This window comes from Macaca thibetana, chromosome 12 (assembly GCF_024542745.1).
Source record: "Macaca thibetana thibetana isolate TM-01 chromosome 12, ASM2454274v1, whole genome shotgun sequence".
NCBI classification, from domain to species: domain Eukaryota; kingdom Metazoa; phylum Chordata; class Mammalia; order Primates; family Cercopithecidae; genus Macaca; species Macaca thibetana.
Genome location: NC_065589.1, coordinates 25,391,265 through 25,937,127, shown reverse-complemented (window position 1 = coordinate 25,937,127; position 545,863 = coordinate 25,391,265). Strand labels below are relative to the sequence as shown.

General features: G+C 42.5%; 1 protein-coding gene, 5 long non-coding RNA genes, 1 other non-coding gene and 1 pseudogene across 10 annotated transcripts; 5 read left to right on the top strand and 3 right to left on the bottom strand.

Moving 5' to 3' along the window:
- Nucleotides 1–27,332: 27,332 nt before the first annotated feature.
- Nucleotides 27,333–28,624, bottom strand: LOC126932294 (60S ribosomal protein L31-like; annotated as a pseudogene).
- A 35,246-nt stretch (nt 28,625–63,870) lies between these two features.
- LOC126932460 (uncharacterized) lies at nt 63,871–472,353 on the top strand. 3 transcript variants are annotated; one of them, XR_007718187.1, is made up of 5 exons: nt 63,871–63,938; nt 67,095–67,201; nt 154,130–154,274; nt 462,831–463,005; nt 472,274–472,353. It is a non-coding gene; the product is annotated as an uncharacterized LOC126932460 (long non-coding RNA). The 3 variants fall into 3 exon arrangements; XR_007718189.1 differs by lacking the exon at nt 63,871–63,938 and adding an exon at nt 63,949–64,067; XR_007718188.1 differs by lacking the exon at nt 63,871–63,938 and adding an exon at nt 63,949–64,070.
- Nucleotides 102,269–102,884, bottom strand: TNP1 (transition protein 1). The gene is made up of 2 exons (XM_050751314.1): nt 102,706–102,884; nt 102,269–102,506 (listed from the first exon to the last, which is right to left on the bottom strand). The coding sequence occupies exons 1-2, from the start codon at nt 102,842–102,844 to the stop codon at nt 102,478–102,480; spliced, it is 168 nt and encodes a 55-aa protein (XP_050607271.1). The 5' UTR covers nt 102,845–102,884; the 3' UTR covers nt 102,269–102,477.
- LOC126932456 (uncharacterized) lies at nt 111,167–114,133 on the top strand. Its single transcript, XR_007718178.1, has 3 exons — nt 111,167–111,181; nt 113,173–113,472; nt 113,946–114,133. It is a non-coding gene; the product is annotated as an uncharacterized LOC126932456 (long non-coding RNA).
- Nucleotides 120,139–120,245, top strand: LOC126933336 (U6 spliceosomal RNA). The gene has a single exon (XR_007718559.1). It is a non-coding gene; the product is annotated as a U6 spliceosomal RNA (small nuclear RNA).
- On the top strand, nt 281,908–286,076 carry LOC126932466 (uncharacterized). Its single transcript, XR_007718196.1, has 2 exons — nt 281,908–283,482; nt 285,283–286,076. It is a non-coding gene; the product is annotated as an uncharacterized LOC126932466 (long non-coding RNA).
- LOC126932461 (uncharacterized) lies at nt 466,641–497,011 on the bottom strand. Its single transcript, XR_007718190.1, has 6 exons — nt 496,784–497,011; nt 492,309–492,459; nt 490,765–490,834; nt 471,613–478,445; nt 468,646–468,714; nt 466,641–468,185 (listed from the first exon to the last, which is right to left on the bottom strand). It is a non-coding gene; the product is annotated as an uncharacterized LOC126932461 (long non-coding RNA).
- Nucleotides 497,012–510,312: 13,301 nt separating this feature from the next.
- Nucleotides 510,313–533,011, top strand: LOC126932462 (uncharacterized). 2 transcript variants are annotated; one of them, XR_007718191.1, is made up of 5 exons: nt 510,313–510,608; nt 511,737–511,879; nt 512,166–512,388; nt 512,585–512,650; nt 532,641–533,011. It is a non-coding gene; the product is annotated as an uncharacterized LOC126932462 (long non-coding RNA). The 2 variants fall into 2 exon arrangements; XR_007718192.1 differs by lacking the exon at nt 532,641–533,011 and adding an exon at nt 515,320–516,444.
- The last annotated feature ends 12,852 nt before the right edge of the window (nt 533,012–545,863 follow it).

Here is a 545,863-nt window from a genome sequence, read left to right as displayed (position 1 = left end):
GTACTATCATTTAGTTGGTTGATGTACTTACTGTTCCAAACCTACCAAAGCAACTACCATCTTCAGGCTGTCATATAAATTTCTGTAAAGAGTTTTGGTTTGTTTCTATCTTTGCTCCTGTCAAAGTCATCAGCCTAAATGAATAGCCATTAGCTACTTGTCACACAGTCATAAAATTAGCATTCTGAAGATTCACTTTACGTTTCATATCCTTTTTCTCTGTGGTGAGCTATAAGTTAGGATTCAATATGCAATACTCTTTAAAAAGATTGCTTGAAGTAGTGAAAAATTAAGAATGGATGACTAGCCCACAATAAAGGATACGTTTAATAAATCATGATGCATCCATATGATAGAATGCCATCTGCCGTGAAAAATTATGTTGAAAAAGATCTACATAAATAACAAGAGAAAATTGTTAAAGAAAACCAGATCATCCCTAAGAAGCATGAAATGGGTAATTTTAGAAAACAATTTAAGAGGACACACCCGACATACAGTCATTAGGACAGTAAAAACAGATTTTATTCTGGAACCATTGCAATAGGGGGAGAGAGCCCTCAGTAGAGAACTGGGTTCAACTCGGAATACAGCATGGATCAGTTGGGGCGTTTATGGCCCAGGTGCAGGGTGGGAGTCAGTGGATGGAAAATTGCTAAGAGGAAACATCAAGGATAAGGGAGGGGGTTCTGGCTAAACAGACTTGATGGAATTATTGCTGAAGGCAGACCAGGGTGGTCAGACACCAAGGAGGGAGGATGAGGTATTTGATATCAAGGTTGGAGGAGTTGTTCTAAACCCACTTTGCAAGATTCTTGCTACAGCTGGTCAATACAGGCCTGACAAAGATGGAGGTCAAGGTTGAGACCTCAAGGCCTTAGAATATCCTTACTAAAGTTTGATCAAGCTTTTTTGTCAAAGTGTTCATGTCTTATTAATACATCCAAAAAGCAGGTTAGATCTAGTTAGATACAGTATGATCCTGTTTATGTTAAAATATTTATATACAAATAACAGAGAGAATATGGGCGAGTTTTGTTTTCTTTGTGCCTTTTCTCTATTTTTCAACTTTCTGCAGTGAACTTATATTGCTTTTATAATAAAAAATATGTTAAGTTTGCTACACATATGTGAGGGGTGGGAAATTCTTCACCCTGACTTTTTAGGGTCAGGCAAGACTTTTTAAACTTTTATTGGAATTTTGCAGCCCTAAAAACAGAAACTAAGAGTCTTTTGCAGACTGTTTCCTGAAGACAGGGTTGTTAGCTGTAGCAGAAAGCAAGCCAGCGTGGTGTTGAACTTTGTCAAAAAGGATATTGAAACCAGAAGTGTTTGCTCTGCTCCTCATACAAACCTTGGTGCAAACACATTCTAGTTGCCGGGTCTCAAATGAAAACAATAGAGAGGCTATTATCTAAAAATAATAGATCTGGTTCATGAAAGACCTTCCATCTGCTTTTAAAGAGGATTTTCATCCTGAAAGTATGGAGGCCTATAGCACACTTTTATGAAGCCTTTCAGAGTTGAAATATGGTGAACCTGGATATGATTTTAAACTCCTTCCCTATGAGAAGAAGGGAGCATCCCTAGAAGGATGAAATGGGTAATTTTAGAAGACAATTTAAGAGGACATACCCAAGATCCAGAAATAATACATGTTTGAGGTGATGGATATCCTCATTACCCTGATTTGATCATTATCTCTTATATGCATGTATCAAAATATCACATGTATCCCATACATATGTACAATTATGTATCAATAAAAAACTAAAAAAAGACAAAAACAGAACTTAAATTTTATGGAGCCATGAATACATTCTGGTGAGATTATTACCTTTCAAAGGTGGTACAGGTGGGTCACAGAAAAACTTCAGTGAAATTAATGGGATTCAGGTCTGTGTCTAATCTAGCGGTTTCCAATCATTTTGTACTTATAATATTGGAAACACGCTTGATATGATGAAAGAACTGAAGATAGCAATTGATGAGTCAGTGATTATTACAATACAATCAACGATGTGTTTTAGTATCCAAGAAAGCATTCAGTCACCTCATATTTCTCTTGGGTTCCTTTCAGTGCCGTGGTCCTTATGAGCAGAACTCTCTCTCTCCCTTTTTTAAAAAAATGAGACAAGGTCTTGCTCTATTGCCCAGGTTGGAGTGCAGTGGCATGATCATGGCTCACTACAGCCTTGGCTTCCCGGACTCTAGTGATCTCCCCACCTCAGCCTCCTGAGTAGCTGGGACAACAGGTGCACACCACCACACCTAGCTAATTAAAAAAAATTTTTTTTTGGAGACAGGGGTCTTGTTATATTGCCCAGGTTGATCTTGAACTCCTGATGAGCAGAACTCTGTATGACCCTGACCATGCTCCCATACATTGTCACCAGTGGTGCTCGCATGTTCCACTGAGCATGTACTCCTTCTTTGGAAGGCACCCTGCCCCCTTACTCAATGCAAGGAGCACCTGCTCTCAACTGAGTTACATGGTACAGTCACCTCAAAAGGACACAGGACCACCACTGCCCTGACAGTGTGTGCACTCAGGTGCGGCAAAAAAAAAGAGCATACTTATTCAGATTTGTTGGCTGCCCTGTGAGGGTCAGGGGTGATTGGTTGAGGGCTGCTGCCCTTGTTGATGGCCTGCTCCAGCACATGGTCAGAGAGCTTGCAGCAGTGGGCTACACACACCTTTGGCTTGATCCTGGGTGATACTTCTTATGTTTTTGCAGAACAAATATTTGTTAAATAAGTGAGGGAGGTATTCTTGCTGTTTCAGAGGTCTCATTGTCAGTGGGATATTTTCTTTGGTTGTATCTCTGGAAATCTTTGGAGGAGTGACAACCTATCCATTTTCCTTTCCACCTCCTCTTGTCCAAACCCGTGTATCAAATGAGAAAGTAGGCTAGGTGTGGAATGCCACATGAAGGTGAGAGGGAGGACTCAGTTGGGGGGAGGTTGCTAATTAGAGGGGTCTTGTAGCCTAGACCAGTTTCTTAGTCTTGGCTTTATGCCAAAGCCTAACTAGATATAAAACAATTGATCAAATTAAAAGTGTGTGTGTGTGTGTGTGTGTGTGTGTGTGCTGGGAGAAGTGTTGAGTGGAGTGGTTCATAAGTATTATTTGCTTATTGGTTAGGTTGTATCTTGATGCTCTTACAGATAAGCTCTCAAGGCAGTGATCCTCATAGAATTATAATAATTCAGATAGAGTAGAATGTGTATGTTGTGTGTGCTGTGTTGAAAAAATTCCCTAGGTAATTCTGATTCCCACTTCCCTTGAGAACTACTGATTGAGAGAGTCATCATCTCACTTCTGCTTCCTCATGAAAGGATCCTTTTGGCATTATTTCTCTGGATCTCCTCCATCCGCACCCAAGGCTCACTACTCCCTAGGGTCATTATCAGGGAGAAAAAAGCCCAGGTCATTAATATGCGAATGAACCATCCACTGCCTGCATTTGCAGAGCAATCTCTGACTGTAAGAGAGGCAGGCCACATGGGTTTGTATTAATTAAGTACTGAGTCCCCATAGACAAGTTCCAAGTCCTAACTCTCACTCTAAGCCTTCAGGATGAGTAAGGCTGGGCTGGTGTGTGGGTTTGCTGGACTGAGACTCCAAGAGTCCTTGATGCTGAAGATGGTACCTTGGAAAGGGATGAAACAAGGCCCAGACAGGCTGGGGTACGTGGGAAAGACGGCACACGTGGCAGGTCCAGTGGGCAGGAAGCCTATGGCTGTGTTGGAAAGTGTCTAGACACACAAAGAAAGACCAGGGTGTCTTCAGCCAAGCGAGCTAAGAGAAGTGCCATGTATGGAGTTTCTGGTCTCTCCCTCATAATGGCAGGCAGCTGCAGTCTGCTCATTCAGAGCAGCGGTGGTCAACTCTGAAGGCTGAAATCCACATAGAGGTCACTTGGTGCATTTGTTTTCTATCTGCAGCTGTAACACAGTGAGGATCACTGCCTTGAGAACTTATCTGTGAGAGCATCAAGATACAACCTAACCATGAAGCTGGTGGCTTGGAGCAGCAGGAATGTTATTATCTGACACTTCTGGAGGTCAGAGGTCTGACCCAGGTATTACTGGGTTAAATCTGGACTGTGTTCCTTTCTGAAGCCTCTAGGGGAGAACCCGCTTTTTTTCTTTGTTCCAGCTTCTAGAAGCTGCTCACATTCCTTTGCTCGTGGCCCCTTTCCTCCATCTTTGAAACCAACCACATCATCTGTTTGGGGTGTTCTTCCATAGTCACTTTGCTTTCTCTGACTCTCCTCTTCTGCCTCTTTCTACTTTTAAGGTTTCTGTAATGACATTGGGGCCATCTGGACCACCCAGGATAATCTCCCATCTCAAGGTCATCTGATTAACAACCCCAATTCCATCTGCAGCCTTCATTTGTCTTTGCCATGTAACTTAACATATTCACAGGTTCTGGGGATGAGGGCATAGCCATCTTTGGGAAGCGGGTCATTCTTCTACCCACCACAGTTGGTTTGCTGCTGGCTCACCTTCACTGTGGGGTATAGACACAGGGGGTGTACTGGTAGCAACTCAGCTCCAAGAATCAAGGTCCCCAAGACCCCCTCCTTCTACTTCCAGCTTCCTCTTCTGCTCACCTCCCAGCCTGGAACACCTCTAGACATACGTATGGAGTAATTTTAAAGAATACTTTTAAAAGGTGTACTACTAAACCTGCAATTTTCATAGGACCCAGCAATCAATTCTTGAACATTTATGCCAGAGAAATGAAGACTTATCTTGACACAAAAATGAATGGCAGCTTTATTTGTAACAGCCAAACCTGGAAACAATCCAAGTGTCCTTCAACAGGTGAGCGCATTAAGCAAACTGTGGTCAAGCCATACGATAGAACACTACTTAGCCACAAAAATGAATGAACTATTGATACACACAACTACTTGGTCCAGTCTCTAGAGAATTATGCTGAATGAAAAAAGGCAATCTGAAAAAGTCACATGCTGAATGATTCAATTTATAGAACATTCTCAAAATAGAAACATTATAGAAACGGAGAAGAGATCGGTATTTACCGGGGGTTAAGGGTACTGGGTAGGACAGGTAGGAAGTGGGTGTGGCTACATAAGGGCAACATGAGCGGTTCTGGTCTTGGAAATGTTCTGTATCTTGGCTATAAAAATCTATATCCCAGTTTGCTATTGTACAATAGTTTTGCCGGATGTTACTATTGGGGTAACTGGGTAGAGAGTGCAGGAGATCTCTGCATTATTTCTTACGACTGCATATTATTCTACAATTTTCTTAAAATAGAAAATGTAATTTAAAAAAAGACTTTTGATTTCAAAGAGCCAGCAGTGGACTTGGAGAGACAGTTACTGTTCCTGCAGGGGAGCTCTAAAAGGCTTCATTGGTTTGGAAAGGAGCAGTTAGCTGGTCGGGGAAATGTCTAACTTAACCTGCGTCACTTTGGAAACATTTCTTTTCCTTAATTTTTAATATGGGCAAATAATTCATTTCCTCCAATGCCAGGAAATTATTTTTACACATAGCAACAGGTGTATGGGGTGATTGTGAGTTCCAGCCAATGAGAAGGCACATCCCTTTGTGAGGCTGCACCTTATCTGTCTCCCTTTGTCCCTTCTCATGTCCTCTCCGGTCTTCTCTCGTTTCTGGCTGGGATTCTCTTTCTTGGTAACTAAGTCCCTCCTCCCTTCTCTCTCACTGCCTGTTGACCAGACACAGCCACTGCAGGCTGAGGGTGGGAGGCTGGGGAGCCAGGCAGGAGGGGCAGGAAGGCACTGGGTCACAGCCCGAGGCCACTCCTCGCTGCTCACTGGCTCTGGGGTTGGCTTTGCTCAAGGCAAGAGCTGTCAACTCTGCCCTTTTGAAAATGAGCAACAAAGGGAAAAAGAAAAGAAGAGAAAGGGAAGTGGGGGAAGCACAGGGTGGGCAGTGGGGGGAGGCGAGTGGTGAGGGAACAGGTGGGGACTGTTTAAACAGAAGGCCTGACTCAGCCATTTCTTTTCATTGCCTTTCCAAAGAACTGTTTGTTTTAGCTCCCCAAGGCGGGTGGCAGGAGTGAGGCTGGGGGCCCAGCCCTGGAGAGAAGAGGGGCCTGGGCTTTGGGGGTGGGGAGCAGGTGTCCTCTGGGCTCACAACAGCCTTTCCTACTTCATGGGCTGGTTTACTTCATGCACTTTCTGGTTTTTGAGTTTCAGGGCTCTCACCTAGAGAAGCTTTGGGGACGATGGACGATGGAAAACTGGGTATGAGAAGCTTCAGGAAGAGCCATGACACCCCCCTTCCCACCCCCAAATGAGGTATTGATCTAGAAAATATGTAGATGAAGAGAACGATAAAGGGATGAGGAAAAAGAATTATTGAGCCTTCCCCCAACCAATATTATCAGACACTAGAAAGTCCCTCTTCTAGAAGAATACCTATACTTCCTGAGTCCACAATTATATTCACAAATAAGGCAGGGTTTGGGACTTGGCAATTTGCTCCTGTTAAACCACACCTCCTACAGAAAGGCCTCCGGGTCACCTTGTCTTTGTACACCAAGCTCTGTTTCTCTCAGTTCACTCACCTTGGACTTGCCTATATAACCCTGGAGATCAGTGATATGGTCGGTATCAGAGAAGAACAATTTGCAAATCCAGGGTGGGAGGTGTGGCGATGTTCTTTTGTTGAAGAAACCATTTAGAAAGCTAATGCTTTCAAAAGGTTCAGACTTATCAGGCCACTATTAGTGCCTACAGATAAATAACGTGGTTTTAGCATGTGATGGAATTCTCCCCAGGAAGTCAGGCTCAGCATGAGCTCCAGCATGGAACACAGTTGGTCTAGATGCAAAGCTGCACTTAAACCAACAAATGATTAGCATTAAAGGAGAAGGGTAAACAGGGCTGTAATTCATGTGTAGCTAACTCTTCCATTACAGTTCATGAATTGTCCCCACCTCCGTGCAGCCCAGTTTGATCCTTATCAGGTACCCACCACGCTGTGTCTCCACTCTGTGTCTTGTGTCTCCCTCCTCTGCCTCTTCTCTCCTTCATCTCCATTCTTCCTGGTTGCTTAGAAGTAGCTCAGCCAGCCTTGCCTGAGCTTGTCAGTTCCAGGGGTCAGGGATTCTGGCATTCCGCCTGCACAGAACCCAGCGCAGTGTCAGTACATGATCATTAGTAAATGCCTTCTGACTTTGACGGTGGTGGGTCAGGGACAGACCTGCAATATTTTACCTGGTTGTTTTGCTTAACATCAAATCAAATTTAAAAGATAAAAAATACTTGGGAATTTCCACATTTGACCAGATTCATAATCCATCCAGGGAAGTATTCTTATACCCTGAAGGTGTATCGGATCTAACGCCTATTCTAATCACTTTACCTTAGCAGGAAATTGGATAAGGGATGTGGGATCCTTACAAGTCCTCTGGTGACTCTGATTAAAATTAAGAGGTTGGGTTAAAATTAAGATTTGCTCTGAAAAGTTATGAGTTTGGATTAAATGATAGCTTCTCTAGTTTTTCCCTTCACCACAGAAGATCTCATGATTTCTTTTATTATCACCTGAATTTCATGTTGTGAAATATTTACAATTAAAATCTTTACAAATAGTATTCTACATTTCAAATCTGCAATATCAAAAACATAACTACCCATTAATGCATAAGATAACTGGTGTTCACCATGTAGAGTTCATTTAATTTCAAGAAAATCCATTGCATTTAACTGTTGCTAATGATTATAATAGTAACAATAAATATGGGTGAGGATGTAGAGAAACTGGATCCCTCATGCATTGCTGGTAGAAATGTGAAATGGTGTAGCCTCTGTGGAAAATGGTGTGGCAGCTCCTCAAAAGTTTAAATATAGACTTACCGTAAGACCCAGCATTTCCACTTCTAGGTATATAAACCCAAGAGAGCTGAAAACATATGTCCACGCAATAATGCACTAAAGTTTATAGCAGCATTATTCCTAAGAGCCAAAAAATGGAAACAACCCAAATGTCTATCAACTGATGAATAGATAAGCAAAATGTGGTATAACTATACAATGGACTATTATTTGGCAATAAAAATGAATTAAGTACTGATACATGCTACCACATGGCTGAACCTTGAAAACATTATGCTAAGTGAAAGCAGCCAGGCAGAAAATAGTCAAATATATAGAGACAGAAATTGACCAGGAGGCTGAGGCAGGAGAACCGCTTGAACCTGGGAGGCGGAGGTTGCAGTGAGCTGAGATGGTGCCACTGCACTCCAGCCTGGGTGACAAAGTGAGACTCAGTCTCAAAAAAAAAAAAAAAAAAAAAAAAAAAAAGAAATTGACTAGTGTTTGACTGGGGCTGGAGGGTGAGAAGGAATGGAGGAGTGTGGCGGGGAACTGGCTTGGGGTTTCTTTTTGAGTAGCGAAATGTTTTAAAACAGATTGTGGTGCTGGTTGCACAGTGTTGAATATACCCAAAACCATTGAAATGTACATCTTAAATGGATGACTCATATGTGAATTACATTTTAATAAAGTTGTTACAGAAAGAAAAAAAATTAAGTTCTAAACTCACCGCAGTGGTGGTTAGAGAAGAACACTGGACTCGTCAAGCCTGGCTTCCCAGAGGAGGTGGAATTCCTGCTGGGCCACGAAGAAGAGATAGGGTTGATTGTGGAGAAGGCCCTTAAGGTCCTTCCAGGCTTGATGGGAGCGTATTAGCAAAGGCCCAGAGGCGGGGTGGCCTTGGCTTGCGGGGGCAATGAGACTGTCTCCCTGGCTAGAGGAGAGCATGCCCTGGAGGATTTCTGCAGAATAAGCAGGTGAACTGGAACTGATAGGAAGGCCCTGAAGTCCCAAACAGGGCCTTGGACTTGACCTCTCACAAGCAGGGCACACTGAAGGTTCTTGGGTAATTTGATGGAAGCAGTGTTTTAGGAAACGTCAAAGCTTTATTTGGCAGAGATGTATAAGCAGAGTTGGAGTGGGGAGAGATTAGAAGCAGAATGGGTAGCTTATTCGAGTAAATCCAATGAACAGGGCTGTCACATTTTCCCTTTAGGTAACTTTATCTCTCTAGTTATATCTCCTTGCAGTCCCTACCCTCCACCCTGTATACCAACCACACTAGTTCCCTTTCCCCCAAACACCCATGACATTTTATACCTTGGCCCCTCTCCAAGCACCCCACCCCTTATCTGGAAAGCCATGTCTCTTCTCCATTTAGTAAACTCCTATTCGGTGCTGAGGACCAGCTAGATGTGTTCTCATGGGAGGGGAGGAGAATCAGGTTGAAGGGCTTGGGGAGTATAGCGATCCCTACAGAGCATTAAGGGAGGTGCTCTTGCCTGGATGAACAGCCCAACAGAGGTCTGGTATAGTTTAACCACATGTACGTTAAAGACAGAGGATGGGCAAATATGGGACCTGAGACAAAGTGGAGAACCTGTGACCAGGACATCTGAGAGCGTAAAGGGTCAGCTTCCAGTTTTCTTACTGAGTCTAGAAATGGCTTTTCAATGGGACCCAGGGTGTGCCCTGGAAGTGGGTGCTCTTAAGAAGCCAAGCTGGGTTGAACAAAATGCCACTTCCCTGGGCTGTCCTTTCAAAAGACAGTCTCTGCCTCTTCCTGGCACTTCTGTTTGTTGCACTATGCATTAAAGCATGGTGTTGGCACTTGCCCACCTCTCCAGTGCTTCAGTGAGATAGCTACTCCTTAAAGCTAGTGATATGAAGGCAATGTCTCATCAATTCCCTCTACCCTGGTGCAGCTTATCATGATCCTCTAGTTCCAGATGGCCTCCAATGGTAGAATTCCGGGTACAGCACAAGTGTTAATACCTCCTTTTTTCCCTTTGCTTTTTTTATTTTCTTAGGGGGTGATGGTTCTGGGTAGTCAACCTCTTTATGTTAGATGCTTTATTTCAGTCATTATAAAGTGAGCATCCATGGAAATGGAGTCACATTAAATAACCTGAATTCAAACACATGTAATTCAAAGAGACAGAGGACAGAATGAACAAGTTGAATCGGTGTGTGTGATGACGTGAGCCTGAGATTGGTGCTGTCAATCTGCCATCACCTCCCAGCCTCTCTATCCCCAAGTACCTCCCCGAGTGCAAGCAGCTCATTAGGTGGGGGATGACTATGGTGTTTACAACACGGCCCCTAAACACAGTTGAACTGCTTCACCGGCTGCACAATTGAAGAAACTGATCCCTTTCTACAAGGTTGGAATTAAAGCAGACCTTGCTGGATCTGTTGAGAAGTGTTGTGTACTCTGCAATGGAGGGAATTCAAAGCTTGGCCACATGAGACTTTTCCCTTAGACGCTGACTTTAAAACCAAATCCCCATGGAAGTTGCTTCACTGGGGCCACTTGCAGTGTCTGTCACAATGGTAGAATGAGCTAAGGTTGAGCCCTGAGGGAGCTCACAGTTGAGAAACAATTTGCAAGCACATTGTCTCTGCTCCTGGCCTGCTTATTGCTGCCTTGTTTCTATTCCAACCCCTGGTGCTGCTTCTCATCTCTTCAGAGGTGACCAGGTCCCCCCACCCTGTCCTTTCCCTCTTCATAAGTGGTCTAATATGTGAGGGTGAGGAGGGAGTTGGCCTGATTGAGTATATAGTTTTCAACAAATTCAAATGTAAACTTCTGGTGGTTCCTAATTTTTTATTTACTAAGCAGAAAGAACGTGGTATCTGCTCATTCCTGGCACTGAAAACAAGGTTGACTCACCCTCTCACTCCATGGTGGCTGGCACACCAAAGCCAACCACAATCATGGGTTTCAGCAATTGCCTTACATTGTTCCTCATTTTTACCATTCATTAATCCATCAGTTTATCCATGCACCCATCTATCCATTCATCCCACCTATCCACCAATCCATCCATGTATCCATCCATTTGTCCATCCATATATCCACCCACCTCACTCATTCTTTCATCCACCCAGTCATTCATCTACCTATTAGTTTATTTTTTATAAAAACATATATCTGTGACAGTTTTTTTTTTTTTCTTTTAAGACAGAGTCTCACTCTGTTGCCCAGGCTGGAGTGCAGTGGTGTGATCATGGCTCACTGCAGCCTCAACCTCCCAGGCTCAAGTGATCCCCCAACCTCAGCCTCCCAAGTAGCTAGGATTATAGGAGTGCACCACAATGCCTGGCTAGGTGTAACACAGTGTTAGGCTTTGCAACTTTGGAAGCACACACGTGACAGGATCATGATGAGCAAACACCACAAAACACAGGTTAAGAACCACTTCATTTCCCTCCCTCCCTCCCTCCCTCCCTCCCTCCCTCCCTTCCTTCCTTCCTTCCTGTCTTGCTTTGTCTCCCAGGCTGCAGTATAGTGGGGGTGACCTCGGTTCACCACATGCTTTGCCTCCCAGGTTCAAGTGTTTCTGTGGCCTCAGCCTCCCAAGTAGCTGGGACTACAGGTGTGTGCCACCACACCTGGCTAACTTTTGTGTCTTTAGTAGAGATGGGGTTTCACTGTGTTGGCCAGGCTGGTCTTGAACTCCTGACCTCAAGTGATTTGCCCGCCTCAGCCTCCCAAAGTGCTGGGATTACAGGTGTAAGCCACCATGCCCGGACGCTGGCTAATTTTTATATTTTTTGTAGAGACAGGGTTTCGCTATGTTGGTCAGGCTGTTCTCAAACTCCTGAGCTCAAGGGATCCTCCCACCTCAGCCTCCCAAAGTGCTGGGATTACAGGCGTGAGCCACTGAAACTGGCCAAAATTTTATACAACATAACAAAGCTTATAGTGACAAGCAACTTTCTCTTTTCCTGCTCATCCTTATCTCCCCAGTTCCCCTGTCTAGTTTGTAGGGTATGCGTCCACAAATACTCTTTGCATAAGAAGTATTCTATGTAAATCCTTGTTTTTTATTTATTTTTCTAAAGTGGTATCACAAAATGCATACTGTTACCTTGCTGTTTTTCATTTAACAATATATCTTGGGTATTTCCCCACATCTCTCAAACTACTTTTCTTTGTTGGGTGTGGAGGCTCACATTTGTAATTCTAGCACTTGGGTTTGAGCCCAGGAATTTGAAACCAACCTGGGCAACATAGTGAGACTCCTGTCTCTATAAAAATTAAAAAATTAGCCGGGCATGGTGGCATGTGCCTGTACTCACAGCTATTCGGGAGACTGAAGTGGGAGGATCACTTCAGCCCAAGAGGTTGAGACCTCCCGGGTTTAGACCGCAGTGAGCCTTGATCACACCATTGCACTCTAGCCTAGACAACAGAGTGAGACCCTATCTCAAACACACACACACAGACACACTCACACACACACACCCACACAACTTTTCTTTTTCCTTCCTGCTGGCACTTCTTTCTTTGATCTCCACACTGAACTCCACGTTCAACTTCTACCTGTGACTTCTTCATTTTTGGCAATTTATCTGAACAACAGCAACAATGACGTAGCAAACATATAGCATTCTACATATATAAACTTGTTTAATCCATGCAACAAAATTATAAGGTAGATAATATTATCCCCACTTTATGAAAGAGGAGACTGAGGCATAGTGAGGTCCCAGCAGACAGGTGAGCAGTAGAGGGGGATGTCAAACAGGCAGTTCAGCGCTGGAGCCTAGCAGCTCAGCCTGTATGGTGTTTGTCTTCATTTGCTTTTTGATTTCAATATTCTATACATTCACAGCTGAGGTGCTCCTGCTTCTGGGCTGTGCTCTGCCCTCCCTTTCTGTTGTGGGTGATGAAATTCAGACATCTGAGGAGGACAGAGACAGCCCATAATCCTGGAGGAGCCTCCCACCATTCCATGTAATCCGACCTTCCTGGGTTATATATGACCGGGGAAAACCTGGGTCACAGAAAGCCCCCGCACATGATTTCTGTGCTCTGGCTGGTGTATCTTTGGGAACTCTATCCAGTCTTCCATCTAGTTTCTCGCTGATAGGTTTGGGAACCTCTTTAGAATGTCTTGTGTATGCGACACAAATTAGTCCTCTTGGCCATCTCCCCTGAAAGCCATTCACTTCTAACTGCCTGTCTTGGCTCCCTGCCAGTGTGCCTCTGACTTAGCAAATGCTGCAAGAGGCAGCTATGTTCCCCAAGGCTGCCCAAATGGGCTGCCACCATGGGCACCTGCCTGCTCTGTGGTGGGAGGAGATAAGGATACTTTCAGAGCTCTGAGCAAAGTGCTTGGTGAGGGCCCTCCAAGATGGGAGAGAGGCTTTTGGATTTGGGCATTGGGGACTGCTCATGAAGGGAAGCCTTTGATCTGGAGCATGTCAGGGGGTGAGGACGGGGGCAAGGGTGGGGTGAGCAGAGGCTATTCTGGGCAAGGAGAACCTCACTGGTGAGACACACAAAGAGATTTGAGACTATTGAATTGTGTTCAGTATGAAGCCCCAAACTCCGCTGGAGCTGGCCCTAGGTTGCCTTCAATTCAAATCCTGCCTGAACATACAGGGCCCAGGAGAAGCTCTGCCTCCTTCCTCTCCAGCCATTCTGGCTGTCAGCAGCATTTATCATGCAAAAAAAGCAACAAGTATTTGTTGAGGCCAGCTGTTTGCCAGCACTGTTCTCCATCTGGCATGGATTGAGATGCTTTCCCTCCGTACTTTCTGGGTTCATTGAAGTTGGGTGAGATGGAGATGGGACAGGATCCTCCAAACCTCCTGACTGAGCCTTTCCTCCCTCTCCCTTTGTCCCAGGCTGGGAAGGTTTTCCTCATTTTTTAGCATCCAGTGAGTGACCGGTAGCCATGGCCAGACATGGCCTTGAGCTGGTTTTCCAGGGCCCACTTTAGATTAGGTGCTTGGCAATGATGGGGCAGAGCATGAAGGTGAGAAGGAGATGGGTCGCTGTGCCTGGTAGCATCAGAATCTCTTCTATCTCAAGGTCCTGAAAGGTATGTGGATACTTGTGGATGCACTGGTGGCCAAGTTCATTGATGGTCAAAAAGAAAAAAAAAATAATCAAAGACCGTACAGAGAAACTAGAACAGTAAAACAACTTCTCCAGAAAGATGGGCAAAATGAAGCTGAGACTAAACAGAGACCCTGATACCCCGGGACCCAGCCTCAAGTTCTCATGGTCACACGCTGCTGTTTCGTAGACTCTGAGATCTCTGGATTCCACTTGGAATTCTTGGAGAGGATCTGGGTCTCTCCCCACACTGAGGAGGAGGCAGACTCACAGGATTTTAGTCTATGTGACATGTAACTAGATTAGCAACAAAGGAAACCACACCATAGCCACATAGAGGAGGGAATGCAGCCACCGCGCTGGAATTGCCTGCCTCGGGGGTGATGGTTGGGATCCCTCAAAATTTGACAGGAGTCTATCTTTATTTTCTGAAAAGAAGCAGAGTAGAAATGAAAAAGAATCATTCAAAGGATGAGGAGTTGAGTGTTTGGAGGGGCAGTTACACTTTCCACCCCTTAAACACTGGGAAAACAACAAGAGTTGCAGCACCCCTAGAGATTCCAGAGAGTTCTGGACTGCACTGGAAGTGCATGGAAGCTGAGTGGGAGGGGGAGGAAAGTGGTGCCTAAAAATACTCCACGAGGGAGGACTTATGAGGTCATTTCCCCACGATACTCTGTCTACCCTGGCCAGACTCTGACCGCAGCCCCAGGGCCAGCTCTGAGTACAGTCATCCGAACAGGGCAAGAGCTTAGGAACGGGTGTTGACGGATGGCAGCTTGAGAGGGACAAGGGGAACCTGGAGAGCATTCAGAGAAAGGACCCAGAGGTGATGAAATGGCTGGAAACTAGAGCTTGGTGGCAAGGTCAAGGGATTGGGACTGGCTCCACCTGGAGAAGAGAGGGAGGGCAAGTGAGGGGTTAGGGAAGAGACTTGCTCCCCAGTGCTCAGGCCCTGGCTCTTCTCCGGCCTTGCTAAGGATGGAATTAGGGTCACAGTGCAGCTTTGCTCTTGAGGATGGACTGAGTTCCTGGAGCGTTAGAAACCCTATAGCAAGGGGTAGCTACATTTTCAGATTATCAGCACAATCACCCCCTTCTGTAATTGAGAGTGACTAACACTCACAGCCACTGCAGCTAACAGATCCCTAAAGCCCTTGGGGCCTGGAAGAATGACTCATGGTGCTTCAGACAGCTGGCCTGGCGGGGGGTGGACACAGGTTTGAACAGTTGGAACACATGCCTGCTATGCATCAATCACTCTCACTCTGTTGCCCAGGCTACAGGGCAGTGGTGCGATCATAGCTCACTGTAGCCTTGAACTCTTGAGCTCAAGTAATCCTCCCACCTCAGCCTCTGAGTAGCTTGTATTCCAGGTGGGAGCCATTGCGCCCTGTCTGAAGCCCCCTACTTTTACACTGGACCCATGAAAGGAGGACTGGAGTGAGGTTGGAGGGGGTGGGTATAGTCTTGTTCAGGCGGAAGAAACTAACTCATACTTCTGGGTCACCTTCCGTGTGCCAAGAACTTTATGTGGGTGGCCTCATTTAATTTTTACAATAATCCTGTCGGGGAAGGAGGAAAGAAACTGTTCTTTCCATTTTACAGATTAGGAGATCAAGCAAAAAGAGATAAAGCTTGTACCCAAACTCACCTAGTTTCAATTGAGAGTGGTACAGTTGAGACCTGACCAGGCAGGTCTAATTCCAGAGCTCTCCTGCAGTTGATGAGGGAAATCTAGAGACATAGTCAGATTTTTCATCTGGCCCCAGGGCTCTTCAGACAAAGGTGCCCAGGAGCACATCCTTAGGTCAAGCTCACCTTCTGACTCTCAGAGTCCACATCTAAATTTAGAGAAGGCCAGTTCAGAGATTCTCCAGTACCCTTCCCATGTCTTATCTTTGGAGAGTCCAACTTGGAGCATCTCTGAGTTTCCCCTAGGTGGAGAGAAAAGCTACGTGGGGAGGAGAGATGCCGTTTATGTGTCTCAAAGTGGTGAAAGAGATACAATCCCCAAGCTTGGATTTGCAATTGGTGTCTGGTTGCCTTGGCCTGGAATCTGAACCTGAACCATTTTCCATGGGAGAATTAGCTAAACAATCCAGCCCACAAAGGGAGCAGCTCTGATATGTTGGTGAACAAGCTCAGAGAGGTGGGGGGCCATGGGGGTGCACAGAGTTGAGAGGGGAGGGAGGAAGGCTACTGGCAAAAAGCCGACCTTCTCTTATCTTGCTGCCCGCAGAGTCAGCCTTTGCTTGGGAACCTGGCGAGGAGGCTGGTCTGATTTCCCTGTGGTCTGAATGGTGGGAATTTTTTTGGTGGCAGATTATATTTTCCTGAGGTGGTTTGAGTTACACCTACCCCATTTCATTTAATTAGGCTGGTGCTGCTGTCTATTGTGTCTCCTGGGCCTTCTTGCATGAATAAATAGTAACATGTTTGTTTTCTTTCGGGTGGGGTACTTTTTAAAAAACGGTGGGGTTGGAAAAAGTGGGGAGGTCCTCAGGAGGGATGATGAAGTCATCAGGAAAGAAGTTAGAGGTAAATGTTCACCCCGTGGAGCTCAATAACTCCTTTCCCCCTACCTCTGAGGCCCACTTGTGTACAATGTATTCAGAGCCTCCTCTGTTTTCACTTCTGTTCCCAGCCAGGCTTGCTTTCTCTTTGCAGTCTGCCCGGGAATCAGGCTTTCCTCCTCCAGGCCTACTGGCCTCCCCTCATCCCTTCTCATTTTACTGTAGTTTTCCATCCAGCTCCCTCCTTCTCTCTCTTTCTCTCCATCTCTCTCTAGCTTCTGGCTACTCCAAGATCATTAACAAGCAACCATGGAATATTATGCAGCCAGGGAAAGAATATAGGAACTCTATACATGTCCATATGTAATGCTTGCCAAGAGATATTATAAACAGAAAATGTTGTAAATAGTATGCCCTCTGTGTAACAAAGAGATGCTTACATGTGCACATAATATTTCTGGAAAGACACAAGAGAACTGGATGGAGTCTGGAATAGAGTCTGGATTTGGAGATAGATCTGCTTTCATGTTGCGTTCTCAGATACTATTGACATTTTTTTATTACGTGCATGTATTACTTTTTATAATGAACATTTATAAAAGGAAAACATACTATAACATTGTACATATTTAATTACTAGATTAAGCAGTAAGTGCTGTCTTAAGAGGATGCAGGCTTGAATCCCATTTCCACCAAAATTAAGTATATGACTGTAGGTAATTTATTTAATCTTTCTAAACTTCAGTTCCCTCATCTTGTGTCTGGAATTGGTGGGTTCTGGGTCTCCCTGACTTCAAGAATGAAGCCGCGGACCCTCACGGTGAGTGTTACAGTTCTTAAAGATGATGTGTCCAGAGTTTGTTCCTTCAGATGTTCAGACGTGTCCAGTTTCTTCCTTCCGGTGGGTTCGTGGTCTCGCTGACTTAAAGAGTGAAACTGCAGACCCTCATGGTGAGTGTTACAGTTCATAAAGGCAACACATACGGAGTTGTTCCTTCTTTCTGGTGGGTTCACGCTCTTGCTGGCTTCAGGAGCGAAGCTGCAGACCTCCGTGGCGTTATAGCTCACAAACGTGGCGCGGACCCAAAGAGCGAAAGAACAAAGCTTCCACCGTGTGGAAGGTGACCTGAGCAGATTGCCACTGCCAGTTCTGGCAGCCTGCTTTTATGCCTTTATGTGACCCCACTCACATCCTGCTGATTGGTCCATTTTACAGAGAGCTGATTGGTCCATTTTGTCAGGGTGCTGATTGGTGCATTTACAAACCTTGAGCTAGACAAAAGTTCTCCAAGTCCCCACCAGATTAGCCAGACACAGAGCACTGATTGGTGCATTTACAAACCTTGAGCTAGACACAGAGTGCTGATTGGTGTGTTTACAAATCTTGAGCTAGACACAGATCACTGATTGGTGCAGTTACAATCCTTTGGCTGGACATAAAAGTTCTCCAAGTCCCCACCAGATTAGCTAGATACAGAGTGCTGATTGATGCATATACAATCCTCCAGCTAGACATAAAAGTTTTGCAAGTCCTCACCCAGCTGGCTTGGCCTAGTGGATCCCATGCCAGGGCCCTGGGCAGAGGTGCCCACCAGTCCTGCACCGCCTGCAGCACTCCTCAGCCCTTGGGAGGTTGATGGGACTGGGCGTCACACAGCAGGGTGGGGGGCGCCCGCTGGGGAGGCTCGGCCATGCAGGAGCCCACCTGCCAGGGAATGGGGGCTCAGGCATGGCGGGCTGAAGGTCCTGAGCCCTGCCGCATGGGGAGATGGCTGAGGCCTGGTGAGAATTCAAGCGAGGCGCGGGTGGACTGGCAGTGCTGGGGGACCCGGAGCACCCTCTACAGCTGCCGGCCCGGGTGTTAAGCCCCTCACTGCCCAGGGCCGGTGGCGCCAGAGGGCCACTCCAAGGGTGCCACTGGCTGAGCTCGTGCCCACCCAGAACTCGGGGTGGCCTGCGAGTGCCGCGTGCAGCCCTGGTTCCTGCCCATGCCTCTCCCGCCACACCTCCCCACAAGCAGAGGGAGTAGGCTCCGGCCTCGGCCAACCCAGAGAGGGGCTCCCATGGAGCAGTAGCAAGCTGAAGGGCTCCTCAAGCACAGCCCGAGTGGACGCGGAGGCCAGGGAGCTGGGGAGAGTGAGTGAGCGCTGCTAGTGCGTTGTCACCTCTCAATCTGTAAAACAATAACCACGCCTACTTTATGAGGTTTTTAATCTTATACTTTGCAGTGAAGGCTATTGGTTGAGCACATCACTAAATGGAAGTAAGTTTTAATTTTTGTGTGAAATTCTCCTTGAAAGTAAGTGCACAAATTATAAAAATAATTCAGACCATGGATTCTGATTTTTCCATTTAGAAAATGATATTACTAGATAATGAAAGTCTAGATTGCAAGACTGAGAGTGTTGTTTACCTGGGATTGCTTTAGAGGCTTTAGGGAAGAGGCCGAGCCTTGGGCAATGGGGAGAATTTGGTGAGGCTGGAGGTGAGGCCATTGCAGTTATGGGCAACAGTGAGGATACGGTGAAGGGAGGAAGGGACAGAGGATAGTGGTAAACAATGAGTAGATCAGTTGGGCTGGAGTAGCAGTTTGCTCTAGAGGGTGATAAATAGAGACAAAGAGGTTGGAACGGGAAGGCCAAGCCAAGGATCACACAGTACGTCCTGCAGGCAGCGGGAGGCACTGCAGGTGTAGATGAGAAAGTGGCTGGGTTATCTTTTGCACGGTATGCAGTGGCATGAAACAATCTTTTGTTATGCTCACAAATTATGTGACTCAGAGATTTGGACTGGGTATAGCAGGAATGATTTGTCTCTACTCTCCAATGTCTGGGGCTCCAGCTAGAAGACTGGAAAGTTGGTGACGACTTGATGGCTGTGGCTGGTGTCATCTGAAGGCTTGTTTACTCACTTGTTTGCAGTTCACACTGCAGTCGACTGAGTCCTCTGCTGTATCTGCCTCCCAGACACATGTCCATGGCATCTCCATGTAGGCTGGGCTTCCCCATAACACAGAGTCTGGGTTCCCAGGGCAAGCGTTTTGAGAGACCCAGGAAACTGTAATGCCTTTTCCAACACAGCTTCAGAAGTCATGTGCTGACTCCACTCATTAAGACAGTTGCAAAATCTTGCCCAAGTTCAAGGGGAGGGGAAGTAGAATCCCCCTGTTGGTGGAGGAACAGCACATGGGACCAGAAATACTGCTGTGGTCACCTTTGCAAAATACTTGCAGAATATTTGATGTTTGTCTTTCTGTGCCTGGCTTATTTCATGCAACATAATGTCCTCCAGTTCCATCCATGTTGTTAGAAATGACAGGATCTCATTCTTTTTTATGGCTGACTAGTCATTGTGCTTAGATACCGCATTTTCTTTATCTGTTTGTCTGTGGATGGATGCTTAGGTTGTTTCCAAATCTTGGCTATTGTGAATAGTGCTGCAATAAGCGTGGGAATGCAGATATCTCTTTGATATACTGATTTCCTTTCTTTTAAACATATACTTAGCAGTGGGATTGTTGGATCACCATAGTGGCTGTACTAATGTCAGTCTGACAGAGAGTGTCATGAAAAAAGCCATTAATTCAAAACGAATATGTATTGAGGCTGCTCTGGTAATGGAGTAGCCATTCTTTATTCCTTTACTTTCTTGATAAACTTGCTTTCACTTAAAAACAAACAAACAAACAAAACACATATGTATAGAGCATCTGCTATGTGTTAGGTACCCTGCCCCTGTGAGAGCCTGGGGAGATAGTGATGAGAAAAAACAAATATGATTCCAACTCCTAGAGGTGACAGCCTGGTAAGGAGGCCAACTTGAATCAAATCATCACATAAAAAGTATAAAATCTCAACTATGGTAACTCCTGGAGAGGAACATGGGACTATGAGTTCCTATAACAGGGTATGTTTTTTATTTTGTTTTTAATTTTTATGGGTACATAGTAGGTATATATATTGATGGGGTACATGAGATATTTTGATAATGTGTAACAATCCTATCAGGGTAAATGGGGTATCCATCGCCTCAGGCATTTATCCTTTCTTTGTGTTATGAGCATTCCAATTATACTCTGTTATTTTAAGATGTACAATAAATGATTGTTGACTGTAGTCACCTCTTGTGCTATTAAATGCTAGATTTATTCATTTTATATTACTTTATTTTTGTACTCATTAACCAGTCTCACCCCATACCCCACCCATCCATTGCCCTTCCCAGCCTCTGGTAACCATCATTCTATTCTCTGTCTCCATGAGTTCAATTGTTTTAATTTTTCACTCCCATGTATGAGTGAGAATATTTGATGTTTGTCTCTCTGTGCCTGGCTTATTTCATGTAACATAATGTCCTCCAGTTCCATCCATGTTGTTAGAAATGACAGGATCTCATTCTTTTTTATGGCTGACTAGTACTCCATTGTGCTTAGATACCACATTTTCTTTATCTGTTTGTCTGTGCATGGATGCTTAGGTTGCTTGCAAATCTTGGCTATTGTGAATATTGCTGCAATAAGCATGGGAGTGCAGATATCTCTTTGATATACTGATTTCCTTTCTTTTCAGCGTACACTTAGCAGTGAGATTGTTGGATCACCATAGTGGCTGTACTAATGTGCACCAACAATGTATGAGGGTTCCCCTTTCTCCACATTCTCACCAGCATTTACTATTGCCTGTCTTTTGGATAAAAGCCATTTTAACTGGGGTGAGAGGAAATCTCATTGTAGTTTTGATTTGCATTTCTCTGATGACCAATGATGTGGAGCCTGTTTTCGTATACTGTTTGCCATTGTTTGTCTTCTTTTGAGAAATGTCTATTCAGTTTTTAGGCCCATTTTTTAATGTGATTAATAGGTTTTTTTTCCTGTCCAGTTGTTTCAGCTCCTTACATATTCTGGTTATTTTATCCATTGTCAGATGGAGGAGTGTGGATTTTAGAGTCAGACACAGACAGAAAGGGTTCCCTGAGGAAGTGATGTTAGGGTGAAGAATTAAGGATGATAGACGTGGAGTAAGTAGATTAGGAAGGAAGAGGGTTCTCCATTCAAAGATCCAATGGCAGGAGGGAGAAGGTACGTGTGATGATTACTTGTATAGTCCTGATGAGGGAGGACAATGGCAATGAGAATAAATAGCCATGGAGAAGTGACAGAGAAATTTTGAAGAAAGTACCAGCTGATTGAGTATGGGGGACTTAGGAGAGGTGAAGAATCAGATGTTTCTGTGAAGTGTCAGGTCAGGATAACGAGGATGGTGCTACCATGAACTGGGGTCAAGAAGTCAGAAAGAGGGTGATTTGGTGAGAGAGAAATTGTGTTCAGGCTGAGAGATGTTGAATCTCAGGCAGTTGTGATATAAAATAGCAGAAATCTGGGTAGATAGTTGGCTTGTCTGATCAAGTAAGGGATAGAGCTATGGCTTTTGGAGTAACTGTTGTAAAACTGAGGGTGGAAGCCATGAGAAGTTAGGTTTGCAAGGAAGAGAAAGCAGGATATTCAGAAAGGACTGGACTTTAGCACATGCCCATGTTTAAGGGGAAAGAGGAGGAAGGGAAGGCAAAGAAGAGGATAACGAGAAATAGGGCAGAGTTCATCTGGAAAGTCCAAGAATGAAGACATTTCAGGAGGGGGAGGTCCACAGTGCCGTGTATGGCAGCCAGGGCAGGAAGAGCTAGTCCTGAAAGAAGGCCTGTGAGGCTTGATGGCTTGGTGAAGGGTTTTTCCCAGGGTTCTACAGACAGAAAGAGGCAAAAAAGAGTAAGTTAGGGTGGAGAGGGTGGTGAGGATGTGGAAGGAGGTGATGGAAGTGACTGGATGACTTTGGCAGTGGGAGGAAGAAGCAAGTGATGAGGTGAAAGAGGCAATGGCAAGGTCATGGGAGACTGGTCAAGATTTTGACGCACAACTCTCATGGGAAGATTAAGGCGATGGAGCTGGAAACTGCTGGAGAAGGAGTGAGGCTTTGTTGAGGTCAATTTCTTTAGGACTTTGGCATCTTCTTTTGGTTAAAGAGCTCCCTGTTTATTTTTAAGATGGTGACCCCAAAGGGTCATGGTTAGGAAAATTTCATCAGCTGGAGGGAAGTGTACTCAGAAGGGGTTGATTTGTGCTTGCTTTTTCTTTTCTTTTCTTTCCCCTCTCTCTCCTCCCCGCTTCCCTTTCCCCACCTTCTCCTTCCCCCACTTCCTCTCCGTTCCTGTCCCCTCCCCTCCCTTCTCCTCTCCTCTCCTCCCCCTCCTCCCCTCCCCCCCCTCCTCTCCCCTCCCCTCCCCTCCCCTTCCCTTGCTTTCAACAGTCTGTCTCTGTTGCCCAGGTTGGAGTGCAGTGGTGTGAACACAACTCACTGTAGCCTCACCCCCTAGGCCCAAGTGAACCTCCTGCCTCAGCCTACCACCTACCTGGGACCACAGGCATGTGTCACCAAGCCTGGCTAACTTTTTGATTTTTTATAGAGACAGGGCAGATGGAGGTAGCAGTGAGCTGAGATCATGCCGCTACACTCCCGCCTGGGTGACAGAACAAGATTCTGTCTCAAAAAAATAAATAAATAAAATAAAATAGAAGAGTCAGAGAAGTTTTGTTGCCCAGGCTGGTCTCAAACTCCTGAGCTCAAGTGATCCTTCTGCCTCAGCCTCCCAAGGTGTTGGGATTACAGGTGTGAGCCACTGTTCTTGGACTGATTTGTTTTTTAAACCCATGCCTGGCCAAGCAATTAGTGTAAGATTGTGTCTGGAAACAACTAGTCCATATAGAATTTTGCCTCAAGATTCCCTTGTACTGAAGAAAAAAAGAACTTTAAAAAGCCCTCCAAAGAACTCTCATGTGCTCCCATCAGAGTATTTACAACATTCTGTTGAAATGACATGTTTACATACCCTTCTCTCTTAGCAAGGCCTCATGTTCTCCAGGGCAGGGACTGCACCTTATTGTTCTTAGATTGCCAGAACCCAGCACCGGACCTGGTGTGCCAGGGCCTCTCAGAGGTCAAGAGAGGTCACGGCCTCTTCCATTTTCGAGGACTCCGACATCGATTGAAAATGGACCCAAGGACAAAACAAGGTTATAAAAATCACAATATAATTCAAACGATAACTGGAATAAGTTAACAGTCTTACTTCACTTACATAAAAATGAAACATATTTATGCTATTCATAATTACAGGTTTATGGAAAAAACCTTATCTGCAGTGAATAGTCTTCTTTCACTTCTGCTGATCTGTGTGGCTGTGCAAAATCACACCAGGAGATGATGTTGGCACATATATCTGAGGCTGGTAGGGCTATGACATGGAGGCCAGCAGCCCTCTCACCACAGCAGCCTTTCCAATCATCCCTCCCAACCCTGCCTGGCACGCAGCTGGGCAGGGTGGCATACAAAGGGCGCTCAATATGTGCTGCTTCCTGGACTTGAACCACACTATTCATGGATATCTCCTCGGATGTCTCCTTCACAGTTTTTAGTTCTTTGCTTGAATGTTCCCTCTTTGGAATGTCCTTCTCTGACTCTTCTATTTTATTTTATTTATTTATTTTTTTGAGACAGAATCTTGCTCTGTCACCCAGGCGGGAGTGTACTGGCATGATCTCAGCTCACTGCTACCTCCATCTGCCAGGTTCAGGCGATTTTCCTGCCTCAGCCTCCCAAGTAGCTGAGATTACAGGCTCCTGCCACCACACCTGGCTAATTTTTTTTTTTTTTTAGTAGAGATGGGGTTTCACCATGTTGGCCAGGCTGGTCTCGAACTCCTGACCTCAGGTGATCTGCTCGCTTTGGCCTCCCAAGGTGCTGGGATTACAGGACTCTTCTATTTTAAATTGCAGTGCTTCCCATTCCCCTGTACTCTCTAACTCCATTCCCAGCTTTATTTTTCTCCACTGTACTTATGGCTACCTACATTTGCCATGCTTTGTTCATTTAATTGTTTCTTGTTTGTTGTCCCCTTCTAGAATGTGAACTCCCTGAAGACATGGAGTTTTGATCCTAGAATGAGGGCACTTGACTTGTAGTTTCCTAGGGCTGCTGTAACCAAGTATCACACCTTAAACAACAGAAGTGTGTTGTCTCCCAGTTCCAGTGGCTAGAAGTCTGAAGTCAAGGGGTTGACAGGCTTAGTTCCTTCTCAGGGCTGAGAAGGAGAATCTGTCCTAGGCTTCTCTCCTAACTCCGAGTAGCCTTAGACATACCTTGGCTTATATTTGTCATTCTTCCTGTGTCTTCACATCATCTCCCCTCTGCATGACTCTGTCCAGATTTTCCCTGTTTTATAAGGAGGTCAGTCATATTGGATTAGGGCCTGCACTAATGACTTCATATTAACTTGGTCATCTGCAAAGACCCTATTTCCAAATAAAGCCACATTCACAGGTCTTGGGGGTTAGGATTTCAATATGTTTTTGGGGGACACAATCCATAATAGTACTCAATAAATATTTGTTGAATAAACAATAAGGTCACTTCCTTAGGAAGAAAATAGACCATTTGAAGGTAGATATCATCTTGATATACCATTGATGAACATGGGACAGGCATCTGCAGAAGACAGAGAAGGGACCGATGGAGAGAGGTGGCTCCCTGGAGCTGGCGTGGCTGAGACTGCAGAGGGGAATCAAGGTAGGGACTCTCTGCAGCCAGTTTGCAGTGCAGGTGCTCTCACTCAGAAAAGCAGACACCAGGGCAGGGCTCAGAGGAACCTGGAGGGGCCAGGGCAGCGACAGAGTGCTCTGCAAGGAGGTCCAAAGCCAGAGACAAAGGCTGGGGAGCCACATGCAGACAGAGATCAAGAAAGCAGGTTCTAGGAGAGTCTGGAACCTCCACCAGCCTTGGTGGAGCAGAGAGGGTCCGTTTTTCTCTTGGGCTAGAAAGATGAGCAGCTTGGTTTAATGTCCCACCTGGGTCACAGGTGAGAATGAGAACTGAGAGCACTGTGTGTGATCTTGGGCTACGTGGTGGTAGAATTCTGGGCCATGTGACCTACTGCTTCTAGGTGTTAGCATGTTACTTTCTCTTCCCTTGGCCTCTTTTTTCTTTCGATTGAAGTTACTTTAGAGCATTCCAACTTTTTCTTGGTTGAGAAATTCCTTTTCTTTCCTTCCTTCCTTCTTTCTTTTCTTTTCTTTCTTTCTTTTTTTTTTTTTCTGAGACAGAGTCTTATTTTCTCAGAGTCACCCAGGCTGGAGTGCAATGGCATGATCTCAGCTCACTGCAATCTCCACCTCCTGGGTTCAAGCAATTCTCCTGCCTTAGCGTCCGCGTAGCTGGGATCACAGGCACCAGCCACCACACCCAGCTAATTTTTGTATTTTTAGTAGAGATGGAGTTTCACCATGTTGGCCAGGCTGGTCTCAAACTCCTGAACTCAGGTGGTCTGCCTGCCTTGGCCTCGCACAGTGATGGGATTAGAGGCATGAGAAATTCCTTTTCTAAGGAGAAAGGGAATTGCTGATGGTGGTGCCAGCTGGGGAAGAGAGGGTGAAGGCTTCACGTGGCAAGGCAGCAGCCAGCCCAGCATGAGAGGCAAAGGAACTGGGAGCAGATATTCATAAACTCAGGAGGGGGCAGACCTGTTGGCCTGACCACCGAGCCTTTCCTAGTTGAGTCTTTAATTCACGGAATATACAGCCAGAAAAAAATAGCTCATCCTTGGCCTCCTGCTGATGTAATGTCACTGGATCAACAAAGTGGTTACACACAGGCAGTCACACAGGCACAGACTCAGAGTGTGCAGGGCAATGGAACTTTAATTCAGTATATGGAGCAAATAGAGATCACCTCCCAGCAGTGTCTAGACCCTGGGGATACAGAGGTAAGCCTGCAACTCAGGAGAGGAGCCAGGCATGTCGACTAAAGTTTGGTGTAATGGAGCAAGTGTCGAATGAAATACTGAGGTTGCCTGTATTCATTTTCCAGGATTGCTCTAACAAAAAACCAAAGTATGAGTGGCTTTGAACAGCAGAAATTGATAGATTGTTCTGGAAGCCAGTCAAAAAGGTGTCAGCAGGGCCATACTCTCTCTGAGGGGCCTCAGGGAGAATCTTTCCTTGCTCTTCTTAGCCTCTGTGTTTTCCGGCATCCGTGGTGTTCACTGGCTTGTGGCTGCATCACTCCAGTCACATGGCCATCTTCTCTCTGTGTGTTTTCACATGGTCTTCCCTCAGTGTGTATCTGTCCCTGTATCCATGTATCCCCATTTTATAAAGGTACTGGTCCTATTGGACTAAGACCCACCCTAATGACATCATTTTAACTTGATTACCTCTGCAAAGACCCTGTTTCCTTCCTTCCTTCCCTCCCTCCCTCCTTTCTTTCTTTCACTCTCTCTTTTCCTTCCTTCCTTCCTTCCTTCCTTCCTTCCTTCCTTCCTTCCTTCCTTCCTTCCTTCCTTCCTTCCTTCCTTCCTTTCTTTCTTTCTTTCTTTCTTTCTTTCCTTTCTTTCCTTTCTTTCTTTCTTTCTTTCTTTCTTTCTTTCTTTCTTTCTTTTTTTTTTCTTTCTTTTCTTTCTTTCTTTTTTTTTTTCTTTCTTTCTTTCTTTTTCTTTTTTCTGCTTTCCTTCCTTCCTTTCTTTTCTCCTTCCTTCCTTCCTTCCTTTCTTTCCTCCTTCCTTCCTTCCTTCCTTCCTTCCTTCCTTCCTTCCTTCCTTCCTTCCTTCCTTCCTCCCTTCCTCCCTTCCTCCCTTCCTCCCTTCCTCCCTTCCTCCCTCCCTGCCCCGTCTCTCTCTATTTCCTTCTTTTCTTTTCTTTCTTTTTTCTTTTCTTTTCTTTCTTTCTTTTGAGATGGAGTCTCACTCTGCCACCCAGGCTGGAATGCAGTGGCACAATTTTGGCTCACTGCAACCTCCGCCTCCCGGGTTCAAGCAATTCTCCTGCCTCAGCCTCCTGAGTAGCTGGCATTGCAGGAGCCTGACACCAACCATGCCCGACTAATTTCTGTATTTTAGTAGAGACGGGGTTTCACCATGTTGGCCAGGCTGGTCTCAAACTCCTGACCTCAGGTAATCTGCCCACCTCGGGCTCCCAAAGTGTTGGGATTACAGGTGTAAGCCACTGTGACCTGCTCACTTTTTTTTTTTTTAAGTTTATAACTTTATTTGATGTATTTGATGATCAGCAGTTAGTTCTCATCCACATTGACTGTAGGTTTCTGAAAGTCGTAACAGCTACGTAGGTAACCACAGTGTAGAGCTTATTTGGTGAATCTTTATCCCATTATGTTTTCTGGACAGCCACACACAGATACGGTATGGGATATTCCTTATTCCTTTGGCTTAGGCAGCTTTGTTGAGATGGGTATCAATGTGTACATCTGGAGTTGCCATCTGCTTCCTGGCAAATTTCTGGATCTCTTTGAGTGCCTGAGGGGCACGCCTCTTGAAGCTGACTCCATGGATGCACTTGTGAATGTCGATGGTGTATTCTTGGGTCACCACCTCGTTGATGGCAAAACGGCCCTTTTTCTTCTTGTCACCCTTCTTTGCAGAGCCATTCTGCTGGGCCCAAGTTGGAAAGGAAGAGCACCGATCTTATTTTCAAATAAGGTCACATTCTGAGTATTGGGGATTAGGATTTCTGCATGTCTTTTTGGGGGGACCCAAGTCAACCCATAACATTGCCCAGTGAGGAAGTGACTCCTCAAGGTGTTTGTATGTAATGGGCAGAGTGTTGGGGGAGGCTTACCAGGAAAATGAAGTGGAAGAAAAGGCATTCCAGGCAGGCAGAACAGTGCAGACAAGAAGACATGAAGATGAAGATTCAGGACAAGAAGAAACTGACACCTCTTGGGATCTTACTGTGTTGCCAGCACCATGTTAGATACCACATAAAAACCACCATCAAACTCTCCCCACATTGCCATTACTCCCCCACTTCACAGGTGAAAACTGATATGTGGAGATAGGAAGTGACTGGCCAAAGGTCAGCTCACAGTGTGGCACCATAGTGGAGACAAGAAGCCATACCAAGCACCCTATGTCCAGTGCCTTCTCTAAAAATACGGCATAAAGCTGAAGAGACTCAGGTCTCTTCTCAGCTGAAGAGTGTTAGGAGTAGGGCTTTCTCTTAGGGGTCCCAGATATCATTCCATGTAGATGGGTGCCTACTCCGCTACGGAATGCTCCTGGTCAGGCATTGGAGAAAGGCCTTAGGCTGACCTCTGGGTCCCCCACGACACCTGCTGACCTGCTGGAGGTTTACGAATCCAAGCAACAGCCATGGTGACCAGGCTGAGTGATTATACCACATCGGAGAACTTGGCTTACTCTGTGTCTTTGGGCATGGTCAGCTCTGCTCCTAATGAGAACAGTAGCTGTCAATTTCCTGAATGTCCATGGCCTTAAGGAAAACATGAAGCAACCAGGAGGTTCTGACTCCCCTGCTTCTGTGCCTTTGCCCAGGTGTTCATCCCCATCTGCTGCCTTCAAGCCCTAATAAACACTTGGTGAAATGGACATTCTAAGCTCCCCCAAGATGCAATGGGAAAAGCTCTGCCTTTGGAGGTGGACTACTGTATTTGAACTTGGGGCTTCCCATTTACTGTCTGATCTTGGCTGTGTCTGTTTTGACTCTCAGTTTCCTCATCTAGACATTGGCATAATAATACCTAACTCACAGGCTTGCAGTGGGTATTGAATAACAGCACAGATGCATTTTGTTAACATTAAAGTGCTGTGTGTATGCAAGTTATTAATCATAGTTGATACATTTAGAACTCTTCATAGAGCTAAATCAGACAATCTTTCCCTGTAATTCTTTCTCTCCCAAATAGAACCCCCTAAAATAAGGGTCTACAAACTGTGGCTCATGGGCCAAAGCCATCTTGCTGCTCATTTCTGTACAGCCTATGCACTAAGAAACACTTATACATTTTAGTAAAACGTTTAGTAAAATACTTTTACACTAAATGGTTGAAAAACATCAAAAGAATAATATTTTGTGACATGAGAATTATATAAAATTCAAATTCCCGTGTCCATAAATAAAGCTTCTTCAGAATGTAGCCATGCTCATTTATTTATGCCTACGGCTGCTTGCAGACAACAACAGCAGAGCTGAGTAGCTGCAACAGAGACCAGACAGCCCGCAAAGGACAAAATATTTACCATCTGGTCTTTTACATAAAATGGTGCCTGACTCCTGATCTAGAATAACAAAACCAGGCGAATAAAAATGCTGAGTTAAGCTTGGATCTTTAAGCATTAAAACTGGCTATGTCCACAGTCCTCAAATCTTTGGGTCTTTGAGGAGTTCATACCGACCTGTCTTCCAGGAGTGTTAGAGCATTGGCCTGAGTTGCTCATGGCTTAGGCAAGGTTGACAGAACCCCCAGCAGAGTGCTTGTGCTGGCAGCCTGTGGCCTCTCTCACTACTGAGGGACCAAGGAAGGCCTGTCCCCTTAGCAGAGCTGCAGCTGTCCTGAGTCCAGAGCCACACAAATCCCACCCTGCCTGCAGCCGTTTAGCCATTGAAGTTGCCTGTGTGTCAACTGGCAGAGTGCTTTGCCTAGTGACAGGTCTCCCATTTAGATGTAATCACCTTTTTATATCCAGGGAGCTTTTTTGAATGCCTCTCTCCACTCAGCGCTTTCCCTGATGATTGAAAAGAGCTCAACCATCAAATGGCATTATCTCCTCTGAATGGCCTCAGTTTATCACCTGGACAAGCCCAGAAACTTCAACCCTGAGCTTCTCTTTGTTGTAGCAACAGGTGCTCAGGAAGGGGGTGGGGTGGGCAAGGGGGAGGATGCGTCTAAGAGGAGGAAGGCTGGGAAATGCTCTTTGGGGGAGATCTTTAGAAACTGAATCAGCTTTGCTGCTCTGGGACAGGCTGCAACAGAATTTGTGCAGGACTCAAGGGTAGCAGGTGATGCAATGATCTTTCAAGCTTCTGAGAAAAATGTCCTATGACTGACCTGAGTGTTCCTTAAAAAGAAAGAGGGTACCAAAGAGTTTCCCTAAAAAGTTCTAAGGGAAAAAAATTTCAAGAGTTACTTTTCCACATTTTTTAGTTGTGTATAAAAATATTCTCATGGCTTGAGCCAGTTTAGTGACTACATTTTCTACTTAGTCTTCTCTGACAAGGGTCTAAGATGGCTCCATCATTCCCAAGTGCCAATTTTTTATAGATGCATTAAAATGTTTAGTCAGCCAGGTGCAGTGGGTTGCACTTATAATTCCAGCATTTTGGGGGGCTGAGGCAGGAGGATCACTTGAGCACGGAAGCTTAAGACCAGCCTGGGCAACACAGGGAGGGTCCCAGCTCTACAAAAAAAAAAAAAAAAAAAAAGAGAAAATTAGCTAGGTATGGCGGCATGCATCTGTAGTCCCAGCTACTTGGGAGGTTGAGGTAGGAGGATCCCTTGGGCCTAGGAGTTCAAGGATATAGTGAGCTGTGATTACACTATTGCACTCTAGCCTGGGTGACAGAGTAAGACTCTGTCTCAAAAAAAAAAAAAAAAAAAAAAAAAAGGTTTAATCCAACTATAAAGGTTGGTACTGGGGAGTCTGGAACTAAAATTCAGAGGAAGCAGTATTATAGGGTGGGAGTTGGGAACTTTATCTGGAAAGAGCTAGATAGTAAATCTTACAGGCTTTACCAGCCATGTGGTCTTAGCTGCAACTATTCAACTCTGCTGTGGTAGCACAGAAGCAGCTACAGATACTATGTAAATGAATGACCCGTACTGTGATCCAAGAAAACTTTATTTACAAAAACAGGTGGTGGGCTGGATTTGGCCTGTGGGCCACGTTTTGCCAACCCCTGGTGTGTAGAGCTTTAGCCTGCTTAGTACTCTCTGCTTTTCCCTACCAGATGCTAAAGCACAGACAATGTGCCAGTTTATGGCAAGAAGTTCCCTAATGGCCCTAAGCTGAAGTTATGAGTAAGTGAAACCAAGCAGAAGAGGGACAGGATCTTCAATGTGAAGGTGATACGGTGGTTGGCAGTAGAAAGAAGATTGTGGACCAGGCATGGGGTCTCCTTAGCAGCAGAGCATCTGAATATAGATGCTAAGGTGGCGCAGGAGGTAGGAGCAAGACATCTGGTTCTTTGTGCTGCCCAGGGCTCTAAGCAACCTCAGGCGCCACCTCTACTATGATTCCTGCTCTTTTTAGTCATCCCTGGAATCTTCTGGGATTTATGTCTCCTTTATGCCATCTACATTGTTGTAAACTCCCAATCTTGGCTCTCTTGCAAAACCCATTAGAGCTCACCTTTAGTAATCCTGCCTCAACAGTACCTTTCCTTGGCATTCAGAATAAATTAACCCTCCTCTATGCTTTCCTAGTGCTGCTGTACACCTCCACCAGGTATAAATTGCATATCGCATGTTATATTTATGGCTTCCTCATTGCTAGATTGCAAACTTTTTGTGTGTATGTTTTCCTCATCTTTACATTTTCAGTGGCTAGCTGGGGAAAAATGCCAAGAAAGAAAGAGAGACAGATAGACAAAGAAGAGAAAGAAAAAGAAAAAGTAAAAGAAAAAGAAAAGAAAAAAATAAATGCAAAGTTGAGTTAATTCAAAATTACCCAATCTAGTGCTATTTTGAGTGGCTTTCTAATTGCTTTATTTATCATGTCTTCTCTCCCAGTGACTTATACTGTTTTTGAGAGAGAAAGGCAGAGTTGTAGTAGCCAGGATTATACTAGTCACAAATGGCAGAATTTCCATATCCAGCCTAGGTTAGAAGGGGGATTTGTTGGTTCCTGTAACTGAACTAAGGGAGGGCAGAGTACAACTGGCCTCAGGGTCAACAGGGAACAGGGAAAAGACAAACGGAGAGGACTCACCATCCCCCATCTTGGTTTCTGCCCATGTACTAGTCTTGTTCACTCTGACTCTCTTTTGGAACCAAGGGTGCCAGCAATGGCCAGGTTTCATGGCCTGCCATTTTTACCCTGAAGGGGAGCTGCCTTTCCCCCCTACCCCTGAGGTCTAACTTAAAAAAGTCTTAGGGAACATTGGCTTTCCCTGGGTCCTGTGCCCTACCTGAGATCAGGGAGGCCTGTTTTCACAGCTGGAAGCTTCTAGTAGAATACAGCTGGCATGGGGTGGAAGGAAGACATCGCAGAGGAAGGGGGATGCATTTCTTAGAAGCAGAAGAACATATGACAGGCAGACAGAGTAAGAGACATGCATTCAGTGTCTTCCTTCCTTGAATAGCACTTTCTCAGTGGTTGACCCTAAGCTGGGCGGAAACACACATGAACGATGAGAGCCATTTTCCTTTTAAAGTGCTGCCTCTCATCCCTCATGTAAATTTAACTCCAGTTTGGGGGCTGCCAATAATTTTTTCCAGGGTAGATACATCCTCTTACCCTGATGGATTAAGAACCCACCTTTTTGGCCGGTCATGGTGGCTCACACCAGTAATCCCAGCTGTTTGGGAGGCTGAGGTGGGCAGATCATGAGGTCAAGAGATGGAGAACACCCTGGCCAACATGGCGAAACCCTGTCTCTATTAAAAATACAAAAATTAGCTGGGCATGGTGGCGTCCACCTGTAGTCTCAGCTACTTGGGAGGCTGAGGCAGGAAAATTGCTTGAACCCGGGAGGTGGAGGTTGCAGTGAGCTGAGATCATGCCACTGCACTCTGGCCTGGGTGACAGAGGGAGACTGTCTCAAAAAAAAAAAAAAAAAACCAAAAAACCCCCCACCTTTTTAACAGACTTTATAGGCTAGAAATCCCACCCTCAACGTTGATCTTCCTTTCTACAGCCTGTAGGCATTGAAAAAAAGAGGCCCAGCCATCTATTATCCATTCCACACTCATTTGTCCAGCATTTATAAAAAATTAATAAACTATTTTTTAGAGCAATTTTAGATTCACAGCAAAATTGAGTGGAAAGTACAGAGATCCCGTCCAGCACATATTTTTCATGAACTATTGTGCAACCAGCTTTTATTGACATTATTGTTTTTCCTTTACTCAAAAACTCTGTGAAGTAGGGATGCATTTTTATCTGCACATTTCAAATAGGGAAACTGAGGCCTAGAAAGGTAAAGGGGCTTGCCCAAGACCTCACAGCTTTTGAGGAACAAATCTGGGGGTGTTACTGTGCATTTTTCTGGGCACTTTCAAAGAGCAGAAGTTTCTAAAGCAGGAAGAAGGGCTGGCTTTTCAATGGTAGAATTCTCCTTTCATAGTAGATGTTGAGAAAAGTAGTGTAACTATTGATAAGTTTTGAAAACCCTGAACTCAACAAACAGACCACATTCCGTCTGCCCATATCCATCCTAGTCATCAACTTTGGGTCCCCATTGTGCCCCTGTAAGGGAGTCTAGCGGCTTCTGATAAGGGATGGGCATCTTCTGTGTGACTCCCTTCCCACCACTGATGTTGACATACTGGCCCCTGAATACCCATTTCATTAGTACCAAATGGAAAAGCCCCTGGAGTGGAGGGTGCCTAGGATGACAGGGAGGGTAGTTGATGGGGGTCCCCAGATAGCCCTGGTTTGTCTCTACCAAGACTACTTCTCATGCCTGAAGGGGTCTCCTGACTCAACCCATGAGGTCTGTGGGGCTACAATTCCAGTTTCTTCTTTCTTTGGCTTCAGTACTTTCCAGCTCCAGTCTCTTGAGGTTAGGGTGTATGTGACAGGGAGAGGAGACTGGGGGCAAGGGGTGGGGAGTTGAGTGGAGTGGGTGGTTGGTAATATTTTCCAGTTCTTTCTAAAGTGTCTGCCTTCCGTTAATGGATACGGAAGTGAGCCAGCCAGCTGACTGCCCCGACCGCAAGATTGGTTACTGCTTACATCATCTGAGCAGCCAGACTGGGGACAGGGGTGTGGGGGAGGTGGAGGAGAAGCTGAGCAGGGATTAATCCAGCCCTGAATGAATTAATAGACAAAGGCATTGGAGATCAGGTAACCTTTTTCCCAAGCTCATGCCTTGGGGACGTGGAGAAGAGCCAGACCGTTCCATTAGTGCATGCATGGCGTGCTTTGTGGGTGCTCCGCCCTTTATCAACATTTCAGTTCCATTCCATTGCACCCTATGCCTCTCCAGTCTGTGAGCTTTGGTTGAGAATCAGGAATGTCCCAAGAATATATTAGTGGAGGAATGATATATCTAAGATTAACCACCCTCTTGGCATTCCCTTTTAGAGGGGCCAGCAACCTGCATCAGTTAGCTTTTGCATGTTGAGCTACCCCTGGAGTTAGCGATGTGTGACAACATTCCTTCATCACTGCTGTGGAGTCTCCAAACCAGCAGGACAGTCCTGCTGAATCGGATTGGGCTCTGTGGCTCTTGACTGCACTCGCTTAAGTGTTTGTAGGCTGGCTGATGGGCCAGGCTGGTCAGTGATAGCCTGGATGACTAGAGTCTTTCTCTGCATACTCTCTCATTCTCTCCCAGGCAGACTTGGGCTTGTTCAGGTGGCAGAGGCAGGGTTCCAGGGAGGCAAGGGGCAGCTTGCAAAGCCTCTAGAAGACAGGCTTAGAATACACGTAACATGTTCTGTTGGCCCCAGCAAGTTACAAGGCCAAATCCAGCAGTGGGGAAGAGCTCCAGCTCTTGATGGGAGTAGGGGAAAAGAATTGCAAACATTTCTGCAGTCTGCTTTAGACACATGCACCCTCACTATGCACAGAAGACTGATAGTCCTCTTTGATTTCTTTTATCACACATGCCTATGGCAGGATGGAGGAAGAGTAGTTATGTCTGACAGGGGTGAGTGGGATGGGACAGAATTAGAAGAAAACTTCACAGAGCAGGCAGCCTTAAAGGACAAGTAGTATTTCAACAGGAGCAGAAACACATGCCTCTTTCTCTTCCTTTTCTATTATTTTCTTCTTGCCAAAAACTCACATTGGGCCCAGCTACCACTTAATCTAGAGATTGCATCAGCGATGCTGTGGTGGCTCCCATTCAAATATAAACCAGGTCAGGCCCTGCTTAGCCTCTGAGATTAGGTGCATTCAGGGTGATATGGCTGTAGACAGTGACTCTATGTTGTAGAATCTGCTTTCTGCATCTGGAGGCAAGATGAGCTCTAGCCAGAGCTTCCAGGGGTTAGAAAAAGGGAGGTTCCCTGACTCACATTTTGCCGAATTATAATGCTTCTTTCCTATCTCTCATCTCTTCTTGAACTCCTCCCCTACTGCTCTTTTTCTGTGATTGCTAATGGGTATAGATCTATGGATGGCAACAAGGAAAAAGAAAAGTAAAAATTGTTGTCATTCCATTGCCAATGGAAAAAAAGATCAATTTATTTCTCTTATTCTGTGGCGGGGTCATGCAGATACCCCACACATTAGTATGTGAATTCCTTGTTAAGTGCTTAGCGCAGTTTTAGGGGCAGAGTATGTGGATCAATAGAAAGCATGAGGGAAACAGAAGTGATGGTAATTGTTGTAATTATTGTACTTAATGAGTCATTGGAAATGGAAACATTATTTGAGCAGACTTCTACTGCCTTAGCAGAACTTGCTGATTTACTAGTATACTTTACTAGTAAGATCGTTAAAAAAAAAATTCAAAATTTAAAATTGTTTTTTCTATGATCCAGCACTTTCACTATTAGGTATTTATCCAAAGGAAATCAGTATATCAAAGGAATACCTACATCCCAAGGTTTATTGCAGCACTATTCAAAATAGCCAAGATATGAAATCAACCTGTGTCCATCAACAAATGAATGGATAAAGAAAATGTGAGACATGGCTGGGCGCAGTGGCTCACGCCTGTAATCCCAGCACTTTGGGAGGCCGAGGCAGGTGGATCACGAGGTCAGGAGGTCAACACCATCCTGGCTAACATGGTGAAACCCTGTCTCTGCAAAAAATACAAAAAAAAAAAAAAAAAAAAAAAAAAAAAATAGCCAGGTGTGGTGGTGGGCGCCTGCAGTCCCAGCTACTCGGCAGGCTGAGACAGAAGAATGGTGTGAACCAGAGAGGCAGAGCTTGCAGTGAGCTGAGATCACGCCACTGCACTCCGGCCTGGGTGACAGTGCAAGACTCCATCTCAAAAAAAAAAAAAAAAAAAAAGGAAGAAAAAGAAAATGTGAGATGTGTATATATATATATATATGTATGTGTATGATATCTATATATAAAGTTGGTGCAAAAGTAATTGCGATTTTTGCCATTCAAAGTAATGTAACACACACACATGTAGAATACTATTCAGCCATAAAAATGAAATTTCCTTATTTGCAGCAAAATGGCTGGAATTGGGGGTCATTATGTTAACTGAAATAAGCTAGATACAGGAAGACAAATATTACATGTTCTCATGTGTATGTGGGAGCTAAAAGGTGGATCTCATGGAGGTAGGGAGTAGAATACTAGTTACCAGAGTTTGGGAAGGGTGGGGAGTTGCGGGAGGAGAGGGTGGTTAATGGGTACAAACATACAGCTAGAAGAATATGTTGTAGTACTCGACAGCACAGTAGAGTGACCACAGTTAGCAATAATATGTTGTATAATTCAAAATAGCTAGATGAGAAGATCTGAAATGTTTCCAACATCAAAGAAATGTAAATGTTTGAGGTAATGAATGTCCTACATACCCTGATTTGATCGTTACACATTATTATGCATGTATCAACATATCACATGTGCTCCACGCATATGTAGGTTGTTATGTATCAATAACAAAAATTTAGGGCCAGGCATGGTAGCTCACGCCTGTAATCCCAGCACTTTGGAAGGCCGAGATGGGTGGATCACCTGAGGTCAGGAGCTCAAGACCAGCCTGGCCAACATGGCGAAACCTCGTCTCTACTAGAAACACAAAAATCAGTCTCCCTAAAAAATTAGCAGGCATGGCGGCACATGCCTGTAATCCCAGCTACTTGGGAGGCTTAGGCAGGAGAATCACTTGAACCCGGGAGGCAGAGGTTGCAGTGAGCCAAGATCGTGCCATTGCACTCCAGCCTGGGCAACAAGAGTGAAACTTGGTCTCAAAAAAAAAAAAAAAGAAAAAATTAAACAAGCAACTTTCTGTTTTAGCACATGCATGAGGAACTCTCTTCCCTAGGGGAAAAAAAGTCCCACGAGGAAACCTAGTGTGGGTCTGGGGTTGGTCCTCCTCCCTGTGAAATCTACCCTTGGAGAAATCCTCTGTCCACTTCTCCACCTGCGGGAAGATGCCCTAACCTTGCCCTCACCCTAGCAGCTGTTGGAGAAGATGAGGGAAATGTGGAGAGTGCAGACTGTTTTCTTATGCTCCCCAGTCTCTGTGGCCAGGAGTACTTTCCTTTTGCAAAGAAAGGGGTGGTGCCCCATTAAACCTGGTTTGTCTTTTCTCTGTCTCTGCCCTGTCTTTGAAGGTCCTAGGGGCCTTGTGCATTTCTTGCTTGCCAATCATGGAGTAGGCTGGGACCTGGGGTTTTGGGTAGGGGTTCTGTTTGTTCATTCCCAGTCTGGAAGATATGGCCAAGAGTGGAGGTTCTAGATGGGAGCTGAGGTGGTGCTAGCCACCTCCACCCTTCTGTAATCCTCAGATCTGCTTCCCCTCTGTCCTTCCTGACAGAACCAGTGTCTAAATCTGAATTTGTTTGGTTGCAGAGAACAGAAACATAATTCCAATTAGTGTAGACAAATGAGACATTTCTTCCAGAGATACGAAGGGCACTGAGATGCCTCACAGAAATAGGGGAAGAGCTGCAGCAATTACTGTTTGCTCATCTCTGCTTATCTGTGCTTCTCTGACTGCTAGTTAATTTTGAGTACTTCCCAGAGGCTTTTGTCTCCTAGGAGGCACATAACCACCAGCTGTCCCTGCTTAGCAACTTCTGCAGAAAGAGAATGCCTTTTCCCCTTACAGTATTCTTTGCTGCAACTCAGGGAAAGATTCTCAGTTTCCCTACTTGGGCTACATGTCACCGCTGCCTAAATACAGACCACTAGGCTTTGTTCGTCCTTAGTCCTATGCCCACTCCTCCAAGTAGCAGACGAAAGAGGATGGGAATGTTTGCCGAACAGACAACACCCAAAAAGTACTCTAGCAGACCTAAGACCTAAGCAGGCATGTACCCCCTTTTCTCTACTATCACCAGAGCCCATCAGCATAGTTGGTGTCTACTCTTCCTTCGTATGACTGATGGGTATAAGCCAATCATTGCTGTTCCTCTTCTCATTTACAGTGATTGGTTTAGGTACAAGCATGTGGTGTGATCCTGGCCAATATGATGTAAGGAGACACCAACTAGAAGAGTTCTCAGTTCTTAAGAAGCTTGATCTCTTTTGCTGGCCACTATCCAGTCTGTAAGGGATGCCTGGAACTGCTGGACCCAGCCTGCAGCTGTAAGGACCTGGTTAAGGTCAAGGTTGACATGCTGAGAATGGCAGAGTGGAGCCATGTCCTTGAGGATCTGGTTGAGCCATTGAGTTAATCAATCCTGGAGCCACCATCTCCAGGGCATCTTTTTTTTTAAATATGAGAGAGTAAATTTTTCATATATTTTAAGCCAGTGGTTTTCCAAGTCTGGTCCCTGGACCAGAAACGCCAATCAGCATCCCCTGGGAACGTGTTAGAAATGCAAATTCTTGAGTCTTACCCAGAACTGCTGAATCAAAATCTCTGGGAGTGGGGCCCAGCTGTTTGCCTTTTAACAAGCCCTTCAGGTGCATGCTAAAGTTTGAGACCCACCGTTCAAGTCATTGGAGTCAGGATTGGAGGAGGATTTGGTTCTGTTTATTTGCTGCTGAAATATTCTAAGTGGAATAGTCTTAACAGAAAGGGTCTGGAAAGAATCTAGCATCATTCTAATTCTACCCCTTCATTTCATACTCATGACTGAGTTTAGGAAGGAACTGCATGTAATGTTTGCTATGATGCTGCTCCTGAGGGCTGGGCCCCTTCTCTCTTGAAGTTCTTCTTCTCATTTTTATTATTATCATCAATAAATCTTTACTTTCTGCATAGAGTGCATAGGGTGAGTCCCACAGATGCTTTATCTGATGCCTTTGACCTCAAGATGCCTGTACCAGTCAGGAAACAAACTGGGTGATTAGAAGTGAGCTTAATGAAAGTAATGAAATGTTCACGGGCTGGGTGCAATGGCTCACACCTGTAATCTCAGCACTTTGGGAGGCCAAGGTGGATGGATCATGAGGTCAGAAGATTGAGACCAGCCTGGCCAACACTGTGAAACCCCGTCTCTACTAAAAATACAAAAAAATTTAGCTGGGCCTGATGGCCATCCCTGGAACCTGTGAATGTGACTTTATTCGGAAAAGGGGTCTTTGCGGATCTCATTAAGTTAAGGATCTTGAGATCAGGAGATTACTCTGGTTTATCCAAGTGGGCCCTAAATCTAATGACAAATGTCTTTTTAGATGAAAGAGAGGGATTTTAGAAGAGAAGACACAGAGAAGAGGAGGAGGCAATGTGACTACAGAGACAGAGATTTGTGTGATGAGGCCACAAGTCAAGCAATGCTGACAGCCACCAGAAGCTGGGAGAGGCAGAGAACAGATCCCGTTGATCCCAGAGCCTCCAGAGGGAGCGTGACCCTGCCAACACCTTGATTCCAGACTTCTGTCCTCCTGGAACTATGAGAGAACACATTGCTGTTGTTTTTAACCCACCAAGTTTGTAGTAGTTCATTATAGCAGCCACAGGAAACTAATACAGTAGCTCCAAAGAGAGGAGCTGGGAGCTGTAAGGAGCCCAGACAACCTGGAACAATGCTGCAAGGAGAGAATGAGGGAATAAATTCCCAGCTTCCCCTTTCTTCATGCTCTCTGACTTCCAGATAGTGCCTCCTACTGGCCAAATCCAAATGAAAACTGTAGGGCAAGGGACTCCCCTTGATAGGGCCCCTAGGGGTTGGTCTCCTGAGGCTCAGCAGGAGGGAGAAGGTTGGACTTGGAGGGGCAGGTGGAGCTGTCTGGCATGCACCCCATTGTTGGAAAAGCACAACTAAACTGTAAGCATTGAACAGCCGTGGAAGGATGAGGTGCAGACATTTCCATGAGATATATGTGGCAGGAATTAGTGCTTTGTGTAGTAAATTGTCTGAAAAAGCTGGTGGGAGAAGTAGAAATTTAAGTAATGTTTGAGTGGTGGGAGAAAGATGGTTGGATGATCCAGGGATGAGAAAGTGATTCCTCATATATATATCTGTGCTTGGAAGATAGCTAGAGATGATGGTGGCATAAAAGTATTAGATATGTGTGAACAGCGTATGCTTATCATGATGGGGAAATCAGGTGGGAAAAGGGAGGAACTGGGGAACACTAACCTAATGAAGAACTATGACATTTTTTTCAAATTTCTGGCCTTGTGGCAATCAACAGTAGGATCACTGCTGCCCCATGGAGAGCCCTAACTATCCTTTCTACTGACAGGCAAAGACAGCCCCGTAAAATCTAGCCTCAAAGTCTAGGAGTACCGCTTCCCAGAAAGGTAGTGATGAGTGTTGAGGTCAGTCCTATGTCCTTTGAATAAGAAGACACAGGGCTCAGAGGATAGAAGTTGGGCTGGATGAATTAGAGGGACCTGTGGTCATCATTCCAGAAGCAAGCTGCTAGGCAGGGTCTGGAGGTGTAGGACTCAAATCCGTCACAGCCACTGTCCTATGTGATCCTAGGCAACAAAGTGTTTTGTTTTTCCTGTGTCTCTCAGGAAAGTGGCCACAATGAGATACTTTCTATCTATCTTGAAGAGACTTTGTTTGATTAAAAACAAATAATGGTAAATAAACCAAGGGAAATAAATAACAATCACTAATTTATTAAATTATCAAAAATCATCGAATTACAAAGCCGAGAAGAGAAAAGAAAAGGCTAGGGAGGTGGAAGATACAGAAAAAATGTCAGTGTGGGCTAAGAAGAGACAAAAGCATTCACATTTATTAGAAGAGAGAACCTTGCCCCCTCTTTCACCTCTGCTCAGGAAATTTTGCTTCTCTTTGCCAGATAATCTAAGAGGGAGGACCTGCATCTCCATGGCACCTCACTCTGATTTGCGAGGATTCGACCAGAGAAATTGTTCTCAAGAGTGTGAATTATGTGGCAGCTTCTATTTTATGGTACCTCGCTATCCACTTTGTAAGGTACGAGTAACAACAACAGGAAGCAAACCAAATTACCAAAGCACATAAAAAATGTGTTCAGTCAGTTACAAAATGCTCCTCAGCCAGAGAAGTGGGCATCTGACTCCTGGAGAGGCCCTTCAGCCTGTGGAGTGTTCTTGTGTGTTGCAGGTTTCACAGTGAGCAGAGGCTGTCTCTGAAATGGGCAGAGAACCAGTGGGTTGTAGTAGTTTGCATATGGGGAGAAAGGGAGAAAGGGAGAAAGAGAGAGAGAGAGAGAGAAGGAGAGAGAGAGAGAGAGCGCGAGACAGACTGTGTGTGTGTGTGTGTGTGTGTGTGTGTGGCTGAATGTCATCTGTGTGTCTGCACACAACATCGTGCCAATGACGTTGGACATGCTTCTATGTGTGAGATGGGGTCCTGGCCTTGGCAACAAGGGGTGTACGTGTGGATGTGAGTGACAGCAGACTCAGAGTCCAGGCCCAGGGCCTCTGGGGACTGTCACCTGCAGGACTCATCATAGAGGAGACCAGGTGCTTGGAGTGTCCCCAAAGCAATACAGAGTGCATGGCCATGAGTTTGAAAAATACTCCTGTGAGAGATATAAATAAAGCCTCTAAGCCCAAAGCCAGAGTTTTCAAAAGCCAGCCTTACACACAAGATAATTTATAGCTGCTGCTGTCCCTTCCCATGCATGACTCAGCTCTCCTAGCCCAAGTAGGCCCAGCCTGCTCCAGTAACCTTTGCTGAAAGGGAAGAGCTAAAGCAAACTCCAAGAAGCCCAATGATCCAACCACCCAGCTCCCGGACTAACTCCTGCCGAGCTCCCTTCCTCTGTTCCCTTTGGGCAAACTCCAGCCATGACATGGATGAACAGATCCTGGAACCTGAGAAACCGGAGACTTGGGTATTCCCAGCTGGCTGGTCCTTGGAAGTCTATTAAACTGGTTCCCGTATACCTTCAGGATCTTGGTGGATTCTGCTACCCATACAATGGGCATTGGCTCAAACACCCTTCCCACCACTCCCCAGCCTGCCTCCTAGGCATTGGGAGGCAGCAAAATCAGAACAAAGACCTGCCTGAAGCTAGAGAGTTTTTCTCAGTCTCAGAGACTCATGAGTCCAACAGGAAGAATAAAAATGACAGCACTTTTACCTTTTATTTAAAAGACAGTATATACCATATGTCAAGTGTCAAAAATATGGCTAAAAAGAGGGATAAATAGTGACATGCTTAAACATTGTGGTGAATTTGTGGGGGGAGGCAGCCAGCAAGGAACAGGGTTAGTTTTTTCAATTTTCTCTCTATATTCCCCCCTTCCCACCCCTCTTCTTTCATTATATTTTTAGCAGACTCTTTGGCCAACCATATCCAAAGAGACAGATGCAAGTACAGAGAGTGCACACCGAAACCAAAGGGTGTTTCTTTTTCATCTTTTTTTCTTAAAAACCTTCCAGGAGTGTAGAAAGGACTGGAAGTGCTTGAAGGTCTTTTTAGCCACATGCCTTACTCCAACTTGGATCTGGAACATTTTTATGCCAAGGCCCATATGCCTGATTGCCCAAGTATAGGGGAAAAAATATCATTCAGGGCTTTTAAAAAAATAGTTTAGTTTTTGATTAAACTGCTAAACAGCCTTGAATCAAATATATATTTTTTTCTGCTCTAGCAGATGAATTTGTGCAACTGGCCTAATTTTAACACAGGTCCAGCACATAATAGGTATGTAATAATTGTTGAATAGATGAATAATTCTTTAACCCTGTAATGAAGTGTCCTCATTCAACATGCATTTATTAAGCCACTCTTGGTGTGTGTGTGCTTCTACAAGTGTGTATCCTCAAAGGCCTCTTCGTGCAATAACGTTCTATAATTCTGTGACCTATATTCTGGGTAAGTCATATGCTGATTCTTTGATTAATCTGGGGGAAGGAAGTTTCAAGTTAGCCAAGTTAAAACACACATACACGCTACACTCCAAACCTGCACAAACCTACTTCTTAAATGATAGAAAGCAGAGGACCTTGGTAGCTGCATAGCTAAAACCACAGAATTTCTGCCTGGTTTGGCCTGGCCTTGTTGGAAATGCACAGAGCCTCCTCTAGATCCCATAGCTCAGTCTTTTGATGTTCTTCTTTTGTTCCTTGCCTCCTCTTCTTTCTGCTCTATCCATTCAGAGGTGGCCTTCCACATTCTCGGTTTCTGAAAGCCCCTGTTCTCCTAGTCACCCCTGTCTTTTCACATCTTAAAAATAACAAAGGCTCTGTGTCATTCCTCTGTGTGGATTGATCTGCGCATGTGGATGAATTTGATTTGGAGATCCTTGCCTGTTATCAGAAGGTAACAGACTAGCAGAGAGGTGAAGAGACTCCCAAGGTTATACAGCTATTGAATAGCAGCAATCTAGCCCATTGGTCTGATCTGAAATTGATCTATAATTCTCAAGTGAGAGCTACAGATACAATTCCACAAGCCTGCCAGTTAGGAGCCTTGAGGTGGCCTTGAGGCTGAGTCAAGTCAATCTTTCTGCCCTTTTGATAGCTGATCACTCCCCTTGGATCTATACTATTTGCTTCAGCTTCCAGTGATTTCTTCTACTCTATTTGGGATATTTGCGCTGTATTAGGAATTTATAGACCTGGATGGGTCCCCCAGATGTCATCTGCTTTCTGAAGTTCTCAGTCACCAGGCAGAATTCCAGCCCCAGCAATCCTTGGTTCTGAAGGATATACGGTGGTGGCCCTTCAGTAGGAAAATCAGTTTGAATTTCTGTTTTTTCCTCCGGAATGAGAGTGGCCCCTTCTGTTGGGTTTGCAACATTTACTCTGGAAGCCCCCACTGCACACTTACCCTAATCATCTGCAGGTCTTGGCTGAGCATTTAGAGATTCAGAATACCATTTCGGGTACAGCAAGGGTCTCCTAGAGCCAAAAAGATACAAACTTTCAATCCCACTGGTTAGGGTTGGAAGGAAGACAAATACATAGAAGATTTTGTTGCTCCAGTGAAAGGGATCTCTGTGTCGGCACAGTGATGACAGGGAGTGGTGTTTGGTCTCAAACAGCATGTTTCTGACACGATTGACTTGGAAGATGGGCTGCTCATGTGCATTGCAGCCCATGCCAAGGTCACGGGGACTGGCACACATGACCACTGCCGGGAAGGAAGATCTCTATTCTCTGGAGAAAATTCAGATGAGTGGGGGAGGAGGGGACGAGGTGGCATGCAGAGAGAGGGGCCATCCCACTTTGCAAATCCCTCCTCCAGCTTTGTCACCGCTCCCCACCCCTCAAGTTAGAAGCACCAGCAGCATGGGCCAGATCAGGGCCAGCTGATGCTGTGGCCTGTTTATACCCTGTAACCAGAGCCTGTTCTCAAAGAGGCTGCCTGACAGCTGCGGGGGTAAGGGGATGGACCGACACTTGCAGAGATTGAGTGACCCGTGCTGGTGTCCATCTCAGGGGCAGCTTAGCCTGACAATCGTCTCAAGCCAGGGGATGGCAGTGGGAAGAGGTGGAGTAGGCTACCAGTTACTGCTCATGGTGGCGGGACCTCGGAGCCTGCTACTGAACTTGTGTGCTCCCTCCGGCCCCTAGCCTGCCAATGGGATTGCTTTCTTCAGGGTCAAGGCAGGTGAGAGAGGAGTTCTGCATGTTTCATTGGTTTATTTTCCCCACTCTTTATCTTTGTCATTACAGAAAACAAAAAGCACACGATGAGACTCTGGGTCAGCCAGGATTCTAGATTCTGCTGCCAGACACATCTTTCAGGGTAGAGTGCTTGTCTCCTCATCCCCACCCCAAGCCTCTCCTCAAAGGTCAGCCTTTCTTTCTTCCCCTCAGCTCTGGAAGGCAGTAGCAGGGACCTTCCTCCACTCAGCCCAGCCCGGACTCCCAGCCAGGAGGCTGGGGCAGTGAACCCCACTGCTAGGGTCTGGTGAGGCTGAAAATTCTTCAAGCCAGGCCATCTCACAGGCCTTTCTACAGCTGTATCCTGACCCCCTATCCCTCTGCAATTCCATATCCTAATCCGTCTGGGTCAGGCTCCCTCCACCTTCATCTTTCTTTTGTGTCTTTTATAAATTGGTCCTGTAGCAGCTGCTCCAGCCCAGCCCCCAGTCGTGGGTGCCCTGGAGAGTGGGTATACATCGTATCCTTGCTCTCTGTGTTCACACCTCTCATAATATTTGCAGATGGTTAACATGTTCTTTTCTTTAGTCTCCTGCTCCCCGCCACTTTGGCCAGGGTCGGGTTGAGGGGGCAGGGGCAGGAAGGGAGGGGCAGATTTAGCTCATGCTGGAGCCCAGCCCTGGCACAGCCCATGACCCGCTGCTCTCAGGGCAGCATGCCAGTGCACCCTTTTACTGTCCTGGCCTGTCCGCCTTCTGATGGCAGTCGTGGCAGGAGTGGGGGTGGAGCTCATGGGATTGGCTGGGTTTTTTCAACAGCTGCCTCAGAAAGGAAAAAGCGAGGATGAGACTAGAGGGTATGGGGAAAACAACATGAAGCAAGGTGTAGAGAGTTGGAAATCAGAGTTCAAGTCCATGCAGGGTCACCAACCAGCTGTGAGAACTCAGTTTCTTCATAATTTAAAATGGGAATGATGAAAATTCACACTTCTTGGAGTGGATATCAGAATCATGGACATCGGGGCAGGGGGAAGATGCTTGGGAAATTGTTTCTTAGAGTCTGGCTCATAGTTTGTATTGGCAAAAATGAAAGAAGGAAGGAAGGAGAGAAGGAAGGAAGGAGAGAAGGAAGGAAGGAGAGAAGGAAGGAAGGGAGGGAGGAAGGGAGGGAGGGAGCGAGGAGGAAGGGAAGAAGAGAGGAAAGGAGGGAAGGCAGAACTTTCTGAGACTCCTGTCTTTTCAAGCACTGAAATATGAAGCAAACTGGACTTAGAGGCTGCTGAGTCTGCAGGTTCTGGCCCCAGGATTCACTGGGTCTTTGCACTTGGTCACTCAGTGATGAGCTCTTTTGTCTATTTTCTTCCCATTGATCAGAGTCTCTGAGAGCAGAGGGAGCACTTCCCCTGACACCTGGCACATGGCAGTTGCTTCATCAGTGCTGGTTGTGCTCCCGATAACTCAGCATGGAGAGAGGCCTGGTCCCCGCTCCCCGGCTCCCAAATGCTCTGTGCCCCATTCTCATGGCTCGCCTTTCAGGTTCTGGTTCTTGAATTTCTCCTGCTCCCTACCACTCCCAGGCCTTGCCATGTCTCCCCTGTGCCTGGAACACTTTCTGATGCAGGTCACCTTCAGGACTCTGCCACTTTCAAGCTGAGTGTCCCAGGTAGGTCACTGAACCCCTCTGAGTTTCAGTGTCTTTATCTGTAAAGATAAAAACTAGACATAACCTTTGGCTGACTGGGAGAGTTGGGATTGGATAAGGCAAGTATCGAGTCCAAGGCCTGGCTCTGAGTCCCTGCCCCAGGGACAGCAGCCCCTGTGATTTTGGTTCATTACGGTAGGTGATGAACCTACCTGTTCTTGGGAACTGCCGCCATCCTTTCTGTTCTTTAACTTGCTTCTCCCCCAATAAAGGCGGAGTGGAACACTCTCCTCCTGGCTCCACTTTCCTCGCTGCCTCCAAAGACAAGCCCATCACCTCCCCACCCCACCTGCCTACATCTTTGTTTTACTAAATGCAGGAATAATTATAAAAATTTTAGAACTTCGTCAGGTCCTACAAGCATACACCTGAATGATAACTTCCCTGTTGGGATAATAGCTAGAAACAATGTTGGATGTTTGCCTCTTGCTTGAATTCCTTATTTTATTTTATTTTGAGCAAAAACACACATTTATTGACTAACCAAAGGCTGATCCTAATCTAAGCCAACACTTTAAAATAGCTGCATGTAAAATATTTGTGATGAAGATAATTAAACACAGTAATAGAAAAATAAAAACAAAAATAAATAGGCAGGATGGAGATTTCAGTTCATTGAACTGTAATTATTCCTTCTATCAGCTAATTGCTCTCCAAAGCAGTAAGGAAATTTTTATTCTGCTTCTTTTTATTTTCACAGATCTCAGTACAGGTGACATTGTTCATAATGCATTCTATCCCTACTATTTTGTCTCCCACTTTTTTTCTTGCGTTTTTCCTTCCTCATCCCATTCCCAGTGTTGAACCAATGCATGCTTTGTAACGTCGCAGACAAATAGTCTGAGACTTTTCTGCCATCACCTGTGGTTCTTTCATACTTCTCTCCAAGGTTAGAAGAAAACCGTGTTGTTTTCAGAGTGCTCTTAGTTTTTATAGTGAAGCTTTTGCCATCAGAGATGGCACCATCTGGTTTAGTCATTGAACCAATTTTGCAGGGCCATTCTCACCCCTGCTTCTTTGAGATATTTTCTCTCTGCCAGGCGCCATCTTCCTAGCAGCTGCTGAGTGGTGACCATGGTTGGCAGATGGCCTTGCAAGGTGGTCAGAGTTGAGGAGGTATACTCTCCTGTTTGAATTCTTTTTTTTTTTTTGGTTTTGTTTTGTTTTGAGACAGAGTCTCATTCTGTCGCCAGGCTGGAGTGCATTGGCACAATCTTGGCTCACTGCAACCTCCGCCTTCCAGGTTCAATTATTCTCCTGCATCAGCCTCCCCAGTAACTGGGATTACAGGCACGTGCCATCTTATCCAGCTAATTTTTTGTATTTTTGGTAGAGGTTTCCATGTTGGGGATTTACCATATTGGCCAGGATAGTCTCGATCTCTTGACCTTGTGATCTGCCTGCCTCGGCCTCCCAAAGTGCTGGGATTACAGGCGTGAGTCACCGCGCCCTGCCCTGTTTGAATGCTCAACAGTGGAGTTCACAAACCACAGCCCCCTTATTTCTGACTTATTTCTACTTTGGCCTCCTGGATGGCTCTCCTCTTCTCAGAAGTAGACCAGGAGATGCAATTAAGGAAGAAGGATAAGTGGTTAATACTCGTTCTCTGGAGGTCGGCCTTACCAGTGATGAGCTTTGACCCTGGGAGTGGGGAAGCAAGAAAAGATTTTTTTTTTTTTTTTTTCTTTTTTTTGAGACAGAGTCTCGCTCTGTCGCCCAGGCTGGAGTGCAGTGGCACGATCTCAGCTCACTACAAGCTCCTCCTCCCAGGTTCACGCCATTCTCCTGCCTCAGCCTCCTGAGTAGCTGGGACTACAGGCGCCCGCCACCACACCCGGCTAGTTTTTTGTATTTTATTTTTTTGGTAGAGACGGAGTTTCACCGTGTCAGCCAGGATGGTCTCGATCTCCTGACCTCGTGATCCGCCCGTCTCGGCCTCCCAAAGTGCTGGGATTATAGGCTTGAGCCACCGCGCCCGGCAAGAAAAGATTTTCTTAGCAGTAGTTCTCAAATTTTAGTGTGCAGAAAATCACTGGAGTGCTTTCTAAAACATGTCCTTTCTAGACAATCTCCCCCTACCCCAGTTGATTCTGATTCAGTAGGTCTGGGGAGGGGCTGAGAAATTTGCACCTTAGCTCCTTAGGTGAATCCAAAGCAGGTGGTCTAGGGTACCCCAACTACAATTGTGAGCACTTGAAAGTGTGTCTTCTGCTTGTCCCATAATAAGTGAGTCACTACTGGGTTGTCTGCCTTGTTACAAGCCAACCTGAGTCAATCTGTTTGAGCACAACTGTAGGGTGCTTTTTAGTGGTTAATGGTAGAACCAAGGAAACGTAAGTTGGGTGAGATTAGCTGTTCCTTCTCATCCTCGCCAGCGTCTTCTAATGAAAGCAAGTCTCAGACCAGATTCATCCCTATGATGATTAGATAAGCATTCATGATCAAACAGGCATCTGCTTTGCTTAAATAAGTCCCTGATCTCTGTCCTTGTAGATCCTCTTATCTTCCACCAGTTTATTTAAGGCAGAAACAACACAATTTCAAAGGCGGGAGCTGGTTACCCTGATTATTGGCATTAGGCAATTAAAGATTCTCTTGGCCAACGACTGGACACAGGGATGCTGGGGGGTCAAGTTCCAGAAGCCATCCTAGGTGCAGCCTAGGTCTCCACAGGTTCACATCCTGAGTGTTTCTAAACTGCTTTCGCCAATGCACATATTGTGAATATCATTCATTTCACAAAAACAATTTATTTTTATCACTCTTTTTTTTTTTTTTCTTCCTGTTTTTAAATAGAGGCAAGGTCTCGCTATATTGCCCAGGCTGGTCTCAGACTCCTGGGCTCAAGTCATCTGCCTCCTTTGGTCTCCCAAAGTGCTGGTTACAGGTGTGAGTTACCACGCCCAGCCCATCATTCTTAATGCTCTAAGACAGACAGTTATGCATGTCTGTAGACTGGTGATTCTCTGATTTGACAGCAAATCAGAATTACCAGAGGTTCTTGTTAAAAATGCAGATTTTAAGATCATATCCCAGAGACTGTGATCCAGGAGAATGGGTCTCAGGAATCTGCAATTTAGCAAACTCTCCATGTGAATCCTGCTGTCTGTGGTCCTGGGGCCTCATTTTGGGAACAACCACTGTAGCTCCCCTGGAAGCGTGAGTGACCAATAATGGGATGATTGCTCACTTGGGTTCCTGCAGCCCCACCCCTGCCCTGACATCTGCTGATCCTACAACTCCAAGTGGCTTGGCTTCAACCAGGAACAAATGGCTGCTGCTTACAGGCCAACTGGCACTCTCCTGGTATCAGGCTGATTTCTAGGCCTGGAAACTGCTCAGCCCCAGCTCAAGAGGGGCGCTCTGCAGAGACCAGCTTGTTTGAATGCTTGAGAACCGTAAGACCTCTGTGTGGTTCCCATTCTTCTACTCTGCTTTCTGGCCCCTGCCCAAGTTGCCCAGTTTTCATTTCCTGGTTACTGAGTCATTCACACTCACATAAACACTCACACTCCTTGATTTCAGATCTCAGGGACATGGGGGTGAGACAGAATCTAGAAGCAGCCATTTCTAGCAGTAATTCTAGTAGTTGCACACACAAGCATTATTGTCACACTTTCTGGGTTGAATCTGGGCTCCCTTGGCAAGTTAATTTCTTTGTACCTAATTATTATTATCTTTTCTGAAAAAATGGAAATAATGAGTACCTCTGTGAGTTTACTTGTTGCTGATAAGTAAAATGCCTGGCACACAGCAAATGCTCAATAAACATGAGCTACACACATACACACATACATGCACTCACACACACACACACCTCATACATGGGTATGCAACTCACACATCTTCTCTCTCACACACCTTATACATGCATATGTGCACTCACATGTACACACCATGCACGCACACATACATCTTTTATGTGCATATAAACACACACACATACTCTCTCACACATAATCCCACAATACACCTCATACTCACATGTACACTGCACTCACACATACTCTCTCACACTCACCTGCACATTCTCATACAGGCATATGTACACTCACAGTACTCTCACACACATTCTCACAATACACATTCTCTAACACATTCTTATACTCACACCCGCATACTCTGACACAGACATGCACACATAGACTCACTTTCTTTTTTTTTTTTTTTTTTTTTTTTTGAGACGGAGTCTCACGCTGTTGCCCAGGCTGGAGTGCAGTGGCGCGATCTCGGCTCACTGCAAGCTCCGCCTCCCGGGTTCCCGCCATTCTCCTGCCTCAGCCTCCTGAGTAGCTGGGACTACAGGCGCCCGCCACCGCGCCCGGCTAATTTTTTGTATTTTTAGTAGAGACGGGGTTTCACTGTGGTCTCGATCTCCTGACCTTGTGATCCGCCCGCCTCGGCCTCCCAAAGTGCTGGGATTACAGGCTTGAGCCACCGCGCCCGGCCTAGACTCACTTTCATACACCACACCCCCACTCACACATCTCACACTCACATGCCCACATAGATGCACTCATGCTCGCCCTCACACACGCGAGCACACATTTGTCACATGCTCACTCTCACACCCACACACCTACATAGATGCCTCATACTCATGGTCACATACACTTGCACACATATTCGTCACATGCTCCCTGATACTTATCCACATATAGTCACACTCATACTCTCACACACTCATACACACACATTTGTCATACACTCATACCCACATAGACACACACCCACATAGACACACCCACACCCACATAGACACACTCATACACTCTCACACTCATGTCACACACTCACACTGTGTCACACTCACACACCCACAGATGCACTCACACTCAAACCCTCACACTTTGTCACACATACACACTCACACCCACATAGACGCCTCACACTCACACCCATTTTTGTCACACACACACTCACACTCACACACCCACATAGACACACACACACTAACCCTCACACACACCTATTTGTCACACACTCAAACTTACACACAGCAAGTGCTCCACATGGACACACACCCTCACACTTGCACTCATTTGTCACACTCACACTCTCCCACAGATGCACTCACACTCACACACCCACGAAGACACACTCACACTTATGCCCTCACACACACATGCATTTCTCACTCTCTCACACTCACCCACATAGACGCACTCATGCTCTCACGCACACACATCTGTCACACACTCAGTCTCTGACACATGCCTTCTGTGGAGTCAGAGTGAAAGGGGCCTTCGCTTGGAGTGGGTGTCGGTGGCGGGAGCTCAGGAGACGGGAGCAGAAGGAATTCGACATTCACGGGGCCTCATCTGTGCTTGTCTTGGGGAGGTGCCAGGTGAACGAGACTCCACCCCGGTGTCTTCCGAGCGAGGCAGCCATGGGCAAAACCAAGCCTGCTGCAAAGCCCCAGTGTAGAGTTCAGGCAAAATGTGGTGAAAAGGGAGGAGGCAGGTTTGGCGAAATCTTCCCGGGAGACCACGCAGCAATACCAGTGATGGGAATGAACAGCTATGTGCCAGGCACGGCGCGGTGTGCATGTAACACATCTCATTCAATCTGCTCAACGACCAGCAGGCATCATATGACCCCGTGTTGCAGACAAAGAAACTGAGGCACAAGGAGTTTCCTCAGCTCACGTGCCTGGGTGTCATGTATGAGCCAGGCCGTCTAGGTGAGTATGGCAGGCAGCCCCCTGTGCCCCCGTCACACATAGGGTGTGTGTGTGTGAGCTGAACCTGAAGACAGTGTGTGGGGCGGGGACATGGGGGGCGCAGGAGGTGGACAAAAGGCAGACGAGGGGGACAGCGTGTGGCATGGCCCTGGGAAAGGGAGGCAGCCCGGGTCAGTAGGGGTCAGATCTGGGAGCCGCTTCAATGCTTGTGGGAGGAGTTTGGCTTTTGTTTTGTTCCATGAACTTTGGGAGGAGCTGAGGCCTAGAGCAGAAGAACGATTTGAATTTTAGGAAGATGATGGGGTGGATGGAAAAGGTGAAAGAGCAGGGGAGGGACGCTCTGCTGTGGGCAACCCGAGAGGAGATGGGGTCTCAGTGAATCAGGGTAGGGAGTTCAGGCCACCGCCGGAGCCCAGCGGACAGGGCTCTCTACGGCCGGAGGTGGCTGTGGGGGAGATGGGCAGGAGGCCGGCACCGGCAGGGAGCTTTCTGCAGGGAAGCTGGAAGGATGGTGGGGCGGGTAACCCAACATGGAGCCGAAGAGCGGGAGACACGGCTGGAGGGGCGGCGAGGAAGGCAGCGCGGATGGGCTAGTCTGGAAGGGAGCTCGGGGAACAGGCAGGGGACTCTCAGCCACGGGAGGCTCTGTCACCCTGGGGCTCGCCAGGGCAGGCACGTGGGTCAGTGCCCTGAGGAGAATGCCCTCGTGGGAGGCCGGGAGAGCTGCCAGTGCTGGTCGCCAGAGCGGTCAGACAGAATATTCCACTGGAAGAGAATGGTCAGTGTGTGTGCAGAGATGGCCCCTCGGCGCCACCTCCCTGCTTGGGCAACTCTTGTGCTGTGGAGAAGGGTTCAGGGCATGCTCTGTTTAGCTGACGGCTTCCCCAGAGCCACCAAGGTCTGAGCTTCTGCCTACAATCTGGGTTTCTCCCACATCTTCGCCGACTCTGGAAGGAACCAGGGGCCTGTGGGGAAGTCCTGCCCTTTGGGGAGAACAACTGAGGCTGAGCCAGAGCTGAGAACCACTGTGATGGGGAAGCGAGGCAGCTGGAGCCCGCCCCAAACCTGAACGGAAATGAACTAGACATCGATCAGGTGTCTCCACTCTGCCAAGCACTGGGTTCAGCCCCAGGGGTACAAAAATAAAATGTGGTATTATGCACAACGGAATACTATTCAGTCTTACAAAAGAGGGAAATCCTGTCACTTGTGACAACATGGGTGAACCTGGAGGACATGGTGCTAAGTGAAAGAAACCAGGCACAGAACAACAAATACCCCATGATCTCTCTTCTGTGCAGAATCTAAAAAAGTCCAACTCAGAGAAGAAGAGAGTAGAACAGTGGTTACCAGAGGCTGGGGAGAGGAAGCGAGGATAGGGGGTGGGGTGGGGGTGGGGGGAAATGGTGGTGTTCAGAGGGTGCAAAGTTTCAGTTCTGGGGACCTATGACACAGCGGATGACTATAGTTAATAATGTAGTGTATGTATTTCAAAATTGCTAAGAGAGTAGTTTTTTGTTTGTTTGTTTGTTTTTTGAAGTGTGGCTCTGTCGCTCAGGCTGGAGTGCAGTGGCACGATCTCTGCTCACTGCAAGCTCCACCTCCCGGATTCACGCCATTCTCCTGCCTCAGCCTCCCAAGTAGCTGGGACTACACGCGCCCACCACCACGCCCGGCTAATTTTTTAAATATGTTTTTTAGTAGAGACGGGGTTTCACCATGTTAGCCAGGATGGTCTCGATCTCCTGACCTCATGATCCACCCGTCTGGGCCTCCCAAAGCGCTGGGATTACAGGCGTCAGCCACCGCGCCTGACCAACAGTAGATTTTAAATGTCCACTATCACCACACACACAAAAATAAGTATCTAAGGTGATGGATATGTTAATTAGCTTGATTTAATCATTCCATAATGTGTATGTGTATCAAAACACTCCATTGCACCCCATACCCATACCTATACACAATGATGATTTGTCAATTAAAGATGAAATATAGGCAGGGTGCAGTCACCCACGCCTGTAATCCCAGCACTTTGGGAGGTTGAGGCGGGCAGATCACTTGAGCCTAGGAGTTTGAGACCAGCTTAGGCAATGTGGTGAAACGCCTGACTAATTTTTGCACAAAAAATACAATAATTAGCCGGGCGTGGTGGTGTGCACCCTTATAGTCCCAGGTACTTGGGAGGCTGGAGTGGGAGGATTCCTTGACCCTGAGGAGTTTGAGGCTACAGTGAGCCATGATCACACCACTGCACTCCAGAGCCTGGGTGACAGAGAGTGACTCTGTCTCAAATATATATATTTACACACACACACATATACACACACATATATATACACACATATATATACACACACATATACACACACATATATATACACACACATATACACATATTTGTATATATATAAAAGTCCCTGCCCTCAAGGGCTTAATAGAGAGCCTCATGCCAAACACACATCATGGCACAGATGTAATGAGACAGCAATTGTGGAGCCAGAGGAAAGGGACAGACTGATTCTTCCTGGAAGGGTCATGGAGCCCTGCACGGCACTTTTGACACTGGGTCTGAATAGTGAGCAGAGCTTTTTCGGCAGACAGGAACAGTGGGTAGGGTGGGGTACAGGGTAGGGAGGGCATTCTTGCCAAAGGACACCACACGAAAAAAGTCATGCAGGTGGATCATGAGGTCAGGAGTTTGAGACCAGCCTGACCAACATGGTGAAATCCTGTCTCTACTAAAAATACAAAAATTAGCCAGGTGTGGTGGCACATGCCTGTAATCCCAACTACTCAGGAGGCTGAGTCAGGAGAATCACTTGAGCCCCGGAGGCGGAGGTTGTGGTGAGCCGAGATTGCGCCACTATACCCCAGCCTGGGTGACAGAGCGAGACTCCGTCTCAAACAACAACAACAAAAATAGGCAGGGACAGGTGGAGGCACCTGCCCAGAAGAACACATGGTCTGGGTGTGGCAGTCAATGAGACTGAACAAGTGTGGCTGGGACCCAACTGTGAATGACTCTGTGGCTCATGTGAGTTGCTACCATCTTCCAGCAGCACTGCCCAGTGAAACTCTGTGATGATGGACATGCCTGTATCTGCACTGTCCAATATGGTAGCCAATAGCCACGAGTGGCTACTGAGCACCTAAAATGTGGCTTGTGTGGCTGAGGAGCTGAATTATACTGAAATCAATATTTAAGTTTTAATAGCCACATGTGACTAGCAGCTACTGTATGGGACAGCACAGCTCTGGGCAACAAGGAGCTGCTTCGATGGGAAACAGGGCCAGTATAAGAGTGCGGTTGATGTAATGACAAACATAGAACCAGTAACTAACTTTGTACAATGTATTTGTGAGCTACCATAATAAAGTACCACCAACTGGCTGTCTTAAACAACAGAAATTTATTTCCTCCTAGTTCTGGAGGCTGGAAGTCCAAGATCAAGGTGTCAGCAGAGTTGGTTTCTTCCAAGGACTGAGATGGATTCTGCTGTCTGCCTCTCTCTTAGCTTCATGTATCCTCAGTCATGCTTTGGCTTGTAGCTAGAATTCTCCCCGTGTTTTCACACTGTCTTCCCTCTATGTGTGTCTCTGTGTCCAAATGTCCCCTTTTTAGCATGGATCATATTGGGTTAGGATCCACTCTAATAACCTCATCTTAATTTTATTATCTGCAGAGGCTTTATTTCTAAATTATGCCACCTTCACAGGTACTGGGGGTTAGGACTTCAGTGTCTTTTGGGGGAATACGGTTCAATCCATAGCATGTGGTATGAGGTCATTCATGCAGAATATAGTCCAAAAACTTCCATAATTGGCATATTTTTTCAGAATACCCTCCTATCACAATGACTTACATGTACACCTTTCTGCACCATCATATCTGAGAAGTCATTGTTCCTCACAATTACTCGGAGTTGAGCAGAGATCACCTGTCCACTTTTCAGATTAAAAGGGGTTCTGGAAGATTATATGACTTGCTAAAGTTACATGTCACATGTTACATTTACATGTGACAGAAACAGGGTCTTCATCTAGTTTCATCTACAAGCTGTTCATGGTTACCATCTGAGGCTCTCATCTGCCTTCTGAGTCAGTAAGGTGAAATGTTCACTGTAGTATTCTTTGAACACTGGTCCCTACATATGGGGCTCTGCTTTACTCCACAGTCAGACAGAAGAATGGGGGAGTGGGGTTAGACTGTGGCTGGGGTAACAGAAGGAATATTGGACTCCTCTCTTGGCTCCATCAAATGGCAAAATCCAGCTATGGACTTTGGGCCAGTCACCTCCCACCTTCAGGATTGAGTATTGTCACCCACGGAATAAGGAGGCTGGAGGAGGGGACACCGTGGTCCTTTCCATCTCACTTGGGGAACTGAGACTCAATAGGAATGATGCTCTGGAATCAGGTCCTGAAGAGGCTGATGTAATGCGAAGGTGTCTGAGCAACTTCAGCCTTTTTCCCAGAGGCCTTGCATGGGAGGCAGATTCAAGGTTCCAACATAGAAAATGCAGTTTCAGGCCAGGCACAGTGGCTCATGCCTGTAATCCCAGCACTTTGTGAGGCTGAGGCAGGTGGATCACTTGATGTCAGGAGTTTGAGACCAGCCTGGCCAACATGGTGAAACCCTGTCTTTACTAAAAATACAAAAATTAGCTGGGAGTGGTGGCATGCATCTGTAATCCCAGCTACTCGGGAGGCTGAGGCAGGAGAATCGCTTGAACCCAGGAGGTGGAGGTTGCAGTGAGCCGAGATAGCGCCCCTGCACTCCAGCCTGGGCGACAAGAGGGAAACTCCATCTCAAAAACAAAAAACAAAAAACAAAAAACAAAAAACAACACAGCTTCAATACAGTTTAGCCTTACCCTCACAGGAGATTCAAATGGAGCTGTCATTCTGTCTAGATGAGGGAACTGGGCAGGGGAAAAGCAGGCTTCTGGTGGCGCAGGGGCTGAGGAGTCCTCACCAAGGGACAGATGTGAAAGTTCTGGAAATTTTGAAGCTAAAAGAAGTATAGGCAGTATATGGAAACATGGAAGTATAAGCAATGTAATTTTTAAGCATCTTATTTTTTTCTCAATTTTTAAACTCAAAATAGGAAACATCTCCTAGCTCTAAATGCTCTTAAAACAATTACATTTGGTATATTTTGAGATGAGAAGTCTTCCTGAAAACAACAGAAGAATTTGTAGGGAAAAACCACTGTTTTTAAACGTTGGCATCCTCATTTGTAGTGCTAATGAACATTTCGGTTTCTTCATTCCCTGTAGGGCTTCATATCTTAACATTGTTATAGATGTCCTCAGCTAGCAAAGGGCATGGAGGGCAAGTCCAGGACCGCCTGGGTTTGCTCAGCATGGGGTCTTGGCAGTATCCAGCACAAGACTCCCTCCCTGGGCTTTGAGTCCCCAAAGAATGGGAAATTCTGTATCCCATTTCACCTCACCCTGCATTTTCTCCTGTTACTTCTCCTGTCCTTATACAAAGGAATCACAGCTCGTCACTCATGATCGAGCCAGTTGTATACTCAAGGCTTGGTGAAATGGGAAATTCAAAGATCCTCAAGGGAGATAGATAAGGTCCTTAAAGGAGATGGTAGATATGGGCTGGGGCTTTGTATTGCATTCGTCCTGTGCCCACGTGTGCATTGCACATGGATTGCCGGATAAAATATGGGATGCCCAGTCAAATTTGAATTTCAGATGAACAATAAAAAACTTTAGTATAAGTAAGTCTCAAATATTGCATGAGGGCATTCTTATACGTATTTATTGTTTACCTGAAATTCAAATTTAATGGAGTATACTGTATGGTTGCTCAATCTTACAAACCCTAATGGCCCACTTTTTACATAATTGCTGTGATAACCAGCTTGGAGCCCCTGACAGTCCATGTCTAAGCTGTGTCTTGTATCTCTTGTTTTGCCCTGGGGCTTCTCTGATATTACTGTCTGGAAATTCTGGACACTGGTATAATTGCAAACTGGGAGGGATTTAACACCCATGGGACAACCTCTCATTGATGGAGAGAGGAAGTAGGCAGATAAACATTTTTCTTTTCATCCTTCTAGTGGACAATTATAAGGTGCATTCTATATGGCTCTTTAGAGGATACCAGTGGGATTGAACTCAATTTCCTGCAGTGGTGACTGGTTCATAATGCAGTCTTATGTTATACTCCTTCCCTCCCTCCATCCTCCTTTTCTTCCTTCCTCCCTCAATCTCTCCTCCCTTCCTCTCTTCCTCATGCGCTCTCTCTTCTTCCCTCCCTTCTTTCTTTTCTTCCGTCTTTCCTGCCCTTTACCCACTCCTATTTCCTGGAGTCACTTCAAAACAGCTGTACTCAAGTCCTTGTCTCAAGCTTGGCTTTCTGGGGGGAAACTCAAGGTTAAGAGAGGCTCACTGGGGCTTCTGTTAGAAGGAGAAACTAGATCTCAGAGCTGCACAGAATTTTAGCAAATTTGGGCTGGAAGAACCCTGAGAGATTATGTAGCACACCCATACATTTAACAGATATTGGATAGGCCAGAGACTTTCCTAAGACCATCTTCCAATGCTTCTAGCCCGTGGATAATCTGAAATTTCTGCTTCTCGTAAAGTGAACTAATCTATAGAAAAGCACAGTGCTTAACACACAGCAGTTGCATGGTAAATGTCAGGATAAAATAACACAGGGAAAGGAATGGATAAAGGTCAGCTGTGATATGGTGCAAAATATTTCCATATGTCTCTGTGGCAAGTCTCTGCCTTCGGGCTTATGGCTCTCTCCACTTGCTGTTGCTTTTGTGGGCTCTGATGTGCACAGATCATTCAAGGGAATTCTAGATAGTTACAGACCATCCAAGAAAGGCAGCTCTTCAGGAAAAGAGACCCAGTGAAAACTCTTAGTGGAAACGCTTGTTCTTCAATTTCGACACCAGAGACGGGGAATTTGGACAAAGGCAGCATTGCTTCTGAGGAATTGCTTCGAGTCTCCTTGGATCAACCCAACTCAAATAATTTAGTTCAGTTTCACAGATTTTTGTGTCTGGAACTTCCTAAGTCTGAAGAGTTCTTAACAAGGTTTATGATTTGGTTCATGCTTGCAGAAGCCCATGGTCCTGTGGATCACAAAGGTAAGTCTCCCGAGAAGGGAGGCATGGACCTGATTCATGACACCAAAGACTTGAAATGGGGACCCCATAACCTTTAAGAAAGCACCTGCACTAGGGAGAACAGAAGAAATGAATGACACGAGAGAAGGAAGAAAGACCAAAGATGGTAAATGCTTTCTCTGTGATGAGAGTTTAATTCTCAGAACAATCTCTCCCACTCTCTGCTTACAATAGTGCCGAAATCGTGCTAATTGGATCTGGTAGGCAGAAGTGGCCCTATTAAGACACATGCATGCCAGAAAGTGGGAGATAAACTCCACAAAGATCCAAAGATCTACTACATCAAGTGGATTTTCAGGGGTCCACTGCTTTAGAACATACCGAAACATACCTCTGAGATGAATGACAAGTTGTTGTACTTTGGATTCACTACCATTTCTTTACTACTAGGTGATTTTAGGCCCTACATGCTGAAGGAATAGCAGGCAAAGAAAGGAGTTATGCTACCTGGGGTAGGGGCGGGGGTGATTGACCCAGACTGATATGCGGAACCATGGTGGCTTCCATATGATGAAGGGCAGAGAGGAGTCTATTGGAACTCATGGGGTGCACTGGGCATCCTTGCCCAGTAATATTGGTGAATGAGCAATTTCAGCACACATGGTCTAAAAAGGGCAAGGCAACTAAAGACTCAGACCTTTCCCTGAAGAGCCTGTGATGCCCCACCTGGAAAGCAACCCAGACCAACGAAAGTGCTGACTGAGAAGGGGGAACCCAGAAAAGGTGGTGGAGGAAGGAGATGATGAATATTAATTATGGCTTCTGGACAGATGCAGATGTAGGGACTCTAGCTGGTTCCACTAATTATCTTGCATTAAGTCTTTGTGGAGATTGTGGCCAGTCACCACTCCAGGGTACTCTGTGTAGACGGGGCTTGTAGGATGAAGGGTGTGAGTGGATCTGAGTAGTAAAAGAGGTGGACTGTATCAGCCATTTCTTGGGCATCATTTTTTTTTTTTTTCTTTGAGACGGAGTCTCGCTCTGTCACCCAGGCTGGAGTGCAGTGGCGCGATCTCGGCTCACTGCAAGCTCCACCACCTCCTGGGTTAACGCCATTCTCCTGCCTCAGCCTCCCTAGAAGCTGGGACTACAGGCACCCGCCACCATGCCCAGCTAATTTTTTTTTTTTATTTTCAGTAGGGGTTTCACCGGGTTCGCCAGGATGGTCTCGAGGTCCTGACCTCGTGATCCGCCCGCCTCAGCCTCCCAAAGTGTTGAGATTACAGGTGTGAACCACCGTGCCCGGCCTGGGCATCATTTTATACCCTCTTGGGCTCACCCCTTCCAGCCTATGCTGCGCTGACCACTTCCACAGAGGTTTTGACCCACTTTACAAAGATGTAACCTACAATTGTCTCACCTCACACTGGTATAGACTGCCTCCTTAATCTCTCCTGGGTTTTTACTGATGGCACAGTATGGAATACCTGTGGGAAACCCCTAGGCTCTCCCCTATATGCCACCTGCAAGTGCAGAGCAGTTAATACTCCAGAGCGGGGACAACACTTGGCCAATGGTGCATGGGAGCTGATGGATAAATGTACCTCCCTATTCTTGCTTCAGATGGACAAAAAGATACAACTCATAAGATTTCTCAGGTGGATGCAGGTGCAAGCAGCATGCAGTTCTCTTAACAATGACCAATTTGATAACATATTCTAGTATTGGTTCCCCCTTCATTACTGTTTCAGTTCCCTTATCCCTCACACCTGCTCCGGGACATCACTTTCCTGAGTAAACTACCCACCCGCAAGATGTTGCCTGGTTCTCTGATTTGTCAGAGCAACCCAGGCTAAGGTGGTTTGATCCCATCCCCAGCTTTTGCCACTTTGGTGCTGTGTGATTTTAGGTCAGTTACTTAATCTCTTTAAGTCTTATTTGTTTTTTTTTTTTTACCCTTTGGCAGGAGAGATGCTTTCTGAAGCACTTGGGATCCTGGTATCAGAATAAAATGGGGCTCTTTTAGAAAATAAGAGAGAGAAGAATAGTTATGGGTGTGTGGACCGGTCAAGATAAAGGGGGCAGGAAAGAGATGGGACACTCAAAAGGAACGTTGACAAGAGTTTAACAAAGGAACTATAAAGTTTGGACCGAGTCGAGGGAAAACAACAGGGGGTAGCAAAGCACTCAGGGATTAGCAACTAGTAACGGTGACTAGCTGCTATCCTTGCTAGGTCTAATGTCATCAGGTAGCACAAGAGACAGCTGCCTGGTTGGGGTTAGGATTTTTGGCAGAGGGCTCAGTTACTATCGAGCTGAATACCTGCAAGGAGGGAGTAAGGGGAAGAAATAGCTCAGCCTGTTTATCCCCTACTTTCTGTCTCCCACTGTTACCTTCCAGTGGCTGAATCCAGCCAGAAGCCAGAGGGCAAGGAAGCCTGACTAGTGCAGTCCATCTAGGTCAGCCTCCTGGGACACAGAGGAGGAGGGAGGAAGGGGGAGGGGGAGAATGGGCCTGGAGGGTGAATGGAGAATATCTAGTGTAGTGGAACATGAGTGTCTGTCCCAGTAACTTCATTTAAAATACATAACTACAGTAACACAACTGGCATGAACAAATTGGGGAACACATGACCTTTGATAAGCAAACAACTCGATTAGTGAGAACAGAAGTGCACAGGGCATGAGAGAGTGAGTGGCCCAGTGCTGTGAGCAAGGAGTGTGCCAGGAGCTTCTCTGTGTGTTTCTTAGTGGAAAGTGATAGTGCTGGTTGAATCTGTGAGGCAGTAACAGGAGGTGGGTTAAGAGAACTTTTCTATTTTACCTCCTTTCTTTCCTGGAATGGGTAAGAACAGAAGAGATTCTGTTAAACACAAATTTGTATTGTTTATTAAGTACTTCCTCCATACCTATCACTGAAAACTAGAAGCTGTAAGGAGAAAAACAGAAAGTACCTCAAAACTCTTGGATTTTACATTCAAGGTGGGGAGATAATTCCATAGATGACACAGAATAACAAAAAGTAGAAAGCATTGAAATGTGAAAGTGTGGGATCCAGATGAATCACAAGGAATTTCACCAAGCCAAGAAGCACCACCTCCGAGTCTGGTTTCTACAGGGTGCTCCAGGGGCTCCCACCTGGGTGGGAATAGGTTGCATGAATTTGGAGACAAGGGTGTGTCTAATTGAAATTGGGCAATGGAACTAAAGAGGCGTATCATATTTGGCCTTCTAATTTCTTCCTTTTGGGTGGGGTCGTCTTGGATCTCCCTGTCTTAACTGAGTGTTGCAGACTCACACAGGGCTTCCCAGGGCCCAGACTGATGATGGATGATAGGCTGAACAGACACTTGGGAATGTCTTGCTCTTTGCAGATACTGTGTGTGTCCTGGGCAGAGGAGGAGAGTCATATGCAAGCCTGTGTGAGTGGCGTTCCTTTCCAGGAGTGGGGGTGTGGGGTAGGTGGGATGATGGATAAGAGGTGTGGTATCCTCACTCTCCCTGCTCTTTCCATATACCCAAGAGGAAGAGGAAGTGTTAGACTCATCTGTTCTCCCTCATGGGCTAGCTCAGGGTTTCACAAAGTGTGTTCTGTGAGGCATAAAGGATCAAGAAGTGATAAAAAAAATTCCATGAAAAAAATAATTATTTTGACAAATTAAGGAGAGACTAGATTAAACAAAGTTAAATTGTTCCTCACTGCAGGGTCTCTCTGAGCCTTTAGTTTGGTGCTGTGTATTATGGACTCCCTTGAGGGGCTATGGCATGCAGCAATTTTCAAATTTATTGGACCTAAAAAACCATTTTTTATGAACAGCCAAAAATATGTCTTGGAACACTAGGATTCCCAGGAATCATTTTGTAAACTGTTAATATGTGGGGAATTTGCCCTTTCAAAGAGGACTCCCCACAAGATGGAGTAATGTTTACTGCTACAGGATTTATACCGTGCTATAGTCTCAATGTTTGTGTCCCCCCAATTTCTAGGTTGAAATCCTAATCCTCAGAGTGATGGTATTAGAAGGTGGGGCCTTTGGGAGGTGATTAGTTCATGGGTCTGGAGCTCTCATGAATATTAGTGCCCTTATAAAAGAGACCACAGAGAGCTAGCTAGCCCCTTCCACCATGTGAAGAAACATGAGAAGGGGCCATGTATGAGCCAGAAAGAGCTCCTCGCTAGACACCAAACATGTTGGTGCCATGATCTTGGACTTCCCAGACTCTAGAACTATAAAGAAATAAATTTCTGTTTGTAAGCCATCCAGACTAAGACATTTTGTTATAGTAGCCCCAGTGGACGAAGACATGCTACCATATAGAATTTCAGTTATCAGTGGGCAGTTGAGAGAATTCTTCTAACAGTCTCAGAATGTCCTCTTTTCCCCATTGGGCTTAAGCGGGAAGTTGAGAGAGGGCTTCTGGTGAGTGGCAGGTAGTAGGGTTAGTTTCTGCTGATCAACAGAGCAAAATAAGCAAGAGGTCGGGGATTTGGGAACTTCTTTCACAAAGGGCTGAAAGAACACATGGAGGAAAAATGTGAAACTTCCAAGGTGGTGAGACATGGTTGATTCTGAGGGAAGGTTCCCCTTCCTTAAAAAGGCTTCCATTTCCCAAACCATAGACCAGCAATGCATATTTTATAACTTTTCCCCCTAAGGAGCAGGAAAGAAACTGAAGAGACAAGAATCTGTTTCATCCGGAATATAACTTTTTACTAGGGTTTCTAGTTCACAGAGTCGTCTGGCAACTGTAGCTCAGGTTTGGGAGGGAGGAAACCCCCTGCCATATTTGAAATGCTGAAGCATTTTTCTCAAGGCTCTCATGCAATCATCACAAAAAATGGACAAGACAACTGGCTGTGGCCTAACATGGGAAGAGGTGGAGATCACAGAAACCCCAAGGCTGGGCCACTGGAGTAAATGTATCAAGTTGAACCAAAAAATTGCCATTTTTTAAACATCAGAAATTGTTAAACACTGGTAGTTTCATATAATCCAACCTATAGCTGGCAAACATTTATGGGAGAGTTAGAAGGCAGGAGATATATATATATATATATATATATATATATATATATATAGAGAGAGAGAGAGAGAGAGAGAGAGAGAGAGAGAGAGAGAGAGGGGTGAGGGTGTTGCTGATAAGTTAGGCTTATATGTGACAAAAATAGTCTCCCTGCTGATAAAAAGGTGGAATAGGAAAGCTCTCTTTGGCATATTTCCAGGGGGTGAATACCCAGATTAGGAGTCCATGAGGGGCCTGGATTCAAGGACATAAGGAGGAGGCAGTGAGTGACTGGCTCTCAGGATGCAGAGTGGAGACACTGGGTACAGTGACAGTGAATTAAGTCACAAGGGTTTGGTGACTTAGAAATGAGAGTGAAATAAAGGAGTCAATATTAGTAGAAAAAATGGAACCCAACCTTGAGGGTTGTGGCGTCGTCTTTACTCTTCAGCCTGTTCCTTCATTTGTCTTCCCATTCAACCCTGAAATCCAAAGTGGTAGATGAGAGGGGAGGGCTGGGAAAGGGGTGTATATACAGAGAGACATGGCTGATGTAGGGAAGTGTGGTGAGCTCAAGAGCTTGGCATTAGGAATCTCCATCACTATCACCACCGTGGATACTTTTAAAGGATGAATGCAACTGCAACAATGAAAAGGGTTCACATTTCCATAAAACTTTATAAAGCAGCCCACAGATATTGTCTTGTTCATTTTGATTGTCAAACAACCTGTGAAGAAGGTATTGCCATCCCCATTTTCCAGATTAGGAGAATTGACTCAGGGAGCAAATTTCCCAAGGGTGGTCATTGGTAGAATCAGGCTCAAACCTGTGTCTTTGGACTCCAGGTGGAATACTTTCTTGTTTGAACTCGTGGAGGGTGACTGAGGCCATCACATAGCCAGAAAACCCTGAGATAGAAACAATTGTTCAGATGCTGATGGGGGCGGGGCAAATCACCAGTACGAAGCTGTTTGGATGCAGGACAACGGAGTGGTGGGGACTGTGTTTCAGGACTGGTGGGCCAACACCCTGCTACAGGGAGTAATCACTACTCAGCTCCAGGCGATTACTGCCAGGAAGAAATGCCAGCTTGATTTTTTTTTTTTTTTTTGAGAGAAGCTAGAAATTCAATTGAACAAATATTTATTGGGTGTGTACTATGTATCAGACACTGGGGATAAGGCAGTGAATAAAATTGATAAAAATCTCTAGATTTTCATGTGAACTTCGCCAATTTTTAAGTGTTGGCAACTAATAGAAAGTTTAGAAAACATTGTTCAGGTCCAACAAAACACATCTGTGGGCCACATTTGGCCTGTAGGTTGTCAGTTTGTGGCATCCAAAAGTTCTGATGGACCAAATTTTTGGTTTGTTTGTTTGAGACAGAATCTTGCTCTGTTGCCCAGGCTGGAATGCAGTAGTGTGATTTTGGCTCACCGTCACCCCTGCCTCCTGGGTTCAAGTAATTCTCCTGCCTCAGCCTCCCGAATAGCTGGGATTACAGGTGCCCACCACCACTGGCTAATTTTTGTATTTTTAGTAGAGATGGGGTTTCCTCAGGTTGGCCAGACTGGTCTTAAAACTCGTGACCTCAAGTGATCCACTTCCCTCAGCCTCCCAAAGTACCAGTATTCAGGCACCTGCCACCATGCCCAGCTAATTTTTTAATTTTTTGTATTTCTAGTAGACATAGGGTTTCTCCATGTTGGCCAGGTTGGTCTCAAACTCCTGACCTCAGGTCATGGGCCTGCCTTGGCCTGCCAAGGAGCTAGAATTACAGGCATGAGCCACCGTGCCCAGCCTGGACCAAATGTTTTCTGAAGAGGGGAGTAGAATGGTCCACTAGGGTCAGGGAAAAAATTGTTGGCACTTCTAATCCCATTTGTTTTTTAATCTCATCCTTTAAAAAATTTCATTTTTGTGAATGCTACATAACTGACTCATATATAGCACAGGCATATCACTTAAATATTTAAAGATATTACTTATATATATTGGGGATAAGTGATCGAAGTATTTTTATTGATAAGGGTGTGGAGCTGAAGGGTTCAAGACCCTTGGAATAATAGGCCAGGCATGGTAGCTCACTCCTGTAATTCCAGCACTTTAGGAGGCTGAGGTGAGCGGGTTGTTTAAGACCAGGAGTTTGAGACTGGCCTGGACAATATGGTGAAACCCCATCTCTAACAAAAGAAATATAAAGATTAGCTGGGCATGGTGGCATGCACCTGTATTCCCAGCTACTCAGGAGGCTGAGGTGGGTGGATCACTTGAGCCCAGGAGAGTGAGACTGCGGTAAGCTGTGCTCACACCGCTGCACTCCAGCCTGGGTGACAGAGCTAGACCCTGTCTCAAAAAAAGAAAAGAAAAGAAAAGAAAAGAAAAAAGAAAGACCCCTAGACCCCTGGAATGGTCTTTGAAAAGCATATATTTGTACATCACCTACCCGAGACAGGGCTAAAGCTGTAGTCTCCAGCTTGGTGCTCAAGGGACCTCAGAAAGTGTGAGACTGGGCAGTGTGTCTACAAAAAACATTGGCTCAACCCAAACCATCCCCTTTTTCTTCCACCAGAGCACTGTCCTATGAGCAAAAACTGCAGACATCTTTGAGCGATAGAAGAGACAACTGAGCTGGGGGCCAGTTCAGTGTGGACCTACATTTCAACCACCATGATGAAGGTTTGGGACTGTTATGGTCACATTTGCTTTTTGCTCTTTATAATACTGAGATATACTTGTGAGAATACAGCTGTGCTGGAGAAGCCAGGACTAAGAAGTAATTTAATATTCATTCTTAAGTGTCAGGAAGGTTACTATACGAAAGCAGGTGACCAGCTACTCCTCCCTGAGCTCAGAGAGTGCAGACATGGGTGTAAACCTCTACGAATGAGACTCAGGTTACAGTCATGGAAGACATAGTGAGCTTCAGCTGAGTCCTGTTCTCGGGCCTGTCTCGGACACCATACCCCCATCTGTTAGTAGAGTGGCAACGTGGTCTAGAAAGAGCACTGGACAAGGAACCCTGGAGTGCTGTAGAGACCTTTTTAACTGCCATGACCTTAGGCATGCCAGATGTGTCCGTTTCTGGATCTCATTTTCTTCTCTTTTTTGAATAAGGAAGGGCATGGGTTATGGTCTCTGAGCTTCTTCCTTCTACTTCAACCACTGGTTCTGTGCTAAGTGTAAGTGTTGGAATGTAGATACTCTTGAGTGTTTTCCTAAACCGGAATCAGTTGTCTGTAACCCAGGTCAATACACTAGCTGCTGTAGCAAACGAATCTCAAAACATACAACGGCCCATGCATGGTAGAAGTTTACTTCTTGTTCACAAAAGGTCTAAAATGTGTTTCCCTAATGAGCAGGCCGTTTTCCTCCAAGTGGTGATACAGGGAAGCAGGATCTTTCCTCCTTGCGGTTCTGACATCTTAGGTACTTGACTCCAAGGTAGTCATGCTCATTTACATCGAGCTGGTGGAAGAGGAAAAAGCATAGGCAATTGAGCCTGAGAGATTTTTAAGGACCGACTAGGAGGGGTGTGCATTAATTCTGGTCAAATTCCATTGGTGAGAAATCACTCACATAGAAACACCTAAATACAGAAGAGTCTGGGCAAGGTAGTTCAGCTCTGTGCCCAGGAAAAAGAGGAAATGGATTTAGACAATAGGAAACAATCTGTGCCATAGAAAGGAGAGTTTAAAGGAGAAAGAGTTATGTGAATCGAAGAAGAGTAAGATTAGGGTGATGTTAATTATATTCCTTTTTCTGAAGAGCTAGAAGTCCTCAGCTGCTGAAGGATGGCAGGACCTGGGTTTAAAAATATTTTCTGGCCCACAAGGAAGAATCCTGGGCAAAGACTCAAGACACACTAGGTTCTGGTTTGGTTGTCTCAAACTAGCTATGGAACTGAATATAATTTATCTGACTGTTATGTTTACAGTTTCTTCATCTGTTAATTGTAACCAAAATGCATACTCTAACTACCTAACAGAATTGTTTTAAAAGTCAGGTATAGCAACATCATGCACATTTTGAAAAAAACAAAACAATGATTAAAATGGAGAATGAGTTTAAATTGTAGATGGAGAAAATTAAGTTGGATAAGGAAAAAAGAAATAAGAACTTTCCCCATAGTGAAACAAGGAAAATTTTTAGGGAATGTGCAAATAACTTCAAGAAATCAATGGGAAACAATTTTGACAAGATTGGAAAGAAGGCTCCAACTCGAAGGGTAGCTTGCGGGGGTTGGCACAGGAGACATGGACTGTGGTTCTGGCACTACACGCAGATTGCTGTTTGACCTTGACTGAATTTCTTCCCCTCTTGGGGCTTCAGTTTCCCCTTTGCAAAACAAAAGGATTGAACTAAATAATTTTGCTAGGGTCTCATTCTCAAATGGTATACCTCTGATTGTGCACTCAATCCTGTCTGGACGCAGGGATCCCAAGGGCTTTAAGACACAGTCAACTGCCAGGTTGGCATTTCAACATGGATGTCCAACAGGCATCTCCAGCCTCTCACATGCATCCAAAGCCTTAGGTTGTCTTCCTTTCCCAGAAGGTTCCTCCTGCGGTAGAGCCTTCCACACTTCAGGAAAAGGGCAGCTACCCTGGGAGTCCCCCTTTATCCCTCAGTGCCGCACACAGCCTGCATCCCATCGACCAGCACATCCTGTTGCTCCACCTTCAAATCTCACCTCCTTCCTGCCATCACCTCGCACCTGTGCTGTGCACCTGCCTCACAAGGGCTCTCCCTGAGCCCGCTCTCACCGCTCACTGTCTGTTCCTCACTCAGTCGTCAGGGTGAGCTCTTTATTCTTTCCTCCATTCAAAATCTCCCAGGGACTTCTCATCGCATTTGGAATAAAATCACAATCCTTGCCTTGGCCTGCCCAGGTTCTTGACCTCACCTGTAGCTCTCTCCTGCTTCTCCTGACCACCCCTACTTTGGCCGTAGCCAGTTTGGCTGCTCTTCAGCATGTGGGGCTCAGTTTGGTCTCAGGGCCATGGCGCTTGCTGTGCTTGGGGCTCTTTCCTTCCAGATCTTCCAGTTCCTTCATTTGCTCCATTCCCATTTCACTTCTGAGGCCCCTTCTTTCAGGAGGCTTCCTTCTCTAGCCCCTAATCCATTGACCTCTAGCTCTCCATCCTTCTCTAGCCCCCAATCCATTGACCTCTAGCTCTCCATCCTTCTCTAGCCCCTAATCCATTGACCTCTAGCTCTCCATCCTTCTCTAGCTCCTAATCTACTGATCTCTCACCCTCACCCTGACTTATTTCTCCTTAAGGCACTTCTCACTCCCTGACATTGTTTTATTTCTTTAGTTGTGTATCTTCTGTCTCTCTCCACTAAGATGTGAACTCCATCAGTGCAGAGACTTTTCCTGTGTTGTGTACAACTGTATCCCTTGTGATGTCTTGTAAGCATTCAATAAATATTAACTAAATGAGTGAATGAATCAAGGAGGAGAAACTGACCATAGGGCCTCTGCAGAGCGACAAACATTCTTCCACAAATGGAGGAGAGCTTGGGACTTGGTTTTCTGGCCAGAGGTGAAGCTGGGCCATCCCCCTGCAGCCTGGAGTGGAGGCATTCGTAGAGGGCATGGGTCTCTGATACTGGGAGCCAATTGTCTCTGCCCCGAGGCTCTGATCAGATCCAGGCACTCGGAGGTTCTGTGCTTCCCTGTTTTTCCCTTTTTAGGTGGTACTTGGCTGACCTCCCAGGGAGTATAGCTGGCTTCTTCTCTAAGCCATTTGTTCTTGCTGTTAAGAAATGACTAAGCAGATTCTCCATCTCCTGGTAGCCAACTGCCAGCCTGCAAGACCTGATGCTTTTCTTAAAGAGGCCCCTTCTTTTGCTGTGTGTTCAGAGAAAGCACGAAGCAGACATCACCATCGTTGCCTCCTTTGCAATGGTCTGACTCACTTCCTCTTGGTGTGTGGCTCTAGGTTGACCCCCACAAGGAAGAGGGAGACAGAAACTGGTGTGATTCCTACCCTCAGGACTCAGTGTCCAAGTCCTGCTCGATATTACAGAATGACTGGTTGAGAATATTCAGATGGTGACCTGATAATACTGGCACCATTTTTACTGACAGATTGCTAAGTGCCGGGCACCATGCTAACCTCCCTAGGTACCTTAGCTCATTTAATTCTTGCAATTACCTTGTGAGGTAAGTACTGTGACTTTATAGGTGAGGAAATGGAGGCAAAGGAAAGTTGAGGAACTTGCCCAAGGTCATATGGCTCAGCGGTGGGGGACTGCATGGAAGCATAGGACCCTGTTTTCAATATGCTTGCCTGTCTTGTCCAGGGTGCTTCTACACAGTGCTGCACAGACAGCTCCTGAAGCTGAGTGCAGCAGGCACACAAAGAAAACCCCAAGTAATTCTTCCAAGGGTCTCTGCTTCACCCCCTTAGTTTACTTCAGGAAGACCTCTGCCAAGTTCAGTGTGAAGTTAACAAATTTAATGTGAAAAACTGGTTTAGAAGTGAACTAGCTTGTGGACTACTGGGTATAAATAAAACTAGAAAAAACTTTGCAGAATTATTTATATGTTGGCATTTATTGCAAATCATCAGGAGAGTGATATATCAAACTGTCATTCCTAAGTTTAATTGACTAGGGAATGTGTTTTTTTTCCCCTTAGGAGTATCTGAGGGGCTAGAGTTCCACGAACACTCTTTAGAAATTGCTGAACTGTGCAGATATACCCACTGACTGTAAAGATGCCTTGGGCATTCCTCTTTCTATTCCTTTGCCCACCCCACTTTCCCCATCTGGAATTCATCCTCTGTCCATCCATCCATCCATCCGTCCATCCACTAAACATCTACTGTGTTCCAGGCACTATACAAGGCGCTTTCTCCTAAGTCATCTTGTTAATTTTTGCCACAGCCCCATTCCATAGATAAAGAGGTGATAGAGACAGGAGACAGACAAGGGTCCCTGGCAAAAACCCACCTAAAACCTAAAACAGGCCTGAAGGCTGAAAAACTGGACTGCTGGTCCCGGATGAAACCCGCCCTTTCCTGACTGATTCGCTCTGAATAATGCACAGGTGGAAGCAGGTGGCGCAGGGAGGAGGAGCCTGTCGTCTTCAGTTCCTACGTAGTGGCCTGGGATTCAGTCTGTAAGGTGCAGGCCTGCTAGCAGGACTCTCTCTCGCTGTGCTGGGAGTTCCTCTTTCCTTTTTCCCTCTTCACCCAATAATCCCTTCCCCGCATCTCACCCTACAATGTGTCTGTGTGCCTAAATTTTCCTGGTAGTGTGAAAAGAACCTGTTTTTCCGGCAGCAGAGACAGCATATCAACAAACCACAAAGCTGGACAGTGAAAGGGCTGGGATTAGAACCCAAATTTCCCAATCCAGATTCCAGATTTTTTTTTCTTCTATTCTTCAGTGTTTTCTCCTGTAGTTGCTTATTCATATTTTCTCCATTTGTCAAAATCCCAACTCAAACTTCGTTTCCTTCAGAAATTCATGTTCCTCTTTCTTCCTACCTGCTCTGCACAGAGAACTCCCTCCATCTTCTAAACCTCCTCCAGACCATCTCTATCTAGATTTGGCACCCACTTCATCAGGTTCCCGGTTAAGAAGTGAGTGTGTGTATGTCTGGGGGGGGGTGAGTGTGAGTGTGGGTGTGGGTGTCTTGGATCTCCAGTGGTGTGTAAGCCAAGCACTTGGCACACGTCATCTTTACCTGGCACATCAGCCTTGTGAGAGAGGCACCATTACACTCATTTTGTAGATGACGGAACTGATGCACGATAAGATTGAGCCACTCGCCCAACATCACAAAGCATCCGTGATGAAGCTAGGATTTGAGCCTCAGTCTTCTGGCCCCAGAATCTACATTCCTTCCACTATTCTATGCCGAACTCCTTGTTGAACCCCTAGTTTCATAGCTGAGAAACTGAGGCCCATGGAGGGACAGTGGCTAGCCCCAAATCCCACAGCTGTGAATAGCCGTGCTAAGACCACATGCAAAGGCTCACATTCGGGAACCTTTCTTCCCCAGCAGGCTGCTTCCCCAGGTCTAATGCAGGTCGCAGCTATTGCTGCCAGTCAGTTCCTGTTACCTGGATGCCATGGAAATTGTACCTTGTAGCTCTTGATACAGCAGGAGCCTGGTAGCTGCTCCCTGGGGGAGAGCCAAGGAAGGTCAGAGTACTAGCCTGCAGACCCAGCACCTAAAATAAACCAGGCAGCAACCCCAGTGGAAACCAGGCAGCAACCCAAGAGCGTGACATAACCTTCCCACAGCTCAGAGCTGGAGGCGGCTTCCAGCTCCAAGGTTCCCTGGGTACAGTGCCTAACAGAGCACATGTGCACTTCAGGGCTGCGACTTCTTCCTTTTATTTTAAAGAAAATGAGTTTCTTTTACTCTGGTTCTAGAACTGAGGGCTGGCAGGAATTGAAGGAGCTAAGAGCCAGGAGACCCTTGGACCATGGTGGGGAAGGCGCAAGGATTAGGCTTCAGATTGGTTTCCAAATTCGAATGTTCATCAGAATCACTGAAAGAGCTTTCAAAAATGATCTGGGTTTCATTCCAGACCTACAGAATCAGAATATTTGGGGACAGGGCCTGGGAATCGGTATTTGAATGTGTTCTCCTGGTGAGTCTCTTCTGGTTCAGGTTTGTGAACTACCTTCCCAAATATGCTTCTTCATGGCTATCTCCATTTGCTGGTAGTCCACCAGATCCCCATCTGCCAACCTCAACTCACACTTAGTACACTTTTTTTTTTTCACCTGTGAAATTTAAATTCTATATTGTCCATGTCCATAGCTTTGAGGGCTGGTGTGATAACAGCACTTAATGGGGGTTTCTGTTATTTTTTTTTGGCAGATTTTAGGTTTTCTCTTTAAATGGAAGTTTAGGAGGGGTCTGTTCTGCCAGAGGAATAAGTCCCCTGAGAAGTCACTTTTGAAAATTTGATTGTTTTAGAAGTCTGTCTCTGAGGCCTTTAGTATCCAAAGCAGTCCGTGAAAGTCAGAGGTTGCCATGGGAATGGCAGCTGCCAGCAGACACGCTATTGTGTTTAGATTCTTGTACTAATAACACCCTCCCCAGCAGCCAGAAATACCTGTTGAAAGAGGAGAGCTTCTTTTCTTCTTATTCAAGAAGAGTTTGGAAAGTTACTTTCCTCTGCCTTGAAGAGGGTCAGGGGTTTGTGGTTAGGTGGACAAGTGACTGTTTTCTCCTCTTGCCCAAGGTGCAGCAAGAGAGCTCAGTCGGAACCTCGGACCCTCCTAGCCTATCTAAGGGGGAGAAAAGCCACACTGGCCGTGGGGAGACCCTGGATGAATGTTGACACCAACCTGACCTGAATTCCAGGCTCACATTCTAGATGTGTGTTCTCCCCTGGGTAGGAGTCACTTCCAAGGATTCTGGGGAGATTGTTAGCAGCCTACTTTCCACTTCAGTGGAAAGAGCATTGGGTTCCATGTATCTCCTAGCTGCATGACAGGGCAAGAAAAGGAAAAAGAGGAGAGGACTAGTTTTAGTTGAATATTATACCTACCACAAGTTAGGTGTTGTGTTAGGTGCAGGGAAATAAAAATCACTAAGAATTTGTACTTGCAGGGAGTTCACTGTCTCGAGGCAAGCGTGGAATCAGAGATGGCAAGTGGTGGTCATTTTGTTTGCTGACTGGGGAGGAAGGGATGGATGTCATTTGCTATGTCTGGATCTAAATAAACAATACCATGATTTCCACTGCTCAGAGCTGTATGTGGTGCCCTGTGAATGGTGCAGATGAGACATCCAAAGACAGCATTGTTCATACTGGCTCAGGATGGATGAGGTACTGAAGGAGGCCAGATTGGAGGAGCCAGTCTGGGCAGGGCAAGGTAAGGGGTCCTTCTGTGAACTGAAGAGAAGTTTCCTGTTCTGCGTCCTTTCTCAAAGCCCCGGTAGAGTGCTAGCCCTTAGGAACATTACAAAGTGCACCCAGTTTTTCTTCGGAGAAATTCCACTTTTTGAGTCCTTTACCCTTTTAAGAATATTTCTTCCCTTGTTTCTCCTTATCCTTGATCAGGTCCCTTTTTCAGGGAGAGAAATTGTCCAACAATTTATACTGCTAAGGGTAATTTAAACCACTCTAGAAAGGCTTCAATTTGAAAGAAAGAGCCATGAGGTGATGGATATGTTAATTAGCTTGATTTAATGACTCCACATTTTATTAATAAATCATAACACTACTTTGTGCTCATATATAGATACAATTACAAGTTGTCAATTTGCAATAAAATAAAAATAAACAAAAATAAAAAAGGAAGAGCCGAGAGACCAATGCTTAACTCCACACAGTTAACATTGGGGATCTAGACCACATGTACCTAACTGGGGAGATTCTTTAGGCCAGGGATTGGCAAACTTTTACTGTAAAGGACTAGATAGCAAATGCATTCAGCTTTGTGGGTGATGCAGTCTCTGTTGCAACCGCTCAGCTCTGTTGCTGTTCTGCAAAAGCAGCCACGGACAATACCAATAAGTGAATGGGAGTGGTGTGTTCCAATAAACCTTTATTTATAGATACCAAAATTAGAATTTCATGTATTTCATGTGTCATAAAATATTATTTTTCTTTGCATTTTTTCCAGCCATTAAAAATGTGAAAAGGAGTCTTAGCTCATGGACTGTACAAAAACAGAATTCCATGGGCCAGTTTGTTAACCTTTGCCTTCCTATCACCTCTTCTATCACATTATAAGATGAGCGGTGGTGTGGGGTGAGGTCACTCTGCCTGCAGATTCTTTTTGTATGGCCTAATAGTTTATCTATTTCTTTTTTTTGAGATGGGGTCTCGCTCTGTCCTCCAGGCTGGAGTGCAGTGAGTGGTGTGATCTTGGTTCCCTGCAGCCTCTGCCTCCCAGGTTCAAGTGATTCTCCCACCTCAGCCTCCCTAGTAGCTGGGATTACAGGCACGCACCATTGTGCCCAGCTACTTTTTTTTTTCTTCTATTTTTGTAGAGACAGGGTTTCACCATGTTGGCCAGGCTGGTCTTGAACCCCTGACCTCAGGTGATCCACCCACCTTGACCTCCTAAAGTGCTTGGATTACAGGCATGAGCCACCGCGCCCGGCCTACCCATTTCTTTAGTCAAATGCGGAGGACCTACTGTGTGTTAGGGGCTGCTCCAGGTACTGGGAATTCAGAAGTGAATGAGACAAGTGCCTGCCTTCGAGTAACTTATGTTCCCCTGGCCATGGCAGGAAGATTTAAGGAGTGGAGACAAGATGTGGGTTTTGGTCTGAGTCTTTGCTCCCCTGGACTTGGGTCTCTTTTAGAGACTGGTTGTTCTTGGGGGCTAGGCTGGTTTGCATCATTTGCTGTGGACCCTGAACACAGGTCCCGTAGTAATCAGCTGCAGGAGAGCTGTGTGACATGCTTGGAACCAATGCCCTGGGATAACTTTAGTGTTCTGAATTTCCAACTAAAAGTGCAGCCAAAAAATAAAAATGAGTAAAATAGCATAAAACCCAAGACCTTTAGGGCTCAGTGTATTCTGGCACAGCATTCCAGTGGGATTCTGGGATGGTTTTCAAGAGCCGTGGCTTCTCTTGACTTTCCCATGGCCTATTCCAAGACAACCACTGATCTGCAGATGTTCCCCCAGGACTGGGGCATGGCAGAGGCCCATTGCAACAGCAGCTACTGCTGCTGCCAGGGCCAGAGGTCAGTACTCATGTGGTCTCTGGCAATGGCCATCCTCCTCCAGCTCCCACCCGTTCCCAGGCAGGTGATAGAGAAGCCCTGTGGATTCCTCCTTTGAGACCAACAGGTCCCTCCATGATGTAGGGAAACAGATGTGGCTGCATTGAGACAGAGGAGGGGCTCTCCAGTGAGTAGGAAATTGCTCCCAGCCCATGGGCCTCATGATTTACAGGGCATCTGCCCCACATCTGGTCTCTTTGTTGTGTGCTACGGGGATGTGGGGGTGAGGGTGAGGTCGCGAATTGAGCCTGGAGGAAAGAGGACAGAAAGATAAGGGAGGTGGTATGGTTCCTGCTTCCAAGTTCTGCAAAGTCTGGCGAGGTGGAAATTACGTGAAGTAGTTCGGGCATCCCAGGGAGCAACACTTTTGTTCTCCTTTAAAATTCAAACTGCTCTAATCACCAATGATCTTGCTGTCCCCTAAGTTCCTTGTGTAGACAATGAGAAACTTCACTACCTGATCACCTGATTGCAAAGGTTTTTTTCTGCTGTCAGAGTCTAAAGTTTGAAGCATCCTGCCTTCTTTTCCTGGGCTCTCCCATCTTTTCCATATCCACCTCATCTCTCTTCTTCTACTTCTGCCTCTTCCGCTGTGATCTGGCTTAGAGATGCTCAGCATCTGCCCAGAGCTCATCTGGGAGTGCCATCCCAGGCCAGGTTCTCAGGGAATGGGGACAGACAGTGTGGAAATGTGGAGGGAGAGGGGAATCTGCCCTTGACCAGCTGGATTTCATTGGAAGCCTCCTCTATGTGGCACCTTGCTCCTAGCCAGACTTCCTTTAGCCACTTTTAATGTGTATTTTTAGGGCTTATTCATAAATATCACATGTTACACATGCATTCATTCAGCAAACATTTGTTGAGTGCCTATCATACACCAAACACAATGGTGGGGATAAAAAAATGTGGGTGAAATAGACCCAGAATGTTGGTCCTATTTCATGCCTCCAAGGTCGCTCCACTCTCTGATTTTGTGGTTGAAGATTCTGAGGCTCAACGTGGGACAGTGACTTATTTAAGGTGACGTCATTAAGGGTAGAGCCAAGACAGGAACACAGGACATTTTAATCTAGGTGAGAACAGACAGCCGAAATTGTATTTCCATACATACATTTAGCATTTAAAATGTACAGAGTATGTCACCATAGACATACTCTGTATGTCCATCTCCATGGTGACAGGAGGCAGGCATGGTTATTATTATTCACATAATTATGAAGAGCCTCCATGTGGTTTATTCATTTTTCAGATGAAGAAACTGAGGTTCACGAGGTTAAGCATTTGAATAAAAGTCACATGGCTGGAGGTAGCAGAAATGGGAGAAGGACTTGGGTCTTCTGATTCCCAATCACCTGTAATACAGATCTCCTCACTTGCACCAACCACTTCTCATAGAAGAGCCGTCTCTCTCCTCTGTGGCTTCCTGGTGGCCTGTGGTCAAAGATGACTGAGAAAAGACCCCAGACCATCTCGGTAGTATGCTGCAGTACCATCAGGATACAGGAAAGAGGCAGAAACTCAGAGACCATTAGGAGAGGGGCGAAAGAAAAAAACCAGGAAAGACTGGCTGACATAGAGAGAGGTGAAGAGTACTGGAGAAACAGGAGAAGAAAGCAGCATAAGACTGGTCTGGTAAGAAAGAATGGAGCTTTGTGATAATTTTGACACCCTTCAACATAAAAATGGACACACCTAGTGTGGACCAAAACTAGCTGTCATGGTAAGGGAGGTGTTGATACACACAATGTGACTTGGACCACTGATGGGCAAGGGAGTTATAAATCCCGTCTGTGATTTGATTAGGGCTGGCGATCCACAGTGTTCGACTGCCTGACGTCATCCTTGAATTCCTTAAATTCCTATCAGCCTTCTGATTGGATTCCTCCTCACTAACCCCTCTCCCACTGGAAACAAGAAACAGTAGCCTTGTGGCTGGCTCCTAGAATTCCCTGGAATTCCCTGAGGTTCCCTCATGAACCTCAGTTTCTTCATCTGATAAATGAATAACCACGTAGAGGCTCTTTATAATTATGTGAAGAATAATAATCATGCTTGCCTCCTGTTACCATGGAGATGGAGATGGACATACTCTGTACATTTCTCTGCATTGAGGAGAGTTGGTAAAAGAGAAGAAAACAACTTCAGTCTCTCTTGAGTGTCTTTTAAATGATCTCTTTAGGTTTAGGGGGATCCCAATGGTGTTAGACCTCCCAGAATTGATGCTACTATTATAACCCAACCATTAAATTGCTTTTTTAAAAAATTCAGTTTTATTCCTTTTTTTTTTTTTTTTTTTTTGAGACAGGGTCTCACTCTGTTGCCTAGGCTGGAGTGGAGTGGCACAATCACTGCTCACTGTAGCCTTGACATCCTGGGCTTAAGCCATCCTCTGCCTCAACCTCCTGAGTGGCTGGGACTACAGGCACATACCACCATGGCAGCTAATTTATTTTTATTTTCTTGTAGAGATGGGATCTTGCTCTGTTGACCAGACTGGATGTGTGATCCAATTTTCTATCAATAAGTCAGCAAATATGTAATGAACAGCTTCTATGCAGCCGTTTTTAGATCAGCTGCTTTGGGGGATACAGAAGGAACGTATTTGAGAGACTTTTAAACTAGATTATGAACCCCTTGGAGCAAGACTAATGTCACAGCTAAATGTAATTACTCACTTATTTGCTTGGTAGACCATTGGGGCTCTGGAAATTTATCATCATCCTGTCGGTGGCTCTGTGCTATGTAGAGAGATTATGACTTATTCACCCATTTGACAAATATTTATTGAACACATACTGTCTGCTAGATATGGTAATGAAATAGTGGTTCAAGTATTCATGGTTTCTAACCTCAGAGAGCCCATGTTTAGTGAAGGGAGAGAGGTAGCAGTCACTAACAGAATAAGTCATTTATGAGACACATCAGGAAGGGAGCAAGGAGTGTGAGTAACACAATGACATTCAGGGTGGTGGGGACCCGGGGTATGTATGTAGGGTGGGAAAGGAAGGCCCTAAAGTGGGCTGGGGCCTGAAGTTTGACAATGACCAGCCGCAGGGGATGTGAGCGTATGGGTGAGGGAGACAGAATATTCTAGAGAGAAGACAAAACTACCCCAAAACTTAGTGGCTTAGAACATAAAGGTATTATTATTTCCCACAGCCCTGTGGATTGATTGGCCTCTTCTGGGTGTCAGTTCCCACTGGAGTCTCTCACGCAGCGGTAGTCAGACAGCTGCTGGGGCTGGAGTCATCAGAAGGCTGGACTTGGCTGAATGGATATTCAAGATAGTTCCTTCACTCCCATGTCTGGCCCTTGGGTTAGGCTGGCTGGAATAGCTGGAGGTTGCTCTCAATGCTTTCTCTCCGTGCAGCTTCTCCACATGGCTAGTTTGGGCTTCCTAATGGCATGGAGGGCTCGGGATGGTTGAACTTCTTCTATGGAGCCTGGCTTTGTCCAGAGTGAGCAGGGAGGAGGAAACCACTTGTCTTTCTAAAGACTAGACCTAGGCTGGGCTAGTATCACTTCTGCAGTATCCTCTTGATCAAGGAAGTCACAGTCCAGCTCAGATTGTAGGACATGGAGAATTAGACTCCACTTCTCAAAGGGAAAATGGCTGGTGTCTTCAAGGAAGGAAGGGATGGTGACCATCTTGGAGACAAGCTAAGGCTTTGAGATCAAAAAGTCTTGGTGCGTCGGAGGACCAGAAAGCCAGCCAGTGCTGCTGGAGCACAGGAAGGTGGCACAAGATGAGGCAGGAAGGATGGACAGAGTGGTGTCCTCATAGGTAAATTGTGGTAGGGAATTTTGATTATTTATTTATTATCATTATTACTTTGAAATGGGATCTCTCTCTGTCACCCAGCCTGGAGTGCAATGGCACAATCGTGGCTCACTGCAGCCTCAACCTCCCTGGGCTCAAGTGATCCTCCTACCTCAGCCTCCTGAGTAGCTGGGACTACCAGCGCATGCCACCACGTATGTCTAAGTTTTCTATTTTTTGTAGAGGGGGGTCTTCCTGTGTTGCCCAGGCTGGTCTCAAACTCTTGGGCTCAAGCTATCAATCAGCCTGCCTTGGCCTCCCAAAGTGCTGGGATTACAGGTGTGAGTCACCACGCCCGGCTAGATTTTTTTTGTTTTTTAAGTCACACAAAAGCTTTAGGTTTCCTTCTTTCCAAGGGCTGATAGCCATAAGGAGTCTTCTTTCTTTCTGTTCCAGTCCATCTTCATTTGCTGCCCATAAGTTATCCTAGAGCCCAGTGCTGGTCGCACGCTCTCTAGCCCCCCACACCTTCAGTGAGTTTCCATTGCTTCCAGAACCAGGCACAGATTGCCCAGCCTGGTTTCAAGAGTGCTCTACCACATTGTGCACTTAAACATCTTTGGTCACATTTTTGCCCAACCTGTCAAATTGGATCCCTTGCTCCCCCTCATCCCTCTACCAAGAGGTGCCTTTGTCTCCCTGCCTCCACACCTGGTCACATCAGTCACTTGCCCTTCTGTGGCCCCATCTCCCCTTGTCAAAATCCTGCCTTTCCTTCACAGCTTATCTCCAATGTCACTTCCTCAAACTGAGCGAGCCCTCTACTGCTCAGAAACCTAGTTCTTCCTGATTTAAAGCAGAGCTGATGCTTCGGAAGGTGCAGTCACATCTGTATGTGTCTTACTCTCACTTTCACAGGTCTCCTCCCCATTGACTCTAGGTCTTCAGGGACAGAAAGCATGCCAGCCTTGCTTCTTCTGCCCCATGGCTCCATGCCTCACACACAGCAATCATTCAGTCGATGCCTGTCAAATTCAGCAGCAGTTTTTCTGGGCCACTAGCCTCCAATTGTCTCTTTCTTTTCCCATGGCAAATTGCAGCATTCAGCTCCCAGCAACTCCTGATTTGCAGCCCCAAGGTTCCTGGCAGGTCTCTCCTGCAGGACCATGGAGCTGCCGTTCCCAGACGGCCAGGCCTGCACAGGCCAGAGCTGGGTCCCAGGGAGATGGAGTGCTTCTGGTTCTGCAGACTTCCCTGGCTCCTCTCTCTCCAGCTGCCTTGCACTTGTTTTCCTTGGCAGGAGGAAGCCCTCAGTCACCACTTCATCTTCCATTTATAGGCATGTATGCATCTTTGTTATTCTTTTCATAAAATGACAGTGTTCTCAACTCAGAAAAGAAGAAAAGAGGGTTGAGGACCATGCAAAGCAAAGAAGGTATTTTATATAAGGTCTCCAGCTTCCTGCAATATTTCTGTCCGTATTGGAGAACGGAGGGCATTCTTTCTGCCTCCACTGCCCTCTCTTCTGTGACTTAGCCTGTCCCACTAACTTCTCACACTTTGATGATGGGCTACTATGGGCTCCTGGTGTGAGTCCATGCCTACACCGTCGTTCGGTCCTTCATCTGACACCAGAATACCCTGAGGTCCAGAGTGAAGCTTTGTGAGCTCAAATGTGTTGTTTTTATTGTTGTTTGGTTTGTTCGCTTGTTTGGTTTCTCGTTTTTTGTTGTTGTTGTTGTTGGAGACAGGGTCTCCCAGTCACCTAGGCTGGAATGCAGTGGGAGGATCTTGGCTCAATGCAACCTCAACTTTCCAAGCTCAAGGATCCTCTCACCTCACCTCCCAAGTAGCTGGGATTATAGGCATACATCACCATGCCTGGCTAATTTTTATTTATTTTTTATTTTTTGTAGAGATAAGGATCTCATTATGTCTGACCTTGAACTCCTGGGCTCAAGTGATCCTCCTGCCTTGACCTCCCAAAGTGCTGGGATTGCAGGCGTGAGCCACCACGCTTGGCTGAGAGCTCTAATTTGTCCATTGGTCAAGCTATACGTGAGTGCAAAAAGGAAGAATAACAACAGCAAAGATTTACGTGGTGCTCTCTGTATTAGACAGTGTTTTAAGGAGTCTATAAACAGTAGGTCATGTAATCCTCACAGTAACCCTATGAAGTTGTACTATTATTATCCCCATTTTGCAGATTCAGGAACTGAGGCAAATAGAGGTTACCTCATCTTCTCTTGGTCACACCAATAGTCAGTAGCAGAGCTGGGATCTGAGTCCAGGAAGGCTTGCTTCAGAGTCTGCATCTCTGACCTCTGGCCATGCTGCCTTAATTGGTCATCAAACTGAGACGTTTAACCTAGCAGGGTCACTTAGTCCTTCTTATATACCCAAGTGTGCTGGAGAAGACAGTGTGTCTGAGGGTTGTAGGCAAGAGCCCGCACAGGTTTGAACTAATTCTTGGCACAGGTAAATCAATTAGATTCATATTCTGACTTTCCCACAGATTTATGATTCTTAGTTTAGGGTTTTGTGCCTATTTGGAGGGATAGATCAGCAAAGGGATTTGTTGGTGTATGCAAGAGCAACCTGCTTCTTTTGGCTCCAGTCCATATCCTGGGAATTCACTAAGTAACTAATGAATTCATTTTCTTCTCTCCTTCCTTAATTCATCAAACTCTGATCCCGTGCCTTGTGTGTGCAAAGCACCATATGGCACAAGGACAGGTGCAGAAAAAGAACACTAAATGAAACAGACACCATCTCTGCCTTCAGGCTGTGAGTATGTGTGCACATGCATGTACTCACAAGGAAACCGGAGACTCCACCTGTAACTGTCTGCGTATTCTTTTGGGTCATCTTTTAGTATTCTCTGGAGTGCCATATGTTCTGCATTTCACTGGTTTCCTGGAGTCTAGAATGCCCACATACAAACATTTTCATAAGGAAGCCCACTGGAGCACAGATGTCACAAGCCAGTGGCTCTCCTAGCAGTCCAAACTGGATAGCCTAGTGACGGTAGATTCCTGCCCCGGACTCTGCATGGGACTCTGTTCAGCTAAGTTAAGGTGCAGACTGGATTAGCTTCCCAGGGCTGCTGGGCAAATTATCACAGACTTGCTGGTTTAAAACAGAAATGTATTCTTTTAGTTCTGAAGGCCAGTGGCCAGTGGTTTGAAATCAAGATATCAGCAGGGTTGGTTCCTTCGGGAAGACTTTGAGGGCAACTCTCTTCCATGCCTCTCTCTTGGCTTCTGGGGCTGTTGGGAGCCATTGGCTTGTAGATGAATCACTCCAATCTGTGCTTCATCTTCACACAAACTTCTCTCTGTGTCTCAGATCTGTGTTGGCCTTTCTCTCAATGATCAGTCATTGGGTTTAGGGTACACCCTGAATCCTAGTAGACATCATCTTGATCCTTAATTATCTGCAAAGACCGTATTTTCAAATAAGGTCACATTCATAGGTTCTGGGCTTTAGGATGTGGGTCTGTCATTTTTAGGGCCACTATTCAGCCTACTCCACAGACAGAATCCTTCTCAACTCAGTGTTCCTGACGGGTGCTACCAATTTGGCAGTATTGTCATAGAAATTAAAATCTATTTGTATCCCTAGGGTAGTACCCATTTATTTCCGTCTCCATGTGTGTGCACATATGTATAAGAATAAGGAATCCTTAGTGTTTATTTTTTTGTTTGTTTGTTTTTGCCTGGAAGCATGTTTGAAGTGGGATGCAAGAATGTTGCACTGACTGATAAAGTATGTATCAGTCAGGTTCCAGAGTTCAACTCAAATGGTTCAAGTGAAAACAAAAAGAAAAAGATGAAAAAACCAACAAAGCACTACTTTCAAAGGTGTGGACAGGTTTAAAGAAACCAATAAGAAATGCCAAGGCACCTAGAGATTAGCAACAATGGAACGCCATGGACACACTTTGGCCTTAGAGGGGAAGGGGAGGGATCAGTGTTACAAGAATCCCAGTGAGAGCTGGAATTGTAGAGGAGGTGCTGCCCGGTTTTAGAGGAACAGACACTACTGAAATGTGGCCCAAAGTAGGAATGGAGAAAGAAAGACAGTCCAAATGTCTTTCCTCCCAACTCCTCATCTCAAGCTGATGTCTTCTGTTGGCCAAACCAAACCAGAGCCAGTTGGCAAGAGTGCCCTGGTACAGAGTTCATAGAGATAGGTTCTAGGAGCACCCCTGGGCCCAAGAAGAGCAGAGTTGGGTCTGTAGTAAGAACTAACCAGCATAGGTCTGTATGTGGATTCTGGGAGCCCGGGGACACATCCGCTTCATATACAGTCGTGGGATCTTGGAAGTGGACCATCAGTTAGAGATGATCTATTCTAACATTTCATGTTCCAGATGAGGAATTGGGTTCCAAAGAGGATAAGTGTCTATGTGTGTGCATGGGCACACTTGTCTGGGTGGGGTGTGACTTTCTGTCATCATCCAGAGGTCCAGGAAGGGTGGGTAGTATGGCTATTATTCACTTTAAAACCCTGAGGTTCTGAACTTGAAGAACCTCTTTGTATCTATAGCAGATTCTTATTGGTTATGTTCCCAGTATCCATTTTGCCTTCCTTTTCCCCAGAGGCCTCCAGTTTTATTTGGGAATTCAAGTGGTTCAGGGAAGCTTCTTTTGCTGTTGGCTCAGTGGGGAGCTCAGTCAGATAGCATATCCAGTCTCCAATAATGATGACCTCTGGGTGGTTTAAGCTAGTCACGTCCCAGTGAACTTCATGACTTTTGTTGTGAATGCTGGAGCAAAGAAGCTCCTACATTCCTTCTCCATGTGAACGAGGAAGCTCATAGCCTTGGGGGCTGCTGGCAGCTATCTGAAGAACAGTAGGGGAACCAGTGTTAAGATGAAGTTGAAGTTAGAACAGAGATAAAGGAAGAGAAAAAATTCCAGGTGAAACTACTGAAGCCAGCATACCTTTCATCTTTTAAAATTAGGTGAGCTAATAAGCCCCTTTTAAAGTTTAAGCTATTTGAGTCAGGTGTTTTTTCTTTTTTACACGCAGTCGAAAGAGTCAGCAGGTAGGTGCACTGCCTCTCTGGCACACACTCTTCTGAACTTGAATGAATCACCCAGCCTTTTAGATTCCTTTCACAGATGCAGGTGTAGTAAAAAAATAATTAAAATGCGTTAAAAAAGTTAATTCTTTTTCTCTACCTCATTTTCCCCTTCTGGAGAACACAAGGACTATTATCACAGCTGCCAGGACCTGCTCATTATTACATTGGGCTGCACGGATGAGTGTTCTCAAGAGAACAGAACCAGAAGGCAATAGAGGGAGAGATTCTGTATTTAAATTTCACTAGTGGTTTTCCTTTGCCATGTGTTCTGTCTTTAAGGAAACCGGCACTCTCCCCTCGTACTGTCTCTTAGAGGTTGGGGGCCCTCTAAGGAAGGACTGGGGGTGTTGAAGAGAAGTCTATGAGGACAGGTTTGTAGAATGTGGGTGCAGATGTGTTAGGAGAGGTAGAAATCTTTCAGGGATTTCTCTCTATTTTGTAGAAATATAAACTGAGGCTTAATGCTGGGAACCTGCTCCTTGTCACCCAGGCAATCCGGCGGCATTACAGAGAGTTGAACTCCAGAGCGCTTGCTCCCAAACCAGTCCCCACCCTCCAGATGGTCCATTTGCCTCCTCCTCAGGCCTGTGAATTGCTTCCCCTGGAACCAGACCGGATATTCTGGAGAAAGCACCAGGTCAGCATTCTATGCCGAAGACCCCGGTCTCCGGAGATGCCATTTGCTGAACTTACTGTGCTGGGCTGATTTGGGGCCCAGGTGTTGTCCGAAGTCAGGTGACAGGCTTTGAGAGCCTCTTGGAGCTTCCTTTGGGGGAACATGGAAGAACATATGACATGAGTCTCCTAAAAGTTGAAGAGGAGACTGAGGGCTGAGAGCTGAGGTGTGCAGTTAGCAGCAGCCTGTGAATGTCTGTGTCACGGAGAAATTCACAGACTGCAGCGGCATCCCTTCCTTTTGTCTTTAGCTTCTGAAGTTCCACTAAAGTCCTGGGCTGGGCCATGGAGCTGGACCTCTTTCCCCAGGAAGATTTTCTCTTTTCCACTGCAGGATTGGAAAGAGCAGGGATGACAGAGCCCAAGTAGAGGCCAGGGGGCCTGGAAGGAAAGGGCACATGAAAGGGGAGAAAAAGAGTAGGAGGGGACATAGGAAAAGATTTAGGATGTTGTGTCAAGAGGCTTATAAAGTTTGAGAGCTGGAAGAGATATTTAGAGCTATCTGTCACATTCCTCATTTCACAGGAGAGGAGCTGTCAGCTTCTCAGAGAGGGAAAAGTACTAGCCTAAGGGTTCGTCGTAAACTATTGGTGGAGGTGAGACTGGAACCCAGGTCCTTTCACTTCCAAATTGAACTTATTCATTATCTGTTGCGGTGCAAGCAATTAACCCCAAAATTAGTGATTTTAAAACCATAAACGCATTATTTCATGGTTTCTATGGGATAGAAAAATGATTGTGTCTTAGCTGGGTCCTCTGACTCACAAACTCTCAGAATGCTGCACTCAAGGTGTTAGGAGGGGGCTGTGTGCTCATTTAGGCTTAATGGGAGAAGGTCTGCTTCTAAGTCCACTCAACGAGCTCACTTGTCAGAATGCTGTTCCTTGAAGGCTGTTGGAATGGGTTTTCTGTTCCCCATTGGCTGTTGGCCAGAGACCTCTCTAAGTCCCCTGCCATGCATCACTCTCCACGTGGCCCCTCACATTGTGGTAGCTGGCTTCCATTAGTGCGATAAGTGAGGGTGCAAAAGAGAGTGAACAAGATTGAAGCCAGTCTTTTTCTAACCTTACCTTGGAAATGACATATCATCACTTTTTCTGTATCTCGTTCACTGAAGTAAGCCACTCTGTATAGCCCACACTCCTGAACAGCAGAGGCAGGAACCATCTTTTTGGAAGCTGCCACCATACCAAATACTTCCTGCTAATATTTGCTGCCTCCCGCAGTCATATAGCAGAGAGGACTGGGAAGGCAGCCCTAAGAAGTGTGCATTCTGTTCTACAGCTATTCTGCCCAGCCTTTCGTTTAGAGAAAACACTCTTCCCACCAAGGAAGGGAAAGCAAGCATTAGTGGCAGAAAGGACAATGTAAGACTTCGAAAGAAGCAATCATCACATTGATTAATAAATACTTACAATTTCTTTTTTCATTGTTGGTCAATTGTTTGGTGATAAGATAGAGTAAGCAAGGAATTCAGTTTAGAAACTAGAGAAAGCTGGAGTCTGAATTTCAACCAAAACAAGTCACTTACCCTCATGAAACCTCAGTCCGCTGATCTAGTCACCAGGATGACAGTGTCAACTTTTTAGGATTAATTGAACAACATGTAATACCTTTTGAAGTTAGCTCTTTCATATTGAGTGCCTTAGTTAATAAAAACAGGCCTATTGGAATGTCAAATAAGGACTTCCCGTCTTGCACTGCATCCTAAACTTTAAAAGAATGGATATGGTAGCCAATGGGATAAGGCAGGAAACAGAAATAAGTGGCAGAACTATGGGGAAGAGCAGCCAAAATTCTGAGTATTTTCTGATTGTATGATAGTGTATTGGTTTGCTAGGGCTGTCATAACAAAATACCACAGAATGGGTGGTTTAAGCAACAACAACTGGTTTTCTTACAGTTCTGGAGGCTGGAAGTCCCAGATCAAGGAGAAAGCAGGTTGAGTTTGTTCTGAGGTTTTTCTTGTTGGCTTGTAGATGCCACCTCTTGTTGTCTCTGCATGATTGTCCCCATGTGCCCAAATGTCCTCTTCTTATTAGAACATCGGTCAGATTGGATTAAGGCCAACTCTAACAGCCTCATTTGAACTTAATCCCCTCTTTCAAGATCCTAACCCTAAATACAGTCACATTCTGAAGGACTAGGGGTTACGGCTTCAACATATACCTTTTAGAGAACACGATTCAACCCATAACAGATGGCATACTGAGAAAAAATGGAGAGAATGAGCTGAAAATTCAGGAGAACTAATAAGAGATTATTAAGGTAGCCAGATACAAAATAAATATTTAAAAAGGCTTAGTGCTTTATTGCATATCAGTAATGACCTATTGAAAAATACAATGGAAACAATGCCATTCACAATAACCACCAATCCTTGGTCTGCAGGAGTGTTTCCACACAGGGCAGAGAGAGAGAGGGTGTGTTGTGACTTGGGGCTTTACTTAGTTATCTGCACACAGAAAGAGTACAGCTTGCAGCCAGAGTTGAATGAAAGACAGAATGAAAATATTTCAGGCCTCTCATCCTCAAACTTCTAACCACAAGGGCCCCAACTCTGAGCATGCCGCTGTTGAGGGAGACATAAGTGGCCTGCCATCCCTCTGGGTTTTCGTTCCTTTCTCAGCTAGGGCACATGTCCTTACAAACTTCCTAGTCCAGTCTGCTCTGCTCCAACACAGGGACATGTTAACACAGGGAATATTAATCCCCCAAAATAACCTTTTCTCCTGGAAACCACATCTTGAGCACCAAAGAAAGTCCTTTTATATCATCAAAAGCCTCATTTGGGAAATTTCCGCAGAACAAAGAAACTCTCTATGCTAAAAGACTGGTGGTGTTTCCATTTATTGCCAGATAAAAATTGCTTGCAGCTTGAAGAAATTAAAAAAGTTAATTATAGAAGTAATGTGTAATAAAACTCAAACAATATAGACAGATCAAAAGTCTTCTTTGTTCACCACTTAATTTCACTCTTCCCCCCAGAAATGATCACTGTCAACAGCTTGGTGCAGACATAAAAAAATGTACAAAACTGTGTGTGTGTATGTGTGCTTGTAAATATATGTATACACATGCACATATAGATACACACACCACATAGACACACACTCATCCACTTTATTTCTAAATATGAAAACTTTTATCCTCTTAAATTTAAGTGGGATCATACTATATGTATTGTTTTGCTTCTTACATTTTTTGCTTACCTAGTAATATGACTTGGAAATCTTCCATATCAGAGCATATGTATATGTGTGTGTCTATGCATACACACACACATACACATATCTACTTTTAAATTGCTATAGAATGTATCATGGTACAGATGTAATTTTATTGATTTGACTAGTCCCTTAGGGTGTACTTCAATGGAGAAGCCTATATTAGACTTTGCAGCAGTATATTTTTATTAGTTAAATAAATATATTAAGAGTCTTGTTAACATTAAATCCTGCCATGACTATTATGGAACACTTTTTGTGCAGAGATATAATGATTTCTCTAGAATAGATGCTGCCTTAGCCAGGTGTTGTGATGGGCACCTGTAATCCCAGCTACTCGAGGGGTGAGACATGAGAATCTCTTGAACCCAGGTAGTGGAGGTTGCAGTGAGCTGAGATCATGCCACTGCCCTCCCATCTGGATGGCAAAGTGAGACTCTGTCTCAAAAAAGAAAAAAAAAAGCAAACAAGCAAAACTTTGGGCTTAGAACAAATACTACTATAAAAAAAATCTGACATTGGGCAATATATAAATAACAGAAACTTATTTCTCACAGTTCTGGAGGCTGTGAAGTCTAAGATCAAGGCCTCAGAAGACTTGGTGTCTAGTAGATCCAGTCTCTGCTTCCATAATGGTGTCCTGAATGCTGGGTCCTCTGGATGAGATGAACACTGAGTCATCATATAGGAGAAGGTAGACGGGCAAAAAGGAACCTATCTCGTTCCCTCCAGCCCTTTTATAAGGCACTAATTATATCCATAAGGGTGGATTCCTAATGGCCTAATCACCTTCCGAAGGCCTTGCCTCTTAATACTGTTGCATTGGGGACTGAGTTCCAACACGAATTTTGGAGGAGCCACAAATGTTCAAACCATAGCAGATGCCTAGAGGTGAAATTTCTGAGCCCAACGTTTTGCTTGTTTGCTTTTCTTTTCTTTCTTTTTTTTTTTTTGAGACAGAGTCTCACTCTGTCATCCAGGCTGGAGTGCAGTGGCGTGATCTCTGCTCACTGCAACCTCCACTTCTTGGGTTCAAGAGATTCTCATGCCTCAGCCTCAGGAATAGCTGGAATTACAGGCGCCCATCACCACACCTGGCTAATTTTTTTGTATTTTTAGAAGAGACAGGGTTTCATCCTGTTGGCCAGGCTGGTTTTGAATTCCTGACCTCAAGTGACCCACCCACCTTGGCCTCCCAAATTATTAGGATTACAGGCATGAACCACCACACCCAGCCTCATTTGCATTTTTTATAGATTGGCTTTTGAAGTGTTTTTTTTTTTTGTTGTTGTTTGTTTGTTTGTTTTTAAATTTCAACTTCTACACACCAAGGTTTCAAAAATCTTAGAGCTGGAATTTCTTCCTGGACACCCCAGACACAGCCCCAGGGTTCCTCTCCCAGTTTATGGGACTTGTTGGCTGCCTTATTTAGTTTGTCACATTTTTCTTGCTCAGACCAGACATTAGAACCATGATCTACCTTATCACTCATGTTCTAAATCTAAAGTCTTTCTGGATGATAAACCAAATTCATGAAATGGCTCTCAATTTTCTGATGGGAGCTCAACATCTTAATACACAATTTATATATGGAAGGACGATTTATAGGCACATAACTGGGTCAACTTAACACAGAATGGAATAAAAAATGACAGGGCTTACGCATCAGTCTTTGGCTAACTCTTCTACCTCTCTTGGTCCTGAGTTTGGAGGATACCCAGTTCTTGCCAACGGCGTTGTAGGTACGAACCTTCTCAAATTGAGGTCCAAACTTTTCTCCCAGCTGCCACTTGGCTACTGCTGGCTGTTTGCTTATTCTCTCAGTTCCACTAGCAGAATCTTCTGCATTCCCTTCTTCCCCAGACCTAGCACCCTGGAGCAAGTCTGTCAATCCCAGCTCAGATTAGTGTCAGTCTGAGTTTTGAAAGACACCCCATCCATCTTGAAGGCAGAATCGATTTTGCTCCAATAGCCATGCCTTTTTCTGGTTTTTGACAGCTTTCTAGGGCCGAATTCAACCCGCTTCAGTTCTGATCAGCTTTCTGAAATGCAACTTTACAGTTACAAGGGTGGCTGCATTTGCAATGAGAGCCACTAGAGACTGCATGAAAAATTTAGCATGCAATTGAGAAGGAATGTATAATTAATAACTTCTTGTGTTTAACAAATATTTAATATGTAACTAAATTGTGGTGGTGGATGTTAGGGATACCATGGCCAGTGAGAAAAGAACAAACCAAAACTATGACCCCCCACTGCAAGCTTCATGGAGCTTACAATTAGAGAATTACATAGGAATAGAATTGAGAATGTGAAATGTGATTTTGGAGAGCATAAACATACATGTGTTAAGAGCACATGACCTGATTGGTGGAGGGGTGGTGGTGGTAATATGGCAAGGACTGCTTCCCCAACAGCACCCCTACTGACTATTCCTTTTTCTGAGTTTTTTTTTTTTTTTTTTTTTTTTTTTTTGTCAGAGTTAAGGCTTCCAGGTCTCCCAAACTCTGGTTCAGTGCTCTTTCTACTCCATCATGTGACCTTGGCCCTCATTTGCTAATCTAAACATAAGAGGCTGGTCTTGCAAAACTTCACAGTCCCTTCTAACTGCAATGTTCTTCATTCTCATCCTCCTCTTAAGATGTATGTGGTCGCTTGTCAGCAGCATCAACTCCATCTGTCCATCTATTCAACACATATTTGTTGAGCAACTATCATGTGCAGGCACTTTACCAGAGGCTGGAGACAGTAGAGTACAAAACGTCACACTACCTGTCCTCATGGGATGTCCAGGCCTGGAGTAGCAGTTGGGTTAATGGAGCCCTCTTCTACCCTCTTTGGCCAAATAATTACATTTAGAATTGAGGCATTGTGGAATGAATAAAATTGGGAGTATCTTTCAGATACTCAGCACACCCATGGTAAAACCTGTCTCTTTTGTGTGGATCTTGATGCCTGCTCACCTTACAGGCATATACATTGAAGGGTGAAATTGGTACCTGGACCACTCATTCTATACAAGCACCAGTCTATAGTGTAAGGGGCTCTTACTCCACAGACATTTATGGAACGGTGGCTGTCATCCTGGATGAATGTGGGAAACTATAAATACAGTCTGGGTATAGGGTAGACATTCAATAAGCCCTGAGTTAGTAAGGAGGGTATTATCCCAGCCTGAGAAGCCCTGTTGTGAGCCACGTGGATGAGACAGAGCTGATAATGGTTCTGTCTTCAGGGAAATTATACTCCATTAGGAACACGAGACCTTAGCAGCTATAATATCATTGTATTCGTAGAAAGTGAGGACTTCTAGAAGGGCGTGCACAGTGAGCCAGGAATTGAGAGATGATAAAGCCTATTCATCTTTGCCTGGGTTGATTAGGAAAAGATCCTTGGAACTAGGTTTTAACATTTGGGAGGAATTTCAAAGAGAAAGGTGATAGTGAGAAACAGAAGAGGCCTTTTTCCAGAAGGGAGCCTCCTTTTGGTCTTTGGCCTAGTTTCCTTCCAACCAAAACCATGGAAGGTCAAGTTGGCCTAGAAAGAGAAGGTGCTTTCTAGTCTCTGGGAGTCTTGGGGTCTCACCCATTTGTTTTCCATCTGCTCAGTAGGAGTGAGAGCCGTCTGTGGTGTCTACTGGCAGATAGAAAAGATGGGCCTGGGAGTGTCCTCTGAGCTCCACAATATTTGAGTTCCTATGTTTTTGTTGAGGAAACCGGGGCATGGAAAATGGGCTCCCTTTAAGCACAAAAAGTCTTAAAAATGGAATTTACTTAGTTAAAATGCAATCTAAAATAAATAAGAATGAGGCATCTCCTTTTTCCAAGTCATTGCTTTTCCCCCACACCTGTCTCCACCTCACAGGGTACCTCCACCTTTGGCCTTGCAACACGCCAGGCTGGGCATCAAGCCAGCCTTTCTTCGATGAAATCGAGGCTGCCAGATCACCCCGCCCACCACTGTTCCGTTAGTCTGAGGTCCCACCCTCCCCTCTCCGGGGAGACACAAAGGGCTTCTGTGACTCAAGCGAAAGCCCACAATCCTCTTTCTTTCTAGCAACACAGAGCAAGGCTGTGGGGTGGATGTCTTGGTGGTAACCCTTGCCCGACTTGCTATGCAGTGACCGGTGTGGAGGTTGCTCCTCTGCTCCTGGGGCAACTCTCTAGATCTACACACTTATTGTCCTCCATAATAGACCCATTGGCAGAGATTTCAAGGGTCCCTGTTTGGTTCCAACTAACCTTGAGAAGAGTCAGGGTGGTCTGGGGAGGAACTGATGTTTATCAAGTAGCCAGGAGGTACTGGGTGTGGTGTAAATTGTTTTGTATGTGGATTCCATGTGAATCTGCATGCTGATCCTAGAAGCTGTTCTTAACTCAATTTTACAGAGCAAATGACAGCACTCGGAGAAGCTAGATAACTTGTTCAAGGTTATATAACTGCTAAGTTGTTGTTGTAAGGTTTGAGTCTAGAACAGGCTGTTGGGAAAGCCTGAATTTTTCTGATATTGTTTGTTACTTAGGATTTGAATCAGGCTGCTGGGTTTTTCTGTTATAGTTTGTTACTTAGGGTTTGAATCAACTGGCCCTGTCTCTATCAGATCAAGAGATATGGGAAACATCGTCTGTCTTCTCCTCCTTGTCTTCTACCCCTAAGCATCCTAGGTCTGCTATCAAAACCCCCGATCACTTCAGACAATGACGTAGTCTGGTTTTGCGGGTAGAGAGATGGGGAGGTGGGGTGGGGCAGCATTTGTGGGGGTGGAGGGAGGGCAATAGAGCACAGATTTCTAGTTTTGCCTCTGTCACTCACCGAGCCATGTTGAGTGCATCTTAATCTCCAGGCTTCATTTCTTCTGCCTGTAAAACACAGATGCATAGCTTAGTTGTTAAGCACACAGAGAAAGGACAGACTTGCTCTACCCCAACTCTACTGCTCACTAGCCCTGTGACCTTGGAAACATTTCTTATCTCTAAAGTAGAGATCATCATCGTATCTGCTTCATGGGACTGTGATGAGAGTGAAAGAAATTAATACATATAATGCTCTTAGGAGAGTATCTGGTATAGGTGTTTTATGAGTATTGCTGTCATTCTTCTTCTTAAATGTAAAATTAGTGAAATTCTAGTATTTTCAAATAATACATGGGAAATAACATAGAATTTAAAGCTGAGTACCACTCCCTTGATATTTTCTTCTCTACTTTTTGTCTGTGTGTGTGTGTGTTTGTGTGTCTTGATATTTTCTTCTCTACTTTTTGTCTGTGTGTGTGTGTGCTTGTGTGTGTGTGTGTGTGAGAGAGAGAGAGAGAGAGAGAGAAAGAGAGTTAAAGGCAGAGGTGTGAGTAGATCATGGTGAAAATTAGGTGTCAAGTTATCCTTCCCTCTGTGTGTGACATAGAAAACTTCCTCATATATCAAAAAGAACACATTTTCTGTTTCATTTTATATGCTTATAAACCAATCAACTTCGAGCCCATTCATAAGGACCTTAGATATACAGTGGTGAACAATTTTGCCTCCAGACTTCCAGATAAGGTGATCATATAGATCCATCAAAGGCAACAAGGATGAGCATGAGAACAACAAGAACATCACAACAGTGCCTCAGCAATCACCTCCTACACATCTAGACCTATAGGATTAAACTAAGACAGAAGGAGACAGAGAGAGAGGAAAGGTGCGGGGAGATAATGGGCTCTGTCTAGCACAAGGCCTGGCTAGTAGGCACTGCTCTAAGTGCGAAGTGCAGAAAGTGTGTGGAATGAGGAGTTAACACCTAGGGCAGCCTAGGCCAACTCTATCCAAATATGGAAATAGATATAATGCAAGTCATATTTGTAATTTCAGTTTTTCTAGCAGCCACATTTTAAGAAGCAAAGAAGAAACGTAAATATTGATTTTCATTATTTGATTTAACTTCATATAGTTAAAATATTATTTTAACATGTAATCAATGTAAAAAATTATGAATGAGATATTTGACACTCTTTCTCTTGCACGGTGCCTTTGGTTGCTGGTGTGTCTGTTATAATAGGAGCACTTTGACATTCAAACTCACCCTCTTTCCAGTGCTTGGTAGCTGCATGCGCCCAGTGGATCCCAGGCTGGCGAGCCACAGACCTCAACCCCGAGGAGCTTCTGTCTGCTGAATAAGCCAGAGCATGTCTTGCTTCCTGGCTGTTCGGAGTGGAAGGAGAGGAAGAGGGGTCTTTTCTTGCTAGGAGTTAGGCAGGGACAGATGAGTGCCCTGAGGCCAGGGTCCCCTCCAACCACCATACCTTTATGCCATTGTACTCTTGGCTTTCAAGAACATCACAGCCTTTATCCTGGACTCTTATAAAGAGTCTATAACCCCCAGGCACGTTTCTTTTTGCTGTGGCATGAATATAAAACATGCTCACTAGCAAATGAGCCTGGCCATCCCTCCAGCGTGTAGACCTGCAGTTCAGTGTTCCGTGACTCCCTCCTTCCTACCCCATTTGCTGTTACCTCTCCTGATGTGGTAAAACTTTCTAGACAGGGAAAATAATGGAGTTGAGAATGAACTGGTTCTGGTGGTGAAAAGTAAAATGTATGTTATGTATTCTAAACAAATTCTTTGTGCTAAGATCGCCATTTTACAGGAAAAAACTGCATGTTATAAGTGTGTTCACAGATTTAGGGGTTCAAGAAAGTGGCTGTTGTGTGCTGTTTTTATGCTTTGCCACCGGTACCCTGGAATTCTTTGCATTGCAGGGAAATAGTTTCTTGTATCTGTAGAGGATATCATCATATCTGACTGATCAACACGCATATACCCATCTTTGGTATTAGTCTCTCAATTTTCCTTTTAGGACCAACCCTTGTTGTCTCCATAGCAACACAAGTGTGGTCATCATTTTCTGTCTCCTGGGACTCTGAATTTTTAGCATAAGTGATGTAAGAATGAGAAACAATCAGTCATTTCAATCACAGCAGGGTGGGCTTGAGGCCCCATCTGATGCCTGCCTGGCTCCCCTTATGAGGCCCAGTTGTTCAGCTTTTCCTCGTATTCCCTAAGCTCTTCCACATTCTTCTAATAGATATCATCTTCTCCCCACCCCACCCCACTTCTAAGTGAGCTGGAATCTGTCTCTGCAAACGAATGCACATTTCAAGCAGCAGGTTGGGGATGATATGGCTCATGATCTGTAGCATAGGGGAGCACATAAAAGAAAAAAAGGAAAAAAAGGAAAGGGTCATGTGGTGAAAACAGAGATCTGACTGGGCACAATGGCTCACGTCCATAATCCCAGCACTTTGGAAGGCCAAGTCTGGTGGATCACCTGAGGTCAGGAGTTTGAGACCAGCCTGGCTAACATGGTGAAACCCTGTCTCTACTGAAAATACAAACATTAGCTGGGGGTGGTGGCACGCGCCTGTAGTCCCAGCTACTCGGGAGGCTGAGGCACGAGAATTGCTTGAACCTGGGAGGCAGAGGTTACAGTGAGCCAAGATTGCGCCACTGCACTCCAGCCTGGGTGATAGAGCGATACTCCGTCTCAAAACAAACAAACAAACAAGCAAGCAACCCAGAGATCCCCTTTCAAGAGTCCAGTGGTGGCCATGGTGGGAGAAGCCTGACTGTTTTCACAGCAGTTTCTTATCTCTTCTTTCATTTTTTTGTCTGATATCCCTGGGAAGTCAGCTCAGGTTCAGTTAGGGGTAATGAATGGTTGTGGAAGTTTGGAGAGATCTTCCCATTGAGTATTCTTATGTCCTTGCTACTCACTCTGGTCTTTGGACCAGCAGCATCAGCCCCAGCTGGGAGCTTCTCAGAAATGCAGACTCTTAGGCCCACCCTGGACATACAGAATCAGAGTCTGTATCTTATCAGGATCCCCTGGTGATTCTATGCACATACAGTTGCAGAAGTATTATTGTATAGCTGGTGTAGTGTTGTTCTTCTGTGTTCCTGAAGGGAACTTCAACAAATAAAGGTTCAGTTTCTAGGCCTGTTGAAGACTCTGTCCTTCCTTCAACTTTTAGAAAAGTTTTTGTTCTAAAGCATTTTTGAGGATGATCCCTGCTGATGGTGAAATTCAAGCTCTTTACATCTTTTTAGTAAAAACCTGTGTGGGTTAGACTCAGGGACTTCATACCTAATTAATTTTAAAGATACTTGCCAGTGCTAATGGAAAAAGATAAGTATGGTGCTAATTGGTGGGTTTATTGATCCATCCTTGGTCCTTTTCACCAACATTCATACTCAGATTTTATGTTTTACAATATTTTAAGAGGTGGACTCATTGATTTGTTTCCCAAGATTCCATGGCTGTTTGTATGTCTTGATGTGACTCTGATGCCCTCACTTGTGAGTGCCTTGCCTCCTGCTCCCAGGAATCTACAGTCTAGGTAGAGGGATAAGATCATCCCCAACTCCTAACTTTTATGGGAGAGGAAAGCAAGCCCCAGGGAGATGTAGGTACTGTCTGATCTTAGGATCTGGCCTAGGCAAAAGGATCAGGAGAGGCTGAAGTGCTAGGTCACAATGGGAGCCTGGGGCTAGCTCTTTGCTGAGCAGGCAGGCACCGCCAGGGACATCTGTCCTCAAGTGTGGGGTCCTCCTCCTCTGGTGTGGTATCCTGAGACTAAGGTCTGGGAAGCAGTCATGAGTCAAGATCAGACAGGCACAATGATCCCTAAAAGACCAGTTCAGAAAGAGAAATGAGGGGTCGTGCAGTGTACTCAGGGCCTGTAATTTACAGCATTTTAGATTCTTACAAGCCACCTGAGAGGTAGATTTTACGACTGGCATTCTACAGATAAGGAAGATGAAGTTAATGGAGGTTATGAAATTCACCTAAGATCACACAGCTAGAGAGTGGGCATTCAGACGCAGACCCACTCACCCCAGTGCCTTTCTGCTTCATCCTGTGTCATGCTGCCTCACTGCCTTCTGCCTGAGGTCAGGCCATTGAAAGAGATGAAATGGTCCCAGTTGCAGGAGAGGAGGTGTGCAAAGCTTAAAATGAGGCAGGACTAATAGGTCAATTGAGGTAACAAAGCCAGAGGAGTTGGCTCAGAAGGAGTCAGGCCCCTGGGTTTTGATTCTCAACCCTCTTGTACCCTGATGCTAACTACTTCTGAAACGCTGAGCTCAGGAATGGCTGGAGGGCTCAGCTGCAGGAGAAAGCTCATGTTTGGAGTGCCATGGGAGGGATAGGGAGAGAATGGAGAGAGGCTTGGTGGGGCCAGCCATGAGGAGAGGCAGGCGTTATTGAAATAGCCAGCTTCCTCACGTACAGCCTAGTGAGGCAGATCAACCTGGAACCAAGACCCATTGCTCCTAGAGGTCAGGAATTAAGACCCTTCCCTGTTTGGGTTTTCTCCCAGCGTAGGCCTGGAAGTGAGTGCTCAGATTGCAAAGCCAGAAAGTGAGAGAGGTTTCAGGCTGCTGCCATTCTCTTGTTTCAAAGGACAGAACCTTTGGGTGACCCCAACAGCTAAGCCCCAGGCCATGTCTGGCTTGCACCAGCTACCCCCAGAGCACAAAGTCTCCTCCCTGCTGCCTTTTCTGGGCTTTCACCTCCTTAACATAGCCCTGAGCGTTTCTCCAGAACTTCCTGTTTGCCTGCAGCTGCACAGATGCAGGTCCCACCCAAGGGTCATCTGAAGGAGGCTGGGTGAAAGGTGGGAGTTGGCTGTGTTCCCCATAGCTCCTTGGGGTTTTCTCCACCCACACATGGGTTCTCTGGCTTCGCCACTCCCATCGGGCTCTGAAGCCAGTGGAGCAGAGGCCCCATATCCAAGTTAGCTCACATGAAGGTCAAGGTGACCCAAAAGGGCTTGTGGCCAAGATCCTTCTTCTTCTTCTTCTTCTTTTTTTTTTTTTTTTTGATTTTTCACTTTTCCAAAAGTCCAAACAAGTGATGACTTTAGGACATAGCATTCTGGAGAAAACAGGGGAAGGAAACAAAGTCCTCCTTGGTTAGGGAAATGGAGAAAAAGCACACAGGGGGTGAGGCCTTTGGATTTTCTGAAAGAGCGTCCCCATGGTCAAAAACCCGTACACAAACCTTGTAGGTGCTGGGCCTATAGGAACTGTAAACAGAAGGACAGAATGAATATTCCTGGGGTACAGAGACTAAGTCAATGCCAGTGTTGAAAAATTTCCAATATGTGGGTCTGGAAAATGTTCCTAGTGCAAAGCAGAGTTTTCCGGGCGGCTACCATTCCTTCACAACCTAAGAGGGCAGAGGCTGAAGTCATCAGGCGAGGATCTGTCTGCTCTGGCTAGTCTTGGGCTGTTCACCACATGCCTGTCCTAATGATTAATTAGATTATTTCAGTGTTTAGAGTATTGTGAAGATATAACACTGTATTAGAACATTGCATTGTATTGGCTTGGGGATAATACCGTCATGCAAATAACATGAAAACAAGTTTTTTAAGGTGAGGATTCAGGAGCTCCGTGTAACTGTTCTGAGTCTCTCTTCTCACTCTGTCTGTCTACAATTTGCTTCTGAAGGGACTTTGGTCCATGACAGCATAAGGGAGGAGATAAGCAGGTTGATAAAATGGCAAACTTCTAAGGAGTCCAAGGAAAGAAGAGATTTTGTCTACAAAGTTGTGTCAGCTATCGCTGTTGGATTTTTGGAGATTTTATCCAACACTCTCAGCTCTTTGATGCCCCAGGGGGCTGGCCCTTATGCTCTGTGTCACCTGGGATCTCTTGTCTGCTGACTTCTGAATTTTGCCAATGAGAGCAGCAGCGGGAGATTAGATAAATGTCGGAATGTTTCTTCCCAGTGTCTGAGCCTGACAACAGCTGTGATCCTCCTAGTACAGATTTTACCAGGAGGTCCATTCACAACCATTCCTCCCCACACACAGTTTTGGCTGTCAATGGGCTCCTGTCGTGCTATTTTGCCCTTTTTCCTTCTCAGTCCTAAGGGTCTGAAGACCCCATTGCTAGGCTCTAGGTGTCTCTTCTCTGTAAATAATCCCTTTGACAAAGTCTTCATTTGGACCATCTGCAGGGATCTGTGGCTCCCTAATCATAACAAGTTTCCTGAGGGAAGTAAATATTGCACACTCAGCATCATGGTATTCTAGTTTGTTCCTGACTGTTGACTTTGTCCTATGGGAGAGGTCACCTTTGTGCAAATTGGCAATCCACAAGAAGTGAGCTGTGCACAAGAGCATTTGAAGACTCACGACACACAGTCATAGCAGGAAGTGGCAAGGCAGCAAGCTGTGAAGAGGCAGAAGGGTAAGATGGGGACCAGAAGCTGAAAGATACAGATGATCCAGAGAGCAATTGTAATAGACACCGAGGTGAGCTGCTCAGATTGCAGGTGTGTGGTCCACCAAGCAACCTCCAGCTGATGCTCCCTTCTGAGTCTGCCTCAGCAGGGAAATGCCATTTCTTACAGGCGCAGCCCAGCCGGGTAGGGTATAAAGGGTATGAAGGCCTGGCTATACTGCCTGATGGTTTGTTCGGCTCCTTCTTCTGTACAGCCATGCAGCCTCTCTCTTCAAGTACTGACCTCTAATAAACATCTTGCATTCAAACTCCATCTCTGCTCCCTGAGAACCCAACCTATAAGGCTAAGTTTAAAAGAATTTACAGCAAGAGCAGCAAAAGCACATTAAAATAATTAAACCATTTTTACTTTTTGGATTTATTTTATAGATTTCATATGTTGCAAGGAGCATTTATATTTTGTACAGAGGCAGAGAAAGTCCCAGGGGGCATGAGAGCTGGGTGAGAGCCATGGCTGATGAGTTCTTTCAGAGCTTCCGAAGGAGGGAATCCAGATCAGAAATGTGCAAACTTCTAAGAAGTTAGAGCTTCGTTCAGTGACATTATGGATACACACAGGATTATTTGAGACTAATCTGAGTTTACATTTAGGAGGTAAAATAGACATAACCATGGAGGATCCGGGCTATGAAGCATTTTCCCTATCCCTATTTGACAAAAAGGGAAACTGACAATGGGAAACTTTGCAGTATCTGTGTGCCTGATGGTCAGCAGAGATGTTTTTCACATGAACTTGAAAACAGCACTGAATCAGCATGTGCATTCTTTTCTTAGGGTTATGGAAGAGTGAGGACTTGAAATATTTTACCCCAACAAGTAAAATGACTTATCTGAAAAATGAACATGTTTTTTTATTGCATTTCTAGATTTCTGACCCACAGGAACACTCCTTGCCACCCCTTAATAGTCTTTTCATCCCAACATCCTGGTACCCACACATTTGCATGAGGCTCAGACTTAATAGTGTCCTCTTCCCATGTCTCACACCCCTGACTGCTGGAAACTTCGTGTCTAACCTCATGCCCCCTCATTCCTTCCTGCTTATACCCTTTCCTGGTTACTTCCCCAGAAACCATGTGGGTGGCTGGTTCTTGAGTTTAAATATGAGTCTCATTTCTACCCTGGAGCTACCTCTGAGGCAACAGGAAACACAAGAAAAATACGATCCACCTCTGAGTGGGTGAATGTCATATCCTTGACCAGAGACATAAATTGTGTTACAACTCAGGGACAAGGTAAAGTGAGGGCTTAGGAATTTCCTAAATGAGCAGAACCAGCTCTATCCCTAAAGTCAGTTCTTTCAAATAAGGCCTACTCAGATTGAGACAATTCTTACTTCCAGGCACACTGGACTAAGGCTTATGACAGAGTCATGCTACGAGGCAATATCCCACTTTTCAGTCTTGCCCACCTCAAGCCCAACATAGCTACCAAAATAACCTAAAGAAATCTAAACTCTCATCACTTCCACTGTTACTAATAGGATCCTTTACAAATAGCATGTTGATCTCTGTCCAGAAGGTGTTCCCATCTCTTAGCCTGCTAATCCTGCCCATATGATCAATGAATTAAGAGCTTCTAAAAGCTCCTCCAAATGATCTCTATCTCCGGGCCAAGTCTTTAGATTTAGTTTAGCTTTCAACACCTCTGTGATATAAGCTCTGACAAAAACAGCTTGCATCCTTTGGTTTAAGCTCTAACAAAAACAGCTTGAATCCTTTGGTTTATGCTAATGAATGCATTTCTCCCTTTTTATCTCTTCTCCCTTTCCATGTCAAGGAGGGAGACAGCACACTGGGACGAAGACAAATATGGTGATAGTGTGTGGCCAGAGTAGGACCACCGTGGGAGGGAATTGGAGGACAAATTACTTTTGATATTTTCCAAGTCACATTTAATGGTTTCACACTAGCCAATTCTTCCCCAAACCCACCTAGCTCAGGAACTCAAGTCTTTCCAACCAAAGGATCAAAGGAAACATTTCTGCTTTCAAAGTTTTATTGAGATGTTGAGGAGAAACAGCCAACATATACATTCCTCATTTCGTCACAACTGGCATTTGATCCACATTCCATAGGCTCCTCTCTGGCTTTGATCTAACATCAGTTCTCCTTGGCAGTCCCCCTTCTGCTGTTCTTGTTGCTGCCTGGTGCTGTGTGAAGTGCACCAGGGCAGAGCCCGCTGAGGACTCACAAGTGGGAGCGGTAATTGCGATTGGCTGTGGGAAAAGACAGGTTTGCAACAGAGACGCAATTAGAACATTCCCATCAATACTCTTATTGCTCAAATCTGCATTTAGTTATTGGAAATAATCTCAGGCCAAGATTTCAGGGTCCTGTGAGGGCTGCCTCCAAGAGGGAGGGCCTGGCAGCAATATGTGCCTAAGTTTGGCAGTTTCCTCCCCATTCCTCACTCACCATCATCACCCCGTTTCCTACTTTTCAGGTTGCCCTTACGGTATTTCCTTTTGCTGCCACCTCTCTTGACTCCCTTGTGAGGAGATCGGCTCTTGCTCCTCCTCATGCCATGACTCTTTAATTTGCGGCTGGTCGACATGGTAAGTTCTGCCAAAATGAGGGGCTTTGCAAGGCCCGGGGGCCAGGAGTCTGGATATTTAAGGGCTTGGCCATTGTGACAGGGAAGGGGCGTGGCTCAGCAGGTGGGCGGGGCTCTATTGTGCTGTCACTCACCTTTGCTGCACTTTGGTCATATATGTGAAATAAGGTGGTCCTTTTCATGCAGCTCAAGGGTTTCCCTTAGTTTTGAGGTCCTTTTGATGTTAAGTGAGGCTTTCCCAGAGGTGTTATTGAGCAACCGAATCCCAGCCCTGTGCCAGGCATCGGAGGAGTACAAGAGACCATTCGAATATGCTTCTCCTGCCTGTAGGAAATGTAACAGTCATTGATTGTGTGTGTATGCATCACTGTTTAAGTCTCTCACAGCATCCGGAGATAATAAATATATTTCTATAAGGACTTGACTCTAGAGAACCCAATTCAATAAGATCAAAATAGAAATATTCCTTCTTTTTTGTCTAGGTCAGGATTTCTCAGTCTAGGCGCTATTGACACAATGGGCAGGGTAACTTTTGGTGGGCTGTCTTGTGCATCCTAGGATGTTTGGCAACGTCCCTGGGCTCTACCCACTGGACACTAATGACAACCCAAAATATTCCCAAACATTGCCACCTGTTTCTTCGGGAGGCTGGGGAAGTGAGGGACAAAATGACTCTGGTTCAGAACAATTAACCTAATCGTTTTTTAAAATTTGGTCACAGATATTGATCACATAGCATATGCCATACATTTAGGTGGTAGAAAATCAGTGGAGGATAAAAACATGTAGAAACTGTGCTCGTGGAACTCTCAGCCCACTAGGGAGAAAGCCATTCATAGGCGTCTACATAAGTCAGTGAATAAGTACTTAGGGAGTCATTTTGGCTGGAGAAGGACAGAGGGAAACTCCCTGCATGGTACAGGATGAGGTTGGAGAGAGAGAGATCAAACCATGATCAAGTACATTGGGAAGACTTGAAAATGTTAAGAGGATGGCTTGTGAGATTAGAGGGTGCCAACTGGGTGATGTATTGACTGGAGGAACTGTGTAAAGGGAGATGCTACTGTCAACATCAATGGTTCAGTAGAGAGAAGGATTTGATGATGGCTTAGGTCTGGCCAGGAAGGGTAATTGAGATATAAAGGAGACAAGAGACCAAGACTTGGTAATGGATTGGATTTGGGAGGTGAAACAGATGGTGTCAAGGGTGTGGCTTTTGTTTCTGCATAATGCAGTTATCTGGATGCTGGTGCCATTCTTGGGGATAAAGGCCAGACATGGGGAGAGTGATGATCATGTACTTGGTATGACATACTGGCTTTGAAGTGCCTTTGACACTTACAAATAGATATATTGAAGGATTATTGGTGTATAAGTCATCCAGCCTTTCCTTTTTCCTCCATTATACCTCATAGTAAATGCTTTTGAAAAGATTTTTTTTTTTTTTTTTTTTTTTTTTGAGACTGAGTCTTGCTCTTTTGCCCAGGCTGGAGTGCAGTGGCACAGTCTGGGCTCACGGCAACATCCGCCTCCTGTGTTCCAGCATTTCTCCTGCCTCAGCCTCCTGAATAGCTGGGATTATAGGGGCATGCCACCATGCCCAGCTAATTTTTGTATTTTTAGTAGAGACAGGGTTTCGCCATGTTGGCCAGACTAGTTTTGAACTTCTGATCTCAGGTGATCCACCCACCTTGGCCTCCCAAAGTGCTGGGATTACAGGTGTGAGCCACTGTGCCCGCCTCATTCAGATTTCTATAGAACTTGTTTGCTATTTCTTCCATTTGTCCCTCCTTCTCTCTCCACTGCCATTATCCTCATTCAAGAACTGAGCATCTTATGTGCAGGAGATCCTTAGCAAAAGTTGGTTGAATAGAAGAGCGAATGTAGTTCAAGCCCCACTCCCTGGTTTTCTGATATCTATAGATGGCAAATTGTGTTTTGAAACCCAGATTCCTTGAATAGCCACCATATGTGACACTTTCCATTTTCCTCTTCCAGGCAGGTCTCTCTGGAAACCTTCTGTTGGTGATTTGTTGGTGACTTTTATTCACACAAAGAAGCAGTTCTATAAAACAGACTACTGGCTTGCTTGTTGGTACTCCAGACCTTCTGTGTCCACTCAAGGCTGGTTGTTTCCTCTACAAACCTGCTCCCATGAGAGCAGGGACCTGCGTGAAAGCAGGAATTGAGAAATTGGGCTCACCACTGAATATTCCCTGGGAGTTAATCAGTCCTGCCACAGAATGGAAGCTCAGTAAATATTTGTGAAATGCATTTGGTCAGTGAATGAAAAGTCCTTTTATTTTTCTAAATCCTGTTCCTTCCCACTTTGTCCCACATCTCTAAGGAAGACTTCCCAACTTACCAAATTTTCACTGTCCTTTGAAACTTCTTCAGAGTTTATTATCCATATGACCTTGGCTTTAAAGTCTAGACAACCAACCCTAATTGTGTGAAATTGTGTTTTATGCCTGCATTGCCAGCCATGTGTGTTAGACTGGTTTCAACAGGAGGTGGTGTGTCTTCGTTCTGGTCCTCACTGGACTTCTCTGGACGTTAGCTCCCTTGTTCTATAAATAAGCAGGTTGGGCTAGGTGATCTCTGAAATGATCTGACTTTGGTGATAGCCTCCTTCTCGTTAGGGACTGTACCTTTTATTTCTACTGCATTTTCCACAGGTACTAGCATGGCCCACACTAGGTGGTCAGTGAATATTTGTTCAGTCTAGCTGCTTTGGTGTATTATGAGGATAGTTCAACACAATCACAGTGACTTTGCACAAGTGGGGGCATTTCTAGGCAGGGAAGAGAGAAGACATTGTCCTCACAACAGGTCCTCTGGTGCTCTGTGCCTGCCTCTCATGCCTGACACCATTGGCTATAATGTTTACAGAGGAACTGGCCTCTTTAGTTTTAGAGGTATTTTTCTGGATGGTCCTGAAGATTGGATACTATTTCTCTCCTCAGTCCCTCCCACCCTCAAAAGACCTGCTGTGCCAAGGAGAAGTTGAGATCACAGGGAAGAAGACAGCCAGACTTGGGAACTGATGAAGAAACAAACAAAAAAGTCCCCTTTGCCCAGAGTTGAGGAGCAGTTCTGGTTCCAGACACCCATGCTGAGAAACTTGAGCAGCAGAAAACCCAGTGGGGGACGGGGTAGGCGATTCACAGGCCACTCAAGGCGGGGGTGTGTGGAGGCTGTTTGGGTTGGCTCCTGTATTGGACCTCCTGGAGGGAGGACGGAGCAGGGCTGAGCATTGGCCACTGCTGCCTGTCTCTGTTTCTCTTTCCATTTCTGCCCCAGTGTTGCTCAAGCTAGCAGCCATTTAGATAGAGCCCAGTAAGCTACTTCTAACCCTTAGCAGGTCCAGGATGAGGCCTTTCCTTGAGAACCATCTGTTAATCCAGTCTGCTGACTGTCTCATCATTTTTTTTCCTGCTATCTTTGCACAGAGAGGACATATGAGTGACTTCAAATAACTCAGCATAGGACTAACAGGGACAGCCCCATAAACCTGTTTCCTTCATACCTTAGCTTCCCTGGTGGGACTTAGCTTTTTTTCCCCTTGATGAAAGGAAATGACTATGTTCTGATCATTGTTGGCACAGAAAGAGAGATAACTAAATTCCTGGCCTTTTGAGAAGAGACACTATCAGCCTTTTCTTTCTTGGGGCCCAGGGATGTCTTGCCTGGAGACAGGTAAATGGACAGGATGGTGTCTGTATCTCCTAGACGGGTAGCCAGGGTTGCAGTGCAGGAAAGGGCTTGGAGGCCAGTGCTCTCACTGGTCCCTTTCCTAGGTTAGGAAAGGTAGGCTTAGGGTGTCACTGTTTTGGAAGTCAGATCTCTAGTTAGATTCCATGTCACCTCTCCAATTCAAACTCACTCCATTAATTTTCCCGGGGAGTACAGCGGATGCCTTCATAGGGCTGGATCTTCCCAGCAGGCTGAGACTTGGGGCTTATGAAGAGGGAACATGGAAAAGTTGCTGACAGTCCTTACACATGTCGATGACTCAGTCTGAATCCCTCTCTGAAATCTAAGTCTCTCCAGATGTTGACCTCGGCTGGAAAACGGGGGCCTTTTACCCTGTTCACATGCACACCCTGTCTTCTCTACTGCTGCTGCTGCTGCTGTTCGAACAGGCCAAAGGGGCGTGGGGACAGATTGGAGGAGGAGAAAGTGGCTGACAGAGGTGCCTCACCAAGGGGGCAGAGCTCTCTGAACTCAGAACACATTCACTGTCTTCAGTAGGGAATAAGAAGAGGCCAGAGACCAAGGCCTAGGGGTAGTTTGCAGAGCAAAATGGGGGAAGGATCTTAACTCCATACACCTTTTTTTCATCCAGTTCTGGAGGTATAGGCAGCATCTTGGTTCTGAGGATGGCCTGGAGTCTGTCTGAAGATATGGTGGTGTTCCTTCCCATTTTTCCATCAGGCTTCTCTCCTATTCTTTCTGCTGCATTCTCAAATTGTTTTTCAGTAAACAATTTCTGCTTTTTTCAGGAGAGAGATTGGGGTGCTTAAAGTGAGAGATTTATCACAAGAGCAATGGTCATGGGAGGCTCTTAGGGTCTACCTTGTCCTGCTTCTTTGGGAGCCAAGAGGCTTATCTCAGGGGCCACACCTGGGCGGTGGAAGAGCCAGGATAGTGACAAGATTGCCGACCCCAGGCCAAGGACTGCCTGCTGCACCATAGTGCCTTCCCTACTCGACTTAAAAACAAACCTGTCCTTGAGTCTCCACTCTATTAGCCTTTTCTTTCATGCATGCCTGCTATGATCACAGTGAAGGAACCTAATATTAAAGAGGGAGAACTGGAAAAAAGTAGTCCTTTTTAGAGGCAGAGCATGAATTTGGATGACCTCTGGACAACTTTCAAGTTCTCATTTTGAGAGCATTCAAACTTTCATTTGCTTTTAATTATTTTCAGACTTCTGAAAATTGATCATTTCTGTTCCTTTTATCTTTCCAAGTCCCACTAACAATAAAACTACATGGTATAATGGTGCATAAAGAAAATTCAAATTGTATGCTTCAGAGGGTTCTAAATAAAGTTTTCACATTGACCACTAGCCACTAACCTGCCTCCCTTAATCCCCATCTATAACATAGTAACAAAAAATATGTCCTTTTTCCGAATACACTGGAAATACAGTTCCATTCAGCTGTTGAGTTAAAAGTAGGGCTGCATCCCAGGGTGTTAGAAAAGGGTGTTATGGTACAAAAATATCACACATATTAAAATCATTTGGCCTCATGTGGTCACGAATAATATGTTTTAATCCATCCACCAACTGGAGTAAGGAACTTTGAGTTGGAGTGTTGCTAGAGAACAATTTTATAATAAATAGACCTTGAGATGAAGTGTAACAGACAAAGTCACAAATCATAGGCAAAGTGAGATCTCAAACCTACATCTCTTAATCTCCAGTCCAGGCTTCTGCCACTATGCAATGATGCACCGCAATTATAATTTCTGGCCTCTTTTTTATTTTCTGTGCATTTGGTCTGCTTTTCTCTTCTCCCCTTGTGTGCTAAGAGCCATGTACAGGAGCCTTGGCCCTCTTAAAATCATCCCACCTGCCAAGGGCCATCAGTTCAGAGTTTTAGGGCACCTGACCCTTTGAAAGCGGGGAAAGAGTTGCTATCAAGGGGGGAAAAGGACCGCAGAGACAGGCTGAGGTTGCCACACATGAAGAAGGTCAATGGCTTCATAATGGGTGATTTCAAAGCATTGTGACCATCAGGCTGGTAGAGTGCATTGGATACAGGAGATCTGACTAACTCTACTGACCAAGGTTGGGCCAAGAGAGAGCATCACAATGAGCCCTACCTCTTTGACTTGGCTTGCCAAGCCTCTACTTCCTAGTCTTAGTGGTGATTGAGGGAGAAGAACAGGCAGATTCAAAGCATAATTTTACTACATGTCCTGAAACTCTTAAAAGAGAGAGTTGGCAATGAAGGCTTGCTTGACAGTGTCACTGTCAGGTTTCCCCATTGTTCTTTGGGGCAGAATTCTCATATTTGGAGATCTCAAAAAGTAGGTTTAGTTGTATTTATACTAAATAAAAAGAAAAAAGTCGATCTTTTGCTGCTCTTTCTAATCCTAAAGTTCTGTGGTCCAAAGCACAAAGGTTTAGTAACACTTCCCTCTTCATTACATTCTTGTTCTGGGGAAGCAGATGGGACTTGCCTAGAGAAATGTTCAAAGCAAAGCTTTTGTTTTTAGTAAGGACCAAAGAAAGACCCAGATGCTTTAGAGTGTGGAAGTAATCAGATTTTATTGATCAAGAAATTCCAGATACTTGGCAGCCTTATTACTGTTATTATTATTATTATTATTATTATTTGGTGGGGAGGAAATGTAGTAGGTCATACCATGGAAATGTTCTGGGGTTCTAGTAAGGACCATGTCACCATGTAGAAATATTTGTTTTCTAAGACTACTGCAACAGTAAAAGTGCACTTTCTTCATGTTGCAAGAGAGGAAAGACAAAACTGAGGTTTAAAAGTCCCTGGTTAGAGCAGGAGAGCCACAGGAAGTTCTTCAGATGGGCACACAAGGCTAACTTGACATTTTCCAAATTTTCCCTTATGATTTTGTTACCTCTTTAGCTCTGGTTTGGCCTAGCTTACTTGCTACTTCCTGTGACATCTGCTTTCTTGTGGGTGTGACTAGCTAGGGCTGGTGTTGTGGGCAGTAAAGGAATTTACCAAGACAATCATAGGTAAAGAAAGGCAGATTTATTAGACAAAGTATGAAGGTATGTTGCAAGAAAGCAATGGGCAGCACAGCAAAGAAGGGGCTGTCTGCAAAGAGGCAGGGGCTGGAGGGGAGTTTTATAGGATTTATGTGCAGAATGACGTTGTGCTGCTGGGTCTATGTGGGGAAGGAGGTCATTGTGCCCACAGGTTATTTGTGTTTAGCCATTTCTCAGAAAAATTGTTTATTTTTCTCCTCCAACCTGGGGCCGGCCTTCCCCTACCTTGCGTCCTTTCTTTGTTGTTACTTATTAGGACTCCACATGCTCCAGATAAAAAAAGTTATGTCTCCCTAGAACCAGCTACATAATTTGTGAAGTCCAATGCAAAATGAATATGCTAGTCTCTTGCTAAAAAGTTATTAAGAATTTCAAGGTGGTGACAGAAGAGCATAAATCTGGGATCAGTGTGGGTAAGTGGGCACAAGACCGTTTGTGATGCACAGGTCCCATGACTATGAAGCCCACCCTGTCTGTTCTGCCTCACTTAAGGCACTACATATGGCAAATACCAGATAACTAAATTGAAAAATCCCTATCTTGTTCACCTTTATAGTCCAGGAGAGCTGGTCAAATCTCCTATTCATAATGGGAGATTGATGAATACTTGCAAATGACTTGCTTCATACTGAGGCTGTGCCATTTGCCTGAGAATGAACTTAGCCTCTTCATTACTGGGTCCATGACCATCTCCCCTCTCCCCTCCTCACACACATCCTCTATCCATAGCTGGTACTACTCCTGTCTTCACTTCTCCTACTCTTACCCTCAAGCCTTGCCAATCACTGCCCTCTTCCTCTTCCTTCTCCTTGTTCTCCTTTAGTGGTGCTTTCTTCTATGCTCCTGTAGGAAACTGGCTGAGGCCTAGGGTACATGCAGCTCTGCTGTATCCTAGTGTGGCTGAATGCACTCACTTAGTGCTTATACTTAGTGATGGGAGATGTTAGGGGCCTGAAGGTAGTTTTCCAGTCATTTGCCTGAAGATTGTATTCTCAGCTCTGAGACAGAAGGAGCCCAGCTGCAAAGAAGCTAGGCCACTGTGACTGGGTCTTCCCCTCTCTGGGATATCACAAAGTCCACATGAGGTCAGTGAACCAATCTACAAGAGAAGGGCTGAGCAGGGGACCTGGGATGATTTCCTCCAATATTTAGTCAGACTGATTTTCTGGATCCAAGCTTCTCAACTTACTACATGTGGACAAATCATTATATTTCTTCCAGCCTTAAAAATCTTCGTAAGTTACAGAGAGAAGGACTCAGGCTTAATGGCAATCCTATTATTTTACTAATGAGGAGACGAAACACCTAGTTGGAGATCACCTCCTTACTGGCTCAGAGCTTCAGGAAATCGCTCAAGGGTATGCAAATACTGAACAGCAGAACTGGGATTTAGATCCACATCTACTTAATTTTAGTGCATGTGCTCTAACTGCTGCCACAGAAGGGATGCAGAGGAAGATGGTCAGTTACCCAGAGGGTGATATCTTTGACTTAATGTTCACCATAAAGACAGCTATCAACAGAAGACTTGAAGTCTAACTTGTTATCTATTGTAGGAAAGTGCCTGCAACATGGTAAGTTCTCTAGTGATATTAAGCCATTTAACCCAAGCCAACCATGGAGTTGGAGAAGAATGGGGTGTGTTATAAAATACTGACATGATTTACGTGGAGGGGAAAATTTTTAATCCTAGACTTCTGCCCTAAGTGAATAGTGAATGACTGCTGAGTAGACACAGGAGCGGGAAACAGATGTGAACAGAAAAAAATTGGTTTTAGTTTTGTATAGGTTGAATGTCTACCAGACAGGTCCAATGTTCCCAAGGATGCCCTGTAGACAAATGGGATAGAGACATGGGGTTGAGAGAATGGGGTTGAAAGTAAGGCATGCAAAACTGGAAGCTGTGACACTTGAGGTGGTCAGAGCACTTTTAGGGGACCTACTAAGAGTCAGGCACTGTGTGAGCGCTTGAGGAACCTCATCTCATTTCTCTGTCCTTACCTTAGGTGATTCCTGCAGAGCATCTGACAATCAGAGAAGAGTTAGAATACATTAAGCTCAGCATCACATATGTGGTTTAAATACAACTCTACCTCCTTCTCTTTCTTTCTCTTCTTCTCTGCCTTTGTTGCCCTACCCAGGATTAAAACCTTAGGTCTTACGTTAAAAGAATGACAAGAGAACTGTAGCATTCTCTGCCTCTTGGGCGTCTGCAAGAGGTGGAATATTAGAGGGACACTGGGGGATGCTAGGATGATCACATCCACCCCTCCACCCCCTACGACCTCAACATGAAGTTGGCCCTCTTGAAGTGGGTGAATCACTACAGCCCTTGTTCAGGAAGTGTGTTTGAAACCAGGCTTTTAAGGAAGAGAGGTGATGACATTTCTTGGGACCTTCTTGCCAACCTGACCATTCTGGTTGGCACCACCCAGAGCTACATTGCTTAGGCTTGAAGCCCAGGTGTGTTGTTGGGCTCTTCCACCTTTATGAGGCCCATGTTTCTATGATGCCAGGTGGCAGCCCTTCATCAGCCTTTGGGCTACATCACTGTGGAGGTGGCTGGAGTCTCTTTTTTCATGCAAACTGCTGCCCAGTGAAACTTCATAAAGCAAGGCTAATCATGTTACTCTTCAGTTCAATCTGAGAAACTCTTTATTGTTTACAAGATGTAGACATTTTGACTAAAGCATTTCAATTTCCATATCCCCATCTCCAACCCTAACCTGGCTTTTTAGCCATGTCCTTTATTATTTCCTTCAGGGAACCTCTGTTATAACCAAACTGGGTTATTTAAAAAGTAGAAAAAGTACAGGTGTTCATAGGAAATTCAGTGATTTGTACTATTTTTTTCATCTTCACCTATTCAACTTCCATATGTGCTTCAAGACTCAAAACAAAGGCCCTATACTCTATGGTTACTTCTTTGTTTAGTTACATTTTATATCTACCAATAGAAGATGCCTTCTCTGGCCAGATATAAGCTTCTTGAAGTTCAAGCTATATTTCTGTGGGGCTCTAGGGGATAGGGCAGGGGTAGTAGATTTAGAAAATGAACTGGAATAGAGCTTTAAATTCCACATTTTGGGGACTTAGAGTAGAACTTGGGGGAGGGGCAGGGGAAGATTACAAAGGGAGCACAGTAGAACGTACTTATTATCTTGATTTGTAGTAATGGTTTATGGGTGTATACCTGTGTCAAAACTTATCAAATTGTACACTTAAAATATGTGCAGTTAATTGTATATCAATTATACTTCAATACATTCATTTAAAAAGTGTACATTATTCAAATCCTCCCTCAGGAGCTCTTTCTAGAAGTAAGGCAATGAAACCAGGAATATATGCCTAAATGTGTCAGCAGACAAAGGCTTTAAAAATGCTAGACTTGTATTTGAAAGGCATAGAGAATTTTGCTTGGTTTCTGTAATTCATGGGGGTTCCAATGGGCTATCCTGATAGGAAGCCAGCTGATTTAAGGAATCCCAATAGGCATTTTCTTAATTTTATCCAACATTTCAGTACTGCCCCAACCACTCAACCAAGCTTTCATGTTGACTTTCAGCCATTGTGACAAGGCACCATCAATCATGGACCCTTTACCAGGAGGGTCCATGTCATAAGCCACTATATAAAGGAAATGATGGGTGGACTGCTTTGGACAAATGGATTTAGGGTAGGAGAGAGGGACAACAGTAGGAGCAGGTGGATATTGCTGTTTCAACCAAAACCTCGTACTGACCAGAGCTGAGGAACAGAAGATGGTGAAGGCCTGCAGATGTAGGTATTCAGCATGTCATCTGAAATATTCCCCACAGAGGCAAAAAGCAAGGAAATTATCTCTGAAAAGGAATGAGAAGACAAGGTATTGATGACATTTTCTGATTATAAAGGGGACTCTCAGGACTGAGGAATTGTCACCCATGCCTGCCAGTCTCCCAAACTGTCATGCCTCTTCATAAGCAAAGATCTCCTATCACCTTCTAAAGACTGGCCCCAGTACTTCTCTAACAATCCCTTCCCTTACCAACACCCACCCACCAATAAAAAACAACCACCCAACTCTCTCCCTGTTTCCCCATGAGTCCTGTGAAGAGCCAGGCTTTCTGTGCTCATGGCTTGTCTTCTTTGTGCTGTAGAGCCTCCTTCTAATCTTGTCCATGCAGTAAAGAGAGATCATACAAACCCTGGACTACCTCTTTGAGGTGGGACTCTCAAACTCTTTGAAGGTCTGTTATTTGATGGAATCTCTGGGAAACTGAGTGGGGAAGGTCCCTATATGAAAAACACATGGGTTTTTGGAGTGTATACCTTTAATATTCTTATTTGTCTCTTTAGTCAGCAGAATATGTCAATGTTTTGGTTGAAGAAGCTGCTTGAATCTGGGCTTTTCTGGGCCATGTGTTCTCCCACAACCAGCACTAAGAAAGGCTTTTGGTACAGGCCCAAGACCACCATAATCATCATTGATTATTCCTCTCCACCCCAGTGTCTCTAAATAAAATTTCTCTTCTTTCTCTGACAAAGGTGTGTTTGAGTGTTACTGTTCAGCTGAAGAGTGACGTTGGGTGACCTTAGAACCCTAGCCCTTCATGTAATCAGATGGGTGTGATAAGTAGAGGGAGAACCACATGAGTCAGGAGGAAATATGTAGTTTACCCTTTTTTTCCTGTTTGAAAGATTTACTATGATGTTTGTGGTTGGGCTTTGGTTTGGGATAAATTGAGGTGCTTTCTGGATACGATAAGGGCTTATTTGGTTTGATAGACCATCTAAACAAGTCCAGTGCAGGCTAAGACAGGTGAACCACCAGATCACCACAGTTCACACTTCTCATTCATTTGTTAGCAGAAATGAAGATGCTTGTTTTCCTAGAAACAAGCCCAGGTCATCCATCATGAAGTCCCGGAATTGTAAATGTGAGGAAGTGCAAAGACACAACATACGCTTACAAAGGCATATGTACATTTGGAACTCTTTAAAGGACAACATCCTCGAGCTTCTCCTGGTAGTATGCTCTAGATATCATGTAGTGTTTGGGCAATTTGGGATCAAATAATTCTTATAGCTTTATAGAATCCCTTGTGTAATTAAACGTGAACCTTGTATAACTTATGTAAAGGTACCAAATCATCTCTTACTCCCAATCCATTACCACTAAACTGCAAAAGTTCTGCTAAGCACAGCTTGCCTCCCCCCGAGAATCATAAATGCAATCTTTAAAAACCATTTACCAGCAAGACCAAAGCTAATCTGTAAGGTTGGGGCCTCACAACTCAATTCTCTATTTCCTTTGGAACATGAAAGATGCAGAAACTGCCTTTTTCTTGTTCGGCTGACTTAGGTGGGCCCCAGGGTTTTGTCCTATTTCCTAGATGTTGATGAGCTTCTTGCATTTCTTTGATGATTGCTTTTGCTCTTTGGTGGTCACATTCGGTCTTAGTGTAGGGGTGCGGAGAGATGGCAATTTACTGCTTAAAGATGTTATGGCAGGTGTTCCTGGGCGCAAGAGCGGGGTGTCCTGAGGTAGTGTATGTAGTAATAATACAAGTCGCTCTTGTGGTAGCAGGCTGTAGTAATATAGCTATATCGTTGGATATAAGCATGTCTTATGGTAGTAGGCCATGGTAACAGGTAACAGGGACCTCTGGTAGTAACTGGCTACAGTAACGGGTTATAAGTGTGTCTGGCAGTAGTAGGCTGTAATCATGTTGTGCATACACTGACATAATCGCAGGGAGAAGGCAAAGGCAAAGAGGTCAATAGCCTTCCCTGCGTCATTCTGGCGCAGTCCTCCACACCACCCTCACTATTTTTGCTACATTTACATAGGACATGTTTTACTATTGAATAATGCCCATGTGCCAGGTCCTGTTCACATGTCTATGTACTCTAAGAAATGTACACATAGTGTATATAGTCTAAGACATATAGTCCAGGAGAAAACCAGAATAAATCTAATAGTACCAGGAGATCTATCACATGTTCAAATTTGAAACTTAGAAGAAAATTTTGAAATTGATAATAGTGGAGAACTACAGGATGTGAAACATTTGAATCTTCTGTCTAGGGTATTTAATATTTATTGATGAAAGTCTTGTATGAGGTAAGCAACCATGACCCAAGTTATACCTTACAGCAGCTTTTGTGAGTTATACGAGGTGATAGGGCCACTCAAGAGAGCCCCGACAAGAGTTATAGGGCCAGATAGCAGGTGTTTTATTCTTTGCAGGTGATAGCAGCCATAGTAAGTGAATGGCTCTGGCTTTGTTTTAGTTAAACTTTGCTGGATTTGGCCTGCAGACTGCAGTTTATCAGGCCCTACACTAGAGACTGTGGAATCATTATTTCATTTGTCTCGGTTGTAGCATCGAGGTAATCAGGGTCCCAATTTCATAATTGAAACAGGTGGAATGATTAACTTGCTTAAGATCATACAGCTTAGGATGTGCTTGAATTAAGACCCCCGTCAGAGTGGTGCTATTATACCTTCAAAAAAGTCACACAAACGAAGAGGTAGGTAGAGCTGGCTGGCAGGGTTCTATCTACCCTCATTCCTCCAGCCCCTGGGAGGTTGGATCCTTCTTCTCCGGATCTCACCTAAGTGTCAATATTATGCTTCCTTTTCCTAAGAGTTTCATTAACCCTTTGCGGTAGGTTGTTACTTCTACTCAGAGGCTTCTTCCTCTTTCTGGATACCTTTCTGCAGTAGGCTATCTTTATACTTGTCTTCATGGGACTAGTAATTTTATATTTCTGGTAAAAGGGTCTTTTAAGGAGTACAGGGAAGTAGGGCTAGGGGACAGAACCTATTAGTCCTAAGCCAGATGCTACTCAGGCAATTAAATCAGTGACAGGAGGAGGCAGCTATCAGGTCAGGGCTTTGTATGATGCAACAAGCGTCATAATGTTACAGCCACCATTATCCTTTATAACTCATCATATCAGGTGCTGAAACTGGTCCCAGATTAGAGAGCATAAGCTTGTGAATCTGAGTACAGTCCCTCTTGCTCGGTTATAACTCATGACCTAACACTTTTCTCCAGTCTTTCTGCTTTTCAAAATTTTATAGTTGCCCATTATGGTGCGCTTTTAATACATTCTCCAATAACAGAAGATTACTCTCATAACTTATGTCCAAACTGGTGGCCCAAGAACCGAAACAGCCCACAAATATGTTTTCTTTGACGTCCTATGCAGGCCAATGTGGAGTGAGCAGAAAACATTTGGATTAGTTGCCACCATGGAAAAGTCAGGAACTTTCATGTAAAATCTAGATATTTGACTTCTTGGTTGCTCTTGAAAATGTTCAGTGTCTATCAATACTAGATTTTAACTGGCTTGCACTCAGAAGCATCTTTCGGAAGAGGCACGTACTTGTCAATTTGCCTGTCTCCACAAATCCCTGCTTGTGTTACTTTATACTACCTGCCTGAGCTCTGAAGATATTTGATTTTGTAACCTCTCTCCTAAACTTTTGGTAGCTAGCACTACCAGCTGTGTTGGTTCCATTGCTCTCTTGCCCACATTTATCAAACAGTAAAGAGGACAGTTTGATATTCTAGGTAGGGGATCCAAGGACAAGCATCTGGAATTGTATACAGGGCAACCTGCTTTTTGGATCTTTATTCAGATCACTGGGACCACACATTATCAAGTCTATCTCATTGCTAGCCTCAGAATCCGTTCTTTTTCCTGAAGAATAGTTGGAAATTAATGAGGAAATTATAAGAATTATAACCACAGAGAAGAGAATCAGTTGTCTGTCTGGATGTGACTTGGGCTCCAAATTGGGACAGAAGACTCCTAACACATTGTAGTCCTCCTGCCCCTGACACTTATTATTATTTTTTGGTGCGTATAACACTGTGTTCTCTAAATGCTTTCTTGATAGCTGGGACTGCAAGAACATTGTGTTAGGCAGAGGAATTGCCTTAAACAGGTCCTGGACCTGTGAGTCTTTTTCCAGTTTTGTGATTCCCTGAAGGGCGGGGACCCTGACTGATCTCTACCTGCATTGTTGGTGTATGACAATAACAATGGCAGCGATGAGATGATAATGTTGGAGCAAGACAACTCACTGGATTATTCGTTTGTGTATATTCTCAATATATTTCCCCTCCCCTCTTTGAAGCAGAGAGCCACATTTTCATTGTGTGTTTTCCTGCTTTGGGTGGGGGATGAAATGAGCTCTTTGTACATAATTCCCTTCCTGAGTTTTTGGTATTCAAAATCTATAATTCCCTTGCTGAGTATTTGATATTATTGGCATGTTTTGGGAGCAACTTAATTTTATCTCACCTTCCAATACAACCTGAGATAAGAACTTGAGTCCAGGCTTTGTAATGGGAGGTAGATTATAGGAAGCAGAAGGGAGGGGACAGGCCACGTGGGACAGGGAAGGAAGAGAATAAAGAATATGTTACTGAGCTGAGTATTGTCATCAGCAACTGGGGTTCAATCCTGCTGGAGACCCTCTGAGAAACTGTAGAATGCACCTTGGAATTATCTCTCCAGATGCGGGGAGGCTGGGACATGTAATGGATTTCCATCCTCTCCTAGTTGAAGGTTTCCTCTGGGAATGTTAACTGCCCCTTGGGCTGCCTAGCACCTTTGATAGGTAGGAATACTTGCTCCCTGATATATTATTCTCTGCTTTTTTAGGGCCTCAGCCAAAACGGAGACAGAAAATGCATCATGCTAACATTGTTGTATGTATGTGTATGACTACATAATATTCTATCATTTTGTTTTATACAATCTATGAACCAACATCTTATATTTACTGCAGTTCTAATTATTTTTATTAAAATGTATACAAAAATTTACATCTTTGTTCAGTATTGTCTGTATTTTTTATATTTTCTTAGGATACAGCTTATAAAAGTGGATTTATAGGGTCAAATGGGTTATGTGTTTTCTAAATTGCTTTTCAGAGAGGTTTCATTGACCTGTAGTCCCATCAGCAGTGTGAGAGAGCATTAAAGGTGAACTTTGGCAATGACCTGGCATGGGTGACTAAGAGAGGTTGTAAACTCTTATTGCTCAGAGGACTTTTAGCACAGTGGAGGCCTCTATTTATTTGGGGTAGGTTAGAGCACTATTCTATGTGAATAGAAAATGTATGAAGGACATTCATTCCGGATTCCTTGTCTTCCCTGGATTCTAAAAGTGCTTCTTTATAGTATCAGCTGAAATAAGCATATACAAAACACATAAAATAGATTCTTCAAAGATAATTCCATTTTGAGATATTTAATAGAGTTTTCAAAGGTTCTGAATTTACTTTCCCATCATTACACCCTTATTTTCTGTGTATCCATGTACTAAATGGGTTACCAGGTGTTCCATGTTCAAATTTCTAAGATTATGTGGGAAATGATAACCCAGATACATATTAGAACTCTTGAAATTTTAATTTACATGACCAAGCACCTTGTAGAAGTTCTGACAGTTGATTGATAGAATTGGAGCCCAGTTTCCCTTTGTCCCTTTTGTTTCCCAGGAGTTAAACTAGAAAATCAGAGGAAAAGATTAAAAAATGGAGATCAAGAGAAAGAGGGAAAAACAAAGACCAGAATAAACAAAATTTCAATTCATCCCCTGGATCAGTGAGCACAAGCCATGCTTCTTGATTCGAACTCAGGTGAAGGGTGAAATGCAGCCACATCTATATTTTCCATTGCCTTATCTGTCTCCCTTTGCTTCTCTTTGCTTTTCTTATTTTATAGGCTCAAAGCACCTTCATGTCTATCATCAACAATAAATGGGCCTGGTATCATTGGAAATGTGAAAAATAGAACGTAAGAATTTTCAACCCCCTAAAGAAACCCTGGCTCCTCCATTATCTCTGAGGTTTCCCATAAGATCTCTTAAAAGTTTGTTGTTTTCCAGTGAGAACACATGGACATAGGGAGGGGAACATCACACACTGGGACCTGTTGGGGAGTGGGGAGCAAGGGGAGGGAGATCATTAGGACAAATATCTAAGGCATGTGGGGCTTGAAACCTAGATGACAGGTTGATGGGTGCAGCAAACCATTATGCACATGTATACCTATGTAACAAACCTGCATGTTCTGCACGTGCATCTCAGAACTTAAAGCAAAAAAAAAAAAAAAAAAAAAAAAAAGGGTGTTGTTTTAATGGAAGAGGTGAACTAATTTCCAAACCAGTTGATCCCCACCACTGTCTAACACAGGCCATTCCTCCAGAGCACCTGGGGGAGCTGTTGTGCCTGGCACCAGTCTCTGGCACCAGTCTCTTTCCAAGAAGAATGTGAACATGAACATATATACCCAACCATCCAGAAACAAGGTTCTTAGTACGTACTGTCACAAGAGCAGGATGTTTGAAATTGGTATGGTCCTAGAGTTTTCAGAACTATGGAGGTCAGTGGAGCATGGGGGCAAAATGCAGTGTTCATTGCACTGTATTCTGTTGCCTCTCCAAGCTTCTCCTTTTAAGCACAACAACTCGCTGAAAGTGTTTTGTTTCATGATGAGGTCTGCAGATAAAATAAGTGAAAAACGTGCTCACTTCGGCAGCACATATACTAAAATTGGAACGATACAGAGAAGATTAGCATGGCCCCTGCGCAAGGATGACACGCAAATTCGTGAAGCGTTCCATATTTTTAAAACCAAACACCGCATGTTCTCACTCATAAGTGGGAACTGAACAATGAGATCACTTGGACTTGGGAAGGGGAACATCACACACCGGGGCCTATCATGGGGAGGGGGTAGTGGGGAGGGATTGCATTGGGAGTTATACCTGATGTAAATGACGAGTTGATGGGTGCTGACGAGTTGATGGGTGCAGCACAGCAACATGGCACAAGTATACATATGTAACAAACCTGCACGTTATGCACATGTACCCTAGAACTTAAAGTATAATAATAATAAAAAATAAATTAAAAAAAAAATAAGTGAAAAACGAAGCCCTCCTAAAGTAATAAAGAGAGAGCACCTTAGGAAGAAGAGATACAGACAAAATCTCTTTGCCACAGTATGGCTTATATTTTAGTTTTCCCAATTTCCTGGGAGTTTTATTCACTGATATTTTCCAAGAACCTAGACCCATGGCGAGAACAATAGATGATCAATAAATACTTGTTGAACAAAAGAATGACTCCGGTTCCAGGGCTAGTCCTGGCCACTCTTTGATCACTTGGTCCCTCTGTGATTTCGTTTCCTCATCTGTTAATGTCTGCTAGTGGGTGGGAGGAGAGGGGAAGGTTGTAATAGCCAGTCCCTGAGATCCTCTCTATTTAGGATGGTGTGTGGTTTCCATAGTCAAGGTCCTAGTTGGTTAAGTGACTTAAGTAGGCATCTTCTTTACTGTTTCCCAGAATAAACTAACCCATATAGGAAAGAGAACAGTTCCATTCCTGAGTATGGGCATCAGAGTATGAGCAAGTTGAATCAAAGTAGATCTCTTTCAGTTTTGGCTTTGCCCTCTGTTAATTTCAAACTGTCCCTGAAATTCATATACATGGCAGTAATATGGTTCTAGTGTTTCTGTAGGTGAATAAATTTAATCCCATCTCTGTAAGGCAGCCTCTAGTTTGGCCTGGCCAGTGCTCCTTCCTGTTTGCTTTCTGTTCCTCGTCATGCTTTCCGCTCCTATCAGTATCACATAGCAATGATTTCTCACCCTGGCAGTGGCAGTTCCTTCCAGTAGCAGCCAGGGACACCAGTTTGCAGTTTTGTCAACACTTGTAGAACTAGGTCCATTGTTCTCCCACAGAAACACCATCGGCCGTCATCTGGCTCAGGGGTTTGGGTCCCAGCATGGTGAGCCCTCCCCTTCAGCCCCAGCAGAGAAGCAGCTCCTTTTCTAAGGGGTGCAGATCAGCTCTGTGAGTGTCTCCCTTCAAGCTTTTAAGTTTTATAATTCTAATGCTCCCTTGTGTTCCCCTAGACTAAAGATATTAGCTGCTTATAATTGCTACCTCTTCGATACCTTAATAATATCCCCTTTAGCCTTTTCTGTTCCTAATACTATTAATAATTCTTTATATTAAATTCTCTCTGTTAAAATAACTGGTGTGATTTGTTGTCTGAGACTAGATCCTGACTGATATATGCCCTGGAACAAGGGGTTACCCCATGAGGTCATAGGTTCCTGGGCATATCAGGTTCTCTGCTTGTATGCAAGTGAAGTGGCTCTAGTAGGCCAAAGGTGGCCCTCCAAAGAGGAGTCACCCATAGGGGTCACTTGGGAAGAGAAAGCACAACAAAACTGGAGAAGTGTGCAAAGAACCTCCTGGGAGATCTGCACAGAGATGGCGGTTTCAGCTATGTGGACATAAAAAAGCCAACTTACCATGCCGACAGGCTGTAAGGGCCAGATGGGTGATTCAGGCATGGTGCTTTGGGAGTTCCAGGAAGGGAAATGTCAATAAAGTTAAGGAGAATCAGAAAGTTTCTCAGAGGAGGTTGAGTGGGAAAGATAAACAGGGCTTTTCAGTCTGGAAAACTAGCCACAAGCAGGGAGCCTCATACACAAGGCCAAGGAACTTGGCCTTGCTTCTGTGTGGGCATCTTATCATGATATCGCCCTCAAAGGTCATACTATATATATGACTCGGTCACTGTGTACACCACCCAGCAGGCCCCAGGAATAAGTCAGGGTTGTGACAAAAAGACTTGTTTGCTAAAGAAAGGGACTCGTCTTTCCCGCACTAGCTTCAGATGATCCTGAGATGGCACCCTGTCTGTGGGCTACTTTGAGAAGAGACATCTGACTTGGTTTAATTTTTAGCAAAATCTGCAATTGATAATAGGATGTCAGACAGTAGGAGGAGTGTTGATGGGTGATCTGCAGACAGTGCTGGTCATGACATTTGGCTTTCCATCCCCTTTGGCTTTCCACCCATGCCATCTTGATTTCTTTAGTGAAACAACTAAGCAATTGGACACACCTTGTTTGAATGCCTACTCCATATCTCTCCCAGACCCAGCTGGGGATAGTATGCATCATCTCCTTTACATAACAGATTTTCCAGGATGGTCTCAATTGAAAATATGTTGGGTTCGGAGTATCCAAGTATGCAAGAGCTGCTAATTCATGCCTCAGTATGTCTCTCTCAACATTTAAATAACAGAAGTAATACATTGGCCTTAAAAGCCAAAAAAATTGGTGCAGCTCCAAATAAAAGTAATAAATATATTCAGCCACAAAGTCACAGTGGCTTTGTTGCACAACATTAAAAGGCACAGGTCCTTCCCTCAAGGGGCCTGTGGTTTAGTGGGTGAAGCTTCCTTGTCTTGCCTTATGATTTGGTGTTTTTCATGCCAATGTAGGCAGCTATCATAGAGGTAGGAACAGGTGAGCGATCTCCATCTTTCCTTGGTCCTGTGGGTAAAGGGGAAAGGAAAGGAAGAGGGCAAATAAAGTGTGTGATGATGGGGGGACTTTCTGGAAAAATAGGGGATTGCTGGTTTCCCCACGTTGGTGATTGGGCCTGGCAGACATGGCCCTCCTGGCAGGAATGAGGCTTAGAGAGAGTGAGAGCAAGTATGCAGGAGGCTGCTGAATCACTCGTGAGAAGTGAAGTCCCCATTGTGACTCTTATCTCCAAACCCCACTTGCTCAGCGTGGGCAGGGGTTCAGGATGAGGTTCTGCCTCTGTCCTCAACTGGGCATTATGGAATGTGGAAGTACCAAAGGGGTAGAGGAAGGTGGAGGTGGAGAAGTTCTACAGAAAGAAGAAGAATGTGAAGGCGGAAGCAGAGGGAGAGCAAGAAGAGAGGAGAGGGTTGAGGAGGCAAGAGGAAAGGGGCAGGAAGGCCTAGAAGACAAGAACAGCACCAGAGGGCCTTGGTTCCCTGTCTCCAGGGGCAAAGTCATCCCAAGTGGACCAGGAACCTTTGCTCCCTTTTGTCCTTACCAGCCCTGGAGAAGCACATCAACCCTCCAGGCTGTCCAGGCCCAGAGTGGGCTTTGGGAAGAAGGCTTAGAAGGAGCTTTATTGGAAGGCCTGGGGGCTTTCCATAGGCTGCAGAAATCATTTGAGGGCTGGGGAAAGATACTTCTCAGGCCCCTTCCTGCCTCCAGGAGCCTGGCCTGCCTGGCTGTTGGCCACAAGAGCAGGGCCCATCTCTCCTCCCCACTGCACACCCCGCAAGCCAGTCATCTGCCTTTTTTTTCCCTCCCCCCTCTACTTCCCCACCCCTTCAAGTTCTCAGAACTCGCTCCCATTAGATTCCAGGAAATGGCTGGTGCAACTTTGTAACCAAATCCGCTCAAATCCCTTTGTATATCTTTTCTGCTCCCTTGCCCCCTTCTTGATGTCCTTCATGGTTGTGTCCGGTTACAGAGTAGAGACCGGCCAGGGCAGGCTGGCCCTGGCACATGCCCTGGCCCTGGCACATGCAGTCAGATCTGAGTCAGGCAACAGCACCCAGGGCCAAATTGTGTCAAAGCAAAGTGAGCTGTTCAAGTCTGGGGGACCCTGACCCTTTTCCCACTCCACCAAGAATTTATCTGCGCAACGTTGGGCATGTTGTTTTTGCTCTGGGGATCTCAGCTTTTCTCACCTGCAATGTTAGGAGAACCTGCCTTTGGCCAGCTCCATGATTTATTGGTGACAGTCAGGTGGGAGAAAGCATATGTGTCTGGCAGGACACCTGGAGGACAGAGGGGTTTCTGACTGAGCAACTTCTGTGTGGAGACCCAAGACCCACAGAATTCTAGCCCAGGCAGGGGTCTGCCCCTCTCTCACTTGTGGGACCCTGAAGCTGTCATTTGACAGCAGAAATAGTGATGCAGTGTAGGCCTTCTGCCTGCAGGGACACTTCTTTTTCACAAAAATTTGTGGAGTTTTACAAGGCCTTGGTGTGGGTACCAGAGATCTTGCTAGCAATTCAGAGGGCAGGCACTGAGCCTCTTGCCAGGGCTCCCCACTATGATTTAGGCCAAGGCTGGGACCAGGCAACAGGTGGCTTCCGGTGCAGCCTGGGTGACTGATTCTGGCCAGGGCAGCATCTGGAAGCCTGTCAGGGAGATGGTTGTGGACAAGATTCTATTCTGGGAGGGCACCAGAGTGTCCCAGGCGAAAGGTGGCCAGCTGAGGTATGAAAAAAATGGATCAAACATCTGCAGAAATAAAATTCTGCTTAAATATTAAGTCTGGGGAAGAGGCAAAGAGAAGAAAGCAGACAGGAGGAAAATGAGGGAAAGTTGATAACTGAAAAACTCTTCAGACATGTATTTAGGGGTTTAGATATGAGTGGATGCTCAAAATGAAGTCATCTGTGTAATCCGGTGTCCAGATGAATGGGAAGAACAGAGCCGGCCCCAGCTAGGTTCCCAGTTAAAGCTTGGTGTTCTTTTCCCTTCCATGGATTCAGGGAACTTCAGTGTGGAAAGGGGCTTGTTGAAAAACTACTTAGGGTGGGCGCGGTGGCTCACGCCTGTAATCCCAGCACTTTGGGAGACTGAGGTGGGTGGATCATTTGAGGCCAGAAGTTCGAGACCAGACTAGCCAACATGGTGAAACCCTATCTTTACTAAAAATGCAAAAATCAGCCAAGTGTGGTGGCGCACGCCTGTAATCCCAGCTACTCAAGAGGCTGAAGCAGGAGAATCACTTGAATACGGGAGGCGGAGATTGCAGTGAGTTGAGATTATACCACTGAACTCCAGCCTGGGTGACAGAGTGAGACTCCATCTTAAAAAAAAAAAGAAAAAGAAATATTGCTTGGTCCACCCTAAAATGAGGGAAGTGGAGCCCAGGAGGGTCCCATACCTCAGTGCCTATACGACCCTAGACTGTGGAGAGAGAGGTGGCCATCCCTCCTCATTAGGGGCTTTCTTGGAAGTAGGGTCTCAGGAGCAATGAGGGAGATGGATTTGAGGAATAGCCTAAGGATGAGGCTGGGGAGGGGCTGGACAGGTAGGTTTCGTCAAGGGCCTATGGCAGCAGTTCTCCAAGTGTGGTGCTTGAACTGGTAGCATCAACATGACCAGGAAATTTGTTAGACATACAAATTCTTAGTCCCTTCCTGACCTGCTAAAGCAGGACCCGGGGTGGGGGCCCGCCACCTGTGTTTTAGGAACCCCCCAGGTGATTCTGATGCTCTCTAGAGTTGGAGAACTGCCAGCCTCAGGTATTCAGGTGGGGCATGTTAGGAGGCTTAGTGCCATCTTGACTGAAGATCATTTGAAATCCACAAAGGAGGCTCCTGAGAGAACTCTTCCTGTTCTTCCCTTCCCTCTCCATCAGCTACAGTGTTCTTGGGTCTCCTTCCAGCTGGGCACATCCCATAGCCACCCCTCTTGGGCCACAACCTTATCTGCTTGTCCTAGATAAAGAGTGAATTGGCCTAATCAGTCTGGCCGGACTGGCTGGCTCCAGGGAGGTCTGCTGGTGGTGCCACTAATAGGAATGGAGCCACTCACACGGCTGACCCCCTTCCCCACCCCATGGGCCCTGTCGCCACTGCCATCTCTCCTCTAGAAAATGCCAGGCCTCGGTTGCACTTTCCCTACTTTGCTAATCAACCCTCAGCAACTTTATTCCCAAGACAGATAAGGGGTGACTATCTAGGGCTTCTGTGAAAATCACCATGGTCAAAGCCTCTGTCAAGATCAGGCTGTCTTTTGGGTGGCTGCTGAAGGAAAGCAAGAGGAATTGCACCGAAACTATGTGAGCCTGCCCCCACACTTAACAATATGCATTTGCACCTCTCAACAATCTTGCAAGAGAACAGACACTTGGAATTACTGCAGATGCTCTGCCTTCACTAAGGATTCTGACTGCCTTTTAGCCACTGCCTTGCTTGCTATAATGGATGGTGAAGTGAGTTAATAGGGTGTGTTTTCCCCACATTGCCAAGAAGCAGAAACGGGCTCACAGAGGTTTGCTGACTTTCTCCAGGCACTAGGATTACTCAGTGGAGTAAGCTTCTTGGCTGGGGCTGGGACCCAAAGCCACATTCCTGGTGGTGTAGCAGGAACTAGGGCTCATGCCCATCAAGGCCCATCTGTGAGGGAGGTCGGCTGGTGGACCAGATGTGCTTCCCGGATGTTTTTCCCAGGCTCAGCCTGTGTGGCATGAAGGATCAGTTAAAGGGATTTTTAATCCTGGGGAAAATGACTGTCATTCGGGGTTGGCTCGAAAACTGGTAAAGTGTGCTGTGTGTGGAACTAAACCGCAGGCCCAAAAAGCACAGAGGGGTTTTCATGAGCTCTTGGGCAGCGGCTCTGATGTGAGGTGGAATTGTGGGCTGGGAGCAAGTGGTGGCAGGGGCTGTCAGAGGGGACGTTCAGAGTGTGTAGCCGCTGACACAGTGCTTGTCCTGGGCCACCCCTGCTCTGCTACCGGCTGTGGTTCCTTCTCCTCGCTGGGTCTGAGTTTTCTCCTTCATCTGCCTCCCTTCTCCAGAACTGGGAGACAGGCAGACCTGAGTGTGTGAAAAGCAACTGCCAAGTTCATGGAGAAGTCAGAGGACTATTATGAAGTGAGAGTAGTTTAGGAGATGGCTGTATGTCTGGAGGGGCCAGAGGCAAAGGCTGGAGCCCTCCATGTGTTGCAAATATGTTTTTCTTCTTATCGATCAGATGAACCTTTCTGTGCAGAGCGTCAGTAGAGAGCAGGGGGATCTTCCGTGCTGAGGCCAGGAGTTGCTGAAGCCCTATCCCTCAGCTGCTTGTCATCTTTCTCAGTACCTCCCAAGGCACCTTGGAGGATCTCTGGTGGCCCAATGGGACAGTTTAGAAGTCCCTGGAGAAGCCTAATTAATCTGTCAGTTCTTAGTTCATCTGGAGTCCAGGAGCTGTGTCTCATTGTGAGCTCTCTGGAGGCTCCAACTGCTCTCACAGGAGTCTGGCCAGAAACAAGTTGTCCAGGACCTGCTTATTTGCCAAGCCTGGGCTATCGCTCCACAGCACGGGGCTTGGCCCTTGTGACAAGAAAGACCCAGGTGGGAGCTCTTACCCCGTGCAAGTGCCACTGGGGGATTAATTTCTCTTGGGGACTTGGGGGTTGTGGACAATGCAGAGAAGCAGCAGCTGGGCTGACAGGAGTAGCTACATTTCTGGATCAGCCTTTCCTCTCCTCTGATTTCCCCTATTCAGGTCTCAGGAGCTCAGACATTGAAGTAATATTCTTGTGAGCAGTGGCGAATTCATACCAGTTTGGAGCAAGTCGATTCTTGCCTTTCCAGAGGAACTCGACTGAGGGGCATTAGGCAGAGGGAGAGACTGAGGCAAGTTTTAGAACAGGAGTGAAAGTTTATTAAAAAGTTTTGGAGCAGGAATGAAAGGAAGTAAAGCATACTTGTTAGAGGGCCAGGCAAGCAATTTGAGAGGTTGAAGTGCACTGTTCTGTTCTTGACTTGGGGTTTTAAACCTTGGAAGGTTCCAGAGTTTACACTTCTTCTCCCCTGATTCTTCCCTTGGGGTGGGCTGTTAGGATGCACAGTGGCCTGCCAGCACTTAGGAGGGGCCGCAAGTGCAGTGAGTTTACTGAAGTTGTGTACATGCTCATTTGAGACATTTTTCCCTTACCAGTCAAGTGTTCTTAGAGGAAGGTCATAGATCAGTTAAACTTGGCCATTTTGCCTCTGAGAGCCCATGCATGGGCTCACTCGCCCAGCTCCTGAGATCTTTTCAGGAAGCTGCTGCTGATCACCAGCTTCAGGTGTTTTCTATCTGTTGGGAGACTGCCTTTCCCTGGCACCAGCTGTGACCAGTTATTATTTTAGAGAGACAGTGTAGCAACTGCCTGACCATCATCTGAGGGTCACCAGACATTGCTGGTGGGAGGGAGCCCTCTCCAGCCCTGCTCATGTCTGCCTGACTACCTGCTCTAACATCCCCACACTGGCTACCCAGGATGTCAGATATTCTGGCTCTCCACCTAGGAGCCCAACTCATGTTTTAGTTTTCTTCCATCCGTAAAGCAAGTTTGACAAGCACTACAGCCCATCATCTCCTGCTGATGACTCCCGACGGCCACGAGCACCAGGGCCTTGAGAAGCTGTGCATGAAAGGTACCTGGTTTTCTTCGCTTAGCCATACTTGACTTTTCTTTGAGAAGCACCTGTTTAACATCCCTGGGGATTAGGCTCCCCATCAAGTTCTTCCTTATATTGAAATAAAAGCTGTTGGCTCACAGCATCCTCCACCATGGAGGGTTCTTGTTTGCTGTATATTGGGTCTCTTCCCTGGTAGAATGTAATCTCCATCAGAGCAGAGACTTTGTTTAATTTAGAACCATGCTTCGCACACAGTGGACAATAAACATTTGTTTAGTGACGGTATCTAAGAGTGATCTGCGTGCCGGAAAAGGCAGCCCTTTGTCCCGTGCCTTTCCTCATGCCATCCCTCTCACCAGGAATGCCCTCCCTGGCTCCTGCTCTCCCCATTCCATGCCTGCTGCTTCTCTCCAAACTCTGAACCACTCAGTCTATGGAGTCTTATTGGCTACCCACCACCTGCCACCATCAGTCCCTGGCCCTGCTCCCTGTGGACACCTGCTCCTACTTTATCAGATCCTGCTTGCTTGGCTTTCTTCTTTGGGTGATTTAAGGCAAGCAGGTCCAATTCAGGGAACAGCTTGAATGCTGAACTGTGATTGGCTGACTGGGTTGGTTGGTGATGAGTGCTGCAGGCACAGATAGACAGGGACAGCCCCTACCCTCGTGTGCCCACTTGAGAGATCGCCTCAGTGGGATATGGGACCCAGCTTCTACTGGGTCCCAAGAGCTCCTACTCCAATTTTTAAATTTTCTAGAGTTTCACAAGCTGTTGCCAAACACAGCCCTTTGTCAAATCATAGTTGAACTGCAATGATAAACTCACCATAGACACAAGAGTTTGGCAAAAATTCACAAAAACATTCTGTGAGAATCCATTGGTCATATGGAACTTACAATAGAGAGTGTTGCTTATTTTATTATTAATAAATGGTACGTACCCTTGTATCAGCAACATTTATTTTATGTGTGCAGTCACAGGCTAGAGCCAGGGGCCCCGCCATTTGCTGCACCAGCACGCCTGCCTCCTTACTGCTCTGTGGCCCCCAAGATGCCCCGTTCACTTTCCTGGTTCTCATGGGTCACGCAGATGTTCTCAACCCCTTTCCAAGTCTTTCCCAGGAGGGCAAAAAGACAACAAGTGGAACGGGCGGGTAAAATCCATATGAGCCTCACCTCGCAGGGCATTCCAAGACAACATCTGCTGCAGCTGGGCTCCTAGCTGGCTGGACACTCTTCAGTCACGCTCTGACAGATGGATCCAAATAAATCAGTTCACAGCAGGCAAGGGCTTGGAGAGTTCCAAGTCTTTTGAAACCAGATCTGGTCTGGAGGGACAGAGAGAAGCCATTTCAGAGAGAGCCAGTAGGGACAGGCCTCAGGCCAGATAGGTGCTCCTGCTCCTAAAGGAGCCCAAGAGGCAGCTTCCCAGTGGGACCTTCTACACTTTCCCCAGGGGCCCCTCTTAGCTTCTCCTTCCTTGACTGAACTTTTGAACAGCCATTGATGGGCTCCATGTGTGTAAGAGCATGCAGCTGTCTAATTCTTGTGCACATTCCTAGACCTGTAGTGCCCAGGGTCAACATGGAAGCTAAGGGAGGTTTGGAGGGCAGCATGATCCACTGGGTCAGGTGTGCATGAAATTGACAAGCCTGGGTGCAACTCACCTGCTACTGGCTGGAGAAACTTGAGCCCCCTGTTGTCCTATCACCAGAGATATGCGTTGAGAAGACCTTCTGTGTTTAAAGATGTTCCTGTGGATGTCGCGTGTTCCAAGCAGACATTCAGTTGTGCTCTAGCTTATTTCATAGTGCAAAGAATCACAATTTTTCTGTCTCTGGAGTTTTCTTTCTGGGCCTGCCACAGTCCCTTGTCTCTGGATCAGAAAACATGAGAGTAGGGCTGTCTGTAACCTCCTTTGGTAACATGTCCCACTATCTCCAATCTGTGTCCTCATGCTGCAGTGGCAGTGTACACATTCCTGTTGTCTAGTTCAAGCCTCTCTAACTGTAACTACAACACGTTCCCTCTTATAACTAAAGAGCCCCTGAGCCCAGGGGAGCTTGCCGCTGCTCATGCAAATTCTCTTTTTCAGATTCAGAGGAAATACCTAAGGCTTCTTTCTCCTGAACGTGGAGACTGCCGTGGATGTTGGCGAGGGAGAGACAGCAGGGGAGGGGTGGATCTGGCCTTGCAGGCAGGTCATTTAGGCTCATGAGGCATCTAAAATGGGGCAGTTGAGCCTTGGATTCAGAGTCTGGAGTCTCAAGAGATGGCAGAGCATCCCTGGAGAACCAGGTTGGGAGTACTAATTCCAGGCCAGTGCCAGCTTGCTGTCTGTCCTCTTATTGATGTATGGAATCCAGGCCACTGCTCCCTCGCCAGGAGCCACGTGAAATAAACCTGTCTTGTTACTCATGCCCGAGCCAGTTTGCTGGGTACTGATCATCGCCAGAGAGAGGCCAGAGGCCAGCAGGTGAATGGTGTCCCTAACGGAGGCTTACTTCACCTGGCTGTCATCAGAGTTGGCTCAGAGGACAGGGTTTCGTATCACTGAGCCCTCCCACAGTCCCCTTGGCAGTTTCCCCTTTGAGAATTGACCAGGCCAAGCTCAGCCACACTGACATCACAGAGCCTGGTGGCGCCTGGGGTGCTCATGATGGCAAAGTCCAAAAATAAAGGCTATTGACCAATAATGGTTTGAAATACAATTTGTCGGGGTAGAAGTGGGCAGGTCTGATGACAGCAGGTGTTGCTAATGGCAGTGAGGGGCAAGATAGACAGGCAAAGAGCGTCTGAGGCCTTTCCTTCCCGTATCCAGAACCCTCTACCTGGCGGCTTGGTCTTTTTCTCATTTCTTTCCATAAGGAACAATGATACCACTGCCAGATGGGCGTGTCTTCCTATACGGTTTTCAAATTATGTTTCCGTGGAGAGCTGTGCTGAGGATCACCTGAGAGCTTGGGAGAGCGGACTAAGTGGGACTGTAATTGGCATTTTATGCGCTGGGAAGGTGAGACACAGAAGTTCAGTGAGGTGCCCAATTTGTAAGAGCAGAGCTGGTTCTAGAACAGGATGTTCTGATTCTGGACTCAGAGCTTTTCTCCTCTGTGGCAGGTTTTCTCCTGCCACTCTTCCATGGTATACCCCGTGCTTCACCAAGCGCCTACGGCTTAGGTTAATGCCTGGTAGACCTGATAAACCAATCCATGGTTTTATTAGGGGGAGGTAATGTGGATGGTCAAAAAGGAGAGACTTTTGAGTGGATTGCATGGTAACTTTTAATGTAGAGTTAGCAGATTTAGCAAATGAAAATATGGGTGCCCCATTCAATCAGAATTTCAGGTAATCAATGAATACTTTCTTAGTATAAGTATGTCCCAAATATTGCATAAGACATGCTTTAGATTAAAAATCTGAAATTCAAATTGAACTGGATGTTCTGCATTTTGTCTGGCAATCCTATTTTAATGACCCCCAAACTATGCCATGAGAACATCATTTTCATCACTGCTAAGACCATCTCTATATTAGAATATTAGAATATGCTAGCCAAGGAAGATGACTGAGAAATTAAGGTTGGGAGTTGACTTTCAGGATGACTTTGAAGTTAATGCTGTATAACTAGGGGTTAGGTGGGGACAGGTTGAACTAATAACCCTAGTACCCTTCCAGTTTATGTGATGACTGCATGTCCAGCCATTAACTTTTATCATCCCACAGCTCTTGGATGCTATATTCTGTTTCTGTTTCACTTCGTTATGTTTTCTACCTTTTTTTTTTTTTTGCCTTTGTGCCTCAGTTTGTTTAATTTCCATTGACCCATCTTCAAGTTCACCAATTTTTTCCTTAGCTGTGTTGAGTCTGTGAAGAGTCAGCCACTGGTTTTAGCAGCAAGAATCAGCTCCATACATGGAATAAAGTTGTAGCTGGAGGAACTGGTCATGAGAAGGAATTTCCTATGGTGGAGGATGTGATGTCCTAGAAGAGAAGACTGAGGGAATCTGTGCTCCAAGTCTGCTACGAGGAGTATTTTGGGAGCAGGGAGAGAGGTGAAGTGGTTCCTGTTTTTTCTAGCCCAAGCATTTCCTTTACTGTGGTTCAGAAGTGAAGGGAGGGGTTTTCTGCAGTTACTCCTAACGTGCCAAAGCAGGACCCACCTGGAAACTGGGCAAAACCTTGAACCCAGTAAAAGAGAAATGGGAAATGAAAAATGTTAGAAAGAAGGAGTCAAGGTTAGAAAATTTCTAGCCTAAAAAAAAGAGTCTTTGTGCCCAGATATGGCGGTAAGGGCTGGATCTGCTGGCTCAATGCCTCTAAGCACAGCTTTGTAGTGATTATGGTACTGGTTTAGGGAGCCTTGCAAAGTGTCAAGAGGTTAGGTAGGTCCTGGAGGTGATTATCTATATTTTAAAGACCGTAAATACCTGCTCCTTTTTGAGTACCCAGAGCTAACACTCTGTGTAGTAACTCCAGTGACTGTAATGTTAAACAGGGCTCAGTCCCTGTTTTATGTAGTTTTTAGTCAAGAAATATTTGGGATGCTTCCCCTGGATTTTTGTATTATGCCCCCGCTTTTTTCCTATTATTCATATTTTAGCTTAAATATTAACTATGGTGACAGGCATTTCCTAAAAGTCGAGCCTACAGTACTTCTTCATTTCACACAGTCCTATTGCAATCATGAAGACTTCGTATTTTTCTGTTTCTCTAGTGCTGATTGACTGTCTCCTCCTTCTCGAATGTGAGTCCCATGGGGAACTGGAGCAGACTCTTCCTAGCTGTGTTCCCTCTGCTTGGCAAATAATAGGTATTCAATAAAGTTCATTTGGTGAATGAAGAAAAGGAAAATTATCTGACTACAGTTTTGTTGTGATAGAATGAGCTAACATTCGATCTAAAGAGAACTCCAGAACTCTTTTTAACATTTTGCTGTGTTTTTGTTCAATTTCTTGTTTAAACATCTAACAAGTATGGTGCAAAAGCAAAAGACAGAAAGTAGTCTCAGCCCACAAGCTTTTAAAGCACCATGTCTGTAATTCTTTTTGTTTTACAGTGCTGAATACAGCAGAGCTTAATGGATGCTTTTCTGAGTGATTGATTAATTAAGGTTTAAGCTCAGGGAGGCTCTAACCCAGTGGACCATTCCTTTGTGAGCAGTTGTTTCTCTCTCTACTGCAGTGCTGTGTGGTGAATGAGTGTAGAGTTCCTGGAAACTTTAAAGGACAAAGAACATGAATTCACAAAATAATATCTACATGGAAATATATTTATCTGATTGAAAAAGCTACAATTTTATGTTTAAGTGCATCAGTTTATAGCAATGCTTTATGAAACATATCTCTTACGGGAAATAACTCTGATTTTAGACACCCAAACAAATAATAAAATCCAGCAATGATTGTCAGTTTTGTTAAGTTTCTCTCTGAGTGTCTGGCTGAGCTGCTTAAAGAAACAGAGCCCTTTGCAGTTTTAAGGTCAAAGGTCCTGTGGCTACAGGTGCTAGGGTCAAAACACAATTTGACCCCAGGTCTTTGTAAACTAAACAGACCTGACTTTTTGCCCAAAAGAAACAGAGTAAAAGAGTGTGATTCAGGGAGTAGGGCAGAGGGACCCAGAGAAAGAGACCTAGAGGTAATTGATTAATTCATTGGTTTAATCAGTTATTTATTCTACCATGTTTATTATTCTCTTACAAGAGTCCAGACACATTGCTGCCCTGTACAGCGCCTGGTGAGATAAGTCAGATAAGACTTCTGACCTTGTAGGATGGTGCCTTAAAAGGGAAAAGGATGCAGGTGTCAAAGTTGGTTTGGGGGAAGGTAACAGATTTGGCTGAGATATATTGGTTTTGAGATGCCAGCAGGACATGGAGTTGGACAACAGTCACTGTAGCAACCATAAATAAGGCCTTTCCTCTGGGCTCTTGACTCACAAATCCACCAGCCTAGCTGGCATTTCCTTTTGGGAACTTCAAATTTAATGCATTCAAAGCCAATTTCCCCCCACCTCCATGAGCTCCTCCTCAATTGTTCTCATTCTCTGTGGCACCACTGGTCACCCAAGCCCAGGAGCCTCCCTGACTTCTCCCTCTCTCTCATTCTCCATTTCCTACTCCCCCAAACCCCAGTTCTACTGATTTCATCTCAGAAACACCTCTTGAATCTTCATCTTCCTGTCTCTCTCCATCTTAAATTCCATTCTAGACTGCCATCACTTCCCACCTGCACCCCTTCCCCTCCCCAGCGGGTCCACCTGCCCCACTCTGGCCTCTCCCTCTACTCTCTCCTTGTTAAACACCTACCTCTACCACCTGTTGTCAGAATGCTAATCCAGTCACACCTGGTTAACATGCTTCAGAGCTAACCCTTGTTCTCAGGAAGAAGACCACATTTCTAATGTAGCTTCCAAGGTCCATCATGTCCGGCTCTGTGGCCTAGCCTCCTGTCCACTTCTCCCTTCCTTTCCTCAGTTTCAACCACGTGGACCTTCTGCCACCTCTCATACTTGTCTCTTTTCTTCTTCTGCAAGGCTTTTGACATGCTGTTTATAATAGGCGGAATAATGACCTCCCAAAGATGTCCACACCTTAATCCCCAGAACCTGTGAATATGTTTCATTGCCTGGCAAAGGGGAAGTAAGGTTGCAGATGGAATTAAGGTTGTTAGTCAACTAACCTTAACATAGAGAGATCATTCTGGATTATCTGGGTGGGCTCAGTGTAATCACAAGGGCCCTTAAGAGTAGCAGAGGGAGCAGAATAAAAGGTTGAATGATTTGATGAGAGATGGACTCAATCAGACATTGCTGGCTCTGAAGATGGAAAGGAGCCATGATCCAAAGAATGCAGGCAGCCTCTAGAAGCTGGAAAAGGCAAGGAAACAGATTCCTCCTACAGCCTTCAGAAAGGAATGCACTTCTGCCAACATCTTGATTGTAGCTCAATGAGACTTGCATCACGTGTCTAAACCATAGAACTGTAAGAGAATAAATGTGTGTTGTCTTAAGCCACTATGTGGTGATTTGTTGCAGCAACAACAGAAAACAAATACACATACTGTCCCTCTGCCTGGAAGACCCTTCTCTGTCTCGGTTGTCAACTCCTCAGATCTTAGCCCAAGTGCCATTTTCTCAAGGAGTTCTCTTCAGAGCCTCCTGACTGTATTATACTTCCTTTTATAATAGCCATTCAAAGCTTCATTTTCTTCTCCTTTTTAAATAATTTACTACCATTCCAGCTGTGTGTTTGTTTACATGACAGGCAGCATGGCATGCTGGTTAAAAGCATAGATGGGCTCTGTAACCTGCTGGCCTATGCCTGAATCCTGCCTCCACTACCTGTTGTCTGTGTGATCTTGTGCAAGTTACTTAACCTCTCTACCTATTACCTCAATGATCTCACTGATGACCCAGGAATAATAATAGTACCTATCCCATAGGACTATTGTAAGAATTAAATGAATAAGCAAAGTGCTTAGAACAATGTCTGCTGTCAAGTATATACTCTTAATGTTGATCTCTCTCCCTGCATGATTGCATTCTCTTTAAGGACAAGGATCATGGCTACTTCCTCTTGCCACTTTATTCAGCATCTACACAGGGTTTGTTATACAGTAGTAGGAGTTCAATATATGCATATAGAATGAATGAATGAATAAATGAATGAGAGAATAAATGAATGCATTCAGAATTGGAGCTTGGGAGATGGTAGATCTGAAAATACATAGGAGAAATGACTCTTTTCTCAAACTGGTTACTCTAAAGGTAGCATTTCTCAATCTCGGCACAATCGACATCTTGGGCTGAACAAGGGCTGTTTTGGGCTTTGTAGAAAGTATAGCAGCATTCTTGGCTTCTTTCCACTAGATACTAGTAACAACCCCCCGTGCCCCACCCCACCCACATACCAGCTGTGATAACTAAAAATTGTCTCAGACATTGCCACATGTCCCAGGGAGGGAAAAATCGTCCCTGGCTGCTCAGTGGGTACAGCCGTCACACCAAACAGTGACGACCTCAGTGTGGGTGAGCATGTGTGTGCAAGACTCTGCCGTGTCTGCCTGGCAGGACTCCAGGAGTTGCCTGCTGCACAGCACCTTCAGCACTTACTTGCCTCAGCTCAGTTGCTCAAGGGCTCTGAATGTAGAGTGCAATTTGGTGTGAGAACAAGGGTAGGGTTGCCCTTCTTAAAGCTACAACACATTTATTTTCTGAATGCAGGAAGGGTTTATGTCAAAGCAGATAATTCTTGAACTTTTCAGAAAACAGATTTTCATGCTAATCTAAATTCTAGGAAGATTTTGATAAATGGGATAAAATTTTGGATATGCAGATGACTTTCATCTCTGGCTTCCTTCTTTCATTATCAGCTTGAAAATACAAGAAACCCATTGGTTTCCCGCCCCTGCCTCCCATAGGTAGTTCTCTTTAAATGCTGCTTATCCTCAGAAAAGGGCTACTTGGGTAAATTCTGGCAGATAAACATATTAATTTCCTGTACTGGGTGCAGAGATGGGTGGCTGAAGGAGGTGGTAAAAGCCCTCTCTGCAGAGAGTGGTATAAACAGATTGAAGTGCAATCTCCGTGGATTGGACTTTGTGGATGTGGAGACAGAGAGGGGGATAAATCCCCAGCATCCATTCAATGGGCCACTGCTTAGGGAATGAGAACCTGCATTCTTTTCTGTACCACTCTTTATACTGTGACCTGCAGGTCCTTCCTCGGTAGAAAAACCTGAAAATGGAGAGTTTAAGTGGAAAGCAAGATAACCCCGACCTCTACTTTAAAGGGGGTCCTGAGGAAGGAATGAACCAAGAGCAAAGTCAAAGGTGCCTCAAAGAACCTCAGGAAAAACCAGTTTCACCACTCTCCAAGGCCACTGGAAAGGTGGAGATAAGCTGAATCTCCCCAGGCAGCTTGGGGAAAAAAGGAGCCCAGAAATAGGGCTGAGTCTATTGGTAACGTGGAGGTGGAGCCAAGTTAACACTGCAGGTCTCCTGCCCCCAAGAGAGGCCTAGTGACAGGTCACTTTCCTCAAGGACTGTTCTCATGGACTATTTATTACTGTCCCAAGGAATCCAATGGAAGTCAGAATACAGAAACTAACCTCATCCCCAATTACATATCTGTGTTTTAGATGCACTTTAATGTGACAAATCTCAGTGAGGGTCTGTGAATGCAATTTCTTTTTCCTTGTACGTTGGTGCATTGTTGCAGGGGTGGTATGTGCAAGCCGTGGGACTGGTGCCCAGAAGAAGATCAAATGGAGGAGAAATGAGGATCTAGCAGGAGAATGAATGTGATTTCAGAAGGTAGGGCTAAGGAGACAAAGGTGATTGTAGACGCCATGGGATGTTTTGAGCAGAAAAGATGGAATGTGGCCAGGCGGATCAGCCTAGGCAAAACAGAACTTAAAAATCCAACAGGCCCATTTTACAGGTGGGGAAAGGAGGATAAGTAAGGAAATGATTTTCTCAAGGCCAAATATCAGAGTCAGTAGCAGAGATGGATACTGTAAAGCAATCAGTTGCTTACTGTAGTCTCACCAACTGCATTATCTAGCTTCATTAATATTCAAGCCACTTAATTATCTCAGAATCAACTGCACAAGATAGGGAATAATTTATAATGGTTTTAGCTTTCACTTTAATGGGATAGTAATTTGTTAACAGAAGTTGCCAAGAAATTATAAGATTATTTGCAAACAATAACATTATTTTCCTATGTAGCCAGTGTTTTGTTTTCAGAAAAGGGAACCACTTGTTGAAAAAAAATTATTATAAATTAGTTATATTTATTTTATTATTATTATTATTAATGAGACATATTATTTTATTATGATCCTGTATTGGATAGGTTTGGCTTGTGGAAAGGCAACTTAGATCCATTTGTCTGAAGAACTTTAAGGAGACAATCTACAAGATCAACGTTAGGGTGGCCACTGTGACACTCTTCTCTTTAGCTCTTGAACTTGACTTCTTTCTTAGAAAAGTCAACAGGAAAAATAGGAAGATTTCCATTGTACTCTCCCTTGGTTAAACCTCACATGAAAAATACATTTTATCTCCGGGAACCACATTTTAAGAGAGACACATTCAGACACTGAAAAACTGGTTAGAAGAGGAGCCAAAGGAGGAGTCTAACCTTTTATCAGGGGTGTGGGAAGAAACCCTGAGCTGGTGAACCAGTCCCTTCCTCCTCAAAGCCTATGTATTTATCTGTTTTTTTTTTTTAAATATATATATATGATTTATTTATTTATTGTTTTGATTATACTAGAGGCAGATGCTGCCAAATATTCTGTTGGAAATACTGAGAAATGTTCTTTAGATTTTGAAATTAAGAGGTCACAGGTGAACTTAGAACTTTTGGTAGAAAGGATATAAAGGGAGTAGAGAGAGCAGAAGCCGTATTGAGGAGTATATCAGAGGCATAGAAGTAGTTCAAGTAACCTCTAGAATTCTTTCTAACTCTGTAACTTTATCCTCTTTTCTCACAATAATTTATATCCCCCTTAAGTCCACCTGTTGAGGGTCTTCAGAATTTGCTTTTGCCAAAGGGATGGCAAAGCATCTGGGCCTGCAGTGCTTCCTTTCCCTCCCTACAGGCTGGTCTTGAACTCCAACCTGCTTGTTCTGGCTTTTGGCTACTATTAGACAATCAAGATTTTCTCCCAAAACACTCTCCCAAGAATTAAGGCTGCTGGATAGGACTTGGCTCTCTGCCACCTCTCCTTCATAGAGGTCCCATCACAAGATTTCCTTCAGTAGCCATAAAGGCTGAAAGTGAACAATTAAAGCCTGCTCCCTAGACCCCTATTTCAAAATATTCCTTATAGTGTAATCGTAAGTCTTAAAATGGTCTGAATGAGTCATAAAAGTAAAATCTTGATTTTTAAAATCTTTGTAAGTTTTACTTTCTGTGTTATTTGATTCATGACCCCAAAGACAGAGTAACGTTCTCCTGTATTCTAACTCATTACTTCCTGTCTTAGTCTATTTTGTGCTGCTATAACAGAATACTTGAGACTGGGTAAATTATGATGAGCAGAAATTTATTGGCTCACAGTTCTGGAGGCTGGGAAGTTCAAATATCAAGGTGCTGGCACCTTGCTGGGGCCTTTTTTGTTGCACGATAACATGGCAGAAGGCATCACATGGTGGCCGAAGAGAGGGCAGAGAGGTAGTGAAAGAGAGGAAGAGATGGAGTGAGCCCACTCCTGAGATAACAAACCCACTTCTGTGATAATAGTGTTAGTCCACTACGAGTGTGACGACCTCATGACCCAAACACCTCTTAAAGATCCCACCTCCCAAAATTGTCACAATGGGGCAATTAAATTTCAACATGAGCTTTGACAAAAAGAAATATTCATTTCATAGCATTTCCTCTCTTCATTCCTAATTCTCTTCTTTCTTTCTTTCTTTCTCCTTCCCTTCCTCTATGCTTCCTTCTTTTTTTCTTCACTTTTTTTCTTACCGTTTAGATACAGTCTTATTTCTGTTTGCCCTAAAATATTAAAAAAGAAAAAAATAAGTTCACCAGTAGTATGTGATGCATTATCATTTCAGGGAGGGGAAAACTGTCAGTAGTACAGATCTTATGTTTCCTTCTTAGATGCAGTGGCAGTTATTGGGGTTTGAAATACATCTTCTACACCCTTGCTACTCAAAGTGAGGTCTGGGGCAGGCCAGTATCCGAATCCCTGGGGTTCTCTTTTGAAGTGCAGAATTTCAGCTCCATCTTAAGCTCAGTGATCCAAAATCTGCATTGTAACAAGGTCTCCAGGTGATTCCCATGCACGATGAAATTTGAAAGTGTTCTACTCTCGATGAGTAGCTTTTAAACAGTTTGGATTGCTCACTCCCACCTTCAAAAAAAGATTTTGAGTATATAGCCTACTATGGGTACTTATGAATTGTATACTTGCTTTTCTATTAATATTAAATATCATTAAAGCTTCTTATAGACAATATACAGTTGGGACTTATTTATTTTTTATTCGTTCTGACAGTCTTACACTTAAACTGGTTATTAACATAGTTGTATTAACATCTATCATATTTACAACAATTTTCCATTCATTTTCCTCATTCTTTGTTTCATTTTTGTCTTCTACTCTTTTTTTCTGCCTTCTCTTATTTTAATCAAACATTTAATATAAGTCCATTTTCTCCCCTTAGTGTATCAATTACACTTTTTAAAAAGTGTCTGCCCTAGAGGTTGTGGTGTATATTTACCACAAATCCAAGCCTACTATCAAATGACACTATACCATTTTATGGGTGGTGCAACCTTTTAACAAAAAAATATTCTTAATTCTTCCTCTTGTCCCTTACAAAGTTGCTGTTGCTCATTTCACTTATTCATAAGCTATAATTATCAAATACATTTTTGGTAACATTATTTTGAACAAACTGTTATCTGTTAGATTAAGATAAGAAAAATAAAACATTTTATTTTACCTTCATTTAATCCTCTCTAATATGCTTTCTTTATGTAGATCCACATTTCTGACCTATGTAATTTTTCTTTCCTCTGAAGAACTTTTAACATTAATTGCAGGTCTATTGATGAGAAATTCCCTCAATTTTCATTTGTCTAAGAAAGCCTAGTGTTTATTTCACCTTTTTTTGAAGGATATCTTTGCTGAATATAAAATTCCAGGCTGATGGTATAAATCGAAAATAAAATTTCAGAACCCCAAACTCACTATGCCATAGGGAAAAGTTAAGCTTGGGAACTGAGTGGTGCAAACTGCCTCCTATTTTGTTCCTAAATGTAGATAGCTGCAAAAATAGAAAAGGCCACATACCCCCTGGGGTCAGGGGGGCTCCCTCACAATTTGCTCACAAGAAAACTTTTTGTGGTGCCTAAGATCTTTACCCTAAAACAGAGATCTGTTGAATTTCACCCTGACAATGTAAATTAACAGCTTATCTTCACAGTTACAGGGCAAAGACAGGACTAGAAGTCATCCTTCCACTCACCTGAGATAAATGTGTATTTCACTACTTCCTCTACTCTATGTTTAATTATCTTATGTGAAAATTCAGATTCACATGAATGACAGATGAATGCACAGTTTTCTTTACAGCCTAACCCTTTGTTAGGCTGTTTTTGCATTGCTATAAAGAAATACCTGAGACTGAGTAATTTATAAAGAAAAGAGATTTAATTGGCTCACGTCTGCAGGCTAGACAGGAAACATGGTGCTGGCAACTTCTAGGCTTCTGAGAAGCCTCAGGGAGTTTTCCTCATGACAGAAGGTGAAGCAGGAGCAGGCATGTTACATGACAGCATTGGGAGCAAGAGAGATAGTGAGGGGCAAGACACCACACACTTTTAAACAACCAGATCTTGCAAGAGCTCACTATCATGAGGACAGCATCAAGCCATGAAGGATCTGCCATTACTACCCAAATCCTTCCCACTAGGCCCCACCTCCAACATTGGGGACCACATTTTAAAATGAGATTTGGTCAGGACAAATATCCATACCATATTCTGCTCTTAGCCCCACAAATCTCATGTCCTTCTTGCATTTTAAATTACAATCTCAATAGTCCTCCAAAGTCTTAACTCATTCCAGCATTAAGTCAAAAGTCCCAAGTCCTAAGTCCCAAGTCTCATCAGGAAATGAGTTCCTTAATCTGTGTGCCCATAAAATCAGAACAAGTCATTTACTTCCAAGATACAATGAGGGTACTGACACTGGGTAAACATTCCCATTCCAAAGGGGAGAAATTGGCCAAAAGGAAGGGACTACAGGCCCCATGCAAGTCTTAAACCTAGCAGGGCAGTCATTAAATCTTAAAGCTCCAAAGTAATCTCCTTTGATTCCATGTCCCACATCCAGGGCACACTGCTGCAAGCAATGGGCTCCCAAAGCCTTGGCAGCTCTGCCTCTGTGTCTTTGTAGGGCACAGTCCCTGTAGCTGCCTCCTGGGTTGGAGTTGAGTGCTTGTGCTTTTTCCACATGCACTATGTGAGCTGCTTGGTGGATCTATCATTCTGGGGTCTGGAGAATAGTTGCCCCTTCCCCCAGCTCCACGAGGAAGTGCCCCCGTGGGAACTCTGTGTGGAGCCTCCAACCCCGTATTGACCCTCAGAACTGCCCTAGTAGAGGTTCTCTGTGAGGGCTGCAGCAGGCTTCTGCCTGGACACCCAGGCTTTTCCATACATCCTCTGAAATATAGGTTGAGGCTGCCAAGCCTCCTTTACTCTTGTACCCTGCAAACATGCAAATTTAACAGCACATGGAAGCCACCAAGACTTATGGCTTGCAGACTCTGAAGTAGTGGCTAGAAGTGTACCTGGAGCCCTTTGAGCTGAGGCTGGAGCTACAGCAGCCTAGCCATGTGGCAGAGAAAAAAAAGCATTATCAGGAGAGAAATTCAAGTAGGCTGCAGAGCAGCCACTTGCTAGAGATATTTGCATGACTGAAAGAAAGCCAGATGCTGGTAGCCAAGGCAATACGGAAAAGACCTTGAAGCCATTTTAGAAGACTTCCAGTCGCCCCTCCCATCACAGAACTACAGGCCTATGAGGAAAGAATGGTTTTGTAGGCCAGGCCCAGAGCCCTGCTGCCATTTACAGCCTTAGAACACTGCTCCCTGCATCCAGGATGCTCCAGCTCCAGCCTCAGCTCAAAGGGTTCCAGATACACCTCCAGCCACTGCTTCAGAGGTTGCAAGCCATAAGCCTTGGTAGCTTCCACGTGATGTTCAATTTGCAGGCTTGCAGGGTACAAGGATAAAGGAGGCTTGGCAGCCTCAACCTATATTTCAGAGGATGTATGGAAAAGCCTGGGTGTCCAGGCAGAAGCCTGCTGCAGCCCTCACAGAAAACCTCTACTAGGGCAGTTCTGAGGGTCAATATGGGGTTGGAGGCTCCACACAGAGTCCCCACTGGGGCACTTCCTCCTGGAGTTAGGGAGAGGTGCCACTGTCCTCCAGACCCCAGAATGAGAGATCTACCAAGCAGCTCACATCATGCACGTGGAAAAAGCACAAGCACTCAACTCCAACCCAGGAGGCAGCTACAGGGACTGTGCCCTACAAAGACACAGAGGCAGAGTTGCCAAGACTTTGGGAGCCCATTTCTTGCAGTAGTGCACCCTGGATGTGGCACATGGAATCAAAGGAGACTATTTTGGAGCTCTAAGATTTAATGGGCCAGGCACAGTGGCTCATGCCTGTAATTCCAGCACTTTGGGAGGCTGAGGTGGCCTGATCACGAGGTCAAGGGATCGAGACCACACTGGCCAACATGGTGAAACCCTATCTCTACTAAAAATAAAAATTAGCTGGGCTTGGTGGTGCATGCTTATAGTCCCAGCTACTTGGGAGGCTGAGGCAGGAAAATCTCTTGAACCTGAACCCAGGAGGTGGAGTTTGCAGATAGCTGAGATCATGCCACTGCACTCCAGCCTGGCAACAGAGCGAGACTCCATCTCAAAAAAAAAAAAAAAAAAAAAAAAAAAAAGGATTTAATGACTGCCTTGCTAGGTTTCGGAATTGTGTGGGACCTGTAGCCCCTTTCTTTTGGTCAATTTCTCCCTTTTGAAATGGGAATGTTTACCCTGTGTCAGTACCCTCATTGTATCTTGGAAGTAAATAACTTGTTTTGATTTTACGGGCACATAGATTTAAGGAATTCATTTCCTGATGCGAATTTGGACTTAGGACTTGGGACTTTTGACTTAATGTTGAATGTGTTAAGACTTTGGGGGACTATTGAGAAGGGATGATTGTATTTTGAAATGCAAGAAGGACATGAGATTGTGGGGCTAAGAGCAGAATATGGCATGGATATTTGTCCTGATCAATTTTTCAAACTTTTACACTCTGCTTTCTTTTTAAATATAACTTCCAACTTTAAGTCATTTCTTTGCTCCTGCATCTGAGATAGGCTGTTAGAAGCAGCCAGGCTGTATTTTGAGTGCTTTGCTGTTGAGCAATTTCTTCCATCAGATACCTTAAGTCATTACTCTCAAGTTCAAACTTCCACAGATCTCTAGGACATGAACACAGTACAGTCATGTTCTTTGCTAAGATATAACATGGATGACCTTTGCTCCAGTTCCCAATAAGTTCCTCACTTCCATCTGAGACCTCAGCAGCCTGGATTTTACTGTTCATATCAGTATCAGAATTTTGGTCACCACCGTCTAACCAGTCCCTAAGAGGTTCCAGACTTTCCCTCATCTTCCCGTCTTCTTCTGAGTCCTCTGAACTCATTAAGCCTCTGTATGTTACCAAGTTCCAAAGTTGCTTCCACATTTTCAGGTATCTTTATACCAATGTCTCACTCTCACGACCAATTTTATGTGTTAGACTGTTCTTGCAGCCTAACTTCAAGAACAATGCTATAAAGCAATACTTGAGACTAGGTAATTTATAAAGAAAAGAGGTTTAATTTGCTCATAGTTCTGCAGGCTATACAGAAAGCATGGCACTGGCATCTGCTAGGCTCCTGGGAAGGCCTCAAGGAGCTTTACTCATGGCAGAAGGCAAAGTGGGAACAGGCACATCACATGGCAGGGGTGGGACCAAGTGAGAGAGTGAGGGGCAAGATGTCACACACTGTTAAAAAACCAAATCTTGCGAGAACTCACTATCACAAGGACAGCATCAAGCCACAAAAGATAAGCCCCCGTGACCAAAACCCCTCCCACCAGGCTCCACCTCCAGTAGTGGGGACCACATTTCAACAGAAGATTTGAACAGAGCAAATACCCAAACCACATCAACCCCCTCTTTTCACATGTAAAATGTGAATTCAGTGAACACTGATCAAAGCCTCAAAAGAATGCAACCACTTGCCTCTTCTATCTACCCTCCCCGTTTTTCCCTTTCCTTTCCCCTGTACTGCTCATTCTTTCTACTAGAAATATTGAAGTCCCCAAACCCTCTTTGGACAAAGCACAGATCACAGATGTTCCTGTGATTTTGTGTTCTTTTTTCCCAGGCACGTCCTCAACCTTGACCATATAAATCTCTAAATTGATTGAGACTTGCTTCAGTCATTTTCTTTGGTTTTACAGTGGTTTCTTATTTCAACACTTTAAATATTTCACTCCATTACCTTCTTGCTTGCATAGCTTCTGAAGAGAAGTCCAATCTAAGTCTTATTCTGTTCCCCTGTAGGTAAGATTTTATCACCCCCCTCTGGCGTCTTTCAAGATTTTTTCTTTGTCTTTGATTTCTTCACAGTTCACATATGATATGGCTATTGTATATATTTTTTGTGTTTATCCTGCTTAGTCTCTTTTGGGGGCTTCCTGGGTCTTGGCTTGCTGTCTGTCATTAATTTTGAAAAATTCTCAGACGTTATTTCTTGAAGTATTTCATCTCTTCCTTTTTTTTTTAACTGGTATTCTCATTATGTATATATCTTTTATAATTGTCCCACAGTCCCTGAATATATTGTTGTGTTTGTTTTTGTTCTTTTTTTCTCTGCATTTCAGTTTTAAAAGTTTTTATTGACATTTGTTCAAGTTCACTGATTCTTTCCTGGGTGTCAAAGGCCAAAATTTTCTCTAGTGTTCTTATTTTTGTCTTTCCTGTTGTCTTTAGGTTTTGCTAAAAATCTCTTAAGTAGGGTTTGACACGTACATTTCTTTGAACTGCAATACCCTGTTATTATAAGATGCACTATTGATACGGTAAAATGTGGGAGGAAGGGAAACAGTCTATAGTACTCTGACTGGGTCTCAGTCTTTTCATGAGTCAGAGTTGGATATATATTGTTTTCCTCTGGTTGGTCAGACTTTGGTAAAGCCCCAGTTGGTCAGGCTTCAGTAACACTGTTTCTCTTGAGGGTGAGGGTAAGCCTTGTTAAGGAGAATAGAGAGTTCTTCCTATTCATATATTTCATAATGGTTCCTGCCACTTCCCACTCTCTCCCAGGGGAGATTTTTCTCTGACCTTTACAATGAAAACCTGGTGGTGTGAGGTAAAACTCAGGAAAAGCATGGGGCCCTTTCTGAGGCTGGGCCCCCTCAGAGATGTTAACTGTCAAGCAAATCTACATGGAGCCTCCAGCAATTCATTGATTATAATTTAAAGCATTCTTACTGATATTGACTGCAGCTGACAGCTTTGGCGTCTCCTTCTGGGCTTCTACTTCCAGTAAGCCATGACTTTATGTATGCACCTGTCTCTTCAGAGCTGGAGGAGTGGTTTTCCCTGTGACTCAATTCTTTGGGGAATCTAAAACAGGTTGTTGATATTCAGCTTGTTCTGCTTTGCTCTTGTTGTGAGGATGGGAGTGATGACTTTCAAGCTCTATGTGTCAGACTAGAAACTAGAAGTCTCAAGTTTTTTGCTCATTTATTTTTAAACCTAAAAATACATTTTTTTTTTGGTAATTTGAAGGTTTCAATCTCACATCCCAGGAGACTGCCTTGTACATACTCTTGGAATAAACACATCACACCTTATCCATCACTGCTCCAGATATTCTCAATTTGACTGCACATTAGGGACTCAGAAAGTTAAAAGCAAAAACAAGAGTTGCTCAGGCCCCACCCCACACCAATTAAATCAGGATCTCTGAGAGGGCATGCTTATGTTTCAAAACCTCCCCCAGGTGATTCTAACAGCAGCCAGGGTTGACAGCCTCTGTTCTTCCAGACCAAATTCTAGACTATTCTATTGCTGCTGACATTAAAGACAAATTAGCATTTTAGCATTGGACTAACCACAATTCCACAGGAAACGGTCAAGGCAGAAGAGAACTGGCAATTCTCTTTCTACTTCAGGTTTGTGTTCTTTGTGATTGCATCTCCTGCAACCACAACTCAAGGGAGACAGTGTGACAGGCAGAATTCTCACATTGCCCTCATGATTCCTGTCCCCTGGTGTTCACAAACTGCGTAATTCCTGCCCCTGAACGTAGGTGGGACATGAGAGTTTCTTCTAGCCAATATAATAATAGCAGATATAAGGAAGGTCCTGAAGTCAGTTAATTTTAAGTTAATCTATAGGGAAATTATCCCATGTGGGTATTACTTAATCAGGTGAAAGCCCTTCAAAGAGAAACTGGGCCCCAGCTCAGGTGAGAGAGTCTCCTTGCTGAGTTGATAAAATCCTCTAGTCAAGCCTCCAGATGAGAATGCAGCCTGGCCGATATCTTTCTTGCAGCTTGGTGAGACCTTGAGCAGAGGACCCAGGTAAGCTGTACCCAGAATCCTGACCCACAGAAACCATGAGATAAAAAATATGTGTTTTCTTAAGCTGCAGAGTTTGTTGTAATTGTTTATGGAGCAAATGGAAAACCAATACAGGTATTTGGCATAATTAGAAAAAAAAACTTTGGAGTTAAATACATCGAGGCCAAATTCCTAGCTCTACTACTAGCTGTGTCACCACGTCCTCTTGTTTTCTAATAGAAAGTGGTTTTTTTTTTTTTTTAATCACTTTTCAGATTCCAAACTGACATAGATTTGGAGATTTAGCCATTGCAATTATAAATTGCAAAGCAATTTATAGCACACAAGCTGCTTTCTATAAACATCACTTCATGTAATCCTCACCACAGTGCTGTGAAGTAGGCATTATTTTCTTAGCTTTATAAGTGAAGGAATGAAAGCTCAGAGAATGTAAATAGCTTATCCAAAGTTCCAAAGCTAAGGAGTGGCAGAAAGGAGAATCAATTTTAGGTCTGTATCTCCAGTGTGATGTCTTTCAAACAAGAGAACTAGTTAAACCAGCCCTTAAACCAGTCGCCTGGTGACCATGTCACCCCGACATCTCCCTTTGCACGGTGGGCATATGTGAACCCCCATATGAAGGCTGTGTCATTCCCTAATTATCCAGGTTTGTTACTGATCAGTCATACTCCTGAGTTTTCCTAAGAGTGTGTGTGTGTGTGTGTGTGTGTGTGTGTGTGTCCCTTAAGAGGAAGGCAAGTTTTCTTAAAAAAGCAAAACAAAACAAAAAACACACATACAAACAGAGTAAGAAAATTTACCAGTTTACTATTAACAAACTTAAAAATTCAAAAAAAAAGGAAGGGGGGATTCTGGGGGCACAACAAAATTCATAAGGGACTAGATAATGAATAAATATATTCACTAAAAATATGGCACCCTTATTTAGTGCTCTGCCTTTTTAAAAGATATGATAACATACCTTCTTGGTACAGTATATCCACTATTATCCATTTAATTTCCATTTATTTCCCCCTGTTTGCTAGAACTTTTCAAGCTTTCACTCCCCTGCTGTTTTAATGACAGGCTAGATAGTCATTTTGCTTTGCTTCCTATAATGAGCGTGTTAAAAGGCGTGTTTTCTGCATGTGCTCGCCACACAATGACCAATGTGATTTTACAATTGGGATGCTAAGGCAGTCTCTGGAAACACAGTGGGCCCTGGTAAGTTGGAATGTTTGAATGCTTCGGTTAGCTTTTATTGAAATTGCTTGGAGAACTGCATGGGTCTTTCTCAAGCTTCCTTCTCAACACATGTGATTTCAAAGGCTTAGCCCTCTGGAAGTCTTAGCCAATACCCCTGGACCCATCAATCCCTTTCCTCCTAATAGCACTACTGGTGCTCTTCTCTCTTCATGACTTCTTTGCAAAACTTTCAACTTTTTCTTAACAATTTTACCTCCTTTACCTATTTCTTGCAAAGACTTACCACCTTTTCTGATTATTCCCTACAGACGAGCTCACTGGAACACAAGACCTCTTGAATGAGGAATATGTAAAACACAAATAAAGCCATGTTCTCTAAATTCAGATGCTTCATTAAGGGGAACTGGAGCATCAGAAACAATTAGTATGTCTTGGCTAGTTATAAAGAAAATTCAGCATTTGGTAAAATGCTATAGTTTCCTTAAAATTTAAGTTTTTAAACAGACTTCTAAACTTTCTTAGCTATTAAAAATTGTTATTGGAATAGCCCACATTACAAATTTAGTACGGTTACTTGCAAAAATGTGATATTTTGAGATCTGTAAAGATTTAAAACCAAAGAATTATGATACTTTGAATAGAGAGTAAATGAATAAATCCATGGTTGATCCCATTATGATGTTTATTATCTTATTGGTAAGGAGTAGGGATGAGAACGTTGTACAAAGCAAAATGCTGGGCTGGATGACTCAGGCTCTGCTAGTTGAACCACACCGGATAGGTCCTTGGAACCTACGTAAGTGTGGGTGCTCGTTTGCAGAATAGAGTGTCAGATACCATGATCCCTCTGGATCTGTAACTCCAAGATCTGGGATGTTCAGGAAAAGTTGAACAAAGCTTAGCGGCAGGTTCCAAATTATCTGGTCCTTCCTGCTTTTCTGTTGCTCACCACATCTGAAAGGTGGTATCCCTAACACTGAGGTCCAAGCGAACTAAAGGCAGGAGGTCAACTTTGTATGCAGAGTCCATTTCCCCTTCACCTGCTGTTTGGTTGTTCTTGTGCCATGGGTCCTGGGCTCCTTCCTCTGTCTGGCCTCGGAGCTGGGCCTCGCTCACATCAGCACCATTTTGGCTGTAAGCTGCTGGAGCAGCTGCTGCCCGGGAGGGCTCTGCTCATGCCCTGAGCTGACACATGACAACTTCTATTAGGCTGAGGTGCTCCGAGGGAAGCCAGTGGGCCCTACCAGCCATCTCCCTTCTGTTTCCCCATCTGCTGGCTCCCAGGGAGGTGGTGGCAGAGCTTAGGCAAAAGAGCACATCCAAAGTGAGGACATGGTGAAGACTTGGAGGGATTGCACTCTCCCTCTTTGTCAGATGTTGCCTGGCAGGGGTGGAACCTGTCCCTTAGGAGAAAATGGGGTGACTCAGGCTAGCCTGGCTCATGCTGAGGACGTCCAGTCTGCCTCCCACCATCCCTGCTGGGAGTCCCCACATGGAAATCATATTTGCAGCTTGGGTTAAATATGACCAGGTGCTCCACAGAGGCAGTGCCAAAGGATTCTTGGCATGGCCTCTGCACTTGTTTGAATGTTGTGGCTTTTAATATTTATCCCAGTTCTTATGTGTGTTTGTGAATGCCCGTGCACATGTGTTACAGTTCCTTCCCAGGGTCTCCCAGCATAGGGATGTTCCCATTCATCAAACAGGAAGAGCAACAACAGGTTGTAGGGGGAGCTGGGGCAGGCTGGGTGAGGGAAGGGCCTGGGGAGCCTGAGGGGCCAGGCCATGTGTTCTGCTGTTAGTGCATTGGGCTGGCAAAGTGGGAGGCTGCTGTGCTGGGACCCCCTTTCTCAGCCAGGGGTCCCATAGATTCCCAGACGCTACAGCTTGAAGGGAGGGGCCTGAGAGGTGATGTGGTTCAATGCTTTTATTTTCTGAAGATGAAAATGAGGCCGAGAGAAGAGCAATGGCTTGTGAAAGACACATCTAATTATAACAGGAGCTGAACCACCAAAATCTAGGCTGTGAGCGTGCAGGCCCTTAGCTGTCTCATTGGTGCACTGGGGTCCAGGAAGAGTCTATTGACTGGATGAATAAGCCAGTTCAGGCCTCTATATCCTAAGTCAATGCTTACACAATGCTTCCTTCTCCACCAAGAAGGAATCTATGATTTCTTACGGTTATTGGGGCTGTACGTCCCCGTTTCTTTTGGTTTGCCCTACTCTAACCCTCTCAAAAGCATGCCAATTTGGATAATAAATCACATGGTCTCATTATTTAGGATTGTCTCATTTTCTGGAATACTTCTTCTTTGAACATACATTTTCCTGGGCCAAAGAGTTACTCCTATGACTGCCGGCTCAAAGCTTCACAGAAGTTCTGATGAGTTCCTGAGTGCAGGTGGTGGGACCGCTAATGAACAAATGTGAACTCAGTTACTCATGACTGGATTCATCCTAACAAAGGAATTCAAAAGCAATTCTCTAGAATTCATTTGCCTCATCTGTAAAACGATGGAGCTGTAGTGGATGATTCCTAAGGCCCCTGACAGCTCAAAAATCTGCATCCACAAATTAATTTCAGGGATCATTCTGCCCCTTGCTATGTTGGTGGTTCTTCTCTAGCTTCTACAGTGAGGTGATCAGGGGCACATCTGGATAGAGCCTTAGAGGTTGTGCATACCAGATGCCTAATATGAGAGATAGTAGCTTTACAGCCAAGATGACAGATGCCTGTCTCTGCCCTTCCTTCTGGTTCCCAAATCACAGCCTCTAAGCACTGGGTCTGAGGAGAGCCCAAGGACGCATGGGGAGGCTGGACTCCCATTTCCAAGTCCTTACCCTTTGTCCCTCATGTTACCCTGCCTGGTGTGCAAAACCTGGGGCTACCCCAGAAGGCAGGGCATGGGCTATGGGGGAGGATTGTTGACTTCCGAATATAAGGCTGTTCTCTAGCAGTGCTACCCGAAAAGAGAGGTGACAAAGAGGCCCCCATCTCCTAGGCCCTCAGACAAATTGGATACCCGACCTTGGGAAAACACAACCTCCCTAGGGAGAGCTTGTCTTAAAAACATATGATGTGTTAGTCATGGTTTTGTCTTTCCAAACAGACAGAAGCTACCTCTAGCCACATTTATTGAGAGTTGTGAAATATCATGGGGCCTCGTGGAGTGGCAGTTAAGTCAGGTGGCCTAGGTCCAAATCCCAGCTCAACCATTCTAGCCGTGTGACCTTTGGTAATGTTATTTCTTAATCTCCCTCATTCTCATTTGCAAACATTTATCCTTATCGGGCTACTTTGAGGGTTAAATGGGATGATTCTTATTACAAACAGAATACAGTACCCACAGTGGTGGGTGCTTTATGATAATAGTGAACACATTGGACTTTAGGTACTTACAGTCCTTTGATCACTGAAAGGGGCCACGGCTTCAAGGATGATGCATAAACCTGTTCTGTGCACTTGAGCAGGCAGGCAGGATTTGGGCATTGGGTCAATGTAGAAGGAGGAGGAAGAATTCTGCAGTCACTCTGGGGTCACTAATGGGCATCAGGAGGTCCCCTTAGAAGGGGGTGCATGTGCCTGAGCCTCAGGCAAAATTGGCCTTGGTCATGGTTCTCAGGCTCTCTTCTCAATGCCAAGGGGGAGACATCTGGGGAGGTTGTGAAGGACTATCAAGTTCTTTTGATTCTGATGTGTTTATGGCAGTGAGTAAAATTCATAGGTCATTTATGGGCTTTGCCTCCCATTTCACACAGCTAGTCCTTTTTAGCCAGGCTGTATGTGCTCCAGAAAGAAGTCAGCATTAGCACCTGGAGGGGCACCTTCTCCTCCCAGTCCTGTGGGGCTCTGAGAGGGAGGCCAGGAGAGAAGTGGAGGGTGAGGCTGATAGCCTACCTGTGCAGCACTCGGGCATGCCTCCAATGGCCTGAACCACATTCTTCTTCAGCACATGGTCCTGGGTGAGGAGGGCTAGAGCTAGAATTCATCCACTCTCTGGATGGGGTCCTGAGTCCCAGCACTCTTTGGGACCTAGAGGTTCACCTGTGATCTTTTCCTGGTAATATCCACAGTTTTAATAAAGTGTGGCTCCCTTCAGAGAACCAGTGGTACACATAAGACATTGGGAAGGTAACTGTCCATGGGTTAGGATAAAGAAAGTCAATTCTGGTGACTCTTGTTCATTGAAGTCTAATAGGATTTAATCCTAGGTTAAAGAAAGGATTTGCTTTACTCAAAACTACTCTAAGGTACTGTGAAATAAGTTTAAGAATGGTTCACAGCTTAATGTGAAACAGATAATGGGCCTGATCTTGACAAACTGGCTGTGGATACGAAGCTCAAGTCTCTTCCTCCTGACCACAAAGATAATGACCTTCACAAATGTCTTGTGGGAAGAGGCAGAGAGATTCCCAGTCAAGTGCTAAGTCTTGTTAAGTTCCATTTCAGATAACCTCTTCCTCTTCCTTTCTTTCCTTAATTCATGTTTCTAGTTTTCAGCAGGCCTCATGGGGGTAGGCTGGGCTTTCTGATGTCCAATTTGAATTCTCTTGTGTTCTTTTATTTTGTTTTGAGACAGAGTCTCCCTCTGTCACCCAGGCAGGAGTGCAGTGGCGTGATCATAGCTTGCCTCTGTCTCTTCACTATTTTTCTGACTTGATGGTGCCTGGTCAAGAAAGGGCCATAGAACAAGTCAATACCAGAATGAGCCATGTGGAAAAGGGCAGCTGAACACGATCTTCTCCTGTCTGAATTAGGCACTGGTGATCTGGCTCACTGGTGGGAAGTCATCTGTCATCCAGACACCCAAGGGGCCAGGTGCTCCATGTTTAAATTGTGTAAAGATTATTAGAGAGATAAACCTGCGAAAGTGTCTCTGGTACCAATAAGAACAGGCATGGATAAGAAAGGGCAAGGCTTCAGTGGAACAAATGGAAGGTTAGATGCCAGGAAGCATTCCCAATAGAAAAGAGGTGTCCTCCTCGGGAGGGCTATGACAATAAGAGGTTCATGTATGTGGCCCAGGAAGAAGGTTTTTTGTAAAAAAGAAACGGATGTTTGACTTTTCAAGGCATTTAGCCATCTGACGGGTCTGCCACCTACTCTCCAAGGGCACTATGTCATGGCTCTTATCAATGAAAAAAAATCTTAACTCATTTTCTTTGCAGATAGAATGGAAATCCAAGAGGCACGAGGCTTATGTCCAGAAAGTGGCAGAGACTGAGCCAGGTTGAATGCACATCTTCTGACTTCCACCCTGGTGGTACATGGAAGGCAGCCTCCGAGATGGCCCCCAGTGATCCCTGCCTCCAGGTATTCACACCCTGTGGAACCCCTTCACCTTGAGCATGAGCTGGACTTACAGTAAGTAAGTCTTACTGACACTTGACTTGCTGCTATTGGAGAGAATACAGCAGAAGCAATGGAATATCACTTCTGAGGTTAGGTTGTAAAAAGACTGAGGCTTCTGTCTTGGCTGCATCCTCTCTCTCTTTTTCTGTCTCTCTTTCTCCCTCTGTCCCAGGTATTTGGTATTTAATAAAGGTGTGTTGATCGACACAGGAATTACTCCATCCATAAGTTGGAACCCTGGTATGGGAGGAAAAAGCAAGGTAGGCCTAGATGTCATCCCTGCAGTGAATAACTGGTCTGAGGTATTCAGCGGACATCAACACTCACTTGCACACAGATGGTTTCTGTTTCCTACCCCCATTCTCAGTGTGTGAAATCATTCCAGCATCTAAACTGCCATCTTCATGCATGGTACCTCAACGCTCTGCTCAGGAGGCAGAATAATCCATGCCGCCAAGTCTCTGCCCTGGCTGAATGAGAGAGGATGACTGGAGGCTAGATTCACCAGCTGGGAGAGCCCAAGATTACTCTTCTGGCTTTGTCCTCACCCGGCATGACAAAGCACCAGCAACTATGGGCTGCCCCAGAGGGCACTGGAGGCGTCTGACCTTTTCATCCCTGGGAGTCTGTGGTTTTAAGAGAAGAATGACATAATGGTCCTCTGTTCTTAGTGGGCTCTGCTGAGTTAAGCTGGGCTAATGGAGAGAATGGTAAAAGCCCTGGGGGAGCAAGGGTCCCCGAAGGTCATCTTACCCATTCTTCTGCCTCTGGGAAGGGCAGCTAATTAGCAACTTAGTAGGTCAGAGATGCAATGAGAAGAAGGTGAGTCTGATCACCCTTTAATTTGGGATATACAGAATAGAAGATTCTACAGTTTCCTTAGTTAATAATCTGGTACCTCATGTCCTGGATGCTCAGTTCTTCCTGCTTCTCTTTTCATCCAACGGTTCCATTTTCGTCCAAGCGACCTTATTCTGTCTGAGGTTCAACTGATTCTGGAGACTAAACCTTCATAGCCATTAAAGAATTGCTTTTGGCCCCTGCCACACTCACACTTCCTCAGACTTTGTCTTGAAGATTTTCATTAAGAACAGAATTTATGTAACTAAAGTCTGGGCAAGGCCTAGATGATGAGGAGGTGACAGCGATAAACAGGTAAGTTAGGGACTTCAGGAACTTCGATGCCATAAGAATCCTTTGGCTGTAAGCATCTTTCGCTGTTACTTGAGGAGTTTGGATGTTTGCAGAAGCTTGAGAAGATAAGGTGTCAAGAGAAGATCACCTCGGTCAAGGCAGATCCGAGTCCATTACATGGACTTTTGCCTTTTTATCTTGTTGTCTTTCCAAAGATGTCAGTTTCGTAGGCCTGAATCACTGTACAGGATATGACTGTTTGCTTTTCTGGAGAGAAAAGAGGAAAATAAAAATCCCATCCTTTCTCAAAAAATAAAAGAGAGTCAAAAAGCTCTTTAGTCTCATTAAACAGCCGTGTTGGACTTCAAATAGCTCTCATCACATAACATGTTGATGAGTTAAGTGTTAATGAATCAGAAACATATGGATACAATTTCCCTGAAAATACACAAGGGTTTGGAATCAAGGGGAGTCACCCCTACCACCAGCCCTGCCCACCTCCTTGGCTCTGGGCTCAGGAGTTAGGAACTTGCCTCTGTCCTGGGCTCACTGATGAGGCTGCTCCCTTTCTGGCCACCCAGACTGCTCTCAGCTTCTCCCTGGAATTCCTCCTCTCCTGTGGTTTAGTGGCCAAGTGGCAGGGGTGGGCTGAAAGATGAAAGGTCAACTACTGAGAGAGATGAATGACACAGGGAAGAGAGGCCCGGGAGTCCTCAGCCCAAGTGCTCAGGCGATGGGCCACGTGCTGTGTGCGGGTGGGACCCGTGCGGGCGGCTACATGCTGGCTTCAGGTTTGAGACTCTTCCGTAAGTAGTTTAAGATGTTGTCTTTCTTTCCAAGCAATATGAAATTCTTTTGATCGGTACTCACTGATTTGTGTTTTCTGGGTTGCCAGGGTTTCCTGGAGATTGTGCCTGCATCTTTGCAGGGGCTGGGACAGACAATTCAGAACTCCCCAGGATAGGCACTTCTGAGCAGAAATCATGCCTTGGGGTCACCTCAGCTTTTCAGAGCATGTCTCACTAGCCTCACACAAAATCCCACTGCCTTCCGTGCCAGGTTAAAGTGGTTCAGAGTAGGTGAAAGGACTTGCCTGTGGGCCTGGGAGTTCTGCAGCCTGACCCAGCTTCCGGTGAACAGTTTCAGAGCTGGGCAGTGTCTGTGGAGTGAGGGGCCCATTTCCTTCTTCTTGCCTGCGGTTCTCAGATGGTTGACTGTTATCCTGGCAGACCCAGTAGTGGTGCATAGGGACATACTCCATGCAGGAGTGTGGATGATCCCCATATTAGATCCTTTAAGCCCCATCCTATATTCATTTTGGGTTCTCTCAGAGTGTACCTTGAATAGAGAATTTCGGTGCAATGATTCATTCATGAGGTGATTCCAGGAAGCATGGTAGAAAATAGGGAATGTTGGGCCTGGTGTGGTGGCTCACGCCTGTAATCCCAGCACTCTGGGAGGCCGAGACAGGTGGGTCATTTGAGGTCAGGAGTTCGAGACCAGCGCGGCCAACATGGTGAAACCCTGTCTCTACTAAAAGTACAAAAATCAGCTGGGCATGATGGCGTGCACCTGTACTCCCAACTACTCGGGAGGCTGGGGCGGGAGAATTGCCTGAATCTGGGAAGCAGAGGTTGCAGTGAGCTGAGATCGCGCCACTGCACTCCAGCCTCCACAGTGAGAGTACGTCTTAAAAAAAAAAAAAAAAAAAAAAAAAAAAGGAAAAGAAAATAGGGAAAGTGGGATGTGGGGAGCAGATGTGTTAATGAGCAGGTTGTTTGTATGGGCACCTGGGCTCAGTCTGGATGGGGATATTCGGAGAGGCACTCCCTCAAGGAGGAAACTGGGTGTTTATCTACCAACTCCCATTCCTCATCTGTTGCTTCTGAGACGCTGACTTCTCTGTGCTCTCAACCTGCCCCATGTGTAAGTGGATCATATTCCAGAGGCCAGAGAAAGCCCCAGGGCAGAGAGATAATGGTGGTTGAGGTAGGAAGCTGTTGGAGTGGCTATGGGTGACCTTCAGGGGAGAAGAAGGTAAGAGGGGCTGGCACAGACATCGTATCCTGCAAGGGTCTGGCTGTGCTGCTACTCTCCTTCTTTCTGCTTTTTGAGACCGATTCACTTCTCACTCAAGTCTTGGATGCAGAAGGAAAGAGGGGAGCAAAATAAGGTACCCCCAAATGCACTTGTTTGTGGGGACCAGAGAGTTGAAGGTATAAATGTGTGTTTGCGTCGCTTGCCAAGCTGTGGCTCAGAGTGTCTGGCGTAAGAGTGGTCATGCCCACAGGCCCCCAGGGCCCACTGCAAACTGCACTGGGGGCTGAGCTCTCCTACCTGTCCTGGCGTTTGGCATTTCTGGCCTGGCACAGTCATCTAAACCTTGGTTTAGGGTCTTTTTATTTTTCTTCCCACACTTCCTGGGATCACTGGTCAGCTTCAGAGCCAGGCTGTTGCTCTGAAAGTCCTGGGAGAGGGGAAGAGGGCAAGATGGACGAGTGCAATGAAACTGTGACTCTCCTTCCTATGACGGGGCGAGCATTATCATGCCAAGGCCTGGAATTAGGTATTCTTCATATCCAGAGAAGACAGGCAAGGGGGGAGATGGGACAGCCAGGTAGAAGCTGGGAGACTGAAAGATTATCGCTTTTAAGAGGATCCTGTCCAGATTTGATGGCCTCTGAGGGGCCTCATTGTTCTCTACATACGTTTCTCTACCATGCAATATTGAAATCCTGCTTTAAGGCATTCATGTTAATCCATTCTTTATTTCTTAATTTCACATCATGTTATTTAGCCTTAAAAAAAATAATCAAGGTCAAAGGCAGTTTTGCCACTGTCCTCAAAGATGATTGAGTTGGTGGGCGGACTGGCAGTCAGCCTTCAGGAGGATCCTGTCAGGTGAGAGGAGGAGCCACCCTTGGCTCTGAGCCACTGGGACAGAGTAGAGAGAGGTACAGGAATGGAGATGAGCAGGGGTGGAGTGGAAGAAGGAAGGATCATGCCTTGGTCATCTTCTCCTCTCTCTCCTTCCCCGGTGATTCATGCCGTCATGACTTCCCATCTCAGATCCTGGGCTCACAGCCATCCCAAAGCCTTTCCTGCTCTGCTTGGCTGGAAACAGATGCAGACTGACAGATGTCTCCTTCAGGAACTGTGACCTGTTCACACCCATCCTGGGCTGGCCACTCCCTTCCAGGTCCCTGCAGAGAACAGATCTTCTCAGGGTTCTCCCAAGGCCACCAGCCTGGTCCTGACGCCCTCCAATACTGGGCGTCTTCTCTCCCAGCTCTTTCCCCCTCCACCAGCCACCAGGTACCCTCCTCTCCTTGCACAAGGGGTTGTTGCCCCTCCTCTCCTTGCATGCGCCCCACTCCAGTCCTATTGGCTTCCAGTGCCTTAATGCGACTTTCCCCTCCCCTCTTGCTGGGTGCAGCTCCACCCCCTCAAGATCTCCTCACTCTTTCTTCCTCTTGCTGGAATGATTTGGTTGTGGGGTTGGGTAGGGGGTACAGGCTATTAGGAGGCCCCTTCAGCCAGTCAAGTGCCCACATCCTCTGCCTGCCTCTCCTACCCCACTTGCTGCTTCACCCCCATTCCTTGGCTTAGTTGGCCTTTCCTGACAGTGACAGTTCCTTTCCACATCCTAGGGTGCTGTGAGAACCAAACAAGACCATATACATGAAGCGCGTTGTAAACAGTAAAATCTCTAACAGTAAAAGAAATTATGCAATCCGTTTTTACAGAAAACCAATGTCCCCAGAAGCTCGCCAGTGTGGTGGACACAAGACCAGGCTCTATCTGGTCAGTGGTTCTCACGGCTCACTATGCTCAGAGCAACCCAAGAAGTGGAGTCAAGTGCAGCCTCTCCAGACCTCCTAATGTGCTCCCCTTCAGTGGGCCTGATGAACCTAGACCTTAAACATACGGCCAAGGGGTTCTGAGGAGGAAGTCCTGGTAAAAAGACACTCACCTAGATTGTTTGACTCTTGACCCTCCTTCACCCAAATCTAGATCATCCTCTTGCTGAATCCTACCAAGGGGGCGCCTAATTCCCTGTGTTTACCTTTGTAAATTCACTTTCTATTTTCCAAAGGATTCAGTTTGGGGCTCAGGCCTTTGGGCTGATAGTAAGGAAGTAACTAGAAATTGGCTCCTCAAACAGCAGCTTCTGAAGCTTTCTGGAGGATAAAGCCAGAGTTCTCAAGGCAGGTGGGAGCAGGAGACCATGTCCCAACCCGGAGCCCCCAACATGGCTTGGAGGCCCCTCTGGGCACAGAGGCAGTGAGAGTCATCAGCACCTCTCCTCGAGGCCAGTGGAGAGGTTCTAGGGACATTGAGGGTCACTCCCACTTCCTATGTAAACTCATCCCTCTGGGCAGCACCCCCCTTTCTAGCAGACACTGCGCTTGCACAGCTGCTCTCTCTGGATGCCGTGTGCTGCCATGCTTGTCCCCCTCAGGGCTTTCCAGGGCAGTGGTGGCTGTGGAAAAGCTACCCCTGTTTAGATGTGTACAGGGAAGTACATGGATGAAGGCATTGCTAGGTGATGCTGAGATGGCAACAGCCTGCTGCAGATTGCAGGAGACATGGCATTGGCAGTGTGCAGGAGGCCAGCTGGGTTCAGGGTGGAGGGGAGCTGGCACCCAGCACGGAGTCCATGGGGGAACCAAGCAGCTGGGAGGACCAGCCATGGGAAGGGTGGGACACCGAGTGGACAGTGATAAAGAAAACAGGGGACCGAAGGGGCCAGGACTGGGGCTGTCCTCCTGGCCTGCAGGAGCTGGCTGTGTGTCCTTCCGCATGGTACCTCCCTTCCATGGGCCTCTGCTTGCCTGGGGGACATATCAGAGACTGGAGTCTAACAGGCACTGGTTACACACAACAGCGCGTATTTTCTATTTTCAACAAGATGACTGGCTTAAATCGAGGTTCTCAAATGGTTTTCTATGAACAGAGGTTTCCACTGCTGGGCCATCCCCCAGAGGAGCCTGTCCTGAGGAGGAGTCCTGGCCACACTTACTCGCTGTCTCACTTCCAGGCACTCCTGGGGTCCTCAGGGGAATTTCCAGGGTGTCTTCTGAGCTGACCTGGTCCAGTGGTTTTTGGTGAGTAACTGAATCACAGATCTCTCCCCCTTTCTCTGGTGGCTGACTGTGCCGGGGACTGAACAGTCCTGGGTGGTACAATAGGCTGACCCACAAGTCACTTCAGGAAGTGGGCGTCTATTTCATGCTGTGCAAGGACTGCTGCAAAATATTCACGACCCCCAACCTAGCCGAGTGTCAGATCCCCCCTGAGATTTTCACTGCGATGCATAGTAATACGACTCATCATTTCTTATTGGATGCCTGAATGAATAACTTTGCTTATTTATTGGGTCCTGATGACTTCCCGTATTTGAGTCCTGAGAGAAAAGTCTTGTGTGGTAAGTCGTTCCAGCTGACACCTTAGCGAGGCTTCACTTTTTAGGTCATTTTCAAACCCTTCTGGGCAGCTGGCTATGAGGTTCTGGGGAAGAATGGGAGAGGTGTTCAGGGCAGAACAGCAAGGCCTTTCCTCTATGTGGACGACTGGGAGGCACGCTGCCCAGACCCCCGTTCAGGTCAGGACTTCTTGCCCAGCTATGGGTGTGTGGTCAGCAGATGGTTTCCAGCTGTCAGCTCCCTTAGGGTTGACCTCAGCTGCAGAGAACAAACTTGCTCAAGGTCACACCCTTCTCAGGGCAGCCTACCTCCAGTGACTGGGCAAGACAGAGTATACAGGCCTGGCCATTTCTGCTTGACCCAGGATGGGATGACCAGCAATATCCACTTCAGAGCTTCCTACCAGCTTGGCCGAGACCTTGTCAGGCTGCACCACATTTAATCTCTCCCTCCCCAACTCCTCATTCTATCCTCTCCCACAAGTGGTAATCCCTAATAAACATCATGTACCCAAAGTCCATCTCAGCATCTGCTTTCAGAGAACCCTTCCTTCACAGTTCTCCCCTGTGGTTCAGAATCTTGCTTTAGGTCCAGTCCCTCCCCAAAACCAGTAAAGCTGATGTGCAGCCTTCCAAAAACCCGTTTTGACCAAGTCAAATCCATAGCCACCAGAGTGTGCGGGGCACGACATCAGCTGCTATGGCATCCAGTTGCCTAGAAAAAGAAATCTATGAAGCCCATACTAGCCTCAGGCCTCAGGGCCTTTGCACTTTGTATTCTCTTTTAGGAATGCTAGAGTTTGTGCCCAGTTCACCTTCTCAGGCAAGTCTTCCTAAACCGCCAATCAAAATGACCCTCTCCTCAACACACAGTCACCCCACTATGCACTGTGTTGTTTGTGATTCTCTGTTGCAATAAAAATTAAAGGTAACCTTGGGTACTTAGGTTTTTAGTCTCTGTCTCTTCCCACTGGAACATGAATCCTGTGAAAGCAGGGGTCTTTCTACTTTTTTCATCTCCTCATCCCAGGACCTTGCAGCGTGTCTTAAGTAGGTACCAGATAGAGAATGACAGCATGAATAGGATGGACAAATATTTTTTGAGTGGAAATGAGAGAATCTAAGAATTCAATATTTTAAATATTTTGTTTCTTGAATATTTATTTTCACGTTTTCTTTCTAGTTAAGGTAAGTGGCACTGGTTTTCACTTAGAGAAGGGACAAACTTTCTTCTTCAGAGAGCCACTTAGTAAATATTTTTGGCTTTGCTGGTCTCAAGGGCTTGGTTGCAACTGCTTAATTCTGTGGTTGTAGCATAAAGGCAGCTATTGTCAATACAAAACGAATGGGCGTGGCTGTGTTACAATAAAACTTTATTTGAAAAAACAGGTGGATGTCTGAATTTGGCTGGCAGGTTGTTACTTAGAGTAGTAATATAAAATTTCCTATAAATAACTTTATTGAAGGAAAAAAGGAAGTCCATTTAAATCAAAGTATTAACTAAATAGCTGTACAGAAACCATATGCAAATTCCTAACGTTGGTTAGTTCTAATGTTTCTTGTAACATCTGTGGCACAGCTGTGAGGGTGAGGGAGGTGGAAGGGAGAAAACCTTTAATTTAATGTTACCAGACAGGATGGGAGGCTCACTTAGATATTCCCAAGAGCTTGGTAGGGCCAAAGTTCTGCTTTTTCTACCGTTGCTATTCCTTTGTCCTATATTCTTTTCATTGCCAGCTCTGTTCCTAGAACTAGTGGTTGTCACAAAATGCCCTTGCTTGGTAAGCAATCCTTCTGTGTGGTTTAAATACCCCCAGGTTGGATGTAGCCCCACTTACCTACCTCATAAATATACCCTGAGCTTAAACGTAAACATGGCAGGGCACTGAGGAGGTAGGTGTGGCAGAAGGTGACAAAGTTAGACTGAAATTCCTAAACTTTTAGGAATGAGAATGGCTCAGGTCTACTAGGCACTTAACACAAACTGGGCCTGCTCTAAGCACTTCACATGTATTAGTTGATTCAGTTCTTACAGTCATCTTATAATAATAGTATTGTTTCCATTTGCCGATGAGACAAATGAGGCACAGGAGCTAAGTCAGTTTCCCAAGATTATTCATCTAGCAAGAGGCAGAGTTAGGATACCAACCCAGGTCATCGGCACCAGAGCCATGCTGCTAACATGTACACCTGTGATTTACATGTGTACACGCTACACATGTGTAGCTACATGTGTCACGCTACATGTGTCACGCTACAGTGTTCCACGAGATAGCAATATCAGTGTTTCCTAGGAGTCCGAATCAACTCACTATTCTTTCTCTATAATCTTTTTTTACAAAAATCATGTATTTATTTATTTATTCATTATTTGTATTGAGGTGAAACTCACATCATATAACATCAGACATTTAAAAGAATGCAATTCAGGCTAGGTGCAGTGGTTCATGCCTATAATCTGAGCACTGTGGGAGGCTGAGGCAGGAGAGTCACTTGAGGTCAGGAGTTAGAGACTAGCCTGGGCAAATGGTGAGCCTCTATCTCTACAAAAAAATTAAAGCAAAAAGTATACAATTCAGTTCCACTTACTGCATTCACGATGTTGTGGAAGCACCACTTCTCTTGAGTTTCAATCTTTTTTAAAATAACCCCAAGAGAATATTCCATATCCATTAAGTTACCCTCCCTAGTCCCTTATTCCCCCTCCTGGCAATGTAATCTGCTTTGTCTCTAGTGATTTGGCTTCTCTGAATATTTTATATAAAAAGAATCATATAATATGTGACCTTTTGTGTCTGGCTTCTTTCATTTAACTTGTTTCAAAGGTTCATCGAGGTTGTAGAATGAATCAATACTTTGTTCTTTTTTTGTGGCTGAATGATCTTCCATTGTGTGGATATACTAAATTTTGTTTATCCATTTATCTGTTGATGAATATTTGGTTTTTTCCCACCTTTTGGCTGTTGTGAATGGGGCTGATATACACATGCATGAACAAATAGTTGTTTGAGTATCTATTTTCAATTCTTTTGAGTACATACCTAGGAGTGGAATTGCTAAGTCACACAGTACTGAATGTTTAACTTTTTGAGGAACTGCCAAACTGTTTTCTATAGTGGCTGCACCGTTTTACATCCCAATGAGGTAGGAGGTAGGATTTGACTCCGGACCAGACTGAAGACTGACTGAAACAGGGAAGAGGCACCAGCACCATGACAGTTTAGCATTTCCATGGCAACACCTGGAAATTACTGCCCCTGCCATGGCAATGGCCTGGAGGTTACCCACTCCTTTGCTAAAACTATCTGAATAACCTGCCCCTTAGTTTGCATATAATTAGAAGTGGGTAATTAAATATGACTGCAGAACTGCCCCTGAGCTGCTACTTTCAGCACATTGCCCGTGGGGTAGCTGCGCTCTGCAGGAGCAGTCATGGAGTTCTAACACTGCCTCCTCAATAAAGCTGTTTTCTGCCACCGTCTCTCTCTTGAATTCTTTCCTAAGTGAAGTCAAGGGCCTTCCCGGGCTAAGCCCCAATTTTGGGGTTCACCTGCCTTGCTCATATTTCTCCACATCATTACCAACACTTGTTACATTTTGTTTTTTGATGTTGTTGTTTTTGTCTTTTAATATATTAATAGATATCCCAGTGGATTTGAAGTGTTATCTCATTGCAGTTTTGATTTCCATCCCATTAATGACCAGTTAGGTTAAACCTGTCTTCATCGGCTGGGCATGGTGGCTCATGCCTGTAATCCTTGGGAGGCCAAGGCATAGGATGGCTTGAGCCCTTGAATTTGAAGCTGTATTGAGCCATGGTTGCACCACTGCACTCTAGTCTGGTGACACAGCAAGACTCTGTCTCTAGAAACAAACAGACAAACCAAAAAAAAAAAAAAAAAAAAAAAAAATCTCAAAATATCTCTTCATTAGCTTTTTGCTCGTTTGTATATCTTTTTTGGAGAAATATCCATTTAAGTACTTTAATTGGGTTGTATATCTTTTTATTGTTCTGTTGGAAGAATTCTTTGACTATTCTGGATGTTAGAGCCTTATCAGATGTATAATTTGCATATCTTTTTTCCCATTCTATAGGTAGTCTTTTTACTTTCTTGCTAATGCCCTTGTAACTGCATCAAATGAATGTGGTTTAAGTTTTACACAGCAAAGTTGTGAATTGTTTCTCAGTTGCCGTGACCCCCCAGGTTGAAGGTCACGTAACCTGAGCATCCCCATGTGCAACCACATGGGGAATCTAAGTGCTTGGACCAAGGAATGGGAATAGAATTAAGAAACGGAAAGCATACATAGCAGGATCCAGTCAGATCCTGCCTCCTGGCATCACTTCATTCCAAGATCCTATCAGATCATTCCACCTTACCCTATCCTTATAAAACCTGACCCAGATCCCAGCTCAGGGGGACACTGCTTGGAGAACTACCCCCTATGTTCTCCTTACTTGTTGCAAATTCCCTTCTAAATCCTCCCTGACTGTGGCCATTGGGCTGTCATCTGCTAAGCAACAAAACCCCCCTGTTGTGTGGATAACATCTTTTGTTGCATAAAAGTTTTTGTATTTTTCTGAAGTCCAATTTATCTACATTTTTTTCTTTCATTGCTTGTACTTTTGGTGTTAAATCTAAGAATCCCTTGCCAAATTCAAGGTCATGAAGATTTACCCTTACGTTTTCTTCCGACAGCTTTTGTTTAAGCTTTTATATTTAGGTCATTGCTCCATCTCTGTTGATTTTAAGAGGACCTAATACAGACCTGGGTAGGGGGAGATGGGAAGACTTCAGCAGAGCCACACCATCTCAAGTGAGAAAGCATCAGTTTGGATTTCAGGCCCTCTCTACTGTAGCGTGACCTCATCTTCATTAATGACATCTACAAAGGCCCTGTTTCCACATATGGTCACATTCTGATGTTCTGAGTGGACGTGAATTTTTTGGGGGGACTCTGTTCATACCAGCACACCCCTCTAGTTAACTTGAGACAGAGGATAGTGGCTGCCTCCCCGATAGCAGGAGAAAGCAAAATCCCTGGAGAAGCAGCAGCTTAAACAAACTCTCAGCCGGGAGCATGGTGGTTAGAGTGGGGAGAAAACAATGTGAGTACCAAGGGTAGCAGTATGATGTGACAGCGGCAATCCCCAAACCACAGCTGCTTTCAAGAGAGTTTATGAGTGATAAATGCCGCTGAAGACTGGGCAGTGTGCAGAGTTGGAGGAAGGGCAACAGGCTAACCAGGCTGTGTGTAAGAGCAGCCTTTGATTTCTTGTCCTGCTTTTAATTTTTGTATGTATTAACCTTTCTCCTTGAGGCAAAACATACATACAGTAGAAGTGCATAAAGTACACTAATCTTAACTGTACAGCTTGGAGGATATTTACATAGGCATGTGTTCATGTAACCATCATCCAGATGAAAAAGCAGCATGCTTCCAGCACCTGGACAGGTATCCCAGTGTTAGGGCCTGGTTCGTGGCAGCGTGACCTCTCTGATGCTTAAAAGGGCTTGCACTTGGTTTAATGCTCTGCTGTCACTGTCGTGGCATTTTTGAAGAAGGGGCCTTGCATTTCCATTGTTCACTGGGCCCAGGTAACCCCTACTCTCTTCTTTCCATGAGAACAAATATTTCAAGGTTCAGCTCAAGTCCTACCTCCTTCAGAAAGCTTTCCTGGACTCCTCTCTGCTCTCTGGGTAACTGTCGGTCCTCAATTTCTATAGGGGCTATGCCTGACCAATACCACTCAGCACTTGGTCACGTGAATTACACTCAGCCCTTGCTAGTCTGTTTTCTCTGTGCATGAAAGTTTTGTCTCACCCATCTGGTTATGAACTGACTAGAGCATGGGAAAAACTCCTACTCCTGGGCGCTCTGATGTGGAACACTGAGAATTATTGGGATCCATGTTTCGTCTCTTCTTTTAACCTGCAAAATTCCTTTTATTTATCTCGATGTCCCACAGCACACCCAGCCCAGTGTCTCCGTCAAGTTCAATAAACTGTGGCTGGCCTTTTACTGCTCTTTCTTCCTGTCTTATTTCTGACGAGGTGGCTTTGCCGCACCCCCGGATTCTAGAATGTTAAGGCAGGAAGGGACCTGAGACTCATCTGGTCGGATCCATCTGTGAATGGAGGAGACTCCTTGAGGTCTAGTGTCTTGCCCAAGGTTACACAGCTAGTAGGGGGCACCGCAGGAAGGACAGAACACTTCCCTCTGTAGCGGCCCCACCCCTTTGTTCCTTCCTCTTTACAGATGTGGACCCCTCCTGTAAGTGCAGGTGGGAGGTAGCCCTCTCTCTGCCTGGAGCATCTGACCTGATTCTCCCTGAGACCGGCAGTCCATCACCGGCTTGGCTTCCGGTTTCCTCTGCGGAATGGCTCCCTGGAGCCTCCCTGAGAAGTTCAGGAACCAGCTGCCTGTCAGCCACCTTATTAAACCGGTTTCCAGATGTCTCCACCTCAAATTGAGGAAGCAGGAGGAGGGTGAGGGGCTGGGAGTTTTGTCCCTTAAATGAAGTCAGCCAGATCCCTAATAAATAATGTCATGTACCGATGGAGCAGGTGGTCATGGGAGATGATGTGATGCAGAGGAGGTCCTCATGAAGCCATGTGTGAGGGTGGGAGAGGCCGACAGAGAGACAGGCAGGTAGAGCATTTGGGGACAAGGACAAGAAGAAGACATAGATGAGCAACTAGAGACTGAGAGGGGGCAGGGACAACCCATGAAATTGTGAATGTTTGAGAGAGAAACAGGACAGAGAAAGAAAAGGAAACTGAAAAAGAGAGATGGGGAACGAGGGCCCAGAGAAGGCTATTTTGCATAAGATTTTCCATTGTGCTGATCTGCCAGGGTCTGTCTCCACTGAAATTGCTAATAAAGTTTACAGCCAACCCTTGAGGCCTTTCTGTATGCCAGTCCTATGTTGTATGCCTTATAGGTATCAGATCATTTACCCTTTGCCACAACCTCAGGAGGTAGCCCCTGCGATTATGTCCATTTCACAGACAAGGAAAGTGAGGCTCAGAGAACACATAGAACTTGCTCAAGGTCACACAGTAGAGAAGTCTGGTTCTCACACTTGTACCCTTAACCACTCCACTCTCCTTAGTGGTAAAATTTGGGGGAGCAGTCTTTCTAGGCTTGGCTTATTCCACTGCTGGGCACAGGGCTATAGTGGGTTGGCACAGCCTAAACTTAATATCATCCTTAGAGAGTAATTCTGAATCTATCTGCATATGGGCACAGGCAGAGAAGACACAGAACAAGAAATAAGAACACATCCTTTCTTCCAAGCACTTGTTTTGGAATATGTTGCATTTAGCCAGCTGGGTGGACCTATTTTCTTTTAGCTCATGACTGAACTGACTGCTTCATGTGCCTCTTTTTTGTGTGCATTTGTGCACTGTATTAGTCTGTTCTCATGCTGCTATAAAGAACTGCCAAGACTGGGTAATTTACAAAGGAAAGAGGTTTAATGGACTCATAGTTCTGCATGACCAGCGAGGCCTCAGGAAACTTACAATTATGGCGGAAGACACCATTTGACAGGGAAGCAGCAGACAGAATGAGAGCCAGCAGGGGAAATGCTGGAAGCTTATAAAACCATCAGATCTCGTGAGACTCACTCATTATCAAGAGAATAGCATGGGGGAAACTGCCCCCATGATTCAATAACCTCTACCTGGTCCCATCCTTGACACGTGGGGATTATTACAATTCAAGGTGAGATTTGGGTGGGGACACAGAACCAAACCATATCATGCATATATGAGAAACATGGATACATTAGTTTCCTGGGCTCCCATAACAAATTATCACAAAATTAGTTATTTAAGACAACGAACAACACGAATATATTCTCTCACAGTTCTGGAGGCCAAAAAACTGAAATCCAAAGTGTTGGCAGGACCACACTACCTCTGAGGGCTCTAGGGAGGAGTCTTTACTTGTGTCTTCCTGGCTTTCAATGGCTTTTTGAGCATCTTTGACATCCCTTGCTTTGTAGCTGCATCACTCCAATCTCTGCCTTTGTCATCACATGGACTTCTTCCTTGTGTGTCCTCTCTGTCTCTGTATTCCAATTTTCTTCTCCTTTTTTTTTTTAAACAGTCATTGAATTTAGGGTCTACCCTAATCCAGAGTAACTTTATTTTAACTAGATTACATCTGCAAAAACCCTATTTCTTTTATTTATTTATTTATTTTAACTTTTATTTTATTTTAAGTTCTGGGATACATGTGGAAGACATGCAGGTTTGTTATATAGGTAAACATGTGCCATGTTGGTTTGCTGCACCTATCAACCCATCACCTAGGCGTTAAGCCCGACATGCATTGGCTATTTATCCTCATGCTCCCCGTCCCCGCACAACCCCTGACAGGCCCCAGTGTGCGTTGTTCACGTCCGTGTGTTCCATTGTTCAGGTCCCACTTATAAGTGAGAACACATGGTGTTTGGTTTTCTGTTCCTGTGCTAGTTTGCTGGGGATAATGGCTTCCAGCTCCATCAGGTCCCACTTATAAGTGAGAACACATGGTGTTTGGTTTTCTGTTCCTGTGCTACTTTGCTGGGGATAATGGCTTCCAGCTCCATCCATGTCCCTGCAGAGCACATGATCTCATTCTCGTTTCTCTTTATGGTTGCATAGTATTCCATGGCATGTGTATACCATATTTTCTTTATCCAGTCTATCATTGATGGCCATTTGCAAAGACCCTATTTCTAAATAAAATCATGTTTATAAGTATTGGGGGTTAGGAGGTGAACATATATTTTGGGGGGACACAATTCAAACCACTACTATGGGAATATATGCAAAGTGTAGGTGATAAAAAGATGAGAACAAAAGCAAATGCAAAGGATGAGTGTGTGGCAGATCAATGCTCAGGCATTTCCCTTAAACGTGGAATGTTAACCTATTATATACACCTTCTGTCTAGTCCTTGATGCCTCCTCTTTGCACCCCCATGTGTTTCTATCTGCCTCCTTCCACCTCCCAGACATCCTCCCTAAGTTTTAAAATACCACCATGCTTTGGAATTGAGATACTTCCGAAATTATTCAAAATTCTTAAAAGGACACCATTTTGGGGCAAATATTCTGTTTTACCTGGGGCAGAGCTGATTCTTGTCTCTAATCCTGGATTCATTTCCTAGATCAGAGCCACCTGCCTACCTGGTGTGTAAGGAATACAGTAAAATGATCTTAATGTAAAATACAAGCTCCCACTGATTTACCAGCAGGACCTTGTGTGATGGGGTGCTCTGAATGTCTCATTCATCATTGATGATGAACTCAGGATATACTGGTCTCCAAGGACTCTTCTTAAATCCAAAATAATCCTCCAGTGTTGGTTAGACCCCTTTCCATGGGGAGAATATAAATACACTGGCAATAACTTTTTGCCCAGAGGACATCTGCTGACTCATGCTACTGGGGATTCCAAGGAGTGGTCTAGCTTCAGGTATAGCTGGACCCAGGAGTTCATTGATGTCATCGAAAGTCCCTCTCCCTTTCTTTGTGGAAGCAAAATGCCCCCATGGGTTCCAGAGAAAGAGAGTACATAGCACAATTCAGGAAGTGACTCTGTTAGTCCAGCCTGGGTCTCATATCCATCACAGGCACAATCTCAGTGGTCAGGGAGAGGGGATTTTCTGATTGCTAAGGGCAGAGTCACTAGCCACAGGGGACTAGCAAAGTAGCTCTAGCTGCTGTAACAACAATCCCTGACAATCTCAGTAACTTAATATAATGGAAGTTTACCTTTTAGTTATTTATACAGTCATATTGGGAGAGCATTCGTAAGAACACAGGGTGAAGGAGGTCCTCTCATCTTCAACATGTGGCTTCCAAGGTCACCAAAAGCATCAGTATCCAGCCCCCTAACAGGGAAAGAGAAACTGGACCATGATGCATGGGGTTCTTTCATGGACCAGGTCTAACATTTCACTGGCCAGAACTCAGTTGCACGAACAGGTTGTAATGTTGTCTGGGAATGCAGTCTAACTGTGAGCTTGGCAGGAAAGGACACAGGTTTGTTAAATGGCTAGCCATTTCTGCCACAAGTCATAATGCTGCGCAATGTTATCAGAGAATGAGGAGGAGTCCCAAAGAAAAAGATTCAGAGCAGATTAAAAAAAAAATGTCCTCTGAACTAACTCATGAGATGTTTTAGTCTCGTCTGACTTTGCTGCTGTTACTTCTAATTATACCTAGTACAGATGCTATTATCCATTGCTATATGATCAACTATCCTAAAACTTAATGATTTACTACAAGTATTTTGTTATATTTTATTATATTTCTTTTATTTTCTTAAATATTATGATTTTGTGGTTGGGAATTTGAGCAGGGCTCAGCTGGATGGTTCTTTCACTCTCCGTGGTGTCTACTAGAGTCACTCACTGGCACACAGCTGGCAGACAGGTTGGTTTGGCAGGTCCAAGATAGCTCCACTCACATGTCTGGCACCTTGGTGGGACTGACTGGATGCCTGGGATCACCTGGGCTCCTCTTCCTCCCCATGTAGTCTCAGGCCTTGCCATGTGGTGTCTGCAGCAGGTTAGTCAGATTTCATATATGGTGGCTCAAGGCTCTAAGAGTGTTTCAGGTGACCCAGGAAGAAGCTGCATGGCTTCTAAGGACCTGGCCTCCAAAGTCCTGGAGTATCACTTAGCCACATTCTATTGGCCAAGTAAGTCCTTAAGGCCAGTCCAGATCCAAGGGAGGAGAACTAGACCTTCCTGCTTAATTGTGGAAGTTTTAATCAATCACAGATCCTTTCCAGTCACATGACTTTTTCACACGGCGGATGTGAATTTGGGGGTCTTTTCTTCTCTGTGAGAGGCTGCAGGATATGAGCCTCAACTGTTCCACCTACTGCTAGATGTTATAACCATTTAGCTCCTAGTGTTGCAGTTCTTGTCTTGATCTGGGCCTCCAGAAACAGGATGCCATATTCTGGAACATGAGACAGGTGTTCTGGTTTAGAGACACGGGACAGGATGTCAGGGACCACAGACCACATGGATGTAACAAAGAACAGTGACCCACCCCCAGAAGTGGTATCTAACTAAGCTCAACAACAAATATGATAGCTGCTACTTATGTACTAGGCCTTATTCTGAAGTGTTAGTTACATGTACTAACTTGCTAAATATTTTCAGCAGACCTATGTGTAAGAACCATATTTGTGCCCATTTTATAAAAGAAACTCAGGCACAAAGAGGTTAAGCAACTTGCCTGGGCTCATACTGCTGCAAAATGAAGAACCGGTATTAAGACTCAAGCAGCCTGGGTCCTGATGCCAAGGTGCCCAAATACACTGCTAAAACTAGTAATTGTCCCTGTAACACTCAGGATCCCTGAGGTTTACTGCTATTAGCTGGGGGTTCACAAGTCTATCATCAGCATTACTGAGTTGACTGACCTGTAGGAAACCAGATGTTCTTTTTGTGAATTTGTAGGTTTCTGAGCTAACAAACAATCCTTTTCTTCAGCTACCTATTAAAGTCAGGGTGACTGAGCATACCTATTCATTTCCCATGGTGTCCTAGGACTCATATGCAAATTAAGCAAAAAGAATTCTGGATTACATTGTAGCTTTATTATTGCAAACCTGGGTTGTTGATGTAAAGTCAAATTAACAGTTTTGTTAAGGAACCAGTGGGTGTGTGTGGCAGTGCTAAGCACCTTAATGTGGAAATCTGAATCTGAGTTTTCTTCTCTGAGTCAGCAGGGTCAAGAAGCCATGCAAAGTCCAGACTTTCATAAGAAAAAGCTGATGTGGGATTCCCGTCTAGGCCTCCCATCTCTCCTAATCCCACATCCTGACCCCTCCTCCTAGCTGCGTGCACTTTGCATTTGCCCTTCTAAACTCATTTCCTTCTGAGAAAAACACAGAAAGCCCCTTTGGGAAGAAATGGTCTGACTCTTCCAGGCATTTTCTGGGATTGGATAGTTGAGGCTGCTTGGCAGAGGTGAGCATTATGGGCCTGGCATCACGTAGGATCTGTTTTTGGCCCTCCGGCCGTCTCCTTCCTCCTACGTGGATGGCAGATGGCCTGTATTTTTAATAATTAAAAAAAAAAAGTAGGAGGGAAATCAGGCTCAGCAGGAGGAATTTGGAACCATCCAGGCAGTGCAATTGAGCTGTGAATTCGTTTGTTTGGAAATTGAAAACGGTGTCTTCCCATTAAGCAGGCCTGTGCCATCAGCCATTTCCAGGAAACTTTGACGGCCCTGCACAATGATTTTCATCAGCAGGTCTCTGCTGGGGGTGGTGAATGGATGGGAGCCACTGGCAGTCCCTGGACCTTGTACTCATAGGGTCGTACCTCCTAGGGGCCATGACGGATAGTCCGTGAAACCTCTTCACCCCCAATCTATCCTTAGCTTCTTAATAGCCCTGGGAGGCAGGGATCTCAAATGATTACACCAATCAGCCAGCAAGACCCATTTTGGGTCATTTAGAGATAAAGAGGAAATGTCCAGCTCTAACAGAAAAGATAAAGGCATCTAAGAAGAGATGGTGGAGGTATGAGACCCTGTTGGGTTACACGGTAGAGTGTGGGACTGTTAACTTCATTTGTTCCTCATTTAGCGGGGAACAGGAGGCATGGAGGAGGAAGTGCCAGACTGGAATGCAGACTCCCAGGTTCCCTGGCCTGGTACCCCAAGCTTTGTGGCCCTCACCTGGTCGTCTTCCTTTTCTTCGTCTCAGTTTTTTTTGTTTTTGTTTTTGTTTTATTAAATTTGTAAAAGAACAAAACTGAATTCTGCGAGAGGTCGAGAGAGCTGAAAAGGTTGGAGAAGCAGCCTTCCTGTACAGAACCTGACTATCAGCTGAGGCACAGAAAGATTTCAGCAGCCAAGAAGGCTGTGAGGCATTGGCGAGGTGACCGGAGAAGTGACTGCGTTTTGTTTTGGAAAAACCACCAGTAAACACAGGCAGCATGAAAGAGGTTGGGTAGGCTCAGATACGTGGGTTCCAAGGTCATCTTTTCATCCTCAATAGGCTACAAAAGAGCTGGGACCCCAGAGCACGTTTTTCCAATTCCCTGTCCAACTGCTCTCCTCTCTGTCAGCATCCCCCTTCCCTGCTTGCTTGACGCTGTGTTGGGATTTCTAGAGAGTGGGTTGAAGCAGCTCTGATGGCGCGAGGGGCTGGCTGAGCAGAGCGCCTGTCCTCTGGGCGCCTGTTCTGTCTGGTCTGGGAGATCACTGCATCCCAGAACCTCAAGTTCTGGCAGGAAGGGATGGGATGAACATTCCAAGAGCGCAGGGAGGAAGGAAAGCTACCCCCTCGGCCTCTTCCCCAGCTTTCTCGGTAAGTCCATGCTGGGTCCCACTGACCAGCTGCCACCAGGGGCGAGTCAGCCCAGCAGATGGTGCGAGGCTGGGCTGGGAGGGGCGCGTCAGCCAGCCGTGTTACCCTCTGTAATTTGGGACCTTCTGTTTCCCAAAGTTCCCTGCTCTCCCTCTCCTCCCCTTGTCCCTTCATCATCCAGCCTGTTTCCCTTTCTTTCTTCTTTCCTTCATCTTCCTGGCTCCCTTCCCCCTTCCCCTCCCCATATTCTCTCTCTTAACTGCCACTCCCTTTTCTTTATTTTGTTTTAGCCATTGCAGAGTTTGAAAAAGAAAGAGTCCTTCTGGCTACCCATAGGAAAGGGAGGGGCCCAAGTTAGGGGTAGGGCCCTTAAGATCGTCCCATTGTTAATATGAGGAGGGCCAAAGGGTGTTGTTTCTTGGCACACCATATCCCTAGCCAGAGAGCCACGGGTTTAAGGAGCCCCTTTCTGTGCCTAGTGAAAACCTCAGCTTAACACCCATTGGCCTTGCTGTGCTGAAAACAATACTGTTAGCTTGGAGCAGAGGCCAAGGTCCACCAGTGGATCAATTTCTGCCTAGAGAAGGCCAAGGTGAAAGCTCCAGTGCCCCAGGGCTATTTCCAAGTCACAGATGGTTCCTCCCCCTGCACTCTCCATCCCCCTTACTATTTGGAAGGGAGTGTGGCAATTCCTGGGTCCCCGCCCATTCCTTTCCTGCTTCTGAAAAAGCCAGGACACTGGCTGGGCAGATTGATTGAATGTGCTATGTTGTTTATCTTCTCTCCTCTTTAGAAGCCTTGCTTCTCTAGGAGACTGGCCAGGGTGATGACAGCACTAAGGGTGGTCCCAGACCCTCTTACTGAGACTCAAGCCTCTCATGCTCTATCTGTCCTCCTCCTTCCTAGAGCCCCATCCCACAGGAGCAGGTGCAGCCAGCACAGTCTCCAGGCCTTTCCAGGAACATACATGTTTTCAATCCAAATCAAGAAGCCAGAGGCAGCCCTAAAGAGAAGGAAAAGAAAAGGGTTTGTTGAAAGGAGCCCAAAGATAAGCTGCCTCTACTTTCCCAGGACTCCTCTGGACTCCTATATTCTAAACCTGCACTGACCAACAGGAGGCTCTGCAGTGGTGGAAAACGTCCTGTATCTGCATTGTCCAATAAGAAGCCACTAGCTGCAGGCAGCTACTGGATACTTACAATGGGCTTAGTGCCACTGAAGAACTCAGTTTTCATTTAATTCTGAGCCATTTAAATTTAAATAGCCACATGTGGCTGGTAGGTGCCATACTGGGCAATTCTAAAACATTAGGGGAACTTGGGGAATAGTAGTAACCCATTAAATGAAATAACATTTTACGAAACACTTTACTCAGTTCCTTCCTTCCTTCCCTTCCTTCCCCTTCCCTTCCCTTCCCTTCCCTTCCCTTCCCTTCCCTTCCCTTCCCTTCCCTTCCCTTCCCTTCCCTTCCCTCCCTCCTTTCTTTCTTTCTCTTTCTTTTATTTTTTTTTTTTTTTGGAGTCTCACTCTGTCACCCAGGCTGGAGTATAGTGGTGCGATATTGGCTCCCTGCAACCTCCACCTCCCAGGTTCAAGTGATTCTCATGTCTCAGCATCCCAAGTAACTGGGATTACAGGTTGTGCCACCATGGCTGGCTAATTTTTGTATTTTTAGTAGAGACAAGGTTTCATCACGTTGACCAGGCTGGTCTTGAACTCCTGACTTCAGGTGATCTTCCCACCTCAGCCTCCCAAAGTGCTGGGATTATAGCTGTGAGTCACTGCACCCAGCCTAAGTTATTTTCACAGAGAGCTCAGTTTCTGGCACAGGTAAAGAACTCCATGAATAGAGTCTTTCTTTTAATCAGCAACAACAAAAAACCCTTGAGTGGAGATACTGGTACCATCCACATTCTACAGAAAAGAAGAGGAAGGGAAGACACAGGGAGATTAAATTGTTTGCCCAAAGTTGCTCAGCTAGTTGGTGCTGGGACAGGATTTGTGAATGGCCTGCCTGACTCCAGAGCTGTGCTTTAACAAGCACACCACGTATCACCCAAACTCCCAAGACCAGATTCCAATTCTGCCTCTACCTCTGACTGGCTCTGTGGCCTTGGTCAAGTCATTTCTCCACTTTTGGCCTCAGGTGGCTCATGTATGAAAGTAGGGTGTGGAAGTCATGTGTCCTAGGTCCTCTGTGGCTCTGAGAGTGGATGCTTCTGCTTGTCTGAGCTCAACTGGGGTCACATGGCTGTGTCCAAACACACTTGTAGAAGGACATTCCATGGTTTGGAACACCGTGGCCTTTTGTGAGGATGGTAGCATGAAAAGAAGGGCTGCTTTCAGCTGGGGGTATGGAGGAGGGCTCAGGGGCAAGCAGGATTTGAGATGGGTCTGGAGGAGAGGGAAGGCTATAGATGGGCAGAGATGGGGAGACAGCCCGGGGCAGACACGATGACAGACAGACGGGAGAAGAGGCCCATTTGAGGGAGGGGCACATCATGTGATGTGACTCTTCTGAAACCTCTTCCAGAAACCCACTTAAGAAATGTTCCTCCAAGAACAAGGGAGGTAGCAGGAAACCCAAAAGTAACCAAAGGCGAGAGTGAGAGATGTGTAATATCTGTTCTGCTTCCATCAAGTGTACACTGTACCTCTCTTCTGAGCTGGCTGTAATATGAATAGTTAGATCCATCTCTCTTCCTTCCACCAGCCAGCAGAGTAGTCCCTGGGGGCTGATGGTGCATTAGGCATTTTCTGCTAAGCCTGTGTGACTTTCAACATGTCCTAGGACACAACGACACATCCACCCTGCCCTGTCTCCAGGCGCCCAAGCTGTTGTCTGAAATTGCCCAGACAGCATTCTTGGCCCTGACATACCCACCCTTCTCTCACTCCCAGACTGTATTATTTATCTCTGTGGAGCAGCCTCCACTCCCTTCTTTCTGGCAGATACCGGCACTGCCTGCCACTAGAGGAGTCAGGTTGTGACCTCAGCTAGGTCCTGTGATCTAGCTGAATCTTGCGCTTCACCCATGTAGGAGATTCCCTTGAGAGTTTTTTGTGTGCCAGTCACTGTGCAGAGCCCTACAGGGAATCTCTAGGTGGATAAGCAAGGTCTGCCTTCTAGAAGCTCATGGTCCAGGACAGCGTAGCTGAAGGGGTTCCACCTCAGATACCTAGATACGCAGCAGATGATGGAAGTGGGCCTGCTGTGAGATCATAGGGAACAGTGGGGATTGGCAGAATTGAAGCCCTGCTTCATCTCCTTATCTCCAGCTCGTTGCTACACTGTGCCACACAAAAATGAAGGCAGAATGTACTTGGTGCTCTTTTTTGCAAAGAGAAGCTAGAATCTGGATTTTAAGTAGAAATGTCCCAAGTTTTAAAAAGGGCATGCTGGCCAAATAAAACTCATCTCTTGGTGAAAAACATTCCTGTTTCTTTCTTATACATTGGCAATTCCTGAAGATGTGTTTGTTGACTGGTTGAAGAAGGAAGGAATGAGGTGAGCCAATCTCTGGAAGTTGCCCCTCCCTGTTTGTGCCCACGTTGACACCGTTTTCCTGCTTCAGTGTAGACAGAGCCTTGTTTGCACCAGAGCAATTAACCGGATAATTATCCCCTTGGAAAATTAGTCACAAAGACCAAGTCAACACAAGAGCATTGGGCACATGTGCATTGGCTGCTCCGGGGTTTTCGAGGGGGTGGATTTCTTCTGCCCTCTCTTTCCCTTGCACACAGGGTCAGAAAAGGACACTGGTAACTGGGTTTCTTAGATCACGAAGCCTGAAGTTTCTGGGTAAAGGCAAGGTTGAGAAGAGGGCTTAGGGCTCCCCCAAAGCCCTCCACTCACAAACACATTAACATTTATGTCAAAAAATCTGCACTTTTAAAAAATAGTATTGGTTGTGCAGTTAGTACCCTCATGGGATTGTAGCATTTGTACTGTGTTGTGTTCTTGACAGGTGTATTAGTCAGGGTTCTCCAAAGAAACAGAACCAACAGGATGTGTCTGTGTGTTTATATGTGTGTATGCAGAGAGAGAGAGAGAGAGAGAGAAAGAGAGAGAGAGAGAGAGAGAGAGAGAGAGAGAGAGAGAGAGAGGGAGAGAGAGAAGGTTATTTTAAAAAATTGGTTCATGCAATTGTGGTGGCTGGCAAGTCCAAAATCTGCAGGGAAGGTTAGGAGACTAGAGACTCAGGGAAGAGTTGATGCTGCAGTGTAAAGCTGGATTCCTTCCTCTTTTCTCTTAAGACCTTTAACTGATTAGATGAGATCTACCCACACATGGGGGGGTAATGTACTTCACTGAAAGTCTACTGATTTAAATATTACATCTAAAAATACTTCTCTAGTAACATCTAGAATGGTGTTTGAACAAACAGCTGGGCACCAAAACCTACCGAAGCTGATACATAAAAACTAACCATGACAGCAGGGTAGCCCTCTTGGACTAAATTCCGTCAAAGTGTTTTAAACAATACAACAAACAACCTAATGCCTGTAAAATGTTGTTGGATAGATGTGGCCAGTGCTCATCAAGACGATTGTCCAGGTAATGTTCTTTCCAGTGTTAGTTCATTCTCTTGATTTTTTTTTTTGTCATCTCATTTATCAAACAATCACAAGTTAATTTAGTGATTAGCTCAAACTGAAGTAGCAAAGACAGTTCGTTTCCTATGACAATTCTGCTCAATTTTTGATGACTACTTTGAGTACTAAATGTGAAGGAGCTGTGGGTGAACTCAGCTCAGAGGGGAGGAGTGTCGTATTTGATTACTCATGTCTGTGATGGGAACAGGCATGGAAGTGGTGTTATGTGTGCTGTGTATATGCCATCTACCATCAAGATCAAATCTTCATTAGAGAAGAGAGGGAAGATCAGAGAGAAGAAATCATTTGAGTGAGCTCCCCCAACAAGTAAGTATCAGGTGAGGAGGAGAAACTAGAAGTCAGGTCTTCTAACTGATGGTGCAAACTTTCCCTATCAGACAAGGAATATCTAATGCACACACTTATCAAGGGACTAATTATCCAAGTAATGTTCTCATTTCCTCCATGTCTTGTTTCATTAGAAAATTTTTTTTTGTCACCTAAAAGAAGCCTATGTATCATGTAACTAGTAAACTACATCCCAAATTTGGATCTCTCAAATTTTCCTTTTAAGACTGGGCATGGTGAGTCACATCTGTAATCCCAACCCTTTGGGAGGCTGAGACAAGAAGATTGCTTGAATCCAGGGGTTCAAGACCAGCCTTGGAAACATAGTGAGATTGCCCTCTACGAAAAATACAAAAATGATCTGGGTGTGGGGGTCATGCCTGTAGTCTCAGTCACTTGGGAGGGTGAGGTGGGAGGATTGTATTTCCAGGCTGCAGTGAGCTATGATTATGCTACTGCCCTCCAGCCTGGGCAACAGAACAAGAACTTGTCTCCAAAAAAAAAATTCCTTCTATATATTTCAATTATACTATACTTTAACAAAATTTTATAATCTAGAATGGTGATGTCCAATACTAGCCCCTTGTGGTACTGAGAACTTGAAATGTGGCTTGCTGAGGAAATAAATTGAAATGTTCTTTAATTAAAAAAAATTAAATTTAAATAGCCACATGTGACTAGTAGGTATTGTATTGGACAGCCTAGAACATTTTGATTATTGCAGAGAATTCTATTGAGAAGTACCAACTTAAAGAGATGCCTAATTCATTTTTTTTCTTTCTTTGCTTTTTCTGTTCCTACTAGCCTAAATTTTCAAGGCTTGACATAAATAAGACTTTTTTTGTAGCCCCAATGCCCAATTTCTTTTGACCATCTCCTCCTTTATTTTAATTTATTTTAAAGCCTCCCCTTACTTTGGGTCCTAAACAAGGCCGAGCTTGAGGTAGGATCTGAAGAGTCATGTGGAAAGCAGCCCTTTCTTTTTAAGGCAGGAACTGAAAGGCAGAGATGTAGGTGTGGGTAGGGAGAGATCCTTTGGAAAGAAGGGCAAAGCCAGTACATTTTGTCTGGTAATATGGTTTGGCTGTGTCCCCATCCAAATCTCATCCTGAATTGTAGTTCCCATAATCCCCACGTGTCGTGGGAGGTAATTGAATCATGGGGGCGGTTACCTTCATACTGTTCTTGTGATAGTGAGTGAGTTGTCACGAAATCTTATGGTTTTACAACAGATTTTTCCCCTTTTGCTCATTCTTCTCTCTCCTGCCACCTTGTAAAGAAGGACATGTTTGCTTCTCCTTCCACCATGATTGTAAGTTTCCTGAGGCCACCCCAGCCTCGCAGAACTGTGAGTCAATTAAACCTCTTTATTTTAAATTACCCAGTCTTGGGTATGACCTTATAGCAGCATAAGAATGGACTAATACATCTGGTCAAGCTGAATTTTTGCATCTTCCTGGTTTTGAAGTGCCAAATCCTAACTCCTAATCCACTTCTATACTTCTTAGTTTACATTTCTTGATTCTTTTTCTCTCTCCCTTAGTCAGCTCAAGCCTTAATAGTTTTCTTTCATGCGTTGTCCACTATCCTTCAGAGTTTTGCTTTGATATGAGGAAAGGGTTTCTGAGCCTCCTCCTCTGTCATCTTACCACCCTGTCCTTGCTTTTCCTTTCTTCTGTGAACTTGTCCTCTGTTTTCAAGGTCAATACTGCCTCTTAGCACAATATGTTAAAAGCACAGGCTTTCCACACCAGCTCTGCCACTTATACCTGGATAATATAGGGCATGTCACTTAACCACCTGGTGCCTTAGTTTCCTTATTTGTAAAATGAGAGTGATACTAATGATAGGATCTACCTCCTAGGTTGTTGGGAGGATTACATATATAGTGCTTTGTATTAATCTGTTCACACACAGCAATAAAGGACTGCCTGAGACTGGGTAATTTTTAAAGAAGAGAGATTTAATTGACTCACAGTTCTGCATGGCTGGGGAAGCCTCAGGAAACTTACAATCATGGCAGAAGGGGAAGCAGGTACATCTTACATGGGCAGCAGGTGAGAGAAAGGAGAGCAGAGGAAATGTCCACTTATAAAACCATCAAATCATGTGAGAACTCATTCACTAGCATGAGAATAGCATAGGGGAAACCACTCCTATGGTCCAATCACCTCCCACCAGGTCCCTCCCTCTACCTGTAGAGATTACAGTTTGAGATGAGATTTGGGTGGGGACACAGAGCCAAACCATATTATGCTTGGAAAGCATGCCTGGCATCAGCAGGTCCTACATAAACATTAGATAGAATTGCAGGTGTCTATGTACTTGTTTCTCTTCCCCAGGAGATGGTAAATTCCTTGAGGGCAGGGGCTCAGCATGATTCCTGGCAGGTAGGAAGACTTCCATAAATATTTGCTTAATGAATAAGTAAGTTAATCACTTGGATCAGATAATCACTTTCCACTTCTTTCAAATGTCTCTGCATGAACTTTCAGATCAGATCCAACCCTCGACTCCTGGCTTCTGCTACTCAGTGCCTCTTGCTTCTGTGGCCTCCTTTGTCTCTGTTTATTCTCTTTTCTGAGTTCTTTTGCTGATGAGGTCTTGTAGGGGTCATTTAATCCATTCCCAAATTTTCAGCAAGTTCTAACATTCATTCACTGTCTGCTCCATCTTGGAAGCTGGGCCTGGGGAAGACATCCAACACAAAGATTTTTTAGAATTTCCCAAACAGGAATTCTTTCTCCCTTTAGGAAAGTCCCAGGGATGCAGACATGAGGGCATTGGTCTCTCTTCCATGATGCCATTTCCTGGGCACTGAGGCAAGGAAGTGGGTGGGGTAAAAGGAGATGGTGTCACTGGCCCCATCCTTGAAGGATGGGTGGGGGGCACAACTTCCTGCCATATTGGCTGTGATTATGTTAACCTAAAAACAGCCTCGCCTTCTGATTTTTATCATGTAGCCTGCCTCCCCTTTCTCCCATCTCCATTCCTGGCACAGAAGTGATTTTGTCCTGTCTTTGGCCCTTTCTGAAATAACAAACCCCATTGCATCATGGTGCCAACCAACAGCTTGTTCAAGCCAGGAACAAAGAAACCATAACTGCTTCTTAAATACTGCAGAATTTTCTGTTCCAGAGACACACTCAAAACTGTGTAGTGCCAACGTGACCTTTCATATGCAGTACGAATGAGGAATCTCTTCATCCCACAGCCCTCTGGGCTCAATGTCTAAACCATTCCTTGTTCTGACTGGTAGCTCTAATGAATTGTAACTTTCTTCAGAACTCCTCCTATGAAATCTTCTTTAGCAACTTCTCTTCCCCTAGCCTTCTGCTGCCCCTGTTTTCCTCCTGGAAGCCACAGTTCTGACATCAGTTCATCTCTAGAGAGTGAGCAGCCAGAGGGAAGCCATGCTTGATATCTGATGAAGGTTGACAGTGCACACTTGATTTGGTTCCAGGTGTGGTGTCCTTAGCTGGATGAGGTTGTTTGGCTCAGGTTATTGACTCTAAGGGTCCTTTCACGTCTAAGAAAGCCAGAAATATCTGGATATTAGGCGTATCTTGTCTGCAGTAAATCCAGTTTCTTTTCCCCCACTCCCTCCCTTCCTCCCTCCTTTCCCTTCTCTATCCTTTCCTTCCTTGCCTCCCTCCCTTTCTCCCTCCCTCCCTTTTCCCTCCTTTTTCCCTTCCTTCCTTCCTTCCTTCCTTCCTTCCTTCCTTCCTTCCTTCCTTCCTTCCTTCCTTCCTTCCTTCCTTCCTTCCTTCCTTCCTTCCTTCCTTCCTTCCTTCCTTCCTTCCTTCCTTCCTTCCTTCCTTCCTTCCTTCCTTCTTTTCCTCCCTCTTTCTGCAATTATTTATTGCCTAGCTCTCATATGCCAGATAGATGCTGAAGAAACAAAATAAAGTACTCCATTAGTCTCAAGTCTTGCTCCCTAGAACTTACACCAGAATGTGAAAAACATACTTAAAAGCAGAAACTATAAATGAATATAAAATAACAATCATTGAAATATACATAAAATGCCATAGGAACCCATGAGGGGTGGCCTTAGGCAGACTGTGCAGAAGGCAGTTGTGCATAGAGGAAAAGTGATTCCTAAACATTGGCGTCTTATATAAAATGATGGTGACATGAGGTGGTAAGGACAGTAATGGCAGAAGTTGCTGTCTTTGTGTTCATATCTTCATTTGATGAGATCAAAGAGGGAAAAATCACACATCAGTCCTCTAAAATTGTTAGAAATGTTACTAATCCATGAAACCTCAAGAGTTTAGGAACCTCTGGCTTAAAGCATGAATCAGAGGTAGGCTGGCAAAGGATAGAACATTTCTGGCTGAAGATACCAGAACTGGGTCACTGGTGTGACGTTCTCCTGGCTTACTCGGGTTATACTGGGTTACCCCTGGCTTATACTGTTCTACATTCGGGACATGCACCATGTGGCTCTTCCTATGCAAAGATGGTGTCACAGAACCAACACCTGGGTCATGTTTTGTATTATTTGCCAGTAGAAGCAATGGAATTTTTACTAAGCCTTCCATAATTTCACACCTATTCTTCCTATTAACCAAGGGAATGCCTTTGCAGGAGGGAATGCCTTTGTGAGATGGGATGGAAAATGAAAACGGTTCCCATTGGGGATCAAATTCATGACCTTGGTTCATTAGCGTCCTTCACTGAGGAATTGGCCCAACCAATTACATAAAAGCTGGTTGCTCTAGGCACAGCTGCCTTCATGGCAGATGTGGAAGTAAACACTGACCTGGGACTCACAAAGTTGTGCTGTGCTTGTGGAACTCACTGTTTCCCAGCTGTGTAGCCTGGACTGTGTTGCTCCTCTTTTCTACCTTTGGTTTTTTCGTCTGAAAAAAAGAGAGCAGAATAGCTTTAGATTAGTGGTTCTCAAACTTTAATATGTAATATCACTTGGAAGTCTTGTTAAAACTCAGATTACTGGGTTCTACTCCCAGAATTTCTGGTTCAGTAAATCTGGGTGGGGCCTAGGATTCTGCATTTCTGAACATTTCCACATGATGCTCATGCTGCTGGTCCAAACACTACACTTTGGGAAACCCTGGATTAGACATTCATTCAAATCCTTCATCCCTAAGGTGATATTAATTCCTATCTTTGATAGTAATTCCTATCTTTGAAAAGTTTATAATCTGATTAGCACTTTACCTGTGAGAGGAAAGAGATTGATGATGTGATTCTCTAGGCACCTTCTGTGCACGCATGACTGCAAAACAGAGAGAGGAAGGCTACCATAGTCTTCCCATCCATGCGTCCCTGAGAACCTTTTTGCTGTGCAAGAGCTTTGATTCCTATCAGTCACTCTGTGTGACCAAATCTACTATATGTGGTTCCAGGAACAGGGACAGTCTAGAAAATTCAGATCAACAGATGGTGATAAATCTCCTCCCTCCAAACACTTTTTTCAGGGATTACTGGTGAAAATGATGATGCAGAGAGAAGCCTGTTTGTATATACACACCAGGATGGATGAAGCAGTGTCAAAGATGATTAGATTAGATCAGATTAGGTTAGATTAGATTAGATTGGATTAGATTAGATTAGATTAGATTGGATTAGATTAGATTAACCTGCAGATTAGTGTGCTTCCATCTGGGTCACCATCACCTCCTCCATGTTCCCAGCATAAACGTTTTGTTGTGTAATTCTCATGGTAGATGCTGGATCAGAGAGCAAAGGCAGACATGGGTCCTAACATCTTCAGTACAGCCCAGATCCAGATGGTGTTGGAGATGGATGGGCGTCTAAGGACAGGGTTTAATGGGCCATGGTACAATATAAAAGCATTTATATTCATGAAGGGCTTTTTTAGGTTTGGGGAGTATAGGAGAGAGTGGGACTATGGTACCTATCTGGAGGGCAAACAAGCGGTGGCTTGGAGTAGACATGTGTCGGTCAGCTTTCATTCTCCAGCTCACATCCCCTTAGCCTGTTTCTGCTTTGGCCATGACTTCAGTGAACAGCTGTGTGCAGATGTGGCCTGACCATGACTGCCCCCAGGTACCTCACTTATCTCCTGCCTTCTGCCCTAAGCTTCCGTCCTGTGGTATGGGAATCCTGGTGTGAGCTTGCTCAGACAGTCTGAAGTGCTCAGAAGGTAACATTTTGTGGGGCAATCTTGACCAATGAAGGACCACAGCTAGGGGATAAATACTCGTCTCTTGTGGTTTCAGGCAATGCTAAAGCACATAGTTCTCCAGGGGATCTTCAGGAGGGCTTAGCCACAGTTGCCTGCAGAAACCTAAACAGAAACTTAAACCTAAACAGAAACCCATCCTTGGATTAGCTTTTCCTCTTTTCCAGTTTTATCCTACCAGGTTCTCTTCTGTACTCTGGGGTCACTTCCTCAAAATAAACCAGTTGCATGCAAGTTCTTGTTTTAGGTTCTGCATGTTGGAGGATTCAAAGTTTGGGTAATTAACATGTTTCAGATGTATGGCAACATTTTAAGATGAGTGGACAGCTTAGATTTTTTTTTTTTTGAGACGGAGTTTCACTCTTTTCTTCCAGGCTGGAATGCAATGGCGTGATCTCAGCTCACCACAACCTCTGCCTTCAGGGTTCAAGTGATTCTGCTGCCTCAGCCTCCCAAGTAGCTGGGATTATAGGCATGCACCACCACACCTGACTAATTTTATATTTTGAGTAGAGACGGGGTTTCTTCATGTTGGTCAGGCTGGTCACGAACGAGAGCTTAGATTTTCTGAGCACTATTGATGATCCAGTCTATATCCTTGCTTTTTAAAAATCAAGATTAGCCTGTAATCCCAGCACTTTGGAAGGCCGAGACGGGCGGATCACGAGGTCAGGAGATCGAGACCATCCTGGCTAACACGGTGAAACCCCGTCTCTACTAAAAAAAAAAAAAAATACAAAAAATTAGCTGGGCGTGGTGGTGGGCGCCTGTAGTCCCAGCTACTCAGGAGGCTGAGGCAGGAGAATGGCGTAAACCCGGGAGGCGGAGCTTGCAGTGAGCTGAGATCTCGCCACTGCACTCCAGCCTGGGTGACAGAGCCAGACTCCGTCTCAAAAAAAAAAAAAAAAAAAAAAAAAAAATCAAGATTATTTTTTATTTCTATTAAAACAACACAGATTGGCTGGGCGCGGTGGCTCAAGCCTGTAATCCCAGCACTTTGGGAGGCCGAGACGGGCGGATCACAAGGTCAGCAGATCGAGACCATCCTGGCTAACATGGTGAAACCCCGTCTCTACTAAAAATACAAAAAAAGCTAGCCGGGTGAGGTGGCGGGCGCCTGTAGTCCCAGCTACTCGGGAGGCTGAGGCAGCAGAATGGCATAAACCCGGGAGGCGGAGCTTGCAGTGAGCTGAGATCGGCCACTGCACTCCAGCCTGGGCGACAGAGCGAGACTCCGTCTCAAAAAACAAAAAAAACAAAAAAAACAAAAAACACAGATATAGTTTATGAAGGCAAATAACACAACACGGTATAATAAAATGATATTATTATATCATTTCTCCTATCATGCCTCAGCTCAGTATCATCCCACTTGCCAAAGGCAAGCAAGTTTAATTCTTAGCAATGTCTCTCTGTTGCTCTAAATACTATCAATGTATCAATTTTAGGCATTAATTTTAAATGCCTGTTATGTTGGGTGAGGTCTTAGCTCTTTTATGATCCCCATCCCTCCCCATTCCACCACTTTAATTATAATTTTTTATTAAATTATGAGCAGTGTTACATTATTATAACTACATGAATATTGTCCATTGATGATCCCAGTAGCTGACTATGATTGTGGCTCCTCTCTTACATATCTTTTTGCATTCTAGAGTATATAGCCATTTCTCATATCTTTTTTTTCTGTGTCTTGAATTTTTATATACGTCCTGCTTTTCTCTCCTCTCTAAAACATCTCTTAATACTATCTTCCATGTGAGCAAATGCATCTGATAATCTGCCAATTCCATTTTTATTCTGGAGTCCTGGGTCCTGCCCCAGGTTCAGCAAGGCCTGCTGTAGAGCTGTCTTTCTGGGACTTCTTCTCCCATCTTCTTCCTTCTCCCATCTTCCTCTCTTTCCCTTCACCACTCTCTTGTGCTGGGTCCCATATTTCTTAGATATAGATTTCCCAGTTGATTCCATAATTTTTGTGATCATGTATTCAGTAACAGTTTTTTTTCTTTTTTTTTTTTTTTTTTTTTGAGACGAGTCTCACTCTGTCATCCAGGCTGGAGTGCAATGGCACAATTTTGACTCACTACAACCTCCACCTCCCGGGTTCAAGTGATTCACCTGCCTCAGCCTCCCAGGTAGCTGGGATTACAGGTGCCCACCACCACGCCCAGCTAATTTTTGTTTTTTTAGTAGAGACAGGGTTTCACCAGCTTGGCCAGGCTGGTCTCAAACTCCTCATCTCAGGTGATTCACCTGCCTTGGCCTCCCAAAGTGCTGGGATTACAGGTGTGAGCCACCGTGCCTGGCCAGTAACATTTTAAGAAAGAATAAATAAAGGATAAAATTTGAAACCTTTGTTTATCTGGACATATCTAATTAGGTCTATAATTCTAAGTTGGGAATAATTTTTATTGCAACATATTGTTGTCAATAAGATAGTGTCAACAACATATTATCTTAATTAAATAGATTTATTAAGCCCCAAAATAAGCCCCACTGACATTAAAACCTGAAAGAAGTCGTATAAGGCAGAATTGACCTTCTAGAAATGTGATATAAGCCACATATGTAATTTGAAACTTTTTAGTTGTCACATTAACAAAACTTTAAAAAGCAGATGAACTTAAATTTTAATGATATGTTTTATTTAACTTACTGTAACAAGCATATTATTATGCTATTAATATAGAATTATTAATGAAATATTTTACATTATTTTAGGACAAACTTTTTGAAATCCAGTATATAGTTTACACTGATAGCACATTTCATTCCAGCCCCTCTGTCATGCTGGTCCCATTTCAAGGGCTCAATGGCCACATGTGGCTAGCGGCCACTGTACTGAGTGGTGCACATTTAGAGGGTATAAAGGTTAAGAGTGTCTGTTCTGCAGCCAGGATCACTGCATTCTAGGTGTGTAACCTTGGGAAAATTACTTAACTGTGCTGTGCCTGAGTTTCTTCATCTGTAAAATGAGAACAATAACAATACCTACCTCAAAAAAGTGGTACAAGGATTAAATGAATGGATAAATGTCTTTTATGGTATTCTCCACGGTACCAAGAATTCTTCTAAATGCCTTACATGCATGACTTTTAGCAATGTAGAGCAAGAACAGGGCATTGGAGAAGGATAAACTTCTCAAAGAGTGGTTCTAAACGTCATCTTTTAATGTGGTAGTAATAAAAGATGAACAACTTCAAAACATATCATAAAATAAATTCTAATGGATGCAGAACTTAAATGTGAAATCCAAAGCTTTAGAACTTTAACAAATTATTATCTACTCGTAGGTCACAATGATATTCTCCTGTATCATTTTTTTTCTGTAAAAGACAAAAACATCATCCATAAAAAAAAAAATAAAATTGACCACGTAAGTTGTATTTTGCGAAATACACCAGAAAGAGAAGTAAAAGGGAGAAGGTATTTTCAATTCATATATTCAAGAAAAGGTCAGTGTTTCGAGCATATAAGAATTACGAGAAAATGATAGCAATCCCTTTAAAGAATGGACAAATAAAATGATTAAGCATTTTACTACACAGGATGCCTTATAAATTATGCACACAACCTTTATGTGCATAATTTCAAACAATCACATATTATTTCACATCCTCTATAGCAGCAGAAATTAAACTACTCCATAATATCAGGTGTTGGTGAAACTATAAAGCTTAGGGAATTCTCATAGAACTAGTGCAGTGTAAACTGGCAAAACCTATGATGGGAATTATTTTACATTATCTAGTAAAGATGAGCATGAGCAAAATATATGCCCAGCAAGTCTGCCTTTAAGTGTCTAATCTACAGGATCCACGGTACAGCTTTAGCCAGAGACACATATGAAGTCAGCCAACCTGTCATTGTTCACAACACACAAGCTGAGAATCAACCAGAAATCCACCCAAAAGAGAATGGGTAAATAAATTACAGGATTTTCATAGAATGCAATTCCATATGTCAATGAAAAAAGTAGATTTTCATACACATTTCAATGTGTATGAAACATTAGTAAAACATTAGTAAAAACAAAGCAAGTCATAGAATAAATATAGTATGGCAGCATTTATGTAAAGTTCAAAAGCTGTTAAAACTAAACAATGTATTGTTTACAAATATATACACGTGTGGTAAAATTAGAAGGAAGAGCAAAAAAATTTGATTAAAATGAAATTCAACATAGTGGTTCCTTTGAGTTAGGGAAGAATGCAATATTGTAGGAACACATATGGGGTTCAAAGTTACTGGTGAGATTCCATTTCCTAAGTCAAATGGGAGGCACAGGTGTTTTTAATACTATTTTAGCTATGTATGTATATTATATATTCTCTTTTTATGTATATTATACTTTACAGTATAAGAACAACTGTTTCTTCTTTGAGACAGGGCCTCACTCTGTTGCCCAGGCTGGAGCACAGTGGCATGATCATGGCTTGCTGCAGCCTTGACTTCCTGGGCTCAAACTATCCTCCCACCTCAGCCTCCCGAGCAGATGGGACTACAGGCACATGCCACCATGTTCAGCTAATTTTTGTATTTTTTTTGTAGAGACAGGGTCTTGCTATGTTGTCTAGGCCAGTCTCGAACTCCTGGGCTCAAGCAGTCTGCGCCCCTCAGCCTCCCAAAGCGCTGGCATTACAGAGGTGAGCTCACAGCTGGCTGTAGCAGAGCTTTAAGACCAGGCTTTACTTGACTGGGCCCTGGAATTTAGGGTGATGAGACTGTGAGCTGGAGTTTTCATTGGGAGACCTCCAAATTCCAATACCTGTAAGTCTCTTCTCTGGGTCCATTCAATTTTCTAGAGAATTGTCCAACCTCTTGCCTGAGAAGTGGATACTGGCTTTCAGTAATCTGGTGCTCTAGAGAAAAAGGGCTGGAATGGGTGGGGACTGGTGGGGTGTATGAAGAATTCTACTCAATCTATAGCTGCTTCTTCCATTCTCTTTTCTCTTTGACTCTAATTTTAATGAGTGTTTTGAGGACAAACACACATATTCAATCTGCTGAATTTAACCAGAGCTACTGCTCCCAGCAACCCTTTAGACAGAAGATAATGATCCCTATTTTGCAGTTAAAAACAACTGAGAACATGAAGGGGACACATGATGGCAAGTGTGAATGACCCCAAGGCAATTCTTCCTCCTACACTACCTCACTCCCAGCAAGAAGGCTCCAGGGCCGTGTAACCATTTTGTCTCCAGCTGCATCTTGATGTCTAATCCAGAGCCCTCCTGATGCAAGTTGCCAAAACTGCTCTCCACTGGGTATAAGGAACAACTGGTAGCAGGACCCTGAGGTCTGTAGTGACACAGCCTGCAAAGTCATGCTTCCAACTAGGTGTGTGAAAGTAGTGGCGCCTCTCCTGTGTGCAGGCAGAGGGACCCTGACTCCCCCTGCTCATGGCATCACAGAGGTATGGCGTTGCCTTTGGGAGTGGCAGCTATTCACTGTGGCCACCAGCCTAGTGCATACGGTGAAGCACTGGCAATGAAACTTTATCTGGCAGGGTTGGGGAGAGAGACAAAAGAAATAAAGATGGGAAAGTTACTTTATTATTATTTTTTCTTTGATAACCACAAGTTTCCTGCACTCCCTTGGAACCAAATTTATGTTTTGACTAAATGGAAAGTCTCTAGGGAATGAGGGCTGATGGGGGAGATTTTTCTCAAAAGCACCCTTTGTTGTCTTCCATCCATGTCTCTTCCCCCCACTGCTCTTGCCTCACTTATACTCCTTTCTTTCTGCCCTCTCTGGCCCATCTCCACTATCTCCATCAGCTGTGAACTGAAAAGACTCTGCATCTATTATAGGCATCCCTTGTGGGGTCATGGGGAGGCCAGTCCCCTGAGAGATCAGTGGGCTGGGCCTACGGGGTCAGGTGCTGACAATGGCAGGCTGGAGCGGAACAGGCTGGAGCAGGGCAGGCTGGAGAGGGGCATGGACCCAACCTGAAGGTCCTGGATGCTCTGCCTGGATGTTCTACCTGTCAGCTCCCAAGTCCTAGGGTGTTCCCAGGCAGAGTTTAATCCAGAGTTTCATAGGTCTAGAGACTCCTGTAATCAGTCATACAGGCAGGCATAGGATGTGATCACTCTTGGAGTTTTAGAGTCAAGAGCTACTAAAATTTTGGCCAGGAGAGAAGGCAGGCAAAGGGAAGTTGTTACAGGACACTACAAACAGGAGCTGAACCTACTTTTCCCTCTAAAATAAAACCCACTTGCTCTGCACCCAGTTCTCAGCAATCCTGTGGTCACAGACTGGGTTGCCACAGCCTCCAGTGATCAGAGGTCACAGATGTCCCTTCGTGCTGTCTCCGTCATCATGGTTTAGAGCCTCCATTGGCCAGCCCCACTGGAACAATAAAAATTGGAACCTGTTATCTTCTTATATTTTGTTTTTAGTGTATCTCTGTTTAGATGTTTAACAGGAAACACAAGCAATCATGCAGAAGCAGACTCTACATTCCTTCAGGACAAGAAACTTGTTATTTTTAACTGGTAATAAAGAGCTTAGAGTTAAAAGAAACAGCATATTGGCATAAAATGAAGCAGTAGCATTGCTATTTTTTTTTTTAACTTTTATCTTAGGTTCAGGGGTAAATGTGCAGGTTGGTAAACTCATGTAATGGCAGCTTATTATACAGACTATTTCATCACCCAAGTACTAAGCCTAATACCCAAGTTATTCTTTTGTTTCTTTCCCTCTTCCCACCCTCCACCATCAAATGGACCCCAGTGTCTGTTGTTCCCCTCTTTGTGTCCATGTGTTCTCATCATTTAGCTTCCACTTACAAGTGAGAACAGGCAATATTTGATTTTCTATTCCTGTGTTAGTTTGCTAAGGATAATGGCTTCCAGTTCTATCCATGTTCCTGAAAAGGACATGATCTCATTCTTTCTGATGGTTGCATAGTATTCCATTGTGTTTATGTACCACATTTTCTTTATCCAGTTAACCATTGATGGACATTTAGGTTAATTCCCTGCCTTTGTTATTGTGATTAGTGCTGCAATGAACATATACATGCATGTGTCTTTATGGCAGAATGATTTGTATTCCTTTGGGTAAATATCCAGTAATGGAATTGTTAGGTTGAAGGGTAGTTCTGTCTGTAGCTCTTTGAGGAATCACCACACTGCTTTCCACAACAGTTGAACTAATTTACACTCCCACCAACAGTGTATGTTCCCTTTTCTCCACAACCTTGCCCACATCTGTTATTTTCTTCTTTTTAATAATAGCTATTTTGACTGTTGTTAAAAGAGTACCTCATTGTGGTTTTGATTTGCATTGCTCCAATTATCAGTGATGTTGAGGTTTTTTTCATAAGCTTGTTGGCTGCATGTGTGTCTTCTTTTGAGAAGTGTCTGTTCATGTCCTTTGCTCATTTTTCAATGGGGTTGTTTGTTTTTTCTTGTAAATTTGTTTAATTTCTTTGTAGACGCTAGATATAAGATCTTTGTCATGTGCAAACTTGCTGCATAAAATTTTGTTACTGTAGCCCTGTAGCATAGTTTGAAGTCATTACTTGATACCTCCAGCTTTGTTCTTTTGTTTAGGATTGCCTTGGCTATTTGCGCTCTTTTTGATACTACATAAATTTTAAAGTAGTTTTTTTTTTTTTTTTTACTAGGTACATGAAGAATGTTGTTGGTAGTCTGATAGAAATAGCACTGAATCTGTAAATTGCTTTCGGCAGTATGGCCATTTTAATAATACTGATTCTTCCTATTTATGAGCATGGAGTGTTTTTCCATTTGTTTGTGTCATCTCTGAATTCTTTGGGCAGTGTTTTGTACTTCACATTGTAGAAATCTTTTGCTTCCCTGGTTAGCTGTATTCCTAGATATTTTATTCTTTTTGTGGCAGTTGTGAATGGGATTGTGTTCCTGATTCAGCTCTTGGCTTGGCTGTTGTTTGTGTATAGGAATGCTAGTGATTTTTGTAACTTGATTTTGTATCCTGAAACTTTGCTGAATTTGTTTATTAGCTGATGGAGAACTTGGGTCAAGACCATGAGGTTTTCTATACATAGAATCATGTCATCTGCAAACAGGGGTAGTTTGACTTACTGTCTTCCTATCTGGATGCCTTGTATTTCTTCCTCTTGCCTGAATGCTCTGGCAGAACTTCCAATGCTACTTTGAATAGGAGTAGTGAGAGAGGGCATTTTTGTCTTGTGCCAGTTTTCAAAGGGAATTCCAGCTTTTGCTCATTCAGTATTATGTTGACTATGGGTTTGTCATAGGTGGCTCTTATTATTTTGAGGTATGGTTCTTCAATACCTAGTTTATTGAGAGTTTTTAATATGAAGGAATGTTGAATTTAATCAAAAGCATCTTGTGCACCTGTTGAGTTGTGTGGTTTTCATCTTTGGTTCTTTTTATGTGATAAATGCCATTTATTAATTTGCATATATTGAACCAACCTTGCATGTTAAGTATAAAGTCTATTTGATCATGGTGGATTAGCTTTTTGATGTGCTGCTGGATTCAGTTTGCCAGTATGTTGTTGAGGATTTTTGCATCAATGTTAATCAAGAATATTGGCCTGAAGTTTTCTTTTTTTGTGTTTCTGCCAGGTTTTGGCGTCAGGAAGATGTTGGCCTCATGGAACGACTTGGAGAGGAGTTCCTCCTCCTCAGTTTTTTGTAATAGTTCCAGTAGGAGTGGTACCATCTATTCTTTGTACATCTAGTAGAATTTGGCTGTGAGGCTAGGCATGGTCACACCTGTAATCCCAGAACTTTGGGAGGCCAAGGTGGGTGGATCACTTGAGGTCAGGAGTTCAAGACCAGCCTGGTGAAACCCCATGTCTACTAAAAATACCAAAAATTAGCCAGGCATGGTGGTGTATGTCTGTAATCCCAGCTACTCAGGAGGCTGAGGCAGGAGAATCCCTTGAACCTGGGAGGTGGAGGTTGCAGTGAGCTGAGATTGTGCCAGTGTACTCCAGGCTGGGCAACAGAGCGAGATTCTGTCTCAAAAACAAAACAAAACAAACAAACAAACAAAAAAACAATTGGCCGTGAATCTGCCTGGTCCTGAGCCTTTTTTGATTGGTAGGCTATTTTTTACTAATTCAGTTTTGGAACTCACAATTTGTCTGTTTAGGCAATCAATTTCTTTTTAGTTCAGTCTTGGGAGAGTGTATATGTCGGGGAATTTATCCATCTCTTCTAGATTTTCTGGTTTGTCTCCATAGAGGTGTTTGTAGTAGTCTCTGGTGGTTATTTTTATTTCTGTGGGGTCAGCATTCATATCCCTGTTATCATTTCTGATTGTGTTTATTTGAATCTCCTCTCTTTCTTCTTTATTGATGTAGCTAGTGGCCTATCTAATTAATTTTTTCAAAGACATAACTACTTGATTCATTGATCTTTTGTATGGTTTTCTGTGTCTTGATCTCCTTCAATTCAGCTCTCATTTTGGTTATCTTGTCTTCTACTAGCTCTGAGGTTGATTTGCTCTTGCTCTTCTAGTTTTATTAGTTGCAATGTTATGTTGTTAATTTGAGATCTTTCAAACTTTTGATGTGGGCATTTAGTGCTGTAAGTTTCCCTCTTAACACTGCCATAACTGTGTCCCAGTAATTCTGGTATGTTGTATGTTTGCTCTCATTAGTTTCAAAGAACTTCTTAATTTCTGCCTTAATTTCATTATTTACCCAAAAGTCATTAAGAGGCTGGTTGTTTAATTTCCATATAATTGCATGGTTTTGAGCAATTTTTTAAGTCTTGATTTCTATTTTTATTGTGCTGTGGTCCAAGAGTGTGTTTGGTATAATTTTGGTTCTTTTGCATTTGCTGAGGATTGTTTTATGTCTGATCGTGTGTTCAATTTTAAAGTACATGCCATATGTCGATAAGAAGAACGTAAATTCTTTTGTTTTTGGATGGTGAGTTCTATAGAGATCTACCCGATTCAGTTGGTCTGATGTTGAGTTCAAGTCTTGAATAGCTTTGTTGATTTTCTGCCTCGATGATCTGTCTAATACTGTCAGTGGAGTGTTGAAATCTCCCACTATTATTGTGTGGGAGTCTAAGTCTCTTTGTAGGTCTGTAAGAACTTGCTTTATAAATCTGGGTGCTCCTGTGTTGGATGCATATATATTTAGGGTAGTTAGGTCTTCTTGTTGAATTGTGCCCTTTACCATTATATCATGCCCTTCTTTGTCTTTTTTGATCTTTGTTGGTTTAAAGTCTGTTTTGTCTGAAATTAGAATTGCAACCCCTACTTTTTTCTGATTCTTATTTGCTTGGTAGATTTTCCTCCATTCCTTTGTTTTGAGCCTATGGGTGTCATTGCTTGTGAGTTGGGTCTCTTGAAGACAGTATACCATTGAGTCTTGCTTTTTCATCCAGCTTGACACTCTGTGCCCTTTAAATTGGACATTTAACCTGTTTACATATAAGGTTAAGGTTGATATGTGTGGATTTGATCCTGTTATTGTATTGTTAGCTCAGTATTGTACCAGCTTGTTTGTATGGTTGCTGCATAATGTCACTGGTCTGTGTACTTATGTGTATTTTTGTATTGGCTTGTCTTGGTCTTTCCTTCCCATATTTAGTGCTCCTCTCAAAATCTCTTCTAAGGTGGGTCTGGCGATAATGAACTTCCTCGGCATTTGCTTACTGAAAAGGATCGTATTTCTCCTTTGCTGAGGAAGCTGAGTTTGGCTAGATATGAAATTCTTGGTTTAAGACTTTTTTCTTTAAGACCGTTGAATATAGGCCCCCACTCACTTCTGGCTTGTAAGGTTTCTGTGGAAAGGTCTGCTGTTAACCTGATTCTCTTTGGAGGTGACATGCCCTGTCTCTGTAGCAACCTTTAACATTCTTTCTTTCATTTCAACCTTGGAAAATCCGATGATTATGTGTCTTGGGGTGATCTTCTTGTGTAGAATCTTGTGAGGGTTCTCTGCATTTCCTGAATTTGACTGTTCGCCTCTCTAGTGAGGTTCGGGATGTTTTCATGGACAATATCCTGAAATACATTTTTCAGGTTGTTTACTTTCTCCCGATCCCTTTCAGGTGTGCAAGTGATTCATAGGTTTGACCTCTTTACATAATCTCATATTTCTCAAAAGTTTTGCTTGTTCCTTTTCATTCTTTTTTATTTTTTTCTGACTTTCTTATTTCAGAGAGGGAAAAGAAAGATAGCCTAGGCAGAGGGGAGGCCAGAAACAAAGCTGGGAGGTATAAAAGGACAGAATAACACTTGTGTCTTTAATCCTAATGACCATGTAATCTCCTCAGTTGTAATTGGGGGCATAAGCTCCATGCTAACAGTTATTTCAGGTGACTGGTTTCTTGTACTACCTTTATATTACAAGCAGGCATGAGATGTGATCACTCTTGGGTTTTTTGTTGAATAGATGGAAACGTGAGTAAATGAAAATTATTAGAATATCTAGATGGGGAACACAAACCATGTAAAAATGAGATCTCTTTTTGTGACCAGATGTGCAGATGGCCTCCATTAGCTACTATATGCTAATTGCCTAGGAGACACATGTTGAGAGTTGCTGGTTAAAAAAGAAGCTTGCATAGTGTATTAGTCTGTTCTCACACTGCTAATAAAGACATACCTGAGACTGGGTAATTTATAAAGGAAAGAGGTTTAATGGACTCACAATTCCACATGGCTGGGGAGGCCTCACAATCATGGTGGAAAGCTATGGAGAAGCAAAGGCACATCTTACATGGCAGCAGGCAAGAGAGCATATGCAGAGGAGCTGTCCTTTATAAAACCATCAGATCTCATGGGACTTATTCACTATTACGAGAACAACATGGGAAAGACCCACCCCCATGATTCAATTACCTGCCACTGGATCCCTTCCACAAAATGTGGGAATTATGGGAACTACAATGCAAGATGAGATTTGGGTGGGGACAAGAAGCCTAACCATATCACATAGACATAGATAACCAGAGGGGATATATTGCTGTGTTGGTGGATTTGGAGTACTTTTCTAGCAACTTATCACCCTTTCAGGGGTCTATATCTCAGCCCAAGGTACATTGCAGCCAGGCAACTTTCTTGGTTATTACTGACAGTAAGCATGACTTCTAAGCATGACTTTAGGTTGGGGCATTAGGTCAAAATTCAGAGTGACCCTGTGGAAGGGCACTGGGGAAATGAAAGGACAAAGATTGATAGTAGAAAGGACAGTAGTAACACACTACCTAGAAAAAACACAAGTTGGTAGTGAAGAGGAGAGTGTCTTTTTCTGTGATAGCTGGAGGCCGACATTGCTCTTGGGGTATTTGGGGTATTCCTGTTAAAGAGACCCAGGCCTGCAGTTCTATGGCTTTTTAACTTTTTCTTTTCTTTTTTTCTCTTTCTTTTCTTTTCTTTTCTTTTCTTTTCTTTTCTTTTCTTGGGAAGTGGATAGGAGGAAAGGGGGTAGGAAGAAGGGAAGTGACCGAAAGGAATCTGCAGACTTGAAGTCAAGAGATTTGAGAATAGTTTGCTTTGGACTACAGGGAAAAGCAGAAGGAAACCGAGACGTGCCAACAGATTTCTTAATTGGCCAGGCATAAACCCAGAAAGCTTTAGAAGGTGGAGATTTTGTGGTGAGAGTTGGGATACAGAGTGATTTCCAAGGAGACTCACATCTTATGCTGACTATTCTGTGTGCCTGTGGCTTTAGTTTAGGTACAGTTTGTATCCCGTTGATCTCTGTCTGTAGTAAAAGTCATTTGGTGGCACTTGTGGTGACCGTGGGGGCTTGACTGGGAGCCATGAAGAGCAGTACCCAGGGCTGAGCACTTAGGCAGCATACTCCCAAGTTTTCAGGCAGTACAAGTGACCTCACTGCTGACAGCAGGAGCCTCGTGATTCATCTACAACCTGTTTCAAGGGTCCTCTTGCAGTATCCCTGCACTGACCAGCAATCCATTACACTCACTCACATGACTTTGCATCTCTTTTCCATGCAGGAGGGGAGCAGGATGACTTCTTAAGGGAACACATTTCTTGCTGTTAATACAGAACCCAGGGATACTCAGGATGACTAATGTGGAGTGTTTGAGCATTAACTTTCATCTGAGCCTATACAAGAGTCACCAAATTACGTGAGACCATAGTTATGCCATCTCTGCTATTCTGAGTTCAACACCCATAGAGTTAAACTCTAAGAAACTGTATTTCAACCTATATTTCTTGTGAGTAATGAGTTCTTCTTGGTGTTTACTTAACACCATTAGCACACGCATATCCTGTTATGCTAGTAAGATGTTATAATCTGAAGTGCTTATGCAAGTTGTCACAAAATTTTCTTGCCATTACCTCTAATTCTTGTGTTTTGATATCATCTTCTTTATAAAATTTGATAACTTTACAATTATCTATTTTCTCATTTACCACTGTCTTTATTTCCTATGTTGCTGTAACAAATGAACACAAATATAGTTTATAACAACATAAGTTTGTCTTGTTACAGTTCTAGAGGTTAGAAGTCCTAAAATCAAGGTGTCAGTAGGGTTGTGTTCCTTTTGGAGGCTCTAGGAGAGAATCCATTTCCTTGCCTTTTTAACTTCTGTAAAGGCTGTCTTCATTCCTTGACTCATGGTCCCATCTTCAGTCTTGAAACCCCAATACCTTCCAATCTCTCTCTGTGCTTCTATTCTATCCTCACATTGCCTTCTGACTCTGATCATCCTGTTCTCTCTTATAAAGACCCTTGTCATTACATTGGGCGCATGTGGATAATACAGGAAAATCTCCTGATCTCAAGATCTTTAATTTACAAAGTCTCTTTTACCATGTGATGTAACATATTCAATTGGCTCACGCCTATAATCCCAACACATTTGGAGGCTGAGGTAGGCGGATCACTTAAGGTCAGGAGTTCGAGACCAGACTGACCAACGTGGTAAAACCCTGTCTTTACTAAAAATACAGAAAATTAGCTGGGCATGGTGGTGTGTGCCTGTAATTCTAGCTACTCAGGAGGGAGGTGGAGGCAGGAAAATTGCTTGAACCCGGGAGGTGGAGGTTACAGTGAGCTGAGATCATGCCTCTGCACTCCAGCCTGGGGGACAGAGTGAGACTCTGTCTCAAAAATAAATTAAAAAAATAATAATACAGTAACATATTCACAGGTTCCAGGGATTAGGAGGTGGACATATTTGAGAAGCTATTATTCCACCTACCATGACCATTACAATTGTAGACTTAATCATATTGTGATTACTGGTTAATAATTGTTCACTACAAGTGATTTTCTGCAATAATTATCACTTAGTGTTAAGGAACAAGTTTCAGTGAATTCTAATTCATCTTTCTGTGGAGCTTCTGACACTTAATAAAAAGCAGTGAAAGAGATGTAAATAATGCTTGTACATAATTTTTCTACTTCTCTGACATAATTCTGGACCATAGCACATAATAAATATTTATTGAAAAATGATAAGAAAAATCAGTACATGGTTAATTGAAATTTTGACACTTTTCTTTGAAGTAAATAATTAACATTACTTCCACTTCAGAACAAATAGTCCTAGATGGATTTATTTTTGTCCCTAATGGCAATTAGAAAAAACAGTCCAACCAAAAATGTATTATTAGTAAATGCTAAAGAATGTTAGACATTAGTTCCTATGTGCTAGGTACTATGCTGATGATTCACATTATTTCATTTAATCTTCATCACAAACCCTATGAGCTTGATACAGTAATATTCCCATGTTGTAGGTGGAAAGAGTGAAGCTTGAAGAAGTTTTATAATTGTCTCATTGGAGCTATTAACTTAGGGCTATATTGGGTCCTCATGGAGTTGACCAGTTTATGACTATGCCTACCTCTCTCTGTATTTTTAGCTTCAATGGCTAATTCTGGCATCAGCCTAGTGGCTCTGTTGATACAGGGAGTGGGATCACCCTATACCACCCACCTCAGCTTTTCCCTATTCTTGGGGTCAGGAATAAGAAAGGGCATCATCTCCTTAGCATGGGCAGTGGGTCCTAGCAGTTCCCCTTAAAAGCTGGAATTGAGAACCACACCAAAGAGATTCTGCTATATTTATGTCTTAGATTTTCCTCCTACAAAGCCCGTACACCTGGGGTTTTAAAAGTTCCATGAGTGACTGAATGAGTGGAATTTGCAAGGGGAGTGGGAGCAGGGACAGGCAGCCAGAGTTTTCTTTGCTGGCAGTTGCAGCCAGCTTTAAAAACGTTCCTTCTCCACAGTGGGAGCCTTCTTGACTCACACCCTGATTAGCGGAGTAAGAGATGGGGTGGAGAGGACTGAGGCTGGAGCCAGCAGGATTTGATGGGCCAGATGGGTAGGGAAGGGCGATTGGGTTTACCGGGGAGTCTTGGGAACTGAGGATACTGGGAGAGAGCAAGAGTGTGTGGCTTCCTGGATGCCCATCCTGGGTCCACCCCTGAGGAGCTGTGTTTGCTTGACCTTTTCTTCAACAACATCATTATCATCATCATCATTATTATTGATGGATTTTTTTTTGCCTCATTTTCCTTATCAGTAGAATGTTTATAAAAGGTCATACCTGGCTGGGTGCAGTGGTTCACGCCTGTAATCCCAGCACTTTGGGAGACCGAGGTGGGCAGATCACGAGGACAAGAGATTGAGACCATCCCGGCCAACATGGTGAAACCCTGTCTCTACTAAAAACACAAAAATTAACTGGGCGTGGTGGCGCACACCTGTAGTCCCAGCTACTTGGGAGGCTGAGGCAGGAGAATTGCTTGAACCCGGCAGGCAGAGGTTGCAGTGAGTTGAGATCATGCCACTGTAATCCAGCCTGGGCAACAGAGTAAGACTTCATTTCAGAAAAAAAAAAAAAAAAAAAAAAAAAAGTCATACTTTACAATATTGTTGTGGTATAAGTGCATTAATGAAATTTCTAGATATTAATAAATACAAGTATATATAAGTTAATATCAAACACATAGAACAATGCCCAGTTATGTGCTCAGTAAATGTGAGCTATTGTTAGAAATACTTTTGTTAAGACCTTTCTGGAAGAAAATAGAATTGAAGAAAATGTCTTCTGTGCCAGAGAAGTGAAATATATACAGTGAAAGGGGGGTATAGGATTGACAGATTTAGCAAAACAACAACAAAAACCCAAAAAATGTAACAGGACTCTGAGTTAATTTGAATTTCAGATAAACAACAAATTAAAGTATAAGTATGTCCCATGCATTGTTTGTTATTTATCTGCAATACAAATTTAACTGGTGCTGTATTTTGTCTGGCAATTCTATGGGGAGTAGGAGGAAAAGAGAGAAAGGAAAATGAAATCTCTACTTATACCTAGAGGAAAAATGTTGATGCATTCACAGCAGTATTCCAGCCAGTCTCCTTTCTCTTGTTACGTTATGTTTTGAGGGCATTGAGGCCAGATAAGGAAACCTGTCTCCACAGCCTCTATATGTCTCCAGCAGCTGACACTAGGCAGCCATTTCCCTGTGTTAATCCATCCCATGTAACTGGAGCTTGTGTTGGCTGGTTATGAAGCTACACTGTCTTCCATATCCTATTCTTCCCCAGCACACAAACACAGAGGCTTTGGTGTAGAGGTGGAGAGGTTAAGGGGGAAAGGGGTAGAAAAGGGATTAGAGTTTTATCAAAATAGCATCTGCAAAGATCCTTCCAGAATTGGCATCACTGGAAGCATGTCTGTGGCCAGGGGCCAGGGCCGGGGCGGGGATGGAAAACACCAGCTGCTAAGGGAAGGAGGAGTCCCTTGAGGGTGGAGGCCAGGTGTAGTCCTTGTAGAGGGAGGGGTAGACTCTCCTCCCTCCCTTCTCATGGCCTTGCACCCCACCCAATTTCTTTCTCTCTCTTTTTTCCGTCAAACTGTCTCTTTCTAAGCATCAGGTAGTCAGCTCCTGTAGTCTGAACATTAACCTGGTAGGACTCTTGCATTCTGCTTGACGATCTGTGTCTGAGAGTAAGGGCCTCCTGGGGTAGGCAAGCTGGCAGGTCTGGGGACAGAACCCTGCTGCTTTGTGGAGCTCATCCCTTGGAAACCATCTTATCCTGTTTCCTGCCTACACCTCAGGCTTGCTCTAAACCAATTCAGATAGGACAGTAGAAAGAGAACATTTTATTTCTCAAGATCACAATTTATCCTGGCTCTCAATGCTAACAGCAAAGTTATGTCTAAAGTTTACCTGCATCTGGCTGTACTGAGAGTCTCCTCCTTATCTGTATTGTTGGTCCTTGTTTTCTGAAGTATTTTCTATTTCCCTCCTGCATCTTATGTCTACTTATTAGTAAAGAACAAAGAAATCTAAGTGGTTCACTGAAGAATACTCTATCCTGAGGTATTGAAGAACTTTCTAAGCATGGCATCAAAGGAAGGAATCCACCAAGAAATCACAGGCTTTCCCAATTTTACTGTGCTTTGCTTTAGTGTGCTTTGCAGATATTGTGTTATTTACAAACTGAAAGTTTGTGGCAAACTTGCCTGGAACAAGTCAGTTGGTGCCATTTTTCCAAAAGCACGTGCTCACTTCATGTCTGTTACATTTTGTAATTCTTGTAATATTCCAAACTTTCTCATTATTATTAGATCTGTTATGGTGATCTGTGATCTTTGATGTTACTATCATAATTGTTTTGGGGTATCACGAACTGCATGCATATAAGATGGCAGACAATCAATAAATGTTGTATGTGTTCTGACTCTTCCACCCCTAGGCTGTTCCCCGTATCTCTTCTCCTTGGGCCTCCCTATTCCCTGAGATACAATATTGAAATTAGGCCAATTAATAACCCTGCAATGGCCTCTACATGCTCAAGTGAAAGGAAGAGTTGCACGTCTCTAAATCCAAAGCTAGAAATGGTAAGTAAGAAAGGTGTATTGAAAGCTGAGATAGGCCAAAGCTAGGCCCCTTGTGCCAAATAGTTAGCCAAGTTGTCCACACAAAAGAAAAGTCCTTAAAGGAAATGAAAAGTGCTACTGCAGTGAACAGATGAATGAGAAGAAGGAGAAATGGATTTCTTGTTGATATGGAGAAAGTTTTAGCTGTCTTAGAGAAGAGCAAAGCAGCCACAACATTCCTGCAAGTCAAAACCTAATCCAGAGCAAGGTTCTCTCTTCAATTCTATGAAGGCTTAGAGAGGTGAGGAAACTGCAAAAGAAAAGTTTGAAGCTCACAGAGATTGATTTCATGAGGAAAAGAAGCTGTCTCCATAACATGAAACTTCAATGTGAAGCAGCAAGTGCTGATGGAGAATCTGCAGCAAGTTATCCTAAAGAGCTAGCTAAGATAGTTGATGAAGGTTGCTACACTAGACAACAGATTTTCAATGTAGATAAAACAGCCTTCTATTGAAAGAAGATGCCATCTAGAGCTTTCATATTTGGAGAGGAGAAGTCAATGCCTGGCTTCAAAGCTTCAAAGGCTAATTCTTTTGTTAGAAGCTAATGCAGCTGGTGACTTGAATTTGAATCCAGTGCTCGTAGACCATTCAGAAAATCCCAGGGCCCTTAAGCATTATGCTAAATCTACTCTGTCTGTGTTCTATAAATGGAAAACCAAAACCTGGATGACAGCATACCTGTTTACAGCATGGTTTAATGAATATTTTAAGCCCACTGTTGGGACCTACTGCACCAAAAAATTTATTTTGAAATATTACTGTTTATTAATAATGCACCTGGTCACCAAGAGCTCTGATGGAGATGTACGAAGAGATTAATGTTGTTTTCAGGCCTGCTAACACAACATCCATCTGCAGTCAGTGGATCAAGGGGTCTGATATGGTTTGTCTGTGTTCTCACCCAAATATCATCTTGAATTTTAATTCCCACGATTTCCACATGTCTTGGGAGGAACCTGGTGGGTGGTGATGGAATTATGGGAGTGGGTCTTTCCTGCACTGTTCTCATGATAGTGAATGAGTCTCACAAGATCTGATGGTTTTAAAAAGGGGAGTCTCCCTGCACAGACTCTTCTCTTGTCTGCTGCCATGTGAGACATGCCTTTCACCTTCTGCCATGATTGCAAGGCCTCCCCAGCCACATGGAACTGTAAGTCCAATAAACCTCTTTGTTTTGTAAATTGCCCAGTCTTGGGTATACCTTTATCAGCAGCATGAAAACAGACTAATACAAAATCATTTTGACTTTCATATCATGATTTAAGATATACATCTTATAAGGCTATATATTTCATAGGTAATGATTCCTCTGATGGTTCTAGACAAACTAAATTGAAAACCTTCTAGAAAAAATTTCACCATTCTAGATGCCATTAAAAACATCTGTGATTGATGGAAGGAGATCAAAATAGCAACACTAGCAGGAGTTAAGACATTGATTCCAGCCCTCATGGATGACTTTGAGGGGTTCAAGACTTCTGTGAAGAAAGTAACTGCAGATGTTGTAATAGCTAGAGAACTAGAATTAGAAGTGGAGCCTGAAGATGTGACTGAATTGTTGCAATCTCACAATCAAACTTTAATGGATGAGAAGTTCCTTGTTGTGGATGAGCAGAAAAAGTGGTTTCTTGAGGTGGAATCTACTCTTGGTGAAGATGCTGTCAATGTTGTTGAAATGACAATAGAGGATTTGGAACATTCAATGAACATAGTTGATAAAGCAGCAGAAAGTTTTGAAAGGATTGATTCTAATTTTGAAAGAAGTTCTACTGTGGATAAAATGATATCAAACAACATCACATGCTCCAAAATCATTCGTGAAAGAGTCAATCAACATGGCAAACTTCATTGTTGTATCATTTTAAGAAATTGCCACAGCTACCCCAATCCTTAGAAACCACCAGCTTGACTAGTCAGTAGCCATCAGTACCAATGCGTGACTCCCCAGCAGCAAAAATATTACAACTTGCTGAAGGCTTAAATGACCCTTAACCTTTTATTAGCAATAATGTATATTTTAATTAAGGTATGTACATTGTGTTTTTAGACATAATGCTATTCCACACTTAGTAGACTGCTGTGTAGTGTAAACACAACTTTTATTTGCACTGAGAAAGGAAAGTATTTGTGTGACTTTATTACGATATTAACTTTATTGTGGTGGTCTGGAACCAAATGTGCAATATCTCTGAGGTGTGCTTGTATTGATAGATGTGTTTCTGTAAACATTGAAGACTTGTGTGTGTCTAAAAATATTACTTAAAAATAGTATACGGGAGATATTTGTTATATATATCCTTTATATAAAGAGCTCTTACAAATCAGTAACAAAGAGGAACATACATCACTCATGAAGGATTTTAAATTGCCAATCTATGTATACATATAGAAAAAAGGTCAATCTGAATGGCAACAAAATAAATTCAAATTAAAATAACAGGGCAGGTGCAGTGACTCACGCCTGTAATTCCAGTGCTTTGGGATGCTAAAGTGGGAGGACTGTTTGAGGCCAGCAGTTTGAGATCAGTCTGGGCAACATTGAGAGACCCTGTCTCTACAAAAAATTAAAAAATTAGCCAGTCATGGTGGCACACACCTGAAGTCCCAGCTACTATGGGGGCTGAGATGGGAGGATCGCTTGAGCCCAAGAGTTTGCAGTTACATTGAGCTGTGATGGCACCACTGTACTCCAGCCTGAGTGACTGAGCAAGAACCTGACTCAAAAATAAAATAACAATGATATATTATTTTTGTGTGTCTAAAAAATGACAAAAATATTAAAAACCATTAATACCACATATTGGCAAGAATGTAGAAAAACAAAGACTCTTCAAACACTATAAATTGTTTTAAAATGTACAGTCTTTTGCAGGGTAATTAGGCAACACAAATCAAGAAACAAGTGTCCCTACTTTTCAAGCCAGTTATTCTACTTTCAGAAATCTTTCTCGGATAGTAATTAATGTTTTATCACAACACTGCTTATGTTGAGAAAAGCTTTGCATTTATTCCAATTGTTTTAATAAATAATAGTACATTAATCATTAGAATTCTATGTAGCCATTTAAACTCACGTTGCAGGACAGTGCTTTTTAAGCATTTCTAAGCCTTTCTCAGTGGAGTTCCCTGGGTGGAATTTTGGGTTCTAGGTCTCTCATCCCTGATGGGTGATTTTTTGTTTTACATACTTGGCTTCTTTGTAAGATTTAACTCAAGCCAAGGATTCATAGTTAAAAAATCATTTAAAAGCCACACCTGGAGAACATTTAGTGAATGACCAGGTATCTTCTGTTTACCCTTCCAGACCTGCTCTCCCCATTTCTCCATTCTGCTGTCTGCCCTGGGCAGCTGACCTTTATGGGTCACATCAGTGGATCCTTGTCCCCTTCTTCCAGCTCGGTTCAATCAGTGGGAATCTCCAGCTAAAATAAGAGAGAGAGGAAGGAGAGAGAGGGAGAAGAGGATTGATTCTTCTGGGTCCCTCCTCTGTGAGATCATCAGGAGCTGATGTCCTTTGAACAAAAAGTCCTTTCAAGAAACCATTTCCACGCGATTCTTCCCAGGTTTCCATGCCACTTTTTCCTCTCGCTCTTTTAGGCTCGGAGGTAACAGCAGCTCCAGTTATGATGCTTTTTCTTTTCTTTCTTTTTTTTTTTGGAGATGGAGTTTCACTCTTTTGCCCAGGCTGAAGTGAAGTGGCACGATCTCGGCTCACCGCAACCTCTCTCCCCTGCGTTCAAGCAATTCTCCTGCTTTAGCCTCCCGAGTAGCAGGGATTATAGGTACCTGCCACCATGCCCCGTTAATTTTTGTATTTTTAGTAGAGATGGGGTTTCACCATGTTGGCCAGGCTGGTCTCGAACCCCTGACCTCAGGTGATCCACCCACTTGGCCTCCCAAAGATTTGGGATCACAGGCGTGAGCCACTGCACCCGGCTGATACTTTTTCTTGTGTTCCTCTACACTTAGGGTTGCTGTAGATCTAATTGTCATCCTTAAGAGTCAAAGAGGATTATAAAATAATTATTTTTAATTTGTTTGTTGACCAAAAATTAGTTTTGTTACATTGTGGAGCTTATAAAATAGTTCTATTCAAAACTGCTCTCAAAAGTAAAGTTCTGTTTTTTTTTTTGTTTTGTTTTGTTTTCTTGTTTTTTTCTTTTTTATTTTGTTTTTGTTTTTTTTTAGATGGAGTCTCGCTCTGTTGCCCAGGCTGGAGTGCAGTGGTGTGTTCTTGGCTCACTGCAGCCTCCTCCTCCTAGGTTCAAGTGATTCTCCTGCCTCAGCCTCCAGAGTAGCTGGGGTTACAAGCATGCACCACCATGCCCAGCTAATTTTTTGTGTTTGTAGTAGAGACAGGGTTTTGCCATGTTGGTCAGCCGGGTCTCAAACCCCCGACCTCAGGTGATCCACCCACTTCAGCCTCCCAAAGTGCTGGGATTACAGGTGTGAGCCACCACGGCCTCGGGCAAAAGTAAAGCTTTTTCTGAAAAGGTAAAATAATGCGTGTGTATATACTCATTAAATCAAAACTATAAAAAGCTTCTTTAAATTTATTATTTGATTATTAAAATTACATAAACAGAATAATAATTATTCTTGATGCATAACCATTTATTTTAGTTTCTTTAATACTGTGTCACTGCAATTTTTTCTGAAAAAATTTTTACAATGTTCTCTTTTTATTTTTAAAGTTTTTCACAATTTACTTCAAAGTTTTGTTTTATGATTAGTATATTTGACATTGACACAAATGATTATTTTATGTGCTCCATAACATTTTTAGTCATAAAAATACTTTCTGAAGTACCCGTTATAAATAAATTATGCTATGTAGAACATTCCCAACTCTAATTGTTTTTTAAGGCATACATATTCCAGACCAATTTTTTTTCTAGTTACTGTCCTTTAACCCCCTACTCAGGTGTCCTATTTTCAATAAATATTTTTATAAGAGAAAATATGTCAAATAAGTTATTTGTAAACATTTTTTGACTTTTTAGCCAAATTTAGATGCTGCAAAATTATAGTTCTTATCAATGCTTTGCCATTCTTATGTAGATTATAAATTTATCCAATTAAAAATGGGAACTTCATCTAAAGTTAAGATAGTCCACATGTTAAGATATTCCAAGCTCAATTATAGAGTTTCAAAATTAAATCTTTACTCTCTTTTAACACTTATCTAATTTTCTCACTTTTCCTCTTGCTTTTATAAAATCAATGACTTCCCTGTCTTCAAGCTATGTTTTTCATAGTTTAAGTTTGTAGAAAGCTTCAAAAGTTGACTTTTTTGGGGACTTTATTTGTTGAATATTTTTTATTAAGGATTTCAACTTTTTTTGATCAAAATACATTAAAAGTTAGAAGGCTTATTTACAAAAATGTTCACTATAATTTTAGGATATTTAGATTAACTTGCAATGTAGTTTTTCATAGTTTCAACCATTTCTAAAATCTGGCTGATGATGTCAAAACATGAGAAAGTGCTTGTTACTATGTTAAAGTGGTTTATTTATTTTTTATATTTAACATCAGCTGTGACACAAAAATTCATAGTTGTTAACATGTATAAGTAAAAATTGTAAGTTTTGACATCTACAGCTTCTAGTTGAATTGTAGAATCTTTAGATGTAATTAGGAATTATGTGTGTACTCAAACCAATTCTAGGTATATTTCTGCTCCATGGTCTTCTCATTTGGTAAGAACATTTCTTTTCTTTTATTTTTTACCATGATGTTATTTTTTACCAAAATTCGCCTTTATCTTACCACTAGCAAAACAAAAAATTTTATTTTCAGTGTTGAAATTTTTCATTGAATTTAAGGTATATGCAATTATATCAGATTAAATTTTCAAAAGCTTTAGTTTGATTCCATGAATTGAATTTAAAAATTGAGCTATTAAAAATAATTTACTTTGGGAAAAATAAGGTTCAGACCATAACTGACCCCGTTTTCTATTTGAATAATCTGAGGCAGGAGAATGGCGTAAAAGGCGGACACTGAGATGCCATATAAAACTGACATTATTTAACTGTTTACCACTGTTCACTGTTTACCAGGTTCATTTCCAGCTAATGAAGCCAACAGATTAACAGATATCATTTCACTTTTTTTTTTTTCATTGATAGCGCTTATTTAATCTAAGTGAAAGGTCATCATTTACAGATGAATCAATATGCTTTCTGTAGGTGTATTTGTAAAGTTATTGTTTGGGGCCATAGTCTTTAAAAATACTGTTTAAAGAAATGGACACTGATACTTCTTCAACATATTTGTGTCTTTAGTTTTCCATGTGATTAGTAATCTGACTATCCCTTGTGGTAACTAAAAAGTGTTAACAAATATTTTGTGCAAATTACATGATCATCATCAACTAATCTGACTATCCCTTGTGGTAAATAATAAGTGTTAACAAATATTTTGTGCAAATTACATGATCATCATCAACTTTCTTGAGAATGGAAATTCAATACTTAATTTTAAAAAATACACATGTTTTTTGGAGCTCATTACTGCTGAAAGAGTTTATTATAAAATCAAAAGCTTTACCAAGCAATAAAAATAAATAGTTGAAGCTTATTTTACAACACAAATAAATGACAGTAAACCACTTATAGCATGTTTTATTGGAGGATTGTTCAGTGCTTATTTCCTGTACACTTTAAAAATATCTCTAACCTATTATTTCGCACCCTTCTCAGCATTGCTCTCCTGGTAGCTGTGTGAGCATTTCTTAACTTAATACGTTTCAACTACCAAATGGCTATAGACTCAAGTGCCTAGTAGGGACAGCAGCACCAAATGCTTCTGCCACTGTAGCCTGAGCTAGAAGATGCTGTTCCTAGCTGTATTCACGTGTAATTTTAAAAAAACTATTGTTAATGGGTACTTAGAAGACTTTTCTTGGAAAGGATTGGAAATTAAATACATAGGATTGGAAATGTTAGGGGAAAGAGAGACCATTATCACAGATAGTCTTCTACATTTAACCACATAGTCAAGGTACACGTATCTCACAGACTATGAGTTAGCACCATGGAAGAGGCTGAAAGTATAAAGGTGAGTTTATCAAACCCATCCCACCTGATTTTAGTGCAACAATTAATAATAAGACTTTTTTTTTTAAAAAAAAATGTAGAATCTGGGAAATGTCACACTGGATATGATACCAAGACAACAGACATAGCCCAGGATTATCCCAAGCAAACCTGGATGCATGGCCATCTTATCTACACCCTCCTCATACTTTTGTAAACAGTCCTTTTTTTCACTAGAGGGTGAATAAACCCTCTAGACTCATCCTGTTTTGAATGTGCCATCTGTTTCCTGTTGGGTTCCTGATGGATACAGTGGGATAAAAGTGTTCTCATAATATGTTGTTACACGACAAAAGCACGTTACAAAGTAGAGTGACAGTATGATCCAAGCTAAGTATGCTAAGTAGTTACATACATAAAATTGCTTAGAAAGAAATCCTTGAGATGTATACATCAAAACATCACTTATAGATGTATCTGCCTAGCAGGATTATGAATGACTTTTTGTCTTTTCCTGTTTCCTTTATGTGTATTTTTTAAAAATACCTTTAGTAAGCATGAATTGTGTTTGTAATAAGAAAGAAAGAAATTATTTTTCACAATCCCTTGTGAGTAGGGAGGGGGGCACTATGTTTCCTCTCTGCAGTGTAAGAGTGTGGTTCTCACAGGCTGTACTGTATTCTCTAGCATACATCAATCACATTAGGAATGGGCACCTAAGTTGCCTCCAGTTCTCTACTGTAATGAGCAATACTCTAGTAAACTTCTCCCACAGGTTTTCACTGGAGACCTGTGGAGAATTACCCTATGATATTCCCAAGGAGTTTTACTGCGGGTCATAGGGTGTATCTAGACATGAGAGAGAACTGCCAGACTCTTTTCTATAAGGACAACATTAGCCTACACTCTCACTAGGTCACCTGTGTCCACATCCTCACAAATGCCCTGTGTTATACAATTTTCTGATATCTGCCAATCTGATGAGTGTAAAATGATATGATATTGTTGTCTTATTTGTATGTCTCAGTTACAAAGGAGTTTGTCTCTTCTATACTCTGTTTAGCCAATTGAATTTCTTCTCCCGTGATTGCCTATTCACATTCTTCACCCATTTTTTTTTTTGCTAAATATTATTTTTCTTTGTCAATTTCCAGGAGTTCCTTGTGTATCCCTAAAGTATTCAAAGTAAACTACAAATCCAGGAAAGTTTTTTATTAAACACAAGTAGTCAGCTTTCAGTTGTCCCTAGTAAATGTAAGGTATAAATATTTGACCAATAAGCTCAAAGTCATTCATATTTAGTTTCAGAATGTGGCAGAGGCACATACGCATCTGAGAACACATCCAATCCCAATAATGTCACCTGGAGCCTCCATTTGAAAATGGACACTATCCAAGTAGATGATGTACTCACAGATGCAAGTAGACTTTAGGTGCCAAACATACTAGCTCTTACAATCATGACCAAACTGGTTATTACAGAAGGTGTTTTTAGTTGAACTTAATAGGGATCATTCAAGTAATGGAAACAAATGATAAATGCATTGATGATAATTGACATTTATTGAGGCTTACTTTGTGGCTGTCACCAAACTAGGTGCTTTACACACATTATATCTTGATCATATGGGTGCTGCTAATATTCTTATTTTACAGGTGTGACAACTTAGGTTTGAAGAGCTTAAGGACTTGCCCAAGTCCACACGGGTAGGAACTGTAAAATCCAGAAATTGACCCCACTTAAGTTGGAATAATTACATCAAAAGAAAAAGCAAGATCTGTCACAGTTGTTCTTTTCAGTCATACTAATAAATAATACTAAGACTTTGATAAACTGTCTTGAAGAAGTCTTATGAAGATAACAGAAAATTGAAGTTTGTAAGGCCTTTTGAGAATAGTTCCACCTGCTAAATTTATAAGTGTAGGAAATGGAACTCAGAGAGGTGATCCCATTTGTTTAACAGTATACAGCAATATGTAGTGAGGCTGGGACCAGAATCTGTACTTTTTCTCTAGATCCAGGTATTTTCCTTTAATCACTAAGAAAAAGCCTGTGACTCTACACTTCACAGCACGTCAGTAATTAGCCATGTACCAGAGGATTTTTCATAAGCACAATGATGTATTATTATAAAAACAAGATATGAAATATGAAACATTCTTCTATCTCAAACTAGACATGGAATATGAAATATTCCTCTATCTCAATCTCAGGAAGACTGAATACTGCAGTTTGAGGAGTGAATAGAGGCAAGATGATATATATGTGTGTATACATACATACACATATATATTATATATATGTGTGCATATGTGTTTACATATATACATGTACATATATGTACACATAGATATACATATATTTGCCATTGTAAATGTGGGCTAAGTCTTTTTAAAAGTGAAGAGAGCCAATAGAAGTAATTTTTGGAATGCAAAATTGTTTTGGGTATTCACCAATGTCAGGAAAAACGATTTTCAGGATTCTTAGAGGTGGAGTTTTGAGAGATTGAAGGGGCCAGGTGTAGGCAGCATGGAGTGCAGGAGACAGCCCAATCAAATAGAGGGCCCAAGATGAAAGAAATGATATTCCCAGGTTTGGAAAAAGAGGGCTCTGTCCCAGGTTAAAGAGTCACCCAAAGATAGAAACAAGTCAGTAGCCCTCAGTGACTAGTACCTATGGAAAGTTTTAGCACCTAATAATCTGTGTGAATGTTAACTACAGTATTGGAATTTGAGAGTATACTCCTCCTACCTGGGTATGGGCAGAGGAAGAAAGTGGGGAATGAAAAATCAGTGAAAGAGTGGATGAGGAGGCTATGGAACCAGGGTTCTGTCTAGCACAGACAGGAATTATCCCTCTTTCTCCCTGTGTGACAGGGACATCACAGAGCGGACTTGAGGACCTCTTCCAGGCACAGGAGGGCTTTGATGACAAAGCCCTCCTTTCATCAAAGCTCTGTGTTTCAATGGCAGGATTGGGGAGGATGGGAAGGAGGAATCCATTAGGAACAAAGAACGTAGTTGCAAACTGTAACTCCCCATCTTCCATAGGAGTACTCTGGAGACGCTTATTAGGGGCCAGAGAAATGCAAGGCGCATTGGAGAAGCAAGACACCTAGCCAAAGAGAGGGCAATGGAAAGAATCTAGAAATGGATTTGGAAGACCCAGTTCTAGCAGGAGGAGCATGAAGGAGACAGATGAGGTGGGGAGTGAAAACCCCTTGAGGGGTTGGCTGGACAGAGGCCAGCAGGGTGGTGGAAAATGGCTGTTGGTGCCAGGAGAAGAATGAATTGAGTGAGAGGCCATGGGAGGGTGGAGGAAGAGGGCACAGGGCAGGCCCTGCAGGAATCAAAGACATACAGTGAGAGCTGATGATGATTCCAGCTGTCTAACATCCATTCTGCTGATTTGTGCTGGCAGGATGAAGGTCTGGATGGGAGTTGAGAGCATCAAGGGGCGGAGGAAGCAGGTGCTGCAGGGGGCGGCTGAGGGTCAGGGTGTTGGCTGTTGGGGCCAGCATGAGTCACAGCACTGCTCCTCCCACCATGTGCTCCTCAAAAGTGGGATTCTTTTTTATTCATATAGTTTGCAGAGTGCTGATTCTAGACCAACTTGTGTTCTAAGAGAGGCTGAGACACCATAAAAGAGCATGTCGGCTTGGGTCCTTCAGCAGGGCCTCCTTAACAAGTGCTCCATCTTTTTCATGGCCCTGGAAAGCTCCAGGCTGGGGCTGGAGAGGGTCAGTGGCTCTGCAGCTAGAGTACGGGGTGGGAGACCTGGGGGCTCCTTGATGCCTGGAGGTCTTTCTGGTCTCCTGAACTTGCTCCTTCTTGTCCATTTTTCATGGTTGCTTGGATGGGAAGGTGTCAGAGAAGGTTCTCTGTAGAACAAGGCAGATCCAGGGAAGTAGGCAGGGGAAATTGGGTCAATCTATGAGCTGTGTTCTCAAAGCTCTTTCCTCCTCTTCTCCAGCATTTCTAGAAGATGAAAAAGAGGCAAGTAAGGAGGAGAGAGTGCCTTTAAAGTAAAGATGAAGAGGGACTTACTGCCTCTCATTTCCAATCCCTGTAAGCCAGTTGTAAGAGCTGTTCTCCATTAACTGAATATCTTTTTTAGGTTCCATTTCAGACACCTATTCTAGAGACTGTAACTCACCCCATACTGTCACATCCCAGACTCTAACCACCCATTTTGTCTTATCTAAGTTTGTTGTTCACTTGACTTCAGTCCATTGCTTCTCTTGTTCTCTACTCTTAGTAGAGGACAAGCTCTCTTTATGGAGAGAACCCAATACAAAAATGGGCCTAGTGTTAGAGAGAGGACACAAAGCCCCTGGGCTCCCCAGAGAAATAAGGCTGATGGGGCTCAGGGAATGACAAGTGACAGAAGGTCTTGAGAAGAAAGACAAATGTCAATCCAGTAAAGAGATGGGGTCTTTGAGGTTCTTCCTTTCTTCCTCCCTCCCTCCTTCCTTTCTCTCTCTCTCTTTCCTACCTTCGTCCTACCTTTCCCCCTTCCCTTCCCTTCCTTTCCCTTCCTTCCTTTCCCTTCCCTTCCCTTTTCTTTCATTTTCTTTTCCATTCTCTTTCTTTCTTTCATAGACTCATTAAGCTATAATTCATATAGCATATAATCTCCCATTTGAAGTGTAACAGTTCAGTGTTTTTTAACCATATTCACAGAGTTGTGTATTATTACAAGTTTAGAACATTTTCACTGTCCCAGAAAGGACCTCTACATGCCTTAGCCAACCCCACTGCAACACTCCCATCGCCCCCTTGCCCAAGCCCTAGGTAACAACCAATATGTTTTCTCTGTGAGATTTTTTAATCCAAAAGCAACTCAACCCAGGATGCTATGTATACATGCATAGAAACTGCTCTCCTATGTTCATTCCAGTTTTGTTCTTTTTATCAACTCATTCAAGTAAGCAGGGCAGATGGTTGGTTGTATCTTGCGTTTTTCAGGTTGGTGGTAAACTGGAACATCTCTAAATGACAACATTTCAGCTTCAGTAGAGGGATGGAGTGATATGGCCCTTTGTGTCTATGAAAGAAAAGTAAAGAAAAGTTTGTGAGTAACATTTCCTTCTGCACTCCTCAAAATTTAGAAAAATGAAGGCAAGAAACAAGATGAAGAAGAAAGAAGAAAGGACTGAGACTGCATTTGGAGAGATTGAGGTGAAACACCTGTTAGAGTGCTCTAATTGAGATTTATGGGCTGCTGAAATGCACTGCCAGAGGTAGCTGCAAGATCTCCCTTTCTTGGAACTAAAAAGAAAACAAAGCACAGCAGAGAGTTCTCTGGCAGGATTTATTTTAAGGAGCAGTTGTATTGAGAGGCAAGCAAATGGATTAGGTGGCTCTCCAGTCTCTCTTGGTACTAGGATACCACGTAGACAGGTGGCAGAGGCATCCCATCCATGCTTACGTGAAGTTATTCATAGCCCCTATAAAGAGGAGGTCCTATTTATTTTTGATCCTTCTGTCTGTAAAGTGAGAAGCTGTCTGCTTCCTCAGCTGTGGACAAAGCACTCTATGAGGCATTGTAGAAACTGTAGAGAAAAGTCCAGCATAATCCCTGCCCTTCGATTCAACTTTTATTTGCCTATCAGTGTGTTCTGGTTATCTGCTGCTGTGTAATACACTACCGTAAAACTCAGTGGCTTAAAACAATAAATGATCATTGTAGCTCCTAGTTCTGTGTGTTGACTGGGCTCAATGAGGCAGTTCTTGCTTGAGCTCTCTTGCAGTCAGATATTGGCTGGGGCTGCAGTTTTCTGAAGGCTCTAGCAAGTTAGTCATCTGCAATGGCACACTCACAAGGCCGACAGTTGCTGCTCAATGGGGCTTGTAAAGTATTCCTCCTCATAGAGCTTCCCCACATGGCTTGGGCTTTTCACAGCACGGTGACTATGTTGTCTGGAGGATCCAGGTTGGCTTCACTCATACGCCTAGCACCTCGATGGGAACAGTTAGAGGACTCATCTGGGCTCCCTTTCCTCTCCATGCAGTCTTGGCACTTCCTCATGTGGTCTCTCCAAAACAGTAGTCACAATGTCAGTTCACAGCTCCAAGAGACCAAGACAAAAGCTATCAGTCCTTTCAAAAGTTAGGCCTAAACCGGCATAGTGTCACTTCTGCTATACTCTATGGGTCAAAGCAGTACTGCCTATCTCAGATTTAAAGAGAGAGAAAACAGATCCCACCTTTTAATGGAAATTGTAACAAAGAATGAGTGACCCTCTTTAATCTGCTAGGCAGTGGAGGGGAGTCAGTAATGTACTAAAGAGCTATAGGAGAAGAATGCATAGTGCCTCAAAATGAAAATAGACAAAAGGGTTTATGAATAAATCTATGAACATAAGAATTGGGCTAGGGTGGTATATATTAAAGTTGAAAAGTCCTGGAATAATTAAAACAACTGAGTTAAATGAGCTAAATCTTGGAATAATTCATTCATTAATTCATTTATTTAATAGACATGTTTTGGGACTATTAACTAATATCAAGCGCTCACACTACTAAGATAAATAAGACACAGCCCTTGCCTTCCAGATGCTCAAAGTTAGGTAGTTCATGCATAAATGATCCCCCAAGTTCCCCCCAAAATAGTTCTTTGTATGCACACTATGCTCGACACAAAGTATTATAGTTTATATCCAAAGACTGCACAGAAATAATGCTGAAAAGATATAATGCTGTTGTTGGCACAGATCTCCTGCTTTAGCATGGTATCAGACAAAAAAAGAAGGAAATATTAATCGTTTTTAACAAAAATAGATGAAAGACATTGGGCAGAATGGCCAAAGTAAATAGATTTCGCTGGAGATTCCTTCTGGTGGGTATAAGTGCCTTCACAGAACATTATATGGAAGTAATGGAGTATGTTCAAGATTCTTGGGTTCCACTAAAATTGCTCAGAGGCCTTGAGAAAACAGGGGTAATAATTCATGTTTCTGGACCAGAATTTTTTGACATATCCAAAAGGACTCCCAGGAGGGATGTGAGATTGCTGGATTAAGGAACATAGCCTTGCTATTGCACAACATGCATATCACAGCCCTATTCTAAAAACAAGGCATAATTCTGAGCAAAAGAGAGGAGATAGGGAGGTGTACAGCAACAGAGAGAAGCAAGCAAAGATGGAAGCAGAGCTGGACAATGGCATCGGAGGCAGAAAGAATGAAGAAGAGGGAGTGGGGACACAGCTTATACAAACAGCTTATACAAACTAGCATTAGCCAGGGCCAATTGTTGGAACTGATTTGATTGGAAGGCAAGTCAGTTGAAAAAAGCCTAGCATTTTTAGCTAATTTGGCTGTTCTAAAAATTGAATTGATCAGTTTTAGTGGGAAGATCTAGCCACTGCATCATATTGAACCATACAGGAAACACAGGGAAAAGGAAGATGGTCCTGTACAGGTGGTAAACAAAGAGGATATTGCTTTAAGCACTGCACTTCTTGGCTTGCCTTGGACCTTGGACTAGAGAAAGTCTGACGACTAGAGAGAAAACACTCTAGTGGAGGGAGAGGATTTATAAGGAAGAAGATGCATCATCTCTTCCTCCCTTCTCTAGTACACTCTTCACATCACTGCCCTCACCTTCCCTAAAACACTGCTGTTGTTGTACATTTCTCTTGCTTAATGACTTCTGGTAATTTAGGTTTGCAGGAGAAAACATGCTTCTAAGGTTTTCATTTCAGACTACCAATCTGGCCCTACTATTTAACTTTCAAATCTACTAGCACCCAACAATAGCACAGTGGTTCTCTTGTTCCATAACCTTCTGCCTCCGTTCTTTTTCACCACCTGAAACATGTTCTGTTCTTTTCTTCTGATCTTAGACATACTTTAAAGCCTTTCTGTACAATGAAGTTTCCTCGATCACTCAAGATGAGCTCCCTTCTCTTCCCACTGATATATTCATTTGTTTAACAGCCATTTATTCATTTATTTATTTGCTGAATTAATACTCATTGGATGGCCATCCTTATTAAGCATCTACTATTTGCCAAGCACTAGGTATATAGCTTTAAAACACATTTTCTAGCCTCGAGGAGTTTGACTGTGAAGGAGAGAATTCTCAACTCCTATAGCACTCACTCAGTAGCAATATCATGCTCTACATTGCTAGTTATATTTTTCATGTTCTCTTTCTGCTGCTATTGTTTGTTTGTTTTATTTTAATCTGTAAAATATTTTTTTAAAGGCAGATAATTTGTTTTCCAGTTCTTTTTATTCCCCCTAAAGTCTTGCTGTTACAAAACTCTCTAGAAACATAAAGGATTTGGAAGTGCTTGAGAGCAGTGGGCTGGTAGCAACAAGTGCATGACAGGCTGGAGAGTGGGAGAAGGGATCAACACATGTGATCTGATGGCTGTAAAAGAAACAAATTACTTTGTGTGACTAGTGGAGCCTAAAATCAGAAAGGTGAGGGATGTTTTCCCTGTTTAAAATGAGCATATCAATGAGGAAGGCCTCTGAGGAGTTGCTGATTTATGTCCCCTCGTATTCCAGGGATCCAGGAACATGAGGCCAAGCTTCACCTCTGAGAAACAATGTAGAATGGCATAGGGATTGACTGAGTGGTCCAGACAGTAAGCATGGGCGTTGAGCAGAGGACACCCAGGCTGCCTTACCTCTCAGGAGGTGTCTTCGGCAGGCAGCAAGGTTACATTTGAACAGTCATAGAGGCCCAGGCCCCCTTTTGGGATTCCAGATCGTTGCTCGAGGAGAGACTCCGCCTCACCCATCCCCTTTCCCTCTGATTTATTCAGGTTATATATGGACACTCAAACAGGGTGCATGCTCTGAAGAACACATGATTCAATCAGAAAACGATGAATGAGGAGTCAGGAAAGGTGGTTGTAGACTTAGTCTTGGCTCTAATGACTTGTGTGACTTGGGGCAATCCCTTTTCCTCTGGGCCTTCGTTTTCCCATCTGAAAAGTAAGGGAGCTGAAATAGTTCAGTCGTTTTGTTCAACTTTTTAAACAGTAGAACCCTTTCATCAAACTAATCATAATGCAGAAGTTCAGGATACAGGACATATAGGGGCAGAGCTGAATTGACTGATAAGGCCCAGAAGGGAATAAATAGACCACTCACTCACTCAAGACTTCCTCTCCCTTCCGCTGCCCAGCACACCTTTTGAAAACCTCTGGGCTAGAAGGGTGGACTCTACAAGTTTCACCAATTAGGGTGCAAAATTAACCAAAATTAGTATTAAAAGGCTTGTACCCAATACAAGCATTTTGATAACTTGTGTAGACTTACTACTTTCTATCCTTGTGTTAACTATTAATAAGACTTATTTTTACCTTTAAGAACAAAATAAATATAGCTGGAAGTTTTAATGTTTTCTTCCCACACCCCATGGCTTGTCTTGCTCAATTCCTAAAGTCCACATGTACTGGTTTGGAGACCACTGGCCCCCAGGGATCCCCAGGTTCTTTCCAGCCCTGCTGCTCGAGGAGTCTGTGCCTGGAGTGCCAGCATTTCCCAGCCTTATTTATTGCTCATAGAAGAAGCAATTTTCTGGGTTCCTGGGAGAGTGAGAGCATAGCAGCCATTGTGGGGTGATTAAAAATACTCCACTAAGAACCGAAGACTCCATCAATTTCTCAGTTGGCCAGGCCTGCTCTACTGGCTCAGGCATCTATCTGCCTGGGACTCTCCCCTGCGTTCACCTGTAGTCTCTCTAGTCTCCTGGGAAAATTTCTCAGTATGTGTCTGGCATGTGCCTCTCTTCTAGCCGTGAACCAGTAGCCCCAAACCAGGCTGTGCCAGGAGATTTCTCAGAACTCTTCTGAGGAACAAAGAATAGCAGCTTGAACACTGTGCACCACCATCTAAGAAATATTTTGTGAGGAGTAGGGAGCTTAGGGGGATGTGTGTGACAGCCTCTCCTCCCTCATGCTCTGGCCAAGTGGCTGTCTGTTCCTGGAAAAGAAAGGGAGATGGGGGAATTGCTGGGTTGCTTTCTTTGGGAGGACCGTGGGGGCTTAGGGGAGCAGTGGCTGAAACCCAGACCCCAGTTCCCAGTCCCCATCCACTCATAACTCATTTGAGAGATATGCAGAGCTGTCAGAACTGCCAAAAGCCTCCTTGCCAAGGCAGGCTTCTCTCCAAATGGGCTTCTATATTTATGTGAAACCGAAATAAAACACAGCGCTAAAAGGCAACAGCCATACAATCAGGCAATTGCTCACAAGTGCGTGTTTAATGAAAGGCAAGACAGTAGGGGGTGAGACCATGAGGGGTGACCCAGAGCAGAATGATAGCTCGGTGGGCCTCAGGGATCTTGACTTAGGTGCTGCCAGAAAGCTGTCCACAAACAATGGCCAGGCAAGTCTCAATGTCCCCATCTCAGTACAGCCCACACAGAAACATCAGAAGCTGTATTAGTTTTCTGGGGCTGCCATAACAAAGTACCACAAACTGAGTGGCTTAAAACAACAGAATTTATGCTCTGTCAGTTCTGGAGGTCAGAATTGTAAAATCAAAAGGTGTTGCCAGAGCCATCCTCTGTCTGAAGGCTCCAGGGGAGGATCCTTGCTCATCTCTTCCAGCTTCTCATGGTTGCTGACATCCTCGGTGTTCCTTGGCTCGCAGCTGCATCACTCCAGTCTCTGCCTCTGCCTTCACGTGGATGTCTCCTGTGTGTCTGTGTCTCTCTGTTTGAAGTTCCCTCTTCTTATAAGGATACCAGTCATGTTGGATTTAACGCCCACCTTAATACAGTATGGCCTCATCCTGACTTGATAACATCTATAAAACCCCTGTTTCCCCATAAGGTTACAGTTACAGGTCCTGGGTGGATATACATTTTGGGGGATAATAATCAATCGGGTCTAGACCCCAAATGCACCCTGTGCCACAGAAAAGTGGGGGCTTTTTTTAAAAAAGAAAGTTTGCTTTTTTAAACTCAGAATATTACACCCCTTCTCCAGTTTAGCAAAGGCTCTAGGTGGATGGGAAGGGTGATGATCTTGCAGTCTCCCCTTGGGCTCCTCACACAGGCATGTCTCTCAGAAGTCCAGATGCTTAAGCCCCATCTCAGCATAACCCAGGAAACTAGAGGTCTCACCACTTTCTAAAGACCTCCAGGAAAGGTGATACACAATTTACTTTCTTGGTGGACAGGAGAAGATCCAAATTTCAAATAGAATAGATCAAATCAAACCCCTGTCTGAGCTGTGTCAGCTGAGTAGGGCATAGAAACACCTACCCTGAATTTTGAAGACAACTTTAAAGCTTGAACTGATGACACCTCTTTTTCACTGTTTTTTGTTTTTGTTTTTTCCAATAGATGGATTTTCCCTCTTGTTGCCCAGGCTGGAGTGCAGTGCTGCAATCTCGGCTCACCGCAACCTCTGCCTCCCAGGTTCAAGTGATTCAGCCTCCCAAGTAGCTGGGATTATAGGCATGTGCCACCACGCCCAGTTAATTTTGTATTTTTAGTAGAGACAGAGTTTCTCCATGTTGTTTAGGCTGGTCTCAAACTCCTGACCTCAGGTGATCCACCCGCCTCAGCCTCCCAAAGCGCTGGGATTAAAGGCATGAGCCACCACACCCAGCCCTTTTTTTTTTTTTTAATTACACTTTAAGTTCTGGTATACATGTGCAGAACATGCAGTTCTGTTACATAGGTATACATGTGCCATGGTGGTTTGCTGCACCCATCAACCCGTAATCTACATTAGGTATTTCTCCTAATGCTATCCCCTCCCTTGCCCCCACCCCCCAACAGGCCCTGGAGGGTGATGTCCCCCTCCCTGTGCCCATGTGTTTTCATTGTTCAACTCCCACTTATGAATGAGAACATGCGGTGTTTGCTTTTCTGTTCCTGTGTTAGTTTGCTGAGAAAGATGGTTTCCAGCTTCATCCATGTCCCTGCAAAGGACATGAACTCATTCTTTTTAAGGGCTGCATAGAATTCTATGGTGTATATGTGCCACATTTTTTAATCCAGTCTATCATTGATGGGCATTTGGGTTGGTTCCATGTCTTTGCTATTGTAAATAGTACTGCAATAGATATGCATGTGCATGTGTCTTTACAGTAGAATGATTTAAAATTCTTTGGGTATATACCCAGTAATGGGATGGCTGGGTCAAATGGTATTTCTAGTTCTAGATCCCTGAGGAATCACCACACTGTCTCCCACAATGGTTGAACTAATTTACACTCCCACCAACAGTGTAAAAGCATTCCTATTTCTCCACATCCTCATCAGCATCTGCTGTTTCCTGACTTTTTAATGGTCGCCATTCTAACTGGTGTGAGATGGTATCTCACTGTGGTTTTGATTTGCATTTCTCTAATGACAAGTGATGATGAGCTTTTTTTCATATGTTTGTTGGTTGCATAAACATCTTCTCTGAAAAAGTGTCTGTTCATATCCATTGCCCAGTTTTTGATGGGGTTGTTTGTTTTTTTCTTGTGAATTTATTTAAGTTCCTTGTATATTCTGGATATTAGCCCTTTGTCAGATGGATAGATTGCAAAATATTTCTCCCATTCCGTAGGTTGCCTATTCACTCTGATGATAGTTTCTTTTGCTGTGCAGAAGCTCTTTAGTTTAATTAGATCCCATTTGTCAATTTTAGCTTTTGTTGCAACTTTTTTTTTTTTTTTTTTTTTTTTTTGAGACAGAATTTCACTCTTGTTGCCTAGGCTGGAGAGCAATGGCATGATCTTGGCTCACCACAACCTCCACCTCCTGGGTTCAAGTGATTTTCCTGCTTCAGCCTCCTGCGTAGCTGGGATTGCAGGCATGCACCACCATGCCTGGCTAATTTTTTGTATTTTTAGTGGAGACGAGGTTTCAAAATGTTGGTCAGGCTGGTCTTGAACTCCTGACCTCATGATCTGCCTGCCCTGGCCTCCCAAAGTGCTGGGATTACAGGTTTGAGCCACTGTGCCTGGCCTTGCTTTTGGTGTTTTAGTCATGAAGTCTTTGCCCATGCCTATGTCCTGAATGGTATTGCCTAGGTTTTCCTCTAGGGTTTTTGTGGTTTTAGGTCTTAAGTTTAAATCTTTAACCCATCTGCAGTTGATTTTTGTATAAGGTGTAAGGAGGGGATCCAGTTTCAGTTTTCTGCATATGGCTAGCCAGTTTTCCCAACACCATTTATTAAATAGGAATCCTTTCTCCACTGCTTGTTTTTGTCAGCTTTGTCAAAGATCAGATGGTTTTAGATGTGTAGTGTTATTTCTGAGTCCTCTGTTCTGTTCCATTGGTCTATACATCTGTTTTGAATACCAGCACCATGCTGTTTTAGTTACTGTAGCCTTGTAGTATAGTTTGAAGTCAGGTAGCATGATGCCTCCAACTTTCTTCTTTTTACTTAAAATTGTCTTGGCTATATGGGCTCTTTTTTGGTTCCATACGAAATTTAAAGTAGGTTTTTCTAATTCTGTGAAGAAAGTCAGTGGTAGCTTGATGGGAATAGCATTGAATCTATAAATTACTTTGGGCAGTATGGCCATTTTCATGATATTGATTCTTCCTATCCATGAGCATGGAATGTTTTTCCATTTGTTTGTGTCCTCTCTTATTTCCTTGAGCAGTGGTTTGTAGTTCTCCTTGAAGAGGTCCTTCACATCCCTCATAAGTTGTATTCCTAGGTATTTTATTTGCTTTGTAGCAATTGTGAAAGGGAGTTCATTCATGATTTGGCTTTCTGTTTGTCTATCATTGGTGTATAGGAATGCTTGTGATTTTTTGCACATTGTTTTTGTATCCTGAGACTTTGCTGAAGTTGCTTATAAGTTTAAGGAGTTTTTGGGCTGAGATGATGGGTTTTCTAAATATACAATCGTGTCATCTGCAAAGAGACAATTTGACTTCCTCTCTTCCTATCTGAATACCCTTTATTTCTTTCTCTTGCCTGATTGCCCTGGCCAGAACTTCCAATACTATGTTGAATAGGAGTGGTGAGAAAGGGCATACTTGTCTTGTGCCAGTTTTCAAAGGGAATGCTTCCAACTTTTGCCCATTTAGTGTGATATTGGCTATGGGTTTGTCATAAATAGATCTTATTATTTTGAGATATGTTCCCCCAATGCCTAGTTTATTGAGTGTTTTTAGCATGAAGGGCTGTTGAATTTTATTAAAGGCCTTTTCTGCATCTATTGAGATAATCATGTGGTTTTTGTCATTGGTTCTGTTTATGTGATGGTTACGTTTATTGATTTGCATATGTTGAACCAGCCTTGCATCCCAGGGATGAAGCCAACTTGATTGTGATGGATAAGCTTTTTAATGTGCTGCTGGATTCGGTTTGCCAGTATTGAGGATTTCCCCATTGATGTTCATCAGGGATATTGGCCTGAAATTTTTTGTTGTTGTGTCTCTGCCAGGTTTTGGTATAAGGATGATGCTGGCTTCATAAAATGAGCTAGGTAGGAGTCCCACTTTTTCTATTGTATGGAATAGTTTCAGAAGGAATGATACCAGCTCCTCTTTGTACCTCTGGTAGAATTAGGCTGTGAATCTGTCTGGTCCTGGGCTTTTTTGGTTGGTAGGCTATTAATTACTGCCTCAATTTCAGAACTTGTTATTTGATCTATTTAGGGATTCAACTTCTTCCTAGTTTAGTCTTGGGAGGGTATAGTTGTCTAGGAATTTATCCATTTCTTCTGGATTTTCTAGTTTATTTGCATAGAGGTGTTTATAGTGTTCTCTGATGGTAGTTTGTATTTCTGTGGGATCAGTGGTGATCTCCCCTTTATCATTTTGTGTGTGCGTGTGTGTGTGTATTTGATTCTTCTCTCTTCTTCTTTATTATTCTTGCTGGTGGTTAACCTTTTCAAAAAACCAGATCCTGGATTCACTGAATTTTTGAAGGGTTTTTCATGTCTCTATCTTCATCAGTTCTGCTCTGATTTTAGTTATTTCTTGTCTTCTGCTAGCTTTTGAATTTGTTCGCTCTTGCTTCTCTAGTTCTTTTAATTGTGTTGTTAGGCTGTTAATTTTAGATCTTTCCCACTTTGCCTTGTGGGCATTTAGTGCTATAAGTTTCCCTTTAAACACTGTTTTAGCTGTGTCCCAGAGACTCTGGTACGTTGTGTCTTTGTTCTCATTGGTTTCAAATAACTTATTTATTTCTGCCTTAATTTTGTTATTTACCCAGTAGTCATTCAGGAGCAGGTTGTTTAGTTTTCAGGTGGTTGTGTGGTTTTGAGTGAGTTTCTTAATCCTGAGTTCTAATTTTATTGCACTGTGGTCTGAGAGACTGATGTTATGATTTCCTTTCTTTTGCATTTGCTAAGGAGTGTTTTACTTCCAATTATGTGGTCGATTTTAGAATAAGGGCTATGTGGTGCTGAGAAGAATGTATATTCTGTTGATTTGGGGTGGAGAGTTCTGTAGATGCCTGTTAGGTCAGCTTGGTCCAGAGCTGAGTTCAAGTCCTGAATATCCTTGTTAATTTTCTGTCTCATTGATCTGTCTAATATTGACAGTGGGGTGTTAAAGTCTCCCACTATTATTTTGTGGGAGTCTAAGTCTCTTTGTAGGTTTGCAAGAACTTGCTTTATGAATCTGTGTGCTCCTCTATTGGGTGCATATATATTTAGGATAGTTAACTCTTCCTGTTGCATTGATTCCTTTACCATTATGTAATGCCCTTCTTTGTCTTTTTTATCTTTGTTGTTTTAAAGTCTGTTTTATCAGAGACTAGGATTGCAACCCCTGCTTTTTTTTGCTTCCCATTTTCTTGGTAAATCTTCCTCCATCCCTTTATTTTGAGCACATGTGTGTCTTTGCACGTGAGATGGATCCTCTGAATACAGCACAGTGATAGGTCTTAACTCTTTATCCAATTTTCCAGTCTGTGCCTTTTGATTGGGGACATTTAGCCCATTTACATTTAAGGTTAATGTTGTTACGTGTGAATTTGATCCTGTCATTATGATGCTAGCTAGTTATTTTGCCCATTAGTTGATGCGGTTTCTTCATAGTATCAATGGTCTTTACATTTGCGTTTCTTTTTGCAGTGGCTGGTACCGGTTTTTCCTTTTCATTGTAAGTGCTTCCTTCAGGAGCTCTTCTAAGGCAGGCCTGGTGGTGACAAAATGCCCCAGCATTTTCTTGTCTCTAAAGGATTTTATTTCTCCTTCACTTATGAAGCTTAGTTTGGCTGGATATGAAATTCTGGGTTGAAAATTCTTTTCTTTAACAATGTTGAATACTGGCCCCCAGTCTCTTCTGGCTCGTATGGTTTCTGCAGAGAGAGCCAATATTAGTCTGGTGGGCTTCCCTTTGTGGGTAACCCGACCTTTCTCTGGCTGCCCTTAACATTTTTTCCTTTATTTCAACCTTGGTGAATCTGACGATTATGTGTCTTGGGGTTGCTCTTCTCAAGGAGTATCTTTGTGGTGTTCTCTGTATTTCCTGAATTGGAATGTTGGCCTGTCTTGTTAGGTTGGGGAAGTTCTCCTGGATAATATCCTGAAGTTCTCCTGGATAATATCCTGGCCTGTCTTGTTAGGTTGGGGAAGTTCTCCTGGATAATATCCAACTTGGTTCCATTTTCCCTGTCACTTTCAGGTACACCAATAAAACATAGGTTTGGTCTTTTAACATAGTCCCATATTTCTTGCAGGCTTTGTTCGTTCATTTTCATTCTTTTTTCTCTAATCTTGTCTCTACACTTTATTTCATTAAGTTGATCTTTGATCTCTGATATCCTTTCTTCCACTTGATCAATTTGGCTATTGATATTTGTGTACACTTCACAAAGTTCCTGTGCTGTGTTTTCCAGCTCTATCAGGTCATTTATGTTCTTCTCTAAACTGGTTATTCTAGTTAGCAATTCCTCTAACCCTTTATCAAGGTTCTTAGCTTCCTTGCATTGGGTTAGAACGTGCTCCTTTAACTTGAAGGAGTTTGTTATTATCCACCTTCTGAAGCCTACTTATGTCAATTCATCAAACTCATTCTCCATCCAGTTTTGTTCCCTTGCTGGAGCGGAGTTGTGATCCTTTGGAGTAGAAGAGGCATTCTGGTTTTTGGAATTTTCAGACTTTTTGCACCGGTTTTTCCTCATCTTCCTGGATTTATCTACCTTTGGTGTTTGCTGTTGGTGACCTTCAGATGGAGTTTTTCATCCTTATTGTTGATGTTGTTGCTATTGCTTTCTGTTTGTTAGTTTTCCTTCTAACAGGCCCCTCTTCTGCAGGTTTGCTGGAGTTTGCTGGGGGTCCACTCCAGACCCTGTTGGCCTGGATATCACCAACAGATGCCACAGAACAGCAAAGACTGTTGCCTGCTTCTTCCTCTGGAAGCTTTGTCCCAGAGGGGCACCTGCCAAATGCCAACTGGAGCTCTCCTGTATGAGGTGTCTGTCAACCCCTGCTGGGAGGCGTCTCCCCATCAGGAGGCACAGGGATCAGGGAACCACTTGAGGAAGCATCTGCCCCTTAGCAGAGCTCTAGTGCTGTGTTGAGAGATCTGCTGCTCTCTTCAGAGCTGGCAGGCAGGAACATTTAAGTCTGCTGAAGCTGTGCCCACAGCTGCCCTCTCCCCAAGGTGCTCTGTCCCAGGGATATGGGAGTTTTATCTATAAGCCCCTGACTGGGGCTGCTGCCTTTCTTTCAGAGATGCCCTGCCCAGAAAGGAGGAATCTAGAGAGATAGTCTGACTACAGTGGCTTTGCAGTGCTGAGATGTCCAAACTTCCCAATGACTTTGTTTACACTGTGAGGGGAAAACTGCCTACTCAAGCCTCAGTAATGGCAGACGCCCCTCCCCCCACCAAGCTCTAGCATCCCAGGTCCACTTCCGACTGCTGTGCTGGCATTTCAAGCCAGTGCATCTTAGCTTGCTGGGCTCCGTGGGAGTGGGATCCACTGAGCCAGACCCTTTGGCTCCCTGGCTTCAGCCCTCTTTCCAGTGGAGTGAATGGTTCTGTCTCACTGGCATTCCAGGCACCACTGGGGTACGAAAAAAATTTCCTGCAACTAGTTCAGTGTCTGCCCAAGTGGCCGCCCAGTTTTGTGCTTGAAATCCAGGGTCCTGGTGGTGTAGGCACCCGAGGGAATCTCCTGGCTTGTGGGTTGTGAAGACCATGGGAAAAGCATAGTATCTGGGCCAGATAGTACCATCCCTCATGGCAGGGTCCCTCATGGCTTCCCTTGGCTAAGCGAGGGAGTTCCCTGACCCCTTGCACTTCCCAGGTGAGGCGATGCCTGATCCTGCTTCTGTCTGCCCTCCAAGGGCTGCACCCACTGTCTAACCAGTCCCAATGAGATGAACCGGGTACCTCAGTTGGAAATGCAGAAATCACCCACCTTCTGCATTGGTCTTGCTGGGAGCTGCAGACCGGAGCTGTTCCTGTTTGGCCGTCTTGCCTGGGAATCCCATCTTTTATTATTATTATAATTTTTTTTTTAAGAGAACTTTTGACTGCTGGATCTATAGGATCTATAGGTTCATAAGTCCTTTTGATTTCTCCCTTTCCTAGCCTCTTCCCTTTATTCTCCTCTTACTCTTACCTTATCTGTCTTTTGTTTTTTCTTTAATGTTTAGTTTCTAAGAATTAAAAAAACTTTTTTCCTATTTCTCCTCTTGGCCAATCTGCTAAATTGCCAGCTTAGAGGAACTCAGCTTCTCTTATGGGTGCTGATGCATACTTTCACCTTGGTCACTCCTTTGTAGCCTAACTTGCTCATGCAGTTCAAAATGATGGAGCTAGAGTTGAGAAAGAGATTTGAAAAGGGGAGCGGGCATGCAGGGAAAATGACACCTTGAAGGAAACACTGGAAAATGCCATGAAGTTCCTGAAACTCAACTACTGGCCCTGGCCAAGACCAACATCACAAAAAGGTGGGAATGAGAAGGGGAAGAACGTGAAAATCCAAGCAGGTGACCTTGGGAGGACACACAAAAAGTGCTGACAAATGGGGACAGGGCATTGAAATGTAGGGGAGAACTAGTTGGACATTGTGGTATTTGGTTAAATTTATCTATGATATTGGCTCAGTGAACTTTTCTGAAGCTTATAGTGTTGGGTTTCTGGATGTGTCCTACAGAGCAAGTCCCAAAAAATTCTCGTAATCAAGTCCACCAAGCCCTTGGCTTTCAGCTCCATGTTTCTAGAATGGAGGATTTTGATTCATTGCATCTTTTAAATTTCCCAAGTAAGAATGCTCTTACTGTTTCCCTGAAGTCCCCAGAAAATGGTAGACTTCCCCATGTGGCCTAGATTAGAGCTGGTTGGGTTCCCCAGGAGGCACAGCTGATCCGGAATCAGAAATGATGAGAGCAAAATTCTAAAAGCCATGTTTTTCTGCTGAAATTCTCTCCACCCTTTTCAGTTTTTCATCTTCCCCTTTTCAGTATCAACAGACCTACTCTCCTTCATTACTCCAAAACCTTGGGACTTCCCTCTCCCTCTTCACTCTGATTAAGTATATTCCCATTAACACCAAGCAGAAACCATTTTCCAGCTAATATAAACTCTCCAAAGGCTTCACATCAGTTGTCTCCACCCCTATGTGGTCTACAGATAAAAATAATTCACCTAGGAACTCCTGGATACCAAGTGGATCCAGGGTCCAGATCCTCTAGATCAATGGATCTGGTAAATGAATTTGTAGTGGAGAGCAAATCTAGCCAAGGGTCAGCTGCACAGAGAGACATATTTAAGTGAAGACACTTAGGCTTGATCATATGTCATCAAAATTGTTCTTGAAAATTCCTTACAAAAACAACATTTTTGGAGACTGTTACTTTGAGAGTTTCAACTAAAGGAACAGTGAGCTGCTTCAATTTTAGAGAAAAGCTAGTCATCTGAACTTACTGAAATATGTTATGTCAGTCTGAGTTTGGGATCACATTGAGCAAAACAATATCTTGGCCAAAAATGCTCACAGTTTGAAAGGCAAGCAGTTTTGAGCTGACTGAGCGAAATGCAGATTCCCACCTCACATACCCCAAGCTGCACGTTACTGCCTCAAACAATGGGCAGTTACCTCTTCTTGCTGAGAATATATACCAACATCTATGTATAAGTTAAAAGTTAGCTTGAGGCTAGGTGTGGTATCTAACGTCTATAATCCTAGCACTTTGAGAGGCTGAGGCAGGAGAATCACTTGAGGCTGGGAGTTGGAGACTAACCTGGGCAACATAGCGAGACTCTGTCTCTACAAAAATAAAAATAAAACAATTAGCCTGGCATGGTGGCATGTAGTCCTAGCTAGTCAGGAGGCATTGGCAGGAGGATTGCTGTGCCCTGGAGTTCAAGGCTGCAGTGAACTATGATTGCACCATGCAGAGAACTGTGATTGCACCACTGCACTCCAGCCTGGGAGAAGGAGTGAGACCTAGTCTCAAAAAAAAAAAGAAAAGAAAAGAAAAGAAAAAGAAAAAGAAAATGAAAAAACAAATGAGCTTGAGAAACTCTTCTCTGCTGACGTGAGCTCCTTGGCTGGTATGCAGTTGGAAGAAAAGTTTAGAATCACTCTTTCCTAAGCACCACTGAAAAAGTCAGAGCCAGCCCAGAATTGGGAGCACCAATATTTGCCCTAGGCCATCTCCTCTTCCAGAGATGCACACAAGCTTAAGATGAAGAGAGTGATGCTGGAGATCAAAAAAAAAAAAAAAAAAAAAAAAAAAAAAATCTCACTTTGTGTTTTTGAGGAACTTATTTTAATTTTTAAAATTTTTAATTTATTTTTTTACCATTCACCTGAATTTTACTCAAACTAGTTTCCAAAATGAGCCACTGCTGCTTTCTACTATGACCCTAGTCCTTGGCCTGGGTACCCCAGCAAAAAAAAAAACTGGGTGGGCCAGAGAATGGTGTGGCAGAGGGGAAGGTGGAAGCTGCAGCTGGAGAAACAGAGCCGGCATCGTCCCCCTGCAGCTTCAGGGCTGCGGCCTGGGACTGACGCCTTCCGTAGAATGTATTCAACAGGCACATCATGCCTTGCTGCTCTGTTTACACAGGTGCCTTCCCTCCCCAGGGGCGCCAGGGATCTGCAAACATGCGTGACCGCATGCTTCCATAAGATGGATGCTCACATCTGCACGTTGCCAAGGGGAGAAACTGAGGCCCAGAGTGGGGAGGGAGGCTTTCAGAAGCCGGAAGGGCAGGCAGGTGTTCCAACTCCCCACTGGCTCTCTGGTTACCAGGCTGCCTTTGTCTTGTCAGATCTGCTTTTGACAGGGATAAAGCCTTTGGGCTTTTCACTCCCGGAGACTATAGCAGCTTTCCCATCCACCACTCCAGGCTGAAGCCCAAGCTCAGGGACTGTCAGGGGCGGGGAGCTGGTGACCCTCAGCCACACCTGTGAGCCTGGAAACCATGGTCACATGCTTATCAAATGCCCCGTTGGCTCTCCTAATACCTACTCCACTCCAGTCACATAATTTTCCTCTCCCCTGCCCCAATATCTCCTGGAAAGTAAACTCTGAGGGAAGTCGAAGTGGAAACCCAGCCTGTTCATTTATTTGTCTGTCTTTTTGTTCAATTGCCCAGTTTCAAATCCTCAGCCCAAATGTCCCAGATTCCTCAATAGAGAAGTTGTAAGGAAACAAAAAGTTGTAAAGGAAACAAAAAAGGCAGATAAAAAGAGATTTAAAAAAAAACGCATTCCGTGTTTTAAAAGGGTCAAGACTATACTGTGCATCCAGAAATGCCCACCTCGTGCCAAAACTATAAAGAGATGCGAAGAAGGGACGATTCTGTGTCAGGAGAGTGTCCACTTTCAGGGGGCGAAGAAGCATTGAGATTGAGATGGGACACCAGAGGGATCTATTTTGTTGCCCCAGAGTGGACCACAATACAGTGCATCTTATAATAATCCATTAAGTTATATGTTTATTTTGTGTGGCTTTCTGTAAGTGTGTTTTATTTTGCAATAAAAGGGTTAAATACTTTGGGAGGCTGAGGTAGAAGGATTGCTTGAGGCCAGGAGTTAGAGATCAGCCTGGGCAACAGAGCAAGACTCCTTTTCTACAAAATATATACATACGTACACACACACACACACACACACACACACACACACACACACACACACACACATATATATATATATAATTTTTAAAGGCCTAAAATATTTGGTCAGTTTTCCAGAGGCCAGACATCTGAATCCTTTAGGATATAGATCCATGTCATGGGGCCTTCTCAGTTGACAGAGACATGTCAGAGTAGCAGCCTCTGGTGGGGGCAGCAGTTTCTCCACCCTAAATTCAGAGAGTAGCTCTTCGAGGAGCAGCTGCAGAGGCATGGTATTAGGTTGGTGCTAAAGTAATTGCTTTTGCACCAACCAAATAGAACATTAAGGGAATCCAAGGGAAGTGAGGCTTGCTCTTTATCTCTTTGAACAGGAAGATGAACCTAGTGAGCTTTTTTCCAGCTTTGTCCAAGGCAAATCAGAACCTTCAGAACATTCTCGGGTAGCTGACAGGCCACTGATCCAAAAGACTTATCTGCCTGAGGGATCTTGTGAGATTCTTCACCTGAGCAATGCTGGTGCCCTCCTCTCATGAAACCCTCTGGCCCTGTCACTACCCGCCCACCATTAGGCAGAGAGGTGCCTCTCCTCCATCTCCCACGGGGCCAATGACAGTCACGGGGACTAAGATGCAGCTCTGACTAACCCAAATTCTAGGAACCCATTCTTCCAAGTAAATGATCTGTTGGTCCTAGCGAGGCCATCGGAGATACTCAAATATTATCCCAGTGTCTCTAAGTGCGTGTGTACAGTTGTGTGCATGGCTGTTTAGAATAAGACAGCAGGTTGCTAGGCAATGTGTTTCCAAAAAGGAGAGTGTGAAGAAAAAAATAATAAATAAACAGATGACAGGGATGAGATCCAAAGCCTGTTATGACAAGAGCATTTGGGTCCAGTTCACTTGGGTTTGATGGGAGTGTCACGGGGATGTCAGAGCTTGTTCTGCTGCGGCATGAGTTTCCAATCTTGCCTTCCAGCTCCTCACCCTCTGTCTTATGTGGTGGGGAAAGCAGAGATGAAATATGGCTCTCTGGAGGGCCATGCCTTTGTGAAAGGCTATTACAGCTGTAACAAAACTTTTGTAATCTGTGCCGTATCCCATTACATCTCCAGGCTCCTTGGGTCCCTTCCCAGCCTTAAGGAAAACACACACACCCTTTCTCTTTCTTTCTTTTGTTCTTGTTTGCTTTCTCCCTAGTTTCCACTCGCTAAAAGGTCGTCACAGTTGTTCTTTTCACACAGGTTTTCTTCTAGCCTTTGATGGAAATTGGCCTGAGATGTGCAAAATGGCTGGGTGGTATCTACTCTGGGACTCATCAAATCGTGGAAGAAGATGGGACAGACTGCAGGATGCGAGGTCACTATACTTTGTCATCATGAGGCCTCTTAGAGGCTACTGGGAGCCTTCTCAAACTTGCTGTGTACTGCCTCTGCTAATAACGACAGCCAGCCTTTCTTGAGCCTAGGTTTTCCCAGCTCCCACACCCCCATCATCTTCATGCTTACTTTTGGGATATCGTCTGGTTTGGCAGTAAAGGAAACAAGTTAAAATCAGACCACTTGGGTTCGTGTCTCAACTCCACTAGTTACTATCTATGTGACCTTAGGAAATAGTATTTGTTTTCCTATCAATTTCCTATGAAAATAGTATCAATTTTCTCATATGCAAAATGGGATTACTGATACCTTGCAGCATTTAGGGTTCAAGGCGATAGGCCATGTCAAGTGCTGTAGACGGTACGTGGCACACGGCACACACTCAGAGGTCATTTCCTCTTACTGATTCTGGCATCCTCTGAATGCTTTGATGAAAGGGCAGGCTCTAGGGGGTACAGTCTCTCTTTCCACATGATTACAGGGAAAAAGTTGGGCTCAGGGTGTGGTTTGAGAGAGATGGGAATGAATGCTGGGTTGAGGAGGATAGAAAAGTAGGAGGAGAGAGGAAGGAAACAGGGATTTCTTTCAGTTTCCAGCATTTAAAGAGGACAGAGAATTCAAGTGACTGGGTGATCTTGGAGGGCCAGGACAGACACCTGCTCCCGATAATAATTCTTGAGGTTGGATTCACAGACCAGATAGCCCTGTGTAGTCTTAATAACAGAATGTCTCAGATGCAATATGTTCAGGCCTTGAGATCAAGTGTCTTAGTAATTAGAATCTAAAGCTACCTTAATCATGGGGCTGGGAGGATCAAGAGTTTATATCAGGAAGAGATGAACAAATCTGGATTTGTCAGTGTTCATTATCGTGAGATTTTAAAAATATTTGGTAAATAGAATGATTAGCATGGAAGTTCTGTGACACAAAAGCCAAAGTCGTGAAGCTGGGCAGATCTGGGTCTCAATACCTGCTCCATTACCTGTAGCTGTATTAACTAGGCTCGCTTCTAAAACTCTCTGGATCTCAGTTTAATCACCTGTGAAAGGGGAATCGTGTCTAGCTCATGGGATTGTTATGAGAACTAAAAGGGATAAGGTGTCTCAAAGTCTCTAACAGAATACATTGTCCATAGCAGCGCTCAGCATGCTTGTGGACGAATGATGGAACGAACGAATGAATAGTGGGCTTTCTATTGATGATTGCATTATTTACTTCTTATTTCCCTTTTTTTCTTTCTATCTATTTTCTTTATTTTTTCTCATTTTCTTTTCTTTCTATTCTTCTACCTCCTTTACCCCTCCTTGCCATTTTCTTTTTTCCCTCTTCCTACATTTTTTAATCCCCAGGATCATCCTTCCTGTATTATGGGACCTCCTGATCCATTTTTAACACCTCCTCTGTTGGTGAGTGTCTTTAGGTATTTCCCGCAGAGGGCCATAGAGGAGGTTACATCTGGTCCCTCTTATGAAAAACATCATTACACACAGGCCAGGAGAGGCTGCTCTGATCCACACAGGATGGGCTTCTGGGGGCTTCTCAGACTCCTGGTGCAATTCCATGACTCCTTTGTTAGTTCTTGTGTGCAATGCTCGTATGATGGAGGGTAGAGAGAGTGTGTGGAGAATAAATAGAACTGTAGAAAGAGAAAAAATGGACTCATCCACTCGAGGCCATGGGCATTTTAGAGGAAGAACAGAAATGGCCACAGAGTAATATTGCACAGCTTTTTACTGGTAGCTAAGTCTCCATCTGCCAAACCATACCTGTTTGAGAACTTGAAGGTAGACGAGATAATTGAGGGGAAGAGAGGAGAGTGGGACGTGAGGTCCTGTTGTACAATGTCAGAGAGACCATGGGAAGAAAGGAGAGAGTGAGTCTGGAGCCAAGGGATGTAAGAAGAGAAAAGCTCCATGCATTCCAGAGATGCTCACTAGAATCACAAGCTCTCATCCACCCCTATCAATCAATGTTAGTGAGAGTTGGGCTGGGGAGCAGGCTACAAACTGATTCATGGACAATTCAAAAAGTTTTTTCTTTTGTATTTGTAATAAAATCTCCTTTTATGTCTCCCACAAATATACTTTACTCATGTTTGACTGCAGTTTAACTAAAACTTTATTAGCCTGAGGGTTGAGGACTCTCCCAGTCAGATAGGACTTTTCATGACCATCAGAGAATGCTGAGAAGGCCCTACCAAGGTTATTTCCCCATTTTCCTGTTTTCAGAACGTACTGTGCAAATATGAGGCTGCAACACCCATTGCTATGATCTCTAGAGAAGATAATGGTTCGTTTTCAAATCAACTTTTGGTTTCTTTGAAAAATTATCAGGACAAGAATAACATAATCTGTAACAAAACAGCGACATTAAAGCACCCAGCCCAGCAAGAGAGGTTCTCCATTTTATCCCATGTTTGGAGGAAATCTTTCAGGCATAATCACGGGCAAAACTAGGGGAAATGGTCTTTCCCTCAGGCATCTTCTTGTCTATCTGGTAGCATCTGTATCCCCCATCTTGTCTGATACAATCAGACACACACACACACACACACACTCTCTCTCTCTCTCTCTGTGTGTGTGTGTGTGTGTGTGTGTGTGTGTCCAGCTCAAACGGATTGTTGATTATTGAGGTTTAGAAAATTTGGGGGATAGAATAGGTGCAGTAGTGAAATAGCATCCATGTTCTTGTTTTCTTATTGACTCTCTGGTGAAAGCAAAACCCCTCATCCCCCCCACTAAGAATTAGATGTATAAAACACTCCCTAAACTGCCTGACTTCCCTGCATTTTCTCCACTCTTCTTCATCTGTCAGCCCTAAGTTGGTCTGTCTTCACTAACACCCTCCACCTTCAAATGTTTTGGATTCTGGATAGTTTAGTTTTCCCAATTTGCCTCAGAGTCCACTTTTTTGTTGGTTTTTGATTGAGCTGGCACTATTTTGGGGAGTCACCCACTATGCATCTGGCATACTTTGGGTTTTAACCCTACAAGATTTTGGATTTATGTCTCTTTCTTTGGTCCTTGATATAGTTTGGATGCTTGTCCTCTCCAAATCTCATGTTGAAATGTGATCTCCAGTGTTGGAGGTGGAGTCTGGTGGGGGGTGTTTGGGTCATGGGGGTGGATTTCTCATGAATGGCTTGGTGGGTGCTATCTTCCTTGTAATGACTGAGTTCTTGCTTTATTAGTTTATGTAAGAGGTGGTTGTTTAAAAGAGTGTAGCACCTTCCCCCTTTGCTCCTTTCCTCTCCATGTGATACTTGGGTTCCCCTTCCCCTTCTGCCATGATTGGAAGCTTTCTAGAGCCCTCATCAGAAGCAGATGCTGCTGCCATGCTTCTTGTACAGTCTGCAGAACTGTGAGCCAAATAAACCTCTTTTCTTTATAAATGACCCTGCCTCAGGCATTCCTTTGTAGCAACATAAAACAGACTGCGAGGATCCTCAAAAACAAAGATGTTGTTAAGAAGGGCTGGCTTTGGCTGGCTATGCCTCCACATTTTCCTGCCTTTGGCTCCTCCATCACGTTTCTTCCCAGCCCTCACATTCTGAACCAATCACTTTGGAAACTCAGAGCCTGGGCTTTGCTCACCTTGAACTGCCCATCTGTTTCCATTTTGAGAGCTTCTCTCTGTTTCACTATTTCCCTCTTTCTTGATCTGCCATGATCCCACAGACTCTATATCTCTGTCCCCTCCTTTGCCCAGCTGTACGTGTCCATCTCCTGGATTTAAGCATCTGGAAATTGTCACATTTCCTTGCTGCATTTCCTTTGTGATCATGTGACATGCAGCTGCTTTTTCAGATCAGCTCCTCCTAGACTTCATCACTTTTGAGAGTTTTTAGTGCCTCCCATTTTCCCTTGGATACAAGCCAGGCTGGCCCCTGGTCAGGAGCCTCTTCTATACTGGCAATTATGTTTTGAGGAATGAGCTATTTGGTCACCATAAAAGCACATAGTAACAACAACAACAACATTAATAGTGATAACTATTAATAATATCTGGGTGTTAACTATGTAGCAAACACTGTGCCATGGGCTTGCTTTTACTATCTCACTTATCCCTCACAATAACCCTGTGAGGTAGGTACTATTACAGAAAGGGAAACGGAGGCTAACAAAGATTAAATGAGTTTCTTAGGGTCGCCCACCAGGTGGAAGAGCCTGGATATGAATCTCTCAGTCTTTCCCAGCCTGTGTTCTTTACCACAAGGCTGGGACTCCCAGAGGACAGCATCCTCTTATGCCTGGGTGGTAGGCAACCAGCCACAGACATGGTGAACAAGTAGGGGCAGCTAAAGTTAGAAAACGTTCATTGCTTTTTCAAGGAAGAGCTAAGGAGACCCAAGACACAGATGTGAGTTAGCAGAGAACACCAGTAAATTACTTAACTTGATAGAATTATTTTCTGTCCTGGGTCAGTTAGCTTCTACTTGACCCTGGTGCTTGATGGAGTTTGTGTCACCCCCGTGGCTCTGCCTTCTGCTCTGACGCACGAAGTTACCATTAGCATACATCAGGCTGTGGTTAATTTGGCTTCCCCCTCTTTAAGCAAGAGTTTGTGCAAGAAATGAAGGATTCTTTCCCTGGTAGCAACTTGGGAGTCAGTGGTAAGAACCCTCCTCTGGAGCACATTTGATGTGCATAAGGCAGGAAGGAAGCTTTCCTTTAGCTCAGTTGGTTTGCAGGCAGTGCTAAGGGGACATGGTCAGAGCCTCAGACCCTGTTTGTGGCCATTCAGCTTTGCTCTGTTTTATGGCCACAGTCTATACTCTAAGTCCTGACCAGATGTCTTGTAATGCACATGGCACGTAGTTATGGTCTCTGTGGGGATGGGGGAATAAGGTGTGGACAAATCTGTTCAACTCTAAATCCTTGACCGGAGGAGCAGCTCAGAGCACACATCCACAGGGTAGTGGAGCCATGTGCAGGATCAAGCACAGAGGCATCGCTGTCCTGCAGGACATTTGAGTGCTGGGGCATGGTTCTAGAGAAATGCCCTCAGGTCCTCAATAGACCCTAAATGTGGTGAGTTCTCTTCATTACAAAGACAGTGGAAGCTGAGGTCCATGCAGATTAAAAGGCTAAGCTGTACCATAATTATGAGGTCCTTTTGATCAGCAGAACTCCACCTATTCCAAAACAAATTCACAGAAAGACATCTTTTCTATGCCCAATTGCCTTTCCATCTTTGTTGAAAATCAACAGACTATAAATGTGGGGTCTGTTTCGGGACTTGATATTCTGTTCTATTAATCTATGTGCCTCTCTGAAATTGCACCAATACTTTACTCTCTTGATTACTGTAGTTTTATAATAAGTCTTGACATCAGGTATTTTAGGTCCTCCAACTTTATTTTTGCTTCTAAGTTGTTTTGTGTTTACATACAAAATTTAGAATCATTTGTTCAATTTCTACCAAAAAAGTCTGCCTGGCTTTTGGTTGGGACTGCATTGAATCCATAGATCAACTATTGGGGATTACGTTTTTTCTCTACATTTTTGACTGGTTTGTATACCACAGATTAAAGGATTCTAGGATGGAGCTTCAGAATCCATAGCACAAACATGAAGATGTTCAGAACAATTAACTTTTATGCTGATTCAAAGCGAATAAGAATAAATATTTACATCAGATATAGTCCACCTGGAGCCAGCGTTATTGGGACTTCATTGATAATAAGATTATTTACCTAAAAGAGAACCATTGTCAAAGCACCGACTGTGAGCTATATTTATAAAACGTAAGCCATATTTGAGAAGTACTTAATTTTCACAAGAAGCTGATGAGGTAGGCATTACCTGCTGTACTTTATAAGTGGGGAAACTAAAGTACAAAGAGGTGTAGCAATTAAGCTGAGGTTGCACAGGTAATTAAATGGTAATGTTGTCATTTAAACCCAGGCTTGTCTAATTCCATTCTGTGGCACTTACCATACCTCAGTGGTTTTCAGACTGTGTCCAGAGTGCCCCAGGGCCTGGGAGAGAGAGAAATGGGGCTCCACGTAAAAAGTAACTACAAAACAGAACCAGAAAATAGTCATGTGGTTCAAGTGCTCTGGCTATCACTTCATGCTACCTTTGAAATAAAATTTCCTCTTATTTTCTTATGGATAAAGGTTTCAAAAGGTTTGGGATGATCATGGCCTGTGTTAAGGCTGACCGGGGTCCAGGGCAGTACAGTAGAACCGCTTTTCCATCTGGATTCTGAACCACCTTCAGCCTGCGGGGCCTGTTTTCTGGTGGGCTCATGGGGTCACCAGTGAAAGTGAAAGCCACTGCTCCCCTAGTGTCCATGTGTATTCTGACAGATGGATCTCAGCCCACAGGTTGACTGATTGCTCATGGGTGGGGCTACTTCCTCCACAGCGCTCACCAAATGCTCCAGCTGCTCCAGCCTGCACGCCCCTGAGCTTGGGCCACCTCCTGCTTTTCACAGGCAGCTTCTCCTGGATCTTCTCCTCTTTTTTTTCTTTATCAGCCTCACCCTTGGCAGCCACCCTAAGAAATTCAGGCTTCTTCATCTCCTTTCTCTCTCAGAAACTGGAAAGATTTTTATTGAATTCTTGATTTTTTTGTCTTTGCCAAAACCCAAAGGTCCCAATATGCCATGGGCCAAGAGGTGCCCGGAGAGGTTGTTTGGACAAATTCAGAAATGACCTTGAATCTTTGCTCAGCACTTAGATGACAGGTTCTCTCCCTCCCCACCACACCCCAGCACATGTGCTTCTTGTCGGATCAGGAAATGTTTTATTGCTTTTTTTCCTTTTCACTTTCTCTACTACCCTTCTTTGTGAGCATTTCCCAGTTATGCTCTCCGTATTGCCTCTCTTCTGGAAAAGTAATCAGAGAGCAAAAATCCCGGGACAGGAAGGGACCTTGGGAAGGCATTAACCAGACCTTTTCTTCCAGGCAGAAGCCACAGTCGCCAGGGTAAAGAACCCTCTCTTCCATCTTTAAACTTTCATCGGTTTCTACATCTTCTCTTTGAAGCATCTCTGGGTTTTGCTTCTTGTTGTCTTATTTGTTACCTTCATTTCTAAAAAGTTTCCTTTCTTTCATTCAGGGGTTTCTTGGGGACCGCCTGGTACACATCATGTGTATCCACTGATAGATGCTGTTGTGACTTGGTGAAACATGTTGCGTGCTCTTCAGGCAGATGTATGTCAACAAACCCTTTTCCTGGCTCAGCCAGGATTTCTTGGAGTCAGATTTGATTATAGGGTGTCATAGGTAAAAACTGGAGGCTGTCTATGGTGGCCCAGCTGTGCAGTTAACTGACCTAGAGGAATCTTTGGCTATAATTGGATGCCAAGAGTGGAGGTGACACGAGAGATAGTCCAAGGCTATGATGATGTCTACCCAGGTGAAAAATGATTTAGGTGCTTGTAACCATCACCCTGAGCATTCAGTTCTATATCAAGCTATTGTGGAACAAAATGATTTATATTGATTAAATGACTAGTTGGTTCATTTTAGCTTAAAGAGTACATATTAGCTGTGTGCATTAGGCAGTTTCTTGACTCTTTGCTGTGCTGAGGACAGATTTCCCAGAGCACAGATGTATATAATTCTGCATGCTCCTTTTTCCAAGGACTTAAGCAAACATAGTCAACTCCTCTGTTTTCCTTGATTGGGTATATTTTTGAAAATGTCTCTTTTTCTTTCCTTTCATTTACATTTTACACCTTGTTAGCCCACCTTTTCCTCTTCCTTTAAAGCTCTAGACCTGCCTCCCTGCCTGTTCTTAGCCCACTTTTGAGAAAGGACTTTCCATCCCCATCCTCTGAAGGGCAGGGTCTCTCTCCAGGGTTCCAACAGAGTTCTGAAAGAACAGGGCTTCCACCATTGTGTCTTCTCCGTTTTGTCAACTGCTGAAAGACTGACGCAGTAGACAACGCTGCAGACCCCTGGAGAGGTAGCCCAAGTTTAGGATGCGGAGGGAATGGTGCACCCTGGGTGTCCACAGATTTGTTGTTGCTTTAGAAAGAGGGGCTGGCAGGTTGGAGTCGCCACACATGATGAAAGAAAGATGTGGCAAAAAACAAACAAATAAACAACCAAAACACCTCATAGAGAGAAATCCTGACCTTGTGCACAAGAAAAGAGAGTGAAATGGGTGGGGTATTTAAAGCGGTGGGAGGGGGGCATTAGGAGATATCCAGAAACTCTCAAGATTCCAAATAATCTGCTTTTCTTTTCAGACATTACACTCCAAGAAAAGAAAGTCTAGTGTATAAAGGAAGGGCTCCATCAAAATTTAACAACATAAATATTGGGCAAATGAAGTTGTTCATCTGGTGCTATCTCCACCTGCCAGTGGAGAAATCTCTCAAAAAGTCATGAATTGAAGCCATTACTCAGAGACAGCATCCTATGACACGGTGATCCAAAACAAGTACATCTCTACCTTTTCCCTTTCAGCCCCAAACCCAAAAACATTGGAGAATATTGGGGCAGCCAAGGCCCGTGGATAGGTGAGCAGAGCTGGAAGAAGAGACTCCTGCCCCTGGTGGGCCTCAGGCTATTTATGGGATGATGTTTGTGAGATGAACATATTCGCTCCCTCAGCCTGATGTTTTGGACACAAGGGCCTGGAGTAAAGAGTGTATTTCTTGGGCTGTCATTTTCCCGTGTGAAAGGTGTTTTGTTTTTTCTCCGTTTGCACAATTTATTTCCCTTAAACTCTGCTGTGCATAGCTAGGAAGCTCAGCAATAGACTAAACAGTTTGCAATCCCCCAGTTTTGCTTTCTGTTTCTCAGGCCTGACCCAACACTCCACGGGTTCCCTAGTCCTTCATAGGTGCTTTGAAACACTCACGGGGTCCTTGACCTGATCCCAGTGGGGATTTGTGTGTGGATGTTAGGGAACCTCTCTTTGAGAGTGCTGGTGCCCCTAACTCTGTAGGGTCTGACTTCACTTCTGCCCCAGTAAGAATGAAAGCCTTTGCCAGTAGTGCAGCCCTCTCCTCCCGAAGTCCTAGAGGTGATTTCTCTGAAACATGGAAGAAAGAGGCACATCTGAAAGCCCAGTGCTGTCTCCTTGTCCTCACATCCCTCAGGATCACAAGGGAAGCCTGGTACAGGCATTGCTTTGCCATAGTAACAACTCAGGGAATATCTGTGGAATTGGATTCCTCCAAAGTTGGACAGTTGCTTTATCCCTGCTGGAGGCTGTCTCTACTTATACCCACACAGTCCTATAGATGGAAGAAACCTAGAGAGAACCACCTCTCACACTTTTATTTTATACATGGAGAACCAAAGGCCTCAAATGGTGGAGTGATTTGCTGGGATGCTACAGTCATTGTCACAACTTAAATTGTGGCACGGGCTCTATATGGAGTTAAAAACAAAAGCCTCTATTCACTGCCCCATGGCGTGAAGCCTTGTCTCCAGGAGATGGAGAGTCAATGACCCCAAGGAGATAAGACTTCAAACAGACTCTTCCTGCTGCAATGTTTTTTTGTTTGTTTGTTTGTTTGTTGTTGTTGTTGTTGTTGTTGTTGTGAGTGCCAACCAATAACTCCTGGGGAAAGTAAAATAATCTGGGGGAGGAAAGATGTTCTCTCCTGGAGATGGGACTCCTCTGATTTGGAACTCCTCTGTCTGCTTTCACTTCTTAGATAGGATTTTAAATCCAGCACACCCAGCCTGCAGCTGTGAAGTTCACAATAACTTTGTCACCTGAGTCCCCTTGGTGCTGCAGCAGATCTGAGTTACACACCTGGCCCTCCGAGAGTGATTTAATCCACTCTAGAGTTCTGACTTATTAGTTTCTTCCTACTTCAGAGCCTATGCAGACTGTGCTTCTCTGAGCACCAACATCGTTATACACTGTCCTTTCTATTCCCAAGACTTCCTAGTTGCTGCAAGTCAAGTTTGACACTCAACTATTTCCTCGGGGTGCTTTTTTTGGGAGAAGCAAGGCTTTGAGTTCACTCTTTGACTTCAAGTGAAGTCCATTTTCCTCTTAGACACTACACCAGTGGTTCTCACACTCAAGGAAGCACGAAAGTCCCCGGAGGACCTGTCTAAATGAAGGGTGCTAAGGCCCACCTCACAGAGAGTGATTCAGTACATCCCAGGAATCTGCATTTTAAAGGAGCTCTGCAGGTGATTCTGATGGAGGTGGCCCTTGCAGATGCTTTGAGAAACTCTATGTTCTGTCCCTCGAACTCTGCCTTCAGAACAACCTGAGATGGCTCTTCCATGCTTTGACCATTTGGCCCTCCACAGTAGTCCCTGAGCTGGGTCTTCTTCAGACCACCAGCAGAGTATGTCCCCTGACCGACTGCCCTTTTCCTTGAGAGCCAGGCATAGTGGTGCACTGGTAAGAGCATGGACTCGAGCCACACTGGGTTTGAATTATGTCTCTGTCACTTACTAGCTGAGTGACTCTAGGCAACTTTCTAAACCTCTGTGCTTCTGTTTCTTCATCTGTAAAATGGGGATAATAATACTACTTGCCCCATAAGGTTGTTATGAAGATGAACCAAGTTAATATCTCCAATAAATGTCTCTAAAATCCCATGATTGTAAAAAGTAGAAAATATGTCATGCAGCCTATTATATCATTATATTATAGGGTGAGGCTGTTGAAGGCAAGAGGGAAAATAACTTGCTGATGGCAACAGAGCTGGTCTGTAGCATGGCCAAGCCCAAAACAGCTCTTTTCGTTCCCAGGTAAATTGTCTTTTTTATTTTTTCCCAAACTGCCTGTCTAACCCCCCTTTCTTCTGGTTATAATGAATGCCATTGCTTGTGTATAGTTGCCTACATTAATTGACAACAATGCAATATTCTCCTTATGGAAACCCTACCTAGACTGGGAGACACCATGAAGCTACTTTTGCTCTTTCTCCATCTCTACCCTGATTAGCGACCATCTCTAATTATTGTGACTCCCAACCCCAGTCTGATCATTTTATTCTTTTTCCAGTGTCTATGCAGGGAAGCCTGGCAAAGGCTTAAGGGATGGGGTGGGGTGTAGCATGTCAGCAGGATTTGGAGCTATGGGCCCCATGCTTTTGGCACCTGCTGCATTTTCTCCCCACCTGCTGCACCATAATTCATCCCCTTGTATGAGTTTAGCAGAAACAGTTCCCAGTTCCCTGTAAGAAGCACGTATGGCTTTTCCAGGTTACACTGTGGGGACTGAGAAAACGCACAGTATCCATGTCTGGAAATCAATGGACAACTCACTGCCTGAATCGTTTGTGTCTTATAACGTACCTCAAGCAACATCTGTCTGAAAAATCTGGTGCTTTGGGCTAAAGGACTGAATATTCTCCTAAGGAATGGCAGTGAGTGGGTTAATTTCACCTCTCATCTTACTTCCTTCCTGACCCCTCTACCTTGCCCACCATGCCTAGCTTTGCTGCTGATCTTCAGCTGACCTGGAATTGAATACCTTAACTTAAGGACAACTCGGAGTGTAGGTAGATTGGGAAGTATCTGTTCGTCTTGCTTTCCCAATAATTGTCTTCTGGATTCATTGGCCTTGCTTCTGGTTTCCTTCAACTTCTTTTATTTAACAAACGACTTCAGCTATACCAAGCCTTCTTTTAAGCACTTTCCCTCTCACTCTGCTATTCTATAAAGAAATCTTTCTTGAAGCCCCTCAGTGCCAGGGGTCCAAAGTGAGGCAAATCAACTCGGTCCTTGAACGTCTCGTTTATCCCAATAGATGGTCTAGATGTGGATGAATGTAAAGGAAATGTGCAAGTAAGATACTTTGAAAATTCAGACACAAAATTATACAGGGTGGGAAATTTCAGTATACATAGAAGGCTTAATTCAAAATGATATAGTGCCAAAATTTGGTATGAGAAATTATTTATCTGGCAGAATGTATACTCACAAATGTTGAAATGGGTCTAGAGAGTAGAAAATCGAGGCAATTGTCCAGACACTGTGGCCCAAGCCACAATACTTTTAAGTAATCATGCCCTCAACTGGCATTTCCATAGTCTTAAGCCCAAAAGCATTGGGTGGAATCATTCTATAAGCAAAGCCTTAGCTATGAAAACAACTTTTGAAATTGACATTCAAAAGATAAGATCAACAACAGGTGCCGTTTGCTTTCAGCAGTAGGTGTGTTCTTGAAAAGTTGGTTGTCAATATTTCTTTTTCCCATTAATCTAATCACATTCTAAATATAACAGGGGGCTGGATATCTGAAGAAATCCTGTAGTTGATCTCATTGCAAAGTCCTTTCAGAGTGGTACAAATAGTTTTTTTTCCAAAAATTAGGTTTTCTTAGACTAAAATTTCTTGGAAGTGGGGGCATATCATGTTCCGGTGTATTGCCTACAGGTAAAGATTGTAAGAATGTATGGTTTAGTCACAGAGGGCTAGGGCTTCAGAAATGCTATACGTATCAAATATTTTATATCTATATTTACTCTGAAGATGTGACAATAGCTTTTTATGCTGGTAGAGAGATATCTAATCTTTCGCTTCTCTTTCAACCTCCCAAAACCATGCAATCCTCATTCCTTCTTTTCAATAACCTTCACATGACCCCTTCATCCGTCCCACCCAAAGGAAACTCTTTAACTTACCATTTAATTGGTCATTCTTTCTTACTCTGATGACCTTTCCGTAAGCTCTATGTGCTAAAATAATCTGCTACTTTGGGCTGAAGAACTGAGTATTCTCCTAATGATGGAGGTAGGTGGCGGTCAAATGACACAGAGATCATGATAGGGCCCTGTCTAGACTGTCACATAAGGTAGCATCAGCCACATGTGGCTACTGAGCACTTGAAATGTGTTGAATGCCACTGATAACTGAATTTTTAATTTAATTTAAAAATGGACATGCATTTCTGTTTTTGGAGAACTTCTAAGTATGTTTGAAACAACTTGATCATGTTTCAAGTGTGTAAGTTTTATGAGATCTAAATCTAAATCAAGTACTTATAAAAAGATTTTAGCATTTGAATAGAGATGTGCTCTAACTCTAATCTCTAAAACACACAGCAGATTTTGAAGATTAGTGAGATAAAAATGAATGTAAACTATTTCATTAATAAATTTTTATATTGGTTACATACTGAAATGATAACATTTTGAATATATTGGGTAAAATTAAATATATTATTTAAATTAACTTTCCTTTTTATTTTAACTTCATGTGGCTACAAGGACACTGAAATTAGAAACATGGCTCGAATTATGCTTGCATTGAACAAGGCTAGTCTAAGGTCTGCAATTGCCCTGCTTCATCACTACTTTCAAGTGTAACCAAATATGTCAGCATTATCCCTAGAGGAGGGTTTAGGGGTTTTAAGTTGAACCCTCTTCAGCTGAAGAAAATCCATTAATCTCTAGTTTTATTCTTGAGTTAGCTTTCGAATTTACATTTTGACAATAATTATTTTGGGATCTTTGAATTTTCTTTCATGCCTTTCTGTTCTATGAAGCCCACATGCATAGTTTATGCATTTTCCAATTTAGGCTATAAGTCCAATGTGCTATCCATTGCACCACAGAGCCTACTTGCTACGCATTTTTAAGAGTAAAATTTTCGGAAAATACTTAAATAAAAAAAGAGATTTGGAAAGAATATCCAAAATGTTGCTTTGGACTTCTTATTCTGTACAAGTGAAAACCAATTCCTGGAGTGGGGAGAAGGCATGCCCAAGTACACGTTGCTTGCAGTGGCACCTTCAGACCACTGCTGGTCAGGACTCTTCCTGTTACCTCGCCACAGCAATGACTGGGGCCCAAAATACAGCCACGGTCATTATAAAAGATCATTACAAAGCATCAAATTAGCTGCTATTAATGAAAGCCAGAAACATGTCATTTAGGGTTGAATGGCTGGGATGGAACATACAGGGTTGAATAGTGGTAGGAGCCTGGGTTTGGAGTTAGAAAACTGGGACAGGAACCCTACTTCTGCTATGAACCCATTGCAAGTGACTGGGCAAGTTGTTCCTCACTCCCTACCTGCCATGCTCATCTGTCAACTGAGAATGTCAAGGCAGAAGGTCTCCAGGGCTCCTGCAGGCTCCTACAAGCAAGATCTCAGTCCGTCTTATCCTAACCTCTTCCTGACCTCTAGCTGCAAGAACAGCAAGGCACAGCCCCCTGGTTTTGAGAATGCTAATGCTTGCCAGTATTCTTGCCCTGCAGGGCATGAAGCATAGTCCTGCACAACCAGCAGGCTCTGTGACTGCCTAACCTCATCCCTGGTCACTGACCTCTGTCTCAATAGCAGTATGTTCCATCGTAACCAGCTTTGCTGGGTCAAGTGAATTCACATCTCAAAACCGTTTGAAGCATTTGTCTAATTAACATGCAGAAAGCGTATACTGATTTTTTACTTTTACCACCATGTATGGAGGGTCTATTTTGTGGCATACAAAGCATCTCATTTTTATTTCAATTCATTGTCTTGTAACTTTAAATGAGGCTGAAATTTCCCTCCATATGTTTATTAGCAACTTCCATTTTATCTCTTATGAACTGACTGTTTGCATCTTTTGCCCCATTTCCCTGAATGGTTTTTTCTCAATGATTCGTAAGCACTCTTTATATTTACATATGTTAACTCTTTCTTGTCACATATTTTTAACCCTTTCTTACATCTATTTTTTCCAGTTTGTGACTTACCTTTTAATTTTGCTCATAAATTGCTTTTAACTTACAGATAGTAATATTTTTGAAAAGTTACATTTATGTCTTTGTATTGTTAAAAAAGTCTTTATTTTTATACTTTTAAAGTACCTTTTCCACCCCTAGTCAGATACTTTCATATATAATAGTTATCGACTTTCCTCCTGAATCAATAGGGTTTTATTTTGGTGCATGGTGTGAAGTAAGAAGCTAAATTCTTTTTCTTTTCTCTGTATCATCAAATATCTCTTACACTGTTGAATAAACTATTCTTTTCCTTCTGCTTTCCACACCCATTTAATCTAGCCCATTGTTGAAATCATCAGAGAAAACTTTTCATCAGAAAGTCTGAACAGCACAATTATACTATATCAATCCAGCTTAAATTACGCATGATTGTTAGGATGGGTAGAAGGTACAATAAAATGGGGTGAAAGTAAAATGAATTATCATTGATATACATAATGTCAAAAATTTGGGTATAACTGAAGAATTTTATTAATTTAAAGATTTCAGAATTAAATAATGAAATATCTGATATATTCAATTGGAAATTTGGTTGAGATCAGCTTACTTGTTAATTGGACTTCACTGATAAACATTTGCCTTAAAATCTGTAGAATCTAAAGCAGGGTACACCTAGTAGGCAAGTGAGACATCATCTCCGGAATCAAGGGGGCTTTTCAGTGTTGACCAGATGTTTATCACTGCATGGGCAAATGATCCAAGGAGTATGGTTGTGGCTTGGGTTACTTCTTCTTAATGCAGATGCAATTGCTTTCTTTCTGGGTGGTAGTGTGGAGGCCAACTGGGGTCAGTGGGGACATAAAGTCTCGCACGGGGAGGCAAGTTCCTCTGTGAGCTCTCTGGGCCAGCCACCCTCCTTACAAAATGGGATGTCAGCTTCCGCTCTGACCAGAGTCAAAGCAGGTATCAGCTATTGCCGTTACTGTTGTTGAATAATATGATGAATAAAGGAAAGGTGTTCTATTTTAAGAGCTCAGTATCTGTTACCTATTCACCAGAGACGGGAACTCATGTCTCCTGAGGCAGTTGGTCTCATTTTTGGTAGATATAATTAATTATTATCTAATTATTATTGCCCTTGAATTATTTGAAGATATCATCAGGCTCTCTCTTAAATGCTTCCGTTCGTGTGCTTTAGCTTCTTTATATGGCCAGCCACTCTCTGTGGATATGTCCAGGTTTGTTGATGCCCCCTTGACGTGAGCCGACCATAACTTAACACTGGATGAGAACTAAGCAGTGCTAAACTTATCACTTCCCTTGACTGTATCATTATACTTTTATTAGTGCTACTTGGGACTAGTTTTCCTTTCTAGCAGCCAAGTCATGTTTTGGGCTCATATGCAGCTTGTAGCTGAGAAAGCCTTGAGTTGTTTTCCTATCAACTGTTGGAAACTATTTTTAGAATTCAAGTTACAACTCTGAAGTCCTGCGTCTTACTTAATCAATGTTACCTTCTGAGATAAATACTGACAATCCTTCAAGTACAGAACAAGGACATCCTAACTCTGGGCATTTAATGTCTGTTAAATGTATCACATTTTATTTATTTGTATTTTTTAAAGGAAGTGAGAAGGAAAAGTAAGATGCTGAGCATCAAGCTAGGCACAGTTGTCATGTTGTGATCTAAGATTCTGTCCTGTTCTTCAGGATTTAAGGAGTCGCTAACCAATGCCAAGCATGGGCTCATCTGGTGCAGCTGGGGAGGCAATTACTTCAACTCAGGAGTTTTCAAAACTTTGCTTATGCCTGTTCACAAGATTTCACGGCGTTTTTCTTCTTTGTTGTTACTTTTGTGGAAAAGGAAAGTTACCAATGAACAATCTCTGTAACCTTCCTCTCGATCCCAAAAATATGCTTACAATAAATCAGCAGTTTATTTTAATGCCTAATTTGTAGGCATTGCTTTTCCAAGAATGAATCTTTGCAGTTTATCTGAGACATCATTTTGGTGTAAGGTAAAATTGTACCAAACACTGTATCTTTGTGGCCAACTATACTGTCAAAACAGAGTTTCAGTCATCCAATAAAAAGGAAACTGTCTCTGAATTCAGATATTCCTCCATTCTAAGGGAATTGGAGTATAACATAAAATACTTAACATTCTTTCTGTACATGTGAAAAAACCATACCTAAGGAATTTTATTATTCAGCCCATGTTTCTTCATTGTATCCAGTATAACATACTGGAAGATGTATATGTACACATATATAGATATACAAAGCATCTATATATCTAGACATACGTAGTGTGTGTATATGTATACACACACATGTATATACTGTACATCAATCATCTATATTAAATTGTGATAATATCGCATTACCACATGTTGATGGCATTCTTGTAATCTACCTGAAATTCATGAAAACACATTCAGTGGTCTGGCTTGGGTTTTCTCAGGGAGTGCATTCTGGCTCCCAGTGATCATCAATTACTTTTATAAAAGTTCACCAGTCACTTGTTGGTTTCTGGAAAGTAAATTTAAAGCATACATTATTAATGTCAAACTTACACATTTTGCTTTCTGGAATCAACTTTTTTATTTTAAAAATTGAGAATATGATTTCTGTATTTTGTTTCTTTGGGCATTTTTCTTCTTCTTCCCAATTATTCAAAGATCCTTAGCCATGGGTCTGAAAGTGTTTATTTCAGCTCTCATCCCCACTTCTTTGCAGGTAAGACTGGCACTCCACAGCCCGGATAACTCCTCTTGAGCTACGTCTATGCCTGCTCCTGGGACACTGAACACTCTTGGGTTTGCAGGGTCCACTGTGTGCTTTGTGCCCCTCCCTGCCCAGCCTCAGCAGGAGTTCCCCCTGCTCCTAGACCACTCCCTTACTGAGTCCTGTAGAGGTTCCAGCACACACAGTGCCTCCCTTCTCAAGTCCCCAGCCCCAGCGCCTTCTCAGGTCAGTCGGGAGATTACATCACTTGCTACCTATGTGGAGATGGAGGTCTGTTGCCCAGCACTGCCTTGCTTTCTTTCCCTCCTGTCCCACTGCATTTAATCACTGTGATAAGAGAGGAAACAAAGAGGGAATGTCATTGGTCTCATTCCTCTGAATCTTGACCACAAAACTATCTTGAATTGCCTCCGTGTCCCCACCCAATATCACCTCTTGCACTGCTACCTGTGCCTGAGTGCACATCAGTCAAAAGCCAGGAGCCACTGCCCAACCATGGCCCAGGCACAGACTCTTATCTCTAGCCTAGAGAAGAGGTGTGTTTCTTTCTAATCATCTGGTGTGTATCCAAGGAAACCACAAACTGAACATCATTTTTGTATGTGGAATTAGAAATATTTGTATAGACATACATTCTTTGGTTTTTATTTTTTATCCTCCCTAAAATAAATAGCGGATGTTCTCAACATGGTTTATTAACTCCAGTCGTAAGATTGTATAATCAATTGAAACCATAAATGGCAGACAGAAGAACAGCAACAGTGAAAACCAAGATTAATTCTAATAAATTCATTACAATGGCTGGAATCAAGTGTGCTTTAAGCTCACTGTAAAGTTTTCAGTGTGTTATGGATTCAGAGGCAGTAGATGACGACTTTTATTACATACTCTTAAGTACTTGGTTTTGGAGGTTGATGGCTTGTTGGAGGGAATGATGCTCAAGGAACATGAGAAAACAATATGATAAATAAAGGGAGAGAAGTAAGACAAAGGAAAAAAGAAAACAAATGTCCAAAATAAGATCAATAGGTAGGGGAGAAGAAAAAATAAGTGGTCATAATTTTATATTCCAAGGACTTCACTAGTAAAAAGAAATCTAATCATGAGGCAAAGGATTTTATTTTTTTCACTATTTCTTTTGGCTCGTGACTTGAGTTTGCTCTGGCTTTCACTGAATACATGGGCCAAGGCAGGTTGAGCTTCTGCCTGACCTGCTGGAATGTTATTCCTGATCTCGTGAAAAGACATGTCTTGGCTTTTGACCCTGTGCCTCTGTATCACTGTGTCCCTGTATCCCTATGCCCTTTGTATTAGTCAGTTCTCACACTGCTAATGAAGATATACCAGAGACTGGGTAGTTTATAAAGGAAAGAAGTTTAATGGACTCACAGTTCCACATGGCTGGTGAGGGCTAACAATCGTGGTGGAAGATGAAGAGCAAAGGGATGTCTTACATGGTGGCAGGCAAGAGAGAGTACAGGGGAATTCCCCTTTATAAAACAATGAGATCTCATGAGACTTATTCATTACCAGGAGAACAGTATGGGGGAAACCACTCCCATGATGCAGTTATCTCCACTTGGCCCTACCCTTGACACACGGGGATTATTACAAATCAAGGTGAGATTTGGGTGGGGACACAGCCAGACCATGTCACTTCTGTATCCCTGTGTCCCTATATTCCTGTATCCCTGGCTGAATGGGTCAAACTAATGATCAGCCCACAGATATGCATTTGCCTCTGCTGAAAATAGAAAGGAATGTAAATGAAGTCTTTTTCTTCATGGGGCTCAATAACTAGATGAAGAGAGAAAGCCTGTGGGAAAAGACAAATAGAACCTTCAGGCTCTATGCAGTGAGTGCCCAAGAGGTGATTGTAAAAATGACAGTGCAGCCCTGCAGATGAGCAGAAGCTCCTGGTGGGAACTTTCATGCAAGCTATGCAGAGGAGAGAGCATAGGATTTGGGGTCGGGACTCATAGATTCAAATCATGGTCCTGCCACTTTCCTGCTATACGACCTTGGCCATGTTATTTTACCCCCATGAAGTCTGAGTTTTCAGATGTGTAAAATAGTACCACTAATGCATACTTTTTAAGAATTTTATTTATTATTTATTTATTTATTTATTTATTTATTTATTTATTGAGATGGAGTCTCACTCTGTCGCCAGGCTGGAGTACAGTGGTATGATCTCGGCTCACTGCAACCTCTGCCTCCTGGGTTCAAACGATTTTCCTGCCTCAGCCTCCCGAGTAGCTGGAACTATAGGCACGTACCACCATGTCCAGCTAATTTTTGTATTTTTAGTAGAGATGGGGTTTCACCATGTTGGCCAGAATGGTCTCGATCTCTTAACCTCGTGATCCGCCCACCTTGGCCTCCCAAAGTGCTGGGATTACAGGTGTGAGCCACTGTGCCCAGTCTAATGTGTACTTTTAAAAGCACTCTTCAAATACTTTGTCTTGTTTAATTTTCTTGGCAGTTCTGTAAAGTGTGAAGCACTGAACAAAGTTAACCCTCATTATTATATTGGAACCCAGGGTTCTCAGAGGAGACTCCTCAAGGAGATAGGGCTTTCCTGCCTTGTGCCCATATAAAGTTGTGGATCCCAAGGGAGACAAGCATTTTCATCAGATTGGGAGAGGCAAGAAAAGGTCACTGGCAGTCTAGATTCTTCTGGAGTTCACTGGCATCTTGTTTCACTTCAGTTCTCCCCTAATCTTTCCAGATGTGCAGATGTATAGCCAAAGTGGATGAGCCAAAATGAATTCAAGGCTAAGCAGGTCAGCTGACTCAGCCCATGGGAAGCATGCTCATCCCAAAGCAAAGGTCTCTGGCAGAAATTTCTCTGCACTTATTTACCCTGCTGTCTTGACATTGGGGTGCAGAGTGTAATTCAAAAACTCCAAGGCATGAGTCCAACTCATAAAGCCAGGGAGCTGTTAGAGGTGCACATGGGAGATCTTAGCAAGAGAAAATATATGTTTTAAACCCTAGAAAGAAGAAAGTAAATGCCTCTCATTTACTTTGAACAAATAACGTGGCCAAGGTCACATAGCAGGAAAGTGGCAAGAGGTCTGTCCCGTTTTCACCATTCAATCCTGACCATATTGTCCTGGAGGCCTCGGGGCAGGATGTAATAAAGAAACATCCAATTTTGACAGAATGGGTAAATGGGATTGTGGGATTTGTAGTGAGCTGATCTGTCTTCATTTTTATAATTATCAATATCATTTCAATGACCATGATGTTGATATGGAAAATGATGAGGATCATAGTACAGAAAGAACATGAATGTTAGCTGATGTCTGTTGACTGTTTCCTGGGTTCCAGACACTGTGCTAAGTACTGAACAAAGATTATAGAATTTAATTCTCTAGTGACCTTTTGAGATAGGTGACGTGATTGTCAGTTTTTCACAAATGAGGAAGCCAATATTCAGAAAGATAAAGTGCTGAAGTTTATGCAGTAAGAAATAGTAGAAGCAGAATTCAAACTGGGGCAATTGAACACCAATGTTCAAGCTCTTAATTACTCTTTCTAGAACCCCCTGACTGACTGATTCCTCCCTCACCACAGCCAACTTTTGCATCCCCCATTTCTGGAGAGCATCTCCCCAAAGGTCCCATAGTGATCCTCCTCCCAAAGAGTGTGAATGAGGGTTTTGAAACTGCCAGAGCTCTGGCCCAGAGCTTGGACTTTTGATGCGAATGACAGAGAAACCAAGAGGTTGATTTCCTCAGCCTTCATGAGAGCTCATCCTCAGCTCTCTAAAGCTGATCAGAAGGAGAGTGGGACCTATGAAAACAGCAGGAGATGGGAGGGCTTGAATTCCTAATGCTGCACCTATCACAGGTCATCGGGCCATGGTCCTCTGCACCCCAGCACCCCCAACACTGATCCTGAAGGTCTCCACAATCTTCATCTGCTTCTCTCCTTTCACTTTCTCTACACTCTCATTGATAGCCTTGGATTTTTCTATCCCTCCAGTATTCCCATTCCCATGATAGCCATTTAAGGAGAGGGCACTTCCTAGTCACCATAAGGAATATTTGGGAATGTTCTGCTCCTTGAGAGTGCATCAGAATAGGTCTGGAAATGAAACACACCAACAAAGTCAACTGAGGAGAGTCCCAGCAAAGCGGCTGTTTACGAAGTTGTGGAAGGTTTAGGGGAATGCAATATGGGATGGTGAAGCAACCCAGAGCTAGGAACAGTGGGGCACTCTTACCACATCAAGGTTTGAAGGAACTTGGGTTTCTGGAACCCAGACATAGCAGCAGCAGTTGTGATAGAGGAGGTCCTGGCAGGAGCCATGGCTTTCAGTTGAGAAGGTGGTCACTGCCAACCCACGACTCAGCTGGAAGGTAACCAGAGAATAAATTCCCCAAACTCTTTCTCTTCCTTTCCTGTGCTCTCTTATTGGTGAACCCAACCAAAGCCAGATGCAATGGAGACTAATGGGGCATTTCCATATAGCTCAGCCTCCTGGGAAACATGTACTATAGAAGAGGGTGGAGAGCGGATGTAGAGAGGCAAAAAACTTAAACAATGGCACCGATGTTTGCATTTCTTCCTGATGTAAAGACCTCATCCCACTTTTCTGTACATCTTACTTCAATGTGTAAAAAGGTCTATAGGCTCTTTCTCTAGGTTCAATAAAAGATGAACTAGGAAACATGCCACATTTGAACTTCCTCACAGCTTGGCCCCTGCAAGGCTGTCCCCGTCTAAGAACTAAGTGCCCTGGGTATTCAGTGCTGTGTTGTCTGGGAACTTCGCAGCCCTGTCAACATGGTTTTTTTTTTTTTTTAATAATTATTTTTTTTATTATACTTTAACTTCTAGGGTACACGTGTACAACGTGCAGGTTTGTTACATATGTATATATGGGCCATGTTGGTGTGCTGCAGCCATTAACTCGTCATTTACATTAGGTATATCTCCTAATGCTATCTCTCCCCTCTCCCACCACCCCATGACAAGCCCCGGTGTGTGATGTTCCCCACCCTGTGTCCAAGTGTTCTCATTGTTCAATTCCCACCTATGAGTGAGAACATGCGGTGTTTGGTTTTCTATCCTCGTGATAGTTTGCTCAGAATGATGGTTTCCCTACGGAGGACATAACCTCATCCATTGGCCCCTCCTCAGAAAGGTGGAAAAGCAGAACCCTTTAAACTGCTCCAGGTTTCCTGGAGATCCTTGCCTAAAAAAAAAAAGGCCCTTTTTTTTGGGTGGGGGGGACACCAGTGCCATGACTCCTTTAAGAATGTGATTCTAGCAAGAGACTGAACTCTATTCTTTTTCTTCCTCCACCCTCTCTTAAGAGGCAAATTGAGTCACACCATCTCAGTCAACCCACACTGTCCTTCTTTAGCTTCTCTGGTTAAGAGCATAAATCCCTTCCCTATTCTGAGTGTGGTTCATCGACCTACAGCATCAGCATCACCTGGGAGTCTGTTAGAAATGCAAAATCTTAGGCTCCAGCCCACATCCCTGAGCCAAATCTGCCTTTTGCAAGATCCCCAGGTGATATGCATGTACATTAATTTTAAGAGGATTGATGTAGCCTGTATGCCGTGGTAAGAGGCATGCAATGTCATGTTGAATTTCTTTCTTTAGAATTTATAGTAGCAGCCAGGACCAGTGGCTCACGCCTGTAATCCCAGCATTCTGGGAGGCTGAGCCTGGTGCATCACTTGAGGTCAGGAGTTGGAGATCAGCCTGGCCAACATGGCAAAACCCCACCTCTACCAAAAAATACAAAAATTATCTGGGTGTGGTGGTATGCCCCCATAGTCCCAGCTACTCAGGAGGCTGAGGTGGGACAATAGCTTGAACCTGGGAGGCGGAGGTTGCAGTGAGCCAAGATCACACCACTGCATTCCAGCCTGGGTGACAGTGACAAAGTGAGTCCCTGTCTCAAAAAAAAAAAAAAAAAAAAATAGAATTTATAGTAGCCACAAAAGCTTTTTTGAGTAATTGAAGAAATTCTTAAGTTATTATGTGCTTTGAAATTTAGTATTGTATTTGTTGAATAGTTTATATCTTTCAAAAAGCTTTTATAACTCATTGGAGTCTCATCATAACTCCATGAAATACATAAGGTAGATAATATAAGCCACATTTTCCACGTGAGGATCTGAGGCATGATTAAGTAAAATCAATCCTCTGCTAGGTGGAATGGATTTGAGACCAGACACTAGGGCTCAGAACTCATTTTAAAGCTTTTGTAGCTGCTATCAATTCTGAAGAAAGTCAACATGGCATAGTATGCCTCTTACCATGGCATACGGGCTGCATCAATCCTCCTAAAACTAATGTACATGCAAACCACCTGAGGGTCTTGCAAAAGGCAGATTTGACTCAGGGATGTGGGCTGGAACCTAAGATTTTGCATTTCTAGTAGACTCCCAGATGATGCTGATGCTGTAGCTCCCTCCCTCCCCCAGCTTTAACCTCATCAGTATTTCTGAACACTTGATCCACACCCAGTCTGCCTCAAAAGCAGTTGTGGTGGAAAATACTTGTGAAATAAGTAGATTGTTGTGCTCCATACCAAGACATAATGGATTTCTTATGGTCTCTAAATGTGAGAATCATGTTTTTGTATTGGTTCAAATGTTCTGATTTAAAAGTATGGGATGAGGGAATTTTAGGTTCACTGGGTTCACATCAGTGGGACTTAAACCTATGGAAGACTTTGCAGCAGAATAGGAAGATTTTTCTCGAGCCTACCCAACAGTTGAAAAACGATCAGAAGGGCTTGGAAAGGAGCAAAGGAGGATTGATGACGATTGCAAAGACTGAGCATCCCCAGGCGTGACAACAAAAAGGAAAGCAACCAGCTATGGAGAGAGAACTGGTGTTGATGATATTATGAAAGTTGGGATATAAACAAGAATGAGGAACAGGGGAATGAGAAAGTGGCTGTATGGGGAAACCGAATGAGAGAGAAGCACAGAAAAAAGAAGAAAGGAAAAAAGAAAAAAAGAAAGAAAGGAAGAGTGGGAGGAGAGAGAGATGGAGAGTGAGAGAAAGGGAGGCAGGTAGGTAGGCAGGAGAAGAGTGAGGAAGAAAGCAAAGGAGTTGAGACTGGGAATGAACAGAAGGAAACCTGTACATGCTGTGATATGAGCTTTCTGTGTTCCCTGATCCAGGGTCCTGAGATCTTGGGGTACTTGCCACTGCATTGTAAGTTTCTGAGGATGAAGCTGGCACATAAATGCATCTGTAAAGCTGTAACTCCTGGACATTGTCCCTGAAATTTTACTGATGTCTAGATACTAGGTATGAGATTAAATGGGTTCACATTTTGTGTTTTACTGAGTCACCAATTACAACAAAACTTGCTCATACACTTATGCCTATCTTTAAAAATAATTTATTTTAATAAAATAATAATAAGGAAGAAAAAAAATGAAAAAGACCCAGATTTTAAAAAGCAAAAATATCTTTATTTGCAGACAAAATCATGTATGTAGAAAATCCTAAGGAATCTACAAATTAGCTACTAGAACTAATAAGAACATTTAATGATGTCTCAGGATACAGGGTCAATATTTAAAAATTATTATATTTCAACTTACAAGTGATGAATGTTTGGATAATGGGATTTAAATAATCCATTTACAACAACATCCAAAATATAAAATATCTAGCAACAGACTTTATGAAAACATACAATGAAAATTAAAGCACATTGTTGGGAAAAATAAAAAAAGAACAAAATCCATAAAAAGACATTGTATTCATTGAATGGAACACTTAGTGTTTTTTTTTTTTTTTTTTTTGTTTTTTTTTTTGAGACGGAGTCTCGCTCTGTCGCCCAGGCTGGAGTGCAGTGGCGCCATCTCGGCTCACTGCAAGCTCCGCCTCCCAGGTTCACGCCATTCTCCTGCCTCAGCCTCCCGAGTAGCTGGGACTACAGGCGCCCACAACCGCGCCCGGCTAATTTTTTGTATTTTTAGTAGAGACGGGGTTTCACCGTGGTCTCGATCTCCTGACCTTGTGATCCGCCCGCCTCGGCCTCCCAAAGTGCTGGGATTACAGGCGTGAGCCACCGCGCCCGGCCTCACTTAGTGTTTTTAAGATGCCAGTTCTTATCAAATTTATGTGTAGACTCAATTCAATCCCAATCAACATTCCAATGGAAAAGCAAAGTATAATACCTAGAATAACCAAAACAATGTTTAAGAAGTAGAATAAAATTGGAGAATTTATGCTATCTCATTTTAAAAGACTTACATTAAGCTACAGTACTCAAGTCAGTGTGGCATTGACCCAAGAATAGACATATAGACCAGTGGAATAGAATAATAGGTGAATTCAGAAATATATATATATTCCCCACAGAAATAGTTGATTTTCAAACAAAATGCTAGGGGCTAATGTAATAAAACAGAGAAAAAATGGGATGGGGAAATTTTAGGTTCATTGGGTTCACATCAGTGGGACTTAAAACTGCAATTACTTTTGCACTAACCTAATATTTTCAACAAATGACACTGACTTTATTGCATATAGGACATAAGAAGCAAACACCATAAAAGAAAATTAGTGGCCGGGCACTGTGGCTCACACCTGTAATCCCAGCACTTTGCGAGGCCGAGGTAGGCGGATCATGAGGTCAGGAGATCGAGACCATCCTGGCTAACACAGTGAAACCCCGTCTCTACTTAAAATACAAAAAATTAGACAGGCGTGGTGGCGGGTGCCTGTAGTCCCAGCTACTCAGGAGGCTGAGGCAGGAGAATGGCGTGAACCCGGGAGGCAGAGCTTGCAGTGAGCTGGGATTGCTCCACTGCACTCCAGCCTGGGTGACAGAGTGAGACTCCGTCTCCAAAAAACAAAAAAACAAAGAAAATTAGTTAATTAAAAATTAAAATAGTCTTTTAGAAGAAATAGAAAATAAAAAGGCAACCCACAGACATATATATGTCAAAAACTTGTACTCTGAATTTTCAATTTTACAAATTAATAAGAAGGAAATGGCCAAATTTTAAAAAAAAAAAAAAGGTCAAAAGATTTGAACAAACACCTCACCAAAAAAGATTACAAATGGAAAACAAACATGAAAAGATGCTCAATATCACTTGTCATTAAGGAAATGCAAATTTAGACAGCAATACGATACCACTACACGACTATTAGAATGGCTAAGACCCCAAACACTAACAATACCAATTGCTGACAAAGATGCAGAACAGGAACTCTTATTTATTGCTGGTGGAAATGCAGAGTGCTGCAATAGCTGTGGAAGGGAGTTTATAAACTGAAACATCCTCTTGCAATACAATCAGGCAGTTGTACTGCTAGGTATTTCCCCAACTGATTTGAAAACACGTGTCCACATAAAAACCTTTATGAGCATATTTATAGCAGCTTTACTCATAATTGACAAAAACTAAAACAACAAATGTCCTTCAACAGATGAATGGGTGAACAAATTATGGTACATCTATGTAATGGAACACTACTTAGTGACAAAAAGGAGTGAATATATATGTTAAATATAACACATTATTATCATATACATACATAATCATAGATATGTGTGTATGCACAGGTTAGTATACATACATGTGCTTCCTGGCTCTGTCTGCTGAGAGAGTTTAAAAGCAGTTACACCCAAGAAGCAGTGACCATGCCCAATACCCAGGCCTTGGTTTCTAATACCATTCTCTAAATAGAACCAGACCTCTTTGAAGAAACATCTGATTCTAGGGCTGGGGTAGGCAATATGCAAGAAAAGCCTAGAGCGTCTTATAGTGCCAGAAAATAAGGAAGTATGTAATAAGCAAAATTATGTGGGGACATCAAAGGGACACAAGGACCAACTGAAAGAGCTTCCTGGTTCCAAAGCTGAAACAATTTGAGCAACAAAATATGTAAAGTGCATGATTGTATAACTATGATACAAGATAAATACCTATGAGTCCACATTGATATAAATAAATGATTAAATAAATAAATGAGTAAGCATAGACAATTCTCCTGTGCATATGAATTCCAAAGGATTTATGTGGGAAGTTTCCTCGTGATCAAGGAAGTAGAGTGTAAGTTCCTCACAGTGATTTCCTTCTAAAGGATATAATATGGAAATGAGGAAAAAAATAAAAACTTTGTACTGGAGGAAACTGACAGACATTACCTCAGCCAGATCAACATCAACAATGATAAACCGTGTTAGTAGTACGTACCCTTGAAATGATGGGAAAAGAATAGCACTTATACCTCTGTGATCTTCCTTCCCCAAACGCATAACCCATTCTCTCAAACAATGAGAAAAAACAATCAGACAAACTGTAGCTAAAGAACATGCTACCAAATACCTGACCATTACTCTTCAAAATTGTCAAGGTCATCTATAAAGAAAGTCTGAGAAACTTTCATAGACTAGAGGACCCTAAAGACACGTGGTGTCTGAATGTAATGTAGTATCTGGGATGAGATTCCAGAACAACAACAACAATAACAAAGACAAGTAAAAACAAAGGATATTCACATAAAGTATGACCTGTAGTTAATAATAATGTAGCAATATTGTTTTATTGATTGTGACAAATTTACCGTATTAGTGTAAGATGTTAACAATAGGAGAAACTGGCTGTGGGGTATATCGGAACTCTTTGTACTATCTGTGAAGCTGTTTTATAAATCTAAAACCATCCTAAAACCAAAAAGTTGGCTGGGCGCAGTGACTCACGCCTGTAATCCCAGCACTTTGGGAGGCTGAAGGGGGAAGATCAACTGAGGTTGGAGGTTGGAGATCAGCCTGGCCAACATGGTGAAACCCCGTCTCTATTAAAAATACAAAAATTAGCCATGTGTGGTGGTGCACTTCTATAGCCCCAGCTACTTGCGAAGCTGAGGTAGGAGACTAGCTTGAACTCCGGAGGTGGAGGCTGCAGTGAGCCAAGATTGTGCCACTGCACTCCAGTCTGGGGAGCAGAGCAAGACCCTGTCTCAAAAAAAAAAAAAAAAAAAAGTTTGTTTTAAAATACAAGAATGGCCACATGAAGATGCTCAACATCACTAGGCATCAGGAAAATACAAATTAAATCTACAATGAGACACCACAACATAGCTAACATAAAATAGTACAACCACTGTAAAAGAATAATTTGATACTTTCTTATGAAGTTAAACCTACCCAATGTCCCTGTAATTCCACTCTTATGTGTTTACCCAAGAGAAATGAAACACATCCACATGAAGGACTTTATATGAATGTTCATATAAACCTTATTCATAGTAACCTCAAACTAGAAAGAACACAAATGTCTAACAACAGCTGAAAGGATCTATAAACTATTGTATATCCATACAATGGAATACTACTTAGCAATACAGAGGAACAAAGTACTGATATTTGCAACAATATGGATGAATTTCAAAATCATTATGTAAGCATAAGAAGTCAGACATGAAAGTATACATACTGCAATAACTCTATTGATGTGAAATTCTAGAAAAGGCAAAAATAATCTACAGAATATGGTGGTATTATACACACACACATACACGTCCACATGTTTATCAATAAAAATATCAGTTTGTACACCTAAATATGTGCATCTAATTGTATATAAGTTATACCTCCTTCAAAGTTGATTTGAAATTTTGAAATAGGGTCCTCTTTTTAAGGAAGGAATTCTTGATTTAAGAGATTTAGAGAGTTAACATGTCTGACTAGAATTAGGCCATCTCCTGAAAGTACAATGTATGATTTTTATACTTTGCGTGTATATTGTATTGTTCTTCTTACATGGAACTCTCTCCCCTCTTCTCTCCACATATCTGAGTCCTATCTTTTCCATGCTCCTTTCTTCACCCCCCCCCCCCATGTACTGCTGTGTCCTCATTTCTCTGAACTCATATGGCAAGGGTATCGGAAGAGAGTGGTCTGAAGTTGTCATTCCTTCACACACGTTCATCGAACACCTGTTATAGGCCTGGCACTCTCTAAGGTGTTGGGGAATCCAAGAAGCACAAGAACCTGCACCCCCTGCAGTTAAAGAGCTCACAGTCTAGAAAGAGGCAGCCATGTTTAATGCGATATAAGTTGTCTCCTGCAAGAAGTAGATAAAGTAGCAAGGAACCCTCTCTGCCTAGGGATGTGTTTATAACTTTGCATTTTGACGAGTATTTGAGCTAGATCTCATGGATAAGAAGAGGTTGGGACCAGGTGCAGTGGTTCACATCTGTAATCCCACCACTTTGGGAGGCTGAGGCTGGTGGAAGGCTGGAGGTCAAGAGTTCAAGAACAGCCTGGCCAACATAGTGAAACCCCATCTCTACTAAAGTACAAAATTAGCTGGACGTGGTGGTGGGTGCCTGTAATCCCAGCTACTCAGGAGGCTGAGACAGGAGAATGGCTTGGAGGCAGAGGTTGCAGTGAGCCAGGATCGCGCCATTGCACTCCAGCCTGAGTAACAGAGGAACAGTCGGTCTTAGAAAAAAAAAAAGAGAAGAAGAGGATGGTTTTGGAGAGAAGACACTCCTGGGCAGAGTAGACAACATGGGTCAAGGCCCAGAGCCTGGCTACAAAAGACAGTGTGGGCTGGTGGGTGGAGAATAGCAGGAGATGAGGCTAGAGAGCAAAGTTGGGGTCAGATTGTGTAGGGCTGTGTTAAAGAGTTGAGGATTACATGAGATAATGGAAGTGAAGAAAGTGCTTAATTTTCTTAAGGGGGTCGTGCAGAGGAAGTGTCCCAGAAATAGGATCATTCTCATTATTATCATTACTGTATTGCTGTTATTATTCAACAAATACTTTCAAGACTACTTTGACTTGTGTATGGGTTGAGGAAAATACTCCCCAGGCAGAAAGATAAAACTTATTTTCCACGCCTCTTGAGAAAAGAAGGAGCAATCCCCAGATGTAGGGAGGAGGGGAGCCCTGCTGGCTTTTAGTCAGCCTCACACAGGACAGGAGAGGTAGAGATTCCACAGAGAACAAGAATCATGTCCGGACTTCACAGACAGGGACACTCAAAGGTTGGATGATGCTCTATTGCAGCATCTACCTGCAGGGGCCTCACTCCACTTCTCACTTACGATTGTCTCTGCTGTTAGGGAGCCCTTGAAAGCCAGGTGTTTTGTCTCCTTCCCAAAGCCTCATAAGATAGATGGAGCCATGAGGGAGGTGGGGGCAGGGAAGGGGAGTTCCTATCTCTTCTTTCCCCCACTTCCTTGTGCTCTCCACCTCTCTCTCCTCTTTCTTCCCAAACAGATGGCAGGCATGTTAAGACCATGAATTCCATCGAAAGCAAGCAGGTTCCTTAGGGCACTGGTTGGTTAAGTGTAAGAGGCCTCATCCGCTTGCACCAGCAGCAGAAAGAAACTGCAGGAAGAGTCTCTTATGGGCATGAGAAGCTAAAGGAGGCTGGTGGCTTTCTAGCTAACTGCACGAGGCCTGCAAGTTCTACAGATGTCCTTTGAGGACCAGAGCAGCCTCCTTTCCTCCCACACTCTCCAGACATGGGAGGCAGTAGGAGCTCAAAGTCGCTTCTCAGAAATTGAGCCTTTGGTTCTGCTGTCAACAAAAGGCTGTGAAGCTCAATCCCCCACCCTGGGTAGGAGGAGGGTGAAGGGGTGAAGGGGTCTGGTGAAGGAAGGGGGAAACAAACTTTTCACTTTTAAAGAGATGTGACCTGGCAAAACATAGAGAAGATACTTTGGGTTCTGAGGAACATGCGAGAAGTCGAGAGTCACTGCCAAGGGGTTTTGTTGCAGCCCTATACTCCAGCAATGGGAAGGGCTGTGGTCAGGAAATAAAGCAGCAGGTGTGGCCCATGTGGAATTGTCAGGCAAGATTTACCTGCGGTGGCCTGTGCCGCACAGCCTGGCCCACCTTCCGGCCACCTCTGCTTTCCTTCTTATGACCTCCTAGAAAGAAAGCTGGACCTTCCGAAAAGTAGCTTGGGAGGCAAATATCATTTACTGAATGCGTGAATGTCTTAGGCCCCAAGCAAGGGTTTAACATGAAAATCTCTTTGAGTTCCCCTAGCATCCTATGAGGTAGACACTATCAATATTCCCCAAGGCTCAAAGAAGTTAAATCACTTATCAGGAAACACAACTATTAAATCAGCCCTGTGTTTGATCCCAGGGATGTTAAATTTGAGGCCTGAGCTCTTTCCATCCTACTGCGAAGTCTCAATTGTGGCATCACTGCAAAAGAAAAACCACCTGAGTGCTGCTATCACATGCAGAGAGAGAGACAAAGAAGAGAAAGGGGATACAGCTAAATGCTGGGCTTTTTGCTCTTGGGGGGGCCATGCCACAGAGTCCACTGTCTGGGGTGGACAGCCTGTGAGCTACAGATTCTCTAACAATACAATCATGGGTCAATGCCTGGGCAGAGAATAGGTTCTCTTTGAAGTTTATTATCTCCAGAAAACTTTTCCAGCTTCCAGTCACTCCTTCACTCCAGTTTTCTTACTTCTGTCTTCATCTTGGCTTACTTTAGTTGGCTTCTGTGCCCATGACTCTCACCCTCAACCAAAGACAGAGAGGCTCCAATGCAGGAGGCAGACAGATTTGGGCTTGAACCCAAGGCCGCTTCCTTGCTATGTGGGCTTTGGCAAGTTATTCTATTGCCTAATTTTTGGGGATTGTATTATGTTATGTTACATGTTATGTTTTGTTACATTATATTGTGTTATATTACTATCTTCTTCATGGTGTTATTATATTATCAAGATTGATGAGATAATGCGTGTCAGATTTCTAGCAGGTTTCTTGGCATATTGCAACCACCAATACACTGAACATACACTGTCTATGTAACTTTCTCAGACTCAGAGATTTTTGTCTCTTTTATCTCCCACAACTCCTTTCATTTCAAAATGTCACTTGTGTGACATTTTCAAAATGTCACTTCCAGAATTTTTTCCCAGAAGAATCCAGTCCATTAAATAAGAATGTTTTTTCACTAAAATTTTCTTTCTGCATACTCTTTGATTGCATGATGTTCGTCTGTCTCCCCTACTACAACCTCCAGCAGAGAGAAGAGTGCTGAGCTAGTAGTGAGAAGGGTGGGACTTTCATTTCCCCTTTATTCCCCCTGTAGCTTTTTGCTAAGGGCTAACTGATTTTAGTTAAAAAAAAAATTTTTTTTTGAAGCTGCCTTGCATCCTGGTCAGACTTCACCTTTTTGCACCTTAGTATTCTCAGCTAGAAAATGGAAATAATAAGTCCTCCCCCACTCACTTTACAGGGTCGTCATAAAAACTCAATAAGATATATTGTTTAAAATATTTAAAAACCTTGGAATGCTTCATGAATATAAGGCATTGTTATTCAAATACAGAGCTTCTTAAGAGCTTTACTTTTCAGCTCTGTGATCAGTTAACTTTTGATGTGGAGCAGGCAACCACAAATTCTCAGCGGCATGCGACAATAAACATTTATTTCTCACACATCTGTGTTGCTGAGCTGATGCAGGCTGGGCTTGCTTCTCCATCTGGGGGTGGCGTAGTCTGGCTGACCGTGTTGGGCCTGGCTGGGTTAGTGTGGCTCCGCATGTTTCTCATCCTCTTCCCAGGATTAGTGGGCAGCCCAAGGATGTCTTTCTTCAAAACGAAGCTGGATACATAAGAAAGCAAGCAAAAACATACATGGCTTCTTGAAGCCTAGGCTTGAAATTGGTATGCCATTGCTTTTATTGGCCAAGCAAGTCACATGGCTGATATCAGGGATGGGCTTATGCATCATGTACTGTGAGAGGAGTTTTCTAAGTATGATGAGGGCACAGATACAGGGAGGGGTGACCATTACGAACATTAATGCAAATCCGCCACACCGTGTTTCTTGATCTGCCAGGACAGGGTTCTCTGGAAGCCAGCAGAGGGTCAGTGCTTCCAAAGAAGGATGCTGGGCTCAGGTAGAGAGACAGAGTTCATCACTTCTATCATGACTGATTGGCTCTAACGCCCAATGACAAAACTCTTTACTTCCGTAAAGGGTTAGATAGTGAAGAAGATGAAATGGCTATCATGAAATTCAGTCTGTGCCTTTAGTCCTTCTCATTGTTGTTTTTGTTTGTTTGTTTTGTTTTGTTTTTCTGTATTTTCCTGTAAGGGTTATTACTTTCACAACGGTGGAAAAATATTCCTTATATTCTCTCCCCTCTCCTGTCCCAGGATTCCTTTAGATTCCTGTGTGTTCCTGAGGGAGCTAGAAGAGAAATACATACAACATATGACTATGGGACTCTCGTCTGAGCCCATCTCCATTCTCAAGTCACATTCACCCCCACAAAAGCTTTCCTTAGAGCCAATTATGTTCCTTAGGATACCAGATCCCCATAAACAGATTTGAGCCACTGCGGGTTCCTAGCAATGCGATTTTGCTTGGCAGTTTTATTTGTAAATGACTCCAAAGTTCTGAGTAAAATATCCTAGAGCAAGAAATTCTGGGTTAGAAATTTTCAAACCAGAACACTTCTTCAAAGGAAGATGAGTTTGAGAGAGGGGGTGGGGGTGAGGCAGGGATTGATTTTAATGGGCCAGCATCCAGGGCTCCAGATGTTTCTTCAAAAGGAATCTCCCAAATTATTGAGCCCAAGTTACAGAATAAGCAAGAAAGAAAATGGTCTACAGAATCTTTGATTGGGTCCACGTGAATTCATTAAAAGTGGTTGTCAGAGAGATGAGAGGGTTGGGGAGACTTGCACATATGTATATTAACACACACACACACACGTACACAAAGAGCTCGGTATTGGTCTTGTCAAATGCTTTCCTCCCTCCATCCTTCCCCCCGAAATTAAATCCAAGGTCTGGAGTTTTACCCTTTAGGTTATTTACTTAAAAAAAAAAGAAAAACCAAACTGCTGCTTTTCCAAAGAGCATAAAAGAGAGAAAAATATAACAGCAGCTACTGACTTGAATTGAACTTAAAATTTCCCAGGAAGAATCTGCTGAGAGCTGAACTCAGAAACCTGTCAGAAGCTCCCCAGACATGAGAAAATAAACTTCTGTTAAGCTGGCACTGAAGTGCCTGGAAGGGTGCTCGACCCTTAGAACAACTCTTAGCTTTTCAAGGAGTTTCAGGGTTGGAAGAACAACTTTGCCAACTCTACTCTCAACTTGGGACAAAGCATTATACATCTGGAGGAGTCTGATGGTTCAATGCTTTCTTTTCCATCCAAGATTATTCATTCATTCGATAAATACTTAGTGAGGACATACTACCTACCAGGCACTGTGCTAGGTGTTGAGATGTGGTGATCAGGGTGAATGAAACAGACACAGTCATTTTCCTCCTGGAATTTGCACTTTAGTGGAAGTGGGGGAGCACAATTAATTAATTACATTTACTTGAGATAAGTGTAGTTAAAGAAACAAGCAAGATCCAGAGACAGAGAGTAGCAAGGACTTATAGGATGATCAGGGAAGTCTTCTCCATGAAGGTGACATTTAAACTACATAGTGCTGATGTTTTGAAACTGAACCTGAGGATCTCAGAATTTTCCACTTCTCCCTCTGAAACAGAGGAAGTTTTGGTCCACAGGAGAGGCTAAAGGTTGATTCAATCAAAGTCTTTGGAGTTCAGATTAGCCCTCGCAATTAGCTAGAAGTGGGGATGGAAACTTAATTCCCTTGAATTCACACACCTCTGGAAGTATTTATGACTACTTCTGGTTCTGACGGTAAGGTCAAGTGAACCAATTTGGTCTTATGAATATAGTTGTTATCCATATCTCTTGTTGAAAATAGAAGCAGGGTTGAATCAACGTAAAGAGAAAGTTGTTAAACACCATGAGAAACTTCCAAATCAGGTGTGTCATGGACTCTTTCTCTACCTGAGATACAGATGAGTCTGAATAAAATAATTGAGAAGTGGACTTAGATGAAAATGAAAAGATAGTAAAGATGATTTGTCACAAATTATAGGGAACAAAATCCAACACCACACTAAGAAAATAATACACTATGACAAGGTGGGACCTATTACAAGAATGCCAGTTTTGCTCAGTTTTAGAAAGTACATTAGAGTAATATACTACATTAGTATAACTGAGGAAAAATGTGATTGTCTCCAGAGATGATGAAAAAGCCTTTGAACAAACTGAACACCTACTCCTAACAAAAGCACTCAAGAATGTACAAATTAATGGCTGTTTCTTTGGTGAGATAAGAAATATATAGTTTGATCTTAACACCAGTATCTGTGCTAATGAGAAAATATTAGGGGCATATTTATTAAGATTAGAAATAAAGAAAGAATATGCTCTCTCCGCTTTATTTGACATTGTACTGGAGATATTAGCCAATGCAATTAAACAAGGTAAATTAATGAAAGCTGTAAAATTTAGAAACAAATAAGTTAAACTGTCAATATTTGCAGATAATATGATAGTATACATGGAAAATTCAATCAATTATAAAATGAACTCAAGCAATAAAGTATTTTGCTAAATTTAGAAAAGATAAGAGAATTTAAAATTAATACTCAGAAATCAATAGTTCTTATATACAAAACCAAACACCAATTAGAGTATATGATAGGGAAAACCTCATTTAAAATCCAAAGGGGAGAACTTTAAAGCTTCCTTAAAGAAACAAAAGTAGACTTGAACAAACAGAAAGACAACTTTTTTTTTTTTTGCTTAGGCTGTTTTGATATCATAAGGTTGCCATTGTTCTCTTAGCTAATTTATAAATTGACTACAATCCTAATAAAAATATCACATTAAAAATTTTCATAGTGAAATTGATACTAAAGTTATATGGAAAAAATAAATAAGGAAGAATAACTAGGGAAATGTTAGGAAATTAAAAAAGATCTACAATGAAAGATTAACTTTGCGGAAACTTAAAATGCATTCTAAAGTTTCTGTGATTGAACTGGTATGAACCTTGTGCGTAAGTAGAAAGACCAACCAGTGAAATAAAACATAATCTGAGAGAGACCCATACCCATATGAAAATTTAGTATATAATAAAAATGCAAGTTCTAATCAATGATAGTCATTCTTTTAAAGAGATACAATGCAATCCATACCTTAAACCATATAAAAGAATAAACCTCAAATGTATGAAAGGTAGTATATATAGAAAATAAAACCTTATAAATCCACAATTCTAGTTAGAAGAAAATATCATTAATTTCTGACTTGGATCTGACCTGGATCTAACTATAATTTGGAATCCTGTAATAATAATAATAATGATAATAGTAATCAAAATGATGATGAAGAATACAATTTGACTATGTAAAGTTTAGAAACAACAAATTAGAATGGCCAAAAATATTATCAGCAGTAAAGTTCAAAGCCAAGTGACGAACCGGTAGAAAGTGTTTCTATATCCCTATGTCAGAGATAAAAAGTTAATGCCCCCAAAGTATAAAGAATTTTTAAAATTGAGAATAAGGGGAAAACCAAAAACCAATAAAAATGGGCAAAATATATGTTCATATAATTTAAGTGGTCCCTAAATATACAAAAATATTTTCAACTTTCAAATATCCTTAAACATACAAACATATGTTCAAATATGCTTCTTATAATAAGGGATATGAAAATTAAATCTAATGAGATACCATTTTTCACCTATCAGAATGGTAAAAAAAATTTTTTTAACTCTTAATACACCATTGACAAAGCTGTGAGAAGAAATACTCTCAGTGTTAGGAGGAGTGAAAAATAATGCCACTCTTTGGAGAGGAAGTTGCAATGTCTAACACAAATACATATGCGTTTCTCTCTTGAGGTGGCAATCCCTATTCTAGAAGTTTACTCTGAAGCTACACCTCTAACAATATGAACATGAAAATACATGTACACAAAGTTATTCACTACAGCAATGTTTATAATTGCAAAATATTACAAACAACCTAAAATTTCCATACATCCTAGACTGAGTGTGTGATGATACATCCACTCAATAGAGCAGTATGGAGTTGCAAAACAAATGAGGAGGATCTTTATGCTTGCCACAGAGTGATTTTCAGGATATTTTAGTGAGTGGAAAAAACAAAAAGCAAAAGAGTATTTCTGCAATGTATACTACACTACCTTTTGTGTAAAAAAGAATATATACAATGTATGCTATGCTACCTTTTGTAGAAGAGGGAGACAGACGAAAATAGACATATTTACAATATCTGTCTAATTTTGCTGGCAGAAGCACAGGAAGAATAAACCAGAAATGGATACAATTTGTGATCTATAGAGGATGTGGGGAAATGGGATGGTAAGCACAAATGGTGCGCGTAGGGGACGGCACTTCTTTGAATATACCTTTTGTGTCATTTTTAGTTTTGGAACCATGTTGACATTTTACCTACCAAGAAAAATCACTAACCATATCATAAATGAAGAACATTACCACACTGAACTAGGGAAAAAATTTAAAAACTAATACAAGTAACATTTGAACTCAATTCTTTGACTATAGACCATCAGACTAAATACAAAAGGAACCATAAACATATATTAAAATCTAGTTAACAGTTTTTGTCTTCTAACACATAGTGTTAGCAATTCAGAAACCACTTTATGTGAAATGTAGAAATGGGTGAGTGAGCAAATGTATAACTATATTAAGGATAAAGGAAAATGGGTTTCTGACTGTTGAAGAAGACAATTAAAAATTTGTACAGAGGGCCGGGCACAGTGACTCATGCCTGTAATCCCTGCACTTTGGGAGGCTGAGGCGGCTGGATCTCTTGAGGTCAGGAGTTCAAGACCAGCCTCGCCAACATGGTGAAACACCGTCTCTACTAAAAATACAAAAATTCAGCCGGCTGTGGTGGCATGTGCCTGTAATCCCAGCTATTCGGGAGGCTGAGGCAGGAGAATCACTTTAACCCAGGAAGCAGAGGTTGCAGTGAGCCGAGATTGTGCCATTGCACTTCAGCCTAGGTGACAGAGTGAGACTTAGTCTCAAAAAATAAATAAATAAATAAAAAATAATAACGTACAGAGGAAAATCTCGAATGTACCAATAGTAATAGTCTTGGGTCAAAATTGTTGGTATTAGCAAAAACTCATGGTTTTATTAAATATATTAACATTTAATAAATAATATGTATTAATATGTAATTTCATACATATGTACATCTATATGTATATTATATGTATTTCTTTTTTATATATAACATCTGTGTGTGTGTGTGTGCACTCCTCCTGTCCTATAAATAGCTCTGTTCACTGAAGGAAACAATGGCACTTCGATAAAAACGAGCAAATCTAGTCCCAAGACCTTGTTTCTAAATACAATTCCTCAACAAAAAGAATCAATGTTTCTTGAAGAAATGTCTGATGCCATAGGCTGGTTGGAGCAAAGAAGGCCTAAGATGAACCTGAATTACCTTATTGTACCAGAAAAAAAAACTATGAAAAAGTGATGGAGATATATCAAAAAGACTCAGGATCCAGTGTGAGTGGCTCCTATTGAGCAAGTCCTGGAAATTTGAACAACAAAATCAATAACTGTTAGTTACACATTTTAACATGTTTAACAAAATAAGAATCCATGATTCCAGACTGATATAAATTAATGAGTGAATAAATGAATAGGTGATTGAGAAGAAAGGAAAGCTTTTCTTCACAATAGAATGCTAATTAATAAACATAAAAGGAACAATGGAGTTAGGAAAGAGTTAGAACATTACCATTTTGCAGCCATTACAATAATAATTAGTTTAGGTAAGAATCATGAATGGGTGATACATTTATGGAGAATGTTTGATGAGGAACTGGATATTACATAGCCTCACAGCGTTTCTCATAGGTTATTTACTAATTCTAGAGGAAAAATAATAACTTGACAGTAAGAAACATGTTGGACACCACCTTAACCAAACAATTCAAGTTATCATCAATAACAATGTGATAATCTGATGTCATGTGTTCCCCAACAAACAGATGCAAAAGAGCATAGCATCACTTCTGTTATATTCCTGACAAAATTTTGCAACATAAATCTAATCAAAAGGAAGGAAAAGACAGACCCAATTGAAGGAGAGTCACATTAAGTAATTGGTTTGAACTCTTCAAAATGCCAAGGTTATAGAAGTCAAAGGAAAGACTGGGGTAATACTCTTCTAACACTGCAAGTCTCAGCCTAAATCCAAAGGCCTGAGAACCAGGAGTGCAGACATCCAAGAGCAGGAGAGGACAGATGGCCTGGCTCAAGTAGAGAGTCAATTTGCCCTTCCTTCACCTTTTTGTTCTTTCTATTCAGGCCCTAGAGGGATTAAATGATACCCAGCCTTCATTGTGGAAGGTAATCTTCATTACTCAGTCTGCTGATTCAAATGTTAATCTCTTCCAGAAACACCCTCACAGACACACCCAGAAATAATGTTTTAACAGCTAACTGGTCATCCCTTACCTCAGTCAAGTCCATACAAAATTAACCAACACAGAGCCAGAACATGTAATGACTTGGAAATAATTCAGTCATTGTTCAAGGAGTTACCTGGACTCTGTTTTAGGCTGGAAGTAGGAGTGAGATATAAAATGCATACAGTGATCGGGAGGCTAGGAGTACTAAGAACTAGAAAGCTTTAACTCTTTCATGGCAATAACCAAATTCAAGATTGTTACTAGGAATAAAGTGTACAAGAGCAGTGTGTGAATTAAACACATAGTCAGAATTAGACTTTAGAGATATTTGTTGAATTGAGCTGAACCCTATAGCTCCCCATTGTTTATAGAGTGCCTACAACCTGTGGCCACTGCACTAGGCATTCAGGATTCAGAATGTTGAGAGGGCTATGAGAAGTAAGGTGACTAAACATGGAACCAGAGAGAGTTGGCCCAGCCCCTTCATTTACAAATGAGGAAACTGATGCCCACAGTGAGACTGGCCTGGCCCAACATTACACAACCAGTTCATGGCAAAGCAAAGAGAAACACCTGTTTGGGTAATGAGATTTGCCTTTTATGTGCCCTGACCCCATTTTTACCACTAAGGATTGAGGAGGAATTGTAGTACAAAGAGACAAGAGATAGAAAGAATTTGAGCATTGCTGCTGCTATAGATCCTCCATCCAGCAAAGCCTTGAGAGACACAGAGAGGTGAGCAAGAAATGTGAGTCTCTTATTTATTCCTAGTCCCTATGGCTTAACTTGTAGGGGGTAAAGACCAGTGGATCTGAATTTAGACTATTTACCCTCTCATGTATGGGGAACACACACACGTGCACACACACACCAGGCTGGAATTTCTTCAGTTTGTTCCTCCAGGTCTACTCTATACTTCATGAAAGCTGATCTTATGACTTACATCAATGGTTTCCCTTGTCCTCTGGCGTCTATTAGTCTTGGCAAATGGGGAGTCCTAGCAGATCACTGAAGGGAGGACAGAAGTTGTAGTATTTATTCCTGTGATATTCTCTCCTGGTGTGTCACCTTGGGCTGTCTGCGTCCCTTGACAGAAGGTCACCCTCTTGTCAGGCATCACTTTTCACACAGCTCTCTCTGTCTCTGGGTTCCAACACCACTCCCTCTTCTTGACCCTTAACGCCTAGGGGTGATTATAGCTCCAGCTGTTATTAGCACGGAGTACTGCATGATCCCTTATGATTTCACTACACCCAGTAAATAGAACCTTTATTAAGCTTTTCCCAAGTAACCCAATTTCAGTGCACTGTTTTCTGCTTAGACTTTCACTCACATACGTGCATGCACACACAAACACAAACACATACACACACACACGCATATTCATACCCATGTACTCTCTATATACGTGTACGTCAAGTGCTATGGAATTTTTAGGGTTCTTTGAGGACAACTTTCTGGAAGAAGAATAATGGGAGATGTGCTCAGAGGCTGGTGAGAGTCTAATTGACCTGGTTGTGAGCACAATGGGAATGCTTTTCTGAACTTTCCATTTGCCTCCAACTCAGAATAACTGCTTAGTCAGCAACATGTCCCCAATTAACATGACAGATTTTTTGGACCACAGATCGCTTTGGGAATCTTATATAAGCTGTGAAACTTCTCCCTTAAAAAATCTACATATTTAATTCTGTCTGTAATTTTAGGACTTCACATATCCCCAAAGGGCATTCATGATCCATCAGGGTTAAAGACTTGTTTTAAGTAAAGCAAAGATTCGCAGCCTTTGGAATAGTAGACATCTCCAGAGAAAGTCTGGCATCCTTTGGTAACTCATGGCATTTATCACATTAGCTTTGCATGGAACAACCCCCACCCCACAAGTCTGAGCATGTGGTTTGATGCTGCTTCCTTTCCGTTTTCACTCTGCTCTCTTGATTTTGGATTCTATGTATCAAAAAGGTACCTTTTCTAGGGTCATATGTCCACGTCTCAAGCTCTTGTCTTGCACTGGGAATTTGAGGGTGGACTATCAGAGTATAATGGAACAGGCAGGAAAGGATAGCACTAATTAGAGGACTTGATAGGCCTTTTGCTACTGACAAAGATTCTGTCCTCTATCATCCATGAGGTTTGGATTTGCATTTCTAAAAAATAGCTGTGTGTTTTGGACAATAGCCACTTCCTTTTTGCTCTTTTCTGGTCTCTTTCCTAAATGACTTTCCAGGATAGTACAAAATAAGCAATCTATTTACAGGAACAAAACAAAGAACTACACCATTAGCATTAAAATATTTCCAGGGTAGTTTAGGTAACATAGAACTTTGTAACTCAACAGTCTTCTATAATTCATCCCCAATAGCAGGCTATTGCATAACACGTTGTTACCACCCATACCATTTTGTTGAGTAAAGGAATGAATGCACGGATGAATGAGAGGATTCTATTGTCTAAATAAACTTTGGAGGTGACTTAGTCTTCTCTTCCCTCTGATGCTTAGATCGTCTTTATCTCCCAGTTCAACATATATTGCTCAAATGGTTCCTAGGTGCAAGGGATCTTGAAGTTATTAAAATGAAATAGATTTGGACCATGGCCTTAAAAATTTATTATCTACTAGGAGAGATGATATGAAAATCACTATAATACTACAGAGACAGTAAAAAGGAAAAAGAAATGTTTGCACTTAGTAATTATTCCACCATTGTTCCAAAAGTTTCAATTATAGGGAACTAAGTTCCACTACTAATAAAATTCAATATGCATTGTATGCTTACTGCATGCTAAATATATTACATCATTATAATATTTATATTCAGGTGTATACTATGATTGTACGTATTTTACAAGGAAATTGAGGCTCATAGAGGTTAAGGAACTTGCTCAAGGTGACAGAGCGAGTAGGTGGTAGAACAAAGACTTCTATATTCTGACCTAGTCCATATGTAAGCAGATTTATTGCTAGAAATATCTTGATGTTGCATTGAAAACTGCCTCTCCTTATTTTCCATTTGGAACTAATTCCACTCTCCCAAGCCAGAAAGACCAAGCCTTTCATTATTTGAAAAACCAATTAATGAGTTAAATTACATCAAGTTAGTTTAACAGTCAGAAATTCCCTGTTGTAATCATAGTTTAGGCTGCTACCATTTTGTCCCAATCATTGGCCCACACCGAGTTTTGTCTCTGATTCATCGCTTTCTTTCTTCTTGGTTTCATCCTCTGCCCCCAGAGATACTATGCTGAGTATTGATGCTGCAGCAACATATTAATTTTTATGTTTTCTGACTCATTTACCCCAAAGCCGTAGTGCCTCAAATGCCTTTGGGTTTGTGACCATTTTCTCTTTGGTTTCAGTCACTGTTTATCTGGTCGTATCTTTGTTCATTTAACAAATATTTGCTATGAATTCTAAGCCTAGTGGATAGGAAACGCTGCTCTGGTAAGGGGTACATGAAGAAAGACATCATTCCTTCCTCCAAGGAGATTAGTCTTGTTTGGAAGCTGGACAAACAAACAGTTACAATACAATTAAAATAGGGTTAATGAAGAAATATGCCAACTATCAAGGGCAACCAAAGGGTACCCTTTCAGTCTGCCCCAGGGATGCTAGGTAAGTCTTCACAGAGAAGCTGGTATTGGCGCTAAGATCTAATGGAGGACTAGGGGCTTTCTAGACAGACAATGGAGGCAGGACACTTCTGGAAGTGGAATGAAGCCTTGAGGTGTGAGACAGCATGTGATAGAGCATGGAGGGTTCAGGCACTTGGAGGAGTTGGGTATGGGGAGAAATACAGAGCGCCTGTGAGAGCCTGGGGCATGGCTGGAGAGGTAGGCAGGCGCCGGCTTGCAAAGGGCTTTATCTGTCATGCTGAAGGGCTAACTGCTGTTCTGGAGAATTTGCAGAGCCACTGAAGGATTTGAAGCAGCCTAATGTTAGGATTTGCTTCAGGTTTTAGAAAGTTTAGTCTTTTGGCCCAAGGGTGGGGAGGGAATAAAATAAGTGAGAGTGAAGGCATGGGACCAGTTTAAAGACTAGTGAAGCCTGATGAAAAAGAGATGAGAAGTCTAAAGTGGACAAGCAGCCGGATGCAGTGGCTCACACCTGTAATCCCAGTACTTTGGGAGGCCAAGGCAGGCGGATCACCTGAAGTCGGGAGTTCAAGGCCAGCCTGGCCAACATGGTGAAACCCCATCTCCACTAAAAATACAAAATTAGCTGGGCGTGGTGGCAGACACCTGTAATCCCAGCTACTCAGGGGCTGAAGCAGGAGAATCACTTGAATCCAGGAGGCGGAGGTTGCAGTGAGCTGAGATCACACTATTGTACCCCATCCTGGGCAAAAGAGTGAAACTCTGTCTCAAAATAAATAAATAAATAAATAAATAAATAAATAAATAAATAACGTGGACAAGGAAATAGTGATGGGGGTGAGAAAACAATCTGAGAGACATTTGAGAGGTAGTGAGATAAGATTTGGTTACTGATTGAATATGGAGTGTTAGGAGGGAAATTTAGGATAACTCCAAGATTCTCATTTTGGGCAATCACAAAGCTACTGGTTACAGCAAAAGGAGGGGAAGAAAAGTGGTGGTGGGAGGGAGGCACGAGAACTTTGGTGCTGGCCATGTTCAGCTCCACCTCCTGTCTGCAAGTGGTGACACTCAGGAGATATTTATGTCCACAGGAGGAGAGTGGTCTGGGTGGGAGGTTACATGTCCCTCCTTCCATCTCCCGCTCCTTCTTTCTCTACTCCCTCTTTCTTTGCTTGGTACTTCCTTTCTTCTCTTTTTTTTTTTTTCTGCCTTCTTTTGAGAATGAAACCTAAGAATGTTTATATTTAGAGGGAAAAAGTGGAGCTAGAAGTTTAAGACACGGGAAAGGGAAGAAAAATGTCCTAGTGTGAGATCCCAAGGAGGAGGAAGGGACAGGATAAGGTGGGGAGAGGGATGCCTCTTTTGCTCATTGCCTTTATCTGTCTTTGTCTGTCCTGGATTGATTCTCCTATACTTTTCTTCCACTTCATGTCTTCTCCCATATTTCTACACAAGGTACTGTCAAATAAGGGCTGGCACATGTGCATCTTTGCCCGTGTACGCTCGTGTGTGCACAAGCATTGAGGGATGCACAGTTGCACACACCCTGTAGAGCCTCTAGTAGCTCAAGTCACATTTTTTCTCATTTCCAGATTGTAAGCGTTACTGAGGAGCAGATGGGACGTTCTCATAGGAAAAAAGCTGACCTCAGGGAGAAAGATGTGCCCCCCCCCCCAAACCAATGATGTCTACTCCCAATAGGGGACGTCTTTCCCTGGCATGAAGCAACAGGACGGATTTGGTTAGGTGTGGCATCGATGTCCTAATCTCCTATGAGCACACAATGAATGAAGGTGGGGGGCTCTGTTAGCTGGAGGGAATCAGGGGCTGCTCTGCAAAGCATGTGCAAAGAAAATAAATGCAATTGGAGCGCTGTCTACGAATTGTCCTCAGTGGGCACCAAAGAGGCACAGTGGGATGGGGCTCTGACCCAGTTTCCATTTGGCCAGCCGACTGGAAACAGCTAACTCACTGGGCCACTGGGTTCTTTCCAAAGAACAGTGAAGAACAGTGGTTTGGGGTAGGTGGGGGCAGGGGCTGGTGGGGTAAGAATGTCAGAAGCAAATGCAGGCGTGGCTGGTCCAGTAGTTCTAACACCAAAGAAGCCCCTATCTAGAAGAGTGGGACAACTCATCCTAAACATGGGAAGAAGAAACAGGAAATTTCAAAAGATACAACTACTAATTAAATGAAAGCACTCCTTAACCACCCCTTTGATAATTAGATCATCTTCTGCTAGAATGAGAAGGAATATTAGTCTGACTTTGCCCTCCATATGGAGAAACACAGCAAGCAGGCTCTCTGTGCCTGGAGGGTCTGGCCAGGCTTAGTCTGGCATGGGTATTTTGACTCCAGCCTATTTTTTAGGTATCTTCCTGCAGCTGGTCCTCAAGAGGTCTGAACTCTGCCATCTCATTCCTAAAGCCTCTTTAGCAGGTACTCAGGTTCCTGGGTCCAGGGAAGCCTGGGCATTGCTAGAGCACATGGCAACATCCTTCAGGAAACTCAGCTCAGACTGTCTGGAAGGATGTTGGAAAGGCTGAATCCATGCGGCAAGTATTATCTAACCAGCCCCAAGTCATGCTTTCACACTTAGATTTCTACAGGATGTTCATAAATTCTGGAAACAAAGATGTTGCCATTTTTTTATTTTTACACATTGGGAAGTTTCCTTGGCAACATAATATGTATTTGTCTATATTTCCAGGGTTTATGGATGAATTGATGTGGTCAATGGGATTCATTCATTGTGCCAAGCAAACAATATGTTCGAAGTCATATTAAGTGCTGGGTGCCATAGAGGATACAGATGTTCATAATGTAAACTGCCCTCTAGCAGCTTACAGTGTACTACCTAGGAATAATGCTTACACTGCAGTAAACAGCACAAGGCAGAATATGTGTACATCTTTGTACTCAAAGTGTGGTAAAAGTCAAGGTCAAGGTTCTTTTAACCTTCTTGGTGGCAAAAACCCAAATTGAACTTAAACAGAAGGGGAATTATTTATTTAAAACAAAAAGAAATTATTTATTGAAAGCAAACAGGAAATTGATTATTCCTTACAACTCATGAGCTGAAAGACGGAGCTGGGTTCAGATACAGATATATCCAGAGTTGTGATGCTATCAGGATGCTGTCTGGTAATGAAAACAACACACAGCACAGAGCCTGGAGTGGAGGGACAGACCAACTCTCCTCAGATGCCACATCCTCACCCAGCAGACCTTCTCTTCTCCAGCACCCATTCACCAAACCTCCGAGAAGACCCTGGTTGCTCCTGCAAGACTTTCAGCACCAAATGGGAACCAACTCCTCCTCCTTGGACATGGAATACTTGAACTGGCCATTCTGGGACAGGGGCCTGCCCATGTGAATGGAGGAAGGAAGAAGTGAAATCCTTAAACAAAGGGATGCTGGGTCAGCATATCACAAATATCCCTTGCCGTGAGTGCTGTGAGCCAGATCTGATGGGATGGTATTAGTCAATAGGTAGATAGTAGAGGGAAGAGGGGGTGAAGAATGAGGTGGTTCTACAAAAAGAAAGGCAGGGTGCCAGAAGGTGGAATTTGGGCAATAGTGAGTCACAGAATTGATTGTGTCTTGGAGCTCGTGTAAGGGAGCTGAGGTATCTACAGTTGGAGGGGGAAAGTGGGGACCCTTGGGCACATCTAAAGAGTCTGAAGAGTCTGCTCTTGGGTAGGATGTACAGAGCAATTAGAATTATTTAGCAGTGACTTAAAGCCAAGAGAACAAATCTGGCTTCAGAGTGTTAACATGGAAGAAATGAAGAGGCAAATGGAAGAGGCTATTCCAAAGGGAGAGAGTCTGAGCTTGGTGGTACCTGGGAAGAAAGGACACCACAGCCCAGCTGAGCCTGTGTCCAGTTGAACACGTACATTTAATTCTGCTTCTGAGCGGAAATACTGTTATCTCTTATGCGTGTATTCAGCAAAAGATGTTTCCACTAAAAGAATATAGAGCATTGCTTATTTCTAAGGACTGAATTCCGAATGCTTTTGGTCAGGTTCTCTCTGAACAGAGGACCATTGTCCCTGAGCAGAAGTGGTCTTCACACAACTAGCAACCATATAGCGTTTTCTCATTCAAATGGCATTTGGTATTCACCTGCCTGTCCTGGAACAAATGCAAAGTCAGGGTTGTTTCTAGCTCTCCCACAATATTAGAAAAGTGCTGATGGACTGAGCCTGGTTCCATTTTACACCTAACAAAAGGAACTCAGATGAGAGTGTTGGTAACTGGGTTTAAGAAGGGGTCAGAGGTGACTGCTGAAATTTCTGCCAGACCACAACTAAACTTAAAAAAGGAATTCTGTTTAAGAAGCCAATCTTCAACTAAATTGAACATTAGGATGCTCCACTTACAAGCCTCCCATGGGACCCTGGAGTCCAGAAGGGACTGCATACCCTTTGCTCCTGCAGGTAACTCAGGGCTTTGTTCTAGTGTCTCTGACAGGCTTCTAACCTTCTGCAATTCTGTTGCCACAATTTCTGTGGCACCAGGAGAAAATGCATGCATCTAGGCTAGGGTGGTACTCTCATGTGTCTCCAGGAGAGTGTGGCCTGGGTTAGCTTAAGACCAGGAATGTGCTGACAGCTGGGAAGAAAGTCAGAAGAAGGCATGGCATGTGGTTATGGGGCCGGAGGGACCGCTTGGCCGGAGAGGTGGAAGCACTGACGTGAGCTTGCTCTGTATTGCTGGTTCCCAGAGGTGGCCTGATAGGAGAGTGCCAGCTGGTGGCATGCTGTGGGCTCTGGGGAAGGGGCTAGATTGTTGTTGCAGTCCAGAGGGGCTGGGCTAGTGAGGAGCAAAAGAAAACATAAGCTGGGGGGAAACTGCCTAATAGACCAATTAGGAGACAGGGTTGTGCCCTCAGGGATGAGTGGAAGCAGCGGGTGCTAGAAGTAGACAGAGAGTAACTCTCAGCTCTGAACAGTGTCCCACATAGGAGGAAGAACACTGATGTGAGGAGAAGTGGCTTGGAAGGGTGTTGACACCCCATTCCCTACGACAAAGGGTTTGGCAAACTCATCTCATTTGCTACTTGTCCTATAGGTAAGGGTGGACACCAAACCCAAAGAGATTTTTAGGGTTTGGATAAAAATGGAAAACTTTGCCTCTCATTAATCGCTTGGAGAATATAGCATCTCCTTCAAACTGGACTGCTCTCCTTGATCCCTTGTCTTCACCTGAAAACATCTTTCAAGGCCTAACTCATGCCACCTTGGCCAGAGGAACTTTCCTTATCACCTCCATCAATGCTTTTTCTCCCTCCACTAGAATCTTCTGTTTTGGTACTCCTCTTACTCAGCCTCAAGTTAAATTTATGTGTACTGGTTTTAACTCCAATGCCCAGTAAACGTTCTTAATACACGTGATGAAGTAAGTCTCTCCTATCCCGTGGCACCTAGTATAGTGTTTAGTTGCTATACTAGTTATTATTATAATTAGCACTTATTAAGGGTTTACTATGTGCAAAGTGCCATTATTCCATTTATTATTCACAAAAATATTAGGTTAGTTTCTACTATTCTCTAGTTTGTTAGATAACATAATGTAAATCTTTTTTGTTTTCATGGTTGCTAGCAGATTGAAGGAAATAAAATTGTTGTGTGGTAGTAGGGGATGTTGAGTGAGTCTTCCTCATACGTGTTATTTCCTTCCACTAGGATAACACCCTTGGGCTGTCTTCATCAGGGGAGGAGGAGTGACTTCATCTGATAGATTCGGAAGGGAAAATGTTACCCATTCCCTTCTCAGTCCTCTTTCTCTTGGAGCGAGCCCGTCTCTGGGGCACATACATTCTGCCCTGCTCCTGTAGGTCTCGAGTTATCAGGGGAAGGGTCTGCCCTATAAGAGAGCCTGTTCTTATCCAGTGAGGCCTGTCACTGGGAAGATAATTCTGTACAGTTCTGGGATTCAAATTTAGAAAGCCCACTTGCCCCATCATTAAGCCACATTCACCAGCTTTAACAATGACAGAGGTGATACTGAGTTCTCCACCTGCCTTAGGCTTTTCTTCTTATTTCCCCATTGGTTCAGAATTCTGATGGGAAAAGGGGTTCCGTTGGTGGGATGCCTTCCCACCCTCATGTGGCCCTCCATAAGTTCTTCATCCCTCATTACCTTCAATAACTTGGGTGTGGTATGGGCGGAGTGCATGTGCCATATGACCCTCTCCCTTGAGTCTTTGAACCCTATTTCTTACTTGATGACTTTGGACTTCCTTTTCTTTGAGAGTATGAAAGTGGACACCACCGTTCCACCCCTTACCCGCCATCAGGAGAAGTTATTTGGGAAGCAAAGGAAGAGTAAGGTGGAGGGAAGAGTCTAAAAACAGCTCTACACTTAGCTTTGTCCTTGCATTGATGACAAGCGATGTTGGATCCTGAAAGGTGAGGATGGGAGGTGGGAAGACCCAGGAAGTTTCTGGGAAGGCTAAATCCTAAAGACAGTCATTAAAAGCTTCCATAAGGGGCCTCTATCGCTCCACAGGCAAGCAAGATGAGACTATGTTGAAAAGGTCTTAAAGAAGCCAGGGAAGAGGTGAAACATCTCTCCGTGTGCTGAGGACCATACCAGGTCCTTCATTATCATATTCTACACATTGAAAACTAAGGTAAGAGAGCAAGCAACTTGTCCTAAGCTACTCAGGGAGTAGGGAGGAAAGTCTGGATTTGAACCTACTGCTGCCTGACTCCGAAGCCCTGTTCTTTCTCTCACCCTGAAGGATGGATGAGGGTGGGATGCGGCAGTTAAAAGTTTAGGGGTATCTCCAGGGGAAAGATGAGACATACGACAATTGGGTCTAAGGAGCCAGAGAGAGGCCATTGTGTCTGAGCCTGGAGAGCTAAGCTTCTTAGAGACAGAGGATTGGGTGAGATGACTTCTGGCTGACTCTGCCTCCTTGAGCTCTTTAGGATCCCCTGCAAAATCTGCCAAAATGATGCTCATTGGAAACAGAGAGAGCACATTCAAGTAAGTATTTGTGCCACACTCTGATTGTTCCAATGACGTCAAGTCTGGGATGGCAATAGCAGTGGTTCCATTTCTTTTCTTCAGGACGTGGATTCTTGCTCCAGGGTCTTCCACCTCCCTCCTCATTTTCTTCCACTCCCACTGCAAGCTCCTTCCTTAGAAGAGCTGGGGCAGGGAGTTGGGGTGGAGGTTGTGTGTGCACTTGTGCACATGCATGCCTGTCTCTTATGTGCTGCTGAGTCAGGAATGGGCAGGAAGAAGAGGCTTGGACAGCAAGGCAGCCCTGGGAAATCTGGTGATGAACTTGAAATGGGAGAGGGTCTATCGTGCATTTGCACTGACTCTGTGCAGGAAGGGTGGGGGCAGGCCAAGGAGGACTGGCTTGGCTGAGACACGAGATGTCTCGGGGGAGGGTTTGGCTGAGGCAGTGGAAGAATGCTTGTCGGGAACTGGCCTGCCTGGAATTGTAACCTCCCCTGCTGTCTCTGCATCAGACTCAGGGTACAGCCGTATGCCGCTTAGCTGGTAGATTCCTTTCCTAGCTGGGGACACAGTGAACAGGGACAGTGGGGAAGAGCATCAGACTCAGAGAGAACTTGACATCAAGTCCTGCTTGGAATCCCATTTGGGTTTGTAATTTGTTGAAGGCAGACATTGACATAAATTAATCTCTTAGTTTTCCGATCCCTTCAATAAGGAGTACAACACCTATCACACAAGGCTACAAGAATAAAAGAGGTAACTTGTGCAAAGGCAGGGCCCCTGCTTGGCACATCTTAGATCCTAGATGAATGCTGAACAAGGCAGCATGGTGTGGTGGTGAAGGGTTATAGCCAGACTGACTGACTGGTCCTTTGTTTGAAATTTTGGTATTTTGTTCATCGTGGATTTTTTGCTTTGATTTTTACTTATTTATTTATTTATGTATTTATTTATTTATTGAGAGACAGAGTTTTGCTCTTGTTGCCCAGGCTGGAGTGCAATGGCGTGATCTTGGCTCACTGCAACCTCCCCCTCCCAGGTTCAAGCGATTCTCCTGCCTCAGCCTCCCGAGTAGCTGGGATTACAGGCATGTGCCACCACGCCCGGCTAATTTTGTATTTTTAGTAGAGGCAGGGTTTCTCCATGTTGGTCAGGCTGGTCTCGAACTCCCAACCTCAGATGATCCACCTGCCTCAGCCTCCCAAAGTGCTGGGATTACAGGTATGAGTCACCATGCCTGGCCAATTTTTTTTTTTTTTTAAATATGGCATTAAAATGGTATTTATCTTGACTACTGAGTTTTTGGTTAACCCCTTACATTTTGTGCCCAAGACGTCTCGCTCATGTTACCCTAGGCCCAGCATGGCTGGCCTTGTCTCTCAAATTCAAAGTTTTAAATTTTTCATTCCTCGAGCTTCTCACTTGTAAAATGGAAATAATAATAGCATCTCCCCTGTAGGCTTGTGCTGAGAGTGAAATGTGTTACTACACGTGCCTCACCTTCATTTTCAACAAGACCTAGTGCCAGTAAGTGCTCATTAATGTCACCCATTATTCTTGGCATTGCTGTTGTTATTAGTGTCAGCCATCATTCTCTCAGCCAAGAGATCCTTCCAGAAGAGAAGTTCTCCATGGAGGGGGATGGGAGATGAGCTGAACCCTGGAAACAGAAATGGATCAGATCAGGGAACCTTAGTGCCCTGAAGCCAGGGCAGAGGTGCATGGGGGCTACTACAAAACCCAGGGCCAAGCATGCAGGCGAGAGGCAGCCTTGCCAAGCCCTTGCATAAAATGCTTGCAGTGCAACTCCTCTCTGGAGACGCCACGAATTGCCCCGACAGCTTTTCCTTTTGGGGCTTGTTTAACATTTCAAACAAAAATAAAATAAATAACTGCAGTGTTTATGGAAACCTAAGACAGAAATGAAGACGACTTAGGAGAAAGTTAAGTGGAAGTGGGCCAGGAGGGGGTTTAGAAGATGCCCCTTTCCTTAGTGTTAGCAGTTTTGTGCTTCAGTTTGTCAGCTCTTCCTACTGCTCTCCCCTAGCAACTCCTCTGCCAGTGTGCACGAATGCATGTGTGCACATGTGTATGTGAATGCATGTACACACACACGACACACACACACACACTCATCCCAAGAGGCACACATTTCAGACACCATCTCACACACATTTCTCTCTTGCTGGAAATGTGTCCACCCACTTTCTCCTTTATCTTCTTGACTGTGTTTTTTTTTTTTTTTTTTTTTTTTTTTTGGACAAAGAATCTAATTAACTCATTCTGGCCAGATGGTGTACATTACTTTAACTCCTTCACTCCTGTGAAAATTTTTGGCCTCAACCTTCACTCTGAATAGACAAAGCCAAACTCGTTTTATGTGGATAGGCCATTTCCAAGTCAAAGTTCCATGGCAGGAAGTGGGAGAGTGGGCAGAGGGAGCAGGTCCTTACAACCAAAGACTTGTATAATGCTTTGCCTGGATTTGCCTATCAGTATGTTAAATATATGCGGACTATTTTATTCTTCCACCTTTTATTTTGGTATCTTCTTCTTTGTCTATCCAGTCTCACTTTGCCAGACTCCATTATGTGAGAGAGGCTTTGCTAGAAGCAAGGATGTTGTAGGGGAAAGTAATGAAAATGTGAGGATTTCTCAGAAGGCCGCATGCAATCTCTGGGTCTTTCCAGCACACACACCTTCACAAGCCAGGTGCTCTGTTCCCCAAGCAGGTCAGAGTATTTCCAGGAGCCCTGGTTTCCAGAAGCTCAGGACACCTCAGTGGTGAAAAGACCCTAATGCCGGTGACAGCACAGATCCTGGAAACCGTAGATTGCCTCTGTGTGTTCCTCTTGGCCTCAGCAGGGCTGGTTTCCCCCTCCTGTAGGAGCAGAGAAGGCTCTCCTCTCTTGAGCCCAGGGCCTAGCCTAGTGACCATAAGGAAGTATAGAAGATCCAGCTGCAGATTTGGAAAACAGAGCCCTCGTCTCTGGAAGAGCCAAAGCTGATCCTCAACATGTGCCATGCCCATCAAATATCAAACTCTTCATTCATTTTGCCTTAGCTGGGTAACCACTGACCTTGAGAAGTCACCTCTCTTGAGTTTCAATTTCTTCATCTTTAAGTTGAGACATTACATGACAGGACAGGACTGTGAGAATTAAATTTAAACTTTTTTTTTTCCCCCTGTAGAACATACTGTGGGGCCAGCACCATGCAAGGTGCTTTTATTTACAATTCTTTTCTTTCCCTTCCCTTGCCTTCTGCCTCTTTGAATAACTGCTGCAATAGCTGTAGAGAGATAAATGCAGTAGACCAAGACCTTTAGTGATTTTTAAACGATGTTCTAGGGCAAATACCTGGGTATTTTTATATACTCCACAAAGTGAAAAAATTATGCCAGTCAGTGTGCAAAGTGTGTTTTTCCAGACCTGCAAAAACTGAGATCAACTTCCATATTTCCAACTTCCATATTCCCTCCATCCCTTAAGCTACCAGGCAGAGAATAGGAGATATTTATCATTAAATTTGGCCATAATTTTGTCATGGGTCCATCTTGGTCCTGATTAGAATTTTCTACTTCCTAATCCATTAACTACATGGATAGATAGTCTGAGGGCCTCAAGGGCAAGAGATGACTTCTACCCCTCCACCCATCCAGCCCTGACCCACCCTTCTCATATGCATTGAAGAAAGGTCTGCTCTGTGTAAAACACATCAAGTTCAGGACATGGTTCTTTTCTTCAGCTAGCTACAGAAACGAATAGTGGCCCTAGAGAAATACAAAAGATGCCTGCAATCCAAGGCCAAACTGGAGAACATTTCAAAGAGAACTGGGCCTTTCTTGCAGAGTTTGGGAAATGATATGTGAATAGATATGTCCAAGGAAGCACCAGGCAGCAGAAACAGCTGGTTGCAGGAGCAGTTTGTCCTGCCCACCTGAGTCTTCAGGTTCCTTCAGCAAGCCTTAGGAGAGGAGGCTGGAGAGCTGCTTTGCTGGATCATCTCCTTTGGCCTCCCAGACTAGAACTCCACCTTCTCTTTACCTGGCTCTGTGCTCCATAGGCTGCCTCTGGGCTGCACTGACGGACTCCCTTGACTACTGGCTCCTGTTCAGGGTCGGAGGAGGAGGATGAAGCCATGGAATAGTGTCCCCATGCTGGGCTGCAGGTACAGTTGCTTCTTCTCTACTGAAGGCTCCTGACAGCAACCCTCTCTTACAGCCAGGGTGTTTGTAGCTGCTCCCTCATCCCTGTCCCTTTAGAGTGGTGATGGCTCTATATGTTGGATATTGCCAGAGCAGGGGACATCATTTTCCCTTAATTCTATTCTGCCTTGTAACCCCTTCCTTAAACTTTCTGCTGGATCTCTGCTTATGTGTTGGGATTGCATTGATGCAGATGCTTTAGGGCCATGTTGTGGAGGCTACAAGGTGATGAGACAGGAGGCAGCGCATGGTGAGTCACTTCTCACAGCTCCTAGCTAAGTTCTGGGCACATGAATGGGTACTCAGCACATACCTACTGACCAAGCCTATGGAGAGCTGAAAACTCATAGGCTGACTTTGAAAAGAGGCCTTTGAAACCATCGTCCCAGGGGAGATAATCTAGGTCAAAGAGATGGCTGTGGTAAGGGTGCGAGCTGGCAAGCACGAGGGCTGACAAAGCAGGCAGCGCTCCTCCTGAGCAGACAACTAGTCCCGCGGTGCTGGATGGGTACGACTGTTCCAAACCCTTGTGTAATTCTGTCCTCTAACGTGGCTGGTTTGACTCAGCACTGCTGGGGAGCCACAGAGCATTCTTCATTAGCATTTATGAGCTCATTATAAGCATCTGAGAAAACATCAACAAAGAGTGCTAAGTCCCTCTAGAACTGCCTTTTCAATTTTTCTTTTGTAAAAAGAATGATGCTTTAAATAAAACCCCAACTTACAGAATTCAGACAAAACCAGGCAGCCCCCAATTTTGTTATCCCAACTCCTCTTGGAATAAATTTGGGATGAACAAAAAGTCACAGAAGAGAAAACTCCATTCCACACCCACACCTTTTCTGACATAGCCCCCTGTGCTGGTTTTTTGGACCAGGTCTGCCATCTGTATTCCCAGGCTGGGCTGGAGCACCTGAGGCTGCTATAGTTACAGAAAGGAACCTGGCATCAGAAGGTATAGGCTCAAATGCCAGCTCTCCTGCTTGCTAGCTTTGAGGTTTCAGGTTCATTTCTCAAGCGCTCTGAACTTTGGTGCCCTCCTTTTCAAGACGGGAATGAGGAGTATGTCTAGCTCCCTGTTTTGTTGTGATGAATAGCTACATTAGGGTAGTTAAACCAGAACAGAAAGAAGGCAAATAGAGGCTACAGAAACCAAAGGTTTCCTTGTTGAATTGGATCTTCCTTCAATCTTCCTTCACCACACTAGTGGTTCTCCTTGTGGGAAGGATGTTGAGAGTGCTTTGTGTATTTTTTGTGTGTGTGTGTGTGATGGAATCTCACTCTATCACCCAGATTGGAGTGCAGTGGCGCGATCTCAGCTCACTGCAACCTCCACCTCCCAGGTTCAAGCGATTCTCCTGCCTCAGCTTCTGGAGTAGCTGGGACTACAGGAGTGTGCCATCACGCCCAGATAATTTTTGTATTTTTAGTAGAGATGGGGTTTCAACATGTTGCTCAGGAAGGTCTCAATTTCTTGACCTTGTGATCTGCCTGCCTCGGCCTCCTAAAGTGCTGGGATTGCAGGCGTAAGCAACCACACGCAGCCTGCTCTGTGTATTTTTAATCAATAGCAATACATACCATATTTAGGAGGGACTATAAGGAAGTTGTGCTAGAAACACTTGGTTATTTTACAGAACTTTGCCAGTAAGTGCAAAAATATGCCTAGCCCACAACCTCTCTCCCCTAGAGAATACCTCCTGTGTGTTGAATGAAGAGAGTAGGTGTTCTTACCATCCATTAGCATTTCAACCTGGCTATCTTCTTCCTAGAATTCCACTGCTCCCAATTGTCCAGGTCTTCCCAATAAAACCAATTCAATTGTGTACCAACTCAGTGACAAAACCTTTATGTAGTTCTTCTATCATTTTGTGGGGTTTTCAAAGAGGGTTGCTCTTTGATACGGTTTGACTCTGTGTCCCCACCCAAATCTCATCTCTAATTGTAATCCCATGTGTCAGGGGAGTGGCCTGGTGGGAGGTGATTGAATCATGGGGGCAGACTGTTCTTGTGATAGTGAGTGAGTACTCATGAGATCTGGTTGTTTGAAAGTCTGTGACACTTCCCCCTTTGCTCTGTCTCCCTCTTTCTCTCCTGCCACCATGTAAGATGTGCCTTGCTTCCCCTTCACCTTCCATGATTGTAAGTTTCCTGAGGCCTCCCCAGCCATGTGGAACTGTGTCAATTAAACCCCTTCCTTATAAAGTATCCGGTCTCAGCTAGTTATTTATAGCAGTGTGAAAACAGACTAACACACTCTTAAAAGTAAATGTTATTACCCTCCTTTTACAGATTAAGAAACTAAATATTACATCAAGGAATTAGTTTATAGCACTGGATGATCTGGCCTCAAATCTCCAGTGTGATCAGTATCAAGCTTTTCTCATTGTATCAACAGGGTTTTCCTAACAAATCGTAAGACACAAGTAGTTTCTCTAACTTAATCCATTATACCCATAATTCACTTGCCTCCAGGGAAAAAAATTAGATGAAACAGACTATACTGGTCTTATGTAAAAAGATAGCTCCATTCTTTTAGCCCTATTCTAAAAGTTAGACCATGTGCTGATAGATAGCTAACCTCCATTCGGTGCTTTACTATGTGTCAGGCATTTGTTCCAAACTCATTTTTAATCTTCACACTAAAGTATAATACTACTATTACCCCATTTTAAAGATGAGAAAACTGAGGCATAGTGAGATTAAGGAATTTATCCAGTTTCTACTGCAAGTAGAGTGTCTAGCATTGTAATCTGGGCATTTGCCCTGAAGCTTTGCCCTTAACCACTCCACCATGTGTTATAAGGTGGGGCTGACTTCATGGGGGCTCACTCAGCCAGCGGAGTATGCTCATATCAACAGATATGTGAACTACCTGGTTTATTTGTTTGTGAGACAATTATCTATTTGCTTACCTGAATCACAGCAATAATAGTTACAGCTCCCACTTACTGCATGCCTACTTGGTAGCATGCACCCGGACAGAAGGTTTTCATTTTTATGACAAACCTGTAAAAAAATGGCTTCTTAGCCTGGTTTTTTGGATGAAGAGTTTGATTCTCCATCCAAAGTCATATGATAAAGAAGTGGTGAAACAGGAATTCCAACCCAAGTTTGTTTTGTTTTGTTTCTGAAATCCATAGACTGGAATAGAATCTCAAATTATATGACATTTGTCCATGCTTATTTTTTAGTTTCCAAGGTGATGGATTATTTAAAAACAAAATGATTTTGAATGTAAAACAAGCTTAATTCAATTTACTTATAAACAATTAGCACTGACTCTTGTATACATTTAAGCTATGAGACACTCCAATATTAATTTGATCCACACTTTTTTTTCTATAATCTATTCCTCCCAAATATTCTATACTATCTGCATGTCTGCCTTAGATAAGGGTCCAGCCCTTTCCCATGCATCTCTCAGGATGGCACCTTTCCTCTGGGCCAGATGCCATGGGGCTCTCAGTGATGCCCACTGAATAATGCTAATAGGAGGACATCATCACAGAAGGAAGCCCGTGAAATTCCAAAGATAGGGCCCACAGACCAGGGTACTTTGAATAAGTCAGTCATCCTTTTCCGAGGTTATACCTTTTCCCCCTAAAACGATAATTCCAGACACTGTTCTTAAAGCAAACAGATCTTTTATAATAGAGGCATTTTCAGATAATTTTTTTCTATTTACTTGTTAAGCACATTTTAAAATGCTGATTGCCAATAAGGGGTTTTCCATAGAACTCAGAATTCCAAGTCTCTCTCCCAAGCTTCTGGGAGCATTCCTCCATTTTTTTATATTTTTACTTTTTGAGATGGAGTCTCACTGTTGCCCAGGTTGGACTGCAGTGGAGCGATCTCGGCTCACTGCAACCTTTGCCTCCTGGGTTCAAGAGATTCTCCCACCTCAGCCTCCTGAGTAGCTGGAATTACAGGTGCATGCCACCATGCCCTGCTAATTTCTGTATTTTTAGTAGAGATGGGGTTTCACTATGTAGGCTAGACTGGTCTAGAACCCCTGACCTCAAGTGATCCACTTGCCTTGGCCTCCCAAAGTGCTGGGATTACAGGCTTGAGCTGCCCCACCTGGTTGCATTCCTCTATTTATTGTTAATACCCTAAGACTCCCCAGCTGACCACCAAATGTGGGCAGGTGGAGGGACTGACCTCGGGGGCACAAGTCTCAGGTTGGCAAACACATTTTCTCCTGATCCTTTTTTCAGTATGATGACGTATTGCACAAGACTCTCAATGAACCTTCTGATATCACGTATCTAAACATTTACATAAGAGTCAAAAGCTCCTTGTCTTCAGGATTCCAAAGTTCTCAGCACAAAGGTCCAGGAAGTGTCTGAGTTCTTTGGTGTCTGGCTCAGTATGGATGTTCGGGTCCCTCTTAGACTTGAGATAGAACCAGAAAGACATGAAGAGACAATGACAGAGGTAGAGAAAGTACCAACCCTTCCCAGGCTGCCAGCTGACTTGACTGTGGGAATCAATAAAAAGTATTTAGTGGCTAAAATAGAATTTGAACCCAGTTCAGATCTCTAAGCTCACATGTTTTAGGCAACGCCATACAGCCTCTTCATCATTCCCTGGCCTCTTTCACCCTATCCCTTTTTCTCCCCCTTCCTCTTTCTCTCCTTTATTTCTCCTTAATCTTCTTGTTTCTCTTTCTTATATCTTCTCCTCAATAAGTAAATAATCCACAACCTCACAGGTAAATTAAAGTTGCCATTTGCACCTCTATTAGCTCCCAGGTATGGTTCCAGGATACTGGGAAGATTAGGTAGTGAAAAAGATTCAGATGATATTAATTTCCTGCAAATGGAATATTCATGGCAGGCACAGTCTGGCCGATTGCTCACAGTCTGGCGAGTACAATTAGCCTCGATTGTACCTGGTCTTCGAGAATGTGGTGGCATGTTTGTTGGCATCACATACTCCCTCTCATCTCCTGAATGGCTGACCAGTGCTTGCTTCAAGTTAGATTAGAGTTCGAGCTTTGTAACATAAGTCCCCTTCTGTCTGATCAATGGAATGAGGGAATAGGTACTTGCCCGAGAGTTATGGGACCTGGCATTTAACGTGAGAACATGCATCTTCAGAATCACTGGGGAGACTTCAGAATTCTTGAAAGCACTATTCTTGCAAGGCTTGAATGTACCTTCTCCACTCCACCATGTCCTCTCCCAACCCTACTGGCATGATATCAAGCTTGGGTGGAGAGTTCACTTGCAACTTTGTCAGATACCCATTGAGCCACTCTTTGAATTTCTGACAATGAACAAATATGTGGGTGGCCAACCCCATCCAATCTGACCCAACTGAACCCAATCACATGTTTTCTATTTTGAAATAAACAGGGAGGGTCTCAGGAATTTTAAATGAGTCCTCTTTATCGTTCTCTATCTTCCTTTTCTTCCACTAATTATTACTGAATTGATCTGCCAGTAATTATTACTAAATTGAATTTCAGGGGCAGTGCCCTATCTGGCCCAATACCCTAAGTCCAGTAATAGCCTGGAATGTTGCTGAACTGTTACTGTCCTTAAAGGGTGAAGCTACAGTGATACTTTTTATAACTGCTATTTGGTCTTTTTAAGCCCAGCACTTAGAAGGATTCACTTGTAGAGACCTCTGCATTTCTTTCAATTCTACAACTTAGTGCCTGAAATGCACATATTGGTCTCTGTGAATCTCTACATTAAGAATCTGATTTGCAGCACTGGAAACCTCACTAGTCTTAGCTCTGGGCTGAATCCCATGAAGCCACGCCATGCCTAGGGCTTTCATGCTGTAGTCCGTACCTCTGAAGAAAAGCGAGAGAAACGTCTTTCCCCCTTCTTCCCCCAGAGTGTGTGTCTGTTCTCGTCAGATTCTTGGCAGGGTTACCAATTCTCTTCTAAGCAACTTGGATTCACAACAGAATGATGCCTTTTCAATGCCAATCTAAACAAATGCCATCAACTCTTGTCCCAGGGAGTATGAAAAACAGAAGAGTCCTTTGTGACTCTGATTGGCTTTGTGACTTCCTTGGGGCTGGTGTTGGTCTCAGGCTTGTGTCTCCCAGTCATCCAAAATGTGGGTGGGCCATGTCCCACCGTAACTGTGGTTGTGAACGCAGAGGATTCACTCAACTTTCATCATGCAACAATAATCAAATGCAGTTTTATGGTTCACAGAGGGCTCCACCGTCATGATTTCATTTGATCCTCATAACAACCCCGGGAGCTCAGAGACAGACTAAGGAACTTGTCTGATATCACATACCCAGGAGCTGACTGCACGGCATCTGATGCCAACTTCTATACCATCTGACCTCCTGGTGATACTAGAGTAAATAAAACATAACTAGGCAAGTAAATATTTTGTACAAAGTCATCTGCTAAAAATGTGGATGGCATTTTACGTTATTTGTTGGTTTGGGTTATCGTGTACTATGCCTCTTCTTATTTTGCAGATAACTGAAAGCTAAGAGCATTGTATTTATTTATTTATTTATTTATTTATTTATTTAGGCAGAGTCTCACTCTCTCACCCAGACTGGAGTGCAGTGGCACGATCTCAGCTCACTGCAACCTCCACCTACCGGGTTCAAGGATTCTCCTGTCTCAGCCTCTCAAGTAGCTGGGATTATACACACCCACCACCACACCCGGCTAATTTTTCTATTTTTAGTAGAGACAGGATTTTGCCATGTTGGCCATGCTTGTCTTGAACTCCTGACCTCAGGTGATCCACCCGCCTCAGCCTCTCAAAGTGCTGGGATACCAGCACTTTGTAATCCCAGGTGTGAGCCACCGCACCCGGCCCGTTGTCTGTCTTCATAAGCAGGAGGATGTGACACAGAGTAGGAGAAGAACACGAAGACAAAGTTGAGGGAAGTTGCTTATCTCATGCTTCTTGCTGCTCTGCCTGAAGCAAAATGCTTTATGGATACTTCATTTATGATTTAAAATAGTAGCTCACATTGTGTGCTTACTGTGTGCCAGGAACTGTGCTAATTCTTTGTATTGTGCCCATAAAACATGCTTCTGAAGCGTTGTGGGGGGGGGGTGTTTGCACTTGCGTTCCCTCTGTCTGGAATGCCTCCCCATGCCTACCTTCATGACCCACTTTCCTTTACTTTCCTCATCTCTGTTCGGGTGTCACATTTTCAGTTATTCTTTCCTGACCACTCAGTATAAAGTAGCTCACACCTCTATGTTACCACACTCCCTCTTACCTGCTCTATTTGTCTTTATGGCCCTGCTCACCATTATAGTGTACATGGATTTCTTAATCTGTGCTTTATCTTCCCCCTCCTCGGAATATAAACTCCTTGATAGCAAGGATGATATTTTCCCCTGCTCTTTTCTTGGTACCAAGAAGAGTGCCTGGCACGTAGTAGCTGTTCAACAAATATTTGCTGTGTGAATTATCTCATTTTATAGATAAGGAATCTGAAATTCTAAGGGAGTAAATCATTGACTTCAGGGGACACAACAGGCAAGAGGTGGAACAGAGTCATGAACTAAGGCAGTCCCAGATCCTGCCTGACCCTTCGCTCTCTTCCTCATTCAGTGAATCCTAAAGCACTTGGGCTGTTTGAACAGTGCCCTTATTCATACCCTGCCCAGTCAGGGCCTCCCAGAACCAGGTAAAAAGATCTGGCCCCCTCTGCCATCCTCCCACTGGTGCCCTTCCCCTCCCACCCACCGCAACCCCCATCTAGGGAGAGGAAACTCTCTTTTCACCTAAATTCCCCGTCTGTCTAGTTCATCCAAGTCATCTCCCTTCCCACCACACTGTTTACACTTGTGGGTCTGTGTTGATGCATATCACAGCCCCCTTAGTCATTGTTTAGCCATTATACTTTGCAGGGGTAATTTTCCATCCCACTGTTTATATTTTTGCTTCTCCTTCATGTGCTCCTCCTCCCATTTCTTAAGGGCAAAGGAAGACATGTTCAGTCATACAAGCAATAATACAGTTATAATTAAGATGGGAACATTTTGCCAAAAAGAGGATTTAGTTGTGATTTGTTGAATGCCATCCTGAGTGCATTAGTTAAGAGCAAATTCAAGCTCTTTCACGTGACTTCCTGAATAGGACAGTCCTCTGAGCCTGCTGTCTCTATAGTCTTTGTGTCAGTTTTGTGGGATCAGGATTGTGCATGAAGGATACATGTTTTGCAAGGCCTAGTTGCTGAAAAAGCTTGAAAGGAAACTTCAGGGACTATCTAGGAAGATCTCCCATGATCTGTTCTCTGATTTTGTGTCCTCTTTCGTGGTTAGCCATTGCTCTTGGTGCAGTGTGGGACTTAGTACTCTGTGCCTCAAGGTGAGAACGCACTTCCAGCCCAGCTTCAGTTTAATGTTCACTATGAGAGTCTCGAGTAACATCCCACGCTCTGCCTTGGATTCACTGCCTTTCCCATGTCCTGGCATTGGACATGCAAACTGGATAGAGTGACTGCCTTTTCCCCTAGTAATTAGAAGAAAAGGTGTCCTGTATCAGGGCTAGGTAAAGGGGAATTTGGATATGAACTTGGATATGAATTTGGATTGAACTTGAGATACCCCATGGTGTCTTTTCTTGCAGTCCTAGCCTCCAATGCCTTTAGAATTTGCATTCTGTTTGGTGGGATGGAGACGCTGGCAGTGGAGACAGGGTGAGAGGAGCATGCTTGGGTCCTGAGCCTGTCTGTCTTCAGCAGCATCTCATGCTCTGTGCTCTGCTGTGTGCCTCAGGGGCTGCCTATTTTCAGGTTGCATTTATTAGCTTCCTGGATGCTCTGGCTTCCAGTAGGATTCAGCCTGTGGGAGGCACTGGATGGAGATGGGAGGGAGGGAGAGAGGACAAGAGAAGTCATGTTATTTCTCCTTTGCCTTCCCAGCCTGGGAGGTTTCTCCAGCCTGGGAGGCTGCCTCTCTTCTTGGATTCCAGACCCCACTAGACAGGTGTGCTGTGGCTCCAGGTTCTGTCTAGTGATGCTGGCCCCTGGTTTACCTGACTCCAACTCCTCCTTCTCCATGCAGCTGGGTCCTGCTGCTACCTCCCTCTGCTGTGCCTTGCTGTCCCCTGCCAGGCCTCTCAGCTCCTCCATCCCCTGGGTAACCAACTCGCTGTACTGAAATCCTTCTGTTTTGGAAACTCATATGTGATTTTCATTCTTCTTGGTTGGACACTGACCGATATTGAGGGATTTGTCTTAGAAGTAAAGCTGTGTGAGCATTTTCTCTGGGCAAGTTCTCATTTTCCCTTAATCATTAGAAGACATGGCACAGTAAACACGAGCTCATCAGCAGAAGGCTACATAGTTGTATACATGTGTGTGCTTTTTTTTACACCAGAGTTTGATGAAACCAAATACCCAAAGGTCTTTTAAAAGTAAAGATGTTTTAAGAGTAAAAAAAAAATAAGAAAAAAGAAAACCAAAAAGAAGTAAAGATGGCTAGGTCTTTTGTTTGCTCTCCTTTGGCAATCAGTCTGTCTCGCTCTGTGAGTTGACTCTGCTGCAGACTTTTCTTTTACCTCCAGCCTTTGGCTCATAGGGTTTGAGGCCAGGGGTGGGGAGAGAGAGTTCAGCCCAGCAGGCAGCAAACCCTATGTGCAAACATGATGTGTGAACACTGTGTGCTTGGGGGAACTGGGATTATTCAGCTGAGAAGACACGAAATCTCCTCCCCTTATTTGGGCTTTGGGATCTGACTTCATTGGAAGCTGAAATGTAAGAGAAAGGAGAAAAGGGGAAGGAGTGGGACAAAGGAGAGAGGAGTGGGAGATCAGACTGGGCACATTCTCCCTCACAGAGGGAAGCGATTTCTTTGTTGGGAAAGCAGTTCCGTTTGGAGACCCGGATGCCTTGTTTACGCTCAGGTGTGAAGTTGGCTTAGGAAGTGAGTTTAGCTTGCCTCTGTGCTTTTACAAATGTGTTGGCTGCTCAGCAAATTTAGTACAGAAACATTTTAGGTAAGCAGAAGAGAAAATTATATTTTAAAAGTTGTTTTAACAGAAGGTCAGAGTATGGAATCAAGAATTAAAAAAAAAAAAAAAAAAAAGAAATTCTGTGTTCTAGGCTTTAAAAGACAGAGAGTCACACACACTAATTTAGACCAGCTGGGGTGATCTCACAGGGACCCCATGGGCCAAAGCTGCCGTTCCTCCATGGAGAGCACATTTCCCCTAGAAATGTGTACTCAGGTGCAGCTGAAGGGTCTGAGGTCATGGCTGCAGCCCCGGCCAAGGTCCTCCCAGGCTGCAGCCTCTGCTTCCTCTAGCGTCCATTGGTCTAGAGCCATCCTTCAGAGACCAGAGCCAGATCACGAGCGAGCCAAACGTGCATGAGGACAGCATGAATTATCCTTGGAGACCAGGGGGCCCTGTTCATCCAGACATTGTCTTTCTTTTTAAAGAAGCTAAATGCCTTTTTTTTCCCTCTTTCTTCTTGCATGACCTCTGGGAGCTTGGGCAGTAAATTTCTCTGGGACAGGTCGTGAGGAACCTCTTCAAAGCAGCAGAGATGAGACAAACTGTTTCTCAGTTCACTCTCTACCACTGCTGCCCTCCCAATGCTCAGGTGATTCATCCAGAAGCCAGGGTGTTGTGCTTCATGAAAGGGCCACTACCCCTAATGTGGGACCGATACAATAAAAGGCCAGGGCAGAGAGAAGAAATAAAAGGAAAAGGGGTGTCTAGAGTGGGGTACATGATAGACTCCTGTGCCTGGAAGAGACTAGGAAAGTTATACTGACTGGTTCACCGCATTTGCTCAAACAGTATTCATCTTCTTGAGTTTACCAGGTGACTGGAAGAGCTGGGTGCAAGTTCTTTGGTTCACTATTATATGTCTAGCTGAGCACAATGCCTGGGACATAGAGGGGAGGTCTGGGGCTTCACCATGATTCCTAAAATAGAACAAAGCATTTGTTATTTGCCAAAGGTTCACAAAGCCTGAAAAAATACATGTTGTCTCTGGTGGAAAAGTAAGGGAATATCTCTTAAGCACCTACTACGCTCTGACTCCTGGGATTTCACCTTCAGGGCTTTTAGAGAGGTGGATAATCAGGGTCATCTTTTATGGCGGGGGCCACAGCGACCACTGAAGAGGTAAAGAATCCTGTAGGTCTAAAAGGATCAGAGAGAGGCTTAAAACTACCTTTGCAAACCTAAATATGGCAGTCAGTTTAAATTAGCAAAGCTGGAACTGTGGCAGAATGAATAGCCCACGTCTGAGCGAGAGGGAAGGAAAGGGTTTACTGTGTGATGGGAAATGGTTCCAAAGTAGGAGCAGGGGGCTAGTGTGGTCATGCCTCCTGATATTTCAAGAAAATGCAAAAAGTTGATATTTATGTGAAATATTGTGATTTTATAGGTTGGTGATCAATGAAAAAACTAACAAATACAGTTAACAAGCATGTTTTAATGCTTGCAGACAGGACCCTTCCTGCCGATGTTTGGCCTTTTCCTTTAACGGAATTTGGGCTACCCTGTAACAGCCCACCCTAAGCAAAACTTCTTTTCTGCCTTTCTTTTATATTGTTTTTCATGGAATGTAGAGGGATTTTTCTGGAATTTTTGGAACGGGGAAATTAGTGACAATGGTGGTGCTGAGATTCCTGTTTATTTCTTGGCTTTTCCCCAATTCCCTGAGGGAACTCACTTCTTTTGGATCTTCCACAACATCTGTCACATAGTTGGGCAGAGAGGGCCCACACTTGGTACATGTTGATGAAATAAATGTGACTTCCTCTAAGTCGAGCTGAATGGAGAACTGAAATATTAGGGTGGGTGAAAGTTACCTAAATTGTTTGCTGCCAAACTTTGCTGTGTTCTTTGTCTCCAGTTCTGTGAGGTGTGCGTTACATACCTATTGCTATATAACAAATTACCCCCAAAACATATCAGTTTAAAGTAACAAACATTTATTATTGCCTACATCTGTGGGTCAAGAATTCAAGTGCCTCTTAGCTGCTACTCTCATGAGGCTGTAAAGGAAATATCAGTTGGTGCTGCAGTCTCATCTGAAGGATCCACTCCAAATTCACTCACGTGGTTATTGGCAGGATTCAGTTCCTCACCCACTATTGGACTGAGGGCCTCAGTTCTTCACTGATTGTTGACAGGAACTCTCCTTCCATTCTTTGTCATAGGGCCTCTCCATAGGGCAGCTCTGAACATGGGATCTGGTTTCCATTAGAGCAAACAATCAAAGAAAAGCAGTGCAAGACAGAAGCTGCAGTGTTTTGGTAACCTAATCTCAGGAGTGACCCCCTGTCACTGCTTCTATGTCATATTCTAGTCATTAAAGGAGACCATCTCACACTCATGGGGAGAGACTACACAAGTCATAGTGCTGCCATGGCAACAGAACCATTCGGATGATGCCTTGAGCCTTCCTTCTTCATATTTCTTAGACTTCTTTTCTGACCTAGAGGAGCCACAAGGCCTTGGGACTTGTCATCCCATCCAATCCCAAGAAATGACAGGAATGAAGGGATTTTTAAAAATTCAACTCATTTCAATACAAAAAAATGAGAGAAGTGAGTGCATCTGAGAACTGAAATTCTGGTAGGTTTTTGGGGAGACACCAGACGGGCCATGTTCATGAGTAGGAAACATAGATTCTGAGTCAACTGGGCATGAAAGTGTCTCTCCTAGTGTCCCCATCTTGGTCCTATAGTGACCAAGTATCCAAGAAGGGGAAAATACAATGTTCTTATAGTAGTTTCTCTGTTGTATTAATAACTCAGGCATCAGCCAGGAATGGGCAAAGCTAAGTGAAGGTCTGAACTCCAGACAGATTCTCCGTTGGCTAAACTCAGTAGACATGAATAAGGAATAAGGCCAGGAATCAGCATCCAGAGATATTAATTTATGAATCTGAGGTTATTCCAAAAAGCAAGAGAGCAGGAACACCATTGGCTGAGACGGACGCCAGTACCAAACTCCAGAGAGTCATTTCAGGCAGAAAGGAAACCTTAATAACCAGAGGTTCAAGGGATAGGCACACAGTAAGTCCAAATAGGCAGAAAGAAGACATCAGGGATAATCTAGCAGAGACTGCATTCAAGGTCAAGGGCAGGGCATCCCAGCTGCTGATGAGACTGGGCTCCGAGGAAGTCTCCCTGGAGAGCCTGAAAAATAATCCTGGGCCTTAATCACTGAGGACTGAAACACAACATAGGAGAAAACTAGGGCTTAAGACAGGCTTGGTCAAGAAATAGGCAAGAACCTGATTATTGGGGAACAAGAGATCCACAGTCAGGCTGGACCAGTAGCAAGACGGCAAGAGGAGACAAAAAGTTGACCACTGCCAGAAACCAAGATTGGTCTCTGAGTCTGGCATGGGGCTGAGACTACTTGTTGAGATCAGGCAGTCTCACTTGCCAGGGGTAGAGTCATGCTGGAAGTGGAGCCAGGGCAGACATTGAACCCTGGCTACCCTGTGACCAATTGCACTCCATACCCTCTGATACCTCATGGGAAAAATCAGACAAGTGCTGTTCTGAAAGGCAATTAGGTTTCATGATTTCCTCCCCCGTCCGGACATCAGCATGAAATTGAGGGCTTGGCTTCCAAGCCCATGTTCTTCTCCTTTGTGAAGGGCAGGGTGAGACAAAGGACACCACAGGCCAGAGCAACCCACTGCTTCCAGACAGGCTCTGGAAGAGAAGTGAGGACGCGGGTGACCCGCATGGCTTTCTCTGCCTCTTCAACAACTACTCTCCCAGCCTGGGAAGGTTCTTCCCCATTTCTGCCAAGCCACATTCTCCACAGGACTCAAACATTTAGCTTTACTTTAGACTTTTCCAGGAATCTTCCCAAATCTCCTTTCCTCATCCCCCCTCACCTACTCCTCACCACCCACAGCCCCGCTCCTCCACTCCCACGTACAACATCCGGCTTTTACTCACGCTTGTTTCTAATTATGCATACTAATTTATTTTCTTTCCTTTTTTCCTGACCTGCCTATATTTTCCTGCTCATCCTGTGTCCACCACTACCAAAAAATGGAATACTCCCACTGGACAGGGTCAAGGTTTTTCCTTCCCCAGTACCTAAAGCTGAACTCAGCCCACAGTGACTTCTCTAATAACAGAGTGTAAGGGACTCCCTGGTTGAAAAGAAGGAAAAACCTCAAAGTGCCTTTCAGGGTCTCTTCGATGAGCTTGATTTGTGTTAAATTTGAGGGCTCAGAAGTTTCTGCCGATTTGCAGCACTTACTACTCCTACTCCTCCCAGCATTTGTGCTTTGTCGAAACAACTAAATTAGGAGCAGCTTGAGGGGAGGGGTCAGAACACAGACGTTTTCTATATTGCCTGTCGAAACTAGCAGAGTACAGGCACCCGCTAAGTGCAAAAGAAGTCCTTGCTGACCCAGATGGAATTTTCCTGAAGTGAATGCTTTGTATCTATTTTTAGAACTAGACTTTCCTGATAAAACAATCAGGAGATTTGGCTGAATTTCCCACTATTTAACTGGCTATGTTGGGGTCATGTAGATACAACCTTTAAGAACATAATGACCTTTAAAATATCTATTCCTGAAGTAAGGTTTGGTCATGTGTCCTTCCTGGGTGGGGGAGGATTTGGGGGGACAGTTTGACTCTGGTTATCTACAAAGTTGAGTTATGAGACCAGCCCTTTTAAACTTTACCTCTTGCAAATTGATCCTATAATAAATTGATAGGACGAAAAACACCAAAGCAACCAGGGAAATCTCACGAAGGCAAGAACACCACCATCCAAGTCCTCAAAATCTTTCCTGAGATTCACTAGGGGTTGATGCCGGTGATCTGATACCGGGGCACAGCCTAGAAGGTCTTGTTGTCTCTGAATGCCCATGTCTCCAGCTTACAGCTCACAGGCCAGCTTTGTTTTTGAACAGATTGTGTTGGGGAAGGGGAGGCTGCCGAGACAGAGCTGAGAGTCCCCAGCCATGCCATCCCTGGCTTCTGTCATCTGAATGCCTTACTCTTTCATGTAAGCAAGACAGGAGGTCCTGCTGTTTGTGTTGGCTTTGCCCTGCTCCGTGATTTCAGTTCCTTGTATCTCCAGTGTGTGGCCTCATTTCCGTCCTCTGAGCACTATTGTTTTTCTGACTTGAACAGTCATCCAGAAAACCTCAGTAATAAGGCCTTTGTATCATTATTTATTTTGCTAATTATATATGTCTTTCCCATCCCCAATGCTTGAAGACATCAAATTGCAGTTGAAGTAACGGCAGAGGGAAAAGCAAGGGCAACAACAACAAACCACTTCACTCTTCTGGGTGGAAACATGCAATTGTACCAAGAGGGATAAGGAAAAAACTGCTCATGTTTGCAGAAAAAGTTGGAAAAAGGGCATGAAAGCAGGCGGGCTACTTTAGCATCTGATGCCAGGGATATGAGAGAGTAGTCCAGTGTGTTCATTCAAAAAGTAAGGCTCTGAGGCCAGGACCAGAAAAGATCTTTAACCGTGGAGTCCCCAGTCACCGTGGCATGAAGCAGAATGATGCAGAGAGGCTAAGGGGGTGATTCAGTGGGTTCTTTACCTATAAAAATGATGAAAACCCCAACATCAGCTGGGCAAGTGGCCCTGTTCAGAGCTCCTGGACTCACCATGACTGAAACACTGTTACATTTTGTAGTCGATCTCATACTTAAGCAATTATATAGATTATCTTGGAGTGTTGAGCTTATTTTTCTCATTAGATGTTAATAAATGGAAACTGAGTCTACAATTTTCACATGTTGTATTGTTCTTGCCTCCCAGCAAACTATGGAGCAGCACCTTTACTTTTCTTTGAGAAACTCTTCCTTTCCCATTCTCAGAGCTTGTGAGGATCAAGTGAGGTCACATAATCCAGATCGGGCCAATCAGCCCATCTCATGCTATTGGCTATACTAATTGGTTTAGGGATAGTAAAGTACTCAAATTTGTTTATTGAACATTTAGCCCTGGAATTTTGGTGATGGGAGGTGTAGAAGGTAAACTCTTGATGATATCACTTGTGTACCTGGGTTCAGCCATGCCTGAACTTTTCAATTACTTGATCCAATGAATTTCCTTATTCATTTAAATGTTAGAGTTGAGTTTTGTCTCTTGTAACGGAAAGAGTGACATGTGTTTATATTAAGTGCAGGTCAGTAATATAGTCTAATTTTTTTTCCCCCAGGCTGGTTCTGCTTTTCTCAAATAGGACTGATCAGATAGTAAGTGCTCCATACCTGTAGGACACATAAAAGAGCAAATGAACAAGGAGCAGGAGATATGATGGCTGATGGTTGGACTATAATTTTTTCTTGATTCCTCTGACTTTATTTTGGCTGTGATCTAGGAAGTGAAATCCAGGTCCTTCTAAACCCCAATTTAACTGTGGCTCCTGAGGGAGAGTTTCAGATCTCAAATGATCTTCTGTAAGTTTCAGGGAGGATGGGTGATCCTGTATATTCACTGTGAGAATTCCCTTGGAGTACTGGTTTCAGAATGTACAGTCACACAGGCAACTGGATTAGGGAGGGCCAATGGTTTTTTGTAAATGCTATTGAAGACACTGAGTGGAAGCAATTCTCACCAAAACTCTCTTTGCTATCATCTTTCAGGGGCTAAGTTGACACTGGAACCAGTGATCCCTGAACTGGGAGAAATGGGTGGCCTCGGCTGTGATTTTTGGTTGTGCTGCACATTTCAAGATGACAATATTGTTTTAAATTAACCTGTTAGAGTGCACCTTTCCTAAAGAACATTACCTTGATGTCTGAGTAAGGGCAGTGCTGGAGGTCCCCAACTTATGGGACTGATCATGTTCCAAAGGTCATTTCTCAGTCCAGGTGTTTTCACGAGATAATGAATTCCAAGCTATTCTAAGGTTCAATATTGTACATGGTTCTTAGTTTACTAAGATAATGCATTGCTTCTCAGTGAAACCTTCTCTGGTTACCCTAATCAAAAGTAACTTTTCTTTCCTCTTATATGTCACACAATGTTAAACGAGTTGTTTTTCAAACACATTTTAAAATCTTATACTTAAGCAATTATATAGATTATCTTGGAGTGTTGAGCTTATTGCTCTCATTAGATGTTAATAAATGGAAACTGAGTCCACAATTTTCACATTGTTCTAGCTCTTTTTCATTCTGCCTCATTTTCTGTTATCTCCTGCCAGGTGTCTCTGCTAACTCATCTTGCCTGAGGCCCCCTGCCCCATGTCTTACTGGGCTGCTTGTCTTAGTTCTGAAGCCTAGCACCACCTTCCCTCAGTGGCTCTTAGGAATAATCCCTGATACAGAAGTTCTGGCTGGTCCACCTATTACTTTGAGTCAGGTCACAGGTTTCCCTCCAGCTAACTGATGGATGGACTGTCCTTGGCTCAGGGGTTCACTCTTGTTCAATCAGATACATTTTGGGGGCAGGGTCAGAAGGCATAAAATGCAGGCACTTGAAGAATAGGGAATCGAGATAGAGAGTTCCTAGAAGACAGAGCAGGGAGATAAAATGAAATATTCTAGTGAAGTATTAATATTTGTGGCAGGATATGGTCTTTTTTTTCTTTCTTTTCTTTTGAGATGGAGTCTTACTCTGTCGCCCAGGCTGGAGTGCACTGGCATAATCTTGGCTCACTGCAACCTCCGCCTGCTAGGTTCAATCGATTCTCATGCCTCAGCCTCCCTAGTAGCTGGTATTACAGATGCCTGCCACCGCACCCTGCTAATTTTTGTATTTTTAGTAGAGACGGGGTTTCACCATATAGGCCAGGCTGGTCTTGAACTCCTGGCCTCAAGTGATCTACCCACCTTGGATATGGTCTTAACTAGAAATGAAGAGATCTAAGTTCAAATTCAGCATTTGTCACATGTACCTTCTTTGGTCCCAAGGAAATCAAGTAATATCTTCAGTCTTCAAATCTTTCACATGAAGAATAAAGAGTATTGATCACCACATCTCTACACCTCCTTCCAGCTCTAAGACCTCCAGGACTCACCTAGAACGAAATTCATCCCCACACAGTGGCAGCAGGGTTGTGTTGTCATGGCGATGGCTTCTTTCGGTGAAGAGAAGTTGTCAGACACCTGGAGCAATGCCAGAGACATTATCCTTCCCTAGGAGAGCTCCTGATAAGAAGCCACTGGCAGCTCCTCATTCACTTTTCCATCATTCACTCTTTTCTCCTTTCTTTTTCCTTAGAGGCATAAAAAAGGTGTAGATCATCCTGTTATCCATAATGAAGGAAGATTTGGGGATATTCCAGCCTAAATCCAGGTGTCCCCAGCTTCTTTACTCACTCTGGAGAAGTGTACTTTATCTACTGTTTTACACCATTTCTCCCATTTTGGCCATTACTGAAAGGAAGATCCTAGAAGCCAGGCCTCTTGGAAGAAGTTGGAGCTATAGCGTTGATAGGAAAATCTGACACCTAGAAAGGCAAGTCAGTTCTTCCCATGGAGTGACTTTGGGGACTGTAATGTAACAAAGCTCTTTTTCACTTGTGTAAAGTGATCTCCATTCCACTTTTTTCTTGCACTGATTCTAATTAAGTGGAAGCAATTGTTATCACCATCTTAGGATTATAGTTAAAATACTCCTCAAATTGTTTCCATTTGGAATGGGCCCTTGTCCCATTCTGCTCTTGCTGAAGGAAGTCTTCCTGGAGCCACAGGACTCAACAAACATTTCTCATTAAAAATTCTCTTCTTTAGGTAACAGTGGAATAGAAATCCTTATGTTCTACTGTCAGACCCTTATGAGAACAGCACACCTTTCAATTTATAAAAGCAGGCATTTTCCCTCCTTCTGGGAAAAATATTTCTCTTGGTCACTTGAGTCTAGCATCAAAGTCACATAATGCTATTAAGCGGATGATCATAGCCTTGTTTTGCATTTGATTTAGGTCATATCTTCTTTTTCTGATCTTTCTTAAGGTGAAGGGACCATTTATTATGCTCACAAAAATTCTCAAGGCTGGAACTACAGTATGCTCTAGTTTCTAAGCCATACACATCCAGGTAGAGGGGTCTATTTAATTGCCAATGATCTCAGCCCTTTCTAACACTGTCCCTTAAGTTTCTTTGGCACTTCATGGCAAGCAACTGAGTCATGCATGAAAATTTCTCTTCTAGACAACCCATACCAACAGAGGGAGGATTTGGTTTACTGCAGATGCTGAGTGCTTCTGATGGCACACAATCCTTCTTGTCAGTATCCACCTGGCCTATAATGGTTTGTGTGGACAACACCTACTTCCTTCAAGGGTCCCTTGCCTGGTAAATGTATGCCTTCAGGAGCTTTCTGGGTAGAGGCAGTCACAAATCACAGGGGTATCTATGAATGGCATGGCCCATGGAAGGGTTCACACTGTCCTGATTTTTCCACCATAAGTGCTAAAATAAGGGAACAGGCTTCCAGGAAATACGTCAGATGGGTTGTCTGACTAAGCATAGGGGCAGGGATTGGGGGTGAGGTGACAGAGAGCAGTCAGCATTGTCTCTGCTTCCGCTCCACCCTGCAGTTCTGAGCTGAATAGATAATGTTGTCTCTGGCACAGCAAAGTATATGAGTTGGGAGAATCTTAAAGATCAAGTCCACCTTCTCCTTGTACTTATATGGCTCTGAGAGCCAGATAGGGGAAGTGACCTTCCCAGAATGTGAATGTGGCAGAGTGTAGCTTACAGTTCATGTCCAACTTGGGTGTGAAATTCTATGAGACTGTGCTGCCCTCTGCCTCACAATGCTTGCTCCCAAGGGACAGGAGGTTCAGAGGTACAAAGCAGCTCCAGAAAGACTCTCAAGCTATTGACTCTTGGATGACAACAATTAATGTTCAACCTGGCTTTACCCCCAACATGCACTGCACAGATGCCTGCAGGCCAAGATGCCCACAGATGCCAAGACCAAGTTTGAGAGGCATTTTCGCAGCTCTCTCTATTGTTCTCCTTTCCTCTTCTCTGGTCATCCTTCCCAAGGGATAGGCCTATTCCAGTGCGGAGGAAAACAATTCTCGGTGGCAGGAGCATTGGAATTGTATGGGCAGGGTTCTAGGCCAACTTTGGCTCTTTCACAATTCTGCTAAGCATTAAACAGTATTTTCACCCTAATTTCACCTTCCCTTCCGTGCCTTGCCTGCTTTTGCTGGTGTGTATGGAGTTGATTTGATGAGATCTCATCTTTTTTTCTCCCTTATAACATGGGCCCTATCTTCAAGGAAATCCTTACATAGCCTTTCTTTTCCAGACCTTGCCAAAGAGCAGTAGAAGAGAGGTTAGGAAATATAAGAGGAAACCTTAAAACAAACAGGGTAGAACTAGAAGGAATCTTAAATAATGCCTAACCCAACTCCATATTCCACTGATAGGAAACTGAGATCCTGAGACACCATCCAAATTCTGGTGTAAGCAGCAGAACTTAATACACCACTTTGAGCACAGAACCAAGTATTTTAGAGGTAAGAGAGGCTATTTGTTTCCAGCACAGGCTGAGATGAAGAGGCACTACCCACATGAGAAAGTTGGATTTTAAGTGACCATAGTCCCATTTTGATAAATTCTAAAATGTCGCTCTCATTTTCTCTGATGTCATGTTGTCATTTTTCATACCACAAACGTGTTACAGTGAAAACCAGGTGTAGGTCAATGGATGGTACCAAGAAAAAGAAAAGTTATCATTCTTAATGCTCTTTAGTTCGAAACTTTATTTCTTTATTTTGATGGAGGATTAGTGTGGGCCAAGCTAAGGGTTGCCTTATAAACCTGTTGTTCTCAGCAAATGAGTCAGCTGAGATTGAAACATTAGCTTCCTTGGCATATCAGCATCTCTCCCAAAGGAGGGTATTAGTTCATGGGCTGGCATTGCTATCACAAAGAAGGCTCTGGCAACACCTGATTGGCTTGGCCAAGCTTTTCCCAGTTGGCGTCTGGGCATCTTCCTAGCAGTGGGTCACTCACCCAGCAGCGATTTGGCCTCCTGTTGACATACATATGCCTAATTCAAAGCAGAAAGTCAATTTGTTATTTTGCCTAAAGAAATGTAACTACCAAACAGTCTAGTATTTCTGTCTTGGCATAACCAGGAAATCTTTACCAATAATTTATGATGTGGTCACCCTTGTTGTAGGCATTATGGAAGATAGAAAGATATACAAGGAATGGCGTTTTGCAAAAAAGGAACTGGACTTTTTTTTTTTTTTTTTTTTTTTTTTTGTAGCAATGTGGAGAGTAAAAGCCCAGGGGTCAAATGGTAATTACAGGAGGAGATTCATGTAAAGAATATCATAAGGAAAGAGAAAATAAAGGAGACATTGCAGGAAACCATAAGGGGCTAGCTGATTCATGGAAAATGTGAGGTTACAGCTGGGTCTTTAAGAATAAGTAAACCATTGGTGACTATCGTTGTAGAGGTTAGGACAGAGAAAGGTGGAACAACAAGCAATAATCTGCCAGGTAAGACCCCGGGCTGGGTGAATGCAAGGAGGGAGCGGACAATTTTGTTTTCCAACCCTGTGGAGCTGGAGCCTTCTCTTAGGAGTCCAGTGGGTCTGGATGCCTGATCACCAACCAGTGTAATGTTAGAACAACAAGACTTCCCTAGGCAAATCAATGTGATGATTGATACAAACAACCATCACTGGGGCCTCCTCTATCTCCAATCTCTTCCTCAGTTTCCCAGTTCTTTCAGAACCTGACTGGGAAGTTCAGGGATCTATGCCTGCAGGCTGGCCTGGTGCAGATGGGTGATGAAAAGTCCTGCCTTGAGAGTAGAGTAGAGTGGTTTTGAGTGCTTCCCAACAGACTAAATTGAAGACACTCTAAAAAACCCCTGGTGGGGATAGATGGGGAGAAGGGGGTATCACTAATTCTTCATCTTTTCTTCTAGGGCCAGGGTCAGTGGCTCAAATAAACATGGTGCCCCACAGAGATGGCCTGTAGCCAAGTAGCTCTCAGTGGGTTGACTCAAAGTCACCTGGACAGGCCCGGCGGAAACGCAGGATGGCCCAGCCCTTTCCTAATAGGTTTTCCAGAGTTGATCCATCATTCTGCCTGGAAAAGGGGAGAACAAAAAATAGATCAGGAGCCCCTGTGACTGTGACTTGTGCTTCCCTGGAAATGCAAACAGGTGAAGGAGAAAATGACACAGCTAGGGTGGTAGGGGCACTGGCAGTCAACACGTTTCCAGGTTCAAATGAGAAGGGTGAGATGCTGGCATGGAGGGAACTGGCACTGGCTGTCTCCAGGCAGGACTTTCTGGGCACTGGGCAAGGCCACGGCTTTGGGAGCTGCCCCAGGCTGTTGGTTGTGCCAGTGCTTCATTCACCCTGTGAAATGTATTAATTAGTGAGTGGTTTTGGCTCAGAGAGAGTTGCCGTGGCTTCAGATGGATATAGCAGAAAAAAGGCAAATCCATCTACAGGCGCCTCTGAGAAATCTCAGCTCTTGTAAGCCTGAAAAGAGCTTCCACTAGAGAGAAGGCGAGACCCTGGCAAAGTTGGATGGAGAAAATTGAGACAGCCACGCCAATTAGTATGAGCCTATCAATCCAGTGCCACCGAATACAAGTCTAAGCCTAACAGAATCTGTGCTGCGAATAAGTAAGATTGTTGGAAACGAAACAAAAAAGCTTTGCAAATGGTGCTTCTTTAAGCTTCTGCAGGTTCTCTTCTCTCACTCTCTTTTCGAAAATGGCTGCAAAAAACTTTTTGGTCTGGTTTAGCCAGAGCACGTCAGAGCTGATAGACGCCTTCAAAACTGTGATCTCCCTTTAATTGTCAGTAATTTACCAGGGTAAGCTGAGGTCCAGGGAGGTGAAAAGACTTTTCCTAAGCCCTGTGGCTGGCTACTGGCAGGATTGAGGGAAGGTGGAACAAGTCTCTTCATTCCCAATTCAGGTTTCTTTCTTCCATCCCACATCTGATGCAATAAACATTTCCAAATCCACCTGCGCAGCAGGGCTAAGAGCAGAGTGGTCTCCAGAATAAATGGAATAGCATCTCAGGGACTGCTGGTCTGAAGACGCACTCCAAACATCACAGCTGCTGCCAAGCGGGCAGACGCCTTACCCCCAGCCCCTCTCCTGGGTTCTTCCTGGGTCTTGTCGACACTTCTCACATCACTCTGCCTTAACTTTTTCTCCCCCTAGAAAGAGATGACTTGCCTTGCATTATGCCTACCTAACTCAGTCCAATTCACGCACATAAATCCTGCTGACAACCCTGGCAGAAGCTTTATGACTAGGGAGTAAAGATTGTGAGAAAGGCAGGGAATTAATTTATAAGGAAGGAAAAATGAGAGAGGAGAGAAACAAAGAGAAGAATGCAAAGCAATTAGTGTTAATTGATGCTTAATATATGCCAGGCCCAGTCATCCTAGCTATTTCATTTAATCTTTAAAATAATCCTTGCGTTGTCATCCATGCATTTTCAGTTGCAGTTGCATGATTTAAGAAAAGCACACAGCCAGAAAGTGGCAGAGAAAAAATTATATCCTGAGTGACAGCTTTACCAGCCCAGTGCTTTCCATTCTAACAAGTAGTAGAAAGAGGAAAAGACAGAAGATCCCTTGGTGATAGGAATAAGGTAGAGAGAAGCTGTGAAAGAGAGAAACGGGGCTTTGGGGGATCCTGGGTTCTGATGCTGACCTCTGTGTCATTTCTGTATCCATTGTATGAACGTTTATGGAAAGTCCACTACGAAGCAAATGGTTCTAGGCAGGGGGGTTTCAGCAGAGAGAGCAGATGGTGGGAGGAGTGCATCCATAGGATAGCCTGGGCTGTGGGAATAAGAGAACTGCAAGTCAGAGTGAGTGCTGCAAAGACAATATAAGACAGCGACAGGCCTCAGAGAGCCTGGGAAAAGGACCGAATGGGGTCACCTTAGGAAGTCCATTAGGAGGGGACTCCCTGAAGAGGTGACCTTTGATTCAAGACCTGAGTCACTGGAGTTACAGGACATGTGATGCTGCACATGGAGAATTTCTCGGAAATGGAGCAGCAATGTAGTCTGAGCCTATTGTTGGGCCCATTAACTCAGGCAATGTCTCACCAAGGTGGAGGGTGGTGACAGGTCCTCCTGGGATATGGGCCATGGCAGGGTGAGGGGACAATGTCTGTAAAGGATTTAAAAGGAGTCATCAGTTCTAATGATGTCAATGATAAAATAGTCCTCCATATGCAGCAGGCCATTTCCATGACCCAGCTCCTAAGGAGTGGGGAGAGTGCTATCTTCCTCTAGAGGCAGGTCCAGGAAGCATCAGCTGGTAAGCTGGCGATTCCTCTGAAACCTTCAAATCGGCAAATCATGTAGGAATCTCTGGCCACTTTCTTTTCTGTAAGAGAAGATTCACTCAAGGTCAGGGGGCCCTAAGGACCCCAGGGAATCACCCAAAAACTCCAGCCAGCCCCCAGAGGAAGACAATCCACAGAGCTGGCCCCATCCCTTCGGCCTGTGACTGAGGCCCATCTGCCCATGGTTCCTTGAAGTAATTGCTCTAAGAATTTCTCATTCACAAAAGGAAGTCTCTACTGTCCCTTTTTGGATGTCACGTAACTAATGCGCGTCAAAGGTCAGTTGCATCGGTTCTCTTAAATGGCAATTCAGCTATTGTCTGAGCAGACCAGAGGCATCCGGAGTGCAAGCTTTGCTCAAACCTAGGGACCTGGGAAAGGCTGGGAAAAGAGGAGCAAGTCGGACACCACAGGGGAGGGCCGTGGCTTCAGGAAATGTGGGGAACACCCTGAACTGTAAAAGCAGATGCGTCAGCAGACAAAGGGGGTCATTTCACTAAAGCCTCAGTGAGGCGGAGAAATTCCAGACTTTGCCCATCACCTACTGGCAGGCTCTCCCTCTCTCTGTCCCCTCCCCACCCTCTCCTCACCCTTGTCTTTCTCTGCCTCATTATCTCATGCTCTCTCTTTCTCTCCCACAGTTTCTCTCTCTCTCAATCTCGCTTTTTCTCATCCTGTTTCTCTTTCTTCTTTACTCTTTCTCCCTCTCCTTCACCTCTCCTGGCTTCATTCTCCACTCCCCTCCACCCACTCCCTTCCCTCTCACATTCTCGTTTGGGGATGGGGGGCGGCTGACAACTGGGGTTGGGGGTGAGGTCTGACAAACTGGATTTAAATTTCAGCTCCACAGCGTTCTCAGCTCTTGGTCTTGGAAACGTTCCCTGAACTTCAGTTTTTCTCATCTGAAAATGAAAAAAATAATACCTAGCTCCAAGTATTGAGCTTGTTGTGAGGAATCAAACAGATAACATTTCTAAAATTCCAAACACAGTGCCTGGTCCACGGCAGATGCTTGACTGGTGACAGCTTCCTTTCCCAGCGAGGCCCAGGGAAGTCGGCACCGTGCTTGGCACACTGTAAGCATGTGGCACAGCTTCACAAAATTCCCACAGGGAGCCAGGAGCACCACCTGAATTTTATGGATGACAAAATTGTGGTTCAAGGAAGTTAAAAGTACCAGATAGGACAGGTAATTTTTACAAAGTCTATAGCTATTGAGATCACTATATATTAATTCCCATTCTGTCCCTCCAATTTCTCCCCAAACATCAATTTCCAAATCTCCAACACTCTATGGTTTAAATGATAAACTATTCACCCAAATACTGTATAATTTTTTTTTCCTTTTGGGACAGGGCTGTGCTCTGTCACCCAGCCTGGAGTGCAGTGATACAATCACAGCTCACTGCAGCCTCAACCTCCCAGGCTTGAGTGATCCTCCCACTTCACAGCCTCCCAAGTAGCTGGGACTACAGGCATGCACCACCATACCCAGCTAATTTTCAAAATTTTTGGTGAAGACAGGATCTCACTATGTTGCCCAGGCTGGTCTCGAACTCACGGACTCAAGTGATCCTTTCTCCTCAGCCTCCCAAAGTGCTTGGATTACAGGTGTGAGCCACCGCACCTGGCCTTGTACAATTCTTGAAGAAGCTGAAACTCATCTTTCTCCCTCAGTATAAGAAAACTCAGGATATGTTTGGACATCCCCTCCCATCTTCCCTGCCAGCCTCCTCTTCTCCAGGCTGAACCAGATCCTGCTGCATCTTTCTCAAAGACTCTCTTACATCCTCATTATGGTTTCTGCCCCAGTCCTCCACACTTCTCTGAAGTTTAGAGTCAAAATACCCTTTCTTGCTTTAGGGGTAAGACCTTTTCTAGCACCGTGTGTCTAGAACACGGAGAGGGCAAACAGAGATAGTGCTAGGTATTTTATTTTTAACATTTTTAATCTTGATTATATTTTGCAATGTTTATATTGTTGCACAACATAGGGAAGCATTAGTCACAATTTATATAGCTGATTTCATGGAGCTGAATTTTACGGTATTTATAGCCATTGAGTGTCTTCTCCCAGAAGTTGGAAAGATGTCCCATTTGCTGTAACACACACAACCTCCACTCCATTCTTTTCCTTTGTAGCCCAAACCACAATGTGTAATTGTGTGTTTATTTTGTGTTTAATGTTTATCTCCTCACCCAGGCTCTAAGGCTCTATGAGGGCAGGGATCACATCTGTTTAGCTCACCCAGATTTCATTATATATCCAGCCTTCTACACTCTATAACTGCTTAGTCTCAACTCTGACCACACATTAAGTCATCAAGGGAGTTAGCAGAAAAAAAAAAAAAAAATATATATATATATATATATATATATACACACACACACACACACACACACACACACACATATATATATATATACACACACACACACACACACGCAAAATGTTTACTAATGCTCCTCAAGATCTTTTGAATCAACTGGTCCCCATGGCACCTGGGGATCCACAGTCATGAAAATCCTGCCAGGGATTCTTGATCCGAGATCTGGTGATCCTTGGCAGGACAACTCACCATTCTATTCGGTTGCCCTCTTGTCTCCGCTCACTGGCTCCAGCTTCTGCGCCTACACTGATGGCTGTGCCTGTTCCCTCACGCGCCCGCCGTGGCCTGACACCTTCCTGGGCCCACCCTAACACATTCCTCCGTTACTTTTAACGACTGTTTACAGCTCGCTACCTCCAGGACGTGGCTTCTGATGAAAACTGTCCAGACGCTCTGCCTCTGGTATAATTCAGAACCCAGCTCTCCTCCTTAAAATTCTTTTACACTATTTTCCACAAGCATGTGCTTCTGTTGGCAGTGCCGTAAGTGTGATTGATCTTCACCATAAGTTCCTTGAACTTTGCTTTGACCTGGATGCTAAGGTGATGGGAGCTGCCTCCATCCCCACAATTTGACTGGTGCAACCCGAAAGTAGGATGAGAGTGTGTTCTGGTCAAACATTAATGTGGGGCAGGGACAATGGAGAGAGGGTTTGGTCATCTGGCATGCTGCAGACTGCCAGAGGAGCTGGAAAGGCTGAGTATGGGAAAGAGGAGGGATTTCATGTCCTTTCCTGGCTTTGAGTATTTGAAGAAACTGCCTATGGAAGACCAGACCTGTGCCCTGCCTCCCAAGAAACACACAGAGCTTAAACGGTGGAAGCTCTCTGGGGCAAATTCAGCTCCCTATGAGGAAGGTCTTCTAGTTGTTAGGGCTGTCTTGGTAGGCCAGCGAGGGTTTTCCAGCATCAGTCATTTTCATACCAATCTCTTGATTTTTGCCATATTCCTTCATCACCCGTGCTGTTATTTACCTAATCTTTTTTATTTACCTAATTATTAACCTAGTATTTCCTTTAAAACAACTTTAAATTGACACACTTTGTTTTATTCATTCCTGTTTTTAAAAAGGATCTATGACAAAAGGTATGAGTAGACACTTCTCAAAAGAAGACATGCAAGCAGCCAACAAACTATGGAAAAATGTTCATCATCACTAATCATCAGAAAAACGCAAACCAAAATCATAGTGAGATATCGTCTCACACCAGTTAGAATGGCCATTATTAAAAAGTCAAAACCAACAGATGTTGGCGAGGCTGCAGAGAAAAGAGAACGCTTATACATTCTTGAGAATTTAAATTAGCTCAACCACTGTGGAAAGAAGTTTGGAGATTTCTCAAAGAACTTAAACAGAACTACCATTTGACCCAGCAATCCCATGACTGGGTATATACCTAAAAGAAAGTAAATTGTCCAGCCAAAAAGATATATGCACTCACATGTTCATCGTAGCACTATTCACAATAGCAAGGTTCATGGAATCAACATAGGTGCCCACCAACAATAGATTGGATAAAGAAAATGTGGTACATACACCAGGGAATACTATGCAGCCGTGAAAAATAATGAAATCACGTCCTGTACAGCAACATGGATGCAGATGGAGGCCATTATCCAAAGCAAATTAACACAGGAACAGAAAACCAAATACCACATGTTCTCACTTATAAGTGGGAACTAAACATCAGGTACTTGTGGACATAAAGATGGCAACAATAGGCCAGGCATGGTGCTTATGCCTGTAATCCCAGCACTTTGGGAGGCCAAGGTGGGTGGATCATTTGAGGTCAGGAGTTTGACACCAGCCTAGCCAACATGGTGAAACCCCACCTCTACTAAAAATACAAAAATTAGCCAGGTGTGGTGGCACACACCTGAAATCCCAGCTATTCAGGAGGCTGAGGTGGGAGAATCACTTAAACCTGGGAGGCAGAGATTGCAGTGAGCCAAGAATGTGCCACTGAACTCCAGCCTGGGCAATAGAGTGAGACACTGTCTCCCAAAAAAAAAAAAAAAAAAAAGAGATAGCAACAATAGACACTGGTAACATACCCAGGCAACAACATACCTGATATATGCATGATATACCAACACAATATACCCAGGTAACAAACCTGCATTTGTACTGCCTGGTGTGTGTGGTTTGTGAACTGGTGTGTGTGGTGTGTGGTATGTATGGATGTGTATGGTTTGTAAACTGGTGTGTGTGGTGTGTATGTGGGTAACTGGTGTAACTGAGGTGTGGTATGGGCATGTGTGGTGTGTGAACTGGTATGTGATATGTATGAGTGTGTATGGTGTGTGTTGTGTGTGTTGTGTGAACTGGTATGTGATATGTAGGAGTGTGTATGGTGTGTGTTGTGTGTGGTATGTGAACTGGTGTGTGATATGTAGGAGTGTGCATGGTGTGTGTTGTGTATGGTGTGTGTTGTGTGTGGTGTGTGAACTGGTGTGTGGTGTGTGAACTTATGTGTGGTGTGTGGTATGTATCGGTGCATGTGGTGTGTGAACTGGTGTGTGTGGTATGTGAACTGATATGTGTAGTTTGTGAACTGGTGTGTGGTGTGTGATGTGTGGTATGTATGGGTGTGTGCGGTTTGTAAACTGGTGTGTGTGGTGTGAACTGGTGTGTAGTATGCATGGAGGTGTGTGGTTTGTGCACTGGTGTGAACGGGTGTGTGGTGTGTGGTATATATGGGTGTGTGGTATGTGAATTTGTATGTGTGGTGTAGTTTGGATGTGGTGCATGTGGTGTGTGCAGTATGTGGTGTGTGTGTGGCGTGTGGTGCATGTGGTGTGTGTGGTATGTGGTGTGTGATGGGTGTGGTGTATGGGGTGTACGTGGTTTGTGTGTGGTGTGTGTGGTGTGGTGTTTGTGGTGTGTGGTATGTGTGGTGTGTGGTATGTATGAGGGTGTGTGGTGTGTGAATTGGTGTGTGTGGTGTGGTATGTATGGGTGTGTGTGGTCTGTGAACTGGTAGGGGTGTTGTGGTGGGGAGTGGTGTGTGTGGTGTGTGGCATATATGGATGTGTGTGGTGTGCGTCTTGGGAGTGAGGGTGCTTATCATGAGCAGGTGCTGCAGAAGTCCTCAGGGAAGATGGCTTCACTGGGAGCTGAGATTTCCCCACTGGGCTCCCTCCTTCAGCAGATGAGAGGACAGGCCCACAGGCCTAAAGTCAACTAGAGGCAAATTTCCAAGCAGAATCTATTTCTCCTGACCTCTGATTCAGTGCCTTTTCCTGATAATTTTATCCCTGTGATCCCAGCCTTGAGAATGCAAAAAACTACCCCCAACTTCAGCCTGAGGTCATGAAGCCAACCAGGAGTGCAGGCAGTCTAGGGGAGGTGCAAGTACCTATCCACTGGGCAGCCACTCTGAGGGCAGAGTCCACGGGAGACACAGCTTCAGCCACCTCAGGGGCCTGTCCTCAGGATCCTCCTCAGCCCCCTCCAGGAGTCCTCAGCTTTTTGCTTTTAGCCACAAACCCAGATTCACTTTCCCGGGCCATTCACTATCTGAGGCAGCCCAGCCGGCTTTGTCCTCCCTCCTTCCCGAAGGCTCTCAGCCCTTCGGCAGCCTCAGAATTTCACTTTGATCTCCTCTTCCCTGGGAGCCAGAATAGCTTAGTCTCTTCAAAAGGAGAGTTAGAAAGTGTGCCGTTCACCTAATAACAATTAACTCCTGAGGGTTGTCCAATCCCAATACAGGTCATTTCGCTGGAGACGACCCCTAGTAGGAAACACATTTTAGGACATCAGCAGAGGTAAAGATGAGAGCAATTTGCTCAGGCTTTTACTTGGGGTTAAGGATCACTAGGCCACCAGGACCAGGGATGCCAGCCAACCTCAGGTTTCTTTCCAAACTAGGCCTTTCTCCAAACTAGGCCTCATTTTTATCATTTTCCTACCCCTGGGCTCTATGATTTTGTGGTGTTGCTTTTGTGTTTTCAAAAACACTCTGCATTCATTCATTAGCTCTGTACTTTTCCTCATGCAATGCACACAGAACTGTAAAGACAAATGATAAAGCCCTTTCCCGCTTGGATCTTGTGTTCAAAAGGCAATTGTTTGATGGTGATTAAGTGTGTTGGTTTTGAATATTCACCTAAACAAGAATGGTCAATTTACACAATTCTTGGACTTCATGGGTGTCTTTTGGGAAAACTTGAAGCCACAAAAATGTTCAGTACATAAATGCCAAGGACCTCCTGCTGTCAATTAAGACCCTCATGATAGTCTTTTGCTTATTTGCTCATTAATTCATTTAAAAGTGGTTTGTGAGCAAATTAAGCATCAGGTGGCATGCTGGACATGGACACATTGATACAGAGTTTGTGGTCTGGAGGGGAGGTGGAAATGAGAGTCTCACAGGCTGCCCTCGGCCCAGAACTTCTGTGTGGAGGTTTCACATAAAAATCAGAATTTCTGGCTTTTTCTAAAAACCCTAAAGATCTAGCCCCATTAAGGCCACCGTTCCACTCACAGCCCTGAGTAAGGCTCCCCCATCAGCCCAGGCATGGACCCTTTGTCCTGCCTCTGTTCTCATTCTCCTGACTGTCTGAGACCTAACCGGTTTCTCTCCTGTTTGTGACTTGCCCTTATGGGAGCCTTAGGTCTCCTACCTACTAGATGACGCTGATGGGGACATTCTCCTGAATGAGAAAGCAATGGAAAGTTGTGACCATCAAAGGAAGATCAGAGATCAAGCCTTGTTGATGTAAAAGGATTTAAAGTTAAGAAACCATTTCCTGTAACTAGAATTGTGAAAGCATACAACATAGTACCAAAGGAAAATTACTGAAGGCTCCTTGCCTGAAGAACCTTCAGGAAGGGGAGGCCAGCCATCTGACGTGATCACAGTGATGTCTTGCCCTGAGACAAGAAGCATTCTTCCTGGGTCCTTTCCGCTGGAGGATTCCTATTCTATGACCCATGCTGAGCTATGTGGATGAGTGTTTGCGTGGATTTCTTTTAAAACTATATTGCTAAATAATCTTGCCCCCTGGCTCCATGCACATTCTTTTTTTTTTTTTTTTTTGCACCCAGATAAGAAAATGACTTGAAGTTTTTTTTCTTTTTTTCTGTAAAATGCAGTCAGTGTTGTTCTGTGAGGGAGAAAGAAATAGTAGAGGATAAAGATGGAACAGGGGATGAGGCGGTAACCAGCATGCCCTCATGGATAGACACTGAGCAAGGAGAGGCAGGGATCTGCATGGAGCAAGCCCTCTCTCTCTCTAGGACAAAGCAGGTTATGTCTTCATGCCAGTGGACTCTGCATATTCATTGAAAAAAATATGATTTAATTAATTTAGGGAAGCAATATGGGCTGACCAGACAGCCAAGTTCTTCAAGATAGGACAGTAAAATATTCTATGGGCGAGCTGACCGATGTCTGGGTGGAAGAGGGAGTACCAGGGAGACCAGGGAGATATTGAGGGGTGAGGAGATTTGAGGAATCCACAGTGGGGTGAGCTTCATGACCAGCAGAATGAAATAAGGGCTATTTTGGATGTACGACCAATGTCAGTGCAAGGCCCTTAATCTCCAGATAACACTGGAGTTTGAATAGAAATGAAAAAAAAAAATCCGCAAGTATAGAAGAAGTAAGCAGAGGCTAGGCACAGTGGCTCACGCCTGTAATCCTAGCACTTTGGGAGGCCAAGGAAGGTGGATTGCCTGAAGTCAGGAGTTTGTGACCAGTCTGGCCAACATGGTGAAATCCCATCTCTACTAAAAACACAAAAAAATTAGCCAGGTGTGGTGGCATGTGCCTGTAATTCCAGCTACAGGAGGCTGAAGCAGGAGAATTGTTTGACCCAGGTAGGTGGAGGTTGCAGTGAGCCGAGATCTCGCCACTGCACTCCAGCCTGGGCAGCAGAGCGGGGGGACTCCATCTTAAAAAAAAAAAAAAAAAAAAAGGAAGCAGAGAACAAGAATGTCTGTATGGATGGTACAAGACTGGAATAGAGTACATTTGTCATAGGCCAACTGACTCCATGCTCTTGTCTCACAGAGATGTTTATAACAAGCTTGAGTAGCTACAACTGGATACTTTGGTCTATATATGCTTTCCTTGTGATTCTTTTTTCCCCCCTTCTTTGCTTAAACAAATGCACACAGAGGGAAGTGGATAAACTATGAGCAAAGTAAGCCCTTGCCAAGTGTACCGGGGGGCATCAAATACACATAAAAAGAGGCTTCGTTGGGAGGCCCAGGTGGGCGATCTCGAGGTCAAGAGATCGAGATCTTCTTGGCCAACATGGTGAAACCCTGTCTCTATTAAAAATACAAAAATTAGCTGGGTATGGTGGCTTGCGCATGTAGTCCCAGCTACTTGGGAGGCTGAGGCAGGAGAATCATTTGAACCCCGGGAGCGGCAGGTTGCAGTGAGCCGAGATTACACCACTGCACTCCAGCCTGGCAACAGAGCGAGACTCCATCTCAAAAAAAAAAAAAAAAAAAAAAAGAGACTTGGGGAACCTAGGAAGAAGTGACCTAAATTCCAGCACATGCTATATAGTTTTCAGGGATTATTCCCTCTCTAGGTATTCATCTGGGGCTGGCGCCTCCTTGGCTGGCAGGGGCTGGTGATTGGGACTCCCCAGCCAGACAGATTGCACCCAGAGCAGTGAGGCCCCGAGCCCTTCCTGGAGCACCTTCTAGGGAAGGTGGCATTCATTTTTTTTTTTTTTTGAGACAGAGTCTGGCTCTGTCGCCCAGGCTGGAGTGCAGTGGCTGGATCTCCGCTCACTGCAAGCTCCGCCTCCCGGGTTTACCCTATTCTCCTGCCTCAGCCTCCCGAGTAGCTGGGACTACAGGCGCCCGCCACCTCGCCCGGTTAGTTTTTTGTATTTTTTTTTTTAGTAGAGACGGGGTTTCACCACGTTAGCCAGGATGGTCTCAATCTCCTGACCTCATGATCCGCCCATCTCAGCCTCCCAAAGTGCTGGGATTACAGGCTTGAGCCACCGAGCCCGGCCGGCATTCATTTTTAAAGTCCATTTATTGTGCAGTTGTTGAAAGTGGGGCACAGAAATTTGGACTGATATGCCTAGGCCACATGGCTACTGATTGGGCCAGTCTTTTTGTTGATAGAGAAGGTCTTTTCTGGGCCCAGTACAATGCAATGGATCTTCAGTCTTAAGAAATGCATTGAAAACCATCCTTGTGAAGTTTGGGGTCCCTGGTAGGCCAAGAGCTGGAAAGGCCCTAAGATTCTGGGTGCTGTAGCCCCCCTTCCAGGTGATGGTCAGAACTTGAAAGCTGCTCTAGACTCTGCACAGAAATGCATGAGAATTGAGTGTTCAAAGCTTGGTGCTTTGACTTCTTTTAACTTTCTGTAGGCTGAAATATGGATAAGAGGAAGGCATAAGGCCCCTGTCAGTTTATGGAGCCATAGCTCTAAACGTCCCAATTTCCAACCCAGCAACCCTCTGTGTCCTGGGAATTGTAGCAGGTGTCCCAGGACGCAAAAATCACTCTGCTAGAAACTGGAAAATAAGATGCCTGCCTTTTCTAGCACAATCTTTAGTAAATAGATTCAGGAAATGGGGGTCCTGGTCAGAGCTGGTGCCACAAGCTCAGTGTGTTCAGGCAGCAGACAGCCTCTTCAAGTCCAGCCTCATCAGTAATATCAGGGGGCTGAAATGGATGATCTCTAAGTAACCTTCCCACCACAGCAGTTTATAATTTTATATGTTCTGTGACCCATGTCTTCCTTGGAGGGCTCTTCAATCATGATCCGCATTACTATTGTCTTTGTTCATATTAATAATAGCTTTCAATTATTATTCCTCAGATCATTCTTGGAGCACACTTATCATAACTGGAGCACACAATCATGACAAGGACAGAAGCCAAGCATGTCCTAAGCAGCCGTTGTTAAAACAGATATGCTACAGGGGCTGGAGTGACAATCACTAAATGTCCTCCCCACCCCCACCCACACATCCCTACCCCAGGCAGGCCCAGCCTCAGGACTCAGCCAGGTGACTTTTTCTCCTGGGTCATTAGGAGTCTGGGGTGAGCCCAGGCTGCAGGAGGAAGGCATTACTTTGTCAATTTGGGGAAAAGGGTCATGTGTCCTACTTTTGCAGATGACAGCTCATTTTAACTTTACACTTGCATGCTGGTTTGGGAGGAATTTGAAGAGGCAGCATTGAGTAGTGGTTAAGAAAAACACAAGCTCTAGAGCCACAATGTAGGATTTTGTGTCCCAGCTCTTCTACTTGATGAGTTATGCATCCTGGGAGAAGTTACTTAATTCTCTGTACCTCAGTTTTCTCATCTGCAAAATGCGGATAATCCCAGGTTCTCCTTCTCAGTGGTTTAAGGATGGAGTGGGTGAATGCATGTCAGAGCAAGGCCTGGCTCACTGTGAGAACATAAGGCATATTAGCTATTGTGATGATCTTCTTAACCGCCTTCTTACAGAAATAATGGAACTGAGGCCCAGAAAGAGAGAGAGAGAGAGAGAGAGAGAGAGAGAGAGAGAGAGAGAATAGCTTGACTGAGCACATGGCCAGTGGTGACAAAATTGGAAACACTTCAGCTTCCTGATTCAGTGCTGGCCTTGAGGGCAGTGCTCTCTCCCTGAGCTTCCCACAATATATTCCAAAGGCCCCCTCTAAGCATATGTCTTCTACATCAGCACTCATCACTATCAGCAGGACTGACCTCCCCAGTGTTTCCCACACACACCCAGCATTCTTCCTCCCCATCTCTACCTTGGGATTTCCTTCCTGCTTTTCTCTACCCTGTTCAGGGAACACGTCCAAGTCAGCCTTCCTCCGTGGACACTGCCCAGACTTCTCCATGGGCACTTCCTAGACCCCTCTGATGCACAGCCCTCTCTAAATCCCTTTGTTTCTTAGTGTCTGTGCTGTGGAAATCCTCCTATTTGACCTTGTAGTGTGAGTCATCTTTGCATGGTAAGTACTACGTAGTCCCTGCTGTCAGGACCTTTGTGGGGTCCAACCAAGTGCTAAGGCTTATTTGAGCCTTAGCACATTTTGACTTGCACCTTGTCTTGCTGGCAGCCCTAGTCCTGGACTCCAAAGGACTCAGCAGTCTTGATTCTAATTCTGTCCTAATTCTCCCCTCCCACTCCTGCAAATCGAGTTGAGTGGTGGTGGAGTCTACTTCTCTGCTCTCTTTCTTACACTGAAAGCCACCACAGCTCACTGCCTCGGGTGTCTTCAGATAGGGATTATAGCTCCAAATACGGCAGCTTGTTTCCTGATGAAAACCCAGCCAAGCAGCTGGATTGAGTGCCTGAATTAAAAAAAAACTCAACCCCAATTAAGGAAGAGCTGGGAATCTCTGCAATTCTGAGACAGCGCAGTTATCATAAGCTCTTCTAAGAGAAACCATTTAAGATAGGGTTGGAATTAAAATAGTTTCCCCAGCACACAATTATGTGCTGACTCTTTCTGAGGGAGTAGTTTAGGGAGCAAAGAACTGAGTTTTCATTTTAACTGTTCTTTCTCAATTGCTCAAGACAGTTTTCAAACTCTTCTTAAAATTATGTTTCTATCATGGCCTCTCTCACAACGGTTTGCAGCATCCAGTTTGTTTCCCACTCATAGAAATATTGCACATACATTTTAATTATGTGAGAAATTATATTCTTAGGGAAAGGCAGGTTGTATGAGTCGATTTATTTCAGTATATCAAAAATATGATTTTTTTTAAAGTAGTGAATGTGTGGACAGGCCTCAGAGCAGACGCTGGAGGTCCCCTGATGGTCATTCCACGTTCTACTCCCCAGTGTCCCTGGCTGCTCAGTGCCCTTAGTGAGTGCCTTAATCGCTTTAGGATCTCATTCCCTCATCAGTAAATGAGGTGCTGACACCTGCTCTTCTGATTTCCCAAAGCAACTATAAAAATAAAATGAAATAAAGCATAACACGCTAGGCAGAATATAAATCACGATTGTGACTTCAAATTGCTATGTCTAGAATGCCCTGCCTTCACCTTGCAGGACCACTCTGCAGAGGAAATCTGAGACATTGGTTCTATTGCCCTGTTTCTCTTCAGTCCTTGAACCTGCCCACCTGCATAGCTTCCTTCTGCTCTCTCCCTGCCATGGCTGATACAGGTTTGTGACCTGTCGCCACTGGGTGAAATCATTTATTTCTCCCCACATCCTTTGCCATGCATTTGCAAGTTTTTTCCATTTGATTTTGGGGGCTTTGAGTCTCACTATTTTGCCCTCTCATTCCTTGCCCTCCCCTACTTTGAGAAAGCCTTTTCCTATGAACTTTTTCATTTATGGGCTGGTTGGTTTCATTTCCTCTGACATGCCTCTTTCCTCAATAGGTTCTTGTTATCTCAGCTGCTTGGGATATTTGTGTTACATCCCTGTCCCAGCTCTGGCTCCACCTGCCTGCTTTACTCTCCCACGCTGAGGAGAGCCCACATTTTATGCTGTTGGTGACAGGTCCCAGCCAAGGCTCGGCGGTCTCAGCCTCTTCCTCCCTGGGCCTCAATCCTGGGGAACACCACCAGGAAGGAAGGGGTTAATCTGTGGCTTGCCCTCCATCTTCTTTCTAGTTCAACCTGTCAGTGTGCTGGGAGAGACACCAGGCCTTTGCCACTAGAACACATAAAATAAAACACCAGCCTGCTCCTTTCTCTGTGGAGGATCAGTAGAGCTTTGGGGAGCACCTATTCAGTGCCCTCATATTTCAGTTGAGGAAGCAAAGACAAGCGGTGAAATGACCTGCCTGAGGTCACTGTGATTTTGAGCGTCCTACTGTGCCAGTCCTGTGCCGGGTACTGGCTATCAAAGATGACTAAGATATTGCTCCTGTCCTAAGCTGTTCAAGTCAGAGGATAAAGAAGCCTTTATTGATTGTATTTACTGGACAAGCATCTATCTGCTAATTGATTAGACCCCTCCCATGTTTTCCTTTGAATTAAATTTTCCTTCTTTCCAAAAGCAATTCACCACCTCCTTGGAGGTCTAGCTCCCAACCAATTCATGTCCTTCCACCTCCAGACTGCTCTGTTCTCTTGTTCCCCACCTACCTTTAAGGTTTGTGAATATCCTGGGCTGGGACAGTGTAGCTGGAAAAGACGCCCTCTTCTCTGCTCACTTCAAGGCCTGTAAGCCCTTTCTCCACTCAGGATGGTCAAGGGCAGTTCTCAACATGTTTGATTAGCTCAGAACCTCTGGCAGTGAAAAGAGGCCTTTTCTTCCAAAAAAGATTTGGCCTCCTTGTTTTATAATGTCTACCCTGTTATGAATTGCTTGGAAGGACCGGGGGTACCATGAGTTACTGGGGAAGCCCCTCTTCGTTCTGCTTTTCATTTCCTGAGCCCTCATTCTCCAGGAGAGAGTGGCACGGAAGGATGAAGAGAGGCAGGAGCACAGCTGTCCCTAGGGAGGTGGAGAAATGAATAGGAAAATACCTAATGAGCAATTGTTCAGCACGTATCTTGAGAAAGTCATATCAGTGGTCTATTATTACTGCCTAGCATACCACTCCAAAACTGAGTGACTTGAAACAATGACTTTATTACTCATTGTTTCGTGGGTCAGGAATTTGGGCAAGGTTCAGTGGGATGGCTTATCTCTGTCCCACATGATGCTCCTTGGGATGGCCCATCTGGGGCTGGAAGATAAAATGGGTCAATTACATGTTTGAGGCTTTGGTGTTGGCTATTGGCTTAGGTATCTCAGTTCTCCATGTGGCCTCTTTTCCCAGCAGCACAGGCTGATCTTCTTTATCTGATGGTTGAGTTTAGAAGGAAAAGCTTCGATGTGCAAGTGCTTATTATGCCTCTGCTTGGGTCACATTTGATGAGGTCTCTTGACCAAAGCAAGTGACATATGGCCAAGCCCAGAGTCAGTGTGAGCGGAACTGCTTGAGGGCGTGAGTACCAGGAGGCATGATTCATTGGGAGGCCTTGTAGCAGACTTAGCATACACAGATGATTAACAAATACTTCTTTTGGTAAAGGTTGGAGCTTTGTAGATCATATACCTTCTCCCCTAGCTAGCAAGACTCCTTTAATTTCATCCTTTCCATTAATACCCCCTTTTTTCTTCATCTGTTCACATTTCAGGTGACTTTTCTTTACTCTGAACTAGAGCAGGTTACTTAGTTCTTACCACATGTTAGCAATCATGAGTACAGAGGAGCTTTCACCCTTTAGGGTGGATTTAGTACACACCTTCTTTCTCGAAATAAAATAGTTTCTAGGTTTACCATTGGTGGCTGTGATCTGTCCATAAGCTCAGTGTGAGGCAGAGATCTGGGCACCTGGCTAGGCCCTAGATCCAAGGATCTCAGGGAAATGATATTGTAGCCCCCTAGCCAAACGAAGTGGGAAATTGGCCTTAGGTCATATCATGGCGACATGGTTCAGAGTGATCCTAGAGTTGGTACTCCTAGGATATGTGATTAAACCACGTTTGCTAATTTTGAGGAAATTACTTACCTTCCCTAAGCTTTATCATAAGGAAAATGTAAGCAATACTCTATCAGTCAATCAATCAATGAAGATTGTTTTGAAGATCAAATGGTAATACATGCTAAGTGCTTGGCATATGGCAGAGGCTCACAAGTTTAACTATTTTTGGTGGCATTAACACATATTCATTTCACCTCTCTACCACTCCCTTTAAAAATGAAATTCATAAATATTTATATTCATAATCACTGACTCCCTCCAAAGGGGAAGAAAAAGTAAAGAAGAGAGATGAGAGAAGGAGATAGAAGAGATTGAAATACAGGAGAGGAGATGAAAAGGATACAAAAAGGAGAAGAAGGAGGGATGGGGAAGGAGACAGAGTCAAAAAACAGATGGCAAGCCTGAGAGTGCATGTACTTTAAGACCAGAGATCATTTTCCGAGGAGTCGTCACATCTCTGGGGTTACCCAAAGCTCACTTGGCTCCTGGCAAACCTGAAGTCCTTGCCAATGGGAGAGGCTGAGTGGTGTGTGTCAGACAGCAAATGGATTTTGCCACCCAGGGTGTCTGTACCAACTTGGATAAGATCACATGGAGAAAAGAAAGGAGTGGGGCAGAGAGGGAAATATTTCTCAGAGTGAGACTGAGTGGTTGGCTGGGAATTTCACCATGGGCCTGGCCTACTATTAAGTCTGCAAATAATCCATACAGCTGCCCCTGCATTTGTGGCTCCTCCTGAAGGAAAAAGGGCAGCACAGCTAGATGCGCTTTTCCAGACTAAGTTTCTTTCAGGTGAACACTCCTCCTCTGCAGCTCTCCGGACCCTCTCCTCCACCTGGGACGTAGGACTGGTTGCTGGCACAGGTTGGGAAGGAAACTTCTTGCCAAGGATGAGCAGGAGTAGAGTGGATGGAGGGTCACAACCTTGGTCCAAGATTTATTCTCTGCCATGGAGGTGATTCCAGGGCTGGGGTTGCAGACTTCCACCGGTGCATTGGTGGAAGAATTAGGTAATGACATGACTCAAAACTAGGATGTGTGCAGTGGGAAAACTCTCTTTTCCAATTTATGAAGCCCAAGGAATTGGGATGATACAAGGTGCTCCCTTTGGTAGTAAGGGTTGTGAGAAATCTCTCTAGACACTAGCAGCGCCAGACCTCCCACCCTAGCCAGTGTCACTAGCTATGATGAAGGCTCAATTGAGAAGGAATCTTCCTCCTCTATGAATTGTTTGGGATGATGTATTTCTTTCTCACAATTAAGAATAGAAAATTTATATTCTTATTTTATATTTAGAAATGTTTAATTTTGGTGTTTATGTTCTTACCATGTTTAAGAGTGTTCAGTCTGTTATAACTGCAGATCAGTCTTGTAACTCCAATTTATAGTGAGTAGTTGACTGATTAATTTAGACATAAATTTAGGTTGAAATCTTTTTTGTATTGTATTCAAAAAATTACAAAAGCTTAAGAATTGCTAATTTAAGAGGTTAATTTATTAGATTTATAGGAATCATTTAAGTACTTGAGAAAATTTATCAGATCAAAATTTTTTTCTATGAAATCAAATATATTAAATTTATTAAAGCAGTTCAGGAATTTTTTTAGTAAGTTTTTTTTTTTTTTTTTTTTTTTTGAGACAGAGGCTTGCACTGTCACCCAGGCTGGAGTACAGTAGTACGATTTTGGCTCACTTACAACCTCCATCTCCTGGGTTCAAGCAATTCTCATGCCTCAGCCTCCTTAGTAGCTGGGATTACAGGTACCCACCACCATGCCCGGCTAATTTTTTGTAGTTTTAATAGAGATGGGGTTTCACTATGTTGGCCAGACTGGTCTCAAACTCCTGACCTCATGACCCACCTACTTCAGGCTCCCAAAGTGCTGGGATTACAGGCATGAGCCACTGCGCCCAGCCTTAAAATAAGTTTTTAATGGAGACCAGACATTAATCAAAATTCTTTAAAAAGTGGTAGTTAAACTCACTAGGTCCATATCAGAATTATAAGACTTATAGGTGATAAGTAAAAGATTAAAGGATTTTAGTCTGTATTTTTGGATGTAAAACCTTTATTAATAGAATACTTATTCAAAATTAATCATAAAATGACCTCTGATAATATTTTCTGCTCATAAAATCCACCTAAAAAAGCTAAAGATATCACATTGGAAATACTTTTGATTAGGATCATTGTTGATCTATTGGCTTTCTACTGTTGTGTAAAAAGATATCTATATGACGTTCAATCTTATAACACTTTGCTGCGCATATGTAAATCAAATTTTTCATGATTTCCATTTTTATCCCAGATATCAAGACTCTTAGAGGAGGAAACAATTTTTTACTTATTTTGGTAGTCACAGTAACTGGCACAGTATTGAGGAAATAATAGATAATTCATGCTTTTTACGAAGGAAGGAAACAAGAAGTGAATGAGAACTTCAATTCTCAGAACTTCAGTTTTCTTAATGAAGGTGTTATTATCTATTATTCAGAGCTAACATAGGACCAAGATTGCCATTAACTCTAGTTTTTGTTGCCGGTATAGCTCCAGGGAAATCAGGATGTTAGGAAAACTGACTTTGATGGTGTGCACTGAAACGTTCAGAATTATATGGCATGGTTTGGCATGACAAAGTTCCAGACCTGTAGCAGTGTGACAGTAGTCTTACCTCATGACAGAATGAAGCTGTGGTGGTCATAAGAATGTGACTTGAAGATCAAACCTAAGCAAGCCTATGTTCCTCAACCAACCATTACACACACACACACACAAACACACACACACACACATATACACACACGCGCGCCTCTTGAATCTTTCATGGTCCAAGTAGGAGAGTATAATAAAGGCAGAATTTAAGAAAGAAGCTATTTACAGAGACTTGGGCACAGTTTAAGAAAAGCACAGCAAAGGATGGTGCAGGATCCTCCAGGCTAGTCACACCCATGCCTCAAGAAGGAGCAAGAGAGGGGAGTGATTATTAGAAAACAGAGGAAAAACAGTTTGATGGGAGTTGTTGTCTCTAATGGAGAAACACAGTAGTCTACAACATTAAACATTCAAGTATCACTCTTTTTCCTGTCTCCCATCTCCTGTTGCTCCCATTGGTCAAATCCAACTGGAGGTCAGCCAGTATGAGATGACTGATAAAGTTCGTTGAGAGTGCATGCAGTCTGTTGTACAGGGTAGAAAAGAATGGGATATGTGTATGGAGGGCAAATGGCAGATATATCTCACACACCCCAAATAAACATATGAAGTTTCACAGAGCATGACCAGAAGGCACAAAAAGAAGCAAAGAACAGGAATTTGTCCTAGGTTGCGGTTATCTCCACTTTACTTTCTCAGGTGTTTAACCTCAATTGTTTGGTAACTTCTGTCCAAAGTAATATGAAACTTTTGCAGTGAGGTAAAAATACATTGATTTGGTCCCACTCTCTGGGTTAACCCTCTACTCTTTGAGTTGACCCTCCCTCTCTAGGTTGACTCTACTTTTTAAGTCAACCCCCACTCTGGGAGGACCCCACTATCTGGGTTAGTTCCCATCCTCTGACCAGTGACAGCTGCTTGGCACCACACACACTTACAGTCCCAGAGCAGAGTTAGCTGTTCTGACCCTCGGCTGAGAAAGGACACAGCTCATTGTATCTGGAAGGTGAGGCCTTGGTCAAAAGCTCTCCCTAGAATGTTTCTAAGACCAGTCTCCTGGCTTTTCTAGTACTGCTCAACTGTTCACTTGGGACAGTGTAGGAGGGAAAAGTTACCTGACTTGATAGATAACTGGCCTTTTCACCCACATGGGATGTCAGCAAGGCTAAAAATAAGTAGACTTTCAAGGTGAGCTGGGAAGACACAGCTTGCTGAGACCTGAATCCACATCAGGGTTGATGATATCAACATTGGCACCTCAGGTAGAACCTACAGCGCCACTCAGGTCTGGACACAGTGGAGCTGGAGGACCAGGTTTTCACAAATTAGTAATAATAATGAGGTCAGTCCTCTCACATGGAGGCTTCTCTGAGTAAATCTAATTGAGTTGGCCCTAAGAGGTGGGTGTCCTAGGAAAATATTCACCATTCGCTGGGAGAGTTGTAGGTCCTATGGCTTTTTGCTGCATTGATTGTCTCCTCTGGCCCATTCCCCCGAACTCTGATGCAGACAACATCTCCTTTTTATGAAAGTTATATCATTTTCCCTGCATGCCTGTCTTTCATTTAGGGTTGTGCTTTCAAACTCTTCAGAACATTAGAATCATCTAAGAAGCTATTAAAGATCCCAATGAGTAGAGCGTGGTATAGACTGCTTAAATCAGAATCTCTGGAAGTGGGGCCCAGGCTTCAGAATTTTATAAAGTTCCCCAGGTGATTTCAATGTGTCCCCAGTATATGAGGCACTGACTTGTGACCTCCAACTTTGAAGTTTCTCAAGATCTTCCCTTTTTATCCTAGTTTCCCTGCAGCTAAGCCCCCATTTTCTAAGCTTCTCTCTAAGTAATCTCCCCCCTGATTCATCTTTCCATCCCACATAGAGTTCAGGTCTAGGTTTATGCTCCTTCCACTCCTTCAGAATTTCAGAGCCGAAGAGACCTCAGAGTTCCATGGATGAGCCTAAATCTTCATTGTGTAGATGGAAAAGTGTAGGGAAGGAAGATCAGGATGTTAGGTATGGTGGGGCAGGGGCTGGAGCCACTCTCTGCTCTCACTGATTTGCAGAGCCTGAAAATCCCCCAGTGGTCACTGACCCACTCTGGAGAAAGCAACAATCAGATTGATTCACTGTCTGGAAAGGTAAGCTGTGGTCAGATGATAGAGATCCTTGAAATCTGCATAATGATGTATTACAATTAAGACTGTAGACAATGAGAGCCACTGAAGATTTCAGAGCATCAGTGTGTCATGTCTGCTCTGACAGTGGTGGTTAGCGTGGAGAAAAGAAGAAAGACTCTTGACAGTCAAACAAGTGAAGACAGAAAACCAAGCAAGAAGAAGCAAGCAATTGTAAAGGAGGTGAGAAGTGGAGGGGAAGATAGATGTTAAGAGCACTGGTAGGGGATACTTGGACCTCTCCTCCATCTCATCAACTGACTCACAACAAGGCTTGACAGCTAGAAGGACAATGTTGGCCCAAACACTATCAGCCTCAACAGACTGATCGGATGTTGAGGACAGAGAAGAAGATGAGCTTTGGCACAAACATGTGAGCCTTAAACTCTCTTTCTCTCTGGTGTTTCACTGAAGGCAGGGCCCCACTTCAAATTCCAGCAGAGAATTTTGCAGCTCATAGCTGCCAGTTTGGGGACACCTACAGAGAGGCAGTGCATTGAGGTGGCTCCCTGGGTTTGAAACCTGACTTGGTATTTTTCTAGTTTAACAGAGATGTTAAGCATCCTTAACATCTCTATGCCTAAGTTTTCTCACCTCTAAGGTGGAAATAAAAATGATACTCACATCACAGGGTTGCGACAGATGATATGCATTGAAACATAAAAATACTCAGAAGTATTCATGGGGCACAATACATCCTTAATATATAGTCGCTACTCTACTATTTTACCGTTTTTGGATAGCTTGTTGCTCATTGCCTAGGTCATAGTTCATAGCAAAACATCACTGGACTGGGAATCTGGAAATCTTGCTTCTAGCCTTTTTTTCTGCCAATGACAAGTTCTCTGAACTTGATTAAGTCATATTTAACTCCTGCAAGCCTCCATTTCTTTTTCTATAAAATACAAGTAAATTTAGTCTGCTTTGTCATGTGAATGTGAAGATCAAATGTCTTCCCCACATCATCCCTCTGCTTCCAGCCGCATTTAGAGATGACACACCGGAGGAGAACCACCTGGAGTGCTGTTCTACCCCAGAGGAGCTGGACAGGAGCACACAGATTTATCCTTCAAAACTTCCATCACCTGCTTATCCATTCCACCTCCTGGTGCCCATCTTGGGTCTTTTATTGAAGCTTTTCTTTGGAAAATACCTGAATTTAACCAGTACAATAGTTAGGAACCTACTTAAAGTCATGTCTGCCACACACTGGGACTTTAAGACTCAAAGGACTACAATTATTATGGTGGAATTTGGTCCCAGGAGAAGGAGGAACTGCTAATGTGGTGGTCTGGTCACCTGGAACTGATCAGAAGCTTGGACTCGAGTCTTGTCCATATCACTGACTTATCACCATGATGTCAGTCAAGAATTGGTTGCATAGGACTCCTTAGAAGATGAGGGGGCTAAATTAGATTTCCTCTACATTCCATTCCAGGTTTTCTATGTATGCCATGATTCTAAAACTCCAGTCAACTTATTACAAAAATACAGGCATTTGGCATGAATTAAAAAAGAAGAGCATTCTAACAGAGTTGACCAAAGATGGAATGAGAAATTGTGAGTTCCCCATATCTAGAAGGTTTTGAGTAAAGACTGAATGATTTTCTATGGGTAGAATCCTGCAGAAAAAGAGGATGGCTAGGTTTCAGGGTACCTGCCAACTTAGAGATTAAGGGATTCTGTGCATTTTAGAGAATTGAGGGACCACTAAGGAATGTAATGAGAAAGCTTAAGAAATGGAGCATCCCAGTCCTACTCAGATTTTGCCCTGCTGGGGACCACATACCATGTATCTTTGAAAGGACAGTTTTGATGAACAGACTCCCGAGAAGGTGAACCTGATTTCATCGGCCTTGAATGGACCTCATGGCAGATGGGGAGTGAGTAGTGGAGGCTGGGCTTAACCTTGTCAGAGCAGAGTCCCCAGTGCCAAGAGGAGGCAGTCTTCCCCCACTTAGCCTGGGACAAGGAGCTCAGGACAGAAGGCATAGGCTGATTGGGGGAAAAATTGAATCACTCTTTGATGTTATTTTCCTGGTTCATGGACCTCTGAGAACACTTTTTACTCATTAGCCTGTCTAGACATAAGAACTCACCATCTGGGCTGGCCTTTTCCTCTTCTAATTTTCCTTGCTCTGTCACTTTTGCTGAAGATGGGGATGAGGTTGACAGCTGACATCAGAAAGTATGCTAGGACAGCATCGAAGCTGTCCTGTGGATCCCTGATTAGAGGCTGAGATAGATCCAGCATCCTATTTTTGAAGATTTCTGACTCTAGTCAGAGGGAGCCATCAAGCTGAATAAAAATTGAATATTTGGGAAGATGTGTGGTTCCACTTTGAAGAGTCTCTGACACATGCTCCACTTAACCACTAAAATGAGTAATCTGCTTGTGTTATAAATAGGATGGCTTGAATGTGTTGCAAGGCAGCACTGTGGGTGGCCCAGGGCAGGTGTCGCCCGTGAAGGGAACTGACTGATAGAGGGGACTTGGCCAACAAATTCCCAGAGTCTTTGTGGCCAGTGGATCCCCCCACTACAAGAACTCATCCAGTGCTGCTGCAGTGACTAGGCCCCTCCTTTCCACTTATCCCTAGGGTACCATGCAGCCCAGAACCCCCAGGGCCTTAGAGAACAGGCTCAAAGGGAGGACTTAGGAACCAATAGTTCTGGCTACTTTGTGGTTGTGCAGTCATCACCTCGGAGAAAAGACAGAGAAATGTAAAGGGGAAACCCTGGCCTTTCTAGCTCACAAGGGTTAGTGTTTTGGAGGGGAAGAAGATTTGAGCTCTCTAACAGAGCTAGGTTCTACACAAATAGTTACTCATCTATCTCCATCTCCACCAATTTGGATCAACAAAAGAATTAAAACTGCCAAGCAGAGGCAGTGAGGTACAACTTGGACTTTCTGTACAGGCCAGCTGCCAAGAACTAAACTGTGGAAGGAGTAATAAGTATTCATTAAACACTCACATATACGATAGGCACTTGGGGGCTAAAGAAAATCACGGAACCTGCCCTTAACTCTAATTTGGGTATTGAAGAGAAGATTGTCTTACCTTATACTGAACAGATATTCAGTAACTGTTGAACTGACGAATAGAATTTAATGGCGATTCAGTTGCAGTAAAGTCTGCATGGAGGAAGGGGGACCCTGAAACCCTCCCAATCTTAGAATTGGACAGCAAGTCAGGATATTACGTACAAGTGTGAAACCACAGCTTTCAAAGACAATTCAAACGCTACACGGTTAGGCATAAGAGAAAAGAACCAGGCTCTTCTAATCCTTAAATATTTGCCTCCTTAATATAGTAAGTTTAACTCATAGTATGGAGCTCTGGATGGAGAGTTAGGAGAACTTTTCGTTCATTCATTCATTCATCCATCTGTCACATAATATAAAACACATATCATATGCTTGGCTTAGCACTGAGAGTAGAGCAGTAAATAAGATAAACATAGTTTCTTGTCTTCAAGAAGCCGTTAGTACAGGGAGGCAGTCGAACATTGAAAATTGATGTTTCAAGTGTGATGAACATAATGACAGGGGAAATGCAAGATGCCATGAGTTAAATTTTTAATATAATCCAATTTTTACAAGCCAGAAACAAATTCAAACAGAGCTTAAATATTGTCATGTACACATTGTGACTATAACTTTGCAAATTAACTGTTAATAAACACATATGATTGACACATGTAAATGAGTGTTTTATCCAAAAAAGACTCACTCTGGAAGCCCATGTTTATATTTCAATGATACTTTTCTCACTACTGGTATATATTTCTTCTTTCTATTTGCATTAAAAGCTGTTCTTCTAACAATTTTCTGCTGTTTATCCTTTGATGACAAGTCTAGCCTCTAGAGATGCTACAAGTTGACTTTGTCTCTACCCTGCTTCATGAGCTTGGCAAGTTATGTGACCTCTCTGGGCCTTAGTTTCCATAACCACAGAATGTTCTCTGTGATTTGGTCCTGCTCAGACTGTTGTCAATCTGCTACCTTATTTTGGGGTTTTCAGCATGTGAACCTACAGGCTTTGTTTGGGAGGGGCCATCTCAGTGGACAGTCTATGCCAATAACCTCTTCTAGAATAAAAGATCATGCAGGTGCCAAACACCTGCGTTCACTAATAGAGGGAGTGGGTATTTTCCACCATTAGGGTTCAGATAATTACAGGTGCAGACTTTATCATGTTTGGGGTTTGGCCAGTATTCTGCAAGAGATGCTTAGAGTGATTTCTCCCCATCAGTGCTGGGATCCTCCCTAGACACACAAAACAGGTGAGACAACTACCATTTGTGATTATCTTGACCCTAGAGCCATGCCATTCCTCACCAAGCCCCTAAGAAAATGCAGACTGAGATCCACTTTGCTGAGGTTCCGAAGATCCCTGGACCACAGTGGGAAATGAGGTACTGAGAAGCTCAGGGACCAGTTGGGTGTGCATTCTCCATGATCAGGCAACACTGTGACCATTGCATTGATCAGGTCAGTCACAGAGGGCCTTAGAATGAATGTCCAAGCTGGTGGCTAAAGGAGTTCATCTCCTTTCATCTCCTCATGTGCAGGTGAGGAAATTGAGCTTAAGAGATGAGTTTGAGATCACACAACTCATCAGCAGCTGGCAATGTCAGATCCAAGTTCTCTTGAATCAGTGTTCCTCGTAGTTTTCTCTCCACCACAGCACTAATTTCAGGCTGAGGTTCCTCAGGACCTCAGCCTGAAGTTATTCCCAAATGTATTCAATGCAGTAGCCTAAAGGATGAACATTTATTGTTTACTTCTGAGATAGATGGCCTCCTAGTTAATTTGTTGGCTCAGTGATGTCACCAAGAACGCAGGTTCATTGATTTAGGTTCTCCAACTTGCCACATATATTTGCAGAATGCAAGTTGCATAATTGAACATCATGTCTTCAAAGGTCGGAAATAAAAAGTGGTACCAAGCAGGAAATTTTCCTTCTTCTGCTTCTCTTTTCTTTTGCAAGGGAGCAATTTTTTTTTTTTTTTTTTTTTTTTAGATGGAGTTTCACTCTGTCCCCAGACTGGAGTGCAGTGGTGCAATCTCAGCTCACTCAAGCTCCGCCTCCTGGGTTCACACCATTCTCCTGCCTCAGCCTCCCGAGTAGCTGAGACTACAGGTGCCCACCACCATGCCCGGCTAATTTTTTGTATTTTTAATAGAGACAGGGTTTCACCGGGTTGTCGAGGATGGTCTCAATCTCCTGACCTCATGATCTGCCCGCCTCGGCCTCCCAAAGTGCTGGGATTACAGGCATGCGCCACCATGCCTGGCCGGGAATACTTTTTCTCCAAAGCTCTTCAATAGACTTTCCTAATGGCCAGAACTGAGTTCCATAGATACCTCAACTTCAAGGGAAGCTAGAAACTGTGACTTGTACATTTCAGTCTCTATTGTATGATGTGGGCAGAGGAGGAGGTAATGTAAATAGCTAAAGCATGGCCAGACGACAGTGTCTGCCACAACTGCTGAGCTCCCTCTGGATGTGTTAGTCCACAGGAGAATTAGGACGTGGGTTAGGTATCAACAATAGTAGTAGCTTCATCAGTAGTCTGGGCTCTTAATTCCCACCCTTCTCCTTGGAATTTGCACCATCAGGAATTAATGACTTAAAATAGCTGCTTATATTGTCACCTCACCCACTAGATTGTGAGTTCCTTTAGGAAAGGACTATGATTTACTTAACACCAGTGCCTGACTCATGGAAGACATTTTTTTTTAATGTGGGAGCAAATTGCTAATTTATTGACAAATTTTTATTAGTTGGATGGATTAGCTAATTGATTATGCAACACTCAATTTACAGACACACAATATTACAAAAACAAAATCTGATTCTTAGGAGTGCCAAATCTGGAAAAGTACCAAAAAGGCATATTTAAAAAAATACAGGGATATGCTTACCAGTTTCAGAGGTATAATTATTTACAGGGTTATTTTAGAAAGAACCTCCTCCCTTCCTCTCCCCGTGTTTTTGCCTTGGCACCCAAGAAAGGGAAGTTATGCCCATCCTTTTACCATAGATTCATATAAAAATGCCATACATGATTATAGTGATGTATGATTTCCTAAAGGAATGTGCAACATTTTATTTGATCTATACAACAAACTAGTGAGGTAACCAAGGAGAGATTAGAGGATCACATTTCCTGTTATGGGACAAAAATTAATAATACAGGAATAAATCATTTAGAAATGTTTATAGACTTATTCCTTTTCCAACCTCACCAAAAAGAATCCTGTAAATGCTAGTCCAATTTTCACCTCCTATGGTCTTCTCAGAGGAAAGATTATTTTTGATAACAGAAGAGATAAATCTACGTATGACAGTACTGGAGGGTAGGGAGGGAGGATGGAAGTGGCAGAAAACTGTATGAGTAAGGAGTGAAAGAGGAAGCCTTTTATTTTCCCTCTGGAGATCAGAACCAGAGTAGCTACGATAAGAAAGTAGGTTGGAGATGGAAGAGAATTTGCATAAGTGTTTCTGAGAACCATGTGTTTCCATCCTCTTTAGTGTCTTCAGAGAGGCATGAATAATAAATAGAATTCCATCTTTGTTACTTTCAGTTTGGGGATATTGCTGCTTAAATCTGAAACTGCTCTGAGACTGAAGCACATGGGTCTCTGAGTTTACTAGGGTTACACATAGACAATGAAACACATGGTCAGAGAGGTTAAGAGAATGATCTATTAATAGTAGAACCTAACTACTGCTTAAAGCCCTATGCCATGCCTCACCCTTCCACTTCACCCTACAAAACTAAAGTGTATACATTTGTTTTGGTTGTTGTTGCTTGCTTGTTTGTTTTTCTGTTTTGAGCTTTTCTTTCTTTCTTTCTTTCTTTCTTTTTTTTTTTTTCTTTCTTGGAGGATAAGAAAGGTAAGCTTGTGTGCCCTTCCCAGTTCACAGAAGCTCGTCAAGTTTTCAGTTTGCATTATCAAGCAAATACTTTGCAGGATCAGGAGTTTTTAAATTTCTTTATTTCTTCTTTTCCTTATTTTTGGCACCTTATCCAAGACCTGTGAGTCCCTCTGGGCTGCGTGTCTCAGAAGTGATAATTGAATTTGTCAGGGTGCAAGTCACTGGGAAGCTGAGTTTGTGGCATGTTAGCTTGGTATCTGTCTTTCTGGGCACCCCCACCCTCTCTCAGGCCAAGTCACCAGCTGAAGGTTTCACATTAAAATGCACAAAAACATGAATCCATAGGGCAGTACATCAATGGAATCTTTAGGATCTAGACTCACAATAGCTCATCTCTTGCTTGGTCTACCCTGAGGTTTTGGGTGAGGTTATCCTTATTAATTTTGATTTATCTAAGGGAGAGATGTAGAAATGTCCTCACCTATGTTTGTGCTTCAGGTAAGTCAAAGATGTTTGTTTCTATCTACTTAAGACAGCAAACAACTGAGTCTGGGTATAATCAGGCATAGACTTTGGTGGAGAGATCTGGATGCTTGGGCTCCTATTTGACAGAAAGCAAGGCCTGGAGCTGAGACCCCCAAACAGGTAATCCTTGGGAAGGTATGTCTAGGTATCACCGTAGTTAGCTGAGAATGTAAAGTGCTGCCTATGGCTAAGGGTATGGGATAGAATGTTGCCTACTTGACCTTCTCTGCAGTGTGTACAGTGAGTTTTGTTTGTTTGTTTTTTGATGTAACTGGTTGGAAAGGGGAGATTGATAGGAAAGTTACAAAAGAAACAGGAGTTTCCAAAGAATCTGAGAACTTAGAGAGGTGAGAGAAGAGAGAAAGGAAAAGCACTTCCCAGAGAGGAGAGGCCAGTTGGAGCATTCAGAAAGGCCTGCCAGGTTTCCCTGTGACAGCCCTGCTGTGACAGGGTGGGGGCCTGGGACAGGAGGAGATGGAAAGAAGGGAGAATGGAAGGCAGGAAATACAAGGGTTCAAGCCTCCTCCACAGATAGGAAAAATTTATACCAGGGATGCTGATGTCACTTACTATGATTTATTGTCATTGTGTGAATGTTCACACAGGGTGTACGCACTTTCCATTCTTCCAGGTCCATGTGATCTGGATTCTAATCTGAGGGATGATCTGACAATAACAACAACAGCTGCAAGAATGTAGAAGGAACCCTAGAAGCTGATGGAGTCAAACATCTGCTCTAATGGAGGCAGAACATAGGGAAGTGGATTGAAAATGACCAAAAAGAAAAATTTTACCTTTATGTTCACAAATCCTCTGGGCTGCATGGGGCCATGATCCACATCTTGGGGTAAAAAATCAGACATGATTATGTTTTGTTTTCCTTCTAATTGAAAGACTAGAATATAAAACAGACAGGAATGGTGAGAGGTTGGCATATCCAGAAAACAGAGGATAGATGTTCACAGATACACTGAAAGTCCATGAGGAGAGATGTGGCTTGGTGGTGGAGAGAGGCCAAGCCATGAAGGGCTGACGAGTCATGACAATCATGGGACTCACTGATGACTTTTGAGCAGGGGAGAAACATGATCAGATTTGGGTTTGAGAACAATCACTATGGTTTCAGTGTGGCAAGTGCAGCAGAGGTTGGCAAGAGGGCATGGAAAAAGGGATACATCTCTATTCCATAGCATTGAACACTGAACTGTCCTCAGGTTCTAGGACTGCAGTGCCTCTGGTCCCTCCCCAGTCGCCAGACTTCCCAAATGGCCAGAACTGAGCTCATAGACAGGTCTTTTTTGCGGCTAACGTCCAACCACTTTCTAACTTAGATGGATCCCTCAGAAATGGGAGCAAAAGTTCCTTGTACATACATATCAGGCATGAAGGTGGGATATTCTCAGAATCCCAGGCGGGAATAATGATTAAGGGAACAAGGGCTCCAGGAAAAACATGTCTGGGATTTTATGGAAGAGTTCTGGATTCTGGAAGAAACTGGAAAAGAAGGAAGTGATCTGTCACTGGGGAGAAAAAAGCCTACCATTTCTGGTTCCACCTTCTTAAATATAAGATTTTATCTCATCATAAAGGTCACAATGACCTGGAAAATGAGGACTTCTCACATTTGTACAGCTTCCCAGGTTTTACAGCTTATTTTCACAAGGGTACTTTATTCCATCCTCATAACTTCCTTGTGTGTTTGGTCAGCTAGATAAACTCTCAAAGCCTCAGTGTCCTTGTTTGTTCAAAAATGGAATTAGTATGTGGCCTGCTCACAGTCAGATGGCTAATCAGCCCAGAGCCAGAAGCCACTTGCAGGCTAATGGCCAAGCCCACCTCTCAGCACTGCCTCTGCAGCAGGCAAGGCTTGGCCATGTGTGGCTGTGTGCTTGCTTGCATGTGAGTTTGCAAGTGATGACGGGGAAATGGGTAGCTGTTAGGGGCTGAATTGTGTTGTCTTCTAAAAATATGTTCAAGTCCTAATTGCTGGTACCTGTGAATGTAACATTATTTGAAAATAGGGTCTTTGCAAATAAAATCAATTGAAGATGAAATCATTAGGGTGGGCCCTAATCCAACATTACTGATGTCCTTCTAAGAAGAGAGAACCATATATAGTCATCCCTTAGTATCCACAAAAATTGATTCCAGGACCCCTGTGGATAGCAAAATTTGCAGATGTTCAAGTCCCTTATACAAAATGGAATAGTATTTACATTAACTTATGCATATCCTCCTGTATACTTTAAATCATCTCTAGATTACTTTTAATACCTAATACAATGTAAATGCTATATAAGTTGTTGTCATACTGTATTATTTAGAGAAAAAGTTTGTACATGTTCAGTACAGATGCAACAGTGTTGTTTTTCTGAATATTTTTTCCAAGGTTGGTTGAAACCATACATCTGGAACTCGAGGATATGGAGGGTTGACAGACTTCATATCCAAATAGATAAGAAACTCATAAAATTCAATAGGAAATAAATAACCTGCTTAAAACATAGGCAAGAAAAGTACTTACAAAGACACAGATATTTTTCCAAAAAAGACATACACATGGCCAAAAGGTATAGGAAAAGATGCTCAACATCCCTAATCATCATGGAAATGCAAATCAAAACCACAATGAGGTATCACCTCACACCTGTTAGGATAGCTGTCATCAGAAAGACAAAAGACAACAAATGTTGGTGAGGATGTGCAGAAAAGGGGATACTTATACATCATTGGTGGGAATGGAACTTGATATAGCCATTATAAAAAAGAGTATGGAGGTTCCATAAAAATAGAGCTACCATATGATCCAACATTTCATTTCTGGTTATATATTTGAAGGAAATTAAATCAACTTTTAAAAAGATATCTGCCATCCCAAGTTCATTGAATCATTATTTACAATAGCCTAATTATGAACAGAGCCTGTATCTATTGGTAGACAAATAAAATAAATTGTGGTGTATATATGCCACAATGTCTTCTTTCATATATATAGGAAAATTATTCAGCCTTAAAAAGGAAGGAAATCCTACCATTTGTGACAACCTGGAGGACATTATGCCAAGTAAAATAAGCCAGAGACAGAAAGAAAAACACTTGCATGATCTAACTTATATGTGGAATCTAAAAGAGTTCAATTTATAGAAACAGAGAGTAGAATGGTGGTTACCAGGGGTGGAGGCTTAGGGGAACTGGGGAGAGGTTGGTGAAAGAATCCAAAGTTTCAGTTATGCAGGATGTGTAAATTCTGGAGAGCTAAGGTACTGTGTGGGGAATAGAGTGAATCATACTGTATTGCAGTGGTTCCCATTGTTTTTGACACCAGAGACTGGTTCTGTGGAAGACAATTTTTCCATGGACCAGGATAGGGGGGCTGGTTTCAGGATAATTCAAGCACATTACATTTATTGTGCACTTTATTTCTATTCTTATTTCATTGTGATATACAATGAAATAATTATACAACTCACCATAATGTAGAATCAGTGGGAGCCCTGGGCTTGCTTTCCTGCAACTGGATGGTCCTGTCTGGAGGTGACAAGAAACAGTGACAGATCATCAGGCATTAGATTCTCATAAGGAGTGTGCAGCCTAGATCCCTCAAATGCATAGTTCACAATAGGATTTGCGCTCCTGTGAGAATCTGATGTCACCACTGATCTTACAGGAGGTGGAGCTCAGGAGGTAATGTGAGTGATGGGGAGCAGCTGTAAATACAGATGAAGCTTCGCTCACTTGCCCACCCACCACCCACTTCATCACACCAGAGCTAGGAAGAAGTAAGGAGGGAGTCTGTGCAGTGTGGCCCAGGTCCTATAACAGGCCACAGACCCATTCTGGTAGTCCGGGGCTTGGGGATCCCTGCTGTATCATATACTTGAAATTTGCTAAGAGAGTAGATCTTGTGTTCTTACCACACACACACATGCACACACACACGCACACGGTACCTATGGGAAGACATGGATATGTTACTTAGCCTGATTGTAGTATTCAGTTGTACATCTTAAGCATATACAATTTTGATTTAAAAAAGAAAAAGGAAACAGAGATACACAGGAAGAATGTCATGTGATAATGACAGCAAGTGTCATCTGCAAACTAAGGAACTCCATGCAGCTGCAAGCCAAGGAACACCAGGGCTCCACAGCCACCTCCAGAGCTAGGAAGAAGTAGGGAAGCAGTCTCAGAGGGAACATGGCTCTGCTGACACCTTGATTTCAGACTTCATGCCTCCAAAACTGGGAGAATAAACTTTTGTTGTTTTAAGTCACCTAGTTGGTGGCGCTGTGTTGCAGCAGCCACAGGAAATTAACAGTGCACTTGGACCCATGGAAGTCACTGCTGGCCCTCCAGCTGTCAGCTCATGAAGGCAGGACTTACAAAGAAACTCCTCTGCCCATCAAAGTGCATGTCAGAGCATCATTGAATCTTAATGGGACGAGTTAGTGAACAAAAACCTGCCTTCCTAGCCAGGCAAAATGAGAAAAGTTGATTTTATTCCATACATCTCCTTTCGGGTTTGGTGTTATGTTTCAACACTGATATGCCAAAAGGTTCTATGGGGCATGAGAGAGGTGGGGACAGGTAAATGACTAAACCCTGAGCAATGTGCCCACATTTCCTGAAAGATTGTGGGAGGACACAATATATGAAGTACTTGACCTTCTGCACACATCATTCTAGTCAGAATACTAATTTATTAACTGATTGAATTCTTGCCATATTATATAAAAAGTTAGGGTCAAAATTATCAGACAACTCTACTCTTATGCTAATGGAAAAGGAATACTTTTTGTCTACAAAGACATAGATGTGGTGAGCAAAATGAAATTACACACCAGGGCAATTATGTGGAGATCTTGAGGCAAGGGGCACTCCTACCTTCTGATACAGAAAGAAAAGGGAAGCTCTGTCTGCTCTGAAAATACCCAATCTGGAAAGCTATGGATTTGACTATTTCCTTTACGATCCCCTAACAGGATAGATTTTCAGAGGTCCTACCTAGATACTTGGAGATGGGATGGCGGGTCTTACTGAGCACGGTAAGGTCTGGTGAGGATGACATAATTCAGGATTGGGCTGCTCTGGGCTTTCATTCAATGAAACTGAATCTCATACTTCGAACCACTAGGAAGAGTCCTATGCCTCCCCAGATAACTATTCAACTAGATTACAGGATAGTTGACTTCAACTTGATGGATTTAGTGAAGAATAGAAATTATCTGCCCTCACTCTTCTCATAGAAGTCCTGCAATCTGGGGTTCCTCTAACTTGCTGGGGTGAAGAAAAGAAGCGGAAGAGAAAAGTCAAAGAGAAGAAGTACAGAAGAAAGAAATAAGGAAGTAAAAACCAGTCACATTCAAATTCTATCCGGAGAGAGCATGCATTTATGAGCATATGTGTGTCACATAAGCATGTATTCTAAGGCAAACCTAACAGGGAGAAGATTCTCAATGTGAGCACAGAACTTTCATCTGTGTTTGACCTCCTAGTGCCCCAAGTTACACGAGACCCTAGGGACAAGGGGGGCTTTGCTCCCTCAGGAAAAAAGCCATTATCTCATTCTGTGTCAAGACCCTGGAGACTCTTTGACGTCAGAACTGCTTACTCCACCTCCCTTTGGCCTTTGGTGGATGCTACTCCCAGACCCGCTCGGAAGTCCCATCCTTCACAGAGACGTTTTTACTGCTCTTATCTTCCCACAAACTACCCGTCTCTCAGATGGTAGGAAATCAAAGTGCTAGGAATGACATGGTGCCTTTGTGGAGAAATGAAGACGGTTTTGTCTCTGCAGGCTCCCAGAAACCGGCAGTGACTGAGGGAGTTTGGGCGTGGCAAAGAGCTAGGGAGGAGCAGGGCCTTCAGCCAGTCCCATGGCCAACGAGAAGGTACCAGGGCAGCACCTGCCCGCATGGGGAAGGACAAAGACCCTCATCACAGGATTCTCATTCACTGTCTGGTTCACTGTTAGGTCACTGTTGCCAGACCCCAGCCTTCTCCATGAGGTGGTCTATTTCGCAAGCCATAGAAATGTTCGGGGAAGGAGATTCTATTGAAAAAGTGTGCTAGAAACTCAGAATTTGAAAATTTGAAGCAAATGGAAAGTTCATACAAAAAGACCCTCTGCTTCTCTCCCTCCCCCCACAAATGGACTCCTCCTGCAAAACTCTTTTCTATCACTGACACCCACATGCCCCCAGTTATCCAGGCTCATAAAACATTCTTTGTTTCCTCCCTTAACCCTGCCTGCTCATCAAATCCTTTGAATGTACCTTGGAAATGCCTCTCCGACTCATGCTTTTACTTAGCAGCTATAAGTCTCAGTTTCCAAACTTGAAAATAAGAATAATAGACCTACTTTATAGGATTGTTATAACGATTAAATGTGCTGATGAAAGTAAAACCCTTAGTGCAACGGTTAACACACAGTAAGGGCTCAGTTAAAGTGACCTATATCATTATTTTTATTATTATCCCTTTTGCCAGCCTTCTCTCCAAGCCCTCATCATGTCAAACCAGGATCCTTGCAACATTCTCCTACTGGTGTTTCTGCCTGCAGTCTCTCTTCTGTCCTGTAAATGAAGCCTGCGTAGCCCTGACATATTAATATTCCTCAGATACAATTTTTGCCATAGTATCCCTTTGCTCAAGCTTCCAATGATTCCAAATTGCCAGTTATACTGAGTCAGTGTTCCTCAGACTAGTATCTCAGGCTTTCCTTTTCTAATACTACAACCTAACATAGAACTTCAACTCCAGCATTGTTGGTGTTTCTGGCCTCAGCAAAGCTGAGGGAGCTTATGCCGCCTCGCCCATCCTCTATCAAGCCTTTTTATTTTTTATTTTTTGACATGGACTCTCACTCTGTTGCCCAGGCTGGAGTGCAGTGGCATGATCTCAGCTCACTGCAACCTCCGCCTCCTGGGTTCAAGCAATTCTCCTGCCTCAGCCTCCCGAGTAGCTGGGACTACAGGCACACACCACCACATCTGGCTCATTTTTGTATTTTTGCTAGAGACGGGATTTCACTATGTTGGCCAGGCTGGTCTCAAACTCCTGACCTTGGGTGATCCACCAGCCTCGGCCTCCCAAAGTGGTGTGAGCCACTGCACCGGGCCCAGGCTTTCTTACTACTGAGATAATGCTGCCTCTTTCTTTTCTCCATCCCCAATCCATTTGACCCTTCCCAGCTGCAGTCCTAGAGCCTCAACTCTATCTTTTTCACCTTCTGATGGTCAGTGGGGATATTACAGTACAGATAAAACAGCATGCTGCCCTGACCAGAGTAATGGGATTTTACAAATGGAGCAGGTGGTATCTGAGAGGGAGACTGTATACTTTATTCTTGGAGACTGATTAGTTCATCCTGATTCGATCTCACTTTCGTCTCTCTTATTATCCACATTAGTAAAATTCCAGATCTTGATTTTCAGTGTGTTCAGTATGAAAAAAAAAAAAAAAGAATCCACTGGATCTCAAATGGCAGATGTGAAATGGAAAATTTTTTGATGTTTTTCTTCCTATGAAGATTTTTTTGTTTGACTAGAGGGGAAAAAAACATAGGAGAGGACTATAAATCCATCAGAAATGTTCCCAACTCTAGGTGAGGAAATATTTCAGTAGGTTCTACAGTTTGGGGTCATCTATGTAGAAGGGAAACATGGAAGCACAGGAAGAGATATTCCAGTCCTCTTTCTTTGTCGTGTATGTCTTTGGTCACACATTTGTAAAGAACCTAGGAAAAAAGAAAGTTGGGTTCTCTTTTTAAATTCCATCATCAAGGCATACTTATCAAATGACTATTCCAATATAATTTATACCATTGATAGTTTGAATTTCTTTCTTTCCCTACCGATTTATCTTGGTTTGTCCACTTGAAGAAGAATGAAAAAAATAATCTCTAGAGTGACACCTTAATTACACATACCTAAAATGAATAGGCATTTGCCATGTATAGGGAAGTAAGTGAGACTATACTTGTACATACACAGAACAATAGATCTCTAGCAAAGCAGTAGGCAAGTATCATGAACTATCACCTGGAGATACTTAGACTAAACACAAGAAATCACTTCCTATCCCTAGCACTGTCTCTGTGGTCTGGAAACACAGAGTACCTTTGCAACTGAGATGATACGGGTTCTGGCAGTAGAGGCAAGAGAGTGGATGCAATGTCCGCTCTAGATCCCTTTCACCATGGGTATTCAGATCCTAGAGGACTAATCTGTCTACAGCAGAACATATTTACAGCCTGCTTTCTTTTTCCTCTCTCTCTGTCTCCACCCAATTTCTAATCCCAAGGGATAGAGGCTTTGATAGAGGATAACGACCCAAGATGATGCAATGCATTTGTTTTGGCCTCCTCTTGAGTTTGTGTCTGTTATTAGAGGGTGGTGCTAGGTCTGGCCTTCCCACTGGCTGAGTCCCAGGATCAGGACCCATCCCACCAGGACCATGACTCACCTCTGTGTTAGAGGGCTTCTTGAAATCATGGGTTGTGGTTGGGTACAGGTCCTTGGGGCCCCAGTGGTTCTCCAGGTTGCCCACCCAGAGCCAGAAGGGGTTTGGGCTCTCTGCCTCCACCCTTCTTTATGTCTGCATGTCACACATCCAAATCCCTTTGTGTCTCTCTATCTTCCTACTGCTGTGCAAATTTGTATATATTTCTAGGCAAGGGGAGAAAACTCAATTACATGGCAGTGTGTCAATTAAATGCAATAAAAACTTTTTACAAACACTGTGCTTGGTGATGGGGTAAAGTTTGTGGGCAAATATGAAAATAATCACTTAAAAGTTTTATAACAAATTGTCTACTTTATTTTAGAGATAATTGAAAATACAGAAGAATCAAAAGCCATAAAAATCCTAGCAAAAACAAAACAAGACCATGATTCCACTCCAGAAATACATATTACTAATATTTTGAACCTATCTTTTCAGATGTATTCTATTATGTACACTTTTTAAAGGTATATAATAATAGAATATGACTTTTTTTATAATCTGTTCTTATTTCCCCCTTAACAATATGGAATGAGTAAATATTAAACTTCTATAGTTCTAGACTTAGACATGCTTGTCCTCTATTCTGCACTGTTCAATATAGTAGCCAATAGCCATATAGGGCTATCTAAATTTAAATTAATTAAAATTTAAATAAAATTTTAAAATTTAATTCTTCAGACTAAATTTTAGACTTAAGACTAGACACTAGACATGTGGCTAGTGTCTACAGTACAGATAAAGAATATTTTCAGCATCACAGAAAGTGCTATTGGACAGTTCTTTTCTAGGAAGATACGTTTTTATAAGAACTATCTTAAAGTTGAATGTCCTAGTCGTGCCAATATGCCATATTTACATTTAATTTATAATTACTGATGGAGAAGAAACTGCCTGATCTAATTTTTAAATATTCACAACATTTATTTATTTGTTTTTTTACAAATGTCCGCAAGACCTGATGGGACTGGAATACAAAGATAAAAATCTGTGTTGCCTGCCTTCCAAGCCCCTAAGTCTAGGTGCTGTTTAAAAAAATATATATATATATTTAATTGACACCCTGTAATCATGTATTTTCATGGGGTACAATTTGTAATTTGTGTTTGGTGCTAGGTGTTTGGAAGCACTGATGACTAACTCATTACTTGAAAGTCACCTTTCTTTACTGTGTTCCGACAGACAGCCCTTGCTGCCTTGTCCTCAGGTTCTCAGTGCCTTTTAACTGAGAGCTGCAAACTCCAGTGGCTACAGGGAACCGGTAAACCATGTAAAGTAATGGAGCCACCTGCGTTAATTCAGAAAGGAGTAGAACAGGGACCGTGGTGAGCTGGGAGCACCCACAGAGAGAGCGACCACAGTGGTGTTTGCTCTGGGAGAGGGAATATTCTGCTCTGCCATATCTTCTGATTTTTCAAAAAGAAGCCAGAGCTCCACAGGTTGCTGTGCTGTGAATTCTTCCTATTATTAATTGTTAAAAACAAACTATAGTTGTTTTTGTTTGTTTTACAAAAGGGGGGTTAACCATAGCAGCAGATTCAACTCAGTCTATGAGCCACCAGTTTGCCATCTCCATTATAACTCTCCATGTCTTTCCAACCTATCTGTTAGCAAGCTCTGGACCAGTAGGTTTTTTCCTTTCCAGGGTCTCCAACCTAATCCTTTTTACAAGTAGTTTTTGCATCTCAAGCTTCAGCTGCTTTCTCTTTTCTTTTCTTTTCTTTTTTCCTTTTTTTTTTTTTTTTTTTTTGAGGTAGAGTTTTGCTCCTCTTGCCCAGGCCAGAGTGCAATGATGCCATCTCGGCTCACTGCAACCCCCGTCTCCCAGGTTCAAACGATTCTCCTGCCTCAGCCTCCCGAGTAGCTGGGATTACAGGCATGTACCATCATGCCCAGCTAATTTTAGTATTTTCAGTAGAGACGGGGTGTCTCCATGTTGGTCAGGCTGGTCTTGAACTCCTGACCTCAGGTGATCTGCCTGCCTCAGCCTCCCACAGTGCTGGGATTGCAGGCTTGCGCCACTGCACCCAGTCTCTTTTCTTACATCTCTCTACCCATGCCAGTCAGCCACCCTGATTTTTAAGAACAATTGTAACTTGTTTTTTTATGTCTTAGCAGATGAAAATTTCAAGTTAGGTTGATTTGGTTTGGCTCCGGGTCCTCATTGAAATCTCCTGTTGAATTGTAATCCCCAGTGTTGGGGGAGGGACCTGGTGGGAGGTAATTGAATCAAGGAGGCAGATTTCCCCCTTACTGTTCTTGTGAAAGTGAATGAGTTCTCATGATATCTGGTTGTTTGAAAGTGTGCAGCACTTCCCCTTTCTCTCTCCCTCTCCTGCTCCACCTTAGTAAGATGTCCCTACTTCCCCTTCACCTTCCGCCATGATTGTAAGGCCTCCCCAGCCATGCTTCCTGTATAGCCTGCAGAACTGCGAGTCAATTAAGCCTCTTTTCTTCATAAATTACCCAGTCTTGGGTAATTCTTTATAACAGTGTGAAGACGGACTAATACATAGGCTTTCCTCCTCCTTTTCTATTACCCCTTTGCTTTTCTTTGAGGTTTTGTTTTTTCGTATTGAATGACCAAAATCATATCCCTAGGATGGGGAAAAAATCTAATGAATTAATTCACAGACTGTCAATATCTGATAACATCCAAGCTACCAGTGCTTTAAGTCGATAAAATCAGTTTAATTTTCATAGACTAGTGATGACTAACTCTGCGGTAGGGAAAATTTGGGCTCTTGATTTTTCTCAAAGTTTTTACTCAAGGTTCCAGAAAGTGGAATTGGCTTTGAGAAAGGTCCTCAGGTACTCATTGTAAACACATTTCTGCCTCCTATCCCCTGCCCTCACCTCTTCTGCCAAAATATTCTCTGTTCAATGGGTATACTGGATAGTTTTATCTTCACCATTATAATTATTAAAGGCTAATATAAACAGAATACATCTATGTGGTAGATATTATATCAAGAATTTTACATGCATTACACTCATTGGTTCCTTTTACCAAATGATAGACTTTGTACTCCATTATCAGCTCCATTTATAATAAGAACAGCTCTACCTCTTGTCTTAGTTCCTTTGCATTGCTATAGCAAAATGCTACACACTGGTTGGCTCATAAACAACAGAAATTTATTTCTCACCGTTCTGGAAGCTGGAACATGATGGTCATGATGCCATTATGGTCAGGTTCTGATGAGGGCTCTCTTCCTGGCATGCAGACAGTCACCTTCTTACTGTGTCCTCATATGACAGGGAAAAAGGATGAGAGAACTCTCCAGGGTCTCTTATAGGGAAACTTATCCCATTCATAAGGGCTCTATCCTTAGGACCTGACCTAATCACCTCTTAAATTCCCTTCCTTTTAATACCATCACTTTGGGGGTTAGGATTTCAACAAAGGAATTTTGGAGGGACACAATTATTCAGCCCATAACACCTTGTTTTGATGCTTACAGTAACACAGGGAAACTCAATTCAGGTTTAAGAGACCTTGAAAGTTGACATCATCCATCCCTCAGCTTTCAGGCAGAATGAAATCTTCATTACAGAACTGTAAAGGGGGAAAAGAACTTCTGTTTAAAATTCATTAAAAATACTCTCTAATAAAAGATCCTCAGCCCCTTTCAGTGACTCATTTTGGTGTATAATAATCATCACAATCAGGAATTCTTTTATTCAATGTACAGCCCACAAATCATAAGACTTCCCTTGGAATTTTCCTGGAATTTCATCTGAAACCTAATTTTTTCCAAATAGGGTTTTAAAATAGGTTATTTATTTACTCTTAGACCCTCCTTTTGTGGTACCCATACCTCTCTTGAACTCTTCAGATTATCATTTGAAATGGGAAGTAGTATGTGTGCATATATTCAGGTATGTGTGGTTCAGACAGACATTGAAACAAAAGCAAAATAAAATATCTGCCTATTGTCTTTATAAGCCAGTATTGTTATTCAGGGCTGGGGTTTGAATCTTGCTTAATTATTTACAATTGCCAGACCATGACCTAAGTAGTGGGGGTAAAAAATACCAAGGGCTCTTTTCCTGTAGACGGGATCAGCAGCTTGGTATGTCAAGCTTTAAAGTGCCCTGCCTTCACACAGCTCTTTACTAAGTCATCTGTCTTCACATCCTCACCTTTATAATGGGCTGCTTACTTAACAGCTGCTGGGCATAAATAGCAGTCATAAAATATAACATGCTGTACAAGTATTGATTAGTAATTAATTTCTCATTTTATTCATCAAAGCTACTTAGCTGAAAAACTTTTTCCCCACTTGTCTAAGTTTCACACCCAGAAAATGAGGGAAGTGTGCGTGTGTGTGTGTGAGAGAGAAACAGAGAGAGAGAGAGATCCAAGTGTGTATATGGCAGTAGGGGCTGGATTTGGGGCCTCTGGTTTTTTTCTCTCTTTCATCCACTCATGGGATAGCCATCTATCTCTATAAGTCATGCAAATGGCTTTGGGGCAGTGATATCAAGGACATCAATAACATTGTTATAAGAAGGACTGATGAGTCTGCATACTTGCAACTGTCTAGTTGGTTCATCTGGAAACCAAAAGACTGGGTCCCAAATAGCAATAGTTCAAAACAAAACAAAACAAAAAATCCAAGGATCTTGAAGCAAGGAGAAGATACTGGGATAAAGAGGAAAGGAAGTTATTATAGACAGAGCCTAGGGAAGACACAACATTTCAGTAGCCAGAAATCTGAAATAAGAATTGTTTCCTGCTGGCTCAGGCTTTGAACTAGATCTTGGTCTTGCCTAGAAGGAACAGCAGAGCAGAACATGAAGGAAAGTGTCAGGAAAGTGTCAACTTATCCCTCTCCCTGTGGCTATCTTGGAAGTCTATGCCAGAGAGATACCTGACTGGGTTGGCTCAAGCTTAGGAGCAAGCCTTAACTTCTAAAGGGTGGACACAGGGACAGACTTATCCCCTGTCTGGATAACGTTGTCTGCCTGTGTGGGGTTGCATGAGGGTATGGAGTTATTTTTACTTCACTTTTTCTTCTCTTAACCACACAATGCTGGGTCTCTTGATTTTTTTCCCCTCAAGTTTACTTTTAGAAATTGCATTGCTATCTTCTAATCTAAGCATATTAATTTCAGCCTGAGGTCTAAGGGTTTAAAGAACAAATCTCTCTTCTTTGTCTTCAGTTTCTTTGTTCAGATTCTTTATTACAAAGACATAATAGTGGAGAGACATCACCCAACTCTATCTGCTGGATCACAATTAATATTTACCCATGGGCACATGTAGCTCTCTATTTTCAGGTCTCCTTCACCCAGAACTGAAAAGATGTCATTGAACCTTTCAGTCTCACCTCTAGGTAACCCTACAGTGTAGAGTCTATACAACTTATTTGAAAAGGGAAAGATGATTTTCTTCAGTTTATTTAATAAAACACTTTACAAACATTTGTTATGTGCCAAGAGCTATTTTGAAGTACTTTACAAGTATTAACTCATTTAATTCTTTCTGCAACCCAGTGACATAGGGACTATTATTATCCCCATTGTACAGATGGGGAAATAAAGCCTTGAAGAGATTATGTGACTTGCCCCATTTGCACAGCTCTTTAGTGGTGGAATCAGGATTCTAACCAAGGCAGTCTGGCCTAGGGTCCTTCATTCTTGACCATCACTTCAAGATGAAGCTCACCCTTACTCATATTTACCTCCTGGTCTTGTCTTTTAATTATTCAGGTACTCAATTTTCTTACTCGTATAGGGGGATTGTATAACGAGATCTTCTCATTTATTCAAGTAAAGCCTGTGGTGTTTAGCTCCCCCTTGGTTCTCTTTGCTTTGTATTATAAATACCTTGACTATGCCTTTAGCCCAGGCCTTTAGGCTTAGAGTAACAGTGTTACAGGGAGCTCATAGGGCCCTGTACAACTATTCTTCAGAGTTTGAGGATGGATATAACCAAACCTGACACCCTCTTCTAGGCCAAAGCCATAGAAAGAAAGAAGAGAACAGCTTAGTAGTCAAGGGTGCTCCGTCAATTCACATAGTTTAGATTCTTAGAATCTGGTTTCATCCGTGCCACCCTTGCTGAGTCACTTCCAGGCAGTCCCTGCCTTCTTATGGGCTGGAGCTTGGTCTTAATCATGAGGAATTTCAGCAGGAATGGATGTCACCAGCTCCTTATACAGTCACAAAACCACTTCTGTTGGGTTCAGAGCCATGGAGAATCCACACAGCATTCCTTCCTGCCTGTGAAGCTTCGGAATTTTCCATGGCTTCCCCAACACCCAGTGGAAGAGGAGAGTAGAGGAAAACGGAAGAAAAGGAGACAGTAGAAGAGAGAGAAAGGACACAAAAAGAAGGGAAGGGAGAAGAAAGGCAAGGGTGGGAGAAGGGAGGAAGGAAGGAAGAGGAAGAAAGGAAGGAAGGAAGGAAGGAAGGAAGGAAGGAAGGAAGGAAGGAAGGAAGGAAGGAAGGGAGGGAGGGAGGGAGGGAGGGAGGGAGGGAGGGAGGGGGAGGGAGGGAGAGAGGGAGGGAAGAAAATCTTTTCATTAAGCCTCAAATCAACCAACCTCTGGCCTGCTCTTCCTGACTCCTCTGCAACAGGTGTTCCACATGTTGTACTGTAAAACTCACTTCCAACCTCAGCATTCGGTTGTTTAAGACCTTCTGCGACCTCTGATTTCCCCAAGTTCAAGTCCAAACTCCTAAGCATGGGTCACAAAGTTCTTTATAATCTGGTCCCCATTTTTCCTTTCTATTTTGCCTCTCAATCCTTTCCATATTCCCATTTTCTCCCTTCCCTCTCTTCCCTCCCTTCCTCTCCTCTCCCCTCCCTTTCCTCTCTCATTCTGCCCATCTACCCTGTGCCCACTTTCCCTCCCTGCCTTCCTCTTCCCACCTTCTTCTTTTCTTCCCCACCTCTACCTTCAATTATATTAACCTGCTTATAATTTTCTAAAACAAAAATCTTCCCTCTTGCCTCCTGATCTTTGTTCAGATCTTCCCTTTGCTTGGAATCTTTTCCCCTGTTCCCACAATCAGATGCCACTTAATCTCTAAAACCCAACCAGTTTTGCTCCAAGGATCCTATTCCCTGGCCCTACCAGAGCGCCTCCTGTCTACCCTACAATGCAACAGCAGGCCTCATGGTATTTTGCTCTGTACCTTAATGTTCTTCTCTCCCACAGGACCACAAGTTTCATAAAGAAAGGGGTCATGTCCTTGCCAAATTATCGCTACAAAGCACAGTATGTGGTATATGGAAGATACTAGCAAAGATTTGTTGACAGACGACATCAATATTATATGGCAGTGTAAACCGGGGCCCATTCCTAACAAAGGGTCTTAATATAATCTCCTCAGGTATCACATTGCAGGTGAGAGCCAGAAAAGAGGTCAAGTCATTTGAAGTCACCTGTACAGAGCATGTAGCTATTCAGATTACAGCTGGGACTAGAACCCAGCCCATTAAGCTGCAAGCTTCTCAAGGATAAGAAACACATCTTATTAATCCTGCAATTCCAGTGCCTAGCATCATGTCTGGAAAGTAGAAGGTGCCTAATGAATGAATGCATGAGTACACTGGCACCTGGTTCTTTCCACTGCCTCAGACAATGTGGAAAAGCAACTGTGGTATTACATTGGGTTTGATCACTCTAGACAACTAAATTGAATAATTAGAGCTCTACCATCCAGATTACGGTGTGAATTATCTGCCATCAAAATTTACTGGTTAAGCTGAAAATTATCAAATTGCTTTGACTTTGTGCAGTATCAGTGTAAACTGCATTTACTTCCTGAATTGATGGATTGCATACAAAAGTGGCCCAGATATAGTGTTACTCACTATGTCCACAGAAAGAGGCTGCTGCTATTTTTAACATTCCCCTGGAAAGTAGATGATATGATCCCCCTTGATTATTCATTCTGATGTCACTCAGACCTCTAGGGAGGAAAGTTCCTCTTTTCATTCTGCTAAAATTGCTCCTACCTTGTATTTGGGATGTTTCTCCCTACAGGTCAGATTACAGATGATAGGAAGGCTTCTGATATTGAGCCATCACCCCAGTGTCTGCCTGTGTTCCTGGCTTAGTAGACAGTATAGATGAGACAGAATGAATGTCTGTGAGATGTTAATTTTACACAGACTCCATCATGGTAAGCCTGGACTGGTTAGCACTACCACCGAGGCAGCATTTGATGGGTTGCAGAGGAGCTGCATAAGGTAATATTTTTTAGTACAAACTTCAAAAAGTGACTCTGAAGTAGTCAGACTGCAAGGGCTTTCAATTTTAGCTTTCTACCTAAGTAACTTGCTCTAAGCTCAGACAGCTATCACCTTCTCTGAATCTTTTTGCCCCTATCTGTAAAACAGTACTGACAATAATATAACTTCCTTAGATATAATTCATATAACATCCTTTATGTAGTGCCTAAAATGTGGTGCATAATAAATGTTATACACAGAGATGCATGCACCCCTCCCAGGACTGTGGGTAGTTGCTCTAATGGGTAAATCAGCACCTGGGCTGTGACTTTTCTTTGGTGACTCACATTTTAAAGCATTGTTTTCTCTGTGTATATCCTCTTAATTTCTCTATGAATTCATAGCCCTTGGAATCTGCTCTGAAGATGACTGCACAATATCTCCCAGTTCCCCACGGCCTCCGAAAGCGAACTTCATGCTATTAACTTATATTTTATTAGCTTATATTTTAGCTTATATTAGCTTATATTTAGCACACTATCCCAAATATGCACCCAAATGTGATGTAAATCAGTCCAGTTGTTTTCTTTTGAAATGATGATGAGAGAGAGAGAGGTAAGACAGAGTTAATTTCGTTTGACTACATAGAAGGTGAAAAGGCAGAAAGCAGGCAGAGGATACCCACTTGCCTTGTCCTGCTTCTCATGCACAGAGCACAGATATAGCACAGAGATCTGAGGATGGGGGCCTGGGAGACCCAGGCATCCAACAGAAGCCATTTCCGTTAACAGAGTAAGCATTTTAGTAAGTATCTCAAGTGAAGAAAACCTGATAGCAAAGTCAACTGAAACATATCTTGGTCTCTAGTGAGCTGTGAGCAATTGCATCAGCAAGGCCTGAGCAGATAAGGGCCCACAAGGAAGAAAGTTACATCCTACAACACACAGCAGGGGACAGGAGTGAGAGTGTGACACAGAGGTCCCACTGCAGCAGGGTCTGGAAGTAGAGAAGTCCCTCTTGGTTGTGGCAGTGACTTCCCATGGCTACCCTGGTCAAGGGTTTTCACCAGATCCTGGGTAAGGAGGGGCTGGAGAATGGCTCCCAGATCTCCTGTGACTGGAAGTCACATCATTGGATATTTTGTGGTGACATAATTGTCAGTCGTTTTCATTCCATGTTTGTGATGGATGCTTTAGCAATACTTTTGTCAATTTTAATAAAGCATCCAATTATATCAGGATTTTCTAACCAGAACAAGAAATATCAAGGGAAGCAACATCCTTTACTCTGCAAAGCATCTTGTCTTAAGAAAATTTCAGGTTTTTTTTTTTTTCTATCAGAATCATCATCCTAGATTTCTAAGTCAGGCAATGATCCACTTGCCACTTGCCATGCATATGTAAAAATAATTAAAGCAAAAAACCATACAAGGTAGCATAGCATGGGTTCTACCTTCCCAGCTAGACTTTGAAGTCTTTGGGAGTAGAATGTTGCCAGCATCTCACCTCTGACTAGCAGAGTTAGGACTTCATCTGCCTCATGGTGGAAGGAGAGGAGTCGGGGTGGTGATGAGGGATGCATGAATCTGTCTCTCCCTAAAGATATTAGGACACATTTCCACCATGATTGCTGCAATGTTCTGTCACAGTCCCATCTGGAGCTTACATGAAACGACTTTGAGGGGTCATTTCAGCCTTGGGATACTCACTCAAGGTGTCAGCACCACCTGAGCTATGTGGAGTGAGCAGTTCAGGGTTCCCTAAGGGAGACGTTAGAGAAGGTCACAGACGTAATCATGCCATTCCACCTGTTCCTATAATTCTCCCCATCAGAGAACTCGTGTTTCCACAAAGGAGGAGTTTGCTTGTCTCTGTGGGTCTGACTGTGCAAGCTGCTGCCACCAATGGCTTTGAATCTCTCATGCTTCTTTCTAGGGATGGGGTTCAGATAGGGAGAGCAACTTCAACAAGATGGGAAGGAGAATGAGGAGGAGGCTGGCTGCCTAGAGTAGGGAAGTTTGGCAAAAATATTGAATTTATTAGGACACATGTAAGAGACTTAGCCCACAAATCTGACCTGGTTTCAGTGTTTCCAAAGATGCTTAATAGAGTGATTAAAACATAGGTTTTGTCTAACAACTTAGACTTTAACCAAAATTCCTTCATCCTCAGAGCTCCATTTGTGCATTGAATTGGCTTAGGACTGAAATGATCTCCATGTTATAAATGAAGGCATATATTTCAGAGAAGTTAAGTAACTTCTCCAAGACCACACAGTAAGGCAGTAAGACAGTAAGGAGTTCCTCAGTGATAAGTTTATGTCTTTTAATGTTTTTATCCCCAGGACCTAACAGAGCAAGGCTAACAAAAGTTTATTGAATAAATGAGCTGGGCTGGATCCCAAGCTTCTTTCTGTAATGAGAGTTGCAAGATTTAGCAGATAAAGACACAGGAAGCCCAATTAAATTTGAATTTTAGATTAACAAGAAATAATCATCTTCTCTCTCTCTCTCTCATTATTTACCCAGTTCTCTTATTTTAAAGGGATACATTTCAACATCTTCCTGTTTGCAATCTTTGTTATCAACAACTGATAGTCAGTAAAAATTTCAAACACTGGAGATTTCTCAAATAACTAAAATTAGAATTACCATTTGACCTAGAAATCTCATTACTGGGCATACACCCAAAAGAAAATAAATCATTCTTCAAAAAGACACCTGCATGCACATGTTCACGGCACTATTCTCAATAGCAAAAACATGGAATCAACTGAGGTGCCCCTCACTGGTGGACTGCATAAAGAAAATGTGCACTACATAAAGAAAATGTGGTGCATATACACCTTAGAATACTACACAGTCATAAAAACAAATGAAATCAAGTCCTTTGCAGCAACATGGATGGGACTGGAGGGTACTATTCTAAGTGAATTAGCACAGAAATGGAAAACCAAATACCACGTGTTCTCACTTAGAAGTGAGAACTAAACATTGGGTACACATGGGCACAAAGGTGGGAGCAATAAACACTGGGGATTCCAAAAAGGGGAGGGGTTAAGCATTGGAAAACTACCTTGGGTACTATGATAACTACTTGGGTGACAAAATCATTAGAAGCACAATACTAAGCACCATGCAGTGTAACCATGTAATAAACCTGCATGTATCCCCTGAATCTAAAATAAAATAAATGCAAATTTAAAAAATTTCCAGACACTGATATTTTGGGCTTTCTATTCATTAAATTCTTTAATAAAAAATTTCCAATCTATTTTGAGTCAACAACAAACAAAATTTAGAGAACTTGTTTAAAAAATGTTAAATACTCTTAATTTAACAGCCCTTCGGTTGACTTAAAAAGTAATTCTTCAACAAATCTGACCCATGAGGAGCAGAAAAGAGCAAGTGTGTATCCTGCCACAGTGAATTATTGTTCAGTAGTAAATATAACTCTGTTACCAAAATGTGCAGTTGAATTTTTTCTGTTCATTAAAATGTGTATTAAAATATTTCTAAAATTTGTGTGCTACAGATACTACAGATATTTAATAACTACAGATACAAAAAATAAAATAAACTTCTTATTTTACACTAATTTTAGATTTGAAGAAAATTACAAAGATAGTACATGAGGTATTCCCACATATCCCTCACTCAGTTTACCCATTGTTAATATCTTAACATTATCATGGTATACATGTCCACAACTCAGAAACCAACATTACTATTAACTGAACTCAATGCTTCATTAAGAGTCTATATTCTTTTATTTAGATTTTACTACTTTTCCTACTAATGCCCACCTTCTGTTATAGGATACCAGTTACATTTAGATGTCATGTTTTCTTAGTTTTCCCTAGACTATGACAGTTTCTCAGTCTTTCCTTATTTTTCATGACCCTGAAAGTTTTGGGACTACTGGTGAAATATTGTGTAGAATATCCCTCAATTTGAGTTTGTCTGATGTATTTCTGATGGTGAGACTGGGGTTGTAAATTTGGGGAAAGAATTCCATAGAGGTGAAGTGCCTTTTCAGCATGTCATATCTGGGGCATATGCTATCTGTTGTGGGAAGTCAGGGACCCCGAATGGACAGACCAGCTGAAGCTGTGGCAGAAGAACAGAATTGTGAAGATTTCATGGGCATTTATTAGTTCCCCAAAGTATTACTTTTATAATTTCTTACACCTGTCTTTACTGCAATCTCCGAACATAAATTGTGAAGATTTCATGGACACTTATCACTTCCCCAGTCAATACCCTTGTGATTTCCTATGCCTGTCTTTGCTTTAATCTCTTAATCCTGTCATCTTCGTAAGCTAAGGAGGATGTATGTCGCCTCAGGACCCTGTAATGATTGTGTTAACTGCACAAATTGTTTGTAGAGCATGTGTGGTTAAACAATATGAAATCTGGGCACCTTGAAAAAAGAACAGGCTAACAGCAATGTTCAGGGAACAAGGGAGATAACCTTAAACTCTGACTGCCAGTGAGCCAGGCAAAACAGAGCCATATTTCTCTTCTTTCAAAAGCAAATAGGAGAAATATCGCTGAATTCTTTTTCTCAGCAAGGAACATCCCTGAGAAAGAGTATGCGCCCCTGAGGGTAGGCCTCTAAAATGGCCGCTTTGGGGACAGCTGTCTTTTACGGTCAAAGACAAAGGGATGAAGTAAGCCCTGGTCTCCTGTAGCGCTCCCAGGCTTATTAGGATGAGGAAATTCCCTCCTAATAAATTTTGGTCAGACCAGTTGTCTGCTCTCAAACCCTGTCTCCTGATAAGATGTTATCAATGACAATGCATACCCAAAACTTCATTAGCAATTTCAATTTCACCCCATCCTGTGGTCCTGTGATCCCACCCTGCCTCCGTTTGCTTTGTGATATTTTGTTACCTTGTGAAGCATGTGATCTCTGTGACCCACACCCTATTCGTACACTCCCTCCCCTTTTGAAAATTGCTAATAAAAACTTGCTGGTTTTATGGCTCAGGAGCATCATGGAACCTGCCGACATATGACGTCTCCCCCGGACACCCAGCTTTAAAATCTCTCTCTTTTGTACTCTTTCCCTTTATTTCTCAGACCAGCTGATGCTTAAGGAAATAGAAAAGAACCCACATTGAATATCAGGGGTGGGGTTTCCCCTGATAGCTATCAACATGACATCCCTGGTGATGTTCACCTTGGTCACTTGATTAATTTAGTGTTTGCCACAATCCTCTGCTACAAAGTTATCCTTCTCCCTGACCTTCCTTCCATACTCTATTCTTTGGAGGACAGACACTAAGTGCAGCCCACACTTAAAGGCAGAACTAGGCTCTTTCCTCCAAATGCCTCATGTATATATAGACTAAAATTTCCTACATTTATTATTGGCCCCCAGCAGCTGGCTGCCTGGCAGCCTCCTATAGTACATGACCCAGACCACGGAAAATTGATGGCACTCCAAGCAACAGGCATGGATATCACCATTGAATTCTTCTCCCACCACTACCTGAGACATGAGGAAGTTACCTACCCTCTCCTGCTCACATCCAAGCCTTTCATTTTATCAGAGGGTACTCTGTGTATTCTTGTTGAAAGGGAGATACTTGCTATGTTGCATGTGGAAAGTTAGGAAAACAGAAATGAGCTATTGCTGGTCACTTTCAAACATAACCACGTATTAAAAGTGTCTCACACACTATTCCATGACCATGAAGGAAGCTGGAGTACACAATGGAATTCAATCCTTCTGGCTTAATTTTTTATAACTATGAAGGTTGGTACTTTGTTATAAAATGGGAAATCACAAACAAATGCCAAACAGGATAATACACCAGGACAATAAGTAGAAACTGGAATGGTCCCGAGCAGACTGGGACAATGATCACCTTATTTTAAAAGTCTTCTTCCCACTGTGTATAAGCATCTGTGAATGCCAAGGTTTGGGTAAGACTCACAGCACTTCTTTCCTTCAGAATGCTGGGGATCCCCGTGTAAGGTTCATACACTCCCTTACACTCTGATAGAGTTTCTCTCTCAACTGTCTTGCACCTGGTACTGTATCCTCTTATCTCCTACCATGCTGGACTCCTGAGATGAGACACCTAGGGGACTTTCCAGCAAAATGCCACCCCTCGATGACCAGAATTATGTCCCAAACCATGTACACTGGGTTGGACAGCACTGAGGTCTTGAAGGTTTCTCACTTATCTTTGATTCTTTTACTGTAGGATAGGGTCTGCTCTAGCTCTTAATCTGCCACACCTGTGTCTCTTTCTCCTGGACCTCACTTAACCTCTTGGGGCTAAGGATGCCTCCTAATGAGAATACTCCCAGAGTCCAAATTTTACCTAGAAGAAAGACAAAGAGGGAAATGAGATTAGTTTTACAAAGCCTTTTCTCCTTTCACCAAAGGATGAAGCTCCCATTCCTGGGAAAGGTGGGTGGGCAGGGGGTTATACTACAGTTGTTTTATTGTGTATTCTTGTGTGGTGCTGTCATTTTTTGCTTTGCTTTTAATATACATCAGAGCCAGGCCTAAGTAAGAGAGAGGGCAGTATGCATGTGTATGTGTGTCGGGAGGCATATGTAACCTACGATACTTGTGTATTCACGTCACAAGTCATAGAGCACCTATTCCATGGCAGCTACCAAGCTACCTCCCAGAGATTTAAAAAAACTGTCTAACATACAACCCCAGACCTCATGGAGTTCATGATCTAAATCAGAACCTTCCTCATTACAGCAGAAAACTGAAAATTAGACTTGCTGAGTCTAATCACAATGACGTTCATACTTTTGGGAGGAGCTCATGGCGGTGAATCTGAATGGGAGCCAAACAAACCAACCAGCTGCCCACTTACCACACTCAGACTCCTGGTCCAGACCCAAATACACCCCTGGGAGCAGTGGCCCACTCTGTGGAGCAGTCATGCTGAACTGGGTGCCTTGGTTTGCAGCTGGCACTTGGTGGTTGACAGAAATCATGGATTTTGGCTCTTGTGGTATTTGCTCTCTGGAGCACATAGGATAAGTCATGACAATCAACTGAATCTTTATGACAGGCATCAATAGTAGTTAAAAAATATACTTTGCCTGTATAATTTCCTCTCATTTTGATGGCTGGACATCTTTTGGTTGGGGCCTTATGAGGGCTTGCTGCTGGGCCTAGATCGTGTTTCATGAAGGGTTTGCTCTGGGAATTAGGGATTGTTCCTTCCCCCCACTAGGAAAATTAAACCCTTCTCACAGGAAGTGTGGGTCTGGAAAATCTATTCCACAAGAGTGATTGACCATGCCCTCCCTAAGAAGTGTTGTTCTTAATCTGTCTAAGTGGACTGCTGCCTGGCTATGGGTCCTTTTTTTGGATTCTTCTGTATCTCTTGGTGGGGGCAGGAGTTTGGGAAGGGTGTGGGATGCCTTAACACAAGAGGCCAGGCTTTGTCACATCAAGAGTGGTGCTGCGTGCAACTGTGGAATCACTGAATATTACAGGTGGACTTCTGACCTTTTACTTTGCCAATGCAGGGATTAGCGTAGTGGCAGATCAGACTCCAGAATCCAGGCACTTTTCCTAGCACTTCTTCCACTCAACCAAAGACCATGGGGTGAATCTTTTTTTTTTTTTTTTTTTTTTTTTTTTTGAGACCGAGTCTCACTCTGTTGCTCAGGCTGGAGTGCAATGGTGCAATCTCGGCTCACTGCAAGCTCTGTCTCTCGGGGTGACGTCATTCTCGTGCCTCAGCCTCCGGAGTAGCTGGGACTACAGGCGCCCGCCACCACCCCTGGCTAATTTTTTATGTTTTTCATTAGAGATGGGATTTCACTGTGTTAACCAGAATGGTCTCAATCTCCTGACCTCGTGATCCACCCACCTCAGCCTCCCAGAGTGCTGGGATTACAGGCATGAGCCACTGCCCCCAGTCGACCATAGGGTGATTCTTATTTTGTTCTCCTTTGGACCCAGATCAGTGCTGGCCTTCAATGGATTAAAGGAAAAGAATAGTAACACAACTTCAGTGAAAGGGAATTTGAGATTTTGAGAAAGAAGAAGGAATTGACTATTTCAATGATAATTTAATAGCTTCCCTAGTGACAAAGGAATTCATGCTGGTGCTTAGTTTCTGAAGAACACTGTAGGCTACTCTACCTGTGAAATCGCCCATCAAATTCCAAGCCACCCTTCATGAGGGGAGTAGGGGATGAGCATGCTTTATTCTCCTTAACTTCCTTCAGGGGCCAGGGTGGGATCCACTGGAATTACTGGAAAAAGGTTTCTGAAAAAAAATAGAGTAAGTCAAATACTCAAATAATCCCCCACAAAGGCTGTCCTCACTGCATTTCTTGATAAATTTGTGTTTTCTGTACAGAAATTTTTATTGCTGTCACCCTTCTCTTTCTAAAAATCATCTGCACATCTAATTTCCTTTTATACTGAATGGAGTGATTACATGATTCCAGGGGAGTAGATGAATTTACAGACCAATAAAGTTAGATGTTGCCAGTTGCTCAAAATTCCCTCTTCCCTTCCTAGAGGATAGCAGAGACTACATTTCTTTTCATTTAGCTACAAAGCAAAGGATAAAGCAAAGGTTAAGTTATGAATCTATGACTCCGTAAAGCTTATTTCACACCTGGGTATTCAGTAAAGTTGGTGTCTGTGAAATATGTCCAATACATACCATCCAGAGGCACAGTGCTCATTCCTATATTCTACCCCTTCAGAACGGACTTTCTAAGCCTCCTTGTGAGGGCTCTTGTCACCCTGATCAGCAGTTTCCAAATAGGATGAAATGAAGTTTCTGTTGCTGGCTCCATATAGAAAAACATGGGTTTGATGAACAGGGTCCTTGGCCCGACCCTAGTGGAGAAGGTGTCCACAGTCTTAAGGGCTCACAGGGAGTCAAGGGACTGCAGCTGCCCTGGCTCAGGTAGGCAGGTTTCAAAGGGCATAAAGATGGTGTTGAATAGTCTCTATGGTGCCTGACACCCTCTCTCCGTGACACCGGATGGTCTTTCTGCAATACTCAAGTAAACTACACTCCTTGTGATCAAGCATGGTCCCAAATGGAAGATTCCACTGGCTGCAAATCTGAAATCATTACTCTCTTTTGCGGGTTTCAACCTCCATGTACAGGCTTATGTATGAAAGAAATATTGCATCTCTAGTTTCCACAAATTAAACCAACTTCAATTCTTATCCTGAGATGCCAGGATATCTAATCTTACTGTTTACCACCAACCTCCACTCTAGGACTGAGCTAAGTTTTCAGAGTCTCAGAGACGACCAACTGCTTAAAGAGGTGACCGAGGGCCTTGGGGGCTGCCCATTCTCTCTTGGCAGAGGTGGTCCCTTCAGCCTCTCCTCTCTGCTTTTAGGACCCCCAGATCCCACTCTTCCCCTACCCTCCTGCCCTAGAGACTTCCACTTCAGGCAACACAACTGCTGAACCCTTCGCCTCTCTCCATGTTTCTCCATATGACCTTACCTACTCTAACCTCAAACCACTTCGGTTGGTTTAACTTCCAGAAACAAGAGCATGGACATTCTGCCAAGAAATTCTCCTAAAATAGCCACACATAATATCCACTATATACCTCAATGTTTGGAGGATAAACAAGAAAGCATGGGGAAGAAAAAAAAAACAAACAAATTAAAAACAAAGAACTGCCCTAAACCAGAATGATCAGAGATTGGGACTCAGCATAATCTCTTCATTTTCTTCCCTCCCTCCCTCCCTCCCACCCATCCCTCTTTTTTTCTGCTTTCCTGAAGCCCCTCTGGACTTCCTGACTATCCCCATCTGGTATTGTCTTGGTCTCAGTAGCACAGCCTGTTAGGGGTTTTTTGCACAGCTCTGGATCCTGTGCGGGGCTCTTGCTTCAGTCAGACAGTGTGACCCCCAGGTCAATTCAGTGGCTGAAATCTTTGTCTCTCCCAGTGTTTGTTTCTTCGTTTATTCCATCATGAACACATTCTCTCCGGGCCACAAGCCATCCTGCTTATCTCCCTCACTAACTTTCTTTGCTGGACTCCTTAAGGCATTTGAGTTACCATCTCTAGCTCAGATCCTTCCATTGGCAGAAGGACTGCCAGGTGAGGCAGTGAGCTCCCTGTGATTGGGATTAGACCGCCATCTTCCCAGTACCCAATAGAGGCTATTCTTATTCCTAATTGGACACAAAACTGGATTGAGAAGCCTCTAAATCCCCCAGTCTCTGAAGTTGTGATAATCATTCAGAGACTGCCTGAGGTCAAATCCTGGTTCTATGACTTAGCTGAGTGACCTCACACAAATTACGCAGCTTCTTTGAGATAACTTCTTCATCTATAAAGTAGGGCTATTAATCATTCCCACCATAGGGAGTTACTGGGGGGATTCGATGGGATATTATGTGTGAAGCACTCAGAACAGCTCTCAGTGTTCTGGCATACAATAAGCTCTCAGTGAATGTTATTTCTATCTACCCTTGTCTTTCCCTTCCTAATTTGCTGAGCAGGGGCTAGCCCATCAGCAGTACAGGTTTTATGGGGAATTTCAGGGTTCATAAAACACAGAATGGCCCGAGTATCTTGCTGAGGATGGACATTCCAGAAGACTTTTTCCTCCCAGCCTATGCTCCGTTCCCTCTTCATCACATTCACCTGCAGGCTTCTGTGGTGCTTCTCCCGGGAGGGTGCCGGCATCAGCCCCATTTTCTGAGAGATTTCCACAGGCAGCAGTGGAAGAAGGGTTTGTACTGGTTTCCGAGGGCTACTCCAGATTTAGACTGGGAGGTCTAAATAAAACAGAAATGTATTCACTCACAGTTCTGAAGTCTGGGAATTCAAAATCAAGGTGTTATCAGGGCCAAGCTCTCTCAATGCTCTAGGGGAGGTTCCTGCCTTGCCTCTTCCTAGGGTTGTGGGAAATCCTTGGCATTCCTTGGCTGAATAGTGTTAGTTACTATTTTTTCTTTGATTCTCACTCCTTTGTGGACAACAATGAAAATTAGAATCTTCCAAGTTGGTTTAGGTTGGGATAATGCTCTGTGTTATCCCAATACCAACTGCGCATTTGCTCAACAGAAAGGAGGCTAAAAGAATTGTAGGATTTATGTTCTAGAGAACTGATGATGGAATTGGCACGAAGTGGCTGCAAAACTGACCTCTTGCTTTGGGGACGGCCACCTTATTACCAAGTGTGGTGGATTCTCCCAATTTACTTTTCAGAGTAATCTGTTCCTTTGCTCACTGTGTGGTGTCACCTGACCGCTGAGATTTGCCCCATGACTTCCTGTCTGTATCTCCATGTTTTTTCCTCTTGCCTATCCCAGTTAGGTATTTATCTTATCCTTATGCTGCATTGTAGTCACTGCAAGTTGAAGGCCATGGCAGCTTCTCTTTAATCTACCAGGACAGTGGTGTTCACTGGATGCAATAGTGGTCATGTATTCAATATCTGATGAGAAAAGGTATGAACTAACTACCACCATCCAACTGGCCAAGTGAGAATGGCTTTCAATGCCCCCAAGGCTTTCCGTTCAGGGATTCTGACAGAGAGCTCACCACCAATAGGAAGGCTGGTAGACAAATGGCCGTCACCCACAGAAGCGGAGAGTGACAGGAGAAACACCGCATTGATTCTGGCAAAGTCACTGTGTCTTCCTAGCCTAAGCTTCAGTTTCCCCTCCTTTTGTCCTGCTGGGTATTCAGCAGGACATTTGGAGTTCCAGTCCCCTAGATTCTTCTGCTTCTTTTTTCTATGATTTTTTTCTTAACCTTGTACTCCTTTTAAGAATGTGATTTTTTTTTTTCAACAGTAAGATTTATCAGGCTTCATTCACACATATGAGTGGTATTTGTGTGTGACTGTTTACCTTAAACTAACTCTTTTCTCATTAACACTCTGCCTGCCAGTTTAGGAAGCTTTCCTTTTGACAGTCTCGTTGAGCTGGGTGAATTGTCCTTAGCTTTCACCTGGTGGCTTCAGCTGAAGATTGTCTTTGTTTGATCTTTCTGAATATTTTCGGTCTAACCAATCATATTAGGTACAGAGTTATAATCCCTCATCCCCATGGTCAACCCTCTGCTTTGAAGGGAAAGCCCTTGGCATTAATCCTCCAATTACAAGAAAAATGTTCCTCCCTCTCCACCATTTACTCGGTAGGACTGAAGGGGACCTGTGGGCTACATGGCCTAGGAAGCATCTGTGCTATGAAGTCTGGGCTAGGACAGAGTGAGTCTCTTCACCTCCATGTCAACCAGCTCTCTTGGCATAGCTTGTCCAGAGGATGGCAGCTGCTTGTGCTGCTGTCATTGCCAGCAGCCTGGGCCCTGCTGCCACCACGGCACATAAGGATGCTCCATGTCAGCCTGCCAGCATCTTCTCATTGGGCTGGTTCAAAGTGATGAGTAAGCTACAATGTGACAACCTTTTCCTCTTTTTACTACCCTTTTATCACACTGCTGCTTCCCCTATTCTTTGCCAATGAACTATTTAGGCTTAATTAAGGCTCATTTTTATTCTTCCTTCATCCATGACAAGTTCTGCTATATCTGGGTTGAAAATGCAGCACATTACTGGCTAGAGAAGATAGGACTAAGTGTATTTTGTGATCAATTGCACTCTGGGGAACCATCAAAAAGATTTCTCTGTCCTTCCCCCTGGCAGATTAGGAGTTACAATACAGTGCCCTCTAAAAGAGGGTGCATGATATTACCCAGGATGCAGGCAGAAGACAGAACCATGGCAGGCACAGAGGTCCAGAGAGGAGAAACTGGTTGAATTACAAAACTTGTAAGACCTGTAAAACCTCTACGTTGTCTGTAATCACTCTCACAGTTCTTCAATTCCTCAAATCTTTAAGGAAGGTTATTCTAACTCGTGTAGGTTGATGGCCCTTGGTGTTTCTGACACCTTGGATTCATCTCAGCTGGGATGAGATTCACAGTCAAGTGCTGATTGATTGACTCTTTGGGAAGCTGTGTGACAATTCTGCCTGTGGTACTTCCTGGTTTTCTTTTAGTACCACTTGTGCGTGTGGAAATTGGGAGACTGGGTACTTCTGCCACAACTCCACACCCCTCACCACAGCCAGCCCGGCTTCTGTGCTTTCCAGTTGTGGTGAATATACTGCCTCAACTTGTTCTTCAGTAGAAAGTCTATGCTCACCAGAGTCCAAAGACATGTGCCTGCATGCATCCATGTGCAGATGCACAGAAACAAGCATAATTGCCCATTGGTGGTCTCAGCTGGGTCTCACCCTCACTTTTGAATCAAAAGAGTTATTATATAATTCCATGTGTATATTTCTACCTTACCGCCTGGAAACCAACTGATACCTATGCTGATTGGATTCCCTTGCTTGTGGAGAGGGGAGTCAGGCAGAAGGGATTTCAAAATCCTCACCCAACTCTATGAGCAATTCCCAGTCATCCTAGCCCTCCAGCTGCAGGTCACTTGGCTTCCTCTAATTACCCAAAGCATTGTATCTACTCTCTTGATTATCTTATACTCAATTTTGAGGTCTGCCAGAGAAAATTATGGAGTAAGGGGGCTTGGTGAAGTCTGTATATGAAAAATTAAAATTAGAAAGCTGCAATTTGGGGGGTTGTAAGCAGAATTTGGATTCTAAAACGGAAAATGGAATTTGGTTGTGGGTCCATAATGCCTTTCCTCATTTGTTTTAGCAGTAACATATTTTGTAAGACTCAATTTGTCAGACACTGGGAGAGTACCTACCTTCTATTCCAGAATAGCTACCTCCTAAGCCAGCGAAGTGTCACAATGCTGATGCTTCCAACCAATGTTAAAATTTTTTGTTCAGTAACTTTACTTGGATATATTGTTAAATAGTAGCTTTCTGGATATTGGACATCAGGAAATTCATTTGTCCCATCCTCAATATCCAGAAAGTTGCTATTCATTTTGGGGGAAATATAGATCCTTCTTTCTAAGCAGTTTCTCACAGGAGGCTAAGCCACTGCAGTAGTGATATGAACTACTAGTAGTGAGATGAAGATGAGATGAACATCTTCGTCTCATGCTGGAGAAAATACCATGATAGGAAGGTGGTAAGAGAGGCCTTCGACCTGGCCCAGGGCTGGTATTTAAGACTGAATAAGCCAGAGTTTGACAAACGTACTGTGTACCATTTTTATTGTGCTCAGATCTGAGCTTAGGGATGGGAGGAGGCACGGTTGTGGGAGAGCCATGGAGTTTCCTTTGAAGGAAATGGACATTTGTACAGAATGACTTATCATATTTGCTTTACTCGTGCCACTGGCTCCTTGGGAAAACACTTCCTGTAGCCCATTTAGGGAGACTGAGGTTCCTCAAGGAAAGTTAGAGATTCAAGAATCAGGACCATGGCAGCCACGATGAAGACAGGCCAGGCTCAGATCACTGGGCAAGTGATTTTATGAGCTGAAGTCCATTTCTGCCATAACCTCACTCCATGTTGATATATATATATATATATATACACACACACACACATATATATTATGTATATACATATATCGTCATCCCCAAGCCCGTGACAGATGAGCAACATGTATATATAAATTCCACATTGAAATGTAAGTGGGCTCTTCTGGCTAAGATTTGCTTAACACAAAAGTTTCAAGCATGTACCAGAAAGCAAATGAAAGCTTTTCTATAGTAAGCTCTTCATGTGCACAACAGGACTCCAGTGTAAAGCTGTGAGAACATAACTGATACAGGTGCTCTTCTTTTGTTGAAAACTATCCCCGTCATCATTCATGCTGGTTTTTGTGGAGAAGGAGAGAATTGATTAGTGAGGCCATATTCTACTTAGTGTCTTCCAGAAATATCTGATTGTCCTTACCTAAGGAATGGAATAAAAATGTAACACACCCAAATTTAGAAAGATGTGCATTCCCCACTACCTGTTGTCTCACTGTAGGTATCTATCATGTCCTGTTGACAGAGATTTATGTGTGTGTTTTATATCCCATGAAATGAGGGAGACCCATCCCATCCTTCCTCAGCCTGCAAGTAAGAGAGGGTGAGTGAGTGAGAGAGAAAGGGAGAAGAGAAAAGAGAGAGAGAGAGAGAGAGAGAGAGAGAGAGAGATAATGAATAGGCCTAGAAAAGCATTTAACACAGGAATCAACCCAGTGCAGGTTCCCAGAGCAGGTCTGGGCTATAAGCTGATGTCATTTTAGGGCATCTCTTAGTGGCCCTACTTAATAGCCATCTAATTTTCTCACTATCTCATTCCCAGAAGTGCTTTTGCTTCTGTCATTAACACTTCCCATGGCTGCTCCTAATCATGTTCACAACATATTTTCAAAGGCCAGTTGAGCGTGCCTTCCTATTGACCCCTTCTTTTCACCTCTACTCTTTGGACAATATTCTGTCATGGCACCAGAAATCAGGAGCTACTGGTGATAGAAACTGATGTCTTCAATTTTTGCTGAAGTGATGAAAACATGACCCAGACAATCACTTACTCTCAAGATGCTCCTGCCCCACTTAATCTCACTCCACCTATTCAACCTTACTTCTCCCAGTTCTTCTGCTCAGACTCTACATTGCAGCCAACCTCTCCCTCCTCCCCCATGCCCTACTGCAAATCAGACCTTAAGTAACTCTCCCGATCTTCAATGCCCTTTTTATTTCCCCACCAAAAGCTCTCACATCAGTTTGGGTCCAAATCAATTCTACTCTGTTCCTTGAAACTTTCCGGACTGGTCTGTCCTCAGAGAGCTCTCTTTTCTCTTTGCTATACCCTTGGAGTTGCTAATACCCAATCAGCACTTAATCAACCACAGCCTTGCCTTATTACATGGCTTATGCTTGTAATTAGCCCTTTCCTTCCTAACCTAGTCACAAACTTCCTGGAGGCAAAGAATAAAGGTTTAATTCACATCTAAAATACACAGCAGCTAGCATCACCCCAAGCCCTTGACAGAGGAGCAATAAATCCACCTCAAATAAATTGCCTATTTGCTTGTCCAGAGAATGGCTCAACGGGCTCATGGAAGTTAAGGTCAATTTGGACCAACTAGTTAAACACAGGTGGGAGGCCCTTGACTGCCTTTGTCTCAGGATGACTTTCTGAAATAGGCTATCAGTGGGGTCAGGCATGAACACCACCCCCTCCTGGGCTGTCCCGATAGCATGTCAGTCAGTAAATGTCTGGTGAATTAGTGGAACCAAATAACAGATGCTACATGAGAGGAGAGTCATAGCCAGTGGCTCCTGCCAGTTCAGAATTTGGGAAACCTGGACCAGAGAGAAACAACTGACAGGTTGTGGGGATTGAGCACCTTCCTCACAGGAGAGGAAGCATTCGAAATTGGTGCAGAAATTTGGAAAGACATTCCACAATATCAACGAAAATTTAAAATATGGATATCTTCTTCTCACCCCGTTTCATGTCTCAGTGTCTTTCTCAAGGTAAACTCATAGGAGCGCACAGGAGGCATGTGTCAGCACATTTACAGGAGTCAAAATTTGAAACAACGTAAAAGCCATCAATAGGGCAAATGCCAAATAAATAATGGAACACCCATATGGTAGAGTATAATGTAGCTTCTTCTTTTTAATGGGGCAGAGCTTTACAAAGAGATGGAGAAGACAAATTCTTTAAAACATGTATACAGCAATACATACAGTATTGTATAACTTATTTAAAACATAAAACTAACCACCTGACACACATGTTCTCTGTATACATTTTCATAAATGCAAGGCACAGAAATGTTTCTAGAAAAATTCAAAGCACATGTTCACAGCAGTTGTGTCTAGAACCAAGTGTGGAGAGGGATGGACCACAGAGAACTGTAGCTTCATCTGCAGGATCTTCATTTCTTAGAAGAAAATGTCTTCACATAGCTACAATGTTAATTAAATAACTCTCTGAATAAAAAAGCCGAGGCAGGATTCAAATTTGGCTTCAGTCTGGCATCAGAGCTCATGATTTAGTTACGAAGTTATTATGTTTTAATTAAATAGGTCAAATCAAGTGACAGAGTCATTTAAGGAAAATAGAAAATAGAGAGATGGGAGAGATCAGGTGTGATGAGGGAAGGAGCTACAGAACGTGTGGCATCTTGATTGGGTTTTGGAGGATGAATAGGAGTTTTACAGGAGGAAACAATGAAGAGGTGTATAGCTTACACTGAAAATGGGAAGTCAGAAAATGCCCAGAGACTGAGTGCTGGAGGAACCGCAGGAGACATATATAAGTGAGTGAGCATGTTGAGAGGGAGTGGGAGGTGAGTGCTGGGAAGCGCTGGGGCTGGGGAGCAGGAATGGTGGGATCACAGGATCGAGGGTCTGTGCTCTGAGTAAGTGGTTGGGATTTGAGCTTAGACAATGGGAAACTGAGAAAAGTTTTAAGCAGGGGAGTGGATGATCATATTTGCCTTTATTTGCTTAATGAAGTAGAGGACTGATTAGCTCAGGAAAAGACTAGAGACAGGAGGACTATTTGGTGATGAGTATTCTAAGCCTGTATCTATGCAGGCCAAAGCAAGCAGAATTCTGGTGAATTAGCAGAACCAAATAACAAATTTTTCTCATTTTTCAGTTTTTCAGGAATTATACCATTTTATGCTTAAATGCTCCCTTTACATAGTCATTGTAGACATAGCTCGTAGGATGACCTGTAGAAATTCCAAAAGTAAATGAATTCTCTCATCAGAGAGGACTCATGTGAAGCTTTGCTGTTCTCATCCTTAGTGACACCTAATGCCTCTACAGGAGCAGGGGGCAAACCCTTTGCATTTTACAATAGGCAGTGATCAGGAAATAGTCCTGTCTGTCTTTGTATCCTGAACTCTTGTATTCAATTCACTCCAGTGGAGACAGATGTAGGAAATGAGAATCTTGTCAAACAGACCGCACTGTGGGCAGGAGAAGTGATCCTTTCCAATGGCATGCATGCTGTACACATGGGGCACTGAGATTCAGAGTTGTAAAGCAGCCACCTCTTGCATTTCTGTAATCTTGGTTCAATAATTTGCAAAGAGCATTCCCATGCATGATCTCATCTGAGTTAGGTGAGAGCTGCCATTCGCACCTCTGTCATTGGGACCAAAATACTTTGTGACTTCACTCAGCAACTGGCAGAGGGTCATGAGGAGCTCAGCTACACAGGTGGCTGGAAGAGTGAGGAGGGGACTCGAACTGTCTCTTTACTCAGGGGGAGGAAGAGCAGCTATTGCTGGTGAGTGAGAAAGATGAGCGAAGTGTGGAAAACTGTCAAATGGAAAACTCCAGGGGCTTCTTATGCCATTCCCTCGTGCATGCCTTTAACCATGACTAACTGAGATGGAAGGGGAGGGGAAAGCGCTCTGGTTCTTGGGGAGAAAGGTGATTCTGCTTCCCTAAGAAGTTTCAATGTTTAACGAATTCAGTGTTGTTGTTGTTATTTTCAACCAGATCTGATTCTCTCTGTAGTGATTATTCTAGTTTGATTTCTTCTTCAAGATAATATCCTTTGGAAAACAGAAGCTAAATTATTAGGTTCTCCCAGATCCCTTTTCTAGGTCATTGTTTATATCTGATTCTTCATGGCATGTATAGTGCAAATAGAAATCGGGGATGCAAGTCGAAGCCAAAAAGAGAGACTAGAACCTGGGCCCCTTGAGGATAGGGAGGGTCCATTCTCATCTTGGTATTCCTTGCATATAGCCCAGTACCCAGTACATTTTTGCTTAATGCCTATGGAAAATGAAAGAATGTAGAGAGAGACAGGGAAGAGAGAGAGAGAGAGAGAGAGAGAGAGAGAGAGAGAGAGAAGTTAATCAGAAGTTAGAGAACAAAGATGCCACATTTTTAAGCTTGCAATGCCTTTTTTCCTACAAATTCCCACTCTCTAAAAGGATGATCTCATTTATCACTATTGTCTGGATTCTCCAAATGCAATCCATGCAATGGAGGAAAACAACAAGCCCAACATAACCCAGTCCCTCCTTTGAACACCTGAGCCAGGACTAGGAATCTGCACATATCACAATCTTTGGCCTTCAGAAGTGGAATGCTCGGTCTGCCCATATGCCTTTCTAATGTGGAGGATGTATTGCTGTCAAGAGCCAACGCTGCATACCTCTCTATGAAGAGGAGGAGTCAGGAGACCCATTTGTCCTTGTTGACTCGAAGGTGGAATCAGAATGATGGGTTCTTTGGGAGGTGCAGGTTGCAGTGAGCCGAGATTGCGTCACTGCATTCCAGCCTGGGCGACAGAGCAGTACTCCGTCTCAAAAAAAAAAAAAACAAAAAAAAAAAATGAATGATGGGTTCTTTCCAGGGCAAGTCAGGACAGGACTGAGAGAACGTAGGGAATTTCCTTGAGGAAGTGACCACTGCATAAAGATGGACTCTACAAGATCCTTGTGACTTCTTCCATGTCTAAATTCCAGTTTGGAATTCTTGGAGCTCTTTCCCCAGAGAACATAAACAAAGCTTAAAACATCTCTAGAGACTCTTATTTTGCAAAGGGTCTTCAAATTCTGAAGCTAATTCCTTTGAATTTCTTTACCGGTGAAATATCTTCCTCTCTTTTGGGTGAGATTTGATTTTGGAGGGGAAAAAGTCATGAGGAACCAAAGTTGATGAGTAACACTAATGACCGAGCTGTGAGTGGCACTTTTGAGAAAAACAAAATATGTGTGTGTGTGTGTGTGTGTGTGTGTGTGCATGTGTGCACAAACATACTCATTTTTTAACACTAGTGGAAGATTTTGAAAAATTCCCAAAATAGTTTGAGCCATAGCACCCATGGAAATATATATGTATATAGCATATATGTAGAGAGAGAGCTTCCCATATGAGATTTAAAGAAAAATTTGTCTCATGACCCAGGTAGAAGCACCAGGCCACAGGGGTGACCACAGGATCAATGATTCTGCACCCTTAATGGAGACATATCCACTTACATTACATGTTCATGCATGGAAATCGACAGCCATGACTTTTTTTTTTTTTTTTTTTTTTTTGAAACTGAAACTGAGTCTCACTCTGTTGCCCAGGCTAGAGTGTAGTGGTTTGATCTCAGCTCACTGAAACCTCTGCCTCTCAAGCTCAAGCAATTCTCGTGCTTCAGCCTCCTGGGTAGCTGGGATTACAGGCACGTGCCACCACACCCTGCTAATTTTTGTATTTTTAGTAGAGACAGGGTTTCGCCATGTTGGCCAGGCTGGTATGGGAACCCCTGGCCTCAAGTGATCTGCCCACCTCACCCTCCAAAAGTGCTGCGATTACAGGCGTGAGCCACTGCACCCAGTGCCATGCTTCTTTTGAATGTGACCAAGACACTCTTTCTCTGACACCACCGTGTTTGCTGTGTGAGCCTACCTTATTGAACCTTCCTTTTCTGTGAGTTTCAAATATATATATATGCATATGTGTGTGTATATATATATAATATATATATATGCGTGTATATATATATAATATATATATATATACACACACATGCATACACACACACATATATATATCCACACACAAATTGTTAAAGCCCTAAAGATAATCTTAAGGATTCATGAGGAGAGGAACAACCAGTACAATTTAATAGCTTCTTCTCTTTGCCTTTTTCACATCACATTTTCTTTTCACCAAGGAATGCCAAAATAGGTTAGATTATTATTACATTTAATATTAATTCCTGACTTTCAGTTCTTGCATTCTATATTGGATATAGAAGTGTGTTTGCTCAGGGAAAATGGGTCACAGATTGCTAAACTAGCTCCTCACCATGCAGTGGTTAAGAGCTGTTTGTTTTTCAAATACCTTAATTGTATGGTCTACCAGAAAAGAGCAGCACTGAAAATTATACCTCTGGACTAAATGCAACCAGATGGACAAAAACAACAAGGCGTTTGAAAAAGATAAATGCCCCACAATCCCCCTGTGGTTGGTTTTATCGCCAGTTAATTTCATAATGGCTTCTTCTGGAGCAGGGGGATATTCCCCGGGGGTAGAAGTAGTCCCTTAGCAAAAATGAGGCAGTTTCCAGAAGGAGGGTCCTCTTTGCTTCTATTTGGGTAGAATTGGAATAAATGTGTTGGTTTGGGGCTGGGGTGATGGGTGGAGCTGCTGGGAGAGTGGAATTCTAAGCCCAAGAGCAGTAACACATCCCTCTTCGTTTTATGCTTCTTGTTGGTTTGCATTTTGCAGTGCCTTTTGCTAGCTACAAAGCAAGGGTTTTAGTCTGATGTTGGTGACTAGTGGTGAGAAGGTAAGAAAAATAGAATTAGGTGATCTGGCTGGTCATTGATAGGTTAAAGTTCCAGAAGCCAAAGTTGTTATTAGAAGAATATTCCATGTTGGATGAAGGTCCTGTGGACTCATCAATGGACTTAGGGTAAGGCTGACCTTGGGATCTTTGTTCCTGTTCCCAGGACAGTAGTGTCTAAGCTAAAAATCAGGCCTGTGGGTAAGCCTTGAGATCTAGGCAACCAGGCTACTGGACTGTTTTCAGGCCATAAGTGGTTATTATATATGATTTCATGTAGTACATAATAAACATATTGGATTCAGAGTTGGACAGTGAAGGAAATGTGGGGAGAAAGTCCAGAAAGAAATGGAGATTGAAGACCTCATTGACCCTCTTTGTATCAAACAACTTTGATTGTCTAGGGTTGGTTGAAAATCTCATCATTTGGGAAAAAAGTTATCCCTCTCCCAACTCACCCTCAACTCTGCCACCATTGTCACCAACAAAATGTCTGAACATGGAAGACAAGGAAATTAAGTTGTTCTAAGCATCTGTGTTAAGGAAAAGAAAATCAATGAGTTGAGACTGTGAAGCCTGAGCTGTCCCGCAGCTTAAGAGTTCAGGAGAGTTAAAATGGTCATGTCATTAACATTTATTTCTCTTTCCTTCTAGAACAGTCTTGCAGAGTAGCATTTGGGTCTCTATGCTTATGCAATTTAATAGTCACAAGTCTCCAGTGATGACCCCATGTAAACTCCTTATTGCCTTCAGGTCTTTTCCTTTCTCTGAAATCCCCCTTGATGTCCTTGCTCACGAGTTCTGCTCCACCGGAAAACTTATCAAACTGTACACTTTAAATATGTTGACTTTATTGCATGTCAATTATATCTCAATAAAGTAGTTTTTTTTAAAAACCTCTGACTATTTAGTCTGGTCTTATGTGGGTCAGAGTCTTCCAAGAGACTTATAAAAATAATATAAAATTTACATCCATTGATCCATTGAGATGAATGTGTGTATGCATGTAACTACTATCCCAATTCATACAGAACATTTCAACTACAGTAAACATTTTCTTCATGCCTCTTCCAATGAAACTCCACATCCTCTAAGAAAATACTTCTGATTTCTATCACCATGTGTATTAATTTTGCTTGTTTCTTAAACTTCATAAAAATAGAAGTATACAGTAAGTACTTGTGAGCATGTCCTCTCTCATTCACCTTACTGGTTTTGAGATTTATTTGTGCTGTTGTGATTAATTCTCTTTATTGCTGCATGGTATACTGTGTATAAATAACCTATGATTTATTTATTCATTCCTCTCTTTATGAACATTTGGACTGCTTCTAGTTTTTAGATGACAGGAACACAGCTTACCTGAACATTCTTGTATACATCTTTTTGTGATGTATATTGTATTTTCTCTTGGGTAAATATATGAGAGTGGAATTGCAGAGTCATAGAAAAAAATGAATGTCTAACTTTTGAGATATAATTCACATACTAAAGAAAAATAACCCTCCTTTTCTTATACTTAACTTCTGATACTAGATATGTGGTTTTTTTCCAAGAAGACTAATTCTTCAACACCAGCTGGTTATCCTGCAATTCAGTGATGACACCATCTGAAATTAGCGTAAACTCTACAGGTTAAGGGTTCAGTCCCAAAGACTACCCCCCAGTTCAGATACCAATCTCAAGTAGTGGATCTCCAGGTTACTCACACTTCTGTGCTACTGTGTTAAAAATTGGGGGTTCCTATGACCCTCTTGTTAGTTTCATAATTTGCTATGACAGCTCATAGAACTTAGGGAAACATTTATTCATGTTCACCAGCTTATTATAAAGGATATGACGAAGGATACAGATGAACAGCCGGACGGAGAGGTACATAGGGTGAGGTCTGGAGGGGTCCCAAGTACCAATATTTCTGTTCCTTTGGGGTTAGAATATGCCCTCCTGTGGCACATGGATGTGTTCAACCAAATGGAGGGTCCTAAAACCCTTGTACTTTAGAGATTTTTGTGGAGGTTTCATCACATAGACAAGATCGGTTATTAACTCCATTTCTAGAGGATGGAGAGTCCTCTTCTTTTCCTGGAGGACAGAGGGTGAGGCTGAAAGTTCCAAGATTTTCATCAGAGTTTGGTCTTTCTGGTGGCCAGCCCCCATTCTGGAGCCATCCAGGAGCTCAGCAAGAGATGCCTCATCAGGACAAAAGATGCTGCTTGGAATCCCAGGAAATTATAAGGGATTTAGGAGCTCTGTGCTACACATAGACATCAAAGGCCAAATATTAGAACAAAAGATTCTCCAGCGACTCTATCATTCAGGAGATTTCTTTTTGAGGAAATGAAGACAGAGACCAATATACATATATTTCTTATTATTTCATATACGTCACCCTTTTCAAGTGGACAATTGTAGTTTTTACTATATTCACAAAATTGTCTAATGATCATCCCTAATGCCAGACTATTTTCATCATCCCCCAAAGAAGCCACATACCCATTATCAGTCAGTCACTCCCAGTTCTTTTTAACTTCAATCTCTGGCAACTACTAATCTACCTCTATGTATTTTCTTTCCTGGGCATTTTATATCAATTGAATCATTCAATATGTAGTCTTTTCTATCTGTACTCTTTTACTTACCATAATATTTTCATGAGTCATCCATGTTGAAGCATATTATCAGTACTTCATTCCTTTTTATTGCCAAATAATATTCTATTATATGGATACATCACATTTTATCTATTCTTCAGTTGATTGACATTGAGTTGTTTCCATTTTCTGTCTATTACAAAGAATGCTGCTGTGAACTTTCACATACAAGTTTTTGTGTGAATATATTTTCAGTTCTCTTGGGTATGCAACTAGAAGTAGAATTAGAATTGCTGGGTAATCTGATTTCACATTTAACTTTTTGAGAAAATGCCCAACTGTTTTCCAAAGCAGCTGTACCATTTTAGATCCCCATCAGCAATGTATGAGGGCTCCAATTTCTCCCAATACTCGCTATTGTTCTACTTTTTGGTCATAGACAACATTGTAGGTGTGAAGTGATATCTCATTGTGGTTTTGATTTGTATTTCTCTAACGATTAATGATAAACATCCTTTCATGTGTTTATTGGCCATTTGGATAAATATCTATTCAAATACTTTGCCCATTTTCAATTGGGTTATTTAACTAAATAATGTTTGAGTTACTCTAAGTGTTCTTTATATATTCTGGATGATGGACCCTTATAAAATACGTGATTTGCAACAACTTTCTCCCAATATCTAGATTGCATTTACAGTTTTTAATATTATTTGAAGCACAAAAGTTTTAAATTTTGATTAAGTCCAATTTATCTATTTTAAGTTTTGTTGCTTGTGCTTTTGGTGTCATATATATGAAATCATTGCCTAGTTTAAGGTCATGACATTTACTCCTGTGTTTTCGTTTAATAATTTTTTTCATTTTTAATCTCACACTTAAGGTTTAATTCATGTTGGGTACTTTTTTTATATGTTGTGAGGAAGTGGTTCAACTTTATTCTTTTGCATGTGGATATCTAGTTGCTCCATCATTCTTTGTTGAAAACATTATTATTTCCTGCATTAAATTGCCTTGATACCATTATCAAAAATCGATTGATGATCATGAATAACTTTATTTCTGTACTCTCAATTTTATTTCATAATCAATATAGTATGTCTATCGTATGTCAATACCACACAGTCTTGATTAGTGTAGCTTTGTACTAATTTTTGAAATTAATCAGTCCCTCAACTTTATTCTTTTTCAAGATTGTTTTGGCTATTCTGAGTCCTTGGATTTCCATAAGAATTTAGTATCAATTTATCAATTTCAGCAAAAAGACAATTGGGATTTTGATAGGGATTACATCAAATCTTTAGATCAATTTGGGGAATATTGCCATCCTAATAATATTACATCTTCCATTTCATGAGCATAGATGTCTTTGCATTTATTTAGTTCTTTATTTTAAGTAGTTTTATAGGGTTGTTGTTGTTTTTTTTTTTCAGTGAAAAAGCCTTGCACATTTTTGTTAAATTTATTCTTAAGAATTTTGTTTTTTCTTAAATTTTATGTTAAGTTCTGGAATACATGTGCTGAACGTGCAAGTTTACTACATAAGTATACATGTGGCACGGTGGTTTGCTTCACCCGTCAACCGTCATCTAGGTTTTAAGCCCCACATGCATTAGTTATTTGTCCTGATGCTCTCCCTCCCCTCCCCCCATCCCCCGACAGACCCCATTGTGTGTTGTTCCCCTCCCTGTGTCCATGTGTTCTCATTATTCATCTCCCACTTATGACTGAGAACATGTGGTGTTTTATTTTCTGTTCCTGTGTTAGTTGCTGGGGATGATGGCTTCCAGCTTCATCCATGTCTCTACAAAGGACATGATCTCATTCCTTTTTATGGCTGCATAGTATTCCGTGGTATATACGTAACACATTTTCTTTATCCAGTCTATCATTGATGGGCATTTGGGTTGGTTCCATGTCTTTGCTTGTAAACAGTGCTGCAATAAACATACTTGTGCATATGTCTTTATAGTAGAATGATTTATAATTATTTGGGTATATATCCAGTAATGGGATTGCTGGGTCAAACAGTATTTCTGGTTCTAGATCCTTGAGGAATCGCTACACTGTCTTCCACAATGGTTGAACTAATTTACATTCCCACCAAGAGAATAAAAGTGTTCCTATTTCTGCACAGCCTCACCAGCATCTATTGTTTTTGTACTTTTCAATAATTGCCATTCTGACTGGTGTGAGATGGTATCTCATTGTGGTTTTGATTTGCATTTCTTTAATGATCAGTGATATTGAGCTTTTTTTCATATGTTTGTTGGCCATGTAAATGTCTTCTTTTGAGAAGTGTCTGTTCACATCCTTTGCCCACTTTTTGATGAGGTTGTTTGCTTTTCTCTTGTAAATTTGTTTAAGTTCCTTGTAGATTCTGGATATTAGACTGTTGACAGATGGGTAGATTGCAAAAATTTTCTCCCATTCTGTAGGTTATCTGTTCTCTCTGATGATAGTTTTTTTGTTTGTTTTTGTTTGTTTGTTTTTTGCCATACAGAAGCTGTTTAGTTTGATTAGATCCCATTTGTCAATTTTAGCTTTTGTTACAAGTGCTTGTGGTGTTTTTGTCATGAAATCTTTGCCCATGCCTATGTCATGAATGGTATTGCCTAGGTTTTCTTCTAGGGTTTTTATGGTTTGCGGTTTCACAATTAAGTCTTTGATCCATCCTAAGTTAATTTTTGTAAGGAAGGGATCCAGTTTTCGTCTTTTTGTAAAGAAGGGATCCAGTTTCCGTTTTTTTGTAAGGAAGGGATCCAGTTTCCGTTTCCTGCATATGGTTAGCCAGTTTTCCCAGCATCATTCATTAAATAGGGAATCCTTTCCCCATTGCTTGTTTTTATCATTTTTGCTGAAGATCAGATAGTTGTAGATGTGTGGTGTAATTTCTGAGGTTGCTGTTTTGTTCCATTGGTCTGTATGTCTGTTTGGTACCAGTACAATGCTGTTTTGGTTACCATAGCCTTGTAGTATAGTTTTAAGTCAGGTAGCATGATGCCTCCAGCTTTGTTTCTCTTTTTTTTTTTTTTTTTTTTTCTTGCTTAGTATTGTCTTGGCTGTACAGGCTCTTTTTTGGTTCCATATGAAATTTTAAGTAGTTTTTTTCCTAACTCTTTGAAGAATGTCAATGGTAGTTTGATGGGAATAGCATGGAAACTATAAATTACTTTGGGGAGTATGGCCATTTTCATGATATTTATTCTTCCTATCCATGAGGATGGAATGTTTTTCCATTTGTTTATGTCTTCTCTTATTTCCTTGAGCAGTGGTTTGTAATTCTCTTTGAAGAAGTCCTTCAACTCCCTTGTTAACTGTATTCCTAGGTATTTTATTTCCTTTGTAGCAATTGTGAAAGGGCATTCATTCATGATTTGGCTCTCTGCCTGTCTATTGCCGATGTATAGGAATGCTTGTGACTTTTGCACATTGATTTCATATCCTGAGACTTTGCTGAAGGTGCTTACCAGCTTAAGGAGTTTTGGGGCTGAGATGATGGGGCTTTCTAAATATAGAATCACATCATCTTAAAACAGAGACAATTTTACTTCCTCTCTTCCTATTTGAATACCCTTTCTTTCTTTCTCTTGCCTGATTTTCCTGGCGAGAACTTCCAATACTATGTTCAGCTTCCAATACTATGGTGAGAGAAGGCATCCTTGTCTTGTGTCAGTTTTCAAAGGGAATGATGTCAGCTTTTGGCCTTTCAGTCTGATGTTGGCTGTGGGTTTGTCATAAATAGCTCTCATTATTTTGAGATATGGTCCGTCAATACCTAGTTTATTGAGAGTTTTTAGCATGAAGGGGTGTTGAATTTTGTTGAAGGTCTTTTCTGCAACTATTGAGATAATCATGTGGTTTTTGTCATTGGTTCTGTTTATGTGATGGATTATGTTTATTGATTTGTGTATGTTGAACCAGCCTTGTATGAATGAAGCCAAATGAAGCTGGCTTGATTGTGGTGAATAAGCTTTTTGATGTGCTGCTGGATTCAGTTTGCCAGTATTTTATTGAGGAATTTTCCATCAATGTTCATCAGGGATATTGGCTCGAAGTTTTCCTTTTATTCTTGTGTCTCTGCCAGGTTTTGGTATCAGGATGATGCTGGCCTCATAAAATGAGTTAGGGAAGAGTCCCTTCTTTTCAGTTGTTTGGAATACTTTCAGAAGGAATGGTACCAGCTCCTCTTTGTACCTCTGGTAGAATTTGGCTGTGAATCTGTCTGGTCCTGGGCTTTTTTTTTTTTTTTTTTTTTGGTTGGTAGGCTATTAATTGCTGCCTCAATTTCAGAACTTGTCATTGGTCTATTCAGGGATTTGACTTCTTCCTGGTTTAGTCTTGGGAGGGTGTATATGTCCAGGAATTTATCCATTTCTTCTAGATTTTCTAGCTTATTTGTGTAGAGGTATTTATAGTATTCTCTGATGGTAGTTTGTATTTCTATGGGGTCAGTGGTGATATCTCCTTTATCATTTTTTATTGTGTCTATTGTCTATTTGATTCTTCTCTCTCTTCTTTGTTGGTCTAGCTAGCAGTCTATCTATTTTGTTAATTTTTTCAAAAAAACACCTCCTGGATTCATTGGTTTTTTTGAAGGGTTTTTCGTGTCTCTATCTCCTTCAGTTCTGCTCTGATCTTACTTCTTTCTTGCCTTCTACCAGCTTTTGGATTTGTTTGCTCTTGCTTCTCTAGTTCTTTAATAGTGCTGTTGGGGTGTCAATTTGGGATCTTTCTAGCTTTCTGATGTAGGCATTCAGTGCTATAAATTTCCCTCTTAACATGGCTTTAGCCGTGTCCCCAAGATTCTGGTATGCTGTCTCTTTGTTCTCATTGGTTTCAAAGAACTTCTTGATTTCTGCCTTAATTTCGTTGTTTATCATTCTTAAGAATTTTTTTTGATGCTACCATTAATTGCATTTTAAAATTTAATTTAATTTTCAGGTTATTTAGTGTTACTGTATGGGAATGCAATTGATTCTTGTATATTGATCTTATATCCTGTTTGAATTCATTAATTATATCTAATTGTTTTAGTGTGTATGTGTGTGCATTCATGTGTGAATTCCTTAGAATTTTCTAGATACAAGGTTATATGATCTCCAAATACACATTGTTTTATTTGTTCCTTTCCAATATGGATGTCTTCTTTTTTTCTGCCTAACTTCTTTGTCTGGAACCTACAGTACAATGCTAAACAGCAAAAGGAGACATCCTTATCTTGTTACTCATCTGAGAAGGGAAGATTTCAGTGTTTCACTAAATATGATGTTAGCACTGAGTTCTCATAGATATCCTCGGTCAGGGTAACTTTTCTTCTATTAGTTTATGTGTTGGATTTTGTTAAATGATTTTCTGCATCTGTTAATATAGGTTGGTGCAAAAGTAATTGCGGTTTTGCCATTCCCTTAATGGCTTCCCTTATGGTTGTACAGTATTCCATGGTGTGTATGCACCACATTTTCTTTATCCAGTCCACCACTGATAGACACCCAGATTGATTCCATGTCTTTGCCATTGTGAATAGTGCTGCAATGAACACATGGCTGCATGTGTCTTTTTGGTGGAACAATTTGTTTTCTTTTGGATATATACCCAGTAATCGGATTGCTGCGTTGAATGGTAGTTTTTTTAAGTTCTTTGAGAAATCTGCAAACTGCTTTTTACAGTGACTAAACTAATTTACATTCCCACCAATGGTGTATAAGCCATTCCCTTTTCTCTGCAGCCTCACTAGCATCTGTTGTTGTTGTTGTTTTTTGACTTTTTAGTAATTGCCATTCTGACTGGTGTGAGATGGTATCTCACTGTGGTTTTGGTTTTTATTTCTCTCATAATTAGTGAAGATGAGCATTTTTTATATTTTTGTTGGCTGCTTGTATGTCTTCTTTTGAAAAGTGTCTGTTCATGTATTTTTCCCACTTTTAAATGGGGTCATTTGTTTTTCATTTGTGGAATTGCTGAAGTTCCTTATAGATTCTGTATATTAGACCTTTGTTAGATGCATAGTTTGTGAATATCTTCTCGCATTCTGTAGGTTGTCTGCTTACTTCATTGATAGTTTCTTTTGCTGTGCACAAGCTCTTTAGTGTAATTAGGTCTCACTTGTCAATTTTTTGTTTGTTTGTTTGTTTTTTGTTTTTTTTTTGAGACAGAGTCTCACTCTGTCACCCAGACTGCAGTACAGTGGCATGATATTGGTTCACTGCGACATCTGCCTCCCGGGTTCAAGCGATTCTTCTGCCTCAGAGTAGCTGGGACTACAGGGGCACACCACCACGCCTGGCTAATTTTTGTATTTTTAGTGGAGACAGGGTTTCACCATATTGGCCAGGCTGGTCTCAAACTCTTGACCTCATGATCTGCCCACCTTGGCCTCCCAAAATGCTGGCATTACAATCATTAAACACTGCACCTGGCCCGATTTTTGTTTTTATGGCAATTGCTTTTGAGGGCTTCATCATACATTCTTTCCCAAGGTCGATGTCCAGAATGGTGTTTCATATGTTTTCTTCTAGGATTCTTATTGTTTGAGGTCTTACATTTAAATCTTTAGTCTATCTTAAACTAATTTTTGTATATGGTGACAGACAGAAGTTCAGTTTCATTCTTCTTTATATGGCTAGCTAGCTATCCCAGCACCATTTATTAAATAGGGACTCCTTTCCTCATTGCTTATTTCTGTCAGCTTTGTTGAAGATCAGATGGTTGTAGGTGTGTGGCTTTATTTCTGGGTTTTCTATCATGCTCCATTGGTCTATGTGTCTGTTTCTGGACCAATGCTGTGTTGTTTTGGACACTGTAGCATTATAGTATAGTTTGATACCTCTAACTTTGCTCTTTCTGCATAGGAACGCTTTGACTATTCTGGCTCTTTTTTGGCTCCATATACATTTTAGAATAGTTTGTTCTAATTCTGTGAAAAGTAACATTGGCTGTTTGACAAGAATGACATTGAATCTATAGATTGCTTTGGGCAGTATGGCCATTTTAACAATATTGACTCTTCCAATCCATGAGCATGGAATGTTTTTCCATTTGTTTGTGTCGTCTATGATTTCTTTCAGCAGTCTTTTGTAGTTCTCCTTGTAGAGATCTTTTACCTCCTTGGTTATATGTGTTCCTAGGTATTTTATTTCATTTTTTTGTAGCTATTGTAAATGGAATTGAGTTCTTGATTTGGCTCTCAGTCTGAACGTTATTGATGTATAGGAATATTACTGAGTTTTGTACATTAATTTTGTATTCTGAAACTTTACTGAAATTGTTTATCAATTCCAGAAGCCTTTTGGTAGAGTCTTTAGGGTTTTCTAGGTATGGAATTGTACTGTCAGCAAAGACAGATAGTTTGACTTCTTCTTTTCCTGTTTGGAATGTCTTTTATATCTTTATCTTGCCTGATTGCTCTGATTAGGACTTCTGATGCTTTTCTTACTATAAAATATCCTTTGTGTCATCAGGAACATTTTTTACCTTTAAGTCTATTCTGTGTGATATTAGCCTCACCACTTAAGTTTTCTTTCAGGCACTATTGCATATTATATCTTTTTCCTTTCCCTTACTATTAACCAATTTGTGCATTTGAATCTAAAATTTGTCTCTTAAAGACAGCATACAGTTTAATCATGTTTTAAAAATTCGTCTGCTCGTCTTTATCTTTTTTCTGAAGTGTTTAACCTATTTACAATTAATTTAATTACTGATAAGGTAGAATTTATGACTGACATTTTGCTACATGTTTTACATATTTTCTATATCTATGTCTTTATCCTCCTTCTATTCCTCCATTATTGTTTTGTGTCTCTGTGTGTTATACATGTATTTTCTAGTGTACTAATTTAATTATTTCCTTGTCATTCCTTTTATTATGTATTTTTGAGTTATTTTCTTTGTGTTTGCTTTGGGGATTACAATAAATAATTACTATTTATTGACCAGGTGCGGTGGCTCACACCTGTAATCCCAGCACTTTGGGAGGCTGAGGCAGGTGGATCACCTGAGGTCAGGAGTTTGAGACCAGCCTGGCCAACATGGTGAAACCCCGTCTCTACTAAAAATACAGAAATTAGCAGGCATGGTGGCAGGCAACTGCAGTCCCAGTTACTCAGGAGGCTGAGGCAGGAGAATGGTCTCAACCTGGGAGGCAGAGGTTGCAGTGAGCAGAGATCATGCCATTGCGCTCCAGCCTGGGTGACAGAGTGAGACTCTGTCTCAAAAATAATAATTATTATTATTTATTAATGTTATTAATAAATAATAATTATTATTATTTATTAATGTTATTAATTAGTAACAATATAGTTCAGATTAATGTCATCTTAATTTCAGTGGTATATAAAAACTTTGTTCTTATGTAGCCTTGTTCTGCCCACCTTTTCTTGTGCTGTTATATTTATACAAATTAAATCTTACACATTGTGTGCCAATCAACACAGGTGTGTAACTATTGGTTTGTGCAGTTGTCTTTTAAATCAGATAGAAAAACAAAAGCATTATACACAAAAAAATACATTTACACTGTCTTTTGTATTTACCTATTAGTTGTATTTTTCTGTGCTCTTAATTTATTTATGTGGATTCAAGTTACTTCGTACTGCTCTGTTATTGTAGCTTAAAGGACCCACTTGAATATATCTTGTAGGACAGTTCTCCTAGCAATGAATTCTCTCAGTTTTTGTTTATTTTGAGTCTCCTGATTTTGCCTTTATTTTTGAATAAATGTTTTGCTGAATATATAATTTTTGGTGGGCATTTTCTTTTTTAACTTTTAGTACTTTGAACATGTCAACATGTCATCCTGTTGTATTCTGGCCTTTATAATTTCTGATGAGAAACCAGTCGATAATTACATTGAAGGTCACTTTTACAAGATGAACCACTTCTCCCTTTCTATTGACTTTGCCTTTTAATCATTTAATTACATGTCTAGGTATAGATCTTTCTTGTTTTATCTAGCTTGGAGTTTGTTAAGCTTTCTGAATGTTTACAGCAATGGTTTTTATTAAATTTAGATATTTTGGCCATTATTTTTTCAATTTTTTTTCCCTTTTCTTCCTCTGTTCCTCCTGGAGTTTCCATTATGTATAGTTGTTACTGGTGCCCCACAGATCTTTGAGGTACTGCTACATTTTCTTTATTTTTTTCTTTTTTAGTGTCTGTTTCACAGACTGGATAATCTCAGATGACCTATCTTTAAATTTGCTAAGTCCATCCTCTGCCTGCTCAAATGTTATGTTTAGATCCTATAGCAAAATTCTTCTTTCAGTTACTATATTTTTCAACCTCAGAATTTTTATTTGGTTCTTTTAAATATTTCTGTCTTTTTATTGATATTCTCTATTTAGCGAGACATCCTCTGGGTTTTTAGATTTTTTTTTAGTTTTTAAAAAAACACATTTCAAATAGTTGAATAAAAGTCTTTTTCTAGTAATATCTGGGTTTCTTTTGGAACAGTTTTTATTAATTGCTTTCTTTCTGTGTATGAACAATATTTTCTTATTTCTTTTCATGCTTCATAATTTTTTTGTTGAAAATTAAATATTTTAAATAATATAATTTGGAAATTCTGAAAATCAGATACTTTCTGCAGGATTTGTTATTTTTGCTCATGTCACTGTTTTTTATTTCTTCAGTGGCTTTGGTAAACTAACTCTGTAAGACCTGTGTTCTTACTGTGTGTGACCACTAAAATCTCTGCTCAGTTATCTTAGCTGTCAACTAATGATTTGACAGACATTTCTTTAAATGCTAGGTAGCAATAAACTTTTCAGTGTTTTCCAGCTGTGTGCATGGTTGGATATCCCTGAAACACTCAGCCAGGCAGCTTACAGTTCTGCATTACCTTCACTTCCTGCTTTCCAGAATCTTAAGACTAGCTGGAGGTGAGAGTTTAGGGTCTTCTCAGGTCGTTCCTGAACAAGCACACAGCTTTGAGCATATCCATAGTCTTATATGTGCATGTGAGTTTCTAGATTCCCAAAAATTGGTCAGAGCTTTTCAAAGCCCCCAAGTAAACTTATTCCCACCTTTCCCTTTTAGTTTTAAAGTTTTGTTTTTGTTGTTGTTGTTCTTAGCCTATTGTTTGCCCCAACTGTTATCCACTGTCTTAGGCAGCCTCAGAAATAAATAATTGTCCATAATTGTTTTCAACAAACACCCCTAAAAGGAAAAGCTTTTTATACTGGGCCAGTGCCAAGTTAGTTCAAATATTCTCAGTTTTGCAAGTGGAATCTTCCAGAGAATCACCAAACAGGACAAATAATAATAATCTCTGGGAATTAGGTTTTGAAAAAATGCCAATCCTCTTCTGCACCCTCTGGGGCCTCCAGGCTGCTGATTTTTTTACTCAGAAAGCAAGGTGTTGATTTTCAAGGCTTTCATAGAGTGGGAGAGATAAGAATTAAAATAGAGTAAATTAAAACACCAAAAATTCACTGTTCTTACCAAGAACCAGTGTTTTTCTTGACTAAATCTTCCCTGATTGATGCAAACTTTTAGTTAATTTCCAGAGTTAAAAAAAATTTGATTCTGACCTTTTTTTGTAGGTTTTAAAAATTGCTTTTATGAAAGGGAAAATTATCAGAGGTCCTTACCTTGCCATGTCACTGACATCACTCTCTGTATAGTTTATTTAATAAGGAATGTGCAGCCATTTTTTCAAGTGATTGTACTATTTTACATTCTCACAAGCAATGCATGAATTCTGAAATTGCTCCACCAATATCTGGTGTTGTTAATCAGTTTTATTTTGGTCTGTTTGATTTTGTTTGTCCATTTTTTTAATTGGGCAGTGTGCACTTCTATTTGTTGTAATATTCTCTATATATTTTGTATGACAGTCTTTTGACAGATATATGTACTGCAAATATTTTCTTTCACATTTATTTTCTTAATGATGAAGTGTGAAGGATTTTTGTTTTTTATGGTTTTTTTGGTGGTGTTTTATGAATTCCAATTGATTAATTTGTTTTACATTTAGATATTTTTGTATTCCATCTAAAAAATAATTTCCTACCTTAAAATACGAAAGATAGTTCTACTATGCTTCCTGCTAGAAGCTTTATAGTTTATGGATTTACATTTAGGTCTATGATCTAGCTCAAATAATTTTATATATGTTGTGAAGTAGGGGTAAAGGCTTATTGTTTTCCATATATATTTTATATGTATATAATATATGGATATATATATTTATTTGTTTCAGTACTCTTCTAAAAAATACCATGCATTCTTCACTAAATTTTCCTGATATTTTATGTTAATATCAATTGATGTATGTTTGTTGGTCTTTATTTCTGGAATCTCAATAATCAGTTTTGTTAATCTGATATTCTATCCTTGATACCAATATTACATTAGATAAATTACCAAGGCTATGTAGTAAATCTTGGAATAAGGTTATTTGAGCTACCTAACTTTGTTCTGTTTATTTCAAGAATTTTTGGTCCAGCTTATTTGTATGTTTATATATATTTTAGAATTTACCATCACTTTCTTGAAAATGACAAAGGGAATTTTTAATCTATAGGTCAATTTGGGAAGAATTGACATCAAACAATGTTAAATCTTTCAATCCATGAACACAGTATATCTTTCTATTTAGTTCTCCATAAATTTTTCTCAGCCTTATTATACAGTTTCTACTGTAGTATTCTTACATGCCTTTTGTCATGCTTATCTCCAAATTCTTTATGCTTTTATATGCTGCTGAAAAAGTATTTTAAATTACATTTTAAAATTTATTTCCATTATAATTGATTTTTTTTTTTTGTATTGGTCACACCTCCCAAAAACCTGCTAAATTTACTTGTTAGTTCCAGTAGTTTTATAGATTACTTAGGGTTTTTTATGTAAACAATTCTGTCATCTACAAATAAAGACAATTTTACTTTTTTCTTTTCCATCTGTATATTGTTAACATTTTGTCTTGCCTTATTGCACTGGCTAGGACTTCTAATACGATGTTGAATAAACATGGCTATAGATTATATTTTTTATTAGTTCTCAATCTTAGGGAAGGTGTATAGTATTTAATAATTGATATGGTATTAATGGTAGAGTTTTGATTTTGCTTAGTTGGATTTGGCAAAGGGGATTGCTTTTTTCAGTTTGAGGAAATTCCTTCTACTAGTTTTCTCAGTGTTTTTAAAATAATCATAAATGAGTGATAATTTTTTTCAAATGTGTTTTCTTTCCATCTATTGAGATGATTATATAGTTGGGTTCTTTTTTATTAGTTAAGTTATGGTAGGAATGCAATCTTGCATTCCTAGATATCCTAGGTTGCATTTCTAGGATAAACCTTACTTGGTCTTTTAATGCACAGATTAATTTGATTTGCTAATTTATTTATTTATTTATTTATTTTTATTTATTTATTTTGAGATGGAGTATCGCTCTGTTGCCCAGGTTGGAGTGCAGTGGCTCAATCTCGGCTTACTGCAACCTCTGCCTCCTGGGTTCAAGCGATTCTCCTGCCTCAGCCTCCTTAGTAGCTGGGACTACAAGCACGTGACACCATGCCCAGCTAATTTTTGTTTTTTAAATAGAGACAAGATTTCACTATGTTGGCCAGGATGGTCTTGATCTCTTGACCTCGTGATCCACCCGCCTATGCCTCCCAAAGTGCTGGGGTTACAGGCGTGAGCCACCACACCCAGCCACTAATTTATTTTTAAGAATTTTTGTGTCTATGGTTTGAGGAGATATTGGTTAGTAACTTTCTTTTCTTACAAGGTCTTTGGAATTTTTGATAGTTTGTTATTAGAGTTACACTGCCTTCATAACACAAATTGAGGAGTGTTTCCTTCTTTTCTATTTTCTAAAATAGTTTCCATGTGATTGATATCATTTCTTATTTAATTGTTTGATAGAATTCACCAGTAAAACCATCTGGGGCTAGGGTGTTCTTTGTGGAGAGATTTTGTATTGTTAATTTAATTTTTTTAATAGACAAAAAGTTATTAAAATTTTCTATTTTGTTGTCAATTTTAGCAAGCTGTGTTTTTAAAGAAATTTGTACAATTGTTTTAAATTGGGGAATTACTGGAATAAATTTTTTCATAGTATTCTTATTGTCCTTTTAATATCTGAAACATCTGTATGATATCTTTTCTTCCATTCTTGATATTAGTAATTCGTGTTTCTCTTTCTTTCTTCTGTTTTGCTAGACATTTATTATTTTATCAATATCTTCAAAAAATAAACTTTTTGCTGTATTAGCTTTTTTTGTTTGTTCATTACTTATTTCATTTATTTTTGCTCTCCTACTGAATGGAGATTCCTTTGTCTTAATTTATTATGCATATCACACTGAATGAGTTTACTAAATCATTGTTTTTCCTATCCGGTGCAATCACACCTCAATTTGGCATGCTAAAATCTTTTTTTTTTTTTTTTTTTTTTTTTTTTAAACGGAGTCCCTCTCTGTCACCCAGGCTGGAGTGCAGTGGCATGACCTCAGCTCACTGCAACCTCCACCTTCTGGGTTCAAGCGATTCTCTTGCCTCAGCCTCCCAAGTAGCTGGGACTACAGGTGCACATCACCATGCCCAGCTAATTTTTGTATTTTTAGTAGAGACGGGGTTTCACCATGTTGGCCAGGATGCTCTCGATCTCTTGACCTCATGATTTGCTCACCTTGGCCTCCTAAAATGCTGAAATTACAGATGTGAGCCACCACACCTGGTCTTTTTTTTTTTTTTTTTTTCCTTTGGTTTAGGACGTAAGGAAGCACTGTGGTATAGCAGAAAGTCCTCTGATGTTGGATTCAGCATTTCACAACTACCACTCAACTTCTTTATCCTCAATGTTCTTGTATGTAAAATAGTGATAATAATAATTGCATATAACTTGTGTGAAGTGTATGGAACATAATAATCATTCTCTGATGGTTAACCTCAGGAGTCATAGCACCTCCTCACTGTCTATGTAGCTCATTGACCAGTAGCTATTATTTAACACATAACCTGATTATAAATATTTCAGGTATGTATCATCTGTGATGGGAATAATTCCAAAGAGGGAACATTTCCCAAAGGTATTTATAAATAGCCTCTAGTGCTTACCCTTTTCTAAATGTTATTGGAAGGACACTAAAGGAAATCAGATTGAGTTCAAATAAATATTAGTCTATAGTTCAAAATTAAATCCTGTCTTTTAGTTTAATTTTTTGTGAAAATCTATGATCTCAGGAAAACTCTGCTGTAAGCCAAATCAGTTAACATTTCATCCCCAAATTGCATGACATGAAACAATAACACTTGTTTAACTCAATTGTGGTTCAGCACTTTAGGTTAAGCTCAGCTAGGTGTTCTGTTGATCTAAGTTGGTTCACTCTTGGTTTTCAACCAGCAGTTGATCAACTAAGTAGATCTGCTTCTGAGATTGGATGGTTATTGATTAGAAAAATGAGGGAAACTGTGTTACTTGTCTCTCACCTTCTAACAGGATAACTCAGACCTGTTCATATGGTGGCTCCAGGTTCTAAGAGTAGCAAGAGAGCAAGCTCCAATTTGGAAGTTCTTTCCAAGCCTCTGCTTTTGTCACATTTGCTCATGTCCCACTGGTGAAAGTGAGTCACTTGGACAATCCTGATTTAAAGGCGATGGAGAACAGGCCCGACCATTTGATGGGAGTCAGCAGCAAAGAGTTATGGTCATTTTGGTCGTCTACCACACTGGCTCTGGGCTCTGGATGTAGTGGGGGAAATATGAGGCCAAGAGGGATGTGTTTCTCATCAGTATCTCCAGGATGTTAACAAAAGCATGCCTTGCATCCAAAGGATGGTTGGGATAACTCCTGTGTCACCATCCAGCTAGTGCTTTAATCTGTGAAGAGCTTTGTTTGGCAAATCAACAAATACATTCCGCTTAGAGATTGCTAGAAAAATCTTTGATTCGCCAGATAGCAGAAATATAAACTTTTCTTTGTTATCTTTACCCTGTTCTTCTTCCTCTTTCCCCCAATCATCCTACTTCCTAACCCATTTGATGTCTTTTACAAAAGCCTGCCACTGACTTTCCTAGCTTTCATCCCTGTGAATGATTAGGAAATGTGCCAAATACCTGCTGATTTATCTGAAATGGGGCGTAAGACTCATAAACTCAAGAATAAGATAAAAGAGAGCTGACAGTCCAGGCTAAATTTTAAAATCCAATTTCAGATTCTTCTCAGTTGAGCCCACAGCATATATGCAAGTGCACATACTTGAATACACACCACACCTCTGCCCATGATCACCTTTAAACAGGCATAAACAAAAACATACACAGATTGACTTCAATAAACATGCTGTATAGGATGGGAGGACTGGCAGGAGGGAAGCAAGGAGAGAAGATGTGTTCTCTAGTACTCCAGCATCTCACAGAAACACTGTGATAGCTCTCTTGTTAGCTTATGTGCTTACTCTCCCAATATTTCTCTTCAATATTATCTCATCAGAAGCAGTTGTATCAGTTAGCGATTGCTATGTAACAAACCATGGCAAAACCCAATCAATTGAAACAAAAAACATTTCCTGTGTATCATGGGTCTACATGTTGGATAGGCAGTTCTATTTATCTGATCCAGACTCAGCTAAGCTTGTTTGGGCTCACTCATGAATTTGCTATCAGCTGCAGAACAGAAGTGGACTGACTAGTCTAGGATGGTCTTAGTTGTGGAAACTTGGCCTCCCTCTATGTGTCTCTCACATTCCTACAGCAAGTTAGCTCAGGCATATCTCACATTTATGGCAAAGAAACAAGAATGGCAAGAAAGCAAATAGCAATTCACAAGTGCAAGTGTTTCTTAAGATTCTGCTTGCGCCTTGTTTACTAAGCTCCGTTGGCCAAAGCAAATCACACAGCTGAGCCCAGAGAGAAAGGGCCAGTCAGAACATCTTACCCAAAATGGTTGTAGTAAAACCTGGAAAATCAATCCAACTAATTTACTGCTCCAGTTGTGCAATATGGTGGAAATGTTAAAAATATCCATATAATTGTCACATTATTATTATTGTGCGACAGGGTCTGGCTCAGTTTCCCAGGCTGGAGTGCAGTGGCACAGTCATAGCTCACTGTAACCTCAAACACCTAGGCTCAAGTGATCCTCCCACCACAGCCTCCCCAGTAGCTAGGTTGTTTGTCACATTATTGAATGCTCCACAATCTCATTCTTACCCTTGATGGTGTAATTCATTCCTAGGGATAATTTCTTTTAATCCTTTATGTCACTGTGTCTTCCTGAGACTCAAGGTCAGCCTGGATTTGTCTGCAGGCCCAGGAAGGGGGATAGTGCAGTGGCCAGTTTTTAGTATTCCCTTGTGGGTATATGCGTCCTGGCTTGGGGTTAGCCCTGTGTCTTTTCTCCTTTAACTTCATGCCAGGATGCAACTCAGAAGTTTTACTCATTGAAGAGACTCTCACTTTTGAGCAGCAGAACTGGGCCTCCTTACAGACTCTCCCAGGCAGCCTAGGACTCCCGCTCTTGGGCCTCCAGGCTTTTTCTGTGGATAATAGAAAGAATCAGCTCTCACTAGGAGCTTGAGGTATATGTGTATGTAGCAGAGGAGGACTGGGGAACATTCACTTGCATATAGGACACTGTGCTAAATGTCTAAGAGTGAGACACTGGCTAGAATTCACCCTCTTAGCCATTTCTCCAACTTATCGCTGTCTAAAAGATATAACCTTGTCATCAAGAATGGATAAATCAAGAAGGAATTAGATTAAATGGTAAAAATTATCTTGCAGTAAAAAATAAACAGCACTTACTGCTAAAATGTATCCTATTAGAATATTGGAGTTCTCTTTTTGAATAGTTTGAGGATCCAGAGACCCAGCCATCTGTCTAGGTTGAGCTTGCTACAAGGGGTGGTTAGACAAAGGGGAAGTTCTGCTCAGACCTTCTGAATTATGTATGCTGAGAATGACCTTTTTCCATCGCTAACAGCTTCCACCTCCAGTAGCTGTTCTGCTCACCAACCACTGCTTCTGACCTTTCCCAGACTCTGAGACAACCCTAGAGTGACTCTCTCTCCTTCTTCCAGAGCACACAGAGGCTCCAGGGTACATGTCCAGCCCTCACACCCACTGCGCAGCAGCTGAGATCCTCACACCCATCAGCTTGCCTGTGGACTGAGGTCACAAGGTATTTCAGTCCTGTGAAAAAGGTGTGAACCCCGGCTAAAGGGGAGGAAGAGTTTTGAGAGCCCAGGTATCAAGGTGAGATAGGACTGCAAGGCTTTGTAAGTGATTTTTTTCTTCTCTTCCTTTAATATTAAGAGCATAAAAAGTTGTCCTATTACTTCAAGAAAACCATTTCCTTTGGAAAATATTAAAGTCTTTAACTTATCTTCACTTTAAAAATAAATGCATTTCGAAATATGCTGAGAATCCAAACATATCTTTTTCATCTTCTTACGTCATGGGCATTGGGAAATACTTAACAGCAGATGGAATAGTATTTTTAAATGCCAAAAGAAAATAAACATCAGCCTGGAATTCAATATTAAGTAAAAATATCTTTCAAAAGTGAGGGAGTAATAACAACTACAGTCCGTACGCCTCTGTCAATGAGGCAGACACCTGGAGAATCTTCCCTACATTGCCAGCACGTTGACTTGGAATGGAGCAGGAAAGGGGAAGCTGTGGCATTGCTTCCTAGCACTAAGGAAACCAGGGGGTACTTTCTCACCGGGTTATTATCTCTGAAACTGAGGGCAGCTCTAAAGTCCAAATCCAGAGTGGCCCAGGCTTGGAAGAAGTAAAGGAAGTCTTCGAATGGATAGGGCCATCTTTCTGTGGAGCAGTAGGCTGGATGCTAACGAAAGCTCCTGAAATGAGGATGTTTGGGTTGAGCCAGGACAGCGTTGTGGTAGGGCTACTGTACAGGTGATGGAAACGTTTATCGGGAGGCTAGAAAATAAGCTTCTAGCACTCCTTTACCTCAAAGTTCTTGCATTCTGCTTTAGACTTCGAAAGATAAGAGGTGGGAGTTGAATGGGAAACCGGCCTGCAGGCGATCTGGTTCCCTTACTCAGCCTTTGCTGTGAAAACCTCAAGTAGAACTAACAAAGCTTCACTCCTACACAACCCTGAATAAACTCACTCCTCATCATTCTCCTGGTCTCTTCTTCTCTTGTTCTTTTCAGGCTCCTCTGCTCAGTTCTCCAACTAAATTACCACTCCTTGCCCCTCCCTAAACTTTTCCCAGGCAGAATACCATCCCTGAGAAATAGCTATCCTACCTTTTTCTTCAAGGGTCTGGCCTCTTTCATTTTTTTCAGAAGTTTTTAAGAAGAGCCCTTTTCTGTAAAGTCTCTTTCCTAGGCTAATAAGAACAATAAAAGGTAATAATTTCTCCCTGTTCTTCCCTGTCTAAATGTATCATAATACTCCTCCTTTACTGCTTCATCCCATCAAAACCTATACCATTGACTTTGACAAAATGTAAATAATTCACTTTGCCTATTTGCATATATATTTCACTTGAGTTATACCAATGTCTGTCCTTTATATGCTGATATTTTAGGACCCTAGAGGCTTTTGGGGTCATGTGACCTCAAGAGAAAATTATTCATCAGAACAGTCTAGATGAATCTACCCTGGATGGCTTTGAGGGCTGCCACAGTGAGATAATTTTTTGTTCTCATGTGAACCCTGCTTATGAATTCATGCACATAATTGCTGCTGCCATCTACCTGGCACTTTGCTGGTCTTAACTACACAGTCACCTGTTGTCTCACAGGAAATCAGACTTAGATTAGAAACAATGATAACCAAGGCCTATTTGCCCCAGGCAAAAGGCTTGGCGGCAGGAGGCCTTAAAGAGATTTAACAGGCTCTGTGTTTTATTTCATCGTGTATTCTATCTAGTATTTTAATGGGAATTTATGTGGTGTGGATATGGGATGGGGATGGAGGGGGTTATTAAGAGGAGTGATGATGGATGGAAGGAAGTAACTGACTAGCTTCGTCTAAAGATTTGTCTGCTTCCCCATGCTCCGCCCTGCATAAGATAATAGCCATCTGTTCTGCAAGTCCACTGGGGAATGAGCAAGGCAACATTGGTTAATAATGTGGCAAAGGAGAGTCAGGGCACACAATGAATTTCACAACTGACAAGTTCCTCGGACACCGGGACCATTGACCGAGTGCTCTGAGAGTGGGGTGACATGCCCTTCTCTGGAGGCCATCAGATACATCTGTCTGGCAGCTATAAATGTGGTGCTACCCAGGGGGAACAGAACGGACAAATGGACGCTGGGTTCCTGCATTCCAGCCTGGAGATGTTTATTTTAAACGTCATTCCTGTCCTGCGAAGGAGGTCTAGAAGTTGCTCCACCAAGGTTTTGAAGATGTCTTTCTCTTTTGTCTTAATTCTCCTGAAAAGAGAAAAGTAAAGGAACTTCTCAGGGAAGAAAGTATGATTTCTTTACACACAAGTTCATGTGGCTCCTACTGCAGCTGCTCACACACACAACACACACACACACACCCCGCGGACCTAAAGATGTAAACATTTACATTGGAAAGAAACAAGTCGTGGCCCTTTCCTCTCACAAAATGTGTGTATCATGGGGACTTTTTATTTTTCTCTCGACACCCTTTAATGATCATCTAATAAAATGAGTCTAAAGAGATTTAAATCAGGATCATAAACTAGAATGACTTGAAAGCATCTTGAAAATCATGTGGTGGATAAGGAAACTGAGTTACAGGGAAGTAGGATAAACTCAGGGTTACCAGAATGACCCAAGGCAGATGAGAAGGCGTTAAAAATAAATAAAACATGGAGAGGAGAACTCTTCAACCCCCTGGAAGGAGGGTTAAAATGCTGCCTTTGAAAGAATAAAAAGAAGAAATTGTTTCAATGGCTGGCAGTGATGTGCAAAAATCTGGAACATAGTTTTCCAAGCAAAGGTACAAGTGGGACAGGGAAGGGGCGAGGAAGCATTGAGTTATATGCCCCTTAAAATTTGTAGGTGTCCTCTCCCTGGTCAATACATGCCCAAGCATCTGTGTTCCTTTGGAAACTCCTTCAGTTCATAGACTTGCAGATATTTAAACAGTTCATTTGCATCATATGCACATTTAACTCTAAAGCTGGGGGTTAAGGTAACCATCCTGGATTTATTGAGCAATGGTACACTGTTCTCCATGCAGAAACTTACCAAAGGATTTTCTATGCTAGTTTTACTTTCCACAATTGGGGGATTTTTTTTTTTTTTTTTACTTTAGGAAAGCAAAAGTTTTATAACTAAATTTCTGAAACCCTGTGCAAGATGTAACTCTACTCTAATAGCTAACTTCTCCAACTGGACTGATTGCCAAATAGCCAACACCAATCTGTTCAATATGAAATTAAAACAAGACAGTTATTTTGCACTTAAGGAATCTTCTTTGCCAAGTATATTCAAAGGGCTACATGACAAACTTAGTCATTGCAGACTGGTTTTCTGATTTGTATTAGACAAGAATAATCCCTTTGCCTGATGAGGACATCAACCCATTCTTAGTGGTCAGCTGCAGCATAGACAGCATCCTAGTGTTCTGTCCATGGCACCATAGGTGAAGTCTGGAGAGCTGACTTCTGGGCCAGGCTCAATCACCAACCTTCTGCGTTATTCAGATAAACACTACCCAGGTATGCACTTCTCACTATCTAACAAAAATTTCAAAGTATTTTGAAAAAAGTCCTAGCTGATGATTGGACACCCTCTATCAGAGGCCTCTTTTATCAGGGTCCATTCAACTTTTGTTTCCTAAGAATCTGGATGATTTCAACTTTGGAAGGCAAAGCAAAACCAGTGGTGGGAGAGGCTTCGGTTGGGAAATAGACTTCGGAATCAGACCTGCCTTTTATCACTTACTAGCAATGCAACTATGGGTAAGTTTTTAACACCTACTAAGCTTGTTCCTCAAATGTAACCTGGAGTAACTGTGCTTTCTCTTCAAAGCTTTGGCATACGTTTTTACTGAGACCTTCTCTAAAGAGTGTTTGGATAAAGCCTGGCATATTGGAAATGTTCAAAAAATGCCCAATATTTTCCTGATACCTTAATGATTTTCAAACAGATGAGGTATATTATTTCATATGCCCCCTTGCTGTTGATTCTTAATGTAACAATCATCTAAAATATGAATTGGATCATCTAAAATATGAATATGAATCATCTAAAATATGAATTGGATCATACTGGTCCTTGGCTCAGATCTCTACAGTGATTCTCCATCTCACTCAGAGTAGGAGCCAGACTCTTTACACAAATTCTTTACCGCATCTCACACCATCTCCTCTGGTTGAGTGGGCGCAGAAGCCAGATCTCCACAGTACATCTCCCACCACCCTTCCCTTGGGGTCCCTGCATTCCAGCCACCTTGACCTTGTTGCCTCAAGTCCTTCTCTCACTGCCTGTGACACTCTCTGAAGGTATCCCCAAGGCCACGGTCTCCTCAATCTTTTCAGGAATCAATTTAGAAGTTTCATTATCAGCAAGGATATCAACCAGCCCATATAAAGTATTAATAACAAGACCTACCTCTCTTAGCACCCTTTATCCCTTGCACCCTGCTGTATCTTTCTCCAAATCACTTATCACCATCGAGCATATCTTCACTACTCTGTTTTTAGTATCTCCTCAACTTGGAAATTACTCTATAAGGGTAGGCAGACCCTTCATTTATTCACTGCAGCATTCCATCACCTTGAACAATATTCCAGTGTTCCAGGCACTCCGTATCTATTTTTTGAAAGAAGTAATGAATGATTTTTTTAGTAGGATTATGGTTCATCCTTGCCTCAAGTATTTTTTTTTTAATTTATTTATTATTATTGTACTTTAAGTTGTAGGGTACATGTGCATAACGTGCAGGTTTGTTACATATGTATACTTGTGCCATGTTGGTGTGCTGCACCCATCAACTCATCATTTACATCAGGTATAACTCCCAATGCAATCCCTCCCCCCTCCCCGCTCCCCATGATAGGCCCCTGTGTGTGATATTCCCCTTCCTGAGTCCAAGTGATCTCATTGATCAGTTCCCACCTATGAGTGAGAACATGCGGTGTTTGCCTCAAGTATTTTATAGGCTCATGTCCGACTGACTCTGAGTTGAAAGCTTCTACCTCACCGCCACCGCCACTGCTGCCCAGCACTTGCAGTCACTCAAAGTACTAGAAGCCCAGGAGAAAGAAGGTGGGAGCATGAATACCTGATCTGGCAGCTGTGATAGGGAGAGGAAGGTGGTCTTATAGCTGTCACCTAGCCTCACGCTCCTCCATCTCTGTCACCTGTGACTTTGTCATTATTTGCCTAGTTCACTACACCAGACTCTTCATTGCCCTACTACACCATATGTCCTTGCTGCAATCTACCCTGGATGTGGCTTTCTAATTGTTTTCATCATCTCATTCATCCATCTGGGATAGCTCCTCCCGAGTGCTTGCGACTTCAGTCCAGTACTTCGAACTGTGTTCATGAACTCCTCTATCTCGTTTCTCTTTCCTATGCAGAGTCTGCTCCCACGTGCTACAGCCTTAGTCCTGATTCAGGCCCCTTCCTACCTTCTACATGTGCTCAGTGCATTCCTGCCTCCGTGACTTTGTTCCTTCTGTTATTCCAGAATGTTTCCTCTCGTCCTTCTGCCAATCCAAATTCACTCTAGATCTCAAGGCTCAACTCAAATCACACATCATCCAGAGAGAGTTTGCCCAGCAATTACTTCATGCTGTATTGATATGTTCTTACTGTTAACAACTTCTCCACTCAGAGTTATCTGTATAGTTCAGCCTGTAGCTAGCCTCTAATTGTATCATACAATAACAGTAATAACTGAACAACAACTGCCACTTATTCAGCTCTTATTATGTTCCAAACGTATATGTTTCTATTTCAGTATCCATATTAATCTTGCAAGATAAGAATCATCATCCCCATTTTGTAGTTTAAAAAAACTAAAGTTTATATAGGTTAAGTAGCGTGTCCCAAAGCATAGTAAATAATAGGGCTAAGATTCAGTTCCAATGTGCCAGACTATGCAACGTACTCTTTTTCCTCTCTCAGATACATGGTAAACTCCCTGGACATTTAGCATAGTATGTGCATTCAGCAGGTACTCAGTAAATACTGGCTGGCTATTTGGACAACAAGGAGGATATACCTTAATTCAAATGTGCCTTGATGAAGCTTTATCTTACAGGAATGGTGAGTAAGGGTATAAAATGCTTGCCCTGCCCTCTTCTCCCCTTTTCCTCTCTTCAGTGGAGATAATGAGTGCTGAACAATGAGCTCAAGGCCTTAAAGATGGCAGCATGTTCTCCAGGCTCAACTGTGTCCTTTCAAAGAGCTAGGCTCTGCACCTGCCCTGCTCTCACCATCCCCAGCAGCCAAGCTGTGTCACTGCCACCTTAGGTTGAGTATTTTCCAGGTAGCCCTGGCTCACTGAAGGTACAGTAACATACTCTGGGCTCCAGGATGAGAGGCCCAAGACATATATCTGACCAAAGGAGAGTAGGACAGACCATGCCAGAGCTTCCCCTCCCTGGCAGGCTTTAACCCCATGCCCTGAAGCTGGGCACATGTTGCTCCTTTTCCTCTATCTACTGTATGCAAGAGACTTCACACACACCATCTCTTTTCAAAATCCTCCCAGCCCCACCTGAGCCCAGCGGCTCATCTTCAAAATGCCAATATTATGTAGTGTCCCACCCAAAGTCAGTAGACATTAGGGAAAATTCTAATGTGGGGCTGTCTCCACAATCCATGGGCTTTCCATTAAGCCAGACCATCTGCTTATAGCAGGAGCTGCAAGAGTCAGGTTCTTTATTCTAGCTCAGGACTCTCTTCATCCTGGGAGTCCTCAGTGTTTCCCTCTATAAAATGCCTATGCAGACCCACTGCCCTGAACCTCCAGTCCCTTCCCACCTCATAGATTACTTCTTGAACTTGTATATCATAATATGTGAATGCATCAAGCATCTGATGAGAATAAGAGAGGAGAAAATGGTTGCTTACTTTCTGTTTGTGTATCTACATGTTTGCATTTTACTGCCTCAACTACCCTAGTATTCTTGATGTAGGGACCATCATGCACACACTTTTCGTAACTACTCCCCCATCCTCACCCCAAGTCCCAGGCAGCTTGAGGAATACAGGAAGTACTCAAGGAATATTGACGGTATAGATGCTTCAAATATGGTGGTATGGTAGATCTTTTAGACTAACCTTTTTTCCACGGAAAGCAAAGCTCAGAAAGACACAGGGCTGTGAGGCTGGCATCAGAGCCCTTGGCTGCTATTTCATAGCACGGGACTCTGTGTGCAATCAGATTGGTCTGTACAGAGTTTTGCAGACAACAAAAACCAAGGAGTACAAGGGTGAGGCCAATTTCAGCTGTGGGCTGGTTTCTTGCTCTGGGCTAGCAGATCTTTCATTTTATAAACTTTTATAATTTTTCCTAATATGTTTACATTTTGTGAAATAGTACCAGTTAAGATGTTGAAGGAATATTGATAAGGAAGCCTAGTAAAACAAGATACCATGATCTTTTCCGTTTTAAATTCCAACGTATCTTGGCAGGAGAGGAAACTTGAAAGTTAAGACAAATTAGGTCTGACATGATGATAATCATGCTTCAAACAGAGTATGAGGCATTTTTACATGACTTTGTTGTTGCTCTTTTCCAAAACCCTGTGAGCCAGTTAAGGCATAGATTATCTCCATTTTACAGAAAAATATCCAAGGGCCTAGACAGTCAAACATTCACTTAACCATGGCAAAACCTCTGCCCTGATCTCCAGCCATGGCTGTCAGGCAGGGGAGGGGGAGGAGAAGCCCCCACTTCCCCGGGAGGAGGTCAGGCTGCAGGGTGGAGGACAGGTCAGGGAAGGTGAGTGGGATGGAGCTGCAGTTTCAGAGCTGCTGGCCCGGCAGGACCCCTCCTCCTTCTCTTCCGTGCCCGCACCCCAGGACCTCTTTGTCCCATTACGCGTGCTTGCTTTGAGCTCAGCACGGAAGGCCCTGCCTGCTTCCAAGTTGGCTGTTTACTGGTGGGAACTGGGTGCCAGAGTTTTCTGCTGGTGGCTGCTCTTTCCCGGATTCTCCTGTGGTATCATATTTTCTCCGCTTGTTCTTAAACTCATCTTACTCACCCTCCCCGTACTCGCTGACCCTTTCTCAGGTCACCAAAAGTGAGTTCACTGAGGACTCTAAAATCGCCTTGCCTGTGCGTCTCTCTGGAGAGGGAATCTTTTCCTCCCCTGGAAAAGAGACTCAGCTCAGTCCCTCCAGCCACTTTTCTAACCCCTGCTCTCTACCCCAATGCTTAGATATGGAATCTTACCGAAATTCCCCCTACCTTGAGATCCCAGTTCTGTAATCACATGAGCTTTGTAGGTTAGGTCTACATCCCACACCTGCCTCCATTTTACAGCTCAAGGATATAGAGGGATTCCTGCCCAAGCTCTAATGGCCAGTTAATGGCAGATTCAGTTGAGAAGCCCACATCTACAGGTTCATTGCATTCCATTTGCCAGTCACCATGCTTTCGTGCTCCCCATGCCACCCTCTTCCTGAAGACACCCAGTGTGTCCTGGGCCCCCAATGCCTTTGCAGGTTTCCTGCTCTGCCTGGAATGCCCTTCCCCCATCTTCCTCGGAAAATTTCTGTTTAAAAATTAGTCTCGAGTCACAGCTTCCCTGAAGCCTCCATCTACAGAGTGAATTAGATAAACTTCTCTCGTTTTTTAGTGTCTTTTGTTGTTGTTGTTGTTGTTGTTACAGATATATAACATTTTACCACACTGTAGTTTGGGGAGTCTTGCCTTGTTTTTCTCACTAGACTGTAAGCACCTTGAAGGCAGAGTGTGCATCTCATCTATTCCTCTGTTATATCCCTTGACTGTGTCTAGGTCAAGGTTGTGCTCCTGTGAGGACCTCCATATATGATGCTACCAGCTGGCAGGGGATAGCAGGGAGTCTGAACATTAGAGAATTCAGGAAGTAAAATTGAAGGAAGTAAAGTCACTCATACCAAAGACTCATCACTGTCATGAAGTATACCCTATTAACTACTAGCCTTAGAAGCTAACACACAAAAACTAAAAATGACGTATTGGGATACTATTCCAGTATGGTTTCTATCAATTAAGGTATTTAATAATGCCTGTTTGTTGTAGTATAAATATATTAATTTTGTATAATAATAGGAGCTAATATTTATTGGGCTCATTTTGAGCAATTTGTAGGTGTTATTTTATTGAATTCTTGCAAGTACTTTGCAAGGTGAAAATTACCATTGCTATTTTACAGATAGAGAGACTGAGGCTCAGAAAATACAAGCGACTTACAAAAAAGAAATATCTGGACCACAAAGAGTCAACTCACAGTTGTATCTAAGGCTCCAGGGCTCTGAGTGAGTAGATGAGGTTAACAGCTCCCTTTACCATCTGCTGCCCTGAGTCAGGTTGATTTCCGTTTTGAATGTAATGTTCTTCTATGTGCAGCATGCTTATAATATTTTGTTTAATTATGTATTATTCCCAAATGGAGATGAAATTTATGGATTATAAAAGTAGCACGTGTTCACTGTAAAATATTTCAACAGTATGGAAAAGAATAAAGTAGACTGCTGTACAATGATTTCAGCACCTTGAGATATCCATTGTTAATGTTGTGGTAGGTGTCTATTCAGAAGTTTTTCTGTACATATGCATACATATATACACACATTTTCCTTAAGTGGAGCAATAGTATACATGTTTTGTAACTTTCTCTTTATTTCCTTAATATATGGTAGCCATATTTCCATTGTTAGGGCATTTAGATTCATATCTTTTTTTTTTTTTTTTTTTCCCCCAACAGTCTCATGCTGTCGTCCAGGCTGGAGTGCAGTGGCACGATCTCGGCTCACTGCAACCTCCACCTCCCAGGTTCAAGTGATTCTCCTCCCTCAGCCTCCCAAGTAGCTGGGACTGCAGGCGCGTACCACCATGACTGGCTAATTTTTTATATTTTTAATAAAGATGGGGTTTCACTGGGTTAGCCAGGATGGTCTTGATCTCTGACATCATCATCCATTCACCTCAGCCTCTCAAAGTGTTAGGATTACAGGCATGAGCCACCACACCCAGCCCTAGACTCACATCATTTTTAATAGGTGGTAGGTTTCCAATAAGTGGATATGCCATAATGAGACATATATGTTGTTTCCAATGTGTTGCTATTATAAACAATACTATGATGGAAAATTATGAAAGTTCATCTTTTCCATTTTGGCCAGGCTATGAGGTAACCACGAAAGCCTATGTTTTAATTTGTGTTTCTTTGATCACTAGTAAGGATGAATATTTGTTTGTAAGTTCACTGACCTCATATAGTATTTCTTTCATTAATTACCTTTTTAATTTCCTTAACTTTTTTTTTATTTGGGAGTCTCCCATTTTCTTCTTTGTTTCTGGGAGCTACTTAAATAATATAGTCGGCTCTATCCTCTCATGTATGTTGCAAAACACAGATTCAAGTAACCTCAGAGATTGTCTAGTTTAATCCTCCCATTTTATGAGTTATTAAACTGTCTAGAGAAAGGAGGTGACTCACCAAGGTGTCTTGGTTATATCCCTGATTTCTTCAGTGACTCATTAAGATTTATTGACCACTTCTATTTCTAATATACCGCCCTGCTTCTTCTCATAAAGCAAAATATACTTTGAATTGACCAGGAATTGCTATTATAGAGACCATCCTGTGAAGAATGAAAAATAGCACTTTACGTATTTTTGTCTTCTCTGCCTTATGGCTTTTTCCACCCAAGGGTTCTTTTTACTAGACAGCAGAGGAAGGAAGCTCTGGGGAGGAGGCAGCTTTACAAACAGTGCTATAGATGTTCTTCTGTTTAGAGAAAGGAAACTAGACATGTGGCAACCCTCAGTGGTCTTTGCAAGCCTGATGAAAACTTCTTGGGCTTCACAATTATTTTAATTAAATTCTTTTAATTAGCTAAAACTTTTTATAACATTTTTCGTATGGTGTGGAGGGTTTCTTGGCTGCTCTTTTTTGTATTGATTGAGAGCTACTCTAGAAAGTTGCTAATAGGCCAGGCGAGGTGGCTTACGCCTGTAATCCCAGCACTTTGGGAGGCTGAGGCAGGTCAGGAGATCGAGACCATCCTGGCTAACACGGTGAAACCCCATCTCTACTAAAAATACAAAAAAAGTAGTCGGGTGGGTGGTGCACGCCTATAGTCCCAGCTACTCAGGAGGCTGAGGCAGGAGAATCTCTTGAACCCGGGAAGCAGAGGTTTCAGTGAGCCAAGATCATGCCACTGCACTCCAGCCTCGGAAACAGAGAGAGTCTTTGTCTCAAAACAAAAAAACAAAAAAAAACAAAAAACAAAAAAACAAAGAAAAGAAAACAAACAAAAAAACAAAGTTGCTAATAGCTCAGTGCCTCTCCACTGGGAGGATATTTGAAGGCTGCTATCTTGATCTGATGCATACCACAACTGTCTGTCATGCCTTTCCAAACTGGAATTGCATTTGCTTCCCCCTTTGTTGCAGGGAGGCAAATGGCAAAACCCAAAATAAGGAATCATGACAAACAGAATGTACACTTGCCTTTCCGTTTTTTGGATAGACTTCTTATGCTTCATTTATTCTGGGAGAAAAATATTATTAGTACAAGAGCTGGGAAGGGGAACTGGGTTGAGGAAGCTATAATAAAGGTCAATTGGAAGGGAAAATAAGGAAATGGGGGTAAGGAAGCCATCAAAGTGCATCAGTCACTAATAGATGATTCCGTACTTCCTTTCTTAGGAAAGATTGGGGCATGTGGAAAACTGCTTGTCCATTTGTGCACTACAGAAAGGGAGGGGGAGGAGATCCAGACTCCCTAAAAGGGGAAAAAACATCAGGGGAGAAGCGAAGCAGGTGTTTCCTGCTGCCTGTGCCTCAGAGAAAAGCTTGGAGCCCTGGGAGGGGGTTTTCCACAGCGGCACAAATTAGGGGAAGCCATATTTTTCCAGCAGCTTAATTCAGAGGTCAGACACGTCAGCCATCAGCTCTCATGTTCATCTCTCTTTCTCTCTCTGTCTTTTCTCTCTCTTTCTCTCTGTCTGTCTGTCTCTCTCCTCCTGGGCTTAAAGATCTGAAAAACTAGTAAAAAGTTTACACAGAGGTAGCATATAGACAGTTTCTTTCAGTTTCTCTATACCCTCCTTTTTCAGGTTATCTGCTTTTTTTGTTTACTTGTCCATGTTAATCAATCTTTATTTTATTTTTCTCTTTGTACTTAATGGGAGTATTGGTATTAATGCCTCGCATGTGCCTTTCTTCATTTAAAATAAAAATGAAAACAAAAGATAAAGTGAAATATACAAGCAGTATATTATCTTGAACTTGCACAATGTGACACTAAAAGGTACTGGGTCATTTAGTTCTGCTCCTCTACAGAATTAGCTATAAAACCAAGACATTTATGGAAAGCAATTTTTCATGATACATTGATATGTTAGCTATGTCTTTTAAAATTACTCTCTCTCTCTGTGTCACCCCTTCTCATTTTTCTCTCCCTCTAACAGTAAAGTATCCAGGGAAAGAATAGTAAAATTGGTGTGTGTATGTGTGTGTTTGTATGTGTGTGCTCACATGCACATCATGTGAAAATATTTGAAAACAACTCAATGATTTAAAAATATATACTTGTCTATTTTAGATTAAGGCAGAGTAAAAAGAGAAGAAGAAAAAGGGAAAGCAGGAGGATGAAGGGAATGAGGAAAAGAGAAAACGAGAGGTAGAGAAGAGAGAGGAGAAAGGAAGAAGATGAGTTGGGGCACTCAAGTACAAAGAGAAATCGCCATATATCATCCAGATGTTTTGTCTACAGTAGACCAAACATCAGGCTTTCGGGAAACATTTGGAAGGCACAATGCTCCTTTCACTACACAGACAACTGTTGACAATCCTATCGCCTCTTTCCCTGCGTGTATGTGTCTATCCCTTTCAAGCCTTTTTGTGGTCAGATTATAAAGGCCTGTTTAGTGGGTGGGGTGACGTCACACTGACCACAAAAGCTTATATTTCCTGCTACTAAATACACAGCCCCTGCTGACGAAGTGGTCATTACAGAAGGAGCTTGTTCTGCCGAGGTCACCCCAAGTGGGGATGAAGGCACTGGGGCAGGGGCTCGGTTGAGAGAGCTATTATTCCCAAGTGTGTCTGCCTGCCTGCCGATCCTCATCTTGCTAGAACCAAAAGATGAAAATAGAAGTCTCTTTGTGCTTCCTCCAGGCCTTTGTCTCTAAGGATGCTGGGGCACACTGGGACGCAACATGATGGGGAAAAAGGAAAAGACTAAAATTCAGGTCTTTGATTCCAGTCTCCCCATTTATAAATAAGCTCAGTGATTTTACCTCTCCAGGTTGACTCCTGAAAATCTCCATTTTACTAGAGAGAAAAGAACCTCATCCAGGGATCACATGAGAGCATGTATTTTAAAGTGACTGGTTTTAGTTTTGAGGGCAGCTGCTATCTTAGGGTGATTTCTTTAGTGTTCCCACTTTCCTTGTGCTGATTAGAAACGGTGGTTCTCTCTTCTGAGAGGAGAGATTAAAGGGTAGGTTTTGGTTTTACGCATTTCTTTCTATTTTATTTATCTATTTTTGCAGAGGTCATGGGTGAACAATTTTTTTAATGAAGGAAAATAAATGAATTAAAGTGGTGACTTATCCAGTTGAGCCAAAGAAACCACACCAAGTGTTAGAGGACCATGGAGGAACCAGAGAGGATCCGGGAAAGATCTCACGGGAAGAGTGGCATCTGGGCTGGGTGTAGTGCCTAGGCGTTTGGCAGGCAGAGGATTATGATCATAATGACCATCCCCAGGAACCCCTAAGTATCCCCTGGCATTAAACCAGAGTGGTCTGAGGCCTTATGCTGTAAGTCCTTGGCACTCCAAACCTCACATGAAACAAAAATTGATGGATGTGTTTTTTGAATAGTTCACTCAATCAGGTTAATTTTGACATTGAAAGAAGCAGAAAACCACTGCTCCGCCAAGATCCTGTAGAACTTTCCTATTCTCCATCCTGAGCCCTTGGCGAAGTAGAACTTAAATTCCCTACATTTTTCTTTCTTTTATTTTCTCCCCGCTCTTGTGAGGGACGATTACAAGTAAGGCCTCAAACCCAAAAAGGACTTCGGAACAAGTCCACGTGGTATTCAGTGAAGGAAAACTTTTGCTTTTATCCATGTAATTTAGGTGGTCTGGACAGCCAGTCTGGATACTCTAACTGCTGGCAAGGTTCCGAAGGCCAAGGATGTGTAGGTTGTTTCTCTATATAAACCAAAGAATTGAAAAACTGCCCTGTTCCTTTGGCCCATGTGTGTCCACCAGGCACTTATTCGGTGCACACTTTCTGCCAGGCCACTGGCTAACTTTAAGGGCCTCCAGTGGGCCTAACGCCATGTTCAGTTCACCTGATCTGAGGCTATGGCGGGCTGGTGTGGCTCAGTTATTCCCCACGAGCTGCCATCCCCTGGCTTAGGCATAAAGCCTTAGCTCCATTAATCATCCTTTTCCTGGAGCATACTAGACGAGCTCCTGGCTGGGAGTAGAACTATCATGTTCATTTCCTAATTTTAAAAAGTGTGTGTTTGGTAACAGCTGGAAGGCAGGCTAGAAAGGCAGCTTCAAAGTCCCGCTGTGGGGAAAATAATGCTAAGAAGATCCTGGGGTACTTTCTCTTGAACTCACCTCCCCTGTAGCACTGAGGACTGTCCTAGAAGATGAAGTCTGTGCTGGGGGTAGTGAGGGAGGGCCCAAGGCTTGCAAAGGGGATGAACACTGTCAATTTGGGCTGGGTTTAGCCATTAAAAGTAGAGCTCTGAAAACAGAACTGGGGAAGTCAAGATGGAAGTTAAAGTATGCTGTTAAGCTAATGAAAGAGTCGAGAAATAGAGAATATGGAGAAATTGGTGGCCAGAGCCCAGAAAAATAACAATTATGAGAAAAAAAAAATGTCATTTAAAAGGTAGAAGCCAAGCAACTTGATGAAAGCCAAGTCAAATAGCCAAGATATCTTTAACAGACTCAATATAGCTGACACTGAGAAGAACCCAAAAACTGAGGCAATGTTATAAATAGATCAATTCCAGAAAAAGCAAGACTCCTAGGGAGAAGGGTTGGGATGGAACCAGAACCAAAAGATGAGAGCTCTCATTGTTCCACGAGGGAGGGACAGAGTCTCAGAGCAATGGCTGGGTCAAACGTGACAAGGATAATGGAAGTAAAATGATCAAAGGTAGAAAGGTTCTGACACGGTACAATAACAGAGGCCATGCAATGTAAACATATATCAAAACATCGCATTTCAAGCTGGGTGCAGTGGTACACTCCTATATTCCCAGTTACTCAGGAGGCTGAAGCAGGAGGATTGCTTGAGGCCAGAAATGAAAGTTCAGCCTGGGCAACATAGTGAGACCCCATCGAGAAAGAGAGAATCACTTTATACCTCATGAATATATAATATATATTTTATTTTTAAAAATAAAATTTTAAAAAATGCAGGTCATGGATCCAGAACTCAGAATGTAGGTAAATTAATAAGAAACTAGAAATAAAAGAGCATCTTTCTTAATGATTTCAACTGGCTCTGTAGGAAACCACCCAGGTGTTCATTGTCTCCAAAGGGCTCAACCTTGCCTCAGAAAAATGACCCTCTCCTATCTTTCCTGCTGCAGCAAGAACCTCTGGTTTAACCAGTTAGGTAAGTCATTTATATGACACTCAATCTGAATTATTCCATCTATCTATCAACTCTATCTATCTATCTATCTATCTATCTATCTATCTATCTATCTATCTATCATCTTTAGAGAAAAAGTATATCCCATGCATAGTTATGGTAACAAAGGAGTCATCTTCTATGCAATATTAAACATAACTATTGAAAACTTAAAAACTCAAGCCTTCAGTCTAGGGTTTGATTTTCATAATCCAAAGCAGCATTCTTGACTGATTGTTTTTCCTTGTGTTGATTCATATTTGTCTGAATTAATTCGATTGGCTGTTTTGGAATTGCATAAGACACTTCTTCATTAACCCAAATAATCTGTTTGTTGATTTTATTGAGACTAACACATAACTTAATTGACTACATTTTTGCCTTTCTCAAATGGTGTGGTGATTACATAGACTCAATCTGTATTCGTGAGAAGTTTTTAAGTATGCTTTCATTAGCCTGAGACTAGTTTTCATTAGCCTGAGACTAGTTTTCCTGAAACCTTGTAAAGTATGGAGCACTTCAGGAGCAGAGAGAATAAAGTACCTTGGGTAATGCCCAATGTAAATCTCACAGTCTGGAGGGAATCTTGTGGCCAAGATGAGCCTCTTCAGATGTCAGGCTTTCCAAAAGTAGATGTGGAAGGCTCCTGTTTGTCTAACTCCTGCTGTTCCCCTGACTATCACTATGTTGTTCATATTGTTTTCAGAACTCACAGCTTAAAGAACCACCTTGCTTTTCTTAGAACTTTGGGGGTGGACCTTACTCCTTTTTACTTTTTTTTTTTTTTTTTCAAATTGCACGTGGATTCTACTGTATTTAGCATAACTCAAGCTTAGCATTTGAACATGTGTTTCATAGCCAATAGCTTTGCACATCCACCGTGACTGCATACTGTGTTTCAGACACGGATGTAGGACAAACAACTGATGTGGCCACCACCAACGCCAATACTGACCCTTGCTCTGTGCTTTGGGCCCTAAGTAGAGCTAGGTCCATGTAGTAGTCTAGTGCCCTCTTGTGGCTTTCCAACTAAGAGTCTCGAGCTACTTTGTAGCATTAGAGCTATTTGTAGAATCACAAGTTTGAGAAGACCACTGTGAAGTTAACCCATGTTCTGCCTTCTTTCCTTCAGTAACACAACCCACCTCCTACAAAGCATAGTAAGTGATGGGAGACATGTTCTACTCTGAGCTAAGAAAAACACTTTGGAATGTGGAGATCAGGGTACTGGAGTTTAATAGAGACCTTTAGAACTTATTATGCTGTGGATACATAGCATGTGACAAATAAATGTTGATTGAAATTCCTTTGCCAACTTGGCAATGCCTCCCAGTTTTTCCATTCACTCTTATACTTATTTATTCAACCATTTCTCCAATGGCATGATTTGAAATAATTTGATAAGTTTAATCTGAAGGCAAGAGAATTATGAGGAATATAACAAGTGATCTCAAAAGTTTGAAGATCTGTAATGTGGCCAAATCAAGTATCCTACATGGCTCCAAAGAGACACAAATTAAGGTTGTAGATGTTGGTTAGATATAAGGGAGAACTTTTTAATGACTGCAATTGTAGAACCCTGAAACATGTCTGGGAATAAGCTTCTCATTGCACTGAAACAGTTTAGCAGGGATGGATTAATTTTTGAGATAGACATTTTAAAGAGAAGTTTCCCCTAGGGACTAATTGATCTTTGAAAAAAATCTCAGATTTTTAGAATCTAAGATTTTGGTTTTTATTAAAAATCTGAGATTTTAATAAAGATGTTTTAGATTTTTAGTCTACAAATGCATTCAAGAAAAAACACAGCTTCTTTTGGCTAGTCAATTAAGTCCCACAGCTAAGCAGTCCTAAGGAGCAGAAAAAAATAACTATTGGATACTAGGCATAGTACCTGGGTGACAAAATAATCTGTACAACAAATCCCTATGACATGAGTTTACCTGTATAACAAACCCGCACATGTACCCCCAAACCTAAAATAAAAGTTTAAAAAAGTCTTCTCTAATGTTTAATATGAAACCTTCCAATACATTGCTAGTTCATAACTACCATCTCCATTTCTAGGAAATCAAAATGTGTGTGTGTGTGTGTGTGTGTGTGTACAGGTGTATGTTTATCCAAACCCATTTTTATAACTCTGGTTTTGATTTTCTAGATTGTAATAGGACTTTTGACATTTTCTTCAAAACCTGACATTTTGCCACTTAACTGCTTTTCGTTTTCAGCAAGCCTTTTACATTGATGTCTAATTCTGTATAATGGCCAATTACACATTGGAAAAAATATGCATATTTGCTTAATTGTGGTTATATGACATATGATGAGTATGTTCATACATATTTATTAAAGCAGTTATTCATTCATAGCACAGCAAAAAGAAAAAAAGAGTCAAAGACTTAATTTCAGGAGGTTATTAATGAAACATAAGAACTTAGTTTTGTCACTCCAAGTTGCAGGGACAATGAAAGCCACTGTCTCTTAGTTCACATCAGCCTAAGCTGCAGGACAGAGGAGATGACTTATGCTTCTTACCAGGATAATTTCTTGCTCTTTTAAAGAGGTAGAACGATATTTCAGGTATGGATTGGTTGGATTTCAATTGCTGCTATTGTTTTGGTTATTTTTCATATTTAGTCAATACAGTCTTCTCTATGCTTTTTAAAAAATCTGTACCATAAACCTTAGAGGGGAAACAGCAAATCCACCATGTCTTACAGAGGTCCAAAACCAAGTTAAAACCAGAAGCCACTGGGTCTTCAGCCTTTGGACCTGAAGGTGGAAAGTGGGTTAGAGAACGGCCTCCCCCATGTTCTCCCTTTTGTCCAGTGGCTTCATCACTCATATTACATTGAGACTGGGGTGGGGAGTGGTTTAGAAGTTTTCCAGAGAGAAAGCTGATTTGTCCTTATGAGCCTAAAACTTTAAAGGTCTTGGGGTTCAAGAAAAGTTCAGGTTCAGGACCCAAAGTGGTTTGAGATTTCCTGCTGTTCTTCCTCACAGTAGTTCCGCTACCCCTCATCTTGGCAGAAGGGCCAATGGCCTATGTCACAGCCTTGCTGACAGCCCTGGGCTACAACAGAAGAATTCTTGTCCCTTCCCATCACTGTGGGAGAGACACACTGGATTGTCACCAGCCTGTGAAATAAACCACCCACCTGGTCTGTGGAACCATTTCAAGGCCAGAAAAGCCAGCCTTACTCAGCTGTGCCATATGGGAAAGAAGAAACAGTGTTTTTCCCCATATGGATTTGTCACACATTAATAAGAGGCATTTGCTCTCAGTCTCAGCCAAATGCCTTGGTTCTTAAAACACATGAGAAGACGTGCTTGACTTAGCTTGCCAGGGAATTAGATATGTACTTCATAAAGTGAATCTAAACTAAAACTGTGTTGGGCTATTATGTCCCTACCTCATTGGAGAGACATCCCTGCAAATGGACAGCTAATCTCTTTAATGAGCAAAATACCCGAAGGCTCTTCTGGGGAAAGAGTCCAGCGTTTAACTGCTTCTTGTTGCACAGCTCTGAAACACAAAATTTTAGAGCAGAAAAGGACCTTGGAGATCATGAATTGCCCCCTCTCCCTTTCCACCTCATTTACCATAGAAAAACTGAGGCCTCAAGAGGAAAGTGACTTGTTCAAGAGCATCGGTCTGTGTTGTGGCCTATGACTCTTACCCAGGTCTTTTCACTCTTAACCCTCTTTTCTTTTCTTTCTTTTTTATAAGGGTTTTCTTTATGTGTATATATATATATACACACACACTTTAACTTCTGAGGTGCATGTGCAGAATGTGCAGGTTTGTTACATAGGTATACATGTGCCATGGTGGTTTGCTGCACCCATCAACCCGTCATCTATATGAGGTATTTCTCCTAATGCTATCCCTCCCCCAGCCCCCCAGTCCCTGGCAGGCCCTGGTGTGTGATGTTCCCCTCCCTGTGTCCATGTGTTCTCGTTGTTCAACTCCCACTTATGAGTGAGAGCATGCAGTGTTTGGCTTTCTGTTCTTGTGTTAGTTTGCTAAGAATGATGGTTTCCAGCTTCATCCATGTCCCTGCAAAAGACATGAACTCATTTTTTTTTTTTATGGCTGCATAATATCCCATGGTGTATATGTACCACATTTTCTTTATCCAGTCTATCATTGATGGGCATTTGGGTTGCTTCCAAGTCTTTGCTATTGTGAATAGTGCTGCAATGAACATACGTGTGCATGTCCTTATAGTAGAATGGTTTGTAATCCTTTGGGCATATACCCAGTAATAGGATTGTGGGGTCAAATGGTATTTCTAGTTCTATATCCTTGAGGAATCGTCACACTGTGCTCCACAATGGTTGAACTAGTTTACATTCCCACCAACATTGTAAAAGCATTCCTATTTCTCCACATCTTCTCCAGCATTTGTTGTTTCCTGACATTTTAATGATTGCCACTCTAACTGGCGTGAGATGGTATCTCGTTGTGGTTTTGATTTGCATTTCTCTAATGACCAGTGATTATGAGCATTTTTTCATATGTTTGTTGGCTGCATAAATGTCTTCTTTTGAGATGTGTCTTTTCATATCCTTTGCCTACTTTTTGATGGGGTTGTTTTTTTCTTGTAAATTTGTTTAAGTTCTTTGTAGATTCTGGATATTAGTCCTTTGTCAGATGGATAAATTGCAAAAATTTGCTCCCATTCTGTAGCTAACCTGTTCACTCTGATGATAGTTTCTTTTGCTGTGCAGAAGCTCTTTAGTTTAATTAGATCCCATTTGTCTATTTTGGCTTTTGTTGCCATTGCTTTTGGTGTTTTAGTCATGAAGTCTTTGCCCATGCCTATATCCTCAATGGTATTGCCTAGATTTTCTTCTAGGGTTTTTATGGCTTTAGGTCTTATGTTTAAGCCTTTAATCCACCTTGAGTTAATTTCTGTGTAAGGTGTAAGGAAGGGATCCAGTTTCAACCTTCTGCATGTGTCTAGCCAGTTTTTCCAGCACCATTTATTAAATAGTGACTCCTTTCCCCATTTCTTGTTTTTCTCAGGTTTGTTAAAGATCAGATGGTTGTAGATGTGTGGTGTTATTTCTGAGGCCTCTGTTCTGTTCCATTGGTCTGTATATCTGTTTTGGTACCAGTACCATGCTGTTTTGGTTACTATAGCCTTGTAGTATAGTTTGAAGTCAGGTAGCATGATGCCTCCAGCTTTGTTCTTTTTGCTTAAAATTGTCTTGGCTATGCAGTTCCATATGAAATTTAAAGTAGTTTTTTAAAGTAGTTTTTTCCAATTCTATAAGAAAGTCAATGGTAGCTTGGTGGGAATAGCATTGAATCTATAAATTACCTTGGGCAGTATGGTCATTTTCACAATATTGATTCTTCCTATCCATAAGCATGGAATGCTTTCCATTTGTTTGCGTCCTCTCTTTTTCCTTGAGCAGTGGTTTGTAGTTCTCCTTGAAGAGGTCCTTCACATCCCTTGTAAGTTGTATTACTAGATATTTTATTCTCTTTGTAGCAATTGTGAATGGGAATTCGCTCATGATTTGGCTCTGTTTGTCTGTTATTGGTGTATAGGAATGCTTGTGATTTCTGCACATTGATTTTGTATCCTGAGACTGCTGAAGTTGCTTATCAGCTTAAGGAGATTTTGGGCTGAGATGATGGGGTTTTCTAAATATACAATCATGTCATCTGCAAACAGAGACAATTTGACTTCCTCTTTTCTGTGGGATCGGTGGTGATACCCACTTTATCATTTTTTATTGCATCTATTTGATTCTTCTCTCTTTTCTTCTGTATTAGTCTGGTTTTCACTAAATCAGGGTTAGTGGCCATATTCAGCTTCTCGAGAGAGTAGGTTGGGTTAGATGATTAAATATAAATGTGAAGTCTTAGATGCTCAGCCAATTAAAAACCTATAAAGTCAAAGAATACAGAACAGAACACAAAACCAAAGTCAAACCCTTGAGATGCAGGAGTGGATGTCATTATCTCTGTACCTTATTCAAGATTGCTTAGACTTGCGATCTCATAGAACCCCACCACCTGGGCTCCTCCCCATTCCTCCTTCCACCAGATATGTGTGGTCACTGGGAGAGAAAAATGGGTTCCTGGATCAAGCTTTGAGGGTATAGAATCTCTAGTTACTTAAAATCAATCTATCCTGAAGGTGACAGCACTTTCTGCTACCTGTCCCCGTGATAGGGAAGAAAGAGTCAAAGTAGAGAGTAGGTTAGAGAGGAATTAAGTCCATCCTCTGAGATGGCACTTCTAGTTTTTTTCTTTTTTTCTTTTTTTTCTTTTTTTGCCTTTATTTGGTGTCTTCCTTGGGAGCTCATTAATTGCTGAGGTATAGTTGATGTTGTATGAACTCATTCACAATTGGAAGATGAAGGTAAATAGCTAGTGTACCAAGGAGATGGTGTCCATCTATGGTAGCCTTATTAGAAGGATGTAGCTGTGCTGATAATTGAGCCCTCACTCAAGTGATTCTTTAATATGTGGAATAATGACAACTTCTTATTGTAGTTTTGTCTTGGGAGCAGAAGAATGATAAAATTACAGTGCCTCATTTTTTTCAAGTTCCCTCTGCTTCTCTCACTTCTAAAAATGTAGCTTGAGGAGGTTAAGTAAGTAACTTGTACCAAGGCCACACACCTAGTTCAGAGCTGCAATGTACATCCAGGGCTCTCTGTCCCTGCTGCCTACAAAGAAGATGAGTTGGCAATCAATGTAAAAATAGAGACACTAACTGAATCAAGATGATATGTTATTTAGAGGTAAAGTAGAATGGAAAGAGAGTTGGTCTAAAATTTAATTTTGAAACACTTTTTACTCCCTGCAAAAATTCATGGATTTGAAGAAACATGGTCTAAGATTGTATTTCTCAAATATTAAGGTGCATAGGAATCACCTGTAGATTCTGATTTAGTAGGTCTAAGGTGAGGCCTAAACTTTTGCCTTTCTAACAAGCTTCCAAGTTATGATGAAGCAACTAGTCTACACTGTACACTTTGGGTAGCAAAGTCCTAAGATACAGCTAAGAGAGTATAAAAGAGACAGCCCGTAGTCACTGGAGAGCAAATCATTCCCACACTGGTGGCAACAACCTCAAAACATTCAGCTGGTTGTGTGACTACATAGGCCCATGGAGAGGGTGCCATATTGTCTCTCTCAGCTACTGCTTTCTTTGCCTAAGCTCCAAGGCCCTGTGCCTGGTATATAGAAAGGATCAGTCAATCAAAACTGAAAAAGGGGCATATTTCTACTTCAGGAAACTCAGCTTTGATCAGGCATTTCTAAAGGTGATAGGAAAAAAGAATTTGGGAAAAGTAAGTGAAAATACACTTGGCTTGATCATCTGTTTTCCAATGGTGAGAAACAGCAGCAACCGTGATTAGACATGGCTCACTGGTTTCATAAATATCAGACATCAACAAAGGGCTTTGTTCACAGTACTGAAAAGACAGGACTGTGAGCACACCTGAGATTTTGCAACGCTCTTAAGACTTGAGTCAAGAAGTGGGAGCTGTAGCTCATGGGCTGATAGAATCCAGTGCATTTCAGATGACATATTGAAAAGTAGAAAGAAAAAAGATTGGTGAAACACATCAAAAGGATAATTATGATTGTCTTTGAGTGGATGCACTTTGTATGTCTTTATTTTTTGACATGAGCTTTTATTTAGTTGTCATCATTCCTCATATGTAAAGATTATACTTTTTTCCCACTTAGAAATGTAACTTGGGAATTCCTGTAAGCATAGTTCTAAATGGTGCATACTATTTTATTGAATGAATATAGCCAAGATGTCTGGCAAAGGGAAATGTATTCAAAGAGTATTTGTCTCCAATTTTTTGCTCTTTAAATTGACATTCTAATTAACATCTTTGTGTAAGATGCTTTGGAAGTTCCATAGGGGGAACTGATGGCGTTTAAGAAAATGAGCCTCGTGTTTACTAAAGTTCTAAGAGGTTGTCTTGTTCAATGCCTTACTGTACTCCTCATGAAAATGGTGGCAGAGCTGCAATTTGAGCCTGCATGAGCCTATGCCCTTGTTCTTGGAAGATACAGATCATCAGCTGTCCTTGGTTGAAGGTCCTTCAGGTTCTGGAATCCTAAGAGTAATACGATGCTCACCTTTTTTTCCTTTTCATCACCTATAGTGCCTCCTATTAGCTAGCATCCAGGTAAAAGGATGTGGCGAAATGTACAAATTCAGGAACACGTTAACTATCATGCCAATTCCACCTCATTCTACCTGAAAGAACTTGAACATGAAACATAACCTCTCAGAGCTCATTTTATTTGTTAATTAAAAAATTATCTTATTCATCTTGCAAGATACTTGTGAAGAAGAAATGAAAGAGAATTTGGCTGCATCTGGAATGAGTTCCCAACTGCATAAAGTGCACCTGACACAGCATCTATCTTAGATCTTAGAAGATGTTCTTGAAGATTAAAGGACAGTGCACCTGAAGAGCTGACCCTTATCCCTTTCTTCCACTTTCTTACACCACAGATTTCTTCTTATTTGTTCACACACATCTTCATTATAAACAAACCAACACAAAATAGCTGAATGAAACAGCAAAATCACTAAAATCCATGTTTCATTGAACACTGTAGGACACAGACTTGTTCTCTCAAGAGGTTATTCAACTTGTCTCTTTACAATATTTAATACTGTTATTTCATAACAACAGTTTTTTCAACTTAGATACTTCTTTCTCTATTCCAAATAGATTCTGACCTACCACAGTATAGAATGTCACTACATTTTTCTTATTATTTGAGCTTTTCTAAGCAAGGTGATTCTGCAACAGATCTTTAAACAGTTTTCCAACAGTGCAATTAAACAATCTCACCCAAAAAAATGGTAAATGTGTAAGATAATGGACAGGTTAATTTGCTTGGCTTACCTTCCCACAATATATGCATATTTTAAAATATCATGTTGTACACCATAAATATATACAGCTTTTATTTGTCAATTAAACAACCCCAAAATTTTGTGAATGAAAAATAATAAAAGTAATAATATCACTTCAAGGTGATTTTCTTTTCTTTCTTTCTTTCTTTCTTTTTTTTTTTTTTTTTTTTTTTTTTTGTAGCCCCTGGATAGAATATCAAGGTGATTTCCTTTTCTGTAAAATGAAGAAAATAATAGTGTGTAACTTATAAGATTGTTTTTAGCTTTAAAAGATGCAATATGTGTAAAGAACTCCATACAGGGCTTAATGCACAAAAAGTACTGTCAAAACTACTCATTATTAATTCTGTTTTGTCTCTGTGTCTTCTCTTTTTTCAGATATCAAAAACTTTAGAGATTTTAATTCACTATTGTGTGCTTTTTAAAAAAGTGTCACTGCAAAGCTTATAGGTTCATGTACTGGCAGGCATACCTCAGAGATATTGTGGGCTCAGTTCCAGTCCACCACAATAAAGTGAATATCACATAAAGTGAGTCACGTAATTCTTTTGGTTTCCTATTGCATATAAAAGTTATGTTGACACTACTGTAGTCTATTAGGTGTGAAATAGCATTATGTCTAAAAGACAATGTACATAACTTCATTAAACATACTTTATAGCTATTATATGCTACATAATTTTATTAAAACATATTTTATGGCTAAAAATGCTTATGATCATCTGATCATCTATTATGACCTTCAGTGAGTCATAATCTTAAACTTCTTGCTGGTGAAGGGTCTTGCTTCAAAGTTGAGGCTGCTGGCTGCTAAGGGTGGTGGTTGCTAAAGGTTGAGGTGGCTATGGTAATTTCCTAAAAAGAGACAACAATGATGTATACCACATTAATTGACTCAAGCTTTTATGAAAGATTTCTCTGTTGTATGTAATGCTGTTTGATAGCATTTTGTCCTCTGTAGAACTTCTTTCAAAGTTTCAAATCCACTGGTTGAGTGTTGGAAAAAAAAATAAAGTTTCAAAGAATCAATTCTCTTAAACCATGCTACTGCTTTATCAACTAATGTTATGTAATATTCTAAATCCTTTGAGGTCATTTCAACAAAATTCACAGTGTCTTCACCAGGAGTAGATTCCATCTCAAGAAATAACTTTCTTTGGTCATCCATAAGAAGCAACTCCTCATTCGTTCAAGTTTGATCACGAGATTACAACAATTCTGTCACATCTTCACGTTCTACCTCTAATTCTGATTCTCTTGCTATTTCTACCACACCTTCAGTTACTTCCTGCACTGAAGTCTCGAACCACTCAAGGTTGTCTATGAAAGTTGGAGTCAGCTTCTTTTGAACTCCTGTTAAGGTTGCTATTTTGACATTTTCCCATGAATCATGAATTTATTAAGTTCACATTTATTAACAATTCACTGTCTAGAATGGTGCATTTTTGCCAGGGAGTTTTCAATTTTCTTTTCCCAGATTCATCACAGGAATCACTATCTTGGCAGTTATAGCCTTATGAAATATATTTCTTAAATAATAAGACTTGAAAATCAAAATGACTCCTTAGTCCATGGCTGCAGAATGCATGTTGTGTTAGCAGTCTCTATCAGAGCTCTCAAATGACCAGGTGCATTGGCAATCAGCACAAATAATTTGAAAGGTTGTTTGTTTTTTTCTGAGCAGTAGGTCTCAACAGTGGGCGTAAAATATACAGTAAACCATGCTGTAAACCATGCTGTCATCCAGGCTTTGTTGTTTCATTTATAGAGCATAGACACAGTAGATTTTAAGGACCCTGGGCTTTTCAGAAAGGTCAGTGAGCACTGGCTTCAACTTTAAGTTACCAGCTGCATTAGTCTCTAATAAGCTAGAGTCCCTTGAAGTTTTGAAGCCAGGAATTGATTACTCTTCTCTAGTTAAGGAAGTCTTAGATGTGATCTTCTTCCTATATAAGGCTATTTTGTCTGTATTGAAAATGTCTTGTTTAGTTTCGCTACCTTCAATTATCTTAGCTAGATCTTCTGGATAACTTGCTGTAGCTTCACCTAGCTCTTTTATATAATGGAGGTGGCTTCTTTCCTCATAAAGCTTATGAACCAACCTCTGATTACTTCCAATTTCCATCTACAGCTTCCTCAACTCTCTCAGCCTTCATAGATTGAAGAATTAAGCCTTGCTCTGGATTAGGCTTTGGCTTAAGGGGATGTTGTGGCTGGTTTGATCTTCTACTCAGACCACTGAAACTTTCTCCATATCAGCAATAAGGGTGTTTCACTGTTATGGTTTTGTGTTCACTGGAGTAGCACTTTCAATTTTCTTCAAGAATTTTGTCTTTGCATTCACTACTTAGCTAATTGTTTGGTACAAGGGGCCTAATTTTCACCTTATGTCAGCTTTTGCCATGCCTTCTCGTTAAGCTTAATCATTTCTAACTTTTGATTTGAACTGAGAGATGTGCAACTCTTCCTTTAACTGGAAACCTTAGAGGTCATTGTAGGGTTATTAGTTGACCTAATTTCAATATTGCTGGATCTCAGGGAATAGGAAGTCCAAGGAGAGGGAGAGAGATGAGGGAATGGCATTTAGGTGAAGCTGTTGGAACACACACAACATTTATTAAGTTCACTGTCCTATATGGGTATGGTTCATGGTACCCCAAAACAATTCCAGTGGTAGTACCAAAGATCACTGACCATAGATCACCCATAATAGATATAGTAATAATGAAAAAGTTTCAGATATTGTGAGAATTACCAAAATGTGACACAAAGATATGAAGCAAGTTCATAGTCCTAGAAAAAACAGGGTGTATAGATTTGCTGGTTGCGGGGTTGCCACAAACATTCAATTTGTAAAATATTCAAGATCTGTCAAGTGCTATAAAGCAAAGCACCATAAAATGAGCTATGCCTTTTGTTATTTTTGAGAAAGAAGTGCCAGGTTTAAGCTTATTTGAATTGTCACAATAATTAAACCCAAAATGCAATTATGTCTGTGTTTGCTTAGACTGATGATCAATGGTTATTCCCAGTTTACTGTTCTTATAGGGGAGGGCTATCAACTTTGCTGTCAAGTTCAACATTATGTTCTCTGCAACAATACTGTGTCTATCATAACCTTGTGGAGGTGCTATGGTTTGAATGCGTCCTCCCGAAAGCATGTGCTGACCACTTAACCCCCAATGAAACAGTGTTGAGAGATGGGGCCTATTAGGAGGTAGTTTGGGTCATAAGGGTTCTGCCCTCATTAATAAATTAATATGGATTCTAAAAGGGTCCAAGGCTGTGCATTTGGCCTACCCCCCCAACCTTCTCTATCTCTACTTCTTTCTCTCCTTTCCACCTTCGGCCATGGCACGATGTAGCAAGAAGGCCCTTACCAGATGCTGGTGTCCTCAATCTTGGACTTCTCAGCCTTCAGAACTGTGAGAAATATATCTCTGTCCTTTATAAATTACCGAGTCTCAGGTAGTCTGTTATAGCAGCATAAAACTGACTAAGGCAAGGAGTTTCTTATTCCCATGCTTCTCTTTCACTGTCTTGTGTATTTTCATTTGTTTCAAGCATATCCTTTAAGCCATCTGTTTTTAATTACTGATCTATGTTCCGGTTCAAATCTACTTTAATACTTTTTCATTTTTAAAGGTAGATAAATCATGACAGTAACATAACTAAGAGTGTTCCACACATTTGAGTTATCAAGGAAATTGCTAGGCTAAGAAAAAATATATACATATGTATACATCTATAAGCAACACATTAAATTAAGTACAATCCTGGCAGGAAGCTAAAAGGATTCATGAAAGCCAGTGGTGTTTTTGTTTTTGTTTGTTTTTCAGTCAAATGTAACAAAAAACAAATGCTGGTTTGCACAATTAGAAACTCAAAATGTGTTTAGACATGTTACAAACACACACATACAATTAGCTGATCGGGTGTATCAGTTAGCTCTTGGTACATAACAAATTACCCCAAAACCTAGTGGCTTATAACAACAACCATTATTTAGCTTTTTATTCTGTGGATTGGTAACCTGTGTTGGGCTTAGTTGAATAGTACTGCTGGTCTTGCTTGGGATCTCTCACAATGTTGCAGTCAAATGGAGGCCCAACTGGGACATTGAGAATTTTCTCCTTTCCATATATTCTTAAGTCCTCTCCTCTCCATCTGGCCTCTCCACATGGTCTTTCCACATGGTCTCCCTAGCAGGGTAGTTGGACTTCTGACATAATGGCTCACGGTTTGCAAAAGTGTGAGAACAGAAGCTGCCAGGGCTTCTTAATGGCTAGATTCAGAAGTCCTACATTGTCACTTCTGCTGTATTTCACTGGCTAAAGCAAGTCATAGGCCAGCCCAGGTTCAATGTGGAAGTGGAACACATAAGAGCATGAATGCCAAAAGGCATGGTTCATTGGGGCCATTTTTGGAAACTAAAAATCACATTCTCTATATTGAGCTAAAATTTGTCTTTTTTTTCTCTTGATTCTCTCTACATTCTGTGTAACATGGAATAGATCCATTTTATGTGACAGGCTTTCAGATGATTTGAAATAGCTCTGATGCTTCCCTTACCACCAAATACCTACGATAAATGTTCCCAGTTTTATCAAACACACCTTGCATGACACAGTTTTAAATTTTCTAATCACTATGGTCATTCTCATATGGAGTCTGCCCCAGTTTATCAACATCCAAATAAAAGAGTGGCACTGGGAACTGAGCAGAACTGTTTAAGATGAAAGGACAGTATGTAGTAGACAGAATAATGTCCCCCACTCAAGATGTCCAAGCCCTAATCTCTGGAACTCATAACTATTTGGCCTTATACAGCAACAGAACTTTGCATATGCCATTAAGGTTATAGACTATGAGAGAAGGCAGGTTATCCTGGATAATCCAGGCAGACACAATCTAATCACATGAGTCCTTAAAAGCAGAAAACTTTCCTAGTGGCAAAAAGAGAGAGGTGGTGATGCAAGAAGGGTCAGAGAGACATGGTGTGAGAAAGACTCCACCTTCCACTGCTGGCTTTGAAGATGGAAGAAGATGGCCTTGAGCCAAGGAACGTGGCTTCCTTTAGAAGGCTGAAATCGTTCTTATCATATAGCCAGCAAGAAAATGGGGACTTTGGTGCTTTAAACCCAAGGAATGGAATTCCACCAACAATCAGAACTAGCAGGAAATGAATTCTCCGATAGAGCCTCCAGAAAATAAAGCAGTCTGCCAACACCTGGATTTTAGTTCAGTGAAACCTGTACTGGACTTCTGACCCTCAGAACTGTAAAAAAACTAACAATTTTGTGTTGTTTTAAACCACTAAATTTGTGGTCCTTTGTTAGGGCAGCAACAGAAAACGAATACCATACTCCGTGATCTCTTTTGAGCAGGAAGATAATTAAGGCATCCTGTATTTTGGAGAGGAATCTGACCTAGGCGTGCCTCAGCTTTGCTGGCAACAACATTGTTGATTCATGCGGAGCTTACATTCAACAAGAACATGAAGTCTTTTTCACATAAGCAGCTGTGATCGGGAATGTTTTACCCTTTAATAATCAAATGCAAAATGGTATATTTAGCTCAGTTCATTTTCATTACGTTAGATTCAGTCTATCATTCTAGCCTGTCAAGATATTTTGGAATCTGGTTTCTGTCATCCAAATATTTCAGCCATCCCCTCCCAGTTCTGGGTCATTTCAACATCTGACCAGCCCCATCACTGAACGTGATCTGCAGGTTCCTTCTGACATCCTGGGGCAGTGCTGTTCCCTCCACGCTAGGGCTCATGTGTTGAACTCCCACTGCTTATGGAAAGCCTGTGTATTTTCAAAGTGCAGCTCAAATTCCATGTCTTTCATAGAACCTTGCCTGGTAACACCAATGAGAAGCGATTTGTCCCGACTTCTACTCCATGTGAGTTTCTCATTTGCACCGTTGATATGGTAAAAATTGACTTATGTGGGAACTATCTACTTACATATCTTTTCTCTTCAATTGTAGGCCTTTTGAAGACAAGGCTTGTCTTTTTCAGTTTTATATCCCCTAAAGCCACTGGCATCATGCCTAGTACATAACAGGTGCTTTATGGAAAACAATAATCCATTTAGCAAGTCCTAATTGAGCCAAGATGTAGTACTCTAAAGCATTCATGTTTACTTTAAATGGGTTGAGAAAAATATATATGCAAGCAAGTACATCATTGCAAATAAGGAATTTGATGCACAAGCAGAGGTTCTTTTTTGGGAAAAATTATGACTTAGAACAATATGTGTGTACTTCATTGCCTATGAGAATGCAATGTCATATGCCTGAAATTATGAGGCTACCATATCTTGGGCTCTCTAAATTGGGCTTTAACTCAAGCACCTAGCATGACACCTAAGATGGAAAACACATTTAATCCATGTGGCAATTTGTTTAACTGCGATTTGTTAATGTTTCATTACATGACACCAACTCGGCCATTTGTCTCACATTCATTCAGCATCATTTCAATTGGCAATGTCAGCACCAAGCTTTAAGCATAGATGGATAATGAATCAGTTAGGATAACATCATCTGTCAACTATAGAAACCCCCAACTCAAATTGACTTAAGTTGAAGGATGTTTACAGATAATACAAAAATAAATCCAGAAGGAGGCCAATTTTAGGGTTGGCTCTTCAATCACCAAATAATATCATCAAGACCTCTTTACTTCTACCATAAGAATCTTTGTATTTTCTGACCTGCTATGCTCCAGCTAACTCCTCTTGGGGTCCCAAGAAGGCTGCCTCATTTCAGCCACGGCACCTTTTGGCAGAACAAGAGGCTGCATCATGAAGTAAATGGAGGGATCTTTTCCACAAACCTCCCAAAAGACTTCCTTCCATCTATTAGTGTCTAACCAAAAGTGGGGACACATCCCCACTCAAAACCAATCCCTGACCAGGCAAAGGAATCACCATGCTCGTGATGTGAAACATATGGTTTCGTGGAGAAGGGTATAATTCCCAATCCACCACGGGTTCTGTTAGAAAGAAACAAGGGGGTGAAATGCTGAAAAGGCAACCAACAAAATCTACAGTCACCAATGCCAGTAACTGAACCCAAACTATATATATTCTTTTTTTATGTAATTTCTATTTTTCTTGCTGTCTCCTTCTCTGAGTCAGTCATGCTTTTGTTAAACTATGTTGAGAAATTAAAACTTACTGGTGTCATATCAATATTAATTACTTTTATCCTAAAATGGAAAAACACACAAGTACACACAGACACACACAATTGTTGTTTGCCAATCTCATTCTTGCCATAGTTAAAAAAAAAAAAAAAAATCGTTGTCAGTTGCCAACCTCTTGAGTTTCCATCCTGTGTCAGAATTTATTCTTCTGGCTTCCAAGTAGAGAATGATGGCTTATGTCTCAGATGAAGCCCTTGAAATTGGGATCACTTAATGGAAACAGACATTTACTCTTCCAGATAGAATCAAAATGTTTAGCCCACAACTGAAATTTAACTTCTTTTCATAATTTCCAGAGTCTGCAAAATGGAATGTAAGTTTAAGGAAATGCCCTTGAAGCATTTTTTTTTCTTTTTCTCTTTTTTCTTTTTTTGGTCAAAGAAAGAAATGCAAGAGATTCCTTTACTATTTTTAAATTTCTTTAAAAAGTGTCTCTTTTATTTTAACGATTAAATCAATAAGCAAATCTTTGCCGTCCTTAAATCACAACACTAGCTTGCACTTGCAAACACATTGTACACTTCTTAAATCACTTTTATATTATTTATATTTGTTTCTCAAAATAGCCATATATGGTAAGTGGAGTCAGTCTTGTTATCCTTGTAAATGGGAAAAGTGAGTTTCAGAGATGTTAACTGACTTGACTTGAAGTCACACAGCATGGTAGTGGCAAAGCGTGGCCTGGTGGTGAGCTATTATAATTCTTAGACTACATTTCCCTAATCACAAGTAGTCATATGATAATGTGTGCTCCTTTTTTTTTTTTTTTTTCCCCAATCATTTGAGTGAACAGATCAAATATCAGAAAGAACCTCCAACTTGTGGGAATTAGGGAATTCCACAGAGGATTATAAGAGTTATAGTAACTACCTTTCCTATTGGTAGGTTTGAGTATTGAAAATAGTCACTTAAGGCCAGGAGTGGTTCCTCACACCTGTAATCCCAGCACTTTGGGAGGCCAAGGCGGGTAGATCACCTGAGGTCTGGAGTTCGAGAGCAGCCTGGTCAACATGGTGAAACCCTGTGTCTACTAAAAATACAAAAATTAGCCAGGCGTGGTTGTACATGCTTGTAATCCGACCTACTTGGGAGGCTGAGACAGGAGAATCACTGGAAACCAGGAGGTGGAGGTTGCAGTGAGCCAAGATCTTGCCATTGCACTGCAGCCTGGACAAAAAGAGTGAAACTCTGTCTCAAAAATAACATAAAATAAAATAAAATAAAATAAAGAAAATAATCACTTGAAAAAGAGAGGGTCATTTCACTCTTGTTTAGAGGCAAAGGATAATTTTAAGGATCCCATTTGAATGTAAGTTTTGCATGTTGAGTCTTTGAATGAGATGATTGCATATTAGAGAGGAAAGTCTGCAGTCTCACTTCTTAGGAGACTATATGTGTTGGATCTTTGAACTGTGCACATTAAGGTGGGCGTTTCCTTTCTTTCTTCCTTCCATCTAAACATTTCCTGGCTATGTGTGCAATTCTGGAGCCACTTTCACACTACAGAAGTTCCACCTGCGGATCTTCGGAAAGGGGCCTTGATTCTCCTTTGCTGTTTTAGCAGCTTGTGCCCTCTGTTGTTTTAGCAGTTCGTGCCCTCATCTCCAAGAGCCCTTATTCATTCACTCTAAGTTATAGTTTCCACATGAAGTCACCTGATTTGCAATGAGTGTCTTTCTGCAGTAATTAGCTCCCCACTCAGGGAGAGCACAGCTGCACATTAAGTCCAGTTGATCCAACATCAACACATGGCTCACTGCTGCGCGGCAGACATGAGCTTCCTACTGCACCTACAAGCAAATACAGAGATCCATTTTCTTCCCCATCCAGCCTGAATACAGCCTCCTGTTTTTCAAGATATGGAAGGTGCTGGCAGGACCAAAGCTGAGGTTATTCTTGGTTTCTGATCTCTTTCTCCTCCCCCTCTTTTCCCATCTACATTTGCTTAGAAGACATATCATGTCATGAGCAGCTTCTGCTCTTTGCAGACTTTCCTTTGGGGTTATTATTATTATTATCATTATTTTAAATCTCTGGTAGCAGTTGGCTCTGGTGCCTTTTGTGCATTTGGAGAAGCGTATAGAGAGGTAGGCAGATTGGCCCCATCTCATGGAGGTGTCAGGGGAAGAAGGACTCGGGAGGCACAGGACACTCTGAATTTCACCTGCTGTGCTCTGGTCTGGAGATGGTCCAGGGCCAAGTGCTCAAGACATGCTGACCTGATTTTGTGCGGAGCAGCTCATTGAAAAAGTGACTAAAGGCTGCAGTCACTGTGCCAGAACAAGAGCACATGGAACTGAGCTCAAATCAAAAATGACAAGAAGATAAGATGCCAAGTTCTGATGGAAGCATGTATGCATGTGGTGCAGGGGCGTCAGAGTTTGTATATAAGGCACCGTGTAAAGAACTAACATTGAATATTAGAATATTACTGTTTCATGTATTTAGCTGTATTTTTTAAATGACATAATAGTGATTATAACCTCCATCTTCCTCACCGAAGCATATTATTTGGCTCTCCTATTCAACCAAATTGTTCCTTAGCTTTAACCAAATAATAAAAACATACCCAAGTTCCTCTGGAGCAGGCTGGAGTCACCTAGCAATACACAGTCGTGCATTGCTTAAAGACAGGGACCTGGTTTGAGAAATATGTTGTTAGGCAATTTGTTATCGTGCAAACTTCATAGAGCACACAAACACAAACCTAGATGGTGTAGCCTACGACACACCTAGGCTATACGGTATAGCCTATTGCTCCTAGACTACAAACCTGTACAGCGTGTTACTGTACTGAAAACTAGGGAACTGTAACACAATGGTATTTGTGTCTCTAAGCAGATCTAAATATAGAAAAGATACAGGAAAAATGCAGTATAAAAAATAAAAACTGGTACACCTACATGCCATGAATGGAGCTTCCAGGACTGGAAGTTGCTCTGGGTGAGGCAGTGAGTGAGTAATGAGTGAATATGAAGGCCCAGGACATGACTATGCACTACTGTAGATTTTATAAACACTGGACACTTAGGCTACACTACACTTATAAAAACTATTTTTTCTTCAATAATAAATTAACTTTAGCTTGCTGTAAATTTTTTACCTTATAACTTTTTTAAACTTTGTAACTCTTGGAATAACATTTAGCTTAAAACACAAACACGTTGTACAACAGAATAAAAATATTTTCTTTATATCCTTATTCTATAAATTTTTTTACTATGTTAATTTTTATTTTTTTTATTTTTTTGTACTTTTTAAGCTTCTTTGTTAAAAATGAAGACACAAATACACACGTTAGCTGAGGCCTACCTGAGATCAGGATAGTCAAAATCACTGTCTTCCACCTCCACATCTTCTCCCACAGGAAGGTCTTCAAGGGCAATAACATGCACGGAGCTGTCATTTCCTATGATAACAACACCTTCTTCATGTCTTCCTGAAGGACCCATCTGAACTTGTTTTACAATTAACTTTTTTTTTTTTTTTTTTTTGAGATAGAGTTTCGCTCTTTACTGCCCAGGCTGGAGTGCAGTGGCGCGGTCTCGGCTCACTGCAACCTCCGCCTTCCGGGTTCAAGCGATTCTCCTGTCTCAGCCTCCTGAGTAACTGGGATTACAGGTGCCCACCTCCATGCTTGGCTAGCATTTTTAGCAGAGACAGGGTTTCACCGTGTTGACCAGGCTGGTCTCGAACTCCTGACCTCAGGTGATCCACCCACCTTGGCCTCCCAAAGTGCTGGGATTACAGGTGTGAGCCACCGCGCCTGGCCAACAGTCTTTTTAATAAGTAGAAAGACCACACTCTAAAATAACGATAAAAAGTAACATATAGTAAATATAAAACCAGTGACATCATTGTTTATTATTACTATCAATTGTTATGTACTGTACATAATTGTGTGTGCTAGACTTTTATACAATTGACAGCATAGTGGGTTTGTTTATACTAGCATCACCACAAACATGTAATGTATTGCACTATGACACTATGATGGTGATGTCATGATGGGTACCACATTACCATGGCTATGATGTCACTAGGCAATAGGAACTTTTCAGCTCCATTATAATCTTATGAGACCACCATCATATATGCAGTCCATCATGGACTGAAACATTATTGTGTGTTGTGAACTGAGTCTTCTCTTTGAATTTTTCAGGGCATTTTCTATGTTTTGCTGGCCGTTTTGGACTGGGATAGATTTCTCTAACTTGGGAGTTTTTCCCTTTAGCAGTTTCTGATGAACCATTCATTGCTGAATTACGACATGTAAAATGCCACATTGGATTCTCCAAGAACCTGCCACTTGTCATGCTTTTCCTTCTTGGGCCATGCATTCATTTGTTATCCCAGAGCACTCTGGAATGTTCTGGGCTCTAAATTAAGATCTAAATGACTCCTCTAGAAAGAAATGTGGGGAAAAATAAGAGTTAATTGGCCTCCACTAATAGAGGCATGGCGGGGCAGTTTCTCTATCACTTCTTTCTGATCTCAAAAGTGTCCTCCCAGTACAAACGAAGAGAAGGAATTTAAGACTCCTTGGGCTTAAGAAAAGGAGGAGAGAAGGAAGACAGAAAGGTGAAGGGTAACTGCATGCCCTTGGGGATGTATGTCTGCAATAGATGCCATTGCCTCAGAGGAACCTTCCGGGAACAATTCCAAACTACATTCTACTGAAACTAGGGTGACCATAAAACGCATCATCCAAATAGGACACTTTTCAAGGAAAGTGGACACTACTAGTAGTTATGCTAGACAACAGGCATAAACTGAGACTGTGCCTGCTCACCCCATCCCTGGTCACCCATATCAGTGACTGGGTGGATGAGCTTTACCCAAGAACCCACTCTGTGTCAGTGGCGAACCCACTCTGTGTCAGTGACAGTGTCTAGCTGTGTTCATGTTCTGCACTCACCCAAGACATGTGAGGCCAAGACAGGGACATCCCTCATGTTCCAATATAAGAAATTGACACAGATGGAACTTCAAGCTCTACTACCAAAAGCTCAAAGCTTGGTTTTGAGATTTCAACAGTTATTAGTAGACCAACTAGGGGTAAAGGCAGAATCCTTCCTGATTCTGGAACAGAATATGAAGTACCTATGTAAAGAGAACTAACGTATGCATTGGAAGGGGAGATGACAAGGTCACATTACCATCTGAGTTTGGGGTTTTCTTACATTTGTCACTTGACCCAGTTTTTATTAGTAAGTGGGGACAGAGTGTGAAGCAGGAAAATTTGATTCATGGACTGCATTTGGTTGGGTTACTCCCACACTCAGCAGGCCCAAGACCTACCCTGTTTTACTAAAGGATGCATCCAGCTTCCTTTCCCCAGGGATTGCTTGCAGCAAAGAGAAGCTCAGTTATGGCTTATGTCTCATGACTTTTCCCTAATCTGCTTCATCCTAATCTGTTCTCAGGATATTAAAAAATAATAACCAGGGAGCATCCAGAGGCCAAGAATATCAAATCCTGCTTCCTCCAGCCTCCCCAGTCTCTGCTTTTCCACTAGAACTGGCTCAGAAACTGCAGGACTCAATATCCCCCCTGCAATCAGGGCCAGGGATGAGCTGGACAGACTGGGACAGGCTTTTGGAAGCAGCAGCGGGGCTGATCTTCGAAAACAGAATGTACTAAAAGCAGTTCTTGGAAAGTCAAAGGAGGTTAAAACTGTAGTCAACATCATTTTCCCCCTCGTGTAGTTAATGACCTTTTTCACTGACGATTCATGGGTTAGATGTGAACATCTGTCCCACAGTGGGAAAAAGATGAATAAATATCTGAATTAAATTAGGACCAGAAGCAAATATCAGTCATTTACTGTTTCTTCGTTGGTTTATGTTACATTTGTTCATCCAATAATTCATTAGTTCAAGTGTCAATTTTTTATTCTCTGTCATATGTTCCTGCTTTTTCCAAGTTTATAGCCTGGTGCTGGGGTGGGGGGTGGTGAATGGTAGACACAGACAATTAAATGGACAAATGCATAAAATGATCCATAGGCTTTGATAGAAGTATAAAATAGTATGAGAGTACCTAATGTGGACTTCCAACCTAAGCCAAGGGGTCAAGGGAAGAAGTTTCTCAGAGAAAGTGACACACAAACTGACACCCATAGAATCTCATAGAAATCAGTCAGTCTGAGAGAAAATGAACTTAGAAAAAGTGCTCAGGGTCTGGGTGCAAGAGGACATGGCTCATCCGAGGAACTATAAGATGGTCAGTAAGACTGTAGGACAAGAGGGCAGGAGAATAAGAAAAGACAGAGATGGATAAGCTTTATTTCCCTCTTTCCTTTTCTTAGAATCATAGACTATTAGGACTGAAAGGGATTTGTGGTCATCAACCCCTCCTCTTAGAAACTGGGAAATCAGGCTGGGTGCAGTGGTTCATGCCTGTCATCCCAGCACTTGGGAAGTTGAGGCGGGAAGATCACTTGAGGTCAGGAGTTCAAGACCAGCCTGGCCAATATAGTGAAACTCTGTTTCTACTAAAAATACAAAAATTAGTCTGGCATGGTGGTGTGTGCCTGTAGTCCCAGCTATTCAGGAGGCTGAGGCATGAGAATTGCTTGAACCAGGGAGGCAGAGGTAGCAGTAAGCTGAGATTGCACCATTTCACTCCAGCCTGGGCAACAGAGTGAGACTCCATCACAAATTGAAAAAAAAAAAAGAAGAAGAAAGAAAGAAATCGGGAAATCCAAGACCAGAGAGTGAAGTTGACTTGTTCAAAGTCATACATTTTCAAATTGGGATGATACATAAACATGGATTCAATTACCTGCTCCAAGTCTGATTTTCTTGTCATTATCTGGTAATTTGTAATTTTCTCTTTTCTTAAAAAAAAAAGAAGAAGGAGAATCACTGAAGCCATAAAAAGTGTGACTTAGCATTCTTGGACTAGAGATCTGTTTAAAACGGTGAGCTTACTGGAAATCAAGTTGAAAGACCTATTTTGTATCTGCAACCTTTTGATTGTTTTCACAGGATTTTGACTTAGCAAGTAATTTGGAAGTGTTTGTCTCTTAAGCAAATGCATCTTTTTCTGTTTTAGCAATTTGTTAGAGCTTTGTCACATGCTAGCACCTCTGGCCAAGATATTTCATGCACAAAATAGAGGAAAATGTGTGTGTGAGAGACAGAGAGAGAGAAAACAGAGAGAGAGAAGTTGAGAATTAAGCATATATATATATATATATAAAAAATCAGAAAAGAAGTCAAGATGTAAACAGTCAAAAATGTTTACATTACCCACTGCATGTACCTTAAAGGATGGTGAGAAATTAATGAGAAAGAGAGCCAGGGCTTAACTGATCTAAGTCGCAGGGGAAAGTGTAGGTCAGTCACGGAGAAAGTGTAGGTCATTCGTGGGAAAAGAGCAGCAGCTCAGTTTGGCTGTGAAAAAAGGAATATATAAGGAAGCAGTGGAAAATCAGCCTAGTAGAATAGTCCAGATGGACATAGTCCTGAATTTTGAATGTCAACATATTTGGCGGACGATGGAGGAACTACAGAGGTTTCTGAATGACGAAAAGGAGTTGTTGGTCCCTGACAGCAACAAGCTGACCTCTGATAATTCATTGCCTGAGGCCAGGTCCCCTTCCCAGCACCTGGTACCCTTGCCTCGATGTGGGGCACATCTAAGTCAGAGCTCCATGTGGGGTCCTATGCTGCTACTGCACCATGGCTCAACTTCCTTCTCTGCCCCATGCTGAATCCTTCACTCCCCACACATGTCAATCCTGAGCGTGCTCCACAATAAACTCCTTCCTCACCACCTTGGTCTGTTTCCTGGCAATCCAGATCTGCAACAGAGTGATAAACGGGTGGGCAGATAGAGACTGTAAGCCAGGATTCCAACCGATAAGCATGAAATGATGAGGCCTTTACCCCGGAGCTTCTACTATCTAAAGAGAAGGAAAGGAAAGGGATAATGGGAATCTTCATCTCCTCACTTTCATCTCTAAACCTTCTAGGAATGAACTTCTACCATTTTTTTTAACTTCTTGACAACAGTATTACAAATTCCATTTTTTTCCCTAAAGACTTGGAGGTACAGTTTTTAAAACTGGCAGCATATCAGAACAACCCCAAGACTTCCAAAAAATGTAGCTTTGTGACTCTACTCCCAGAAACTGATTCAGTAGTTGTCTGTGGAAGGGCCCCAGAAAAAATGAAATATATACCACTGCTTTCATTTCTAAAATACACACTTTCAAGTGCATTTTCTCATTTGATTCACATACACACACTCACATACACACTATCAAGACGTAGATGTTATCATTATTATTGCCGTTTAACCAACCAGAAAACTCGGGGGCTGCTGAAAGTTTATCAACTTGCTGTAGGGCACCCAGATAAAAGAGAGACAAAGTCAAGATTAAAGACACTAGAGGCCTCTTGATGTTCTTCCCACTACACCATACAGCCCCTTCCAGCTCTCAGGAGGCCAAGGTTCTCAACACCTGGCCTTGCATGTGCTTCCTCATTGCTCTCTGCCTTTGCTGAAGCTGTCCCCCAGGCTATCCTGCTCTGCTCCACGATACAAACCCTGAGAAATCTTCAGAACAAATCCAAGTGTGAATAAAGCCATTCAAAATGTTCCATAAGGCACTTCCAAAGTGGTTCTATTCAAGTGACGCTCGACCAGGTGATCACAGAGTATTCTCAGCTAACTCTGAACCCCAGGGTAAACTGGTTCACATGCATCCTCTGCCAGCCCCTTCAGTCTGTGATCAGGCTCAGTTTCTTAGTTTAATTTTTCCTTTTATTCTTTTTTTGTGACTTTTATTTACCTAACCTGTCTGAGAGGAAAGGTATAGGCCGACAACACAATTTAACAAATTTTTCTGGCCCTTTTTATGTACCAAGTACGGTTGTCTCTTGTTATCCATGGAGCTTTGGTTCCAGGACCCCACTGAATACCCAAATCCATGGATGCTAAAATCCCTTATATAAAATGATGTAGTGTTTGCATATGATTTACATACATCCTCTTATATATGTTCAGTTATTTCTAGATTACTTATAATACCTAATACAACGTAAATACTATGTCAATAGTTGTTATACTGTATTTTAAAGTTTGTATTGAATTTATATTAATATTGCTATTTTTTATTGTTTTATTTGATCCATGGTTGGTTGAATCTGCAGATGCATGACCCACAGGTATGGAAGGTCAACTACAGTGCTAGAAACCCATGGAGGAATAAGACTGAGCCATTGCCCTCAAAGTACTCATAATCTCTCTCTCCTTCTGCAACCAGTCACCCAGTTTATAGATACTGGTTTGGTTTTGTGACCAAAGTGTTACATGGAGACAGAGGAGGGAGTGGGATAAAATTATGAGAGTTGCTCAGAAGATAAGCGACTCAAGCGAAGTCTTGACAGGAAGTTGGTAAGACGATCAGTGAGCACTAGGTTCTTATTCAAAAAAGGGAGACATTTTAAGAGATGTTTGTGTATTCAGACTTAGGAGCAGAGATTCATTGATTGATTCAACACCAATAATCCTATGGGTTATATTTACACCTCTCTCTTGCTGCCTATATTCAATCCATCAGCCAATCAAACCTCTTTTACCCTTTGCATGTCTTTCAAATTAATCTACTTCTCTTCAGTCCCATTACCACCTCTTCTCATCAAGACTTTGCTGATAGCTTGCTCACCATTCACTTCATGCAGTATCCGTGCCTGTAACCCTCCAATCCATTTTCTTCTTTACAACTGTAGATCTAACTTTGACTTGTAAATCTGAATTTCATCTCCCCACTCTGCTTCCCAAGACTCTTAGGATAAAAAGCAGAATTTTAACCTGGCCCTACGTGGTCTTAGATCTTTTGGCCCGTCTCATTTTCCAGGCTCACCTAACCCTTGGTTTCATGTTATCTTTGCTTTCTTCTATGTTCCCTCCTGTGACACAGCCTTTGCACGTGCTGCCCAATCTGCTGAGGAAGCGCTTTCCCATGATTCCCCTTCCCCTTCTCCTTAACTCTTACTCTTCCTTCTGGACTCAGCAAAGGCATCTGAGCTTCTCTTACCAGATCTACAACTCCTGTTACTTGCACATATAATGAATCCCTCTCCTGCTACTGTACAGCATTTATGACATTATAATTTTACATTAATTTAATTGTTCAAATTAAAGTTCATCTTACCCTCTCATTTATTAAGTTATAAAAAGGCAAGGATTTTGTCTGTTTTTGCACACCAGGGGACTTTCCAGAGTTCAGCAAAATGCCTGGTAGAGAGAAGGCTCTCACATACTTGTTAAGTGAATGAATGTGTGAACCAATGACTGAATGAATGGACTGATGCATGTCTGACACAATCTGGGTTCTGGCATTATAAGGGTGAGCAAAGAGGACCCAGTTTCTACTTTTATGGAGCTTCTACTCTACTGCTGGTTCATGGAGATGGAAAAGTCAGGGTGTGGCTGTTTGTAATTTGGACAGGTTCTTCACAACTCTTCCCTGACCCCCTTTCATTCTTCTTGTGCTGGAGATTTCAGGATCTGGGGGAGTTGAAACTGCAATTGTGTTGTTTTTTTTTTTTTTTTTCCCCCAACATTTTCTACAATGCTCTGCTGCCAGGCCTCAGAAAGAACATATCTCTTTATGTGCAGAAAAATTCTGTAATGAGCATGTATTGCTTTCCAGTAACTCCACATCCATTTTCCCTTCTTGCTAGAGTTCCTCAGTTTTCACGTAGAATGTCACCTCTCCTACATACTGTGTTCTCATGATGGGACTGTCTGTCAAAGGGTAGGCATGTGGCCCAGTTAGGCAAATGGGCCTCCCTCTTATTAATAGCATTTACTGATTTTTCCTAGTTGGGGTGCCATGGGAAAACTCTAAGTGGATCCAAGGGCTTTTTGTTTCTGAGTCGTTCTATGAGCCCTTGAATCACTTCTCTTCTTCAGTCAATGTGAGTATATTTCTGTTGCTTGCACCCAGTCCTCTTCAATCAGGACTCCACTGGAAGAGGACTACTGCCTGCAGTCCAAATTTAGTCACTGCCTATTTTAATATGTAAAGTTTTATTGAAGCAAAGCCATGCTTATTCATTTACATAATGTCTACTGTTGCTTTTGTGCTACAAAGACAAAGTTGAGTAGTTGCAACAGAGACCATATGGTCTGCAAAGCTGAAAAGATTTACAGAGAAAGTTTCCCAACCCCCTGCACTAGAGAGTGAACCCCCAATCCCTAAGACATTCCTTGTGAGTAATTAATTAACTTCTCTTCTATGCATCTGGAATGGCACTAGATATATACTACCCTTGGGAGAATTGAGAGCATCATTAAATCATTTTCTGTAGGATTAAATGTTTGCATGAAACATTGCTTAAGAAAGAATGCTTGCACCTGAGAAATCCTAAATGTTCCACCAATTGTTTTCTGTCTAAGTTTCTAGAAACCTCTGATTCTCTATGCTGACTCTTGGTTAAACTCATGTAGGGAATGTTGTTGGAAGTTGACTGAAGAACTGTTTGTAGGCCTCAGGTATTCTAAATCTCTCTGGGAATCGGAAAAGTTCTTTACTCTCTCTGTGCCTCAGCTTCATCTTCTACACAGGAGTGAGATTTAGCTAGGATTTCTGAATTCTCTTCCAACATTCTGTAATTCATCTAAACAAAGGTAAAGGCAATCAGATATATAAATAGCAGTAAAAGATCCAATTGTGAAATGAACCTAAAAAGAAAAGGGGCATCTAGCATTGTATATGTTGGAGAATAGCATGAACAAGTATGGAAAGCTGTGTGCAAAGGCAGGGGGTGTGTGTGTGTGTGTGTGTGTGTGTGTGTTTTAAAAAGCAGCAAACATCTGCATTAGTTTGAATACAGTCTTCTCTGGGTCCAAGAGGAGAAACCAGAGTGCCTGAAATGTCTCATTTAAGTCCTAAACTTAAATCCACGGTAAATAGCCTATTGTCAGAAAATTTAGGGATAGTCCCTAAGCAAAGTTTGTTTTACTTTTTACTCTCAGACTTGTTCCAAAAGCTCAGTTAAAATTTCACAAGCAATCTCCTCTCAGTAGACACGAGTTTGGGCCTGTCCACTCTCCTCAAATAGGCCATCCATCTGAATTGTTTGCAAGGCCCCAGGCTACAGGTAGTTTAAAGCGCCACTATCAGATTGCTTCTCAATCTTCTCCAGACTAAATAGTCCTGATTTTTGTCAGCAGCTTTTCATACTCTAGGCTCTTTTATTAACTATTTTTGCGCTAAGGTGAATTGTCAACATATTCCATGGCGTGGTTTTGTTCCTTCTAAGAGCTTAGAGGCCAAACCTGGGACTTGCTGGCTCCAGGCCCTCTTTAAAAACATTTTGATCATCATGTGTTAAGAACTAATGACAATTGTCTGCCCAGAATGCTCAAGCACCAACTTGTATGAGTCAGGGGGATTGGTGAAATAAACCTCAAAATTCAGTCTATCCATCCTATAATTAAGCCTCTCTAATGTATGGACGAAACAGATTGGTGAGGACTACTTCTGGTCTCCACAAATTAAAAGCCTCCAAAGGAAAAATTCCTTTCCTTTAGAGGGTCATTTTTCATGTAGTACATTAAATATTTATTGACCATCTGTGCTATGTCAGGCATTGTGCTAGCTAGTAGGATATAGAAATGAGCATGAGAGATCGGGTCCCTGCCCTCCTAGTGCTTACGGGCTGGTAAGGGGGCATTGAAAAGGGAGCACGCTGCCCAAAAATAAGCAGGTAATTATAGTAAGGTAAGTGTGTGCTACAGCAGGAAGAATATGGAGGCCCTAACTCAGAATTGAGGAGGAGGCTAAGAGGACAGCAGTGTTGGAAGAAGGGATATGATACTCCAGCTGGACAGAACAGAGAGTAAAAGAACCATGTGTAGCAACCTGAAATAATTTTTACTTGCCTGCCTCACAGAGCAGAGGGGTGGTGTTAAGAGAGAAATCCGTGAGTGTGGATTGAAGCAGGTGGAGCCCTTTAAACCAGTTAAGAAGATGAAAGCTTAACCAGGGGCGATTTTGCCCTCCAGGGGACATTTAGCAGTGTCTAGGGACATTTTTAGTTGTCATAAATTAGAGTTGCTACAGGCATCAAATGGGTGGAGGCCAGGGACCCTCCTTAACATCCTGCAATGCACGAGACAGCATCCCCAAAACACAGACTCCTTTGGCCCAGAATGCAAATAATTCCGAGGTGGAGAAACCCTGCTCTAGCACAGTGGGAATTACTAAAGGAGGAGAGCTGGCAAGATCAGATTTATTTATAACTCTCCCTCTGCACACAAAGAGGTGGGGCCGAGTGAATTAGAAGGAGCCCAAGCTAGGGGAAATAATTGATTGCAGCCATACAGGTAAGAGACGAGATACAAACCTCAAAAACCTCCTCAGCCAGTGGCCCCGCCACAGAAACACATCCTGGTTTAGGAAGTCAGAATAAAAAGGCCACCACCAGGGTGAGCGATGGAAAGCTGAAAAGAAAATGAAATACAATCACTGTTTTCATCTGCACCTTGTGTCTCGCTCACCGTTCTGTTACACTCAAGCTGAAGGCATATCAAGTAAAAGATTCAAGATTAAAGTGTTACTTAACTTTATCATAAGATGGTAGGGCCCAGATATTTTAAACACATACCCCCCCCAACCCCCTACACACACACAGAGGACATGATCCCATGTATTTGTGGAGCATGTTTTGCATTCTTTGTGACAGGTGGGGCCCTATAAATGAAGCAAGGGACAGCTGCTTAGCATGATAATGTGTTCCATATTGTCAGACCAATTTGGAAAAACTAGTAGTATCTATTATTAAGAATAGTAATATATATATGGAAAGTCTCTTTATATCGGACTTTAGTGCACAGGAAAACATGGTGATCCCCACCCACCTCCTCCATGATCACTTCCCAGTGCCCTGAATGAAGCATCCAACAATAGCTACTATTTCTTGAGCAGTCGCCATACACCAGGCCCTGTGCTAAGCACGTTAAATATGTTTTTCTCACACAATCTTCACAATGCTGTAAAGTATTTTTCTTCCAATTTTACATTTAAGAAAACTGAAATTTAGGGAGTTAGTGAGAGAGTCCCAACATTGCAAAGCTTGTAGAAGGCAGAGTCTAGATTTCAACCTAGGAATGAAAGCCTCTCCCAAGACTCTTGAACTTGACCCCAAGAGCCTGGCTTTTCTGGTCAACAGCAATGAGTGATTTCAAGAGGCCACCTGGAGCACGCCTTCTCTCTGAGCATCCTGCCCCTTGGAGGTAAGGCTAAGCACCCACTGAACTCTGGCTGTTCTCATGTTGTTCGAGGAATATTCCGGCCCAGCAGGGTCCAGCTGTCTGAGCCTTGGCCACCTCACATCTGCACACACTACCGCCTCACAGCACCACAACCACTGTCCTCTCTATGGCATTCTAGCAAAGTGAGCAGCTTGGCATCTCTCTCTGGAAATTACTGTAACAGAGATGACTGCAGATCTCCCAGTACCAAGTTGGTAGTGCCCATCAATCACATTTCCATGGTTTGTTTTGTAAAACATCCAAGTCTCAGATTTGACTGAGACAGTCTAGAGAAGAGTTGGGATGATGTCCAGAGGTGCAGACCCAGAACAAATCATGAAGTCTCTGTTTGTTCCCCTGTAATAATCACGGGATGTTTTCTAGTTACTCAACAGATAAGAACTCCTTATCACTCTTGGCATTTTCACATGCTTTCCTCTTTTTTATTTGGAAGTTTGTACTTTTCCTGCTGTTGGCCACCCGTCCTGAGAGCACAGCCAGATGTCCAGGGGCTTTCAAAGAAACGTGCAACAATCCCCTGGGACTCAGTATCTTCACAAGATATTTTCAAAGGACTCAAAATGACTGGCCTTCCAGAAAACACAAACACCACATGAAATAAGATATTTTCCACTCTGAACCCAAAATTCATTTTTCACAATCCCATGGCCTAAGCCCTAATGGGACCACATGGTACTCTTCTGTCCCCCAAGAACCAGCTGTAGCTGAGTTGACTCTCAGCTACTGAGAGGCAGGCAAACCTAACCCTCCATTTAGGCAACTTTCTTCCAAAGTTCTAGATGTGGGCTTCACTGTGTTGGACACACATATGTGTTTCCTATTACAATCATAGATCAAAGGTGTTGCTTATTTTTCAACTACAGACCATGAGCAAGCTCAAACCCATCACTAGAAATATCCCAGCATCAAGACATGAAAGTGAATGGCCAAAAAATCCATGCTGCCTCTGAGATTGCCACTCTTGGAGCCTCAGGAGGCTGCGTTTGTTCCATCTCTGGTACACACTCTCCTGAAAAGTCTGTTGCCTGAATTTGCTTCTCTGAAGAACACTGCATTGGTTTCCCGTGGGCGCTGTAATAAATTACCATGAACTTGGTGGCTTAAAACAACAGAAATTAATTATCTCACAATTCTGGAAGCCAGGAGTTCACAGTCAGCTTCACTGAGCTAAAATCAAGGTGTCATCAGGGTGGCACTCCCTGCAGGGGCTCTATGGGAGGCTCCATTCCTTGCCAATTGCAGTGTTTGGTGGCTGCTGGCATTCCTTGGCTTGTGGCTGCATCACTCCAACACTAACGCCAGCATCCCTATATCTCTTTCTGCTACCATCACATCTTCTTCTCCTCTGTGTGTGTCAAATCTCTCTGCCTCATCTTATAAGGACACTAGTGATAGCATTTAGGACACACCGGACAATCCAAACTAATCTCTCCAGTTCAAGGTCCTTAATCACATTGGCAAAAGCTTCTTCTCCAAATAAGATGACATTTACAGGTTCCAGGAATAAGGATGTAATATTTCTGAGAACCATTTTTCAGCCTACTACAAAAGCCTCCCAGCTCATTCGATAGAGAGATGAGTGTGAATAGGCTCACCACACTCCTCCTGAAAGATCTCAAGTTAGGGTTGAAAACATTTATACACACAAATATATATTAATGACTCTATGTATTAATAAGAGATGTATATTCATTTGGCACGTGTCATACATATTCAGTACATATGTGCAGAATTTAAAATCATCTACTCTCTAGCATCTGAACTGTGCTATTACTATCATCTGCTGAAGTAGATCATCAGCCTCTGTATTCTTGATATTTTTGGCTGAATAATTCTTTGTTGGGGTTGAGTGAGGAGCTATTCTGTGCATTGTAGGATGTTTAGCATCATCCAGCAAGTAGAAACATAGGAAGCCCAGGCCAGGTGCAGTGGCTCACACCTGTAATCCCAGCACTTTGGGAGGCCGAGGTGGGTGAATCATTTGAAGTCAGGAGTTCAAGATCAGCCTGGCCAACATGGTGAAACCCCATCTCTACTAAAAATACAAAAATTAGCCAGGTATGGTGGCACACATCTGTAGTCTGAGCTACTCGAGGGGCTGAGGCAGGAGAATCGCTTGAACCCAGGAGGTGGAGGTTGCAGTGAGCCAAGATTGCATTACTGCACTCCAGCCTGGGCAACAGAGTGAGACTCTGTCTCAAAAAGAAAAAAAAATACATAGGAAACCCAGTTGTAATTGAATTTCGGTAAAACAATGAATACTTTTTTAGTATAAGTATGATCTCTATAATATTTGGTACCTTCTAATACTAAAAAAAGTATTATTTGTTTACCTAAATTTAAATAAAACTGAGTGTCCTGTATTTTGTGCGTCAATTTTATACCAGATACCAATATGCCAGTAGCACACACCTACCCTCACCGCTGATTGCAACAAACAAAAATGTCTTCAGACTTTGCCAAATGCTCCGTGGGAGGCAAATTACCCCCAGATGACAACCATGTATCTACCTGAAAAAATACATAGAAACCCTTGGAAAATAGAAAAGATTGAGAAAAATATGTAGAATTGTTTAAAATATGTGCACGTTGGCAGTTGTTGCTACTAACCCACTAAGCTATCAGGTCCAAGGGCCACAGGCCACATGGACACTAGTGTGGCTCCGGGGGGGTGTGACAGCGTCACTGTTGGTGGGGGACATGGTTTGGGGAAGGCAGCCTGCTTGGAATAATTCTGCCTATCCTTTTTCTTTCAAGCCTCGGAGCCTCAGGCTGAGCAGCAGGACCAGACATGATCTCCCACCCCCCACATTCACCTTCTAATTTATTTTAATTATTCTCTTTTTCCCCCCTTAGTCCTCAGGCTTCGTTTAGGTGCAAGTGGCTCACTCAGGCAGCTAAGTTTGAAGGCGCCAGCAGACAACTGTCTGGCAGAGCTATGCTGTGAGGTCCCTCCACTGAGACTTCTGATTTTGAACATGTCCCTACTGGTAGCAAAAGCTAAACAAAAGAGGGACTGAATGGGTGTGTGCCCCCTGCCTCTCTCTCTACCCCCAGGCCCCCATGTCTCTCCTCTCTCTTTCTCTCTCTCTCTCTCTCTCACACACACACACACACACACACACACACACACACACACACCCCTCCCCGTTTTCTTTCCTGCATCTTCAGTTTTTTGCCCAGAGGCAACGCTTGCCATTCAAAGTATCCATGGCTCACCCAGCCTTTGGTATAATGGTAACTCATTACTCTTTCTCCCCACCACCAGCTGCCTCTGCACTGTAGCAAATATAAACTTGATGTTCACACACACAGATAGCAATCGGGTGCACATATTGTATGTCTATGTAAACAAAGCCATGTGTATTTATAGACCCATATCAATGACAGATACGGGTTTTACGGACCAAAAAAAAAAAAAAGATGCAAGGCTTTGAAGCCTCTGACCCAAAATAAAATAAAATACCAAATAATGCTCAGCAACAAATCCCTTAATAAGGAGGGGGAGGCTGATCTCTGTCCCACAGCTGGTGGAGTCTACAGGGGAGATTTGTTTAGGAGGAGTCAGACTCTCACAATATGGAAGCAGGATTTAGGTTCTGTTCCTGAATCATCTGGTGAAGGATGAGCATTTCATTGTTTGCTGTAAGCTCTTAGTTTCTTGGAGTCACTAACACCATCTTCAAAGGGTTTGCATTAACTAACTGCACATGGCCTCATACAGCAGTTCAAAAACAAAGTTAACATTTAGCAAAAGTTTTAAGAATGAATAAATTAATTTGGCTAAACATAACTTGATGCTCCTGAAAGTCAGAGACTAAGACAAAAATGCCTAGATAGAAAAAGTAATTTAAAAACCCCAGAGAACAGAAAGAAGGTGTAATAATACCAGAAGGAGGAATTGGAGGAATTGGTCCCGGGATAACGGCCCCCAATTATGGGCCTGCCTGGAAAAGCTCAGGCTTCAACTCAAACTCTTTATCCAGCAGGGAGATGGGGCAGACTTCATTTTTAGGATGGGTTGTTTTATGTACATAATCAGGCCAACTGCAGGGACAGCAGCAGGGAGTTATAAACAGGACAGCCACCAAGTGGAAGCTGCCACCTTTGATGCCAACCCAACTCATACATTCTAATTTCATCACCTCCCTCTGTCACCACTCTTATGCATGTCATTTTACAGAGAGGGCTATTTCATTGGTTTGAGGATATTTTACTATCTTAAATACCCATATTCTGGGGATAGCACCTTAAGTGTTTTCTTTCTTACTGAGACAAAATTTATATACAGTGAAATATGTAACCCATAATTATTCAATGCAATGAGTTTTGATAAATACGTATACCAATGAGACTACCACCCCAGCCAAGGTACAGAATATTCCCATCACCCCAGAAAAGTCCCTTGGGGCCAATGATGTGCTAGAACCAATTTCTACCAAGGCAATTCTGCTCATCTCTTCCCAAATTTGAATTCATTGATGTCATATTGGTGCTTAAAAACTGTCATGCTAGGAAATCAGCAAACACTACAATAAATCAAGGACATTTTTTTTTCCCCAGCAAGCCAGTTGACCAGCACACACCTGCTTATACCTCTTTTTAGCCAGTCCCCCACCCCTACAGAGGGAAATCAGCATAGATTTAGTTTTACCTGTCCTTTAACTTCATAAAAATGGAATAGCATATTGCATTTTGCTTCTTTTCATCAACATGATGTCGGTGAGATCAATTCATTTATCAGTAGTTTGTTCCTTTTTTATTGCTGAATAGTATTTCATTGTATTAATATACAGTACCATATTTTATCTAATTTCCTACTAAGAGATATTTGTACTTTTCCCCAGTTTGGGCCTATTAATATTTTTTAAAACTTCTACATACCTTTTTGTACTAATATTTTTATGATCATATGTTTTCTTTTCACTTGGATAAATACTTAAGAGTGATATTGATGGGTCATAGAATAAGTTTATGTTTAACTTTATAAGAAAGCACCAGAAAATTTTCCAAAAAGGTAGGACACAAGCAACATATGAACATTCCACTCTTTACAACATTTGGTGTTGTCACTGGGTCTTTTGAATTTTAACCTTGCAAATATTGATGATGTAGTACACATTGTAGGATTTTGATTTGCATTTCCCTGAAGACTACTTATATTGACCATCTTTTCAAGAGCTTTTTAGTTATTCCTATATCTTCTTTCCAGTTGTGTCATAGAATTTTGTGTGGAGCATTTGATAGAATTCACCAGCACAATAATCCAGCTCTTAGTTGCCTTTTTTGGAAAGGATTTTGATAATGAATTAAATTTTTGTATAGACCTGGGGCATTCAGATTTTTCTAATTCATTTTATGTTTTGGTAAATTGTATTTTTCAGTGAATTCATTCATTTTTTTCTAGATTTTTTAATATATTGGCCTAATATTTTTCATAATATTCCCTTATTATCCTTTTAATGTCTATAGGATTTTTAGCGATCTCTTTTCTTGCATTCCTGATATTAGTAACTTGTTATTTCTCTCTCTCGATCGGTTTTGCTAAAGATAAATCAGTTTAATTGATCTTTTTAAAGAAATTTCATTTCCTCTATTTAACCGAGGTTGACTTTTTCCAGCTTCTTAAAGATACAAAGTTAAATCATTGATTTTGAACCTCTCTTCTTTTCTAATGTAGGCATTTAATGTTAAAAACTTTCTGCTAAGCATTGCATTAGCATTTAATAAATTTTTGTATATTATATTTTCAATATTGAGCAACTCAAAGTATTTTAATTATCCTGATTTTATTTCTCTTTTATTCCTGGATTATTCAGAAATATGTTGCTTAATTTCCATGATTCTTGGGAATTTGTAGATGTAATATGATTTCTAATTTAATTATACTGCACCCAGGGAATATATACTATAAAATTTAAATCCTTTAAAATTAATTGATACTTACTGTCCAGTATTTGGTCTACCTTGGTTAATGTTTCATTTGCACCAGAAAATTGTTCTTTGGTGGCATGCTTATATGTTTCAATTAAGGTCATGTTGGTTGACAGTATGGTTTATATCTCCTATATCCATGCTGATTTTATACACCGATCAATCAATTAATGAGAGAGAACTGTTAAAAATCTTGAATTTGAATAATGAATTTCTCTGTTTCTCCCTTTAATTCTGTCACTTTTGATTCTTGTATTTTAAAGCTCCGTTATTGGGTGCACATACATTTAGGATTGTTTTACCTTTCTGGAGAACTGACTCTTTTATCATTTTTAAATTGATAAATTGCCTCTTTATCTTTGGCAACTCTCCCATGTTAAAGTGTATGTTCTCTCATATTAATATAGCCATACTATTGCTATGTGTTTCTTCTTTGCATGATAAATATTTCCTCTATCATTTTACTTTCAACCTATCTTTGTCTTTATATTTAAAGTGTATCTCTTTAGAGAATAGAGGGATGGTTACCAGAGCCTGGGAAGGGTAGTAAGTAGGGAGGGGAGAGTAGGGGCATGGTTAGGATACAAGAAAAAATACTTGGAAAGAATGAATAAGACCTAGTATTTGATAGTGCAACAGGTAGACTATAGTCAATAATAATTTAATTGTACAATTAAAAATAACTAAAAGACTCTAACTGGATTTTGTAAAGCAAAGGAAAAATGCTTGAGGGGATGGACCCCCAATTTTCCATACCGTGATCATTACATATTACACGCCTATACCAAAATATCTCATGTAGCCCGTAAATATATATGCCTACTACATACACACAAAAATTAAAACTTAAAATTAAAAATTAAAAAAGTAATAAAGTGTATCTTTTGCTCTTCTAACCAGTCTGGCAAGCTTTCCTTTTAATTGAAGTAAATTATAATCTAATTAAACATTTTTCAATTATTTATCCTTATAAATTTAATTTAACATTTAATATAATTATTGATATACTGGGATTTAATGTTACCATCCTGGTATTTATTTACTATTTCTCCTGTCATCTTTTTGTTCCTCCATTCTTCCTTTCATTCCTTCCTTTGAGTTCATTAAATAATTTTTAATATTCCTTTTCTGTCCTCTGTTGGCTTTTTAGCTATCCTTCTTTGTATTTTTTAAATGGTTCCCATAAAGATTAAAATATGACACTTTAACTTATCACAGAGTGACAGAGTTGACATTGTACCACCACCCATAAAATATTAAAGTCTTACAATTGCAAAATTACATGTATTTTGTTCCTATTATTTTTACCACCTTTGACATATATTTCACAAGAAAAACTTCTTTTCATATTTCTTGTATTGCTGATGAATTCTTTTAACTTTCATTTAGCTCATATGTGTCCTTTCCTCTCAAGAATCACAGCCCCGTACCACATGTTGTCCAAATACGTAAAGACAGTTTCCTCATATATTTTGGCCAGTGTTATGGTTGTTTTCAGTAGGAAGGTGTATTAATTTGCTAGGCCTGCCATAACAAGGTACCACAAACTGAGTTGCTTAAACAACAGAAGTTTCTTGTTTCACAATTCTGGAGGCTGAAAGTCCAAACTGAAGGTGTCAGCAGGGTTGTTTGTTTTTAAGGGCTGTGAGATAGACTCTGTTCCTTGCCTCTTTCTTGCCTTCCAGTAGCTCAGGACTCCTTGGCTTGTAGATGAAAATCTCTCCATGCCTTCACATTGTCTCCTCTCTTTGCATGTCTCTACGTACACATTTCCCCTTTTTGTAAGAAAACAAAACCACATTAGATTAGGACCTGCCCTAATCACCTTATCTTAACTTGATCATCTGTAAAGACTCCATTTCCAATAAGGTCACAGTCACAGGGCCTGGGGGTGAGGACTTCAGCGTCTTTTTAAGGCACACAATTCAACCCATAACAGAGGGTAGTTCTAGTGGAATTTACTCCATTATAGCTAGAAGCAGATGACATTCGGGTTTGCTTCGTCAGTGTCACTTTTTTGTAAATCTGCTCATCACATTCATTGGGGGAGTTGGGTGGACCGAGGAAAGACGGAGGATGGAGAGGGGTGCTAGAAATGTTAGGACTAATGAAAGCACTTTTTAGTGAAGAAAATTGAGGTTCTCCAGAATAAAATGTTTCCACTCTCCTAATTTTCTCTTTGGCCTGTGCTATGGTTCATACCTATTGCAGTTGTCTTAAGAGGGAAATAGGAGCTTTTATGTTCACTCATTCATTAAAAAACAAAACAAAACATATATTGAGCACTTGCCTGTGCCAGATGTGTGCCTAGTAGCTAAAGATACATCAGTGCAGGAGATGAATATGGTCCCTACCTACATGGAGTCTTCCTTCTAGTGGAAACTTGGAGTCCATCCAGTTGCTTAATTTTTCTTTGAATTGTGGCTTTAAAAAACTAATCAGTATAGAGATTTTAATCCATCTTTGGCAAAAAAAAAAAATACAGTGCAGGGAAAAATTGAAAAGGAGTAATTTTTTTATTCCTTTTTTTGTTTAGCACATATTCATGAACACACACTGCATCTAGAGATTAAACTTTCCCCCTGTAGCTCTCTGAATGTGTGGAATAATGTAAAGGAAAGTCTTCCATTACGGAGTATGGCAGACTCTATTGTTTATCTTGATAATATGCATTATTTCCTTTCTAACCCCCAAATGCCTAGATAAGTGAGTGATTTTTGGTATCCAGCTCCACTGCAAGGTCATGTGCTTTAAGAGGAGCCTCTTGATTGGTCTAAGTTGGTCTTCATGGTTTCATGTAATAGAAATGTGATCAAACTCTGGCCTATAAGTCAGGAAGGAAGAATGTTAGAGACTGCTGGAAAACAAGGTTTTCTTGCTTCTTTTTTGTTTGTTTGTTTTGTTTTGTTTTGTTTTTTTGAGATGAAGTCTCACTCTGTAGCCCAGGCTAGAGTGCAATGGCATGATCTCGGCTCACTGCAACCTCTGCCTCCTGGGTTCAAGTGATTCTCCTGCCTCAGCCTCCCGAGTAGCTGGGATTACAGGCTCCCACCATGTTGTCCAGCTAATTTTTGTACTTTTAATAGAGACAGGGTTTTGCCATGTTGGCCAGGCTGGTCTTGAACTCCTGACCTCAGGTGATCCGCTCACCTTGGCCTCCCAAAGTGCTAGGATGGCAGGCGTGAGCCACTGTGCCTGGCAAGTTTTCTTGCTTTTGAAAAGGATATGTAGAAAGAGAAAGCCTTTTCTTTTTCTGGAACTTGTGACATCTGCATGTGATGTCTGGAACTTCAGCAACCATCTTGTGACCGTGAGAGGGATGAGCCTAAGGATAATGCTGATAGATTGAGAATAGTAAAGCAGAAAGAGGGGAAAAAAAAAACTTGGATCCTTGATGATATCTCTGAGTCACTGAAGGAACCCATTTTGAAACCATGTTAACTTTGAGCTTCCTGTTCAATAAGAAGGGAACTTGATAAATTGTTCTTCTTATTTAAACAATTTAGAAGTAGGGTTATACTTTATATATAATTGTGCCAAAGAACGAAAAAACAAGAAGCCCTAAGAATGTTATTTTTTGACTCATTTCCCTCCCTCCCAATAGAGGAGGAACTTTCTGCTATCAGAATATCTTTATCCTCTGCTTGTTAAATCCTGTGCTATATATTTTGGGAGGGGAAAACCAGACACGCACATCTTTAAAAGATCTAAGGCCTGTAATAAATGTCTAAATTTCTCAGCATATTTTTGTGTTTGCAGATTCAGAGACAAAAGACTTTAATCACGGCTGCTAAATCCCCCTTTTAAAATTAAATTTAAAGTAACATTTGAGGCTGTGTATATTGGCTGCAGATTCCTCCCCATATTCTTCCTGGGAGTTACCCACCAATGACATGAGAGTCCCTCTCTATAATAAAGTAGCTTTAAAAAAAATAGCTGCTTATTAAGGCAGAGATTCTAATATTAGCCTACTATTTCACTGAATAAAGGAATTGGGTGTCTTTTGTACAAACTTGAGGGTCTGGATGTATTTCTGCACTTTTCTTCAATGCTTTACAGAATCTTAAAATAGCATTCCCCCTCCTTTCCCTCCAACTCCATGCAACCACAACAGAATGTGAGGTACTGGTTTGGGGCTTTGGAACCGGTATATGTTATGTTCAATTTTATTTTCCATGCTTAAGTGAAGCTAGTTCCTTCCTCTTTCATTTGGGATGTAAGAAGGGAAATGAATATTATTTTTAAATGTGACTCGGTGTTCTGCCCGTCTGTCTGTGGCCATCGGGAAAATGGGATGTTGGGGGTAAAAAAATATGGAAAAGGAGTGTCCAGGGAAAGTATTTCAGAGATCATGGATTTGTCTATTTTGTCTATAGCCTGCTGGGAGTTACAAAAGAAAGGAAGAGGCTTTTTCTGTCTGTAACATTATACAGCCTTGGTCTACACCAAACACCAGGGGCAGGGGGAAATGGATGGGTGGAGTGGGTTGACAACTTGTAGGAAAAGTTCTGATTTTGTGGTAGTCTGAGAATGCCAATGAATGTTTATATATTTAATTTTGAGAGTGGAATTTCACTAACTCTCCTGGGAATTGAAAATAGGGCTTTATTTAATCTTCTCCCTTTGCAGTGGAAAAGAAAAGAAAAGGAAAGAGCTGAAGGAACTATAAAGAAGCGAAGGAAGAAGGAAATGTAGAGAATATTTCATTCACCCTTTCATGCTGTGGAGAAGGAAATTGAGACCCAGAGCCAGGAAGTGAGTCCTCCAGGGTCACACAGTGGCTGACAGCGGAAAAAGGCACTGTGGTGAGTGGTGAGAGCAGGAGCCTGACTCCGGGTTCCAGCCTGTCACTGCCTGGCTGTGTGACTGTGGGTTAGTCTCATAACCTTGCCGAGTCCTACATTCCTCAGCTCTACAATGGAGATAGCCACAGTCCCTTTTTCATGGGCTTGCTATGAAGATTAGATGGGTTAATACCTTTAATGAGCTGAGCACCTGGAAAATAATACATGCTCAATAGATTCAGCTTGAAGGAAGCCTCAACTCAGAAGGAAGCCATGGAAAGCATGATACCGACCCTGCCCTACTCTTCCTCCCCTCTCTTCTCATCCTTCCACGTGCCCCATTCATACGTGGCTGAGACAGCAGAGACTCCTCTAAGGAGGAAGAATGAACTTGAGCTTTCAGCCTGGGAACCTCAGACACGACAGAAATAGTAACGAATCACTTTGTCTATTAAGCACCTGGGGAGCACCCTGACATATTCCCCATCTTGTATTTTGCTAGATTTGAGTTTCCCTGGGGGAAATTCTGTTCTCCGTTTCTTTTTCTCTCATCTTAGTTCCTTTCTTTACAAGAAGAATCTAACTTGCCAGACACGGCTTAAGTGACATGTGACTGGAGAAGGCCCATGCTCAGGGGGATAGATTTTAAGATGCAGCTGCCTGTTAATGGACTTGATGAAAAGACTGGGTACGATATCATTCATTTTTTGTAGAGGAGACAAAGATCAGATTGTGGGGAGGTGATGAGAGATTCCTCCACAAGCAGAGCTGGAGACTCCTGTGTATCAGGTATCTTGTGCCTGGCAGTCTCCACAAATCCACCAGTATTTGCTTCTCTCTCTCCATCGCAGCCTCTAAAAGGTTAGAAAATAACAAAGGCAAGAGTCTTGTCGCAGAAGGGGATCAAGGCAAGAAAGCACAGCTGTTACCTGACTCTCCTATTAAGCCAGACCTCAAGTTTAGCTTGAGGCAAAAGCAAAGGGAGGTGGAGGAATTATCAGGGAGCAAGGCCTGGTGGAAATGAAATACTGTGAAGAGCTGATGTTGGGCAGCCACTGCGCCACACGCCAATTCATTGGCTCTCCACGCTTCCCTGTGAGCCATCATCCTCTCGTTCATTTTGCAGATGGGCAAGAGGCCATGGCGTGTCCAGCATGCTCTGGCAGCTTACCCTGTTGGTCTCTGAAGCTCCCCACCCTCTCTGCCTTCGGAGGAAATCCAGACATTATGCACAAATTTGCACGGCTCAGGGGTCTGCCTGCCTCCGGGGCCTTGCCTCTCACAGCCCACTTTTCTCTGCAAGCTTCAATGGAATGGAAGAGGAGCTACCCTTGGGTTGCTGGGCAGAGAAGAAGAAACAGGCTTAGGCAGATGAGGTGCTCAAGATAGTCCAGGAAGGGCCACAGGGCTTGAGAGGGAGACAGGCCTGGAACCAAAGACAAACAACCCCTTCATCATTGTGCTGGGCTAGTACTGACTCAGCTGCTTCTGTGTGCGGTGGAGGAAATTGCGGCTTTGGGTAGCTGGGAAGTTCTTCCAGATCCCATGTTGAAGGAAAAGCTCAGTCCCCAGCCTCAAGCCACCAGGGAAGTCTGTGCTGCAGCAGTCCAGGAGCTGGTGTGAAGGGGTTGAGGCCCTGCTATGCCTTGCATTCGGGGATTCTCAGCCGGGAAGAAACATTTCCTGTTATCTGTGGGTTTTAGTTCTTCCCGCTTTGGAAGTAAAGGAGAAAAAAAAAATTACCAATGATCTGTGGGTTTGGAAGTATACATGATCTTGTGGGGCCAGAGTCAGTGGAATAAAATTAAGTTGTAGTGATGCTAATGGTTCCACCTTGTTTGAGCAAAATCACCAGAAAGGAGAGGAGAGATCAGGTGAGCCCAGAGGATGGAAGCCAAGATGGGTGATTAGAGAACTAATTTGTTTAACAAATAGTTATGGTGTCTCTCTGGGCAGGTTACTATGGCAAGACACATAGAACTTTCTTTTCCTTTGTATTCTTTTCTTCTCCTTATTTTTCTTGTCCTTTCTTTTCCTTTACTGATTTTCCTACTAATAAAAGTAGAACATTATATAACTGATGTCAGGCCTCTGAGCCCAAGCAAAGCCATCATATCCCCCGTGAGCTGCATGTACACATCCAGATGGCCTGAAGTAACTGAAGAGTCACAAAAGAAGTGAAAATGGCCTGTTCCTGCCTTAACTGATGACATTCCACCACAAAAGAAGTGCAAATGGCCGGTCCTTGCCTTCACTGATGACTTACCTTGTGAAATTCCTTCTCCTGGCTCATCCTGGCTCAAAAGCTCCCCCACTGAGCACCTTGTGACCCCCGCCCCTGCCCTCCAGAGAGCAACCCCCTTTGACTGTAATTTTCCACTACCCACCCAAATCTTATCAAACAGCCCCACCCCTATCTCCTATCGCTGACTCTCTTTTCGGACTCAGCCCGCCTGCACTCAGGTGATTAAAAAGCTTTATTGCTCACACAATAAAGTGGTCCCTTCACCTGGATGCACATGAAACCTGAGACAAGAAGTCAAATTATATGCAGGTATATAAAGAAAAAATGATACCCCCACCCCCACCATTCTATCCTTCTGAGGAAACTGAAGTTAACAGAAGGACAGGTACCTTTCAATATCTTTCTGTTATCTAAAATGTTAAGACTCATCCCTATTTTTTTAGGAGTCGACTCATCTTAGAGGCAAGAACATGCATGTAAAGAAATAATTACAGCATAAAGGCTTTATACTTATAAGGGTTCTATAAGTGACTGAGATGGTAGGGCCTCTGTGGAGTGAGGCTGTGAAAATGCTGGAGATCTGGGGAGAACTGAGAAAGACTGAATAAGATATAAAAGTTTTGAGAAGAGGTGCAAGTCAGGTTACCAAGATGCTGTTATTTAAATTCCTTCTTTCTCACAGAAGCTCGGAACAGAAAGGTCCTTAGAGACCAGTGGTCCAGACCTTCAGAGATGCGTTCACCCTAATGGCTCTCCAGCCTCCCTGGGGTTGCCTCCAGGGCCAGAGACTTTGCTCAGAACTCGCTCCTGACCAGCCACTGCTCCCCCTGCTCCTTATCAACAGGCACACCGGACTCTTTCAAATACTCTTTATATTTTATGCTTATATGTTATAAAATTTTTATGCATTTGTTCTCTTCCTCTTCTGTATAGTTTAAGCAACCTGAGGGCAGGGGATGTGTTTTGCTTATTTTTGCTGACTGAGTGATGGAATGAATTACTTAATTATTCAAGAAAAGAAAAACCAACATATCCTAGGCCCTCTTATTTGAATACATGGAGTCGGCCATGGGAAAGGATTAAAACCTGAACTTCTTCCTGGACTTCACAGTTTCCTCTGGATATGCTGATTCCTACATTTTTCCTGAGATCCTTCCAGTTGAGGAAGAGATTCTCCATGCTCCCCTTTGGTTATATCTAAGGATCTATGCAGTGTAAGCCAAAAATAAAATTCTAAGCACTGCAACTGACTGAATGGACCCCCTGTTGGCTCAGGGGATAGGAAACAAACCTGAAAAACTAGTTCAGGCCATGATAGGAAGAGGGGCTTGGACGTGCCTAGTTATACTCTTCTCCCTCAGGCACAACTAACCAGCGTTAACATTAAAATAGAACTCATAAGACTGACAAAACAGACTCTGTTACAATAACATGCCAAATTCCAACCTAACTGTGGTATAGCATCACATGACAGATAGCAGGACATGAAGTATGTATATTACCCCAAAATATATTTATTTGGCATATTTTGAAGAGGCCCTGCAAAGCTGTCTTTTGTGGAGGAAATTTGCATTCTGAAGAGAATCCCCTTCCTTTACTAGGTTATTTCTGGAGAGTCTGACAACGTTTAAGTACTGATAAGAGACATTTACCATCTATTCTCTCTGAAGCCTGCTACCTGGAGGCTTCATGTGTGTAATAAGAACCTTGGTGGGCTGGGCGTGGTGGCTCACACTTGTAATCCCAGCACTTTGGGAGGCCGAGGCGGGTGGATCACGAGGTCAGGAGTTCAATACCAACTTGGCCAAGATGGTGAAACCCCGTCTCTACTAAAAACACAAAAAAATTAGTTGGGCGTTGTGGTGGGTGCCTGCAATCCCAGTTATTCAGGAGGCTGAGGCAGAGAATTGCTTGAACCCAAGAGGCAGAGGTTGCAGTGAGTCGAGATCACGCCACTGCACTCCAGCCTGGGCGACAGAGTGAGACTCCGTCTCAAAAACAAACAAACAAACAACAACAACAAAAACTTTGGTGGCCAGGTGCAGTGACTCACTCTTGTAATCCTAGCACTTTGGGAGGTGGATCACTTGAGGTCAGGGGTTCGAGACCAGCTTGGCCAACATGGTGAAACCCTATCTCTACTAAAAATACAAAAATTAGCCACGCATGGTGGCACATGCCTGTAATTCCACCTACTTGGGAGGGCTGAGACAGGAGAATCACTTGAATCCGGGAAGCAGAGGTTGCAATGAACTGAGATCACACCACTGCACTGCAGCCTGAGCAACAGAGCGAGACTCTGTCTCAAAAAAAAAAAAGAAAAAAGAAAAAAAAGAACCTTGGCTTGCACAATCTTTATCTTATCTTAACGAATGCATTTCTTTTTTTTAATTTTAATTTTCCATTTAAGTTCTGGGGTACATGTGTAGATGTGCAGGTTTGTCATATAGGTAAACATGTGCCATGGTGGTTTGCTGCACCTATCAACCCACCACCTAGGCATTAAGCCCAGCATGCATTAGCTATTTTTCCTAATACTCTCCCCTCTCCCAACTCCACCCGACAGGCCCCAGTGTGTGTTGTTCCCCTCCCTGTGTTCATGTGTTCTCATTGTTCAGCTTCCACTTATAAGTGAGAACATTCAGTGTTTGGTTTTCTTTTCCTGCATTAGTTTGCCAAGGATAGTGGCTTCGTTCTTTTTATGGCTGCATAGTATTCCATGGTGTGTAAGTACTACATTGTCTTTATCCAATCTATCATTGATGGGCATTTGGATTGATTCCATGTCTTTGCAATTGCCAATAGTGCTGCAATGAACATATATGTGCATGTATCTTTATAGTAGACGCATTTATATTCCTTTGGAAATATACCCAATAATGGGATTGCTGGGTCAGATGGTATTTCTGGTTTTAGATCTTTGAAGAATTGCCACATTATCTTCCACAGTTGTTGAACTAATTTACATTCCCACCAACAGTGTAAAAGCATTCTTACTTCTCTGGAACCTTGCCAGTTTCTTGCCATTTTAATAATCACCATTCTGACTGGCATGAGATGGTATCTCATTTCTTTATTCTAACTTCAAACTCTTCAGGCAAAGTTTAACTCTTTCAACCAATTGCCAATTAGAAAATCTTTGAATTCTCTATGACCTGGGAGGCCTGCCAACTCCCCATCGTTGACATATCTCACCTTTCTGAGCCAAACAAATGTATAGTTTCCACATATTGATTTCTGTTTTTACCTGTAGCTTCTGTCTCCCTAAAATGTATAAAACCAAGCTGTAACCCAACCACCTTGGGCGTATGTTCTCACGACCTCCTGAGACTGTGTCATGGGCCATGGTCCTTAATCTTGGCAAAATAAACTTCTAAATTGATTGAGACCTGTCTCAGATACTTTTTGGTTTACAGTAGAAATGTGTATATCATTACATACATTCCACTCAGGTGAAATACAATTGGTATAAAAGTAAAGATTTAGCTAAATTTCTATAACAAGGCCACTTTCTGCTGAAACAATAGAAGGAAAAACTCAACTTCAGTCCTTCTTGTGGGTTCTTACCCCTCACTCCTGTGTTGGTGTGATAGGGTGGGGGAGGCGGAGGAGGCATCTGATCCATACTAACGAACGAAACAAAACATAAGGCTTTATTGATGTCCACAGCAAAATTATCTTTAATGCTTTAAAGCCGGATCACACTAGGCCTAAGTTCACAGTTTGTACAAAACGGTTGAAGTGTGAGGATGTCATACACAATCAGTTGTTTTTTTCAGACACATCAGGGATTTAAAAATACACATCATTTACATTTTCATCTTGAGAAATTTTCTTCATGGCACACTCTAGAAAACTGAGAAATGAATGGAAAAGGAAAACTTAAAATTAGGAAAAAATGTATACTAGTACTGGTGGTTGTTATGAAGTCTGAATTATCTCAGGTAACAAATACGGTTACAAAACAAGCAAATGTTACTTTTTATGTAGAAAATAAACTTTATACAGCTACTAATTTAGTATAAAGGAATTGTCACTGAAAATCCCAGATTATATGAATCAAAATTGAAAGGGAAACAGAGGGTAGCAAGTAAAGATATTCTAAATTATATATTGCATTGGAAAAGTGGTTTTTGACTTTGATAATCACAGAAAAATAATTAAAGTAACATCTTTGGAAAACATAAAGGTTACCACCAACAAACCAAAAACAAATGTTTTGCCTTTCAAATCATTAGTGCAGAGAAAATAAAACACAACTTAATCCATATATCGAAAGAGAAACTAAAAATGCAGTATAAGAAATGACAAACAGAAAACCTAAAAAATGGGATATATGTATAGAATTATATATTTATACTAATCGTTATATATAAAATTCCGGCCAACCTTAATTGCATGGCTACTATGGGTCAAGCTACTGCTAGATGCTTTGCTCCCATTACTTTTTTTACTTACTCTTTATGGCAACCATAGTAATAGTATATTATTGTTTCAAATATACAAATGAATCAACAGTGAATAAAGCAGTTTCCTGAGGTCACATAGATGTAAAAGGAAGGTTCAGGATCTAAACCCTGACCTCTCTGACTCACAAACTTATTCTTGGTTATTGCACTGTCCCACCTGCACACAACAGAGTGAGAGGCAAGATACCAAATCTATCCATTGTGTACTCCCCAATTTAAAGTCAAAGACCTAAATTGTATCATAGTACAAAATATAACATGTTGCTTATAAAATAAATGCCTTAAAGATGGCATGAGAAATACATACACACCGTCTGTGTGTGTGTGTGTGTGTGTGTGTATGTGTCTGTGTGTGTGTGTGTGTCTGTGTATTGGGTAAATATAAAAGAACAGAACCAAGAGTGTCAATATACATTTCAAACAAGATGTAGGATTAAATGACATTAACACGATTGGAAAAATTTCATATTGATCAATGACATAATCCACGAAGAAATTACCTTTATACACTGAAAATTTCACGACAAACTATAAAAGTCAAATTTGGGAGTTCAAGACCAGCCTGACCAACATGGAGAAACCCCGTCTCTACTGAAAATACAAAATTAGCCGGGTGTGGTGGTGCGTGCCTGTAATCCCGTTACTCAGGAGGCTGAGGCAGGAGAATTGCTTGAACCTGGGAGGCAGAGGTTGCAGTGAGCCAAGATCGTGCCATTGCACTCCAGCCTAGGCAACAAGAGCGAAACTCTGTCTCAAAAAAAAAAAAAGATCAAAATCGCTAAAATGACTAGAAATACAATAGGAGAAAAAATATAAGAAAAAGTGAACACAAAGGCATTATGAGACACTCTAACATAAATATCAGTTTTTGATAGATTATATAGATCATGAGTTCTCATCACTTAGCTCTCATTTGTGAGAACATGCAGTATTTGGCTTTCTGTTCCTGTATTATTTTGCTAAGGATAATAGCCTCCAGCTTCATCCATGTTCCCGCAAAAGACATGTTCTTGAGGAAGGAGGGTGGGAGGAGGGAGAGGAGCAGAAAAAATAATGAATGGGTACCAGGTTTAGTACCTGGGTGACAAAGTAATCTGTACAACAAGCCCCCATGACGCGAGTTTGCCTATATACAAACAAACTTGTACCTGTATCCCTGAACCTAAAAGTTAAAATAAAATGTAAGTGAAAAAACAATAATATAGATCAAAAATAAAGTCAGGGAAACTGTAAACAACAATATTAGTTATATTAACACATATGCATAAATATATAAAATGTATATGCACATATATTTATGTATCTAATATAATTCCCCTTCCTTCGTGGAAGGAGGCTGGGGCTATCTGAAAAACAGGCTCCATAGCTTCTTTCCACTTGCCCATAGAATGCTCTCAAATACTATTAATATACTGCATTAGAAAGAACATCTTAATAAATTTATAAAAGCTAATATTTAGACAACATTTTTGCACTAACATATAGGTGACCTATCAATTAAAAATGACATCAAAATTAAAAATGTATAAAACAACAACTAGCAATTAAAAAACTCATGCAAAACATGAATGTAAGAGGAAATCAAAATTGCAATGAACATTTATTAGAAAATATTGCATTCCTACACTACTACAAAACATGAAATTACTAAATGTATGCAATGTAGCCAAGCCTTACCTAGAAGCAAATTCATAATCTTAAATTTTCCTTATTGATAAAAGAGAATAAAAATAATGGAACCAAGCATTCACCTTAATTATTTGGAAAAAGAAACAGAAAAAAAAAAAACAGGAGGAAATATATAATAGCAAATATAGAAATCCAAGAACAAGGAAACCAAAATACGAGTCCAATAAAGTCAATGATTAAACCTAGGATTTAATCTTTTGATTAAAACAAATCTAACACACACAATTTGAAAAAAATCTTTTAAAATGTTGGTGCCCAACTATCCTAATTATTATTCTCATACTCTCAACTCATGTAAGTTCTCAGTGTCTCTCCTTCAGTATAGTTCAAGGAACTCTGGTCTTCCCACTTTGATCCAATTCACCAGAGCATTTCAAGCTGGCCCCATGGTTTGACTACCAGAAGGCCTCCCAGGGAAATAGGCCACCAAGGAAATGAGCTTCAGTAAAAGCTTTTACTGAAAAGCTTTTACCATGAGCTCCATCTTCATGGTAGGGCTGGTCTCAGACAAGAGATATGCACCATCAGGTCTTTCCCCAAGACCAACGTCTGGGTGAATGCAGCCCAACAACAGGGGAGAGGGCTTTCCCTGGGTACAGAAGAGTATACTCTGTATGTTGCTGTCCTGATTTGCTCTATACAAAATGGGTGCTCAATTTTTGAAGATCGAGTCTTAGCAGAAAGTTGCTTATTTTTGCCTACATCATACTGTCTCAACAGATTTGGCTTCTTCTATCCTTGTGTCATCACTGAAGCACAGAAGCATGGGTGTGAAGCAGGAAACTTAAAGACAACAGTAGAAACCAGAAAGCAGAAAAAAGGAACAAGAAAGAAGGCTCCCTGCAAACCCCAACCCTTTGAATATGTCCAAATTCATCACATTGTACAGTAGCAGGTACAGTTTTTTTTGTTTACCAACCCTACCTTAATAAAGCTGTTTAGAGAAAAAAAAAAAAAAAAAGAATACGGAATATATCCAAAATACTGGGATATTTCAGAAATGAAAGCTGATTAAACATAATGATTGGTCTATTAAAACAAAAAGACCATCCCTTCTGTCCCAAGTAATCAAATAACTCAGAATAGTGAATATGCTGTTAGCCCTCTCTGTTGCTCATGCATTGTGCCGAAGACTTCAACTCACTGTTTCTTTAAGCAATAGTATGAAAAAAAATCACACTATTTTTTTAAAAGCTCGATTTTGATCCCTTTTTAAATTATTTACTTTTTTAAAATTTTACTTTTTGAGCCAGTCTTCCTCTATTGCCCATGCTGGAGTGCAGTGGTGCAATCATAGCTCACTGCAGCCTGAGCTTCTGGGCTTAGGCCATCCTCCCACTTCAGCTTCCCGAGATGCTGGGACTACAGGCCTATGCCATTATGCCCAGCTAATTTAAAAAAAAAATTTTTTTTTTTGTAGAGACGAGGTCTTATTTTGTTGTCCAGGCTGGTCTCAAACTCCCGCGCTCAAGCCGTCCTCCCACCTCAGCCTCCCAAAGTGCTGGGATTATAGGTGTGAGCCTCTGCACCTGGCCCTTTTCTACTTTTGAAGAAACAGATGCTTAGAGAGGTTATAAGAACCTTTCTAAATTCATCCAATCAATGACCGAAGGAGAATGGAAACCCAGGCAGCTAGTGTCCAGCATTCAGCATCTGCGCTCTCTCTTACCCCTGGTCTGTATCATGTTTCCAAAGAAAGCAACTTCTACCCTTACAGGATCACTCTTGAGAACTCTGACCTTCCTTCCACTCCAGTTAACTTCTCTGCATGGGAGGGGGAGATTTATTTGATTGATGAGACAGAGAAGAATCATCATCCACTGATCCATGTTCCTGCTTGACTGCAGTGAACAAAGTTAAAAGTCGGAATACATAGGGCCTCACTCTCCACACTGCCCCCAACCCCAAGAGCCTCTCCATCCCTGGACAAGGAGAAGGCACAGTTTCCCTCGTGTCTAAGTAAGCATCAGCTCTGCAAATGCAACTCAGCCTTGGGTTCCAACGTTTCAACTTAAGAGGAAATATAAGGTTGCCACCTACTTTGGCTTCAGATTTTAATGTGCTCTCCAGGTCAATTTCCCAAGTAATTAAGCTGATGATCTCTAGTGAATTCTTGGGTCTAGATATCAATTAGTTCAGAGCTTTGAAAAGCAAGGATGTGAGTATTAGCCTGAAACTCATCCGTTCATACACCACAGTGGGCTTCCGCCCATGCGCCTGGCTCTAAGAAACTAAATCTTGAGCCTCTTACATGACACTTTAACATGCTGTGAACATATGCCTAGATAAATGTCGGGGAACCCACTAAATAAAGCACTGCTCTATCAATGCACAGGACAGCTACATTCCAAAGACTTCCTCTCTGAAGATTTCTGTAGGATCAAGCAGAGGATAACTCAAGTAAAGGGGAAATGCTTTCCTTAACTTATTCCTATGTACATAAGGTTCCATGTCAGCTCATTAGGGCAGTGCCGCATAACTCTCTCCTCCCTTTGGGGCAGATGAGCTCCAAACATCTGTCCAGCCAGGCAGAGTTCCTGGAATTATGGGCAAAATATCCAGGTCGCATATGAGACAAATTCCCTAGCAGAGGAATAAGGCAAACTTTGTCTTAGGATGCTTTCTTATAAACACAGGAAGTATCATAAAATAATAATTTCAACCCATTTTTACTCAAAGAGATGGGTGAATTGATGAATTAAATAATTAAATTAGGTTTTGACATTTTCTTAACAAGAAACAGATCACTGCAATTAGAAGAGTTTGCAGAGTAATTATTTCACATTGCTAGTTCAGACTGCTTTCACAGAGAGATGGGCGTTTCCCTTAACATGTGGCCAAGACATAGGACAAAATGGGTGTATTTTGGATAGAAACACGGAAACATGAAGAGGTATATGCTTTGTATACAGTGGCTAAATTGTCTGGTCAGCTGTTTCTAACAGTAGGGGTGCAAATAGGTCTTGACAACTTCACGTTCTGTTTCAGATTTATGATCCATTAAAAATATTTAGAGTTTTAAAGCCCCAGGGCCATGATTGTGCCACAGGCTGCTATTCCGAGGCAGCACATTGGAACTCGTTTACTGTGTGTGATCTTTATTTTCTAAAGATTTCTCTTCTCTTCTTTCTTCTGTTGTCTCCCTCCTTCCCTCTCTTTCATTTTCTCTTTTCTTTTTTGAACGAGGAATTTTGCTTTTTGTCAGAAGGTGATAAAGAAGGCAACAATGACCTTGAATTCCTGTTCACATCCAAATTGTATTGGGATGTAGAACTCAGCTCCATCTGGGAGTAGTTCTCCGTAATGAGAAAATTCATACCAGGCCCTATTGTCAGCCTGAGAGTCCCCTTCCAGCCCCTTGGAAACATCACAGTGGAGAGAGGCCCCCTTAGCGGCACACTCAGCCTCTCATTTCTCCAGAGGGGTTATTTTTGCATATTTCTGGCAGCCTGGCCTCTGACCTATAGCCTGATGTAATAGGGTTCAAGTTAAGTAAAGTCAACAGTTGCCTGGCCTAGTGTTATGTTTACCCTTGGTCCTTCTGCAAGCAGAAAACTTGCTTCTCTAGTAATTCTCAACAGGTTAAACCTCTCTTTGGATCTGCTTCTTCTCTGATTTCTGAATTGGTGAGAATGAGCTACATTAATGGGAAAACTGGGGAAGGATTGAGATGATAAAGAGAAATTAGGAAATACACTGCAAAAAACCTGGCGGAATTAAAGAACTATGGATGAAGAGCCACGGATGTTCACAGAGGCTTCAGGTTCTGAATATGGACGAATATGATGCCGAGATGTGTCAGTTTCAGACACCACTGCACTGAGAAAGGCTAGAGAATGCTAACATCTCATCTTTGGAAAGGATCTTAGAAAGAATTTAACCTGGCGGTTTTGGAATGTTTTTAGCAACTTGATCTTTTCTTTGAGTCTAACTCAGATTTCCAGTTTATAAAACAGATACAATCAACGCTGCCCTAGATAATACCCCCAAAAGGAGGCTGAGGGCCCATATCACCTCTGCCCTCCTTCCCTCACCACACAGCCTCTGAGATGCCTCCTCGAAGCCCCTGTCTAATCAGCATGGAGCAGAGCCTGAAAACCACTGAGAGCACAGCATGTGCCCAGACAGGAGTCAACTCTGCAGGATCCCTGACTCAGCCCCACTCATGAGAATTCCCAGCAGCTTCCCAGCAGCTGGAGCTGCCCTGACTTTCACCATCAGAGTGGCTCTTCGCTACCAGAGCCTCTGAAACAAACCTACCCCTCTGTCCATGTGACAACCTTCAAATATAGGACCACAGCCAGTATGTCTCCTTGTGGTCTCCACACCCCACTGTTTGCATTTGATTATTTGCTCCTTGAAGTCAGGAGTTGTACCTGTTTTATCTTCACAGTCTCAGTGCCTAATCCAATAGTGAGTAGTAAGCGCTTAATAAATGTTTGTCCTAGATAAAGTGGTGATAGTTACAAGATGACACCTGGATGATTAATAATAAAGTAATTATAAAGACTCCAATTATTAAACTAGGCATTGGGTTCAACACTTTATATACAAAATGTATTTCAATTTTTTGGAAACACTTAATAAGCATTATTAACACTGTTTAACAGAAGAGGAACTGAGGCTTAGTGTTAACTGCCATAGCAGGGCCACACAGCTAGCAAGCAAGAGGAGGAAGCAGGACTTGAGTCCAAGCTTATCTCAGCTTTTAACCACAATGATAGAATCTAGTGGTTGAGGCCAGTGTTGAAAGATGTTCAGTAGAGACAAGGGCTGGGGAGGGAAGGATAGGAAGGAGACACTGTGTAAGCAAGTGGAGGAATCCAGAGTTGCTACTTGGGAAATTGTCCTAATAGATGCACTTCTACCATCACCACCACCCTGAGCTCCATTTCTCTTCTTTCCTCCCTTTTCTCTGTCAATTCTCATCTTGACCCAGATTTTTTTTCTTCCAACAGTCAATGGGTGGATACTGTCTGAATTCCTGAAGGGTTTCTGCTACTAGAACATGACCACCCAGAGCTGTCTGCTCTCCAATGGCTTAGCACAGCAGCAGCAAAGGAGGCGGGAGGCAGGCTGGAGGACATGACATCGCAGATGTATGATACATGTATAAGACAGCCTCTGGCACATGGCAGGTCATCAAATGATTCAGTGTTCTCCCTTCCTTTCAAAATTTCTTCTTGCCAGTTTCCCACAGTCTCTCGTAATTTCCTTCTCTAGAGGCTCTAGTTTTGTCTAGGACTGATTTGACATTCCTGACCATCTGTGGAAAATGATGGCTCCCAGAAGACACCATTCTTTAAGACCTTCCTATCCCAATCAGGACAATAAGCTCTCTCTTAAGGTCAACTCCCACCTTCACCCTGCACTTGTACCATTCCTCATCATCACTGATGCTCCTTCCTTCTCCACTGAGCCCAATGTTAGGATGTGAGGCTTTTGAGCCTCCTTGTTTCATTATTAATGGAACTTGAGATTTTGTTTCTTGCTTTGGAAGCTGCATTGCAAATAAAGGTAGGGGCAGGAAGTGAGATCTGATTTGCTGTCTGGTGCCAAGGCTATGGTTAGATCTTTGAGGCCAATTTCTAAGTGACTTTGGGTTAGAGTCAGAATACATGTTTGAGGTAAATAGAGAAGACAGCTATCTCTCCAATGGAGGAATCTCAGAGACTAGTGTCTTAGAGAGAGGTTTATTGGCTAAATAATAATTCCTTACATATGTTCAGCATTTCACAGCTCACCAAGTACTTCTTTGAGTATTATCCCATTTGATTCTTGAAACAATGCCCTAAGGTAGCTGGGAAAATACCATTGTTCCCATTTTATACACACTCTGCACTCCTCAGTAAGGACAGCAGAACTTATGGGACTTATTCACAGTCATTCAACACTTTAGTGTAAGAACCAGGACTGAAACCGAAGTTTTCTGACTTGTGAAGATCATATGAATAAGGCAGGTATGTAACCCACCTGAGAAAATGTCTTCTGCCTTTGTGTATTTAGAGAGTGTCAGTCTCTGTCCTCATTTCCTTTCTGAATCCTGGATCTGTGTCCTTTTTTCCGTTCACCATGCTGGAAAAATAGATAAAAGGAAGTGATTTGGAGAGAAGGAAGAGAAGAACACGGTTCTTGATCTCCAGGGACTGGTTGTAAGACACGCTTCTGAGGCTGAGGTTGATGCCATTGTGAAACCCAGTATGAAGCATAACCTCGTTAGGTCTAACGAGCAGAGAGTGGGAGAACAGTGTCTCTCTTCACTTCTGTTTCCTTTCCTCCCTCCTTTCCCACCCAGCTTTTGTGGTTTGTTAATTATTTGAGGCAAGGGTATTGGAGGTGCCTAGGCTCTGTCTTCTGACTCAGTCTCATCCCTCCCTGTCCCATAAACATGTCTCAGAAGCCTTGTTGATCTGAGAATATGAGGCAAACCAACCACCTCGCCCTTTCTAGGCTTGTACATGGGTTTCTGAACTATCCCCCAACAAACCCTCCCTATGATCCCACCCACCCAGCCACTATTGCCAGCCCAACTTACTGGAAATCTCTGTTCCTCTAAAGCAGACATTGGCTTTGTTCCCAGAGCCAGGCAAAATGGAAATGCTTTCTAAGAAAAACACAAACAAGAGAATTACATCCTGATCTGACCAGTTGGAAATTTCTTCACAGTATAATTTTATTTATTCTTCATCAAGGATGCTTTATCCCTCTTTCTGCAAAGACTGGTCTGCTAGGTCAACAAAGTAACTGATACTTATTTTTTTCCCTAGTTACTAAAAAAAATCCAACCATATAAATTGCTGTCAATTCTGGTGACTTATAGTATAGTTAGAGCTCTGGTATCAAAAATAAATTGATATGATGGTCCTGAAAGAGCAATAGGATCCCCCTTCTTGAAAGATATTTAAAGATTTGAGAAACTCTGAAGGGCCTCTGGACTACGGCCCTCACTCCCCTACTTCACCTACAGCTCAGATTATGTTTTTTAATAGTATGATTATTGGATTCCACTCACTGCCACCATCTTTGGATAATGCCATCCAAGAGCATGACTATTCTCCAATGTCTAAGTTCTCCAAAAACCTCTTTGTTTTCCCTTGCCCACTGCAGTCCAGTAAATGTTACATTATGTTAGAGGTGACCTAATTTGACCTTCAAATCATCTTTAAAATTGGCTTTCCCACAGTAAAAGAATTTCAGGCCACAGACTGTAACCATTGTGTTTATCTCACACAATATTGTTTTGAAGGCTTCTGTCAACGTAACTCAAGTTTGAAGCACTAAGCTGGCACTTGATATATGCTGCTGAACAGTCTTACTACAGGATATACTATTTATTATTTTAGTAGCAATGGGAAGTATATGCCAAACCTTGTTTTAGATGCTGCAAATGCCATGTGCCTATGAACAGTCCAGTTTTAGACTCTAAAGAAGCTCTTATTACATATTCATATTCCAGTTCATAGATATTTCTCCTAGACTTTGGTTTACAGATTATTTAATTGTTATACTATTACTCAACTTTGTATCAGTTTTTGCTTCATCTCTTTCCTTTGTCCTAATCCTTTGGAAGGAATAGCAACAGCAATGGTGAGGAGAAAGAGCCCAAGAAGGGTAGACTTGAATTCTGCTCTTAATTCATTCATTCTGTGATCACCGACTTATCCCTTTACTTCTCTTATCTCAGTGAATTTATATGTAATATTAGGAGAATAGAAATGCAAGGGACCCCAGGAGTAAAATAATTACTTGTCGAAAATAAATGGTCAAAGATGACTATTGTCCAGGTGTTAGAGATGGAAAGGTAAATCAGATTTGATCCCTGACCCTAAGGGGCCAAACAGTCTAGCAGGAAAACAATCTTTGAGCCTAGAGCTTTTTCCTTGTACCCAGCACATGCCTTAAACTTCATGAGTGCTGGAGAACCAGATGTTAATTTGGGCTTGGAATTTTGAGCTAGTTCTTTTACCATAATTGCTATTTCCAAGTGGAGCTGATCATCTTTCTACTTTCTATTTCTAGGGGAGAAAGATATACTCTGGTATAGATCCTAGGTGTTCCCAACTGGCCTATAAATTGACTTCGTGATACAACAGAACAGTCATAAATTAAAATATCCTCTTCTGTTACTCACAAATTCTATAATTTTAGATAAGTCATGTCCCCTTTTGTGCCTCATTTTATCCCACTGATAATAAGAGGTTTGAATTAGATGAGTTCTGGGGTCCCTCCTACCTGAACATTCTTTGAGTTGAAGATCATGGCCACATCACTGAGCCCTGCTACCGGTGCCCAGGCTCTGGCCTTAGGCGTATGTGTCTAAGCTATTTGGTTGTCTCTTTTTCTGCCCCTTTCTCCCTTCAATCCATCCCTAGTATCTGTACACCAGATCCACTGCCTTGGGCCTACCAGATATATTAAGTTGGTGCAAAAGTAATTGTGGTTTTTGTCATTAAAAGTAACTGCAAAAACCACAATTACTTTTGCATCAACCTAATACTTCTGCTTCTCAGTTTCTCAGTTCCTTTTTTCCGTCTACTGCTTTTCTTCTTGAAATTGGAATCGTTCTCTCCCTGGATTTTACCCAATCCCCCTGAATCGGCAGAGGACTCTCAGCTTCTCTCCTCAGCTTGAACTACATCTTGCTCCTGTGAACTTGTTTTCTTCAAGGCTTTGTAGCCTCTGTTTTATAAGCAACACCTATGGACTTCTGAAAAAACTACTTGAGAATGCTATTTTTTATGTTTTACACTCAGCTCCCTATTACCATGTCTTTGTATTTTGACCATTTCTATTACTGTTCAAGGTTACATAACCTCATTATATGCTACAGACTGAATGTGTTTTTGAAATAAGAGGCAGGGGAAAACTGTCATTAGAGGTAGTAAAATATAAAGCTTTTTTCTTTCTTTCACAATCTCCCTTGACTTGTCATGGTCATGTTGTTTTTCAATTTGCTATTTAATGTTCTAAATAAAGAAAAATTGAAATGGTAAATTACTAGCATAGATTTACCATTCATCTTGATATTGTGCAATGACACTTTTAAATGCAAAAATAAGAGTATTTCACTCCTATGAGAGATTACTGAAATCGCACAATTTATACTTCATAGCTTGTACATGCATATATATTTTGCTCTTTTCAGAACACTGTAAGCACTGCACCAAACCAATTCAAGTATTTGTACTTTTCTTCTTAATAATATGCGCATTCTATCAACACTCTCCACCTTTGACTTACTGATGAGTAAGAGAGGACTGAAAAGAAAAGGCACAATGGTTTGCCCTATCTTTCTCTTTCCTTCTATGGTATCATTTTCAGTGCAAGTGGTTGACTAATAGAGGAAGTAACATGAGTAATGAAGGATATGACAGAGTCCCTTGCTAATTCTTGTTTCTTAGAATGTCCTTGCCCTCTTTCTGGCTTGAATGAAAAATGTGGTCTCCTGGGACTGTCAGTGGTGTGGTCCCCACGTCCTTAGTCATAGACATAACATACTTACATTGTACTTGATTTGAGTCCCCTCTGAGCTCCCATGCATTGTAGATTCATCAGAATCCTGTGCTCATGGAATTTTATGAACACTATACGCAAATGGACAGCAAGAAATGGCAGTAAACACTTTTATTGTAGCTATCTCCTCTGCTCCTGCACATGCTCCATGGTACCACTGGACTTCACTTACAAAACAAATACAAAGACAAAATTACTAAGAATTATCAAGAATTTTAATTTCAAGATGGCAACAGAGTATTAAACCAAAGGTGAAGTCGTTCTGAGTGTGGGGTTTGTAAGACAGCACTGGCGGCACTCCCAGGAGCTCGTCTTGGCCAGGTCGCACCCTTGAGTCCATTGGAACCTGAATCTCACCCTACTCTGCTATGCTGTAATGACTCCAGCTGAATTCAAGGAGTTACAGTTCGAGACTCTCCAGACTCTAGTGGCCAGGCCATCCCACTTGTGGTGAGTAGCTTTAAATAAAATATGGTCACAAATTATTTAATATACTTTCCTTCAAGAGATGGAGCTTAATTCTTTTCAAGTGTGGACCTATTTTTAGTGACTTACTTCTAAAAAATATTATAGGGCAAAAGTGATGAAGTATGACTTCCAAAACTTGATCTTGGAAGATACTGCATCTTCTATCTTCCTGTCTTTCCTAGATCACTTGCCCTGAGGGAGGACGTCTGCCATATCATGAGGATGCACAACCATCCCATGGAGGGTGCTAGATGCAGAGCAGCTGAGGCCTCCTGCTAGTGGTCAGTGAGGAACTAAGGCTTCTTGCCAATGGCCATGTGAGTGAGTCATCTTGCAAACAGATCCCCTAACCCCAGTTAAGCCCTTCAGGCAACTGCAACTTGGTCAAGTCTTAACTGCAACCTCACGAGAGATTCAGAGCCATAGCTACCAGCTAAGCTGCTCTTGAATTCCTGACTCAGAAACTTTGAGATCATGAATCTTTGTTGTTTCAGGCCTCCAACCTTAGGGGTAATTGGTTATGCAGCAATAGATAACTAATATACCACTATTTATAAGCTTGGTACAACCCAAACACCAAAGCATATCCAAGAGTTTTCTTGGCCATGTTAGGCAGTCTCAGAAGTCCTCAAAATGAAAAGCAGACAAGCCTCTATTCCTAGAATGCACATTAGGCAGATATAATATTTAGCTTTTCTAGAATGCTTTATTTTTTAGGCACTATACAGTAAAACCAGGGCTTATTTCCTTGCCTTGATAACTGGTGATATAGGTCCCTGTGCCACAATTCTGCCAGACTCAGACATCACTTGTCATTTGGAGGAGAAATTTTGAATCACATTCTCCACCGTTCCTTGCAGGCCCCCAGCGGTAGTAACCCACTGCTAAGCACAGTGAAATTCAGCTCAATTAGACAGCCTTGCTCATGCTTTCCTCCATCTTTACTTCACTCCCCTTTCTTTTCCCACTAACTTCCTGGGAATCACCCCTTGAGGACCTTGGTGAGAGCAGTGGACCAAACCAAGACAGTTGTTTGGTCTGGTGTTTTGGGGTGGGGAGTGCTTTACAAGTCCATGAGATTACTATCCCCTAAAAAGGGAGGAAGCACAGATGTCTCTCCCAACTCTTGCTTCTCTTACTTGGCAGTCTGACCTATCAGGCAGGCTAAGTGGCCTAAACTAGTTCAGGCCCTAAGACAAAAATTTTTTTTTCTTGTTGTCCATGACATTAGGAGAATGCGTCACTTAGGAGCATGCGTCAGGCTGGCCTTTTCTTACAATACCAATGCTAAGTCTCCACCCTGAGTTTGGAAGTTAATTAGAAGGAAAAGAAGCAGAGGCGTATGAAGGAACTAGCAACATAGAGGTGCCTAAAATGGGGCCAGGGATGAACTGTAACTACACAAAGGCTGGCATTAAAAAGTACAGCCCCACATGGAAGCCTAGCCCCATTGTCCTTAGCAGGTGGTCTGGGCTGCTAGTTTGGCCGGTCAGGGATGGCTTGTGCCCCTAGGCAAGAGGCAAATGGTATTGTGGTTAAGGATGAAATTGGATTATAAGTAAAGGAGATTTATTTAGGAAACAGCTGGAATTGACAGGGCAGGTTATTGGGGCTAGCTTTAGCAGCTTTGGGGCCCAGCAATATTGAAGCAGCTCTTTTATCTGTTGATTTTAGCAGTATTGACAGTGACTATTGAGTTTATCAAGAATGGAGTCATCTAGGGAAGAGGCACTTGAGAAAGCAGGTATCTGATATTGATGGGAATGGAGGTCAACGGGGTGTTTTTTGTCTACCTGAGAGTACCTGAGAGAGAAGGAAGTACTCCCTTCTCTGGAGTCTTCTGGTTGTATGCAGAGAGGGTGTCACTGTTAACCGAGCCAGCAAAGGCTCATCCCCAGACAGGCTATTTCTCAAGCATGACTACAGGCCTCGAGGCTTGAAGCTCCTGCAGGTCTCTATAGTGTGACATTTTTGATGGTGAGGCACTGGCCCAAGTTTTCTCCTCCATCCCGCCCTGAGGCAGGGGCTGAAGAACTGTCAGGTTTTTTAAGGCATAGGGAGGAACCTTTCATGTCGTGCCCATGTCATTCCAGAGAGGTAGAACTTTCTCCCAACATATTGGAAAGGGAAATTCTGACCCTCCATCTGTTTTGGTATGTGTGGGAGCCTGAAACTGGGAAGACTGTATTTCCTGGTTGCTTAGTGCTAAGGCACTGGAGATCACTGACTGCTCAGCCATGGCACAACTGCTTGTCTCTTTTGCTCCCTAGCCCCACCCCACCCTGTGATCAGGTACAGGGGTGATGTGCTTGAGCTTCATGTAGTATCTCCCAGGTCACTAAGATGGGGAACTTGCACTTGCCATTTCCCATGTCTTCGCCTCTAGCTGACCCTTCTGTGCAGATTAGCTACATTTAACAAGAAAGGAGTAGGAAGCCCCCACTCTGGATATGCGCCTTTGTTCTCCAATCTAACCATTTCTAGAAATGGATGCTGAGAAGTGAAATTTGAGGCTATTGTATAAATACAAACATACGTAACATACTGAATGTATATTCATATACATATATAATTTTTTCTGATCAATTTGAAAGTTGCCGACAGGATGCTACTTTATTGCTAAACACTATAATACTAGAGTACATATTTATTACAAAAGAAGCACATTCTTTTACATAACCACAAGATAATTATCAAAATCAGGAAAGTAATATTCATGCATCATCACTATATTCAAATCATCAGGGCTTATTTGTATTTTTCCAAATGTACTAATAATATTTTAATGGCAACAGAAAATTCTGCTTTGCTTTCAGTTGCTGTCCCCGTTTAGGCTGCTTTAATTTAGTACAGTCCCTCAGTCTTTTTTGTCTATCATGACATTGACAACTGTGAAGAATGCAAGCCCTGGTTATTTGATAGATGGTCACCCAAGTTGGGTTTGTTTGATGTTTCCTCTTGATTAGATTTAGGTTATGAAATTTTGGCAAGAATATCACAGAAGTGGTATGTTCTTCTCAGTGCATGATATCAGGGGACATACGGTATCTTATTTGTCTCATTTCTGAGGATGAGAATTTTGATCACTTGATTAAGGTGGTGTCTACTGAGTTTCTTAAATGATAAAATTACTAGTTAGTTAGCTTCTAATTAATGAGAATCTCATGGAAGGGTACCTTAAGATTACCTCAGTATCTTCTTACTCCTTAAACTTCCAGCTGCTAGTTTTAGCATCCATTGAAGATTTTTGCCTGAATCAATTGTTATAATGGTTACCAAAGATTGACATTTAAATTGACCCCTGGAATTGTTTCTATGATTATTGGTTGGCTTTCTACCGTACGAAAGAACATTTTCTTATCACCTGTTTTGTTATTTATTCACTCATTTATCCATTTATATCATGGATTTTATTTTTTTCTGTGAATTGTATTTCTTTTTCTGTGAATTGTATTTCTTTACTATGCTTATTTACTTTGATTAGCAAATTGTCCAGGTTTTTTCAGTCTAAGCCCTTTCAAGCTGGTTCCTGTGTCCGTTTGACATATCTACATCATTCTTTTAACACATTCTCACTCTTCTGGCACAACACCATATTCTTAACTCATCTTACATTTTTCCAGAATCAGCCATTTCTCAAAAGGGCTTGATTCCTTTTAGTGGCAAATGGCATTTTCACTGATTACTACAAGGTGCCATTGTTTCTAGGGCCTGTCAACAGAGATAGACAGCGGATGTATATACACACATACACTCATATATACAAATTTATGTGTGTACGTATATAATATCCATGTCTATATCCACAGGTGTACCTCAAAGATATTGTGCAATAAAGCAAATATTACTATAAAGCAAGTCACATAAATTTTTTGGTTTCCTAATGCATATAAAAATTGTTTACACTATACTATAGTCTTGTGAGTGTGTGATAGCATTATGTCTTAAAAAACTGTATATACCTTAATTAAACCGTACTTTATTGCTAAAAAATCTTAACAGGACGGGCGCGGTGGCTCAAGCCTATAATCCCAGCACTTTGGGAGGCCGAGACGGGCGGATCACAAGGTCAGGAGATCGAGACCATCCTGGCTAACCCGGTGAAACCCCGTCTCTACTAAAAAATACAAAAAACTAGCCGGGCGAGGTGGCGGGTGCCTGTAGTCCCAGCTACTCGGGAGGCTGAGGCAGGAGAATGGCGTAAACCTGGGAGGCGGAGCTTGCAGTGAGCTGAGATCCGGCCACTTCACTCCAGCCTGGGTGACATGGGGATTCTTGCCTCAGTGTTGATGGCCGTTTACTGATAAGGGCGATTGTTGCAAGAATAGGGTGTCTGTGGCAATTTCTTCAAATAAGGTAACAGTGGAGTATGCCACACTGACTGACTCTTCCTTTCACAAAAGATTTCTCTGTAGCACACAATGCTGTTTGATAGCATTTTACCCACAAAAGAACTTCTTTCGAAATTGGAGTCACTCCTCTCAAACCCTGACACTGCTTTATCGACTAAGATTATGTAATATTCTAAATTCTTTGTTTGATTTCAACAATGTTCACAGCATCTCATCAGGAGTAGATGTCATGTCAATAAACCACTTTATTTGTTTATCCATAAGAAGCAACTCCTCACCCATTCAAGCTTGATCCATTCAAGTATGAGATTGCAACAGTTCACATCTTCAGGTTCCACATCTAACTCTAGTTCTCTTGCTGTTTCCACCAAATCTTCAATTACTTCCTCCACTGAAGTCTTAAACTCCTCCTCAAAGTCATCCATGAGGGTTTGGAATCAGCTTCTTCTAAACTCCTGTTAAGGTTGCTATTTTGACCTTTTCCCATGAACCACAAATGTTGTTAATGGCATCTAGAATGGCGACTTTTTGCCAGAAGGTTTTTGATTTACTTTGCCCAGATTCATCACAGGAATCACTATCTGTGACTCAGCTATCTCCTTACAAAATTATTTCTTAAATAATAAAACTTGAAATTTAAAATGACTCCTTAATCCTTGGGCTACAGAATGCATGTTGTGTTAGCAGGTATGAAAACAGCATTAATCTTTTCGTACATCTCCATCAGAGCTCTTGGATGACCAGGTACATTGTCAATGTGCACTAATATTTTGAAAGGAATCTTTTTTTCTGAGCAGGAAGTCCCAACAGTGGGCTTAAAATATACAGTAAATCATGCTATAAACAGACTTGTCATCCAGGTGGTGGTGTTACATTTACAGAGCATAGGCAGAGCAGATTGACATAATTTTTAAGGGACCTAGAATTTTCAGAATGGTCAATGAGCATTGGCTTCAACTTTAAGTCACCAGCTGCATTAGCCCCTAACAAGAGAGTCTTTTCTTTTATTTTCTTTTTCTGAGATGGAGTCTTGCTCTGTCGCTGAGGCTGGAGTGCAGTGGCATGATCTCGGCTCACTGCAACCTCCGCCTCCTGGGTTCAGGCAATTCTCTGCCTCAGTCTCCCAAGTAGCTGGGATTACAGGTGCCCGCCACCATGCCTGGCTAATTTTTATATTTTTAGTAGAGATGGGGTTTCATCATCTTGGCCAGGCTGGTCTTGAACTTCTGACCTCGTGATCCAGCCACCAAGGTGCTGGGATTATAGGCATGAGCCACCATGCCTGACCAACTTTTGAAGCTTTGAAACATTTACTTCTCTCTGGCTATAAAAGCCTTAGATGGATGGCATCTTCTCATATAAGACTGTTTTGTCTACACTGAAAATCTGCTGTTTAGTGTAGCCACCTTCATCAATGATCTTAGCTAGATTTTCTTAAAATAAGACAGAAATGAAGATCTTCCAGATAACTGGGTGTAGCTTCTCTGTCAGCACTTGCTGCTTCACCTTGCACTTTTATGTTATGAAGATGTTCTTTCTTAAATCTCAGGAACCAACCTCTGCTAGCTTCTTCCGTAGCTTCTTCACTTCTCTCAGCCCTCATAGAAGAGAAGAGAGTTAGGGCCTTGCTCTGCATTAGGCTTTAACTTCATGAAATGCTGTGGCTGGTTCTATCTTCTATCCAGAACACTAAAACTTTCTCCATATCACCAATAATGTTGTTTCACTTTGTTATTATTTGTGTGCTCAGTGAAGTAGCACTTCTAATTTCCTTCAAGAACTTTTCTTTTGCCTGCGCAACTTAACTGTTTGGCATAAGAAACCTAGTTTTTAGCCTATCTGGGCTTTGGACATGCCTTTCTCACTGAACTTCATCACTTATGGCTTTTGATTTAAAGTGAGAGACATGTGACTGTTCCTTTCATTTGAACACTTAGAGGCCATTGTTGGGTTATTCGCTGACCTGATTTCAATATCGTGGTGTCTCAAGAAACAGGAGACCCTAGGAGAGGGAGACAGGTTGAGGAATGGCCAGTGAGTGGAGCAACATGCAACATTCACATATGCAAATACTTATTGCATATGCAAATATTTATTGATTAAGTTTATTGATTATTAACAGAATATATGCAACATTTATTGATTAAGTTCACCTTCTTAAATGGGTACAATTAGTGGTAGCTCAAAACAATTACAACAGTAATATCAAAGATCACCGATCACAGATCACCATAATGGTATAATGATAATAAAGTTTGAAATATTATGAGAATTACCAAAGTGTGACACAGAATCATGAAGTGAGCTCAGAGTGTTGAAAAAATGGGGCCAATAGACTTGCTGGATGCAGGGTTGCCACAAACCCTAAATGTATAAAACACACAGTATCTATGAAGTGCAATAAAGCAAAAGGCAATAAAATGAGGTGTGCCTGTATATAATCTATATCTATATAGATACAGATTTCCACATTTCTAAATCTATAGATATAGATTCTTATGTATTATTTCATTATATTATATAGATTTCTACATATTATTTCATTACCACCCAGGTATAGTAAAAACTATTTACTTCCACCGATACCTTCAATTCTAATTCAGTGGCATGGGATTCATGCTACCCTTCCTCTTTTCCATAGTTGGAGCTCCCTTATCCAACAGCGAGAAACACAACACCCATTTTCCACAGTACATTTACTTATTTACTCAACACACAAAAAGTGTTTTCATAATTGCTGATCCATGCCTCTTTGAATAAAAGAAGCCTGTTAACTAGAGGTCAATATGTTTTAGAGGTTGTGTTTTTCTCTTTAGCCTAAGGGCATATACTTTAAATACAATGCTCAGAAGTTATTCAGGTTAGGTTTTCTTTCCCAATTTAGTATAGTTATATTATTCATTTGGTATTTCACTTAGCTCATTTGCTTTTGTTTGATTTACATTTTTGGAATTTTTTCTTCCTCGTTCTTGCTGTTTTTTTTAATTGCTGAAATGTTACGAAAAATTCCAAAAGTCACAACAGTACAATAGACATATGCAAAAAGTGTCATTGTCCCTGTTCCATCTATTCTTCACACTTCCTCTCACTCACACTTTATTGGTAATAGTGGTGAGCAGAATTCTAAGAATGGCCCTGAGTGACCTTTGCCCACCCTTCAAGGGTGAGTGGAAGCTGTGAATATGATGAGATATTACATATTACATATCCCTTATATGACAAAAGGGAGATTAGTTTTTGAAAGCAGAGTTTTCTCTGGCTGATAGCAGGAGGGGAAATCAGAGAGATTGAATGCACCACTGCTGGCTTGGAGATAGAGAAGGTCACGTGGCGAGGAACACAGACATGAGAAGCTGAGAACAGTCCTGGCTGACAGCCGCAAGGAAACAGGAACCTCAACCCTACCTCTGAAAGAGTCTGAATTCTGCCAAAAATCCAATAAGCTTGGAAGTGAATTCTTACCCCAGAGTGCTACAGAGAGGAACCCAGACCAGCTGACTCTAGGTAGAGAACCCAGTTGAGTCTATCTGGACTCTGACCTATAAAATCATTAGCTAATAGATGGGCTTTATTTTAAGCCACTTAATTGTGGTCATGGAAGACTAAAATGGTAACCAATTTTATTAGTCTCTGGTTTATACTCACTGCATTTATTTTTGCACTAATTTTGCAGAAATGAGCAGATGCCTGTTTATTTTGTTTTTTACTCTTCTTTCTTAAACAAAAGGTAGCAAACTATTTATGCTCTTTTACATTTTGCTTTTCTTTCACTTAATATATCCTGGAAATCCTTCAACACCCATTGATAGAGTTCTTTCTCTATTCTTCTTTATTAGCTACACAGACTCCATTATGTTTACAACATAACATATTTTATTCAACATCTCTTCCATGTATGGGCATATAGGTTATTTCCAATAGTTTGCAATGATAAACAATGCTACTAGTTATAACCTTTTGAATTCTCAAGGAAACTTCTAGAAGTGATATTGCCAGGTGAAAAGGTAAACATAAACATAGTTTTATTTGATCTTACCAAATTCCTCTCATGAGGGTGTATCAAGTGACATCCTCTCTAATGAGCCAGTGCTGTTTATGGAGACTTTATTAATTAATTATTGAGGCTTTATTATATGTTTTAATATCTAGCAATATTAGTATCTCTTCATAGCTTTCTTTTTCAAGGTTTTTCATGTATTCTGGTGTGCTTACATTTTCAAATGAAGATGAGCTTCATAAAAAAAATTTTATGGTGTTATTATTGGGATTGCATTAAATGTCTAAAGTAACTTTGAAAGAACAGACCTTTATTCCTGACGTGGTGTCATCTTATCCAAAGGCATGGTATGTCTTTCAATTTGTTCCAGTTCACTTTTGTGCCTTTAAAACATGTCTAAACATTTTTCTTATAAAGATTTTGCATTGTTACATATTTCTTGTTAAATTAATTTTCTATGTTGCTATTGTAAATAAATTATTTCTACCGTTAGCAACTTCTGACTGATTTTTCTGTGTGTATATAAAGGTTATTGATTTCTATAAACAAATTCATATAATGAATACTTTTATAGTTTAGTTTTGTTGTTGATTCTCTTGGGTTTTACTGGTACATAATTATATAATATGCAAGCAGAGGTAAGTTTACTTCTTCTATTCTATTTTTTTGGAGGGAAGGGATTCCAATTTATTTGTGTAATTGCCCCCAGCTAATACATCCTGTACAATGCTGAATAGTAGTAGAGAGAGTGTACATTCTTGCCTTATTCTGGACATAAATGGAGATACCGCTAATGTTTCTTCATTAATTAAGATGCTCACTCTAGGACCAAGTTACATCTACCTTTAATATATTAAGAAACTATCTATCAATTCTTGTTTTCTTGGATTTTTTTAAATTAAGCAAGGATAATAAATTTTTTGAAGGCTTTTTCACCACCCATAGAGATTATATGATTGTTTTTCTTAGAAGTTTTAACATACATATTTTTGGATTTTCTAACTTCTAATTCCCTAATTTCTTTATTTTGAAGCATATACTTGATTAAAGTATATGTTTTCTTATGTGGTGTTAGAGTCTGTTAGTGAAAATTTTATTTCAAACTTTCATATTGATAGTTTTAAGTGATACTGACCTGTACATTTCTTTATTTGTATCATATTCATCAGGTTTCGTTGTAAATGTTATGTTTGATTTATAAAAATAATGAAGATGTTTTCCTATATTTTTAATACTCTGGAACAATTTATGGAGCATTTTAACATTTTAACTATCTGGTCTTTGAAGGCATGGTCAAATCCACCCTCCTCTGCTGCCATTTGCCAATCAACTATCTGAGCCTGGTGCTCTATTGTATGATTTATTCTATTTTATCTGTAAAAATTGGTGTGTTTAAGTCTTCTATCTCCAACAGGCTCAGTTGTTGTAAACTATGTAATTGTGTAGGCCTACAAGATTACATATTTTATCTAGATTTTCAAATTTATTTTCATAAAGATCTACAAAGTCATCTCTTTTAAAAATTTCTTTCATTTCAGGAGTAGTTTTTCCTCACTTATTTTATTGATTTCTGCTTTCTCCATTTTTCTTGAATTAGTTAACTAGTGGTCTGTCTATGCTATTAATTTGTTTAAAAAACAGAAAAGAATTTTGGATTTCATTAGATTTGCAGTTTTTCTATTCTTTGCCTCTTTTACAAGTGTTTTGCTTACTATTTCTTTCCTTCTGCTTTCTTTTGCTTTACTTTGTTGTTCTTTCTAGTCTTTTAGGTAAATTTTACTTAATTAATTAATTTTTAACTTGTATTTTAGGTTTGGCGGTATCTGTGAAGGTTTGTTATATAGGCTACCTCATGTCTCGGGGGTTCGTTATACAGATTATTTCATTACTTAGGTATTAAGCCTAGTACCCAATAGTTATTTTTTCTGTCCCTCTCCCTCCTTCCACCCTCCACACTCAAATAGACCCCAGTGTCTGCCCTTTTTTGTGTTCATGAGTTCTCATCATTCAACTCCCATTTATAAGTGAGAAGATGTGGTATTTTTCTGTTCCTGTGTTAGTTTGCTAAGGATAATAGCCACCAGCTCCATCCATGTTCCTGCAAAAGACAAGATCTCATTCTTTTTTATGGCTTCATAGCATTGCATGGGGCATATATACCACATTTTCTTTATCCAGTCTGTCACTGATGGGCATTTAGGTTGATTCCATGTCTTTGCTATTGTGAATAGTGCTGCAGTAAACATACACGTGCATATGTCTTTATGACAGAATGACTTATATTCCTTTGGGCATATACTCAGTAATTGGGTTGCTGCATCAAATGGAAGTTCTTCTTTTAGTTCTTTGAGGGATCACCTTGCTGTTTTCCATAATGATTGAACTAATTTATACTTCCACCAATGCTGGGTAAGTGTTCCCTTTACTCCACTGCCTCACCAGCCTCTGTCATCTGCCATTCTTACTAGTGTGAGATGGTATCTCATTGTGGTTTTGATTTGCATTTCTCTATTGCTCAGTGATATTAAGCTTTTTCTCATATGATTGTTGGCTGCATGTATGTCTTCTTTTGCAAAGTGTCTGTTCATGTCCTTTGCTCACTTTTTAATGGGGTTGTTTTTCTCTTGTAAATTTAAGTTCCTTATAGATGCTGGATATTAGACATTTGTCAAAGGCATAGTTTGCAAATATTTTCTCCCATGCTGTAGGTTGTCTGTCTTATCTGTTGCTAGTTTCTTTTGCCATGCCAAAGCTCTTAAATTTAATTAGGTCCCATTTGTCAAGTTTTGTTTTAGTTGCGATTGCTTTTGGTGTCTTTGTCATGAAATCTTTGCACTTTCCTCTGTCCAGAATGGTATTGCCTAGGTTGTCTTTCAGGGTTTTTATAGTTTTGGGTTTTACATTTAAATCTTTACTCCATCTTGAGTTGATTTTTGTATTTGGCGTAAGGAATAGGTCCAGTTTCAATCTTCTGCATATAGCTAGCCAGGTATCTCAGCACCGTTTATTGAATGAGTCTTTTCCCCATTGCTTGTTTTTGTCAGCTTTGTCAAAGATCAGATGGTTGTAGGTGTGTAGCCTTATTGCCTGGCTCTCTATTCTGTTCCTTTGGTCTATGTGCTTGTTTTGGTACCAGTACCATGTGGTTTTGGTTACTGTAGCATTGTAGTATAGTTTGAAGTTGGGTAGCATGATGTCTCTAGTTTTGCTCTTTTGGTTTAGGATTGCCTTGGCTATTCAAGTTCTTTTTTGTTCCATATGAATTTTAAAATAGTTTTTTCTAGTTCAGTGAAGAATGTCATTGGTAGTTTAATAGGAATGGCACAGAATTTGTAAATTTCTTTGGGCTGTATGGCCATTTTAAAGGTATCAATTCTTCCTATCCATGAGCATGAGATGATTTTCTGTTTGTTTGCATCTTCTTTGATTCCTTTGAGCAGTGTTTTGTACTTTGCATTGTAGAAATATTTTGCCTCACTGGTTAGCTGTATTCCTCAGTATTTTATTCTTTTTGTGGCAATTGTGAATAAGATTGCCTTCCTGCTTTGGTTCTCAGCTTGGCTGCCGTTGGTGTATAGGAATGCTAGTGGTTTTTGAACATTGATTTTGTATCCTGAAACTTTGTTGAAGTTGTTTAATAGCTTAAGGAATTTTGGGGCTGAGACTATGGATCATGTTGTCTGCAAACAGGGTTAGTTTGGTTTTCTCTTTTCCTATTTGGATCCTATTTATATCTTTCTCTTGCCTAATTGCTCTGGCTAGGACTTCCAATGCTGTGTTGAAAAGGAGTGTGAGAGGAGCATCCTTGTCTTGCGCCAGTTTTTAAGAATGCTTCCAGCTTTTGCCCATTCAATATGATGTTGGCTTTGGGTTTCTCATAGATGGCTCAATTATTTTGAGATATGTTCCTTCAATACCTATTTTATTGAGAGTTTTTAGCATGAAGAGGTGTTGAATTTTATCAAAAACCTTCTAGGCATCTATTGAAATAATTATGTGGCTTTTGTCTTTAGTTTTGTTTATTTAATGAATGACATTTATTGATTTGCATATGTTGCACCAACCTTTCATCCTGGGGATGAAGCCTACTTGATCATGGTGGATTAATTTTTTGATGTGCTGCTGGATTCGGTGCGAGTATTTTGCTGAGGATTTTTGCATTGATGTTCATCAAGGATACTGGCCTGATGTTTACTTGCCAGGTGTAAACATCTCTGCCAGGTTTTGGTATCAGGATGATGCTGGCTTCATAGAATGAGTTGGGAGAGGAGTCTCTCCTCCTCAGGTTTTGAAATAGTTTCAGTAGAAATTCCACCAACTTTTCTCTGTAAACTGGTAGAATTTGGCTATGAGTCTATCAGGTCCTGGGCTTTTTTTTGTTTGCAGGCTATTTATTACTGATTCTATTTCAGAGCTCATTACTCGTCCATTTAGGGAATCAGTTTCTTCCTGGTTCAGTCTTAGGAGGGTATATGTGTCCAGGAATTTATTTATATCTTCCAGGTTTTCTAGTTTGTGTTCATAGAAGTGTTTGTAGTAGTTTTTGATGGTTATTTTTCTTTCTGTGGAATCAGTGGTAATATCCTTTTTGTTATTTCTGTTTATTTGAATCTTCTCTCTTTTCTTATTAGTCTAGCTAGTGGCCTATCTATCTTATTGATTTTTTCAAATACCCGACTCCTGGATTTATTAATCTTTTGAATGACTTCTCATGTCTCAATTTCTTTGGGTTCAGCTCTGATATTTTTTATTTCTTGTCTTCTGCTACCTTTGGAGTTAATTTGTTCTTCCTTCTCTAATTCTTTCAGGCATGATGTTAGATCGTTAATTTGAGATCTTTCTAGCTTTCTGATGCAGGCATTTAGTGCTATGAATTTCCCTTTTAACACTGCTTTAGCTGTGTCCCAGAGATTCTGGTATGTTGTATCTTTGTTCTCATTATTTTCAAAGAACCTCTTGATTTCTGCCTTACTTTCATTATTTACCCAAAAGTCATTCAGGAGCATGTTGTTTAATTTCCAAGTAATTGGATGGTTTTGAGCAATTTTCTTAGTTTTGACTTCTATTTATATTGCACTGTAGTCCAAGAGTGTGTTGGTATGATTTTGATTCTTTTTAATTTTCTGAGGATTGTTTTATGTCCAATTACATAGTCGATTTTAGAGTATATGCCATGTTGTGAAAAGAAGAATGCATATTTTGTTGTTTTGGGGTGGGGAGTTCTGTAGAGGTCTATCAGAACCATTTGGTCCAATGTTGAGTTCAGATCCTGAATGTCTTTGTTAATTTTCTGCCTCAATGATCTGTTTAATACTGTTAGTGGAGTGTTGAGGTCTCCTACTATTATTGTGTAGAAGTCTATGTCTCTTTGTAGGTCTCTAAGAATTTGCTTTCTGAATCTGGGTACTCCTGTGTTAGGTGCATATGTATTTAGGATAGTTAGGTCTTCTTGTTGAATTGAACCCTTTACCATTAGGTAATACCCTTCTTTGTCTTTTTTGATCTTTGTTGGCTTAAAGCCTGTTTTGTCTGAAATTAGGATTACAATTCTTGCTTATTTCTGTTTTGCATTTGCTTAGTAAATTTTCCTCTATTTCTTTATTTTGAGTCTATGGGTGTCATTACGTGTGAGATGTGTCTCTTGAAGACAGTACACCATTGGGTCTAGCTTTTTTATCCTTAGCTGAAATTTAATTCACTTACTTTTAGGCTAAGAATTTTTTCTGACTGTTGCTTAAATGCATCCTCAAAATTCTGCTATATTCTTTTGTTGCATCAGTGCAGGGTATCTATATAACTTATTAGCATTCTTTTAAAAATTCTATAATTTTGTTTGCATATCCCTTCTGTTGAAGAGTTGTTTAGTATTTTTAAATTCTAGATAAAATAATCTTTTTCTTACTTTATTAATATTTGTAGTGTTTTTACATTGTAATCAGAGAGCGTTCTTTATAATATTTCTATAATTTATTGACATTTTCTTTGTTACTTAACATGTCCTAAATTATGATTAATTTTCTGAATTCCCCATGCCCACTTGAGAAGATATGTTCTCTATTACCAGGTTTGATATATATCCATAAGCTCTACATTAGTAATTATGTTATTTAGGTTGTCTTATATCCTTACTTATGATGCCTATTTAATTTATCTTTTTTTTTTTTTTTTTTTTTTTTTAAAGCAGAGTCTCACTCTGTTGCCCAGACTGGAGTGCAATGGTGCAATCTTGGCTCACTGCAACCTCCGAGCCATTTTGTTGGGGTTACAGGCATGCACAACGACCCCCAGTTAATTTTTGTATTTTTAGTAGAGATGGGGTTTTGCCATATTGGCTAGGCTGATCTTGAACTCCTAACTTCTTGTGATCCCCCTGCCTCCACCTTTCAAAGTGCTGGGATTACAGGTATGAGCCTCGATGCCTGGCCTCCATTTATCTTATACTGGGAGCAACTCATTGAATGTTTTTTATTATTATTTATGTGTTTCCATTTACGTGTCCTTACATTTCTGAAATTTTGGCTTCAAAATATGTTGCTGTGTTGTTTGGTGCATAGATAACTGTGACTATTATAACTTCATTGTGAACTGTGGCACTTATCATTAAAATGGGACCTTTCATTTATTTGCACAGCAAGCATTATCTCCTGAGAAGATGCAGGTGAATGAGGGGAGTGAGACTCAGTGCTGATCTTTGGATGTGAAGTCTATTAGTGAAGAATCACTACCCGTATATTCCCTTAGATGTGGTAGTAGCATAGCTTTTTCATATTAAGTGTCCTGAAAACGTGGCCTGAAGGTTTCAGCAAACATATCTTACAACATGAGGAGGACTCTAATCAGACAGGGGATACAAGTATAGAATCAATGACAACACATACTCAGTTTTAGTTCTTAGGAGGATTTTGGTTTGTTTGTTTGTTTGTTTGTTTTTTAGCTTGAAGATTTTCTTTTAATATGATTTTTGTGTTTTTTTTTTTTGTAATTGATCTACATTGTTAACTGATTGAGACTCCACTGTGATTCTCTCATTTACTTAAAAACTTTGCAGGGATGCCTGTAATTTTTAGTGTTATATGTCATGAAAAAAAGTGGTATATTGGTTGATGTAAGGAAGGACCAGAAATTATTTCAACTATTCCAAATACTGAATGAAAAAATAATAATTGGTTTATGCTGTTTTAAAAATAACAAGTACTGATAAGTCTGCCATGACATTTAACCTTAAAAATTACTTTAAATATATTATTTGCATAAAGGAAATACAAACGACTGATAAATACCAAAAAGATTCCAAAGCAGCTTAACCTAAAATGCTCAAAGAGCTCCTGACTTGCAATGCTGAAATCTCAATGTTTTTATAGTTACTGGGCTAACTAATGTGATTATTGAGTTTACAGATTTAAAAACAGTCACTGAAAAGTTAAAGCATCTACTGTTTTTATGAATCCAAACTTATGTTGCCTCAGAAATCCCTGGGTAGTAACACCAAAGTAAAGAGGCCAGTTTGGACATTGGTGAGTCACAATGATTAGAGAAAAGGGATCAGTTTGCAAACAGTCATAAAAAGAAACGGTCATTGAAATAATTACTTATTAGCATATTTACTCTCCAAAAAGTAATTTTATGTGAGTTGAATGTTTCAGCTTTACCTTACTTACGGCCAGATTTAATATCATGTGGCTTTCTATTTACTACAGATATGTGGAACTGTAACCAAATATATTATTCTCTAAAACTTTCTCTTGTTGATTGCAAAATACGGATGTATAAACACAACCCATAAAAAACTGACCTTCAGGAGATCGAGACCACAGTGAAACCCCGTCTCTACTAAAAATACAAAAAATTAGCCGGGCGCGGTGGCGGGCGCCTGTAGTCCTAGCTACTCAGGAGGCTGAGGCAGGAGAATGGCGTGAACCCAGGAGGCGGAGCTTGCAGTGAGCCGAGATCGCGCCACTGCACTCCAGCCTGGGCAACAGCGTGAGACTCCGTCTCAAAAAAAAAAAAAAAACCAAAAAAAACCAAAAAAAACAACTGACCTTATTTGTCTCATTTAATTTGTCTACTTTGTCTGACATCAGTATCACTATACCTGCTTTCTAATTTTTTCCATTTGCTGCCTTTTTTTTTTTTTTTTTTTTTTTTTTTTTTTTTTGAGACGTAGTCTTGCTCTATCGCCCAGGCTGGAGTACAGTGGCAGCACAATCTAGACTCACTGCGAGCTCAGCCTCCTGGGTTCAAGCGATTCTCCTGCCTCAGCCTCCAGAGTAGTTGGGATTACAGGCATGCACCCGGGGTTTCACCGTGTTAGCCAGGATGGTCTCAGTCTCCTGACCTAGTGATCCGCCAGCCTTGGCCTCCCAAAGTGTTGGGATTACAGGCGTGAGCCGCTGCACCCAGCCCACTCGGCATTTTTTTCCAAATTATTTTGTTTCCAAATTATTTTGTTTTAGGTTTTTTAAAAATAATCGGTATATAGTTGAACCTCATATTTTCAGTCATGATGGAAATATTTTTAATAGGTGAATTAAGTCTATTCACATTTTTTAATAAGACTAATATGTTTGGTGTAAACTTTGCATTATTTTTACATTGTCAAAACTTACAACACATGCTATATTGAATATATTATATAATATCTTATTCTTTCACTCTTGTTTCCTCTTTTGTCTTATATCTATAATTAAAATAGATTTAAAATTTGCCACTGATAAAGTTTCCTCATTAATTTCTTGTTGGATGAATTTCATCTTCAGTAGGTTTCTCCAAAGGGTACATGGGTACAAAATTTTCTGAGCTCCTCCAAGTTTAAAATTGTTTTATTCTATAGCTTTGATACTTGACAGGTATTTTGTTTTGGGGGATTTTTGTTTAGTTTTGTTTTGGTTGCTTTATTCACCAGCTCTAGAAAACAAGAAATGGATGACAACATTTAGAGAATTTTTTTTTTCTGATAGTGGTTTTGGGTGTCAGTTTTAGTCTGAATACTATCTCTCTTATTCAGTCTTTTGAAATAGTAAATTAGACACGCACTGGATGAACATTTGGCCAGATAACAAATGGGAAAATAGTGTTTTCCCAAAATTACATTTGCCTAAAATAAAATATGAAGTCAAATATCATCATCATGAAATAAAATAAAAGCATACAAAAATTATTCTGAAATTTTGTTTAAAAGTTTAATTATAATTATGAATGTTGCTGTTGAAATTTCTAAGTTAAATGTTTAAAGTTTGAATTACAGTGCAAAAATAGTATTTTCTCAGAATAGTGAGCTATTTTATTGCTCTTGCAGTCATTATCTGAGCATTTGTGATATTAAGTAGAACTTTTTCATTTATGATCAGTGGGGAAATAAGACACTTTTGAAGTACTGAATTTTTTTCTAACATTCTTCCTTTATTCGCATTTAATATTCTTTATTTTGTCAATATGGAATGTATAAAGGATGTTGTTCTTTTCTGCTTAATACACCTTGAGATGACCAAGTTAACATTGTGCTTTTAACCTGCTCTCATAGCATAGAAAAAATTAATAAATTACATATTTTTCTTTAGTGAATCATGATCTACATGGGATTAAATAACTAAATATTAAATATAGTGTTTAAAGGTTATTTTGTTTCATGTTAATTTTATTTTATAAATGCTTATACCTAAACATTTTTCAAAAGATAAAATTATGATCTATTATACGCCTAACTGGGAAGGTGTACGTATGCTAACTTATTATTGAAACTTTTATAAATGTGCTGCCTTAAAAAGTATATAATGGGCTCCGTGTGGTGGCTCACACCAGTAATCACAGCACTTTGGGAGGCCAAGGTGGGTGGATTGCTTGAGGTCAGGAGACTGACCATCAAAGTGAAACTCCATCTCTACTAAAATACAAAAATTAGCCAGGTGTGGTGGTGGACACCTGTAATCCCAGCTACTCAGGAAGCTGAGGCTGGAGAATTGCTTGAACCCAGGAGGTGGAGGTCGCAGTGAGCCAAGATCGTGCCGCTGCACTCCAGCCTGGGTGACAGAGCAAGGCTCTATCTCGAAAAAAAAAAAAAAAACAGCAGCATATTATGCTCTAAGTTTATCTAATTAATATATTATTTTAATACTAGTATTAACTGGAAATATATTTTCTTATTTTTTAGCTAATTGGAAATTCTTAGCTATTGTGTTCATGAAATTAATAGCTTTCATAATCATTACAATTATTAAAACACTTTTCTCTTTCAATCAGTCACATATATATCTGTTTCAAACAGAGTAGAATTTCAACATATAAAGCACACAAGAAGATCATTAAAGGTTATACTTAGAATTCTTACCCGATTTTGCATGTGAATATGCATTGTTCATATTACTAATATTGTTGTGCTGAGTTCATATGATAAGAACCTGTGAGATCAAATACTAAAGTTTAGGAATTGCAGGACTGATGTTGAAGAAGAAAAAAGCTGAAACCGAATAGCTGATTAGGTTGAGAACATCAAGGCTAGAACCAACTTTATACATCTTTAAAATACATTATTTCGACTTAACTATTTCTTTGAGTGCTCATAACTTTGGGATTTTCTATATATTTATACTTTTTATTTCTTTTTCTCTAAATTACATATTCATGTCTCATTTTTTGAGTGACAGCACTCAAGATACACATAGAGATCTTTGGAGACTGGAATAAGCATCTGTCTTTCAATCTCTGGTATAACTCTGTAGACAGTGTTAATTGAATCTGGTAAAGAGGGCTGTGATAGAAAAAGCAATTCTGCTAATGGATTAGACATTAGAAAGCTCTGGATCAAAGAATTCTTGTATCATTAAAATGCCAGGGAAAAAGTACTGTGGTTTCTTGAGACAAGTGCCCAGGCTAATTTCTTAAGGATTTGCATTTTGGGGTGGATTGACAAGTTAGCTATTTGAGGTTAAGGTTATCCCTGCATCATTAAAAGAAAAGAACAAGCCCTTGTCTGATAAACCTAAAAACTTGAATTTGATGAATAGAGATGCATAAGATGTTATGCTCTTTGGGATTCTGAAAACCCGATGTAAGTCAGTGTCCATCTGATCACCAGCAATCAGTGGCGGGCAGTGGAAATGCCCTGGGTATAAGGTATTTCTAACCCCTTCTCCCCAACACACACACACACACACACACACACAATACACATATAACACACACACACACACAAATACCACACACATAACAAACACATACAAAATACACACACAACACACATTGACAACACACACACACAAAAAAATACCACACACATAAACACATACAAAATACACACACAACACACATTCACAACACACACACACAACACACAAAACACACATACCACAAACACCACAATCACAACACACACACCACACACACACAAAACACACACCACACACACACAACACATACACACAAAACACACACAACACACACAAAACACACACTACACACCACACATACAACACACAACATGCACACACACAACACACAGCTATACCACTGTGTGTTGTTGAAGATAACAGGGTGAACACACACATGCACAACACATACACGCACACACACACAACACACAACATGCACACACAACACACACACAACACAACACACACGCGCACACAACACACAGCTATACCACTTGCCATGATTCCGGCACTGTGGTTCATATAGGTATATAACAAAACAGTGGAGCATATTCCTTGATAAATACCATAAATTCTTTCAGAGCTGAGACTAAAATAGGTAGCTTTGCCTGCCATAGTTAGTAATGTGCTTATTTGGGATATTTGAGAGTGTTGTCTTTTCTCCAGTCGGGTTTTTGAAAACACCTTAGACAAGGAATTCAAATTCAAGAAATGAAGAACTTACTTGGAAGGGAACTAGGTTGAGAAGTTGAGAGACAGGAAGATGGATCTACTTTCATAATTACTGTGCCGGCAGGAGGAATTAGAAGCACCTCTCCACCACATCCCAGTTGGGAACCACTGATGGGAATAATTCCGTTGGAGGTAGCACTTTCCTGAGGTGCAGAGAAAAGCAGTCATGCAAGACCACAGCAGTTCACTTGTCATAATGACAGCCCAAACAGGCTTGCTGGATTTGATTTTTTTTAAAAGTGTCCAGTAAAATTTGGATTTCAGATAAACAGCGAATAATTTTTTAGCATAAATACGTATGCACTTTGACATCCTGCTAGTAAGGATAAAAAATAAATAAGATAAATAAATACACATGTTCCAAGCAAATATTTCTGTTATCCCTGGATCATTCAAGGGAAATACAGCATCGGGCATGCTTATGTTAAGAAATTAATCATTGCTCATATAAAATTCAAATTTAACCATATTTCCTGTATTTTATCTGGCAACCCTAAGCCCCAAATCCCTTTCCCTACTCGTCCTCCATGTAAAAAAGAAAGAATAAAAAAAGAAGACTCTTTCATTCAATAAGAGGAACATGTTGACTCTACAGGTAGGTTTAGGTTTCTATAACTGAAGGAAATATTATTTTATCAATAAGGATTCAGCCTGCATACTTTCTGAAAAAAATACATGTGCTTGAAAATTATTGTCCTTTAGAATATTTAAAAAATAAATACAGATTTTGACAACTGAAACTATATAGATACATATATAGAAAATTTTAATACTCTGCTGCTCACTGTCCTCCTATTCCATATCCTCAAGGTGATCGATATTCATTGTTAATGTGTGCTCATGCATATTTTTGCTATGCTCATACGTTTACGTACTTATGTGTAATTCCTTTTTCATGGAATTATATTACTCTGCAACCTGAGTAATGTGCTTATTATAAGGCCATCTGGTTAAAGGAACTGGAAGATTACAGTTCTACTGCTGGCAATAGCACATTAAGCATCCTTATGCTAACGTTCTCAGCCTTGACCGCAAACAGAAATTCAGTGTCTGCTAGGATTCCCATTCCTCCTGGTATCACAGTCCTTCAACCCCATACCATCTAATATAGTAGATGCTAGCCAAATGTAGTTGACGAACACTGGAAATGTGGGCTATCCAAATGAAGATGTAAGTGTACAATATACACCAAATTTAGAAGCCTTCGTTGTAAAATAAAGAACTTTAAATCTCACATTAATAATTTTATGTTGATTACCCATTGAGATAATGGTACTTGGGATATATTGGGTTAGATTAAAATGTATTATTAGAAATAATTTCATTGGCCGGGCGCGGTGGCTCAAGCCTGTAATCCCAGCACTTTGGGAGGCCGAGACGGGCGGATCACGAGGTCAGGAGATCGAGACCATCCTGGCTAACACGGTGAAAGCCTGTCTCTACTAAAAATACAAAAAAACTAGCCGGGCGAGGTGGTGGCGCCTGTAGTCCCAGGTACTCGGGAGGCTGAGACAGGAGAATGGCGTAAACCCGGGAGGTGGAGCTTGCAGTGAGCTAAGATCCGGCCACTGCACTCCAGCCCGGGCAACAGAGCCAGACTCCGTCTCCAAAAAAAAAAAAAAAAAAAAAAAAAAAAAAAAAAAAAAAAAAAAAAAAAGAAATAATTTCATTTATTTCTTCTTACATTTTAAAATAAGAAAAATGTAAATTATATATGCAATTTGCATTTGCATTATATTTCTATTGGCAGCACTGTTCTAACCCAAAGGCCTGCAGAATGACGTGAGTTCACCTCAGAGGTACACGAGATGATCTCTTCCTTGGGAGTTTGGAAAGAAAATATAACTTCTTTTCTTACTTATTATTTTTATCTTATCAATTTTTAATTTATATTTTTGTGTCTGTTTCATAATGTACATAGTATATCGTCATGGTACTAAGTGTATATATTATTAAAATATTAACATGCATTTATTTGCAGATGTATTAAAAACATTTTTACTGACAGAAGTGTGTGACACAAAATTAAAGCATGTGGTGACCTTGCTTTGCAGGGGTGAGCAGAGGGTATGTTCTCCTGCCTCTCTTACATATTGTTCCCCTTGGTATCTGACCCACCTTTCACACCTTTGTGCTGACTTTATTCATTCTCTTTCCTGAATCATGTCCAAAGGCATCCCAGGGAGGATAAATGAAGCTCTAAGCTTTGCCTTCCTGCTTTCTGGATCTTAGGGTTTGGTGTCCTTGCTCCTTGGGTGCCTAGAACATCCCATCTGGCAAGGTCGGGCTGCACCTGCCTTCCTGATGCACCTTCCTCCCAGAGAGCCTGGTGCCCACCCCAATGCTCCTCGTTCTCCCTCTCACTCTTCTCCAGCACCTCCGGCCTCCCCTCTCCACCAGGTGCGCTGGGCTGCAGAGATTACAAAGGAGAATCAGGTTTGCACTACTTTGATCCTAACAGATAATGAGAAGAAAGAGAAAGAAAAAGCGAGATGAGAGGATAGATTGATTCCAGGGGCTTCGACCATGGGATGATTCGCTCTCAAATCAATTCCCATTGAATTGAAACCAACAGTCTCTCAACCGAGGTTATTGGTATTAGAAAGGAGTTATGGGAGGTGGCTAAACCTATAACACTTTCTTCAAAAGAATGTCTCTTCGATGATTTCTTTTGAAGGTAGTATGTTGTGGCAGCCATGAGAACTATAGGATGGAAATGTGAGTGGTCACGTCACTCCACAGGGAAAATAATAGCAGGGTGTAGCTTTTAAAAGCGCTTGCACCCACTCACCACTGGCACAGGTCCTTGGACACACATGCACACGCGTGCCCACACGCACCTGCCCATACCCCTTGCCATGCCCACGCTCCTTGCCGTGCCCCCTGAAATTCATTCCTCCTGCAACTGAAACTTGCCTTTGCTTGTGATCATTCACACCCCTCTCTGCATTCCTGTGCCCACTCAATTCCTCACTCTTATGCTCAGAAAACATTTACTGACTAAGGGCCTGTTCCAGGAAACGCACCGAAGTTTGAGGATAATCAAGTCTCACGGCCACATTCAGAAAATTCTGGCTGAAGTGTTTTAAGTTGAATCATGAAATTGCTAATATTGAACAGCTTCTGACCGTTAAAATGAGCACTTCATATAGTGAAGCTTAATTTTGTACATGCATACACACACATATTTGGGATTCATATCACTATAGAAAAGTGGTCAAAAACACAAATTCTGGCACCACATTTATTATTTATTAGTTTTCAAAACTTAAGTAAGTTTTAACTTAACTCATCTGAATCTCATTTTCTTCTTATGAAAGTGGAGAACATAATGGGCTCTACTTCATGGAGTCATTGTGAGGATCAAATACTTAATCTTTATAAAGCATTTAATATCTACTGCCCAGCACATAGTAAGTGCTCAATAAACATTAGCTGTAGCAGTGGCTGCAGTAACAGCTAACATTTATTATCATTATTAGTGGGTGGTAGCATCACTATTGTCTGTGGAAGTCCATGTACAGTATTCCTATTTGCAAGATGATAAAATAGACCTGCTCAAGTGAGAGAAAAAGCTCTTACTGACTCTCTCAGCCAGGAAAGCCATCATCTTATCAATAATGGAAATGGAATACTTTATCAGAACGGTAGAAATTCAGCAAAAGTTCTTAAAACAACTAGGAACTTTAGCATTTGACATTCGAATAGAGAATAACAAAAAGGCAGTGGGGAAGTACCCAGACAGTGTGAGGGACGCAAGAGGGGAAGCAGCAGGTGGCCGTGCTGGCTGCCTTTCACTTTGGGCAGTGGGTTTGCATCTAGAGACCTGACTGTTTATTCCGAGTGAAAGCCAAGGGCTGAGTACCCTTGTGAGGAGTTCGGGTTAAGTTTCATGTTTGTGCAGGAAAGATTTCAAGGGCAACGTGGCCATAAGGACTGATGGACAGATAGATAGACATGTCTGGATTTATGACTAAGCAGCTGACCAGGGCCAACACGCTAGTGAGGACACACAGTTGACTTAACACAGGCTGCTGGTATCCACAGCTGGAAGTTGAAGAAATTGTTGGTGTTATTAACAATCTTCTGGCAGGAGGATGGCACTTGTGTCCTGGCTGTGCCGACACAGCTCAGATTCTCTGGTGTGGATTACAGGAGCACATCCATCCCGGCCCCACAGACAAGCTGGAGGCCAAGAGTCCCTTCCCTTGTCCTCACGGGAGGCCACCACAGTCAGCCTGGACAGCCACTTCAACAACCAACGGACCCGTTTACAAAAGAGTGAAACAAACTAAAATCAAATAGGGGTCACACTAGATTGGCTGGTGGAGCCAAAGGGTTTGATTTAGAGGTGCCAAAAAGGAGCATGAAGCCAAAGGGAGATCAGGGCCTTGGGTGCAGAAAGGGGCGAAATCAAATCTCACCTTTAGCCATTAATATCAGTGTGACACAGGCCAATCCTCTTACCTGTGGGGCCTCAGTTTCCCCATCTGAGAAATGGTGATGAAAATCTGCCTCGTAGGACTATCGTGAGATTGGAGGGAAATCCTGACCGTGACTTGCCCAGTGCACCTTAGTTCATTTTCCTCCTCTCTGTATGTAGTAAGTCACTCCAGAAAAGAGCTGACAATTCTGGCCCTGACAGGCGCAGCAGCCAGCCCAACCTTGAGAAGCAGTTCCCCCACCCTCTCTCCCTCACTCTGTCCTCCCCTCCTGGCTTTTTCCCAGAAGGCTCCAGGGCTCCCAGGCCAACTGCCAAACCACAGGACTCTGCGATTGGCTTTCATAGACCCCCACCCCTTCCCCTCTTCAACTACATCTCTGCGTGGCAGTCCCGCTCTGGACTCCCTCCCTGGAGGGTAAGACTCGTGGCTGCCCCAGCCTGCTATGCCAGCATTTGCAGGGGGATTCATCTGAAACCACTACTGACAATCTGTGTTTATTTGGGGCGTGCAGAGGAGCCAAGGGCTATGAAAGGAGCTGCGTTCCAGAACTCTCTGATTCCCATCAGGCTGCGCAGATCAGACCCTATACCTAACAGGAGAGTTAGGCTTTCTCTTTCCATTCCTTCAGATAGGGGGCCGCACACTGGTTGCAATTCCACCAGTTGCAGTCTGCAGTTCCTCTTTTTGCTCGCTGCCAATACATCCCAATCCTGTGCCTTATCAAAGGCAAGAACTATTAGAGAAATGATGACGGGAATTGAGGATGCCAAATTTTATACATCTGTAATTGTAGGGGATAGCAAGACTTCTTTATTTTGCACTGTTTAATATTTCAACTTTGTATGGAAATATACAGAGAAAAGTGCACAAATTGTAAACTGACAGCTGGGATTGGATGGCAGGAAGAAATTGACACTAGGACTGGATTCCAGACCCTTTAGCTGGACCATGTAGCCTCTTAGGGCACGATAACTGAGAACATTCTTTAGGAACCTTGTTAGCGTATTTATGACAACCAGGGGTGACCTGGAGCCAGCTTGCACTAGCTCAGAAGAGCCTATTTTTCCATCTCTTCCCAACCCCTCATCAGTGACCTCACATTGGTGCTTGAAATCAGGGTCGAAGTGGGTATTTACACCACAGAAATCAGCAGATGATAAGTAGGACAGCTCACCCCCTTCCCCTGACAGTTTTTAACCGCTTACTAACAAACCACTGTTTACAACTTTCCTAACATGGGTGAACAAAATTTGAGTACCTTTCCGACTAACTCCAGTTTAGTCAATCCCTACTCCCTTTCTCAGAAAATCTCCCTTTCCCATTATCCTGCCCTGAGAGTACAGAGCCTTTGCAATCTTCCTTCTGGACACTGTCGTGCGTTTGACAACTGCTGCACCTCAGCCTTTTCTCCTCTCCTCTGCTTTTTGTTAAGTGATTGCTGTTCTTCAGTGTGTGTAAGTGACTCCCCAGAGACATATCCAGGTGGTCGATGTGCAAAGCCCAGCACTTCCTGGAAAGAAACCTCTGCTCCAGGGCTGACAGGGAGGCCTCCCAGAGCCTCCATGACCCCCTTGGATTGCAGACACTGTCCAACTGTCCTTCTGTCAGCTGGCTTCCCCTAACGCCATGCCTTTCTCAATTTATTGCATTTTCAGCCTGACTGAAGTCTGCCCTGGGGACAAATCGCAAAACCTATAACCTAAGGACAGCAAGGTAAGGAGAGCCAATGCACAGCCCCTTCACTTCTCTGGCCCCTCAGTCCCCTCCTGTCTTAATTGGGCAGTGTGGGTCAAACGCTGCACACGTCCCTTCTGACTCCGCACACAATGTTCTTTCTACAGCTTGGCTGTACAGAGAGTTCTATTTTTCACCCCCATGAGAGGGGGTGGGGCAAAACACTGAAGGAATCTTTCAAAGACCCTCCACCTGACCCCTGTCTGAACAAATAATTAATCTCCTGAAAAAGCAGCTCGCTGATGGGTCCAGGCTGTGCCTGTGGATTTATGAGGTGACGTCAGTTTGAAGACTGGGATGCAGAGCCTGAGCTGTGTTTCACACACTCCTCAATTGTTTTAACGGGCCCGCTCCTGAAGGCCTCCAAATCTTTCCCCAAGCTAAGCTTTATTAAAATGGCAAAGATGGAGAGGAGTGCTTTTCCAGATAAATCAGCTTACTTATGCTCTGCTCCCTCCCCTCCCCCTGTCTACTGGAAAGCACTCCCAGAGGGAAGGAAATGAAGAACTGCAAAGTACTTGCAGGTACATGCTTAATGCCTTAAACTCTTGCATTGTGTTAACAGCTATTCACAGACTGGGCTTTAAAGAAATAGATGGATTCTCAATCTGCCCAATTTAAATAATCCTTAAGAGAGAACTAAGGAGGAAGATTAATGTCCTTAGTAACTAAATGACACACCAGAGTTTAGCCTGGAGGCTGGGTCTCTTCACTGACTATCACAGTGCAATTCCTTGAGAGGATCCAGATAAAACTGGGTTTAAAATGAAGGTGGGGGGCGTTCATGGGGAGAAAAAGGGTTAGAAGTCAGAGTGAAAGAAGGGAGGGGTGGATGTGAGCAAGCAGGGATGGAGGCAAAGCTTTTGTCCTAGAGACAAAAGTAAAGGGAGAGTGAAGGAGTAGAAGAAAATATATTTCTACTCTTGATTGATCATATGTATCACGTGTCTCTCTCAATACATACACGGATATAATATGCATACACACATATAGTCTCTGACACATACACAGACATAGTCTGTTTATAGACTGCATGCATACGTGTCTAAGACTTGAGAAATTTAAAGTCAGAGGCCACTTTTATTTAGAATTTCAGAAATATGTATTATTGATTGAAATGAAAGACCTTAAAGACCTGAACTGTTAATATCTAATTTATGGGAACAAGATAAAATCAATTGTTGCAACTTAGCATGATTTTTGAGAGATGGTGATGGTAGAGAATCACTTCAGGAAAAGGGAGAGGATTTAGTTGACAAGTGGGAGAAAGAAAGGGTATCCTCTGTGTGGCTTCTATGCATGTGTGTTGGGCAAATCTGCAGTAAGGAAGCAGCCAGTGAGGGAATGGAGAAAGCCTAGGAAATGATCAACGCAACACAATCCCCTGATCCAATCAACCCTCCTGTATTTATCTTGGTACTATATGAGACTGGTCAACCCAGCTGAATTAGTGACTAAATTTCATTACCTCTATTTAGGCCGAATTAAATTTAAATTCAGTCACTTTTGATTCTGAGGTCTGTCTCTTTTTACTCTTTCCCATTCTTGTGGCAGTTACTATGTAGTCAAAACCAAGTAGGACAGATAAAGAGAGCTCCAGGACTAGAAAGCAAAAAGGTTGTGAGGATAATTTGAATGGGACTTGTGTCACCTTGTTGGTTGCAGGGTGGATTCCCTGATGGCCTGACCAACTGCTTTGACTGCCCTCTTTGTCCTCACCATGCCATAGGCCCTCGCTGGTGCTTTCCTCAAGGTCAAAAAGGACAATCTTCCAAGACAGAGAAAGGCCAGCCTCTGTGAAGTCCTTTAGCGCAGAGGCCATAATATCTACCACTTTCCACAGTGTTTGGCTCAGTATGACTTTTAAGAAGCCATTTACAGAATTAGAAGTATTTCCACTATGTGGAATACAGAGCATATAAGGCCTGCCTTCTAGAATCTTGTAACCTAAATAAGATTGGATTTATACTAAGAGAGAAGCAACTAAAATAGCATATAATAAATGCATTTTTTACATTGTATCCTAACACCACATACCAGCCCTAGCCAGAGATGTGGAGAAAGTGACTTCCTGTGGATAACTGAGACTCCACTGTGGTAGAATAGGGAAGGTGTACGTTGAGTCAGGGTGGGTACAGGCCTTTTAGAATTGGCTGAAATTGAGGAGTCCGTGTCAAACGTTGAGAAGAAGATAAATCAAATAGAATCTTGGTGGATAGAATCAGATTTTCTCTCTTCAGCCCAAAGTCTACATCAACACAGACTTAAGGCATCCCTTGAAAACAAAATTTCACATGGTGTCTGGTTATGTTCTTGGTCCAGGCTCTATATGTGTACTTCAACAGCCCTTTCCCTCCACCCCTGCGTGTGGGGTTACAAAGGAAAGCACCGTAGATGCCTTCAAAGAACTTAGGGCTTAGTGTGAAGACGGATGCAAAACTAGTGTCTTGAGAAGTGACTCAGTAAGATAGTTGAATTGTATGTACCAGAGGAATATGGTAGAAGAAATAAATCAGTCTGCCTGCACACATTAGGAAAGGCTTTAAGAGATACCTTGCCTAAACCAAGACTTGAAGGAATTTTTTGTAGATTAGGTAGCGAAGTACTGTCCTGGTAGAAGAAACTGTGAAGACACAGAGGGGTGGGAGTGTCTGATACCATTGGGACAATTGCAAGTGTCGAAAATGAAAATAAGAAGTAAATAACCGCATGAGGGGAAAAGGTGCTTGATTACAAATGCCTTCTGAGTCATGCAAAGAGTACATATTTTTATGCTATAGCGTAGGGAATAAGGAGTCATTGGGAATTCTTCATCGAGACAGAAGGGATGCATGTATCTCACTCCAGCGGCTTCCTTCATAGTCTTCTTTCCAATGGTTGTTTCCGCCTTTCTTACCAATGTGGCTGATGGTGAGTGCCTTCTACAAATGCTACCTCTTGACCCCTTGGGGAGAAGGAATTCTTATCAGTTGCCGGATTTGGAGAGACCAAGTCCCAGCTTATTTTTTTCCAACAGAGTTTTCCTTGCTTCATGGTGTCACAACCTATTGTTACTGGGTGCTAGGATACATTGGCCATATCTCTTGGGTGGAGAGCAGGGGAGACAAAACCTTCCAAAGCAGCATAAACTCAGCTTCATTCTGTGGTATCCATTTGACCCAAAGAAATCCCATGTCTCCATGCAAAGATAAGAGGAGGGAATGTTACCCTTTCCTATCAAGTTGTCTTTTTTCCTGCTGGAAGTGAGAAGGGGTGGGGGCTGTTGAGGGGAAAATGCATGCAGGAAAGCTCATCAGATTCACCAAGGGTTTAACTCAAGCAAACCTCTAATGAGGGAATGGGATTCCAGTGTTCACTTCTTGGAGCATCTGCAGTCTCTAAAAGTGATTATCTTGGTTGACCGTCACTTGGTGTAGACAAGAGAAATATACTTTGTTCCCCACTTGGCCTGCAAGTCATCAGTCTGATGATTCTCCCCACCACTCTTCCTTTATCTTCTGTTTATATAGAACTGGGCTCAGGCAGGAGAGAAGGACCCTTCTTAGAGTATTGATGGTGAGGGGGCTAGTTGTGAGACCACAGGAAAAGTTCCACTGAGCATCCTGTCTCAGAATAGCAACTTTAGAGGCGGTGTAGAAAATGGATGGAACCCTGTTAGGAGGCTATAGCCATAGTCCACTGAGACATGATGGGAACAAGGCTAAGAAAGAGAGGAAAGAAAGTTAGGAAGTAGATTTGAAAGTGAAAATGATAGAGAAATATAGGAGGGTGAGAAAAAGAGGTATGTCTAAGATATTTAAACTTTTATTTCAGGAAGAGATTTCATGATGGTGTTAATCACTGAGATGAGAAATCTGAGGCTGGGAGTGTTAGGGGCAGAGTGGAGGAAGAGGCAAGGGAATGAAGAGAAGAGAGTTCAGTTTGGGGCATATTACAGTGGAGCTGCATGAGATAAAGTCTGGGCAGAAAGAGGCATATAGAAATATGAGCTCAAGCCTGTAATCCCAGCACTTTGGGAGGCCGAGACGGGCGGATCATGAGGTCAGGAAATCGAGACCATCCTGGCTATGAAACTCCGTCTCTACTAAAAAATACAAAAAAAAAAAAAAAAAAAAAAAAAAAAAGAAATATGAAAAAATAGAAAATACAAGAAAGGAAAAGAGGTGTGGCAGAGGACATCCACATCTTCAATGAAAATACAATGAGAACAGTTAACTGATTCTAGAGCAAAAGAACTCTATGTCATGAGATGGGAAAAACTTCTTTATCCTGGGGTACTAGAGGAGGGTTGTGTGGCAAAGAAGGTAACCGATGTTAAGACTAGATCTTTGGGTAGCTGCAGATCAGAAAGTGTATAAAAGAAGGGTATAATGGGAGCAACAGAATGGAGCATGCATGCACTGTATCAGCAAATGCACTGGAAGAGGGAAAGTGCTAGGACTAGGACATGGCATCTATCCGGTAAAATAAGAATAGGAGGTATGCATTTACTTATTTGAAGATTTTATAATCAGCCAGTTATTAACAGCACAGACTCTTCTATAAGATTTAGGAACGCCTGAGCTGCACTGAAGGGGAACTGAGCTAAGGATGTCATTTTCCAGAATCAAGATCTTCAAAACTCAACACTAATGCCTGATTCCTTGGCGTGCTGTCTATGGGAAGGGCATGTTTAATAACATAAATTTGGTATCTCAAGACCAGAGTGTGCCCGCATCTACCTTTCCCAAAGCCTATACTTTCTTGGGAAGGGTTCTTTTTGGATCTAAAAATATGTAGGAAAGGGATGTCATTATGCAAAATAGATAGTAACATTTTCTTGCATTTACTCAGGTATTTACTTTCACCTCCCATGTTTTCAGAATATTGCCACCCACTCTTTATTTTTAAGTTTATTTTTTAATTTTTGTAAATTTTTATTTTTTATTTTTAAATGACAACAACTGTATGTATTTATGGTGTACAATATATTTTGATATATGTACACATTGTGCAATGGCTAAATCAAGCTAATCAATATATGCATTACCTCATATAGTTATACTTTTTTGTTATGAGAACACTTAAAACCTATTCTCTTAGTAATTTTCAAGAATATAAAACATTGTTATTAACTATAGTCATCATGTTGAATAATAAACCTCTTGAACTTATTTCTCCTGTCTAACTGAATTTTTTTATCCTTAGGCTAACATCTCCCCAATTCCACCACCTTACCCCACCCCTGCCCCAGCCTCTGGTAACCAGCATTCTACTCTCTGCTTCTGTGTGTTTGTCTTTTTTATTTTTAATTTTTTTAAGAGAAGGGATCTCACTGTGTTGATCAGGCTGCAGTGCAGTGGTGCAGTCATAACTCACTGCAGCCTCAGATTCCTAGGCTCCAGTGATCTCCCTGCCTCAGCCTCCCAAGTAGCTGGGACTACAGGTGTGCACTCCCACAGCCAGCTAATTTTAAAATTTTTTTGTAGAGACAGAGTCTTGCAGTGTTGCTCAGGCTGGTCTCTAATTCCTGGCCTCAAGAAATTCTCTCAGATCTGCCTTCCCAAAGTGCTGGAATTATAGATGTGAGCCACCATACCTGGCCAGTTTGTCTTTTTTAGATTCCACATATAAATGAGATCGTGCAGTATTTGTCTTTCTGTGCTTGGTTTATTTCTATTAGCATAACGTCCTTCAGGTTTATCTGTGTTGTTGCAAATGACAGGATTTCCTTCTTTGTTAAGGCTGAATAGTATTCCATTTGTTTATATAACCACATTTTCTTTATCCATTCATCCATCTGTTGGTAAACACTTGGTTGATTCTGTATTTTGGCTATTGTGAACAGTGCTGCAATGAACATGGGAGTGCAGATATTTCTTCAACATACCAATCTCATTTCCTTTGCATATATACCCAGAAGTGGGATTGCTGGATCATATAGCAGTTCTATTTTAAGTTTTTGAGAAATCTTCATATTATTTTCCATAATGGTTGTACTAATTTACATTTTCACCAATACCCTTTAGAATGAATGTTCATGTTTTCTCTTCATAGGCGGTCAATTGTTTCTAGTCTTATTGTCAAGATGTTGACCAAACTCATTTGATAATCCCTCAGCATGGAACCTGGCACCACTGTGGGTGAAGCAAGCTCCAGAGGCCGGATCCTCGAATGCTGTCTATTATTGTTAGACTAGACCTCTGCAGCTGGCTTCACCCAAAGGGCTCCTTCCCACTCTGCCTCTGCTAAACTCAATGTCTGAGTCCTTGAGCACTTCAGTAAAGGGGCTTGATGGAAGGTCTCAGATAATATGTTTACTCTTTTCCAGACACCCTCCCCTATCCTCAGCTCCAAATCCATTTATCTCTCCCATAAAGTGCTTATTGACAGAGAACTTGAGTGCTCAGAATGATGCCAACTGAAGACAAGCCTCTCCAAATACAGCAGTCATGTCTCCCCTTGATCTCCCCAGGCTGAATCCAAAACAGCTGTGTTTCTGCCTCAACCTCAAGGATTAGCTCACGGACTCTCCCTCCTCCCACCACCAACTGCTTTCTTGGGTCATTGATTTTTCAGAGAGAAAATGCCTGTGGTAGAGGCATGAAATAGCTCTGCTCAGCCTCAAGAAGAGGTTTGCAAGCTCATTCAGCCAAAATGTAATTGTATTGAGCCTCCCAGAGAGCCTCTACTCCACCCACATTTGCAAATACTCTTTTACTACATACTCTGTGTTTCTAAGTCTCTAATTCAGATTCTTCTTTTGTTAGTTAAGAAGAGTGTGGGTTTTCAGGTATGCAGCAAAAGAAAAAGAGTCCATAAATAATAGAACTTAAAGAAGAGGCAGAGCTTAACACATGCATTTGAGCCCAATGTCTGATTTCATGTAGGTTGTAGCCTGATTTCTCTTGGGTCATTTCTACTCTAGCTAGGGCCTACTTAAACGATCTGATCTGGTTAAAGCTTATCATCCAGAATGAATTAGCTACAGTCTCACTTCTACAGGAATAGCAAGACCAAATGACTTCCAGCTTGATGTTTCCCTGAATCAAGCAAAATTGTCAAGCAATTCTTTTTCTTCTTTTGCTAGCTGGTTCTTTCTATTCTGGAACCTTAAATGCACACCTAGTCCAAGATTCCATATTTACCTTCTCTCTGGACATTTAATCATAACCCTCAACCATGTCTTTTTGCTGATGACATTTCAAGCAAAACTGTCATCCATTCACATTACAATTCATAAGGCACTATGCAAGAGTCACTTGGTTATATAGAGAAATCCTCACCTTAAGGACTTTACAGTCTGGAAAAGAGGACAAGAGGTTCAACGTGGCACTTTGTTATTAGGAGATGCAGAGGCCTGGATTCAAATTCAGCTCCTGCCCTGGGAAAGTCCACTTAACCTCTCTGTGCCTCAGTTTTCTCATGTGTAAAATGTGGTTCACAACTGTATTATCCCAAAAGGTTACTGTGAAGACTAAAGGAGATAATATATGTAGAGCACGTAGGACAATGCCAGGCACCTAGTATTGCTTTTAGCTATTACTACCATAAGAGAGCTACAAACAGAAACAATATATAGCGAAATACTATGAGATGCTGTGTTAGTCCATTCTCATGTTGCTATAAAGAACTACCTGAGACTGGATAATTTACAAAGAAAAAAAGGTTTTATTGGTCAACTATTCCACAGGTTGTACAGGAAGCATAACTGGGGAGGCCTCAGGAAACTTATAATCATGGCAGAAGGCAAAGAGAAAGCTGGCATGTCTTCACATGGTCAGAGCAGGACAGAGAGAAGGAGGTGCTACACACTTTTAAACAACGAGATCTTGGGAGAACTCACTCACTACACAAGAACGGCAAGGGGGAAATTCGCCCCCATGATCCAATCACCTCCCACCAGGCCTCTCCTCCAACACTGGGGATTATTCAACATGAGATTCCAGTGGGGAACACAAGTCCAAACCATATCAGACCCAGAGGAGGATGAGGTGCTATTTATTTGGCGGAGGGCAGTATAAGGAGTGTGGTTATATTCCAAGTAAAAAGCTAAGCAATAGACAACAAAAACCTGAACTAGACTATACTATACCATACTATACTATATACTATACCATACTATACTATATACTATTATTAAACAAAGTTTATGGGAGGGCATTGTTTTGGATTAGTCCCTTTCACTAGGCCCCAGCAGACCAGACCAAACCAGAATGGAGTCATTCATGTTAAGTGCCACATAATCAATGTTCAGGTGCCACTGAACTCTAAAATGTGAGAATTTTCCAAGAAAACAGGAAATTCACAGCAACCAATCAAAAGGGGTTCAATTTACCTGAGCCTGCATGATAAAGAAGTTCCCTCTACTGTAACTCTATGAGGAAAGTAATTTGAAACCACCAATTCATATTTTGTTCTGTTTCTGCTTTCTCTAGCCCTTTTCTGCCTATAAAGCCAACCCTTCCTGCTCTGCTTCTTGGAACATTTATTTTATACAATGAAGTGTTGCCCTATGTTAGAATCACAAATAAAAGCCCACTAGACCTTTAAACTAGATTTGTTGTAAATTTGACTCTTGATAATACACTACACTAGAATAAAGACAAAGGGGCTGACCAACTTTAAGAGATGTGGTGGTAGAATAAACAAGGTTTTGGCATGCATTAATTAGGGTGGACAGTTGATAAGAGGGAGTCAGAGGCTGTTCCAAGGGTCGAGTATCAGCAAGTTGAGGAATGATGGGGTCATGAATCAACTGGGAAGTCAGAAAGAAACAAATTTGTTTGTGGAAGAATGTGACGGCTTGTTTTTGGTCACGTTGAGTTTGAGGCATTAGTGGAATATCCTGGTAGTGACATCTTGGATCTCTGAGACAAGTGTCCTCAAACTCCTGAATTATTGCCATACCTGTTACCTGCTTTTCCATTTTTCCCTCTTTTTTGATCAATCCAGCAGTTGGAAACTATGTTCAAGGGAAAAGATGAATTCTGGAGATACTGAAATGTCATCACTAAAAAGACATGGTTGAGGGTTATGATTAAATGTCCAGAGAGAAGGTAAATATGGAATCTTGGACTAGGTGTGCATTTAATGTTCCAGAATAGAAAGAACCAGCTAGCAAAAGAAGAAAAAGAAGTGCCTCTTTCCAGGAAAACAATACACCAACCAGCCATCAATATAAGTATTTCAGGCTCATCAACAATATGAGTGGCACTAATGCATTGCTCTACATAAAAGAGAGTGGAGAGTAAGTTAGGGAAGGCAAAGGAGGTTGGGTGTGGTGGCTCATGCCTGTAACCCCAGTACTTTGGGAGGCACGAGGTCAGGAGATCAAGACCATCCTGGCCAACGTGGTGAAACTCCATCTCTACTAAAAATACAAAATTACCTGGGTGTGGTGGCACGTGCCTGTAATCCCAGCTACTTGGGAGGCTGAGGCAGGAGAATCGCTTGAACCAGGGAGTCAGAGGTTGCAGTAAGCTGAGATTACACCACTGCACTCCAGCCTGGTGACAAGGCAAGACTCCGTCTCAAAGAAAAAAAAAAAAAGGTATCTGTCAACCCACCTTTCATTGAGTCATCAAACTATCATTCACTTTTTTTTTTTTTTTTTTTTTTTGAGATGGAGTCTCGCTCTTTCACCCAGACTGGAGTGCAATGGTGAGATCTCAGCTCACTACAACCTCTGCCTCCCAGGATCAAGTGACTCTCCTGCCTCAGCCTCCCAAGTAGCTGGGATTACAGGTATGCAGCACCACACCTGACTAATTTTTTGTAACTTCAGTGGAGACGGGGTTTCACCATGTTGACCATGCTGGTCTCAAACTCCTGACCTTGTGATCCACCTGCCTTGGCCTCCCAAAGTGCTAGGATTACAGGTGTGATCCACTGTGCCCAGGCTTTTATTTATTTATTTATTTTTTAAAAGAAATTCCACCAGTTCATTTGAATTCTGATCAATGCTGGGCGAACAGATTAAATTCTCTTTAGAGTAGCAAATCTTAGGACTATAAGGTGAAGAGGAACTAGAAAGTCCAGCCATACCTAAGTCCAAGCTAGCCACTCTGGTCCTTTTCTCTATTGTATTCCATTAAAGACCCTGATATCTGGGACTAGAGTTCCTGAGCACTATATACCCATGACCTGGTCTGGAAGCAGCTCTTCTTAGCTGTCCTATCATGCCCTCAGTGACTCCGGATCTCTGAGACAAGTGTCCTGAAACTCTTGAATTCTCACATGCTCTTTCATCTTTCCCTCTTTTTTGGTCAATCCAACCAATTCATGGCTTCCTGTTGAATGTTATTTTATAATAATATGGTTTATGTTATTAATAGTCTTTAATGTTATTCAAGCCCATCTTCTATCATGTCATTGCTCAAAAAGCTTCAACAGTTTCTTACGGTCAAGCCCACTGTGTGAGCTTCTTAACTGGGCATTCAGAATCCTCCCCAATATCTTCCACTACCTATGATTTATATTTTAGCCAAACAAGACCCTTGATAATCTTGAACTTCATTGCATGTTTGTACCTCTATACCAGTGCTGAATCCCAAACTGAAATCTGGTTCATATTTCATGAAACAGCTGGTTTTTACACCCACATCTTGAAATCTCTTTCTATTCCCTCACCTAGATACAAACTCTCCAAGGGGCCAGTAGAGTGCAGTGGCCACAGTCTTGGATTCTAAAACCCAGTTGTCAAGGTTCAAATCCCAGTCACACTGTATGCTGACTGTGAGATCATATACAAGTCTCTTTTCACTTCACATCTGTTTCCTGATCTGGAAAATGAAGAATATTAATCAGATATTAAATGAGATAACATACATTTAATCTAGTCTGTGGAACCCTGTAAGCCTGCAGCAACTGCGAGCTATTATGGCAGATGCTGTTGCTAGCCCACCCACATCCACTTGGTATTTGTCTCTACATTCTCAACCTGTTTATAGAAAACATTTGTGACTCTGCGTAGTCAAGATAGCATGCTCAGCTCTCATACAGGGCAGAGCAGAAGTGCCTGAGATGTAATCAATCTCCCAAGAAGCAACACTCAGACAATGACCGTTGGAGAGTCAATGGATGAATACCGCTTGTTAGGAATAACCCTGAAACCTATTCTAGAGTGTGGACAGCATAGAATCTCTTATTGTCTCTCAGACTTCCCCAGCAGGCTCTAACATCAGTTGCCCGCAATGGTAATTGGCTTGGCAGATACCTTTTATCAGCTCCTTTGATTCCCTAACTTACTCTCCACCCTCTTTTATGTATTTCCTGGGATAATTTCCCAAAACTACTTGGATTCTTGTCTTGGGGTCGGCTTTTGGAGGACTCTAAAACCATATCTGCTCTTATCACTACAGCTGAGTTCTTTGAAACTACCAGAATATTGCTTTGTTTGCATTAGTCTTCTACTAGTTAGAGTCTACCTTCATAAAACCTAAAATCCAACAAAAAATTAAGACCAAAATACATATATTTCTCAACAGTGCCTAGCACAGTACCTCTCACATAGAAGTTACCCAATCTGTATTTAGAGAAGAAAGAATAATGGTAGATCAAAAGATTACTCTATGAATATAAAAATAGAGCAAGGACTATTGATTGGTTACTAAGAATATTTTGCAAACTTTTATGGTTTGACACATCCTTTTAATGTGGATAGGTCTACCTAATACACTTGCAGCTTCTCAAAGTCCCCTCCCCTCGACGTCAGCGTCAGGACTCCTCGCCCACCTCCGGCTAGATTTGAGAGGTACTTGCCATTATCTCATCATTATCTTATCATGTTAATGTACTTGCGTAATCTTTTTTTTTTTCTAAATATGAAAAATATTTTACAGAGATTATATTTGACGCAGCTGCTTCCTGAAGACCTAGAGGTCACTTTTATCTTATAAGCACATTCTTCAGATTTTCGTGTGGGTGGGTAACTTCCGCCAGACTTTTCTGGAGATGGCTAATCCAGCCGTGGGATGTGGTTTCTTCTAACAGCCAGTCAGGAAAATCCTGTTTCTCAAACTCCTGTCTTGACCCCTTCCTGAACTTTGCCTCCTAGATCTTGAGGTCTGCCTTCTGTGGAAGAGAAATTCCAGAATCAATAAACTGAACTAGAGCCCTGGGATTATCAACAGGTAATGGTGATACTGTAGCAGGTGGCTGCATGAGATTTGTGATTACAGACTTGAGAGTGGCTGTCACCTTTGGTGCTACCAGAAGTAGCTTTCAAAACTGTCCTTCTATAACAGAGAGTTCTAGAAGGGTGGTCCATGGACCCTCTATATTAGAAGGGCTTCTGGCTCTGCTTTGCTTGCAGATTACTGGTCCTGCTCAGGCACACTGAATCAGAATCACTTGTGAGGATGCTTCAATTTGCATTTTTAAACAAACTCCTCAGGTGATAAGGTGAACAAATTAACCAAGTTTTGGCATTGAAAGTCCCACATTCAGGAAAGCCTTTAGTCCTGAGACATTTGGTCTCCACGTGGGTATGTCTTATGTACACTGAATTCTTAAAGCTGTCTTACACCGCAAGGTATGCCACACTAACACAGATGCTGCTTCTACTTGGTAAAAATCTCTGAGACTTTGAGATGACTTTAATCCAGTGTGACATTGGGTGGGGAGCTCCCTCAGACATCGATCTTGATAAGATCCTTCCATGGGAACTTGAGTGTTTGAGAGACCCAGAGTGTTTGTTTTGTTACTTTACTTTTCCTTTCTTTTGAACTTCATGTGCAAGGAGTTGAACTTGGTCTTGAGTTTATAGTACACAATTTTATTCTATATCTGCAAGGCCCTTCTCTGGATTTATGTGGTTATTTATTTGCATTTCTCCACCAGCTCTCCATGCCCAGCAGGCAAACATTACAATGTGATTGTTTTATACTCTGAATTTGTTTGTATCTTTTTAAAGCATATAACATTGTTCCTAGGTATTTTAATTTAAACAAATTGTATTCTGCTGCAGACTTCACCTTAACTCTTGCCTTTTTCTGTTAAGTATTGTGTTTAACGCTGTATCATCCTTTGATCTGTTGTTTCTTGTGGTAGGCAGCTTTTAAGGTGACTCCCAGTGATGGTGCCCTGTTGGTACCCATGTCCCTGTACAATCACCTTACCTTGATTGTGGACTACACCTAGTGACTTGCTCTTAGTGAACAGAATGTGGCAAAAAGTGACAGTATGTTACTTTTGAGACTAAGTGATAAAAACCCTTTGTCTTCCTCTCATGTGCCCTCCCTTGCTTGCTCTGGTGGAAGCCAGCTGAAATTTTGAGAGCCACCTTACAGAGAACCTAACAGCAAAGACTGGAGAGAGGCTTCCAGCCAACAGCCAGCAAGGAATTGAAGCCCTCAGTCCAATAGCAGCAGTGAGGAACTGAATCCTGCCAACAGCCTCGTGGGTGAGCTTGGAAGCAAATCCTATTCTAGTCTAGTAGAGACTTGAGAGGACCCATAGCTCTTGCCAACACTTGATTGCAGCATTGTAAGAGATCCTGAGCCAAAGGACTCAGCTAAGCCATGCTGGCTCTTAGCCCACAGAGACTGTGATATAATAAATGTTTGTTGTTTTAAGATGTTAAACTTGGAGTAACTTGTTACACAGCAATAGATAACTGATACGCTTCTAATCATTGCATGGTGTCCATAGCATATCTCTACCACATTTTACTTGTCTGCTCCCTGCAGATGGGTTGCTTGCTGCCTGACTCTAACTCCTGCTACTACTGCAAACACCACTGCCATGAATATCTTCAGCAAGACCTCCTTCCAGACCTGCACGAACAGTTGCGTGAAATGTATATGCACAAAGGGATTGCAACGGAAGACCTAGAGACTAGGGAAGAACTTGGAACAATAATCTCAGTTTCTTCATTTCCTAAACTGAGAGTGTTGCTGTTTTTAAATGAAGGTATTTTTCCCCCTAAGCATTTTGTTCTAAAGTTGAGCTGCCTTTGAGGGGAAATAAAGAGACTACCAGATTAATGGTTTTTTTTTCAAATGGGATGGTGGGGTAAGGAATAGTCGGGGTGGTCTGTGGAACAACTTGGAGGATTGGTGTTGTGTCTCGAAAAGATATTTAGGTATGTCCCTCCTTTTTTACCCAGGCCGACTGATTCACGCTGGGCTTCAGACATGAGAGGTTAGGAGTAGGAGGCATGCCTCGTTCAAAGGTGAGTGGACACATCTATAACCATTAAAACAATGTTTTTCTGTTTGGATTTAGTAAATGGTCTCAAGTTCCTGGAAATGTGTGCAGAGACCCTGTGGCCATGAGAAGATCTGTCATTTTATTTTTACAGTAGGATGAAATATATTTGGAAGTCATTGGACTGTAGCTGTCCTACATCAAAAGGCATTTCATAACAAAACACTATCATGCCCCATTTATAGTAATAGCATGCTGTGCTCTGGCTGCTGTGGGCAAATAAAATATGTTCCTGTAACATAAACAGCCTCACCTTCCCTCTAAAGACTAAAAGGCCATGAAAGATTTATTTAAATATGCTTTTGAAACATAGAGACACATACAAAAACATGTTAAACATATACGTATGTAGATAGATAGATGGGTAGATTAGATAGATAGATGATAGACAGATAGATGAATAGAGAGAGAGAGAGAGAAATAGACAGAGATTGTCAGAAATGGACTATAAACTCTAAATTGAATCAATAATGTTAGAGAAGAGAATATCAGAGCCAGAAGGGACATTAAAAACTTTTAAGTCCAGGCGCCTTTATTGTGTTGGCTTTTTTCCCAATTATTTTTATTGTGGTAAAATATATACATAAAATTTCCCATCTTAATCATTTTTAAGTGTACGGTTCTGTGGCATTACATACATTCACGATGTTATGCAACCATTACCACCATCCATCTTTATAACTCCTTTTCATCTTGTAAAGCTGCAACATTATACCCATTAAACAATAACTACCCATTCCTCACTAACCCCAGCCCCAGTCAATCACCATTCTACTTTCCATCTCTATAATTTTCACTACTCTAAGTACCTTATATAAATGAAATCTTGTTTTTCTTTTTGTGACTGGCTTATTTTTCTGAGCGTACTGTTCTCAAGGTTCATCCGTGTTGCAGCACATGTCAGAATTTTATTCCTTTTTAAGGCAATAATATTCCATTATATATATACAACACATTTTGCTTATCCATTCATCTGTCCATGGACACTTGGGTTAGTATTGTGAATAATGCTGTTATGAACAAGGGTATGCAAATATCTCTTCAAGACCCCACTTACATTTTTATTTGTATTATTTATTTTATTTCATTTCATTTCATTTCATTTTTGAGACTGGGTCTTGCTGTGTCACTCAGGCTAGAGTGCAGTGGTACAATCTCCGCTCACTGCAACCTTCGCCTCCTGGGTTCAAGTGATTCTCCTGCCTCGGCCTCCTGAGTAGCTGGAATTACAGGCACGTACCACCATGCCTGGCTAAATTTTGTGTTTTTTGTAGAAAGGGGGTTTCACCATGTTAGCCAGGCTGGTGTTGAACTGCTGACCTCAAGTGATCCACCTGCCTTGGCTTCCCACAGTGCTGGGATTACAGGTGTAAGCCACGGTGCCTGACCAAGACCCATTTTTAGTTCTTTTGCTATACATCCAGAAGTGGAAATGCTGGATCATATGGTAATTCTATTTTTAATTGTTTGTAGAATTGCCACACTGTTTTCTACAGCATCTCTACCACTTTATACTTCCACCAACAATGCACAAGGGTTCCAATTTCTCCACATCCTGGCTAATGCTTTTCTGGCTAATTATTTTCTGGGTTTTATTTTGTTTTGTTTTTATAGTAGCGACCTTATAAATGTAAGGTGGTACCTCGTGGTTGATTTCATTTGCATTTCCCTAATGAATTGTGCTGTGGAGCATCTTTCCATGTGTTTCTTAACCATTTGTATATCTTCTTTAGAGATATGTCTATTCAGGTTCTTTGCCCATTTTGGAATCAGGTTGTTTTTTGTTGTTGAGATTTAGAAGCTCTCTAAATATTCTGGATATTAATCCCTTATCAGACATATGATTTGCAAACATTTTCTCTCATTCTTTTAGTTGACATTTTACTTTGCTGATATTATCTTTTGATGAATAATTTTAAAATTTGTTCATGAAGTTCCATTTGTCTATTTTTATTTTGTTGCCTGTGACCTTAGTGTCATATCCAAGAAATCATTGCCAAATCCAGTGTCACGAAGCTTTTACCCTGTGTTTTCTTCTAAGAGTTGTATCGTTTTAGGTCTTATATTTAGGTTTTGATCCATTTGAGTTAATTTTTTGTATATGGTGCTGGTAAGTGTCCGACTTCATTCTTTTGCACATAGATATCCAGTTCTCCCAGGACCATGTGTTGAAAAGGCAGGCATCTCATTTTACAGAAAAGGAAACTGGGGCCCAGAAGGAGAAGTGGCATGCCCAAGGCTGTGCCAGAAGCAAAGTATAAAATAGAACCTGAGCCTCTGACTCCCGGTCAGTGCTATACAGACATTTACATTTAACATACATTAAATTTAAATTTAAATTGTTTGAATATGAAAATAAGTTATTTTGTTAGCTCTTGGGTTCACTAATGATGTAATTTCTAACAAATGAATAAAAGTTAGGTTGATAGAGTAGGTGATAATTTTAATGTGTTTTTCACAAATTCTTTGGTATTTCTTTTCTCAAGAGGTGGAACTTAATTCTCCTTTCTTTAAGTGTGAACTGGACTTAGTAACTTGCTCCTAAAGATTAGAATATGGCAGAAATGACAGTGAGTGGCTTCTGAGACTAGGTCATAAAAGGCATTACAGTTTCCTCCTCGATTTCTCTCCCAGTAACTCCTCCAGGGGACACCAGCATCTCTTCTGACTCTTTGTTTCCATGTCTTGAGGAAGCAGCCTCTTGCCTATGGCCATCTGAGGAAGCCATCTTGGAAGCAGCCCACCCAGCCCCAGTCAAGCCTTCAGATGACTGCAGTCTCAGCTGACATCTTGACTTTAACAACAAGAACAACAACAACAACAAAAACTCCAAGCCAGAACTACCCACCTGGAATTTGAGGGCTGCTTTCAAATTCCTGATCCATAGAAACTTAGATAATAAATGTTTGTTGTTTTAAGCCACGCATTTTTAGAGAAATTTGTTATGCAGCAATAGAAAGCTAGTACAGAGAATAAACCAGCCTCTCTTAAATTACCACCATAAAAACAGAGAATTAACCAGCCTCTCTTAAATTACCACCATAAAACCAACTACCTATTTTATTAAAAGGTAAAACCAGCTGCTGAAGAACTTTTTTCCTCTCAAGGCTTTGGCACTTGAGGTTCAACAGTAAGAAGAATTGAAGAGTGAAGGCTTCCTGGCTACCCTCTGGCATCCTGTGTTTGGTCTGAAGCCTGATAAGCCTGGGTTGCTCTTCCAGTCCACCTTGTATGAGACTGATGTGGAAAAATGTGTCTCTTCTCAAGGGCTAACTCTGGAACCCTAGGAAAATATTCTAGATTTGGATCATATTAAAATGGGTATTAGACCTAGGTTCTAGTTCCAGCTCTAAGATCTGGATGTGTCAAAATCCTTTTCCCTTTGTAGGTTTTTAAGTTTGGTCTCTTTAAATAAAGAAACAATCACCCATGCTTTGTCTTTTAACTTCCTACTTCAAACAAGGAGCTGAAGACACTGGCCATCATCAAATGACTAGTGGACAATTTCCACTGCCTCGGTGAAATTTGCAGTCTGACTCTCATCATCTCTTGCCCCTTTTTTTTTTTTTTTCTTTTTAAGCTGTGTTTGTGAAACTGCCTTTGCAAAGATTATGAGAGGGAGAGAAGTCTAGCATGACCAACTCCATCTTGCTTCTAGCCTCACGGGCTGGCTTCCCTTGCTCATTCCCAGCCACAGGCCAAGCTAACCATGAGAGGAATTTAGTTTATAGTTTAACTTTGAGGCAAGGATGATAATATTCTCTCCCTAAAGCAGATCCCTTCCTTGTTTGGGTTCTGAAACCACCTTTGTAAGACTAAGGAAAGACCACAAGATTAGGATTATGGAAAGGGCCTGAATTCTGCTCAAATGGAGGCATCATTTCTATACTTCCTTACTGCTCAGGAGTTATGTGGCCAAATGTCACAGAGTTATGACTTCCTCAATTGCTCCTGTAGATAACATCACTATTGTAGAACCTAAGACCGGTCTTTTGAGATGTTTTTCAGATTTTTGCATTCTGGCAACTGACTGATGCCTCCCAGACTAATGACTCAACCAGTCCTATGGCCTCCACCCAGAGGTGGACTCAGCAAATGAGGACTGTTTTCCTCACACTCCTGTGATTTCATCCCTAACCAATCAGTAGCACTCATTCCCTAGCTCCCTGCCCACCAAATTTTCCATAAAAAGCCTAGCCTCTGAGCTCTTAGGGAGACTGACTTGAGTGATAAACTCCAGTTCTTCTCTATGGCCAGCCTTGTGTTCATTAAACTCTTTACTTCTATACCATGGTCTCAGTGAATGGTTTTATCTGTGCAGCAGGCAGGAAAAACTCATCAATCGATTACATTTGTCACTAAGTCCTCTCAGCTGGAGACTCATCAATGATATTAAATTTTAAAAAACTACCAAGCAAATACAATTCAAGTGGAAGCTCACCTGTGGAGTTATGGGAACACACTGTTATTCAAGAGAGCTGAAGTCTGAGTTAGATGCCTAGAGATATGTTGTCTTAGCTTTGCCATTCATTGGCTATGTGATCTTGGATAAGTCACCTCACTCCTCTTGATCTCAGCTCCTTCTTTAAGAAAAAAATAAAGTAGTGATAATTTTAATAGTCAGCCTTTACTGACTGCAATCTAAAAAAATGGGGTTAAGTAAATTCCATGCATTACCTTTAACACAACCCTGTGACATAGGAATTAGTGCAACATAAATAGCCTCATAAAATCTGTATTTTACAGATAAGGAAACTAAGTTTCAGAGATAATAAGTGGTAGAACCAGATTCAAACCCAAGTTCTTAACCACCATGGTCGTAGTAATTATAAATCAGTTTCAGCTTGAAATTGAACTCTCTGGATGCTAGGATTCAGAAGAGATGTGACATCTGTGAAGAACTGAAGGTGTCGGTCTGCCAGGCATTTAGTTATACGAGGAAACCAGAGTGAGGTTAGCATCAAGGAGTCACTGGTTCTAGAGCAGAGGGAAGATTCTATTTACTTTTGATGCTGGTCAGTACAACGTTATGGTGCCAGCAAGAGAGCAATGTAAAAACAAAAAGGCCTGGGATATTAGTATGCAGGTCATCTGGAGAACTGACGCCAGCATCTTCTGTAGTAATTGATGAGGATGCCCAACAATTGACATCAACGACCTCAACAGTGGACACGGGCAGGGATTGAATGCCTTGAGCAGACACCAGTGACAGTGTCGGCAGTGACTGGAAGTCATTACCCCAAATGTGCCAGGGCAGGAGGGGATAAATGCACCAGATGTCACGTGGCAGCCCAGAGGAGCAGTTTGCAGAGCACATGTGAGAAACTCTCCAAGGCTACCCAGGAGACACCACGGGAGACAGAAACCCAGGATCATACTTGAATGAAATTTGAGAGAGAGTTTAAATTTCTATAGAACAGAAGTGTATTTTCCTGCAGAAATTTTGTATTTGCTCTTGAGATCCTATTTTTACCCTCAGACTTGGGTGGTCTGACAAATGTAGGTTACTGATGAGATGGAAGGGTGCGACTCCACAGTGCTCTGTGAGGGTCTTTCACTTTGCCTCATGATTCCCAGAATTACAGCATTTCAAACTCCATTGACAGAAACACCAGAGCTGGCAAATGCAGTGCAGATCCATTGGTGAATCTTGAAAGGATTTCTGATGCTAATTTGTTGCCCTCGGGACTAACTGGGGTTGAAGTATGATTATTCCTAATGCGGTGGTCCCAGCGCTGTTTGGCGAGGAAAGTGAATACTTTCTCTAACTGGCCACAGTGCTCTCCAGGGAAAGATGTTTGATCTGGGGCACTGAGGCATTCTTCCCTGCTGACTGTTGGGAAATACAGCTTCTCTGTGGGAAGGGGCTTTGCTGTCATCGTACTGAGGTAAGTGCCTATAGGGGAGAGAGGTGAAGTGGGGGAGATGTGGATCACATTCCTCCTACCAGGAAAAAGGGGCTGGCTCCTTTCTGAGAACTGCTTTCTGCTGGGAAGGAGCTGGATGAACCATGTAACCCCACCTTTTGCTTGGAAATGAAGAGCTTCCCCACTCCAGAGGAAGGAGAGGGGAGGAGAGGAGGGAAAGGGCTGCAGGGCATGTTCCTCCCATTCCCTCTCAAGCAGAAAGGAAAGCTGTCTTCAATTAGGAAAGGGAAGGAGATTCAAAACATCTAGCGGGGAAAAGTGCTGGTTTTGGAGGGTCTTTGGGAGGAGCATGGAGGCTTGTGGACAGCATGCCTGCCTTGCTGGACCTGACACAGCCCTCTGAGAGTCTGTCACCACCTCTTCCTCTTCAGCTCTGCCTGGTCTCCTTGTCAGGCTGAGGTCTCTGGCTGCCTCCTGCCCTAGACTAAAGGAAGCAGTAACAGCAGCCCCAACCTGGGCAGCACAGCCCACAGCTTTCATCTCGGGGTCAATGGGTAATTTGCACAACAGGGAGACCACCCACAGAGGCGGTACGGAGTTCACAACCTCTAGCACTTAGGCATCTAATCAGTTTGGTTTTGCCTGTGGAGAGTCTCCCTTTGAATCTCAAAGCTACCAAGCTGCCTTCTTCCCTATCCTTTAAAATACTTCCAGACTCCCACCTCCTCTTAGGAGCCTTCTTGGAATATCTGCAGAAACTTTATATTCCTCCTGCCCAACCACATACACAATGTCAAAGCTGCCCCTTCCATTTGCTTGCATCTCCTGTGGACTGCTCACCTTCTCCACCCCAGGCAAAGCAGATGGCTGAGGGACATTAGGGCTGCTTATAGAGCTGTGGAAAATTCTCTGGAAATCAACCTCCTGTCGCAGAGACCCCAGGTTTCCCAGGAGTCACAAGGCACCAAAGCCTGGAGGCTCCTTAAGGATCACCTGCTGGGTGGGACTTGACTACATTCCCCAGGAGGTTTTGGCTCAGGGCCTCTGATCAGGATTTCCTTTGGGGTGGGCAGATTGGGTATGGAAAGGAAGCCAGGAAAGGTCCTTTTGGTTTTCTCAATGACTGACAGAGCAGAGGGGTGATCTGGGAAGGAGCTGGGCATTCCAGAATTGTGCAAATGTGGGCCCAGCATCTGTTTTCCATTAGCCTCTTTCATTGAAACATGGTGGTCTCTTATGGGTTTAAAGTTTGTATTAAGCATCTAGGCCCTAGAAAGTTTTTTGTTTCATGGAAGGTGAACTCCTCATCCCACTTAAAAGCCATGGAATTGTGTGCCATATCCCAAAGGAGCACCCATTCAAAGGCACATGCCAAAGCTTCATCCCTGCCCTCTGGGCCACGGTGTCTTCTGAGGCTTCCAGCCATGATAGCAAGAAGCAGTTGACTATCACTTCTAAACCTCAGCTGGTTCATGTATAGGAATGCATATTGCTGAAAAATTATAGCATCATGGACTTTAGAGCTGAAAGGCATTTTGAAAGTTGAGACCAATTTTTATTTGACACAAAAAGAAATGAAGTTCCAGAGAAGTTACATGATGTAACCAAGGTCACACAACCAACTAAGACACCTAGGTATTAGTCCGTGTTTTGCAAGAACCTCTGACACTGTGCTGTTTTCATGATACACTGCATTAGAGTAAGACACTAAGAGACCCTAGGTACGAAAAAAAAAGTGATGTAACATTAAAAGTAAATACAACACTAAACTTAAAAAGATTAGACTTACAAGTTTTACTAAAGGGAAAATAAATTTTGCTCCTAGATGTTTTGGTTGCAAAATTCTGCAAAAGTTCATTAGAGATGAGCTTTTCTGTTTTTTGTTTATATCCTGCTCAGCCTGGTGCTTTGTAGCACATAGTCAGTCTTGCCAATTGGGTAGATAACCAACAATGATATATGCCATATATTTTGAAAGTAAGCACATTTAAAGAACAGGAGTCCCACAGTCTCTTTTTTCCTTTGGTTCTTCTGTGAGGGGGAAGAATTTCAGGAGTTGTTTAAGGGCTTGAAAGGGACACCGGGCCAGAATCCCCCAGCTAAGCTGGTTCTGGCATTATCTTGCTAGCAGTCACTTCTAGTCACTTGGTATTTGTGCCATGCCTGGCCTCCTTAGGAATCTGAGGAATCACTAAAGACTGTTTGGTGTGATCACTTCTGCCCCAAAGGCTTCCTGCATCACCAGCCAAGAACCCAACCCAATGAGTGAGCGAAGAGCCAGAAAGACCAGACTGGTGCACACTAGGACATTGGCTAATTTTAGATACAGGGACTGGGTGGGAACCAGATATGAGGGTGGGGATCTTGGATGGAGGCCACTTGAAGATTCAAGGCTAAATGTTGCGGCCTAAGACTCTCCAAGAACATGCAGGAGAAAGACTTTGTGGGTCCCATGGAGCAGGCATAAATACGGGGTGCAGTAATGGGCATAGAAGTGTGAAAGTCTCCTGAGAAAAGTGGAAAAGGCCTTTTCAGTCTAATAAGTTGATATGTTTACTCACGCCAATCTTTTCCTCCATTTTAGAAGCAGAATGTCCTCCATTTGCATAGCCCTTTTACACTGATCCTTTTAAGACTGGAAGGTGAATGTTACTTGATAAACTCAAAGAATTGAGGACAACAGACAGATGACAGACAGACAGACAGACAGATAGAATAAAAATGAACACAAGTGATGACCACACAATTCAGAATCATAGGTTGCTGCTTATCCTTCCAGGTAAAGCTGGCTGTAAAATACAAGATTGACTCTTCTTTTAGTATTTTGATTTTTTTCCATATCATTTTAATTGGGAGAGTTGCTTGATTAAAATTTTCAAAGAGGAGTCCAAAGCAGTATCCAGAACCTTTGAAAGCTGGTCTCATGTTTGAGGTGTGAGTGGAACATATTATTCTTCCATTCCCTCACTTGGAAGCAGCAGTTGAAAATATTTAGGTTCTTTTACTCCTAATTTCCAACCATGAAAACCCAGAGGCATGTTCTGATAGGGGGCCAACTGGCACTTTTATAATTTTGAAAAGAGTTGACAATTAAAAAGATGTGGGATGGGGGAAGATAAAGAAAATTCCTCCCTAAAAAAGTAAACAAGTACTAATTTTTTATTATTTGGGCGATCAATACTAATCAGATTGATTTTATGTGGAGGCCCTGAGAACCACATGTTACTAAAAATCCTGGCTCAAAATAATGCCATGTGTGAGATACTGAGCTAAGCTTGAGAAATTAGATCCACTTCTGTTTGGAGAGGAGGTGAAGAGGGAGAAGAGGAGGAGGAAAGCCCAGTTTTTCCTTTGTTTCCTTTTGAAATAAAGCAAGAAAGTGCTGAAATACCCTTCTTAGGTTGGTGGGAAATCAAGGCTAACTAATCCCAGGTGGATTAAGTAGCCAGCGAGTCCAGGAAATGTCTAGTCCAGTGACTTTCTGACAGGTGGGGGATTGGGAGCCAGCTATGCCCACCTCAAGACCTTCAGGAATCCCACACCTGCCCTCTCAAGTGCTGCTGTCTTGACCGACCTTTTCACACCCAGAGCCAAGAATTATAGCCTGTCTGAGCTCACCTCTCTGTGACCTCCCAGTCCTACTCTTTTACCCAGAGACACATCTGGGTCCCAGCTGAGCTCAGATGTTGGAAGGGTTTATCACACCCATCCTCCTCCAATTGCCCCAGGTGCCCAGGGAGAGGTGATCACCAAGGCAACAAAGGGACCTCCTGTGACCTTGGGTCACCCTCTGAGATGAACATTTGGAGAATGAGGTTAAGCGATCCTGGACCAGCATGCTTTTCCAAAAGGACACTGCTCATCCACCTCTGTAGGACTTACTGGGCCATCCTGACCCCATCACCCAGTGAATCCCACTAGAAAGTAGGTCCATAGAGAACAGAGGCCTTTTGTATTAGGCTGGTACAAAGGTAATGCAGTTCTTGCCATTTTTTTAAACAGCAACCTAACACTTCAAATTGCATTTCCAACGCCCTGCACAATGCCTGGCACAAGTGGGAATGTAGCACGTACTTGTTAAGTAAATGCAGGAACGAATGAAGGAGGCTGCATGGGCCCCAATCTTCCTAACAATGTACTGTGCTCCAGAATCTATGACCTTTTTTCTTTACCTCCCACTCTTCTTTTCTTGATCTATGCCTTCCTTTTCAAGGGCCCTTTCTCTCATTTTCCTAACACTTGGAAGGCACTTAGAGACCATTTAAGATTGACGTGACTATACACAGGATCACACTCATTCCCAGTTGCATTAATTTGCTTGGGCTGCCATAACAAAACACCACAAATGGGGGACCTTAAACCACAGAAGTGTGTTTTCTCACAGTTCTGAAGGCTGGAAGGAAGCCCAGGATCAAGGTATCAGCAGGGTTAGGTTCTGCTGACCTCTCTCCTTGGTTCCTAAATAGCCACCTCTGGCTGTGTCCTAACATGGCCTTTTCTCTGTACAAGTGTAGAGAGAAAAAAAGAAAAGGAGAGAGAGAGAGTGCGAATCTCTAGTATCTTTTCCTCTTGCTTATGGGATTAGGGCCCCATTCTTATGACCTCATTTAACTTTATTTAATTATCCCATTAAAGGCCCTATTTTCAAATATAATCCCTTTGAAGATCATAGCTTCAACATATGGATTTTGGGGGGATACCATTAAGTTCATAAAATCAGACAAGAGGAGCTCTCTGATGGGTTCCACAATCTAGAGGGTACCACTCTGGCCCTCTGGTCATGCTCTTTCCTAGAGCGTGAGGAACCTACCAGATTACAGGGTCATGTCCATCCAGAGCTGGCGCTCTACCTTCTAGACTATATTCTGGGTACATGGTACCCCAAAATTCTTTTCCCAAGGAAAGACCCTGCCTCCCACTCAGTGGGTGGCCACGGAGCAGCTATTTCAGGGGAGCCAAAACAGTGCTTGGAATGTGAGCCAGTTTGCCTACACATGAGCCTGCCAGGCCCTTCATGATGTGGGAAGATGCCTGGGGAGGAAAAAGAAAGGGGGTAACCCAGGATCATGGGGCCAGGGGCTGGGACTGCAGCCAGCTCACCACAAGCCACCATATTGTGGCAGGAAGACACATTTATTTAATACTTCCTTAGCTTCATGTAGGGCTTTTACATATTTAGATGTGATAGATGGGCCTCCTTTTGTACTCCTCCCCTGGGCACAGTAAATGTTATGCCTGGGCCCGACCTTACATTCTGGTTTGTCCTAGGACAATCCGAGTTTATGCCTGATGTCCTGCAGTATTATTAATACCATCACACTTTCAATTATGTCCTGTTTGGGGACAATAAATCATGTGCTCTGCTCAGCTATGAGATACAACATTAACACAGAAGTTGGGGAACCAACCAAGAAGAGGTAGATCTAGAATAATGAAATAGTTGTTAGCCCACCCCTGAGCTGGCCGCAGGATGTACGAGATGTACAAGACACGCTTCCTCCCCAAGGAGTTTGTTGATCATGTCTAGGGCACCAGACTCACACTTTACTTTTTCTAGAGAACAATGCAGGAAAGTGCACAGATATAGTTCGGTATTTAATTAATCAGGGCCCAAATATACGGTGTGGATAGTGAAAGAAATATGACCGTCTGCAGAAGTCTCCAAACTAAGGCTTCTTAGGCTGGAGCACATAAAATGGGAAACTAGTTCAACAAAAAGAATAGTAGTACAAAAATATAGAAATCTTTATGTATATATAAAACAATAAACAAAAGAAGCCCATGAAACTCCCTTAATGCCTCTCACAGCCCTGGGTTAAGGACTGAGCAAAGGTTTGAGGCATTTTCTTTTTCTGCATCCAAGTCCTTATTTTCAATTCACACTCTCATCACATCCCTTCCTGGGGACAGGAGCCTGAGGAAGCTTGAGCAGGCAGGGACCATCTGGGCCAGCTGCACTGGCTGTAGTCTGGTTGTTTTAAATCTCACCTTGCTCCTTCCCTCTGGTGCCTCAACTTCCTTCTCCAGATGCTGAGGCCTATATGTCTTGATCTCATGAAGTCTCTGAAGCTCTATAACCTTTTCTGACAACTTACTCTCTATGCTGACTTTCTTTTGCGTAAAGCGCCCGCCATATGGACACATCTTCCCAGTTATCCTCTCCTCTGTGAGAGTCCACCTGGATCGGAGTACCACAGTTAGGTTCACAACCTGGAGTCTGCACGGAGTCTCTGAGGTCATTACCACTCTCTTTGTGCCAGAATAAGGGATGGTTTTTTAATTGAGATCTTTATTAATTTTCACATGTAACTTTTAAACAATAGATAATGTATCCCCATGGAACAATATTCAGAATGTACAAAAGGGAATACCGTAAAAAGCCTTATGTATTCAGTTCCTCTCTAGTTTTGTGTATTTTTTCCAGAAAGGCTTATTTTCTATCTCTTACTATTCCTTTAAAAAACACAAGAGTGAATATGCAAAGCATATTGTTCTACACTGGTTTCTGTTTTAAATAAACCTTTTGATTTAGAATAGCTTTAAATTTATAAAAAATTGCAAAAGTAGAATAGAGTTCCCATTAACCCCCTACACACACACACAAACATACACACACATACACAGACACACACACACACACACACACACACACACACACGTTCCTCTACTAAATAGCTTAACATTAGTTAGGTACATATGTCACAATTAATAAGCCAATATTGACACATTATATTTAATGAAAGTTTCTACTTTACTCAGATATCCTTTGTGTTTACCTCAAGTCATTTTCCTATTGCAGGATCACCTCCATGACACCACAGTTCATTTAGTTGTTGTGTCTCCTTAGGAGTCTCCTGGCTCTAACAGATTATCAGATTTTCCTTGTTTTTGATGACCTTGACAAATTTGAGGAATGCTGCCAGGTTATTTTGTAGAATGCTCCTTGACTGGGATTTTCCTGAGGTTTTTGCAGGGTTAGACTAGGGTTATGGGTGACCACAGAGGTAAACTGCCATTTTTCGTATCAAAGGTACCTGCTGTCAATATGACTTATCGCTGGATGTTAACCTTGATCACCTGACTGAAGGTGTTTGCTAGGTTTCTTCACTATGAAGTTACTTTTTTTCTCTCTTTGCACGCTGTACTCTTTGGAAGGAAGGCACTAGGTATAGCCTACACTTCAGAATTGGGATTTATGCTCTATCTCCTTAAGAATAACTGCACAAATTATTTGAAAACTTTTTGCATAAGAGATTTGTCTTTTCTCCCCAGTTATTTATTTATCCAGTCATTTATTTGTAGCCATGTGGACACATACATACATATTTTATACTTTGTGTCATAACCCGTGTTAGTCAGCTGTCATAACAAAATGTCATATACAGGGAATTTTCTTTTTTCTCTCTTCTAGAGACTGCGAAGTCGGAGATCAAAGTGCTGGCCAATTTGATTTCTGGTGAGAGCTCTTTTCTTGGCTTGCAGAAGGCCTCCTTCTCCCTGTGTCTTCACATGGCAAAGAGAGAGAGGGAGTTCTCTCCTGCCTTTTCTTACAAAGACAATAATCCCATGGGATCAGGCCCCTTCCCTGTGACCTCAATTAACCTTAATTACTTCCTAAATAAATATCCAGTTCCCAGATACAGTTACATAGTGGGTAAGAGATTCACCCTGTGAATCTTGGGGGCATATAAGTCAGTCCATAGCATAATCTAATTCTACTTTATTTTGCTGCTGAAATTGTCCCAGTTTTGGCTGTTGGGAGCTCTTTCAGTTGGCTACTGTGCTCCTTTGATATAATCCTGTCATTGCGGACATTTTTTAGCACTTCCTTACTTTGCACTTTGCTTTTGTCATTTAATAATGCAGTTTAGAAATCATGCCCAATTGTGAAAATCTTCCTCACTTAATTTATAGCTAAGGAGATTGCTACAGAACAGCAATCTCTATCTAGTCTCTTATTAATGAACATTTAGGTTGTGTTCAGTCATTTGCTATTAGAATCAATACAGCTTTGAGTGACATAATATGTATGTTGGTATAATGTCAGATAATTTCCAGGATGAGTGTCTTAATCCATTAGGGCTGATGTAACAAAATATAAACTGAGTGGCTTGTAAACAATAGAAATGTATTCCTCAGAATTCTAGAGGCTGGAAAGTTCAAGATCAATGCACCAGCATATTCAGTGTTTGGTAAACCTTCTTGCTGTATTCTCAGGTGGTGGAGGGGTGAGACTCCCTGGGGCCTGTTTTATTAAGGGCACTAATCCTAATCACTAGGGCTCCTTGCTCAGAGTCCCCAATGACCTCCCAGAGTCCCTAGCTCCTAACACGATCACCCTGGGGGTTAGGATTTTTAACACTTGAGTTGTGAAGTGATGTAAACATTTAGTCCATTGTAATGAGGAACTGCTGAGTCAGAGGAATATGTGCTTGTCCTTTTGATGGATGTTGACAGTTGCCCTTCAATGAGATGGCTCCAGCATACATTTCCATAAGTAGTGGGTGGGCAGTGCCTATCTCACCCAGCTTTTCCCATATGGTGTATACATACATTTTTTGATTTTTTTATGGGTCTTAAATGTGGGAAATAGTCTATAGTTTGGAAGACACCAGAGAAAAATGCTCCACAGCTCGCCCTGGTGACTCACTACAACTTATGGGAAGATGTGAGATTATTCTGTACTCTAATGTATGTTAGCAGGCGCACTCCACCCAAAGCCTTCCTGTGCGTTCCTCCCTGTGAGCTCACATCCCGTTCACCAGCTGACTGGGAAGGGAAGTCAGGACCAGGCCTGACCCCATCACACCATCATAACCTCGGGATGGCAGGGCTGGAAGGCACTTCAGACGTCATCCTTTGCAGACTCCTCATTTTAGAGTGAGAGGCATGACATGTCCACAACTGGTTAGTGCCAAAACCTGGGACAGGCTTCACATTGTCCAGCTCTTAGAGCACTGTTGACAATGTCTGCCTTCACTCGGAATTCAGCACCTGCTTTCAGTATAAACCCCTGCATTTCACTAAAACTGAGCAGACTGCTGATTTAAAAAAGAGAGGTCCATCCAACAGGGATGAAGTTTTTCCTTCTTGAAAGAGGACATTCACCTAATGGGAGACCTGGAGTCAGAATCTTTCTGATGTGTGACTTGGCACAGTAACACAATGCAGGATGCTGATGTGTTAATAAAAGTAAAAACTGCATCTGCCTACCTCAGAGTCGACAACAAGGTCAAGGATTTAATATGAGTACATCTGAAAACGTTACTAATCATGATAATGATATCAATGTCTTTTATTTGCAAGTTCCATTTGTTTTTGACTGAAATAGTAACTCCTGAGTGGGGCTAGAAGCCAAACATTCGGCAAGTTTGCTCTTTGAGGGGTTCTAGTTTCACTTCCCCATTCATGGGCAACCATAAACCACATACAGGAACCTTCCATCTGCTTTTTCATACCTGCTTTCTCTCTTCCTGTTTTCTCCTTGCCCTTTCTCTCCCAGGCTTTTCTCCAGTGTGACCTTGCGCAAATCACTTTCCTTTCACGGGTCTCAACGTCATTTGAAAAATGAACAGACTGTACTAGACGACTTGTGAGTTCCTTTCCTTCCCTGAGATTCCATGATGACCTTACATACGGTTTCTTTATTATTTTCTCTTATCCTCAGTAACACAAGAACTGTAGTCATACTGTGGGAACCTGATATGGTTTGGATGTGTGTTCCCCCAAATCTCATGTTGATTGGTGATTCCCAGTGTTGGTGGTGGAGACTGGTGGGTGACGATTAGATCATTCATCAGGGTGGATAGCTTCTGAATGGCTTAGCACCATCCCTTTGGTGATTAACTAAGTTGTTGCTCTGAGTTCATGCAAGATCTGGTTGTTTAAAAGAGCATGAAACACTTCCCTGCTGACTCCACACTGCTTTTGCCATGTGATGCACCTGCACCCCCTTCACCTTCCACCATGATTTTAAACTTCTGGGGGTCCTCACCAGAAACAGATGCTGGCACCATGCTTCCTATACAGCCGGCAGAACCATGAACCAATTAAATCTCTTTTCTTTAAAAATTACCCAGCCTCAGGTATCCCTTTATAGCAACACAAACGATTAGCACAGAGCCCAGTAATTTATTCCTTACAGAGATGTCTAGAACAGTGTACCTTCAAACGAATGTGGTAGCCTCCCTAGTTCATTCTGTCCAGGCCACCACTAAAGCACAGGGATCTGTTCAGCATTCCTAACTGAAGAGTGACAGTTTCCAATCCAAGAAATTTACAGAAGAGGAGTAGTAGGAACTCCAAATCACATCACAACCATGCTGGTTCAAATACAGATGTGCTGGTTGTTAAAACACTTAACTACTTCTTTACTGGTTGGTAAATAGTCACTGCTTCAAAAATCCAGGGTGATACCTCATTGTGATCACGTCGTGTTCACCCCATTTGTGAGGGAGAGACTCCCCACCCTACATAGAATGAGATGGCTGAACATGATACCCAATAATGGACAGATGAGATTAACAGCAGTTTAGTAGTCACATTTACTAACAGCCCACAGGAGGAGGATGCCAAATGCCTTGCAGGGCTACACGGAGATTGCACTTGGGAATAGAATGAGCAAGCAGAGGCTGTGGAAGGCAGACTCTGTAGCAACAAGAAGGTGAGGTGCCCCCTAATTCCCACGGGAGGAAGTAGTTGGTTTGTCTGAATACTTCTGTAGGCCTGCAGGGAACTAAAGCTCAGGAGGTTGAAGCCCACATGGTGTGCAGCTGGTCTACCTGAGAGGTGAGTGAAGGGGTATATGTCACAAGAACAGAAGAATTCACAGTTTGGCTATTTTGGGTCCTGTGAAGCTAAAACATGTCAAGGCAGCACATGAAATTTTAGGCCTTGTAATAAACATGACCACTCACTTCCCAGCCCTGTACCCAGCTTGCATCTGGATTGCCCCAAGATCCAGCAACAAAAGCATTCATGTGTGGTACAGCAGAAACCTCCAGTCCCTGATCCAGCACAAAGGCTACTTGCTGTCCTTCTGACTTGGTCACGCACATGCTTTACCAGCTGTTACATATTTTGAATATCATCCTGGCCACAGCCATTAACACATGGTAGAGCACTTTGACTCAGACCTTTTTTCTTTCCTCCTCCTTGTTCAAAGCTCCCAGTATTTTTATTCTTCCTGTTGACTGTACAACTGGAATGGCCTGAAAAATCCTTATCTTCCCCATCCCTTCTTTACAACCTTGTTCCATCCAGTTGGAACTAGAAAGAAGGAGAATGAACTAACTCACATTGAGTTGCTGGTTATTCACTATTTCCAGGAATATTTGTGTTTTAAGAATAGACTCTGCTTTACTTTAAAGGCAATATTTACAATATTCTTTGTTTTAAAGAATAGACTCTGCTTTAAAGGCAAGCCATGAGCCTGCAAGCCAAACCTAGCCCACACCTGTTTATGCACAATTCTCAAGCAAAGAATGATGTTTATATTTTAAATGTTAAAAAAGAAAACAAGAAAGAACATGCGATGAAGACTGTATGTGACCTGATAAGACTAAAATATTTACTATTTGGATCTTTATAGAAAAAGTTTTCTGGCTCCTCACTTAAAGCAAAGATTATCTAACGGTAGAAGTGAGGACATTAATAACAGGCTAGGACACTGATTTTGGAGCAGGGGTTCTCATCTGGTTCACACGGAAATGCTAAAATCAGAGAGAAAAACAGAGAATAAAACCAGATTAGAAAGCTGAAGTCGATAATGCTGAAAAGGCCATTGGCAAGAGAGTGTTCAGGACCAAAGAGCTGAAAACAGATGTAGTGAGGCATAAGAATGTTAGGGCAGAAAAGGCCATTCTGGAAGGGTTGCCAAATCCATCCTTCTGATCTATATTGTTTTCTTAAGGGCCCAGGAGCTGGGGAGTCTTCAAAAAACAAGGGTGGACATAGATGGAATGTGCAACAGTGAATTAAAACCATGTAAAACTGACCTACCTGAGGACATAATTTTTTGTTCTCTTCTTACCCTCATATGCTGGTACAAAGAAGAGGACTGGAGGGTTTGAATGGTGTCTTCCAAACAAGACATCCATGTCTTTGAAATATTAAATGCTAATAAAATTGGCACTTGATATGGCCTGGAATTGAGATAAAGAAAATAGGCAGGCCAAGAGCGGTGGCTCACACCTATAATTCCAGCACTTTGGGAGGCCAAGGCAGGCGATCTTGAGGTCAAGAGATCGAGACCATCCTGGTCAACATGGTGAAACTGTGTCTCTACTAAAAATACAAAAACTAGCTGGGCGTGATGGCGCGTGCCTGTAATCCCAGCTACTTGGGAGGCTGAGGCAGGAGAATCACTCGAACCAGGGAGTTGGAGGTTGCAGTGAGCTGAGATTGCACCACTGTACTCCAGTCTGGGGACAGAGCGAGACTCCGTCTAAAAAAAAAAAAAAAAGAAAATAGATTAAATTAACATGAGTAAGAACATTTTTCATAGAAAGGATTGGAAAGGTGAGAATGAGTTTCTGAAGGAGTAAGTGGAGTTTCTCTTCCTGGAGCCACCTTATGGGAGCCTGTTGTGCCCAGGAGTAAGGCCTTCCTGGCACCTGTGAATCCAACTTGTTTGGATTCACATTTGTTTGGAATCCATTTCTGCTTCCTGGAACCCCAAGAGAGTCCTGGAGGCAGGCTTCTGCCAAGTGTCATGGCCTGGCATTTCCACTACGTGCTTGCATGCGTCTTTGTTTCGAAGGGAGGTTTGGTGGGTGGGGTGCTCTAGTCTGGGAGACAGTGGGTGGTAAGAGTTTCCAGGAGGACAGAGACAGACTGATTGGCCCAGCTAGTTAGCGCGCATGGTGTTAATGAGATCAGGTCATATCCTGGTCTCCCACCACACCCAGCCAGCAGTCTCCTTTCAGGGGTCACAAATTTCACTCTTCCCCAGAAGGGAAGAGCCAAGGGAGAGGGTGGGGATAACTCCATGCAAAACCATCTTCTCTGCTGAAAAAAGAATCCTGCTGGTGGAGGGTTCTTGTCACCTTCCTTACATATATCATCTCTCATTCATTTGGGACATGAACACATAGGACACTGCATCCATTAGTTTCGGCTGGTTACAACCTTCCCCAAAAACTGATGGCTTAAATCAACAACTGTTTATTTAATTGGCAATTCTTTGAGTCAGTTGAGCAGTTCTTCTGGTTTAGGGTATCTCAACTGATCATTCCCCCACTTGCTTATGTATTTGCAGACAGCTGGAGAGTCTGCAGGGGGCTGGATGACTGAAGATGGTCCCACTCACACAGTCTAGCAATTGCTTAGCTGCCAGTCAGGGCAATGTGGGACACAGGACTTTGTGTCTCTTATTCTCCAGTAGGCTAGCTTAAGTTTCTTCCCATGCTTTGGTGGCAGAGGACCTAAGGACAGCAAGAGAAGGCCTGCATATTGGCCTCTAAAAGTTACAAAAATAGGCCAGCTGTGGTGGCTCATGCCTGTAATCCCAGCACTTTGGGAGGCCGAGGCAGGCAGATCATGAAGTCAAGAGATGGAGATCACCCTGGCCAACATGGTGAAATCCTATCTCTACTAAAAACACAAAAATTAGCTGGGCGTGGTGGTAGGTGCCTGTAGTCCCAGCTACTCAGGAGGCTGAGGCAGGAGAATTGCTTGAACCTGGGAGTCAGAGGTTGCAGTGAGCTAAGTTTGCACCACTGTACTCCAGCCTGGCAACAGAGTGAGACTCCATGTCAAAAAAAAGAGAAAAAACTTACAAAAATATTGGCTTAGACTTATTCTAGAAATGGAAGTGATAAGACAGTATTAATACATTTTACATGAATGGTGGTTATTTTAATGCAGATGCTATACTCAGTGCTTCACACATGTCATTTAATGAGGTAGGCTGTAAGCACCTGGTTCAAATTCACTCTGCTATAAAGTGGCAGAGACAATATTCAAACTCCAAACTTAAACCACTATCATACACAATCACAACTCATAAATTTTAGGAATTGCATGCCTGTTCCAACCATGCCGCCATTGTTCAAAACTCCACCTACATTCCTGTTGTCAAATCCACAGATTCTTGGCAGCACAGAGGCCACTGGAGAGAGGCATAACCTTGCGTGGCAGCTGCACCGGAATTGGATTTGTCTCAGATGTTTCAGATGACTAAGGTGAGTGATCAAGCTGGATATTTTTGCATGACAACCAAAGTGTGATGAGAAAGAAAGAAGATTCAGTTGTGTAGATGGTAAAGTTTTGTGTACCGTTTCATCTTTTTAGTATTGGAATTGGGATTTTTAGCTCTTGTTCATAGTGCCAATGCTGCTTAGTCTTTCTGAGACATCAGGCAAATTCTCTTTTTCCATGTTTCAGATTTCTCCTTTGTATAATAAGGGGCTTAGATTCTGTGGTTTCTAAAAGATCCTTCCAGTTCTAGAAATGTCTGATCCTACAATATATTACCCCTTAGAAATGATTAGTTTAACTAAAAAACATGTAAATTTCTTATCTTCAAAATAAAGACATGCCTTTTCCACTACCCCCACTCCCCCACTTTGCGACATGGAGGAGATTGAGAAGATGCTGTTTAGTGACAGACCAGATTCCTTTGGAGACCAGGGAGTTGGGGGAGTACAAATATCATATTCAGGACAGGAATTCAGACTTGAATGCTGCAAGTCTTGCCTCTCAACTCTCCATGCTCTATCAATACTATTATTTATCCACTACTCAGGGTAGGAAAGAGATCAGGTCAAGTAGCATATAATATCCTTCTTATTCCCGTGCAGATGTCTGAGGCTTCTTTCCCCTTTCGTCCAATCTGATTTGTATGTCTTCTTGGTTAATACCCCCAGAGTGCTCTAGGCTGCTTTCTGCCTAAATATCACATAAATCAAAGTGTGTAATCTTGCAGGGGTGAGGAGAGGTGGAGAGTCAGCCAGGATCGAGATGCTAAGGACAGACGGAGCCATCCCATTTCCCTACTTCCCAGACCTTGTTCTTGCCCTCCTGCAAAGCCTTAGGAAGGCCTCATGGGAGGAGCTTGAACTCATTCCCACCCACTCCTGATGGTTCCAGCTACTCAACCTTTTACTAAATGGCTCTGCACAGCTGTTTCTAGTTACGTGTCTATTTACTTTGCTGGTGTACGTGTGCTTGTGTACCATGTGTGCATCTTATCCCCTCAGTTTCCCAGCTACCCAAGGCCTCCAGTGAATCCACATGAGGTCATTTAGAATCCCGAGTGGAAACAATCACAAAGCAACATAATGTTCAAACTCAGGAAGCATTTACAAAGGTTGTATGCATCTTCTCTGTCATTCATAAAGGCAAGGGAAGTTAGAATTCAGGAAATAAGATGCAAAGACTCATGAATGTCTTCAGATTCCAAAAGAGTAAACTTTACTACGGGAGTAAAACTAGGTTCTAATCCTCTTGAAACAGACACTTTTTCCTTTTTTAATCACCTAGATGACAAATGTAAGACTTATCCCTGACTTCATCCATTCATTTGTTCATTCATTAATTCAACAAACATTTATTGAGTTTCTCCATGTGCACTGGACTGCTCAAAGCTCTATAGAAGATACAGTAATGTGCTTTGCTGCCTCTGAATGGAGCAGGGTCCCTCCCAGCCTATGGGCATGGCTAAATTTTAAAAGGATTCTTCTGCTTGTCTTCAACTTCAAAGGTCAGTCTGAACATGGAGTGAAATCACCAGTGTCCCTGGCAGGAAGAGACCTTGTTCCACACCCAACACATTCATCCTAATAGTAGGCTTTTGACACAGTCCTATTAAATAATGAAGCATGTCTCTGTCTAACTTTATATAATCAGTGCTCCAAAATTCAGAAACTTTGCCTCTCAGAGGTCGATCAGCAAGCTCAGTGAGTTCCTACAAACCAGCTTGTAAGGAATTCCGGTCTGGAGGCATGCTCCCCATTCTGCCTGCCATGATTGCCAAATGGTGGCTTTTCTAATTTTTTCATTCCTTTCTGCATTTATTAATTGACTTTCTAACATAAGGAAGAGCATTCTTTTCCTTCTACTCATTTAGTTAAATCAGAAAAATCTGATTGAATTTAATAGGCTATAATCCTTTACTATTACAAATTTATTTTGATGTCCACAATGTCTCAGAGTTGGCCAGTAGAAGTGCCCACAATCTGGCTTCTGTATCCTTTTGAAATGTCTCCATCATTCTTTGGGAACATTCTTAATTTCTGAAAAAATATACATATTTCAGGTTCATCTTTTACTTTCTCTCCCTTAGCCACAGAATCAGTCATTGTTTTTTCAAAGAGCCCTAATTCCTTTTAGTAGAGAATAATATTTAAAAACCAAGATCAGGAAGCCAGGTGGTCTCACTGCACTGCAATTCCTTGATTTTAGGCCCTCTAAGAACACACAGCTAGGAAATAGACATATGTACACACACACATACACACACACCTGCACCCACATACATTTCCATATTTATATCCACATAGGTCGATCTCTTTTTGTAGCTATTATACAGTATATGCCATGCGTTCTCACTGAAAGCTCCGATTGCAATCCAGCACCACCGAAATGTTGCCAACATTTCCCCTCAGCATGTTTGTAACTACCTTTTCTGAAAAGGAGGACACTGGCTGCCATCTTCTATAATATATTTACTTATTTGCTCAATACTAGAATTCCCACAGAATAGTTTCAGAATTGCTATCCTGTGCCTCTATGAAAAGCAAGCCTCACTCCACAGCACCAATGATTGTTTAGAATTTTATTCTTTGGCCCGAGGACATCTTGTCAAAGAATACATGGGTTAGTTCTTTCTTTAGGCATCAGGTTAGTTCTTCTTTAGCACCAGCCTTATTTCCCCTCCTCAACATCACTTTGAGACATGCCCTGAATCTTTGTTTTAACCATCTCCAAAATAAGCTAAAGCCTCATTTTTGGTGCTCTGGTGCTGCTGCTGGAGCCAACACATGTCTCTCTGGAACACCAAGTGAATATTCAATGCATGTTTGCTCACTCCGCCTTCCTGTGAAGCTAATCCAACAAATAGATGACAGAAATATCTTCATTTCCACAAATGCGCTTGTGAGCTTATAATAAGAGTCTTATCTCCCAGGGCTATCCACATTCCCATGGCTTCTCCATTCCCCATGTTTAGATACCAAAATCTTTCTTCACTTTCAGACAAGTCTTAATTCATCTTCCCTATAAAGGCTTCGTAATACCTCTTTACCTAAACTTAGAGCATAGCCCCACAAATGCCATGTTCATAGATTTAGAAGCTCCTTTCATATTTATCAAGTTCTCACATTCTCCATCTTTCATATTTTAAAATATTTATTTAATTAAATTTATGAGCCAGAAATTGAAAAACATATGGAGTGAAGGGAAGGAAAGAAGGAAAAAAATAGCCCATTCATTCAACTTTCCCCAGCTGCCATTCCTGACTCGGGAGATTTGGCTGAGTTCTTGGGTAATGCCATGCAATAAAACTTCCATAGGGTGCCAAATTTAGGTCCAGCATGAAAAGAAAACAAAATCCCTCCTATAAGACAAACTATTCAATTTGGAAATGGGATTTTTTTTAAAGTCCTGCATTAAACCTTCATAGTGATTGTTTCCACAAGGGCGAGAATCAGCCCACCCCTTGGAAAGCTTCTGAATGGGGCAGTATAGAAAATTTTAAGAAACATTTATTTCTCTGAATGGAGAACTGTTACTTCTGGGGGCTCTGCTTTCTCCTTTTTGGACAGAATCCACTCTGCCCTATCCTGGCTGGAAGAAGAAAAGGTGTAGCGTGCAGGCAGGGAGGATGATTCCAGGTGCTGGAAACTGCACAATGGGTGCTATTCTTTGTTATTTGCAATCCATCTTTCTCAAAGTTGGCTCACAAGAAGTACATCTTCTTGGACCCTCTGGACTAACCTACCTGAGAACATGGGTGGGTACTTTCTCAACACATATAAGGTCCAACATATGACAAGTGACACAGTGAGATGAAGCTTTCCAAACTGGCATGAGTATTGTACAGTTTCATATACGGTCCGGTTACCTGGTTACTTACGGTCTGGTTACCTGGTTACTTTTATTGTCCTGTCTCTACCTATGTATGTATGTATCTCCACCTATGTACTTTTATCGTCGTATCTCTACCTATGTTCTACACACACACACACATACATTATATATATGTTATGTTGCGGTTATATTTTATTCTCACTTTTAAGATGGAAAGTTTTGCATTCCAGGAAACCCTCAGTCCTGAGAAGACTGGGGCATTAGATCACCCTGTGTTGCAGACTTTTTCAAATGGCAAGTATTAATTATTATTTAGATTGCACATATATTTATGCCCCAAACTAAAATGCTCTGAAACCACACCTTTAATAGTTGGAATTCCAGGCCCTCTCCATGGTTTCTTTGACCTGCTATTGCAGAGAATACTGTGTGGCTGTGAATAAATCTTGGTCAATCTTCTATAAGCAAGAAAGGAGCCTAGATGCTCCCCTCAAGATGAGACCCTGAAAGAGAATTCTGGTTGTCACCACGTGATCTGCCACGGTTTCCTAATGGATCTGCTATTTCAAATGATGATCAACCTGATTCGGCAAAGCCAGAGGCCCCTCTCATGGCCTGTGTGTAGTGAGAAGCTCCTCTGTGTGTCACTTGAATGTCGAAGTGGCACAGCATTTATATTGAAATAGTGATAACGCTTTGCTCACAGGACACACGTGCCCATTTGGATCCAGGCAAGTTTCAGTTCAGGCAGCACACTGTTTCCACTACTTCTTTCTCATGGTGATGCACAGTCTAGTTTGTAAATCCAGACTTTCGCTTTCCTTGGAGTGAGTTCCTTCTCAGGAGTCTTGCTCTGCTGTCCTGTGGCTTATCATCAATTGGGAATACGCTAGTTTATTAGACACTGGGTGCGCAATTCTCATACTGCCCATCTCTTCCTGTACCTATGGCTGCATGGATAAAAAGGGAAGGCGGATCACCCATGTTTACCTGCCAGGAGCACTTGAACCCCAGAAGAAAACTCATCTATCACAGAGGGTGGGAAAGGAAGAGTTGAGGAGAGGGACTCTGCCATGGTAACTGGGCTGCAGGCCCTACGACCAGCCAAAATATTTTACTGCATGGCATTTTATAGCACATAATCATTGTCTTAGTCAGTCTGGGTGACTATAACAAATTACCATAAACTGGGAGGCTTATTTCACAGTTCTGGAGACTAAAAGGCCAAGATCAAGGTGTTGGTAAATCCAATGTCTGTTGAGGGCCCACTTCCTGCTTTGTAGATGTCTGTCTTCTTGTTGTATCTTCACATGGCAGAGAACAGAGGGAGGAAGCAAGGTCTCTCACGTCTCTTTTAATAGGGCATGAATCCCATCATGAGGGCTCTATCTTCAAGACTGAGTTCCCACTTAAAGGTTCCATCTGCAAATACTGTCATCACATTGGGGATTAGAGTTTCAACATATGAATTTGGAGAGGGATGCGAACATTCAGTCCATAGCAACCATTCATGCACTGGGGCTCTGCAGGGGATAGACACTTTATTCAGCTGCAAATTCATCTTGTACAAAGTTTCTCTTCTACAATGTCATCAAGTTCTCTCATCTTTTTCTTCCCCAAACACAGTAATCTGAATGGGTTGAAACCATTTTCTGATGGAAATATACACCTTAGACCAGTGGTCCCCAACCTTTTTGGTATCAGGGACTAGTTTCATGGAAGACAATTTTTCCACAGACAGTGGGGTGGGGGATGGTTTCATAATGATTCAAGCACGTTGCATTTGTTGTGCTCTTTATTTCTGGTATTACATTGTAATATATAATGAAATAGTGGCGCAATTCATGATCATGTAGAATCAGCAGGAGCCCTGAGCTTGTTTTCCTGCAACTAGATAGTCTTATCTGGGGGTGATGGGAGGCAATGACAAATCATCAGGCATTAGACACTCATAAGAAGTGTGTGACCTGGATCCCTCACATGCACTGTTCACAATAGGGTTTGTGCTCCTTTGAGAATCTAATGCCATCACTGATCTGACATGAGCCAGAGCTCAGGTAGTAATGCAAGTAATGGGGAGTGGCTGTAAATTCAGATGAAGCTTTGCTTGTTTGCTGCTCACCTCCTGCTGTGCGCCCAGTTTCTAGCACACCACAGACCATTACCAGTCTGTGGTCTGGGGGTTGGGGACCCCTGCCTAAGACTATTGCTCATTGTCCTGTGCAATTCCGATACATTGCATAATGCTGGCAAATTCACCACTATTATTCTCATTATTATCAGCATTAGCAGTAGCAGTAGTATTCTCAATAGCTAACATCTGTTTAATAACTTGACATTACTAATATTCTTTGACAATCCTGAAAAAATGGGTAATTGAGAGAATTTACATGTGATAACTTGGGATAATAATGCATTTCTTAACGAGAACATGGAGCCTCAGGAGGTTCAGTACCTTCTTTAAGGTCACCCTGCTAGCAAGTGGCTATCTCCATTTTTATTAAATTCAAGAGAACCCGAAACCTCCCTGAAGTCTGCTATCTCTAGGTCCTTTAAACAGAGAGACACTTGAGAGACAGGAGAAAACCCCAGAGAAAATGATGGGGAGCAGCTCCACAAATATTAGCAACTGGAGGCATCCCAAGTAAGGAGGAGTTTTGAATCCATGATAACTTTGCAGAGGCTGTTGTTATAGGGAAGGTCAAAACAGAGCTGTCTGAAAGCTGTCCCTACCCACTACAGAAGCAAAAAGGCCTCCAGGCTGAAAAGACACGGGAGGCAATTCAATACAGCCGCCTTTAGCAGGATAGCACTTTGATATTCTCCTTTAAACATTTATTTTCTAATTTATTGAAAGGCGATAGTCATTGCTACATGGGGAAAGGGTGGAGGACGGTAACCCTTGCTGGATGCCTTCTACTTCTCTCCTTGCAAAATAATTTGCTGCACTTTTTCTTTGGAAAATGAATTATAGCATCAACAGATTCACCCTCCTCAGAAAGGAATTTTAGCAGTCATCAGTCCTCCAGCAGGCCCCCTGGGGGTCTCGCATTGTCTGTTTGCACCTGCAGCCCTTCCCCCAGTGTGGCATGTCCTCATAATCTTTGACAACTTCATGGAATGCCCGTCCTGGGAAATCCAATTTTATCCATTTTGCTGCATTTCTGGGTGCATTTTAGCATTTCTTATGGATTAGCACTTCAAGCAGCCATTTCATAAGCTTATTCTCCATCTATCTTGGCATTTATACACAGACATCAAATTGTTTTAGAATTGAAAATGGGAGGGGGAAGAAGGGAGAGGTGGAGAGTATCTGAGTAATCAATTGGGTTCTCTCCTGCCCTTAGGCTGTGTTGACACAGCTTAGCTCTCGCCTGCTCCTCCCAGACAAGCTTATCTGCTGCACACTGAACTCCATTAATCTTCTTGAAAGGCAAATGTGTTCAGGACAATGTTAACACTTAGCTCCCCTGAAAAGAAGACAGATTCTATGAGGTACAGAGTCAGGGCTCCAGGGCCTGCACTGGCAGCTCAGACAGGCCTCAGCCAGATGGATTCCGTGTGGAAAGAGAGTGGACAGCAGAGCCATGGGCTTTGTGAATCCGAATACCAGCATCAAATCCGGTCCAACGAAACCAAACCAAACTAAGGGAAACCAAATATCAACAGAAAACAAAGCCAGCCCTAAAGACAGCAATGACCGAATAAATGCCTGGCCCATTTTGAGGCAGCATTAGCCAGATTTACCTTTGGGTTTCAAGCGGACAAAACAATTAAATGATCATTATTCTTTAAATTTTAACAAGTGATTGGCATTGTATGAGGAGTCCACACAATAATAATAAATGACTTCAGAGAAAGAAGTATTGTAGAGTATGTATTTTTGGCCAGAAAGAAACCTAAAGCATTTCTCTTTGATCACTGTTGCATTCTCTGCCTTGTGGAGATCAGAGTTGCCCTCACACAGACAAGAGGATGATCCACCCGACCCTGTCCAGGAGGCCCTGCTCCAAGATCTCCCCTGACACCACACAGTCTCTGGGATCACTGGAAAGAGGAATGAATTGATATCTGTTTTCTGGGCCCCTTTGTGCTGACTCTCCCATGTCATGTCACCCCTGTCCCCCTGCCTCCTTCTTTTGTTTCAATAAGGAGATTTGATAGACCATTCTTATCACTCATAGATCTGCAATCCCTGGCTGCATCCATTTGCTAGCAACCCTGAAAGACACAGGGTAATTTTTAATGTTTCCAGGGCAGGAATTTGAATGGCCATCTAGCTCTCTCCTGCACTCTAGTATCACAGTATTCATTTATTAGATATGAACCGAATCTGGGAGGAGGGGGTTGCTTCTCAGTAGGGCTTTGTTACAAGAGCTATGGAAACAATTTAATGCAACTTCATTGACTTACATTGAGTGAAATTTTTTTTTATACCTGCCATATATCCATCACAGACATCCAGAACCTATTGTATTGTATGTGTAGCCCCCATCCCCATGCTCACTTTGGGTAGGAAAGTGTTTGGGTAGGAAAGCAGGGGAGACATGTCACACTGGTGGCCAATTGGTTCACTTCTAGCGGTAAGTAATAGGAATCCCAATTTTGGCCACTTGATTGTATGTCCCCAAACCAGTTTTCCAGGATTATTTATGGCTCCATGCTTTGCACTTATAGGGTGGCCTCAGAAGACTTTTCTCCATTAACAATCCCATCAGGTGACTTTGAGAGCCACTTCCATGAGATGGCTGTGTTGACAACTCAGAGAGTTCCATCACAAGGGCTGACTCAGTCTGAAACAATGACAGCACATAGATGTAAGGCAACACGTGAAAAGCAGAGTTCAGACTTTCCAACATTGACTACTCTGGCTTTGATTACATCAGGTAGGTGCATGGCACTGAAACAGGAGAATTCCCTGAGGCCCCTCACAAGACGTTCGACAGGGATGTGGGCCGCCTGTTCAGTCGCCCTGCTGCTGAAACCCCTTGTGGGAGGGAGTGCAGGCAGGCAGGCAGGTGCAGAGGCTGGGGTGAGTGCTTTGGGCTTCAGCCCCATGGTAGTGTCTAGGGATGGGTGCTGCAACCCCAGTGTTACAAAGCTCTTTCAGCTTTGCTGTCCACAGACGGCTTGAGTGTTAACCAGCTCAGTGGACCCTCTGCCTTTTCACAAGGGCAGAAGGCCAGTGAGACAGCTTTCTGTATCCCAAGCTCTTGCCCAGTGTCCCAGAAAAACTGGGTCACACACGGTCTTCAAGGATGAATGTGAGGTTTTGTAGAGTGGTGGAGCTGGCTTTCAGCCAGACAGATGGGAACCCAGAAGCCAGGGATGGAATGGGACGGTGATCTTCCCCTGGAGGTAGGCTGCCCAGTGGCTGGACTCCTCTCCAACCACCCCCAGCTGAACTCCTCTCGGTGTTCAGATGTTCCTCCTCTTCCTTCTTTCTCTGCCGCATCGTTTGGCTGTCCGCCTGCTGGTCTGCTGGTTTGCTGGTCTGCTTCTGGAGCTCAGGCTTTGGGGTTTACATGCGTGCATAATAGGGGGCATGGCAGGCCAAAAGGCAACTTTTGGGGCACAAAAACAGGAATGCCTGTCCTCATTTAGTGCCACGTGTCTTCAGGCCTGAGGGTGGGACCTTTGCCAGGAACCACCCTCTTCTACCCAGTATTTCGGTCTCCCGTCTGTATCACCCCCCTTTTGCAATTGCTCATGGTTAGGCTAGCTACTGCCCTCTTGACTTAGTAAATACCCTATAGCCACTATCCCCATAGACATGGCCTGTTAATACTTTGTGTAAAAAACTTGCCTTTGTCTAATTATACACCAGATGTTATGAGGGCCCACCAGCCAATGGCTCATACACAAAGGAAGCTTTCTCTTTTTCTAACCAAGTGACTGCCTTGGCCCATAGAGAAATGAACTCTTGTCACCTGTTAACACCTTCTTTCTGCTCCTTACTAACTCTCCAAAAAAAAAAAAATGTGTATCCAATTGGTGAGGGTGGGCCTGGTTACCATTAGACAGTATTGCCTGTGCTACTAAATAAGGTGACTTTTCTTCAAAAGCAAAACATTCATTCTCTAGTGTGCTTTCCTGATTTGTGGAGGACTCACTTTACTCTGGCAGGATCTTCATGTTAAATGGACAAGCCAGGAAATCCTCCCACTTTCTTTTTTTGCTTTTCCACCAGTGTCTGGGTAAGAAAGTGGGGTGGACATGTCATACCGGGGGCCAATTAGTTCAGTTCTAAGGGTAAGTAATAGGAATCCCAATTCTGACCTCGCACTTGATGTATGTCCCCAAACCAGTTTTCCGGGAAGATTTATCATCTGGATAACAAAGCTGGTGTTTTGATCCCATTTGGCTCAAGTATTTCTGTGTATATTTGATTGGCAAAAACCCTGGAGGGAAAGAAGATGCCTTCAACCTAACCTTTACCAATGACATTAGTAACATCACTCTGACTTCACACCTGCTGCTGACGCCAGAGCGCAGCCTCTTCTCAAAGCATCCCCAAGTAGTATCCTGTGAGATACAGGTGGTGTTTCACCTGTGCTCAGAAACCAGTCCCTTTCTGCTTCAGTTTCCTCATGGCAAAGTGTTGCCCACAAGTCTTTCAAGGGAAGAGTTTCCCCATATCTGCTTCTGCAGGTGCCTCCCCTGATCCTCTGTGAGGCCACTGTAGTGCTCCCTTCTTTACGCTGCTGTTGGTTCTTGCACAGAAATGGGAAGTTTGTCCTTATGTTTATTCCGGGTAAACTTTGGCATCTGGTTTCCAAGGATCACTCCCTATGGTCCAGGTTTCATTATGGAAGATGTTTCAATCAAAAGCATCTTTAATTTCTGCTGAAATCCTCTCCTTCTATATCTGGTCAGTCCCATCATTTAGATTCTTAGGAGATTAGCATCTAACAGATTCTAGACTACTACCTTTATTTTCCATTCCCCTTCTGTGGCTATTGAAGGAGACCCTCCTCCAAATTGAGCTCTATTTGTAATTAACCCTCTAATCATGACAACCCCAAATCACTACTTCAGTTCACCAGAATTATCCTGGTTACAGATTTGATTTGTGTAAATTTGGTGGCTGTATTAAGTAGGATTAGGCCAAGTATGCTGTCGTTATAAACAATCCAAAACCACAGTTCCCATAACAACTAATTCTGGCAGAAATAGAGAAAGCAGAATTGGGAGAGCTAGAAGCTCACAAAACTGTAGAACCTCTTCTTGATCATTCAAAGGGGAATTTTCAGACATTTTCTACTAGAGATCAGATTAGGATAAATAGACACTTGTACCATTTGAATAACATTCAAAACATACTGGGATCACAGAGATACGGAGACACCATAGATTCAAGAAAATTTACATTTAGCTTATGTATGCATTTATATGCTATCTGATGCTCAAAAGAACTTCATGTGGCTTACAGCACAAATATAAACAATAAAATAAAGACCAAATAAGAACAAAGACAAATAGAAAAGTAGAAAATCTAGACCATGACAAAGAAGAAAACTGATGTATAAAGGCCAACGTAAATATAATAAGAGTTTAAATTTACTCCTGAGTTTCTTGGCATTACAAAGCAAAAGTGACATAATTATTATTAACTAAACAAATAAAAAAGACAGCTTCAGAATGCCCATTCTTTCAGCTAAGCAAACTTGAACGAAACATAGAATTTAGAATCTCCCTTGTCATCCAAGCTTTTGTTAGATTTTGAATAGCAAACAGTTCAAAGTTGCATTCATTGGTGAGTAGTTGGTGTTTGCAAAAGTTTTTGAGAGCAGACCTATAAGCTCCAAATGCTGACAGAAAGATAAAGTTGAGTAGCTTTCCCCAGGTCTTTTGCCTGCCATCTGCAAACCAGAGGTTTCCATACTAGGAGCTTTGGGACGGATTCCAGCACACAAAAGGTCTCAACTGATTTATCAAAGTGCTCCATTATGAAGCTTTTGCACAAGATTATTTAGAATTGAAAAATATTCCAACCAGTTGCTCAACCTGTCTCCTAAAAAAACATAATGAAAGCTTTAATAATACTACTATTTAATGACCGATGTGGGGTGTCCCAGTTCTTAGGGAATCTATCAGCTTGAAATAGCCCCGAAATATTCTCCCTCAAATCTCAAAATTAAATAATTTACTCTTCACTTGAAAGTAAGTTGATAGAAACCAGTGGAAACTTGCAACTAGCTGCCAATTATGATAATTTCGGTTTTGAACTTGTTTTCCACATTAACTGAGGGCTAGATCTAACTGTTGAGGTCACCTCTGATTTGTAAGAATGAAACAACATTATCAATATATACAATGTATCAATGTATACTTTCTTTTCTTTATTGCATCATCATCTGCAACCTGTTCATCTAAGGATGGTTTTATTTAGTAAAATTATAAGTTAAAAATAAGAGAGACCAGAATGCAATCTAGTTTAGAGCCCTCAAAAGTATTCTATAATTTGTCAGATAGTTTTACTCAACACTCATTTTTCTGAAGTGTCAAAGTGCAGGAATGCAGATTCAATATGGAAAACATAAGAGTTTATGTTATATAGTTAGCCTCATATATGGTATCTGTTACAGGTCTAATATAGATCAAAAGTCCAGAAGAGTTGGAAGTCTATAGGGTCCAGCCCTACGAGGCTTAGCAGGTGTTCTCCCCGTGTGCAGAGAGGAAAGACTGTAATAAATAAAGACACAAGACAAAGAGGTAAAGAGAAAACAGCTGGGCCCAGGGGACCACTATCATCAAGACGCGGAGACCGGTAGTGGCCCCGAATGGCTGGGCATGCTGAAATTTATTGCATACAAGACAAAGGGGCAGGGTAAGAAGGGTGAATCTTCTAAGTGATTGACAAGGTGAAGCAAGTCACATGATCGAAGGACAGGGGGCCCTTCCCTCCTAAGTAGCTGAAGGAGAGAGAGAGAAGGCAGCATACATCAGTGTTTTCTCCCATGCACTCATAAGAAAGATCAAAGACTTTAAGATTTTCACTATTTCTTCTACTGTTATCTACTACGAACTTCAAAGAGGAACCAAGAGTACGGGAGGAACATGAAAGTGGACAAGGAGCATGACCACTGAAGCACTGCACGACAGGGAGGGGTTTAGGCCTCCGGATGACTGTGGGCAGGCCTGGATAATATCCAGCCTTCCACAAGAAGCTGGTGGAGCAGAGTGTTCCCTGACTCCTCCAAGGAAAGGAGACTCCCTTTCGCAGTCTGCTAAATAATGGGTGTCTTCCCAGACACTGGCGTTACTGCTTGGCCAAGGAG

Coding starts and splice junctions, on each gene's coding strand:
- TNP1 (XM_050751314.1), bottom strand. CDS start 102,844: ATGTCGACCAGCCGCAAATTAAAGAGTCATGGCATGAGGAGGAGCAAG. Junction 102,507..102,705: donor TAGGAAACGGGGTGATGATG/GTGAGTGAGGAA, acceptor CTTTTCCCACAG/CCAATCGCAATTACCGCTCC.